Source organism: Delphinus delphis, chromosome 15, assembly GCF_949987515.2.
Source record: "Delphinus delphis chromosome 15, mDelDel1.2, whole genome shotgun sequence".
NCBI lineage: Eukaryota > Metazoa > Chordata > Mammalia > Artiodactyla > Delphinidae > Delphinus > Delphinus delphis.
Window position 1 is genome coordinate 82,812,666 of NC_082697.1, and position 512,397 is coordinate 83,325,062.

Here is a 512,397-nt window from a genome sequence, read left to right on the forward strand (position 1 = left end):
TGTTCTGTCTTGTTCTGTAATTTGTTTTTTCCACTTGGGGATCTTTGCTCCTCCTCTGAGATACCCATGATCTCTGTCCTCTGTCTGATCGATATATGTCCCTCTTGTCAGAAGGCCAGGTCCCCCAGTTGGGATTCCATACCCAGACCCCTTTCACTTGCTGCTGGGGTTCCCAATTGTCCCAGGAGCATCCCTGCACTTTGTTTACTGCTCAATGTAACTCTCATGTCCAGTGAACCAAATTTTACACATCTTTCGTTTTGCACATCTAAACAACGATTACAAATACATTAAAGTAATTCTCTTAAACAATGTAACCTGCAGTTATAAGTATGGCATGGTTGATTCTTTCGAATATTGCAAACACCTCAGACAGCAAATAAAGCTTATATTAATGTGATGACCACAAAACCAATTTCTTACTCCAAATATCAACATCATGGGTTTAACTAACATCTTAGTTATTTCCTTTATTTTTTTTTCAAATACCTTTTTCGGGTTACAGCTATCTTTACTTTGATATTCTTCCAGGATTGACGGCCCCAGGGAAGAAGAATATCATCTCTAATCAGCCGCGTTAAGGCATTTTGGTTATAGATGGAGTAATTCCTGGATAGGGCTGGATCTAGATGGTTCTTCCCAAGGCCATCAGTTGAAAGTTGCTGTTTATAAGTAAATGCCATTTGCTACATCGATCAGATTTGAAAGCTCAAACCCTTCGCATAGGTTTTAATTCCTTGCCGCCCCGTGTTTCCCCTAAAACGATGCATTTGTAGAGTCTTGCTTGGTAATACAGGATTATGTAATCCATCTTTGGGTTTTTCTGATCAACTAACCTGGTCCTGTCATTATGAATTAGTGACTTATCTGTTAGCATTATTAAAGAGTTATGTGTGTCTTATTAGTATTGCATTAAAATTAGCAAGGCCATCTAGAAATTCCATCGCCCAGAAATGAAGGGTTGAATCTTCGTGGTTAAGTTTTCTCTTCAGGACACCTGGGGAGTGCAGGACCTGGGAACACCCTGCTGAGCCTGCCCATTACCTGGCTTCCGTGTGTGAGTGCTGGGGCAGACCCCTCCTGGCTCTCATGAGCGACCACCAGTGTGGACACTTCCTGCTTTTTGGGAGCCACTAGCTTTGTCCCTTGGTCCATGCATTTACTGGTTTCTACTCACACAGACAGAAACAAATGCACAGCATCACTATAATCGGGGCAGGGCGGGGGGTGGGCAGCGTACCGATACGTTAGCAGCCGCCCAATGTATTAGTTTTCTGTGCTACACGAGAGAGGACCACAGGTTTAGCAGCTGAAAACAATGCCCGTTAATTATCTCACAGTCTCCGTGGAACAGGAGTCTGGGCTCAGCTTAGCTGGTCTTCTGCTCAGGGTCTCACAAGGCTGCTATCAAGGGGTCGACCGGGCTGCATTCTTACCTGGAGGTCTCAGTGAGGAGAATCCGCTGCCAGGCCCATGCAAGGTGCTTACAGGATTCATTTCCTCGCAGCTGACGACTGAGGGTCCTGGCTTCTTGTTGGCTGCCCTGGGATCTAGAGGCTGCCCCCAGTCCCCGGAGGCTGTTCACAGCCTGGCTGTTTGCTTCTGTAAGGCCAGCAGGAGAGAAATTTCCTAGCCTCAAAGAGCCAAGTCTCTCTTCAAAGGGCTTTTCCCTAATTAAGCCAAGCTCGACCAGGATAATCTTCATTTCGATTAGCTCAGAATCAACTAATTGGGCACCTTAATTACACCTGCAAAATCCCTTTCTCTTTGCAGTGTTCTGCCAGCTAGAAGGATGTCACGGGTCAGCCCCCATTCAAGGGAGGGGGCTATATGGGGGGCCGAGATCTCGGGGGCCGCTCTCCCCCTCTTCTGCAGTTGCAACTACCTTTGTGCACACATCATAGTAACGGTTCCCTTTGGAGTTTCACTATGAGCTTGTGGCTTTGCCGCAGACCCAGAGGCCGTCTCCCTCAAGGTGTCCTGTGCCGGGTCTCCCGCCACCTGGCCTGCCTGCTGGTCCCGGGCCTTTGCACTTGACGTTCCCTCTGTCCACTTCCCTCTCCCCTGAGGGAGCCACATCCTCGTTCCTTTACTGTATTCCAGCCTCTGCTAAACTGTCGCCCCATCAGAGAAATCAGAAAACCGCTCAGAGAGGCAGCAGTGTAGGGGTCAGGAGCCAGGCTCTGAAGGGTGAACCCCAGCTGCCTCTGGACCCACCATGTGACCTCCCACCCTGAGCCCGAGGGTCGTCTTTGGTCAAGTGCGGACGGGGGTCTGGGCTCTCATAGACCCCTGGCCCACATACACAGTTATCCAACTGACTCCTTTCTACCTGGGATGAAAGTGGCTCCTTGTGTGGGTTCAGGACAAGCTCGCCTGCCTTCCTGGTGGTCAGAGGCCCTGGTTGGGGATCCCATGCTGCTCCTGACCCCTTGCTGGTCCTTTCCACTTTCTGGAGGAATTTCCTTTATGACGTTTCCCTTAATTTGACTTCCTTCGGATCAGGAGACATTTATCTTAGGTAACCTATGGAAGCCTCTCGATACCTAAATCAGATTCATCCTCTCTCTCCAAGACTTGCTGCCCCACCTCTCGCCGTTCACTAGTATTTGTCAAGTACTTACCATGATGCCCAAAGAACTACACCAGGCAGTGAAGTAGCTTGTCAAACAATCCCGAAACTCGCATTCCTAAAGCTTCCTTTAATAGATGAGCTTTATCACTTGGGGAGAAAGAGGCGTGACCATAACTGTAAAACATAAATTGGAAAAGAGGTTTCACACAGAGTACTTGACCCCTAAAATATATACTTGGAAATACAATGGGGGACCAGAAAGAGGAGTTCGGGAATTTCACATGAAAGGCATTCGCGGTAGCAGTAAGATCCAGCTGGTGTTTTAGGAGGGTAGGCAGCAAGCTCTTTAGAGCAGGAGCCTGGAGTTTTTCCTCTCTGCACCTGCACATTTATTGGCTTTAAAGTAACTGAAGAGCTGCTGCTGGGACTTATTCTTGTGAGGGGAGCTCAGGAGCTTCCTGCAAGTGGTCTCCAGTCCAGGCAGGGTGAGCTCTCTGTTCATGTGGGATCTGAGACCAGCAACCATGCAAGGGGGTGAGAATGCTGCCACTGGTGACCAGTGTTCACCACCTGTCCCATCCCCCGGGTCCAAAGCAAGATGGAAGGGACAGTAAAATTCATGTACATAGCCCTGGGCATCAGTCTCAGCCCTGCCACTGAATGGGTCTACAGGACGACTGTTTTTTTTTTAATATAAATTTATTTATTTATTTTTGGCTGTGTTGGGTCTTTGTTGCTGCACGCGGGCTTTCTCCAGCTGCGACGAGCAGGGGCTACTCTTCATTGCGGTGCGCAGGCTTGTCTCGTTGCAGAGCACGGGCTCTAGGTGCGCGGGCTTCAGTAGTTGTGGCACACGGGCTCAGTAGTTGTGGCTCACGGGCTCTAGAGCGCAGGCTCAGTAGTTGTGGCACATGGGCTCAGCTGTTCCGCGGCATGTGGGATCTTCGCGGACCAGGGCTCGAACCCGTGTCGCCTGCATTGGCAGGCGGATTCTTATCCACTGCGCCACCAGGGAAGCCCCTGGTGGTCTGGTTTTGAACGTTTGGTGCGAGTTTAGTGCCGTTAGAAGCTCCTCAAACTGCTGTCGACCAGTAGCCGTCATGGCGTAGTGCAGGGTATCACATAAAGCGAGCGGAAGGTGGATCCTAAGACGCTTCTGGCAGATAACAGATAAATACAGAGACCTACAGGTATATAAACACTAGGGATTGAACGTATGAGTACAAGTTTTATTTTGCTTCCTGGAGCACAGCTTATGCTAAGCACATTACCCTGGGTCTTCTTTTGGTCTACTCCTGACCCTTGTACTTTACCCCCGACCTTATCAGTTTCTCCTGCTTAACCCCTAATTAATTGCCTTTATACACACAACTCAAAAAAACCCTTACGGGTTACAGTCTTTCCTGCCTTCTAAGGTATTTCTCTCTCCCCTCTTGGACCTTTTCAGCTCCAGGTGAAAAGGACTCTTGACCAGTCTGAACTCCCAACAGTGCCTGCACGGAGCCTACCACATCGTAAGCACTCCTAAAATGTCTGTCAAATGAACGCTTGACTTGGCTGTGTTTACATGACTTTGCATAACTGGGTGAGGGTCAGGCAGCTGGGACAGTGCCTATCACTGGTTTCCAGGTTGCGCTCACTCTTTGTTTGTTTGCTTTTAGAGGTTTTGCAGGTTTTCTCTTAGACACAAAAACATCATCTCTTCACTTCAAGGCGTCGTCGCCTGTACTTGGATGTGTGCATCTGGACGTGCACATGAACTCTGAGTTGCATTTTTCTACAGACCGTTTCTGCAAGTTTCCCTTTGCCAGAGACGGGGGAAACAGCACATTTTTAGCTGCTTCATCTAGCACCGTAAGTATCAAAGGAAAAACAAAAGTGTTGAAATTAATTTCGTTAGCAGAGTGTAAAGGAAGGACCTGTGCGGTGTGGGCCACCCCGGGAGCTGGGCACCACCAGCTGAGTGGTGAGGAGGGACCTGGAGAAGGCAGTCTGCCCAGGGTCCCGCCCTAGGGGTACCAGGCTCACGGCAGACATCTGACTGATTGGCTTTACAAGGGAGGAATGACTGTAAGCAGAATTAAAGTGAAAACACTGTGTACCACTTGTGAGTAAGAGTTTACTCCGAGTGAATAATAGTTTCCACAGAGAAAGGAAACTTCAAACAGTGATTAACAAAGAGATATGCCATCAGAGAGTTCAGGAGCAACCTGGCCACCTCCATCTGGCACATGGCGGAGAGCCTCCTGCATCATGGAGGGTGAAGACAGCCACGCACAGTGCTGGTGGAGGTGGGGGTGAGATGCAGGGGCTGAGATGTGTGACGGTCGGTTCTGCTAATCTGTACCCCTTTTTTTCGGGCTCTTCCAACATTTTTCAGTGCATGACTTACCCATTATCTGGGGGACTGAGGGAGGGATATTCATTCCTTTAATAAAAATTGAGTACCTATTGTGTGTTAGGCATTGATAAAGCCGTGGAAATTCCAACGTCAGTAAGAAAGGCACTCCCTTGGAGATCTCACAGTGTGGTCAGGGAGACAGATGGGATTACGATTACGATACAACATGTGATGGGCTAGAATGGAGAAAGTACAAAGTATGAGGGCGCAATAACGCAGATCTGCTTTCCCTTGGGTTCAGTAAGACTTGACCTTTGATCTGAGACTTGAGGCTGAATGAGAATGGACAGTGGCAGAAGGAAGGTGGGTGGGACGTTGGCATAGTGGGAGCTGCGTGGGGGAAGCCTAGGGGTCTGCCAGAGTGGGGAGGGCCCGCACAGGAACCTCTGCCAAGGCTCAAGCTTATAGGTTCACGGGGGATGAGGCACCACAAAACGTGGAGCCGGCGGGGAGGCTGCTGGGAAGAGCCTGAGCTCTTGCCTGTGGCTGACGGGCAACCACTGGGAAAGTCTAGCCAGCCCATCCTGGCATCAGTCCAGCCATCCCTCCCTGTCCCAAATACCAGAATATACACGGGAACGTCCGTCACCTTGAAAGCATCTCTCCATCAATCATTTGGGAGGGTGCTGGATCCAGGGTTGTTTCTAAAGTGTTTCTGGAACTTCCACTAAGCAGTGATGCAAATGGCAAGTGCACCAACCCAGCTACACAGAGATGATAAGAATAATACCAGGAACGCGTGAGTGCTCTGCGGGCGCCAAGCACTGCTGGAAACGCTCCACACGCACTGTCTCACTTCATCCTCCCTCCGACCCAGAGAGGCAGGTGGTGGTGTTATTCCCATTTTGCTGATGAGGAGGACACAGGCTCAGAGGGTGAGTGGCTCACATAGTAAGTGGTGGACCTGGAACCTGAACCCACTGTGTCTGGCCTAGGAGAGAAGTGGCAGCGTTAGGATGGAGAAGAAACAGGAAACGGGGACTGCCCTGGTGGCGCAGTGGTTAAGAATCCGCCTGCCAATGCAGGGGACACGGGTTCAAGCCCTGGTCTGGGAAGATCCTACATGCCGCGGAGCAACTCAGCCCGTGTGCCACAACTACTGAGCCTGCGCTCTAGAGCCTGTGAGCCACAACTACTGAGCCCGCGTGCCACAACTACTGAGCCTGTGCTCTAAAGCCTGCAAGCCACAACTACTGAAGCCCGTGCACCTAGAGCTCATGCTCCACAACAAGAGAAGCCACCGCAACGAGAAGCCCACGCACCGCAACGAAGAGTAGCCCCCGCTCGCCACAACTAGAGAAAGCCCGCGCACAGCAACGAAGACCCAATGCAGCCAAAAATAAATAACTTTTTTAAAAAAAGAAACAGGAAATGAAAGCTAAGATTAAAAAGCAGAAATAGGAATGAGGATAATCCGTTGCGGTGAGGGCAGAAAAATGCAGACCTCCTGACAATAACTGAAGAGTCAGCTCTGCGAAGGCTGGAAGGACTGGGGGTGGGGGTGGCCGATGGGGAGGAACATGGGTCCCCAGAGAGTCCACTGGGTCAGACCCTGAATCCAAGAAAACTGGCACTGAACTCTGTCACAGCCCATGAGCACTGCAAGAACCTTGGAGAGCTCCGAATTCACGCTTCTTCTAAAGTAGAAACCAAGGCCAGAGAAAAGAAATGGCTACAAAGTGTCACACACAGAACAGAGTCCAGTGGTCTCGACTTTGAGACTAATGTTTCTTCAGACTAGTGGCCACTCGTGCTCCTGCTAACAGTACCCTAATTTTCCTCTGAGGAACCACGCCCTCTGTCTGGCCGAGTCCTCATGCTAAGGGTCTTAGCTCAGGCTGCTACAACAAAAATAGCACAGACTGGGGGCTTAAACAACAAATACTGCTCACAATTCTGGAAGCTGAAAGTCCAAGATCAAGGCACCAGTAGAGATGGCATCTGGGGACAGCCTGATTCCTGGCTTGAAGACAGCCACCCTCTTACTGTATCCTCACAAGGGGAAGAGGCGTGAGGTCTTTTGTGTCTCTTCTTATGAAGGCACTAGTCTCTTCATCAGGGCTCCGCCCTCATGACCTAATTACCTCCCAAAGGCCCTGTCTCCAAATACCATCCCACTGGCGATTAGGGTTTCAAGGTATGAATTCTGGGGGGGACACGAACATATCATCCATAACAACCCACATCTCCAGACTAAGCCAGTCCACAAATGCCATTCCCTCATTACACACAAGACTCCGTAATGCCATCCAGGGTGAATCAGAGGCTGCTGCCTTTTCTCCCTCTGGAGTCAACCCATGGAGGGCTTCCCCAGTGCGTCCTCAGAAGAGCAAGAACCAGAGAGGAAGGGAGGGAGACTAGGTCCAACTGACACTGCTTCAGCCTTTCTGTCTGGCTGTGCCTGGCCTTTCATCAGTCACAACTCCTTTTTTTTAATTTTTCTTTCTCCATCCCAAGGTCCACGTACAGCACTTACACCAGAGCCTGGCACCCAGCCAGCGCTCACATGGCAGATCACTATACAAGCTACCTCGAATTAGGTTTTCTATCATTGGCAACACAAGAGCCTAAACAGAACGGTGACCTGTTATTGCTACCACACCATGCCGTAGTCACAATTTCTCCCAAGAAGGTTAAAACTTTATGTGTACTCAGACATCTCAGTTAGATGGAAACCACCTAGACACCTGTTTCGATGCCCGAGACCAAGCGCCCAGAAGCCGGCTCCCCTCCCCCCTCCTCCAGTCCCTGCAGAGCCGCGCACCCAGGCACCTCCCTACCTGGCCCCTCTCCTCGCCTGCGGCCCAGAGAACACACCGCCTGCTCCGGCAGGTGGACCTGGGGGTGGCGGGCGGTCTTAGGGGGCGACCAGCCGGGTCCTGGGGGGCGGCGGGCGGTCTGCAGGCCCGCCTCGGTCCCGGGAGCGCGGGCAGCTCGCCCCACCACCGCAACCCCGAAGCTCAACTTCTTCGAGATCCCGGAAGTGGGCGGGCGTGCGACCCAGCCGAGACCCCAAAGCCGGCTGGTGACGCAGCATGCCGCAGCCAATCGCGCGCCTCCTGCGTTTGCGTTATTGCGAGGCCGGCCAATGGGCGCGGGCCTGGCTGCCGCTTCCTGCCCACAGGCTCGCCGGCCCCGGGGGAGAGCCTGCTGGCTCTGCCGGCCTCAGAGGCGCAATCGCCGCGACCCCGCCCTCCGGGCGCCGGCCCAGGTGAGTGCAGCGGCGACCGGGAGGTGGGACGGGCGCCCCCGTCCCTCCGGACAGGTTGGGGCGGCGGAGGCAGCAGCAGCGTTTGCCCCACGCGCGGCGAGGTGGGAAGGGGCTGTGCCAGTGCTCTTTCCTGCACACCCGGCGGGGCGCCGTCCCCGGACCCCCACCCCGACCCCTGAACGTGACACCCCCACCAGCCTTTGCGCTGGAGTGACTTGGGAAGTGATTGGCAGGTGTAGAGGATCGAGCTGCGAGGAGCCCGTCTGTCCCTCCTCTGGGCAGTGGTGAGAGCAAAGCTGCTTGGCGTGGGATTAGCTCAGGCAGATGGTAAGGGCCCGGCGCTGAGATGCTACTGGTGGCCGGGCAGGGGACCCACCTGTCGCCCAAGGGCACGGAACCTGAACGAAACCAGGCCGACCGCCCAGATGATGGGAGCCGGGGGTTCATTTTCAGAGCAGCCGGCTCAGGGCACCTCCTTCCCTGTGGGAATGGAAGGAGTCAACTAGCGTGCATGTCCCGCAGTTTTCTCCCACCTCTTTAGACCCTGATGTCGCCTTCCAGCAGCTCCCACAACTGGTGGGCAGTGAGCTGCTTTAGTAGCCAGGGTTTTCTCTGTTTGTTCATGGGGTGGGTGTGACAGGGTGTAATAATAATAATAATAAAAACCCCGCAGGAAATCTTGGGCAGGAAGCAGTCCTAAGATGGCCTGGGAAGTAAATGCTTCAGGCACTCCCTTGGGACCGTGCCCCTCCCTGTACCGCACCCCACGCTACTCCCTCAACCCCCACCTTCCCTTGGGTACCTTTACATCTCTGAAGGGATCTGTTAATTAACCCCAGCAGAAAGGTAGATGACTCTGCGGGTGGTGAGCAGGCCTACTGAGAAGAATGACTGAAGGTCCACCTGGAATTCATTGTGCAGAAGTTCTGGGTGAATCGGAGGTTGCTTTCTCGGAAGATGTTGCCTCCCTCACTCCACCCCTAGAAAACAGAGAGATCCCAGGATCCCAGAATCGTGCAGCTTAGTGCTCCAACCTCCCACTCAAGAGTCCTCTGATCCAGTGACCCCATGTCCCTGGACAGGTTACCCCATCACCTCACAGCCAGGAAGTGGCCTGGGAGATCTTGGGACTACATCCTGGCTGGCATGGAAAGGAGGTGAGGCTGACCAAGGATGTCCACCTTGTGTTATCTTTAGGTGGGAAGTGACGGGTACCGGTATTTCCACACCAAAGGGAATTTGCAAACATAACCCCCCCATCTTTTCTCTGCAGTAGAGTCTTCTGGTAGTTGCCCAGAAGGCTGAAAGTACGTCTATCTGCTTAGTCATTTCTCTGGAGGAAAGTGTATCCAAGTTCAACATCACCATTCATTGAGCTCAGCATGCAGACTGAGCCTGACTTAACTGGCTACTTGTACAGTGACCTGTGAGCCAAGAAATATCTTTGAAGACTGTATTTATATTAAAATGTCACCATGGGAAGCGCCATCACCCCTCCCCCCATGTAAAAATCTTACTTTTTTTCCCCAACAATTTATGATAAGGATTGTCAAACATACAGCCAAGTTGAAAGAATTATACAGTAAACACCCACACACCCACCACCTAGATTCCACTATTGACAGTTTGCCATTCTTGCTTTATCACATATCTATCCACCTCCTAGTACCTTACTTTTAACCTTCAGTAACTGGTGACATTCAGCTTCCCTGGAGCCATATTTCCGTCTCTTAGCTCAGGGAGGGGTGGTGTGGTGAATGTAGGTGGTGGTGATTTTCCATAACTTTGAACAAACACCCACTTTGTGCAGAGCACTGGGAGATGCAGAGGAAATGAAGAGGCCGAAGACTCAGGCTGACCAGAAAGGGCTTTGAGTTTTTTGTTTTTAAGAGATAGAAGATAAGTGGCAGCTTGTGAGAGCAAATGGCAAGTAATAAAATGATTTCAGTAACACTCATTGAGTTCTTGCTGGGTACTGGGCACTTTATTGTAACTCTGTGCCTGTGTTCTCTCATTCAGTTCTCACAACAGCCACATAACTGGGTTAGTCTTCCTTTCTTCCTTTTACAGATTAGGAAATCGAGGCACAGAGAGGTTAGTAGTGGGCTTTTGTTCATGCTAGAAAGTGGTGGGGCTGGGATGGTGTGGGTCCGGCGTGGTTCTGGGCACTCTTAGTCACGGCGTAGATGCCGCAGGGGGGAGAGTGGACCCTCAGGCCTGCCCAGGGAGGAGTGGAGGGGCATCTGGGGGTGCCACAGCTCTTCCAGGGGTCCCATCTCAGGCACCCGGATACAGATGCCAGTTTTCAAATGGCTTCAGAAGGCTAGCGTCCTGACTTCCCGTGTGTTTGACCTGGGCGTTGGGGCCCCGGGTGGAGGGATCAAGCTCCTCCACTCTGCCAGTCAGGCTCCCCCCCACACCCCCATCGTCTTCCTCCACTTCCTGTTCTGGGTGTTTCCCAAAACTGGCGCCTGCTCCACTTCCCTGCTTCCTGTTCTGTATCCTTCAGTCACTTCCTTCCCCGCTCGCGCTCTTTCTTCTCCGGTGTTTGTAAGACACACTTTTTTCCGAAAGAGCCTCATTGCTCGCAGCAGATGCTCCTGTTTTCAGACGCGTTCCATCGTCCACGTTGTCATTCCAGTCGTCACGCTTTCTGAAGCGCCCTGGTGCCCCTGGCAGGTCTCGGGAGCAGAATAGCCTGGCCCCGGCCTCGAGGCGCCCAGGCTCTGTCTCCCCGTAGCTCTGGTTTCCGTACCAGACAAGCCGTGTCTCGCCCTGGGGCAGTGATGGGTCTTGGATGTGGGAGCCGCCCTGTCCGGCAGAGCTGCGCACTGGGATTCCCTGCACTGCCCTCGTCCAGCTGCTCTGTTTTGCTGCCGTGGGCCTGGCCACCTGGCCCTGCCACGCCTCTAGGAGTTACGTCCCAGCAGCACTGTCAGCCCTGGGGTTGGGAGGGTCAGCGGTAGAGCATAGCTGTGACTCTGCCCACCCCCCACAAATAAGAAAGGAAGAGGAGAGAAGAAGGAACCGGAGTGGAGAATGGCAGGAGAGGGGTCGGGGAAGAGAGGAAGGTGGTCGCACAAGGAGGGTAGAGACAGGCCCCTCCCATCCCTGCCACGCACACAGCCACAGAGCTCCTGCGCGACCATGCAGGGCGCTCGGGGGATGGGGGGGCCGGTGCCGGGCCTGTGGGGACGCCCCACGAATGCACAGAGGAAGGTCACAGGGGGACCAGCACGAGGGGGTCCGTCTCCACTGTGGGGCAGAGGCCTCCCTGGGAGGCAGCAGGACGCGTGTAGGTTTGGGATTCATTAAATCTACAACTTTTCACTTATTCTTTAGACAAGAAAGATCTGAACGAACTATGACCAGATAATAATAACATTCATTAAATTGAGGGCAGTGGGTATTTGGATGTTACACGTTTTGTCCTCTGGACTTTTTTGTGTGTTTGGAAAAAAATCCCCATCACAAGAAGGGCCAAAGGCAGAGAAGAGAAAAGGGCCCTGGACTGCAGCTGGGCTCTGCCCCTGCTTTGCGGGGGGCCGCTCAGCCCCCTGCGGCAGGAGATGGTCACGGCCCGGGCTTCCTGCCTGGCCCGGCTGGCCCCGGGCCGGGAGCGGCTGTGGGTGCTGACCCTCGCCCTCCCGCCGCTGTTTTCCCGCAGCGCCGCGGCCATGCCCAGCTCGGAGCTGTGGGCGGTGGATCTCTTCGGGAGGGTGTTCACGCTGTCCACGGCCGGGCGGCACTGGGAGCTGTGCAGGGACGCCCAGCTGGAGTTCAAGCGGGTCAGTGCGGCCGCGCCGTGCTGCTGGGGCATCGCCTGCGACAACCAGGTGTACGTGCACGTGGGCGCCAGCGACGTCCCCATCCGCTGCCGGGAGGAGGCCTATGAGAATCAGGTGGGGTCCCGAGCGGCGGGCTTGCTGGGCTGGTCGCTCTGCCGGGAGGTAAGGGCCCCCGCACCCCAGGCTCCCGGCCTGTTCCCGCCTTCACCGCCTTCATTCTGCTGAGATCCGAGTGCTGCAGCATCCGAGTCATTGAGGCCAGAGCCCCTGTGGGTCCCTATCCAGGCAGCTGGCCGGGTCCGCACAGGCACGGGGCTCCGGCCGGGTTCCAGGAGCCCAGGACGGTCGTGTCCCCCACTGTTCGGCGCGGCAGGTCCTCTGCCCTTTGGGACCGGACTGGGCTGCAGGCTCACGATGCAGAGCCAGGCCCTCTGCTCCCTTCCCGCCCTGGAAACGAGAGGAGGTCCCCACTGGTCTCGGAGAGGCCCTGGCCACCAGGCCTAAGGCTGGTCTCTGCCTCCGGCCCCCAGCGCTGGAACCCCGTGGGCGGCTTCTGTGAGACGCTCCTGCCGAGTGACCGCTGGCCGTGGAGTGACGTGAGTGGGCTCCAGCACCGGCCGCTGGCTGGGGTGGCGCTGCCCTCGCCGCATTGGGAGTGGGAGTCGGACTGGTACGTGGATGAGAATTTTGGAGGGGAACCCACAGAGAAAGGGGTAGGTGCACTCGGGTCCCGCCGGGGCTCCCCTGCGGGGAGGGAGCGCCTTGGGCTCGGCCCGTCCCCCCAGTGCTATCCCCAGCACCCCGTGGCATCAGACCTCAGCCTGGGCCCCCCGTGCTCCCCGCTTGCCGGACGGGATCCATGGGGACGATGCTTCGGGCCGCGCTGCTGCTTCTCCACCCCTCCTCCATCCTGCTCCCCCTTCCCCAGCTCTTTCACGTCCTTCCTCGAGAGCTTTACGGCCCCTCCCCCCATCTTGGTATTGCAGGGGTGGACATATGCCATTGACTTCCCCGCCACGTACACGAGGGACAAGAAGTGGAACTCCTGTGTGCGGCGCCGGCGGTGGACCCGGTACAGGAGATACAAGTCCCGGGACACCTGGGCCAAGGTCCGGGGTCCTGCGTGTGGCCGGGGAGGGGGTGGGGGGTGGGGGGGGCAGGGGGCGGGGCCCAGAGCGCAGCCCTGTAGTGGGGAGGGTCACGTGGCCCTCAGCCCCACCCTCCCTGCCCTGCTCTGGGGACGCCATGCCCGCCCCGGGGCCTGGCCTTTCCTGCTCTTCTGTTTGGAAGGCTGTGGCCCTGGGCGGCCCTCGTTTGGGAGATGGCTGGTCGGGGAGCCGGGCCAGACCGTGGCCCCGGACGGCACAGAATTGTCTTGACCTGGTCTCCAGGCTGCCCTGTCCCAGACTCAGGCTCAGTCTGTACACGTCTTCCTCCCCTGCCCCCCACGCCGCGTGGCAGCCGCTCTGGCTCTTGTATTTTTCCAGTGACCCACAAAAACTAGCCTAGGGACGCAAGGCCTGTATTGGGGTCTTACGTGGCCTCAAATGAGAGGAAGGCCACAGGCCCACGCCTGACCCCTCTGAAGGGTCCACGCCGCGAGGTGGGGCTGCCAGCCCAGCCTGCCTGGCCCTGGGGCTGGGAGCAGCCTGGGAGCAAGGTGACGGCCAGTGTCACGGGAGGCCTTCACTGCAGGGCCGTGTTCTGTGATGGGGGGAGGGAGCCACAGCGGTCAGGCCACTGCAGAGCAGGGGCAGGAGTGACTCCTTGGGGACAGCAGCCCAGGCCTGGCGGCCAACAGGGGGAGGACAGGGCAGAGGGGGCCCAGGGCTGGGAACCCTCCGTCCTGATGCTGCCGGCCCTGCGAAGTCCGCTGGGGCCTAGCTGGAGGACGGAAGGCAGCGTGCTGAGGGCCGGAGGGGAAGCCGGGGGTGGGAGTGTGCACGTCCAGGTGTCCACCAGGCGGGGAGCAGGGCCACCTCCTGGCCCAGATGCCCACAGGCACTGACTGCTACTGCCTCACACCTCCTCGTTTCAGATCCTGTCGGAGGATGACCCCCAGCGGTTGCCTGACCCCTTCAGCGACATCTCTGTGGGGGGTTGGGAGATCACAGATGAGCCCGTGGGCCGCCTGTCCGTGTGGGCCGTGTCTCTGCAGGGGAAGGTGAGGCCTGTGCCCCCGCCCCCCCGGCCTGGCATGGGAGGCGGCTGAAGGAAGCCGGCCGCAGGGAGCGGGCAGGAGAGAAGCTGTCGTCCACTGTCCTCCCAGACGTGGAGGAGGGAGGAGGGCTCTCCCCGGGACCCTCCCCTCGCCTCCTGTCCCCGCAACTGGGGCTGCCCTGAGTGGTCAGCCTGTTACCGGGGTCCCCACAGAGTCCCCCTCCTGTGAATCCTGCTGTCCTGGGGACCCACGGGGTCCTGTTCCTCCCAGAAGCCTCTGACCTCCCACCGCATGGCTGCTCCTGGCCTGTCCCTCCTCTGAGCCCCTGGAGCACTGATGAGTGTCCACCCTGGGCTCAGAGGGCATCAATACTGCCTCCTCAGATAGAATCTCAGCTCCCTGCCCACTGCCTTGTGCTGCCTCCCACATGCTGGTCTCCAGTAGTATTGTGGATGGGTGGGTGGGTAAGAGGATGGATGAATAAGTAGATGGATGGATAGGGGTATAGATGTGTGCGTGTGTGTGGGTGTGTGTGGGTGGATGGATAAATGGATGGACGGTCATGTGGATGAATGCACAGGGGGATGGATAAATGGATGGACGGTTATGTGGATGAATGCACAGGGGGATGGATAGATGGATGGATGGTTGGTTGGACGGATGAGCAAGTGGCTTGGTGGATAAGCATATTGATGCGTGGATAGGTGGGTAGATGGATGGATGGCTGTTGGGATGGGTGGGTGGAGGTAGCTGTGTGGGTGGGAGGAGAGGAGATTCTTTTCTCGGGGAGCTTGTGAACTAAGCAAAGGAATAAAGCCCACTGCTGACAGCAACAGTGACAGTGACACGGATGGGCCTGGGTGCAGGTGACCCAACACTGCGGCTGTGGCTGTAGAGCGTACTTCGTGACCGTTCAGTACCCTTAACACAAACGGACCAAAGTTCTCTGGTTGGCTTTGGAGCAGCCACAGCAGGCTTTTATCAGGCTTACCTTCAGGTCCTGCTTGGTCTGGGCTTAGGTCAACCCGTAGTAGTTTTCTCTGAGCCACACTGAAGGGTGGTGGGGAGCTGGCCGGGGACAGAGCCCCCATCGAGGGGCCACGCCACCTGGATGCAAAGAGAGGGGAGAACGGGTTTGAGAGCAGCGCCAGGTGTGAGCCAGCGCTGCCCGACATCACTCCTGTGGTCCGTAAAAGGTGAAACCAGGACCCCGGGCTCCCGGAGGAGCCGGGCAGACAGTTGGGCCCAAACCAGCAGGTAGCAGAAGCGGGGCTGCCAAGGCCGGGTTCTGCAGTTCAGGAAGGCAGTTGTTCCAGCTGCTGATTTATTCACTGGATAAGGTGTTCGAGGAAGCACCCAGCAAACCATCACGTGCAAACAGGGCCCATAGCACACGCATTTCTGAGTGATGGTGATCATGGTGGAGGCTTATAACCAGTCTATTGTCTCTTGTCCTTGGAAAATTCTGTCTATGCCAAATCATTGAAAATGTTTTATTCATTATTATAAGTGAGATCATGTCACATAATTCACAAGTGTTAAGGCAGTCTGTTCAGATAGCATAGAATTTAAAGTTTACAAATAAAATTAGTATGAGTAATAAATCCCACTAACTAATAAAGAATTTTAAGAAGAAAAAAAGGGCAAGGTGACAGGGTTGGGAGGCCTCATGGACCACGCAGCAATGTGCTGCCCCCTCTAGATGAAATCAGCCAGTTTGGGCAATAGGAGCGGGTGGCTCAGTCTTAAATATTTGATTATGCTCCCTGTCTTCAGGTTAAGGAGAAAAAGAAGTGGACGTTTTAGACATTCCTATGAAGGGGGCTTGGGGGTTTCCTCATCCAGCCGCTGGGGCCCCTGGCTTCCCCTAGAGACAGGTGTCCTGAGGGCATTGTGCCACTAGGGGGCGCAGGACACCCGGGCTGGGGCTGGAGTTCTCACAAGTCAAGCAGACGACAGAAGAGGTCTGTCCCCTAGGACCGCCAAAATCCAGGTGTCAGTGTCGCATTTTTTAGCAGGGGTGGGGGAGTCATCTAATCTGGTCGAGAATCCCGATGGCAGTGGGGGCAGGGTGAGCGAGATCTGGACAGTCCCAGCACCCTGGTCCCCAGTCCCCTGGAGACCCCGGTCCCCAGTTCAAGCCTTGGAGACCCCCGGTCCCCTGGAGACCCCATGCTTGGGCTGTGCATGGGCTGATGCAAGTGCAGCCAAGCTCGGGCAGCCAACCCGGCCACAGAGCCCCGGCCTGACCCTGCCTGACCCTCCCCATGGGTTTCTCTCTCCACCCAGGTGTGGTACAGAGAGGACGTCAGCCACCCCAACCCCGAAGGCTCGTCGTGGTCCCTGGTGGACACCCCGGGGGAGGCGGTTCAGATCAGCTGTGGGCCCCACGACCTGCTGTGGGTGTCGCTCTGGGAGGGACAGGCCTTGGTCCGGGAAGGAATCAACAGGAACAATCCCAAAGGTGGGCAGCCCTGCACCTTGCGGAGGAGAGGAGGGCGGGGCCGCCCACCTTCTCCCCGGAGCTCCCAGTGATGGGGGCCACCTGCACTGTCTTCTGGGGCCGGGTAGGAAGTTCGTGGTCTGTGGTGGAGCCTCCCACATCTGAAAACGGGATCCTGCACGTCTCCGCAGGAGTCGGTGTCGTCTGGGCCGTCACCAAGGACCGTAAGGTAGGACGGGGTCCCTGGGGGCTGGGTCCAATGGCTCTGTTTAACATTGAGGGTTGTGTGGTTTTTTGTTCTCGTGAGAGTGGTCCACACCCTTTGGAACAAATCCAGTGTCAGCCAGGCACCGTGCGTATTCTGTTGTTGACGTCACTGGTGATCTCCAAGATGTTTGGTGACCCCCCAAACGTTGCCTGCACCCCTGTACAAAGTGCAGAATGACTGTATTTACTGTGCAACAGGCTGTAACATTTCAAATAATCAGAAGCTAATTTTCTGAAGCCCTCAGCTAAATGAATGCCTCCCCTCTTCTCTATCCAGAGCTTGTCATTTTGACTTTATCAGAGGCAAGTCCAGTGAAGTAAGCTGATTTCGCATTGCTTCCGTGATCTCTTTCTAACCCCACGTCAGGGGCATCCTTTCTGAACAATGTGCTGTGCTCATCTGCGGCCTGAACCAAAGGACCAAATTATTTGTTTTCCCAGGCCTTGAAAAAAAACCCCTTCTATTTCAGTGGCCCTCCAGGGAGGTGTGTTTATTTCTGACTTTCCCAGGTTTGGTTCCGAAGAGGCGTCAACTCTCACAACCCCTGCGGCACGAGCTGGATCGAGATGGTTGGAGAAATGATGATGGTGAACGTGGGGCTAAACGACCAGGTGTGTGTGGTCCGGAGCCTTGGTCCCCAGGGGTGGGGGTGGGGGGCGGCAGAGGAATCAGAATGGGGCCCCCCCATGCGTCCCGCCATCCCTTTCCACTGGGCATGCTCATGAGGCTGGTACCGGAGGGCATCCCAGAACCTCTGCCCATTCCAGGCCCACGAGGGCACCCGAAGGGGCTGCTTTCCCCCAAGTCCTGGAGCCCCCACAGTCCTGGGTCACACCCCCGAGGACCCTCAGAGCAGTGGTAGCGAGCACGGATCTGGGGAGGGACATTCATCCTGGAGACTGGAAAGTTTTGTTGAGAAATTTCAGGGCGAAATCAGATCACTGAGTACAGGACAAAACATCTTCCAACTTTGTAAGAGCAGCATCTTTTAAACATCACCTGCGTGGTTCCTATCGTAGCCTCTTTCTGGTGGATAATGTGGTTTGGCTAGTTTTAAGACTTAGGGTGTGAAGGTGACGCCTTTCCCGATGCTCTGAAAGCTCTTCCTGGGGGCAGGGGGGCTGGCCTTTCCTGTGTCCACACACACTCCTCACCTGCCCAGGTGAGCTGGGCACGCAAGGGCAGGGGCAAGGGGGTGCCAGCTGGTGCCCATGGGCCTGAGCACGGAGGCCACGTGCGATAACCAAGTGACAGAGATGCCGTAGCCCCCCCCCCCACAGCAAGGCCACCTGGGGCCACGGCTCCGCCTTCAGGCACCCCCAAGGCCAGAGCTCCCAAGGGGCTGCTCCCAGGCCCCTCCCCTGGGCCCCTCAGCTGCCCAGCACACTTTCCTTCCTCAGCGCCCGGCCCGGCCACCTTCCCCATAAAACTGAGGTCAGAATCAAGGAGGTTATTTTGCATCTTTAAAAGGACCAGGACCATCCTCTGGGTTCACTTGGGGAACAGCTCCCTTCCCACCAAGGCCACAGGGAAGCTGGGGACATGGGTGGACTTCCTGTCCCCGCACAGTGCCTACCGGCACCAGCACCTCCTCTGGACGCTGTTGCCCCAAAGGCCCAAGTCTGCCTGAGGTCGGGGAGCCAGGCTGGGTCCCTGCTCCTCCTGACCTTGGAGCCGCACCCTCCCCCAGCCCCCTCGGGGCTCCGCTTCCTGCATCTGAGTCCTGGACTCAGCTCTCAGCCACCCCAGCCCCTTCGCAGCCCACCCACACAGGCGCACCCCCCCACCCCCTGCCTGCATTTGCAGGCGTGTCCTCCAGACCTGGGGGGCTCCCCCCACGCCCCCAGGGGAAGGGAGCCCCAGTCTGCACCCGCCCCTCCCCCCCCGCAGCGGCACCTCTCTGTTCCAGGCCCACCCCCCCACCCCCACCCCCACCCCGCAGCAGCACCTCTGTCTGTTCCAGGTCTGGGGCATCGGCTGGGCGGACCGGGCCTTGTACTTCCGTCACGGCGTCACCCAGAGCGAGCTCAGCGGGAAGACGTGGAAGGCCATCGTCGCTGGCCGGGAGTGTGACGGCTCACGCTCGGGCAGCTTGTCCAGCCTCCTCAGGTGATCAGGCGGTGGGGCTCCACGGGGTCGGTCCGGGGTGGGGGGCCGTGTCGGAGGAGGCTGCTGCCCGGCCTCACCCCAGGCAGGAGAAAAGCAGGTCCCGACCCACGAGAGCCGCGGCTGTGTGGCCTTCTCCCTTCCTGTGCCTGGGGTCCTGCTCGGCCCGAGGTCGGGGGCAGCACGCGGGAGGCGGGAGAGGGCAGCTGGGCGAGGCCAGGATGTCCTCCCATGTAGGGGCTGGGGGCTGTCCCAGAGCAGGGCTGGCCTGTTGGTCCTGAAGCCTCAAGGTCTGGGAGACAAAAGCCTTCTTTGCGGGAGGATGCTCAGGCCCCTGTGTTAAAGGAAGGCAGAGAAGAAGATGGAGGGTTTCTAGCCTGGAGAAGAGGCCCTGAATTAAGACGTGCCCCAGAATCACCTGGAGAACTCGTTCCCGAGGATCTCCACGCCCCGCCCCCAGAGCTACTTTTTTGAGATTTTGCATATCTTGCAAGGTCCCAGGTGTGCTCCTGCTGCAGTTCTGGGGACCACGCCTTGAGATCCCTGGGGTTAGAGCGTGTGGACCCATCCCAGCCCTGCCCACTGGCCCTTAGAACGCAGGCAGGTGACTTAGCGTCTCAGCTGGGGGCGCCACCAGCGCTCACCTGCCCGGTCATGGGGCCCAGGGCCCTCGGCACAGCACTCTGCAGCCGGCTTGGGCCCCCCTCAGACGCTGGTCCACACCCTCTGCTCCCCCAGCTTGGTGGTCAGCACTCAGCTGCACCGTCAGCCTAGAGATGCCCGGAGGCTGGCCAGGCAGGGTTTGCTCACATTCACCTGAGGGTTTAGGCTCTTCTCAAAGGGAGAAGCACATTGGGATCAGCTGAGAATTTCCAGAACCACTGACGCCAGATCTTCATGACCTTGGGCTTGGCAGTAGCTTCTTTTTATATATATATATATATATATATATATATATATATATATTTTAACATCTTTATTGGCGTATAATCGCTTTACAATGGTGTGTTAGTTTCTGCTTTATAACAAAGTGAATCAGCTATACGTATACTGGCAGTGGCTTCTTAAATATGACACCCACAGCACAAGAAACTAAAGAAAACATAGATAAATCAGACTTCATCAAAGTTTTAAAATTTTGTGCATCAATGGACACTATCAAGAAAATGAGAAGACAATCCACAGAATGGGAGAAAATAGTGGCAAATCATGTATTTAACAAGGTCTGTTATCTAGAATACATAAAGGGCTCTTACAACTCAAAAACCACTCAACTCAGAAGAGCAAAGGACTTGAACAGACATTTCTCCAAAGTAGATATACGAGTGGCCAACAAGCACAGGAAAAGATGTTCAACGTCATGGGACATGAGGGAAATGCAAACAAAACCACATTAAAAAAAAAAATCCACATGAGATACCACTTCACACCCACCAGAATAGCTGTAATCAAAAAGGGAGACAGTAACAAGTGTTGACAAGATGTGGAGAAATTAGAACTCCCCTGCACTGCTGGTGGGGTGTAAAGTGGGGCAGCCACTTTGGAAAACAGTCTGGCAGCTCCTCAAGAAGTTAAAGATAGAGTCACCATAGGACCCAGCAAATTCACTCCTAGATAGATACGCAGAAGAACCGAAAACATGTTCAAACAAAAATCTGTACATGAATATTAAAAGAAGCACTATTCACAATAGCTGAAACGTGGAAACAATTCAAATGTCCATCAATGGATGAATAAAACATAGTGTTATCCATGCAATGGAGTATTATTTAGCAATACAAGGGAATGAAGTGTTGACACATGCTACAGCACGGATGACTCTTGACCTCTTACACTAACTGACAGCAGCGAGTCACAAAAGGTCACATGCCGTACGATGCCGTTTATATGAAGCGTCCAGAACAGGCCAATGCATGGAGACAGAAAGCGAATTCGTGGTTGCCAGGAGGTTGGGGGAAAAGAGGAGGCTAGAGAGTGACTCCTTAATGGGTACAGGGTTTCTATGATGAGACGAGAAGGTTCTGGAAATTGGTAGTGGCTGCACAACATTGTGAATGTGCTTAACGCCACTGCACTGTACAGTTTTAAATGGTACATTTTACATCACATGTATTTTACGATAAAAACTAATAATACTGCCAGATCTCCACCTAACATTGATTTGGTTGGTCTGGGTGTGGCCCGGGGACCTTTCAGAGTTCCTGAAGGTGGGACTTCCCTGGTGGCGCAGTGGTTAAGAATCCACCTGCCAACGCAGGGGACACGGGTTTGAGCCCTTGTCCGGGAAGATCCCACATGCCCCGGAGCAACTAAGCCCGTGCGCCACAACTACTGAGCCATGCTCTAGAGCCTGCGAGCCACAAATACTGAGCCCTCATGCCACAGCTACTGAAGCCCACGCACCTAGAGCCCGTGCTCCACAACAAGAGAAGCCACCACAATGAGAAGCCCACATGCCGCAACGAAGAGTAGCCCCCGCTCGCCACAACTAGAGAAAGCCCACACGCAGCAACGAAGACCCAACGCAGCCAAAAATTAAAAAAAAAAAAAAAAAGTTCCCAGGGGTTCCAGCTCCCTGGGGAGCAGGTACTGGTGTGTGTGGCACAGAGAGGCCATGACTTGGCCAGGGGTCACACAGCGCATGGTCCTTCCCCGAGGGAATCATGGGTCTGCCCCTCTCCTTCCAGCGCCGGCTGCTTCTTTGGCGACGAGGTGAGGGGTGGTGGTGAGTCCCGTGTGCCAAGCGACTCGGAAGCCAAGAGACCGGGGCCTGACCCTGAGCATGATGTGGAGGTCGCCAGCCCTGCCTCCGCCCCGGCCTCCGCCCTGGCCGAGCTGCCCTGGACCAACATCGACCTGAAGGAGCCCAAGAAAGGGCCCAGCCACGCGGCCGCTGACTTTCCCGAGGCCACCAACCTCTCCTCACTGCCACTTCTCCCGCTGGGCCTGGAGGAGCCCGACAGCGCCAACTGCCACGCGCTGTGGGCCTGGGTGTCCGGAGGAGGCTGTGCTGTGGAGGCCCACACCACACTCAAATGGTTCACCGTCCACTCGGGTAAGGGCAGCGGCCCAGCGCCCCAGAGGGTGCCCCAGGGGAGGTGGGGCAGGCCTGATGCCCCCACCGTGCTCAGCCCATCTTTCTGGAGCCTTCCAAGACCAGCCCAGGCTGTCAGGAGGAAGGGCGTGGGCCCGGAGCCCCTTCCCTCCCCCTGTCCCAGCAGTGGTGGCCATTCTAGGCTGACCTGGGGGACATCAACTTTCCCCTCAGGGTGAATGATGGGAGGGAGGGCTCACGGGACATGTTACAGAGATGGTAGCTTTCTAGAAAGAAAGGGCTGGTGAAAAACAGAGCAGAGAGGCCTGGCCGGCTGCCCAGCCCTGAGGCTCCGACCGGCCCGCAGGCCTGTCCGCCTCCATGCAGATGCTCTCGCTGTCCATCACGCCGGCCCAGACCGCCGCCTGGCGGAAGCAGATCTTCCAGCAGCTCACAGAAAGGACCAAGCGGGAGCTGGAGAACTTCCGACACTACGAGCAGGCCGTGGAGCAGGTGGGCAGTGCCCGGGTGCACTTTTTCCAGCACACATTCATTGAGCACCTGCTGCATGCCAGCCCTGAGGTAGGTGGGAGGGATACAGATGGATGCAGCCATCCTTCTGTCTGTCCATCTCGGACGTGAAGCCGTCCCCTCCAGGCCCGTGTAGAATCAACGATGAAGCGATGAGTCCGTTTGTTGATTCACTTGCCCTCAAGAACTCCGCGCGGGCCCACTGCATTGTAGGCACAGAGGACCTGGCTGCGTCTCGGGTGGCCTGGGCCCCGGCTTTGCCGCTGACTCTCTCTGACATCGGGCCAGGCACAGAACCTCCCGGGCCTCAGTTTCCCTACCCAGAGCATGGGGTAACGGTGCCGATCCCACAGACTGTTTGAGAATCATAGAATTCGCTGGCTCGGGGCCTGGCGGTGTCTGGTGACGTCACTTCTGTCCTTAGGGTGAAGGGGGGTAGCCAGGAGGGCCGGGCAGGAGCCCCCAGTGTGGCAGTGAAGGGAGCAGAGTGGCCCCGGGGTGCCGGGGACTGGGCCGGAGTGTGGCGCCCCAGGGCCGGCCTGTGACCCGTCCCACCGTCCTGCTGTGCTGCAGTCGGTGTGGGTGAAGACGGGGGCCCTGCAGTGGTGGTGCGACTGGAAACCCCACAAGTGGGTGGATGTCCGTGTGGCCCTGGAACAGTTCACGGGCCACGATGGGGTTCGGGACAGCATCCTTTTCATCTACTACGTGGTCCATGAGGAGAAGAAGGTGGGTGGGGACGCCAGGGGGGAGGTGCGGGGGGGTGTAGGGGAAGAGGGAGGTGCAGGGGTGGGGTGTGTAGGGGAGGGGGGAGGTGCAGGGGGGTGGGGTGTCCCAGGGGAGGGGTTGCAAAGCCGGGGTGCAGGAGTGGGCACGGGACACGGGCCCCGAGGTGCTTGGCCCAGGACAGCGTGTGGCATCTGCAAAGCACTCGTCCGCGGTGGCAGCAGCCGGGCAGTGGCCGGCAGGCGTGTGCCGGCCTCACCCCCAGCTGCTGCTGAGGGGCCCTTGTGTTCCAGATGAGGAGCCAGGCTCTGGAGACAGAGCTGCCCCCTCCGGGGCTGGGGTTTGAACGCAGTCAGTCTGGCTCTAAATGCCCTCGTCCACATCGAAAACATCACTAAGGCCCACAAGCAAGGCCTCCCCATCAGAACCTGCCACCCACCACTAAACCCCACGACCCCCCAGGGGTCGGCTCTCGAATCGGGGTGACCCAGCCATCCCCGTCGCCACACCACACGGGGGCTCCACCCAGGGGCCCGAGGCAGCCCCAGGCCCGCGGGTTCCCCGGTGACGGCCCTGCTGCCTGTCCTCTGCCAACAGTACATCCACGTGTTCCTCAACGAGGTGACGGCGCTGGTCCCCGTGCTCAGTGAGGCCAAGCACTCCTTCGCCGTGTACACCCCCGAGAGGACACGGCAGAGGTGGCCTGTGCGCCTGGCCGCTGCCACCGAGCAGGACATGAGCGACTGGGTGAGCGGCGGGGGTCCCGCGGGCGGGCGTCCCGCGGGCGGGCGTGAGGGAGCCTCAGTCTTGGGCGCCCAGCCTCGCTGACCGGCCATCCCCCCGCCGCAGCTCGCCCTGCTCGACCTGTCCTGCTGTGAGAGCCGCAGGGTGCACGGCCGCCCCTCCCCGCAGGCCATCTGGTCCGTCACCTGCAAGGGGGACATCTTCGTGAGCGAGCCCAGCCCAGACCTCGAGGCCCCCGAGCACTGGCTGCCCTGTGACCAGATGTGAGTTGGCTGCACCTGACGGAGCTGGGGACCTGGCCCAGAAGGTCACCCAGAGCCCGTGAGGACCAGGGGGACGTGGGTGAGGCTGGGAGGCCCTGCACGGGAGGGAGAGGGGATGTCTGTCTGCCCTTCGCTCGTCCGCTCTTGGTGGCCCTGTGTGCCCGGCGCCCAGTCGGACGAGTTGCCTCTGGACAGTGGCAGGGCCTCCGTCCGCAGGAGCGCGCCCCAGGTGGCAGCTGCACCCTGCACTCCAGGAGGCCGTGCTGGCCCGAGTGGGGGCCCCTCCTGGTCTGGCGTGACGCGCCCGTCCCAGACCCCAGGGTGCAGGGGGGACTCAGGCTGCTGACCTTGCTCCCGTCTGCATAACTCCAGGGATCGGGGGCTCTTGAAGCCCCCGCTCGCTGGGGGCCTGACCGGCTCCTGCACCAGCTCAGGGTTCGCCGTAGCTGGTTAATTCCCAGTGGGAAGCCAGGCGGGTTCCCTTGTGCTCAATAGAGTCTGTCATTGGAGGCCGAAGGTGAGTGAAGCAGGACGTCCGGGAGGCCACGGAGCAGAGGGGTAGCCGCTGGAAAGCCCTGCGGGACAGTTTCTCCCCTCCCCTCCCTCCCTCCTCATCTCCAGGTTCTGGCGGCAAATGGGAGGCCACCTGCGGGTGGTGGAGGCCAACAGCCGGGGCGTGGTGTGGGGCATCGGCTACGACCACACGGCCTGGGTGTACACGGGTGGCTACGGCGGAGGCTGCTTCCAAGGTGAGGGTGGCAGGACCGGCTCCCCCAGCCCTGCCCCCAGCCTCCCGCACGGGCCGGTCCCCCCTCTAATCCCTGGCTGGCTTCCCCGCCCCACGCCGGAGCCGCTGCGCCAGTGTCGATGCTCAGCTGACAGCTGGCTGACAGGTGACCTTCACCACTGCCAACCTCCAAATCCCGGGGCCAGCGCACAAAGCGTGAGAGCCCAGAGACCGGGTCTCGCCCCCAGTGGGCCTTCCTGGAGGCCGTGAAGGTTCTAGAAAGACAGCCGCCAAGGCCAGTCTCCTGATTCCCAGGCCCGGATTCCAGCTCCCCTTTAGATGGGTTGTGCCTTAGGGGACGAGAGCTTGCTGAACCCCTGGGGGCTCCCCGAGTTGTGGAGGTAGGGGCCCTGTGTCTCCTACTGGTAAACAGAGGCAGAAACAAACACCGGAGTGGGACATTCCATGCCCCAGCCCACACGCCCCACAGTGGAGGCGGCTAACCCTGTGGAACTGTGGTCCACCGAGACCCCAGGAAGGCACATCGTGCAGGTTTAACAGCTTCCCTGTTTGTGAGGCAGGAACTACTCTTGTCCCCGTCCTACAGGTGAGGAAAGTGGGGCTCATGGGCTTACATGAGGGGTCCAAGGCACCTTTGTTAGTAAGGAATGAGCTGGGGGGGCCTCACACCTGCCCAGTGCCAGGTGAGTGGGCTGGAAGGTGGGGGAAGAGGAGCAGGTGAGAATAGGGCGTGAGGTGGAGGAGTGTCAGATTCTTGCCACCAGGACGTACAACCCCGGGTAACCCCAGAGGAGCTCAGCCGGCCTGTGAATCCTCTCGGCCCTCTCTTCCCGCCTGCTCTCACCTGGTCGGGCGGGCAGGTGTGGCCTGGGTCCAGCACCCTCCTCTCCGCCCCCAGGCCTGGCCAGCAGTACCAGCAACATCTACACGCAGTCGGACGTAAAGTGTGTCTACATCTACGAGAACCAGCGCTGGAACCCCGTCACGGGCTACACCAGCAGGTGAGCCAGTCGCGTGCCCGCGGAAACAGGACCGAGCTGAACGGGCGCATCTGCTGTAGCGGGAGAGCTGGCGTCTGGCCCCAGATGTGGAACTGACTGGATCTTACTGCTTAGCAGGATTTTCTCCCTTAAAGTATAATGCGTATTTTAAAAACTCGCTTACTGAGAGCGTGACATACATAAAGTACGTGAAACATACACATATACGTACATACGGTGACATGTATCTAAATATGTTGATATGTCCATATATATCATCGAATTCTCACAGATCAAATACCAGCGTAATCACTACCCGGGTCACGAAATAGAACATCGCCACCTCCCTCCCCATCCCCTCGGGTGCTTTTTTGAGTGGGGTGGTTACTTAACTTTCTTACAAAGTTTTGCTTAATTGAAGCTGCTGAGAACATCACAGCCTCCACCGAAATTATTTTAATTCTCCAAATGTGAGGCTTTGGGACAAGACAGTCAATACGTGGTGTTTGGTGCAGAAGCGGGACACTCTAGAAAATCTAGATTGTATGCAGCTATTTATTTCCTGTCCACTCAGCACAGAAGCGTATTTCTCATACCCTGTCCTGGGGTATTTGGTTCGTTTGTTTCAGAAAGCAAGCGAGTTGTGGTGTTTCTTACCTCCTAAAGCCACTGCAGGGGTTTTGGCCGGCCAGAACAGCGGTCCTCAAGCTTGAGCCTCATCCAAGCTCTGCGCTGGGGCCCCTCCCAGACTTGGCCCTGTGGGTCTCTTCTTTCGACTGGTCCCATTTCATATCCCGTATAATAAAACTACGATCCTAAGTAGAGAGATTTCCTGAGTTCCCTGAGTCGTTGTAGCAAATTATCAAACCCGAGGAGGTAATGAGAACTGCCCCCCATTTGTAGCCAGTTGGTCAGAAGTGCAGTATGGCTGGTATCTGAAGTGGGGGCAGTCTTGCTGGGGACCGTGCCTTTACCTTGTGGGGACTGAGTGGTGTTGCAGTCCACCCAGTTGGTGTTGGAATAGCCAGTTCTCTGCAGTGGGTGGACCTGTCCACACTCTCACAGGCAGGGCACGCCCCACATCTTTGCTGGTTTCTTATGTTTTAGACACACTGATGAGCGTGTAGTAATATCTCCTGTTTCCAGTTTCTGTTTCCTGGGGGCTAATGGGACACAGCACCTTTCAAACATGTACTGGCACTTGGATATCCTCCTTTGTGAAATGCCCCTTCGAGTCCTTGTCCCATGTTTTGGTCGGATGATCTCTTTTTCTTGATTTGCCAGTGCTCTTTACATACGAAGGTGTGGGCCCTTTCTCTGTTATTTCTCCTGTTCTGCAGCTTGCTTTTCACCCTGTTTGTGGTGACTTCATTATTAAATGTAGTCCTGTTGATCATCCTTTTCTTTACATAAAGATGGGGCCTTTAAAAAAACCTCTTAAGAAATCTCATTAACCCCAAGGGGATTAATACATCCTTCTATCTCTGGAACAGCAGTCAGCAAACTTTTTCTATAAAGGACCAGATAGGAAATAGTTCAGGTGTGGTGGGCCTTAGGGTCTCTGTCACAGTGACTCACTCTGCAGCTGCCGCTCGAAAGCACCCACGTAAACGAATGAGCATTGCTGTGTCCCAATAAGACGTTACACCTGGACACAAATTTGAATTGCGTAGAATTTTCACGTGTCCCAAAGCATTATCCTTCTTTGAATTTTTTTCAACCATTTAAAAATGTAAAAACGACCCTTACTTTGTAGGCTGTGCTGAAACAGTCCTGATTGGGCCTGTGAGGCGTGTTTTTGTCCACCCTGTTCTGGAAGCTTTATTCCTCTGTCTTGTCCATTTAGGTCTAGAACCCCCTGGCCTGAACTACTTGGTATATAAGGTGAGGTAGGGGTAAAGTGTTTTTGGTTTTTTACTCTCCAGTGACCCACACCATTTATTGAAAAGACTGTCCTTCCCCCTTGCATCACAGCGGCCACCTTTGCCTTAACTCCAGTGTCCATGGGGGCAGTGGCTGTTCCCAAGCCCTTCTCTTCCGTGCGGCTTTGGGCATCCTCGTGCTAACCCTACATGGTTCCAGCTGCCGTCCCTTTATGGGAAGTTGTCAAAGCCTCATCTTCTTCATCCAGCATTGGCTCTTCCTGGACAGTTCTAGGTGAACTTTAGAAGCAGTCCTCAAAGGCTCTTGGGGTCGTGGTCAGGATGGCCTTGGACCTATAGGTCAGTTTGGGTAGAAACGTTATCTCACATTCCTAAATCTCCAAAATCTGGACGCAGTTTATACCTCCATTTATGTAGATCTTTCATTTCGTATTAATAGGGTTTTGTGATTTTCTATAACGGGGTCTTGACATCTTTTGTAAATGGTATTTCATATTTTTGAGTCTATGATAAATGGCACAAACTTTTAAATTTCCTTTGTGTTTTCAAAATTGATGAAAGGAAGAAATTTCAAATAACACGAAGAATAAATTCTAATCCCACCAACCAAAAATAGTAGCCACTCTCCGCATTTTGGTGTGTTTCCCCCTGCCCGTCCCCAGTGTGCCCGCATTTGCTGGAGGCAGGGGGACAGTCAGACATGTACAGATGGCCTGTGACAGCCTCCCAATTTGATCCCCGAGGGTGGACCTGGCTTATCTCACCCCTCCTCGGTCTTGGACATGTAGACTGTTTGTGACCTTTTGCTGTCATCTGGACAGTTTGAAGGATTTCCTCGTGTGTAAATATTTGCGAGTCTCTCCGTTCACCCCGGTAACTTAGGGTTTGAGCCCTTCTAAGGGAGCTGATAGATGTTGCCCGCATGTGTTCTGGAAGCCTCCGCCCCGGCTGTGCGTAGGGTCCACACGGGATGCTGACCTGCTTGCCCGTCCCCTTCCTCCTCACTCCCTGCTTGGTCCTCGGGAGAAGAAAAGCAGTGCCGGGCTCCCCAGCCCGTGTAGAGAGTGCAAAGCCAGGGCCACAGCCGCCCGCGGAGACCACTGTGCACTGTGTGTTGCTGGGAGTGTATCAGTCAGCCGGGGCTGCTGTAACAAAACACCACGGGCTGAGCAGCTTAAACAGCAGACGTTTATTCTCTCCGTTCTGGAGGCCGCGGAGTCTGAGATCAGGTGTCAGCAGGCTTGCTTCCTCCTGAGGGCCCTGGGGAGGATCTGTTCCGGCCTCTCTCCTGGCTTCCGGGGGCTTCCAGTATTCCTTGTCTGGTGACTCAGTTGTCACATGGCCTTCTCCCTGTCTTCACGTCGTCTTCCCAATTTGGGAAACCTGGGTCCAGATGTCCCCGTTTGGTAAGGACGCTGTCCTAGTGGACTGGGGCCCACTAAATAACTGTCTCATCTCAACTTGATTCTCTGCAAAGACTCTATTTCCAAATGAGGTCCCACGCATAGGCACGGGAGTTAGGGCTTCAACGTCTTTTCGGGACACGATGACCCACATCATGAGAGAACGAGGTGTGGGGTCCCTCGGGTGGATGGCCTGGCTGTGGTTGGTTGGCGCCTGGCCCCCGTGTGATGTAGGGTCCCCCTGTTGCTGTCCCCGCCCTGGGGCCATCCTGTTTCCGCCCTCTCGCCCCTCCAGAGATGCAGCCATCCCAGGGGCCTGGGCAGGGGGGCCCTGTTCTCCCCTCTCTCTGGCGTCACCTCAGCCCTGTTGTCCTGCGCAGGGGTCTGCCCACCGACCGGTACATGTGGAGTGACGCCACGGGCCTGCAGGAGTGCACCAAGGCCAGCACAAAGCCCCCGTCCCTGCAGTGGGCCTGGGTAAGCTCCGGGCTGGGGCTGGGGCGGGGGCTGCAGTGGGGGGTGTCCGCCCGCACTGACCCGCCCGTCCCCCAGGTTTCTGACTGGTTCGTGGATTTCAGCGTCCCTGGGGGCACGGACCAGGAGGGGTGGCAGTACGCCAGCGACTTCCCTGCGTAAGCATGTCTCTCTCTGCGTGGGGAGGGGGCCTCAGGGGGCTGCGACCCTGAGTGTCAGGCCCGGTCAGCCAGGCAGAGTCCCTGCCCCCTGCCCCACAGTGCAGACCCTTCACGGTACACAGTTCATGTCCAGATGGAGGATGGAGCCGGGCGAGACTGAGCCAGGGCCTGAGCCTGGCTTCTGAGCCCCAGGCTGGTTTATCCTGGACTGATCCCCCCGCTTTGGCCTTGGGCCCTGAGCTTGACTGCTCCCCAGAAGTGTTCTGATGGCGCCTGGGGGTGGGGAGGGCTCAGAGGCCCCTTAGCTAGAGCCCACCCCGCAGCTGGGCAGCTGCCAGCCCCAGAGAGACCACGCAGGGGGGCCCAGGCGGGGCCAGAGGCATCTGAAGCAAGAGGACGGTGTCCTCCCTTACCTGCTGCCCCCGAGCCCCACCTTCGGCTCGCACTGAGGGCTGGGCTCTGTAACTCCTGGGGAAAGGATGTGCGTGCAGCGTCACCTTCCAGAAATTTCCACGGTCTCGACGTCAGCTTCTTCCTCTGCAGCTTGTACCACGGGCACAAAACTATGAAGGATTTCGTCAGGAGAAGGTGCTGGACCAGGTAAGGAGGGAGGTAACTGGGGGGTGCCGCCATGCCCCTCCCTGCCTCGGCCTCAGTCCCTGTGGAAGCAAAGGGGAGGTTAGAGGCGGGAGGAGAAAAGAGGATCAAAGTAAATGTCAGCCCAGGAAGTGCCCTCGGGCTCCCAGTGCTGTTTCTGAAGCGTTTGTTTTCGAGAACAAACAAGACAAATGTTGGCAGGCTCTACAAGACCCGCAGGGTGGGAGGAAGGCCCGGATGGGGTTGGAGGCCAGGCAGGGGCGGACGGCGTGAAGGGTGGTGCCCACCGGCTCCTCTGGGGGGTCGGAGGTTGTGGCCCCAGCCCTCCCCAGGGCCAGGGGCCTGGCTGCTCCCTTCTGTCCAGAGCAGACGGCCCTGAGGCTCACAGCGGCATCAGGGTGCACGGGGCTTTGCTCTCTTTCTGACGCACAGAAAGTGCAAGCTAGTGACCAGCGGGCCCTGGCTGGAGGTGGCCCCCATCGCCCTGGGGGACGTGTCCATCATTCCGGAGAGCCCGGGTGCCCACGGGAGCGGGCCCGGCATCGCGCTCTGGGCCGTCAGTGACAAGGGGGACGTGTTGTGCCGTCTGGGCGTGTCCGAGCTCAACCCCGCGGTGAGCACCTTGTGGGACCCAGGGCCTGCCCACCTGCCAGCCCCCTGGCGGATTCTTACCGAGATAGGGCTCTTTGGTGGAGTCGGGCAGGGATCAGGCCTCCCCAGGCCTCTGCCCAGGACGTTCGCTGGGACCGGTGGACACCGTTCGTGGCCCGAGCGGTCGCCAAGCCCTGCGGGCAGTTGGAGCTGAGGACGCGGTTGGCGTGAGGAGCCGCCAGCTCCCGGAACCCGGGTGGTGACAGAGGCGGGGCCTGGCCGCCCTGAGTGTCCCTCCTCCCCGCCTGCAGGGCTCCTCCTGGCTGCATGTGGGCACCGACCAGCCCTTCGCCTCCGTCTCCGTCGGGGGCTGCTACCAGGTGTGGGCCGTGGCCAGGGACGGTTCCGCCTTCTACCGTGGCTCCGTGTCCCCGTCCAAGCCGGCTGGTGAGTGCCACCCCTCGGGAGGATCTCCACCTGCCGCCACCGCCGCCATGTTGTGACGGGCGCCGGGGGCGGCTGGAGCTGCTTCCGCTTCCGGGGAAGCCGGTTGACGGGTCTCCGTGTAGGTCAACAAGCATTTACCGAACACACCTGTGGACCAGGCGCAGGGGCCGCGCTGGGCTCCCCCCAGAGGCCGCCCCCCTCCGCTGGGACTGACCCAGGGGTGGTCACCTGGCAGTGGGGCTGCCCTTCACCGCCCTTGGCCTCCTGCCCCTCGGGGACGGCCCTGGGCACCGGCACAGCCCGTCCACAGTGTCCACCCTGGCTGCCCTCCGGGAGTGCAGGCCGTGTAGGCTTGTTCTTCTCTGGACTTCTGGGCAGTGTCCGGCACAGGGATGGATGGACCGACGGGTGGGTGGGTGGGTGGTGGCTGGCGCATCGCCACCCTCCACGAGCGGCAGTGGGTTCGCACAGTGGCCCTGAGGCTGAGTCTCCACCGCATGCTGGGCCGGGCACCTTCCTGTCCCTGTTCGGGACAGCGGCCCATCGGACCCCACCGTCTGGAAGCTGCCACAGCCTCGGGCGGGCCCTGGGGAGGGCACTGGGCAGGCCGGGGCATCGAAGGGACAGCAGGACACAGGTCAGCTCGCGCTGGGCCCTCTCACACTTGTGGTCCGGCCAGTCTGGGGACAGAGGCCGGCCGCACCTGCTCGACCCCGTGAGCTGCAGAGGAGGCCACGTGCTCCAGGAGCACCGGGGTGACAGTTTCAGTGCTGCATCCCGAATCCAATCTCCCATCGCAGGCGACTGCTGGTACCTCATCCCATCTCCTCCCAAACAGAGATTGAAACGGGTGTCCGTGGGGCACACAGCGGTGTTCGCCTTGGACGAAAACGGCAAGTGGTTTCTGATCCCCAGCGGTCACCAGGGGAGGTTTGGGGTTCCCTGAGTGCCCTGATGGGATGAGACCAGACCCTCGCCCACCCCAGGCCCCAACATGAGACCTTCGTAAGCCCCATGAGAGGCCGCCAGCCTGAGGTCAGCCTCCAAGCAGTCTCCCCCGAGTCAGGCAGGGTCGGGGGCCCCCAGCCCCCCCAGGTGCTCTGGCCTGCCTGCACCTCGGGAGGAGGACCCGGTGCCAAGGCCTGGGAGCATCTTCTAGACAGTGCCACCCAGGCCCGCGACTCAGGAGCCCCAGGGCAGCTGCGGCTGGCAGAGGCCACCTGCCCCGCCCAGGCCATCCCTGCCCCAGCCCCGTGCCGCCTCCAGCCAGCTCCGCCCGTGCCCTTTAATGGTCTGTAGTTGTTGCCCTAGCTGAGCAAGGCGAGGAAAGGGCGGAATCGGGACTGGAACCCAGGGATTTTATTCCACACCAGGTCTCTTTATTGTTTAAAGAATTCCTTGTCCTCGGTTTCTCATGCATAGAAAGCAGACGAGGATGCCAGCCCAGCACAGCGGGGCAGTTATGAAGTGAGGGGGAGGCAAACGTGGGAAGGGCAGGGCTGGCTACGGCCGGGGTCTCTCCGGCTGTGGGTCAGCAGGAGCCCCGGGCAGTGGGGGGGGATGCAGAGGGAGACCCCGCCTGTCTCGTGGTCAGACCTCCCGGCCTTGCAGACCCCGAAGTGGATCCCGACGCTCGGGGCCTCACGGTATCGGTGCTTCTCTCCTAGGGAACCTGTGGTACCGCCAGGGGGTCACACCCAGCTACCCGCAGGGCACCAGCTGGGAACACGTGTCCAACAACGTGCGCCACGTGTCCGTGGGGCCCCTGGACCAGGTCTGGGGCGACAGGGGTGGGGGGTGGGTGCTTGCCCTGGGGTCGGGGACTTGGGGGGATCCGGGTTTCTGCTCTGGTCTCCCCGCTGCTGTCTCCATGGTCCCCCTGCAGCGGTGGGGCCAGGCCTTCAGTGGGTTTGCATTCCAGGTCTGGGTCATCGCCAACAAAGTCCAGGGCAGCCACAGCCTGAGCCGGGGAACTGTGTGTCGCCGCACGGGTGTGCAGCCCCTGGAGCCCAAGGGGCAGGGCTGGGACTATGGCATCGGGGTAAGCAGGGCTGGGCACGGGGCGGCTGTGCTGGCCTGGGGCTCCGAGCCCCGAGGGCTCTCGGCTGGGAGGCCCCGGGCAGAGCCGCCCAAGAGTCCAACCATCTAGAAGGATGGTCTCTGCCCCTTGACCCCTGGCAGCCCCGGGTCACTCCGCTCTCTCCTTTCAGGGGGGCTGGGATCACCTGTCCGTCCGGGCCAGTGCCACCAGGGCCCCCAGGAGCTCGTCCCAGGAGACAGCCGGCAAGTGGAGAAGGGAGCAGGGCCTCCCCAGTGGGCCCTCGGAGGTGGCCGATGCCCCACAGGAGACCCCCAATCCCGTCTGCTGCTGAGGCCGCTTCCCCTCACCTGGAGCAGGTGTGATGCTGGGTTTGAAGGACCAAGGTTGATGCAAGCCTTCCTGTCGGGAGCTGTTCTCGTGCTGAACGTGCTGAAACGTGGATCCCAGGAGTGGTATCTCCAGGCCCAGACTCGAGACTGGGGAGGGAACCTGGCCTGAGATCATGGCCACCTTGGAGGCACTGAAACAACCCAGAAATGTGAAGCTCTGTGGACGCTGTGTGTCCCCGGCTGCGAGGAGAACGTGGGGTGTGAGGTGCAGACCCCTTCGCCCCAGCCTCTCCTGCGCGTCCCTTCCCTCTCTGCCTCCTCCCTTTCCAGGACGGGAGCCTGGAGGCTTCCAGGAGCACTGCCCCTGGGGAAGAGAGCCCACGAAGGACCCCTGAGCCCCGGGCATCCCCAGACGGCGTCAGCCCTGCCCCCTAAAGAAAACTGGCTGTGGGGCTCAGTGTGGCTTCACCTGGACCTGATCAGTTCTCTGAGCAGGATTCGCGAATGGGGTTTCCTTTCAAAAGTTAAGGAAGGAGTTGGAAGGTTGGAAATAAGTGCTGGGGAGGGGCGTCTTCTTCCCCGGGTGGGCCGGGCCCTCCTGGGGTGGTCGGAGGACGGAGGGGCCGCCCGTGGCTGCGAGAAGCTGTCCAAGTACAGAGTCACCGTCGTCGGTCCTCAGCCAGCCCTTCCTCTGACGGGGCTGGGGACTGGGGGCTCCTTTTACATCGGATCATGTCGCAGGGGGTGGGGAGGGTGGAGACCAGCCGAGAGGGGCCTGGAGGCCTCAGCCTGGAGCAGAGCCCTAGGGAGGCACCCCCCAAGCAGCCCCACTCCCAGCGGGCAGCTTCTCAGCTGCTTTTTTTTTTTTTTTAATCAGAAAAAGGCCCCATTTGGTTAAGTCTCAAGTTTGCTTCCCACAGCCAGACGCGTTGCCGGGGGTCATCAGAGCGCGTGTCCCGTCTCTGCTCACTGACCGCCAGCTTCCCCGGCGTTCCCGTCAGGAGGGCTCGGCTGTGCGCTGTTTTGTGGTGCAGTGTTTGCCGCCCAGAAGCTGACTCTAAGGAGGTCTCCCTTGGGCCCCCTCCTGAGGGGCACTGGAGGGGCCACAGGCCTCTGCCTCATCTCCTGGAGGTGGGACCGGGAGGCGTGAGTCTGGGGGCAGTGCCCAGGCAAAGCAAGCGAAGGGCCGGGTGGGCGGCGCCCTCCTGTCTGTTTACACTCGTGGTTGTCAGGTTTCTCCGCGCGGGCATTACTGTTTCTTCTGTGGCAGCGCCCTGTCGATCTACTGTGACTCGCTGGTTTCTCCCTGCCCTCTCTCCAGGGCGACCGTGTCCCCTCCTTGCAGAGCGCCGACTGCTGACCTGCTCAGCATCACCGAACCATCTCGAGTCCTCGGATGCTTTATTCAATAAAAACTTAGGCCAGACTGTCAAGGACGCGCTATTTTTATTGCTGCACTACGATTAAAATGCACAGTTCCCCACCCATTCGAGCTTGGGGCAAAAGTAGCAGTTGCCGTGAAACCTTTTATTTTGGTTTCATTAGTACTTTGAGGAGATTGTTAGGAAAAATAAAAGCAAATTGGGATCATCTAAGAAACATTTTCACCATAATTATAGCAGGGGCACTGGCCGTTCAGTTCCAGGTAGGTTTTCTCTATAGGAAAGTCGCAGTTCTTGTTTCTCTGTCACCCCCGAGCTCATGCAGGTCTGGTCTGCAGGTGGGTCCGTGGCCCCCGGTGCCGGCTGGGCGGCCCGGGCTCAGAGTGCGTGAGTCTCTGACTTTAGGAAATGCACAGCCTGGAAGGGTAGGGCAGGGCCTTCTTGCAGGACAGAAGCGTCCAGCCTGGGCTTGGAGTCCAAGACGAGGGTCGACGGAGCGGACCTGGCAGCAGGCTCACCAGACCTGTCCCTTCACCACCCCTTTCCCCATATTCAACACCCAAACCTGGACTGGGGCCTTTAAGGCTCCTTCGTGATGTGGCCACAGGGCAGGCAAGTGCCCTCCAGCCTCGGGTGGAAAAGGCTGCACATCTGGGCCCAGGCAACCCTCTGGGAAGCAGCGTGGGGGCAGATGCCGGTCTGGGACAGAGGGACAGAGTCACAAAGGCTGTTGTCCTGCAAGGTGGTGATCCACAGGCCCCCGGTCACCAGGCATGGGCTGCTGGACGGAGCCTCTGCTGGGCGCACCCCACCCCAGGCTTTCAGTCTCAGTTTGTCGGCTCATTCGGCAAGTCCAGGGACGCGCTGAGCCCTGCTCTGGCCTCAGCTCAGCCAGAACGAGAGGTGCCAGGCTTGCAGACCTCCCTCTCCTAACACGGGCCATGTGGGCCCCATCTGTCCCGAGCTCAGAGTTGCCCGCAATCTCGGCTCCCATTGGTGGGCCCCTGACCACTGACCTTCCCGCGTGGCCACCGCTGGGGGGCAGGCCAGGACACCTGGGGTCCCCCCGACCCATGCCGAAGGTCGGCTGGGGCGATGGGGCCAGGACCAGACCAGGCCTCCAGGGGCCACCAGGCACTGGGGCCTAGCGACTGGGGTGTTGTGGGTGGGTGGGGGGGCGGGGGTGTCGGCTGGTGTCTGACCTGGAAAGTTGGGACTGAAGCCCCTCATGGCTCTTTCCAGGGCTGCCACCTGCTGTCCTTGACGAGGCCAGGGCTGACGCCAAGCCGGGCGGGGCGTTAAGTGGCCGGGGCCGGGACTGCCGGGGCGGGAGGGTGAGGCCGTACACGGAGGCTGGGTCCTCAGCTGCGGCAGCCCCGCTCCCGGCCTGGCTCAGCCCCACGCAGAGCGTGCAGAGGCGCCTGGCCCTCGACGGCTCTGCGGCAGATCTGGGCATGGGGAACTCGGCCCCACGTGCCAGGCCAACTCCGGCCTCTCCGCAGCCCTGTGGCTGGGCTTCCTACCCGAGACGCAGAGGGCCCTGTCCCCTCCCCATGTTGGCTGTGGGCAGCCGGACAAGGGAGAGGAGTTGCCAGCGGGGTTGGGAGCAAAGTCGCCAAGCCTGTCAGAGCCAGCGGGGCGGGAACGCCACAGAAGGAAGCGTGGCCCGAGGCTGTGGGGACCTGCCAAGCTTCAGTCCCGTCTTTAAGGAGCAGCACCCGCTGGGGGAGGGGAGCCCCTGCCACCCCAGGCTCCTCCCCGCAGGGCCCCCAAGTGCAACCAGGACCCAAGAACATCCTGAAGTCTGTCAGACCACCTTCTGCCACTTACACGACCAAAAACACGACAATGAGTGGCAAACCTCGGTGGGACCCTGAGGGAGGCCTGGGGACAGACCCTCTCCCTGCAGGAGACCCCTGACCGCTCAGGGGAACCACGGCCTAGCAGCCTGTCTGCCCGACCCCCCAGCCCCATCTCCTGTACCCTCGGTGCCGGGCCGCAGACCCTCCACGGTCAGGAGCCCCACCCGGAGGAGCCAAGACCCCAGCCCCTCTCCCCGACAAGGTCCCTTCAGAATTAATGGGAGGGGACCTGACGGGGGCTTCTCCCTGACAGATGCTGAACTAGACACTCAAGCACCTCTGCTCAGCCCCACTCCCCTCGAGGCTGTGGGCTTTGTTTGCTCCGTGCCTCAGTTTACCCCGAACGAGGAGGCTATGGTGCAGGTTGGGGGAGGCTCCGCCCTGGGCCTGGGCCTGGGCCTGAGCAGTAACTGGGGAACTTACCTAAGCAAACCTTTGTGTGGAATCTCCCCTCACCTCGGGAGGGAGTGGGAGTGAAGAGGAGTTAGTGACAAGGGCCGGCCAGCTCCTGCCTAGACGATGACGAGGCAGCCCTGGGACCTTGTGGAGGTATGGGCCTCATGCTGCCCAGAGCCGTGGCCTTCACCAGGCCACTCACCGGTCTTGTCCCTGGGCCCTGGGACGTGCCCAGGGCTGCGCCAAGAGTGCAGGGAAACGGAGCCGTGGGGCGCGGAGGGCCCAGGGCTGGGAGGGGCGGGCTGGGCCGCTGACCCGGGCGGGGCGGCGCGCTAGGAGCCCTCGCGGAAGCTGTGGATCTGCGTGGAGAACTTCTGCAGGTGGCCCTCGGGCGGGGCCTCAGAGGCCCCGAGCGCGCCCCGGGCCGCCTGCTGCGGCTGCTGGTAGTGCTGGTAGAGCTTGGGGACTGGCCCGTCCAGGCCCGGGAGGCGGCCGCTGGACATCGTCAGGATGGTGGCGGTCAGCGACTTGATGTAGTTCTTGGCCAGCGTGAGCGTCTCGATCTTGGAGAGCTTCTTGTCGGCGCGCACGTGCGGGATGACCTCGCGCAGCGCCTGGAAGGCGTTGTTGAGCTTGTGCATGCGCTGCCGCTCGCGCTCGTTGCTCTCCAGCCGCCGCTGGACGCTGCTCTCCCGCCGGCTCCCTGGCCCCGGCCGCCGGCGCCCGCCCTCTGCCCGCGCCCCCTGCGCGCGCGCCCTCCGGCTCCGCAGAGCCTTGGCTGCGTCTGGCCCCGAGCCCGGCGGTGGCCTGTCGGGCGTCCGCTCCCCTGGGGTGGCTTCTGGGTCTTGCGGGGGCACCCGGCGCCGGGGAGGCCGGCTCTTGGTCTTCATGGCTCCAAACTGGTTGTCCTGGGGGGGGTGGGGGTGGCTCTGAGGGGGGGGCCTTTGGAGCTGAAATCCAGAACACAGGCCACCCCGCGGTTACTCCGCAGGCCAGTGGGCGCTCAGGGCAGCGGTCCCCAGTGGCGGCTGCCCAGCTGGTGCACAGTGACCCCAGGGTCCTTCCCAGACCCCACCCCACCCCCCATGCCCCTGTTTGACCTTACACTGACCCCTCAGACCTTTCCCTGGTCTGGTGGCCCCCTCTCCCCCTGGGTGACACGTACTGACCCCTGGACCTTTCTCCGGCCCCATGCCCCTCACTGCCTCCTGAGTGCCTCCTGGGCTTAGGTGGCCGTTGACACTTGCCTGAGACCGCCCACAGGCGCGGCCCCATCCTAGCCCAGGGCAGGCCCTCTGCCCGAGGCTGCACTACCTCCTGGTCGCCTGGACGTACAGGCACCAACTCCGGCCACTACACTCACGGTCCTGCCCCACTGGACGTCACACATGCAGGGACAACACTGGTGCCAGAATGGCTGTGGACTTGAGGAGGCCGTCGGAGGTCAGAGGCGGACGGTGACCAGAGCCCGCCGCAGTCCCCAAGCCCAACACGTGGATGGCGGCGGCCAGAGCTCGAGACCCGGACCCTCCACTCAGGTTTCCCTCCAGACGCCACCCGGCCCTGCCCCAGGGTCCTCTCCCCGCCGCCCCACCTGCACCCCAACCCCGTTACCTGGGGATCCGTGGCCGCACGCGCTGGGGCTGTCCACGGGGGACAAGGACACGTCGCTTTAGGCGCCGCGGGCGGGGCGGCGGCCGCATGTAAATGAGCCCGTGGGGCGGGTGCGGGGCGTGGCCGGAGTCCGCGTGTCCCCGCCCCGCGGCGGGGGCGGGGCGCACCTGCCGGCTGGGGACCTGGGGCCCCTCCCCGCCCGCCCGCGAAGGGTTCCCGGGCCGCCTCCCCGCCCCGCGCAGGCCCCCGGAGCCAGTTCCGCCGGCCTCGCTGCGAGCCGGCCGGCGCGGAGGGGAAGCACCTGGCCGCCGCACCTGGCCTTGGGGTTAAGGCTCAGCACACGGAGCCAAAGTCAGATTCGTGGAAAAGCCGTTTTGCGGTAATACGAGTTTCTCAAACGGGCGGCGGCCACAGCCCCGAAGAGCAATAGCCCAGGCACCCCGCGCCCTCACCCCGCGTTTCGGGAGGATCCTGCAGCACCGGGGGCTTGAGGACCCGACCCCGCCACGCCCGCGGCGCCGGGCCAGGTGCGAGCCGGCGGAGCCCTGCCCGGGGAGCACCTGCCCGGCCGCCTGTGGGCAGCTCACCGAGAAATAACCGGTCATCGGTTTTAGGTCTCCAGGGGCTAGAGGCAGCTCGAGCTCAAAACCGGCTGCCACCCACCTGCTTTACTTCATCGTCCCCTGCCTCAGTTTCCTCACCTTTGACCGGAGCACTATAAGGCGTTAAAAGCAGCAACTGCACAGGGGTCTTGGGGGCTGATGGGAGTCGCCGGAGTGCAGCAGGACCCGCGGCGGCACACGGTCCTGGGCTCCCACCGGCTCCGGTCCTGCAGGCCCAGGGTCTGCGCTGGCCCCCGCACTTCCCCCGGACACTGCCACTCGCTGCCTGTCTTGGGCTCTGGGAATGGGAGTGCACAGGTCTCCTCCATCTACTCCCCGAGGGTCACTCTGCAGCTGGTGTAACCTGAGCTGGGGCCAGGCCCCTATTTTGGTACAAGGAGGCCCATTTCCCTGCTTGTGACAGCTGGGACCAGGACAGCAAGGAGGGGACACTCGGGGAGCAGAAAGGCTGGTTTTGAGCTGATTAGCCTCTGGGCTTAGCGCTCCTTAGAGGCTGGATCTCAGAAATTAAAACGCTTCTGGGACTTCCCTGGCAGTCCAGTGGCTAAGACTTCCGCGCTCCCAATGCAGGGGGCCGGAACTCAATCCCTGGTCGGGGAACTAGATCCCACATGCGTGCCGCAACTACGAAGCCCGTGTGCCGCAGTGAAGATCCCGTACACGGCAACGAAGATCCCGCGTGCCACAACTAAGACTCGGTGCAGCCAAATAAGTAAATAAATACTAAAAAAAAAAACCAAAAAATGCTTCTGAAATTCATCCATGTTTGAATCACAGGTACACTTTACGGCAGCACAAACAGTCCATGCTGGTTTTCCGGTGATTATGCAAATCTTCGTGTTCTCGGGTGCGTGGGGTTTAGGTCTGTCCCAGAAAAGGGCATCCCATCTCTAGAGACGAGGGCAGTGAGTGACCCAGGGCTGCAGGCGCCAAGCACCCACAGTGGGGCAGTGCCAGACTGCCCACCCCAGGCCTTACACCGTGGAAAACACACAGAATCAATGCGGTAACAGAATCTATAAATATATAACTATATTTATTTTGAATATTAAATAGTTTTTAAATTACAAGCAGTTTATTGAATCACACTATGCATCAATATACAGTAAAAATCTTACAATTTAAAAATGTACACGATTTAAACTGAAAGTTCATTAACTATTATATTGCCGTGAACCTCTTACAACTGTGTTAAAGCACAACAGGGAAACCTCGGAGGTGGGATGGCCCCATGCGTCCTCATTTGCGGCTGGAATGAAGCAGTGGGTACTCACAGCGGGCCGCTGTTACCGTCTATCTACGCCCGTGCCAACTTGAACTTAACCATGTTCCAGCCATTCAAATAACAGGTTGTTGGCGATTCAATACTGTCCACACATCTTTTAAGAATTAATTTACATACCAAAGAGTGTTTTACTTTTTGATAGCCAAAGCTTGGGCCAACCCTGTTACTACTTAGGAACGTTGTTTTTGAGACTTACACTTGAAGTAACTGTGTACACCCATTCTTATTTTAAGGCTACTTCTCCTAAGGCTAATATTTTGAAGCCCCTCGTAACTGAAGCCCGGCATCTCCAGCCTCACACTTGGTTCGCTTCTGGAATTTTCAGATGACGGGCTGAGTAGAGTAAAACCAGGAGCTGCCTCCCTTGCACCTGGGCCCTCAGGACAAACGTACAGAAAGTCATTAACCCCACGAACACCCTGTGGAAAGTGTTAATAAAAGAAGGAGGCTTTGAAAGGGGTTTCAGGGCAGTAAGACATACCAACACCTTTCTTAGATAAACCCATTTTCATAGAAACAATCGCCTGTACACTCAAAAATAGAACAGATACTCTGTTCTCCATTCAGCTTCCTGGAGCTTCTTCACCCTTAAGATGAATGGCTTCTTACCCAGACGCACAGTCCAAGTTTCAGAAGGATTTTGGGGGAGCACTTTTTCTACATTGCTCTTACTGGCTTATGACCAAGTCCTTTGATAACACAAATTAACATCTAGCTAGGAAGGAGATGAAGGTTAGATTATTTTTATTGTAGGACTTAAGATACGTAAACTCCACCAAAGTAAGACAGATCCCAAAGGAGGCCAGGAAATATCGTTGTGAACCAGGTATGACACACCTCACCCACATTATCTAGAGAATTCCACTGATACTATTTCATTGTGTAACTTATTAGAACAAAAGCGGTTTACAAACCCACCTACTGGTAACCGAGTGAAAAGAAAACTGAAACAAACAACAAAGCACATGCTGACATTTCAAAAATGGGCAGAAAATTTTAATCTACATAATTTCCTGTGTATTACTTGAGATTTCAAAAGAACATGTTAATTCCCATGTTTATTATAAATATAAAATCTACCCGACCATGCAACACCACACTAAGACCTGCTACTCCAACCCAGCCCCACCCCTAGCTCCCTGTATAAAATGTTTTTGGCAATTCATTGTATCAGAGTGATGCAGACCTTAAAATAAATTAAAATGGGGATGATGGTGTTAAAAATCTCCTTAATCATAGTGAAAAATGGACAGCCCCAAAGCATCAATAATTTACCACAGGCTGACTGTAAAAGACTATCTAGTCTATGGATCCACTTGATTTTAGTCATTAGATCTGAACTCCTTAAACCTGTAAATTTAAGAAAACTCGTGTAACTGCCTCTCATTTTTCTTTTAACCAAGACTGGTAGGTGTAAAAATTCAGAAAACCCTGGAAGTCTCCAGAGCAAGAAGTTGAGAGTTATGACAGTTTTGGCAAAATCACCTCCTAATGCCCTGTTAACTGTGTTTTCAACATGCACGTCCCAGGGTCCGGCTCTGGCAGTGCTCTGTGCTCACACCGGGGGAGGGGAAGGGCGCCCCTGCCGCTCTGGAAAGTCATTGCTAGTATAAAAAGGGGGCGAGCCAGAATTGATAACATAGGTCACAATTTACTATGTCAACTCTAGCCAGCGCACACACCTGCATCGGGTCCCCAAGCTCCCGTGACCGATGTCCTGCAGCCCCAGGCGGGCCTGGAGGGTCATCCCAGCCTCTCGCTCAAGTCGGGAAAGCACGTCAGCACCGGAAACCCCTGGGGTGAGGGGCCGGTGTGCGGGGACCCAGCCCCAAGGCCCCACCCGTATACACTGGCTGCCATGCTGCTGGCAGAGCAGAACTCGAGGGCCGCAGAATGAGGTCAGCTTTTTATTACCAACACCCGACACCTGCCAACATCATGAGGCTGCACTGGACACACTCGGTCCTTTCAGAGCAAGGGGAGAACTGGGGGCTTAACGCAGAAGGCGGGGGTCAGTGCAGATGAGCCCGGGGCGGTGTCTGGGGGCGACGGCCACTCGGGCTGCCCGAGGGCCCAGCCAGGAGGACGTGCTGGCTGTGGAGGCTCCTCCGTCGTCCTCATGGCTGCAGGATGTAGTGTATCGCCTCGGTTACAGAGACCAGCCACACATGGACGGGACGTGATCCGGACTGGCTCTGGGGGCTGTGAGAAGCTCAACACCTCAAGCGCACAGACAGAATGAACACAAACCGTCCTCGGCCCCCAGGGCCCTCCGTGGAGGAGCCGCTTCTATGCTCCTGAAGGGAGGAGTGACCACACAAGGGCCCTCAAGCCACCGCTGTCTGCGCTTCTAGAAACCAAGCAGAAGAGCCGGCTCTGAGGGGAAGTGACTTGGGGCCCAGCTGGGAGGAGGCCTCGCGGCCTCTGGGGACAACAGGGAGACCTGGATGTTCCAACCAAGCTGAGCTCTGGGAACCACCTGTCGATTCTTACCAAAAGCGTTTTTTAAAAGTTGGGGGAGGGGAGGGTGGGAGAATCACACAGAGGGGCTGCAAGACCCGTCAGCCCCTCAAAGAAGCCTCAACTGCAACAAGGAAAAAACCACCTTAGAGAGAAGAGACAGAAATGTGTTTCATTCAATCAGCAGAACAGAGCAGTCTTCTTGGACTCATCAAAAATATTTCCTATAAGAACATAAAACACTAACATTCAGAATCATTTATCATTTACGAAAGAGTACCATATGTACAATTCCAACAATTTCTAAAGACAGCATAACACTCAAAATACTTAAGCTTTACAAGTACCATGCAAACAAACTATAAAACAGAAGAAAAAAAAATCAAACTAGTGGATAGCACCAGCTTGACCTGCCTTATTTTCCTTGAATAATTTAAGATTCTGTACAATATCAGGGACTCTCAGGACATTTATCCACAGTGCAATTACAGAAAGCAATTAGTGATTTCTTTAAAAACAATAAATATGGCTCACTGGTGCCAATTCCCATCGTGGTCCTCAGGGACCTGTGCACGGACGGGATGCACAGGTGCGGAGGCGGAGAACACCCCACATGGGAACCAGAAACCGCCCAGAGACGACAGCCCCCCACGCTGGCCAGGCTCAGGCTCCCCGCGGACGGCAGGAGTGCCGGCCCTTCCAGCTGGCGGGGTGGCGAGGGCAGCAAATAGCTCTGGACGAGCTGGACGAGCTGGGAGACCACGCCTGGCCGGGCGTCCCGCGGCGCCGTTCCCTCGGCCTCCTGAGTCCTCCTCCGCTTCCCGTGTCAGCAGCTGTCGAGTGGGTGCCACTGGGCAGCCGGAAACGCCGCCGCCAGGGAGCCGCCTGGGCCCGAGGTGCCTTAGCATCACCTAATCTTTCTCCCCGTCTTCGCTGCTTCCTATTAGGAGAGAGCAAGCAAAGCTGTGTTTTAAAACGATCGTCACAGATAAAAACAGTGTGGACGGCGTCTGAGCTTCGCTGCAGAAAGAGGAACTGAAGCTAGAAGTGTGGCTCTCAGCCACCTGCCCGGCCGCTCGCCGCTTCCTGCGACAGCAGCACCTGCCAGGCTCTCTCGCAGACACATCTGCGCGGCTCACACGCGGCTCAATGCCAATGCTTTGGGCGTGGGAGAGAACTGGCTCTGAGCCCCACACATCTGCCCCCAACAGATCATTAGGTCATGGGCGTTATCTAATCGGCACAATTAAACCCAGGACAAACACAAATAAAAGCCTTTATATTCCGCAGTTATTATTATTTGATCTGCAAACTTCACATCAAAAAAGTGTACCTATTAACATTTATCTTCAATCTAGTTGTGGGGAAAAAAGGATCCATATGTTCAGATACCACTACTTCAAATGTGCCCGGCCCATGCCCTCCCCCGGGCCCTCTGGTGGCACACGAAGACTAGGACTTAATGGCAAAATCAACATTCCCGGGGGAGGGGCCCGAGTGCATTTGGGTTCAAGCCCGAAGTCAGAGCCAAGTGTTCTTCAGAGCATGAGCTTTCTGAAGAGCTGCTCCTCTCTGGGGGAGAGAAGGAGAGATGGGGGTTGGGAGCTAACAGAACAAAGGGAAAAAGGAGAAGAAAGGTGGCAGAGCAGCCCCAGGGCCACAGGGCCCAGCAGGGCAGAGACGGAGCCCGGAAGTGGGGGCCGAGGCCCCGGAGCACACTGCCAAGGCTGTGAGCTCTTCGTAAAGACTCGAACAGCTCTGTCTGCCAGCACCGGGAGAGCACCCCGTTCCCGGGCAGCCGGCCCTGCCCTGGCTCCGCACCCTGCTCACCTCCCTGCTCCATGTCCGAGTCTGTGAGGTGCGTGAGAGAGAAGCTGGCGATGCTGGCGGGTGTGATGGAGAACCTGGAGTAGGGCGCCCCGTGAGGCCAGCTGGGCTCCGTGCTCCGGGGCGGCGGCGGCGGGGAGAAGTACTTGGATGTCTGAAGGGAAGGTTTGGAGCGGAGGAGGTGACTCGTTGTCTTTGACATAAAAGGGTCCGGGGAGAAGTCATCGTCCCATTCAAAGCCTCCACCTGGAAGTAAGACATAAAAGTAACTCTCCTTTCATGACTTCGTTTTAAGGAACAGAGAGAGCAGTGCAGGCGTCCAGGTGGGCTCAGAGGGGCACAGACCACCCTGGGTGCAGACGGCAGAGCTGCCCACCCCACACCCGCAGGGCAACACGTGAAGTTATCCTCAGAAACAGCTCACATCACACTCAAGTTTAGTTGCTTTTTAAACCTGCCAATGAGATACCTTCTTCATCAGTGGAACTTTCGGAATTCATGCACCTGCTCGGGTAGGGGGAGCCTGACGACGGTGTGGGGCTGCTCAGCCCCGGCCCACACGCCTCTCCTCCGCAGCGGCCCAGCTCTTTGGTCGGGGTCTCCTGAAAAGCCCAACATAAGTTCCCATCAGCCAGCGCCTGCTTTCAGGAGCCCTGGGGCAGGGGCCCTCGCTGACCATTTGTGACCTGTCCCTCCCACCCCTGGGGAAGGTGGGCCGGGAGTCCGCGCCCCATCTCTCCCGTGGAACGGGGTCTAAGTGCTGGGCAGACATACAAAGTGGCCACGGGAGACTTCGGAGGAGGAGACGCAGCAGGCAGGTTGGGGCAGAGCGCTGGAGTCAAAGGACACCAAGCCAGCGGTGAATCAACCCCACCCCCGCCACTTGGGTCCTGGCTCCAGATGCAGGAAGCGGGGGGGTCTTCTGATGCTTAGACAGAGGAGAGGAAATTCCAGGGGTTTGCTTTTTTCCCCCTGTTCTCTTGCTCCCAGCCCAAGCAATCCTGGGTGACAGCAGCCGGGGTGGCAGGCACCTGTAATTCTGAGGGCGGTGAGCTTCCTCTCTGCCTGGAGAACCCACACGCCTTTTCCCTCTCTGTCCTCCCACTGCGCAGCTGCACAGCGTACTGTGGTAACCCAAAGCCCAGCCTTCTGGCCGGAGGACCAAGAAGAGAGTGGCCAAGACACTGGACAGCCCAGGGAGGGGGAGCTCAAAAAAGGGATCCCATCGGTTGTTTATGAGCTCCTGGCTTACCCCCAGCTGCTCAGGGTAGATCTGACCCTAAACAGCACACCAAAGCGTTGAAAACTGAATTTCAGGAAGACCACTGCCAAGGTCCAGTCTGGCCAGGGGGTGGCACATGCACAGGACAGGTTCAAACGGCACAACAAAGGCTCTGAAAGGGACCCCAATCCCCAGAAGGCTGGTTGGAACTTGTGACCTGAACCCAACTGGGTCGACGCCTTCTAAGAAGAAAATATCAACATTATCCATAGAATCTAAACAAGGCACAGAATCGGATAAAATAGTAAGGGTACAATCTAAAATTTCTCAGCAAACAAAGAATAAGGAAAACCTCAATTCCCAGGAGAAAAAAACAATCAACAGATGCCAATGCCAAGATGTCCTTAGATGTTGGAATTACCTGAGAACAATTATAAATATGCTCTTACAAAGTATGGGAAAACACACTGGAAATGAATGGAAAAGTCTCAGCAAAAGAATAGATAAAAATAATGAATTGCGGATTTCAGAACAGAAAAATACAATAACCAAAATTTTAAAACTCACTGGGTGGGCTCAATAGCAGGATGGACATGAGAGAGGACAGAATAAGTTAATGTGAAGCAGATCAACAGAAATGATCCAATCTGAACAAAAGCAAACACTGGAGGGAAAGAAAAGAACAGAGCCTCAGGGCCCATATACTAGGATATTACCAAAAGGTGTAACGCTGGAGTCCCAGAAACAGAGAGACAGAGTGTGGTGAAGAAGAAAAGAAGAAACAATGGCTGAAAACTTCTCAAATCTGGTGAAAGACATAAAACTACAGGTTCAGGAAGCTTTGCAAACTTAAAATGAGATAAATACAAAGAAATCCATGCCCATAATCCAGAAATCCATAATCGTACTACTGAAAACCAAAGACAAAGAAAAAAAACTCCTGAAAGCAGCCAGGGACAATGCTGAAAGAAAAGAACTATCACCTCAGAAATCTATGTTCAGAGAAAATATCCTTAAGAAATGAGTGTAAAATATAGACCCTCTCAGATGAAGAAAAGCTAAGAGAATTTGTTAAAAAAAAAAAAAAAGGCCACACAAACTTTTTCAAACAGAAGGGAAATGATAATAAAAAGGAACCTGGAACATCAGAAATGAAAAAAGAACAGTAGTAACTATCTGAGTGAATATAATCCTATTCCTCTCCTCTTCAGTTTCTTAAAACATGTTTGATGACTAGAAGTAAAGCATAGAGCACTGTGTGATGGGGTTTTTGATGAATAAACATATGACACATCAGACAACCTGAAGAAAAGGGGTGGGGGGGGATGAAGGGCCCACAGGGTACAGGGGTTCTTATATTCCACTTGAAATGGTAAAACACTGATTCTAAGGAGGCAGTGAAAAGTTAAGTACGTACATTGTAATCCCAAGAACCACTCCAAAAACTACACTAAGAGAAGACATATAGTAAGAAATGCATAGATAAAAGGTAATTCTAAAAATTGTTCAAATTACCCAAAAGAAAGCAAAAAGAGGAAGAAAAGAAATAACAACCAGAGGAACAAACAGAAACACTGAATAAAATGGTGCACCTAAATCCAAATACAAATAATTCTATTAAATGTAAGTGGCATAAAATACCAATTAAAAGACAAAAAGTTTCAGAATAGATTTTAAAAACCACCTATGTGCTTTCCACAAGAAACTACTATCAAGTACAGGGATGCAGGTACGTATAAGGATGAAAAAAGAGACATCATACAAATACTACTCAAAAGAAAGCTACAGTAGCTTTATGAATATCAGAGAAAGGAATAAAGAATGACATCATATAATGACAAAACGTCAATTCACCGAGAAGATATAATAATCTTAAATGTGTATGAAGCTAACAGAACTACAAAACAGATGAAGCAAAAACTGACAGAAATGAAAAGAGAAACAGACAAACCCATAATTATAGCCGGAGACTTCAACACTTCTCTCTCAGTAATAGACAGAACAAGTAGACAGAAAGATCAGCAACAATACAGAAGAAATGAACAACCAACTGCATCTGACATTTATAGAGCAATCCACCCACCAGAAACAAAATACACACTCTTTCAGGTGCCCATGGAACATTCACCAAGATAGACCATATCCTGGCTCTACAGCAAAACAGCACATTTAAAGGAGTTGAAACCCTACAAAATATGTTCTCTGACCAAAATGGAATTACACTAGAAATCAGTAGCAGAAAGGTAAAAAAAAAAAAAAACTCCAACCCTTGGAAATTAAACAATATTTTTTATAAATAATCTGTGGGTCAAAGGAAAAGTCTCAAGGAAAATCAGAAAATGTGTTGAGGGACTTCCCTGGTGGCTCAGTGGTTAAGAATCCACCTGCCAATGCAGGGGACACAGGTTCGAGCCCTGGTCCGGGAAGATCCCACATGCCGCGGAACAACTAGGCCCGTGTGCCACAGCTACTGAGCCTGCACTCTAGAGCCCGCAAGCCACAACTACTGAAGCCCGTGTGCCTAGAACCCATGCTCTGCAACAAGAGAAGCCACCACAATGAGAAGACCGCACACCGCATCTAAGAGTAGCCCCTGCTCACCGCAACTAGAGAAAGCCCGCATGCAGCAATGAAGACCCAACACAGCCAAAAATAAAAAAATAATTAATTAATTTAGAAAAAAGTCAATCACGTTTCTATATACTGGCAAGGAGCAAATGGAAACCAAAATTTTAAAATTACCTTTTAAATTAGCTCCCCAAGAAATGAAATACTTAGGTATAAATCTAACAAAACATGCAGAGGATCTGTCTGCTGAAAACTACAAAACACTAAGAAGAACTGAATAAATGGAGAGACGTACTGTGCTCATGAGTTGAAAGCCTCAACATAGTAAAAATGTCAATTCTCCCCCAAACTGATTTATGGATTTTATGCAACTCCCATCAAAATCCCAGTAGAATATTTTTGTGAATATAGAAAAGCAGCACACAGGCCCCCAGGCTCCCCATGTGCCCCAGGACAGGCAGTCCACTTCACATCTCTGGGGGCTCCTGGCTGTAAGACTACGACGCAGGTGTCCCGAGCATGGCTCTACACGGCTCCAAGGCCACACTGCCGAGCCCCGGCCCCGTCGTTACAATGACCAGCGCTGCGACGCATGAGCCTGAGCTCAGAGCTTATCTGCCCTGTGACAGGCTGGAGGGCAGCCATGCGTCCCGTTAATTGTAAGCAAGCATCACTGTCCACCGTTCTGGCCTTGAGAACACTGTGCGTCCGGAAGGGGCAGTGTGAGAGCTGAGGGTCAAACACCCCCCCAGGCTCACTTAGGGCCCACGAGAGGCACATGGGAGACCACCGATGTGTGGGGAAGCTAAGGAGACCCTGAGCGTGAAGTGCCGGCACCCAGACCGCTCACTCACTGTGCCGTGATTTCACAAGAAAGTTGCTTTACATGCAGTAAGTGTTCGCCAAGCATCTGCTGAACCAACAGTGAAATAACCAAGACACAGAACTGCCAAAACCCAGGAGTGCTCAGTTAAAACTCTGGAGCTAAGGTACTGAAGCTACTTCACAGTAAGAGCAGGAGAAAATCTACCAGCCGTCAGCCTGAGCCAGCAGGGGGCTGCTACTCCAAGGACACTGCGTGGAGCGCATGAGAAAACTACTAGAGATCACAGAAAGGAAGACTTTCAGGACTTCACCCACTTCCCAACTTTCTCTACGACACTAAGCCTCTCAAATCTCACGTCTACTAAGCATGTCTTACACTTGATTTCTGTACCTTCGTTCTCATGCCTTGAATCTTGATCTCATGCCATCCTGCCCTGTCTTCTGAAGCCACCAAAACACCACCCCCCCCACAAAGTCGTCACAAGAGTGCAGCCCTTCTGTAGCCCAGGCGGGGGCTTCCACGGGAGCTGAGTTCATCCCTCTGCTGCAACTAGACCCCCAGACATCTTCCCCAGCCCTCACCCACCACTGCTCACGGCACACACTTTGTAACTCTTTCTATCCCACCTACAGATCGTCTGCTCTGTGGTGAAGTCTCGGTACAATTCAAGTTCACAGAGAAGGTGAAGAAAGGGCTACGTGAATTCGAACGACTGGTAACAAAACACAAAATCTGGGGCCATGTGATCCCTTCTCTCTTCCACTCTCAGTAAAAAAATGGCAAACCAGTTTCCTAGGCTCCCTGAGCCCTCAGGTTCTGAAGCTGGGATGTGTATAAGCCTCCCGGCCCCTCTCACAGATCTGGTGAACTGAGGTTGGGGCCGGGAGTCTACTTTTTCTTTTCCCAAACACTTAACTACCTCTACCCTCCCTGCCCCACACGCCACAGTTCAAAGTTTTTTGAGCGACACTGTAGAAAGAGAACACACAGAAGCGACAACGCGTAAAGTAACGAGCAACTGAAAGCAGACCCAGCTCCCAGGGGAGAGGCGGGGCGGCACCCAGGACCCCCATGGGTGTGGGCAGAGCCTCAGGTGTGGGGCCCAAGAGGCCCAATGCTCAACGAGAGGCTGAGATACCAGGGTCTCGGTTCCAAGGACTAAACACAAAGGGAGGGCAAGCAGGTCCAAGAAGAAACCAACAAGGACTCCCACGCCTTCCAGAACGGGCGCTTCACTTACAATCCAGCTGATTCAAGAAGCAAATTCAAGGGCTACGAAGACTAGTCAACAAAGAACATTTAAAAAAAAAAAAAAGCTTGAACTGTAGGCTGCCTCATTTTTAAAGAGGCCGAAGGCTGGCCCCCTGAGTGGCGACAGCGGGCAGCCTGCGCAACCGCAGGGAGGAGGGCAGGGCCAGCCCCTGGCCGGGAGGGCCACACACTCTGTCCTGCTGCCCCGTCCCCGTCCCCACTCCACAGGCAGGGCTGCTGGTCGGTGTCTCCAGGGCTACACGTGAGCCTCGGACAGTTCAAGCAGCACCTGCACGCTGGGCATTACTGCCGACTGTCAGAGTATAAAAATCTGGTCTGGAAAGGGTTAGCGACTTCAGCAGGACTCTGCCAGGACACCCAGGAAGGGCATGCAGATCTTCTTCCTGTAATGTAACAGGAGTTCCCTGTGCAAACCCCATTTCTGCGTGTTCTTGGAACTGACACTGTAGCCAACCCCAAATTCCTTTTCCTGAGTTATCACAAAACAATCCGTGGCCTCGAAACGGCAATCAGAAAAAATAAGCACGTTCGTTCCCCTAACACGTTCTGGAATTCTCTAGCAGGACAACCTGGAGGTGACAGACAACAGATACCTGGTCAAAGAGATAGACTGTGACGTCATCGAAAAACGTCACCGCCTTCTTCTCTTTCTTCCAGTCGTCGGGCGGCTGGTCCGCGGAGGCTGAGGGCTTCAGCAGGCTCCGCAGGTGGCGGCCGTCCTCACGGCTGAGGACCACAGGCACTATGTGCTCCACCTCGTCCTCCGACTCGGAGCTGAGGCTGTGCAGGGTGAAGGCCCGGAGGTCCTCGTCCGAGTCGTCGCTGTTCTCGTCCTCCTCGTCCGCGTCGATTCCGTCCTCGGTGAGGTCGAGCACCCCTGGCACGCTGAGTTTCCCCAGGTACTTCCCTTCGACGTCTGGCTCCTTCAGCTTGGGGCCCTCGGAGTGGTCGCGCAAGGCCTTCTCCGCCATCGGGGCTGCTGGGCTGCCAGAGCAGAGGGGGGCATCTGCAAACGCCAGGAGTTCGTTGGTGTTGGTTCCGGTGGAAGCCAGCGTGCAGGGGGGCTCCTCCTGGGCCTCGAGGTCATCCCCGCTGCTGAGCTCCGAGTTCAGCAGACTTGAGGGGCTGCCGGCCTCACCGTCATCGGGGGGATGCATCTGCCTGGAAGCGCCAGCGGGCGCTGGTTCTGCCGCTTCTCTCGATTCCAGGTGACTGGCGCTCTGCCGAGCAGGGGGACACCTTTGGCCAGGCTGGCTGCTGCTGGTTTCCAGGCAGCCGTCCGGGGGGCTGGGACTCTGCTCTGGGGTGCCTGGCTCAGGCAGGGGCTGGTCTGCTCCCAAGGCCGAGGCCGAGGCTCCCGGGACCCCGTCCGACTTCTTATCGGGCTCAGAATCATTGTCTGAGAAGTAAGCGGAGTCTCGGTACGAGCCCTGGCAGCCAGGGGCAGAAGTCTGCGAGGTGATCTCTGCACCCCTGTGGCCATCGGCTGCGTCTGAGACGACGATGATGGGGTTGGGAGGTGGCCCCCCGCGAACGCCGTCGCCCGCCGAGCCTGCGTCGGGGGCTATGGCGCCGTCGGGGGCCGGGTGCAGCGTCCACTCGGGGGACTCCAGGTTCTCCGTCTCGTAGCCACTGTCCGCAGGCTTATCGGGGGGCAAGAGTCTCTGTGGCGTGTGAGGGCCTAAGGAGCCCAGTAAAACCTCACGGACATCCACCGAGTCCAGGGAGCCTGGGGTCTCCACGGACTGCTCCGAAGTCGGGATGGGCGTCGACAAGCTGTCCTCTAGAAGGCTGTCCTGACTGGCAGAGTCCAAGGAGAGGGCAGACACCAAGCCCCGCTCCTCTGCAGCAGCATCTTTACAGCCCAGCTGACTCAGAGCATCCGCGGCCTCTAAGGCCCTCTCGGGCAGGCCTCGACGGCAGTGGTCTTCCAAAGGTGGTTGACTTCGTAAGCTCTGCCTCAGTTCTGGAAGGCTGTTCCCTATACTCACCTTACTGGCCAAAGTGCTGTGGACAAGGCCTGAGTCGCTCTGGGTCAGTCTCAAGGCCCCCTCCCTCTGGGGAGTCAGGTCTCGGGACCTGTCGCCGGTGGGAGGTGTGTCCACCGGGGCAGGCGTGGAGTCTGGGTTTACCTCTCGGCAGACACCGTCTTCACGGACACCGACATCCAAACACGTGGGCTTAGCTCCGCCCTGCTTCAGGGGCACACCTGGAGCGACATCGTGAGGCGGCCCCTCTGTTTCGAGCGAGGTAGGAGGTACCTGCGCCTTCGGGCAAGGCGGCGAGGCCGCGTCCCAAGTGCCGTCCTTGGGCGCCACGCCCGGGCCTCTGCCCTGCGCGCTGACGTTTTCCTGCAGCAAAGAAGAGCCTGGTTTATTTTCAGCAAACTTAAACTCAGCATCTAGAGAGTTCCTACTCGGACTTTCTAATATGGTTTCAGGAAAACCAGCATTTCTAAGTTCTGTTTGAAGATCATTTATATGTTCTTTGCTGGACAAGGAGTCTTTCAGTAAGTTCTTCTCTTGAAGAAATAAAAAGTTTTCTGACAATTCTTCATCATCCAACTGATCGAAACCATCTTGGTGCACGAGGTTTTCCGATGAGCAAAGAGGCTCGCAGTCAAAAAGCTTACGGGGCTTTTCTTTCTTCAAGTGGTGCGTGATTACCGACTCTCTGGGGTCATCCAAACTGGAGCTTAAGGTGGTCGGCTTAAAGTCAGCTTGGACTCCATTTAGTTCCATTAAGTCAAATATTTTTTGGTGACTGGGCAAAGCCTCTGATTTGTCAAGATCATTAAATATACTGCCGAAAGGGCTCTCGGGGCCCTTGGTAACATGCACATCCTCGGGTACCCTGGCATCCTTGGGGTCTGTAGTGTTCTGGAAGAAATCCTCATCTGTACTGGACTCCTCTAATTCGACATTCCTGAGGGTCAGAGGCTGGGATGCTGTGTCACCGACCCTTTCTGGATTATCCATTTCCGTTGTGAGCAGTGCAGGTGGGTAATCCAGCTCCAAGTTGCTACCGCTTTTTTCTTCTAATTGGATGTAATAGTCGCTTCCGACGGAAAGGTTGTGGGCATCAAAGACGGGCACTACTCCGGGGGCCCGCAGGGGGACGTCCTGGCCACTGTCATCTTGCTTCCCGGGCCCGGGATCTGAGAGCGGACTCTCAAACGCTTCGGTGGCAAAGAAGATGCCGGTGTAGGACACAGCTTCGTCCGGGGGGCCCCGGCCGCGCTCCTCGAAGGGGTCGTGCTTGGCCGCCTCCCAGACGTACTCGAAGCTCAGGCCCTGGCTGGTTTCGGTCACGGTGAGGACCTCCTCCATCTCACGACCGAGCCGGTCCCTGGCGAAGTGGTCGAGGATGGGGAAGGCGGCGTTACTTGCAGCATCTCTGCTGTTTGTGTTTGGCTTGAGCGCATTCCACTGCTGCTCAAAGTCGACTTCCGGGTCCCTCTGGCTTTGCATCCGCAGGTAGGTGAGCAGTCTGTGCACATCCTCGGCCGCCGGCCTCTTGTCTGGTGACAGCCAGCAGAACTGTAAGACTTCATACCTGAGCAACACAGACAGGTGATTAGCGGACAGATGATAAATTGTTTTAAAATAAGGAAAGACCTCACAAGGACCCCTGGGCCAACTCAACACCCCAGAAGCCTCGACACTTTAATCACTGCCGACCACCTGAAGGGGTTCAGCTCACGGTGATATCAGCGTGAAAGGGATGGAGACAGATTTCTGTGTCCTCAGGACACTGCACAGTGTCACTGCAATTCTTTTGCTTTGTCATCTGTTCTTCTGGCGTTTTCCAGAGACTTAGCCACCGAATTTAGAACCAGTTCTAAAACGCTCTCCTCTTAACACAACTGCCATAGGTATTCTGCTTAGTAAAGGATGCACGTATCTAATGTTCTGAGATTTACTCACTTTATTTTGCAAGAATTCACACAGACAGATGCTGTTGTGACTAATCTCTAATTATTCCCCCAATAAAAAGTGTCACCATGATCTCCTGCAGCACATGGTTTCCTCGGGTCATGAAAGGAGCTGAGGGTGGAGGGAAAGAGTAGAGAAAGAAGCCCAGAGACGGCGGCAACCAGGAGCTGGTCCTCGAAGGGCTGGCTGAATGCGGCCAGCATCTTAAACTGTTGCCGTGAGTGGAAGGGAAGACAAAGACGATGTCATGGTGTTAAGTTTAGAGCGTGAATGTCCAGTTATTCTGGGTGAGTTAGTTCTAGCAAGTAGGGGGGCTGAGCAACGCCCACACGGAGGGGCACCGAGCTCCAGGGGCAACATCAGCCGGGCACAGGGTGACGCAGACAGAGGCCTTGACACAGGTGAGCCCGATCCTAATTGGAAACCGAGTAAGAACTGGTCTGGAGCATCATAAGAAGTAAATTTGTTTTGCAAATGTCAACATACATTATGCAAATGAGCCTCATGTGCCAATTTAAATATGATCATGTCTATGCCACCCATCTCTTCTTGCACGTCGGGTTATCACTTGAACAAACAGCCTCATTTAAAAATAATTCCACAACAGGAAACTCCCTTAGAATTGACTTTCCTAATTAGTTCAGACTTAACGTCTTTCTCACTGCAGGTAACACACTAATTCCTGCTTGTTCTACACATTTTCTAAAAATAGCATTACAGTAAAAAAATGGATGTTAATTCTAAGATCAGTCATGAATAATATACAAACGATTACTTTTCATAACATTTACTGTTCAAAATTAGAGAATACATAACTAAGACCCATGCAGACAGGATTTCCTCATCTTCTGAAAAGAACGTGATGTGAAGTTACCCACCATCTGTCAGAGTAAGGCTGCTCCAGCTGGGGCTTTGGGAGTTTTGTGTCTCTCTCTCGAATGACCTGGTTGAGAACCTCTAAGTTGGAAAGGTTGGAATAAGGCTGAGTGGCATTCTCAAAAAGCTCCCAAAGTGTCACACCCAGGGACCTGCAGAACAAAGAACACGGTTATTTCTTTCCCTCTTCGGATGTCGAAGTTTTAACACCTACATTTTTACTTGTACAGTCACTAGTAATTTCAAGCACAAGGTGTCTACTGACACGGTTACTGAAGATCGCTCTTTAGCGTGATTTTAAAAGCAGGCATTTCCATTAAAATAAGGACCACAAGAATACCTCCTCAGATTTACTAACGGAATATATTACTTTAGGAATTTTGGCCAATGCAAAAAAAACATGAGATGGAGCTAAGAGGCATGATTACACGGAGAAGCGAATATGACCGTCAACCTTAAAACTCAAGAAATTAGAAAGATCATCACAATGACTTTTAAGAGTTCAGCAACACAGCTAGATACAAGGTAAATACACTGAATTCTGAGATTTTTGGTGGGGAAAAAACATCCCATTCACGACAGCAGTAAACGTCGGAAATCTTGACACGAACAACCCTTCCCTGTTCGCCCCGTGTATTTCTTGCTGTAGCTATTCCTGAGTATCTGGGGCTTTTTGCTCTTCGGAAGGATGCCCCCCACTACCCTGCCAGAAGCGGCCACATGCCCGAGCCCCTCACCACCTCCAGGTGCACAGCCGTCACCACGGGCAGGGGCAACCTTCGCAGTACCCGGCCCACTCGCCCGCGCGTCCAGTGCTGTCCCCATGGAAACGGCCTCTGTGGCTGAAGCTAGAGGGACACTTCCTCTCCACTTCCTCTGTGTGATCCCTGCGTTCGTTCCCACCACCTCCACTTCTGCCGCATATTACAGTCTATTTTCTGCAACAGCTCCCAAACCTGGCTGACCGGATGCTGGTACTTAGGACCCTCCCCGCCCCACCCACCCCGAGGACTCTTCGCTGGTGGATGCAGGTGTGGCTGCATCTTTAAAAGCTCCCTCATGGTTCTGACGTCCAGCCAGGTTTGGCTATTGATGGTTTCCGTGACTATACCCACCAGAATGCTTGTGTGAATAATGAGCCGTACTTGAGTAAACAAGTTTACTATTTGACGTGGTGGAGTACAATATAACGTATGAGTTAAACTCTCTTATACTAACCTCACAAATCAGTGAGAAAAATCAACATATTCAGTATCTACGTGGAGAGGGCATTTCAACCAAAGGAAAGGAAAGGACCCAAATCTCCCAATCCAATTCAAGATGGGAGAAGTTTCCCTGGCACACAACTGCTAGGGGCAGAGGGCTGTTTTGGATACAAAGAAGTTTAAGACACTGTCAACGCCTTTAGGGAATTAACAATTTATTTGACCGAGGAAAATAAGAAGTTTACATGAAATGCTAAAGCCCACAAAGGTGGCCTATGATTAGGGGCAAAACGAGTGTTATCAGCACGCAGCCTGGTTTGACCCTGGGCACGTACCTCTACCTGCCTCATTTTCTCCAAATCCCCGATGTAACTACCTTTCTCTCTCCCAGCAAGGCCTGTTCCCAAACCAATCCCCTCCCCAGTTCTTCAGAGACCGTGAAGCATGGGTTTTCTTCTCAACTCCCCACTCCCCCGACTCCTAGCATCTTCCTTGAGCATCCCTTTCTCCTGGCACAGGCCACATAGAAAGAGGAGACGTGTGCCCACCCTGCCCTGCAGCTCTCTATTCCCTAGTCTTTCCCGCCCAGTCTCCTCGGGGACAAGTGCCATTGGCCACCGCCAGCATTCCCTTCTCTCCAGCTCTTTGCCTCGCACTGGCCTGTGTCTCCCTGAGGACCAGGCAAGCCTCTTTCTTCTGGGAAGAAAAACGTCCTGTAGCTCTTATCCCCTCTTCCATCAAACTCACTGAGAGAGGACCCTCTCATTCACCCCTGGCACAGGGCAGTTTGGTCCCTGCCTCTCATGGAAGCTGGCGCCACTGCCAGCCCTGCCACCAGAGGCTGCTCAACCCGTCAGAAACAAGGGGGAGGCTCTGTCTCTGGGAACGCAGGCTAAGTTTTCAGGCCAATCACCCTGCAAGAATAGTACAAATATGAATGAAGCGTGAAAAGCAACTTCTTAAACACAACAAACAGCAGATAAGATAGCAGGGAATTACCTGGACAAAATCTAGAGCTTACTGAACTAAGCAGAACACTAAAACCATCTTTGACTGCAGCATCTGCTGAAGCACAGAACTTGCGCTTCTGTGTCTGTGGTGTCCCAGGCTCAGTGGGGGTGATGGTGGCGGTGGACAGGCCAAAGCCCTGGGCCTGCACAAGGTAAGGGGTCTCACAGAGACCTCCTCACAGTGGGAATAAACCTGCCCCCTGCCTTTCTCAGGGGCCTGGAAGGCAAGCTGCCTTGGCACTGAGGTCCTGTGAATTAGTGGACGTGTGGGAGCGTGAGTACGTGTGTGTGTGTTGGCGGGGGAGTGCAGTCCCAAAGAAGCTGTAACCACAGAGCTGGCCCTCACTTGGACTTACAGCCCAAACTCACACCATCTGAGTGCTCTAAAAGATCTTGAGCTGGATACATAAAGCCCTGGATTAGAGTAGTCCCTTACATGACGGGACACCCAAGTACCTGACAAAAGCAAATGTGGACCCTCTCTGGAGACATGTTTCTCAATTCTAGGTTTCCAAGATCCTCACCATAAAAAAGTCCCCAAGGGAACAAACCACCATCAAGAGCCAGCAAGATCAAATCCACAAAGACTTCAGATACTGGAATTATCTGATGTGGATCATAATCAAATAGACCTCCTAAAACCGAAAAGCCAATATCTGAACTACAGAATTCAACAGAGAGATTTAACAGAAGAATAGACACAGCTGAAGAGAGAATTTTAAAAAGAGAGAGAATTAGTGGATAGAGCACAGGTCTGAAAAATTATCTAGAGTGTGGCACAGAGAGTCAAAGAGATGGAATATATAAAAGAGAGGATAAGAGACAGAAGACAGAACAAGAAGGTCTAACACATATCTAATCAGACTTCCAAAAGGAGAAAAAACGGGGCAGAGGCAGTATTTGAAGGGTAAATAAGGGCTGTGAACAACAACCTAAGATATGAAAAGCCAAAAAAATCCCAAGCAGAAAAACAAACAAATCCACACCGATACACATTATAGTGAAGCTACAAAAACCAAAAGACAAAGAGAAGAGCTTAAAAGCAGCCAGAGAGGAAAACGTCACGTCACCTCCAAAGAGCTTAGGGAGATTTACAGCTGACTTCTCAAGAGCAACAATGGAAGCCAGAAGCCAGTGGAGTGAGATCTTCAATATGCTGAGAGAAGACAACTGTCATCAAGTAAAAATATACTTCAAGAACGAGGACGAAGTAAAGGTACACTCAGACCTACGGAGAAAGACCTGAGACTCTATTACCAGTCGAACCTCACTAAAGGAAATTCTGAAGGACATACTTCAGACAAAAGGAGACTGATCCCAGATGGAAGGTCTGAGATTTAAAAAAAAAAAACGAAACAAAACAGCAAAGTGATTTGATTACATGGATAAACCTAAACAAACACTGATGCTAAAAAAAAATAATAGTAATGTCTTGTGGGGTTAAAAGAAAAAAATCATACACAACAATAATGACATATAATCGCATGTGTGTGTGTAGAGTAAAACTAAACCAAGTTAACGTACGTTAAAGTAGCCTGGGGTCCTTGTATGGCTCAGAAACAGGGCCAAGATGAGAACTACTATTAGACTAAGTTAAGTGAAGTATACATGTTATAATTTCTAGGGTAACCAATAAAAGTATAGGAATAGAGTATACAGCTCCCAAGCTAAGAGGAAAAACCAGTTTAAAAAAAATCAAAAGAAGGCAAGAAGAGAAAAAGAAAGTAGAAAAAGCAGGACAATAACACAAAAAAGTGTAGACGTAAATTAAGGAAGCTGTAATAGAAATTGCTAAAGACTCAGGTACATTTTTTCAACTTCCATTAAACTGACATACATCTCAGTATTACATAATGGTCCAAACCTTTCTGTTTCTTCATTCACTTCAATAAATATTTACTAAACATCTATTATAAGCCAGGCCTTGTGGTAGGCAAAGAAAATAGCCTTGGTTCCTGCTTTTACGGAGATTATTACTGTCAAATGGGTAAGAGAAAAGTTAACAGCATCATGGCAACTGTGATAATTGCTATGATGTCAATAAATTGTTTTTTTTTTTTCACACCATCAGGCACTCTGGTGTTCCTCCGTCTTATTCAATTACTTTCCCTTAAGAAAGTACTTGAGAAGAAAGAAGTCAGGACTTTGCTAACAACAAAAGCCTAACAGAATGATAAATCAATACATACCAGATATTACTATACTTAGTTTGATCTGCAGTTAGTAGTCTGTCTTGAAAGCTGGTTACTAATTCTGGAGCAGTCCATCGCAGAGGGAAAAACTTTTTATCATCTGTTTCAATATAATCCTCCTGTTTTGTTAGGAAGCATACAGAATTTTGAATTTTATAACACTTTTAGTGAGCTCAATGATTTAATTCCAGGTCATTCTCAGAAAACACAAACTCCACCCCAAAAAAACATGTCAGAAAAAGAAGGCGGCACGAGACCGACTTTCTGGGCAGAAGGTGGGTGAGGGTTTCCCTGAAGCCTCCTGGGCCTCATGAGCTGGTCTCTGAGCCATGAACGTTTGCTCAGTCATCCTTCCTGGAAAAGGAAGGTACGCCGTGTCTGATGCACAGAACACAGACTCTGAGCAAAACATCTTGTAAAATATGCTGGGCCGTACCCCTGAACAGGGGAGTGGGGCGGTTAATGAGTAAGAGCGCAGGCTTTCCAATCAGACAGACCGGCTGAGTCCACGTTCAACCACTTACCAGCTCTGTGACTCTGGGCAAGCAACAAACATACTGAGCCGTCTTCCTGATCCGTTAAGATCAGGAAGACACACCTACCTCCCTTTACAGTGAGGATTACATGAGCTCGTGCAGGCAAGTACTTCATAGTGCCTGGGTGGTATACAGCAAGCGCTCAAGACGCTAGAGCTACCATGTGGACAAAGAACTGCCTTACATTTGCGTGATGTTTTTTTGCCCCACATTATGGCACCTCACTCAGCTGGGCTACACAAACACACACGAATAAAAATCTCAAATACTTCATTTATTTTCTTTGGGGATATAATTATAACAGAGTTTTAAAATCCAAATCCCAAGCTTACCGAATTTGAGCTGAAATTTTACTGAACATGTAACAGAGAAATATCTATATGACGTGTATTTTATTATACAGGTAGCAATAATTTACCCCGCTTTCCAAAAAGGCATGGCATTTCGTGATATGACCACTTCATGAGCATGAAATTCAATCAGGTCAAGGAGAGGACCCTTAAACCTTTGGCTTACCTTGTACCTGCTGAATCCTATTCCATAATCTCCCACTTTCACATTTAAGTCCGAGGTAAGAAAACAGTTCCGCAGGGCTAAATCACTGAAAACAGGAAGAGTGAAGTGAACACGAGAACAAGGAGAATCAACACCCAGGATGATGTGACATGACATTGCTACGGCTAAAGGCTTTCTTGAGTAATCAGTTAGTGTACTGAGCTCCCTGCTTAATAATTCGTGTTTTAAAATCCTTTTTCACAGATAAAGATTAATACCATATTCTTAATTACTTAAAGAATGGAGACGATCAGATTTTTTTGTACATCACTCTGACTGCTAAGGTTAAATACTGACCATATCCATACCTTGTTCTGCATTAATACCAGATTTATGGCTCATTTCCTAGTATTTTTAGAGTTACCAAGAAAGAATTCTAAATTGTCTGAATTTTTTAAAATAACTTGCATTACCTGAGTAATAGTCTAGTAGTAGTCTCTTTAATGTAAGTAAAGAAGAATAAAGTTACAACTTCAAGCACCCGAAAATAACCTACATTATTGAAAACTGTTTGGTTTTTAGCTCCTTTTTCAAAGCTGTGCGAGCGTTATAAGGAGACCCTTTCCAAGTCACTCTCCTTTCTTCCAAACTCCACCCACCTCCCCAAGAGGGAAGCAAAGAGCGTATTTTCGAGACTCACTTAAAACAACTTACTTACATAGTTTATTTAAGAACAAGTTCATTTTCAAAAACACCTAATTTGCAAAGTAAAAACTACTTTTTCTAAAGGAACTTCCCATAAAAATAGCAGATTACATTTTTTGGATTTCACCTTTACCCCTTAGAATCTTTTTAATTATCAATTGGCACATGAATAAAAAAGCCACTAAATTGAAATAGAATTGGATACCTAATCTATAGTTTTAAATCACAAATAAAAGTAATCAGAAGCTGGATTGCTATGGTCCAAAATTTAAAACGTTTGTCTTTATATGACTGTAGAAGACCAAAAACTTTATCAAATTCTTATTTTCGATGATTTTCATTTCCAAAGCTCACATGTCTGAAATGTAATAATAATGAGAATGAGGACAGCAACAGCTAAGGCTGATGTACTTCAATGACGGCCTGGTGTGTACAATGACACTGATCCAATCGTACAATAATGGCTAATGTGAGCCAAGCACTTTGCACAAGGTGTTTCTCTAAGCACCTGACACGTATTAACTCACTTAATCTTCACGACAAGCCTTTGAGGTGGGCGCTATTATGTTCCCCGTTTATAGAAAAGGAAACTGAGGCACAGAGAACTGAAGTGACTCTGCCAGGGTCAGTATTTCCGTCTTTCACCATCAATAACCACCACCAACAATCCGTTATTACCAGTCAGAGCACGGTGCCGTGCGTGCAGCTGCTCCTCAATAAACGTGCTGATCTCAGTTTCCAGTTAGATGTGCTCAATTCTTCTTTACACTATGTTTACAAGCCGTGTTTTCACGGCGCACCATCCAGAAGACATCAGGCCTGTGGAGGCATCTGGGGACAACCTCGGGACACCCCTACTGTTATAGACAGTATACAGGCACACGTGGGAGATACTGCGGGTTTGGTTCCAGACCACCGCAATAAAGCATATCTCGCAATAAAACGAGTCACATGAATTGTTTGCTTTCCTAGTGCATAGAAAAGCGATGTTTACACTACACTGTAGCCTACTGAGTGTGCAAGAGCATTATGTCCAAGGAAGAAAAAACAATGTACAAACCTTAATTAAAAAATACTTTATTGCTTAAAAAATGCCGAAATAATTATAATAAGTAACATCAAAGATCACTGATCACAGATCATCATCACAAACATAATAACAATGAAAAGGTCTGAAATATTGCGAGAATTACCACAATGTGACACAGAGACAGGAAGTGAGCAAACGCTGTTGGAAAAATGCGCCGACAGACCTGCTCAGCAAAGGGCTGCCACAGGCCCTTGATTTATAAAAAACCGCAGCATCTGCGAAGCGTGATAAAACGAGGTGTGCCTGTAGAAACCTCCCGTCTCAAGGAGAGATGTGGTCCCTGTCTTTTGGAGTGAAGGGAGAAATGGACGGGGGCCACATGTGGGCAGGAGAATACAAGGCTCTAAGGCAGCCTGACCCTCTGGACCAAGAGCTGCACCCGTGCGGCCCTGCGGGTCCTGCCGCAGAGGCCCTGAGCACCTCCAACCAGAATTTCTGGAGCCCCTGCAAACAGATCCTTCCATTGATTTATGTATTTATTTATTTATGGCTGTGTTGTGTCTTCGTTGCTGCACGCGGGCTTTTCTCTAGTTGTGGCAAGCGGGGGCTACTCTTCGTTGTGGTGCACAGGCTTCTTACTGCAGTGACTTCTCTTGTTGCACAGCACAGGCTCTAGGTGCGTGGGCTTCAGTAGTTATGGCAAACGGGCTCAGTAGGGTGGCTCGCAGGCTCTAGAGTGCAGGCTCAGTAGTTGTGGCACACGGGCTTAGTGGCTCCGCGGCATGTGGGATCCTCCCGGACCAGGGCTCGAACCCGTGTCCCCTGCATTGGCAGGCGGATCTTAACCACTGCGCCACCAGGGAAGCCCCAACAGATCATTCTCAACCTCCCCAACACCTGTGTCCTAGGACCAGAATTAAAAGCTGGGTGCCAGCATTCCGGCCGGGGCATGTGAGTGTCATCTGTGGCGGGGCAGCAGGGCGAGGCCAGCAGGGCACCTGCAGAGCCCCTGGCACCTTCCACTCAGGCCACTAGAGCCACTCCAGGACCACCCAGCTGCCTCCCTCCTCGCCTCTCTCCTCACACATGTTTCCTGCAAGTCTTCAGATACAGGAAAGGAGAAGCTTAGATAAAAGATGAAAAGTTATACCTGCAAAAGACCTGCGGCTCTCGTTATAAACGACATTGTGAAACTCTTACACAATTCAACTGTTGCTCTCAGAGAAGGAGGAAGTGCTTCTCATTACCTGAAAACCAGGGGTAATGAGGAGGAAAACAATGGTGTGACTGAGAGAATTTCTTCTAAACCTGCTCCCTCCCTCTACCCCAAACATCCCGTCACCAGAGTACAGTGGCAAAAGCACTGGACAAAGTCAGAGACCTGGGAACGAGTCTTGGCTCCACCGCTAAGAACTGTGTGACTTTGGGCTAAGTCAATTCACACATCAGAGCCCCGTTTTTCCTTGTCAGAAAAAGGGGGGGCCTAACCTGTAAGGGTTAACTCATACGGTTTTTATAAGAATAAAATTTTTTTAAATATGAAATGTTTTCAAAACATTGAAGTGTTATACAGATTCTAAATGATGATATAATTCAATTCAAAATTAGTAAAAATAAACACTCTCTGAAGGCCAATAACATGCCAAGCTAAAGAATAGGAAAACGCAAAGGTGTAACTATTTAATGGCAGAGGTAACTCTTGACGTCAATGGCTGGTTTGGGTCAGGAAATACAAACATACCCAGTATATTCTTCCTTCAAGTTGAAAAACAGGTCTAGTGGCAAAGCTGCCAAGCGATCCAGCCCTGAAAGGCTCTAAAGCTCTGGCCCCGTCCCCCTTGGCTGGCAGCGCGCTCGAGGTGGCCTCAGCTGTCAGTGGGACCCAGCCGCGTGAGCAGAGCCGCCAGACACAGGAAGCGTGCGTTCACAGAGGAAAGGGGTTCTAAACAGCTTCCCATCCCGAGTCACAAGGAAGCATCACCACTTGTTCTCTGCTTCCACTGGAATGAGAGTGTACCCATCTCCAGGACTGCTCTCATGGAAACGCCCCAGTGTGGCTGGAGACACTTCCCAAACCATCCTCTCCTCTATTTACGTTACCACTTAGGGTCTCCCAGAGACCCTGAATTCCTGATCAAAAGAGCAACAAACAACCGAAAGTTACAGAATACTCTTCTAGGGCTTGGCCCACGTTACCTCCTGTAATCTTGACCAGAACACTTCAGGGCAAGATTATCCCCATTTCATAGAAGAAACAGGCTCAGGAGGATTAAGGAACGTGGCTCACACTGGTAAAGCTGAGGAGAGGCCACTTAACAGCACCAACCTGCCGTTGGCAGCCACGAAGGTTTAAAAAGAAAAACCCCTACGTGGGTTGTGAAGAGACTCTGCCACTTACCACCTGAAGGTGGGGTGCAGCTCACAGAGATACAGGTAGAGGATTAAGGCAAGAGGACTCTGACGTGGCACAAAGACGCAACTCTGCTCAGGGTTTGGACCCCTGCTTATCAAGTCAGCCCCCATCATGCTTCTCTTCCCCGACACACAACACAGCCAGCCCACAGGTCTACAGCAGTCCTTCCTAACCCTCTCACACGTACCTTCTGTGTAAGCTGGGTTATATGAACACTGGGCTCCTGTAACACTGGACACCCACACTCTTAGGGCTGGATGACTTAGTCACCTCGGTGTTTCTCAGCAGAGAGTAACTTTAACTTTAAAACTGGGCAAATCCTACAGAGGTCCTTTCATGCACAGCTGCCACCTGGGTACTCCTCAAGGCCACCGTCACACAGGTCTCCAGCTACGTGAGCCACCACAAGGCCCACGCCGCGGGCTGGGTGCCCCGTGCACTTAGCTCATTGCAGTGAGCTGGTGGTTTCTCATGGGAGCTGCTCCTTCAGGAAGACTGACAGGCTGGGGACAGGAAGTCCCAGGCTCTTGGCCAGCAGGGCAGCATGGTGTGGAGCGTAACACACTGGCAGCTCCTGCTGTTTATGTGGCCTTCACGAATGTCACGTGTTTGACTGCAGAAACACAGGCTACCCGAGACCCAGGCATACGTCTCCTCTTAGACGATAAGTAAAAATAAAATTTAATTGGGGGTGCTTTACTAGATCAGCTTCCAGTTGGACGTGTAGGATATTCTATTTTCAACCAACACAGAAAGTCTGACTTTGAGCTAGCAAACAAATACTCTAAAGTCCAACTTAAAAATACGCCACTATGTATTCAATATCTTAAAATAACCTATTGATATGATGACAAATAATCTGAAATATATATATATACATATAACTGAGTCACTATGCTGTAAATGTGAAACTAATGCAATACTGTAAATCAATTATACTTCAATTTTTAAAAGATGCTATTACGCTGTGCTACCAACAAAAAAATAAAGCAAAAAATTTTGCCACAAATGGAAATTTTACATAAAATATGGCTACTTTTTAAAATAAAATGAAACAGTTGTCAATGGTTCCAAGAATTTTCTTTACCTTGAGTTTATGCACCTGAATTAAATCCAAACCACGTGAGTAAATTTATCAACTTTATTTGTTCTAAAGTTCACAAGATTCTAAATTAAGTAAAACTTTAACCTAAAGAAACTCACAGGAAGATAACAGTTACTCTGACATCTTTGCCAATTTTTAAAATACAAGAGTAGAAACCGACCTGGGCTTTAAACACAATTTCTAGCTGTCTTTGATAACTTTATGCTGCTGATTCTGATATGATATTCTTTTTAAATGCTCCATTCTCCAAAATCTAAAAATTCCTACACCAAGTATTAGGTAATAATCATCTGTGTTTCACAAAAGATTAACAATACAAATATGCTGGGAATTAACCTGTCATGAAGTTAAAAAACAAAATATAAGACTTCTCCATTATAAAACAAATAGATCTTTATATTTTGAACTTTTGTGTAAGGGTTTCTGCCTTGGGCCTGAAGAAACTCATGATCTTCTGGGTCTCTTAAAAAGCACTTTATCAGAATGATTTGCTCACTATGCAAGTCAGACAAGATAGATGTGTAAGAAAAATGTTAATTTTCCTTCTTCCCACCCTGAAGTAATGTTGAGAATTTGATAGGTATTTTTCCATGTCTGTTCACACACACACACACACACACACACACACACACACACACACACCCCTACAAATACAAGCTTTTTTTTTTAACGTTGTCATAAATATATTCCTGTGCAACCTGCTTTAAAAAATATATAATACTTCATAGACACCCTCCATGTGGGTACACACAGGTGCTCCTTTTCAGGTCTTTGGATTGTTAAGAGTTAAATGACTTAAAGTCAACTAAAGAGACACTGCCCGGTTTTGTCCAAAGACCTGAGAAATAATTTTAAACATAAATCAGAGCTCAAAAGACTATTCACAGAATCATCATCTCAGACAGGACTCAAAGCCCTTTGTTGTTTTAATTACGGAAATTACACTGACGATCTGAACAAGATACGATGCGCTCCAGAGAGCTGCAGCTATTCAAGTAGGAACAGAAAGGCTTGGACAGAAACGTGTTATCCCGACCACTGTGCTGCTCACACACAACCCCCGATCACCCTCAGCCTGGCCTGGGTGGCGTTGGTCGGAGACCAGTGCTGTGACCTTCTATGAGAAGATGATGTCAGCCCTTCAGATCCCGTCTTCCCATCTCCGGAATGGGAGGTGGGCCACGCCGTGAAAGCCAGCGGGTAGAACCGGAGCCTGAAGCTGACAGGAGGAGGATGCAAGACCGAACTGTTCCCTCTGCACTCTTTCGCATTCTTTGAAATTCTGGGACTAATTTCTAGGCCTCAGGCTGTATTAAGGCACTCTGTTCCCCGGGAATTGGTTTAAATGGAGCCCAGCTCAACCCTTATTCTGACACTGGGCAGGAGTGGACACCTTGTTTATACATCGAGAGTTCACGTTACAGCCGGTCCTCCTTGAGCATCCTGCAGGGCCTCTTCCCACACTTTTGGGGTCAGCAGTGCGGGAGGTGCACGCGAGCAGAGGGACCCACCTGTGCAGGAAGTGCCGCTTGTGCATGGCCGCCAGCCCCGCCGCGATCTCGCACGCCAGCCTCTGCAGCAGCATGGTCTGCGCGTCCCCCCGCGCCGGCTCGGGCTCGCCGCCGCGCAGGTAAGCCTTCAGATCGCCCTGCGGAAACCAGCCCAGGTCAGTTTCCAAAGAGGACCGGGGGAACAAACAGGCATCTCCACACACGCCTCAGCTGACCGAGATGGCTAAGATTACTTATTGGAAATTATTTCGATTTGAGCTTAATAAAGAATAAGCTCACCCTGAACAAGTTTGAAATTACAAGAAAGCAATTCCAACCAAATACTTCAAAGGTAGAGAAAACACTATTCTCCTTTTAGGATAATTCTAAATTAAACATTAGTTTACCTTTGTTATATAAACACAGAGATAACAACAGTTAAGAAAGATAAATTGGCAATAATGCACAATTTGAGTGCAGAAGTACAGAAATTTCCAGGTAACTAAGAGATGAGATGGAGAGTAAAAGAAGTGCCAGTCACACCACCTTCAGGGATCCCAGGAGAACATCACACCACAAAGGCCACCACCAAAGCACTCATGAGCAACAGAGAGGGAGATGAGGAAAGAAAAACGGGGGGAAGAGGAAGAAAAAGTACTCTCAGCGCCGGTAACTGCTTCAGTTCTCCGCCAGCTTCCCCAGGGCCCTGTGTTGCCCAGAGACCACTGCGAGAAAGTGCATTCTAGCCACTCCAGAAAAATTTGTGATGTTAATTTAAATAAGCCTGTTCAAAGGACAGCAGCACGGGCAGGAAAATGGGCAAATTCACATTTAGACACCCAGCACACGTTTCAATGCCGAGTACCCCACATATTCGCACAGGACTCCCCTATCTTATCCTGTTTTTGTTTCATGACTTTAATTTTAGGGCTGTATGTCTTGGGGGATAGTGTATCTCTTTTGGGAAATACACTTTTGAGGCAATCTTCCACATTCTGCTTACCACATGATTAAGTATTTATTGATGTGCTTTAATTCCAAGTTTAAGCTTTATATAATCAGTTAATAAAATTTAGAAAGCAAGTCAACAGCTTTCACTTTTCTTTACATCTGAGTCAAAAAAGACTCCAGAGGAAGGAAATTTTTCTCAACCAATTAAAGATTCTGATACATTTCTCATAACTGCTACTGAAGATAGCAAATTCCTCCCAGAATTAAACTTTAAAACACAATATTCCTTTACTAGCATTTGTCCACACTGAATAATAAATACATTCTAATGTAACTCCTAGGTCCACACCAAGAACCTAAATTTGCTTTCATTCCCAGTTTCCATCATCTTAATATGAACGATAATGTTGATATCAATAACTGTTACCACCGGGGCTTTCAAACGTTTGCCAAGCACTGTTCTGGGAGTTTCCACACCTGCTGCCCTCAAATAACTCTCACAATTTAAAACACTTTCCAGATGTGGAATAGGCTTCGGGAGGTTAAGAACTTTGCCCAAGGCCACAGAGCTAACAAACAGTGGGGCTGCACTTCTACAGTTTACCAACTTGCCAAGAAAACTCTATTTGGTGAGTGAACCAAATTAGCACGTAGATCAAATCGATTATTCTATAAGAATGAGTGTCCAGTAAATTCAAGCCAATCACACAGCTGTGGAGGAGTCTCCCAAACTTAGTGAACTGCTCTGCCAGGGCAGCAGCTGCTCCCCTCAGGACCAAGGTGTGTGCTCGCCCACGCCACCATCCTCCTATTTCTTTGAGAACGTGGTGCTTTCCCCTTTTGCTCCCCTAGCAATTACAAGCTGCTCCAGCGGAGAAACAGACACCTTTTCTTCCCCTTTAAAAATACATGCCCCTCCCCGTGCCAACCCCACCTTCACCCAGGCTAGGCTCTGTCCAGCATGGGAGTGGTGGGAATAAACCCAGCTTTGGGCGACAATTAAATTAACCCAGAAAAACTCCAGCAAAAAGCACCAGGCTACAGGCTGATGGGATTTTCGTAAGGTAGTTCATATGGAAACGAAATATGAAAACGAAGAGCTGAAGTTTACTTACATTACCAGTGAAATGACCACTTAAATGCATTTGTCTAACCCCTTTCTTGCAATACCCATCTAAGGAAAAAACTACCCTCACACAAAAGTAGGACTGTGCTGTGCTGCATCTGGCCACTTCTCAAAACAAACAGAAGCTTCGGGCAAACAGCAAGTACTTCCCAAGTGACTTTGGCCATGAAGGCAGGAACGGCAGAGTGGGTGTAGTTATTTTTCAAGGTTCCCTAAAGCATATTCCTTACCACTCACTGTTCTAAAGTTATCTTCTCCCCACAACAGGCCACTCCCCAGATTTCACTAGAAGATAAAGTATAATGAACAGAAGGGGATTTTGCTTCAGACTGCTAACGCTCTGGAAGCTTCCAGCTTGACAAACACTAAAGGCCTCTCCCAACCCGCACTGGGGGGGGGCGCAAAGTGAGCGCGACCCCAGAAAAGACGTCTCTAACCTGGGGAGTAAACATGAGCGATTACTGAGGAGCCCATGACTGTTTCGCAAGGATGAGGCCTGTGATGGGTTGGGAGGGACTCCTTCTGTGTTCTACAAAGAGCCTCAGAGCTCTCCTGGCACCACCATTTGAAAGAAAAATCAGCATAAAATCTTTAATTACAGAAAAAAATTTAAATTATATAAGTACTAAAAATTGACTCATTCTATCCAAAACAGGTAAAGCTGTATTTAGATATCTGGCTTATTTTATTTATGTTTTAATGATGCCTAGTGAGTAGACAGGGATTATTACTTTGGTCCATTATTTGAAGAGAAAAACACTGAGAACAGCAATGTATTCTGAACTAAAATAAAGTTTCCTTTATCCAAGTTTTAAAAATTTCTCAGATCCTCCCCAAACTGCGCCCCTCTGCAAAATACTCAAAAAGAAAAATGTATGACACTAGATGGCAGCAAAGTGCTTACACTGAGATCTCAGATACCAGAGCGGGCCCCTTGGCCGACTTCTTGGAATGAGTCACTCGAAGACCTTTAGAGGGTTACTCACAAGGGCCCCCATAAATCCTAGCATCAGCTGCCATGAGGGCTTCGGCCAGCTTTTCACAGGACACTGAGAACAATGAATGAACTCCAATACAACGTAAAAACCCAACAAGTAAATAGCTTTCTAACTGAAAAATTAGTTGTTTATACATTTAATAGAAGGATTTCAGAGGAAAATTTATGTTTTTAAACAAAAATCTGAGGACTTCCCTGGTGGCGCAGTGGTTAAGAATCCGCCTGCCAGTACAGGGGACACGGGTTTGAGCCCTGGTCCGGGAAGATCCCACATGCTGCAGAGCAACTAAGCCTGTGCGCCACAACTACTGAGCCCGTGCGCCACAACTACTGAGCCTGTGCTCCACAACTACTGAACCTGTGCTCTAGGTTCAGTAGAGCCGCAATTACTGAAGGCCGCACACCTAGAGCCTGTGCTCTGCAGCAAGAGAAGCCACCGCAGTGAGAAGCCCGTGCTCCGCAACAAAGAGTAGCCCCCGCTCGCCGCAACTAGAGAAAGCCCGCGCACGGCAATGAAGACCCAACGCAGCCGAAAATTTTAAAGATTTAAAAAAAAAAAATCTGAGTGAAAGGAGGAAAGAATGGCAGCAACAGCCGCGTGTGCTCGGTGTCCACCGACAAAGTGAAACAGGGAGGTAGGGCGGGAGCCCTGGGAACGCCCCCAGCCCGAGGGTTTCTTAACTCCCTCAAGCCCTCTGACTGCGCCTACTTTTCCCTCCACCACTTGAGTCCCGCCCCACCCCCCAACATCCACACCTGCACAGCACCTTCTGTTATCACGGATTATTCTCCCTGAGCCCATCCCTTCTCTGCTCAAATACCTCTCAGGTGAATCCCACAAAGAACCAGCAAGCGCCCTCTGCCTCCAAACCCGGTTCCCGCTCCCACCCCACTTCCCTCCCCTCTTCACAGACAGACGCCTCAAAAGCTGGGTCTGCGCTGGCTGGCCTGCCTCCTGGTCCCCCAATCTCTCTCGAACCCCTCGCCCCCCAACAGGCTGGGCTCTAGCTGCTCCTGCTGGGCAGGACCAAGTGAGGGGTCCGTTCCTTCCTTCCCCACCGGTCTCCTGGCTTTCTTCCGAGCTCACTGGCCACTCCTTTCTGGGGCCCCTGTGCTGGACCTTCCCCCTCTTACTGGTCTGTGGGCGTTGGCACGCCCAGGGCTCTGTCTGTGGTCCTCATCCCTCCTCACCGTGACACTCATTCCGGGTGACTCTATCACCCTGTGGCTTTGAAAATCATCTCTCATACATTTCTCTGACTCAGACCCCTCCACCTCCTGAGCCCCAGACTCATCTGTCCAGCTGCGGACTTGACACCCTTCCCTAGATGCCCTGAGAGGCACCTCAAACCTAACACGCCCAGTGCAAAGCTCCGACGATCTGCTCCATCTCAGGAAATGGCATCACCGCTTTCCCAGTGGATCAGGCCAAAACCAAAGTCCTCATTCTTGAGTTTGCTCTCTCTCAAGACGCCCACATCCAACCCATCACCAAGGCCCGGATCTATTTTCACAAAGAGCCAGGGCCTCGGGGCCCAGGGCAGCAGCCACGTGTGGGGAAGGGAGCCACTGGCAGGGCCGGGGATGTGGCGCCCCCACCAGCCACCCCCCTTCCAAGCCTGATGACGCCGTGTCATTGCTCTGCACGTGTCCCTCCCGCTGGCTCCGAGTGAGAGACACCGTCCACGTGCACCTCTGTTCCACAGTAAGCCCATGTCCTTTCTTTTCTACTCCCGCTCCCGAGTGGCAGAGACACATCACCCATCTCTGTATGCCTGGGAGGGCCCCAGTGCATGGGCTTATGTAACGAACTCATTTACACATAAGACACGGACATGGACTAGGCGTTTTCTGTACAAAAGGCCAGTTCGAAAATGGAGGCTTCCCACTGGTGGAAGACAAACGTACAGCCATTAAACTACCTGATATAGAAGTACACAGAATAAAATTAAGCCATCAGTTAAAATCCCCACTTTGCCACAAGCAATCATGTGACATCAGGCAAGTCAACTAACCAAAGAAGAGAAGACAGAAAGCCTGGTCCTGAGGTTGGGCATGGGTGTGGGCCCGAGAGGCCCTTCATCTCTTGCAGCCCGGTTTTCTAATCTGTAAAACGAAGAAGACTGAGGCAAGAAGACTCAGTGAAGGAGAAGCAAACACCTCAGGCCCAGCACAAGGCCTGGCACAGGTCAGAGCCCTCCCTCCTCACACCGCCACCCCTGTGTGGGCAGCGGACAAGCTTCCCACAGCCTTGGGAGCCCGGGACCCTGCCTCCCTGTCTCTCCTGAGCGGCTGGAGCAAGCCCGGCCCGCAGAGGACTGTGGAAATCTGCATATGACACCAAGATCGCTCCCTTGCAAAGAAAAGACTATCATCTCTTGCTTCGGAGTCCGGTGACAGAGGAAGAAACTGCTGACTGTCATGGGAGATAAGACGGAGTGGAGGTGATCTACTTCCTTGTCTTTACCTGGGCCTGCAGTCTGGCCTCCAAGCAGTTGGTCTCGGCTTGTCACCTTTCCAGCTGATCTTTCCCAGCGGATGCCACCCAGCCTCTCCTAACGCAGTGCTCTCTCACTCGGTCCCCACGCCACCCACTGTGGGACCATCTATCGCCCCACCCCCCACCCCGGTCCACACGCACAGTTGAGCTACCCTGCCTGGCTCACGCTGTTCCTATGACGCTTTCCTGCGGAGGAAAGTCCATCCACCCACCTGTCCACACTCAGACCAAACACCACTTCTTTTGTGAAGCCTTCCTAAAGGAGCCAGTGAGCCTAGTTAGAATTGCTACACAGAACTACTCAAACCTTTAAATTATGATCAATTAAGAAACTAAAACTGAATAAAAATAACTACTACTTCCTGAGCACCTACTATGCCTACAGGGTGGGCAGTATCACTCCCATTTTACAGATGTCTACACTGAGGCTTAAAGAGGTCAGGTAACTCTCCAAGGTGATACACAAGTAAGTGGCAGGACCAGCATCTGAAGGCAGGCCCGCTTGGCTCTACAGGCAGAAAAGGCAGGGTCAGGGTGACTCACCCGTGCTCCTGAGAGCACTGGGCACAGCTCTTTGTACTCAACAGGTGCTCATACGTTTCTGTTGAGTGACCCTTACCCCCAAACACTCTTGCCCGCATAGACGTGTGAGAGCACAGTGTACCTCCTATGGCCACAAGTTACACACAACACCCTGCAGTGATCTCTCCCCTCACGAACACTGCACCATCAGCAGTACACATCGGTGACTCTGGTCCAGCTACCAAACTCAGAAGAGTTTTCATTTTCTTTCATAAAAATTCTAAGATAAAGTGCTTTTCAGAGACTGGTAATTCCATCTCACAAGGAATGACTTAAGTAAGTGTGAAAATATTCTCTCCTTTCTCCTTAAACGATGTTATCGCTGAGCATGGTCACTGCCTGGTGACGACGGAAAAGGCCAATGTTCACTCAATAGCTCCTGACCTACTAAGAACATGTGAAGATAGTGGCTCCTTTCACTGTGCCTGCAGTTGCTGATTACCAATCCTGGGCTACAGGCCTCTGGCCTCTGGACCCTGGCCAGAAGGTGCTTTTGCCCTGAATGACGCCCCTCTGCTCAGTCTGGCCTCTTTCTGGGAGGGTTCTGGGGCATCCAGGCTGGGAGCAGGGCTCAGGTGAAGCCAGGCTTTGGGGTGTGCTGGGAACGTCCCTGCAGTCCAGGCAGGAAGGCACCTCTATGGCTCATGGGCCTGACACGAGCTGACCGTTTCTGCTACCTGGTCTCTGCACACACTGAGCCCTGAGGACCTAACTGAGCCCCGGGGACACTGAGGCCAGTGTCCCCGGTCGAGGCCCAGCCCTTGCTGCTCAGGAGCTGGTCCCTCTGCAACTTACTAGGGTCCAGAGATGATGAGAACGAAACTGCCCTCGGAGATAAATGTGACCTCACTGCCTGGCAAGGTTGGGGGCTCCCTGGGTTAACGGCCTTTACCTTGACATGAGGCTGGACATTCCAAGTGCGGACTGACAGATTTCCCAAGGGCATACCAGCCTCCTCCAAGTAGAGTTAACAGCGGTACAGCCCCTTCCATAATAGCAGGTAACTACCAATGTCTTTTGTGTGGTAAGAACCACGCAACATAAAATCACCACCCTTCAGTGTTTCTAAGTGTACAGTTCAGTGGCATCAAGTACATTCACACTGCTGTGCAGCCATCACCACCGTCCATCCACAGAACTCTCTTCATCTTCCCAAACTGAACGTCTGTCCCCATTAAACACTAATTCCCCCATCCCCTCCTCCCGCCAGCCCCCGGCACCCACCCTTCTACCTTCTGTCTCCGTGAGTCTGACCACTCCAGGGACCTCATATGAGTGGAATCCTACAGTATCTGTGTTTTTGTGACTTAGCTTCTTTCACTGAGCATAATGACCCCAAGGTTCTTCCATATTGCAGCATGTGGCAGAATTTCCTTCCTTTTTAAGGCTGAATAATACTCCAGTGTATGGATAGACCCAATTTTATTTGTTCAACCACTGATGGACACCTGGGCTGCTTCTGCCTCGTGGCTACTGTGAATAATGCTGCTGTGAACACGGGCATGAAAATGAGACCCTGCTCCCAACTGTTTGGATATATGTACCTAGAAGTGAAACTGCCAGATCTTGTGGAAATTCTAGTTTAATTTCGGGGAGGAAAATTATTGTTTTTCAATTTTACTATTGATCAATGTACCCTTGGGCAGTGCACTTAAATAAAAACGGCTATTAAGCTCTCACTGCCAGTGAAAGCTTTTGGTGGGGATGGGCTCTTTCCAGATGTTCAGCCTTCAGGAGTGACTGAGGAGAGTGAACATGACTTAGCAGAGTCACATAAAATGTGTTTCAAGAAGTCACATTTCCTAATTCTGGAGGGCTGTATCCATAATCTTCATCTCAAAAGATGAAAGCCAACAGAAATGTAGGTAAGTAAATATGTATATTCTGAATACTTAGTCTAGTGTCAGTACTTGGAGAATACGCATTTAAATCTGAGATAGAAAAGTATGAGGGAAAAATTCTATGAAAAGAATGTTGGGGACTTCCTTGGTGGCACAGTGGTTAAGAATCCGCCTGCCAATGTGGGGGACTCAGGTTCCTGCCCTGGTCCGGGAAGATCCCACATGCGGAGGAGCAACTAAGCCTGTGCTCTACAACAAAGAGCAGCCACTGCAATGAGAAGCCCACGCGCCGCAATGAAGAGTATCCCCCGCTCGCCACAACTGGAGAAAGCCCGCGCGCAGCATCGAAGACCCAATGTAGCCAAAAATAAATAAATAAAATTAAAAAAAAAAACAAAAGCAAAAACAAATTAGAACAGCACTAAAACTAAACCCATTACCTGAACCCACTTGGAAGAAACATTAAGCTTTTACTATTCCAGGAAAAACAACAACATTGTCTAGTAAAACTTTCAGGAATGGACAAACAGGGTAAAGAATAAGAAAATGCCAAAGTACATGAGCTAGTTTTATAAACCACCTCGATTAGCCTGGGAACGTGCTACTTCAAGAAGATGGTGGTTCTGCTGTTATTTCTGCTACAGTCACTCATAAAGAACGTTCCCACTGTTACTTACAATCAATATCAGGAGCTTAGGGACTCAAAAAAGATACCATTAAATGTCTCAGAAAAGCAGAACTCTGACAAGCAGACTTGTCTTATCACATAAAAATGCATCTTTGGTCTTCTTTCCTCACCTGCTGTGTCACCTATCATACTGGTCACCAAGAGCTAGACTAAAAGGAGTTATTTTCATATCATGATAAGTAAGGTCATACATACCAGCTCTGATAATTCTGAGATAATCAAAACCAGCTACGCAATAAAACTATGAGAAACATCCTTGCGAACTCCTTCCTCTTCGTTCTCGTGACTCTATTAAATAATCAGGCTAAATGGCAATTATCACATGTCTGCTCCCTCTAAGTAGGAGGCCTAGAGGACAATGGCCAGTTTTCTCTCTGGGTCCCTTGAGAACAGCACGCTGCCTTTCTACACCAAGTGTTCAATCAGGAAGCACCCTCCACGACGGGGGAAACGTGGGGAGGGCACAGAAAAGTAGGATTAACTCTGGTTTCTTTACATGGAGAGAGAGCTTGATGAGGTCCCAGCATCTCTGGAGAAGGATTAAAATATTGATTAATTTTAGACCTTGTTACACTAAATATGCATGTTGTAACTTCTAGTGTAACAATACACAAAATTAAGAAACAGTATCTAAAACAGTAGATGGGGAAAACTGAAACAAACAAAAAAATTCAAGAATCTAAAAGAAGGCTAGAAAAAAAGCAAAAAAGAAAAGTTGAAACAGGTAAGAAAAATAATACACAACAGGCACATAACATTCCAAATATCTCATAGGTACAATAAACATAAATGGATGACCTGTTCCATGTTAAGTGACCGAGACTGACAGGTTAATAAAATTCTAACCGTAAGCTACTTACAAGAGATGTCAACCAGAGAAGAGGACTGACAGAGATAAACCAGGCAAATTCTAACCAAAAGAAAGCTGGCCTAACTACATTAACATCAATAAAAATAGACTTAATCCTCAGTAATGCTTTTAAAGAGATTGCATTCATAATGATAAAAGTTTCAAATTAAGGGAAGTTATATCAACTCTAAATTTGGATCCCTGACACAGCGGGGTATCAAAATGTACAAAGCAAAACAACTAGAACTATAAGGAAAAATAAGGAAAATCCATAATCAGAGCAGGAAATTTTAACATGCCTCTCAATAACTGACAGAAAACTGACCCAGGCTCCCTCTGTCCCTGCCCCCTCCCCACAAATCAGAAGGGTACAGGAGATTTGAACAGCCTCATAAACCTGACCCAAAAGATCCATACAGACATACTGTACAGATCACCAGAATACACGTTTTTCTCCCCAGCATCTACAGATAGAATAAAACACTGACCCTGGGGTAGAGGTGAACATAGCCTGGAACAGAGCTGAAGCTGACCCAGAGCCAATGAGAATCACTTTGCTCTTATCAGCCACTGAGATTTGGGGGGGGTTACTATAATATAACCCACGGAAAGCTAATATATCAAGTTTATTAATAATTTTTCTTTGGAATTAACCACCTGGGACAGAAGTGAAAGCAGTCCCTCATCCAGCATTTCTATCTGTCAAAAACACTTTGGTAAAAACTTCTGAATACTTGACTTTGAATTTCTACTGAAAACTTACCAAGTCACAGAACTCAAACACCAGAAGATAGGGGATTGCTTCTACACACTGTCCAACACACTGAAGAATATTTGGATGTTGAAGAATACTGGTAAAAATAAAAGTCATAGCATTGTTCATGAGGGAGCAGGCTAGTAAAATTGTTCAAACAGTAACCGCAAATTTAACATTCTTAACGATTTAAATATAATCAACTGAAAAGAGCACAATTAAGATTCTATTTAACAGATGTATTCTAAGTCATGTAATGATTAAGTAATTCAAAGCCAATCAGGCGAACATTTTCACAAATTAAAACATCTCCTAACATAAGAATCTTTAACTTTAGTAATTTAACTTTATAGATATCATTTTGAAGCATCATTTAAAAGAAGGCAAACTATATTCCATGAGCACTTTCAATCCACATAATAAAATACTCAGTTTACCTCTTAGACTATCTAGCTTATATACTATTTTCATAAATCACAGTACACAAACTCTTTTTGGAAAATATTTTGTCTAAAACAAAGTTAAAAAAAAAAGATATGCCAAAATGGCTTTTTAAACTTCAAAACTTTATTCTGAAGCAATAATGAATTAAGAGTAAGTTGCAAAGATAGTGCAAAGAGGTCCCATGTCCCCTTCATCCAGTTTTTCCCACTGGTGACACCTGACACAATCAGTGCAATCCCCAAAGTAGGGCCCTGACACTAGGGTGCGGTGTGTGTGTGGCTTGCAAGTCCTGTTATCAACATGTGTGGATTTGTGCAACCACCACTCAACAGAAATGCAGAACTGCCCCCCACCACGAAGACCTCCCATGCTACCCCTTTCTGCTACCCCTTTATAGTCACACTGCCGCCGCCCCCAACCATTCCTCAGCCCTGGCAACCACGAACCTGGTCTCCTTTTCTATAATGTTCTCATTTTGAGAATACTATGTAAGTGAAATCACACAGTATGTGGCCTTCTGAGATTGATTTTTTTCACTCAACACAATGCCCTCCAGATTACCCGAGTCACTGCCTGCATCAGCAGTCCCTTCCCTTCTACTACTGAGCAGGATTCCATGGCTGGATGGACCATAGTTTGTTTAACCGGTCACCTATAGAGGGCATTTTAGTTTTTCCAGTTTGAGGCTACTATAAATAGAGCCGCTATAAATAATCACACAAGAGATTTTGCATGGAAGTAAGTTTTCATTTCTATGTGATAGATGCCGAGGAGAGCAACAGCTGGGTTACAAGACGTGACGGTTAATTCTCTGTCAACCTGGCTGAGCCACAGTGCAGATATTTGGTCAAACACTATTCTGGACACTTCTGTGAGGGTGTTTTTGGATGAGATCATCATTTAAATCAGTGGACTTTCAGTAAGAGCAGACGGTGCTCCAAAATGTGGGTGGGCTTTGTCCAAAGAACAAAGACTAGCCTCACCCAGTGAAGAAGGAATTCTGCCAGCAGATGGCCTTTGGACATGAACTGAACAGTGGTTCTGCTCTGGGTCTCCAGCCTGCTGGTGCACCCTGCAGACTTACCAGTCTCCATAACTGCATGAGCCATTTCCCTAAAATAAATTACCTATCCATCCATCTATCTCTCTCTCGCTATCCATCCATCCATCTATCTATCTCTCCATCCATCCATCTCTCTCTCTACCTCTCTATCCATCCATCCATCCCTCTATCCATTCATCTATGTATCTATCTATCCATCCATCTACCTATCTATCCATCCATCCATCCATCCATCCATCCATCCATCCATCCATCCATCTACAGATTCTACCGGCTCTGTTTCTCTGGAGTACGTTGACTAATACATACAGTGGTAAGCGTATGTTTAGTTTTTTAACAAACTCTCAAACTATTTTCCAAAGTGGCTGTACCATTTTACATTCCCACCAGCAATGTGTGAGAGATCCAGTTTCTCCACATCCTCACCAGCATCTGGTATTGTTGCTATTTTATTTTAGCTTTCCTAATACTTGGGAAGTGGTCTCTCATCATGATCGTAATTACCCTAGCTAATGATGTTGATCTTTTCATTGCTATCCACAGATCCTCTTTGGTGTCACTTGATGTCTTTTGTTTATTTTTGTTTTTTACTGTTGAGTTTTGTCTATCTCTCTGCCAAAAACAGTCCTAATTATGTAGCTATATAAGGTCTTGAAATTGAGTCAAATGATTCCTCCAATTTTTATTCTTATTTTTCATAATTGTTTCGGCTATCCTACTTTTGCCTTTATATATAATTTTAGAATAATCTTGTATATAGGTTTTTAAAATCTTGCTGGGATTTTGATAGGAATTGCAGGAATCTGACTGGGAAGAACGGACATCTTCACGAATCTTCCAACCCATGAATATGGTATGTCTCTTTGTTTATTTAGACCTTGATTTCTTTCATCAGTTTCTATAGTTTTCAGCATACAAGTCCTGTACATGTACTTAAGTATTTCTTTTTTGTTTTTGAGTGAATATAAAAGTTATTTTATTTAAAAGTTGGTTTCCACATGTTCATTGATAGTACACAGAAATAAAACTGACTTTTGTATGTTGACCATGCATCCTGCAACCTTGCTGAATTCTCTCTTACTAGTTCTAGGGGATTTTTTTTTTTCGGAGATTACTTGGGATTTGCTGCATAAACATTTTCTGCATATAAACACAGACACTTAGGTCTTTCTTTCTGATCTACAGGCTTCTGAATGTTTCCTTTTCTTGCCTTATTGAGCTAGTTAGAACTTCTGGCTCTTATTGAATAGCAGGGATGAGAGCGAACATCTACGTCTTTCTTGATCTTAGGGATAAAAGCATTCAGTCTTTCACCATTAAGTATGATGCTAGATGTAGATTTTTTGTAGATGTTCTTTAATAAGTGGAGATTCTCATCTAATTCTAGTTTTCAAAGAGTTTTTATCATGAATTAGTGTGGAGTTTTGTCAAATGTTTTTCTCCATCAACTGACAGGATCATGTGATGTTTCTTCTTTACCCAGTAATTATGGTGGATTACACTGACTGATTTTCAAATACTGAATCAGACTAGCATTCCTGGAATAAATTCCAATTGGTCATGATATATAACTTTTTATATATTTGCTAATATTTTGGTTAGAATTTCTGCATCAACATCGATGACAGATATTGGTCTACAGTTTTCCTTTTTGCACTTTGTCAGGTTTTGGTATCGGGGTAATACTGGCTTCATAAAATGAGTTAGGAAGTGTTCCCTCCTATTTTCTAGAAAATATTGTGTAGAACTGGCATTAATTCATCTTTAGTCATTTTGTAGAATGCTCTGGTCAAACTGTCTAAGCCTGGGGACTCTTTTTGAGAGTTTTTAAGTTGCAAACTCCATTTCTTCAATGATTATAGGTCTATTCAAATAACCTATTTCATATTGGGTGAGTCGTGGTGGTTTGTGCTTTTTGAGTAATTGGTTCATTTCATCTAAGTTGTCAAATATATATATACGTAGAGCTGTTTGTCCCTTATTATCCTTTTCATGTCTGTAGGGTCTCTTTCATTCCTGATATTAGAAATCTGTGTCTTCTCTTTTATTCTCTGTCAGTCTTGTTAGAGGATTGTCAATTTTATTATCTTTCCAAAGAGCCAACTTTATGTTTCAATGATTTTTATCTACTGTTTTCAATTTTATCGACCTCTGCTCTTATCTTTAATATCTACTCCTTCTGTTTGCTTTGAGTTCATTTGCTCCTCTGTTTTTGGTCCTTTGAAGTATGAGCTTAGGTTATTGATTTGAGACTTGTCCTCTTTTCAATGTAACCCCCCTACAGGTGAGGTGGTGTTTCTTTCTCCCGGCTTTTGAGATTTTTTTGTCTTTCATTTTCAGAAGTTTGATTATGATGTGTGTTGGGATGAATTTCTTTGGGTTTATCCTGTTTGAGATTTGATCAACTTATGAATCTGTAGGTTTGTCTTTTCAAAATGTGGAACATTTTCCAGTTAATATTTCTTCAAATACTTTTTCTATCCACTTTCTATCTCCTTTCAATCTGGGATGTCTTGATCTTTTGTTCAAGTCCCCCAAGTCCCTGAGGCACTTTTCATTTTTTTAAGCATATTTTCTTTCTGTTGTTTGAACTGGGTGATATTTCTTGTTTTATCTTCAACTTCACTGATTTTTTCCTCTGTCCTCTCCATTCTGCTGTTGAACTCATCCACTGAGTTTTTACTTTGATTATTATATTTTTCAGTTCTAAAGTGTCCGCTTTGGTCTTCCTTATGTAGTCTATGTCTTTGCTGAAACTTTGTTTTCTTCATTTGTTTCAAGGGTACTATAATTTTTTTAAATATAAATTTATTTATTTATTTTATTTTTGGCTATGTTGGGTCTTCATTGCTGCACACAGGCTTTCTCTAGTTGCGGCGAACGGGGGCTACTCTTTGTTGCAGTGCATGGGCTTCTCACTGTAGTGGCTTCTCTTGTTGCAGAGCACAGGCTCTAGGCATGTGGGCTTCAGTAGTTGTGGCACATAGGCTTAGTTGCTCCATGGCATGTGGGATCTTCCCAGACCAGGGCTCAAACCCGTGTCCCCTGCACTGGCAGGCGGATTCTTAACAACTATGCCACCAGGGAAGTCCCAGGGTACTAAAATTTATTGCTCATTGAAGCATTTCTACAACAGCTGCTTTAAAATCCTTGTCAGATAATCCTAACATCTCTGTCATCTTGGTGTTGGTATCTGTTGTCTTTTCTATTTTTTGTGTGTTTATTTTATTGAAGTATAGTTGATTTACAATGTTGTGCTAATTTGTACTGTACAGCAAAGTGATTCAGTTGTAAATGCATTCTTTTTCATATTCTTTTACATTATGGTTTATCACAGGATACTGAATATAGTTCCCTGTGCTGTAACAGTAGGACCTTGTTGTTCATCCATTCTATATATAACAGTGTGCATCTGCTAATCCCAAACTCCCAGTCTATCACTACCCTGGCCCCCCTCCCACTTGGTAACCACAGGCCTATTCTCTATATCTGTGAGTCTGTTTCTGTTTTGTAAACAAGTTCATTTGTGTCACATTTTAGCTTCCACATATAAGTGATATCATATGATACTTGTCTTTCTCTGTGTGACTTACTTCACTTAGTTTGATAATCTCTAGGTTCATCCATGTTGCTGCAAATGGCATTATTTCATTCTTTTTTATGGCTGAGTAGTATTCCATTATATATAATGTACCACATCTTCTTTATCCATTTCTCTGTCGATGGACATTTAGGTTGTTTCTATGTCTTGGCTATTGTGAATAGTGCTGCTATGAACAGAGGGGTGCATGTATCTCTTTGAAATTAGAGTTTTGTCTGGGGGTGGGATTGCTGGACCCACCCAGGAGTGGGATTGCTGGACCATTTGGCAACTCTACGTTTAGTTTTTTGAGGAATCTCCATACTGTTTTCCATAGTGACTGCACCAAATTACATTCCCACCATCTGTTGTCTTTTCTTACTTAGCTGAGTTCTCTTGGTTCTTGGAAAGATCAGTGATTTCAGCTGAAACCTGGACATTTTGGGTCTTATGCTATGAGACTCTGGATCTTATTTAAATTTTGTATTTTACAAGCAGAAATCCCAAAGGCGTTTTAAACACCTGATTTTCAACAGACCACAGACCACGTTTACAAAACATTCATTACGGTTTACTTACTAGTATGGTTCTCCATTTTTCAAAAAAGTATCGTGTTCCTTTGGGCTTGCACTTGCTTTTAACTCCTTCACTATTACTCTCACTACACTAGTGCCCGTGTAGATCTCTCCAAGGAGCACCTAAAACCAAAGAATAGTTTTTCACTTCACTTCCATCAACATGATAAAGAAGTATGTTACACTTACCAGGAAATGGAATACAGGAAAACAAATTAAGCAACAGTCAGATGGCTTTCTATTATTTTAAATTCTACCTCACGAAAAGCTTGGAAAGCTAAAATATTTTCCTTAAGTTTTAAAACAGTCATCAGATGTTTACAACATTCATATATTTATATGTACTTCTTTTCTATTTACTTAAAAATGTTTTATACTTTAACAGAAATTGCCAATGACATTACAGAAGAGTAATTTATTAGTTTGGTTCAAATATAACCTGAATATTTCTCAAAAACACTTCAACTGAGTTGTGTTATTTTGTTATGTCTACTTCACATAGGACAAAATAAACTGACAGCCAGTGTACAAACTATCATTGCGTTATAGCTTTAAAAATCCATGGCATGCCAGTTATTCCAGGCCTTTATCTTGTACTAAAGCTTCAGTCAAAACACAGGGAAAAAACACTCCACTGAAATTAACAGAACACAAAATGCAAATGAAAATAAGAACAAGCTACAAGCGATATATTAAGTATTAATATAGGACAATACAAAGGCACTCCAAAATACAATATTTAAGATGAAAATGATGATGAAGTAAAGATTTTTACCTAATTTGAGAATGGTCAAAACTAAAAGGCTTCCTTTTAAAATAGGTTTTTTATATTTTTATAAAATAGATTAATTTTAATGCCCTGAAAATAGAGAATAAGAACCTGAACAGAATTTAATGTTATATTAGGAATATAAGGGCAGAAAAATGCATAGAACAGGAAACTCTGATAATTAACCAAGCCATATTCTCTGTTTCAAATAACGAGTTTGCACAGATATAACAAGCCTAACACGTCCATGGTGCTGATTTGCAAAGAGGGGAGAATAACTAGGGGACCAGGCAATGATCTGGCTCACTGTCTCTCTCTCTCTGTAGCCAGCACTGTTGTCATCCTTGGAGGGCAACGTATGCAGGGACTATTCACTCAACACCGGGACCTCTCAGTTCTCTGACCTCACTCCCGCTCATCTTTCCTATGAGCCCATCTCAGCAAACACTCCCAGGGGTCTAGACCTAGCTAGTAATTATGTTATGGCCAAAACCTTGAATTTTAACTTCTTCTCTACCCGTCCTTCGATTTCCAGCTCACTTACTTCAACAGTCTAATCCAACAAGTGCACAGCTTGCCCCCCAATCCACTAATGATCCCGCTTTTCCACCCTCCTGCCCTGACTGCAGGCCCCGCTCTCCTCCCTGACAGCTTAGAGCCCACGACCCTTCACTCCCATCACCCCCGTGCCCTCTCACTGAGGTCTATTAGCTCAGCCAAGCCTCGGTGCTGCTTAAATCCATCTACTTGCCTACAATAAAAAGCATCAAAAGTAGAAAAAAGCCATGATGAGTGGTCTCACTTTAAATCTGTGAGGGTCCTCAGCGCTGCTCACCACCACCCCCATTTCCCCAGTTGATATACTTTCCCACATTCTCCTCCTGCTCAAACTTCACGTACATCTTTTCACTCCTGCATTTCAAACGGGCCTCCTATTTACTGAGTAAAATGATCAAAAGTGAACCTGCTCATTTGAACACCAAATCCACCTGCACCTGTGTACACATCCTGTTTCTGCTCCCATTTCAGGAGAGAAACTGTCCCTGTGCCTAAGACCAAGTCCTACAATAATGCTGTGGATCCCTCCTACGCTTACACCCCCTCCCACAGTATCAGTCCCCCTCCCAGATAAACACGCTAAAATAGCAGCATATACTATAAAAAAAAAAACAATCAAAAAACCTTCCCTTGGCCCTTGGACGGGCCCAAACAGCTCATCATTTCTCTGTTCCCTTTTAGATTAAAACTCAACAGAGTTGTCTAAATGTGCTATCTCCAGTTTCTCCCTGGAACCCACCACACGTGAGGATGTGACATGGCCCTTTTGAGGTCACAAGCACTGAATCTTCTGAGGATACCATGGACTGCATGCTGCTGGGTCCTAATTCTCCCAGCCTTCATCTTGCTCAGTGTGTCCACAGCATCTACTGCAATTCATCTTCTGGAGCTCCTCCTCAGACCTTCAGAATAATGCTCCTCTCTCCTGTGCCCTCTCCTACTCACTGGCTGACTCTCTGTCTCCCTCACAGGGTCTCCCTGACTGTGCTGACCTCCCCGCTGCAGGGCCTCAGGGCTCGGTCCTTGTGCCTCCCCCTCTCCTCTGTGTTAGCATTCTCGGTGATGTCATCTAGCCTCAAGTACCACCTCTATACTGAGTTCTCCCAAGTTTATATCTCTGTCTTGAACTCTCAATTTGCATTTCCAGCTGCCTACATGGTATCTCCATTTGCACATCTGAGAGCCATCTCACCCCTGATGTATCCAAAAGTGAACCCATCTTCCTCCTCCACATCTGCTTCTCCCTAGTCTTTCCCATCTCAGATCACAGCAACTCCATGCTTCTTGCCAATCGGGCCATAAGCCGTCATCCTTAACTTCTTTCCCTCTCCAGACTCCGTATCTGCTCCATCCCAAGTCCTGTGTGCTTCCTGTTGGAACCTCGACCTCTCCATGCTATCATCCAGGTCCAAGCCTGCCTGCAACTCTCCCTAGACAATTGCGGCAGCCTTCTTACCAATTTCCCTGCTTCCCCGTGGCCCTCTACAACACGGCGATCCTCTCAACCTGTAAGCCAGGTGATGTCACTCATCCCCAGATCCTGGAGCACCTTCCTAGCCCCCTCTGAGGAAAAGTCAAAGTCTCTAAATGCAGGAAATACCTCATGTCCCCTGGCTCCCCTACCCCTCTCTGAGCCTGTCTCCTACCATTGACTGTTTACTGTCTGATCACCCCCCAGCCCCAACTAGAAATTTCAGCTTTGTCAGGGCAAGGGTTCCAGCTGTTTGCTGCTACATTCCCAGGACTCCACAGGCCAGGACTTTACCATCTTCCTCCACATCATACTCCCAGCACCAAGAACAACGTCTGACACATAATAGGTTTTGCTAAATGGCTTAGAAGATCCGGTAACTAATAAAGTTTGGACGACATGAAAGATACACGACAAACAACTCTTATTGGAAAGACAGAAGCATGAGATGGTTGACTACAGAGCAAATACATCTTCTGGTCGTGGCCGCCCTACTTATGATGCAATGATCACTCAGTTACACCCTTTTACAAAGAATGATTGCTCCATCATAGAAACAGTTGTTATAAAAAAGATCATTCCTTCTGTGGTAAAAAGATCAACAAAGTGTGTTATTATAGGTCACTTGACAGGCTACGAGAAACACAACAGTTCTTCACAATGGTTTTCATTATAACCATGCTACCCATCTATTATAAAGTGGTTTAAGTGTCATAAGGGAAGGGGGAGAAGAAAGAAGAAACAAATAATTTGAGGAGGACAAAAAGCTTCTAAAATTCCCATCTTTTTTCCCTTTTTACCATTGTCTGCCAACAACTAGAAAAGTCTCTGATATAGAAATAAAAGACCTTCTTGGAAAAACTCACACACCCAGGAATGCTGACGCTCACACTTCCACATGGTTTCAGGGGCCAATGGAGAAATTCAATTGGGACCATAGTGTGTAGACAGTATGTGGAATGTCACGTAACACAAGTCTTAATTAGCTTTAAATTCTAAACAGTATAAGTAGGAGGGGAAAAAATGAAAGCGAACAAACTTTACCTTTCCAAACCAGCCATTTCCAATTTCCTGTATATAATTTAGACTGTGGCGGGCAACTTGAGACTTCAAACCTTCTGTAGGAAAAAGAACATTGAAAACTAAAGATAAGTATTTAACTGAAATAAATATTAATATATAACCTATAAAGTACAAACACTAACATAAATTTAATGTTTGTGATAATAAAGGTAGAAATAAATACATAAAACATCTCTCTCAAACTAATAATGCCAAAACGGTCTCAAATTTTAAAACTGACAGTATTTGTGAATGAGTATCTGCCCTGACTTTAAGCTCTTCCACGGAATCCTCTGACCAACTACCCTACTATAACCACCAGTCACCACCAGTCACCACCACCTCACTGGCCTTTACTCAGTCCTTCCTTTTATGGCGAAGTAGGGACCTCTGGGGCTGTCCCTCCCTAGAAACACTGAAAATCTTGTCAAAAAAACTGTAAGCATCAACCTTATCAGAACTCTGGAGGGTGGAAAAGGTTTATAGCAACCAAAGAGAACCAGAAGGAAGGCCACTGAAACAGGCAGACTTGCTTTGTGGCCTTTAATTTACTCATGTCCTACCTCTCTTGCAGCACATCTTAAAGATGACCCATGTGGGGCTTCCCTAGTGGCGCAGTGGTTGAGAATCTGCCTGCCAATGCAGGGGACACGGGTTTGAACCCTGGTCTGGGAAGATCCCACATACCGTGGAGCAACTAGCCCCGTGAGCCATAATTACTGAGCCTGCGTGTCTGGAGCCTGTGCTCTGCAACAAGAGAGGCCACGATAGTGAGAGGCCCGCGCACCGCGATGAGGAGTGGCCCCCACTTGCCGCAACTGGAGAAAGCCTCGCACAGAAATGAAGAGCCAACACAGCCAAAAATAAATAAATAAAAAAAAAAAAAAAAAAAAAAAAAGATGACCCATGTGCCAGAGTGGGTGCTGGTTCCAGAGGGAGCACAGTGACCTTCTTCCCCAGAAACTGTGCTTCTTTTTGACCTGACTGGGGTTTCCCGGAAGGCCTGCTGCGGTGGTGCCCCTTGTTCCACCTAACTTGGGCTCTATCAGGATGAAGAGGCTTCACGTGCCTCAGAAACAACAAAAGCCAAGTGGACAAGGCGCTGCTGCCCGGGGCAAATAAAAAATCCCAACTGAGGCAATAACAGACAGGCTGGAGCTTTAGCAGAAAAGCCCAGTGAAATTTGGGGGGTTTGGGGGGATATGGGCTTTTTAAAAAAAGCTATTATTACACAAACAGGGAAACTTAGAGAGCCACTTGCATGCCCAGGGAAGCACACACACTCAGAAGAGGCCCAAGAAGAACAGAGGCTTCACCTCTGGCAAGTCTCATGCTCAGCAAAGCAGGAAGTGAAGGCTAAGGCAGAGCTGTCAGTGGCCAGGCTGAGGACCTGCCCCAACACAGAGCCAGTCTGCCAGGACCTAGACAGCATCTGTCATTTGTTTCCTTTCTATTTTCTTCTTTTTTTTTTATTATTCAAAATGTCCAGTTTTCAACAAAAAATTACAAACCAAATAAAAAACAATAAAGAATGCTACATGCACTGATACAAAAGATATTTAAAAGAAAGTGTCCCTGAGAAAACAGACATTGGCCTTACTGGACAAGACCTTAAATCAACTGTCTTAAACACGCTGAAAGGGCTAAAGGAAACCACAGACAAACAACCAAAGGAAACTGAGAGAATGATATCCCAATAAATAGAGAAGACCAATAAAGTGATAGAAATTATTAAAAGGAGCCAAATAGAATTTTGGAGCTGAAAGTGCAATAACCAAAAAAAAAAAAAAAAATCACAAGAGGGTTTCAACAACAGATTTGAGCAGACAGAATAATCAGTAAGCCTGAAGGGAGGTCAAATGAAATTATCCGATCTGAGGAGGAGGAAGAAAAAAGAATGAAAACATTAATGAATGAAGTCTAAGGGACTTATGGGATACCATCAAGTGGACCAACATACATATAATGAGAGCCCCAGAGGATGAGGGAGAAAAGGAAGCAGAAGGAATACTTGAAGATATAATGGTAAAAAATATCTCAAATCTATGAGAAACATGAATCTATACATCTAAGAAGTTCAACAAAGTCCAAGTAAGATAAACTCAGAGATCCACACCAAGACACATTATAATCAAACTATCAAAAACCAAAGATAGAGAATTTTGAAAGCAGCAAGAGAGAACAAGTCATCACATTCAAGGGATCTTCAATAAGAATAACAATTCCATGTCTCATTAGAAACCATGGAGGCCAGAAAGCAGTGGGATGGCACATATAAAGTGCTAAAGAACAGTACCATCAACCAAGAATTCTATACCTAGCAAAACTGTCCTCTAAAAATGAAGGAGAAATTAAGACATTCTCAGATAAACGAGTTTAGGGAGTTTGCTGCCAGTACACCTGCCCTATAAGAAATGCTGAAGGGAGTCCTTCAGGCTAAAATAAAAGGACATTAAAGAGTAACTAGAAGTCATATGAGGAAATAAAGATTTCTGGTAACTACATAGGTAAAATAAAAGCCAGTATTACTGTATTTTTGTGTGTAGCTCCTTTTTTATTTATTATATGACTTAAAAGACAAACACATTAAAAAATTGTATAGTTGACCCTTGAGCAACACAGGTTTGAACTGCACAGGTCCACTTAAATGTAGATTTTTTTCAATAAATACTATAGCACTACACAATTCACAGTTGGATGCAGAAACATGGATACAGAAGGCCCACTATAAAGTTATACACAGATTTTCGACTGTGTGCAGGGCTGGGGGTGCGTGGTTGTGTGGGGTGTGGGTCAGCACCCTTAACCCCCTCGTTGTTCAAGGGTCAACAATAAATCTATGTTAATGGGCACACAATGTATAAAGCTGTAATGTGTGTCAACATAAAGGGAAGGAACAGGTTTTATATGTTGGTGAATATAAATTCAGTTGTTATAAATTCAAACTCAGTTGTTATAAATTTAAGGTAATTGTAATCCCATTATAATCACTTTTTAAAAATATAAAAAATATACACAAAAGGGAATGAGAAGGGAATCAAATGATATGCATGCATGGGTGCACACACGCCCACATACACACACACACACACACACACACACACACACACACACACATACAAATTCCAGTGGCCTGTCTTGCAGAAATGGAAAAACTGATCCTAAAATGCATATAGAATTGCAAGGGACTCAGAATAGCCAAAACAATCTAGAAAAAAAAAAAAGTTGGAAGACACGTATTTCCCAATTTCAAATATTACTACAATGCTACAATAATCAAAACAGTGTGGTACTGGCATAAGGATAGACATATAGATCAATGGAATACAACTGAAAGTCCAGAAATTAACCTAAACGAATATGGTCAACTGATTTTCAACAAGGGTGCCAAGACAATTCAAGGCGGGAAGGACCGTCTCCTCAAAACTTGTTGCTGGGACAACTAGTCATCCACCTGTAGAATTAACCTGGATCATTACCTCACACCACATATAAATATTTTATATGAAACACACCAGCTGTGTCATGTTTTAGCTAGCTTTTTTTAAAATATAGCCTATAGCAATATTAATCAACTGTTCAGTTTATACTGCCCTAAACATACACCACTGTGTGTGCAGTACCAAGGCAGGCTTGGTACCTACAAAGACTTAAAGAACCTTCTCGGCAGTATTAGAAATCCCTAATTATTGAACCACTAGTGATACTCTATTTTATAATAAGAAATTAATTAACATCTAGTCAAACCTCTATCTTCTATCTTAGCATGAAAAGTAATATCCCAATTACCCCTCCTCCCCAAACGCAGGACATCCCAGTAGAAAACAGCAGTGTCCTACTCAGTCAGACAGGCAGTGTTGAGAACTGGCAGAGAAGCCTGCCTACCAACACAGAGGCCAGGAGCCTCTGTCAGAGTATTCCATTTTGAAGAATCGAGGAGACCAATTTACTCTTATGCCAGAGCCAAGGTCCAAAAGGAAAGGACTCAGCTTTTGCAGGAATGCAATGGGCCTGACCACTAGAATTCAGCTTCACCAGAGAGCAGAAGGAAGAAAAATTAGCAAGCAGAGGAGACAGGCAGTCCAATTTTTTTATGATTAGTAGTAAGGCTCCCTTTCTCACTTCTCAGAAATTATTCATGGAAACATGACATCAGGATGGAAGGTCTTACCTACAGAAGGCTGGAATTGTGATGGAGCTGGTAGTGAAATATTTGGTACTGAAAGTGTGAAAACTTCTGCTGGGGATTGAACAGAGGGAGTATCTTCTGCTGGTGGTGTGAAATCAATCTCATCATCAAAATTATCTTCAAATTCCTAAAATAAAGGACGAGCAATGTTATATCTAATATAAATCAGCTTGAGAGTAAATACCAAAAACATCTGCTAACATTTAAGATATGAACATTTATTCACTCATTTGGAACACACTGCCATAATTTTTTTTTCCAATTTGTGCTGACTTCAGGTAAAAAGCATATGTAATTGTGTTCTCCAACTCAAAATAGCAGAATAAATAAGATCTGAAAATAAATTATACATATTTTATGTAATTTTTAAACTGATAACTTGAAGTTAAATGCAAAGTTTTCTAAAATGACCCTGGAACTTAAAAGGGAAATAATCTTCCCGTTTCAAAATTTTATGTTTAAGTTACTATAGTTTAATGTATTCTTTTTATTACTATTATTCACTTTCACAAATCTCTCTGCATATTGAATCAAAACATTTATTTTTCAATTGTATATGTACTTCTAGTTGCTGTGTGATTTCAATCAAAATAAAGATAGTTAAAAGACTCAGAAAAGATATTTTTAAGCGAGTCCTATTTCTCTGGAAAGAGTAATAATGGATAAATTATTAAACTGGGTAACAAAACTATCAAGATCTGAACCAGGAAGGTCAGTACTAAACTCTGTATCACGTAAGTGCAATAAACATTCTAAGAACATCCAGCTTTCTAAAGATGGCAACTTTAATATTGAGGCTGCACCAATAACGCTGTGGAAACCTTTTAAGGGACTCTGTCCAGCAGAAAGCTATCCTGACTCTTCCTATCATCATTCCAGTGAGCTGGGCCTACCTTGGTGTCCATGTTAATTTAACGTAGATACAGATGATTATCAAGGTCTTTCATTCAGATAATTAATGAGCATTACCCCACCAGGAGCCATGACAGAAGCTGAACGAGACTGTTTTCACTCGTCTACACAGCTCCCTTTTCTATGACCTCCCTCTACCCCACCCGCCCCCATGCAAGGGAGAAGCTGAAGGTTGCAAGGGTGGATTTCTCTGATACAACATTTATGCTCTCACATGCATGCAAGAGGACATATTCTTATGTATGTCATACACGTTGTCAAACGCATTAGGACACTATCACTATTTGTATCGGGGGAGGGGAGAGCAGGACACTTCAATCTGTGAGGTCACCTCTAAACACAACAGCTTTGTCCAATTTCCCCTTCAGACATTCCTAAAGGTTCTCTCATTAAAAAAAAGACTTCATCCATCACTCCTAACCTTGGCAGCGGCAGGATATACCATTAGGCAGCAGAGGATTCTAAAGATTCACAGAAGTAATACAGTACAACAACAATAAAAATAACAACAACAACAGTATAACAACAATAACAACAACAACGGGGCCGTGAGCGAAGACCAGGTCACTTGTAAAAGACTGCAGCTTCTTGGCCTGTAAATGACTTCCCAGGGACCATTTAGTTCTGAAACGCCACACTTCTAAGTCTAAAGGAAACCCACGAATGATAGATGGTGACACTCTTCTTCAGTTACAGTCTGGAAGCTGGAGAGGATCCTCTGTACGGTGTGGTCCCTGAGCCGCCTGCATCAGAATCACCTGGGGAAGCCCGATAAAAACACACCCTCCCTGAATCTGAGTCATCATAAATGCCCTGTGTCCACACTAAGCGTCAGGGGGGTTAGAACAATTCAAGGCAAGAATGAGGTATCGTGATGTGAGAGAGAAACTGGCTTTCATTTTCAGAAACACTGATCAGGCTTCATCTTCGTCCCCAAAGGGCCAGGGGTCTGTGCAAAGTCCCTCAGCAAGACTGACAGTCAAGGGACACGGATTCTCTGCCCACCTCTGTGGCCCCGTGCGGCGCAGTCGCTGGGTTCCCACAGAAGTGTCTGCACTGATCCAAGGGCCTAGGCGCTCACGTCCTCCATGTCTGGGGTGAAATCTTCTAAAGAAAATGACCTGTGCTCATGAGTCTTTCCCCCCAGACGCCCACCCCAGTCCTCCAGCCTCCATCCTGTGTGTGTATAACACTGGTGTCCAGCCAAAGGGACAGCACATCTCTCTTCAGAGCTGCCACCAGACCCAAGGTAAAGGGAACACACGACAGAAACAGGTGTGAGGCTCGAGAAATAAGGTCCACACATCCACGAAAAAGGTTTTCCCCTGATATGAACCACAGTCCTCAGGACTCCTGGGACAGCCCTAGTCCAGTTGGTAAAGCTCTATATTAAAGACCATTTCCTCTGCATGTGCACAGTCCTTTTTTTCCCCTTCTTTTATGTACTCCTTTTTAATAAGTCTTCACTGAGCCCTAACACATGCCAGCGGTAAGTTCTAGAGGGGATATCCCAGCTGGTTTCTGGCAGACTCCACCCATCCTCAGCAGCTACGACAACAATCCTTCTATATTATCACCTCCCCCACCTCCACCCTCCACCCTGGGCAAGCTTTACAACTGGCACCCTTCTTTTCTCCTCCTTAGGGAACTCAGGGCTCGAGGTAAACTGAAAGATGCTCTTCCTCACACACAAAACACACTGGCCTCAATGATCTCAACAACCACAAATTCACCAGCACATAGTTTGGAAAAAAATCAAAACCAGCCTGCTTCTCCTTACAGGCCTTATAGCAAGTGAATTCAATCATCATTCCTTATTCCTCACTTGACAAAACTTAAATTAAAACAGGCAAGTGGCTACTGTCAATGATGCTCTGAGGCAGGGCCAGCACCTGCAGCCAGTGAGCCAAATCCAGACCACCTACTTTATTCTGTACACGAGATTTCACTGGCACACAGCGGTGACCACCTGTTCCCATGCTGTCTGTGGCTCACGTGGCTACAATGGCCGAGCTGAGAGCTGAGTAGCCATGACAGAGACTGTATGGCCCACAGTATTTACTATTTACAATAGCTCTTTATTTAACTTTAATATTTACTATCTGGCCCCCACAGAAAAAAATTTGCCAACTCCTGCACCCAAGGGACTGTGATATACAGCCGTTCTATTGGTAAATGTATCAGAGGATGACTTTAAATGTTCCTACCACCTGTGCTCACCTTAAAGTCTATTTCTGGGTCCTTACAGCAGGATACACAATTTACAATTAACACTATTAATATCATTAAACTGCACACAGACAGGATCACAAAAGATGAGGAAATTTCTGCAGCAGGTGCCTCCCCTGGAAAGAGAAATAAACAATATTAACATGCGCATTCCAAAATCAACTTTAGTAAGTGAATCAATATATTTTCTGCCAGATACAAACGGGACCAAGAGTTAATAAAATAATGCTCAAATGCTCAAGATAAAGCTGATGACCAACCCAGGATAAGAAGTTAGAGGGTTTTTTTAAAAAAACTTCTGATTTGGGGACTTCCCTGGCGGTCCAGTGGTTAAGACTTCACCTTCCAATGCAGGGGGTGTGGGTTCAATCCCTAGTCAGGGAGCTAAGATCCCGCATGCCTCGAGACCAGAAGCAATATTGTAACAAATTCAATAAAGACTTTAAAATTGGTACAAATCAAAAAAAAAAATCTTAAAAACTTCTGATTTTGAAACAACTTCAGATTTACAGAAGAGTCGCAGAGACAGTGCAGACAGTCCTCATATACCCTTCACCTCGCTTCCACTAACATTAGCATGTTACATAGTGTACTTATCAAAGCTAAAACAGTAACACTGGTACAATACTATCAACACTAATTGAACTTCTGACTTTATTTGGATTTTACCAGTTTTTCCATCAACACCGTTTTTCTTTCCCAGGATTCAATCCAGGCCACCAATGTTGCATTTACTCATCATGTCTACTTAGTCTCCTCCGATCCCTGATGTCTCTCTGTCCGTGTTTCATAGCTCCAACACTCCTGAAGAGGACTGGTCAGTTATTTTGTAGAATGTCCCTCAGATGGGGTTGCCTGATGTTTTCTCATGACTGGACTGAGGTTACAGATATCTGGGAAGAATCTAGAACACCACGTGGTGACAGGTCCTTCTCATGACATCGTATCTGGGGCATGTGATGTTGGCACAATCATTACCAGTGACGTGAAACTGGATCCCTTGGCCCAGGGGGTTTCTGCCAGGTTTGACCACAGTGAAGTTACCCTTTTCCCTTCACATACGCCTCTCTTCAGAAGAGGGTCACAAAGTCCAGGGAACACGCACGGGTAAGGGAATTAAGCTGTACTTCCCGGAGGGAGGAGTGTCCCAGGATGTGTAGACACAGGTTAAAAGGGCTACAGTAACTGATACCCAGGGATACACTCCGAGGCTCTTCACACACCCCGGGTCTCCGGGAAGCTTTACACCATAGTTTTCACCGGAGTCGTGCGTCTTCCCTGCAGCAATGAACACTGTGATGTTCTAGTGGTGATTCTTCTATTTCCCTTATTCCTTCTACATTTACTACTTGGTACGCTTCTGTAAGGAAGATTTGTCCCTCCTCCCACACTTATTTATTCAGTCATTTACAAAGTTATGAACTCATAAGATATTTATTTTATTCTTTGGGTTATAATCCATTATTCTCATTTCTTTGTGGCTCAAATTGTTCGAGCTTTGGCCCCTGGGAGCTGTTTCAAGTTGACTCCTGGGTCCTTCAGACATGCCCCATCCTTTACTTTTTTCCTCCTATACTTCCTCACTCTCTGATGCTATGGGAAGCTCCAGGCTCCTCTTATATTTTCCCTCCTCCGGCTTTAGAATCAGCCACTTCTCCAAGGAGCTCCTGTCACAATAAGGAACCTGAAAACTACAGCCTGTGACCACTTTTTGCTTGCGGGGGCGGGGGCAGCTAAGGATGATTTTTGCATCTTTAAAGGGCTGTTTCGGGGGGGGGGGGAAGAATTTGTAATAGATACTGCCTGTGAGCCACTGACAGAAAAAGTCTGCAACCCCTGTCTAGACCAGAAAGATTCTCTCTGCTTACTTTCAGCAAAGATTTAGTTATCTGGAAAGCACCTTATTCAACTAGGGCTAGTTTGAACCTTTTTTTGTTAGAGCAAATTGTTAAGTCTTACCTACCAGCGTTTTACTAAGAAATACACTTTTCTTCTGTCTCTCCTGCTTTGAGATATAACTAACATATAACACGGTGTAAGTTTAAGGTGTGCGACATGATAATTTCATATACATATATATTGTGAAATGATTATCACAGTAAAGTCAGAAATAAACTTTTCCTTAAAATCCCCACCAACGGCTAATTACATGTTCAGAGGCACCAAGCAAGGAGGCCTGGAGACAAGTTAAGGAACGATGCCACCATTTTTCTTAAATGAGATCACAGTACCTGAAGAAAGCAAAAACTAACCAAACTCTTATGTGAGTGAAACACATTCTTGAACATAAAATGCTCTTCTTTAGTGAAGAGCAGAGAAGCCTAAAGGAGTCAGCACGTCAAGTGCAAAGCAGGAATGAATTCCTTTCCAATAACACAAGTCTATCTGAGAATGAGCACTGCTGGAACCTGCTTTGCCACGAGGGGGCTCGGACTCCACTGCAGCCTTCCTTCTTAAAAATAATGCCATTGACCAAAGGTTGTCAAGCACCTGCAAGCTCTAAACCCACAAAATCGAACACAGAGGGAAATCCACACATGAACACAGAAGAACGCAGAATTCCCTGACTAGGGACATCGGTGCCCATCTGGAAAACTAAGCGAAGCAAGGAGCCTGAGCCACTGAGAGCTGACCTTCTAGAACCAATACTCAGCTCGGCCTGTGCTGCCCACTGGTATTTTCTTATAACTCTGTTTCACTCCCCCTGACTCATACAATAAGGATTAAATACGACTCCTGAGGCTTATGTGGCAAAGCACTTTCATATACACTGTATTTTACTGATTTTTTAAAATAAATTTATTTACTTATTTATTTGTTTATTTTTGGCCACGTAGGGTCTTCGTTGCTGTGCACAGGCTTTCTCTAGTTGTGGTGAGTGGGGGCTACTCTTTGTTGCAGTGGCTTCTCTTTGTTGCAGAGTCTGGGCTCAAGGCACGCAGGCTCAGTAGCTAGGTTCCCGGCTCTAGAACACAGGTTCAGTAGTTGTGGCGCACGGGCTTAGTTGCTCCGCGGCATGTGGGATCTTCCCGGACCAGGGATCGAACCCGTGTCCCCTGCATTGGCAGGCGGATTCTTAACCACTGTGCCACCAGGGAAGTCCTATTTTACTGATTTTTAAGATGAGGTTTGCCCACTGCATTTTAAGATCTCTAAATTTCAGGGCTATCTTACACTCGAAAGAAAGCTGTTTTCATTGGCGGCATTTCTTCTTTCTTTTTTTTTTTTTTTTTTTTGTGGTACGTGGGCCTCTCACTGTTGTGACCTCTCCCGTTGTGGAGCACAGGCTCCGGATGCGCAGGCTCAGCAGCCACGGCTCACGGGCCCAGACGCTCCGCGGCACGTGGGATCTTCCCAGACCAGGGATCGAACCCATGTCCCCTGCATCGACAGGCGGACTCTCAACCACTGCGCCACCAGGGAAGCCCTCTTCTTTCTTAATGGCACAAAAATAAGGGTGTGTCATTATCGGTCATATCTGAGATTTGATAAAATATAGTATTATTTCATTTGATCGTCACAACGCCAGCTCCATGTCACAGACGAGGACACCGATGTGCCTAAGGACACGCGGTGGGAAAGCGGCTAGGCCAGACTCGGGGTTCAGGGGTGCTGGGTACAAGTCCCTTGATACCACATTGATTTGCCTCATTGTTTTTAACATTTAAAAACAGCCTAAGTGCTTCAAAGGAAACCTCTCACTGTAATTAAGACAGTTCATACTTCTCCAAACTCCAGAGGATGAATAGTAAACAACTTTTTTCTCTCTTTCCATCTATAATTTATCGTCACACCCTATCATAAAATTTGATCAAAACTGCCTGAGGGCCAGCGCAATAACTGATCCATAAAACTGTCTTCTGTGAGTCACCAGGCAGGCATGAGAAGTCATGCCCGTGTTAAAGATAACTAGTTATGTGGAGTTTTGCCTGACCTTGATAACGTATTTATTTCTGTTAAGACACTGCAGGGGCCTCTGCTCTCCTGGACTCAGATTTCCTCAAGGCATACAAGTCTACTCCACCTCAATGTCTACCAGGCCCACTGAAAAGGTTCTAAATCACTACCTGAGATATTTACTAGATAGCCTCTAGGAGACATTTTTACAGTTTTACCATTCCTAGAAACTATTTTGTTTACTGTATTTTTCTTTTGATCAGCCCAAAGTCCTATGCTTTAAAAAAAAAACAACAACAACAAAACTGTATACCAACAGAGGAACACTTCCATACAAAAAAGAAAAACTTGTATAAAATGAAGAAATCAAACCAGCCTCCTATAGGCTGGAAGGTGAGATGGGTTTGCATAAACCTCAGAGAGGAAGTAAATTCTAGACCTGAGGAACTACACTAAAATCCCCGTGGCCCCAGTGGTCAAACTACAACCCAGGACCCTGGAAGGTTCCTGATTGCGACAGCCGGAAACTATGAAGAAAGACGGTTTTCTTTTGACACTCTCGAGTCTGCAGCATTCAGAGACGTGTTAAGTCAAACCAATCATCGCCTACAGAAAAACATCAATAATGACAGGAGTGTCTCCGCACACTGAGGCTGCCTCACAGATTACAAACTGAGAACAAGGATAATTAGAGGTTTGGGGTACTTCGTACACCTCCCCAAGACACCGGTGCAAAAACACATGGTATCTCCAAGGTACAGTCTATGAGTTTTCATTTTCGTTTCCAAACCATTTTAATAGATACCTAGCACTTGATTTAATAAGCAGAAAACCTAAGAAACTCTGAGAGGTAGGTGCATCTTATCTGTTTTATCAACAGGTAATCTGGGGAACACAATTTCTCAGTAATGACGCAGAGTAAGTGAGGAGTGCTATCCAATTATTAATTCAACCATTATAAATCCCTGCCTAGAACCATGATTAGAACTTGAGCACATGCGTAATTAACTGAAGAGTCACCTGTGAATCCTTTTTCAGATTAAATTAAAAATTTTAAAGGTTCACAGATAAAAAGAAATGATGATCAATGTCTAGATCCATGAGGGATTGCAAAACGCTGATATTCTAACTTTGTCATTCCCTGTTTGGTTACCAACTGATATACTGATATCAGTTTACAAAGAAAATTTCCCCATATTTACTATCTGGTTAGCCAGTGGTTCAAGTCGTAAAGGGTGAGACTGAAACTTCAAACCCTTTAATCACATGGTTGGTTCCTCTGGCCACCGGCCCCCATCCTGAAGGTACTTAGGGGCCAAGAGTCACTTCAATAGCATAAATTCGGGTGTGGTTGGAAGGCGCTTGTTATTAATAACAAGAGGTGCTCCTGTCACCCCATCACTCAGGAAATTCCAAGGGTTTCAGGAGCTCCGTGCCAGAAGAGGGGACAAAGACCAAATAGATATTTCCTCTTATGTCCAAGATATATAGACCCTAGAACAGGGCTCAGGAAACAATGGCCTGTGGGGAAAGACTGCCTGCTGTTGGTTTTGGTATGGCCTGCCGGCTAAGAACAGTGCTTACATTCTTAAATAGCTGTTTAAAAAAAAAAAACCCAAAAGAAAAATATTTCATGACAGGACATTTGTATCGATAGCTAATAATGCAAAAAGACAGACAACCTGACATTACCAGCCTCCAGATGGAAAGACATACCACCACCCACTACACAGTACTACCCAAAACAAACAATCCAATAGTAACAAAGTATCAAACCTGCATCTGACCAAGCCTCTAGATCTAAATACCAATTAACAGGAAATAAAGAGAATAGTGGAACATATTAAATTTCACAACAAGAACATAATCAGCAAAGTTTAGGCTACGAAAAACACTCAAGGAGAAAACCCTGATGAAGTACAAGGAGAGAGAAAGAGAGATGGAGAAGGAACTAAAAGAGAGTTTAAAAGACCAACCAACTGCAATGTACAGGTGTTAATTTGAATCATGATTCAAAAACCTTAAAAAAATTATGACATTGAGACGATTGGAAATCTGAACACTGACAATTGACCATATTAGGGAAGCATGATCTAGTTCTCCTAGGAGAGAGTGATAATGGCTCTGTTTTTAAAAGTTGTCTTTATCTCTCAGAGATAGTGACCTATTTAACAATGACTGGAATTTGGTTCAGAATAGTATGAGGGTAGAGAAACTGATGGGGGTATTATGAAAAAAGATGGCCCCAAGCCGAGTCAATGGGTGGGTGAAAGGTACGTTCGTGGGAATTCATTATAGCCTCTGTCTAGTCTGGTGTATGTTTGAAGTTTTCCATTTATTAAATAATTTCTTCACATCCATTAAATAAAAAGTTTAAATAGGAAAAAAAAGTAGATATAACAATTTACAATCTGTGTGTCATAGTTTGCTAGAAATGCGGTAACAAAGTACGAACTGGTATGGACACTTCTAGAGGCTACAAGTCCAAGATGAAGCAGGGTTGGTTCCTCTGAGGGCTGTGAGAGACGGATCTGTCCCAGGTCTGTCTTCTCCCTGGGAATCTTCACATCACCTTCCCTCTATGCCTATTTCTGTGTCCAAATTTACCCTTTTTATAAGGACACAGTCATGTTGAATCACAGCCCTCCTAATGACCTCATTTTAACTTCATAACCTCTGTAAAGACCCTGTCTCCAAATAAGATCACACTCTGAGTTATAAGAGGTTAGGACTTCAATATATGAATCCGGGAGGGGGATACGATTTAACCCATCTCCAGGATGTATGTTTAAATGAAAACAAGAAAAAAAAAAACCAGAAACAAACAGAACAGGTCGCAACAGTGTGTACACAACGTCACCAGCGGGCAACAGTAGGCACCTACGGGGAGGGAGACCAGGAGGAGGGGACACAGGGAGAGGTGGCTCCATCCTTCCACGTCTTGACTTCTGTACCAGGGGCTTCCCATGGTTGTCAGCCGAAAGTCCAAACCCCTTAACGAGCCTTACAGCATCCCTGGTCCTCCAGCCCCCGTTCACCTCTTCGCCCTGCACCCTCATCACTCGCCCCAGCTCTCCACCTGGAGCGACGATGGACCCCTCCCAGTCCTTCCAGATGGATTCTCTGTGACCTCAGTCTTCAAGTTCACTTTCTCCCCCACCAGAAATCCATCATTAATCTACTCGTTAACAGGATAAACACATGCTTTCAGGGTCAAACAAATAAGACCAAAAAGTAGCATTCCTTCAGTAATTTTATGCTCTTACTCAGCAAAGATTCTCCCCCATCACTAATCACCCTATGTCCACGGCACTGGGGTGTCCCTCCCTTGCCCCAGTCATGGCTTATCACTCGTTCCCCAGGTTGCACACAACTCCCACAAACACACTTTACTTGCCCATTTTGCAACTCATGTTTAGCAGTGTAACTCTTAAGTTGTCTTCTTTAAAAAATAAGTTTTCTTAAAGAGTGGGTTTCCCCCAGCTTATATTCTCCTGTGATAGTGGGTATTTATTTCCACACGCCATGCTCTTTGCACAGTCTCATCTCACTGGAAGCCGTCAGAGTGGTTTCACCCCACGCCGGCAGAGAGGATCCAAAGGCACCCTCTCCTCCAGGGGCCCCCGATGGTGCTGCACAAGGAGCCTCCATGGTCGGTACCCCAAGTAACAGGGAATCTTAACAGATGCCTTCTAAGACACGAGTCTAAACCTGCGTATTAGTCTGCTCGGGCCACCATAACCAGACACCAGACACTGTGCAGCTTCAACAACAGAAATCTGTCTCACAATCTGGAGGCTGAAGTCCAAGAGCCAGGGGTCGGCACGGTTGGCTCCTTCTGAGGCCTTGGCTTGCAGATGACCATCTTCTTTTTTAAAAATAATTAATTAATTTATTTATTTTGGGCTGTGTTGGGTCTTCGTTTCTGTGCGAGGGCTTTCTCTAGTTGTGGCGAGCGGGGGCCACTCTTCATCGCGGTGCGCGGGCCTCTCACTGCCGCAGCCTCTCTTGTTGCGGAGCACAGGCTCCAGACGCACAGGCTCAGTGGTTGTGGCTCACGGGCCCAGATGCTCCGCGGCATGTGGGATCCTCCCAGACCAGGGCTCAAACCCGTGTCCCCTGCATTAGCAGGCAGACTCTCAACCACTGCGCCACCAGGGAAGCCCCCAGATGACCATCCTCTCGCTGTGTCCTACTCTGAGCGAGCATCCCTGATGTCTCTTTGTGTTCACATTTCCTCTTCTTGTAAGGACAACAGTCACATTGGATTAGCAACGAAAGAGCTAATGGCCTTATTTTAACATATTCACATCTTCAAAGGCCTGATCTCCAAATACAGTCAGTCACCTTCTGAAGTTGCAGGGTGGCTGAGCTCAGCCCTGAACACTGAAAATTTATTAATTTCGGAACACCACCCCCACTGGTAGGGGATCCACTCTTGCTGGTACCAGAGACAAGTATACGCAGCCTTCCTCCCTGGCTTCCCAGGACGCAGTGGTTTGAAAATGGGAACGGACTCTACAGCAGTTAAAGCGAGGGTCAGATACGTACCTAACCCTTCTGTTCTCCACCCTCACCCTCAGGAAATGCGCAGGAGAGATTTATGTGTCTACTTGACAATTAAAGCTGGTGCCCACTGGGCTGACTAGACAAAGGAAACCTGGCAGAACTCAGAGAAGCTAAGGACCAGCAATCTTCCAAACCAGTGCCAGACATCAAGCCCAGGCTTTTTTTTTTTTTTTTTTTTAAGTGTAGGACCAACAAGTCCACCTTCCTTTTCCAACATCCTGACAAGCAGCTCTACATCTGGGAGACCAGTCAAATGAATCATGCCACTCAAGGAAAAAGGTTCAGACAATCATTGCAAATCACACATTTTTATTTAACACCTCAAAATTACAAACCCATCTATCATAAAGGTTTCCTGTGCACAGAATCTTCAGTCACTGTTTTCCTTGTCTCTTAATTTAACAATACACCTATTTATAATAACATTAAACACTCCAGAATCTCCCTGATGAATTCTAATATTAGGAAGGGAAAATGAAGCACAGCACTAAATATACCCAACCGCAGGGAACAGTAAATAGTGCGTTGATGATCTAGCTGATGAATCAGAGATTCCACAAAGACCCCTAAGCCAGGACATCAACAGCCTGGAAAAACAAACCATGCTGTGTGCTAACCAGTGAAGTCCTCTTCTTCTTCAGAAACAATTTCCAAGGTCAGCCAACCGCACTGTTCTCTCACACCTGCAGAAAGGTTATATACTTTGAGCGCTGACTGAATACCGGTGAATGAGATCATTTTAGATGAAGTTGCTGTTTCTCTCAGCTGTGTCCATTAAAAGCTGTTATCAGAGGCTCATTTTATTCCAATTTTAAAATCACTAACTAGGATGGAGACTACCACAAAAGAGGTCATCTCACGTGAGCTTGGCCAAAGGAATGTCACAGTTTGGCCAAAGGAATGCCAGGTTTAGATGACCTCTGCCAGACTACCCTGGGCCCACACCCCAGGAAAATGATGGCAGGGATCATATTTTATGAACTAGAATCTTAATTAGGTTGTTGGCATAGTTAAGGTGTGGAGTCATCCACAGTGCCAGATGTTTGTAACAGCTCTGAATCAGGACCTCCCTGTGGTCCAGGAAGCCAGCTGATGAACAAGCAGGATCTGGTCCCAGAAGTAGAAACCCTGGGCCAGTTTCCCAGGGCTTCTTCCCCCACAACTGGCCACTTCAGTGCACCACTAATGTCTGGGGAAAAGGACATTCTGTCTTTCCATACGACTTCCCCTTGAAATCTGTAGCATCGTGCAGGCAAGTCAATGGCAGTATTGTATTCACAACACTTAGCCGGTACACTTCCTGCAAAATACAGCCAAAAAGGAAAGGACAGATGACCTAGATGTGTGCTCCTTACTTCCCAGGCAGGGCAGACCCCAAACATCCTAGATAAACATGTCTACCTGTTTCTTAATATTTCCTACAACACTCTGATAGAGTCTATGGTCTCAGAACCTTTCCAGCTTCCTAAGGTCTAATTGGAAGTCTTGCCAATATAATTGACACATATTCTCTGGCCATGTCTTTAAAAGTTCTCTCTTTAGAGGAAGCAGACGGTGGTACAGATGCAGTTGGACTGGCCATAGGGATGGCTGGACTGGGGGAGGGGTACAGAGAATTCATTACACTCTTCCGTCTACCTTGTTTATGTTCAACATTCTCCATAATAAAGTACTACCTTAATAACTAAGCCAGAAACTGCTTACAATACTGAACTGGACAAGGGGCTATGGAACGTCAAGGCAAGATTACCTAGGGCTTCCTATCTGATACTGCTCCTCTGATACTGTCTTTATATTATACAGAAAAATAAACCCAATATAACTGGGTGCTTCCAGACACTCAGGTGTCCAGCCCAAGTCAAGAGACCTATAGATAATTAGAAGAGTTCTGGGGACAAGGTGTCTCTTATGGAAACAGCTGTTCCATCACCAGACTGTGAAGTCTACCCACCAGTAAGCCCCACCCAACACATCGATTCATTCAGCAAGTGCTCACCCAGCATCTTCTACAGAACAGGCACTGCCACAGGTTCGGGGAGCACAGAAGTGGAGAGAACAAAGCCCCTGCATTCACAGCTTACACCCTCGCGCAGGAGACGGACCACGGGCAAATTAATAAATATATGGCACCTTGGATGGTGATAAGCAATGTGGAAAAATAAAGCAGGGAGGGGACATGGGAGATTGTTACTTTATATGAAGTGATCAGGGAACCCATTCTGATATTAGAATAATTCACATGAGAAATGATGGTGGTTTGGCCCCAGGTGGTTATGAAAATAGCTAATACATAAATGGTGCTTACTATGTGCCAGGCACTGTTCTAAACTCATCCAACCCCATAACGACCCTTTGAGGTGGGTACTATTATTAGCCCCACTTTAAAGTGAAGAAGCTGAACCCGGGAGAGGCAAAGATGCTTCTCCCGGGTCACACAGCTCCCACGTGGTGATGCTCAGGGGCACACTCCTACTCCAGGGCGCTGAGGCAGGAGTGCCTGGGACCTGGCGGCAGATGCGACAAGGAGTGTGAGGGGAAAGAGTCGCAGGGGACACCTCCCATCGGTGTCCCTCGTTCTTCAACATGGGCAGGCTTTCAAGGATCGCCTGACATTTGAGAAAACCCTCCTTAAAAAAGGTGAAAAAGGGCTTCCCTGGTGGCGCAGTGGTTGAGAGTCCACCTGCCGATGCAGGGGACACGGGTTCGTGTCCCGGTCCGGGAAGATCCCACATGCCGCGGAGCGGCTGGGTCCGTGAGCCATGGCCGCTGAGCCTGCGCGTCCGGAGCCTGTGCTCCGCAACGGGAGAGGCCACAACAGTGAGAGGCCCGCGTACCGCAAAAAAAAAAAAAAAAAAAAAAAAGTGGAAGAAAGTGACCAAACCAAAGAGAGAAAAAGGGATCTGAAGGAGGCAGACCATACAGTGGTTAAAAAAAAAAACCTAAAAATTATTACAAAGCTATAATTAATATCCTCAGAAATAAGAGGAGATATTACACTCATGAGAAGATGCTATTTAGAAAGGGGGTGGGGGAGGAAGGAAAAACTCTTGGAAATAAAGTGTTGTAGAAAAAACAAAGGCCGTCACATAGTAGAACGAAGAGAGAAAACGTGAACAAAAGGAGTCGAAGGTCACTCCAAAAAAGCCCAACATTCAACTAACAGACGTTCCAGGAGGAAAAGAACAAAGAAAAGGAAGAGGAAATAACTCCCTAAAAATATATGTGTATTAAACTCTTCTGGAACTAAAGGACGCCACTTTCCAGATTCAAAAGGCCCACTGCGTACCCACCTTGATGAGTGGGACGAACGGTAAAGACTCACGCCAAGGCATCGCTTTGCAACCTTCCGGAATTTAGAGAGAAAGTCTCAAAAGTTTCTATCCGAGACAGGGAACAGAGGCCACGTGGGAGAGGAAATCAGGTGGCCTCAGACCTGGCAGCAGAGCGCTGGGGGCAGTGGGAGAGCCACCCAAGTCCCGCACAGGGCGTAGCCAACCCACCGAGAGGACATTTCAACTCCTGCCAAGGAGTGTGGGACAAATTAATGATACACTCACGAAGAGCTAAGGAAATGATAACATCTAGCTAAAACAAAAGATGCCGAAGAAATTTAATCATCAGATACACTATAGGCTCAGCTGCGAACAGTATTTGTGGTCATAAAAATATGAATGCTGGGGCTTCCCTGGTGGCACAGTGGTTGAGAGTCCGCCTGCCAATGCAGGGGACACGGGTTCGTGCCCCGGTCCGGGAGGATCCCACATGCCGCGGAGCGGCTGGGCCCGTGAGCCATGGCCGCTGAGCCTGCGCGTCCGGAGCCTGTGCTCCGCAGCGGGAGAGGCCACAACAGTGGGAGGCCCGCGTACCGCAAAAAAAAAAAAAAAAAAAAAATGCTGAATGCTGATTTAACCAAAAAGTGTAAATAACGATGCTGAGGAGGGGGAGAGTGTGTACGTGTGTAAGTATATAAATCCTCTTCTTCCATAGCAGAAATTCAGTACCTACTGAAACCAAGAAACAGTGGTTCCACCCTGTTCTTTAGCAACATGGCTAAAAGAGCTGGCAGGCAATGCCCAGGGGAGCAGAGAGTAGGGATGAAGAACAGGATGTGGGACAGGGGCTCCCTAAGCTATTTTTATTATAAGCTCTGGAACACTTTCACTTTAAAAAATATCTACATGCACTAATTGATGCAAATAGAGAGGAGATGGGGAGGGGAATAGAAAAGAGAGGGCCAAGGGGGTGGGAACAACATTTAAGGGATGGGGATGGGACAAAGAAACAGGGTCAAACAGGAAACAGGGCGCTGTAGAGGCAGATGGAGACAAGGGTGTATGGACAGCAGAGGAGGAAAGCGCCTCTTCAATAAGTGGTGCTGGGAAAACTGGACAGGTACAGGTAAAAGTATGAGATTAGATCACTCTCTAACACCACACACAAAAATAAGCTCAAAATGGATTAAAGACCTAAATGTAAGGCCAGAAACTATCAAACTCTTAGAGGAAAACATAGGCAGAACACTCTATGACATCAATCACAGCAAGATCCTTTTTGACCCACCTCCTAGAGAAATGGAAATAAAAACAAGAATAAACAAATGGGACCTAATGAAACTTCAAAGCTTTTGCACAGCAAAGGAAACCATAAACAAGACCAAAAGACAACCCTCAGAATGGGAGAAAATATTTGCACATGAAGCAACTGACAAAGGATTAATCTCCAAAATTTACAAGCAGCTCATGCAGCTCAATAACAAAAAACACAACCCAATCCAAAAATGGGCAGAAGACCTAAATAGACATTTCTCCAAAGAAGATATACAGACTGCCAACAAACACATGAAAGAATGCTCAACATCATTAATCATTAGAGAAATGCAAATCAAAACTACAATGAGATATCATCTCACACCAGTCAGAATGGCCATCATCAAAAAATCTAGAAACAATAAATGCTGGAGAGGGTATGGAGAAAAGGGAACACTCTTGCACTGCTGGTGGGAATGTGAATTGGTACAGCCACTATGGAGAACAGTACGGAGGTTCCTTAAAAAACTACAAATAGAACTACCATACGACCCAGCAATCCCACTACTGGGCATATACCCTGAGAAAACCATAATTCAAAAAGAGTCATGTACCAAAATGTTCATTGCAGCTCTATTTACAATAGCCCGGAGATGGAAAAAACCTAAGTGTCCATTATCGGATGAATAGATAAAGAAGATGTGGCACATATATACAATGGAATATTACTCAGCCATAAAAAGAAATGAAATTGAGCTATTTGTAATGAGGTGGATGGACCCAGAGTCTGTCATACAGAGTGAAGTAAGTCAGAAAGAGAAAGACAAATACCGTATGCTAACACATATATATGGAATTTAAGAAAAAAAAATGTCATGAAGAGCCTAGGGTTAAGACAGGAATAAAGACACAGACCTACTAGAGAATGGACTTGAGGATATGGGGAGGGGGAAGGGTAAGCTGTGACAAAGCGAGAGGGTGGCATGGACATATATACACTACCAAACGTAAAATAGATAGCTAGTGGGAAGCAGCCACATAGCACAGGGAGATCAGCTCTGTGCTTTGTGACCACCTAGAGGGGTGGGATAGGAAGGGTGGGAGGGAGGGAGATGCAAGAGGGAAGAGATATGGGAACATATGTATATGTATAACTGATTCACTTTGCTATAAAGCAGAAACTAACACACCATTGTAAAGCAATTATACTCCAATAAAGATGTAAAAAAAAAAAAGTGTCTTGGAAAGAAATATGGTGATTAGTAGCAAAAGAAACATAAGAATGGTTCACTTTTTTTTTTTTAACTACTCCTGAGAACTTACGCTAATAAAGTTATTCAAAAGTAGAATAAAGCTATGCGGGAAAATACATACATTAAATTGTCATCTTTTATATGTGAACTGAGAGAGAGGGTCCAGGAGAAAATATGGAAGCTACTGCTGCTGCTGACTGAGCCCTGGAGGGAAGCAACAGATGAGGCAGGATGGGATCAAGGGCATCAATCAAGGAGGTGGTCTTAAAGAGCTGAGAGAGGGCTTCCCTGGTGGCGCAGTGGTTGAGAGTCCGCCTGCCAACGCAGGGGACACGGGTTCGTGCCCCGGTCCAGGAAGATCCCACATGCTGCGGAGCGGCTGGGCCCGTGAGCCATGGCCGCTGAGCCTGCACTCCGCAGGCCACAACAGTGAGAGGCCCGCGTACCACAAAAAAAAAAAAAAAAAAAAAGGAGCTGAGAGCACAAGGAGGAAAATGACGTGTCTACATTTCTTGACACCTGCCTGTGACTCTTCCAAGTACACACAAACTATCTGCTCACGAGCACTCTTCTCGGGATCCACAGCCTCCAGCAGACTCTAGAAGTGGTCCACACCTCCACAAAAGCATTTATTTAATCACAGTGTTTAAGTATTTTTCATGTTCACAAGCGAATGTTTACAAGTGTACGATTACACTTCTTTCAAGTCAGAAATATTTTTAAATCACCTTTAATTAAACAGTGCAAATCACTTCATAGGTGGAAGTTGTTGTTCTTACAAATTAAAAAAAATTAAATATGAATGTGGTTTTGTGAGCCTAATTATGGAAGTTAGCACGCTTCCTAATTCAATAAGGAATTATCTATAGTACTTCAAGAATCAAGTATATCATAAATATTTTTAAATTTCACTCAGGACTTTCAGATAATAAATAGAAATAAATATTCAAAGGAAAAATAACTGGAATCAGTCTATGCGTGTGCATCACACTAATAAGAGTTTTCCTGAAAGTACGAGGCAGTGAACCGGAGAACAGGTGGACTGGATGTCAGATCACCTCAACCCAGAATGAAGTCAGCCTCTGACAGGCTGTACGGGATTGAATTTACTGCTTCACATCTCTGGGCCTCAGTTCCCTCACCTGTAAACTGGCATTTCAGCTCTAAAATTCTATACAAAAGGATTATAATTCCAAAATTGCATGAGTTCTCCAAGTGCCTCTACAGTGAAAATTGGTAATCAGATCTTTTATTGAAATTTTTTTTTTAAAGCAAACGAAGTTAAATTACAGACTTCTGGATTGCACTGCGCATCAGGCCTCTGGTGGAGTGTTCCCAGGTGACTATTTTGGTAAGTTTGTTATTTTTCAGTGCCTCACCTGCAATCAGTGTCCGGGTGTTGCATTTTAATAACAGTCTGAAGTCAGAGTCAAGTGGGGCTCTGCGCCTGGAAGCTACAGCCTGCATCCTTGGAAAGTAACACTTGCTGCTGACACAGAACCATTCTAGGGAGGCACACTGCCAGGTAGCACCAGGAAGAGGGATTTTTGTTTCCTTCTGAAAGGAGCGCAGGTTGAATTTATTGAGGGTTCTGAGGAAGAATCTGCAGCGTGAAAAACACGCTAAACTTAAATTCAGAGGCTAATCTGAGAGGTAACCAGTAGATCACAACCTTCGGTTTTGCAATAAGCTGAAACTACAGAATTTTACAATTACTGGTTGGTTAGAGTAGATATTTTAAATGTGCAAAACGACTGCAAACTCATCCTCCTCTGTCTTCTAAGTCCAAAATGTCTTAGAGATTTACCTGCCATAATTAAAGGCTGCAGTTATATCACATCAAACTCAAGCCTCCTGTTCAGTGTAGCAAAAAGGGGAAAAAGACACTTTCAGGATGGACTTTGAACATGGACCTCAAGGAGGAAAAAAAAAAAAACCACGAGCTTTTAAAAATTAAATTCTGGACTTCCCTGGTGGTCCAGTGGTTAAAAATCTGCCTTCCAATGCAGGTGACGCAGACTCGATCCCTGGCGGGGAACTAAGATCCCACATGCCGTGGGGCAACTAAGCCTGTGCACCACAAGTAGAGAGCCCATGTGCCACAACTACTGGGCTCACGCGCTCTGGAGCTTACACACCACAACTAGAGAGAAGCCCGTGCACTACAACTAGAGAAGCCAGTGCACTGCAACGAAAGATCCCACGTGCTGCAACAAAGATCCCGCGTGCTGCAACTAAGACCTGACACAGCCAAATAAATTTTAAAAAATTAAAAAAAAATAAAAATTAAATTCTAGTGGTTTCACTTTAGGATAAGAGCAACTTCTCTCTCAAAAATCACTATCCTAGATTCTTAGAATGAAATTCTTTTCTCCTATGCAAAGCATATGTATTGCCAAAAAAAACCCAACAAAAAACGAAAACAGAGTCCAGAATTATCTGTACTAGTGTGTGGGCCTATGATGTTCTTTTTATTCATTCATTTATTTATTTATTTTTGGCTGCGTTGGGTCTTCAGTGCTGCGCGCGGGCTTTCTCCAGTTGCAGCGACTAGGGGCTACTCTTCGTTGCAGTGCACGGACTTCTCATTGCGGTGGCTTCTCTTGTTGCAGAACACGGGCTCTAGGTGCGAGGGCTTCAGTAGTTGTGGCATGTGGGCTCAGTAGTTGTGGTTCGCGGGCTCTAGAGCACAGGCTCAGTAGCTGTGGTGCACGGGCTTAGTTGCTCCGCAGCATGTGGGATCTTCCTGGACCAGGGCTCAAACCCGTGTCCCCTGCATTGACAGGCGGATCCTTAACCACCGCGCCACCAGGGAAGTCCCGGGCCTATGACGTTCTTAATCAAACCCAACTGATTATACAATCATCATTCTGTAGCAGTTTTAGAGAGAGATAGTTTGCTTTCTTTAGCTCGTCATAAAAATATTTTGTACACATCAATACACCCACAGAAAGTACATCAAATTACGTCAACTAGCTTTAAAAAAAGTACCTGTTGAAAAATACAAAATGGGCTACAAACCCGAGGCTATTCCAAAATAAACCAGTTTAGAAAAACAAACTTTTTTATAGCAAAATGTTAACAACATGGTATTATTATACTGGAAAAAACTAACCCCGCAAGTTCTTGTACAGGTCAAGAATCAGGGACTCTCACAAAGCATGCACATCTGTCACCTGGAGAACTAAGAATGTCATGAGTTATACCTGCTCAAGCTTAGTCTCCTTGCTGGTCTGAGCTGCAGTGGGCAGAACCCTGGCAGGCCAGGGCAGGAACGTCTACACCATGAGGTTCACAGCTCACAGTACTGGCATCTGACCGTCAGGCTACCAGCTCACAATTCTTTTTTACTGATTATTTATACAGGAGATTTATAAAATGTAAAGAGGTTATTATTCATACTGACTCCCAGAGAAGGGGCTAAAGTTACAAAAAAAAAAAAAAGAACGAAAGGAAAGGTCTTTGGAGCGGTTAAGTGCTGTAAGTGTGTCCTACCCTGTTTAAATTCCTTTGTGGTTATAGCACACATACTTTGCACAGGAGGTTTCTTCAGAATGATACTCATGTATGGTGGTCAGGAGCAGAGAGCACTTCAGATTTTAGGTGTTGACATTAATCTTTTAATTTTAAATTGTTCTTCCTTCCTTGAGTCTCACTAGCTCCACAAGTCAACAGATTTCTATTAAATAACTGATTATTTTGTCTCTAGTAGAAGATAAGATATTTTGTGTCTCGGGATTGGAGAAATCGCCTGAAAAGTACTACAAATGCAGATTTCCGGGCCAACATCCAGAATTCCAACTGAGCTGGTTTGTTTGGGGGCCCCCAAACCTGCATTTCTACAAGTACCTGGGTGATCTTGATGCAAATAATCCTGTTTTATAAAAACATCTTTACTTTTTCCTGAAACAATTTCAGCTGAACTTGATACCGTGGCTGGGATTTATATCAAAACAGTGGGGGCCACTGGGCCAGTGGGAAAGGTACACGTGAACAAGATTCACCATAAATTCAAAATTGCTGATGCTGGGTGACAGGCACATGAGGGTTCATTTTATTAATTATTCTACTTTTGTGTATGTTTGAAATTTTCCACAATAAAAAATGAAAAGAAACAAAAAGCTCCGTAAAAAAATCACAGCAAGTCTACAGCCCCCTGTACTTTCCAAGAGACTTGCCACTGGACGTTTTATCTGAACTTTCACCAATTAAAGGAGTTGCCTATGATCCCTTTCAACAATTTCCAAAGCTGAAAGGCCCCCTAAAATAATTCTAAGTAGATCCTTAAGCTTACAAGGTTTCCCTCCTATTCTTAGAGATTAGGCTGCTCTTGGAGAGAGTCAATAAAATCTTTCAAATATCCATTGCTCTGAAAATAAAAATAACATCTTGCCAATACCACTATACCACAAGTGTGGGATGTGTAGTATTTACGATGGTATTAATAGGCGGTTAAAAGGTGGTCAAGTGACAGGGTCAAACGTGCACAGGATCCGTCCAAGTCATCTGTCTCTTAGAGGCCTTTTGTCCCTCCAAAATCTCTCACTGACTCTCTCTCTTTTCCCAACACCTAGGATTAGATACAGGAAGCAGAGGATCAAACCCCTATAATACGGGACCTAATGAAACTTAAAAGCTTTTGCACAGCAAAGGAAAACATAAACAAGACGAAAAGACAACCCTCAAAATGGGAGAAAATATTTGCAAAGGAAGCAACTGACAAAGAATTAATCTCCAAAATTTACAAGCAGCTCATGCAGTTCAATATCAAAAATACAAACAACCCAATCCAAAAATGGACAGAAGACCTAAATAGACATTTCTCCAAAGAAGATATACAGACTGCCAACAAACACATGAAAGGATGCTCAGCTACACTAATCATTAGAGAAAGGCAAATCAAAACTACAGTGAGGTATCACCTCACACCACTCAGAATGGCCATCATCAAAAAATCTACAAACAATAAATGCTGGAGAGGGTGTGGAGAAAAGGGAAGCCTCTTGCATTGCTGGTGGGAATGTAAATTGATACAGCCACTATGGAGAACAGTATGGAGGTTCCTTAAAGAACTAAAAATAGAACTACCATACAACACAGCAATCCCACTACTGGGCACATACCCTGAAAAAACTATAATTCAAAAAGAGTCATGTACCACAATGATCATTGCAGCACTATCTACAATAGCCAGGACATGGAAGCAACCTAAATGTCCATCGACAGATGAATGGATAAAGAAGATGTGGCACATATATACAATGGAATATTACTCAGACAAAAAAAGAAACGAAATTGAGTTATTTGTAGTGAGGTGGATGAACCTAGAGTCTGTCATACAGAGTGAAGTAAGTCAGAAAGAGAAAAACAAATACCGTATGCTAACACATACATATGGAATCTAAAAAAAAAAAAAAAAGTGGCTCTGAAGAACCTAGGAGCAGGACAGGAATAAAGACACAGACGTAGAGAATGGACTTGAGGACATGGGGAGTGGGAAGCGTAAGCTGGGACGAAGTGAGAGAGTGGCGTGGACATATATACACTGCCAAATGTGAAACAGATAGCTAGTGGGAAGCAGCCGCATAGCACAGGGAGATCAGCTCCGTGCTTTGGAACCACCTAGAGGGGCGGGAGGGAGATGCAAGAGGGAGGAGATATGGGGATATATGTATATGTATAGCTGATTCACTTTGTTATAAAGCAGAAACTAACACACCATTTTAAAGCAATTACACTCCAATAAAGATGTTAAAATAAAAACAAACAAAAAAGAAAAACCCTATTATAAATGTGCCAGTAGCAGCACGCAAATCCAGTGCCCAGACGTCGGCTTCTAATATCGCTCTCCAATAAAGGGAGCTGCGTGAGACACAGCTGATCCTAGGGCCGGAGCAGGAATACACAAGGTGAGCTTAGCGCCAGAAAACAAGGAAGCGCTTAAAAAAAAGAAGAAAGATGGACATATGTCTATAGGACACAGGAGCCAACTGAAAGGGCTCCCAGGGGCCAATTTAAGCAGCAAAATAAGTAACAGTATTGAATTATAACCCAAAGTGTAAAATCAATACCCATGTGTCCATACTGATATAAATAATTGAATAAGGAAATAAATGGGGAAGAATAGATAAATACCCCGCACAGAAACCCAGGTAATTTCTACCTCAAGGAGGTGGCACGGAACTCATCACCACTAAGCGCGGGCTGTGCATACGCGCAGCGCGGAGAAGGGAGGAAAGGGTAACCTGACAGTGGAGAACGCTGACACACAGCACCTCGGCCAGGGGATCAAGGGACTAGGAGTCTTGAAAGCACACACCCTTGACATGATGTGATGAGAACGGCACTTCAACTCTGTGGTCTTCCTCCCCAAAACACAGAATCCCAGCCTAATAGCTAGAAAAACATCAAACATGCATCCCTTTTGCAGAGGGATATTCTACAAAACTCCTGACCAGGACTCCTGAAGATGTCAGGATCATCAAAAACAGGGAACAGACTGGAGGGGCCCAAGGAGCCATGTCAACCAGACACACTGTGGGATCCTGAATCGGAAAAAGGACACCAGGGAAATACTGAAGCAATGCGAGTGAAGTCTGCACGCTGGTTACAATGTATGAGTACCGGCTACTTGTTGTTACCAACGTCAAAAGGGAAAACTGGGCAAAGGATACACAGGAGCTCTTTGTACCATCTTTGCAACTTTCCTGTAAATCTACATTTGTTCTAAAAGAAAAAGTTTATGGCTAAAAATAAAACAACTATCCATGGCCTCATTCCAGGTGAAGGACTGGGGCTGGATGAAGTTCGCAGGACAATGACAGGGTCTAAGCTGACACCCCCTCCTTTTAACACACGCACGCTCTGGAGTGCTGGTCTGGTGAAGTCAGTTCTCCAGCACCATCTCTCTCATACTTCAGCATCACCCACAAACTTCAAAACCACGCAAACACGAGAAATACTGAGGCGATGAGACACAGAGCTTACAATCCAGGTGAAGAGACAGGACTTAAAAAAACAGGTGGTATTTGCTAAGTGCAAGTGGTAGGCCAGTACAACAAATGCAAACCTTTTTTGATGACGCAACCCACCAGTAAATTTTCTTCGTAGTCCTTCCATTTCATGTAAATTTATTTACAAGTCATACAAATGCATTAGTGTACCAATACACTCTATCCCTCAAAAGTCACATAAGTCAAAAATTTTTAAGGGCGAAATGAAAATAAATTAGAAAATTCCCACGTTTTCATGCTGCATCCCCTGGAACGTCTTGTCCCACAAGGAAACACTCTAAGAGTTCATCAGGGGTGGCAATCGCCAAGCCTGGGCAAGAAGAAAGGTCTCAGGAGGGAAACTGGGGCTGCAAAGAGGTTAAAAAAAAAAAGACAAAGAAAGAGATGACAGCATTTAAAAGATACAAGGGGAAGAGTCAGGCAACTGCACACAGAATATGAAGCGCTGGAAGCTGGAACTCTGCACAGGATATTTTGCAAACCATGAGCAGATCAATTTAGCTGTTAAGAAAGTGCCATGAGGGGGGAGAGCGGAGGCTGGGACAGCGGAAGCTCAGTTGCCACGACCTCCCTGCCCAAAGCTTCCCAAACTGGGGTCAGATGCCGGATGCCCAGAGCTACTCCAGCTGCACCACAGCACCGGGGCGTGGCACATCTGTTTGAGGTAATGGGAATTTAAGTCTTTTAAAACGAACATATAATATAGTAAAATGCAAAATCTGCCAAGCTGTTAAAAATAAAATGTTAGGTTTACCCCTCTGAAGCTCCAGGAAAGCAGAAGAGTACAAAGCGCTCTTCTGCAGTCAGGGTGGAGGGCAGTGGGGGGTGGGCAGAGGCTTTCAGAGGAGTAAAGGCGCTCACCGTGTTGTGTCTCAGGCACCTGCGTTGCGACATTCGGCTTCAGCTGTTCTCATGTTGCCCACTTGAATCACAATAAAGTCCAATGAAATCTGGAATCTCTGCACTGGGCTAACCTTTGCACAAAACCTTCTTTTGAAATATTGAGGTTATTTTTCTGATATGCCTGTTCTTTGTGGCAAATAACTGTAATGCCAAGGCATGGTTCCAAATCAGTCATTTACTACAACTTAAAAATACTTCACTCCAACATTTTGCTCTGACACAGGTTTTGCCACATCTCCTCAGCTTTCTTACAGTGTCTTCATATGAGGATTCACAGAAAAGCAGGAATTCGAATCTAAAAGCCACCCCAGATACAGTAGTTTGTTTTAGACCAGGAACGTTTGTCCAGCTTCTCCTTTCTATAATATTCCTTTCCTCATGTCTGAGTAATAAATAAAAATTTCAAAGAGTGAAGCACCGCTAGAGGATTGCAAAAATACATAATTTTAAAAGAGAGAGAGAAAGCAAGTCTGCCACATTCATCTCTCCAAATGACATTTTCTAAGGGGAAGCCTCAGCACTGTGCTGGTCCTACCACAGTCTGGGTGAACGGGCTCCCTTCAGGGACGCTTTCTGCGAGTACACAATTTTGTTTGGGATCAACCAAACTTAGATTGCCCGTGGTTCCTTTAAGTAAATTAAAACCAGCAATTGTTCACATGCAAGAGTTTTAGTCATCTCAATGTTCAAAAACAGGTTTATTATATAAAAGCAGACTAATCCAGATCATCTTAAAATTTTCTAGCATAATTCCCCAAGACTATGAATTTCAAGAAGCAGGGCTTCCCTGGTGGCGCAGTGGTTGAGAGTCCGCCTGCCGATGCAGGGGACACGGGTTCGTGCCCCGGTCCGGGAAGATCCCACATGCTGCGGAGCGGCTGGGCCCGTGAGCCATGGGCCCGTGAGCCGTGGCCGCTGAGCCTGCGCGTCCGGAGAGAGACCACAACGGTGAGAGGCCCACGTACCGCAAAAAAAGAAGTAACACTACCAGCTTATACGTCGTACTTCAATAAGCCAGATTTCTCTCTAAAGGATCTTCACCCATCATATAATTTGCTATTTTGAGAAACAAAGATTTTTTTACATCCGTAAGTTCTAGGCATTCCATGATACGCAGCTACCACGGTGACTTCCTTCTTTGAAGCCATACCACCCACCATTAGTCAATTCTAGGATAACCCACCAAATTTACAAAGAAATCTGAAGCAATGAAGGAATCTATGTTGCCAAGGGCCAAACCTGTAGCAGGCATGGCTATCACGTGACAGCAACCCCTTAGGTAAATATTATCATCATCCTTTTTTAATAGTTGAATTCTAAGAAGCTTGGAGAGGTCAAGTGACTGGGCAAGGTCTTAAAAGCTTTAAAGTGGCAGAGGAAGGCCTCACACCCAGACTAACTCCAAAGTCCAAGCTCTGGCCACAACGCCTGCTCCTCCTGTGACTGGTTCATGAATTTTACTCTCAACTGAGCTGAAAAGGTGGATTCTTTTTATATGTCCACCTACAAGGACTTTTTTGAGGACCAGTCTGTTTAACAGTTTCAGAACCCTGGCTATCCCCTATATGACATTTACATTACGAAGTGTTTTTCATTATATGTACGGCTGTTCTAAGTGACACAGCCCACAGGAGCACAGAGGGCCCAAGGGCTCTAAATTTCAAGAGAACTGCGTGAACAGTCAGCACATCTGCACATCGATATCAGCAAAACTGTAGAGATCTGATAACTTCAATGCTGATCAGCTACCAAGTTGCTGGACAGACTTCCTATTACTATGCAAATGGACGTATTTAGTTAACCCCAAAATATCACCTACTGAAAGCAATTAACAGCATTCCCAGTCTAAATCAGATCTCAAGCCTTAGAGCCATATATCCTGACAAGAATTTGCATGGAAAGCTCTCAGAAGCTGTTAAAATAAACACAAAAATTCACACTTTAGAAAGCACTTCCTTTACTTCAGAAATCTTTTTCAAGATACAAGCCTGTTTGCTTAATCTAAAACAAAAGCCCCGGTTTCACAAGCTGCTGTTTAATCAGTAGCTGAGTCCCACCGGCTTCACAGACTTCCGTGAGGTCCTTTATCTGGAACTGCTAAAAGCTTCCTCTGTACTCTGTGACCTAATATGCCACAGAACAATAGAAGTGAGTTTCCTTGTCTCACCACTATCCTAATATTAATAACAAGTTGTGGACTTAGAGGAATGCCTTCACGCATACAACATCTTTCTTTATGATGTGAATTCTGAGAATCTTACAAAAGGCACATAAATCTTTGCCAAGAGAAGAAAGGTCTGATAACTATGATCTGGAGAAAAAGAATTTCTTAACTGTAATCTTAGTTTGGTAACTGAACTGTGTGTGAAAAAGTGGACTTCCTGCCTTTACGTAAGCTTCCTAAATGAGGACCAGGATCTCAGTCTATATAATAAGGGCCTTTGCAGAAATACAGATTCTCAGGAAAGCCCCCCTGCCCCCGCCAGGGAGGACATAAGGGACTCTCAGAGTGATAAAGAGATTCTCCCCCCCAAATTCAACCTAGAAATGCCTTCTTGCCTGATGGGCAAAGGCAATCCACATATTTACAAAGCTTACTATGACTGAATGGGTAAATACCTTTTTTCAACTTTAGAATCTAGAAATGATTCTGGATGACAAAGAAACGTGGGATAAATGAACTTCGATTTAAATGCTGAATTTCAGTTAACTGTCTCATTTCCCCATGCAAACAGGCTGGCAAAGGATACAATTCAAGTATTTTTTCCAACCTACTGTTGATAAGCCATGCTTTCTCCGAGGCAGTATTAACCAGTTTGAACTTTAAGCAGAATAAGGCCAAGGAGGCAAAGACCATATACAATGGATCTACTCTGAATTTGAAAATGGCCAGCTCTCCCTTTGTAAGGAGTACAGGCCCCCAGATAATCAAAAGCTTGATAGTTGTTTTCAATGTTTAACTGCTCTTTTATCTACTATGTATGTTCCAGAGGGGTTCCTCTTTCTTAACCAGCGAACTCACTTATCAGGATTAGCTCAAAGGTTTCTTTACTCTTCTTGGTCAAGAATCTACCCCCATTACCAGGATTAACAATCCCTTCTGAATGGAAATAAAAACTCCCAAATCTATGTGTGATTGTGCATCTTTTCCACGTAATTTAACCGTAGTAGGTATTTGTCATCCATAGGCCACACGTCTCACCATACACCCTCCAAGCAATAGAACATGAGGGAAAATCTACAAAAGCTGCTACAAGTCACCGAATAGTTCTTTACATTTTTTTAATGCCAAGATTTAATATTTCTATTTGTGGATTAATTTTCTTGATTGCTTTGTTTTACATACAACACTCCAACAAAAACTTCAATTTTTTGATTCATACCTCCATGAAATAGTAAAAGAAGGGACTAAACACATTAAGAGGTTTATAGGGACTTCCCTGGTGGACCAGTGGTTAAGACTCTGAGCTTCCACTGCAGGGGGCACGGGTTCAATCCCTGGTCAGGGAACTAAGATCCCGCATGCCTCACGGTTCAGCCAAAAAAAAAAAGGTTTATAAGCAGCCACATTTCCAAAGTTTCCTAAATAGAATCTGTTTTACAAAATATGTAAAACTTCGATTAAGAGCAAAGTCATCTGGAAACTTCTTGAATCCCTTTCACATATGCAATCTTTATCCACTATCCTATTCTAGTGCTAATTTTCAATTTCACCATGAGTATGTTTCAATATCAACATCGACACTTCTCCCTACAGTCTTTTATAATTTCCCAGGTACTTTCTGTGACTCATACCTGGGCTGCCTATACATTCCTCATAATATTCACTCTTCTTATCTATCAGGTCAGAAAACAGAATTCACCTTACGCATATTTGATCTAAGGCAGTGGCAGAAATTTAGCAATACACTACGTGGTACAATGATAACAGTTTATACCCAACTAAAGGGCACTCAATGACATAACCTGGTGTGTCTCTGGAAACAATTATATTTAGCTTCCATTGTAGATGTGTTTGAAAAATATGTCTTTACCAGGGACAGTACCTTCCACATTCTGCACCCAACTAACATCATTCTAAAATAACTCTTGACCTCAAGAGTATTCTAAACAGCTAATAAGAGACCTGAAGTGGTAAAGCAGAAAAATCACCCAGCTAGGGGAATCTAAGACCTGGGTTTAAGTTGTGACTCCTCCTAAAATTTAGCTGTGTCACCTTGGGTAGGTCATTTGACCCCCAGGGCCTCACTATCTTCAACTGCAAAATGAAAGAAATTGGACTAAATTTTCTTTAAGGTCTCTCCCATCTCTAAAATTCCATGATTCTATGAAATTTCAGTCTCCCCTCATTTCAAAGATAAGTAACAGATGATAATGGTAAATTAGCCTAGATTATTTTTTTTCCTTAAAAATAATTATCCAACTTGAGATGCTTTCCTGGACTGAAGTTTTATCTGAGAAAATAAACCACAAACGAAAACGACGGGGAGAAAAAAAGAAAATCACACACTGACGTAGCTAAAATAGAAACTTCAATCACCCTTGGGCCATTTTGTCAATAGTTATTCAAAGGCTGCTACTCTAATCACTGGCTTCCTAAAGTAGAGATATTTATAGAGTGGTTTCCTTCTCATCCCCAGAGATTCAATCTGAATACAACGCACAGCGTCTAAAATCAATTTACAACTTCAGAACAAGTTACAGGGAGCGAAGGAAACTCTGCGCAGCTCTCCAAGTCATTTGCATTTAAGTATGATTAGGGCTAAGAAACGGTTCTTATTATAAGATGTGAGAAAAGCACAGGAGGCAGGTGACATCTGGAAAAGGAAGCAGAACTGCCAGCAAGGGATGTAGGCTGAGGACCTTCAGGCAACAGGTCCAGAGCCGGTGCTGCAGTCTACCCCGGGAGGGGTCGGTCGCTGCCGCCCCGCTCGCAGTCCTCCCCAGCCCCATCCGCATCGCCTCGCCCCCGCTTCGGCCCTCGAGAGGCAGCCCGCCCCCCCGCCCAACACACGTCCCTACTGCAAAATCTCCCTAATCACTCGTTTCCCCGGGCCTCCCGCCCCGGCAGGCCCTCCGATTCCTCGGCGCCGAGGCCGGACCGGGCCTGCAGCCTCCTTCCCAGACACCCCCGTCGCAGCGGCCCCGCAGCCCGGTCCCCTCAGCCCCGTCCCTGCCTCGGGCCCGCTCACCTGCACCTGTTTGCGGAAGTGGCGCGGCCCCGGCACTGCCGGCGGCCAGGAGCAGCAGCAGCAACGGCGGGGGCCCCGGCATCTCGCCCACGGCGCGGCCCCGGAGACTGGCTCTCGGGTTGCCTTCCGTCCGTCCGTCCGTCAGTCGGTCCTGTCTCCCTCCGCTGCCTCAGCGGCACCCGCGCCGGCTGCTCCTGAGCACACGTCGTTTCGGCCAAACCTCAGCCCAGATCCTGGTCCGCACCCACCGCTCCAACCACAGAAACACCATCCTTCCTGCCCGCCCGCCTGCGCCGCCGCCGCCGCCTCTCAACAGAAGCAACGGCAGCAGCTCTGCGGAGCCGCGAGCCAGTGCAGCCGCGCTCCCACCGCCATGATGGGCTGCGTCATGTGACGTAGGGTGGGGGGCGGGACGCCGTGATAGACAGCCCACCCCGCCAATCGTCAGCTCCACACCGGCCTGGGAGGCCCCGCCCATCACCCTGGCTGAGGGAGGGTGGCCGCCGGTGCGCCCCCTGCAGACCAAGAAGTGCGTGAGCAGCAGGTGATGCCAGCAATTATTTTACAATTTTTTAAAAAGGGAAGTATAAAGAAGATAATGAAAAGCATCCAGAATCCATTCTGAATTTTTTTCTCAGTATTTCAAAACGTGTAAAAATAGGCCTGTTTTGTCTTCTGCCTTTTTTACTTGCAACAGACGTTTTAGACTCTTCTTAGGTTGACCTATCAGCCACCAAGGAGCTTTGGGCTTTTTTATTTCAATTCAACAAGAATAGAATACCTCTCCCCTCGCACCCACTAGTTCGGCTCCTGAGCTCAAGCTGTTCCTCTTGGCAAGAGTTCCCTTCCTGTCCTTTCTTGGCCACCTGGCACACTCCCTTTCCACTGTCGAGACTCACCTGAAGAATGATGTCATCTAAGAAGGCCTCTCCCAACCTCAGGAGAAATGACTAGCAACTCCTAGTGCCCCTCCCTGGCCCTGGACAGACTGCTCTCCCAGCTGCCATATTTTATTGTCCCTGTAAGTTCCCTAAGGACAGGAACTGTGCACGTGTCCTCTGGGGGTGGCTCCAGTAGGAATTCTCCAAAGCAGTGGTGCCTGGTCCTGGGTGCCTGCCTCTTCCCACCAAGTGACAAGACTCAGCCAACACGTGAGGAGAGCATCCTTCTGCAGAAAGGGTAGAGAAAAAAATACTTTCCAGGTAGAAGTGACAATGATCAGAAGCCTGGAGGCTGGGAAAATGCTGGGCTCTTCCGGAGAATGCACCCAGAGTCCAGTTTGTGCATGAGAGGGACAGTTTTGAATCTTATCAGATGGGGCAGCACGGGGGAGCCTCCCCAATTCTCCGGACTCCTCAAATGTCCATCCCAAATGCCAGCTCTCTGTGGGGGGCTAACCCCGTGTGGACACATGGACCATGCCCAGGGGATATTTGTTGAATGATTAAGGCAAGCCAATAAACACCTAAGTAAACAAATAGCTGGAATGTGGAAGTGCTGGGTTAAAGCGTATATGGCTGTCTGCTGATCTCTGTGTGGGAAAGGAAAGGAAGGCAAAGGTCTGGAAAAGAGCCACAATCACCCTGTTGTGCTTCTCCTTGGATCAGGAAGCTCCGGACTTTGAGTTTGAGAAAGCCAGGGAATGCTCACACTGTTTCCCGTGGGGAGTCACTGGATTTGTGTGCAGCAGTGCTGGCCCAACCAAAGCCCTGACTCATAATCCTTGTGGCTGTTAATCATAATTAAAGTGAGCTCCAACGACCACATGTCAGACCACAATCCCAAAGCAGGTTTCGTTATTATTCGACCAGCTGAAAAGTTTTTTAAAAAACTTTTTCCTTTCCACTTCACAGAGCAAGGGTTAAGGTGCACATTCCTCTGGCTGTGTCTAATGGAAACCTTTAACCTACCACCTACCTCACTGCTCACATCTTTGCCCAGTGATTCTCTTGAAGACTTCCAGTTAGAGAATTTATGAAGCAAATAAGAACCTGTTTGCTTTGTTTAGTTTCCTCTAGGAATCAGAAAACAACCTTTGGCACAGTTTGGGATTAGATCCCTAAGATGAGAAGCAATATCTTTCAGTGTTTCTATAGCTGTCCTCACCTGTGCTCGGCCTTTTCCAATTTTTCTTGCATGCCAAGCCATCACTTGGATGATTCTACAGGCATCTACAGGCATTGTCTGTCCTGCCAGCAAGCTCTGGCTGAGGGCTGGATTCAAGGGATATGGATTCAGTTTAGTACTGGATGAGCATGCATCTCTGAGTACCCTAAATGTTTGCAGGGCTGAGCTGGATCAAATGGGTGCATCTGTGAGGGTCCTGTCAGTGGTATACTGGAGCCAGCTGGTACCAGCTTGTGAAAGCCAATTGTTAAATCTTCAGGAATCTTGCATGCCAGTTGTTAGACACAGCCATTGTTGAAAATTAATTTATATAAACTTGCAATTAAATAAATGATATTAAAAACAAAAGTAATAAGGAGAAGCATTTTCAGAATGGAAAGCAATGAGAAGACTAGCAAAAATTGTCAAAATCAACTTCTTCAGAACTCTAGAAATTAGCCAAAGGCTTGCAACATCACAAGGAGCATTTATTAAAGAAAAATGGCTGACCTCAGTAAAAACTGTGAGCTTTGTGGTGTTTTCACTTGCTGTAGCCACATTCTTCTCTCCCATCTCCGTGGTAGTCTTGAAAAACATCAACCTCACAACCATGGTAGCTGTGAAAATGAACAGCCTAGCTAAGCTACTGGAGGGGACAGAACATGTTTGGAGCTCTCCCGAAAGCTGCATCCCCAGAAAACTGTCACTATTTGACCTGTCAGGCAGCTCCCTAGAAAGGCATCATTCTTTATTTGACAGGATTCAGAACTCCCTTAGTGCAAGCAGCACTACCCCCAGTTTGTTGAAAACAACCAGTGGCAACTGTTTAACATTGCAGCTTCCTGAGCCAGTGACACCAGATGGCTGATTGAAAATGTAAAAGAAAAATTTAGGAAATGAGGTGCCAATGGACAACTGATTTGGAAAATAGTCTGACAGTTCCTCAAAATGTTAAACGTAGGGTCACCATATGACCCAACAATTCTACTCCTAGATATACACCTAATATAATTGAAGACATATGTCCACATCAAACCTTGTCCACCGACATTCATAGCAGCATTATTTATAATAGCCAAAAGGTGGAAACTACGCAAATGTCCATCAACCGATAAATGGATTAACAAAATATGGTATATCCTTGTAATGGAATATTATTCAGCAATAAAAAGGAGTGAAGTACTGATACGTGTTACAACACAGATGAACCTCAGTGAGACCAATCAACACAGATGAACCTCAGCGTTATGCTCAGTGAAAAGAGCCAGTCACGAAAGGTATATTGTATGATTCCATTTTTATGAAATGTCCAGATTAAGTAAATCCATAGAGACAGAAATTAGGTTAGTGGTTGCCTAGGGCCAAGGGAAGAAATGGGGAGTGACTGCTAATAGGTATGGGGTTTCTTTGGGGGGTGTTGGAAATATTCTAAAATTAAATAATGGTGATCATCGCACAACTTCGTGAATATACTAAAATCCATTTTAAAGGAGTGAATTTTGTGGTTTGTGAATTATATCTCAAAGTTGTTATTAAAAAGCAAAGGTTATAAATACTAAAAAGTCAATTATTTTGCTACATTTACTGTTATCTATGCTTTGAGGGTTTTTTTTTTTTTTTTTTTTTTTTTTTTTGCAGTACGCGGTCCTCTCACTGTTGTGGCCTTTTCCGTTGCGGAGCACAGGCTCCGGACGTGCAGCCTCAGCGGCCATGGCTCACGGGCCCAGCCACTCCGCAGCATGTGGGATCTTCCCGGACCGGGGCACGATCCCATGTCCCCTGCATTGGCAGGCGGACTCTCAACCACTGCGCCACCAGGGAAGCCCTTGAGGTTATTTACATCTGTTGTAGCTATATAGTATGGCAGAAATGCTATATAATACTGTACTACTGCACAACTCTTGCCAACTCTGACTCCAGTGATATCATGTCTGTAGCTTGAGTATTTACACCATGGAAATTGGCAAACATTACTAATCAAGGCTCTTTTCCTCCCAGAGAGCCCTAGTTATGCGCACTAGTGGTCTTGCCATAGGGCACCCTCCATAGGGTTTCTATGACTGCCGCTTGCTGACTTGAATCCTTTTTGTGGTTGCATTACTTTAATTCAGCTTTGAGCAAATAAAGAGACCATGCAGCTTGGAAATCACCTCTTCCTAGTTCTCTGCCAATGAAACAAAGGCTACACACCTCATCCTCAACTCTCCTTCTAAATGCCTTTGTATGAAGTCCTCACCTTCTGTTGCCTTCTAGATCCTGTGTCTAAAGCTGACTGAGTCAAGGACAGCTCGCCAGATGCGGTGGCCTTTCAGAGCCCTGAGCCACCACCCATTTATGGAGGTGGGCCCCAATATGGTAAAAATGAATGAATGCACAATGCTATCCCCAAGATAATGACAGGATTTATAAAAGTACCCGACAAACAGTGAGATTCAGGAATGGAACACCACTTTAAAATTACATGATGAGCATATTTTCCCCAAGCTCATCAGGGTGAATGCCTTCATCTGGAAGTGAGTTTTCCTTAACAATGACTTACAAATCATTTTCTGTATTTCAGGTACTGCTCTAAGCATTTTGTGGTAACTCTTTAAACTTTATCTAATTTTAGAATATTTTCATCATTCCTAAAAGACGCTCTGCACTCATTTGCTCACTCCCCATCGCGCCCCTCCTTCTGGTCCTTGGAAACCACAAATCTACTTTTTGTCTCTATGGATTTACCTAATCTGGACATTTCCTATAAATGGCATCATTCAATGTGTGGCTTTTTGTGACTGGTGTAAGCTATTGGCATTCCCATTTTACAGAAGAGGAAACAGAAACAGAGGGGTTAAGTACTTTAGCCAAGGTCACATAGCTAGTAAGTGGCAGAGGCAGGATCCAAACTCAGGCAGCCTGGCTCCAGAGTCCTTGCGAGTCTCAAAATCAAAACTGAATAATGTCAAAAGCAAACACTGAAGGACTTTTGTGAATATGAGCTGGGAGCCAAGTTGCCCTATGTGCGCCCCTCAGGTGAGAGGCCCTATTAGGGGTTGCCTCCTGGCGGGGAAAGAGGTAGGGATGGGAGAATAGAGGAGGTGGGGAAGCAGATATGACCCTGAAGGCAATAGTTGCTCAATAAAATAAATCTGTTGCGAAAGACAGATTCTCCTCCTGGGATGAACGCTTGGGTTTTTTCTCTCTTTGGCCTGCCCAGAAGCTGAATTCCTTCCCATATTGAGAAACCCCCATGATATGAATCTTGGTAGTAGGAAGGTCACCTCCCACTATGAAGACTATGGACCAGGCATGCCCTCCGGGGCCCCGGCAGCCAGGGTATAGCACGTCTTTCCAGGTCCAAGGTGATGCTGGCAGCTGTGTCATCCTGGCACACAGTTCCCTGCTGCCCAGCCCCCTTGGGGGCTGCTCATGTCCTGAGCCCAAGCCCAGCTCTTCTGTGGCTGCCCACTGCTCTCCAGCCACTTCTCAGCCCTGTGCGACCTCTCAGAGCACCAGAAGATCCTTGAAACCAACCCTCAGCTACTTAAGTCTTCTGCAAGGATTCTTGGTGAAACCCAGCGAGGCCTGGGAGCTTCAGAGCAGAGGGACTCCTTGGGAGGCTCCCCCAGCCGTGCCACCCCGACCCATCCGAGGTGCCCTTGGTGCCCCAGGGAGGGGCAGCAGAAGCAGGAACTTTCCTTATTCTTTCTGTCTGTCTGTCCCCCAAATGTCAGGGAAACAAAACCTTCATGGGACCCCAAAGACGAGGACAAGTAAGGAATCGACTCTGCCAGAGCCCAACTGGCCAGAACCTGGGTCCAAAGTCACCCAGATGAACCACAGGCCGCTGTTTGCAGTTGGTGCTTGATCCTGCCTGCGCTCCTTTTCAGGCCCAGCACCCAGGAGGCAGCCTCGGGTCACCAGTGGCACCCTCACCTCCGCCTCGGCTGCCAGAGCCCAAGTCAGGGAGGCCCAGGTGACTTCCTGCACCTCCCCGCGCCCCACCTTCTTGAGCCCGAAGCTGTTTCGCGCAGTTCCAACATCTGCCAACAGGCTGGGCCCGAACGTGTGGCTCCTTCTCTGTTGCTCAGGGAATTTATTACTTACTAGCAGAGGGAGGTGTGGCCGTTTTTAAAATTGCCAGATTTGATTAAAACAGGTCTTTTCGGGCTTCCCTGGTGGCGCAGTGGTTGAGAGTCCGCCTGCCGATGCAGGGGACACGGGTTCGTGCCCCGGTCCAGGAGGATCCCATGTGCCGCGGAGTGGCTGTGCCCGTGAGCCATGGCCGCTGAGCCTGCACGTCCGGAGCCTGTGCTCCGCAACGGGAGAGGCCACAGCAGTGAGAGGCCCGCGTATCGCAAAAAAAACCCAAAACAAACAAACAAAAAAAACAGGTCTTTTCACTGCTCTTTGAACATCTGGGTTGTAACCATAAACCACAGTTCTTCCAGGGGGCAAGTGTGTGTCCCTCTCTCTGATTCCAGGGACAGACAAGCCAGATTCTGCTCCGGATGCTCAGACAGGAGCTGTGTCCTGGGTGACACACAAGCATTTCTGGTGCGTTACTTCATTACGTCGCAGAATGACCCTCTGGGGTCAGAGCTGTGCCCATTTTACAGGTGCGGGAATTGGGACATCTTAATTTTCCCTGAGGATGATGAGGCTGCGGGTGATATTTGATCAGCAGCAGGAAGGGCTCATAGGGAGGCTGAACTTCCGCTATGGGCTTCACTTGGGTCCAAGGCCATAGTCTCCCTCCTCATACCTGTTTCCTCTTGGGGGAGATGGGCCCTGACCCAGCTGCTCACCTTTCCTCATGAAGGGTGAGGCTGCCATCTGTGGACAGGTAAGGCTCGTTCCAGGCTGGGCGGGCTGGCAGAGACCCCGAGGAAGGACGGGGCAGAGGGGACCTAGGCATCAGGGACTGACACCAGGTCTGTCCTAGGTCTTGAGAAGACAAAATACCTCCAGCAGCTCTTCAGCTAGACCCGGGGCTTTCCTGCTCCTGGGACTGTCGGGCGTGGGTGTGAGGGATGTCTCCGGGCATCCCTGGACCCAGCCTTCGTCCTCCTCTGCTCAAGCTGTGTTTATGTGGGTCCTGCTCAGCCACGCCCCAGATTCCTTTGAGAACAATCACCTGTGACTTTCGTCTTATCAAGATAGCTATGGAGTCGAAGCCATGGAAGCTAATGATTCCTGTGGGGAAAACCAATTGCAAACTCCTTTGCCCTCCAAGAAAGCATTTCAAAGAAAAGACCGGAGGCCTCCTGAGCCATTTAAATCCAGGCTGGTGAAAGAGCTGGAGGCGAGGCGGGGGAGACTGAATGCAGAGGTTGCCCTTGCTGATGAGAGGCCTGGCCAGAGAACCAGGGTCCAACGGGGCTGGCTGTTGGGTGCCCAGAAGGGTCTGATGGCCTCACACAGGCCCCGAGCACAGAAACTCCAATGAGAGGCATAAATAGCGGAAAATCACATCGCAGTAAGGCTGGATGAGAAAGGAAAGTGCGAGGCAAGAGAGAGAGAGAGAGTCCATACAGAGGACAGAGGCCAAAAGGCCTTAAAAGGCAAGAAGGGGATCAAGACCAGAGTGACCACGTTAACAAGGGAAAATGCCATGTTGCCATGTTAAGTTAAAGGAGGCAGCATAATCCCATGTTCATATTCATATGCATATCATACATATTCATAAGGACGAGACGGAAATCACCAAAACACTAGAGTAATAACATGCTTATGTCTGAAAGGTACAACTATGGATGTATCATTTTTTTCTGCCTTCCGTTATTTATTATTCATTTCTTCTTTTCTTTTCTTTTTTTTAATTTTTTTTTGGTATTTTCTCACTTTTCTATAATGACCCTGAATTATTTTATAGGGAAAAGGGCAGATTGTTTCGTGTGTTTATTTTTAAGCTGGTGGATTTTTACAGACTCGACTCGGTGATATCCTGTCAAGGACAGAAACTTGGTCACCAGCATCGCTTTCCAAGTAGAGAATAGTGAAGACATTTTAACATATGCTTTCCGTAGAGGAAAATATTCCAGATGACAAAAAAACGATAATACCCATTTCTAAACATTTGTATTCATGGCGTGAGGGCACCGCTGCTCCTGGCCGAGCCAGTCCGCGTTTTACTTTACACCTTGGGCTCTACTTGCTTGATTATGTACTGTTATCCTCACCAACTCGCTGAATCTGCTGCTTGCTGGGAGGTGTTAAAAAAAGCCCTTTTTTAGAGAGATAATTGAATCGGCTGAGGGCAGTGGAGTGTTTTATTTTTGGTGGGGTGGTTGGCTATGTTCCAGGTACTCTCTTTGAATTTGACCTGAAAGATTGTTGCTGTCTGGTGATGGCGGGTAGCTTTTCCATTTGGCTCTTCTGCATTGTTTCTGTGCGAGGTATAGACGCATGGAGTTGAAATTCTATTTGTCATGTCCTTATTCAAATCTGGGTATGTGTGTCTGTGTTCAGAAGGAAGCTGGAGTCATGAGCTGGCTTGTCTGGGGACAAGACATCCTATGTGGATTTTGGAATATCTAAGCAGAAATCGGCACCTTTCCACGAGTCAGGTTTGAGGGCTCAGGGGGTGCTGTCTCCTTTACGCGAGAACAGGGAAGGGTTGACTGGTTCTTTTTCTCTGTATTGATTACAATTATTTAGGGACTGAGTGAGTTGATGGGATGTTTTGGCAATAGGTTACTTGGCTTTAGTCCTGCTAGTGAGATCCAGCAGACAGAGTCTTTGAAGACACTGGGCTCTGAGCAAGCAGACGTTTTCAAATTATTATTATGGTAAAATATATGACATAAAATGCAACACTTTATTTTTAAGTAAGTGTACATTAAGTACATTCACGTCGTTGTGTAGCCATCACCACCATCCGTCTTCAGAACCTTTTCATCTTCCCAAACTGAAACTCTGTCCCTACTAAATAACCCCCCATGCTCCTCCCCCAGCCCCTGGCTACTACCATTCTACTTTCTGTCTCCATGAATTTGACTCTTCTAAGTGCCTCATATAAGTGGAATCATGTACTATTTGTCCTTTTGTGACTGTCTTCTTTCACTGAACATAATGTCCTCAAGGTTGGTCCGCGTTGTAGCAGGTGTCAATTTCCTTCCTTCTTAAGGCTGAATAATACTCCATTGTAAGGATAGACCACTCATCTGTTGGTGGACACTTAGGTTGTTTCCACCCTTTTGGCTCTTGTGAATAATGCTGCTAGGAACGTGGGTGTGCAAATATCTGCTTACGTCCCTGCTCTCAATTCTTTGGGGTGTATATATACCCAGAACTGGAATTGCTGAGCAAGCAGGCATTTTAATAGAAAAGGAGACGAGGCCAATTGGAAAGTCTTCTGGCTCCCGGTCCTTGGTGCCAACAACACCTGCATCCCGGAGGGACCCCAGGAAGTTTAGAAAATGCAGCAGCACTGAGGTCCAGAATATCAGTTTGGGCTGGAAGGGTCTTCAGAAGCATGGAGGCCAAAGCTCTCTTTGTGGATGAAAAATCTGCACTGAGTTCAGGTCTTACAGCGAGACAGTTCCTCTGTCCTGGTCATGAAGCCTGAGCCCTTCTCCTCTTAGGGATAAAGAAGAGAAAGCCGAAACTCCGGAGTAGGAGTTGTAGGGGGAATTTTCTGCTGGATCAGGAGTTACTTGTACCCTGCAAGAGCTCGCCACACATGCATTCACTTCTCCTAAGGATGGAGGTGAATTGCAAGAGGCACCACACAGATTGAATTACATCCAAAGTGACAGGCACCGCAAAGCATTAAAAAGTGCGGCTGATTAAATCCTAGAGATAAGCCCCTGTCCATCAGAGATCCCCTCCACACAGACATAAATCAGAGGCTCCGTGCAGTGAAAAGCCCTCTGAGATTCTGGTTTGGCAACAGCTGTGGGGAATGCCAGAGATGGGTGTCGTGGCCTTTTGTCATTCTTTCTGGCTCCCAGTGCCAGCCACGGGAGGCTGCCAATCATTTTCCCAGCCTCCTGTGAAGCTAGGGCCCTGCCATGTGACTGTATTCCACCAGTCAGATGCATGGGTGCCTAGTCAAGAGGCTAGAAACAGGAGCAGGCATATCCACTTTGAAGCAGGGAGGGAATCAAAGGGAATGTTATTCTAACGGGGTTCCCATCTAAACCTGCTCTGTAGTGTGCCTGGGGCTTGTCCCTGGTGGTGTAGACTCCAAGCCAGGTTCTCCAGCCTTTCTGGAGATTGGGAGTTACTTAGCACCCTTTAACACATCTCTTTTCTGTTCAAAGCAGCTAGAATTAGTTTCTGTGGTTACAACTAAGAACCCAGGCTGATTCATCAGATTACTGGTTATCAGTTAGAATTAGGTTCAGCTGTGAGTATCAGCGACTCCCAAATAAGAGAGCCTTAAACAAGACAAAAGTGTATTCCTTTCTCATTTAAAAGTCTGGGCAAACAGTCCTGGCAGCAAGAAGGCCCCAGATGTCCTGGCTCCTTTCAGCTTCCTGCTCTGCCATCCCTAGGGTGTGGTCCCATCCTCATGGTCCAAGGTGGCAACTGGAATTCCAGCCATCATATTCACATTCCAGGTTACAAAATGGAAGAAAGGACAAAGAAGGGGCAAAGAGTTTGTCACAGCTACCTTTCAGGGAAGGTTCCGGAAACTTGGAACTCATTAGCGATTCTGGAATTCGATAGTGGTGATGGTTGTACAACTTTGTTAATGACACTGAAAATCACTGAAATTCCCTTTCGAAAGGGTGAATGTTATGGTACGTGAATTATATTTCAATTAAAGAAAAACTTTTACTTGCTGTTCAGCATCTTCTCCATTGCCCCATTGGTATATAAGATAATGGTAAAAGAATTTCATTGAATGAAGTTTTACAGAAGGTAGCTTGCTTTCTAATCTATGCACCTTTGGGATTTTAGAAGAAACTTTATTCTTTGCTGTAAAAAGGAACTGCTGTAAGAGTTGGAAACTTTGCACCTGTGTACATATATATTTTGGCAATAAAGCAGCATGGGCTGAGAATGCACTGAAAAAAATAATTCATTGGTCAGAACTTAGACACATAGCCATACCTAGCTGCAAGGGAAGCTGGGAAATGTAGGCTTTTTTCTAGGTGGCTGTGTGGCCAGCTAAGAATTGGGGCTTTCATTTACTGGGGAATAAAGGAACAGCAGATATGGTGGAGAGTTGGCAGTCTCTGTCAGAGTAAAGGGACACAGAAGAGGGTATTCAAACACTTAGAAGGTTTAGGTCTTATCCTTCAGCATTCCCATGCTAGTCAGAGTCCTGGAATTGGTGCCTTTGTTTTCATAAAGGCACATCCCCCTGGTTTCTTATGACCAAGCCCCAGTTAACTCAGAGTGGTTAATTTTAGCATCCCGGACCCTGGCTGGAGAATACAGCCCCAAGTGGCCTACAAAAGCCAAGGTGAAGATGTCTTACTGATAGAGGGTTTGAAGAATATGTTCATCCCAAGAGGCCTTCTATGTGCCACCCTTAGGATCTGGGCATCAGAAGTTAGTGTGGTACCCAGACCAGAGGCATCAGCGTCATCTGGGAACATGTTAGAAATGCACATTCTCAGGCCCCAGCCTGGAGCTCTGGCAACAGAAACTGGGGGCGGGGCCAGTGATCTGTGTCTAAACCAGCCTTCCAGGGGGATCTGATGCTGACGTTTGAGAACCACCCTCCCAAGACCACATACGGGGATGCAGTAGCTCTTCTCTTACAGAGCTGTCTTCACGGGGTTGCATTTTGTTCATGAGTGTAATTCCCAACATCTTGAGCATCATAGGTGCTCAAGAATTATTTGTTGAATGAATGAATAAGATGTTCTTGGCTCTCATGAAGGAAACTCCACTGACACTCATTGCTGATTTTGCTGGGGGGATACCGTTCACCACCACCCACCCACCCCCATTCCCTATCTCCTAGATCACACTCCACGTGAGACATTCATTTTCAAACTTAGGGCCAAAAGAGCTTGCCTCCCCTGAGAAATGGATATTGTATCAGTCAAGGTCCCATCAGGATCCAGATGGCACACTCAAAATAGGGTCATTTTAGGAGGGCTTGTTTACAGCGGAGCTATTTACAAAGGTGTGGATAACAGCAGTCAAGTTGTTATCACCCCTGGCTGGAAGGAGTAGGGAAGAAGGAGTTATCAGACCCAGGAGGGGAGAGAGCTAGGGAGGGAGGGATGACTTTCAGTGGAGAGGACAGCCAGCTCAAGGCCACTTAACCTTGAAGTATGAGGAGCTGGGGATGGAGGGGGAGATGACTAGTCCAACCTCACTTTCCTCTCTCCTCTGATCTCACGCCAGAGCTCTGCATGGAGTGAACCCATCTAGAAGCTGGAGGGCACGGGAACCTGCTGGTATGGTCCATACAGCGCCAATATGTGGGACAGAGACTGGCCTGGAGAAGGGCTGAGAGTAGATCTGAAGCAGTAAAGGGGGAGATATCTGGTGTCCCTGACAACAAGACAGATGTGACTGATGGAGGAAGCTCTGAGCCAAATCAGAGGCTTGTGCACAGCAACTACCTCAGCCTTTGACTTGCCTTTTGACTTCTTTTGTCCTCAGCTGTCACTTTTTTTTCCCATTTAATTGGCCCTGTTTCCTTCCTCCTGAGTTATGATGATTTTATTGCATATTTTCCTTTTGTAAGTCATCTCAGCCTCTGTGGCAGGAATCCTGGCACAGATACAAGGGTTTTGTTTTGTTTTTTGTTTTTTGGGGTTTTTTCTTTTTTTTGGCCGCGCCACATGGGATCTTAGTTCCCTGACAAGGGATCGAACCCACTCCCCCTGCACTGGAAGGGCAGTCTTAACCACTGGACCGCCAGGGAAGTCCCCAGATACAAGTTTTTTAAATTAAAACTAAAATGTCTCAAATGGCTAATTTGTGCAAACTTTGTAATAGGTGCTACAGAGTGTGAACAAACAAACAATAGGTGAAATGGAGCCTCTGTCCTCAAGGAACCCCAGTGTACATTGTGAGGGCAAATTTCAAGGGTGCAAAGACTCCTCGATGAGGGAAAATAAGTTTGAAGCCATTTGGAGGGAGATGGACTTGCTACAGTCTCTCTAAAGATGGGTGAGATCACACATCTCTTTTGTCTGTAAAGGTAGCGCAGGGCTGAGGGCTCTGCTTATGTGATCAATTCCCGTTTGTGCTCAAACCATCCAGGAGGATGATAGGAAAACCCAAGAGGGCATCACTCCCTCAGCATCAGGCTCCCTTTGTCTTCATGTTTCATCCATGATGATGAGATCAGTAAGGAGAACCACTGGGGTCCATGGCGCCCAATGGCATCCCGGTATCAGGGCTGGCCGATAGAACTTTCCGAGATGACAGAAACGTTGTATATCTTTGAGCTATGGTAGCCACTGGCTACGTGTTGGGCCCTTGAAAGGTGGCTGGTGTTACTGAGGAACTGATGTTTTTTATGGTGGGAAAATATACATCACATAAAATGTACCACGTTAATCAGTTACCATTTTTAATTTACCATTTTAACCATTTAATCATGTTTAAGTGTACCTTTCGGTGGCATTAAGCACATTCACACTGTTGTACAACCATCCATCTCCAGAAGCTTTTCATCGTTCCAAACTGAAACTCTGTCCCCATTAAACACCAAGTCCCCCTTCCCCCTCCTCCAGCCCCTGGCGAATGCCATTCTACTTTCTGACTCTGTGAAGCTGACGATTCTAGGTATCTCGCCTCAGTGAAATCATACAGTGTTTGTCCTTTTGTGACTGGCTCTTTCACTGAGCATAACGTGCTCAAGGTTCAACCATGTTGTAGCAGGTGTCAGAATTTCCTTCCTTTTTAAAGCTAATACTCCATTGTACGGATAGACGACATTTTGTCTATCCATCCATCCATTGATGGGCACGGGTTGCTTCTACCTTTTGGTTGTGAATAATACTGTGAGCAAATATCTGTTCAAGCCCCTGCTTTCAGTTCTTTTGGGCTTATACCCAGAAGTGGAATTGTTGGGTCATGTGGTAATTCTATGTTTAATTTTCTGAGGAATTGCCATACTAAGGAACTGAATTTTACATTTAAATGTAAATAGTCACATGTGGCTAAAGCCCACGTACCAGGCAGCACAGATACAGCTCCCACGGCACTCCATTCTCTCTTGGCATCAGCATCTTTTGAGTGACACATCCTTCAAAAAGGCAGAAGGTTCGGACAGTCTACCAAATGTACCAGGGCCGTCACTTGAAACTTATCCCCATGCATGTTTTTCGGCATCTCTGAGAAAAGGTTCATCTCAGAGACATGCAGGTGGGGGACTGAATATGCAAGGGGAGGGTAGTTAAATATTGGGGGCCTTTATAAAGGACACTGACCTACATCAAACCAAAAGACCGCACAGCAAAAGAAACCATCAACAAAATGAAAAGGCAACCTTCAGAATGGGAGAAAATATTTGCAAATCATACATCTGATAAAGGGTTTGTACCCAAAATATATAAGGAACTCCCACAACTCAATAGCAAAAACAGACAAATAATCCAATTAAAAAGTAGGCAGAGGAACAGAACAGACATTTTTTTCAGAGACGACATACAGATGGCCGATAGGTACCTGAAAATGTGCTCAGTATCACTCATCATCAGGAGAATGCAAAGCAAAGCCACAATGAGATATCATCTCACACCTGCTAGGAGGGCTGTCACCAAAAAGACAAGAGATAAGTGTTGAGAAAAGGGAACTCTGTGCTCTGTTGATGGAGATGTAAACTGCTGCATCCACTATGGAAAAGAGTATGGAAGTTCCCCAAAAAGTTAAAAAGAGAACCTCCATATGATCCAGCAATCCCACTTCTCGGTATTTATCCAAAGGAAACAAAATCACTATCTTGAAAAGTTATCAGGACGGAGAAAAGAGGGGAGACCGGTCAGGAGAGAGAACACCGCAGTCATTCAAGCCGGAAGTGATGGGCTAGGCGGCAAGCACAGGGATGAAGAGAAATGAGAGGACTGGAGAAAGCCTCCCTAGATGTAGCCCACAGGACATGGGCAGCAATTGAGTACAGTGGCCGGGGCGGGGCAGAAAGCAAAAGGGAGGCACATGGGTGGCTCTGAGTTTCTGCCCTGTGCAGCTACCCATCTGCTTTAGCCAGGGCCCTGGCCCATGCACACGTATTAACTCATTTAATCAGCCCATCAATCCAACGAGGTAGGTCCTATTACCAACTTGATTTTATAGATGAGGAAACAGAGGCACAGAGAGATTAAGTAACTTGCCCAGATCCACACAGCAAGCTGGGATTCATACCCAGGCAGCTGGCTGCACAGTCTTTAAGCTAACCAACCACACTACACGGAGTCTCTGCAGTAAAAACCAGACTAAGAAAAAGAAGAAGAAAAACACAACCCCAAATATCTGTACCTACTGATTACAGCTGTGTACAAACCCAAGGCCCTCAAGAAAGATTAAAAGATCATTTGGAGAGAGTGTGGGGTTTAATGATGTGTAGGTACTTTTTCCCCTAAAATTCACTAGAGTTTCTCATTCAAAAACAAACAGGTCTGGGGTTGCAAAGCATTTGAGACAGGCAGTAGTCAAAGGTTTATGTCCCACATCACCAGGGCTTGATGTGGTATCTGCAGAATTCTCCTTTATTGCTTCAAGATTGGCTGCCGCCCGGGAGTCCTACTTTTCAGCCAGAGCTGCATGGAGGAGGGAATAGTGGACCCTGTTCAGAGACTCATAAAGAGACAACTTTCCCTCAAATCACAGTAAGGCCCAATGTGTGGTTGTCGGCTCGTTTGAAAGGACATTGGGACACTTTGAACACCTCTGAATTTATTCACTCAAAAACACACAACACCCACCATTTGCCTTTTTATTCCTGCTGTTCAGATGTCTATGAGCCATGGAGAGAGTTCCAGGTGGATCATATGTTCCCCATCTCAGCCCTTTTATTCCGCCACTTGGGTTGTAACCAGGCAGGTCCTAGGCCCGGTTAAATAGACACAGTCCCTGCTGGATCCCCAGTGACTGGATTAAATACTCACTAAAAATGCTCAAGAACTATTCATTGGCTGATTGACTGAATGAATGCAAGCCAGCGGTAAGGAAACAGGTGTTAGAAATACAAGGTGTTTGGGGCTGTAAAGGAGGTAGAGAGCCCTGGAGGCACCTAGCCAGCCTGGGGGTATCCAGCTTAGGTGTATGTGTTCTCTGCACAGGGGAAGCTCAGGGGCAAGTGTTAGAGGCTGCTGTGGGGTGCAATGCAGGGCGTGTGTTAGTGCCCAGAGAAGGTGGCCTGGGGAGAACAGAGGCCAGGACACGGGGTGAGGAGTTGCCAGCTCCAGGGTTTGGATTCTGTCCAGCCACTGTTAGGGACTGCTGAAGGGTTTTTTCACTCAACTTTTTGCTGGGGACATTTCAAACATGCAAACATAGATGCTGGAGTGTAAGGCCAGCCACCCCCTGCACACACCTGTCGCCAGCTTTAGCAAACCTTCAACTCAAGGCCAGCCTGGTCTCACCCCCACCTGCTCCTTGCCTCTCCCATATTACTACACAGCAAATTCCAGACATCCTACCTTTTCATTTGTGAATGTTTCGTGGTGCATCTCCAAAAGATAAACATGTTCCATTGAAACAAATATGCACAAAAAACAAACAATTCCTTAATGTCTCCAAATCTCCAATTCCACTGAAGGTTTTTTTTGTTTTTAATATTTATTTATTTATTTATTTATTTATTTTACTTTGCTTGTGCTGGGTCTTAGTTGTGGCAGGTGGGCTCCTTAGTTGCAGCCGACGGGCTCCTAGTTGCTGCTCATGGGCTCCTTAGTTGCGGTTCGCCAGCTCCTTAGCTGTGGCAGGCGAAATCTTAGTTGCAGCATGCATGTGGGATCTAGTTCCCTGACCAGGGATCGAACCTGGGCCGCCTGCATTGGGAGTGCAGAGTCTTAACCACCATGCCACCAGGGAAGTCCCCCATTGAAGGTTTGTTTGTTTTTGTTTTTTTGGCTGTGTTGGGTCTTTGTTGCTGCACGTGGGCTTTCTCTAGTTGCAGTGAGCAGGGGCTACTCTTCGTTGCAGTGTGCAGGCTTCTCATTGCGGTGGCTTCTCTTGTTGCAGAGCACAGGCTCTAGGCGTGCAGGCTTCAGAGTTGTGGCTCGTAGCCTCTAGAGCGCAGGCTCAGTAGTTGTGGCTCACGGGCTTAGTTGATCTGAGGCACGTGGGATCTTCCCGGACCAGGGATCGAACCCATGTCCCCTGCATTGGCAGGCGGATTCTTAACCACTGTGCCACCAGGGAAGTCCCTAATGTTGGGTTTTAATATCATAGATTGAAATTCAAATTTGCACACTCTTTTTTTTTTTTTTTTTTTTTTGACAGCACCACACAGCATGCAGGATCCTAGTTCCCCAACCAGGGATCGGACCCATGCCCCCTGCAGTGGAAGCGTGGATTCTTAACCACTGAACCTCCAGGGAAGTCCCTGTACATCTTTATTTCTAAGCTTTGCATTCTACCTGGAAGTTAACTCAGAGAGCTCCCAGTTAGACAGCTGGCCCCGCCATGCACAGACCAATTCGTAACAGTTCAGTGCTGTTGGAACCGACTTTTGGCACCATTTGTGTCTCTCACCCCTGTGGTGTTTCTTCATCTTCCAGGGACAGAGACTATAAAGACCAGACCCAGAACTTGAGTTTCTTCGGTTCTGTCCTCTCACATGACCACTTGGGGATTTGCATTTGGGCTTAAAATTTAAAACCGTGAAATAAAGTGCGAATTGCGAGGTGTGATTTTTTTTTATTAAGTGTAACATCCAATTCACATGTGAAATAGTTTACTGATTTTGGATCATACCTTTAAAAGTAAAAATGAATTCTTTCCTAAATCGATGGTTTGAAAACCAAGGAACAAATCTAGAAAATGATCATCTTTACATAATTATTACTGAAAACAATTTTGTTTTCAGAAGGGGAGTGTTAAAACTCATCTGATCGGCGTCGCATAAACTTGCCCCACCAAGCCGCAGGGGCTGTGGGGAGGGGTTGGGTGGGCCTTTGGGCTGATGAAAATGTTTGCATCTAGATTGAGGAGGTGTTTAAACAATATGGTGAATGTACTAAATGCCACTGAATTGTTCACTTTTAAATGGTTAATTTCATGTTATGTGAATTCCATCTTATAAAAAGAGAAAGGAAAAAAAAAACCTTCATGGGCCACGTCGAAGAGGTGCAACCACCAGGATAACAACCAAGAGGCGGGGAGATGCCTCCTCATTCTTTTTTTTTAAATTAATTAATTTATTTTTATTTATGGCTGTGTTGGGTCTTCGTTTCTGTGTGTGGGCTTCCTCTAGTTGTGGCGAGCGGGGGCCACTCTTCATCGCGGTGCGCGGGCCTCTCACTATCGCGGCCTCTCTTGTTGCGGAGCACAGGCTCCAGACGCGCAGGCTCAGTGGTTGTGGCTCACGGGCCCAGCCACTCCGCGGCATGTGGGATCTTCCCGGACCAGGGCTCGAACCCGTGTCCCCTGCATTGGCAGGCGGACTCTCAACCACTGCGCCACCAGGGAAGCCCCCTCCTCATTCTTTACAGCGGAAGCAAGGAGAGGCTGCAGGTCTGCCCTGATAGGAGGCTGTCGGCCTGGGGATGCTGCAGCCAGACATCCTGTGTGATTGCAGCGGAGCTGTGTGGCTTGCTCTGTTTGGTCCTAAGTTAGAAGTGGGGACAAAGAGTCAGGAAGGGGCAGTTCTTGACGGAGTCCCAGCTGTCTGGGGCCGGTGGCTGCAGAGGTGGTGGTCAGAATTCTATTGTCATCTGTGGTCTGCCCACTGTCGGCTTGTGTGTTGAGTCTCAAAGGAAGGCACGGGCGGTAACACACCTCTTCCCACACAGGGCAGTGAGTGTCACAGAAGGGCAAGGTGGCAAGGGGAGCAGGTCAATTACTGTCAGTGTCTGCGTCCAAGAATTTGGGCTCTGAGCATCAACTCTGGGCGGAGTCCCAGGGCTCTCCACTTAGTTCGGGCAAGTGCTGGCAGGAGGCGTGTATTTGTGGGCTAAGCAGTGGCACAGACGTCCAATCCAGGGGACCGTCAGAGACGTGCCCCTCCTCCCATCCCTGCCCACTCCCCTCTGCACCCCTCCCTTGACCTCTCAATGCCTCATTTTCACCCTGAGATCTGCCTGCACTTGGCCCCCTCCCTAAGGATCACTATAAGAGAGGCTGGGCTTCCCTCGGGTGGAACATTCCTTCCTGGAGCAGTCCCAAGAGTGTGGGGCTCTGGTTGTGGGGCGAGGGGCACGCCGAGAACACCTGGGACCATTTGCCAGCCATGCCCAATACCTTCCAGTAGGACGGGACCCAGCGCTCTGGGTTTTGTTTCTGTAGAAAGCAAAAACCCTCCATTGTCCCAAACCTGAAAAACAAGCCCAGCCCAGCGCTGCTGAGGGAGCCCAGCGACATTCTTCTACGTAGCCCTTGGCTCAGAGATCAAGGCTCCTAACCTCCATTCTTGAAGTATATTCACGTGAGAGCTTCAGGGGGAAGGCAGGAGCCAGGGACTAATTCGTGCTTTCTCAGAAACTTCTGCACCCAGGAGAACCCCCGTGTGATGCAGGAGAGAAAGCAGGGGAGCCCCAAACGGCGCCAGGCTCGGGATCAGGAAAAGGTGGCCACGGCGCTAGGGTGGCCTGGATCCCCGCCCGGTGGGTGAGAGGGGAGATGCTGGGGGCAAGGCCTGGCCTGTGTGCCCAACATGGCACAGCCGGTGAGAACGCGGGGTGTGTGCTCTGTGCGCGGCCCAGCCTGACCTCGGCGCTCCAGCTCCCGGGTGCCCTGTGGTCCAGGCCCCACCACTTCTTGTCTGGGGACAGCAGCAGCCCCCTCTGCCTCCTCCTTGCTTGCTGGGGTGGCTTCGGTAGTCTTTTCCCCAAATTCACATCCACCTGGAACCTCAGAATATGACCTGACTTGGAAATAGGGTCTTTGTAGATGTCATTGCTTAAGCATCTCCGGCTGAAATCATGCTGGATTTAGGGTGGGCCCTAACTCGCATGACTGGTGTCAGGACACAGAGACACACAGGGAAGCAGTTCACGTGACGACAGAGGCAGGGATTGGGGTGATGCGGCCACAAGCCGAGGAACACCTGGGGCCACCAGAAGCTGGAAGAGGCAGGAAGCGTCCTCCTCTGGAGCCTTCAGATGGAACGTGGCCCCGCTGACACCTTGACTTTGGACTCTGGCCTCCAGAATAAGAGAATACATTTCTGTTGTTTGAAGCCACCGAGGTCGTGTGATTTATTACAGCAACCCCAGGACACTCATGCACATGCCCTCCGACCTCTGCCCCGACCCCACCCCACCCTGGAGGGCTCTCTCAGGTCAGAAGGCATTCCACCCCTCCCCATAACATCGGGCCCTTGCCTGCCTCTCCCTCATCCCCTCCCTCCCTGGACTCCACCCCTGAACTCTCATTTCCTTGAAAACTTCCACTTCCGGAAACTTCTGTTCCCAGAAGATCTGCTGAGTTTGTCCCCACCTCCGGACCTTCATGTTTACTGTTCCCTCTTCCCGGAATGCCCTTCCTCTGGGTCAGTGGATCTCCACGGGGCGATTTCGCCTCCCAGGGGACTTTTGGCGATATCTGGAGACATTTCTGATTTTCACAACGTGAGGAGGCTGCTACAGCATCTAGTGGGTAGAGGCCAGGGGTGGGGGGCTGCTCATCACCCCACAGGGCGCAGGACGCCCCCACAGCCAAGAATTACCCTGCCCCCCAAGGGCCTAGGTAGAGAAACCCGGCTCTGGAGCTTTCCATAACTCAGTCCTCCTCTTTCAGGCCTCTGCTCAAACGCCACCTGTCCTTAGAGGCCCTCCAGACCATCCTGTGTGAAGGGGGTGCCTCCTGTCACCCCCTTATCCCATCACATGGTTTCACTCTCTTCATGGTCCCTATCATTGTTTAAAACTATCTTGCCTGTTTATTTTGACGTAAAGTCTGTCTTCCTCCACTAGGGCGCCCTGGCGGATTTGCACAGCCACTGCGGATGGAAATTTTTACTGTCTAGCCATCTCCCCACCAGTCCGCACCCCCAGAATCCCCAGGGAGTCATCAACTGAAGGGTTGTTCTTTTCCATTTAGCTAACAGATACTTTTTCCCTTCTCCCAGGTCTTTGTGTGGAGGTGAGCGCTGCCAGCCTGGACCTGTCTGAACAATCATCACTCCACACAGTTTTTCTAGCACCTTCTAGTCTTGCCAAGGCTGTGAGGGTCAGCCTCATCTCGCATAAAATAAACTGTTCTCCCTGAACACACCTCCCCAGCTGCGTGTTTCCTCCTGGTCTAGACATGCAGCCCTAGAACCAGGAGATGCTGGAACCGAGGTCCCTATACGTCCACTTCGTTCAGAATGAGAACCCCAAAATAACAGAAAGGGTGCTGTTATGAGATAAATTGTGTCCCTCAAATTCATGTGTTGCAGCCTCAAACCCAGGACCTCAGAATGTGACTATAATTAGAGATGGGGCCTCTACAGAGGTGATTAAATTAAGTGAGGTCATATGGGTGGAGCCCCATCCCTTCTGACTCATGTCCTTATAATTTAGAACACAGAGATGCACAGAGGGAAGCCCAGATGAAGACACAGGGAGAAGATGGCTGTCTATAAGCCAAGGAGAGAGGCCTCGGAAGAAACCAACCCTGCCAACACCTTGATCTTGGACTTCTAGCCCCCAGAACTGGGAGAAAATTAATTTTTGTTGTTTAAGCGACCCAGTCTGCAGTTGTGGTGACAGCCCTGGCAAGGTGACACAGGGACCAACCCCTCACTGCTCATGTACTCATAGGCAGGTCTGCCTCCCCTCCCTGAGGCTCACCGCTTCCATCAGTGAGATGAAGAGAATAAGACAGCTACTATACACCTACCTTCTTGAGCTGTTATGAACAGTGAATGAGTCAACATTTCCTGAGCACTAAATACAGGCCAAGCCTTTGCTCATGATTTATTTTGCATTTATCTTGTTTGATCCTCACAGCAACTCTCTGAAATAGGTTCTGTCACACCCATGTTATGGTTCAGGAAACTGAGCTCCAGAGAGATCACATAACTTGCCCAAGTCCACACTGCTGGTGAGTATGATGACTACAATTTGAACCCAGGTTTGCCCAACTCCAAAACCTGGGTACTTAACTATAACGAATACAATGTGCTGGGCACACAGGAGAGCCCAGTAACTGTTAGTTAGAATTCTGTTAGTTAGAATTCTAACTGTTAGTTAGAATTCTCTACAATAGGCTGAGCTACTTAAAGTCTCTGAGAGAGGATGTAACTTTAATCACTTTTAAAGAATTGAAGATCACTGGGGTAACTTAGGGCACCTTCGGTTCAAGTCTATAAACATTAATGAGTACCTATAGTATTTTAGGTGCTTTAGGGAGAGGTACTGCTCTGAGAGCTTATAATTTATTTCTGGAAAAGGCCTGTATTATTCCCCAGAGTTTTTTTGTTTGTTTTTGGATTTGTTTCGTTTTGTTTTGTTTTGCAAGGCAGGAGAGAATACCTGTATTAGTTAGCTACTGCTGCATAACAAATTACTTCAGGACTTAGTGTGGGTGCTTTCTGTGGCTCTGGAATTTTGAGAGGGCAAAGTGGAAATGGCTTGTTTTTTGGGTTTTTTAAAACTATTTTTAATTATGGTAAAATATAAATAACATAAAATTTATCATTTTGACCATTTTAAGTATACAGTTCAGTGGCATTAAGTACATTCACAATGTTGTACAACCATCACCATTATTTCCAGAACTTTTTAACATTCCAAACAGAAACTCTGTGCCCATTAAATAACAATTCCCCATTGTGTTGTCTTTGCTTCTTAATGTTTGGGTTCTAAGATGGAATTCTGGAAGACTGGAAGGCTGGGTACTGGAATCATCTCATTCACTCACATATCTGGCAGTTGACAGGCTGGGGCTGTGGGCTGGAACATGTATACATGGCCTTTTCATTTGACCTGGGCTTCCTCTAAAAATGGTTGCTGGATTCTGAAGGCAAGCACTGAGAGAGGGGGAGAGAGAGAGAGAGAGAGAGAGGGAGAGAGAGAAGAAAGAAGAAGGAGGAGGAGGAGGAGGAGGAGGAGGAGGGGGAGGAGGAGGGGGAGGGGGAGGAGGAGGGGGAGGAGGAGGGGGAGGACGAGAAGAAGAAAAAGGAGAAGGAGAAGAAGAAGAAGAAGAAGGAGAAGGAGAAGGAGAAGGAGAAGAAGAAGAAGAAAAAGAAGAAGAAGAAGGAAAAGAAGAAGAAGAAGAAGATGAAAAAGGAGGAGAAGGAGGAGGGGTGGGTAGGAAGCTGTATTCTTTGTATGACCTCATCCCAGAAGTCACATAGCCTCACTCTGGCTGTGCCCCATTGGATGGGGCAGCCACAAAGTCCAGATTCATGAGGAGGGCACACAGACTCCACTTCTCAGGGGGAGGCAAGTCACTCAATTTTTGTAAGAAGAGCATGTAGGATGGATAAATATACTGATGAGGTCCTCTTCGGAAAACACAATCTGTTGCACTTGAGGAGGCTGAATACATAAGTGCTGAGACATTTCTAAGTATGGACATGACCATGGAGGGATGTGGCTGAGCGTGGAGGAGGTAAGTTCTGGTCTTGACAGGAATATAGGATTTTTCGCGGTGGGGAAAAGATAGTAAAGGCAGTCAACGCAGACTGGAGAAGAGATCAAGGCTTGGCTACTCCTGTTTGTCATGTGTGGCCGGCGCTTTTGGACTTCCGTGGGACTCAGCAAAGTGATGCCTTGTGACCAGCAGAGCCACAAACATCCAGCCCATGTATGTGAGGTTGGAGCAGGAGCAATGAGCCCAACAGAAAGCCAGCATGGAGATAAGTTTAGAATCTACTACAGGTGGTCTCACAAATCAGGGCAGAGGGATTGGATCCTCTGATAAATAATGCTGGGACAACTGGTTGGGTTATTGTGAATGAGAATAAAATTAGACTTCTTAGCTCTCACCTTATGGTATCAAAATAGATTCCAGATGGATCAAAGAATTTAATTAAAAGCCATAAAGGCACAAAACACATTTAGTTGAAAACGTTTATCTGATCCTGGGGAGGGGAAGGTCTTTCTGAACATAAAAAGGAACAAATCATCAATAAAGGAAGCAACTAATAAGGAACATCCTCTGTGGCATTGTTTGTAAAAGGGAAAAGTCAGGAACCCTCAAATCCGAAGGTGGAGAATTGGTTAAGTAAGTTATTAGATACATCTGCATGTTTAAATACCATGTGATCATTAAGAATCACGTTCTTAAATAATATTTAAGGATATAGGGTGTGAGATAATAGAAATTACATACTGGTTTCTGCCACTGGTTCCTGGCACAGAGCTCCTAAACCCCTTGTAATTTCTTAAGCGATAAGAATGCTAAGAGCATCTCCTTCTAATATTTGTCTTTGACCCCTTCCCTGACCCAGGGCTCCTAAAACCCTAGTCAATTCCTACATGAGAAGAGCACGAGGAGCATCTCTTGTTCTAATGAGGTGACTCTTGATGGGCTCCTGGATGGGAGCCTCCAGAAAGACCACGCCACGATTAGAAGCTTGGAATTTTCAGCCTTATCCCCCATCCTCCAGACAGGGGAGAGGGGCTAGAAATAGAGTTAATAATTTATCATATCGGGGGCTTCCCTGGTGGCACAGTGGTTAAGAATCTGCCTGTGAATGCAGGGGACACAGGCTCGAGCCCTGGTCCGGGAAGATCCCACATGCCGCAGAGCAACTAAGCCCGTGCGCCACAACTACTGAGCCTGCGTGCCACAACTACTGAGCCCGCGTGCCACAACTACTGAAGCCCGCGCGCCTAGAGCCCGCGCTCCGCAACAAGAGAAGCCACCTCAATGAGAAGCCCCTGCTCGCCGCAACTAGAGAAAGCCCGCGCACAGCAACTAAGACCCAACACAGCCAAAAATAAATTAGTTAAATAAATAAATTTTAAAAAATAATTTATCATATCTACGTGAGGATGTCTCCATGAAATCCCAATAGGAGGGGGTTCAAAGAGCTTTCAGGCTGGCAAACACATCCACGTTGGGAGGGTGACACACCTCAAATCCATGGGGACAGAGCTCCTACACTTGGGACCCTCCCAGACTTCACCCTATGTATCTCTTCATCTGGATGTTCATCTGTATCCTTTATTATAAACTTTAATATACTGGTAAACGTAAGTAAGTGTTTCCCTGAGTGCTGTGAGCCACTCTAGCAAATTAAGTGAACCCAAGGAGGGCGCTGTTGGAACCTAGCACAGGTGATAACTTGGGCTTGCGACTGGCACTGGAGTGGAGGCGGGGGGCATTCTTGTGGGACTGGGCTCTTAACTTGTGGGATCTGACACTGCCTCCCGGTAGACAGCGTTAGAGTTGAGTTAAATTGTAGGACACCCAGCTGGTGTCACAGAGAATTGCGTATTGTGGGGAAACCTCTTCTCATTTGTTGACCAGAATTGTCACAAGTGAAGTGTTTTCTCTTAGTAAAGGAGACTCACAGGTGAAAGAAACAGAGAGAGAAGAGCTGGGGTTTTCCCTACATGGAAAGGAAAAAACTAAAGGAAAATGCTCAGGCTGTATTAAATGAAAAAAGTGGATTGCAAAATATTGTAATTATACCATGCTATCCTTTGCTATAATTTTAGCAATGGCTGAGGTTCTATTGCCTCCTATGTACTCAGCACTGTACTGTTTATATCACTGAAATTTCCCCAATGACCCTGTGAGGTAGGCACAGTTAATATTCCCATTTTACAGGTTAGAAGGCCGAGGTGCAGAGAAATTCATTCCTTTGCCTGAGGTGGCAGTTAAGCAGAGGAGCTGGGCTTGTAACCCAGGCGTACCTGTCTCCAGAGCCCTGGCAAAAAATCACTCAGGGGCCGTGAATTTCCAATTCTGTAAGAAACAAACCCCTCAAAAAATGAATGGAGGGCTTCCCTGGTGGCGCAGTGGTTAAGAATCCGCCTGCCAATGCAGGGGACATGGGTTCGATCCCTGGGCCCGGAAGATCCCACATGCCACGGAGCAACTAAGCCCGTGCGCCACAACTACTGAGCCTGTACTCTAGAGCCCACAAGCCACAACTACTAAGCCTGCGTACCACAACTACTGAAGCCCACACGCCTAGAGCCTGTGCTCTGCAACAAGCGAGGCCACGACAATGAGAAGCCCGTGCACCGCAAAGAAGAGTAACCCCCGCTCGCCGCAACTAGAGAAAGCCCCTGCACAGCAAAAAAGACCCAACGCAGCCAAAAATAAAAAGAAATTAATTAATTAATTTTTTAAAAAATGAATGGAGCAGAGGGATACTGGAAGGATAAAGGCCCAAATGTTAGCTCTGGTTAAGCATGGGTGGTGAGATGATTTTCCACACTCTCCACAAATTTATGTTGCTTTTAAAGTAAAACAAATTTAGGGAATTCCCTGGCGGTCTAGTGGTTAGGACTCCACACTTTCATTGCCGAGGGCCCAGGTTCAGTCCCTGTTAGGGAACCTAAGATCCCCCAAGTTTAGCGGTGCAGCAAAAAAAAAAAAAAAAAAAAAAAAAGATTGAAACAAATCTATAAAACCCATATAAAAGAAGGGGCATACGCTATATATAAGTCCACACCAGCATGTCATAAAAAACTCTCCTCTCTTGGGGTCTCTAAGGAATTTGTAACCACGGGCTCTGGGGGTCCCCATGAAGAGACACACCCATAAATGCCCAGAGCAGCCCAGGGCTCCAGAAGATGCCCAGAAAACACTTGACGGTCAATGGCTACAGTGGAAGTTTAATGAAAGCAGTTTCTGAAATGAACTGCCATTGCCCTAAGGGCAGCAGACGCAGCTCTAAGGGACCTGCTGTGACAGGGCAACGCTGCTCTTTATATTTAAGGAGCGCCTCTCAGTGCGGCCCCTCTGACTCACGCCTGGGGACCCCTCTCACAGACCGCGCCACCAGATAGGCCACTAGGTGGCGAGCGTCAGCCCGACTCGACGACTGGTCCAGCCAACACGACGGACTCTGGTTGCCGCGGATACAGCTGGGCGGGGGCGGAGCCAAACTGGAGCCGAGAAGGAAGGGGCTGGTCTCATCTGTCTGCCACCCTCCTGTTACCAATCCCCACCCCATCGCCTCCAGTCCTGTCGCCCCACCCGCAGCTCTCAGTTTCCCTGTCTTTAAAAGGCAGAGACTGGGGAGGAGTGAAAAACAAAAGGAAAACTTTTCAGCACTGCTTTTTTTTTTTTTCTTATTGAAGGTTATGGAACGGTTCAAACATACAGAAAACTACACGGAGTAAAAACAACTCTCATGCACCCTCCATCCAGAATAAATATATGTTAACGTTTTTGTTTTACGTTTCTGATTTTTAAGAAATCCCCTTTGAAGATGGAAGAGATATGGGAACATATGTATATGTATAACTGATTCACTTTGTTGTAAAGCAGAAACTAACACACCATTGTAAAGCAATTATACTCCAATAAAGATGTTTAAAAAAAAAAAAGAAAGAAATCCCCTTTGGATCCCTCCTGAATCTCACTTTCCTCTCCCTGGAGGCAAAATCCCTAACTTGAAGTTGGCCTGTATCCTTCCTGCCCATGCTTTTCTACTTTCACTACCTCAATAGTATCCATAAACAATGGAGAGTATTGTTTTTGTTTTCAAATGTACATTTTCACACCGAACGTAGTCTTCAAACTGCTTTTTCACCCAACATATTGTTGAGATTTATTCTCGATAGATGTTCATTTTAACTGCCTTATAGATGTCCTAGATGTTCATTTTAACTGCCTTATAGATGTCCTTTGTTTTAACATACCCATTTTTATTTTGTTTAAATATGGTCATTTCTATTGTTTCCATTTTTTTGCTGTTACAAACAATGCTGCAGTGAACATCCTTGCTCTTTGCTCCCAGTGCCCCATACAAGAGATTCTCTCTGGAATACGTTTAGGAGCACGGGTTCTGGGTTGTGAGAGATGAACAGCCTCCAGTCACCAGGGATTGCTGATTGCTCGGTAAGTGAGTGAGGCAATCTCCACTCCCACCAGCAGGGTGCAAGTTCCCATTTCCCCAAGTCCTCACCAGGACTTAGTGTTGTTACCCTTCCATTTTTCAGCTTCATGTCTTCCTGCCTACTCCTCAGGGAGGTGAGAGGAGGTGGCTCACTGATAACAGTGGCTGATCTTTGAACTGCATCCCTAGTGGACGTTTAAGAATACGTTTTGCAGCTTCTCCTTTTGCACAGACCTGTGGGGAGTAGGGCAGGCTCCTGCCCTGGGTACCATCGGTTTCTTCTAAGTGCCCACAATGCCATCAGAATGAATGCCCTTGACTGCACTCCTTGTCACCTCTGCTTCCTCCCACCCCATCTCCTTCCTCGCTATGCTCTTAACCTGCCCAGTCCCAGCAGAGTCAGCAGAGCAGGGCTGGCTTCCTGGGTGAGTGACACGTGCAGTTGGCAGGACCCCACGCTCAGAGGAGTCCCTTGCTTAGCTTCATGCTCTGCTCTCACTGTCTTGAAATTCTTAATAATTTTCTCTTTGAACTTGTTTGTTGAGGTCCGATGGGACAACGGCACAGGTACATAAACAAGAGAGATACCTGAAATAAGCATGTCCATGGTTGCTTGTCACCCCATTTGCTTAATGACATTCCTGATGCTCCATGGACCCATGATGTGTGGGAGTTCAGGGAGGCTCAAAGCTAGGATAAGGGGTAAGCAAAATGGGGTCCATCCATACCATGGAATGTCATTCAGCCTTAAAAGGGAGAAAATTCTGATACAGGCCGCAACATGGATGAACCTTGAGGACATTAGGCTCAGTGAAATAAGCCAGTAACAAAAGGGCAAATGTTGTATGATTCCACTGACATGAACCTATTCTAGGCTCCTAGAATAGTCACATTCATAGAGACAGAAAGTTTGAGGGAGGTTGCCTGGGGCTGGAGGAAGGGAAGGTGTGGAGTTTTTGTTGAATGGGGACAGAGTTTCGGTTTGGGAAGGTGAAAAAGTTCTGGGGACGGATGGTGGTGATGGTTGCAGAACAATATGAATGTACTTAATGCCACTGAACCATACTCTTAATAAATGGCTAAAATGGTAAATTTTATGTTAGGTATGCTTTACCTTAATAAAAATCATCACCACCAGCAAAAAAAAAAACAACCCACTTACCTTGAAATTAGGTGGGACATGTTTCATGCTGGGGGAAATGCAGGTCCAGATGGCAGCCCTGAGTGTCTATGGACCTGTGAGCACATCAGTATAACCCCCTTGAAGGAGCCCAGCCCCTTTGCGTGCAGAGCACCGCGGACCGAGATGTTCACCCTGCCTGCCCTCGGTGCAGAGGCGGGAGGCGAACTGCCTGTCTCCCTCCTTGTGAGGCTCTGTACTCACTCCCCCCCTCAAGCTCTATCAACTGCACCACGAACAACAAAGGACAAAACAAAATAAAAGTCGTCCACACCAACACATACATCTTTCTGCCTTCTGTCCAGTCTTTGTTCACCTGCAGGTGTATTTTTACCCAGTTTGAGTCAGCACAGAGACATTTTTGGATTCTGCTTGTTTTACTTTAATGTTGTGGACATTTTCATACATGGCTGCAGTCCTCGTGGTTGTTATTTTTAAGAGCTGGGAAACAACATCCCATCTGGTCAATGTACCATAATTTATTTTGCCCTTCTCCTACTTTTGGACGTGTGGCCTGTTTTTAGTCTCCCACGAATTTAAGGAGTGGCCTGGCCAGCTGAGCACTTTCATGCATCAAGATTTTGTCCTTGAGTCTCATACCAGCATGAGACGATGTGCCCTGGCCGTGTCCCAGAGCGTCTCCAAGAACCCCAGGAGCTAGAGCAGGCGCTCAAAGAACCAAGGTTGGGGAAGGGCCTGAGGCATTAGTGGACCCCAAGAGGACCCCAGAAGGGAGCACACACTGTGGGACACAGGTACCTACACGGGCCACATGGATGCTGCCAAACTTTTGCAATTTCAAGTTTGAGGGAGCCCAGGGCCAGCCTCAAGTTCAATAATTTCCCAGAAGGACTCAGAGAACTCTGCAAAGCTACTGTACTCATGGTTATGGTTTATTATAGAGAAAGGACATATATTAAGGTCAGCCAAGGGCAGAGGCTCATGGGGCAGAGTCCAGGCAGGTTCTACACACAGAGCCTCTAGCTGCCTCCCTCCAGTGGAGGCATGGACAGAGCTAAATCTCCCAAAGAATGAGGTTATGTGTTGATCGGTTGATGAAGATGTGATCAGAGGCTGGTGGGAACCTAACCCCATATTTTCCCCATGAGCAATGGTTCTGTGTTCACTAGTTCAGTGTTGGCGGAGATTTTATAGAATATAATGACCTCGAATAATAGGAATTGACTGTAAGTGAAGTCATGGGTGGGATGAGAATATCACAGAAGACAGCACAGGGTGAAGGGGGACAGCATCCAGCCTGGTGCAGGAGGAGGCGCCTGAAAAGGAGACTGGGAAGGCAGCTCCAATGAGGCAGAGGAAATTCCACCAAGCCCAGCAGAAAGAACCTTCTGGCATCTCTCCTGCCAAGAGGACAGGCGAGAACAGGGCTGAAATGCCCCGGCTCTAGTGACATGGAGGTCATCATTGGTGACCTCAGTGTCAGGGTGGGAACAGACAGGGGCTCGAGAGAGCATGGGGGATGGGAGGCTTTTAGTTTAGAGACATCTTTTGGGGAGTTTGGCTGTGAAAGGGAGAAGAGAGAAAGCTGGTGTTAATTAAAGGGGGTGAGGGGTCCTGAGAGTGTTCTTTTTTGTGTGCTTTGTTTTGTTTCCAATGAGAGAGGCTAAGGTCTGTTGAAAAGCCGAGATGGGGAGGATCCAGTGGCTGGAGAGATGGGGTGGGGGTGGGGGAAGAGGGAGGGGTCCAAGTCCCATGGGGGGGCGGATGGAGGGAGGGAAGAGGGGCATTGGGCGTTTCTAGCTGGAGGCTCCCAGGATCTTTGTGAAGTGGGAGGCCAGGCCACTGGTGAGGGGGTGTTGGGGGGAGGTAAGGGGCAGAGATCCGAGGTTGGAGGAGAGAAGGGGGAGGTTGAAATAGTTATTGCAGAGTGTGGGGGAGTGACAGGACCCCAGAGTCACCGGGGAGTGCCGTGGGCCCTGGGGGACGGCCGTGGAGGATGTACAGCAGAGCCCCTGAGTCCTCTGACTCTCCAGGCCCCCCGCCCCCCTCGCCCTCTCCCCAGCTGCTCAGGGCCAGACCCAGAGAGAGCACCTTGCCTTTGTTCCTGAAATCCCACCCCCCAAATCAGCTGGCACCAATGTAGCAGAGGGTATCTATGCATAGACGTCTGAATTTAAAAGATGTCAACATACAAACTACCACCATCTCAGCCCAGGGAATAGAAAGCAACTGTGGGACGTGTTCACAAGATCCAGGGCTTTGGGACGGGGGCTTTAAAAGGGGTTTTGTGGTCACCTCTTTCTGATTTTGAAGGATGGCCCCGTCCCCACAACCGGTGCAGGTGGAGGAGAACCAGAGCCCGTCTCCCCACCGCCCTCACCGCAGGCACCATCTGTGCCTGAGAACAGCTCGCCCCATGTGGCTGGCTCTGTTTCTGGAAACCAGCAAGGGGATGAAGCATCTCTGATGTGGAGCCCACGGGAGACCCACACGTATGAAGCAAGCAGGCCAAAAAAAGGCAGTCCAAAATAGATTCTGTCTTTGGCAGAAAATGCCTTAGTGCCAGAATGGAAAAGATTGACCAAAATGAGCCATTTTCAAGGCCCTCTGAAGGAACATGCATGTGGAGAACGGCGAGTCCAGAGGTGAGAGCCAGCAGAGGAGGGTGGAGAGGCCTTTTCTGGAGCTTTCTCTACATGTGGGCAGTGCTGCCTTCTGCCTGGGCCACAATGCCGGGCCTGGCCTTCAGGGGGCCTTGAGGAAACCCAGAGGCCTCTGGTCAGGGTGACACTGGGGGTTCTGAACGTCTCTCCTGGGTTGGTCTTAGTGCTGAGACCAGGCCCAGCTCTCATGGGAAGCCCATCACCCAGGGCTTTCTGCCTAAAAGAGGTCCAAGAGCCACGATCCCAGGAACAGGCTGCCTTTCTCCAAGGGGCCTTAAGCCCAAATGGTGGGTAACTGGGGGATTTCAGGATGGATGTGGGCCCCTGGGGGGTGCAGATGACCAGGCCACAGGAACCATCTCCCAGGATGCACTGAAGGCAGAAACCGTGGGAATCACTTGGAAGGAAGACCTTACTAGAAAAACACAATGATATGTATATCAGGACATTTCTAAGAACAGCAGGAGAAAAACCATGGTGGTTTCCAAGAAAACGGCTTTTTAAACGTTAAGCAAATCTGCAGGCAGCAAAGGAAAAAATAGATAAATTGGAAAACCTCAGAATTTAAAACTTGTGTGCATCTAAGGACACTATCAACAGAGTGAAAAAGCAGCCCGTGGAATGGGGGGAAATAGATGCAAAGCTTATATCTGATAAGGGGTTAATATCCAACATATATAAAGAATTCCTACAATTCCACAACACCCCCTCCCCAAACAATATGATTAAAAATGGGCAAAGGGGGACTTCCCCTGGTGGTGCAGTGGATAAGACTCCACGCTCCCAATGCAGGGGGCACAGGTCCAATCCCTGGTCAGGGAACTAGATCCCACATGCATGCTGCAACTAAGAGTTTGCATGCTGCAACTAAGGAGCCCACGAGCCACAGCTAAGGAGCCCACCGGCTGCAACTAAGACGCGGTGCAACCAAATAAATAAATAAATAAATATTTTAAAAAATGGGCAAAGGATTCAAGTTGACGTTTCTCCAAAGAAGATATACAAATGGTCAACAGGAAAAGATGCTTAACATGTCTAATCATTAGGGAAATGGAAATAAAAACCACAATGAGACACCATTTCATACCCATAGGATGTCTACTATATTAAAAAAAAAAAGACAATGACAAGTGTTGGTTAGTATGTGGGAAAATTAGAACACTAGTGCACTGTTGTTAAGAAATGTAAAATGATGAAGCTGCTGTGGAAAACAGGATGATGGTTCCTCAAAAAACTAAAAGTAGAAGTACCATATGATCCAGCAATTTCACTTCTGCGTATACACCCAAAAGGACTGAAAGCAGGGTCTTGAAGAGAGATTTTCACACCCATGTTCATAGCAGCATTATTCACAATAGCTAACACGTGGACGCAACCCGAGTGTTCATCGACAGATGAATGAATAAGCAAAACATGGTAATCCAATAGAATATGATTCAGCCTTACAAAGATAGGAAATTCTGACACCTGCTACAACATGGATGGACCTTGAGGGTATTATGCGGAGTAAAAGAAGCCAGTCACAAAAGGACAAATTCTGTATGATTCCACTTAGACGAGGTACCTGGACTCGTCAAATTCACAGAGACAGGAAGTAGAATGGTGGTTGCTGGGGGTTGGGGGAGGGGAGGGAATTAGTGTTTAATACGGATAGTTTCAGATTTACAAGAGTTATGGGGATGGATGGTGGTGATGACTGCACAACAATGTGAATGTACTTCATACAACTGAACTGTACACTTGAAAATGGTTAGGATGCTAAATTTTATGGTATGTGCGTTCTAACACAATAAAGAAGAACGTTTTGCATTAAAATACAAAAACACTATTGAACTAAAAATATAAGATAAAATAAGTACAAGATTCCCTTTCATCAATTTGGAGGAAATCTGGGAATCTGCCAACCCGGGGCACAGTCAGCAGCTTTGGGTCCAACGTCAGCGGGGTCCCCAAGCGTCCGGGAGACGAGACCCCCTCCACTGACAAGGAGGGAACAAACCGGGGAATCCCACCCTCTTTTCCTCTTTCCAGCATCTGAGTCAATGCTGATTCTGTTCCTTTGCCCCAAAACAAAACCTGAGCTGCATGGCGCAGGATTGGCTTATCCCGCAGGCGTTGGCAGGCGGGCCCTGCCCCCGGGCGCCGTCTGCACACAGCAGGGACAAGTTAGCACATTTCAGAGCCTCTCCGCTCCCCTCTGCTGCACCCTGCATCCTGGGGCTCAGCCCAGCACTCGTCTTCGTCCTTGGCTCTGGGCTTAAGGAGAAGTTTAAACTTTCTGCTTAAATCATAAGAAATTCGATCTGGCCAAGCACTTTCCCCAGATTTAGCCACTTATCCTGTTTTGTTTGCAAATATCAGGTGCATTCTCTCAAGATAAAAATGGCGAGAGGTCATTATCCGGCGGGGTCCTGTTTGGACTCCAGGCCCGGGGTCTGTGCATGTGCTCAGCTTAGGGTGTGTAATGGTGGGGAATCCCGCAGGAGGCAGCACCCTGCTGCCCGGACACCCGTAGGGCCCCATCCAGGAGCACCCAAAGGTGAGCCTGGGGAATCTCTCTACATTTCTCCAGGAGGAGCCTGGAGGCCGAGTATGTGCTGCCAGAAACTTGGGGGGAGGTGATTTCTGACGTCAAGTCCCTGGAGTGTGGGGACTAATTGGAGAACTGAGGCTGGGGCCAGGCCTGAGCTTCTCTGAGGGGCCCTTTCTTGGTGGGCTCAGGACCCTCTTCCAGGCCAGACCCTAGCGATGAGCTGATAGGAAGACCGCCTGTGGACCAGCAGGCACAGATGCAACCACTTCCCCGCTCCTCCTCGGTACCACGTGCCCACAGGGCAGTCAACAAACTCGCCTTGAAAGATCCCTCAGCTACGAGATCTGCCCTTAGGACCAGCAAGTTGGTCCCAGCGACAGCATGGCTGGCAGTTAAGAGCCAAATTCTAGTGTTGGTGACCTTGGGCAAATCTTTTCACCTCTCTGAGCCTCAGTGTCCTCATCTGTAAGATGGGGATGTTAAAGTAATATTCCCTCCTAGGGTCGGCTGTGACATTTAAATGAATTAATTTACATACAAAGCACTTAGAACAGTGCCTGGCACAGAATAAGCTCTATATGATGTTATTATTGTTACATTCTAATGAGTGGAGACAGACCTCCCCAGAAGTAAACCAATGCCTGAGATAATTTCAAAGACATAATATTTATGAAGAAAACAAAACAGGGAAGGCAGACCTGAATTTGGGAACATAGTAATATGCAAATCAGGACATTCCTAATGACTGTGGGAGGAAAACCATAGTGGTTTCCAATTAAGTGGTCTTTCAAAATTTAAGATTTAATTATCCAAGTAATACACGGGTTACACATAATACCTTCTCCACATGAAAATTTGAAACATCACACATAAGGCTGACCTGAAGCAGCTCCAGAAAGGGTGTGAGGCTCACCCAGGACCCCACCCTCATCCCCAGCATCTATTTTTATTGATTCCTGCCTGCGTCATCTTGCTCCCAGAGAGATGAGTTAGTTCACGATAGTAAAGAGAAGTTGCCTTGGCCAGTCATAAAGAGATTTATAAGTTCTCTGATCTGTTAATTAGATAAGTTCTTTTTTTTTTTTTTTTTTTTTTTTTGCGGTACGCGGGCCTCTCACTGTTGTGGCCTCTCCCATTGCGGAGCACAGGCTCCGGACGTGCAGGCTCAGCGGCCATGGCTCACGGGCCCAGCCACTCCGCAGCATGTGGGATCTTCCCGGACCGGGGCACGAACCCGTGTCCCCTGCATCGGCGGGTGGACTCTCAACCACTGCGCCACCAGGGAAGCCCTAGATAAGTTCTTTTGAGTCCATACTGAGACCTGCTCTCTGGGGGGACCATTCCCAGGCAGGACCCCCTCCCCAGCACGGCTATTTCTGGCTTCCTCTGAAAAGAGTCATAATGACAAGGCAGAAGGGCTTTTTCTTACCGTCCTCCGTGGCTGCAAACCTAATACCTCTTTCCAAAGCATTAGCTCAGCGTGGTGGAGGCCAGGTCCAGGGATCCACTTTTCTTGATTAAACGGAGAATGCATTTGCTGACGAGAAGTTCTGGATTCCAGACTTGGTGTTGGACTGGATGCAGTGTCTGTGGGGCCCCGCTGGCAGGGGCGCCAGTGCAAGTCAGCCCTGGGGATGGCGACCAGGAGTGCATGTCCTGTCCCCAGCTCACAGGTGTGAATGGGCCAACACAGGAACGGGCCTGAAATGTAGGGCTTTCCTGTCTTCTTTCTGAGAACGCCTCCCTCATCACCAGACTCCAAACTCTCAGGCTTCATTTTGGTTTCAAGTGTCAGCAGAGGCAGACTGGGGACAAAACAGTCCAGGACAAAGAGACTCACTCTTGCTTGTCACTTCTTAGCCCAGCCATGGCGATGACCAACATTGTCTCCCCAAAGGACACAAAGGCTACTCTGCCCAGCAGCAAAGGTGAGGGCATCTGCTCTCTTCCCCAAGTGAGGAGGGTCCTGGGGTGTCAGAGCAGCTGGACCTTCAGCACTCAGTCCAATCCTCTTGCTTTCAGATGAGGAAACTGAGGCTCAGAGGGGGTTGGTTTCCCCAGGGCTGTCACAGGGCTTCCAGACTCCCGGGTTCTGCTGCTGGCACGGAGACGACAGCTCCTCCTGTAGCATCTGGAATGCAAGGGAGTGGATTACCTTGAGAGACAGCACGGGATCACAGTTAAGATGCACAGGCCCTGGGCTCAGTCTGCCCAGCCTCAGCCTCTGCTTGGCCACTTACCAACCCCAGGACACCAAACAGCCATTTAATTCCCATTTAATAGCCATTTCTCCTCAGGGAGTTCATTGGTAAGACGGATATAAAAATAGAAGCTGTTTCATACAATAGAGCCCAGTATCTGACATGTGGCTAAGCGTTCAATAAATTCTGGATAGTATTGTTATTAATTTTGACATCTTTCATTGAGACCTCTTTGTGAATTAGAGAAAATTTATATTCTGGGGAAGGAAATGAGAGCCTTCCTTTGCTATCTGTGGCCAGGTCTGTAAATCTGAAATATTGCTTCAGTTGCCATTAGCATCCAGTCATGCCTATAGATAGTATATAAATAAAAAAGTCTATCTGTGATGACTACTTCTAGATGTACAGACCTCGGCTCCTCTAGAAGAGGATATTTGATATGATTTCCTTAATGACTGTATGCCAAATACATCCTATAAAAACACCAAATCACTTCACACCCACTAGGATGGATACAGCAGCATTATTTACAATAGCTCGAAGGTAGAAATGACTCAAATGCCCACCCTGGATAAATGGACAAACAAAATATGATATATACATACAATGGAATATTATTTGGCCACGAAAAGGAATGAAGTACTGACACCTGCTACAACACAGATAAAGCTTGACACAAAAGGACAAATATTCTATAATTCCATGTATATGAAATATTAAGAACAGGCAAACCCATAGAGAGCAAGTAGATGGGTGGCTGTCAGGGGAGAAAGAAGCGGGGAGTGAGGAGCAATGGCTTATTGGTGTGGGGTTTCCTCTCGGGGGCGATGAAAATGTTTTGGAACAAGATAGAGGGGTGGCTGTACAACATTGTGAATGCCTTGGATCCCACTGAATTGTTCACTTTAAAATGGTTAATGTTATGTGAATTTCACCTCAATAAACACACACACACACACACACACACACACACACACACACACTCGTTACCCATCTATGAGGAACTTCCGTGGAGATGGCAGATAAAAGCATGAGGCACTGATTTAGGTTGGGCCACATCTTAAGTTAAAAACAAAAGAAAAAAATAACCCTTAAGGGTCTCTGTATCTTTTTCAGAATCTGGCAGCTTCAACCACAAACCTTTCTTTTGGAAAGGAAATTATGGTAGCGGAATGGGATGTAAATGGGATAAACTTTGTCAGGTAAAAATTCTGGAGAAGGGAAAGGGAGGTGGGAAGACACAAAGGTGATGGATGTTAACTAGACTTACTGTGGTGATCATTTCTCAGTCTATACAAATGGCAGATCGTGATGCTGTACACGTGAAACTAATATATGTTAATTACACCTCAGCTGAATAAACAAGACACAAAGGAGTTAGTCTCATCTCTCCTAGTACAGCATCAATTGGTGATTGTAAAATTAAAACATGATATTTTATAAAAGCCAAAAAAATGATAAAAATTAAAACAGAATTTTAAATACTCCTGTAGAGATATCAGGCCCTAGTTTGAGAAACGCTGGCTGGGACGTGAGCTGAGTTAGCGCCTGACCCCAGACCTTCCAGCCCACCTGTGCCAGTCAGGGCTGCAGGCCAGGCGCCAGGAGTATGGGCTGTGTGTTCCAGGTGCCTCCCATCTCTCACCTCCTTCCACCTCCCGGAGCCCTGTCCCACCCGATTGTATCGAGGCCTCCTTTACAGAATAACTAAGCTATTCTGAGTAACTCAGAACCCTCCGTTCCGACGAGACCACGCATGCCTGTGTGGTGGGGCAGAGGTGCCCAGAGAGGCCTCAAACAAGACACCACAGACTCCAGTTCTCCAGGTGGCCTGGCCCCGAGTGGCCGTGTGACCCTGAGCACCTCCCTCAGCCTCAGTGCCCCCCGAGGCCCCATCTTTAAGATGAAGCAGTTGATCACCAAGTGAGCCTGGAGATCAGGATGCTCTAAAGTTCCAAGGATTCCTACCGCTTGGAAAAAGTGGCCCCGGGCTCCACTCCCTGCTCCTCCCCAGGCTCCGTGGGGCTCGGTGTGCTCACCTGTAGCGTGGGGAGAACGATGCTCACCCCTGGCCCACGCAGCAAAAAGACATTTGACTATCTTACAAATTCTAAATACCTTTTCCGTGAAATGCCTCAGTATTGTCATAGCAACTCGTCAAATCTAAGCATATTTGAATGTGATCTCCCATAATTTGAAATTTAAATAGTACTGTGGTTCTGTATATTATGTTTAAAAATTAAGTATGGAAACCTTTCTTTGTCTATGAATGCTTGAATGAAAAGAAAGTAATGGAAGGATTGATTAAAAAAAAAAAAAGTTCTCCACTCTGGATGATGCGTCGGAGGAGCTATGAGTCCTGGGAGGCCCCACCAGCCAGGTAGGTGTCCTGGGGGCTGACAAACATGCTGTCTGAGCAGGAATTTTCAGGGACCGACTGCCAGGTGAGTGTGCTCAAACCTCTAGTCCAGGGACCCAAATGGGACATCAAATTAGGTGAACCACCAACAGCTCCTGCTCTGCCCCCCTCCCTCACCTGCTTCCCCAGCCAGATCCCTGGCTATGAAGGGGACCCAATGCTGGAGTCACCCTGGAGGCGGCTCAGGACCCAAAGACAAAAAGCCTGGATTTGGTCCCATCTAGATGACCTTGTTCATGTGGGAGAGCCTTCTGGAATTAAACTCCATCTCACCCCATTCTGAGGCTCCATGCTTTCGACGCCACACAAGGACATGCTCACTGCCCATGTCTTTGCCTGGGAATTTCCCAGAAGTTCTCAGCATAGATGAAAACCTCTTGTGAAGGCGGGAAAGTCCCCAGGCCTAGGGAGCTGGGCTCTGCGACTCTGGGTCCCCATCGCGTGAAGGCATACAGCCCTTGTCCCATCAGGACCAATGGCCAAGTCAGCATGTGGGGTGACAGAGCCATGGGTCCCGATGGGCAGAACCAAAGGCGAGAGACTGTGGCAACCCACAATGTGGCATCTCAGCCAGGAGTGAAAAAATACAGCAAAGAGCAGCCTACAAAAGGATGTGCCTCTTTTTTTCTGTGCCGACCCTCGTGGCTGCCCGGCCTCCCATGACTGGGTGCCTTTGTCTGTGGGATCCAGTGGAGATATTGATCTGCCTGGATTGCAATGCCTGGGACAAGGAAGCAGTTAAAAGCTTAGAAAAGGGAAATTCCACTAAACATTGAGATAGCGGCAAAGTAAAGTTAACCTGGATGAACCTTGAGGGTATGATGCTAAGTGAAATAAGCCAGGCACAGAGGGACAGATGCCATATGATCCCACTTACGTGAGGTCCCTGGAGGAGCCCAATTCATAGACAGAAAGCAGAAGGGAGGTAACGGGGGTTGGAGGAGGGGGATGGGAAGTTAGTGCTCAATGGGGGCAGGGCCAGTGTCATCAGATTGCTTAATTTTCAAAAGAACTAGAAATCCTGATTTCTAGGTTAAGTTCATTGGGCGTGAATTCAAAAAGTTAAAAAAATACTTTGTAATCTAACACTACGCAGGCCAAATAAAACCCATTTGTCGGTTAAAAAAAAGAGGCTGTCATCTGTGGCTTCACCCATGAATATGAACTTGAACTGAAGTTAGGGGGCTGTGGATTTCACTTTCATTCATCACAATATTTTGTCTACTCTGAAGGTAGAGCTAGGTGGCCTGCTGTCACGATCACTCCTGTGGTGTGTACAGGAGGTCCAGTGCCCTTTGCCTGTGTTTTGGGACCTCACGTGGCTGTCACTCTGTGCCTATGGGGACTTGTCTGCCCCATGGCTGCAGGTGTGAGGATAATCCAGACCCACCCAGACCTGGCTCAGTCTGAGCTCCTGACCCATCCTGCCAAATTATACTGAGGCCTGTTCTCAGATTCCTGCCCCATCGCTGAAAGAAGGAATGCATGAATGCATGCATGCATGAATGAATGGAAGGATGGGTGAGTGGGTGGATGGACGAATGAATGATTGGGTGGGTGGGTGGATGAATGCATATGAATGAAGGAAGAGGGTAAAGGTCCCTTTCCTGCCCCTGTGGCACTCAATCACCTGGACTCCTAAGCGGCATTGTTCAGCTCCTGGCACTCTCTCCTCCCCATGTCTGTGCCCACGACCAGCTCTTCGCTGCCACCCCTCCTCACCCCTTACCCCTGCCGGCGCCCCATTTCCTCTCCTCCCTTCTCTGGCTTCTTAGTTCCCTGCACAAAACTCCCTCCTCCTTCTCAGGCTTCACCCCAAATCAAACGGCCTCGTGCTCCTAGCGTTCTGCACATGGAGGCTGGGAGATAGGAGTGCTTTTTCCCACCAGAAGCATCAGGCACACTGCAGCCAGCTCAGCCACAGAACAAAGACTTCACGCTTGAAACCAGGGGGACCAACCATGATGGAGTTGGTAATGAAACACTAGTAAAAAAAAAAAAAAAAATCATAAAAAGTTAAAAGGCAGGGCTCCCCTGGTGGCGCAGTGGTTGAGAGTCCGCCTGCCGATGCAGGGGACATGGGTTCGTGCCCCGGTCCGGGAAGATCCCACATGCCGCAGAGCGGCTGGGCCCGTGAGCCATGGCGACTGAGCCTGCGCCTCTGGAGCCTGTGCTCCGCAACGGGAGAGGCCACAGCAGTGAGAGGCCCGCGTACCGCAAAAAAAAAAAAAAAAAAGTTGAAAGGCAAACAAGTTGGGATAATATTTGCCACAAGCCTCACCCACAAAAACTAAGTAGCCTTATCATATCAGGATATCACACAAATCAAGATGAAAAATACTAAGACATAATGAAAGTAAGGTATTTTAAATATATATATAAAATGAATAATTGTATGATACATATGACCACACATGTAGGGCGCGGTCAGCTAACTGCTACGCGGCAGGAAGCTGAAATAAGCTGAGTCATCCTTCCTGTGGCCACTGCGCTTGCGCTAAGTATACTAATGAGGTTTTAAAGTAGCGACCTATCCGATGCTGGCTCACAAATCGCACCATCGGCGAAAGCCAATCACAGAGCGACACATGTTCTTAATCCCTATATAAGCAGACTGCTATAGGATTGCGGGGTTTTCCTTCCATCTTTCTTCAACCAAGCTGTGCTCCAATAAAGTGTGATACGAGAAGAATCTTGCGTGTGGCGGCTCGTTATTCTGCCGGTCAGAAACGGCTCGCCGCAAGTGGTGCCGAAACCCGGGAACTTCGCGCCCTGCATGGAGGACCGATTCAGAACTCGACACACGGAGTGAACCGTCGGTGAGTAGTCCAGTCAGGTATGTTTTCAAGATAGCGCATCAGAGAATGAACAAACAGGGACTACGGTAGATAGGCCTGAAATTATGAAAAGAGAAAAAAGAAAACAAAAGGAAAAGCAAGAAACGGTGCCAGGATTATATCCAATCCTAGATGAGTTTAAGGAATTATATTTGTTTCAAGATGAATTAAATCCTAGAGAGGAGGAAGATTTAGAAGGAGCGGCCGCGGCATATGAACAAGAGCGGTATGGGCATTGGTACATGCCGCCACTCGCTAGCCCACCATATTTTAATCCTGCGGAGGCTAGAGCTTCCGCCCCTGATATCTAATAGAGGGATAAGACGTAAGTTATAAGGCATGACCGCCCCTATAGAAGCCCGCGGAAATTTAAACCGCCGAGGCTTGGGTTTTTCTCAAGGGTCACTGAGTTTATGATTACATGGAGGACCACAACACCTGTGTGGGTACCTCAGTGGCCTTTGTCAAAGGAAAAGCTGGAGGCGGCATCCAAACTAGTGGGTGAGCAGTTACAATTAGGGCATTTAGAACCCTCCTAGTCACCCTGGAATAATTAAGAAAAAATTAGGGAAATGGCGTAAAGATTGTTTCTTTTCTATTCCTTTGAATAGTCGAGATAAAGCCCCTTGTATGGAGTTGCTTGAACAGGCCTTAGGCGTTTTGATTAAATATTTAGGGAATGGGGATTGTTTCTTGCTCCCGAGGGAATACAGAAGGGAGATGTTGTAAATTTTTAGGAGCTACTGTACATAGGAATAAGATAGTACCTCAAAAAATTGAGATTAGGACTAATTGTTTAAAAACATTAAATGATTTTCAAAGGTTACTTGGAGATGTGAATTGGATTCGGCCATATTTTAGTGTATTAGAGGGAAATCTTGATCTTAATTCCCCACGCCAATTAACCCCAGAGGCATTCCAAAAGCTTTGCTCTTTTTTGTCAAAAAATGCAGGTGATTCATATTACAGGCTTGCCCTATAATCCACAAGGCCATGGCCGACGAAAAGCCCAAGGAAGGAGTCAAGACTGAGAACAACGATCATATTAATTTGAAGGTGGCGGGGCAGGATGGTTCTGTGGTGCAGTTTAAGATTAAGAGGCATACACCACTTAGTAAACTAATGAAAGCCTATTGTGAACGACAGGGTTTGTCAATGAGGCAGATCAGCTTAAAGAACTCTTAATAAAACAAAAAGGGGGAATCGCAGAGAACTGTACCCCTAGACAGAGACTTTCACTTGAAAGAAACCTCTGCTGAACGCCATGTGGCAACAAACCATAAAAATTATGGCAAAGTGATGTGGAAAGATGTGTTGTCCAATCAATGGAAGGGCCCGGATCGTGTTATTACTCGATCCAGGGGATCTCTTTGTGTCTCCCCACAGGATCAAGATCCGATCTGGGTGCCATCAAGACTGACGAGAATTGTTGAAGAAAACTTCAGAGAAGATGCTGAGCTGGATGTTCCTGATGATTCTTAATCGAAGTCTTTGTATTAGTTGGAATTCCACAAAGGATTATTCAGATTGTGCAACTGAGTGCTGCTGGGCTGGAGCCCGTTGCCTTTGGAGATTTTGCCTCTTGGCTCTCTTCTGCCTTTTCCTTCTTTGGGGAGTGGGTGGGGGTAGGAATCTTTGGAGTCTGCTGTGTATTTGGGATTATGCTGTGTCTCTGGTTGGTCTGTCGTGTGCGCATTAGGGCACATCGAGATAGGGTCCTGCTCACTCAGGCACTTCTGGCTATTAATGAAGGAGATTCTCCCGCAGCCTGGCTCTCCGCCCTGAATAATTCGAAATGATTGCCCTTGCACAGAGAGGCCTTGTTGCCATTGCACCTCTATAGGGAGTCATCCATTGTCCTGATTGCCCTTGCACAGAGAGGCCTTGTTGCCATTGCACCTCTATAGGGAGTCATCCATTGTCCTGATTGCCCTTGCACAGAGAGGCCTTGTCGCCATCGCACCTCTATAGGGAATCACCTATTATTCTGAGGCAGCCCTTGCACCCTGCAGCCCTTGTTGGCATTGCACGCAGGAGGGTGTCTCAGACATGCCAACAGAAAACTGCCCTCGAACAGTGAGCACATCATGAGGTGAACACTTGTACGGGCTACATTCTGCTTGGTGTTCTAATAAATAAAAAAGGGGGAGATGTAGGGCGCGGTCAGCTAACTGCTACGCGGCAGGAAGCTGAAATAAGCTGAGTCATCCTTCCTGTGGCCACTGCGCTTGCGCTAAGTATACTAATGAGGTTTTAAAGTAGCGACCTATCCGATGCTGGCTCACAAATCGCACCATCGGCGAAAGCCAATCACAGAGCGACACATGTTCTTAATCCCTATATAAGCAGACTGCTATAGGATTGCGGGGTCTTCCTTCCATCTTTCTTCAACCAAGCTGTGCTCCAATAAAGTGTGATACGAGAAGAATCTTGCGTGTGGCGGCTCGTTATTCTGCTGGTCGGAAACGGCTCGCCGCACACACACACTAGAAAAAAATGAATAAAAACAACAAGATACCATTGCTTTGTCTATTAATTTAACAAAAGAAACAATGATAATATTTTTGTACTGCGGGCCTCTGACTGTTGTGGCCTCTCCCATTGCGGAGCACAGGCTCCGGATGCACAGGCTCAGCGGCCATGGCTCACGGGCCCAGCCGCTCCGCGGCATGTGGTATCTTCCCAGACTGGGGCACGAACCCGTGTCCTCTGCATTGGCAGGTGGACTCTCAACCACTGCGCCACCAGGGAAGCCCAACAATGATAATATTTGAAGGTGTTAGAAAAATGGCACCAATAGACTTGCTTGATGCAGGGTTGCCACAAACCTTCAATTTGTAAAAAATGCAGTATCGGTGAAGTGCACTAAAGGGAAGCAAAGTAAAACGGGGTGTACCTGCAGTGGTCCAGCTTTATTCTTTTGTATGTGGCTGTCCGGTTTTCCCAACACCATTTATAGAAGACGCTGTCCTTTTCCCATTGTATAGTCTTAGCTCCTTTGTTGTAAATCAATTGACCATATAGTGTGGGCTAATTTCTGGCTCTCTATTCTATTCCATTGATCTATTTCTGTTTTTTCTCTCTGCCAATACCATACTGCTTTTATTACTATAGTTCTGTAATATAGTTTGAAATCAAGGAGCATATGCCTCCAGTTTTGTTCTTTCTCAAAATTGTTTTGGCTATTTGGGGTCTTTTGTGGTTTCACAGAAATTTTAGAATTCTTTGTTCTATCTCTGTGAAAAATGTCATTTTTGAATTTTGATAGGGATTGCATTGAATCTGTAGATTGCTTTGGGTATTATGGACATTTTAACATATTAATTCTTCCAATTCATGAACACAGAATATCTTTCCATTTATTTACATCTTCTTCAGTTTCTTTCATCAATGTGTCATAGTTTTCAGTGTACAGTTAGTTCTTTCACCTCCTTGGTTAAATTTATTCCTAGGTATTTTTTTCCTTATGATGCAATTGTATGTAGTGGTTTAATCTAGTTGAAGAAATTATGGATAAATATTTTTATTTTTATTTTTTCCTGTAATTTTGCCCTGATGCACCTATATTACCTCAACATTCAGAAAAAGACATTTTTTAAAGGAGGGGAAAAGGAAAGAGAACTAACTAAGCAAACATAGCATGCAGAAAGCCACCTTCATTTGCACACCTGAGCCAGGTCCCTGGTGTGGGAGGAAGGAGAGTTGAGAATCAAGGTTCCCAAGCAACATTCCCTCCAAACACAAGACTTGGGACCATGGTTAGAGCTAGTTCTGTGACCTCAAGCAAGTTACTTAATCCCTCGGAGACTTTATTTCTTTATCTTCAAAATGGGTGAATAACACCAGTACTTACAAGCTTGCTTCGAGGGTCTAATGCTGAACTGTCCAATATGATAGCCGCTAGCCACATATGGCTATTTCATTCACTGTAAGTATATTAAACTTCAGTCTGTCAGTCCTACTGGTCACATTTCAAGGGCTCAATAGCCACATGTGGCTAGTGGCTCCTGCATTGGACAGAGCAGATACAGAACACGTCCGTCAAGGTGGAAGGTTCTGTTGGACAGAGCTGGTCTGGGGCATGTGCAGTGCCCAGTCCATCATTAGGACCCAAGAAGGCCAGCTGTGATTATGATTCACTGTGAACTCTTAAATCTAGGCCCACTGCAGGGGTAAGGGAAATGAGGAGAAAGCCTCTTGCTGAGAACTTAGGAAAAGGAGAAAAAATAGTGGAGGTTTTGTTGCTGAGGAAAAGAGTACAGAGCTCTTATGCCTTCAGCTACCCTCCAGGATGGATGCCCGTCAAATTCCTCCCTGGCGTCAGCAGAAGAAGACTCCAGCGGCAAACTTGTATGTTTCTCCCTTCTCCAGAGACAGAGGCCACCTTTCATAATGAAGTGCTCGAGAAATATGTGGTTACCTTCACTTCTTGGGATTGGCAAGGGGAATAGCTTTCCCTCAATTGGATACAAAATTTCTGAATCACAAAAAATGTTGCTGTGATAACCTTCATTTGTTTTAGGCAATTCTGTTTCAACTGCACTGATTTAAAAGGAGTGTGTGTGTGTGTGTGTGTGTGTGGTCAGCTCTTTGGGGAGCTACAGAGAAAGAACCAGAATTATTTTGCCCTTGGCTGTATCATCATTAAAATCTGACTTCGTTCCTTCCATGGAAGTTAAGCCTGGGGGAGGAGGTGTGGGATAAATGTGCCTGGGATAACTGCATTCAGCATTTCACACTTTAGCATTTCCCAAATTAGGGAAATGGGTCACCTCCTCAGGACTGCTTGATCCAGCTGCCGGCTCGGGGTCAGAAGCGAAGGCAAACTGGGACCTCCACCGTAAGTCCTGTCTGCTGGACGCACATGGGGCGGGTGGGAGGGGGAGGGTGCCTGGCTGCTTATTGCACCTCAATACTAGCCCACCCTGCGAAGTCCCATTTCAGCGCCTTAAGAGGCCCCTCTGGCAAGCGCATCTGTGTTGGATTCCACAGCTGCAATCACACTCACTGGGTGGTGTGATGAGCTGAACATCAGGACTTTCCAACCCAACCCACAGGGACACTCTTTCCTCCCAGCCCCTCTCGCTGACTCCTGTCCACGGGGTCCCTCCATTCAGAGGACCATCCACACAGTCTATGGGCAGCGTGAGGTTGACCTTTCAAGGGGTGGTTGAACCATCAGTGTACAATTAGCAGTTTCTTGGGTCGTTTGGGAGCACCCAGAAATGCCATCCTGGCGACAGAGGGAGTTATGATGCTCCTTATAAGAGCCTGGCACTGATGCCGTAAGTGGGTTACCAAGTGTCTCTTGCTCCTTGGGCAAAAAGTCTTGCGGGAGAAGAAGTGAAGCTGAACAGCTCGGGGAAGTGGGATACAAATGGGGCTTTTTGAATCTCTAGGTTACTGGTTCAGCTTGGGTCCCATGGGAGACACCCAAAGGACCCCTCCCCCCACTCTCCACAGGAGAAGCCAGGAGTCCTGGTCTGTCCCTGAGGAGGTGAACACCAAAGAGCACCTGGCAGCTAAAAACCCAGGTCATCCCCATGGTCAATGTCAGTGGTATTTACCACCAGTCACTGACTACATCTTAAACAAGATCCCATCAGAGGGTGCAATGTGGCACCCAAGGGCCAAGACCAGCCTGCGGAGTGTTTTGATTGGCCCATGCAGAGTTTGAGAAAAATTGTCCCTAACGGCCCATATTGAAAATTTTGGAGATTTCATGTGAAAAAAAAAAAAATCTGCATTTTCAGATTCCCTTGAAAAATGAGAATATCTGGCCACACTGAGCCCACATTCAGGCCCAGCAAGTGACCATGGGCCAGGCTTCAGGAGCAGCTACCCAGCACCCCCTTAGAGTTGGTCACGGTGCCCAGGGCCTCTCTCCCAGGGCCGCATCTGCTCAGACCCTGTGGACACCTAAATGCTCCATTCCTGCTCAGAAACTGCAGTCACTCCCGGAGGCGGCTCTGACCAGGAAGGACTCCTCGGGGCCCAGGCCCGAGACTCACGGCAGCTGTCCCAAATGTTCATGAGTACTTTCCCACACATGGCCTCACTTGACTCTCGTAAAAGCCCTCAAGAGGGAAACAGAACATGGTAATTACCTGCAGCAGGACATCATTTGGCGCAGATAAATCTGCCTCCATGATGGCCTGAAATTCCTGCAGAAGGAAGCCCCGCTGGGAGCAATGGGGCACGGGTAATCAGATAAGGTGATCTGGCTTGGATCATTGGGGAACTTCTTGTTCCTGGGTGAAAGCAGCGATACAGGAAGACAGTTGGAACTGAAGAGTCAAAAGTAAGTGGGATAGAGAGTAGAGAGTTAGGGGCCAAATGGTGGGAGCTGATGGAGGGCGGAGGCGGGAGGCCATTACGGCCCAGCCAGGACTCAGCTCCGAGGGCAATAGGGACCCCTGGTGGACGTGACGAAGCATGCTCCCCCCTTTCCCCGAATCTTAAAGCTGACGACAATCATGGTGAAAATGATGGACAGCTGGGTGGGCGCCCCCCCCCTCCATCCAACATACAAAACACGTGATTTTAAATACCTCTCACAACAATCCCGTGATTAGTGCTACTATCATTATTCCTTTTTACCGTTGAGGAAACGCAGGTTCTGAGAATCAAACTAACTTCTTATCACATCCCATGGCTGTGCCGGATTACAGCAGAAGCGCCCTGGCTCCCCCACCCAGGGCTGACCCACTGCAAAAACAAAAGCAGATCCAGCAATTCCACTTCTGGGTATACGCCCCGAAGAACCGAGAGCAGGGCCAGATATCTGCTCATCCATGTTCATAGCAGTATTATTCGCAAGAGCCAAAGGGACAGAAGCAACGCAAGTGTCCATCAGCGGATGAATGGTGGTCCATCCATACAATGGAAGATTATTCAGCCTTAAAAAGGAAGAAAATTATAACACATGCTGCAACATGGATGAACCTTGAGGACATGATGCCAAGTGAAAGGGCCAGTCACAAAAGGTCAAATACTGTATGTTTCCACTTAGATGAAGTCCCTAGCAACATCAAATTCATTGAGACAGACAGTAGAATGCCGTAGGTGCCCTAGAGTAGGGTGCCAGGGGCTGTGGGAGGGGGGAGTGGGGACTTAGTGTTTAATGGGGACAGAGTTTCAGTCTAGAAAGATGAAAACTTTCTGGAGATGGATGGTGGTGTAATGTGAATATACTTAACTGACCTGTATGTTTTCCCTTTACTGAGCAAGGATCAGATGCTCTCTCTCCCTTCTCTCACACCTCAACCTTCCTTGCCTCACGACACTCATGAAAGGGAAGACTTTTGCTGCTGGGCCCTCGCGAGGGAAACAGAACATGCCCTGTTCCAGGCAAGGCTGGTGGGTGCAGGCATCACTCATCTCTCTCCCCCAGAGCAGGGCGGGAATCCATTCCGTCACTGCAGACTCAGGCTCAGGGAGGGTCAGGCTTGGGGGTGGGAAGGGGCTCCTCCCTGGCTTGCTCATCAACCTGGCGCTGGCATCACCCCAGCTGAACAACCTCTACACGTTTATCACCTTCCCTTCCATCCCCGCTCTCCAGAGAGCGGGCAGGCCCTTCCAGCCGGGACCTGGGGTGCAAGGTCTCCTCTGAGCATGGAGAATGGGTGGTTGAAGGTTCCATGGGGCAGCAGGGTCCCAGATGCCTTTGTGACTAAAGGAATTAGACTCCTCACAGCTCGTCTTATAATCAGCCACCGAGTTGCTAGCTTGATCCAAGAATTCTCTGCAAAGTCTGTAAAAAATACATCCTTGGTCTTGCCTGTTTGGACTATAGTCTTTCATATTTTTGCCTTCAACGAGCTCCTTCTCAGCCTGATTTACAACGAAACTGGCAACTTTTAAAATGTACAATAGTCAACACTTTCTTCACCCAGAGAAAACTTTTCCAGTGAGAATTCCCCCACCCAGTCAACTGAGAACCACATGAAAAGGGCAACTTCATTTACTTTACACAATAATAATGTTTACTGAAACATCAGTTTGTCTTATTCTTGCTGCTGGAGCCACAAGAGTGAGGCAGGTCATGTTTTTTGCACCCCTTGCTCCTGGAGTGCCCTTGTCTGCAGGGGGCAAGGATACATGTGCCAGGGTCAGATTGCTTCAGCTCAGCCCCAGCTCCATCTAATTTACTAAATTTGAGCACAGTCCTCAAGCCTCAAGTTTCCCCATCTGTAAAGTCATGGAGTTAATAACTGTAACTACATCACATGTCACACGGTGCTGGGCACAGAGGAAGTCCTTTAAGAAATGTTATTATTTAGTAATGAGGACAATGCATGATTTTTTTCTGTTCCTCACTGTAGGCATTTTGATGGAGAACATGGAGAGGAAGAAAGGAAGTGAAAGGACTAAGGGACGATGTAGTAGATGCTGTGGGTGCCTCACCCCACCCTCTTGACTGCACCAGAGGGATTTACCCAAAGTTTGTACATGATACACTTGGGGCTTGATCCGAAGCAATCTGGCCTTAGCACACTTAGCTTTGTGACTTTGATGGACAACTCCACGTGCCAGGAAGGCTGGAAGTGCTGCGGGGGGGGCAATGGCCCCAGGTTGAGCATCCCTCAAACAATCAGGGACAGGAGTTGGTGGATATTCTTACACAGTCTGGAAGCTGGAAGTCCAAGATCAAGGAGTCAGCAGGGTTGGTTCTTTCTGAGGCTGTGAGGGATAATCTTTTCCAGGCCTCTCCCCTACCTGCTGGTGGTTGGCTGGCCATCTTTGGTATCTTCTGGCATGTGGATGCACCACCTCAGTCTCTGCCTCATCTTCACACGGCCTTCTCCCTGTGGTGCGTCTGTGTCCAAATTTCCCCTTTTTATAAGGACACAGTCATATTGAATTAGGGCTCACCCTAATGACCTGATTTTGACTTGATCACCTCTGTAAAGACTCTATATCCAAATAAGGTCATTTTCCGGGGTACTGGGGGTTATGACTTCGACGTATCTTTTTTGGTGGGTGGACATAACCCAAGCCATACCATGTGATAGGAGTTCTGCGTTTGCTATGATGAGGATAGGAAGAGGACAAACACAAATAAGTAACACAGGCCACTGACAGCTTCCTCTGCCTTCACCAACATCATCATGACCTTGGTCTGAATCAAGTCCTTAGGAAACCCTTCACGGCACCCCGCTCTCTCCAAGCCGTTTCTGCTACCCAGCTTCAGAGAAGGTTCTTTGAGAAGCAGGGGGATGTGGCTGAAGCTTCAGTTTTCAGAAACACGTGTGTGTGTGTACTACTGGTGTGGTTAATTGCCACCAACCACCTCAATGAATTATTAATATTTGAAACCAGATATAGCATTTTACAAATCGCTTACAGTTCACAGGTGGAAGCTGCAGAAACACGACTGATGACTGTGCACTGGGAATCAGCAGTGCACTCACACCCTCGCCAAACGTATTTTGTCAGGGTCGGCGCACTCCCTTTCCTTAGATCCGGAGCCACAGATTTCCTCGTGGGCCTGCTGAATCTCATGTTATCGCGTTGATATATTTTTTTGTCCTTTTCTGGGTGATTCTGAGACATTTGAATATGTGTTCAATGTATATTACAGTGAATACGAAAAGCAAATACCTTACTTCCCTTGTGGAGTTAATTTTTTTTTTTTTTTTTTTTTGCGGTACACGGGCCTCTCACTGTTGTGGCCTCTCCTGCTGCAGAGCACAGGCTGCGGACGCGCAGGCCCAGCGGCCATGGCTCACGGGCCCAGCCGCTCCGCGGCATGTGGGATCCTCCTGGACCGGGGCACGAACCCGTGTCCCCTGCATCGGCAGGCGGACTCTCAACCACTGCGCCACCAGGGAAGCCCTGGAGTTAATTTTTTAAAGGGAAAATAAAAGAAAATGCAGGATGTTCGTCAAATCTGGATAATAGGATTTTATTTTTTAACAGACTGACATTCTTGATGACACTGTGTACACTTGCCTGTGTTGTCAGACTATGGATCGAGAGGCATCACGTGAAGGGAAGTTATGTGGTATTTTTTAAAATCACGTGGATTCACTACTTGTAATCCCACATCCTATTCCCATGAACCCCTTTTTAGCATGGACTTGGTTCCCCACCTATGACGCTTAGCCCCAAACTGGGGTTTCAGTCCAGATTTATCCATTGGAAATAGGATGTGGTGGGGAAAGTAAATAAAAAGTAGAGAAGTATAAAATGAAGAATTACAGGGTGAGGGGCGAGAGGCTGCAGAACCAGCGGAACTGCCCGGAGGCTGAGCAGCCCCATGTGGAGAGCGAGGCCTCTGCCCCCAGAGAGTGGCCCGGGCTCAGAGCATCTGGAACTTTCTCTATGGGCATCACAGAATCGGTGGCCTCGGGAGAGGCCGGTACGGGTAAGATGGGGACAGGCAGGATGATGACCCCCCAAGTCCCCTCTGCAAGATGCACAGAAGGTATCAGCAGACACCAATCATTGTTTGTGCTCGACAAATATGCCTCAAATCTTGAGACAGCATGTGTGTCCAGAGCGGTCAGGTGGTCACCAGGCCCCGGCCTCAGGACCTCACAGCAAGGACCGTGCTCCCAGCCCCACATCATGCCCCGCCATGAAGATGGGGTGTCCAACCGTCGAGACACAAGGAGTGGAGTCCAACTGCAAGAGTTACCCAACTACAAAGCCAGAGGGGACAGTCCTCCCAAGAGCGTTTTCACTCCTGATACCAATTGCAAGTTCAGGAGATTCCCCGAAACCCCTCTCAAGTCTGGTAATTTGCTGAAGGACTCACAGAACTCACTGAGAGCTGTTGTACCCACGACTATGGTTTATGATATCAAGGATCCAGAAGGAGGTCAGCCAAGGGAACTGGCACATGGGCAGGTCCAGGAGGGTTCCGTGTACAGAGATTCTGTTGTTCCCTCCCATGGAATCACACAGGTGACATCATGCACAGAGTATTGCCCACCATCATGCTCCAGCGCCCAGGGTTTTTGTTGGGGCTCCGTCATACACAGCCCGGTGGCTTTGCTCTCTCTAGCCCCTCCTGGAGGGAGGGCTACACCTGCCCCAAACCCTGACAAAGATGCTCCTCGACTAAACTTTAGTCACTAAGAAAGCTCAAGGCAGCCAAAATAATGTTCTGCGTGAGATACACTCGGGCCCAGCGCCTGCGTTGCCTAACAGCTCTCATAAAACAGCCCCTCACCCACTCTTTGTCATTTTCCACTCCCCTGACTTTGCTTGAGCCCCTGCCCATTCCTCCTGAATGCTTTCTCACCCTCCCTTTAAAACACGCCCAGTCACCTCTGCACAGATCAGGGTTGAGCTCAGTTTATACAGAAGCCCCTCCTGTATAAAGGGCCTGAATAAAATCTGTCATGCTGCCCATCACCAATGTCTGGCTCTGTTTCTCTTTGGTATAAATTACAATAAAACACACTGTTCGACGGTCCGGTGGCCAGAGCCCCCGCAAACAAAGACACTCCTATCAGGCAGGACATTCCAGGAGCCTAGAAAAATCACCCCCCAGTAGCCCAGGGCAAAGGCAGCCGTCTATCGGGGTAAGGTTAATTCTTCTCTCCACGTGAGGGCAGCGCTCCAGGCCCTGGCCCGGCAGAGAACAGCTTGGAGAGCTGTGGCTTGGGTGGGCTTCCTGGACCCGCCGGCCCTGGGATGTGGAGACAGGAAGAGGAGCCTGTGGCCTAGGGGCAGTAGGAGCCAGTAAGGGGACAGCAGAGAGTGGCCATGACGGTTAGCAGTCCTCTCAACTGCAGCCGGGAAAGAGGAGGGTCTGGGGTCCTGCAAGGACAGCCAGACACCACTGACTGGGCTTCTTTATGGTGCCCCCTGGATGAAAACGCTTTAATAAAATTACTGTGGTAAGGACACTTAACGTGAGACCTACCCTCTTAACAAATTTGCAAGTGTACAACACAGTGTTGTTAACTATAGGCAAAATGTTGAACAGAACTGGAACTTATGGAAAGACCTTTTACAACCCCCTTTAAAGATGAGAAAACTGAGGTTTGGAGAGGGCAGTTGATCTGCCCAAGACAGGAAAGTTAATATGTGGAGATGTATACCATACTCAGAATTGCCTGGGGCACCTCATTCCACGTGTTCCTTATAAACACCTCTCACTGCACTTAGGGGCAGGTCTTATTAGGACCATTAGAGCTGAGAAAACCGACTCAGAGAGACGACGGGGCTTGCTTGAGATCACGCAGCTTCTAAACGCAGCTGAGTTGGAACTGCATCCCAGCTCTTCTGCGGTTGCCTGGCACTGTCTATGCAACGTGCATGTGCCCGTCCCAGAACGTGCTGGGGGATGGGGCGGGAACTGCGGCCCCTGCAGTCCAAACACAGGGTCCCAGCCGTCACCATGTCTCCCTCTGCTGGAGTTGGTTGGCTTTTAGGATACAAAGCAACTCAGCCGCTTAAACAAGACACATGTCTAAATGCTTTGCCAAAAAGAGATTCAGACACATGTTAATAAATCTCCAAACTGTTTCCCTAGTGATGGGCATATGGTGGCATGAGAACATGAGTTCGTAAGGCAGTAACAGCGAGCCCCTCTGCTGTGTCTTATTTGCATGTTAGTGTTTTCTTGTTTGTTTGTTTATTGTCCCTCTTCCCTGGAAGGTTAGCTTCATGGCAGTGGGGATCTTGTGCCTTGATCAACACTCTATCTTCAGCAACTTGAACAACAAAAGTTGTATTCAATTAATGATATCCCACCCACAGACACACAAAGGGCCCTTTATGAGAAACACGTGCTTAAGCTCCAGCCCAAACCCCCAGCTTTTAAAAAGAAGAATTTGATCAAATGTGACCTCCATTGAATCGGTCCGAAGCCCTGAACATATAACCAAATCTTTCCTCATTTGCTTCTAACTTGGACAACGTTTAATTTGGTTGCTTATGACAATATTTGTTTTAAGAAGGGTTTTATTATATCCTTGTTAACACATTTTGGTTTTGTGGACTGATTTTCTTGATTTAAACTACAACCTTCTTCAATTCATTTTTCTGCCCTCTACTATGATGCTGTGGTTTTCACTCCAGGACTTCTGTGCCCTCTGACTTGCCTTCCTCTGGTGACACCTACAGGAAGCTGCAAAATCTATGCCCACAAACAGAATTACCAAGGAGTCTGGAGAACTCAGGGTTCCATGGGAAATAAATATTCTGGCATCTATACACACATAAAAATTATTTAAATTTCTTATTTACTTATTATCAAGAAGCTTAATACATTATACAGTCTTTAACCAAAAATTCTCCTAGTAACTTACAATTTTTTAAAAAAATTGGGGGGGGCGGAGTCAAGATGGCGGTGTGGGAAGATGCTGAGTTAGCGTCTCCCCACAACTAGGGTGGCTACCAGCCGCTGGGGCGTGACCCTGACGCCCAAGGAGGGAGGAACCCCCAAGTGAACTGGTAGGACGTTGGGGGACTGAGGGGGGAGGAGAAGTGGAGGCTAGACAGGATCGCGCCCCTGAGGCCCCAAGATCAGGAGAGGCCGGCGGGAGGGGCCCTCCGGGAGGAGCGGGAATGAGTGGAGGGCGTTTGCCCCGCCCACTCGAGCCCAGGAGGCCTGCTGGGCTCCCAGTTGAGGTCCCCTCCCTCTGAGACCAGGGTGGGGGGCACGCCTGGGCCCCTTCTGTTCCGTGAGCCTAAGCCCCACCCCCACACCCCTCAGCCCTGAGGGTCCTGAGCATTGGCCCCACCCACCACCCAAACTTTGCAGCCAAGCCCTTCCCCCTTTTTTTCTTTTTTCTTTTATTTTTCTTCTCCCTCCTCCTCTTTTTTACTATAGTGATGCGGTTGTACCTTCCGGTGTTGATTCATCTATATTTTTATTTTTATACTCTTTCTAACATATCTGTTAGTTTCTTAGTCTAATTTTATTTTTTACTTTGTTATTGTTTTCTCTCCTTTTTTTTCTTTTTGCCACCTCACACAGCTTGTGGGATCTTGGTTCACAAGCCAGGGGTCGGGCAGAAGGTCCTGTGGTGGGACCTCTGAGTCCAAACCACTGGACTAACAGAGAACCTCAGACCCAGGGAATATTCATTGGAGTGAGGTCTCATGGAGGTCCTCATCTCAGCACCAAGACCGAGCTCTACCCAACAGCCTACAAACTCCAGTGTTGGAAGCTTCAGGCCAAACAACCAGTAAGACAGGAACATAATCCCATGCATTTAAAAAAAAAAAATGAGATGGCAAAAAAATATGTCACACATGAAGGAGCAAGGTAAAAACCTACAAGACCAAATAAATGAAGAGGAAATAGGCAATCTACCTGAAAAAGAATTCAGAGTAATGATAGTAAAGATGATCCAGAATCTCAGAAATAGAAGGGAGGCATGGATTGAGAAAATACAAGAGATGTTTAACAAGATCTAGAAGAACTAAAAAACAAATAAACAGAGATGAACAATACAATAACTGAAATGAAAACTACACTAGAAGGAATCAATAACAGAATAACTGAGGCAGAAGAATGAATAAGTGAGCTGGAAGACAAAATGGTGGAAATAACTGCCAAGGGGCAGAATAAAGAAAAAAAAAATGAAAAGAATTGAAGACAATCTCAAAGACCTCTGGGACAACACTAACAACATTCAAACTACAGGGGTCCCAGAAGAAGAAGAGAAAAAGAAAGGGCCCAAGAAAATATCTGAAGAGATTACAGTTGAAAACTTCCCTAACATGGGAAAGGAAATAGTCACCCAAGTCCAGGAAGCACAGATAGTCCCATACAGGATAAACCCTAGGGAAAACACACCAAGACACATATTAATCAAATTAACAAATATTAAATTCAAAGAAAAAATATTAAAAGCAGCAAGGGAAAAACAAAAAATAACATACAAAGGAATCCCCATGAGGTTACCAGCTGATTTCTCAGCAAAAACTCTGCAGGCCTGAAGGGAGTGGCAGGATATATTTAAAGTGATGAAAGAGAAAAACCAAGATTACTCTACCCAGCAATGATCTCATTCAGATTCGACAGAGAAATCAAAAGCTTTTCAGACAAGCAAAAGCTAAGAGAATTCAGCACCACCAAACCAGCTTTACAACAAATGCTAAAGAAACTTCTCTAGGCAGGAAACACAAAAGAAGAAAAAGACCCACAAAAACAAACCCAAAACAATTAAGAAAATGGTAATAGGAACATAATAACCTTGAATGTAAATGGGTTAAATGCCCCAACCAAAAGACACAGACTGGCTAAATGGATACAAAAACAAGACCTATATACATGCTGTCTACAAGAGACCCACTTCAGACCTAGGGACACATACAGACCGAAAGTGAAGGGATGGAAAAAGATATTCCATGCAAATGAAAATCAAAAGAAAGCTGGAGGAGCAATACTCGTATCAGATAAAATAGACTTTAAAATAAAGACTGTTACAAGAGATAAGGAGGGACACTACGTACTGATCGAAGGATCAATCCAAGAAGAAGATATAACAATTATAAATGTTTATGCACCCAACATAGGAGCACCTCAATACATAAGGCTCACAACCATGAAAGGAGAAATCGACAGTAACACAATAATAGTAGGGGACTTTAACAGCTCACTTACACCAATGGACAGATCATCCAAACAGAAAATAAATAAGGAAACACAAGCTTTAAATGACACAATAGACCAGACAGATTTAACTGATATATATAGAATATTCCACCCCAAAGTGGCAGAATACACTTTCTTCTCAAGTGCACACAGAACATTCCTCAGGATAGACCACATCTTGGGTCACAAATCAAGCCTCGGAAAATTTAAGAAAAGTGAAATCATATCAAGCATCTTTTCTGACCACAATGCTATGAGATTGGAAATCATTTACAGGAAAAAAACTGTAAAAAAAACATAAATACATGGAGGCTAAAGAGTGTGCTACTAAATAACCAAGAGATCATTGAAAAAATCAAAGAAGAAATTAAAAAATACATAGAAACAAATGACAACAAAAACACAATGACGCAAAACCTATGAGATGCAGCAAAAGCAGTTCTAAGAGGGAAGCTTATAGCAATCCAATCTCACCTCAAGAAACAAGAAAAATCTCAAATAAACAATCTAACCCTACACTTAAAACAACTAGAGAGGGCTTCCCTGGTGGCGCAGTGGTTGAGAGTCCGCCTGCCACTGCAGGGGACACAGGTTCATGCCCCGGTCCGGGAGGATCCCACATGCTGCGGAGCGGCTGGACCCGTGAGCCATGGCCGCTGAGCCTGTGTGTCCGGAGCCTGTGCTCCGCAACGGGAGAGGCCACAACAGTGAGAGGTCCGCGAGCCGCAAAAAAAAAAAAAAAAATATATATATATATATATATATATATAATATATATATACACACACAAACAGCTCATGGAGCTCAATATCAAAAAAACAAACAATCCAATTAAAAAATGGGCAGAAGACCTACATAGACATTTCACCAAGGAAGACATACAGATGGCCAAGAGGCCTGTGAAAAGATGCTCAACACCACTAATTATTAGAGAAATGCAAATCAAACCTACAATGAGGTATCACCTCCTGCCAGTCAGAATGGTCGTTATCAAAAAATCTAGAAACAATAAATGCTGGAAAGGGTGTGGTGAAAAGGGAACCCTCCTGCACTATTGGTGGGAACGCAAATTGATACAACCACTGTGGAAAACAGCATGGAAGTTCCCTAAAAAACTAAAAGTAGAACTACCATATTACCCAGCAATCCCACTACTGGGCACATACCCTGAGAAAACCATAATTCAAAAAGAGTCATGTACCACAGTGTTCATTGCAGCCCTATTTAAAATAGCCAGGACATGGAACCAACCTAAATGTCCATCACAGATGAATGGATAAAGAATATGTGGCACATATATACAATGGAATATTACTCAGCCATAAAAAGAAATGAAATTGAGTTATTTGTAGTGAGGTGGATGGACCTAGAGTCTGTCATACAGAGTGAAGTAAGTCAGAAAGGGAAAAACAAATACCATATGCTAACGCATATATATGGAATCTAAAAAAAAAAAAAAAAAAGGTACTGATGAACCCAGCTGCAGGGCAGGAATAAAGATGTAGACATAGAAAATGGACTTGAGGACATGGGGTGGGAGGGGGAAGCTGGGGCGAAGAGTAGCATCGACATATATACACTACCAAATGTGAAATAGTTAGCTAGTAGGAAGCAGCTGCATAGCACAGGGAGATCAGCTCAGTGCTTTGCAATGACCTAGAGGGGTGGGATACGGAGGATGGGAGGGAGGCTCAAGAGGGAAGGGATATGGGGACATATGTATGCATATGGCTGATTCACTTTGGTGTATAACAGAAACCATATTCCAATAAAGATCTATTAAAATAAAAAAAAATTGTGGAGATCTCCTCCACTTCTGGCCAAGATGAAATAGCAGGGACTGGATGAACCCTCCTGCCTTAAGCACCTACAAAACTGGACAAACCATAAGAAACAGCAGCTTTTGACACTGGATGGCAGGCAGCATAGGACAATGATCCCTGATAGAGGGGGAAAATGAGGCAAAGAGTTTCTAGGCTGCAGTGCAAGGAGGGGGACCCAGGCAGAGCCTGGAAGTCTCCCTGAGTTAAGAGTTTGGGGAGGGCAAAGCAGCAAGAATTTGCAGGGCAGAGTGCCACAGAGGAGAGGGTGCTTAGAAAGCCGGCTCTGGAGATTTGCAAAGGAGCCCTCTTGAGTCTTCAGCTGAGTATCATCATCAGCACATGCACGTGAGGAAACTACCTGGAGTCAGGTGGGGAAATGCTTGAAATAAGCAGGCAGAAGCCCACAGATTGCTGGGAATTGTCTCAACAGGCAGAATGAAAAGCTCCATTAATAATATACACAGCATGAAGTCAAGTACTCAGAAGGTGGGGCAAAATTGGCCCTAAACTAAAGATTGCTCTGGTTCTGTCTCACAAAGCTTAAAAGCAAGCCTCAAAAGGATCAAACTACTTCCAAGTAACTTAACTACGTCCCAGAACAAAGCTCGAGAAGGTATTTTTTTAATAGAAGAATATCCAACACCCAACAAGGTAAGATTCACAATATCTGGCACCCAATCAAAAATGACCAGACATGCAAAGAAGCAAGGACTATACCCCATAATGAGGAGAAAAATCAATCAAGTGAAATCACACAGATAAAACTAATAGAAAAAGACATTAAAATAGTTACTACAACTACATTTGATATGGTCAGGAAGATTGACGAAAATGTGAGCAGGTTAAGAAGAAACACGAAAGAGATACAAAAGACCCAAATTGAACTTCTGGAGATGAAAAATACACTGAATGGGATTAACAGATTAGACACTGTAGAAGAAAAGAGTAATGTACTTGAAAACACAGCAACAGAAAAGATACGACTAAAATATAGAAGGAAAAAATTCTGGGGGAAAAAAAAAACAAACCCAGGCATCAGTGAGCTGTAAGACATCTTCAAGAGGCATAATAATATATGTGTAATTGAGTCCAGGAAGAAAAGCGGGAGTAGGAGAAAGAAAATATTTGAAGAAATAATGGCAGAAAAGCTTTCTATACTATACTGTAAGTGCTGTGCATCTATTGCCCATAAATATTTTTTCTTCATTTATTCCCAGCTCCACCCCGTTTTTGCTGGATAAAAAAATAAATTCTAGGGCTTCCCTGGTGGCGCAGTGGTTGAGAGTCCGCCTGCTGATGCAGGGGACACGGCTTCGTGCCCCGGTCTGGGAGGATCCCACATGCCGCGGAGCGGCTGGGCCCGTGAGCCATGGCCGCTGAGCCTGTGCGTCCGGAGCCTGTGCTCCGCAACGGGAGAGGCCACAACAGTGAGAGGCCCGCGTACCGCAAAAAAAAAAAGAAAAAGAAATCCTAGACAGAATGTCCTTTACCTATAAATGCTTCAGTGAGCGTACAGCGTTCTTTTTAAAAAATTTTTTATTATTTATTTTATTTATTTATTTTTGGCTGCGTTGGGTCTTCGTTGCTGCACGCGGGCTTTCTCTAGTTGCAGCGAGTGGGGGCTACTCTTTGTTGTGGTGTGCAGGCTTCTCATTGTGGTGGCTTCTCTTGTTGTGGAGCATGGGCTCTATGCATGTGGGCTCAGTAGTTGTGGCTCGCGGGCTCTAGAGCACAGGCTCAGTAGTTGTGGCGCACGGGCTTAGGTGCTCCGTGGCATGTGGGATCTTCCCAGACCAGGGATTGAACCTGTGTCCCCTGCATTGGCAGGCAGATTCTAACAACTGCGCCACCAGGGAAGCCCCCGATGTTCTTTTAATAATACCCAACATCCTTAGAAATTCTTGACTACAAAGCAGGAAAACCTAGTGTTATTTATATGGAAAATTTTAGCTCTGGAATTTTGCATAAGTACATATAATATTCATGAAGTCTTTAAATTGCCCTGCAGTTACAGAACTGCAGCAATTAAAATCTTTATGCAAATGGAGAACTAAAAGTAGACAACTATACCATTATTTAAAAGTCGGCACATTTGCCTCACATCTAGATGTGTGTATTCGTTTTGCTTTCCAAAAATGACTCAAGAACTAAGGAGCTCAGTGTGGTCATTACCTATTTACTTCAATACACAGCTAAGCTCACTTTCTCTAAATGCACAGGATATGTGTTGCCTAAGTGCTGAACAGCCCTCATGGATCCCTAGGGCACTGCTGAACATGTTTATTTCCAGAATTTCATTTTCTTCTGTCGCTAGAAGTGATTCATGTTTCTTAAAAAGAAATCCCCTCGGCCTGACAAGCTAAGGGAATGGTGTGGTCATCATCCACTACACCTTCATGATGCTCTAAAAAAGCGCTGACTTTCGGGCCAGGTGGGGATCTCTCCTCCTCTAATTAGTCAGGCTTCTCTGCTCTGGGTTCTGTGACGTTAGTGCCACTCGGCATCACCATCTTTCATTTGGGGAGCAATTGTGCGTCATTAGTGAAGGCTCAACTCCCATAAGAAGCAAAACCAGCAAGAAAATTCACCGTGTCCCGGTTTTCTAGGCAGCATCCTCCAAGATCGCACCCAGGTGCTTAATAATTTAGCCTTTTGGGCAAAGTTCTCGTTAGAATAGGTCAAAACCATGAATAATTCAGGGCACTGGAGAACCATGCTGCTCGGCTGTGCTGACACTGGCCAAAAATACTGTAAGCACTTATAAAGAGGCTCAAGGTGACTAGATCAGGTGGCTGAGTCATGATGACACCAAATTTGGTTAATGGGAATCCCAGGTCAGATCCAGTGGAATCGAACTACAGGCACTGCCTGCTACGTTCTACAGGTCGTTGAAGTCTGAAATATTTCACAAAGTAAAACTTCCTGCCAGGAAACCCCACTCTATCTCTAGTCTTTTCTCTCTCTCTCTCTCACTTCCCCAGATCACTCTTTCAATCCTCAAACCCCAAAACATCTTCATCCTCAGCAGGTGAACTTGCTTCTTCACTGAGAAAACAGAAACCATCAGAAGAGAGCTTTTTGCCCCGCCCCCAAACCCATTTGTGCACCACCAGCACCTGCATCCCACATACTCTGCCTTCTATCCTTATGCATAGGATGCTCCAGCCCCATCCTACCTAAGCCAGCTTCTCCATGTGGACACAGGACCCCATCACACTCAAGGACATCACTCCAATCACTCTCCCCTCAGTCACTGATTTTTCACTGTCTAATAAATCTTTCTAATTGGTGTACAAATATGCTGTTATTGATCCTATCTTTAAAGCTACAGGCAGACCTCTGAGATATTTCAAGTTTAGTTATAGACCACCGCAATAAAGCGAATCTTGCAATAAAGTGGGTCACAATAACTTTTTGGTTTTCCAGTGCATATAAAAGTTTTGTTTACACTATACCATAGTCTATTACGTGGGCAATAGCATTATGTCTAAAAAAAATGTACATACCTTAATTTTTAAGATACTTCATTGCTAAAAAATGCTAACCATTATCTGAGCCTTCAGCAAGTCATAATAGTAGTGACATCAAAGATCACAGATCGGGGCTTTCCTGGTGGCGCAGTGGTTGAGAGTTCGCCTGCCGACGCAGGGGACACGGGTTCGTGCCTTGGTCCGGGAGGATCCCACATGCCGCGGAGCGGCTGGGCCCGTGAGCCATGGCCTCTGAGCCTGTGCGTCCGGAGCCTGTGCTCAGCAGCGGGAGAGGCCACAACAGTGAGAGGCCCGCGTACCGCAGGGAAAAAAAAAAAAAAAAAACGATCACAGATCACTAAAACAAATATAATAATAATGAAAAGTTTGGAAATTGCAAAAATTACCAAAATGTGACACAGAGACATGATGTGAGCAAATGCTGTTGGAAAAATAACACTAATAGACTTACTTGATGCGGGATTGCCACAAACCTTCAATTTGTAAAAAATGCAATATCTGTGAAACACAATATAACGAGGTATGCTTGTAATTCTCAATAAGGATGTCTTACTTCATTTAGGCTCCTATAACAGAATACGACAGACTGGTGGCTTAAACAACAGAAATTTATTCCTCACAGTTCTGGAGGCTGGGAAGTCCAAGATCAAGGCACTGACAGATTTGGTGTCTGGTGAGAACCCTCTTCCTGATTCACAGCCAGCGCCTCCCAGCTGTGTCCTCACATGGCAGAAGGGGGCAAGGGAGATGCCTGCAGGTCTGTTTTATAAGGGCACTAATCTCACTCATTAGGGCTCCACCCTATTTAGGAGGTGATCTGGAGGTCATTTAGGAGGGACCTAATCACCTCCCAAAGGACCCATCTCCTAATATCCTCATACTTGGGATTAGGTTTCAACCTTTGAATTTTGGAGAGATACATTCGGTCCATAGCGTAGGCGCGTGGAAAGATGCTGAACATCATAGTCATTAGGAGAATCCCACTACAAATCAATGAAAACGTCCTAATTTTTAAAAAGACCTGTCATACCAAGTGTTGGTGAGGACATGGAGGGGACTGGAACTCTCTTCACTGCTGGAGTTGCTTTCTCTGTGTGAACAGGTGTGTTCCCCAAGTGCCGATAAGATCTCTTGGGCTCTTAGGTTACTTTTCAACATGTTTTCTCTCCTGAATTTAAAATTCTTTGGAAAACGGGTTGACAGTGTCTTAAAACTACTGTATGACCCAGCTTTTCCACTCCAGCTTCCTCCACTGAAGAATCAGGATTCCCAAGGCACATCCTCCCTCCCACCGAATAAAAAACAACCACCACCACCTGCTCCAACACAGCCCGTGTCAGCAGTGGGGCTGCCCCCACGTTCAAAGACTTCTTGCCAAGAAGTTTCTGAGCATTTTTCAGTAAAAACCTATCCTTAAAGTTTTTGCTATCTGACCAACTCTGTGATCTATTTGATAAATGTACCCATTTTTGACCGGGGCAAAAAATATTAGGAGAGCCCCGAACTGCTCAGGCACATATGAAATGTTAGAGGAGAGAAGAAACAAAATGCTTCAGAAGGCTGATTCTTTCATGAACGAGAAATGTGAGCATCTCCATCTCAACTTACCGACGGGCTGCAGGTAACATTTAATGGAGACTAAGTGAGTTAATTAAGGAGAAATAGCAACGAAACCCAACATAACGAGAGAGGCCGCAGCGCGCACTCCAGGGCACCCTCTTCTTATCTGTCTGCTCTTCCCTAACATACAGGTGCTGTGGCGGCGGATGGTGGGGGGAGCTCCTTGAATTGGACAGATATCCCCCTGAGAATCAGACCCGGGAAAACCATCTAATAAGAGAAACTTCAAGGAAGGGGGGCACTGTCATCCAGAAGTTCTGGAAACCACAGACATCAGGGCCAGGTCCAAATCTAGGACATTGTTCTAGAGCCTCAGGGGCCCCTCATGTTCTTATCTAGGCATGATCTTGAACAGATACACAATCGGAAGACACAGGAGCTCACCGTCGCTCTGAATTTTCCAGCTGTCTGACCTTGGGGAATTCACCCAAGCTCTTAGAACATCACTTTTCTTATTCATTTACGCAATAAACTTTTTAATAAGATCCTCTATACACACATTGATTTGCTACTGAAAATTGAAACAGCACATCAAAAATTTTCATTACAATTCAACACACTGCTCTGATAATGCTCTAGCCAAGCTACCCAACGTTTTCTTTACATTCCTTCCACAGAAGTTAATTTGTTTCAATTTCTTGATATTGGGTTTCCTCTTACAGACAAGAGGCTTCTAAAACAGGTAATACTTGAGACCTACCAGTGCTTCTTTGTGTCAAATCAAAGTAGAACTAAAGGATATTCAAGTCATTCAAATGCAAACTACATAGATTCCTTATAAGTTACCTGTATTAAGGAAGAAAAGAAATGCCAGAAAAAAGACATCACAGAACTTATAGGTTATCAAAATATTGGTACACAGTCTGTCTTATATGCAATAAATTTTTATGGAGTACCTATTACATGCCTGGCATGACTAACAAAATTATTAATTAACTGGTTAGCTAATTAATTAAATATTACTGGTGTAGAAATAATAAATATAAAACGATCATGTACATCACAGAGCGCCAGAGATCTCACTGTGTACGTGAGATAATAGAAAATATATATATTGGTCTCTGCCCCAGCTCCTGGCACAGAGCTCCTGGACCCTTGGCATTTCCTAAGTGATAAGAGCACAGGGAGCATCTTTTGTGCTAATATTTGGTCTTTAACTCTGGTTCCTGACACCAGCTCCTAAGTGCCTTGGAATTTCGGGGGTGATAGGAGTCTCTTGTTCTAATGAGGTGACTCTTGGTGGGCTCCTGGATGGCGGCTGGTCACCATAGAGACCAAGCCACGATTAGAAGCTCAGAGTTTCAGCCCCACCCTGCATCCCCCAGAGAGGGGAGAGGAGCTGGAAATGGAGTTAATAATTGATCATGCCTACGTGAGGAAGCTTCCATAAAAATCCCCGAAGTATGAAGCTCAGTGAGCTTAATTGAGTTAAACTGTAGGACACCCAGCTGGTGTCGCAGAGAATTGCTCGTTGTGGGGAAACCCAGCCACACACATCTGGTGTCAGAAGTGTCGTGAGTGGGGTAGGAATGTAAGAGTTAAGGAGAAACACAGGAGAATGGAGGGTTTCCTAGACAGTAGAGGATCCATGGCAGTAAACGCAGGCTGTTCAAGAGGGGAGTGCAGCCCATGAACTCAGAAGGTGCTGGTGGATTGGAAAGCTTTGCCCACATCTCAATGTCAGCCTTTTCTTCCTACAATCCTTCTCAAAGCCCGCAAAGACACAGCCAGGCAAAGGCTTATGTGCAAATGAATTAATAGATGTTTGCCATCAATTCCACTGAGTCATTAAAGTAAATCTCAAAGAGGAAAAAAAAAGACATAAGTGCTGTCATCTCTGGGATGATTTTAAGGCATTAGAAGGGAAGGCAGAGAGAAGGAATTGTCTTCTCCTGCAACATTTGGGTAAAAAATGCTGTGGCTCATGCTGTCCTCTGAGAGCCAGTGAGAAGGCTAAGGGAGCGGGTATTGGGGCCCTGACGCCCATAAGGGATCTAAGGACACCCAGAATGCCAGCTGGACCATTACTGAAGCCTGGAGCGATGGATCCAACGTTCCAAACACTCAGAATACAGTCCTAACAGAAAGCTGGAGGAAGACCTGAGGGAGAAGAACTAAAACCCAGGATGCATCAATGTTCTCACAAGTGGGGTGCTCGGCCCTCTCAGACCCTCTCCTGAACCCAAACTTTCTGCAAAGCCATTGGCAGCTGACATCTGAAAAGATTTCCTGCAGTTCTGCATCCCCTCCTGCTGCCCACCTCGGTCTCCCTCCCACCTGTTCACCTCCCACCTAGCAGCTCCCACCTGCATTGCCCCAAAACACTCACGTGCATCGTCCCCACGTGCTAAGCCTCATGGACATTCTCAGGCCTCATCTGAACCCCGCAGAAGCATTCGACACAGCTGATCCATCCTTCCCTCTCCAAATATTCTTGCCCTGGCTCCCGGCCCCGGCATTTGCTGGCCCAGGGTGACAGCACAGAGGCCCACGCACCACATGTGTGAATCACAAGTGATGCAAAGAAGCGTTAGAGTACATCGTGCTGTCCTCCGACCTTGACAAATGCCTTCTCATAGCAACTGAACCACAGCTATGGCTTCTTTGTTTTTTTCTAACATTTTTGGCAGAGGCGATTGACATCTGCAGAATTCTTTATACATTGTCATAGCAGCCTCTCCATTGACTGGGGCCAGGGCGGGCCCTTCCTAATAACCATCATCTCACTGGGACTCTGCTCTCCGTGTCTTGCAAAATTAAGCAGTTAGTCCAGAAACTGTAGAAAGAGCAGGGAACCAGGAAGATTTCAGTAGGAAGCTGAGGACTAGCACATTCTCTGGAATTTAGCTTAGTTTCCTCATCTATAAGGAAGCATCAATACCTGTCTTTCAGGAATGTTCTGAGACGTGAGGTACACAAGTGCTTCACGCACATTTTAAGTGGATAGGCTGTGTATGGCTTTTTGCATGAACAAAATAGGCAAAATATAAAAAATGACTAGCTTTTATTATTTTATATGTCAGTATTGCCGGGTCAACAATGTTTGGATGAATAATAAAACAATGATGAAAACAAAAAAAACTCATCCAATTAGGGGAATTGCCTGGCAGTCCAGTGGTTAGGATGCCACACTTCCACTGCAGGGGGCACGGGTTCAATTCCTGGTCGGGAAACTAATATCCCGCATGTCATGTGGTGCGACCAAAAACAAAAACAAAAAACAATGATGTACATAATTCATAAATTATTGTATTTTAAATTCGTAGAATTTGTTTTTCTTCCCTTCTTTTTAGCAAAAACTATGTAATGATATCATAAAAATTTCACATAATTAATGTTCTACTGTCAATTATGAGCTCAAGGACTAAAAATTAAAATGCAACTGTAGGGACTTTCCTGGTGGTGCAGTGGTTAAGAATCCGCCTGCTAATGCAGGGGACACAGGTTCGATCCCTGGTCCAGGAAGAGCCCACATGCTGCAGAGCAACTAAGCCCATGTGCCACAACTACTGAGCCTGTGTTCTAGAGCCTGTGAGCCACAACTACTGAGCCCTCGTGCCACAACTAGTAAAGCCCACACGCCTAGAACCTGTGCTCCACAACAAGGGAGGCCACTGCAATGAGAAGCCTGCACATCACAATGAAGAGTAGCTCCCGCTTGCCGCAACTAGAGAAAGCCCGCATGCGGCAATGAAGACCCAACACAGCCAAACATAAATAAAGAATAAATAATAAAATGCAACGGTATTCAAAGTATGACATTTGAATATATTTTCATCAAAAACGCATATTAAAGGTAAAAAATTTAAAAATCAAAATTATTTTTGTATGTTTTCACAAACTTGTTTTCTTCTAAAGCATTCAAAGTCAGCTATTACAAATAAAAGGTAAACTATGAATTATAGTTAAGGAAAACCAAAATTTTTAATCAAAATGATTTAAATAAAATGAAAGTTTTTAATGTTTTAAGATATTCACTGAATTTCATTAAACCTTGCTAAATTTTTCTAAACATGACAGTTCACAATTCTAATATTCAATGTCTAACTAGTTGCCAACATAAAAAATTGATATAACACTTCTCTCATGTTACATCTAGACCTATATGTACGCAAATCAAAAATAACACGAGTTGTTTAATACTGCAAATTTTCCTAGTCACCATGTGCAATTGTTGTAACTAACAAGCTACTCTGTGCATACCTCTGGAATTAGTCCATACAAATTAACTATAACTATAATACAAATTAAAACACCAAGAAAAGGAAAAAAACAGACATTTAGCACTACCAGGAAACAATACTTTGTTTTATGAGAATCTATCATATTCACCGTATCTGAGAAAAAGGATTTGATGACTTAATTTTGTCTTTTTGTTTGTTTCCTAAGGTTCCCACCACTCAAATCTTCCCTCGTCCCCTGTCTCTGGGATCGGAGAGGGACAGCCTCCACATCTTTAGACACAGTTGTCTTTTGTTTTGAGGACACAGAGCAAGAGATGTAAAGAAACATCTTCCTGGGACCTGAGAAGTGTTAGCCGGGCAAGTGGATGTTTAGTTACAAGTCCCCCCAGGCTCAAGGGACAGGAGGGCCCGTGTTTCCTTCTCTTCTCTCTTCTCCATTCTCCCTGCTCCTCCCCTTCTTCTTCTTCTCTTTCTGTATTTAACCTTCACACACACACACACACACACACACACACACACACACACACACGCACACACACATACAGTGCATGTAAGCCAGGCTAGTGGCTTGTTCATTCATTTACTGAAAGTGCCCCAGCCTAGCCAGGTATCATAGGAGTGTTTACTATCCTAAGCATAGTCCAGATACATGTTATGCTAAGTCAAGCTATCCTAACATTATCATATCTTAAAGTACTATATACTGTCTTGCCCTTAGAAATTCCCCCTAAGTACATATATACAATGGAATACTACTCAGTCATAAAAAATAATGAAATAATGCCATTTGCAGCAACATGGATGCAACTAGAGATTATCTTACTAAGTGAAGTAAGTCAGAAAGAGAAAGACAAATACCATATGATATCACTTATATGTGGAATCTAAAATATGACACAAATGAACTTATCTACAAAACAGAAACAGACTCCTGGACATAGAGAACAGACTGGTGGTTGCCACTGGTGGTGGTTGCCAAAGGGAAGGGGGGTGGGGGAGGAGTGGACCGGGAGGTTGGGGTTAGCAGATGTAACCTATTATGTACAGGATGGAAAAACAACAAGATCCTACTGTATAACACAGAGAACTATATTCAATATCCTATGATAAACCATAATGGAAAAGAATATTTAAAAAAAGAATATATGTATGTGTAACGGAATTACTTTGCTGTATAGCAGAAATTAACACAATATTATAAATCAACTCTACTTCAATTTAGAAAAAAGAAATTCCCCCTAAGGAAACAGGTCCAGCCCACACATGACCCTGGGTCTGAAGTGAATTATCAAGGGGAAAAGGTGAGTAACTCTAGATTTCCACCCATATCACTGTACAGAGGCATCAGCTAGATGTTGAAATTCAGATTTTTTCAGGTTTTCTAACTTGTCACTCAGGAGTTGCTTTCCCATGGGCCTTGGAATTTAATCACCAACCTTTAAGAATCTCAGCTCTTAATGTCCTCAAATTTGCCACAGTCCTGCAAGACATTGGAGACTCCCTTAGACTAGATGGGGAATGACAAAGCATGAGGGATGTTTTTAACCACACTGGCCACTGTTTAAGTAAGAATTCAGACTCCCACCTGATCCACCTTACGACTACTCATGTCTTCCAGATGAGGCCAGGCCCTCTGTTCTCCACTGCAGGGGCCTCTGGTGCTAGTAAGTGCCAGGCCCTGAGGATTGAGGGTGAACAGGACACACATACAGCCCCTACTTTTCAGCACATTCCAAGCAAACAAAGAAGTAAACCAGATAATTTCAGACCATGGTAAGTGCTCTCAAGAAAAAAGAATACAGAGTGATGAGATGAAGGCAGCAGTCAGGGAGGAAAAAAACTTTTCCTCCAATCTCTTAGGTTCAGTTCATGGAGCCTGGGAATTAAACTGACAAAAGACAGGTTAACAGGAGAAAAGGTACAATTTTATTTTACCTGCATGGGAGTTGAGAGGAAAGAAGATGCAGACCTACTAGAGAATGGACTTGAGGACGGGGAGGGGGAAGGGTTAGCTGGGACAAAGTGAGAGAGTGGCATGGACATATATACACTACCAAATGTAAGACAGATAGCTAGTGGGAAGCAGCCGTATAGCACAGGGAGATCAGCTCAGTGCTTTGTGACCACCTAGAGGGGTGGGATAGGAAGGGTGGGAGGGAGGGAGATGCAAGAGGGAAGAGATATGGGGATATATGTATATGTATAACTGATTCACTTTGTTATAAAGCAGAAACTGATGCACCATTGTAAAGCAATTATACTCTAATAAGGATGTTTAAAAAAAAAAGAAGCAATTAAACTTGGGGGCTTACATATCATTTTAACAAAGGATGATAAATTCTGGAGAAGTGACTAGACAAAGGAACAGAGGTTTGGGCTTCTGGGGGTGATAGGTCATGGGGAAGTGACTAGGAAATATATGGGGAACTAATGGAAGATAAGGGTTCTTTTAGAAAGGACTGTTTATGCAGACTCATCCTGGCGTCAACTCTCCACCTCCAGTGATGAGTTGCTCTCCCCTTCCTGGTACAGGAAAACCACTTTTCTTGCAGGAAATTTATAACCTGCTTTAGGCAGATAAGGGCAGAGAAGAGAACTCTTCTTGCATTTGTTGTTTCTCAATTGCCTTCAGCCCAAAGTAGTCCAAGTGGCATATTTTTGGGCAGCATATTCTCATCCCCTTTAGGGCCGGGATGACTTCTCTTTCTGAGCTCTGAGGTAATTTTCCTCATTCAGAGGGTACAGCCTGTTTCTGGTTAAGCATCTCTCATCACAGCCCTGCTATGAACATAGGCAGCACCCCAGCTCAGCATCTGGGTCTCCTCTGGTGGAAGTCCACAGACCCCATGATCATTCAGCCCAGAGGACAGAGAGAGGCTGCAGCCGGCCATGCCTGATCCCACCTCTTCCACCCACCACACCTCAAGGCCAAAGTAACGGGGCAGGACCCTCCGTCCTTCTCTGCTCAACCTTGGGGGAGTAGCAACCACTTTTTTTTTTTTTTTTGGCTGCATTGGGTCTTTGTTGCTGCGCGCGGGCTTTCTCTAGTTGCGGCAAGCGGGGGTTACTCTTCGTTGCGTGGGCTTCTCAATGTGGTGGCTTCTCTTGTTGCGGAGCATGGGTTCTAGGTGCACAGGCTTCAGTAGTTGCAGCCCGTGGGCTCAGTAGTTGCAGCACACATGCCCTAGAGCACATGGACTTCAACAGTTGCAGCGCCTGGGCTCAGTAGTTGTGGCTTGTGGGCTCTAGAGCGCAGGCTCAGTAGTTGTGCTCGTGGCTTAGTCGCTTGCAGCATGTGGCACCTTCCCGGACCAGGGATTGAACCCATGTCCCTTGCACTGGCAGGCGGATTCTTAACCACTGCACCACTGGGAAAGTCCCACAACCACTTTTTAAAAGTAAACTTTCTATTGAAGTATAACACAGGTACAGAAAAGTGCTCAATGCATTTCTATAAAGTAAACACACCCATGTAACCAGCACCCAGATCAAGAACCAACACATTATCAACACTCCAGGATCTCCTAACCCCCAGTTACTGTCCTCTCCTTTTCTAGCGCTTTGTACGAGTTTCGCCTGGAATGTCTTTGTTTTAAAACAGCAATAACGGCAACAACAACGCCCACCATTTATTCCTCATTCACTGAGTGCCTGGCCCAATGCCAGGTGCTTCCCATGGATTACCTGTCAACAACCTATAGATGGAGTAAGTTGTATTATTATCTCCACTATAAAAGGGGGAAATTGAGGCTCGGGATAAGAGACCCGCTCAAGTCCATTCGTTCCAATGTACTTATTGAATATTTACAATGTGACAAGGAAGGTGCTGGTGAGAGATTGAATATAAAAATGGAGGGCTTCCCTGGTGGCGCAGTGGTTGAGAGTCCGCCTGCCGATGCAGGGGACACGGGTTCGTGCCCCGGTCCGGGAAGATCCCACATGCCGTGGAGCGGCTGGGCCCGTGAGCCATGGCCACTGAGCCTGCGCGTCTGGAGCCTGTGCTCCGCAACGGGAGAGGCCACAGCAGTGAGAGGCCCGCGTACCGCTAAAAAAAAAATAATAATAAAAAAAATAAAAATGGACAATGGTCAGAGCACATGTGAAAACAGAACTCTGACCTGCCACCCAGGAAACCAGCCCATAAGTCAGAGGTGTAGGAAGTCAGAACACTGACCCGCCACCCAGGAAACCAGCCCATAAGTCAGAGGTGTAGGAAGTCAGAACACTGACCCAGCAAGTAATCCAGGAAGCCAGACTAACCCGTGTGACCGTCGGCCCAAAGCAATGGGGACGTGACTAATAACTGACAGCTCCCCTCATTTTTGTTCCTGCTTCCAACGTAGGACCAATCAGAGAAAGCCAAATACACTCCCTGACATACTCACATAGGGTGTCCAGCTTCTACTAGCCTGCCTCCGGCTTCCCCGCTGACAGCCTCCTACCAGAGCATATCTGAGCCTTCCTTGTTTTCCACTATAAAGCTTTCCTGGGCTTCCCTAGTGGCGCGGTGATTAAGAGTCCGCCTGCCAATGGAGGCGACATGGGTTCGAGCCCTGGTCCGGGAAGATCCCACATGCCGCGGAGCAACTAAGCCTGTGCGCCACAACTACTGAGCCTGTGCTCTAGAGCCTGAGAGCCACAACTACTGAGCCCGCGCGCCACAACTACTGAAGCTCTCGCACCTAGAACCCATGCTCCGCAACAAGAGAAGCCACCACAATGAGAAGCCCGCACACCGCAACAAAGAGCAGCCCCTGCTCGCTGCAACTAGAGAAAGCCCACGTGCAGCAACCAAGACCCAATGCAGCCAAAAATAAATAAATAAATTTATAAAAAATAAAATAAAGCTTTCCTGCTCCTCTGCCTGCCTTCGGGGCTCTGCCAAACACAAGTGATGGTGATCGACTCCTTTGCCTCAGGATGCTCTGAAGAAATAGCCCTTGCGTGTTCTCATTTGGTTGGTCTTTGTTTGTGTCCACATGGGGAAACAGAGTTGAACAAACACAGCCCCTGCCCGTGCCCTCATGCGTCTTACTGGCCGGTGGGCAGAGAGACACTATTCAAGCAATCACAGCAAGTGGGACCGTGCAGCTGTGATTTTGCTATAAGAGAGAAGCATGGTGGTTCAACTGCCTGTGAAGTGGGTGGTCTGACCTGGTCTGGGAGTCAAGGAAGGCTTCCTGGAAGAAGTGACGCTTGAGCAGAGATATAAAGGCTGTGTATGAGACATCTATGGCGAGAAGAAGGAGAAGAGTTTTCAGGCAAAGTCAACAGTACAAAGAGGCCATGGATGGCAGAAAGGTAACTTGAGGGACTGAAGTGGGAGACAGTGTGAGATGAGGCTGGAGAAGTCCTCAGGGGACAGATCAGGCAGGGCCTTCAAGGTCATGGGAAGGACTTCTGTCTTTATTTCAAAAGCAAGTGGAACCCAGTGAAGGACTTGTGGTTTGGTGGGAGAGAGGGATGGGGAACCATGTGCTTGAAGTTATAGGTTGAATTGTGTCCCCTCCCCACAAAAAATATATGCTGAAGTCCTAATCCCCATGCCTCAAAATGTGACCTTATTTAGAAATAAGGTCATTGCAGATATAATTAGTTAAGATGAGGTCATACTAAAGTAGGGTGAACACAATCCATTATGACTGGTGTCCCTCTAAGAAGAGGGCACAAAGGGAGAAGATGGCCATGTGATGATAGAGGCAGAGATTGTAGTGATGCAGCTGCAAGCCAAGGAATGCTGAGCACTGCCAGCAAAACCAGAAGCTGGAAGAGGCAGGGACGGATCCTCCCATAGAGCCTTTCAGAGGGAGCATGGCTCTGCTGTCACCTTGATTTGGGCTTCTGGCCTCCAGAACTTGAGACAACAGATCTTAAGTCACTCAGTCTGTTACAGCAGCCCTAGGAAACTAACACAGGTGGGTTTCTAGAAAGGTCCACCCAGTTAGGTTGGAAGGGGAACCCAAGTGGATGAGGTTTGGCCAGTTAGGAGTTCACTGCAATTATTCCCCAAAGAGATGATGGTGGCTTGGACTAGGGTGGTGACAGTGGGGCATGGAGAGAAGATGAAGTTGAGAAATGTTAGGAGGTGACATCCATTGAGAGGGTATGGAAGTAGGTCAGCTGTGCTTTTGTCTACAGCGTCATAAACACTGAAAAAGCCTCAGACACTTCTGGGAAATTAGTCACCAGCAAGGCAGCTGGGATCGGGCATAAGCAGTGATGACATCTCGGACAGGCCAGTGGGTCAGGAGATGGGTCAGGCCAGTGTGGCTAGAAAGATGACATCACAGAGCTACACAATCAGCAGGTATGTGGGCTCAGAGTAGAGGAAGTCTGCAAGATTAAGAGGCACACCAGGGATTTGGATTGAAACACGTGACTGGGGACAGCATCAAATATCTGAGACAGAAGTGTGATCTCAGAGTCCAGGGCCCTTGGCAGTAGCAAAGTCCAAATACACAGCCTGGCCAGAATCGCCAAGTTCCCTGCTCCCTGCTGCTGGGCTTCCCCACTGCAGACATTGCTAGTCGACCCAGGCATCCATTCCTTCCACTCTGGGAAGTCCCTACCAACCGAGTGGAATGCATACACAAATGAAATACTCTTGCAGTCCCAGGACAGGGGTGGGATTCAACAGGGGACTCTGAGACCTCTCTGGACACTTGCAGACCTGCACTTGGTCCTTTGATCCTCAAAAGAACGCAGGGAGCTTGACGGAGCAGACACTTGAATTACTCCTATTTCCCACAAGAGGAAATTGGGACCCAGAGTTACACAACTAATAAAGGAGAGATCTGGGCTCAAATTAAGGTCTTCTACCTCTAAAGCTTCTTTCTACTCTTTCCCTGGAGCAGTTGTGAGTTGGTGGCCAAAATAAGGAAGATTACTGAATCAACATTTTTTATTGCAGTAAAATACTCATAACATAAACATTACCATTTTAACCATTTTAAGTGTACAGTTCTGTGGCTTTAAGTACACTCACACTGTTGTGCAACCATCACCACCATCCATCTCCAGAACTTTTTCATCCTCCCAAATGGAATCTCTGTCCTCATTAAACACTAACTCCCCCTCCCCCTCCCCCACCCCACCCCCCGGCCCCCACCTTCTACTTTCTGTCTCCATGATTTTGACTCCTCCAGGGACCTCACATTAGTGAAATCACAGACTGTTTGTCCTTCTGTGTGAGTCAACATTTTGACCCCCAGATTGCACACGGTGGAATTCAAGTCAGAATCCTGGTTACACTGTTGATTCAGACATCACGTTTACTGGGTCTCTGTTATCTTTAGTTTCTATCAGAAAAACAGCATGAAAATCTAAAGTGTCTTGGTTTAACCCATATACTGTTTTCATTTAAATGAGCAGATTTTTTAAAATGTCTTTATCTCTGTGGACAGTTGTAAACCTTTCCACAGAAAGAAAGGACTCGGCCAGTTTCTATGGCAACTTAATGTCACCAACCTAATTTCTTGAGACTTATTTTCAGAAACTGTTTTTTTAAAGGCTGGGCAAGTGGATGCTGGCTGGTAATCTTGTTTTCAAGTTCTTTTTTGCTGTTTTTATATATCTATTCATCAAATAATTTCCGAGTACCTAACTAGGTCAGGCATGTGCTAGGCGTTGGGGCAACATCATGTGGGCAAGACAGAAATGGTGCTGACCTGAGGTTTGGTAATTTAAGAGATGCTGTAGGGACATAGAAAACCAACTTATGGTTACCAAAGGGGAAAGGGGGGGAGGGATAAGTTAGGCATTTGGGATTAACATATACACAATACTATACATGAAATAGATAACCAACAAGGACCTACTGTATAGCACAGGTAACTATACTTAATATTTTATAATAATCTATAAGGGAAAAGAATCTGAAAAAGAATATATATATATATATATATATATATATATATATATATATATTAAAAAAAACTGAATCACTTTGCTATATACCTGAAACTAACACAACATTGTAAGTCAACTATATTTCAATAAAAAAATAAAAACCTTATAAAATGCAAAAATAATGCTGTAGATGTTCCTGAGAGAAACTTTTCATTGATGACACTAGCAAAAGTACAGAGCAGGGATGGGGGTAGGGAAATATATCTGGGATCAAACTGAAGATGGCTATCCAGGTTGTACCCGCCGGGGAAGAATCTGAGGCCCTTCTCTAAAAAAATCACTGAATAATTCTGTTTGCAACATGGGATCAGTTTTGACTTTTAAAAAACTTGAATTCAGCCTCAAAAAAGAAGGAAATCCTGTCATATGCTACCACACGGATGAAGATTGAGGGCATTTTGCTAAGTGAAAGAAACCAGTCACAGAAAGACAAATACTGCACGATGCCACTTCTAAGGGGCATCTGAAGTAGTCTGACTCTTGGAGACAGAAAGTAGCATGGTGGTCACCAGGGGCTCGGGGAGGGGAAGTGGGGATTTCTTGTTCAATGGGTACAGAGATTGGTTTTGTCGGATGAAGAAGTTCTGGAGATTTGTTGTCCAACCATGTACATGTAGTTAACGCTACTGTGTGGTGTGTACACTTAAAAATGGGTACGATGGTAAATTTTATGTTATGTGTTTTTTTACCACAAATTTAAAAAAAGAGTCTAGCACAGTGATGGCCACATAGAGACTCTATAAATGTTTGCTGAAAGTAAAAACAAACCAACCAACCAACAAAAACAAATCATGAGGTCCCAAGTCCTGGCCTCATATATTTTCTGCAAATTTTACCTATGGGGTTGGGAATGGTTGGTTGTTTTCCTCCTTTTTGCCTTTTTAGTGTGTGCAATTTAAGATATAGCTGAGAGCAACATGGATGCAACTAGAGATTATCATACTAAGTGAAGTCAGAAAGAGAAAGACAAATACCATACGATATCATTTATATGTGGAATCTAAAATATGACACAAATGAACCTATCTACAAAACAGAAACAGGATCATGGACATAGAGAACAGACTTATGGTTGCCAAGGGGGAGGAGGCAGGGGGAGGGATGGAGTGGGAGGTTGGGATGAGCAGATGTAAGCTTTTATACGTAGAATGGATAACCAAGTCTACTGTATGGCACAGAGAACTAGATTCAGTATCCTATGATAAACCATGATGGAAAAGAATATTTTAAAAAAGAATGTATGTATGTGTACAACTGAATCACTTTGCTGTTCAGCAGAAATTAACACAACATTGTAAATCAACTATACTTTAATAATAATAAAAAAAAAGACATAGTTGAGAAAAACCAAAGTCAAGACTTTTTTGGAAAGTCATCTAACCAGTGCCATCCCCTGGGCTGGACAAGTCCTTCGTATCCATGTGACACTGACTTCAAGTCTGTCAGGCCTAGACTGAGGTCGGCCTCACGTGTCCACAGTTTCAGAGGCTGACCACAGACCTGCCTCTGGCAGCAGCTTCTAACATCTGGGGGGCCTTTTTCAGTTTACAGAGCACCTCCAGAGGTGTTTACCTCACTTCAACCACTGTCTCCTCTTTACCAGGGCTGTGGTGCCTTTACGCTTTGCCAGCAGGGTTGGTTTGCAGAATCGAAACCTTCCTTAAGGCTTGTTGAGGTTTGTTTTTGAAAATTTGCTGTTCCCACCCACATTCCCTTGAGATATAAATAGAAAAAAAAAAAGAGGTTTAATTAGTAAAGCAAGACATCTGAGCTACGTCCACCTGATCCTTGAAAAGGAAATCTGAGAGGTTCTTACTATCGCTTTTTCAGTCCTATATAAGGTAGGTCAGTAAGGCAGCAAAACCGCATCTGTTTTTTTTTTTTTTTGGCTCTTTCAACGCTTTTCCCTGATTCTTCTTAGAGGAAAATCTAAAACGGTGAGTAGCTGGTGGACCTACCAGACCCCAGACTCTTCTTTCTTACACGCATTCATATTAGGTTGGTGCATGCTGTGCTCAGATTCTCTTTTCCCATGGAGTTGACACATGGATGGATTTTGATCTCTGGTAGATGGGTTTTTTGATGTCTCTGATTCCCATCCTTCAGGACAGATAGCAACCCTTCCATAGAAAGTCTACAAGCAGCCCAAGCTCTATCCTTCCCTAAATGGAATTTGCAACACTGCCTTTCTCTGGCTGGTGTGTTAAAATGCTATTGCATTTGTAACATGGTTTACTTCTGAATGGTTTGTAGATGCCTATGTAAGTGGTCGATGATGTAATTATAATTTTTACAAGAAAACAGAATCGAATTGTTCTTTAGGTTGTATTTTTAAATTTCATCTTTAACTCCATTCAGGAGAGGGCACTGAGACACAGGGGACTGGGATCTTCTTGATATTTGGTTTTTATTTGGATATTCTGTCCCAGCTCTTAATACAATACTATGCTTATCACATTTTAAAATTTTTCAACAAATTTGCATTTTCTGTGGGCCTGGGGGTGGGGGGGTTGTGGTCCCCCCAGACGTGCATGTTTCTGCTTGCCATTCACCACATCTTGTTTATTCTGTGTGAACAGGTGGAAAATGAGCATCACAGATGTCCTTAGTGCTGATGACATTGCAGCAGCCCTGCAGGAGTGCCAAGGTAAAGTGGAAACAAGGCAGGGGTGGGTTTCTCTCACGTACCTCTACCTCCCGAAAAGCTACAAAAATTAAAATGTGAACTTTGCTGAAAATTCACGGGATCAGAGAAAAACTTATTAACTAGATAACTACAATGATAAAAATATGAGCTCTGAACATACGATCACATTTCTGTAAGGTGAAAGAAACTTACTAAACGTGAAAAAAAGGAATCGGTGGATGCCACGTAGCCTGTTTGAATCCCATGATTGCACTTCTCCCACCAACTAGACCAGTGATGCTGGCATCTTGGATACACAGCCAGTAAGAAGAGCAGGGGGAGGCACAGAGGAGAGGAGGCGAGAGAAGGGGAGACGGACAAAGTCAAGTGGAGAGGGAAAGCTGGGAAGGGGGAAAGGAGATGAGAGCACAAAGCCATCCAGTCTTGGCTGACTCAAAATCTCGGTGTCTGTAGCTCAATGCTATTATGAAAAGTAGTATTTTTAATAACCTATGTTTTCAGCACTTTGGCCCAAAGACAGAATGCAATCCAGTGAGCATCAGAATAACCCATTCTCTGTTCTTCAGACCCGGATACTTTTGAACCCCAAAAATTCTTCCAGACATCGGGCCTCGCCAAGATGTCAGCCAGTCAGGTGAAGGACGTTTTTCGTTTCATAGACAACGACCAGAGTGGGTACCTGGATGAAGAAGAGCTGAAGTAAGCTTTGTCCTAAGCCTGTCTGGCACCCCAACATTGCTAGCTGGGGCTGGGGTGTAGTAGGGGCCAGCCTCCTAAGTATCCTTCAGTGTCCAGCCATGAGCAGATCCTCATGAAAGGGAAGAACGTGAGTCGGTGGACCACATATCTACCCACGCAAAACACTAAACATGGGCACCAAAGACTGTGGGTGCAAAATTTCATTAGTCTTAGAGGTTTTCTTGGGCAAACGGACTTATAACAAAATCCTGGAAAGATGTTTTAAAACAAAATGCCCACCGTTAGTCTCTACAATGAAGGAAACCTTTGCCTGCTAAGATCTTGACTGATCATTGCAACTGCTGGAACAGACGGTTTGCTTCAAGAGAAAGGGGTGAGCATAGAAATGTGTGTGGGTTTTCAATACAGTCCCCTCAATCTTTATTATCCTGTAGGTTTTTCCTCCAGAAGTTTGAGAGTGGTGCTAGAGAACTGACCGAGTCAGAAACCAAGTCCTTGATGGCGGCTGCAGATAATGATGGAGACGGGAAAATTGGGGCTGATGGTATGTTCACACCTGTACACGGCATAAGAGACTTTAGCTCAGGCAGCATCTGGGGCAGGGAGCTTAGGCCATGAGATCAGACAGATATGGGTTAAAATCCCCCTTTCTTAACCTTGCTGAGCCTCAGTCTTCTCATCTGCAAAATAGAACTAAAGTGAGGATGCAAATGATGTATGTCAAGACCCTGGCATGATGCCTGGGGATGTACCATAGAAGCTGGTCCCACTGGTCACTGTCTATGAACCAGAAAATACTCTTCACCTGACCAGGATACTAGCTACTTTCCTGGCCAATTATTTGCAAGACACCCTAATGCACCCTGAAAATAATGTAAGGAATCTCCACCAGTGGGATGTGAGTCTCTCTGAATAAGGGAAGGACTGACATTCTCAAGTATGTCTCATAGTAAAGAGTCCACTGACTTGAGTAGGAAAGCCTCTTAGCTTTCAAGGGTTTAAACAAATACATTTTATTGGCAGTAGCCCGAAATATTAGAGAACAAATAAATCAACCATCATTTACGCAGTCTTCTGTATGCAGAGCCTTATACTCAAATTTTAGCATAACTGCATGGCTGTAGGATTATGTTTATCTGATTTTGTCATGCTGCTTACATGATTTTCACCTACTTTGTGCATGTCAACTCAGGAGATCTTACATGTGGTTCTTATGGTGGTACTAATTAAAATGTAAAACTGCTACTTTAGACCCTCATTTTAAAAATCTATTCAAGATGATACCACTATAACTTACTACATGGGACTTAACGCACCTTGTATGGATAGGTCAGAAAAATAACTTAGGTAAGGGAAAGTTGATTTATTTAAACCTAACCATGAAAGACTTCCAAATAAGCAAAGCGTACCGATAAATATAAAGCAAATACCCAGTTTTCAGTTTCAGTCTGTAGCATGCACACCTTATTACTATTATCTTTTAGCAATATAAATTTGGGGGGGTAAGCTTAGGGTTCAGTAAAGAAAAGTTAGTTCAAAGTCCCGCTCTATTAAATGTTTCCTAAATATGCAATACATAGCTACTTAATAGAAAAAGAAAACCTCCCATTTCTGTCCTGAATTGACCAGACAAAAGGTTGAGTGAGCACAGATTGTGATGGGCCACTATACTGAATTCACTCATTGTCAGAGAGAAATAACTGGGTTGGCAAATTCTAACACAAGGAGCTCTATCGAAAAGCTAAAGATGTTTGTTAGATTAGGCAGGAAGATGGAATGCTGCAGAGTGTCAGGACCGGTGGGCAGTGACACCTTTTCTTCCTTTTGTGCCCTTGGAGGGGGCCATGCCCATCATCTGACAATCTGCTTCGTTCCCTTTCCTCTTCAGAACTCTCATTGGCCATAGCAAGTCTGTAAAGTACCAAGCCATCCTGGCTGACCCTGTTCTCACCTCTTCTGTTCTAGAATTCCAGGAAATGGTACATTCTTAAAGGGCCCAGACTATGGAGATAGAATCAGCTGGAAGGCCTCCAAAGCCCCAGGAACTGGGACACCCCGCATCCTCCCCCTAATTTATTTATTAATTTCCCCCAAAATGCTTCTGCAATTTGCCCATTGTTTTAGTGAGGTCATAAGACAGTCATCCGTGACTTTTTGGTGGTGGGTATGCCCTGATGACTCCTGTAAGATCCTCAGCAGACAAAAAACGCCTTTTAACAGAATCATCCAATAAAGACACCTTTCTCATCATCTGCTGATGTGTGGGTGTGGTTTTTTTTCCTCCGAGAGGTAGAGGGATGAAAGTAGTTTGGAGACCGAAGACTTTTAGGAAGAATTCTGGTCTTACCGGGCGTCAGGCTAGGCTTTTCTCAGCGATTTATCTGAGTCGGAAATGCCTATGAAGAGATTTTAGCCAGCAGAAAGTCATGCTTGCTTATGTGTTTTCTGCTACTGGGTGTTAGGTTGCCATAAGCGAGATTTAAGTTAAAGCAAATAGTACAAGACAGGAAAACGTGCGAGGCAACCTTGGCCCTAAAGCTAAGGAGACTTGCTATGCTGGTTGAGACAGGCAGACATATTTTGAAGCTTTTTTTTTTTTCTTAGAAAAACAAGCTATCAGACACTTGCCGGCTCTGACCCATTCTCCTGTCTCCCCCCTCCCCCTCCCTTTCCCCTCCCCCTTTTCCTCCCCCTCCCTTTCTCTTCCCCCTTTTCCTCCCCCTCCCTTTCCCCTCCCCCTTTTCCTCCCCCACTCCTCCAGTTCTCCCTACCCCTCTCCACTTTCTCAGCCACTACTTTCCTGGCTCTTATTTGATACCACCTGAGCCAATTACACCCAGAATTGTCTGAACATTTGAGGCGAGCCTCAGGGTCCCATTACAGGACTTTCATTAGGGTGGGGCAATCTCAAGCCAGGAAATTCTCATTAGGCTGATTTCCAGGTGGCAGGTTCAAGCTGTTCTCTTGGGCTGACCCCGGGTTGAGGACTCCCGGGAGGAAGCAAGGCATCTTCCTGGGAGCTCCTTTAAAAGCTCGCACTTTTTACCCCAACACACAAGTTAACAACGCCCTGGCCTCTCCTGGGTTTGCTGCCATCCTGCTAAGTAGCTTAGCAACTCTGAACTCCTGTTTTTTGGAGGGTTGTGGCAGAGCAGCTTTTCAAAGTGCGGGACATGTACCACGAGGGGGCCTCAAGATGATTTTAGGGGGACAGGGGTCAACATTGTTAAATTTAATAACCGTGTATTTATTTTAATAGGCATCAGGAAAATAAAAGTAGCACAAACCTGATTTCAATATCGCCCCTTTAGAATGAGGCTATTAGACATTTGAAAGTGTATCGATTTGAAGATTTGAAGAATATTAAGTCACGTTGAAGGGACAAAACCCAAAAAGGTCGTTTTCAGATAAGTCAAACTGGGGAAATCTAGCCTGAAAATGAAGCGCTCTTTGGGGAGAGCCAAAGAACGGAGCTGTGTCATTTCACGGCTCTCTTTTCCCCTCTCCCGGTACACACCTGTGCCTTCATGCTCTCCTCATTCCCCGGCCATCTTCGCAGGAATTGGGTTAGTTCCTCCCCACCTCTAGCTTCCCTGGGTGTGTGACAATGTCCCCCACGTACCAGCAGAGGGCTTTCTGGGCCAGTACTGATGACCTAAGAGCCCTGATTCCTAAAACAATCCACATGTTGCCTTCACCGCCGCACCATGTGGATACTCTGATCCTCCTGATATTTCTATTCACTCCGTTGGCCCTTCCCAGCTAGGGGCTCTTCATCCCAACAATTCTGAAGGGGAACACTTGAAATAACTCAGCGTGATCCTGTAGCCCTCTTTCCACGGGGCTCTGGCTACCATATGCCTCGGAGAAACAATGTGAATGATGATGCTTTTAAATAATGGTTATGAGCTTCTAATTGACTAAGCAATCCATCACCCACTGGAGCAGCAAAGGCAGCCTCACAGCATCTAGGTAATGATCGTGGATTTCTGTTATTTCTTTTCTGTCACTCAGGAGGGGACCTGTATGGGAATAATCACTGGAGGGGTTATTTGGAGCACCCAGGGGACACTGTGTCATTGGATGGTACTGATGTTCTGAATGTCTTGGGGAAATTGCTTAGAGGATGGATGTATACAAAAGGATGAATCACCACAAATTTTTCATACATAGAATGACGGTCGGTTATTCATGAATTGTGTTCATTCTACTGTTTCAAAAGTACAATTCAAATTATTTTTGCCCATTTCAATTACATCACTTTTTCATTCTTCTAACCCAGTCTGAGGAATTTAATTTCAGTCTCTGTCAATAGATAATAAACAGCAATCCAAAGGAGCCATCTCTCTATATTTAACACCCAAAAACTGTCAGCTGGTATGCTTACATGAAACAATAACCTCGTGTGGTCCTGATTCATACCAATTTTTAATTATGTTGTTTGCAGCTGGGGTGTTTGGGGCAGGGGGTGAGTATTCTACTCTGAATGCAGGTAATAACAGCTCTGGGCATTTGAACATATCTGTGAATTAGCACTTTTCATTTTGGGGGTTATTTTTCTAAGTTGAAATTTTGTAGCAACATTAGCATTTCCAAATTTTAGTGTTAAGTATAATTTGAAAACAAAAATTGTTTTCAAAAATCTCCCTAGTTTTAGTGATCATGTAAATATAGTACAAACAACTAATTTTTAAATGGGTTCTATTCAATATGTGCCTCATGGAAAAAAAAAGTGAAAGGACATATAGCAAAATGTTAACAGTAGTTACCTCCAGCTGGTAGGATTACAGAACAATGAGACGAGCGTGAAGGCTTTTTCAGTGGGGGAGCATAGTAACTAGAGAAAACAAAAAACAGACATGTAGAATTCACCCGATCAACCCACCTCAAGAAAGCATGTTCTCAGCAGTAGAATGATGTTATTTTGACTTTGAAACGAGGGCCTAGATTGCCTAGCAGGTCACAGAGCTGAAAAACCTGGTGTCTCTTATTTTCCCTAATTGCTAATAAAATAGGGTGGCAACAGTGGCTTTAATTTGGACTATTTTTACTTAACTATAATTTTAGTTTATAGTTTGGTAGTTATAATTTAACGGAACACGATCGCAAAGTCAGCTTCGTGAATGTGCTTAATTGTTGAGACTAATGAAAATTATTAAAATACTTGAAATGTTATTTAGTATTTTGCTTCAGCCTCTGCACATTTTGAAATAAGTAAACAATTTTTTAACGTATAGGTTTTCACAGTTCTTTCCAGCTCGAACTCAAAGTGTAGCAAAATGGTGAAGATGTGAAATATTTGTCTAGTTGTTCAGGTTTACAAGCTACATAGTTAATTCCATGTAACGACTGCAGTTTAATTTTGTGTAATGAGTACTCGGGAATCCAATTTCAAGCAAAAACCTATCTTATATCTCTTCTGCTAATGTTAAGGTATGGTATTACTTTGCAAACACTTAAGAAGACAGATGAAATTGGAATCACCGGGATCGTTTCCATCTGGCCTGTTAATTTATTCACTGGAAAGGCTATTCATTTACATAATGTTTTAACTGGTTCCAAAAAGTCGACTTTTTTTGGAAGTGGGTGGATTTTGACAACTTTTTCTTATGGGTTCTACAATGAATGTAGATGGATTCACACCTTAAATTGTAAGGTATTTCAGACATACATCTGAGACTACACAGATATGTAGCAAACAACTGTGTACCTACCGCCTCACTGTATCAAACCTCGGCAGGAACTATGTGGTTGCTCTGTAATATGTCATCTTGCTTAGGCTGTAGGTATCTGGTTAGGGTGGGCCGCAGGAGACATCTTGCCTGGGATTAGGAGGGTGAGAGTGAAGCAGCCACGGTACTGATGCTCCAGAGGTCGGTGCGGGGGTAGCTTACCTGCTGGCTCCCCTCCTTGCTGCGGGGCCCTCCTTCTGCTCCCAGCTCCAGGTGTACTTCCTTCTGTGACAAAGGACACCAGCCTTTTCTGAAGGACATCAGAGTTGGGAGCAGTGAGAGACTGACATGAGTTCCAGTCTGTCCCTAGGGGTTCCAGTTTGTCCTCACCCTCCCCCTCTTTACATCCATCTTCCCTTCCTGTCTGCTCTGAAGATTTCAAGCTTCAGCATCAGATGAAGGCAACAGCTTTATAGAGACTATTGAACCAGACCTCACAAGCTCATAGTACCTGTAATACATACATTTATATATATCACTGTATATATTACATGACTACATAATTGCATAATACCTGTAATTCATATCTAAAAAGTTACATTATATATAATATACATATATTTTTTCTAGATGGTTCTCATTCTCCAACTGAACACTGATTTACCAAATTTCCTTCAGGTTTTTCTTTTTTTCTTTTTTTTTTTTTTGCGGTACGCGGGCCTCTCACTGCTGTGGCCTCTCCCGCTGCGGAGCACAGGCTCCACTCTGCGGCACGTGGGATCTTCCCAGACCGGGGCACGAACCCGTGTCCCCTGCATCGGCAGGCGGACTCTCAACCACTGCGCCACTAGGGAAGCCCTAGGTTTTTCATTTTTTAATAAAAAGAATCACACATTTTGGAAGATCCTTTACAGGTGATCAGAGGAGGAGACGGAGATCGAGGACAATTTTAACTGCAGGAGAGAGATGTACCCTCAGGATGAAGGTCACCTCTGAATGACACAGTCTCTGGGCTCTAAGTCAACAGAGAAAAGATCGATTACTTGACTCATGGGTCTGTTACTTCTGCCAGCAGAGAGGAAGTGGCTCTTTGTACAGGTGGCCTTGGAGGTGTATCTCATACCCAGACCTCTACCCAGCAGTTTCTTCTTGCGGCTCAGTACTGAGATGAGTGTAGGGAGGAGAGAACTCAGTAGAATGTCTGATCAGCCTCTACCCGAGCTCTGTCTGCACAGCATGCAGCAGACAGCACTATGAAGAGGAAAAGTCCGTTTCTCCATCCTCCCTGTTCCTACCTCCATAATTGATCCATCATTACACTTACACTGTGTCCTTTGAGGCAGGCATTGCATTGCACAATAGGAACAAGAGGATGACTCCAATTGGGTCCTACCATTGACAAGCTCACTTTTCTTGTTAGCAGGGAGACAGACATATGTGAGAACATGTCTAGAACCTCCCTCCTTGGAACTGTGCCTTCTTACCTGGAACTGTGCCTATATCTTATTCCCCTGGAATTTTGAGTCCACAAATTCTTTTTCTTTTTTTCAGCTTTATTGAGGTATAGTTGACATTTAAAATTGTGATATATTTAAAGTATAGAACGTGGTGATTTTATATATGCATGGATTGTGAAAGGATTCCCACCATCAAGTTAAGAAACACATCCATTGCCTCATATATTTACTTTTTTTTAATGAAAACACTTAATTCTACTTTCTTAGCAAATTTCAATTATACAATACAGTGTTATTAACTATAGTCACCATGTTTACATTAGATCCTTAGACTTTATTTATCTTATTAACTGAAAGTTTGTACCCTTTTACCAGCCTCTCCCTATTTCCCTCACCACCACCACCCAGTCCCTGGCAACCATCGTTATTCTACTCTGTTTCTTTGAGTTCCATTTATTTTTTTAAAAGTTTCCACATATAAGTGATGCCACACCCTATTTGTCTTTCTCCGTCTGGCTTATTTCACTTAGCATAATGCCCTCCAGCCTCATCCATGTTGTCACAAATGGCAAGATTTCCTTTTTTCTCATGGCTGAATAATATTCTATTGTGTACATATATGCCACATTTTGTTTATTCATTCATCCATCAACGGACACTTTGGTTGTTTCCATACCTTGGATATTGTGAATCATGCTGCAATAAACATGGGAGTACAGATATCTTTTCTAGATAATGATTTCATTTCCTTTGGATATATACTCACAAGTGGAATGGCTGAATCACACGGTAGTTCTATTTTTAGCTTTTTGAGGAATCTCCATACTGTTTTCCACAGTGGCTGTACCAATTTACATTCCCACTCATAGTGCACCAGAGTTCCTTTTTCTCTACATCCTGGCCAGCATTTACTATCTCTTGCCTTTTTAAAAATAAACCTGACTGGTGTTAGGTGATATCTTATTGTAGTTTTGATTTGTATTTCCCTGATTAGTGATGTTGAGTAACTTTTCATGTACCTGTTGGCCATTTGGATGTCTTCTTTGGAGACATGTCTATTCAGATCCTTTGCCCATTTTTTGTGTTACTTTTTTTCTATTGAGTTGTATTAATTCCTTGATATTTTGGATATTAACCCCTTATCAGATGTATGGTTTGCAAATATTTTCCTCCGTTCCGTAGGTTGACTTTTCATTTTATTTATGGTTTCCTTTTGCTGTGCAGGAGCTTTTTAGTTTGATGTAGTCTCATTTTTTATTTTGTTGCTTTCTCTTTTGGTGCCAAATCCAAAAAGTCATTGCCAGGACCACTGTCAAGGAGCTTACCCCCTGTGTTTTTCTAGTAGTTTTACTGTTTCAGCTTTTAAGCTCAAGTCTTTAATCCATTTTGAGTTGATTTGTGTGTATTGTTTAAAACAGAGATCTATATACATGGGTTTATTTCTGGGCTCTCTATTCTGTTCTATTGATCTATGTGTCTGTTTTTATGACAATACCATTCTGTTTTTATTCCTATAGACTTGTAGTATAGTTTGAAATACGGAAATGAGATGCCTCCAGCTTTGTTCTTCTTTTTCAAGATTGCTTTGGCTATATGGGGTCTTCTGTAGTGCCATATGAATTTTAGGATTTTTTTTTTCTATATCTATGAAAAATGCCATTAGAATTCTGATAAGAATTACACTGAATCTGTAGATCACTTTGGTAGTATTGACATTTTAGTAATATTAATTCTTCCAATCCATGAACACAAAATATCTTCCATTTAGTCTTCTTCAATTTCTTTCATCAATGTTTTATAATTTTAAGTGCGCAGATCTTTCGCTTCAGTTAAATTTATTCCTAAGTAGTTAATCCTTTTTGATACTACCGTACATAGGATTGTTTTCTTAATTTCACTTTCTGATACTTTATTGTTAGTGTATAGAAACACAACTGATTTTTGTGTATTGATATTATATCCTGCAACTTTACTGAATTTGTTTATTCTAACAGATTTTTGGTAGAGTCTTTAGGGTTTTCTTTATATAAGATCATGTTGTCTGCAAAAGAGACCATTTTACTTCTTCCTTTATGACGTGGATGACTTTTTCTTTTTGTTGCCTAATTGCTCAGGCTAGGGACTCCAGTACTATGTTGAATAAAAGTGATTAGAATGGGCATCCTTGTCTTGTTCCTGATCTTAAAGGAAAAGCTTTCAGCTGTTCACTGTTGAGCATGATGTTAGCTGTGGTTTTATCATTTATGGGCTTTATTATGTTGAGGTACATTCCTTCTATATCCAGTTTTTTGGGAATTTTTATCATAAAAGTATGTTGAATTTTGTCAAATGCTTTTCCACCATCCATTGTGATGATTATATGACTTTTATCCTTCATTTTGTTAATGTAGTGTATCATATTGATTGATTTATGGATGCTGAACCATCCTTGCATCCCTGGAATAAATTCCACTTGATCATGCTGTATGATCCTTTTAATGTACTGTTGAATTTAGTTTGATAATATTTTGTTGAGGGTTTTTTGCATCTATGTCCATCAGGGGTATTGGCCTGTCATCTTTTTTTCTTGTAGTATCTTTTTCTGACTTTGGTGTCAGGGTAATGCTGGCTTTGTGAAATGAGTTTAGAAGTGTTTTCTCCTCTTCTGTTTTTTGGAAGAGTTTGAGAGTATTGGTATTAATTCTTTAAATGTTTGGTAGAATTCACCAGTGAAGCCATCTGGTCCTGAACTTTTGTTGTTGGGAGGTTTTGATTACTAATTCAATGTCCAAATTAGTAATTAGTCTGTTTTTTTATTTTTTCATAATTCAGTCCTGGCAGGCTGTATATTTCTAGTGACTTATCCATTTCTTCTAGGTTATATAATTTGTTGATTGTTCATAGTAGTTTCTTATGATCCTTAGTATTTCTATATTATCAATTGTAATGTCTTCTCTTTCATTTCTGACTTTGGGTCCTCCTTCTTTTCCTTAGTTTAGCTAACAGTTTGTCTATCTTGTTCATCTTTTCAAAAAACCAGCTCTTAGTCTCATTGGTATTTTCTATCGTCTTTTTAGTATCTATTTATTTTCAATCAGACCTTTGTTATTTCCTTCCCTCTACTAAATTTGGGATTAGTTTGTTCTTCTTCTTCTAGTTCCTTGAGGTTTAAAGTTAAATTGAGTTCTTTCTTTGTTCTTATTATAGTTATTTATTGCTAGAAACTTCCCTCTTGGAACTGCTTTTGCTGCATCCAATAAGTTTTGCTAGGGTATGTTTCCACTGTCATTTGTCTCTAGATTTTTTTTTTTTTTTTTTTTGCGGTACACAGGCCTCTCACTGTTGTGGCCTCTCCTGTTGCGGAGCACAGGCTCCGGACGTGCAGGCTCAGCGGCCATGGCTCATGGGCCTAGCTGCTCCACGGCATGTGGGATCTTCCTGGACCGGGGCACGAACCCATGTCCCCTGCATCGGCAGGTGGACCCTCAACCACTGCGTCACCAGGGAAGCCCTCTCTAGATTTTTTTATTTCCCTTTTTGATTTCTTCTTTGACCTACTGGTTCTTCAAAAGCATGTTGTTTAATCTCCACATATTTGTGAATTTTCCAGTTTTCTTCTTGTAACTGATTTCTAGTTTCATACCATTTGTCATTGGAAAAGATGCTTGATAGGATTTCAATCTTCTTAAATTTATTAAAACTTATTTTGTGGTGTAATATATGATCCATCCTGGAAAATGTTTCATGTGTGCTTAAGAATGGTTATTCTGCTGCTGTTGGTTGGAATGTTCTGTGTATGTCTGTTAGAGCCATCTCATCTAACATGTAGTTTAAGTCCAATGTTTCCTTATTGATATTCTATCGGGATACAGGACAGTGAAATTTGTCCAGAGGAGCCTACTCCCTCTGCACTGAGTCCAGGAGTACAGCCACTAGGAGGTGCTCTTGAATCGTTTAAAAACTGCTTTTTGTTTGATGTGGTGCTGTGGGACTTGTGAATGTAAGCCTGGTTGGCTATCAAAGCCAGGTAACTTGGGGGCCCACACTTGGGTGGCAGCTGTAAATGTTGGGGCACTAGATGTGTGGACAAGGTCCTCCAGGAAGAAACGGTGACTTGGTTTCATTGTTGGAGGGAACCAGTGGGAAAGTCAGGGAAAGCACCCATCAGCTATTTGGGGCTTCAAGGAGGATCACAGCCAGCCTTTAGATGAGTGCTAAATTAGAAGCAGACCCTTAGGCAGCAGCTTGGAAAGTATGCAGTCAAATCCCTTCCAGGGAAAGACAGAACGATAGGCATTTTTGTCTGCTCCCTCTGCACTGAGCCTTGGGGAAACAGCCATTGCACGTGCTCATGTGCCCATTAAGAACTGCTCCTTTGCTTGCTATAGTCCTGTGGATCTGGTGGATGCAAATCCCACTGGATTTCAGAGTCAAGTGTTTTGGGGGTCAGGCCCTCAGTGAGACTCTTAAAAGTTGAGGTGCTGGATGTGCAGTCCAAACACGTCAATCCTCAAGGAGAAGCTAGGAGTTGGGGATTTCCTCCCAATTGTATGGAGCTGTGCAGGAGGTGGGGCTTATATGGCCAGAGTGTGTCTCAGACTTTGCTGCCCGTTTTGATGTGGGTATTTTCTCATTCACCTTCCGTGTGGGAGCCATTCAGCTAGTTTCTGGATTTCTCTCCGATGAAATGACTGTGTGTAGCTGTATGTTCAGTACATTTGTGGGACAAAGGATGCTCAGGAGCCTCCTACGTCTCCAACTTGGTCTCCCCTTCTGAGTTCACAAATTCTCTGTGCAAAGGATCTAATTTTCTATTTCTATAACTGGACTTAGTTTTGAATCCCCATCATGCTGGGTGACAGAATCATAATTCAGGATGACATAAGGCAATCAGCCTCCTCCTCACCCTTCTTTCCCTGGTTGGAGAGAGGAAGTGGGTACTCCAAAGCCCTTCATGGGAAGGGAGTATCTGGTGCTCAGTCCGTACTAGTGACCACTGAGTCATCCTCATTCCTCTCTAGTCTTGTGGGCTTCGGTGGTGGGTCCACCTAGGCCACAGCTAGCTTCTCTTTGTCCTCATCTTATGGCATCTCAGGTCTGGCTTTCTCTGAATTACTTCTGTGCACAAGTAAAACATTTGGTTGCTTCCTGCATCAAAGTAGCACTTACAGCCTAGACACTCACGTGGCTACGGCTACCTACTGTTGTTGCATCATGCTTGACACTGAGGGGAACTCTGCAAGGCTTGCCACCTCCCCAGCTCCACAGGGAACAATGTACACATCCACGTCCTCTCTCCTCTGAGATCTCCAAGCACATCTAAGTATCTATCATCATTACTCCTCCCACCTCACACCCAGGCAACACCCTAGGACTGTGAGAGAGAGGGATGCATCACTACCTAAGCTTTCTTGCTTCCTTGGCTTTTGAAACTTAAAAGCATTTTGATTTCTGGTGGGTTTTTTTATTTTTTTATCACCTCTCTCCTGTGGCAATCAATGCAACTGACTGAACGGGGCACAGGAGGCAAAGTAATCAAGGAAGTAGAGGCGGGCTGGGGAGAATGCTATAATGCTATAAAATGTTATCTTACAACATGTATATAGTACTTTGCACTTCATTTGTATCATCTAATGTAATATTTGCAATAATCCTTTGAGGCAGGTATTAATCTCATTTTTCAGAGGAGGAAACTGAGGTCAAAGAAGTTAAATGAGTAGTCAAAGGTCATACAACTGGTAAGTGACAAAACCAGAACTAAAATTCAGGTGTTCCAACTTAAGCCCTGGGCTCTTTCTACTACTCTTCCAACAGCATTTGTTCTGAGACAGAGGAAAGAATTCTTTAACCTGGAGTTTTCAAATTATGGTCCCTGGAGCCCCAGGGTCCTGTGCAGGTGCTTTAGGGTCCCCCAGGGAGATAGAGATTGAGGGGCGGGTAGCTCCTGGAAAAGGCCAGAGGGACATACTCTGAGGTCTCAATCCTCTCACATTCAACCACAGTAGCTCTGTGTCTATTTAATATATTAGAAGTTCTGACAGACTTTGGGGGGGGAATAAAAAGGGGAGAGGGGATTTTGCTACACTAAAATTCTTTGAAAATTATTACTTTAATGTCAAAACAAGTCTTTCTAACAGGAGAATGTCATACACTAAAGCAAGTAAGGACAGTAATCTTTTGTCGAATAATGATTAAGGGCTGGGAACTACTATCAACAACTACATACAATCATAGTCCCATTTAATTTTTTTTTCTTGCCTGGCACAGTGTGGCTTGCAGGATCTTAGTTCCCCAACCAGGGACTGAACACAGGCCAGGCAGTGAGAGTGCCAAGTCCTAACCACTGGACCACCAGGGAATTCCCACCAATTTTTTTTTTTAACTTATTTATTTTTGGTTGCATTGGGTCTTCTTGCTGCACGTGGGCTTTCATTAGCTGCAGAGAGTGGGGTCTGCTCTTCGTTGAGGCGTGCGGGCTTCTCATTGTGGTGGTTTCTCTTGTTGCAGAGCACAGGCTCTAGGCATGTGGGCTTCAGTAGTTGTGGCACCTGGGCTTCAGTAGTTGTGGAATGCAGGCTCTAGAGAGCAGGCTCAGTAGTTGTGGCGCACAGGCTTAGTTGCTCCGTGTCATGTGGGATCTTCCCGGACCAGGGCTCAAACCCGTGTGCCCTGCATTGGCAGGCAGATTCTTAACCACTGCGCCACCAGGGAAGCCCCACCCATTTAATTCTTAAAGTGAAATTCCTACTAGAAAAGCATTTACTGTTAGTTATTTTACATATAAGACACAGAGACTTGAGAAAGGTTATGTAATCAGTCCAAGGATGCACGCCTAGGGAGTGACAGAGCTAGAATAAGTACCCAGATCTGTCTCATGTCCAAATTCCAACACCGCCTCCCTAAACGTGAAGGTCTATTCTGCCAGGCTGGATAAGAAGTCCTGTTTCCAAACCTAATCTGTGAGGGATAACCTAAACTAAAATCTTGAGTTTGGTCAAGCGGTCTGCTGCAAGGGCTTGAACTCCAAGTGCCAGACATAATGAGCCGTTCCAACTGCCACAATTCACAGGCCCCAAAAGCTGAAAAAGGCGACACCCCGCGCTCCAAGGTCTGGGGCTGGGCACTATGGGGAGAGGCCACGCTCTGTCCCGCTTAGGCCACACACCGCGCCTCGCCAGGTGCAGCAAACTTTCTCCCTGAAGCTAGAGGAATCCGCGTGCGGCGCAGTCCGGCCGGTTTGGTTTGATCCAGCGGTCACCTGAGGTCTCTCAAAGAGGGGGGAAAAAAAGCCCACAAATGCCCAGAGGGACCCTGTAGATGATGAAAATGCGCAAGTTGCCTGGCTGAATGCACGACCGCCCCTAACGCAGGGGCTTCCTTTGCACCTTCACACTACCTTCTACAGAAAACTATGTCCGTTTCATTTTTCTTTAAACACGCAACCCTCGCCTTCAGCCAGGCCAGAAATCTGCGAACAAACTAAAAAAACCGACTTCACCCTCAACCTAACTCTTACAGTTATAAGAAACACCTACCCAAGACACAAACGGGAACGAACCCACACAGGCGCGCCAGAAGTGGAAGGTGGGCTGCGAATTCTTCTTCCGGGCCGGCAGCGGACACTTCCGGGACGACGGCGAGCGAGGCGGAAGTGCGGTCTCCTCGCGGCAGCTGTATTTGAGCGGGCAGAGGGAGGCTCCCGAGGCTGGGGGGCCGGGCCGGGATGGCGGCAGCGGCGGCCGGGGCAGGAGCTGGGGCGGCCCAGGAGAAGCAGTTCCCGCCGGCGCTACTGAGCTTCTTCATCTACAACCCGCGCTTCGGGCCGCGCGAGGGAGAGGTAAGCGGAGCGGGGCCGCGCGCGGGCGTCCGTAAGCGGCCGAGGAGGGCGTGGGGCGGCCGTACGGCGTCGGGCCCGAGCAGCCGCAGGGTGCGCCGGGGCTTCGGCCCCGGCCCTCCCGGAGCCGGGCAGCACCTGTCACCCTGCCCTCGTCGAGCGGCATTTACCGGGCTGCTTTGTGCCAGGTGTGTGCCCGGGCCAGGGGCTACGGCGGGGGCCACACAACGCGGGCAGCGTCTGTTCTAGGTCCTGACTCAAAGCCTGTGTATTGAGTGAAGGTTCGTCACGCTAATCACTCCACACAGGTGGAGTCTCTCTTCTCTACATCAATCCTGGGTGATTAAAGTTGAGTTTACGTCTTTGTTGCTAGAAGTCCCCGCCTAGAAGCGTGGAACAGGAGTGGGAGACTGTAGTCCTTTAAATGCAGGTTTGGGGGATCTTGCGGAAAGTTTTTTTTTCCAAATTAATAAATTAAATCGGATGGGGGCGGGTGGTTTTTTTTAATGGTTATTTTTTAAGGTGGGGACGGTAATTTCCTCAACGGATGTCCGGCGGTAGGTTGTGTTGGCAGGAAATCACGGTCCTTTTAAAGGCTGTCAGTCCAAATGCCTGTGAACCTGCTGGGTTTAATTTGTGGGGAGGTGTTAAGTCTGTGCACCTGCACACACGCTTATTTCTTAACAAGCGTTGGTGTATTACAAATTAGCATGAGGAAAGAAATCCAAAGACTGAGTTTTCAGAATAGTTGTCTAATGCTATTTCAGATGGCATATGATTTACTGAATATCACAATTACCTTCAGGCAGGTGGGCGTTGTTTACGCCGTGAGAAGATAATTTTTGTTTTTCTAAAAAAGGGTCCTTTGTTTTGCCAGCTAACGTGTATGGCATGCGAGGTTGACAGTAAATGTAGCACTTTCAACAGCTAAGACAGAAAAAATGCTTATGTCAGTGTTGTGATTCTGTTTCTTCATACTTTAGGAGGAGAATAAAATTTTGTTTTACTATCCAAATGAAGTAGAAAAGAATGAAAAAATTAGAAATGTCGGATTATGTGAAGCTATTGTACAGTTTACAAGGTAATACTTTTCAATGTGCTTTTGCAGAGTTCAGTGAATTCTTAAAACTTATGCTGGAGAATTGTCCCTAACATTCTTTTAACCTTTTTAGGACCTTTAGTCCATCAAAACCTGCAAAATCTTTACATACACAGAAGAACAGACAGTTCTTCAACGAACCAGAAGAAAATTTCTGGATGGTCATGGTATTTACATACACAGTACACCTTTTTGAATTTGTATTATAAAGTGATGGGTGATCTTTACTGTTAGGAATTCAGGAAAGTCCTCTAGTTATTGCATCTGAGGAGAGTTACAGTAGGGTTGGTGGCAGTTTAAAAATCAGACTCCTGTTTGGTGTATTTGTTACTGGGGCTCTTTTAAGAAGTTTTGGGTTGGGACATGTCCAAGTTTTTTAATTTAGGGGAAAATTTAAAACACATATAGTTGATAACATTGTGTAATTTCAGTTGATCAAACTTTGTAGGTTGTTAGGAATCCCATAATTGAAAAGCAAAGTAAGGATGGAAAACCAGTTGTCGAATACCAAGAGGAGGAGTTGCTGGTAATGTGTCATTTTTTATTTCATATTTTTAGAAAAAAATTTGTTAGTATCTTGAGTGACTTATTTTTTCAGATTTAAGCTATGTCACTTCTGCAGAAGTTTCTCAGGGTACACACAGCAAAATTTTATGCTTATCAATTCCATTAGCACAATCTTATAAAAGTGTGTATGTACCGTCTCTTACGAATGCCTTCTACTGATCATCTGTGTTTAAAGCCCTCCTAAAAATTGGGCTTACTGGTTCGTAATTGAATTTAAATACCTCTTATTTTCAGCACACAACTACTATAGGACCAAGTTTATGAGCATTGTATTGCTTTGCCAAGAGTCACTGTACCTTTGCTATGCAATAGACTTCTTTTGCTTTCCCTTAAATTAAGATCTGTGCCATGTCTTTGTGTTGTTTGTAGGACAAGGTTTATAGTTCGGTGCTCCAGCAGTGCTACAGCATGTACAAGGTAAGCGTGACATGCTTTTTGAATTGAGAGTCTAGCCAGTTACCCCAGTTTACATGGGATGTTTAAAATAATTCTTAACTCTTTACGTGACTGCGAGGTGACTATGTGTCCATTTTAGGGGGAGGAAATAATGGGGCCTTTGAAACAGTATTGAGGTTTATGCGTGCACGTACTCAGTACTGAGCCCTTCTCTCTTCCCAGACTTCTGCTAGGAGTATATCTGCATTAGTGAACAGTAGAGTCCATGTTCTTGAGGAAAGTACGTAGTGCAGGTATTTGCATGATTGAAGGATCTGGCAAGATTATTTATGTAAACTGAAACTTAGGTGTGAGTTCAGGTTTCAAAAAAAGAATGCCCAAAACAGTTAGGTGATTTTATAAAATTTACAGTATCACTTAACAGTGTTTTGGTATTTTGTGACTTATAACTCAGGCTTTCTCATGTAAATATTTTCTATATTCAAAAGGAATTGGGGGATGAAATTAGTGGAATTAATGTAAAAGGAAAAGAAGAACTTGTTATATTGGGAAATTGAAGGACATAAGAAATTGACTTTTTTTTTTTAATCTTTTACACCATTAGCTTTTTAATGGTACATTTCTGAGAGCCATGGAAGATGGAGGTGTCAAGCTCTTAAAAGAAAGATTAGAGAAATTCTTCCATCGGGTAAATATTTTGAATTTTATTTGTAATCTTGGTAGTTGTCCAAACAGACTGTTAGAGAGTGACACAGACAGGTTTGTTTCTCACATACAAAAAAAATCTAGAAGTTGAAAATGGCAAAGAGCCTCAGGCATAGTGTGACAAGATCACACCAGTGAGGAGACTCATTAGATTTGCACTCTTGAATCAGAGCTTCTTGACATGTGTACACAGCTCCTTAAAGCATCTTGGAGATGTCTTTCGGCTTCATCCTTGTCCCACCTGTGTCTGTCCCTGTGGGCTTACTCAAAAGCAAACTTCCTGTGTGGTGGATCGGTTAATTAGCAAAATCTCACATTCTTACAGATCAATTATGTTCACTAAACAGGCATAATCTGTATTGACTCAAGGTGAAGCCTGTGGCTGTGACACAGGCTTTCTTCCCTTAGTGGTGATTAGTGTGATTTTTCTTTCCCAGCTGATGGGAATGTGTCTACACAGTTGCCATTCTCCTTCAATGTAAATTTTGCGTATTTGACCTTCCCCGGTCAAATCCAGTTTATCTTAGAGAAATGACTCTCAATTTATCTTTCTCCCTACACTACCTTTGATGTCTATTTTTGAATTATTTTGTTTTTATGAAGTACTTTTCTTTCTTGTTTCTTCACTTTAATGACCACAGTTATTCACTCTGACTGTCCCCTCTTCCTCTTCTTGTCTTAATTTCTCTCCTGTCCATCAACACTGACTGTATGCCCTTCCAGTGTGATTTTAGTATAAGATGGCCCATGATATCATGTGTGGAGGTCAGTCTAATCTGAGGAGCACTGATATGAAGACTTCAGCGCTTCAAAGAGAGATAGCACAATGCTGAATGAACACTACTTATGTTTGAACTTAATTTTTTGAAATTGGTACTGATTTCAAATCCAGTTCCCTGTGGCTCACCTCCGTGTTGGTCTTGGCAGTGTGCTGTTTGCTAGCATGTAATTGTACCATAAATTAAGACTAACTATTTTCAGTTGTCAGAGTACTGTCTTCAATATACTATTAGTAACTTTTATGCCTTATTTTTTTCCTACAGTATTTGCAAACTTTGCATTTGCAGTCATGCGATCTACTTGACATTTTTGGCGGGATCAGCTTCTTCCCATTGGATAAAATGACTTATTTGAAAATCCAGTCCTTTATTAATAGAATGGAAGAAAGCCTGAGTATAGTCAAGTACACTGCCTTTCTCTATAACGATCAACTTATCTGGTAGGTGTACCCTACGGCTTGGTGTATAGAAGAAGAAAGTCTTTTAGGATCATAAAAAATAGCAATGACTCCGTTGATACCATGTTGTCAAACTGGAAGTAATAGCTGGTGGTGGGTGGAGGGGTAGGATGCGTCTTTTCAGATATTGTTAAAATAAGGCAGTGATTGTTTAAACCAAAATTAGGGTAATTTTGTTTAAAATTACCAAGCAGGGGAGTTTAAAACTGGTTCCACGGAAGATAGAGAAAATGTTAGGTTGAAGAATCCTTTTTTTTTTAAATTAATTTATTTATTTATATTTGGCTGCATTGGGTCTTTGTTGCTGCGCACAGGCTTTCTCTAGTTGTGGCGAGTGGGGCTACTCATTGCGCAGTGGGGGCTACTCATTTCAGTGCGCAGGCTTCTCATTGCGGTGGCTTCTCTTGTGGATAATGGGTTCTAGGCACACGGGCTCAGTAGTTGTGGCTCGCGGGCTCTAGAGCGCAGGCTCAGTAGTTGTAAAGCACAGGCTCAGGCTTAGTTGCTCTGCGGCATGTGACATCTTCCCAGACCAGGGCTGGAACCCGTGTCCCCTGCATTGGCAGGCGGATTCTTAGCCACTGTGCCATCAGGGAAGCCCCATAATTTTCATACTTCCTTTTAAGGAAGCTAGTTTTTAAAAAATATCCAACAAGTTATAAGTGCTATAAAACCAGGAAGTAACCCACTGTCATCAAACTGTGTTTGCGTCCTGTAGTAGGGACAAATACATAATTTCTTTGATGAAAGCATTGATACTCAAGAAGCAAACGTAAACTGTTACTAAAAGCTTTCAACTCCCGAACACGGAACTCTGGAAGAGCTGTGTGAACGTGCCTGAGACCGCGGGGAGAGGTCCCTGAAGACTTGAGTGAGAGCCAGCCTGTCTGTTCACAGCTGACAGTGGTCTGCCTGCGATGAGCCGCTGAGGTTCACGGGGGAGCAGCCAGCTGAAAGCCCTCCGGCAGCTGCTCAAGTGCATTCGGTTTTTGTGTTTGTATCTTCTGGCATGTTGTTTGTGCTCCGAGAACGTTGATGGTGAGCTCAAAGCAGATGGTAGGAAATACCTTAGAGTTCTGTTTGGACCGTGTTGCGTCTAACTCGTGGATTTGGTTTTAGCAGCGGCTGTGAAAGGATTTAGCAGTGGCTCCTCCTCTGTTGGGAGGAGGGTGTCAGTTGACTCGCCCAGTGTTTTTGGCCTGTTTTTTTTTTTGTGGTACGCGGGCCTCTCACTGTAGTGGCCTCTCCCGTTGCGGAGCACAGGCTCCGGACGCACAGGCTCAACGGCCATGGCTCACGGGCCCAGCCGCTCCGCTGCATGTGGGATCTTCCCGGACCGGGGCACGAACCCATGTCCCCTGCATCGGCAGGCAGACTCTCAACCACTGCACCACCAGGGAAGCCCAAGGGGTGAATGCTTTTATGAATAAATGCCTTAGCTATTTCTTAAGTTAATCAAAGTTGACCAGACTCTTTGATCTTGGCTAGATTATTTTACATTCAACACTTGACAGTGACATAGTCTGTATTATAGACTAAACTGATCCTACCTTGAAGGATTATGTCGAATGATGGCCACTTCATTCTCGGTAACGCTCCCGCTGAAAGAGATTCTCAAATAACTTGGCATCGCCACCAGAAACAGAGTTGGTGGGCTCTGGAGAAGTGCATAGATCCCGGACCACGGCTGTGCGCAGCTCACAGCGCTGGAGTTGAGGCTTCACTCAGAGCAGGTGTGGAGGTCTTAGAGCAAAACAGGTGAAGCCCATTTAGCATTTAAGTAAAAACAAGGCATAGATTCATAAAACAAAGAAAAATCAGTCTTGAGAAAGTAGTAGCATCTCAGGCACACAAATAAATCAGTTGAGCAGAAGAATAATTTTTCTTTTTTTTAAATCATTCATATCAAATGACTATTTGAGAAACTTTTGAGAACATCTGTGCTTCTGAGCACCCGTAGGCTGTTTCCTGTTTTTTTGGTTTTTTTTTCTGTTTCCTGTTTGATGTGAGCCATTGACAGAGTTCTGAATCATGTGGACCTGTCAGTACAGGGTTTTGTTTGCTTTTATTTGTTTACTTGTGCTAAGAAAGGAACTCTTGTTTTTTTGGGTTTTTTGTTTGTTTGTTTTTACTTTTTATTTTGAGATTATTGAAGATTGGCATGAAGTCGTAACAACTTTTCTCCAGCGGTAACATCTGGCATAATTATAACACAGTATTACTTCATTTACTTTTGTTGGGGAGCAGGAGTTGGGATGGGGGTGGCAGGTACTGGGAAGAGGGTTGCTACAGTCGGAGCTCGTGGACGTTCCACAACCCGGCAGGCCTCCCCATAGGCAGAGCGGGAACCGCCTACTTGCTGCTTCATGCTTTGAACAGCTGGCTGCGACTTATTTTCCTTATAAATTTTCTACCCAGAAAACCAGCATCAAATTACTTAATGCCTAGCATTAAATCTTAAGTGCAATAATAAATGCAAAGCCCTAAGCACAGCGCACATAGTAAGTAGTTAAGAAGTGTCTTCCGTTTCCTTTTATAGGGTGTTTTCTGCTCAGTGTCTCTGGTCTGGGGCAGTACTGTCCAATAAGCATATGATGCAGGTCACAAATGTCGTTTTAAGTTTTCTAGTAGCCACAATAAAATAAAAAGAAACTGGAGAAATCAATTTTAACAATATATTTTTTTACCCCAATATATCTCAAATATTTTTTCAACATGTAAACAATATAAAAAATTATTAACGAGCTACTCTTTTTGTGCTCAGTCCTAAAAGTCCAGTGTGTATTTTACACTCATCTCCACCAGCCGCATTTCAGGTGTTCAGTAGCCAGATGTACCCAGTAGCTACCGTTTCCGGAAGCGCAACTCTGGAAGCAATTGCCCAGAGCATGATTCTTTACATGCTGTCTGCTGCTTACCGTTAGCAAGCTCTCTCCGCCAGGATTTATGTCTTGAATGGAAAGGAACATCCAGAGCCTGTTTTGTGTCTTTCTCTTTCTTTCCTCAGTTATTTCCACAAAAGAAAAGAGTGGGGGACCTTCTGTGTGTTTGATCTGAAAGGTCCATCTGCCCGGTCGGCTGCCGGTTACTCTCAGAATTCGTGTTGTCACAGGCCAAGCGCTGACAGGTCTCAGCTGTTTCTGTTTTGGCCTCACCTTTGGACCCGGGACTTCGTTCTGCTTGGCAGGAAGCTTCAAACCTGCTTCAGGGTGTTTGGCCCCTTTAGAGTTTTAGCTGTGGACAGACATTCTGAAAATGGGAGAGGAGAGGTGGTGTAGGAGGAGGCGGAGATAAGACAAATGGGAGGAGTTCAGGGAAGCGGGCCGGGTTTCTGTGCCGAGCTGGGCTGGACTTCTAACATAACCTGCGATTCCACTGGGAAAGAAGACAGAGCCCCTGGAACGTGGTGCAGAGGCTTGGTTTATATCTAGTTAGACTTCCTCAAGGATTTTTTCAATTATCTTGAATAGAAAAAAAACCCCAGATACAGACTCATTGTCTGTTTATATCCTTATCTGAAAAACCGGTTTCAGGTAGAGTCCAACAACACCTGCTAGTTTCTCAGTACTTTTCCAGGTGCCAGATTGGATGGTTTGCCCAAAAGTTTGTTTCTTTCTCTTCCCACTTTTTGCCTACACTGAATTGAGAGAATTAAAATCCAAATACATTTCTGAGACATAGCGTTTTGAGTTCCCCGTCTACAGCATAGCAGTATGTTCAGGATGCGGGGTGAAAGAAAGTGGCCTTACCATGTAACCCAGAAAGTGGACAGAAACCTGCTACCTCAAGGGGAGCTGCTAATGCTCCCTGGATAATCCCACGTGGCAGGCAAATCAAATCTGCTGTGACTTTTTACTTCAAATGGCATATAAAATGCAGGACTATGTAGTAGTAGCCTTTAGCAGGTCAGGGTAGAGTTCTACTGCTGGACTCAAGTTTAATTCATTGCATTCTTGAGCTTTCCATCAAGGAAAGGGCTTCTTGATATCATGCAAAAAAAAAAAAGAGAGAGATGAACTTTTATCACAGAGCAATGGAAAGACAGAAGACCAATTCCAGACTTTTAACACAGTGCTTTTCTGATGTTTCAGGAGTGGATTAGAACAAGATGACATGAGAATTTTATACAAATACCTCACCACATCTCTATTTCCAAGGCATATCGAACCTGAGGTATGATGGGGTACTAATCTCTAGATAAATAGATAGATGGATAAATATATAGACAGACATATATATACACACACACACACACACACACACACACACACACACACATACACAGATTTGGGGGTGGAGTAACTTGGTGGGTGGGGCAGTTCTGATCTGTATTTTACATTATTAGTGTGATGTTTAGTCGTGTAGCTGTCCGTTGGTATCCATGGGGGATTGCTCCCAGGACCCCCCAGATACCCAGATCCACACACGTATGCTCAAGTCCCTTATATAAAATGGCATAGTATTTGCATGTAACCTACACACATCCTCCCTTACACTTTGAATTGTCTTTAGTTTATTATAATACCTAATAAAATTGAACAAAAAACACCTAATACAATGCAAATGCTATGTAAATAGTTGCCAGTGTGTGGAAAATTCAAGTTTTGCTTTTTGGAACTTTCAAAAGAAATATTTGCCCCAAATATTTTCAACATGCGGTTGGTTGAATCCACAAATGTGGAATCTGCAGATGTGGAAACCTCAGATATGGAAGGCCAACTGTATATATTTAGCGTGTGTCACTTAGCACAGAAAACCACGTACGTCAGCTTTTCTTCATTTTGTTACGTTCAAATGCAATTGCAAAGCTATGTTTTTAAGGGGAGCAATTCATTGAGTAGAGGAAAAACTGGATTTTTAGGTCGGGTTCTGGGAACTCTGAAAATGCCAGGGATCTTGGACAAAACAGTGGTTAATTCTGTGGTCTTTTCACGTACAAACATGAGATCTGATTTTGAGTTGATTTTATACTTCCCGCCTGGCTTTTCCATTCTGACAATTTCTCAGTTTTCTGCAGAGAACTGTAAATAATACTGCAGTGTTTTCCGCAAAGTATCTTTTCTTAGCTTTAGTTAGGTTGGAAGTGATAAGTGTTCATAAACCATAACATCATCATTTTGACCCAGGAGCGCATACACGCACCCTCTCCCTCGCTCTGTTTTTTAAGGCCATGACCTGAAACAACAGGAAAAAAGTCTCTTTGATAAGAAATCTCAAGGTTTTGAGAAGGACCTGGTCCTGCACTTTGCTCCTTTCTGGGTAGTTTGAATACAGTGGCTGACGTTTCTGGAGTGTGTACCATACGCCAGACACGGTGTAAGTGCCCAGCACACTAGCATTATCTCATGACATCCTGACAGCCGTCCTGAAAGCCGGGTACCTTATCTCCATCTTACAGATAGGAGACCCAGGCCTGGGGGGCTTACGTGATTTAGCCCCATGTCACCCAGCTAGTAAGTGACGGAGCCAGGACTTGATCTCGGGGTCTGACTAATGCTAAAGCACCTGCTTCCAACCACACCCTCAGAAGGATCCTTCAGGAGGCTTTCCCATGGTGGACAGTGCTGTTGCAACAGCAGAACACTCTATTGGTGCTTTATTGTATGTTTAAAGAGCCGGGCTTATAAAATAGGAATGTACGACGTGGCAGTGAGGACGTGGATATGTGAGGACTTCTCTCGCTACAGGCTGCACGTGTGAGAGCTGTGCATTTTCACTATTGGATTTACTGTTTTTCAATCTTTCATTTTCAGTTACATGCTAGAATTTTATATAGACTAGAAGAACATCAAGAAGTTTTAGAAGAATAATAAGTTTTAGCTAATGTGACTGTTAGACTTGGAATTTTTTTCCATTTCCTATGCATATTGAAGTAGTGTATCTTCAGCAGAAGAAACCAGGAATGGGTTACAAATATAGATCTATGAGGAGGCACCATGTCATGGCTGAAGGCAGGGACTTTCAGGTCACACAGGCTTGTGTTTGATGCCTGGCCCCTCCACTCAGGGGCTGGGTGTGCTGGTGAACTTCTTCAAACTTGTTTCCATTTCTAGAAAATAGGAAGACGGCATTCCCCATAGGGGTGATACGAGATGAAATTGCGTGATTTATGTCATCGCCTAGCACGTATTAACCACATGGGAGATTTCAGTTGCTGTAAAAGGAACAAAATCAGTATGTGGAATTTAGGGCACAGTGAAGTTATGATAGTTCTGTTTAAAACCAGTGAGTTCTTTCTGTACCTCTGTAATCCCCCCTCCTTTTTTTTTGGTGGAGAGGAATGTGGAAAATTGATATAGAAAAATGGCATGGAGCCAACTAGTAAATATAAATGCTGTTTTTCAAAGTTTTGAATATAGGAAATCTAATAAGTCATTTGTCAACATTAAATTTGTTTACAGTTGGCGGGAAGGGATTCTCCAATAAGGGCAGAAATGCCCGGAAATCTTCAACACTATGGAAGGTAGGACTTCTGTCCTTTGATAGACAGTATTGGATTTTATTATCTTTTTTGGTAAAGATAAAATCATGAACACTGAATTACCTTTGTGCTACTCTAGTGACAATAATCAACAAAGGAAATTCTTTTGTTTCCAATGAATTAAAACGATTACTTTTTTGTATTCTGATCTGATGTTTTCTAAGTAATGTCTAGCTTCCCAAAAAGGCCATATGTTAACACCCTTATAGGAGTGCACTGTTTATATATTCCTGTTTATAATCTGCCTAATTGAATCAAGTCATCTCTGTGCTTCCTTTTCAGATTTCTCACTGGACCCTTGAATCTGAATGATCCAGAAGCAAAATGCAGATTCCCCAAAATTTTTGTAAATACAGATGACACGTATGAAGCTCTGCATTTAATTGTTTATAAGGTAACAGTGGCCTTTCTCTCCAGGGTTACAGATGATACTAAAGTAAATCTTTCTGCACGGGTACACTAGTCTGTGTGCAGACCTCACGTTTCTTGGAACAGGTGTCGCAAGTTCTGATTATTGTAAAACTCAAAATGGGTGCTTTCTGGAGTAAGAGGGTTACTTTCAGTCCCCATTAAACAGTAGTTCTGTGAATAGCAAGAGTCACTGTCTGAGGCTGTGACTCAGATTTTTCAAGTCCTGCACGCGGACAGATCAGAGGCCGTCAAGGCCGGTGTTGCCTGTTGTTCGATGCCTGCCCACACTCCAGTGGATTCTGCCTTCGCTCTGATTTTAAAGCTGTGGACTTGCTAATTCCATAAGGATAGTCTGAGTTTCTGTCAGGATATTATCTTGTAAGGATGTATATTTATGTTAGGTTGGCTTTATTTATTTACTTATCTTTGGCTGTGTTGGGTCTTTGTTGCTGCGTGCAAGCTTTCTCCAGTTGCGGCGAGTGGGGGGCTACTCTTCGTTGCGGTGCGCGGGCTTCTCATTGCGGTGGCTTCGCTTGTTGTGGAACACGGGCTCTAGGTGCGAGGGCAGTAGTTGTGGAACACGGGCTCAGTAGTTGTGGCTCGCGGGCTGTAGAGCGCAAGCTTAGTAGTTGTGTCTCACGGGCTTAGTTGCTCCGCGACATGTGGGATCTTCCCAGACCAGGGCTGGAACCCGTGTCGCCTGCATTGGCAGGTGGATTCTTAACCACTGCACCACCAGGGAAGCCCCATGTTTTGGTTTCTTGTTAGAGCATTTTAAATCATCTCATTTCCCTTATAAATAGTTCATTTTGCATCTCTAACTAATAAGGACCTCTGTTTTAACATCACCACCTGCCATTATCACACTGGACCAAAATAACGTTAATAACTTCCTTAATACCATCTATTATCCAGACCCTATCCAGATTTCTCCAGTTGACTAAAAAAGTCTTTATAAAGTTGATATATTTAAATAAAGATTTAAACAAGACCACTGCATTTTGATTATTTAAGTCTTCTTTTTTGGTACCATTATCTAATCTTTGGTTTCTTTTCTCCCCTCCCCCCGCAGGCCATGAGTGCAGCTGTGTGCTTTATGATCGATGGTAGGTACACACCTGTATCTGATTTCACCTGATTAGCTAAGCCTTTTCTCTTTACACTTTGCTGTGGTCTGTTCCTAAATGATAAACAAGTTGTCGTAGCAACAGGGAGGCTGTATTAAGCCTCCATCTGGGGCCTCTGCCATCTTAACCAGCTATTTCTAATATCGTTAAAGTCCCAGCTTTCTTGCTTCTCAGCAGTAGGACCTGGGCACCTTTCTGTGCCTTCCTGCCCGTGAAACGATTATGGGAGTACCCATCTCAAAGGGGGCTTTAGGATTAAATGAGGGAATATTTGTAAAGCGCCAACAGTGCCTGGCCTGTGAGTGCTGTGTAGTGTTTGTTAAATAAATATTTGACCTTCCTAGGTCTACTGGGGGTAGGCAGTCAATTTACTACCCCGCAGGGAGTGCTTCAGTCAACATTCACAGTGAGATAGTTCTTTGCCTTTTTTTCATCTTAAATATGACTAATTCTGGCTCCTCTGTTTCTCTTCTATTTGGGAGGGGAGGGGGACCTGATCATTTAATTATTTTCCAGATCAGTACAGTTTTCATTTGAATGTTGTTGTTAAGATGGTAAAATGAAAATTGACCTTTTTAACACAGTGTCCTCACACTCACTGGTGTTTCTTGAATTACTTGTTAGCTTCTATCCAGCCTACATTGGACTTTTGCCGAAGACTGGACAGCATTGTTGGGCCCCAGCTTACAGTGCTGGCATCTGACATTTGTGAGCAGTTTAACATCAACAAAAGAATATCTGGGTTTGTACTTTGCTTTGTGTTTGCTTTCAAGCATTTAACTGGCTTTGGAAGAATAAGGGTGGTTTTTGCTTAGAACATGGATGGTGTTAAGGTTCGTATAATCTCTGAATCCAGAGAACAAATGTGTTGTTTGGTCCTGTCTGCAAAGCTTCCTAGGGAGCTGTTCGTGAGTTTTTCTGCCCCACAATGGTGGTCGGGGCTGGGTCTTCTCTTAATGCATCCCCTCAGCCCTCCCCAGTGGTGGTATGAGCGTGTGGGGTTAGGTGTGCCAGCTCTGCCTGTGGTCTTGGCCTTGTGAGTTCACTTCACGTCCCACGTGACCCGCCCAGGCTGTGAAATCCACACTGGCAGAGGTAATCAGCAGGGTTTTGCTTTGCATAGACGGAAAGCACTTTGCCTCTTGTGCAGAAGTGTTCCTGGTGAGGTTGCCTGTGACGTAAGCCAGTAGGCGTTGGTGCTGAGTCTGGCGTCTTGAAAGGCTCTAGACTGAGTATCAGGAGACTCGAGGTTAAACTCACCTTGGTTTTAAAAACACCCTGAAAAGTCAATGAACCTCTTTCTACTCTTTTCTCAGGGCAAAGTCAAATGACTGTAAAGTGTGTAGATGGAAAGTACTTTAAGGAATAAAAGGCTTCTTTATATGGGCTTCCCATGTGTTTGAGAATTTACTAAAATGCTGTGAATTTATATATAACCTTGTGCTTGTCGTGATCATATGTTGTATGTATGTGGTCTTACATAAGCACCAGCCCACAGAGAGGTCCCACACGGGCTCCAGGTGAAAGCACGGGTAGGTTTTGTATCTGCAAGTGGATTTTTACTGGTGACAGCTTACGTAGTTTTAGAAAAGATACAGCGAAGGAATGAAAGTGCCTGACCAACTTACATCTTGACAGTGCTGTTTAATCTAATTTTTTGACCATGAACCTGCCAGATTTTCAATTTTGAAGGAAGCATGTGCCTTAAATCTGTGTTGGATCATGCAGGTTATGAGTGGAGAATGATCAAGCATAGTTACTTACGTCCCCAAACCCTTGGGAGATGACTGGACATATTAACTGCTCTGCCTGTGCTTTCGGCAGATATGATGAATATCAGGTAACTCACTGACAGATATCCAGAGGTAAACTTGCTGTCCTAGTACCTTTTATTTTACACATCAGGTTAACCCTCTTGGGGATTGTACAGAAGAAAGGAGATGGCCTTGGATATTAATTATCCTATCATTAGACAGCAGTTTTCTCTCCAATATTTTATTACGGAAATTTTCAAACATACGAAGGTTGAAAAAATTGTACAGTGGATACACATATACCCCCACTTAGATTCTTCCATCGGCATTTTGCCCTGTATGTTTGGGCACAAATCTGTCAATTCCTGTCTACAGGACTGTTAAGAGAATCACTGCACAGTACCATTAGCCCCTGGAGGATAGGGTACCTGGCAAACGTGATGGTAAAATAAGTGCCACACAATTTAGGGGTGTGCCCAATAACAGGAATTCTAGGAACGTAGTTGTTCTTGTCTTTGAAACCGTGACCTGAAGATGGCTCTCGATGCATCTGAGATGTTATATGTAAGGAGCTTTGATTGCCAAACCGTAACCATCAACTGACTAAAGATAAAAGCTTTTGAGTACAAAAGATAATGTAGTTTTCTTCCAGAAATCCTTCTGACCCAAATCAAGCCATTTTATATGCCAATTCTGGGACCTCCATAAGTCATATCCCAGAGAAATTAGAGGCAGCCCTGAGGGAGGAAAGACCCCAGCCAGCAGCATGTCAGGGGCATTGTTGGGGGGCAGAGGAGGCTATGTTAGCCAGCCGTCCTGATCCCAGAGACCAGCTCAGGGGCCTACTGTTCTCTCGGCTGCAGCCCCCACTAGAAAGTGCCCACGGGGCTGTGTGCCAGTGTTTAGCGTTGAGTCCAGATTTATAAACTGCATCTCTTAACGTTCCTTTTTTTTTTTTTTTTTTTTTTGTGGTACGCGGGCCTCTCACTGCTGTGGCCTCTCCCGTTGCGGAGCACAGGCTATGGACGTGCAGGCCCAGTGGCCATGGCTCACAGGCCCAGCCGCTCTGCGGCATGTGGGATCTTCCCGGACGGGGGCACAAACCCGTGTCCCCTGCATCGGCAGGCGGACTCTCAACCACTGCACCACCAGGGAAACCCTTAACGTTCCTTATGAAATTGGGGTCAGCCCTTTAAAGAACGGTGTGAAGTAGGTTTGTTTGGTGATTGGTTTCTATTCCTTTGTGGGCCACCTCAGTTTTTTTCTCCTCTAGAACTTAAAATTCTATTTTGTTTTCTTTTTTTGAGAGTAATTTATGTCCTTAATTTTTAAAGGATTCCAAAATAGAAATATGGGATATCTTATTTGGCTTCTGTCTTTCTGGACTTGTACACGCATATAAACACAGTGACATACACACATGGTGTTTTTTACACATGGACTTTTGAAAATATATCATGCTGTAAATCTGCAGCTTTAAATAAATAAATATATATATGGTATGAGCATCAGTTTAAACCAATAAATACAGACCTACCTCATTCTCTTTAATGGCTTCATAGTATTTAATAGGAAAGGTGTGTTTTATTTGCTTAATCGTTCTCCCATTTAATGGTTAGGGCTGGTTATGGCTGTTAGTATTACAAACAGTTCTGTATTGAACAGTCTGGTACTTAAACACCCAATTATCTCCTCAAGAGAAATCCCTAGGATTGAGCTCTGGGGCAAAGGAAATGCACATTTACCATGTGGCTTGGCTCCCGCAAGGATGGAGCCATCTTCCCCTCCCGCCGGTGCCACCAGCTCCTGTTCTCCATGCTCTCGCACTTTGACAGTGACACTGAGGCTGGGCATCTCCTCGTCTGTTTATGGGCATTTCTGTCTCCTCCACAAATTGTCCCTGTCCTCTGGCTCTTTCCATTGAAGTGCTTTGTCTTTTTCTTTTACATCAGTACTCCTAATGTAATACCCTTGTCATGTTGCATCCTCTCTCCTTTATATTTAGTCAGTTTTATTAATCATCGCCTTTGGATTTGTCTTCAGTGGCACACTTGGGGCTTTCCACCCCAATATTGTAAAAATGTCCCATTTTTATCTCTGGTACATTCCTGGCTTTATTTTCTGTGTTAAGTCTCTAATTCACCTAGAATTTTTAAGGGCTTGCAGGAGGGCTGTAACTTAAAATTTTCCCCCAAATTGATGGTTTTCTGAATCTGAGACTTCAGTTTTTGTTTCTTTCACACACCCCTATTCGCTGGCCAATTCTAATATTAAATTTGAAAAGGCAGGAAGGAGGAGGAGGATGTAGAAAGTTATTAGGAAAGGAGCCTCTTTCCTGTGAGCAATTTTTTTTTGTAATCCTTTTTTATCAGTCTTCTTGAATATATGTGTAAAGTAGCCCAGTTGCCTAGGAGGCTGACTGCGCTGGATTCCTCCCACAAGTGAGCAGTGTAACCATTAGCAGTAAGGGTTGGTTATGATCAGACCCCGGATCGGACATAGGGAGGAGCCGGACGAAGGCGAGATGGGAAGAATTGGCCCCGGCTGTGGTCAGTGGTGTTTAATGGTGGAGCGCGGTGGAGGAAGTCTTCTTTGCCTTAAGTTTGGTCTGATTAGTGAGGAATGGCCAGTAGACATATCCACCTAGAAATCATCTATCTGGCAACCTTCAGCTCTCTGGAACACAGCCCAGAACAAATGAAAACCACAGCTGGGCCCTGCTCCCAGCCAGCTGCCCAAGTCCACAGGCGAAACTCCGCGAGCAGTTACGTGTGCGCTGAACATCTGGTCATTTCCTCCCCTGGTTCACAGCTCACAGTAACCTTTCCAGGTGGGCTTTGGAAGTGGGGAAGGTTTTCACATAACTGGTCCTTAAACATATAATCTCTGGCATCTCAGTAAAATTGATGCTCCTTACTCATGGGAGATATCCCTGTGACCTCTTTTTTTGTATATAAATTTATTTTATTTTTGGCTGCATGGGGTCTTCGTTGTGGTGCGCGGGCTTCTCATCATGGTGGCTTCTCTTGTTGAGAAGCACGGGCGCTAGGCGCGTGCGCTTCAGTAGTTGTGGCACATGGGCTCAGTAGTTGTGGCTCACGGGCTCTGGGCGCAGGCTCAGCAGTTGCAGCGCACTGGCTTAGTTGCTCTGCAGCGTGTGGAATCGTCCCAGACCACGGCTTGAACCCGTGTCCCCTGCATTGGCAGGCGGATTCTTAACCACTGTGCCACCAGGGAAACCCTGCTATTTTTAATGTGAGCAGATCTTGTTATCTTTTCTCATTTTTATTTTTATTTTTTTAATTAATTTTTTTTGCTGCGTTGGGTCTTTGTTGCTGCATGCGGGCTTTCATTAGCTGTGGCGAGCAGGGGCTACTCTTAGTTGCGGTGCGCGGGCTTCTCATTGCGGTGGCTTCTCTTGTTGCAGAGCATGGGCTCTAGGCACGCGGGCTCAGTAGTTGTGGCTAGCGGGCTCTAGAGCACAGGCTCAGTAGTTGTGGCACACGGGCTTAGTTGCTCCGTGGCATGTGGGATCTTCCCGGACCAGGGCTGGAACCCGTGTCCCCCTGCATTGGCAGGCGGATTCTTAACCACTGCGCCACCAGGGAATCCCCGCTATTTTTAATGTGAGCAGATCTTGTTTTCTTTTATTAACAGTACATTGCAGGTAACTGTTCTCTATTTTCGTTTTTACATCATCCTTCATGGTGGGTGGAGCGGAAAGAGGCCACATTTGCCTCTGTCCTAACTACCTAAATAACGTCTCTCATGTGAATGTCCATGTGGGATTACAAAAGGAAGAATTCCGATCTTCTTAGAAGAGTGTTGTACATGTTATAAATGAGAGAAAGAGGAACGCCACAGTGTTAGACAAGTAACCAGAGCTTTAAGCCTGATCGAAGGTCATAGAAGTTAGTCTGTCCAAACAACGAAATTTACAACTCTTTCCAAACTTCTTTTAAAATTTTCATCTTTCCAGAAAATTTTTCTTGTAGTTATACTTGCTTTTCTTAGATTTAGGGGCCTACTCAAAACAAATTCTGGTGTTATAAGAATTCTGTTTTCATTTTCCTGGGAACTAATTGTCCACATTCTTTCTCGCCTAGAGGTAGAGTATCACAGTAGTAACCACTTCCCCGGAGGCCGGATTTCCGGCACCCTCAGCCCCCCAGTGCGTGGCTGCTCCCCCTGTAGTAAGCAGAGAAGGCTTCTGGCCCCCAGTGGCAGGGCTGCCCAGGCTCTCACGCAGACCCCCGATTGTGAATTTAAGGCACAGTGAGAGGGGAGGGAGGGGAGGCCCCTGAGAGCCGAGTGGCCCAGCTGTCAGGGTGGCTCCCCGAGGGGTCTCAGACTCTGACCCGGGAGACAGCAAAGTAGCATTGCCCAGTCATCCAGAATAATGAAAGGGTAAATCCCAATTAAATACTTCAGAGGAGGTTCATACGTTTTAGAATGATCTCTGAGCAGGATGATGAAAGCTTTGTTACTTACAGTGCTAAGCTTCCGTTCTGTGGCAGTTTACATACATGCAGCTGTGGGGTACATGAGATGTACGGGGGTCCGCAACCTTTTTCTGCAAAGGGCCAAACAGTAAGTACTTCAGGCTTTGCGGGCCGTGTATGTTCCAAGTACTCAACTATCCTTTAAGCGTGAGAGCAGCTGTAACGATACATAGGCATATGGGTGTCCCAGTAAAACTTTATTTAGAAAAACAGGGCCTGGTTTGGTCCCAGAGCCATAGTTTGCTGATCCCTTCACTGGAAGGGTAAGTGGCCTGCATTGATTTACTTTGTGTTTTGTTTTTTAAGTGAACAGATAACTGAGTGACTGCTGTTTATAAAACACTGTACTTGAAAAAAAAAAAATCATCACATAATGGTTAAAATATTTGTGGTTTTAAACGTACATACTTGAGCTCGCTGGGAAATTCAGTCATTTTGAATACCTCACGGATATCAGATAAGTTACTGTCGAATGTTACGTCTTAACTGAGGTTCTTGATTTGAAGGCCCAGCCATTGAAAATACCACCTTAGCCATTCCACATTTAGAGTTTTTACAGTGTAGTTGTACATTTGGGTAATTGTTCTTTCAGAAAGTTACCACCTCCATAACATGTTTTCACAGGTCTGAAAAAGAACCCCAGTTTAAGTTTATCTACTTCAACCATATGAATTTAGCAGAAAAAAGTACAATTCACATGAGGAAAACACCCAGTGTGTCACTTACGTCTGTTCATCCAGATTTGATGAAGATTCTGGGTGACATCAACAGTGATTTTACAAGGTAATTCTAACCACCTCACCAGTTAGGCGTCCACTTTCTAATAAGAGGACATTAAAGGAATCATCGTCAAAAACCGAGTGACCCCAGGCCCCTTCAGAGGTCTTGACTACCTCCCTGGGCACCAGTTCCAAACATCGTTAAGCCCAGAAGGGGCTGGTCACTCACAGGGGACTCCCTGAACTTTTCAAATGGCTCAAGTTTCCTGTTTCTTGTTTTAGAATGTTTTTCACAATCCAGCTGTATATATAAAATAAACAATTGCGTTTTGAAACTCTTTTCTTACAGAGTGGATGAAGATGAAGAAATCATCGTGAAAGCAATGAGTGATTATTGGGTTGTTGGGAAGAAGTCTGACCAGCGGGAGCTGTATGTTATTTTGAATCAAAAAAATGCAAACCTCATTGAAGTAAATGGTAAATAGGGTTTGGTATTTGAGCAGAATTTTAATGCTACTGATATTTAAAAACTATCTTTTCAGTGTACTAAGGACATGCTAAATAGAACAAATCATGACTTGAGGTTTTAAGCAGATGCCCCTGTTGCTTAAAAGAAATCATCATTTGGTCTATTCAGGAGTGGGACAGTGGGGCAGTGCACCCCAAGTGTCCACTGTAAGGATAATCAGGTGTGAGGTTTCTTCTGCAGACATCTTCTGGGGTGTATTACATTTTTCTCTTGATACCAATACTTGTATTAATAGTCTATGCATTAGAAACAACCTCAGGGAATACATGCCTCATTTATTTATTTATGGCTGCGTTGGGTCTTCGTTGCTGCGCGCGGGCTTTCTCTAGTTGTGGCGAGTGGGGGCTACTCTTTGTTGCCGTGTGCAGGCTTCTCATTGGAGTGGCTACTCTTGTTGCGGAGCACAGGCTCTAGGCACGTGGGCTTCAGTAGTTGTGGCCCACAGGCTCAGTAGCAGCTCGCGGGCTTTAGAAGAGCGCAGGCTTAGTAGTTGTGGCACACGGGCTTAGTTGCTCCGCGGCATGTGGGATCTTCCCGGACCAGGGCTGGAACCCGTGTCCCCTGCATTGGCAGGCGGATTCTTAACCACTGCGCCACCAGGGAAGCCCCTACATGCCTCATTTAAAACAGGAATTGAGTAAAGTCCAGATAATGACGCCACTGTTGCGGAGCTCCCGATCCACAATTCAGGGCTGCAGCTAGAGTTTCTGTGTTTTTGAATCAGATTCCTCAAGATTTTAGAAGTTGTGCTCCTCACGCCCCAACCCGTGGGTGTCTTAGACACTTTGGGTTTGAGCTGTCTCAGGCCCAAAGAAGCAATGTTACATAGTGTTAAAGTCTCCTGTACGTCAGGTCCTTTTTTCTTTCTCTCGACTTAACATTTCTTATTAAGGCTTCTGAGATTTAAGGTCAAAATTAATGCAGACCTTTATTTATGACCAACTTTACTCCAGGGAATTTAAGGTACTGATATATAACCTTTTAAGTGAGAATTTCTATACCTTACTCACCGTTTTCTATTCTTTTTGCAGAAGAGGTCAAGAAGCTTTGTGCGACGCAGTTCAATAACATATTCTTCTTGGATTGACTGACAAGGGCTCACCGAAACATCTTTTAAAAAAACAGCTCAGCAAGCATTTTGTTTACCTTTGCAGGTTATTGGTCATATTATTGACTGGATTAATGACAATAGTAAAGCAATACTTGCTTTGAAGAATCAAATTTCTACTCAGCCTGATGATCCCCTGAGGTTTTTAGATTTTGAATATTTATGTGGAATTAAAGGTAGCCAGCTACATCTCTTTCATTCCATTCTTTTGACATTATGTGACTATTTTACTGGAAAATAAGACTAATAAATTGTTAAAGTTTTTAAAATTCTGGTCTTGCATTGAGTCTCTCTGGTTGCTTGTTTGTAGACCGCACCAGCCATGGGTCCCTGGTTCATCCTCAGGAATACTCTAGCAGCGAAAGGTGCTCAGAGTTCGGATTCCTTCCCTGGTCCCTAGGCCTGATGTGGTAAACTATGAGGCATTTGCCCAAAGTAATTGCTGGACTTGGTTTTTATCTTGAGCAATAATGTGATTTTTAGACCACAAATAAACATCAGACAAAGAACTTAATGCAAGTGCCCCAGTGTGCTCCAAACATAAGGCCACGTAGAACTCCCAGGCGGGCACAGCCCCACCTGCATGCTCACAACTGAGATTCAGCCTGGCAGGATTTGATTTAACTTTTGGTGGACTGGACATCCCAGAGTTTGGTTGAAAACTAGCCGGGCATGGTCTGGAAAAACCGGTACCAACCCGGCCTTAATAGCTCTCCACGGTCCCCCTGCACCCAGCCTGTGAGTTAGGGTGGAGCAGGGAAATGACTTCTCATCTATTTGCAGTTATTTTCATTGTCACCCGCTAATTCACAATCTCCCTTATGATTTCCTCTTACCCCGTGAGATACTTAAAATGGTATGTTTTAGTTTCCAGTGATCTCAGGCTTTCTTTACTGTGTGTTTATTGCTGACTTAGTAATTGCAGCAAAAATAGATCATGGTCTCTGATGTATTATTTGAAGTTGTTGCAGTTTTCAACCTAAAACGTAGTCACTGTTTTTGTCAGTGTTTATTCTCTGTTGCATCCTGGTTGCTAACTCTGTGTTAGTTCCAACTTTGTAGTTTGGTTGGTAAAATTACCTGTATTCTTACTACGTGTGTGTCTTCCTGATCTGTTTCTTCCCTCACGGTAGTATTCCCTGTAATTCTCTCTGCTCTTGCAAAGCTAGTATGTGCGATGTATGTGAGTAATGCGTCGCTTTGGTTGTTGGTCCTTTTATTGTTATCTTTATTTTTATCTGTATCATGCAGATGTTTGCTTTAAATTCTGTTCTGTCCTTAATATTGCTTGTTATTCCAGTCATCTTGTTTAGATTGTCCTGGTACATCTTTTTCTATATCTTTATTTTCATCCTTTCTATCTGGTTTTGTTTAAGATGTTTGCCTTGTAAAGAATAACATTGAAGTGAATTTCTGTTTTTTTTAAACCCAATCTAATTATTTATGGGATTTTGAAGGGAAGGAAAAGGTGAGTTAACCTGCTTGCTTGGTGATGACGGGTAGATTTGTACTTTCCCTGCCATCTTTTGCGTTTTCTGTTTCCATCCTTTTTTCCAACTTTATGTCAGATGATAGTATCCTTCCTTTTTGCTAGTTTGGAAGCTTTAGATTGTATTTTTATGCTTTTGGTGGTTACTCTTATATTTAACACAACTGTTAGCTGTAACACTTTCCTAACAGACTTAAAGTATTCACTTAACTGCTGACTGCACAATCCTACATTGTTCGGCCTTTTGTCCATGCAGTGCTGTTTGCGATGCTGTGGGAATGGCTGGGAAAGGACCAGGGAAGAGGCCATGAAAGAGGCAGCATGTGAAGGACAGGTAGGATGTGGGCACAGGGCGGTTACAAGGGGCAAAGGAGGTGTGCCAGGCTCAGGGGAGGAAGGCCTAAAGAAACGTTTAAACAACTTCACTCCCCACTGGTTTTATCAGATTCTAAATTTAATCATCCGTTTTATACTTGGATTTAAAAAAAAAAACAATGAATACACACTCATTTAATACCCACATCTGTGTATTTTCATTCAGCTCAGTTGTCAAAACGCAGGCATTTCAGTGATCCAACCATATTAGAAACCCAAAACCCAGTGGGCCCAGGTAGTGGTATTTCAAGAAACACTTAGACAAGAAGTAAAACACACGTAATTTTATTGGGTAGGAAATTTGTTACAGGCTTTGGTTCTAAATTCCCTTCACACCTGCTTGTTCTCGTGGCTCATTTACAAACCCAGTGATGTCTACTTTTTCTTTTTCTTATTTGCAATGGATTTGCTGGACTGGGACACCACTGTGTCGTCTTTCAGGAGGCTCGGCATGAAATTCAAGGATGTGGCATGCACTGGTTCCTTGATCACAGTGATGGCGACCTCACAGTCTTGCCTTTTGGTCTCTTCCTCTCTCAAGCTGTTCAGCCTAACAAGAAGCAAACACAAGAAAGTATCTTTTTTTTTTTTTTTGCGGTACGCGGGCCTCTCACTGTTGCGGCCTCCCCCGTTGCGGAGCACAGGCTCCGGACGCGCAGGCTCAGCGGCCATGGCTCACGGGCCCAGCCGCTCCGCGGCATGTGGGATCTTCCCGGACCGGGGCACGAACCCGTGTCCCCTGCATCGGCAGGCGGACTCTCAGCCACTGCGCCACCAGGGAAGCCCGATATCTTTTTTTGTCTTTGAAATTTCAAAACCGGTTTTTATGGTGTATGTGGTGTAAAGTAGTCCATACCTGGATCTTAACAGTTTCTGTGAACAGAACTAAACTGTCATCACTTTGCCTGAAATAAAAAGTGGTGCAATAGCTAGATAGTTTAAGACAGAGTTTTCACACATCTAAGGTGACTTGTGACACACTTGTCTCTGAAGCAACTTAGCTAGTAAGTAGCCTTTTAAAATACTGTTGTAAAAAAATAAAATACTGTTGTAGCCGTTTTCCCTAAGTCTAATGCTCTCTTCCACAGAACAATGGGCTTGAGATGCCCTTTACAGAGGTCAGACATTTGCACTTGGGACTGACCTGTCTGCATGGAACTAAGCCTGGACAGTGGTTCTAGAAAGGTAAGTGTGCGGCCTTTGCTAGGTGCTCACCACGCACCAAGCATTGTTCTCGATGCTTCACAAACACTAGCTCACTCAGTCCTCACAACAGTCCTACAAGGTATCACCTCCACCTTAAAGATGCAGAAACAGGCACACAGGGACAGACCTCACCAAGGTCACCCAGGTGATATAAGTGATGGGGCTGGGATGTGAACCTGGGCGGTCTGGATCTATGTCACGCTGCCTCCTCGTGGATGCCTGGGGATGCCTTAGACAACCAGGACAGAACTGGTGGCCACGGGTTCCCAGCTGCACATGAGGACGTGCCGCCCTTCGGAAGGCGGAGACTTTTTTTTTTAAATATATATTTTTAGATTATTTTATTCATTTTTTTTTTGGCTGCATTGGGTATTCGTTGCTGCATGCGGGCTTTCTCTAGTTGCCGCAAGCAGGGGCTACTCTTCATTGTGGTGCACAGGCCTCTCGTTGCAGTGGCTTCTCTTGTTGTGGAGCATGGGCTCTAGGCGTGTGGGCTTCATTAGTTGTGGCACACAGCCTCAGTAGTTGTGGCTCGCGGGCTCAGTAGTTGTGCCTCGTGGGCTCTAGAGTGCAGGCTCAGTAGTTGTGGCGCACGGGCTTAGTTGCTCCACGGCATGTGGGATCTTCCCAGACCAGGGCTTGAACCCATGTCCCCTGCATTGGCAGGTGGATTCTTAACCACTGCACCACCAGGGAAGCCCAGAGGTGGTAGACTTTTAATGAAAGTGTTTGGTACTGAAGCTTCTGGTGGCTACAGAGGACAGGAAAGAAAGATGCCCGAGAGCCAGGTGGGCGGGAGGGAGCCGAGGGGTTCACTGAGTTACCTCGCCTCCAGCTCCTCATTCTCCACCTTCCTCTGAAGGGCTATCGCTTCATTACGTAGCCTGTTTTCCTTTACTTTCTCCTTGAGGGTTTCTTCGTGTTTATGTGCTTGGAAGAGAGTGTTCACAAAAAAGATGTACATGTTACTGATCCATGTATTGAATTTTTCCTTTTGTTCATCCTTGGATTTTTCTTTTTCCGCTGGAAGAAAGTTTGATTAAAATGAGCATTAATACAGTCTTGCAACAACTCTGGGGTCTGTGTTCCAGTTCCCCAGTTCTGTCACTTCCTATGCTGGGCTGAGTGTCCTCATCCCCCCATAAGGTGGGTGACACTGTGCTTCTCGTCGGCTTGTGAGGATTAAGGTAACTGCAAAATGCTTCAGGGACCACCTGGAACAAGGCTGGCGTCAGCTGACCACAGCCATGATTGTCAACACTTCCTTCAAGTCTCCTGGTACCTGTTATTTTTTTCCTAAATAGCTTAAATATTTTGGTTTTCTAAAATTAAAATCTTAGAAAATTTACAAGATTCCCATGTTTCAGAGAAAGAAAAAAAACTCTTGGCTTTTGCATACATTGTCTTTAAAGGCAGTTTTCACTAAGAAAATTTCATTTCATTTTATTTGTTTTGTTTGGCCATGCCACACAGCTTGCAGGATCTTAGTTCCCCCGCCAGGGATCAAATCCGCGCCCTCAGCAGTGAAAGCACAAGAGTCCTAACCACTGGACCTCTAGGGAATTCCAAGAAAAGTTTAAGAAGGATTTTAACTCTGAATTGAATAAGAAGGTAGGTAAAATTATTGACTTGGTAAGGAGTTGCTTCACATCTACTAAGGCCAGCAGATACACACTTTGGAATGTGTTTAATATAGTTGATTCCAGGAAGATAATGCTTTGGATAGTTCTATACTATCAATAAGACTGGGGATCTTTAAAGAGAGCAGTTGTTTTTTGACTGTGTCTACAGCTTGGGCTGATCTGCTGTTTGATGGCAGTGATGGGAGAGGAGTATGGGCACAGGTGCTCTGTAAACGTAGTATTCTGTGACCAATCTACCCTCCATCCCAGGAGCCACTGTGAAGGGCCCGAGAGTGGAAGACTCATGCAGAGAACCTTGATGCTGGTGCCAGATTTTTTTTTTTTAATATTTATTTATTTAGGCTGCTCTGGGTCTTCGTTGCAGCACACGGACTCTTAGTTGCAGCATGCATGTGGGATCCAGTTCCCTGACCAGGAATCGAACCCAGGGCCCCTGCATTGGGAGCGCGGAGTCTTACCCACTGGACCACCAGGGAAGTCCCGCCAGTGCCAGATTTTACAAGGACTAAGAGAAATGAAAACATATCCATAAAGACTTGCACACCCGTGTTCACAGCAGCATTACTCCTGATAGCCAGAAATGGAAACCACCAAGCCGTCCATCAGCTGATGGGCAGATAAAATGTGGTGTGTCCACACAGTGGAATACTCCTCAGCAACACAGGAACAAGACACTAAGATGCACCACAACATGAACGGATCCCAAAATGACTATACGTGAAAGAAGCAGATGCAAGAGAATATGATTCCATTTCTAGGAAATGTCCAGAAAAGGCAAATCCATGGAGAAAGTAAGTCAGTGGCACCAGGTGGCCCACAGGCACCCCCCGGGCTCCAGGCACCTCACCCACACATACCTCCCCCCTGTGGCCAGCTACCTGTGGTGGTGAGAGTGAGCTCTGGCAGGTGACTAGTGAGCACACACAGAAAGCTGGCCCAAATCTGGGGGCCACGGAAGGACCACAAATGCCAGCTTTAGCACCGACGCTGGGAAAGCAAGGTACACGAAAAGGTGCTCAGCATCACTGATCATCAGGGAAATGCAAATCAAAACCACAGTGAGATGGACTTACATACACTACCAAATATGAAACTGATAGCTGGTGGGAAGCAGCCGCATAGCACAGGGAAATCAGCTCAGTGCTTTGTGACCATCTAGAGGGGTGGGATAGGGAGGGTGGGAGGGAGATGCAAGAGGGAACAGATATGGGGACATAGGTGTATGTATAACTGATTCACTTTGTTATGAAGCAGAAACTGACGCACCATTGCAAAGCAATTATACTCCGATAAAGATGTTTGGGTGAAAAAAAACAACACAATGAGAGGGAATTCCCTGGAGGTCCAGGGGTTAGGACTTTGCGCTCTCAGTGCCGAGGGCCCAGGTTCAATCCCTGGTTAGGGAACTAAAATCCCACAAGCCACGAGACAAGGCCAAAAATAACACCAACTCACACCTGCTAGAATGGCTTGCTTCAAAAAGAAGAGAGATGCTGTCAAGGATGTGGGAAAACAGGACCCTTGTACAGTTTTGGTGGGATTGTAAATTGGTACAACCAGTATGGAAAACAGTATGGGTTTCCTCAAAAAATAAAAAAAGAACTACCCTATGATCCAGCAATTCCACTTCTGGGAATATATCCAAAGGAAATGAAGACACTATGTCAAAGAGATAGCTGCACCATCACATTCACAGTGGCACCATTTACAACAGCCAAGACAGGAGACGGCCTAAGTGTCCCTCAACAGATGAATGGATAAAGAAGAGGTATATATACACAATGGAATAGTACTCAGCCATAAAAAGGAGGAGAGCCTGCCATTTACAACACCATGGATGGACCTTGAGGGCACTACGCTCAGTGAAGTAAGTCAGAAAGAGACATACAAATACTGTATGATCTCTTATCTTACAGATAAGAGATCTTATAAGTAGAATCTATTTTTTAAAAATACAAACATAAAAAGAGATCAGATATGTGGTTACCAGAGGAGGGAGATGGGGGACACTGGAGGAAGGTGGTCAAAGGTACAAACTTCCAGTTGTAAGGTATAAGGATGTAACGTACAACACGATGACTATAGCTAACACTGCTGAATGATGTATGTGGAAGTTGTTAAGAGAATAAACGCTAAGTGTTCTCATCACAAGAAGAACTGTTTTTGTGTGTATTTATGAGATGATAGATGTTAACTAAACGTATTGTGGCCATCATGTCACGATACATGTAAGTCAAGTCATTATGCTGCACACCTTAAACTTACACAGCACTGTATGTCAGGTATATCTCAATAAAACTGGGGAAAGAAAAGGGTTAGATCCATGCCTTGAAAGGGAACTCTGTCAAGCCAGGGGGCAGAGTTGGGAGCAGCTGTCCCAGCCTAATTATGTTTTAAAAGATGGTTGTACATTTTTATAAATGTTAAATCATTTATAAGCAACAGTTTGCTAATACCAAAGTCCTATTATTAAAATACTCACCATTTTGAGATAAAAGAAAGGTTCGCTCCTTTCCTGGAGATTTAAAGTTCATTTTGGAAGTTTTTCTGCCACTTACAGACTTCTTGATCTTGGGCTTTTTCTTTTTTAAAAAAAAAAAGAAAAATCATAAAGCAAAATATAACTTCTGCATCATTATGGACTAAAACTAATTTTCTACATTATAAATAATTAGAAAAGTATTAGTGAGGCCATTATCTTTATGCTAATTTGACTATTTTTAATCTGCCTAAAATTTGACTTTTTAACCTGTATATTCGTCCTGTTAAGGAAATGAATAACAGAGCTATTGTATTTGCTGGAAGGCTTCCCCAGGAAACCAAAGACTAGAAAATACTCCCTGGGCCTGTTGGGAAAGTATTAATCCATCTCTTAGTGGCTTTAATTACTATATGTATATATAAAACCATATATCAATACATGCTGTTTACGCCTACATTTTTATCTCCAGTAGATCTCACCCTTGAACTCCAGACTTTGTCTCCAGCTGCCACTTGCTGTCACCACGTGGATGTCTCATCAGGCACCTTAAGTCTGACATGCCCAAACCCAACCCTTTAATTTCACCCCCAAAACTCATCTCCCCCTCAAACCCCAGTCCTCCCCTTCATGATAAATGGCAGCTCTGTTCTTCCAGTTGTTCAGGCCAAAAAAACCCTTAGAATCATCTTTGCCTTCTCTTGCCCTCTCAAACTCCACAGCCTTCAAAATACATGCAGATAATTCCAAGAGCTTCCTTACGGGTTTGTCAACAGCAAAGCCGTCGTGAGCCTACTGAACCCCCTTGCTCAGGGCCTCCTCCCGGCCGGGCACTGCCTCACTCAGTGCATCTTCTGGGCCACGCCGACGTGGCTACACCTGCTGCTACCCCCCTTCCACCACCCCAGAGGTGCTCCCGCCTCAAGGCCCCCGCACAGGACAGTCTCCTCCCAGCTGTGCTCAAGTGTGGCTTCATCCGAAGACCTTCCCTTCCCACCCCACCCTGTCTCTCAGTCTCCACCGCCTGCCTCGCTTTCCACCGCATCACTGATCCCTCCCAATTGTGTAAAGAAGTATAGCAGTGCGGTAACGGGTGTAAATCCTGGAGTCGAACTGCCTGCATGCAAACCCCCAGCTCCACTGCTTACCAGTTCTGTGACAGTGGGCAAGTTACTCGACCTCTGTGCCTCAGTTCCCCCTTGGAGCCGATGAAGCACCTACAAGTCGTCTGGGCATTAAATGAGTGGACCCCTGGGAAGTGCGTAGCACCTGGTAAGCATCCCGAGGGCGTTCACTCTTCCTGTTCTTCACGTGTCACTACGTCCCTCTCTCCCCCGGAATATGATGCCCACAAGAGGACAGGCTTTCTGTTCCCGCCAGAACCCTGGCACCAGAAGAGCCCTCACCATATAGCAGGTGCGCAGCAGCGGTAGATCCCATGGCCGCGGCACTGTTTTCATGGGTAGCTGTGAATACAAACCTCTGATTGCCTTATCTTGCTCATGTCAAGCAAGACTCCTAACTTGCTTGAAGACGACTTAGTGTTGCCGTCCTGCACCTCAGATTCCTGGCTTCTTAGAGCACTTGGACTCCTGTTCTGGGTGTTCTGATCAACGACAAATACATAAGAGGATTTCTGTTTTCCGTGGAGACACACGTGTACGTGATTTTAACGTGGTATAATTGATTTACAATGACCTGCACATAAGGCGCACTAGGACGGTGAGTTTCGATGTGTCTACACCTGTGAAACCATCGCCTCAGAGAGTGGACGTATCCATCACCCCAGGTTTCCTGTGCCCCAGGAAGCCCTCTTCCCTCATCCTCGGGCAACTACTTACCTGTTTTCTGTCACTACAGATCACTTGGCATTTCTAGAATTTTACGTCATTGGAATCACAGCGGTATGTATCCTTTTCTGTCTGGCTTCTTTCACCCAGCATAATTAATGCACCCATGCTGTTGGCATGTGTTAGGAGTTACTTCACTGCTGGCTCATCCCCCGTTGTATGGTTATAATAGGACTTGTTTATCTTGATGGATGTGCGGTGCCAGATTGGAAACCAGACGTGAACTTGATCGGATGGTTTCTGAGGCTGTCCCCGAGGCCAGCGTGTCCGAGTGTGGTTACTGGAGCCCACGTGCTGCCATCCACGCAGGCATGGATGAGTTTACGGTGGACATGACCCAGCCCCAGCCTGTGGCCAGGCTCTCGGATGACCTGGGTGCTACTGAAGTTGAACCTGCACGAGGGTCCAAGGCACATCCTGGGACTCGTGGTCAGAGGTGCTCCTTAGATGACCAACAGTGAGAGGTCTCCCTGAGTGAGCAGCTCTGGCGAGTTTCCCAGCTGGGGTTTCCGCTGGCCCCCAACACTCTCCCTTGTGGCTCCGAATGAAGGACTCAATGATCAGAAACCCTTCCAGCCCACTACCCTGAAACCCCCGCTCCATCTGACCCAGCGGCTAGATCTTTCGGTCAACGGCCCACGCTGTCCCTGCTCCCCCAAGGCTTTGGCGTGAAGCCCAGTGTCCAGCCCCATGAGCAGGTCCTGTCCTCTGGGACGCGCCCAGCATCCTGCACACGCTCGGGAGCTGTTCCTTGGCATCTGTGCTCTGTGACGAGCGATCCACTCTTGTAAACACTAGATCATGGGCTGAAACGTTTCATAAAAACCACCTCAGATGCCGTAGGCCTCGTGGTCCAGCCAGGGGAGCCCCACACCCCTGAGGGTGTCGGTAGGCCCTCTGACACTCATTACCTATCTCCACTGTCATAGGTCATGACCAGAAAATACATTTTCCCTAATGTAGAAAAAAGACAATACACTCCTTTCAGAATGTGAAAAGAAGTCTTAAATAAGTTATTGCCTGAAGGGTTACAAAAGCCCAAGATAGTCTTGATGATGGTTTAACCATTCCAGAATAAAACCCATTCCTTACTCTGTAAATTCTAAGATATTATTTGTTACCTGCTTTATCATTGTATAAGTGCTTCCAGCTTTGTTTCCAGACGAGTCATCATTTGGAAAATTTAAATAGAATTTAGTCGATTGGTTAGTAACAGAGATGAGTGCGAAGCTTAACAGAGCTTCAAAGAATTCCAGGAAAACCAGCTGAAATAGAAGAAAATATAAAGGGTCTTATTCATCCTGACACACCTCGAGGTGGACCAGCAGTTCTTCTGGGTGTTTGTTCTCCAGAAAGTACCACCTTGTTCAACACTCAGGCATCATGGGCGCACACCAGTTTGCAATAAAAACTACAGCATTTAAAAGATCTGGGAGGACGTATATTCTCTCCTTAGCTTTTAAGTCATTTTTCTATTTGCCGGAAACATTTTATTTTATATTAGCTAATTGAGGACAGTCACTTTCAGAAGTATTTCTTTTTTTCTTGGACAGCTAGAGAAGTGGCACCTGTTAAGAGTTGGTGCTGAATGGCTAAGCCCTCTGGAGATGCTGGGATAGGGTGAACATATTTTGTACGTAAGGAGGATATGAATGGGGAGGGGCGTTGCAAAGGGAAGACTGTTACGGTTTGAACTGTGCCTCCCAAAAAAGAGTTGGAGTCCTGTCCCCCAGTATGCTCAGGTTACAGATAATCGAGCTCAAGTGAGAGCGTTAGGATGGGCCCTAGTTCAGTGTGGCGGCTGTCCTTACAAGAAGAGGGAAATTTGGACCCACAGACAGAAACATAGAAGACAATGTGAAGAGACATGGGGAGCAGACAACCTCTACAAGCCAAGGAGAGAGGCCTGGAGCAGATCCTTCCCCACAGCCCTCAGAGGGATCCAATTCCAGCAACACCTTGATTTCCGACTGTCAGCCTTCAGAACTACAGGCAAGATATGCATTATGTAAGCCAGAAACAGGTGGCAGGGGCGGAGGTTAGCAAGTACAAATGTCCTGAGGTAGGGGTGTGGTGGGCGTATTCAGGGAACAGCTAAGCGGCAGGTGTGACTCAGTGTCAGACGTGGACCCAGAGAGGTGGCCGTGCTGGCACCATTGGTGCCAACCCAATCTTGGTGTCCACGGTAGAGCAAACAGCCTGAGTTGGATCTGTACCGTTCGTGACACCAGTTTACAAACCTCAAGTTTAAAGTTGCTGTCAATTCCATCATGCATGAAAGGATTATCCTCTGCTATGACCTCCACAAATTTTCTTGCTGTTAATTCTTTATTTATCATTTTAAATCTCTGTAAAAGAAACAACCAATCAAATCATAATGGCCGATAATTACAAACAGCTATATATTTTTAAAGTTAGTTTATACCAATACAGCACTTTAAGGAGATGGTCTAGAAATAAGTATCTTAAAAACTGGTAATTTTGAAAAGCATTCTGGGTTAACATTGGTATTTACCTCTCTACTCCTTCCCTAATCCCTCTAAGACAACAGTAAAGATTTTTTTAGAGGCATAAACATAGGACAGAGAACGGGAGAGTGGATGACCCAGACGTGAGATATCAACACAGCTCTACTGGTGGGAAAGCGCTGGACTAATGAATGGGCTTAGCAGAACAAGGAGCTGAGAGCTCAGGGAGGCAAGAGGCAAGTCGAGTCCAGTCGGAACTCAGGAAGGAGTCAGCTCTGAAGGCCGTGCTACAGGTAAGGCTGAACACAGGAAGACTCCCAGAAAGTCTAGGTGAAGACCCTTTCCGCATCTAGACTGAAAACAGAAGGTTGACTCGCTGGAGATACTGAATCACAGTGCATTTGGCTCCCCTAAAGTCACAGTCCTGCTGAAAACAAGAATTAGGGGAAAGTGCACGTTGGTAGGGCCCTCCCTTCACACTGACCCTTCCCTCCACTCTGTTCTAAGAACTATGAAAACCAGGTTCATATCCCCCAGGCAGGAGTTAGGAGAAATCCTCCCCTGGAAAATCGAACATCCAAGAGAAAAGCTCTGTCAACCACAGGCTGGTGGAGGGTCTTCCCTGGCAGTCCGGTGGTTAAGACTCCACACTTCCAATACAAGGGGTTTGGGTTCACTGCCTGGTCAGGGAACTAAGATCCCACATGCCACACGCCACAGCCAAAAAGACAAAAGACAAAACTGTGGGCTGGGGAGGAGAAAGGGGAGAGGTGGGGCAGTTTCCTGGCTTGGTTACTCCACAGTGAAACCTAATCTTTGACAAGTGCCGCTCATCCACATGAACTTCCAATCAGCCTTTATTTTATTTTATTTTATTTTATTTTTTTATTTTTGGCTGCGTTGGGTCTTTGTTGCTGTGCTTGGGCTTTTCTCTGGCTGTAGCGAGCAGGGGCTACTCTTTGTTGCGGTGCGCGGGCCTCTCATTGTGGTGGCTTCTTTTGTTGCGGAGCACGGGCTCTAGGCACGCGGGCTTCAGTAGTTGTGGCACATGGGCTCAGTAGTTGTGGCTCGCGGGCTCTAGAGCGCAGGCTCAGTAGTTGTGGCACACGGGCTTCGTTGCTCCGTGGCATGTGAGATCTTCCCGGACCAGGGCTGGAACCCGTGTCCCACTGTGCCACCAGGGAAGCCCCCATTCAGCCTTAGAGTGCCACAGTCCTATCTATGAGTGGACAGCCAAGTTTCACCACACATGCTATGGGGAAAGCCTTAATATAAAAGCCAGAGAACAAAACCAACAGAGGTGGGGAAGGGAGATCTGGACTTGGAAGGAACAGAGGCAATGTAAAAAGCCGAGAAAAAAAAAATTCCATTTAGCTCCCCCACCCCCAATTCATTTCTTCAGTGGAATAAGAGAGATTGCATCCATGTTTTAAAAACAAGCAAAATGCTTAAAAAAGGGTCGAAGGATTAGAAATTTAATAGCAGAAACTCAAATAGAAGGGGAAAGATAATGCAGGAAATCTCTCCTAAAGGAGAACAAAAAATAACAAAGATATGGATGGTCAGAGAGAAAAGACTAAAATAAAATTAAATTGGTCCAGGAGGTTTGACACCCATGTTCCACAAAAAGGATGGAGCAAATGGAAGGCAGGAAATCTGAACAAGTAATTCCAGAGCATGTTGCAGGACTGAAGGGCACAGGTTTCCAACGTTAAAGCTCACGAAATAAACGTAAAAAGACAAATACCAAAGCTGCATCACTGTGAAATTTCGGAACAAGGATAAAAGTAGATTGTAAAATATTTCAGCAAGGAAAAGAAATTACATCAAAATGATTGAGAAGCAACAGTAATCAAGACAGTGTGGTACTGGTAAGAGGATAAACATACAGATAAATAAAATACAGTTGAGAATCCAGAAATAAAGCCATACATCTATGGCCAACTGATTTTTGACTAGAATGCCAAGACCAATCAATAGAGGGAAAAAGTCTTCTCAACAAATGGTGCTGGGACAACTGGGGATCCACACACACAAAAATTGTTGGACCCCCTACCTCAGACCATATACTGTAGAAAAATTAATTCAAAATGACCTAAAAGTCAGAGAGAAAACTCAGAAGACAACATAGAGGTTAGTCTTCATGATCTTGGATTGACAATGGATTCTTTTTTTTTTACATCTTTATTGGAGTATAATTGCTTTACAATGGTGTGTGACAGTGGATTCTTAGACTTAACACCAAAGGCACAAGTGAGAAAAGAAAAAAATAGATAATTAGACTTCATCAGAAACCAGCAAAAACAGAAGGTTTTAAATAAGAGTCTCATAACATACTCAAATGTTCAGGTTTCAGTGGGAAATCACTGACTCATGGTGCCAATAGCCAGGAAGATATCAAACTGAATGAACAAAGACAATCAACATATGCCAACACCAAGATGACAGAGGACACAGAATTAAGTGACACAGATTTTAATTAAAATGCTTAAATGAGCCATTACAAACAGGCTTGAAACAAATGGGGGAAAAAAGAAAGTCTCAGCAAATGAATGGAAGAAATGAAGCACTAAATGGAAATTTTAGAACCAAAAACTATAATAATTAAATTAAAAGCTCAATAGATGGGCTCAACAGCATAAAGAAAGGGATAGGAGAAAGAATCAGTGAACCTGAAAATGGAATAATAGAAATTATCCAACCTGAACAACAGAGAGAAAATAGACTGAAAAAAAAAAGACTCAGGTACCCATGGGCCTATAATAAAAGATCTAACATTCATGTTATCAGAGTCACAGAAGGAAAGGAGAAAGAAAGGTGGGTCGAAAAAGTACATGAATAAATAAGGGCTGAAAACTTCTTAAACTTGATAGAAACACAAACCTACAGATCTAAGAATTTGAGTGAATCCCACATAAGATAAACCCAAAGAAATTCACATCAAGACACACGTCAAACTTCTGAAAACTAAAGACAAAGAGAAAAGTCTTGAAAGTGACAGTGAAACGACACCTTCCTATCATGGAAAAAATTCACATGACGGCAGATTTCTCATCAGAAAGCACAGGAGCCAGAAGGAAGTGGCACAGCATTTTCCAAGTGCTGAAAGAGGACTTTCAACTCAGAATCCTCTTGCCAGAGAAAATGTCCTTCAGGACTGAAGGGGAATTAAGACATTCTCGGATGAAGGCAAACTAAGAACTGGTTGCTAGCAGACCTACCTGAAAAGGATGGCTGGAGAAAATTCTCTAAATAGAAAGGAAATGATAAGGAATCAGGAACTTCAGGAAGGAAGAACAAATATTGTAAGCAAAAATAGGGATCGGTACAATACACTTTCCTTTTCCTCTTGAGTTTTATAAATTATATTTGGCAGTTAAAGCAAAAATTATACTACTATCTGATGTGGTTCTAAAGGTAGGCAGAGGAAATATCAATTATATTATAAATGGTAGGGGGTAAAAAGATGTAAAGGGAAGTAAGGGTTTCTGTACTTCACTCGAATTGGTCAAATGATGACACCATTAGACTGTGATAAGTCTATTATATTTATAGATACTCAAAACAACACTATTAGATCAATCAAAATGAAATTCTAAAAAATGTTTAAGTAACCTACGGGAAGGCAGGAAAAAGAAAACAAAAACAGAACAAACAAAAATCAAAAAACTAAATGGCAAACTTACACCTAACAAACCAATTATATTAAACGTCCATGTTCTAAATACACCAGTTGAAAGACAGATACTGGCAAGTATTGCTGGTGGGACTATAAGATGATCCAGCCACGCTGAAAAATAGTTTGGCAGTCTTTTAAAAAAAAAATGAGACAAATACTCACCATATAACTCAGTAATCGCCGCCTGGGGCGTTTATCCCATAGAAATCAAAACTTGTCCACAGAAAAACCTGTCCACAGTTGTTCATACTATATATTTTTTTTTTTTTTTTGCGGTACGCGGGCCTCTCACTGTTGCGGCCTCTCCCGCTGTGGAGCACAGGCTCCGGACGCGCAGGCTCAGCGGCCATGGCTCACGGGGCCAGCTGCTCCGCGGCATGTGGGATCCTCCCGGACCGGGGCACGAACCCGTGTCCCCCGCATCGGCAGGCGGACTCTCAACCACTGCGCCACCAGGGAAGCCCCTGTTCATACTATATTGATTCTACAGCCACAAACTATAAACAACCCAAATGTCCATTGATAGACGGATGCATAAACAAATCACGGTATATCCATCGAATGGAATGCTATTCAGCAGTAACAGAGAGCGAACTATTTATACCTGCAACAACATGGATGAATCTCAAAATGACTATGCTGAAAGAAGCTACACCAAGAGAAAACAGAGAAAAGAGATACAGAGGATATAGTATTATAAACTATTTTAGCTACAGTCCCAGAGTGAAAAAATGGTTCTGAAGCAATGATTAAACAAGTAATAGTGGAAATTTTTTTAAAAACTGATGTACAACGTTAATCCATGGAGTCAAGGTAGCAGGTAGCAAGTTGGAGAGATTCTTACTGGCCAAATATGGGACAATTTGACCATGGGGGATGGAGGGAAGACTGCAGTGGATTGAAACACATCGAATATGTGTAAGCCCAGGAGTTATAATGATATTTTCAAAAGCTCATTAGTCACTGTTGAAGAACTGCCAGGATATCAACTCATTCTGAAAATTAATAAAGGGAAAAATTGAGCACTTATCCTTCCTTTCCTGTGTATTTCAGAGTCATCAGATAGCTGATGAGGTAAAGTTCTCCTTTATATTGGATTCATAGCTAAGAAATGCAGATGGAATGATAGAAAATTACTATTGTGGGACCCTTAAGGAAATAACAGATGTCAGCAATGACTGTCAGGGCTACTCGAACCACTAGTGAAAGGTTTATGGGGAACGTTGAAATGGAAGGATTCTGCTGACACCATATGACCCACTGGTTGATCTCAGCATCACTAAAAGGGAGCATCCCTGACGTGACACAACAGGAATTAGCCAGAAGCACCTGCAGCTTTGTCAGGAAACAAACAAAACCTGAGGGACTTCCCTGGTGGTGCGGTGGTTAAGAATCCACCTGCCAATGCAGGGGACACAGGTTCAATCCCTGCTCCGAGAAGATCCCACATGCCACGGAGCAACTAAGGCCGTGCACCACAACTACTGAGCCCACGTGCCTAGAGCCTGTGCTCCACAAGAGAAGCCACCACAATGAGAAGCCCATGCACCACCACAAAGAGTAGCCCCCGCTCGCCACAACTAGAGAAAGCCTGCGTGCAGCAGTGAAGACACAACACAGCCAAAAATAATAAATAAATAAAAATTAAAAAGTTTTTTTAAAACAAAATCTAATCAAGCTTCTAATTCTAGTGACCACTTTGATGGAAATAAAGGGGAAAAGGAACACCTGTCATCAACTCTCTGAGGATGCAGCCAACCAAAACTGAAGTCTGACCAGTCAGTCTACAGGGACAAATGGCCTCATTTCATCAATAATAAGGGACCACGGAGAAGAGGGAAAGTGAATAAACAGCTGTATAATATTCCATCCCCAAAAACCACGTACTTCAAAAAATTATTTCCTATCAATACTAGTTTTTCGTATATATGACATTTCAATTTGTAAAACCAGTTTTTTGTATACATGTGACACTTAAATTTTTTTAAATCACTCTATCCCCTATTAGTTTTATCCTTTATCTGCCCACAAGTATAAATTTAAAATATCATGAAAGAAAAACTACCAAGAATATAAGAATATTGTATAAATTAGATATTCTCACTATTTTCCAAACTAATAACTTTCTTAAATCACTTTTCTGATGAACAGTAGTTTTTTTTAAGTGACATCCATCCCCCCACCTTCCCTTACAGGGAAAGGTCTGCATCAGTAAAGATGCTGGAGGCCCCGCTGACCATACCCCTCCCCCCTGGCTGGGAAGCCCATTGGGCACAAGCTCCTTCTGTTTCTCTTCCTTCCACTATCACAGGCCATTAGAGTTACTCTCCTCTGCTGATGGCTACGAAAATTTCTCTCAGACCTTCACCTTGTTCCTTGCACATCACAGCTAGAATATTTTGCCTTTCTTAAATTAAAATCAAAGTACCTATAAATATAAAGCCAGTACCAGCCATGAGTGGTTACCTTCAACATCCAGAGGAAGTGTCTCATGTCCATTGTGAGCTCATGCGGAGGGGCTGCGTTTGGTCTGCAGTAAACTGTGTAGATCTCCCAGCACTTATCCACGTAATTCATTGAATAGAGTGTCCGGTGGGCCTCGCAGAATAAACTGCCTAAAGATGTAATGGAAAAATAAACATTCAAAAGATGATTACAAAACTCTATTTTGGAAAATATTATGGTAAATATAATCCTATTGGTTTTGTATTTACCTTTTACACGGCAGGCATTTGGGCGAATGTTCTCATTCATTAGTTTTGTAAAACACAAAAAGAGTGATGGGCTTCTGTCTCTGTGATTAAGAAGACACCATAATCACTGCTCCTTCCAGGAGGTGGAACTTAATTCCCCTCCCCTTGAGTATGCGGTGGGCTTAGTAACTGGCTTCTAACAAGTAGAGTACAGCAAGGGGAAAATAGTAAGTCTGCAGTAGAGAAACCGGGCTGACAGCACTTAACCGCGTGATCAAGGTTAACCTCCCCAGTAATGAGACAGATCGACATCATTTACCTGATAGGATGGTATTCTTCCCCCAAACTCATAACCTCAGTGTGATGATGAAAAAAAATCAGAAAATTGAAATCGAGGGGCATTTTACAAAATAACTGACCAATATTCTTCCGAAGTGTCATGGTCATAAAAGACAAACTATCACAGCTGTAGGGGACTAAGGAGATGTGATAAATACAAGGTGGGATCCTGGATTCGGTCTTGAAACAGAAAAGGGAAAAAACTCAGGAAGTCCTAAAAAAATCTGTAATTTAGTTAATGGTGTTGTAGCAATGTTAATTCCTTAATTTTGATAAGTGTACCATGGTTCTGTAAGATGTAGTAATTAGGGGAAGCTGGATGAAGGGTATATAGGAATTCTCTGTGTTATGAGAATTGCGTTGGCGACACTCTGTAAATCAACGATTATTTCAAAATAGTTTTTTTTTTTTAAAGATACAATATCAATTTTGCTCTGAGAAAGATAGGAAATTCTGGTCTAAGGAAGAGCTGGTGGTAACTATTTCTGAATAAAAACTTGAGGGCTATGTGCAGAATTGAAACATGACCCACGTCAGAAGGGTTTTCAAAATTTAATCTTGTTTCTCGCGGTTTTGTGGTTAATATTTGTGGAAAACTTTTGTTTCTGATCCTTCAAGAGTATGAAAAATAATATCAAAGAAAAAGGAACAATATCATAACAATCCTATGAGCTCAGCCCTCATCCTATCATGGGGTCCAGAAGGAGTACTTACTGGTATTCTTTGTGATGGATGTGGTAAGCCAACTCCAGGAGGTAATTCAAAAATGTTGTCAAAAGTATTGTTGTAAATGGAGAATGAATTTCTTCAACTGGTATGTCCTTATTGGCTAAAACAAGAAAATTGGGGAGGATGCCTGGTGGTCTCTAGAACCTTCTATCTTATTTGCTCCTGGTACACAACTCAAAGAACTGAATACAATGGAGTACACCTTTTTCCTAGAGACTACCCTGAACAGCATATAAGCGTCCACCTAAAAATTAAGGTCCACATGAAAGAGCTCCATCTGGTCACTTTACAAGAAACTTACAAGATACCTTGTCCTGGTGTTTTTCAAAGTGGTCTGAGCCACAGTCTGATTAACGCTGCTAATTCTAAGTGAAGTTTGAAGTGTGTTTCAGACACTGAAATTTGAAGTAAACAGGCGTTAGGTCTAACATCAAGAAGGTGATCTGAGGCCTTCCAGCCTGCCTGCCTGCCACAATTCAGCTGAAAGGAATAAAGCCTTCAAAGTTGTTAATTTTACTGCAGGGACTTTTCAACTTGAAATCAAGCCCAAGCCCAAGATTATCTAAAGCCTTTTCTTTCTTTTTTTTTCTTTTTAAATTTATTTATTTATTTTTGGCTGCATTGGGTCTTCATTGCTGCACGCGGGCTTTCTCTAGTTGCGGTGCATAGGCTTCTCATTGCGGTGGCTTCTCTTGTTGCAGAGCACGGGCTCCAGGCGTGCGGGCTTCAGTGGTTGTGGCGCACGGGCTCAGTAGTTGTGGCTCGCGGGCTCTAGAGCGCAGGCTCAGTAGTTGTGGCGCACGGGCTTAGTTGCTCCGCGGCACGTGGGATCTTCCCGGACCAGGGCTCGAACCCGTGTCCCCTGCATTGGCAGGCAAATTCTTAACCTCTGAGCCACCAGGGAAGCCCTCTAAAGCCTTTTCTAGGCTATTCCAAGCCCTCCCTGATCCTCTCTGCTTGTGACCTGACAACTGGACGGTTTGGGGGCTTTTTTTTTTGAGGGGGGGCGGATTGTTGTTGTTGTTTTCTCAGGGATAGGCAGGCTTCTCTGTAAAGGGCCAGACGGTAAATATTTTAGGCTCTGTGGGCCAGCCTCTGTCACAGCCACTCAGCTCTGCTGGTGCAGGGCAAAAGAAGCCACGGACAAGATGACAACAAATGAGCATGGCTGTGTTCCAATAAAACTTTATTTACAAGAACACGCAGTTGGGCTGGATTTGGCCCACGGGCCGACTTTGCTGCCCCTGCTAGAGATGGTCTTTAACTGTTGCTGTTATTTCATGAGATCCTCTCCTCAGTCATGTTTTAAGCACCCTGGGAACACAACCATGTATTGCTTTCTGGAACACCTCTCCCAACATCTGCCTTCCTCACTCCCTTAACATTTCCTAACTGGTGTCAGGGTGCTGTGATGTTATACTGCTCTTTAAACCAGATGCGAAGGATGTGGAATACTCACCACTTAGTACCCTGTCCATATCGGCGAGGGTTATTTTATGATGATGGAATTTGCAGTCTTTTAGAAACCTCCAGAAGTGAAGCTTTGTCATCAGAAAGGTGTTATCCAGAGAGTGATCACATCCTAGGCTGCTGTAGAAGCTATAGATTCTTCTTAGTTCTGTAATATTTCTTAAGATAGCATATTCTACCTGAAAAGGGAAAGCCACACATATCTTCATCTTACCTGATAAGAACAAAGGTAAAAGAAAACCTGTTTTCTAAATTAAACGAGGTAACACATGCAATAGCATTTACCTCTTACCACTGTTAAGAGCTCAATAAATGTTATATTCTCCCCACCCATCCCCAGGTCAGTAACGTGCAATTTCTGAGTAAGAGTAGAAAGACATGCTGTTATCTGGACAGTGGAATTACTTTCATGCTGCTCTGTCCGATCCTATCCTGTTTCATCCTATCTCAATGACAGTGATAAAATTCTCTTGTCTACAGATCGATATCCCTCATGGACACAGACACAAAAATCTTCAACAAAATATTAGCAAACCAGGGAATTCCCTGGCGGTCCAGCGGTTAGGACTCCACACTTCCACGGCCGGGGGCCTGGGTTTGATCCCTAGTCCGGAAACTGAGATGTCACAAGCCACGCAGCATGGCCAAAAATAAATAATTAATTTAAAAAACTTTAAAAAATAAAAGACATTCAATACATGACAACAGTCATCAACTGCATCTTCCCAGGACTGTGGAGAGTCTGCTAATGTTTTAGCCTAAAATATAAATTTATAACAATACAGAAGGTTTTTACCTGCTTCTTTTCTTCTGATTGGTCTCTCTCCGGGTACATTTTCAGCAACAAACTGAGATCCAGCTCAATGCTCGAGCCTAACGTGGAATTACTTTCACTGCCATCAAGCTTTCTGATGATTTCTAGCAGATGAGGACAAATATACAGGATAAATGTGAAAAACAATGTTAAAATATTTCAATGTCATGTCAAAATGATTTTCTGCAGAAGCGTGACACAAGAGTATTCAAAAACCTATAAGAAAGCAGTTGCTCACAGGAAACTTGTGTTTTCTGAAAGATTAGGTGTATTTTTGATGCGATGTTACACATTAATTTGCCTTTAGCTGACAGGTGGACGCTCCCTACCGGCACTGATGGAGGATCTGCAATACTGGTTCCTGAGGGCAGATTCTGGAGTCGTGTCCAGGTAGCTGATCAGTTCACCTTCAAGATTTGGAAACTCTGCTATGCAGTCATTGGAAAATGGGCCATCATACACACGCCCATTCTTAAAAGTTAATCGGCCCTGCAGAGAGAAAAGTAACTTTTTGCAGCTTAGGAAAACTGTTTTTAGAAAACCATTGGTAGGGACTTCCCTGGTGGTCCAGTGGTTAAGAATCCCCCTTCCAATGCAGGGGATGTGGGTTCGATACCTGGTCGGGGAACTAAGATCCCACATGCTGTGGGGCAACTAAGCCCGAGCGCTCCAGAGCCTGCGTGCCACAACTAGAGAGCCTGTGTGTCCCAACTACTGAGCCCGCATGCCCTGGAGCCTATGTGCCACAATGAGGACCCAATGCAGCCAAATAAATAAATAAATATTTTTTAAAAAATTATAGAAAAAGGAGACCATTGGTAAACGTACATCAATATCTTTTTCAAGGGTTTGGAGGCTTCTGTTTGCTTGTTAAGATCTGCACTTAGTCCACATACAGTCAGGCTCCTGGAGTCTCTTGTTACCGTGTAGATCCTCTCTCCTCTCCCCGATCCCCCTTCTCTCCCCTCACTGTATCTGCCCCACAACCTCTCCCCAACTTTAAGCACCCCTAGGTCACAGAATGTGGCTTATTAAATATGCTGATGACAGCAGAGGTGCCTATCACAGAATGGGAACTCTCTTGATATTTATCACACCCAGGCCAGTGGTTGGTCTGACTCAAAGGTGGGCAAATGACCCCCAGTTCAGCTCAGTGAAGCTAAAGATGTTTGTGGAAAACTTCTCCAAAAAGAGTTTCTTGTCTCCTTCTACTTAGTGGGGTATGTAGACGTGAAGCCTGGAACCACAGCAGCCATCTTGCAGTCATAAAGGAGGGCAGCATAACTGTGAAGCTGACATGGTAGGAGACATGGATGGATGGAGGAGAAACCCTGACGTCATGGAGCTGCGGAATCAAACCAACACTGAAACCCACATTATTCTTTATCATTTATGGAAGATTAAGCTAGCTTTTCTGTTACTTGCAACCAAAACCACCCTAACATACACACACACACACCAGACTAATTAAATAACCTCTAAATACAAAGGAAATTGATATGTTAGAAGTTATTTTAAAAGTTATGTAATCATCTTAACAAAACAGTAAGTTATCCTATGCAAAATGGATAATGCACTTTACTAGACAGAGAATGACATGCCTTTACATAACCTTTAAAATGTAATCTTCACAGGTCTGTACTCACCATGCCATGTTTTTTATTGGCAACCCATTCTCCCTCATACATGGCTCCACTGGCATAGTAGAACTTGCCATAGCCATGACGGTATCCGTTCACAAACTCTCCCACATATTCATTTCTCAGAGGATACTGGGAGTAGGGGATTCTCTTTAGAAACCATGTGTGTGTGCCAAAACCATTCTGAAAAGAAAGCAAACGTCCATGAGAAATGCTCAAAATGTTTCCTCTTTTTACCCAAATCCATTTAAAATTAGGTATGAATCAAATCCAGGGACTCATGTGAAGGGGCAAGGAGCATGCGTGATGGAGTCTCACAAACTTGGGTTCAGCCTCAGCTCAGTCATTTACAAACCAGCCCTTTGACATAAGGCTAATTAGTTCTGCCCTCTGGGTCTCATCTATAAAGGGAAATAACACCTACCACAGGTTGGATGTAATCATTGAAAACAGTGTATATAAAGTGCCTGGCTTAATATTATTTTAAATTTTAATTACTTTTAACATGCAGATTGATAAAAATATTCCCTCCTCAATCCCACATTCCAGAGGTAACTACTAGTTGGGTTTGAAATTCATCTCTGTTCTTCCCAGGCACATACAATCATACTTAATCAACATATTACATACATATATAAAGACATACACAATTTTTTCAACAATGGAATGTTTGTATATATACACCATTCTTTTTTTTTTTTTTTTTAACCCTATCTGCCTTTATTCATTGTTATACAAGCTTACACAGCTTGGATATATATACCATATATACGCTAAGTGAAATGGGCTATTCACGAAAGGACAAATACTATCTGATTTTACTTAGATGAGGTATCGAGAAGAGTCACATTCACAGAGACAGACAGTAGAATGGTGGGTGCCAGGGGCTGGGGGGAGGGGGAAGTGGGGAGTTATTGTTTAATAGGTACAGAGTCTCAATTTTGCACGGTGAAAAAAATTCTGTGGATGGTGACGGCTGAACACTGTGAATGTACTTAACACTGAACTATATACACTTAAAAATGGTTAAGATGGTAAGTTATATGTGTATTTTACCACCATTAAAGTTAAAAAGAAGAAAACAAAGTTGGAGTGGCCATATTCATGTCAGAAAAAGTAGAGCTCAGAGAAATAAAAATCACCAGGGTTCAAGAATGACATTATAAAATTATAAAAAGGGTCAACTCACCAGGAACACATAACAATCCTAAACGTGTATACAGGTAACAACAAGCTGTCAAAATATACAAAGCAAAAACTGATAGATCTGAAAGGAGAAACAGACAAATCCACAACTACACTTGGATACTTAAACATGCTTCTCTCAGAAATGGATAGAAAAAGTTGACAAAAAATGAGTAATGATATAGAAGATCTGAACAACACTATCAACCAACTTGATCTAACTGACATCTATAGAAAACTCCACTCAACAAAATCAGAAATACACATCACATTCACCAAGATAGACCAAAATAAACCTCAACATACTGAAAAGAAATGCAATTATAGACAGTATGTTCTCTGACCACAGTGGAATTAAACACACACAAAAAACAACAGAGACGTATCTGAGAAAATACCCAAATATCTGAAAATTAAACAACATACTTCAAAATAATTTATAGGCCGAAGAGGAAGTCATGGGGAAATTAGAAAATATTTTGAACTGAACAAAACTTAAAAAACATGATATATCAAAATAAGTGGGATACAGATAAAGCAGTGCTAAGAGGAAAAATTGTAGTATTAAATGTTTATATTAGGAAAAAAGAAATGTCTCAAATCAATAGAGCATCCATACAACTCTAGGAAAAGAGCAAATTAAACCCAAAGCATGCAGAAGGGAGGTAATAACAAGAATAGATATCAGGTATTTTGAAAAACATCAAAGAAAACAAAACTAAAACTGGCTCTTTGATCATTTTAATGAAATTGATACATCTCTAGCAAGACTGATGAAGGAGACAGAAAGCACAAATTACTAATATTAGAAGAAAGAGGGACCATCACTATAGATCCTATATATATTAAAAGAATAAGGTAACGTTATAAACAACCTTGTGCCAATAACATTAACAATTTCTATGAAGCAAGCAAACTCCTTCAGTATAACACAAACTTCCACAGCTTACTTAAGAAGAAATAGATAACCTGAATAGCACATTATTTACTAAAGAAATTGGTTTTATAGTTAATATGTAGTTAATTTAATCATCCCACAGACAACTCCAGGCCCAGAAGGCTTCACTGGCATATTCAACTGTATGGCTAAGGAAGAGATAATGCCAATGCTACGAACTTCCAAAAACTTGAAGAGAACACTTCCCAATTCATTTGATGAAGCTGACATCACCCTGATTACTACAAGCTGACAAGATGTTATAAGGAAATAATACTACAGATCAGTATTCCTCATGAACATGGACACAAAAATCCTCAACAAAATATTAGGAAATTAAACCCAGCAAGATATAAAAAGGATAATATTATCATGACCAAGTTGGGTTTGTCCCAGGAATGCAAGATTGGCTCAACATTTGAAAATCAATTAATCTAACTCAACCAATCAATAGACCAGAGAAGAAAAACCACATGATCATCAGACTGGAGGCAGAAGAAGCACTAGACAAAATTCAACATCTATTCATGATGAAAACGGTTAAGTAAATTAAGAATGAAAAAGTGCTTCCTCGGGGCTTCCCTGGTGGCGCAGTGGTTGAGAATCTGCCTGCCAATGCAGGGGACACGGGTTCGAGCCCTGGTCTGGGAAGATCCCACATGCCACGGAGCAACTGGGCCCGTGAGCTACAACTACTGAGCCTGCGTGTCTGGTGCCTGTGCTCCGCAACAAGAGACGCCGCGATAGTGAGAGGCCCGCGCACCGCGATGAAGAGTGGCCCCCGCTCGCCACAACTAGAGAAAGCCCTCTCACAGAAACGAAGACCCAACACAGCCAAAAAATTAATTAATTAAAAAAAAAATGCTTCCTCAACCTGATAAAGGGTAGCTACAAAAAACCTACAGCTAACATCATGCTTGATGAGAGACTGAATTCTTTCACACTAAGATCAGGAACAATGTGAGGATGTCCACTCCCTCCACTCTTAGTCAATATCACAAAATATCCTGGAGGTCTTAGCCAGTGCAATAAAGCAAGGGGAAAAAATGGCATACAGATTAGAAAGAAACATGAAGTTGACTGTATTTGCAGGCATGGTTATCTAGATTAAAAAGTCCTAAAGAGTCTACAAAAAAGCGACTAGAACTATCATGTGAGTTTAGCAAGGTCCCCGATTAGTAAGTTAATATATAAGATGTCATCAGAAAATCCTAGCTATATAAACTATATAAAATTAACCATAGAAAGCTTTCCTTTCCTGTGCAGGAAATACATAGCTATTTATTTATTTATTTATTTTGTTTATTTATTTTTGGCTGTGCTGGGTCTTCATTGCTGTGTGCAGGCTTTCTCTAGTTGCGGTGCGCAGGCTTCTCATTGTGGTGGCTTCTCTTGTTGCAGAGCACAGCTCTAGGCACGCGGGCTTCAGTAGTTGTGGCTCGCAGGCTCTGTAGTTGTGGCACACGGGTTTAGTTGCTCCGTGGCATGTGGGATCTTCCTGGACCAGGGCTCGAACCTGTGTCCCCTGCATTAGCAGGTGGATTCCTAACCACTGCGCCACCAGAGAAGCCCAATACATAGCTTGTAAAATGTAAATAGTGTGTGTGCTTCCTGCCTGTCCTTTGTGGTTTGTGAGAAGTGCTGATTGCAATATGTCTTCAGGAAATGCCAAAATTGGGCCCCATGCCCCCCACTTCAAAGCAACTGCTGTAATGCCAGATGGTCAGTTCAAAGATATCAGCCTATCTGACTACAAAGGAAAATATATTGTGTTCTTCTTTTACCCTCTTGACTTCACCTTTGTGTGCCCCACGGAGGTCACTGCTTTCAGTGATAGGGCAGAAGAATTTAAGAAACTCAAATGCCAAGTGATTGGTGCTTCTGTGGATTCTCACTTCTGTCTCCTGTCATGGATCATCACACCCAAGAAACAAGGAGGACTGGGACACCCAAGAAACAAGGAGGACTGGGACCCATGAACAGTCCCTTGATATCAGACCCCAAGCGCACCATTGCTCAGGACTATGGGGTCTTAAAGGCCGATGAAGGCATCTCACTCAGGGGTCTTTTTATTATTGCTGATAAAGGTATCCTTCGACAGATCACCATAAGTGACCTTCCTGTTGGCCGTTCTGTGGAGGAGACACTGAGACTAGTTCAGGCCTTCCAGTTTACTGACAAACATGGGGAAGTGTGCGCAGCTGGCTGGAAGCCTGGCAGCGATACCATCGAGCCTGATGTCCCGAAGAGCAAAGAATATTTCTCTAAGCAGAAGTGAGTGCTGGGCCATTTTAGGGCCAGGCTGCAGTAGGTGGCCATGAGAACAAAACCTCTTTTGTACTACTGTCATGCTTAAAACACAAGACTTTACACTCAGCCCAGATGTGGTGTGGGACAGGACAGGCCCTTCCTGCAGGGCTTGGGGAGGCCAGCCTTTCTTCCTCTGGAGGGAACGGCCTGAGCTGTATTATGGGGCAGGCAAACTGATGTGTATAGTAGTAGGGTATCACTTTTGGTCTTTTGTAGCTTTATTAAACTTGAGCTGAGACCTTTTTGATTCTTCATTTTAGGTGGACATTAGCCTTTGAGTGTAAGAGGAATTTACTTTTTGCTTTCCCTCTTTAGGGGAAAATGAGGTGTGAGAGTGCCTCAGAATCAGGAAATTATATTGAGGGGAAATGCAAGTAGATACAGGGAATGGACCTTGAAGCAAGGTGTTTCATTTCACCGTATCTGGAGAAGAGCAAGGCCTACTACAGTACTGGCCAAGGCACTGCAATTTACGCTATAGGCTGGGTTGCAAGTTAAGAGCCCAGTGAGATTACTGGCATTTACTTTTACACTACTGGGAGGGCTGTATGAAAACCTGAAGCTTGGCCTCTTCTGAGAAATGCCTGGTACTGGTTCTGTAAAAAGATCAGAGTTAAGAGGCTTCAGTGCCTTTGGAACTAAAAGGGGGAGGGGGAGACGAACACAGCGCTGGTGTTCATAGGGGAGGCTGCCTGTGTCAAAAGCACGGTGCTGAGCACTTCTTGGCTTCCCTGGGTTTCTATCCTTGATTTAAGGGTAGTTCTTATCCTCATATCATTGTCCTGAGGGAGGGCTGTCAGTGGGGCAAAGGTGGATTCCTCCTGGGCTCTTGAGGCTAGGGCAGATTCAGGGCTGAGAATCCTTCTGTATACCACGTGGTGCCCTTCTAGACACCTTCCAGACACGGCTGCCCCAGCCTACCTACCCCTCCAGTATTCAGACAAGCCAGAACTACGAGCGGTGGTATGGGATTCCCGGGGCCTTCAATAATAGCTTATTATAGGCCGGGCACTATTTCGTATTTATTCAGTCTCCATAAGAACCCTCTGAGGCAGGCACCTTTATTTAGGGGACAGTTGCTTCTTAAGCCCTGTCACCGGTAGCATCTGGAAGCACTGCAGAGAAATGGGAACAGGTAATAATCCCAGATCCCAAGGCAGCTGGCAAGTCTGGATCTGCTTTGGTCTTTTGACCAAACTTCAAATTTGAGCCTTGTTATCGTCATTTAAGATCTCTACTATAATTCTTTATCAAAAATGATCACCTTGTACCCAATAAAATCTTGTCTAGCCAAATAAGTCCAAAAATATAAATAAATAAAATGTAAATAGTAGTCTCAGTCCTCCCAAGAGTCACGTGACTTATGAATTTGCCAACGGAAGAACCTCGCTTGGGTGGGAGACCTCTAGAGAAAACTAAATACTAATAAAATAGCACTTAAAAAAAAAAGGTCAAGTTAGCCATAAAAGGAATGAAATAATGCCATCTGCAGCAACATGGATAGATCTGGAGATTATCATACTAAGTAAGTCAGAAAGAGAAAGACACCCTATGATATTACTTGTATGTGGAATCTAAAATACGACACAAGGGAACGTATCTACAAAACAAAAACAGACTCACAGACATAGAGAACAGACTTATGGTTGCCAAGGGGGAGGGGAGGGCGGAGAGGGATGGATTGGGAGTTTGGGATGAGCAGATGCGAACTATTATATACAGAATGGATAAACAACCAGATCGTACTGTAAGGCACGGGGAACTATATTCAATATCCTGTGAGAAACCATATGGGAAAGAATATGAAAAAGAACATATATACATGTGTAACTGCATCACTTTGCTGTAGAGCAGAAATTAACACAACGGTGTAAATCAACTATATGTCAACAAAATATATATTTTTTAAAAAGGCTGATTTAGGGCTTCCCTGGTGGCGCAGTGGTTGAGAGTCCGCCTGCCGATGCAGGGGACACGGGTTCATGCCCCGGTCCGGGAAGATCCCACATGTCGCGGAGCAGCTGGGCCCGTGAGCCGTGGCCGCTGAGCCTGCGAGTCCGGAGCCTGTGCTCCGTGGCGGGAGAGGCCACAACAGTGAGAGGCCCGTGTACCGAAAAAAATAAAATAAAAGAAAATAAAAATAATAAAAAGGCTGATTTAGACAAGTAATCATAATGTGAGTTTGTGAGTTTCTAACTTTAACACAGCTTGAATTTCAGATTACCGTGCAATGGGCTGAGGATCAGCAGAGCCCCCACCTCTGGGCGTATTCCACTCAAAGCAGCTAGCACAGTACCTGGGCCCCCTGCTCCCAATGACCCGTGTACTCTTCGTTCGTTGTCAGCCACCTCATTCGGCCTTCCCCATGACGCACGTTGTTCTCCCACTGACCTTCATATATATTTCCAGATTTGTAACTAGGACAAACAAAAATTAAAAACAACCAGTTATCTCATGTACAACATTTACCTTTAAGACTTCCTTAAACTTTCTCCCTAAATACCTCTGAAGAAATCCAATCCTTGTGCCCGTACAATCTTCCCTGTATTTAAATTCAATGAATAGGCATGTGGTCCTTATGAACAATCCTCTGGGTGGGTGGGGGGGGGGGGTGGACAGAATAAATCACTTTGTAAAAACTTCTGATTACTTAATAAGGTGACAGTGGGTAAGATTAGTGTTTATAATCTTATTAAGTAACTCCCTATAGTATTATGATTGGTTAATATTTTGCCCCCAAGTATTTTAATCCTTAAAATATTTGGCTCCCTCAGCTCGATCTAAAATCAAGTCGATATGTCAATATCCCTCAGAAAATATGAAACTAACAATGGAGACCCGTGATTAACATAGAAAACAAAGGGAGGCAGCTTCTATGTATAATAAAGGGAAACAGTATGATTAGCCATCATATTTAATATGGTGTTTTTCTAAATTTTCCGAAGAATACTTCATCCCTGTTGAGATTATATTGGGGTTAATTTAAATATTCCACCCTGCTTATATAGAAAACGTGTTCTCTGTAAGTTCTGCACCTTATCTTTAAATAGCCTATGTGAAAGTTATTTGGGCCCAAGAACGCTCTTCGCCAACACCCCAAACATGGGGGGGGCGGTGGATACCTACCGCCTTATCCCCCAGCCCTTTCTGACGTTGTGCACCCAGTCTCCCTCGTACCAAGAGGTTCCCTCTTGATTGTAACAAATGCAGCCCTAGAACAAGGAATAGCATTTTTTAAATAAAATCATCAAGCCTTATAAAACAAATGCTTTTTTAAAGGTAAAGATTAAAACGTATGATTTTAAGGAGTCTAAATGATGCAGAAAATGTCATCCTTAGGTAAGACATATAACCCGTGTTATGTTTCTGGTTTGTGATTAAGAATACTGTAAAGTGCCCCCCAAGTGAGAATGAGATCACAAATCAGTTACCCCTGAATAGCCAAGTGTCACATACGGGATGAAACGACTACATCCATTACACTCAGTATAGTCAGTAATTATTTGTCAAATAAGTACCTAAAGAAATCCTATTTTGTCGTCTCCTAAAGTGAAGAGTAGTACCTTCCTTATAACTGAAGCTCACTCTCTTTTATGTACCAAAACCAGTTTGTTTTATCCATTTTGACGTCTTACTTTACTGCCTCCGAGCATAAGTGAACACGGCATAATTTTTCTTTGATGATTCCTTTAAGGGAGTGGGAGTAGCCACTGTGCAAAGCATTTGGATCTACGGTAAATGGCCTGAAATTGCTTGTTTATTCACTGGTTTATTTCTGTGTGTGTGTGATTTTTCCATCTTCTTCCTCATTATCACGCTAACTTGTTCCTTCTCGCAGCCATCCTGGTGCCTCTATCTAGAAGTCACCATCCCCAACTCCCCCAAATATCTGAACTGACCTGCTCTGAGCTAAAAAACAAAAAACAGAATGCAGAACACAAGGGAACAGTCTAAATCTGAGTAAGGTGATAATTATGAAGATAGACTTTTTCTTTTGACATTTTCTAAAAACAGTGCTACAGTATTTTATCATCCTATATAAAAGTGAGACAATAGTACCAAAAACAGCAACCTCGCTTCAAAGTACCTATAACCTACATTGCTGGTGAGAGTGTAAACTGGTTTAGCCACCACGGAAAACAGTTTGGTGGTCCTTCAAAATGCTAAACATCAAGTTACCGTAGGACCCAGCAATTCCACCCCTAGGTATATACCCAAAAGAACTAAAAACAAGTACTCAAATAAACCTTTGCACTCACAGTCATAGCAGCACTATTCACAGTAGCCAAAAGATGGAAACAGCCCACATGTCCATCACTGGATGGATGGATAAACAAAATGTGGTCCATCCATACAATGGAATATTACTCAGCTGTGAAAAAGGAATGAACTACCTACAACACGGATGAACCTCAAAAACATGATACTCAGTGAAAGAAGCCAGGCACAAAAGGTCACATATTGTCTGATTCCATTTATACAAAATATTCAGAATAGGTAAACCCATAGAGTGAGAAAGCTGATCGGTGGTTGCCCAGGGCTGGGGAAGTGGGGAGTAACTGCCTAATGGGTATGGGGTTTCATTTGGGGATGATGAGAATGTTTGGGGACTAGATAGAGGTGGTGGTGGCACAATACTGTGAATGTACTAAATGCCACTGAATTGTTCACTGTAAAATGGTTAATTTCACGTGATGTGAATTTCACCTCATTAAAAAAACAAGTGAATATACCCTTCACAGCCCCCCCACCTCCTGCTCTCTGTGTTTGCACATCCCATTCACAGCCGGGGGTCGCGTGGCTGCCTCACCCACCTTGCCGTGTCTCTTGCCGTGGCACCAGTGGCCGATGTAGCACACGGGCAGCGTGCTGCACTTGAACATGCCGAATCCGTGTCTTATGCCGTTGACCACTTCTCCTTCGTAGGTGCTGCCATCCGGCCACGTGTAGATGCCACGGTTCATGGGGATGTTTTTCACAAAGTCCCCCTAGGCCAAAATGGTCATCAGTGTGGCAGAAAGAAGGCAGTGGAGAGATCCCTCGTCTTGTGGGTTGCTGGAGATGCGGATACCACGCCGGTCTCTCCTCCCTTGGAAACGGTTGAATACCCCCTCCAGCTCCCACCCCCCTCCTCCCGTCTCTACACATCCCATCCTCCCACACCTGGTCCCTCCACCGGACAGAAGCCCAGGCGGAATGAGCTATCGGGAAAGCTGTGTGCAGACGAAGCTCGAAGAAGCCAGCAGGTGACGTGGTACAGTGGTGGCTCCCAAGCCTGGCCTTGAGAATTTTGGATTCTGGAACCCGCCTTGGAGGCGGCTAATTCACTGGGTTCCAGTGTCACCCCCAGGAGATGCTGACGATTAGCCAGGCTCAGGGATCACTGGTGGAAACCCTAATATACTGCAGACACACCAGCCAACCTCCTGCCCCAGGATGAGCGGCCAGCATGCGGTGCCCCCCACACCTCAGCCCAGAGGCATCGGGTTCTCTTCCAGGAACATGAACTCCTGAAGGCGAGGGCCCAGCAGAGGTCCCAAGAGGCCAGCCAACCTCCCAGAGGATGCTTCTGTGAGAGCCTGAATCCTGCCCATAAACCCTCCCCTGACTGGGTGTTTGTGTGTCTGTGATGGGGGTGGGTCTGTGTCTGCAAGAATGAGCCCCACCTGACCTTCCAGAGCTGATGAACCAGAGGTCCAGGCCAGGAGGCGGGGCTTGGGGGCAGGGGGGAGTTTCCCGGGAAAGATTGGCCTGAAACGGCAGTCGGGACACAATCCTCTGGCCGCCCTGGACCTCGGCTGTTCTCTCCGCTCCGTGACAATGAAGGTGGACCCTCCCCTCGCTCTTCCCCAGCCTCATCTCCCACTGCCCAGTCCACTTAGCTGCCCACCTGGCCCAAACGTGCCTCTTTCCCTAACCTGGCTGTTGGTTGCATGTGAGCCTTATATCCCCTGCTTTAAATACTTTCATTACGACTTAGGAACACCATCGCGTTAGCAGCTCTGCAACTGTGATTTTCAGGGCAGCGTTTCAGGCCCACACGCACTGTAGAGGCACCGGTCTAAAAATACGCATTCCCTAACCCGGCAAGACCGTTAAGTGAGGCCCAAACGCAGCACAAGCAGCCAGTAGAGATAGCTACATCTGAGTGAGTGGGTATGGTTTGGTCTCTAGAGAAAAAAGGTACAGAAGAGAGTGTATAACAAACTATTTACAGGGCTCCCCTGGTGGCACAGGGGTTACGAATCCGCCTGCCAGTGCAGAGAACACGGGTTCGAGCCCTGGTCCAGGAAGATCCCACATGCCGTGGAGCAACTAAGCCCGTGCGCCACAACTACTGAGCTTGCGCTCTAGAGCCCACGAGCCACAACTACTGAGCCTGCGTGCCACAACTACTGAAGCCTGCGTGCCTAGAGCCCGTGCTCCGCAAGGAGAGAAGCCACCGCAATGAGAAGCCCGCGTACCGCAACGACGAGTAGCCCCCACTCGCCGCAACTAGAGAAAGCCCACGCGCAGCAACGAAGACCCAACGCAGCCAAAAATAAATAAAATTAAATCTTTAAAAAAAAATAAACTATTTGTGTTTGCAAAAAAATGGGAGAGGCTGAAGAATACCTCTAGAATATACAAACGAAACTGGAAACTGGTGACAATTTATAGAGGGTCCTGCGGTAACAACTAACTTGTCACCTCTGTTCTTTGGTTCTATGGATTTTTTTTTAACCCATGTGCTGAGTTACTTTTATGAAACTAGTATGTTTAATTGTGGGAACCTGACCATTAAATCACATAATTCACTTAGAACTATAACATACTATACGCCTTACCTCATATTTCAATCCATCAGCCCAGACGTAAGTCCCCCGTCCATGCATGAGTCCTTCTGAAAACATACCCTTTGAAACAGAGCAACAAAGCGTTAGGCCCAATCTTGATTTACAAAACTGCCACCCAGGGATTCAGCTTTTAAAATGGAAACAAGTTCGACAAATATGCTTGTCCAGTGTTCAGCTGGGAGCTGGCAACACACTGGCGTCTATCCTGTTCTAAAAAGGATCTGAGTAGGAGTCCAAAAAAACCCAGTTCCCTAAAACTGGCACTAGGCGGTGCTGCGCAGTTGTTAAAACTGAGCTGTAAATTCAGGCTTCCTCACCTAATTAAGCTGTTGGAAAACTCTAGAGTTCAAAAGAACTCATATGCTTTGGGCTTTGCATTTCAAAGTTTAAGGGTCTTTTGAAAATTATTTAGACTAGATTAAAACCATTATCTGGATATCAGAAATTATGACATTTGTCAACGTCACACTTTGTTTTCCCTTACTGGGAATTATCAGAACGTGTGAGCGTGTGTGTGTATTGACACCAACACAAGTATACATAATGTACAGTTGTCCATATCATTCACTTAGAGTATCTATCGTTAATGTATAGGAACTAGTTGTTAAAAACTTCACACACCTGAATGTCGCAATGCAATCAGAAAACGCGTATAACATTATACCAAGTCCTTCCTCGGAATCCCTTCTTTAGAGGAGGTGGTGAGCTCAGGGGTTGATGACTGGAGAGAACCGAGAATCTATGTAAACAGTGCCCTGACGCAGCGGTTCTAGACTCGACTGTGCATCAGAGCCACCAGGGTGGGGGGAGGTGAAAGCACAGATGACTGGGCCCGCCCTGCACACTGGAGATCCTGATTCATCACCAGCTCTGGGCTGGGGCCCAAGAATTTGTACTCTGCACAAATTCCCAGGTGCTGCTGCTGGTCCCTGGGAACATGCTTTAAGAACCACTGCCTTAACTTCACTAGCGAGAAGGTCTGTTATATCATCCATCCAGGTGAACCTAGCCGCACATCAGGCAGGGCTGGTGCTCAGGGAAACTGGGGGCAGCCAGAGAGCTTCCAACTGCAGGCTGAGGCTCTCGTCTGGATTATGGAATCAATCGTGGTCGCAAGAAGCAGAGTTTTGTTTTGTTTAACAGAGTATTGATAGAACAGAAGGGATCGCGCTTCAGCCACACGGGAAGGGCAAGTGTTTTGTGAAATGTTTGTTTTCAAGTTTTCTCTTTAGGAAATTGCGATCTAAACATGTGACCAACGCAGGTCTGACCCCTGTGGGTCGTGGGGCTACTGGGTCGTTCCACTGGGTTTGCCTCCTTCACCGTTTAAAGGAGATCCAACGGATGATGACTTTCAATCGCAAGAATCTGAGTCTAAGGAAAATATGCAAAGTTTACAAAGCAGGTAGCTGGCAGCGAGGAAGGGGGCTCCTCCAGAAATAAAGGGGTGTTTGCCTCTCATTAGTGGAAAGGGCAAGGCTGCCTGGCCAGGCTTGAGCTACCAGGTGACTGCATACCTGAGGACACCCAGGGTTAGCAGGAGCTGTGATCACATCCTCAGCAGCCCGGGAGGGGTTTATCCCATGTGGTCAAGCACTAGGTATCTTTGAATGGTATACACACTGGTGCCTTGTAGAAGTACCACAGCGGTGAAGGAAGATTCTCATCGGGATAAAGAAACACTACAAAGGCCAGAACTGGCAGAGGCCAGAGGGACAGTCATTTTAATGAGTATCATCCAGTCATAATAAATGGCATGGGGTTTTTTTTTGTTTTGTTTTGTTTTGTTTTTGGCCAGCTGCATGGCTTGTGGTATCTTAGTTCCCCGACCAGGGACTGAACCCAGGTCCTCAACAGTGAAAGTGCAGAGTCCTAACCACTGGACCACCAGGGAATTCCCATAAATGGCATTTTTAAGAGCTTTTATAACACAGGAAAATGAACATGTTATGTTAATGGGAAAAATCAGGATACTGAAACCTGTGCCTTTTGACCTCATCTACAAAAATCTGTTCCTATAACAAGCACACGTTTCCTGGATAATCTGAACGAACGGATGAATGACTACTGCCACTGTAGCATCATTGATAAAGACAAAAAATGAAAACACCCCAAAAGTATCTCATAATTATGGCATAGCTCTGAATGGTAAATTAGAGCACTGTGTAATATTTTAAATAATTATGGAAGAGGGAATGGGAATTCAGTGCTTAATGGGAACAGGGTTTCAGTGTGGGATGATGAAAAAATTCTGCAGATGACGGTGGTGATGGTTGTTCAACAATGTAAATGTACTTAATGTCACTGAAACTAACACTTAAAAATGGTAAGTTTAACGTACATTTTATCACAAACAAACTTTTAAGTTATGGAAACCATACATTAATACAGCAATGTATTCATAACCGAAAAAAGATTCAAGGTGTTATCTACAAAATTAATACGCCCATGTAAAAACACTGATCCATCCATTCAAGAAATAAAAGAGGGGGGCTTCCCTGGGGGCGCAGTGGTTGAGAGTCCGCCTGCCGATGCAGGGGACATGGGTTCGTGCCCCGGTCCGGGAAGATCCCACATGCCGTGGAGCGGCTGGGCCCGTGAGCCATGGCCGCTGAGCCTGCGCGTCCAGAGCCTGTGCTCCGCAATGGGAGAGGCCACCAAAATAAATAAATAAATAAATAAATAAATAAATAAATAAAAGAGGAACTTCCCTGGTGGTCCAATGGTTAAGACTCTGCACTTCCACTGCAGGGGGCACGGGTTCGATCCCTGGTCGGGGAACTAAGATGCTGCAAGCCACGTGCCCACCCCCCCCCCCAAAAAAAAAAGACACAGCAAATTGAAAACATTTATGGCAAAAGGATGCTGGGATTTTTACTCTTTGTTTTTTACTTTAGAGACCTTAATGTTGTTTGTACAAAATAAAACTTGGCAAAAGGAAAAAATCTAAAGTGACTACTTTGTACTAAAGTAGTCATGTTTTTACCTTAAAATATGTACTCAGGGTTCAAACTAAAATCAGCATCAAGTACTTCCAATTTCTTCTGAGGAATCAGTGGACTTTCTGAAGATGCAAATCTAAAATTATCACCCTGCACTGTCTGCCCTGCCCAGTCCCAAAAGGTATAACTCACGTGGTAGGTACAGCCTCCTTGAAAGATGGCAAAGCCTTCTCCCTCATACAGTCCACGGACTTTTTCCCCTTCGTAGCTACAATGAAACAAAGCTCAAGGCAATGAATCATGTGAGCACACCTCAGTGACTGTGTGTTAAAGTACGTAATGAACATCAATGAAAAAGTACAAATACCTCACATTCACTCAACAAGCATTCCCCGCTGAGGACCTGCCCCCTTCTAAGTACCAGGGCTGCAACTGTGAACAAGTTCCTGCCCTCGGGAGTTTATGGTTCAAAAAGGAGAGACAGTAAAAAGGAAACAAATGAACAAGATAATTCTAGATCACGTTCAGTTTTTGTGAAAGATATGATCAGGGAATGTGATCAGGAGTAAGGAGACGGCTACTTATAACAAAGAACCTGGAGAAGAAGAGGATCCCCAGGAAGAGGAAACAGCAAGTGCAAAGGCCCTGAGGCAGGAAAGAGCCTGCCGGCTCAAGTTCAGCTGCACAGCTGGACCACACTGAGTAGGTGAGCAATGGATGGGAGGGAGACCAGCGGAAGAAGAGGCTGGGCCGTGATAAAGACTTGCTATAAAATCGAAAAGCTCTAAGAGGAATCATGAGAGGGTTTTAAGAGGTGGGTTGGACAAGACCAGATTTACGTCTTAAAAAGATCACTCCAGTTGCCGTGGAGAACGGACTGTGTGTGGGGGGAAGCTAACTGCTGGGATGGAGTAGTGAGAGGGGAGAGAGATGGAGGCGTATGGAATATTCTGGACAATTTTCTGTCTGGGGTGATGAAAACATTCTGAAAATGGGTAGTGGGGATTGTTGCATGACATGTGTATTTAATGCCTCTGGATTTATACTTAAAATGGTTAAAATAGTACATTTTATGCTATGCATATTTTACTATGATAATATTTTTAAGATATATTCCGGACATAGAACCAACAGGGCTTGCTGACGTGCTGCCTTTGGGGAATGGAGGTACCGAGAACAGCACCCAGATTTTTAGTTCAGCACCGAATGGATAACGTGTGATGTGTCACCTAGCTTGCCTCTAGGCTCTGAGGTAAGTGAGGTGGAAAACAAATGGACCTGTGACAGCTATGACCACACTGGGATTATTCCAAGAATCCAAGGAAGGGTAAACATTAGAATACCTATAAATATAATTCATGATATCGGCAAATCAAAGAAGAAAAACCATGTTTATATCAAGATGCCAGAAAAGTATGATAACATTCAGCAATCATTTTTTAAAAATTCTAATTAATGGCAGTCACTATGGAAAACAGTATGGAGGTCCTTAAAAAAACTAAAAATACAGCTACCATATGATCCAGCAACCCCACTCTTGGGCATATATCCAGAAAAGACAGAAATTCTAATTCAAAAAGATACATGTACCCCCATGTTCATAGCAGCACTGTACACAACAGTCAAGCCAGGGAGGCAACCTGTGTGACCACTAGGCTGTTGGCAATGACAGAAGCTGATGTCCGAGACTAGGTTGTGAAAGACACCGAGGCTCCCAAAGCTGGCTCGCTCTCGATCACTCCCCAGGGAAGCCAGCTGCCATGCCGGCAGGACATTCAAGCAGCCCTGCGGAGACAGCCCATGCGATGAGGAACTGAGACTGACGGCCACCCCAGGGAGCCACTGCGAAAGACTGTCCAGCCGGTCAAGCCTTTAGACGAACCCTGGTTGACATCTTCGCTGAACCTCATGAGATCCTAACCCAGTACCATCCAGCATCCAGCAAAGCTGCTGCCAGACTCCTGAGCCCCATAAACGACGTGATATTTATTGCTTTAAGTGTCATGTTTTGGGGTAACTTGTTACATAGATAATTAGTACAAGGAGTGATGTAAACCAAGTCAGCATTAGGAAGGTAAATCTATGAGGTGTGGGGAGAGAGGCTAGAAGCAGGGACTCTTGAGGAAGTGAGTCCAATGGCCCAAGCAAGAGGTATGAAGACAAGTCTGTGCGTAGCGAAAAGGATGAATGAGAGAAGCACGGAGGAAAAAGAAACACAAAAGGCAGGGGTAGGGAAGAGATTAGTTCTGTGACTTGGAGCTTGGATGCCCTGATAGAAACAGGGACCAAGGGAGGAGCCAAAGGCTGCGAGAGAAACAGCAACGTTTACAGGAACCTTCTAAGGTGCGAATACTCATTTATTTCCCCCCATTAAGAACCTGAGGCTCAGAAAGGTTCGGCGATGGGGTTGATGTCCTAGAGCTAAGACTCAAATCCAGATCATGGTACTTCAAGTCCTGCAGTCTTTGCGTTGAGACACAGAAAGTTTGAAGGCCAGTGGACGATGTCCACTAGGGAGGTAAAAATCTGAACCTAAAACTCTTGGAGAGAGAACAGTGCTAAAGACATTGATGTTTACCGTCGTCTAGGGAGACGGAAGTAAAGCTACAGTAAGAGATTATCAAGAGACAGAGAACAGAGAGCATGAAAGTCGTAGAAAAGGGAGCATGGACGATGCAGCTCATTAAAATCACCTTTCAAAAGCAAAAAAAAAATCACCTTTCTACTATGAGTTTGGTCAGAATGGGCTCTTCATACTGGGTGGTATCTTCATACTGGGTGGTATCTTCATTCCGCAGATCATCATTTTTGCACTCTCTCTCGAGTTCTGGTTCTTTGAGCTGCATGTCCAATGGTGGCACAGCACCTGGGGGCATATCTTGCCTAGCAGCATTGCCATCTTGTTTGGGAAACTCTGTATGATCGGAGACAGACGAGGGAGAGCAGGCCAACTTATCCCCTTTTTTATCTGCTCTTTTCTTTTCTTTCACCATTGCCTTTAGAAGACCTAAGGTTTGCTTTATATAGGTAAGTATCAAATGACTCCTTTGGTTGAAAGCTGTTTGTTTCAAGGCGTTGATGAGTTTTACCTGAAAAATAAAAATTATGTCTCGTTGTTTTACAACCCCAGTGTCATTATCACTCTTTTCCTACAGCCTGAAAAATTAATTACAAGTATCGAGTCTCACCAGTTTATAAAAATATTACTTCAATATTGCATTGGTTGCTTCCTAAAATTTTTAAAATTGGAACCACCATCTACCACTTCTTTCCAAATAGTGCTCCAGTAAGAAGAGCAATCCTGTGTGTGAAAAATACCGACTTAACCTCTGAAATCTTACATGCCACCAGTTCGTACTTTAAAAGCCCGTCTCTTCGTGTGTCAGCATGGCAAAGTGCTCATGAGCTGCACTGCCCCTTCCCAGCTGTTACCTGAGGTCCTTCTGCTTCAGCTGTCAAACAAGAATAACAGCACCTTGGTCTGGTTATAAGGATGAGATGATGCACAAAATCCCTACGGATCAGACAGTGTGCACAATCAATAATGAAGTGATTACTTTTTCACTTTCCTGTTTTTGAACTTGAAATCATCGGCTACCTACCTACTCCCTAGGACAGCACTGCCAGGGTCAAGCAAAAAATCTTGTGCTAATTATTTGCCCAAGGTCTTAGAGCTGAGGCACAGGGCTCCAAAGCCACAGTTTCTGTGGCCTTTCCAAACTGGCCCCACTGAAGACACCCCGGTGCATCGAGCAGGACGCACAGGTGAGTCCCGGAGTGCAAGGCAAGGTCATGTCCGTCGCGGCGCAACCACGGCCTGGGACCCCGGGACCCCGCGGGGGCGCTCACCTCGCTGGGGACGCCGTGGGACTCTGCCAATCCCAGACGAAAGCGGCGCGGCGACCTGATCCTGCCGGTCTCCAGGCAACCGCAGGCCCCGCCCCGCTCTTAAACGGGCCGCCGAGCGTGCTCAGCCCTTAAAGCAGAGCGCTGAAGCTTGAAGCACCTGACCAGGGTTTTCCCAGCTCTACTAATTGCCGCGCCCGAGGCCTCTCTCACTAGAATAACTCAGGTGTTACTTTTTCATTATGGCCCTAAACGAATTACCCCAAACTTAGTGGCTTAAAGCAACACAAGTTTATCATCTCACAGTTCTGTAAGTTAGGAAACCACCAGGACTGGTTCCTTTGGCGGCTCCAGGGGAGAATCTATGTCCTTGCCTTTTCCAGTTTCTAGAGGCCGCCTTCCTCCATCTTCGAAATTAGCAACGTTCCTCTCTCTGGCTCGGCTGGGAAAAGTTCTCCACTTTTCAGAAGCCACGGGCTAGACGGGGCCCACCCAGCCAACCCAGGGTACTCGCCCCATCTCACCACCCTTCCCTTACTCACCTGCGGAGCCCCTTGGCCACATAGAGCAGGTTTTCAAGGGTTCTGGGATGAGGACAGGTGGTCTCTGGGGCAGGCCTGCCTCCCACAAACCCCGATATGCGGAGTTCTTGCAAATATTAAATCTTTCGGACAGGTCCACCAGTGCAGTGTTTGCACAAGTGGCAATGACCATTACTTGACTGTCTCCTTACACCTAAGGAATTCTAAGTTTGCAAATGGAAGGAAGCCCACTGTCTGGGCAGAGAGGTCGAGAGCAGGGTGTGGGTGGGAGGCCCACACTGGGCACTGTACCCCAACCGCCATCTGGACCCCGCAGAGGGCATTTTTACTTCCATTTCTAGCAGAGTTCAAATGGGACGAGACTCCATGAAAAACCATTTGACAACACACAGGGATTCTTCTACCTCCAGTACCAGTCAGTAACTAGACCATCTTGCAGTTCACACTCCCAGAAAACCAAATCACAGCATCAAAGTTACAGAAAAATCAAAGCCTTTTATTTCCCCTTGCCTACAACGCTCTTTGCCACCCTGGCTGCAGCGGAGAACATTTAAAAATAGAGACCCCCAGGAGTGCCCTGGTGGCCTACTGGTTAGGATTCCGGGCTTTTGCTGCCGTGGTCTGGGTTCAATCCCTGATCAGGGAACTGAGATCCCGCAAGCAGCGCGGCACAGCCAAAAACAACAAAAAAAACAAAAGAGACCTCACCCCACCTGGTCGACTTCTTCCAGCTGGACAGAGAATATCCCTTGGGTATCTCTGGATTATTTTCTAAATTTAATATGCATTAGGGTTGAAAATGACTAACTCAAAAGGACCATAATTTTCAATTTATGAAGTTAAACCATTATGGGCTTAATCATCATTAAGAGCTGAAAAGTGGCAGGCTAAAATACGTCAGGCCAGAGCAGAAGTCTAGGTGACTTCCAAAGCGCTCTCTTTTTGTAAAACATGCTCTTGCTGCTACACCACACACACACAGACACACACAGACAGACAGACACACACACACATATGTTCAAATGTGAAGCAAAAAATGTTGCAAGCAATGCTCCACATGGATTGAAAAAGTTCTCAAGATCACTTCTAAACGGACCTGATGCATTTTTAAGCAGCAGGTTCATTGAGAAACAAACCCCAAAATGGTTACTTAAAACCCTGCCTTGAAAAACAGAAAAATCTGCAATAAGATCAATAGCTCTTTAAAATGAGAAATGTTAGGGCTTCCCTGGTGGCGCAGTGGTTGAGAGTCCGCCTGCCGATACAGGGGACGCAGGTTCATGCCGCGGTCCGGGAAGATCCCACATGCCGCGGAGCGGCTGGGCCCGTGAGCCATGGCCGCTGAGCCTGCGCGTCCGGAGCCTGTGCTCCACAACGGGAGAGGCCACAACAGTGAGAGGCCCGCGTACCGCAAAAAAAAAAAAAAAGAAAGAGAGAAATGTTGTCAGTTTTGAGAAATGATGTCCAGATTGGCAATGTGTCTCATGGTGGGCCTTCCGTGGGGACAGTTCCAGGGATGGTCCATCTCCCCCATGTGGGTGATGAGTTTCTTCATCTCACTTGTGTTAAGAGCAGTTCCAATCATCACCTGCATGTGAGACATGATGGCTTACATTAAAGTTTTACTGGTTTTTGGTTAGAAAAGCAACTCTTCAGAAGCCCTGTTCTCTACAAAGAGGCTGGACAAGATTACAACAAAAGCAACAATTCCCTGAAAAGTTCTCCCCCGAAGAACCCTACCCTCTAGTATCTCAGCCCTCGGCCTCTTTGTGACATCCAGCCCCTCCGTGGCTCTGTCTTGGCAGCACATCCTCAGGAGAGACGCCGACCACTCCCATCCAGGACCAACCAGTCTCACCAGCTCCACCAGCATCCACATCCCAGCCGCCCCGACCTCCCACCATGGCGACTGCAGCGGCCTCCTAACGGGCCTCCCCACTCTCCTCCTTCTCCCTTCAACTCGTCCTCCACTCGCGGCCAGTGATTCCTTTTAAAGGCGCGTCAGATCACGTGGCTCCTCTTCGAAGCCCCGCCCCCCACCTGGATAATAGCCCAAGTGCATCACCTGACTTGGCCCTCACTGGCCTTACTGCCCACACCTGCGAGCAAGCAGCCCTTCCGCCCCCAATGCAGCCACACCGGCACCCCCTTGCCTCTAGTACAAGCCCATAAAGCGAGTACCTGCCTCAGGACCTTGTCACTGGCTGTGCCCTCTACCCAGGATACGCTTCCCTCAGATATCTACATCTCTCATGTTCCCTCTCCCGCAGGCTGCTGCTCAAATGTCCCTGCCTCCCTGCAATGAAACAGCTCGCCTTGTCTGTCCTCTGTAGCCCTCGGGCTGTGCCTGAGCACCCGGGAGAGGCTACTTCAGTTGGGTGCTCAGGGAGGCCAGAGGATGGGAGGGGGCCAGGTGGGCGAAGAAGGCGTGCGGAGCGGGGCGTCCAGGCAGAGGGACAGCGAGCGAGGACTTGAGGCGGGAAGGAGATGGTGTGGCAGGCGTGGCTAGAGCCGAGCGTAGGACACGGGGCCCACAGGTGCAGCAGAGGACAGCCCGCCCCCCTCAGCCCATGTGCTGTGCGGAGACAGCGTTGCGGTGCCAGGGACCTGCCAGCGTGGGGACTGAGGAGCAGCCCGTGGCCCCAAAGATCTCTGCATCACACGAGGACACGGCATTGTGAACACCTGGCCATCAGCACAGGCCAGGCCCAGCTCTGACTCCTACCCCCGACTCCAGGATGGGGAGATCAAGGTTAGGCCTTTATCAAAGAACCATCTGTGGCTGAAGTCAGGTCCGGGGCCCTATTCTCTCATCAAACTCTTGCCTGGAGGAATTTCATCCGACGCCATGGCCGTAACTTAGAAAACCTAAACCTTTCTCCCCAGCACTGACACTTCCCCTGGCTCTGGATTCACTGACGTGACTGTTCTCAGACACCTCCTCTCACGTCTAATAGGATCTCAATACAACGCGTCTAACAGAGAATGCTGAACCCCACCACCCCCAAAGGTGAAAATGCCACAGCCCTTGCCCCACCTCCCTCATCTCCGTTGTGACACCCTCTCTGTGGTCTCTTTCCCATGGTCACCCTCCAGCACCTCCTGACACGTGCAGCGCAGGCACCCAGGTTCGGACCAGGATCCCAAGGACCCTAAGTGGGTCCCCGGATGGGGCCCCACCCCCATCCTGGTCCCCCATCCGTCACACGGGGTGAGCCTCTGGCTTCGCCAAACACCCCGAACCTTTGCACTTGCTAATTCTTCTATCTGGAAAGTTCTTTCCCAAGGGGCTCCAGCTCACCTTCCAAGCGTCAGCTGGGAGGTCACCTCCTCACACAGCCTCACCGCGACCACCCGCCTCGCTTCCCGGTGCTCACTCCCCACCCCCATACTGTTTTCTCTACCGAACTTGTATCTGAGGCTGCCGTTATTAATGTTATGTCCCTTTCCCCCACTAAACTATAAGCTCCACGAGGGCAAGGACCTCATCTGCCGACCTGTGCCCCCAGCACCCGGACCAGGGCCGGCCACCCAGAGGGGGCTCAAGGGGTCTCTGCTGAGTGAATGAAGGGGTGGGCCAGGGGGTCTCTGCTGAGTGAAGGAAGGGGTGGGCCAGGGGGTCTCTGCTGAGTGAAGGAAGGGGTGGGCCAGGTGATGCAAACACACGTGCTCTGCTTTGACATCAGGCTCATCACCTACCACTGCTAGCGTTTTCTAGAACCAGTCTGAGCAGCGGGAGCCAGACAATACGCAGTGCCCGCCCTTGGGACTCCTGCGAAAAGCGAGCCGACTGCAGGGTTCTGGATAATCTCGTGCAGGGCCCTTGAGGGCTGGCGGCCCCTAATCTTTACCCACCAGTGTCATTAATGCCCATAAGGTCCATAGATGAACAACGTGGATCCCCAGCTAACTGCGTGGGAGTGATGAAAGCTCTGAGGACACTGCTTCAGGGACGCTGAGAAACAGCAGTAATTATGGGTCGGAGGTCTGACCTAAGGCAGATGTGCAGGGCTTACGTGTTACAATGGCTGAGGACAATGGGACTCTACGTACACAGCCCAGAGCGACCATCACCCACATTTAATAAGGCTGACAAGTCAGGGGCTGAACTGAGAACTTCCAAGGCCCAGGAGCTGGAGCAGACCCGCCAGGCTCCTGCAAATAAGCTTGCTTTACTTACAGACTTCCGACAGGCCCTGGAGGCAAACATCTGCCTGACCCGGGAAGGCCGGCACATGACACCGGGGCTGTCGCTCAGCATGAAGATCAGTTCATCTATGTCCTGGGGTCCAAAGGTCCAGCTTTTACTAGTTGGCAAGGAAATCAATTTAGCTCTTTGAGTGACCGGCGCTAAAAGAAGAAAATTTGGAGAAAAGGCGTCATTTGAAAAATCTGATTCATTTGGGTGCTATTTGTAAGGAACATCTGAAAGAGAGGGCAGAAGCAAAACGCTTTTGGGGGGAAGCATGTTCATCTCTTATAAAAGACGCTGAAGTGTATGACCTCAAAGATCGTTCTCGGGCTTCCCTGGTGGTGCAGTGGTTAAGAATCCGCCTGCCAATTCAGGGGACACGGGTTCGAGCCCTGGTCCGGGAAGATCCCATATGCCGTGGAGCAGCAAAGCCTGTGCGCCACAACTACTGGGTCTGCGCTCTAGAGCCCGAGAGTCACAACTACTGAAGCCCACACACCTGGAGCCCGTGCTCTGCAACAAGAGAAGCCACCGCAATGAGAAGCCCACGCGCCGCAACTGGAGAAAGCCCGCGTGCAGCAACGAAGACCCAACACAGCCAAAAATAAATAAATAAGATAAATAAATTTATCAAAAAAAAAAAAAGATCGTTCTCAGCTCTAAAAGGACACAGTTCTACAATCCTAAGTAATAACTTACCGCCTTCATCGATAACAAAGTCAAAGCCATTCTTTCTGAATATTTCCAGATTTTCTATTAGAACTGCTTCATTGACAGCTGTTAAGTTGAGAGTCTGAGGTCTGAAAAAGAGAGACCCAAACTAGACCTTGAAGTCAAACATTTGGCTCTAAAGCAGAAATGAAACTAAAACAACAATTCTGTGATTCTTTGAATTCATTTCAAAAAGCAACACGAATAACATGCTTCCAGCTATGAGCCTCTCCTGTCACAAAACTCCGAGCATTTCCTTTTAATTTTTTTTTAAGTTCTTTTTAGAAGTTAGAGTAACTCCAAAAGTAGCCTGCCTTTCCTCAATCTGCAATACCACCCCAATGACTGTCTTTTTTTTAATTCTCTTCTCCAAGATAACGATATGACCTAAAAATGCTACTTTTCCTCCTCACAATAAAGACAATTTGAAAAGTTGGGTTCGGTCACTACAGACATTTGAAAACAGAAGAAACAGCATCTGTTTTGCTATCCTGCTCCTTCTGCTTGCATTCTTTTTTTTTAAAGATTTTTTTTTTTGATGTGGACCATTTTTAAAGTCTTTATTGAATTTGTTACAATATTGCTTTCGTTTTATGTTTTGGTTTTTTGGCCCCAAGGCATGTGGGATCTTAGCTCCAGGGATCGAGCCCATACTCCCTGCACTAGAAGGCGAAGTCTTGACCACGAGACTGCCAGGGAAGTCCCCCCTGCCTGCATTCTTTATCCAACCATCTCTCCTCTTGGATTTACTGAGTGCTTAGTAAGACAGACACCGCTAAAGCAGGAGATATAAAGGTGAGCAAACACAGACCCGTTCTCTGCTCTCACGAAACAAACAGTCTGGTGGGGAAAAAAAGACATTGATCAAACAGTCAAACAAACAAATTGTAATTACAAACTACACTGAGAATCAGGAAGAAGAGACACCCAGGGCCATAGGAGCACAGAGCATGTGAGACTTGGCCTGGAGAGAGAGGGCGTCGGGGAAGGCTTCTCTGAGGAAGTGACCTTTGAGCTGAGATCTGGGGCTGAGTGGCAGTTATCAGGTGATGGGGGTGAGGGGTGGGTGCAGGGGCAAGTATTCTAGGCAGAGACAACAGTCTGTAAAAAGGCCCTAGGATGGACCATGGGTGTTCCCAGAGCCACACACAAAGATCTGCTTCATTCTGCTTAATGGCTCTGTAGGAATTCATCAGGCCTGTCAAGGGAAAAGGAAGGATGGCCAGAGTATAGAGAACAGGAGAAGAGGGCTTAGGAACAGCTGAAGAGGTCATCAGGGCCAAACTATGCTGGGCCAGTAGGAAAGGATGCAGTCGTGGTCTTTATCCTTTCATCCTGAAGTGTGATCCACATGGGACCCACAGTGGCATGTGATTATCCAGGTCAACTTGAAATGCCACAAATGAGACCGTACTTACACCAAATGGCTAAAAAATAAACGACCTCTGTAACAGGGGCAGGAATAGCTCAGTATTATACAGTGGCTCATTCAATGTCTTTACTATCACTACTTACTCCTACTGAAAATATAATTAAGCCATTCTGTAGGATACAGAGTACTCAGCAAATAAACTAGGTATGTTTTCCAGCTGAGTGGCTGTTTTAGTGGTAACTTCTTCATGCTGGGATCTGCTGCCGTTGGGATCTGAGTTAATTACGTAGTTTAATTTCCGAAATGAAAATCCAAGACCTCTCCTTAGGACTTCGCTTAAGGAAAGACTTCTGGTTTATATGCTACACCATCACACCACCCTGTAAAATGGTCAGTGTAAAACATTCAATTTGGCAAAAGAGAGATAAATACCAAATTCTGCAGTGACTAATCACTGGTATCGCTCTACCACAGCTGAGGACAGACACACAGGCACTGCTGACCTTCTGAACACGTGAACTCCATGTACTCTAAGTAGATATACTCTGTACTATAAATTGTTCTTCATCAAAAGGATTTTCTGGCCAACCAGTGATCAGCATTTTTGAACAGCTTAAAAGAACTTTAAGTATCTTTTGATACTTAAAGAATCCATTAGCTGTGTGACCTTGGGCAAGTTATTAAACGTCTCTCAGTTTTATCACCTGTGAGATGTTGGTGGTAATATACAGTAACTACTTCAAACGTTTGTGAGGATTAAATATAAATTGCTTCAACAGCGCCTGGCACCAAATAACACTCCATAAATGGCAGGTATGACTATTATTACGCAAAAAGTGTAAAAATCTGCTGTAAGGATACGTACAGCCAAAAAATACAGATAGATAGATAGATAGGTATAGGTAGGTTTAGACAGAGATAAAGATAGGCACTCTTATAGCTAAGAGATCTTAAATTTGCGGGATGAAACAACACTGAAAATTCTGAACACTGAAATGAACTTACGCTATAAGCCTTTGACCCTGGAGGACAGTGTGCTGCTGAAGCATCTCGAAGTTGTATTTCTCATCCGTGGCATGCTGGTCCACTATGAAAATATCTGCGTTCAGTTTGGTGATGATAAATCCCAAGTTAAACTGACCAATGATTTCCATTTCTGCAAACATCGTTTTGCTGCATGTAGAAAATGTTAATTAGAAGACATTTTAATTTCTTTTATTGTCTGCGCTGCACGGCTTGTGGGGTCTTAGTTCCCTAACCAGGGATTGAACCCACACCCTTAGCAATGAAAGCACGGAGTCCTAACCGCTGGACTGCCAGGGAATTCCCATTTTAGAAGACGTTTTAAAAGATTCCTTCTCTGCTTATAAAACACTAATAAAAAAGTACAAAAACATAAAATAGACAAAGTCCCTAAAAATCCCACTTTCTAAGGATAACATTATTCATTCCTCCAACTCTCCAGGTGACATTAGTTACTACTATTAATGATTTGGTCCATATCCTTCCAGACCTTTGACTATACATTGTTTAAAAAAATGGGGCTTCCCTGGTGGCGCAGTGGTTGAGAGTCCGCCTGCAGATGCAGGGGACACGGGTTTGTGCCCCGGTCTGGGAAGATCCCACATGCCACGGAGCGGCTGGGCCCGTGGGCCATGGCCACTGAGCCTGTGTGTCCGGAGCCTGTGCTCCGCAACGGGAGAGGCCGCAACAGTGAGAGGCCTGCGTACCGCAAAAAACAAAAAAACAAAACAAAACAAAAAATGGAATCAATTCTTCACACCATTTCACTCTCATCACTTAACAATGCATCTCAGATATTTTTTCAGACCACAGAGACCTACTTCATTCTTTTTAATGTCCATGTAGGAATTCAGTATGTGGATGTACCAATTTGTCTGACAAATTCTCTACTAAAGGACACTTCAGTTGTATCCATTTTAAGAAACACAAACAAAGGTGCAACATCCCTCTACATACATCTTCTCTACTGTGGATGTATCTGTATGATAAATCCCTAGATGTGTTATTATTATATATGTACACTTTGATAGGACATCTATAAAAGTTTACACTCCCACCAATATGTACACTTGTCCCTCAGTATATGCAGGTGATTGGTTCCAGGACCCCCAGGAAACAAAAATGCCCAGATGCTCACGTCCCTTACATAAAATGGCACAGTACTTGCACATAACCTATGCACATCCTTCCCATATACTTTAAATCATCTCTAGATTACTCATAATACCTACTACAATGTCAATGCAATGTAAAATAGTTGCTAGCACGCAGCAAATGCAAGTTTTGCTTTTTGGAACTTCCTGGAATTTTTTAAAATTTTCGATCTGCAGTTGCAGAACCGGCAGATACGGAGGGCTACCTGTATACGAGTACCTTTTTGTCAATAGTGGATATCGATCCTTCTAATGGGGAGCACCCCCCACCCCCTGCCCACCCCAGGCTGAGCTTCAGACTTTGTTGGAACAGGCGTGGCTGCATTTCGTTCATTTATGAATGAAAATAAGTTGGTTGGAGTAGTAGAGTGAGCACTGCTGGGCCTCCTGCCTGCTGCCAGTGGCTGCCTTGTAGGAGGAAAAGACAAGGGCATCACAGGAGCAAAAGAGAAGCCGCGGCTCCTGCTGTCTTGCAGTGTCCCTCCAGCGCCCCCTGCTGATCAAGTCTAACAGTGCACCAGGAGAAACGCTTACATGGTTCAGCCTCCAGGACTGCAAAGCAGGGCAAAGAGTGGATTTGGAACTGAGAGGCAATAAATTGGTAATTGGCACAAATACCAACTCCCTGCCTCTGATTGCTCTTCCAGGAACCGCCTGGGTCTGCTCCGGTTCCCCAGGCAGATTGCCCATGGGAAGAACCTGTGCCGGCCTGAAGACCCGGGTCTTCTGTGTCTTCGGCAGGCGTATCTCCCACCATAAACTAGAACCTAGCATCTGGCTTAAAGAAACAAAGTTTTACAGCTTGGTATATTTAGTTATAATTCAAAATGCAGAAACAGGGGCTGGTAAACACAACCTCAGTATCTTCACTGCTGCCTAACCTTTAGCTCAATACTTTTTCCTGTGCTTCTCAGGAAAACATAAACCTCATCAGACCAATAGCTCAGAAGTACAGCCAATCCAACAGCCGTGCCCTGAAAGCCAGAAGCCAATGCCAGACCCTTGTGGATCAGCTTCTCAATGTGACCTTCTGGGGTACTTGTCAAAAATGCTGATTCCTGGGCTCCACACCCAAGACCCGCCAGATCTACTAAGGCAGAAACACTGGAATCTGGCCATACATAGGTCCTGCTTGTTTAACAAGCTCTCCAAGTGATTCTTAGGCATACCAACGTTCAAAAACCATGATAACAGGTGAGCAATACATGTTTGCAAACTTAATTAAAATCTCTATTTAAAAATATTTAAGGAACCTGGCTCTCTTCACTGGCTCCCTCTGAGTTCACAACCAGAAAGATTCATTTCCATTAATTACACACCTTTTAAAAGAAATAAAGGTTCCTGAAAACCCTTCTCCGTGTAAGCTAGGCACTATGAATAACAAAGAAATTATATAATACTCAGTGAAGAATTTATAACTGAAATCAGGCAAAGCCTGTGTGGTCCAGGCTAAAAGTACTATAAAAATGCAACGTACTTGCTGAGTTGCACTGTGCACAGCACACTTCAGTAACTGGTGACACAAAACAAAGACAAAATTTAAAAAATAAAAACTATTTCAAAAGAATTCATCATTTTTAAGAGTCGCAATGTTGGACACGACGACTGTCAAGAAAGTGCTGGTGACCAGTGTTTGCTATTATCTGTATTGTGAAGATCTTTCTTTAAATTGACTTTTTTACTTAACCCTATCTGATGCAATCTTCTTGAAATCATAGCTTTGATAATGTGATAAGTTTTCCTCATACATGTTCAAATGGAAAGATGGGAAATAGCAATATTCCCCAAAGCTGCCCTGAATTCAATGCAGGGAGAAGTCACCACGCGCTGAAAACCTCCAGGAAAAGGAATAAAATTGGGGTGAAGAAGGCCTTGATTGATTTGGACCCGATGGAAAAGATGTGCAGAGAAAACCTAAGGAAAAAAATTCCTGTAAGATTTCAGGCTGCAGAACTGCCTGGTCGAAGAGTTCTTTAAAGAAAATTAATGTGATGGATGTGAGAGGCAAGGAAAAGAAGTTGGCGAGTGGAAAAAGTTGTTACCTTATCTCTTTTCTTAGTTCATCTTCTGCTGCTTGATTTTCTCCAGGGCAAATCTTTGCCCGAAACTTCCTATAATTTTGTCCACCTTCTTGTTGCTGTTCTTGCTGACATAACTGCTTTATTCGTTTGGCTAAAGAGCTCATAGAAAAGTCAAGGGGCACTATTTTCTTGTTAATTTCAACAGCTACATCCACCTCGGGCGCTGAAGCGTTCTGAGTTTTCATGGACTCTGGAGGGACATCGGGATTTAAAGGAACCCCTTCTTTTCTAAAACGCTTTGCGTTTGGGGATGAGAGCTGAGTTGGCTGCAGCGAAACTCTAGCTCGGGAGCTGCTTTCTTCGTGGTCTAAGTGGCAATTCGTGCCCGAAAGACGATCGTCCGTTTCAGGTAACTTCTCCAAAGACTCCACATTTTCTTGCGAAAACCCATCTTTGGGGGAGCTTGCCACATGGTCACTGCTGGGCTGGCTGCCCGTTTTTGGGGTGCTGGACCCCTCCTCAGAGCCGGCAGATGCGCTGCTGTGCCCCCAGCCCTCCTCCGTGTCCACTCTGCCCATCGGGTCACAGGGCCCCTGAGTGGAAGGCACCCCTTCCTCCCGAGGTTCAGAGATGTGCTTCCAGGAGCAGAGGGGCCTTGAAGCGCTAGGAAGTGGGGTGCTGCTTTTCTGTCGTGGAGAAATCCGTCTTGGGTCGGTGGCCTTCGGACCCCGAGACTTGTTCTCCACTGTGTGACGAAGGGAAAAGGCCTCTCTCAGTCTGGAAATGGTCACTGCCCTTTTCTCTTCCCCGCGAGTCCTTAATGGGGCGGGATCATCCTGCTTCTCTGGCACGGGCTTCTCCACCTCTGCCGAATGCCTTTTTATTAAGTGACCTAAGCAGATGTGAACAGAGAAGGGCGTCAGGGGCTGCGCGGAAATAGAATAAGGGGATACTTGTACATGAACGGGCACTTCACAAAAGAGGAGCTCCGAATGGCTGATCCAATGTGTGAACACAGTTCTACATGAACCATAAAGAAGACATGAATTAAAACCACTATGTGATGCCACTATATACTCATCAGAACAGTTAAAATTTTTTAAAAAAATGTTTACAAGGCTGAGGATCAAATGGGATGCTTAAATACTGCTGGTGGTGTTGAAATTGGTACAACTGCTTTGTAAAACTCTCTGGGAACATCTAATCTGAACATGCACACCTGTGACCCCGCACTGCTATCCTACCAGAAATGTCTACCTGTGCTGGCCTAAACCATGGATGGGGATATTCGTGACAGCTATATTCATGGCAACCCAATCCTGGAAACCACCCAGTTGTCCACAAATAAGTCGTGGTATTTAAATACAACAGAATACTGCACAGCAACGAGAATGAATAAATGAACTGTCACACAGGACTTGGATGAATCTCACATACAAAATATTGAGAGAGAAACCAACGATGGAAAAATGTAAATACTGGATGCCTTCAAATTAAAAACAGAACGAATCCATGGTGTTAGACGTCAGGAAAACGGTTCCCACCGGGGGTTAGTGTCTGAAAAGGGGTACAAGGGTGGTTCTGCGGGTGCTGCTTCCTGATCTCAGGGCTGATGCGCTCACGACACATTTGCTTCTGTGTGGATGCTGTACTTCGACGAAAGGGCTAAGAAGAGGGCGTCGATTTGACTGTGCCTCAAGATGCAGAGGTAAGTTGAGCAGTTTCTCTGTATGGGGTGGCCTCTCTGGCCACGCACGTGCGCACGCGTGTGTGCGCTTGCGTGCGCGCGTGCGCTCAGAGCTGCTACCTCCGGCCCATTCCACACAGACGCGATGCTCCCTACCATCCTCCGCCCCATCCCCCTCCCGGGCCCGTGCGCGCGCATGCGCACACATGCACGCACGCAGCCATACTATCCCATGCAGAGTGGGCGGCAGAGATGTGAGGTCAGTAGCTCGGCCGCACTCGTGGCAGTGGTCCTGTGCGCCTCTCCCACCACCCAGCAGCCCCGCCCCACCCTGAGGAGCTTGTGTTCCCACCATACTCTCCGGCTGTCACAACTGCCGACCGTGGCACTTGATGAGAGCGCACCTCACTGTCTTCCAAGTCAGCCTCTCCGCCCCCCAACCCCAGGGGTGTTAGGAAAAGGGAGGACAGAGCCACTCTGGGTCCCGCGCCTCCTCTTAACCCCTGGCTTATGGCTCCTGATACCCTCGCGTTATGAAGCCTCATCCCGGAACGACTTCCTCTGATTGTCACCTGAGCTTTCCACCAAACGTATTTTCAGCTTCCTGAGCTGCTCTTTTCCCCCCGCTGGAGTACACAGTGATTGGGACCCGCCACCTCTGTCTCTGCACAAACATACGTAGAGCTCGGGGGTAGGTTGGCCTAGAGAAGGGTATCCACCCCAAGGAGCGGATCTGGCTGTCAGAAGGGGTAGCCAGCTCCTGCCTCGCTACGGAAGGCTACTGGGCTCAGCTGTGGACGCCTCCCTGCAAGGTGCCCCGGATGCACTTAGCTTGGAGGCAAAAGAATAAAACCAACTATTTAAACGAAAGGCTGCTCACTCAGGATCAGGAAGTAAAACAATGATTGTGCATATTTTTACCGAGGTCAAACCAGCTTTGGGCCAAGTTTCATCTCAACATGCCACTCAGTGATGAATGCACAGGGGGGACGTGAGGGAAAACGGCAGAGTGAGGGCCCCCCCAAATTCCCTACTCCATAAAAGATAGGAGAAAACGGGTAAAAATGGTCAGAATCAACTTTTTCAGAACTCTGGAAATTAACAAAAGGCTTGCCAAGTTCGGGGAGTGTTTTTGTTTGTTTGGTTTTTGGTTTTGGCCACGCCGCCTGCCTTGCAGAATCTCAGTTCCCCACCCAGGGATTGAACCCAGGCCCTGGCAGTTTAAGTGCTGAGTCCTAACCAATGGGCTGCCAGGGAATTCCAATGGGGGCGTGTTTATTGAAAGGAGAATGGGTGAGTCTTGGTAAGAAGGCAGCCCTGGGTGATCCAGATTACCTTAAATCTGCAGCTACGTACTTTCTAGGGTGACACGTCCTCTCTGAGTTGGCCATTATCCCCTCTGACAGCCAGATCCACTTCTTGGGGCAGATACTCCTCTAGGCCAGCCTGCCCCCCATCTCCATGTCTAGTTGTGCACTGTGCAGAGATGGAGGTGGTAGGTACCCATCAAAATCTGACAGATTTTGTTTCATGCCAAAAAAAACTTTGCCTCCGAAAGAATAAGGAAAGTATCACAACAGCTACAAGTTTTAGAAGCTGTTTATACACGTGTGTTTCTCTTACCTTCGACGTCAAACAGCGGCTGCTGACTGACGTTGAGCTTGTTAACATCATTATCGAACATTCCTATCAAAGACGTCTTTAAAACTGCCAACAAAAGCTTCTCCTCCTGTAGTAAAATTTGCCTTTTATCTGGAGTAACGTTGATGTCGACACATTCTAAAGCAAAATAGAAAAGATGCCAATTGTGTTTAAGTTCACGTTTAACAAGAGATATTTCCCCATCGACTATTTTATTCACTTGCACTTGCCAAAAGCCATGTCCAGATTCATATTCATACTATAAAACTAGCCCTTTCAAATAAACAAGGAAAAGATGAATAATTTTTTAAAGAGATGAAATATGCAAGCATTTGAGTAGGTAAATTGCAAAAGAAAAAAAGCAAATAAACCCATGAAAAGGTACGATAAAATTGCAAACTAAAATGTCATTTTTATCATCTATTGAATCTGGTTAAAAATTATAACACCTAGCACATTGTTGGTAGGTGTGTAAATCGGTATAACAGGATCCCATTTACTGACCCAATGATTCTACTTCTAGAAATTTATCTTGAAGAAATAATCAAAAACATAGGTAATGATTTATCTATAAGAACAGTATTTAAATTTCTAAAAACTGAAAACAACTAAAATAGGCACAAACATAAAAGTTTACAATCAAGATATATCCACACACTGAAATACAATACAGCTATTAAAATCATGTTTCTGAATAAACTTTAATGACATGGAAGAGAAAATGTTCACATCTAAGGATAAAGAGCACAAAATTACCCAAAATTATTTTCTCACTCCAAAAAATATGGATATATCATTAAATATATATATATTTTTAAGGTGTGCACATATGTATTTCTAAGCACCTAAAAAAATATTGGATAACAATAAACCATAATATCAGCAATCAGAAGAAAAGTATCTACATGAAATGAGTTATTTTCAAAATCAGGGAGAACATATAGTCTACTTTCTCCCTCGGCTGACGTGAAAAAGTCACATTTTTCCGAACAATACAATTAATGTAGTTTCAAGTAGAAAGCAGGAGATATATAGTCTGTATAAAAAATAAAAGTCTAAAAAGATTTTTTTTAATTAAAAAAAATTTTTTAAGTCTATAAAAATATGTATCACCATTAATTGTTGCTATAAAAGTCTCTTTCTGGTCATATCAGAGCTTTATAATCTCATTTTATTCTTTTAGGAGTAAGTCACCAGGGACTTCCCTGGTGGTGCGGTGGTTAATAATCCACCTGCCAATGCAGGGGACACGGTTCAATCCCTGGTCCGGGAAGATCCCACATGCCATGGAGCAACTAAGCCCGTGAGCCACAACTACTGAGCCTGCGCTCTAGAGCCCATGAGCCACAACTATGAGCCCGTGCGCCTAGAGCCTGTGCTCCGCAACAAGAGAAGCCACCACAATGAGAAGCCCACGCACCGCAACGAAGAGCAGCCTTCGCTCGCCGCAACGAGAGAAAGCCCATGTGCAGCCTGAAAAAAAAAAAAAGAGGTCACCAATTTTACTGAAATGTCAGTGGAACTTACCCAAATCAACAGAAATGTTAAGAACAACAAATGGATACTGATGCCGGTTATACATGTGATAGATCTCATTCACAAGTCTGGAAACCTATACAAAAAACAAAGATTAGAAAAGAATAAATGTTTCCTTCCCCCAGTTTCTAATAACATGCTACTCTAACCAACCGTTAAAAGGATACATTTTGAACAGCTTTCTTGAAGTATAATTGGCCTAAAACAAACTGCACTTAAAGTATACAATTTAATAAATTCTGACATATATAAACACCCACGAACCCATCTCCACAATCAAGATAATGAAGATATCCATCACCCAAAAAAAGTCTCCTCTTTCCTCTCAAAGGGGTATCTTTTTTTTTTTTCAAAGGTGTATCTTTAATCATAGATTCATAAAACTGAATCTTTTTCCATACTCAAGATGCTCTTAAAGAAATGTCAATAAAATGAGGTGCGGTTTAAATGCTCATAAAACATTCAAATGTACACAGAAATGTATTTATATGACTTTATAATGAGATTATTAAATGGCATTAGGGATAAGCCATAAAATCACACCAATTACAATATAGGTTAAAAATTTAGAAGCTGAGGGGCTTCCCTGGTGGTCCAGTGGTTAAGACTCTGTGCTCCCAATGCAGGGGGCACGGGTTGGATCCCTGGGTGGGGAGCTAAGATCCCGCATGCTGCATGGCGCAGCCAAAAAAAGAAGAAAAAAAGAAAAACTTCTACGCTCTATACGCTAAAAAATATTAAAAAAAAAAAAAGAAAAGAAAAATAATAGAAGCTGAACCATATCTGGCTGATAGAAGTAATTTTGGGGAATCCCCTGGTGGTCCAGTGATTAAGACTTGGCACTTTCACTGCTAGGTATAATGTTGCGGAAGATGCAAAGTCAAAACTGACCACTAAAAGTGCTATAATCAAGATGATCAGTTTAAGTTTGAGGCAGAAGTAATCTGGGCCCTTATTTTCCTGGAAAATGGACAGAACAAAGAGAAAATACAAAAGCATACGCATGTGTGTCAGTCTATACCAAATAGTCTAGATAATGGTGAATGTTTTAAAATGTTTACTTTCTTCTAATAGTGATAATTTTTACGATAATAAATATATTGGTTATTAATATGTGTCCATATGTATGCACATATATATAATTGAAACCACTGTATGGTAGGTGTTTTTAAATGCCTAAAATAAGATGATTTATAGATAACCAACAAAGGATCTACTGTAGAGCACAGGGAACTGTACTCAATATTCTGTAATAACCAAAATTGGAAAAGAATTTGAAAAAGAATAGACACGTGTATGTATAACTGAATCACTTTGCTGTACACCTAAAATTAATGCAACACTGTAAATCAACTATACTCCAATATAAAATAAAAAATTTTTTTAAAAAGAAATTAACAGCAAGACACTTTAAAGATATTTTTAAAAATATTTTAAAATGACAATATAACATTGTTAAAATAATATCAATATATTTGCATAAAAACATGTTTTTAGAATAAAATTGATTAGAATGAAAAAAAGATAAAGTAATGTTTCTGAGTCAAAGTCCCAAGTTCCATGTAAATTGCCTGTGTCAGAAAATGTTATTTAATAAAAAATAAAATTAAAACTAAAAGCTAAAAGAAAAAACTAATCCCCCCATATTTTGAAATACCTTTGCTGGGTCACAAGGCCGCCGATTGATAAAGAAAAACTGTCTGTCCGTTGAACTTCTTCCCACGCCGTGAGCACAGTGAGAAATAAAACCTGAGATACTGTTCAATGTTAATGCCGTTAGGGCAGGATTCCAGAACAGAAAGGATCAGACACACATCAAACGGCACATTCTCAAAGTGAAAAATAAAAACATAACCCCTGGTGATGAGCTGACAAGTATTAACATTTCAGGTAACGTGTATCTGTGCTCCATTCTGGTGAATCACTAAGGAACACAGACCCTCTGGAATGTTCCAAAGCTCCCATCATTGACAAATCCTCCATGGGCAACCCAGTGGGTTCAAAACTGATTCGTTTCAGCTCTCACTTTCCCTATTAAATCCCTGGCCTCCACACAAGGAGTTGGTCTCACCCCACACTCACATTCTAGAACCTTCGTGCAGTCCCCACCAAGCTGTCCAGGAAGCCCACGGACCTGTATCCAGGCTCTTTGCCCACATTCCCCGCCTTTTCAAAAGCTGTTCTCTTGGGATTTCCCTGGAGGTCCAGTGGCTAAGACTCTGCACTTCCAGTGCAGGAGGCGCAGGTTCAATCCCTAGTTGGGAAACTCAGATCCGTACGGTGCGGCCAAAAAAATAAATATAAAACATAAAATCTGTTCTCAGTTAGCAAACTTCTATCTCCTATGGCGTTGGTTAAGGGCTTCACCTGAGATTTACCCCAGGGATATTTGAGTTTCCATAAGAATGATACCTTAGCATAAAAAATGAATCCCCGGGCTTCCCTGGTGGTGCAGTGGTTGGGAGTCCGCCTGCCGATGCAGGGGACGCGGGTTCGTGCCCCGGTCTGGGAAGATCCCACATGCCACGGAGCGGCTGGGCCCATGGGCCATGGCCACTGAGCCTGCGCATCCGGAGCCTGTGCTCCGCAACAGGAGAGGCCACAACAGTGAGAGGCCCACGTACCACAAAAAAAAAAAATGAATCCCCATCTTTAATTTCAGGGATAAGCCAAAGGCAAGTGGAGGGAGGGTAAGCAATATGGGCCCAATTCTGCTTATGGAAAAATGTCTATTTTTCTTACACTAAAAGTAATGATGCTGGATTGGATTCTGGGTAAGGCACGAGTTAAAGGAAAAGCGCCTCTATCCCTCTATGCCAGGCCCTGACAAAGTGAAACATTATACATAATTTAAGAGTTATTCTAATTGTTCACTAAACAGAGCCTCTTCTACAAACGCTAATTTAATAAGAAACCCCCTAAAATGCACCAGTTACCCAGAATACTGCTTACATTAAGAACCTGACTCCTCCATATAAATCCTCTTTCTCAGCAATAATACTGCCTACAGTTTATAATGGACATAAGAAACTATAAGCTTTAAAATCACAATCTTTAAAAACAAAACCAAAGAAAAAAAAAACAACTCAAAAAAATTGTTTGATCGTAATTTTCCTGGCACCAATTAACTTACCAAAACAGGTTCTGCAGAGCCTGGGAAGAGCTCAGCCCGTATTCTTCACGGACAGTGTCACTAGGGGGCAGCTGCACAAAAGGGATGAGGCTTTGCAACTGAAAGAAATCACGGTTTACAGTTATTTCCTAATAAAGCAAGAACCAGCCTGACTTCAGAAAGGAAGATATAACGAAGGTTTTGTGTGTTTTCCTTCCTAGCCAAGCTGTCCACATTAAGAGGACAAAGAATCTCAATAGTTGCATTTTGCAGTTCTATAATAAATAATTTTGATTTATTAGCAAGATGAAACACTTGTGCTCCTACTTCTCCATAAACAATACATTGCCCACAATACTTTTTTTTCAAGGAGAGAGTAAAAGGATTATTTTAAAACTTGCAGCTCCTAACATTAATTTTTGTGATAGGGACGTAGTTTAAAAAAAAATCAATTCTTAGAATTTTTTCTTTATGCTATTGGAAAGGACAGTAGAAACCTGCCATAATCACTAGAGCAATAAAGTGTTTTTAAACAACTGGCCACCCAGTTTTTTGTTTTAGAATGATTATTTTCATTGCGTGGTGGTGGATGGATAAGAGTGAGCTTCGCTAGAGGCTAGGAGATCAGTGAAAAGACTGCCGGAGAGCTCCAGGTGCGAGATTTGAGCACCTGAATCAAGAAAAAAAAACAAAAGAACAGGCCACCACTACCTGTTTCTGCCCAAATACAGATCCGATATTTTCCTTCATGCTGGAGCCTCCACTGGTGCACACCACAGGCTGCCTCTTACCCTGTCCAACCTGATTGGTGCAACTTACACGGACGCCCGCTGAAATGATACAGTAGGCGTGTAAGACCTGGACCATTTTGGAGAACTCCTGTTTAAAAAACACAAATGCAAGGACTCAATGTTACTTCAATCTTACAAGCGGCGCATGATTCAAGTTATACAGTCAATTCAAGGTTCTCATATCATCTCACAAATAAGGCAAATTATTCCTGACAGAATGATCCACGAGTTGAATGGTAGCAAAGGGAAATCAGAGGATAAGGTGCTTGACCACACTTTCCTCATTTCCAAAATGTCCAGGCCTTCTGCTCTAAAAATCGAGAACTATGTTCCCTTTGACCTTGAAATCCCTCCTCTGGAAATTTATCCTTGTAGAAAGACTCGCATAAACAATCAAAGATCTATTATGAAAGGGCTTCCCTGGTGGCACAGTCGTTAAGAATCCGCCTGCCAATGCAGGGCACACGGGTTTGAGATGTGGTCCAGGAAGATCCCACATGCCACAGAGCAACTAACCCCGTGTGCCACAACTACTGAGCCTGTGCTCTAGAGCCCGTGAGCCACAACTACTGAGCACGCGTGCCTAGAGCCCGTGTGCCTAGAGCCTGAGCTCTGCAACAAGAGAAGCCACCGCAGTAGGAAGCCCGCACACTGCAACGAAGAGTAGCAGCCCCCGCTCACCACAACTAGAGAAAAGCCTGCACGCGGCAATGAAGACCCAACATAGCCAAGCATAAAAATAATAAATTAAAAAAATTTTTTTAAAAAGATTATGAAAATGTTCATTGAAACAATCTGTAATTGTGAAAAATTATAAACAACCTAAGCAACCATCAACCAGGGACTAATTAATTACAGTATATCCACATAATGGTGCCATGATAAAAAATAAGGTAGTTACCAATCGACCAAAAACAGGTATCTACAATATACTATATTAAAAAGTCAAGGTATAGAACAGTATATATAATATGATCCCAATTGTTTAAAAAAATAGAAACATATGTATAAAGATTGTATATACATGTATGCATTTAAAGTCTAAGGGATATAGGGACTTCCCTGGTGGTCCAGTGGTTAAGACTCCGCACTCCCAATGCAGGGGGCCCGGGTTCGATCCCTGGTCAGGGAACTAGATCCCACATGCATGCCGCAACTAAGAGTCTGCATGCTGCAACTAAAGACCCTGCACACTGCAACTAAAGATCCCGTATGCTGCAACAAAGACCCAGAGCAGCCAAATAAATAAATAATAAATACTAAAAATTAAAAAATTAAAAAATAAAGTCTAAGGGATATAAACCAAACTCTGGGAGATAGGCAGAGACAATACCAACTTTCTACTGCACACAATTCCATGTGACTTAAATGTTTAATATTCTATGTCACTTGATTTCATTTTTTTTAAATATTTATCTTGAAAAATTTTCCAAGATTTATAAATACATGAAACTAAAAGGAGTCTGGGAAGATTCACCAAACTGTTAACAATGGTCATCTCTGGCGAGCACAAGTTCTTTATGCCTGTATTTTCTAAGACACCAATTTTTTTTACCATAAGATACAAAATAATAATAATTTTCTCTGTACAAAATTTTTTAATATTTGAATTAAAAAACATTTTTAAAGTTTCCTGTATTTTTCCAAAATTAATAAAGTTATAACTAGCACAAATTGTTTTAAAGGTAAAGAAAGTTTTTAGCAGCATATGTTTAAGTAATGTTTTTGATTATAAAGAATATATAGGTACAAAACAGAAAGGTACAAGGAAGATGGCAAAAAGCACGAGTGATCGCACATCCAAGAATAACCACTGGTAGCATTCATGCGTCTACTCTCCCAGGCTTTTTTCTATGCATATTTTGGCCAGTTGCTTTGTTTTTACAAAACTGTAATCATACACACACACACACACACACACACACACACACACACAGGTATGATTACATGTGTGTATATATATATGATTATGTATATACACATGTATGTATACACATATATAGACAATTTATAACTGCTTTTTAAACACAATTATATAATATTTATCTTTTTCATTTTCATTCCAATTCATAAAACTTGTAATGATTCACTTCTCAGGGAGCCAAAAAAATGACCTTATTAAAAATAAAGATAGAATCAAAAAATAATGCTTGTCTTAAAAGACTCATTTCCCATATTAGAAGACCTCATAAACACAATTTGATGATTCTTTTCAAGAAAAGAAAAGGGCGGCTTCCCTGGTGGTGCAGTGGTTAACAATCCACCTGCCAATGGAGGGGACACAGGTTCGAGCCCTGGTCCGGGAAGTTCCCACATGCCATGGAGCAACTAAGCCCGTGCACCACAACTACTGAGCCTGCGCTCTAGAGCCAGTGTGCCACAACAACTGAAGCCCTCGCACCTAGAGACCGTGCTCTGCAACAAGAGAAACTACTGCAATAAGAAGTCCATGCACTGCAATGAAGAGTAGCCCCTGCTCGCTGCAACTAAAGAAAGCCCATGTGCAGCAACAAAGACCCAACGCAGCCAAAAAAATAAATAAATAAAATAAACAGATTTATTAAAAAAAAAAAAAAGGGTAAATCACCCAAAAGTTAGGTCTTTGAGGGGAAGAAGCAAGCTAAGCACTTCTCCAAAAATCAAGGGAAGAGAATGAACGGGAGTGCAAACCACCCTGAGTGATCTTGGACTACATTTGGGCATCACACTCTCTAGGCTCTCGGATTCTGAATTTACCGTACCTTTCTTTTTTTAATTAATTAATTTACTTATTAATTTATCTATTTTTTGTCTGCACTGGGTCTTTGTTGCTGCGCGCAGGCTTTCTCTAGTTGCGGCAAGCAGGGGCTACTCTTTGTTGCGGTGCGTGGGCTTCTCATTGCAGTGGCTTCTCTTGTTGCAGAGCATGGGCTCCAGGCGTGGTGGCTTCAGTAGTTGTGGCACGTGGGCTCAGTAGTTGTGGCTCACGGGCTCTAGAGCACAGGCTAGTAGTTGTGGTGCATGGGCTTAGTTGCTCCGCAGCACGTGGGATCTTCCCGGACCAGGGCTCGAACCCCTGTGCCCTGCATTGGCAGGCAGACTCTCAACCACCGCACTACCAGGGAAGCCCTCTACCGTACCTTTTTAATATTCCTTTGAAACTCCTTATGGCGCACAGGTAGCGTATAAAATAACTGCTGCACGCTGACTGTCGTCCCTCTGGGTCGTGGGTAGGGGGTTTTCTGGAGGATTTTTCCATTGTGATCAAACACCAGTCGAGTCCCAACCTTCGCAGATGTGTGGCAGGTAGAAATAGTTACATCACTGTACAAAAAAGCCAGCAGAGCACAGTCAGCTAGAGACTCCCAGGTGCTGGTCATCACGTGCTCATTTTCTCGCTTCTGTTCTCTCTAAACTCCCCTAAAAAGGTGATGATCCCTCCTAGATCATCAAGAGAGTTTAAATGGGTAAGGAGTCATCATAAAATCCAAGGTTTGGCCCAACAGGTAGTGAGAGAGTTCTGTAAATGTTTTGTTTTGATAAAAGCTTTGATACTCATTTTGGTTAAACTGCAAAATAAAAGATCTCAAAACTTACGTATTCACCAATAAAGAGTTATTTCTCAGTTTGGCTACTACTGTTCTAACAAAATCTTAGAAGCTGTTGTGTAATTAATTAAGTGCTTCAGCTAAATTTTTTCCTCAACGTCAAAATAAATTAAAACCAATAGCATATGGTATCTATAATGTATTATTTATACCTTACTTTTAAATTGAGAAGTTACTGCCTTAATAAGGGTAACAACTTTTTTACAATACTATTTGCTTCATTTTGTTCATTCATTGCTTACATTTCAGAAGTATTACCACTTAGGTTGGTAGTAAGATAAAACAGAATGCAGAAGTTAGTAGTTGAGACATTCCGATGGAAAAGTGTAAACAATAATGATTCTAAGCATACTTTTCAATTTTCAGAGAGATTTTTATAAGGGGTCAAGTTAGTGGATAAAATTATTGCATCACCTCAGTGCACAGAGTGAGCTCAGAGCTTCCCCCCGAAAGCCAAAAGTTTCAACCTGAGTGAGGTCAGCAAACTCCTGAATCTTAGAAGTGTGATGCTTCAGAGCTGAAAGAGAGGTGGAGAGTAAGGCCGAAGAGATCGCAAGTGATACAGCAATGAACACACACAATACCCACCCAAGTGACTGGTTTTAAAAAGCTGTTTTGTGTTTCCTAAGACAGTGTTACGCCCAATTCTCAGACATTTGGCCCAAATATTTTAAAATAGGATTAGCAAAATGTAACTTACTTAAGCCTTCAAAGTTTTCTTCTTCTACCCCGCATCCATTGTCTGAAACTTCAATGAGCTCCGCCCCATAGTCTTTAAGCCTGAGCTCTAGAAAGTTTAAAATATTGATTTCTCAAATTGATCCATGTAAAAAGGCTTTAGAGTGACAGTATTTATAACTTACAAAATGCAACTTTGAGTCCTAACTATATTTATTTAAATGTACTACTGTCATTTTGTATATTTTATTTTTTAAAGGCCTTCTTGGCTATTTACTAGCCCAGATAAAATAGTTTTGTTCTTATTTTCTTTCCTTTTTCTTTCCTTCAAGAGGACAGTGTTAACACAGTCATTAAAGAGAACAAGTTCTGGAATCAGACTCCCTAGGATCATATTTTACTAGCTTTATAACCTCAAAACAAAAGTAAATTCCTTGTGCCTTAATTTCCTCATTTGTAAAACGGAGATAATAATTATAACAATAATAATAATTCCAATCTCATAAAGTTATTCTACAGATTAAATGAGGTATCCCATCTGTATAGCTCTTAGCACAATGCCTGCCTGGCACATAGTAAGAACACAATAAAAGTTAACCGCTATTATTATTATTACTACCTAGCTAAATACTAGGCACATAATAATGTGCTAAATTTATGTTTAAAAAATAATAATTTCTCTGTATATCAATACCTGATTGCCTTATTACAGTAACAAACATGTCTTGAATAAAACAGCATAAACTGATTATTTCTTGTGGTTTAAAACTCTCCCAAACTTACCAATGTTAGTGGCACTGGCATCCACACTATTTTCCACCAACTCCTTCACAGCAGTGCTTAGACTAAGAACCACTTGCCCAGAACAAATCTGATGGACTGACTTCCGATCGATAGGTTTGATGGCCTTAGCAAGTTCTGAACTAAAGAAACAGGTTATAAGACAGCAAGGAGGCAATTATGCATTTTCATCCTGGTTTTAACTGTGGGAAATGATTCATCTCCGTTAACAGTTAACGCGTCTAATCCATTCATTATATTAACATATCCGTTTATTATATTCACAAATATAAATGTTGGTCTACAGTCCTTAAGCATCTGTCAAAAAGTCTTCTGAATAGATACTTCAAATGAAACAGACATTTAAAATCTAATTAAACTGGGATCTACATGGAGGAGACACATCCCCCTAAGGCTATGGGTGAATAATCTTTTGCAACAATAGGATCTTCTTTCTTGAAAATTGAAAGCAATGTTTCCCACACAATTCGAAAAGCCAAAATTTTGCTGGGAAATCCAGTGTTCATGTCAAAATCAAAACCATCTCAGAAATCGGGTACCAGTTGGGTAACTATTCCTATGGTTGCCTACAAATCCCCACTCCAAACCCAGGCTGCGAGCTCCTGCCTTAGCAAAGGCCCTCACGGTTCTGGCTGTACCTACCTTCAGAATTTTCCAACTGGTTTGTCTCCATTTCCTCTCTACTTCAATCAATCTTCCATGCTACCACCGGAGTTACTTTAGAAATCACAAATCTGGTCAAATAATTTTTCTGCTTTAAGAACTTACTAGCAGACTTCCCTTGTGGTGTGGTGGTTAAGAATCCACCTGTCAATGCAGGAGACACGGGTTCGAGCCCTGGTCCGGGAAGATCCCACATGCTGCGCAGCAACTAAGCCCATGCGCCACAACTACTGAGCCTGCGCTCTAGAGCCCACGAGCCACAACTACTGAGCCCACGTGCTGCAACTACTGAAGCCACCACGCCTGGAGCCCCTGCTCCGCAACAAGAAAAGCCACAGCAATGAGAGGCCCGCACACAGCAACAAAGACCCAACGCAGCCAAAAAATAATTATTTAAAAAAGAAAAAAACTTACTAGCATCCCACTGTCTGCTATATTAAGTTTCAAATCTAGTCACAATTGGACCCCAATCTACCTTATTTTCTCTCTCTCTCCAATCCTCCCATTGCCAATTCCCCTACATTCTGGTCACAGCGAACAACTGTTTCCTGAATATCACAAGCTCTTTTAGACACTGCATCTTGCCCATACAGGTGTGTAGCCTCCTACTCCTCTGCCTGGCAAACTACCTCTCGTGTACATGTCCACTAATTTAGCAATTTGTAGTAATCGGTTTTATTGATAACTTGGGTGTAACTGAACACAGGAGCATCCCTGGGAGGGAAATCTTTGGGTATTTCCCACAACATACAACACATAATAGACCCTCGGTAAACCCTTGTTAAAAAAAAAAAAAAAAAGAACAAACATCTTTATTCTTATTCGACCTTGCAAAGAATTCCACTCAAATTTGTCTCAAATGGAAAAACTGCAGATGACGCCACTTAAAATGGAATAAAGGGGCTTCCCTGGTGGCGCAGTGGTTGAGAGTCCGCCTGCCGATGCAGGGAACACGGGTTCGTGCCCGGGTCCGGGAAGATTCCCACATGCCGCGGAGCGGCTGGGCCCGTGAGCCATGGCCGGAGGGCCTGCGCGTCCGGAGCCTGTGCTCCGCAACGGGAGAGGCCACAGCGGTGAAAGGCCCGCGTACCGCAAAAAAAAAAGGAATAAAGTATCTCTAAAAAGTTTGTTGATTTGGCAAGACACCATAGGCTACAGGTCTATTCCTGATATTTATTTGAGCGAATCTGGATTCAGGAATCTGACACAGTGCAACAGTGCTACCCGAAGATTCGCTACCCCTAATTCGGTGTAGCTGCCGGTAATCACATACTCGAGATACAGAAGCAATGCGTTTCTTAAAACTGTCCACCTCAAATTAGCATATGCCTTAAAGCGTCCCCGAAAATAACCCTCAATTTTGAAAAAGAAGAGAGAGCAACCAGGTAAAAAGGAAATTAATTCCGTCTACTGCGATTTCAAGCTCCGGCTTCAGGTCCACAGATGCATGGCGGCGTCCGGGCAGCGGGCCGAATCCCCCACGGACCCCGACCTCAAAGTGCACCCACAGGGCGGCGGGTTGGGGGAGCGCCGAGGAGCCTGGCCTGGGGCCTCCTTGCGGCCGGCTCGCCCAGCGCCGCGGTCACTTTCCCCTCAGGGGTCTGGAACGCTGTGGGCCTTAGGGCGACCGCGAGTAGAGGCTGCAAGCTCGGCTCACCTCGGCACGTCGGCTTGCTCCATGGATGCAGAGCCTGATCCTGGAATCGGAACAGTTTGCGCCGCCGCTCCCACGGTGGGCGGGGGACGGAATCCAGCCACCCTGCCGCCCATTGGCTGCTTCCGACACGGTGTCCCGCCACTTCCGGATAAGGCTACGAACACGTCCCACCTCTCCTTCTCGCTGATTGGTTGTGTCAAAGGTCGAGTCAATGACGTCAAATTAGCAGGGGCCAATTAGAGCACAGGAACTGAGCTTTCCCGGACACCAGCCTCCGGGTCGGAAAGGAGGTGGCCGCAGCCTGTCGTGGACTTGCACGGTTTCTGAGCGTTCGTGTCTCTCACCCGCCACCTTCCCTCCCTTGGGTTCCACAATGCCGATGTACCAGGTAAAGCCCTATCACGAGGGCAGTGGATCTCTCCGTGTAGAGCTTCCCACCTGCATGTACCGGCTCCCCAACGTGCACGGTAGGATCGCCAGCCCCGCGCCAGCAGCGAGCCACGTGCAGGTAGGAGCGCGCGGCCCTCTCCCCGGCCCCGCATCAGCCCAGTGCCAGGCGCCAAGGCTCTAGTCCCGCCGCCCGCCCGTCCAGTGCTCAGGCGCCCTGGCTCCACCGCGGCCCCGCCCCGCTGCCCTCTTGTTCAGTGCGCACGCGCTGCCGCCCTGGCCCTCAGTTGGAGGACTAGGGGCAGGGGTCCTTCCAGGCCCGCACCTTGGGACCCGAACTGTCGCGAACAAACCGTGGGGACCAGACACGATCGCCTACCCCACTCCAGCCTCACGCGCCCGCCGGCCTCCGAACGACCGTAAACTCAACTATTAAAATAGCTATCCATCTGGAATCTTTCTTTCGCTTATGACTACTTAAACTTTTATATGACGAAATTTTACCCACAGAAAAGCGAATAGCACGTAAATGCTCGTTTTGAGGAATTATAAAGCGAATCCCAGTGTCACCACCACTCAAGTTAACACGTTGTCAGCGCCCCACTTAAAACTACCCCCAAAGTTCCCAACTTCCACGGTCATTACGTCCTGCTTTTCTCTCTTATTTTGTCACCTGAGTATGCATCCCTAAACCACGTAGTCTTGGTGTAAGTGGAAGCATGCAGCGTGTGCCCTGCAATGTCTGGCTGCCTCTTCTAGATATGATTTGAAGAATCCCTTTGCTGCCATGAGAAAGCAAAGCGTTCGTCCTCTGCGGCCTGCTGCTCCTTGGCTTGACTGTGCCCCCAGGGCTTTATCCATCCCGCTGCTCACGGGCGTCGGCTGGTTTTGCATTTTAGGCTGTTATGAATTATTCTGCAGAATATTCTTGTACACGAGCAGGCATAGGGGATATACTAAGGGATGGGATCGCTGGCTCAGTGGGCTGGTCTGTCTTCAACTGGATTAGATTGCTTTCCAAAGCGGTCATCCCGGTTTATGCTCTCACCCGCAGTGTATACGAATTTCTGATGTTGGCACCCTCCCCAAAGCTGGTGGCTGTACAGTGGTATCCTAATGTAATTTAGTTCATATCTCCGAGACCGCTAAATCGGTCGAGCCCCTTTTCATGTTTATTAGGCATTTTGATTTCACCTCTTTTGTAAAGTACCTGCTCAACTTTGACTTTTTTTATTAATTGCAAATACACATTTTAATTTTCCAACTGGAGAGACTTCCTGTCCATTCTGGCTCAAGATGAGTGAATAGATAACGTTCGTGGCTTGTTTTCCCTGTCATCCTTTGTCTTAAGACCTTTCTGCCTCGATTGGAAGGGCGGTGGTTAGTTTAGTTTGAAACCAAATAACACAACTGTTGTCTCACTGTAGAGCTAAGGCAAAAACACAAGCATGGTCCAGTATCTCTTCACCTGGAGATTCCCATGCAGGCATGCTCTGGTGCCCCTCAACTGGACAGTCCCATGGAATCAAAAAGAAAACCCCAGAGTGGAGAGCATAACATCTCTTTTGAGACCAAGTCCCCCTTTCTTTTTTTTTTTTTCTTTTAAGTCTGCTGCCTAACTACTTCCTTTGGGCATTTAACTGTGAACTTGCAACTTAGAAGATGATAACAGCAGATGATAACAATGTGGATAGATCATTAGAAATCTAGCATCTCCAGGAGAAATGAGAGCAACACAAAGAATAAAATGCTTCTAAAAAAAAAAGCTTCTAAATCCATGTAAAATAACAAATGGATAAACACAGCACGCCAAGTCACGGTCTCTCCTGAACAAGGAAAACAACAGGCCAGCATTAGAAGGTGTGGTAGGTAAAGCAGAACTTGAGTATCTTGCGTTCCTCAGATCGAGCTACTGGGTTCAGTCTTCAGGGGAGTGCTGACGGGTTTTGAATACAGTAGGTGCTTTGCCCCTGGTTGGGCAGGGACCCGACTGCCAGTTGTAGAAATGAGCAAAGTTGTACACAAAGAATGCACACATACAGTCTGGATTAAAAGATTGGAAGTATTACTCAGGAGGACTGATACTGAGTTAACATGAGGATATCACACAGGTGGCAGCCTTACCAGTCACACATTTTGCACACTTATTTCCAGTCAGCACCACATTGTTTAATTGGCACACTGAACTCTATCCTTCTTTGTCCCACCCAGATGGTAGCCATCTTGCATTTCTCTGCTGTTTGATCTCAAACAAGAGCAGCAGGTGAGGGGAGCTGAGATCGTGGAGATCCAGCTCTAGGGTAAATCGGCATTAACCAGCCGAGAGAAGGGGGAGGGGTGTTGCAGACAGAGGGAACCTGATGAGGAAAAGCCCTGTGGCAGGTTTAGGATCCAAAGAACAGCATGGCCAGAGCACAGAGCAATGGGGAGAATGATGGGAGAGGAGGTAAGCAGAGAACCATTCCTACAAGCTATTTATCAAGCTATTTATCTTAGGCTTTTTAGCCTAAGAGGTTGTTTTGATTTCTGGCTGCCATCGTAGGGATGGGTGGGGTGGAGGGGTGGACCAGAATGGATGCAAGGTGACCAGTGGAAGTAGGCCAGGTGAAAAATGGTGTCTTGGACTCAGGCATTGACCATGGAGGCATACTTACAAGTCATTGGATTCCAGAAAATTGACAACAGTTGGTGATGCATTGGCTCTGCGAAGAGGGCAGTGTTGTGAGTGACAAGGGGAGAAACAAAATGTTCCTTAAACTCACCAGCATACAAATGTGATCAGGCACTCTTCCAACACTCACACTGTATCATGAGTGCATGTTTATTTTTTATTATTTTTTAAAATAAATTTATTTTATTTTTGGCTGCGTTGGGTCTTCGTTGCTGCACGCGAGCTTTCTCTAGTTGCAGCAAGCGGTGGCTACTCTTCGTTGTGGTGCGCAGGCTTCTCATTGCGGTGGCTTCTCTTATTGCGGAGTACGGGCTCTAGCTGCGCGGGCTTCAGTAGTTGCAGCGTGTAGGCTCAGTAGTTGTGGTGCACAGGCTTAGTTGCTCCGCGGCACGTGGGATCATCCCGGACCAGGGCTCAAACCCGTGTCCCCTGCATTGGCAGGCAGATTCTTAACCACTGTGCCACCAGGGGAGGCCACGAGTGCGTGTTTATAATAAACTCAAGGTCATTGCCTATTGACCCTTTTGTCTAGTCATGAGTGTCTTACTCATGCTTAACGTGTTCTTTGTTCTCTTGACTCAAATGGATTATCTTTTGTGAGAGCTTGTGAATCTGAAAATAGGTTGCACAGTGTGACTGCTGGGAGGTTTCTTGTTATTGCTTTTTAAAGTAAGTTGGGGGCTTCCCTTGTGGTGCAGTGGTTGAGAGTCCGCCTGCCGATGCAGGGGACGCGGGTTCGTGCCCCGGTCCAGGAAGATCCCACATGCCGCGGAGCGGCTGGGCCCGTGAGCCATGGCCACTGAGCCTGCGCGTCCAGAGCCTGTGCTCCGCAACGGGAGAGGCCACAGCAGTGGGACGCCCGCGTACCGCAAAAAAATAAAAATAAAAAAATTAAGTTGGTAGGGACTTCCCTGGTGGCACAGTGGTTAAGAATCCGCCTGCCAATGCAGGGGACACGGGTTCAAGCCCTGGTCCAGAAAGATCCCACATGCCACAGAGCAGCTAGGCCTGTGCACCACAACTGCTGAGCCTGTGTGCCACAACTACTGAAGCCCGCGCACCTGGAGCCCTTGCTCCACAACAAGAGAAGCCACCACAGTGAGTAGCCCGTGTACCATGGTGAGGAGTAGCCCCCGCTCGCCGCAACTAGAGAAAGCCCATGCGCGGCAACGAAGACCCAACGCAGCCAAAAATAAATAAATTAAATAAACAATAAAGTAAGTCTGCAGAGATTTGAGATTTATTTCTCAGCAAATATTGGGTTGGCCGAAGAGTTCCATTACGGAACAACCCAGACAAACTTTTTGGCCAACCCAATGTTATTAGTTACTTATGGTATGCTAGTCCACTGTACCAGGCAAGAAAGATGCAGATTCAGTGAATGAAGGATGTGAATATTCCCTCTTTATGAAGTAATACATTTCAGCAGTGAAAAAGTTCTAGATGATTCTAAGATAATGTGAGTGCCAGTATTGCCTAGAAAATGATTTGGGGAATGGATCATTTGACCCTCCCGGACATACTTCTAAGCCTAAGGACACTTTTCTCTTAACCTGTGTGGAGCATGCTCCCTTTTCCCTTCGATTAGTATGATTGATTACATCCTCATCGCCACCCCCAATCATCTTCTATTCATTTACGCAAAGTATTTTGAACTAGTTTGATAGAAAGAACAATTTGTGTTCGTCTTCTCTCCTTCTCTGTTCTTAAAGACTAAATCATCTGAAATAGGAGTCCTGCAATTTCTGAGTGGCTTTCAGGCACAACATTATTTGTTTTATAGCATTTGGGGATTGATTTGCAGGACCTATTGGACTGGAGCAAATGAGATGATTCTGCTAACTTCATTTTAATGTCTTCTGAAAGGTGGGAGGTTCGAACTAAGTGGAAGACAAGTGATCAAACAGACTGCTTTGATGTGAGAGGAAGTGAACGTTTTGATGTTGGTCTGTTTAGGAAGAGTCGGACCCATCTCTTCAAGCTCTTGAGTCCCGCCAAGATGATATTTTAAAACGCCTGTATGAATTGAAAGCTGCGGTCGATGGTCTCTCCAAGATGATTCAGACACCAGACGCGGACTTGGATGTAAGCAACATAATCCAAGCTGACGAGCCCGCTGCTTTATCGACCAGTGCATTGGACTTAAATTCCGTGCTTGGAAAGGTGAGTGCATCTAGAAAGCTAAGGAACATCGGCGCGCTAGGTGGATATTAGTGCTGGAAAATTGTGCTGCTGGGATTAAAGCGTTGGTTTTCGAGTTTTCAAAGGTGGTGCAAAAGGACATTCCTCCTCTGATTGTGCCTTTGCACAGAACAGATTCATGAGCGTTGAGTGAAGCCAGGCAGGCTCTAATGCAGCTTCTGGATTTCTCAGACCCGGTAGAGAACGGGTGGGGGGGATCCTTAGGCAGAAGAGGGAGTCAAGAGTCCCTGCTTCCTGCCACTGCAGGCAGCTCCCGGCAGACTCCGAGCCCTGGAGAAATGGTCGTACACTCAATGCTTCTCTGAGTTCAGCCAAGTCCACCCCGACTCTTTGAGAGTGGCCTGAATTTCAGAGCCTGGGCTGTCTAGGCGCAAAATCCCCACCGATCCTTTTGCAATTTGTTGCTAAAAGCCAGCCACAGTCTCATACCTCAGACGTATTTTGCTTACATTCAGTTTGCTGTGTTAAAATTCAGTTGCATCAGCCACCTTTAATGTCAGTCTACAGGCTTCAGTTGGTTTACAGGACAATCTGATAACGCAAAGAAAGAATATCTTGTTACAAGTGGGTGCAAGAGGGTTCGTCCCGAGAATCCCTGCTAGCACCCTCCCCCAGAATTGGTGATAGACAACGGTCCTGCTTAAAGACCTAACAAGCGGAGGCAGCATTGCCATGTCTCCCCCAGAGCTGTTTTTGGTAACGTCCATCCCTCTGCACTCATGTATCCCTTCATCCCCCAGTTCGTGTTTGCATGCGCCGGGGGCCCATGAGACCCCACTCAGCCAGTCCCCCAGGGAGCCAGTCTGCATAGGGGATGAGTCGGTGAGACAGCTGTGCCGGGTGTCCCAGCATGCCGGGGGGCCTCCCAGAGCACACGGTGCTTCAGATGAATCTTGACACCGCAGAAGGCACGGCATCAAGTAACACGATATGTTCAGAGAAATGCGGAGCATCCAGCATAGGTCCACATGAAGGGCATCGGTCAGGAGTGGCAAGACCAGAGGCCAGATTGTGGCCGGCTGTGGACAGAAAGCCACAGAGTTTGGCCTCTGTTGTATCATATGAGTTCATTAGTTATGAAGAGCGGATGTACAGAAATAAGATAGTCCGCATCTAAAGGAAGCGCGTGTTGCAAATCAACTATACTTCAATAAAATAAATTTTAAAAACAAAATAAAAAGGCAGTGTGTTTTGGCACTTTAATTCACACCTAGTTTTTTAAAATCTCCCTGAGCGAAGACCCTTTTCCAAGGGGTTCTTCATTGACACGTAACTCAAACAAATTGCTGTAGAAACTATATCCTGTCGGGCATTAGAAAGATTTAGTAAATGGAGTAATTACACGTGTGATTTTTTTTTTTTAACTTAGGGACAAATAGAGGTGTCAATCCTAACATGTTGTACTAATCTGAGTAGAGTCACCTTTTATTTATTGGGAGCAGCATTGCAGGGGTGGAGGGTTGGAGTTGGCTGCTGTCCCCTGCTTCCTACCGAGCCGAGCCCCCTTGGTAGCTTCCTTCCATCCCCAGCACTCACATCCTTGGCTGCAGGTCGGGTGACATTAGTACCTTCTTCCCGGGAGGTGACGATTCTTTAGAGAAGCCTGGTGGGGTTCTAAGCACAGCACCTGGTACAGTGTCAGCACTCGGGTTGCTGTTGGTGTCATCTGCTCTGTTGGGGTTTGCTCCCCAGGATTACGGGGCACTGAAGGACATCGTGATCAACGCCAACCCCGCCTCGCCACCCCTCTCCCTGCTCGTGCTGCACCGGCTGCTCTGTGACCACTACAAGGTCCTGTCCACTGTTCACACGCACTCAGCCGTCAAGAGTGTGCCGGCAAACCTCCTCAAGTGCTTCGGCGAGCAGACGAGGCAGCAGCCCCGTCACGAGTACCAGCTGGGTTTTACTCTGATTTGGAAGGACGGTAAGCGGAGGGGCTGCGTGACTAGGAGGCAATGGGGAATGGGAAAGGGGCGGCCTGCAGCTGCGCGGACTCCTCGGCTGCTTGCCGTCAAAGTCTAGAGAGCTTGTGGGGGCCCTACAAGAGGAGCAGGCACACCTTGGCCCGGAGGTGCTCTCCTTCCTCTGGGAAGGTGAAGGGCTCAACTGAGGGCAGTCTCCGAGGGAATCCTGTCTAACCGGCCAGGGCAGGGGAGTCACGGCTGTCACGGCCGTCTTGCCCTCACATTCCAAAACCCATCATTATGGGGACACTGACGTCCTCTTTTAATGGACATTATCCATTAAAGGGTGGCAGGATGTCATTTATTCGTTATCTCACTGGTGTGTGCACTTCTCCCGGTTAAGTTCCTACAGAGGGAATTGAGTTCATGTCCATCCATCGAGGCCTTACTGCCCTCAGCCACACGTGGAGAGCCAGGGTGAGGGCAGCAGGAGGTCCTGGCCTGGGAGATGGGACCCCTGGTCTCCAGGCCTCATGCCCAGGTCCTTAGGCACAGGGGTTGGAACAGATGGTCTGAGGTCCTTTCTAGCTTGAAAACTGTCATCATCAAATACCAGAAATGGTTACTTTATAACTTAAAGTTTGCACCGTTTAAACCTGCAGTTTAAACTTTCTTGAATATTACTAACCTTTTGGAGACCGACTAAAACTGCGATTTTCTTGAAAATACACTTTCCCTCGCCACCAGTTCGTGACCAACAGGGACTCCCCTTGCCACGCTCTACAAGCACTTCCTCCGGCGGTGCTGCTCTCGTTGACATTTCATGGAGTGCTTATTTCTTTTCAGTGCCGAAGACTCAGATGAAGTTCAGTGTCCAAACGATGTGTCCCATCGAAGGAGAAGGGAACATTGCACGCTTCCTGTTCTCTCTCTTTGGCCGGAAGCAGGATGCTGTGAATTTAACCCTCATAGATAGCTGGGTAGATATAGCGATTTTTCAGCTAAAAGAGGGAAGCAGTAAAGAAAAAGCCGCTGTGTTCCGCTCCATGAACTCTGCTCTCGGGAAGAGTCCCTGGCTCGTTGGGAATGAACTCACGGTGGCGGATGTCGTGCTGTGGTCCGTTCTCCAGCAGACAGGGAGCTGCAGTGGGACAGCGCCAGCCAACGTGCAGAAGTGGATGAGGGCCTGTGAAAACCTGGCCCCTTTTCACATGGCCCTCGAGCTCCTTCAGTGAGCCTCAGTCACTGATTTTAACGGGTTTAAATTTTAAGGATGGTGCTGTCTTGTGCCTATTATTGGTAAAGGGACTTGTACTAAAATCAAAGTCTCTATCTAGGCCAGTGGTTAAATATCAATAAATGCATCATATAATTAATTTGTGGTTTTCATTTTATTTAAAACCCAGCAACACTGTATGCAATATACCGTGACGACTACCAGCTACGTGCAGGCACACTGGGGTACAAATACGAACGTATCATGTCGCTGCCTTCAAGGAATGTAGACTTGGGGGGAAGCAAGTCTGTGAGGAAGGAGGGAGCCCGTGGGAACAGCGCAGCGTGGAGGGTAGGAAGGCCAGCAGCTGTCCACTTGGAACGGTGCAGCTCATGCGCGGGCCTGGGCTTGGGCAGCGATGGGTCCAGAGCACACTTAGGTTTCTGCAGTAGAACCTAGAGGAGGACTTGGTGGTCAACAGGCAGAGTTCAAGAGAGAAAGAACAGCTGAGGATGAGGCCTACACTTTCACTTTCAGAGACTGGATGGACGGTAATATTAAGTGAGAAGTCCAGGAAAAGGAGCGTGTGGGGTAGGAGAAAGGCAAGACCAGAACAGGCTTCGTTTCGAGCAGTCTCCGGTTCAAAATGCCAGCCTTAAAGGGTACTTTCACAGCCTCGCTTTAATACGTCTTATACAGGCTCACTAAATGCAATTAGAGTTATACCAGCCACACCCTAATAAAGACTGAAAATTTACATTCCAGTTGACTATTTAGCTTAAAAAGTCCACTCTCATATCTACAGAGCCTATTGAGGCTACACGGGCACACCCCCATCTTTCAAGTCACCCTCTTAACCCCTTTGTCCTGAGAGAGGAGACTTAGCTGCTTCTTTAGTTCTTCAATTTCTTTTTCTTGCTCTAGTATCTTCATCTGTAGGGTGAGATTAACCTGTAAAGAGAGAAAATTTTATGCTCCGTTACAACGGCTTCTTCCTTTACTTTTAAACATACAGGCCTGCCTCTCTGCACACTTCCAATATGCGTGGATTCCAGTTCTCACAGCTTATTACGCGTCACCCAGCAACGTGGGTTAAGTGTCAGTTACCAAGGTATAGTGACTAATTGCCTTAGCACTTCAGTCCACGAAACACTATGTGACCCACCATACATGTCATAATCAGGAACAATCATCACTTCTTTCAACGGCTTTGCTGGTTGGTCACCGTGCACCTGTTAGTCGGTTCACACACGGGCAGTGTGTGGAGTTGTGCTGCCTCCTGTCTCCCAGTGATAAACCCACGTGACGTTTTTGAAAGAGGGAACTGGCCAACGAAGATGAAAGTACAGCAAAGTCATGAAAAGTGAGGATGCTAGAAGTGAATATCAAACGCACGGTGTTACAGACGAAAGAGCTGATCGTGGGAATGCTGATCCCGCCACCATCGGACGCCCTGAGCGAAGACCGCTTATCAACGTGAGCAGGAGAAGGATGAAGATGCCCCAAGAAAACTTCACATTAAAGAACTCTTGGGGACGGATCATAACGTCAAAAGTGCCGAAGGTAAAATGCCAGAAACTGACCCAAACTTAGCGAGGAGTATGACGAGTCACCAGGGCATAGAAAAGATGCTCACTCCGTGCCCTAGGTTACGGGACAAGATGGTGGGCATTATTCAAACTACTCTTGAAACACTTTCATTCTCAATTATAGTTTTATAATTTTTTTCATTTCCACAAACATCTGTAACTGATAATAAGAGAGTTTTAATGTTCTGACAAACATTTTTAAAGGTCATGGAACGACCGTAACTTTCCCCATTGATTATTAAGCTCCTTTTGTATGCTGTGAGCTCTGCGTGGTCATTGTCACAGTCCTGCACTACACAAAGTGCAAAGTGAGGGCCACCTGTCTATGCAAATTTATCTCTGCAGGTATGCACAGGTTACTTTATAAACAATTCTGCAAGAAGGAGAAATCCTTACCATTAACAGCAAATAACTACGGTCTCTACTCTAGCTTCACAGGGAGTTAGAAAATTCTCTCCATACAAGGATATCAATTTAACAACCACATCTGCTATTTTCAGAGACTGAGAGAAAAGCACTACACCTACCCATTTACTGTTCAATCTACTAAAATTCACTGTTTTACTTGAACACAAATAAGCCTTAAACAAAAGACAAATCAACTAACCAGTTGCAAGTGGTTCCCCAACTCGTGTGCATCAGAACCGCTTCGAGGTTTGCAGAAGCACAGAGAGCAGCCCCTTCTCCCCCAGATGTCTCTTTTATAGGTCAGTGGGGGAAGCGGGGTGGGGGGGGGTCTAAGAATTCTGTCGAGTTCATGGTGATTTTATGCTGCTGGTCTGGAGACCGCACTCTGGAACCGGTGCGTCCACCCACTGCTGCTCACACGCTGGGTATAAGTTACTCGGAGATCTCACTACAGTACAGGTCTGGGGGGGAGCCCCGGAGCCTGTGTTTCTAACAAGCTCCCAGGTAAGGCTGATGCCGCTGGTCGGAGGACCCACTTTGAGTAGCAAAGCACTAGAGAACCTGTGAATTTCTCTTTGAGTCAAGTTTTTTAAGTCTTAGAAAGTTTCTGTGTATACCTGGCACTGAAACGACACGTCAGGAAGGAGGAAGGGGATGGCTGCCTGGAGCAGGACCCCTCACAGGACAGAAAACCAGACTCCACACGGGGATGCTGAGATCTCAGGGTGGGTAAGGCGGTCTCAGCCACAGATGCTCCAGCTCCCCTGAGAAGCACTGCTGTCCTATATCCTTTGGTGTGTGTGCCGTTCTACTAGTAGATACTTGATAATAATTCATAAAAGGCCATATACCACAGTTGGAAAGGAAAACTAAAACCTTTTGACTTAGCAAGATGAGGCTCGAAACTGGAACCCATGTGACCATTTCCAGAGTAGACAGTTGGCAGTGGTCATCTAGCTTCCCTGACAAGTACGCCACTGGCAACTCTGAGAATGGGCTGAAATATTTTGTTTCCATAAACCTGACTCTAAGCTCAACTGCGCTTCGTGAAATGGGATTCACAATTTAAACAAATTCCATTTTAAGCTTCATATTTCCCCCAGTATTAAAAAAATCATACATACATTTCCAGCATTTTGGAAGAGTTCACTCTGCAGCAGCTGAACAGCAGACGGCCTCTGGGATGAGCTCTTTCTGGTTAAGTGCTGGATGTACTTGGCTTGGACGGGACACCTTTTACTGAGGGACTCGGGGATCTGTCCAGTTCTTAAACCCATTAAAACATGTGCTCGCTCCATTTCTGTCCCAAACGGCTGAAAGAGCTCCAGCAGGATAACACCCAAGCTATACATATCTGACTGAAAAAGGGGGGAAACGGTCAATCAGTAGTGAAATACACAGAGTAACATTTCCATTCCCACCCGCCTTCCTTTCAAAAGCGAGAGGATTTTCTACGGAAGGATGATCGACAGTCCCTACAACGGAGGGAACACAGCGGGCTGGCTCGTCCCTCACAGAGGCAGGTGTCTGCCGGCTGGATCTCCTGTAGGTGATCTACAGACAGATGACTGTACTCTTGCAATCCCCAGCTCTAACACCAAAAAGGGGCATCCAGGGGCACGAAGGGCTGAGGGCCAGGCGAGGGGCAGGGGTGATCCCGGCCACCCAGCGCGGTCACTACCATACAACTGACTCCACGGCTCCTTGAAAACCCAGGCCAGGTATAGCCTGAGAGAGACATGAGAGGTCACCGAGGGTCCCTGCGGCCTACCCCGGTCCCACCTCTGCCTCCGCTAAGAGTTAGGCATTCTTGGTAAAGTTTTAGCAAACTCTGCATAAAACCTGTCACTTTTCCTAAAAACAGTCTTTTAGGAAGGTGTTTACTACATAGGATTTTCGGAGCTGCCATGGTTTTTCTGGCAGCTCTTTCCCAATCACTAAAAAGTTGAATGATTCATCAAAAGGAAGAAAATTTACTAGGCTGTTATTTTGAGAAAAGAATTTACTTTAACATTCCTTCGAGGAACGAGCTGGATTAAAACTTTTCCGCATCTTCATTCAGCCTCAGAGGGAAGCAGGTGGCACACTTGTCGGGGGCACTGATGTACATAAGCTTGAAGGCAGAATGAACGGCTGAAAACAGACTCTGGTGAATCCTGCCTTCCTGAGGGAAGGTGGTATCTTAAAGGGAAAGCTCATTGCAAAAATTATTTTGTGACAACCACGGATTTGGAAACAGTAAAATAGCCTAAAAAAGTCAGATTCAGTTGAAAAGTGAGGCTTCGCACTATGGTAGTTTGATGTAAGAGATAACCTACCACACTCCGCTATTTCCAAATCACTTCGACGTCAGACCTTCCACTGCATTTACTGTACTTTTTGTTACTTACGACTGCAGGGTAAGTCCACTGAAAGGGCAGAAGGGGACAAACACTACCTTGGCATCATACTCGGATCCCTCCAACTGTTCAGGGGAAGCATACAGGCAAGTGCCCACTCTGGAGGTATGTGTGGGTGTCCCTGTAATTTGAAAAGCCAGAGATTAAGCATGGCAGGGTTAAAGACCCCTGACTGAGCAGGGCATTGCAGCTCCCAAGGAAATGATAGTTGCTTTTTTTTTAAATCTCACCTTTGCTGTTAAGTCTTTCTGATTCTCTTTAAATACTGACAGTGTTCAACCATGTCTCTCTCTCTCTTTTTTTAATGCAAAACCAAACAAAAACAACCACCAAAACAAACTTACTCTTTCCATTTCCATTGGCCCAGTCTGTGTTCTGTATGATGTCTGCACAGGCCAGGCCAAAGTCTCCTATTTTTACTTGCTGATTGGGGCCATGAAGAAAAATATTTCTGGGCTGGAAACAAACAGAACAGGTCAACCCCACGGTGTTCTGGAATGAACAGTGAAAACATGTAGATGCTGAGAGTTTTCAACTCAGAAGCCAACAGCCCCTCAAGAATTAAAAATGAGAGCAGTGGTTCTCAAACTCGGCCGCACATCAGCATCACCCGAGGAACTTTATACAAATCTCAGCGGCCAAGCCACTCCCCAGACGGATTAAATCAGATTTCCTGGAGGTGGACACAGGCGTCGACATTACCTAAAGTCCCCAGCTTATTCCACTAATGTAGAGCGTGCTTGTGCACAAGTGCATTTCAGCCCTGACGGGACCTCAGAGGCACCAAGAAGGTTTTAATAACTACTATCCTCTCAACAAGTCAAAGACTTTGATTATTATTATTTTTAATGAAAACACGGATGTTTTTTAAAGCTCCCAGATGATCTAACATGTTAGCCAGGGTTGGGGACGGCCAGGTCACACTCTAAAGGTACACATTTCACTCTATTGAAGCAGTCATCACAGACCCAACACATTTCCCGACGGAAGTACCCCCAGACCAGTGGAAAATGCACCTCTGTTGGAGGCGGGGTGGAATTCCATTAAAAACTAGAAAGCGTTTAACTTAAAAGTTAGGTCTTCTTAATGTAAATGTTTTGTTTGTATAAATCCCCTTATTTTAGTGTTGTCAGGTTTTTCTAACAGTAGCTGAATGGGAAGAGAAAACAGAAACAATCTTAGGTGCAAGATGATAATCTGGCTACGCTTTTGTGACTAAGTAGAAAGTCCTGGAAACTGTGCTCCTGTAGCTGGCACTGTAGATACAGGAACAACATGTGAAAAAGTTTGGTTCTGATATAAAAATGCATCATCATCTTCACGGATACCATTCTCAACAGTTCTAGAACTGAATGGAAAGAATCATAAAGAGACTGAGACTGACCAATTCTGTAACGCGTTTGCCCTGAATTCCTAAGTCCCCCCTCGAAGTTGTACTCATGGGAAACATAACCAAGAGAGGCAGCAGGGGGCTGGTGGCTGACGGGGCCCAGGCCCCGGAAGAGGGCGCGGTGGTGTCATTCCACACCGGGCTCTACGAGGCCATCCTGAGGGAGGGCAGCACCGCACTCCGGGCTCTGCTTAGAAGCCACCTGTCAACCAGCCCACGGCCGTTCTGGCCAACTCCACCAGCTACAGATCACTGCTGAGCCAGGTACCCGCGTTCTCCTCTCAGTCACTTTGAGAAAAAAAAACGTGATGCTTCAGAAGGAACGCCACCTGATTCTTGAGGACTCACTACACCTGGCTGCCTTCACCGTGCCCGAGGCTGGATGGTCCACGCTGAGCACACCGCACACCCAAAGCCGTGTTCTGCTGAGTCTGTGACGACTCCTTCCAGGGATCACAGGGGCACTGACTGAGCGGAGACTGGGGCTCGCTTGGTTGGAAGAACATTAATGTCATCCTCTCAGATGTGCCAGTGCTGATTATGTCTGTGTGCTGGAATTATTTCTCCCTTTTTTACATATAGTTTTTCATTTTCTGAATTTTTATACAGTAATTATTACCCTTATAACTTAAATTTTTTTCAGAAAGTCACCCTCTGCCCTTATCTTGCAGTCGTGCTGTAAAGGCATGTGTGTGTGTGTGTGTGTGTGTGTGTGTGTGTGTGTGTAAAGAACTCGTATAAACAGCTCTGCTAATCATAGACAGAATACAAGCAGCATTAACTGTGAAACCCTAAACGTGCAGGTTATACTACTGATGCTATGACTTTGGCAAAGGCTTAAAAAGCAAAACCTACTTGTCAATGACTCTCTGGGCCAATTTAAGGACCAAGGGACTTGATAGCAATTACCATTAATTTTACACAATGAGCTCTTCACAAGAATCAACTTTCGAAGCTTTAAGTAAATTATATCTGCTGCCTTGGTAAATCTGCATGTATGTAAAATACAGATTTTTATAATATCAATCTAAAATTGACTGGTTTGGGGTAATTTAAAACGCAAAAGGAGAATTTCAGTGCACATAACAGAGAAATACTGAACCAAAGAGACGCTAAATACAATTATTTCCTTTGAAATAGCAAGCTAACACAATTATTCTAACTATATCGGGCTCCTTGTAATGTATTTTTTACCCCCAAAGCAGACGCAGTCCATCATCCCCATCCTGGCTGCGGAATACCGCAAGGCACAGAGTTTGCTTTGTTTGTTAGAACATGAAGTAGACCCAGAAGTAAGGTAAGTTAACTCAACAGGTGACTTTCTAAATGAGGACACACACAATCTGTGTTCCTTTCCCGATCATGTCTGGACTCATCCATTCTCCATGGGTGATGGACTACAGGTTACCACGTTTGGAATAAACCAATTTCCTTACTGACTAGATGAGATCCTCTGAAAACCGGAAATAATACAGGAACACAAATCAGTCAGCCCACTTAAAGCATCGTAAGTATTAAGCGCTCAGCAATGGTGTTGTGGAAAATTAAGTCCTGGTCACAGCCCTCAGGGAGTTTAACAACCTAAGTTAGATACGAAAAATAAGAAAATGGGAAGAGGCAAGGGATTTTCTTGGAAAGAAGTTCATCTTGCTTCCCAGTATACCTTCACCGCCTAAACCAATGCTGACACTTCCTAAGTGCCCAATAAATATCATCTGAATGAATGGGAGAAGTACATGGTATAAAAGAGAGTCGAGCCCCAAATCCTTACCACGCTCTGGAAGGGCGCCCCACCCCATCTTGCTCTCACCCTGCCCCCGAGCCCCACTCCAGCTCTGCAGGTCCTCCCAGGACTGGACCATCATGTTCCCCCTCCCCACAGGATTCCTCAGTACACCCTTCCCACCCTTTCTCGCCCTGGGTGGGGCCTGCAGACCTCTTTGCCCACTGGCCTGTTTACTTAGCTCTTTCGGATTAATGCTTCCACACCTGACTGTAAGCTCTGCAGTGTGGGAACTCTGCTGTTTCCCCACACCCCTGGTGCAGGGCTTACACTAAATCAACAGGTGAACTGAAGAGTCATCTTCTAATCCCAGTGGAGCGGTCAGATGCTCATAAGAGACCTTCCCTTTTCTCTGCCACAATCAAGGAATTTTGGAGGCAATCCTGAGAGATTTCAGGAAAGGAGATGAGGGCCGAGTTGTCAAACTCTCACTCCGCCTGCGCTGGGGAGGGACTGACGATAAACTCCAGCTGCAGCCCCTGCCATCCACACACACGAGTGAGAAGGCCAGGTAGAGGAGCGGGTGCGGGGCCACCAGGGACTGAGTCAGCGGGCGTTCTGCCCCTTCACGGCTCACTTCTGTGGGAATTCCGGATCACACTCGAGTCCGCACAATTTTACTGAATGGCTGCTAACTCAGCACAGCCCTGAGGGGCTGTGGACACAGAGCTAACTGAGATGCAACCTGGAAGAGGCCACCGTCCCAGCAGGAGTAACAAAGCTGACATGAGCTGCGATAGGAAGCTGGGCCCCTCCGTGCTGTGATGCATACCACCCTGTCCCCGCAAGACGCTGGGATACCCCAAGAAATTAAACAGCAATGCAGATTCTCAAACACTTCTCTAGAGTAATTACGGGGGATTATCTTAAATAAATGTTGCCTGCTTAAGCAGTAGCTCTCCGCGTCGAGCCATTCCCACTGTGAACTGAGTGCAATCTGCCATCAGTACCTATTCCAGAGACACAAGAGGCCTCACCACGCGCCACCTGATGCTCCTGCACTGGCCCATCACCTCTGCCATGCGGACGAAGCCGGGGAACAGAATCCAAAGGGTCCTGACAGACATCCAGAACAACACAGTCCTGTGTCTCCGCATTCTGTGTGAACACGGGGCCCAGGTGAATGCGCGAGCGGACAGCAGCAACGGGCACTCCCGGCTCCGCCTGGCCATCACGTACGGGACCTACCCGGTTCTCTCCATCCTGGCCCACAACGGTGCCCAGGTCAACGCCATAAACGAGTCCAGCATGACACCCCTGCACATGGCTGCAGATATACTAAATAAGCAGGTGATAGAAACGCTCACTGCCCACGGGGCAAACGTCAACTGCGCCGTCTCCTCCACAGGCAACACGGCCCTGAAGCTGGCGGTGTGCACCGCGTCAAGCAAGGCCGGCCAGCTGCTGGCCACGGGCCTGAGCTGCATCCGCCTGCTGCTCGTTCACGGAGCCCAGGTGAATACGCAGGACCGTGAAGGTCAAGCCGCGAGCCACGAGGTGTTTTGGAGGCAGAGAGGCAATAATCTCTTGCTCGAATTTGAAGCCAATGTTAACATATTAACAAGAAATGGGGAATCTCTGATATATATGTACCTTCCAGCGCGGTTCCAATATAAGAGACGCAGCACTTCTCACCAGGCTGCTTTACCACTCTTATCCTTTGAGACTGACCAATGACCAAGGAATTCTACCTGCAGGAATCATGCTCCCAGAATTCCACCTCCTAAGGGAAACCGTAATAAAGTTATCCCAAAAACCCTTATCCCTAGAGGACAACTGTAAAAGAAATGTCAGAAATATTTGTGGGGAGAAACAAAAACAGCACTTGAAGCGACTTCTCCCAGCGAAGATCTGGAATTCTGTATCTGGTTATTATGGTTTAGCTCACCTCCTGAAATAAGATCTCAAAGTTGCACAGAGCCACAGAACTTCAGTAACTCACATCGCATTTTCTGGCTAGACGTGTACCCAGAAAATACTTAACCCATCACCTTATACATCCCAAATGTACAAACGACTGGTTCTTAAACCTTTTTCAAAAAATAAAATGATTTGCACATTAACTTTTTCTTCCTAAATAGTCTTTTAAATGCATTTTCCATGATTTAATTTTTGCCCCAAAAGTAAGTAAATTAATTTAAAACTCTCAGCCAAAGAAGTAAATACATTTGCTCTCTCTCGCTCTCTCTTTTTTTCTGGTCATGCCGCACGGCTTGCGGGATCTTAGTTCCCTAACCAGCGACTGAACCCGCACCCCCAGCAGTGAAAGCTTGGAGTCCCAACTACTGGACCGCCAGGGAATTCTCTATTGTCTCTCTTTCTTGATAGTCTTTTATAAAAATTGGAATAGTCATTACAGATTTTTAAAACACCAGAAAAAAATTTCCCAAGTTAAATTTCCCATGTTAAATTTCTTTTAAGAGGGATAATTACAGAAACAGATTTTACCTCTAAGGCAGAAATGAGTATTTTTGTCAGCATGAAATACATTTAGCATCATCAGTTATATTAGTACTCAGAGCACACTTACTACCTGAAAACAGCTAGAATTTTCGAATGCCCAAAGATTACTCCTTTTAAATTCAATCTAAAGTTTTCACATTCTAGACCTATGGAACAATGATTTATACAATATAAAGGTAATGATAACCTCCGAGGTAAATAAACTAGAGTACATGATCTCATTTAATTCAATAATCCAATACCCAAGTCATCCCTGTAAGCAGCTGTCAATGATTTAATCTTCCCCACTTACCTTGAGATCTCTGTGTACAATTCCCATGTTATGTATGTAAAATACACCTTCCACCAATTCTTGAAAAATTTTTGTTGCAACACTGGCCATAACATAAGGACCTTTAAGTTAAAAAAAATAGTTTTATTTCTCTAATAGTTTTTCACTTGTTACATAACATCAAAATGTAATGAGGGGACTTCCCTGGTGGTGCAGTAGTTCAGAATCTGCCTGCCAATGCAGGGGACAAGTGTTCCAGCCCTGGTCCAGGAAGATCCCACATGCTGCGGAGCAACTAAGCCCATGCACCACAACTACTGAGCCTGCGCTCTAGAGCCCGCGAGCCACAACTACTGAGCCCACATGCCACAACTATTGAAGCCCCTCCTCCACAACTAGAGAAGCCACTGCAATGAGAAGCCCACGCACCACAATGAAGAGTAGCCCGCGCTCACCACAACCAGAGAAAAACCCGCGCACAGGAATGAAGACCCAACGCAACGAAAAATAAATAACTTTATAAAAAAAACATGTAATGAACATAGTTATAAATACATTAACACCTGACACCACACAACATTCAGACTGTCAACACAGTCAATACTCCACAATGGTTTCAAACCTAGAAATCAGCAAACAAAGAAGCCACTGCAAACCAGCTCCCAAGAGTCGATGGACTTCTGTCACCAGAAAGAGAGGACCTCTCATGTCACTCAGAGCCCCTGTATTAACTGCTCTGTAAACAATTTTCAGGCATCGGGTGACTAGATTAAACTACGTTTCAGTCCCCTTCAACCCCTGACATCTGGGGTTTAATGCTAATAAATCTGGTGTCCTGGCCCGCTGTGGATTAAACACATTATTACAAATAACAGAATAAGAAAAAAGATAAATTATGTTAGCCCAAGGGGTGAGCTTCTATTGCCTGGAAGATTTGGAATGCCACATTTTCCAAAAATGATGGACAAATGAAGTAGAGGGGGGAAAAGGTAAACGAATTAATTAATCTATTAATATCATAACATAATATGGGAATTTAGAGGGTGGAGAGGTTTGGTAAGACTAAATCAGGGACTTCCCTGGTGGCACAGTGGTTGAGAATCCACCTGCCAATGCAGGGGACACGGGTTCGAGCGCCGGTCCAGGAAGACCCCACATGCCGCAGAGCAACTAAGCCCGTGCGCCACAACTACTGAGCCTGCGCTCTAGAGTCCACGAGCCACAATTACCGAAGTCCAAGCACCTAGAGCCCGTGCTCCGCGCCACTGCAACAAGAAGCCCGCGCACCGCAACGAAGAGTAGCCCCCTGCTGGCTGCAACTAGTGAAAGCCCCCGCGCAGCAACGAAGACCCAATGCAGCCAAAAATAAATAAACAGAATAAATAAATATATTAAATAAATAAATACATAAAATCATAAACCTATTGTTTACCTTTGAGCACGAGAGCACCACATGCTCCCTTCTCCCTGAATGAGCCGACTTTGTTATAGAGCTCAAACCTATTCCACACCCTCCTCTTACACTGTCTAGCATATAATTTAGGGACCTCAAGTATTTAAGACAGAAAACTCTGTGTGTGTGTGTGTGTGTAAAAACAATGGTTCCAGGGAATTCCCTGGTGGTCCAGTAGTGAGGACTCTGCGCTTTCACTACTGGGGCCCGCGTTCAGTCCCTGGTAGGGGAACTTAAGATCCTGCAAATCTCATGGCACGGCCAGAAAGTAAATAAAAATTTTAAAAATAAAACAAAAACAATGGTTCCATTACAAGTACCTCTAGTATGACCCCCCCCCGCCCCCACCCCGCCCCTGAAGTGACCAACCTGTCTGGGAAGAAATGCAAGAAGGGCTTTCTGACTTTCCCAACTATTCAGAATAACTACCTTACTTTGGTCTGTCTTTGATTCGGTTTTCCTTTTAACTCACCTAACACATCCAAACGGTAGGCAACTGTTGGAGGACTCAGTAATTATACACAGACTCGCTCCAGTGATCACAGTTTCCACCCAGTGCTACATCCTTTGCAGACACTGCTTTAATCCTCACAATAACCCCATAAAATGGGGATGATCCACACTTTACAGGTGAGGATAGAGGCAAAACTGGTAACTGACTTGCCCAAAACCTTCTAGCTGTTGAGTACCAGAGCCATGACTCAAACCCAGGTGTGCCGCTCATGGGAGCTGGGAATGATTCACATAAAAAATGTGATTGATGTAAAGCTGGACACACAGGGCTGGAATGCTACAAAGATAAAACTTTTTATTTTAAAATATTTTTTAAAAGAAAAATATACATCCTGCTAGCAGTATGATCCATCTCTTGCCTTCACTGTTTTGACGGGTTTATCGTACTGGATGGTATAGATTAGAGTTCTCACCCCACACTTCGTTAAGGACTCACTTTCCCAACGTAAGCTTCAAGATTAACTGCACACGGGGCTGGAATGAACGATTCTCTTTCCACAAAGATGGGCACATAGCACTAGAATGTGCATGCAGCAGGCCAAGGATCCAGTTTTACTGGGCCCTAAAAATACCCCACGCACCACTTACCATGACTGAACTGAACGAAGTCTGGCAGGTTCTAATTTCATGGCAAACAGAGGGGCACTGAGGAGCTGCTGGAGAGAGACGTTATGTCTCCGTCTCCATGGGAAGCTAGTCTAAGATTCTGAGTAGGCCAACTGACCTGTGTTTTAGGCCAAATAAAGGGTTATAGTGTCACTAGGAGTGAACAGCAAATGATTAATGATTGATATTTAGTTGAGCCTTTACTTAAAATCAGGTCACTCGCATCCCCTATTTTGATCATCTACCGCAGTGAACTTCAACTTTGGCCGCACATTAGAATCAACAAGAGAACTTTCACCAAAAAATAACAAAGGCCAAGCCCTATCCAAGACCAATTATAGAAAAATTACTGGTGTGGTCCCAGACAACACCCTTTTTCTAAAAAGATTTCATTTTTAAAAACAGTCTTAGATTTCCAGAAAACCTGAGAAGACAGTTCCCACTTACCCCACACCCAGTTTCCCTGTCACCAACACCTTACATCAGTCTGGTACATGTCACAATGCACCGATCCCGATACAAGTCCACAGCCTATGCAGACGTCCCTGGTTTTTACCTAATGTCCTTTTTCTGTTCCAGGATTCCATCCAGGATACCACATTACACTGAGTTGTCATGCCTCTTGAGGGTCCTCTGGTCTGTGACAGTTTCTCAGACTTTTCCTGTTTATGATGACCTTGACAGTTTTGAGAAGTACTAGTCAGGTATTTTGGAGAATGTCCCTCAGCTGGGATTTGTCTATTTTTCTCATGATTAGACTGGGGTTATGGGTTTGGGGGAGGAAAAGCACAGAGATACCGTGCCCTTCTCACAGCCTCTTATCAAGGGCACATACTATCAACGTGAGTTATCGCTGTTGATGCTGACCTTGACTACTTGCTGAGGGGGCGTTTGTCACGTTTCTTCCACTGTAAAGTTACTTTTTTTTATTGACAACATCTTTTTAAAAGTTCCCCAGGTGATTTCTACGTGTAGTGTTAAGCTGAGAACCAGTGTTATTATAATACTCTACAAATATTAACCTAACAGAGTGCTTCTAGAGGCTATTGTATAACTGCAGGGGAGCGGGGGATGTGGATCTTGAGGGAGACAAACTTCTGACCACATGCCCTTCTATCAGGGTTTCTTTAAAGGTTTCTTTTTATAGAAATATCGCATTTTCAGTCTTTTCTTTTTTTCTTGGCCACACCGCACGGCATGCAGGATCTTAGTTCCCCGACTAGGGATCGAACCCGTGCCCCCTGCAGAGGAAGTGCAGAGTCTTAACCACTGGACTGCCAGGGAAGTCCCAAAGTATCACATTTTCAGTTTAAAAAAGTAAAACAAATATTTAAATTTTCCCTTAAAAATTTTTTAAAAGACTTTTCTACCTGAAATCATTATACTAAATTCTAGCATAGTACTCTTAAATATCAACAAACTATGTATCTATAACAGAAAATATTAACTTCCAAATACCTACTTATATTTTAAAAATGTGATTTTTCCCTCAATCTAAAGCACCTGCAGGCAGAAGGCGGCAGGCCTGTCTGTAGTTCCCAGCCCAGCCCTTGAACACCCACATGGTACTTACATGCGGATTCATCCATGCTCTCCCGGCCCTGCTGGTTCCTCTCTCTGATCCAGTCCCACAGCGAGAGCTCACACAGCTGCATCTGGATGTGAAGCATCAGGTGGTACTGCACCTAGGGGGCGACACACCACTGGCTCCCATCTGCACCATTTAGCGGACAAATGCTCCCTTGCCTAACCCTAGGCCAAGCACCAGGCTACGTGCTGTGGACAGAGACTACAGACACAAGCCTGCCCGAGAAGCCCGAAGTCTAGTGAAGGAGACAGAGGAATAAAGCAATACTTAACACAACGCGTCATGACCCAAGTGGGCAGAGGCAGGCCCGGCTGGGGTTAGGCAGGTATTAAATGGAAGAAGCTCTTGAACGTGACAGAGTCCGTGGGCCTGAAACTGTTTAGTCTGCTCTCGAGATAAACAGTTTTTAAAGCTGAAGATACAGCATCAGCCTGGCTGTATGGTATTCCGCTACTCTATGGATACCCCAGAGTGTGCACACACTTTATCTGGCTTCACATAACTAATAATTTGCCCAAGAAAAAAGTAAGCAAGAATTAAGCTCACTGCAGCCCATTCAGGAAATTTTCCCAAATGTGTTACAGAGCAATGAAATGATTCTGATGAAAAGTCCCTCAAACTCAACTCCTTTATATTCAGGGAAGCTACTCAAAGTGTTTTGTGTTTCATAAAAATACAGAACCTCATATTCCTGGACAGCCAGAATTAATGCTACCTGTGAGTGTACAGATGGTATATACAGTTTTGTGATCCCAACACGACAGGTTATGTGCAGACCCTGTTAACGTTCCAGTTTAAATACTAACACTCAGTAAGGGAGAGAACACCAGCACATCAGTGTAATCCTAATTACTGTAATTAGGACACTGAAAGCTGACCTGGTGATCCACCTATTCAGACAGCTATTCTGTGTTCTAATAACATGTTCTACAGTCACGTTCCAAAATACAGGAAATCTTTCTGCATAAATATATTTGGATAGCACGATGCTCACCAACCACAGAAACAGAACGTGTGTGCTGCTTCCTGCTCCGGGGTGTACCTATGAGATGCCCCAGTCAGGGAGGTCAGAAGAGGACCAGGAGTTGTTTACTAAGAGAAGGAGGGAGGACCAAATACCCGGGCCACGTGTCAGGAGGCAGCACGAGGGCAGAAGAGCAAGGGCAGAGACAGGGACGGGGAGCTGAGGAGGGAAGCTGCCTGCGGGGCAGGGCCGGCCGCGTCTAATCACCGTCCTCCACGCCGTTATTACAGGGAAACAGCAAATGCGCAGGTTCTGGGAAACTCATCTACCTCCGTCTGCCCCAACAAGCTTAAGTTTTCTTCAGAAGATTCCTCAGTGGATGCGAAATTCTCTTCCAGGTCTGAATTATGCCCAAGTGGCAGCCGATGCCCAACAATCGATCTGGAAGACTCGTCAGCCACACCTTTTCCTTGGGGCTCAAGGGACGGTTCAAATTCACCGGCATCTCTTGTGACTACACCGGCGCTGTAGTTCACCAATCTATTATTCTGATTTTCAACGCCAGATTCTCCCAAGGATTTTTCTTCTTCTGGGGTGAATTCGGCGAAGATAATGGATGGGCTGTTACTTTCATCACTTTTAACACCACACTGATCTCTGGAGGCCAAAAAAAAACAGTAAAGATAAAAACCAATGTAAAAAAAGATCCAGTGTACCTCAACTGTTCCTTCAGGCCTGTATGAAACTGACTGGTAAACTCCTGACAAAAGAGACAACCCATCTGTCCAGCAGCAGCATTTACTTAAAAATACTGAGAAATACCTGAGAGAAGGAAGAAAATAACTTAACATTTTTTAATGAAAATAAGCAAAAAGGAAGTCTAAAACACTCCTGAGCTCCTAGGTGTAAAAGGCAAAGGCGACCCAAGGCAGGTGACTGGAGGTAACGTCTAGGGCGTGAAAGGACACGGCAGCCCACGTACCTGGGGTCCTCCTGGTCAGAGATCACTTCCAGAGATGGCAACTGAATAGAAATTCTATCTGCTGAACAGAAACAAAAGGAAATCTTCAAGCAGCCCAGTTTTCTAATTTATAGTCAAAGGCAGAGCTAAAATACATAAGTAAGACCAAATGAGACAAGAAGTTAAAAATGTCACGACCTTCTGGCAAAATGCAAATACACCAAGCTTATTCAAATGACTGGCAGATTTTAGAAAAGACAAAAACAGAGCTGTTCAACTATGCGAGGGCTCATCGAACCTTCCGTACAGGACCTGACAGTAAATATTTCAGGTTTTGTGGGCCCTAGGGGACCCTGCTGCCACTACTCAACTATGCTTTCATAGTGCAAAAGCAGCCAAAGATAACACATGCGAACGAGCCTGTGTTCTAATAAACTTTACTGACACTGAATTTTGAATTTCATATAATCTTTACAAAATAATTCTTCTTTGATTTAACTCTTTAAAAAAAAAATTCTCAGCTTGTGGGGTGCACAAAAACAGACGAGGGCCTGATGTCACCCACGGGCTGAAATTTACCAACCCTTCAACTGTTTCATCTAAAACCGCTCACCTTGCCTTTGGGCCATGTGAACATGTTCTATCCAGGCAGTGTGATAGCCTACAATATTAGGATGCTGAAGACCAGCCAGCACCTTAACTTCCCGTAGCACCTGAAGAAGAAACATACTTAGAACTGGTTTTTACTGACAAATTTGTTAAATGTTCATGGTATTAAATAATACTTGTTCCCTCTGTACGAGGAATCTAGACTGTGTTAAAATAATGGGAATACTTTTGTGAGAAACAAATGCAGTTGTTGTTGTTGTTGTTGTTTTTTGCGGTACGCGGGCCTCTCATTGTTGTGGCCTCTCCCGTTGTGGAGCACAGGCTCCGGACGCGCAGGCTCAGTGGCCACGGCTCACGGGCCCAGCCGCTCCGCGGCATGTGGGATCTTCCTGGACCAGGGCACAAACCCGTGTCCCCTGCATCGGCAGGCGGACTCTCAATCACTGCGCCACCAGGCAAGCCCTGCAGTTGTTATAGCAACTAAATAACTGACATGCATACAGCACTTTACACTTTCCATGGCTCATATATAATCATTCCCTCATTTCATTCCTACAAGTAAGTCCAGACCTCCAAGGTAAATAAAACCATTCTTGTCACCACTATTTTCAAGGGCAGGAGACAGAAGTGGCTTAGAGGACTAGGTCGTTTGCCTGGGATCACACAGCATGTCAGGGAGAAGACTTGGACCTGAATTGAGCGCCTGTGTTTTTCATAAAAGGCTTGTTATATATTGTATATGAATAGTTTACTTAAAGAATTAATTTCCCCAGCAATGACCCTGAAATGTGGTCAACCTAAAGTGCCTATAAAAAATTTAAGTCAAATAAAAATTTAATCTTGATGTTTATTTTATGGTAACCCATTCCTAGTAAACTGCAGTCCATATCACCAAGTATTTCCCAAATACACACACACACACACACACACACACACACACACAAACTCTTTCAGAAGGACCTAAATACTCAATTATTCAAAATAAGTAAACGTTTTAAATCATACCTTCATGCAATCTGTTTTAGTTGCACCCTTAATCAGGATTTTTTTAATTGCATAGTACTGACCATCTAATTTATTCCTGACCTAAAAGTAGAGGAAAAGACAAAGTATATTGTACCATTAAATCCAACTGAATAAAGAAAGTTCTTTTAACCTGACCTTAGATAATCCAAAGTAGCCAAAGAGATAAAATTAAGCTAAAGACACACGTCCTGGGGAATTCCCTGGCGGTTCAGTGGTTTGGACTCCACGCTTTATGCATCCCCTTTACTATGTTCAGAGAAGTCAGCCGTAGTCAACTAGACTAATAGTTTTTCCAACTGTACTGAGAGTCCAACTCCTAGAATCTCTAGGTCTGAAGAATGGGAATGTTAGCAAAAAGGCTATGTGCAAAATACAGCAGCAAAACTTTTTCAAGTAATACATTTTTTAATAGAAATTAGCTACAGAACAAAACCTCAAAGTTTCCAGAATCCACCAAATCACCAACGTGGTTAGGAAAACATTAAAACCTGCCCACGTCCCTGTAAATGACAACTCTAAATAAAAAGTAAACATACGTGATTTCTAGGAATTTTCCTTTGAGCACGTTAAATAATAACGATGAAAACAACTTCGGCAAATACATTGTTTAGAGTAGGGGGTCAAAACAAATATGTGGAAAACCACCTTGTATACTCTTCCATATCCACCTTTTCCTAAGATGGCAAGCTCTTCAAATTCATTCAAGTAACGTGAAGTTTGTGCTTCAAAGCCTACTTCCCTTGATCTGAAAGTTAAACACAATCAATCAATCAATCCCCAAACATGAGAGAACCAAAATGTTCTAAGACAGACCATGTTCACTGTATTACTAGCCTAGCAAACCTCGTTTATCACTAAACTGTGATAATTTGGAAAGGATGAGCTAAAATGAAAGTTTTCATTCTCTATGAAGAAAACATTTGATAACAAGCGAATCAATAGCGTAATAGAGGTATCAAGGGGATCATTAATTTTAAGTATTTTGCCAGTAATCAGTATTCCAATTAGAAATTATTGTTTTAATAATTATTAAGTTAATATTATTATTTATTATTATTGTTTTAACAGGAATCCTAAGGACGACTAACAGGCAGGAGTTAAGTAGCTAAGCTCAGTGATAAGTTTACTTAAATTTCTTAATGATTCAGACCAGTTACAGATTTTAAACGAGCATTTCCTACATACAGCCGAAATTCAGTGGTGTTCCCCTGACAGGGACTGGATGTCAGTGCTCTGAATTAAGAGTGGGGCTTATGGAATCCACATGGAATTGCGGGGGAAGGGTAGTCAAAGAGAGAATGAGAAATCTTACAAAATTTTTAGCAAATCTTAAAAAGTTTTTAATCTTACAATGTTTTTAATTTTCATAAACTACCCTAACTACGTTATTTTTAATCCCACTAGTAATTTCTGATTAATTCAGGATGAATTCTTAATCCCGATTTCTTTTGGATCAGTTTACTCCTTGCATAGTCAAGAAAGTATTCAACACATACCTTATCTTCTGGATATGAGAATTATCCTCACAAGGACCCTAAAATCAAAAAGTTAATTTTAAAAAACATTTTGAAAATTTCATGGAATAAGGAATCTATCAAAATCCAATGTTAGATTAGTATAAATGCTCAAACTAATATTTAAAAAAAAACCACACCCACCCAATGGCTTTTTCAATATTACTTAAGAGTTTGCAATTGAAGACATTTTTCTCTTAACTAAAAGATCACCTGTGAAAAAGCTATATTCTTGCCATCCAAGGACAAAGCTGAGATTCACCAAGGAGCGCCACCGGCAAACAACGCCAGCTTCCCCTTCACATAAAAGCAGAAACTGACCACTGCTCCCGTGTCACCGTTCCAAGCCCCCAGCACCTTGTGCCTATATGACTGCACGTGTCTCCCTGCTTCTGCCCTCAGTCCCCTCCTCTGTGTATTCTCAACACAGCAGCTGGGGAGAACCCGTTAAAGTCAGATTATGTCACTCCCATGCTCAGAACCCTGCAACACTTCTCATTTTACTGAGTGAAAACCAAAGACATTAAAACGTCTCCAGATCCATCTCCATCTGCCCCTCGGCCCTGCCTCTCCCCCCTTGCTTACTCCACCTCTGCCACGGGCTGCCTGTCAGCCTCACAAACAAGCCAGCACACAGCTGCTCCTCTGCCTGGAATGCTTTCCCTCCGTGTGATTCATTCCTCAACCTCAGCTCCTTGCTCCTGTCTCAGCGAGGTCCTACCTGCCACGCTACACGGCCCCTCCCAACATTTTCTAATGCCCTTCACTGCTTTATGTTTCTCCTTAACACTTACCACCACCTAACACCCCATGTATTTTTCTTGTTCTCCTGTTTACTGCCCGCTTGTCAGAACATCGGCTCCCTGAGGGCAGGGACTTTTTTTTTTTAATACAGCAGGTTCTTATTAGTTATCTATTTTATACCTATTAGTGTAGATATGTCAATCCCCATCTCCCAATTCATCCCACCACCACCCCCGCCCCAGGGCAGGGACTTTTATTTTGCTCACTGCCTGGACCCCAGCTCCTACAAGAGAGCCTAACACATAGCAGCCATTCGATAAACATCTGTTGAATAAACAGATGTTATAATGTTGAATAAACCTACGTTATAATCAGGATTTCAGAATGCTTTAAAATGCAGTTCTCTTGAAATGAAAATGTTTTTATCACACTCCAAGTACATTTCTTAGTGCTTACCTGACGAACTCTCTCCTTAGCTGACCTCATTAAGTGCATAATAGCTCTGCTGTGATGTAGCCGCAAGGAGCTAAACTCACCACTACACGCGAAGGATGACAGCAGCCCCATTTTGATAAAGGTCTGACAAAGTACTATAAGAAAATATAGAAGACAATTATTAGAAAGGCCATCAATGAGATGGCAATTTTCAAGAAAACACAGAAAATAAAGAGTCATAATAATAGCCTCTATAAGAAAAAAGTTATGTTTACGTACACATTACAGCTTGGGGACTGATTCTCTGAAGAGATGGAATGATTGGTTACACTCGTTGATCAGGGGCTCATCTGTTATTTCTTACCTGACACTCTACATTCTACAGTCATTTGTTTACCGTGCTTGGTCAGTCAGTAAAGTACTAAGTTCTGTTTTTAAAAAAGGCAAGGAAAAAAAAAAAAAGGAGGGGGAGGGGTAGAACATACAAATAAATAAAAATTTAAAAGGCAGGAGTGGAAACAAATGATTAGAACTGACAACAAAAGTGAATACGAACCGTTGTTTTCAATTATGGAATATCCTTAACCAACACACAAAGAGCACATCTGAGATGTGTGTATAGACCAAATACCCGGGGGGAAGTCAAGTCTCGAGTCACAAGACGAGGCTGCTCAGAAAAAGAAGTTTCTACAGAAGTGCTTGGTTTTTATTTGTTCAAGGAATACAGGTACTATAGAGAAAATTCTATGTGAAAAACTCTCCATTTAGATTGTCAACTAACTAAACCACATCAAAAACATTTACTTAAATATCCTTTATTTTGAACACCATGACACGAAGGAAGAAAGGAAACCAAAATTCAGTCAGAAGAGGGAAACAGTAAGTAAAAGGTAATAATGATATTAACACTCTCATTTCTCTTTAAAAAATAATCAACTTTGTATTAAAGTTCAGGCTTTAAAAGGGCTGTATATAAGGAATTTTAAAACATCTTAAACCCAGCAAGATTCACAGCTTTGCTTTAATCAGGAGTGAGAGTACTATATTAAAAGCATTATAGGACTTCCCTGGTGGCGCAGTGGTTAAGAATCCGCCTGCCAATGCAGGGGACATGGGTTCAATCCCTGGTCCAGGAAGATCCCACATGCCACGGAGCAACTAAGCCCGTGAGCCGCAGCTACTGAAGCCTAGAGCTTGTGCTCTGCAACAAGAGAAGCCAGTGCAGTGAGAAGCCCGCGCACCGCAACGAAGAGTAGACCCTACTCGCCGCAACTAGAGAAAGCCCACGTGCAGCAACAAAGACACAACGCAGCCAAAAATAAATAAATAAATTTATAAAAAAAAAAAAAAAGCATTATAATCTTCTCTATACCAGAAAATAATCCCCGGGTTTGGAACCTACAGAACACCCCCTTTTGTACGACCCACCCCCCCAACACATATTCAAGAAAATAAGTATATACTGGACAAATAACATTTTTTACCATTTCTTATGTCCCATGAAGCTTATCAAAATAATTACCTTTAACTAAAAACATTATGTTCTTCTAAGATCACATAAAAGTATCTGTAAATTTAAGGCTTTCTAACACCAAACAAGACTTGGGAAGACTTTTGGGAGAAAAGACACTTAGAATCTGTGGTGTGGGCTCCTCAAGAGTTCAATCTATGAAGCTGAACCAGAAATGCCATAATCTGTGATTCTACTCATTTCTGTGCTTGGTCCTCAGACAAGTAACCTATGGCAGGAATAAACATTTTCAACCACTGTGATTATTTTGATCGTTGTCTTGGGCTACTACTGACACACAGCTCCACAGTTATAAAACTCTTATAATCTTCTGAGTGATAGGGGTATTAGGAGCATCTTTTGTCTTAGTATTTGGTCTCTGACCTCAGTTCCTGACATAAGAGCTTCTCAGAGCCTTGGAGTCTCCAGTGATGAGTCTTTGTATGCTAATGAGATGACTGGTGGCTGGAGCCCCTAGGTCACTTCAGGATGGGGGCTGGTCCCCAGGAAGACCAAGCCTTGATTAGAAGCTGAGAACTTTCCACTTCACACCCCCATCTTCCAGGGAGGGGAGAAGGGCTGGAGACTGAGTTAATAATCAAGCATAGCAACGTGATGAAGCCTCAATAAAAAGTCCCTAAAGTACAGGGTGGGTGAACACATCCACCTGCCAGGAGGGTGGGGAACCCAAACTCCGTGGGGACCCTCAGGACCTCACCCTGTGTGCCTCTGTATCCTTTATCATATCCTTTATTATAATAAACTGGTAAGCATAAGGAAGTGTCTCGGGCTTCCCTGGTGGCGCAGTGGTTGAGAATCCGCCTGCCAATGCAGGGGACACGGGTTCGAGCCCTGGTCCGGGAAGATCCCACATGTCGCGGAGCAACTAAGCCCGTGCACCACAGCTACTGAGCCTGCGCTCTAGAGCCCGCAAGCCGCAACTACTGAAGCCCGCATGCCTACAGCTTGTGCTCCACAACAAGAGAAGCCACTGTAATGAGAAGCCCGCACACCGCAATGAAGAGTCGCCCCGGCTCGCCACAACTAGAGAAAGTCAACGCGCAGCAACGAGGACCCAACACAGCCAAAATAAATAAATAAATTTATTTTTTTTAAAAAGTAAGTGTCTGCCTGAGTACTGTGAGCTGTTATAGCAAATTATCAAACCTGAGGAGGGGCACTGGGAACCCCCAATTTGGAGCCAAGTCAGACACAAGTGTGGGTAACCTGAGAACCTAGGGACCTCCTACTTTCGACTGGCATCTGAAATGAGGACAGTCTTGTAGGACTGAGCCCTTAACCTGCCAGATCTGACACCAACTCCAGGGAGACAGTGTCGGAAGTGAATTGTAAGACACCCAGCTGGTGTCAGAAGAACTGGTCCGGGTGGGAGGAAAGCCCCACACGTTTGGTGTCGGAAGTATTCAACGTGTAGAGGAAAACAGTTTCCTTCAACGACACAAAACACAACCGTTCAGGGCTCTGGGCAAAAACAAGTTCCGAATCAATACCTGGGATTTTCATGTACCTGTTCACCAACTAAACCGTGACAGGTCTTCGAAAATTGCATGAATTATCACTTATAAATCAAAAAGAACTACCTTTTAAATACACACAATTTTGTGGTGATTAATCTTTTGCAGGGTCCCCAGGGATGATATTCATAAGGAATCACCCAAAGGAAAACATAAAATAAATTTACAGGATGTACTACTAAGGCTTATTTCAAATTTTTATACACCAGCTGCTTCTCTGACAGCGTTAAACAACAGAGTAATTTTACAAGTTTTATTTAGCAAGGTTAATTTATTCTTACTAACATTTAAACACCTGTCTTGAATGAAGCAGGTTTGGTTCGTGCACATGGCTCAAGTGTTCCAGCAGAGAAACCAGCAACAGCTGGTTTGCAACTGCAAAAGGGAAGGTTGGCTGCTGTAGGGGTCCTTTCAGCACCTGGAGTTCTGCGGGAACATCAGATTCTGCAAATTAAAAAACGAAAAAAATTTTAAGAAATGGTAAACATAGCTCGTAATGACAAAACAGCATATTCTAATTAGGAAAACACACTATTTAAATTCAAGGAAATAAAAAGCAAAACAGTAGTTACGGTGAGTGGGGTTAATCAAGACAGACATTCTGGAATTGAGTTTTGAGTTGAATTCTGGAAGGACTAGCAGAGAGATGCCAGTTCGGGAAGGGAGGAAGTGCTGGTTAGGGATGATGTGTACAAAGGTAGAAACAAATAAATATTCCAGCAAACAAGCAAGCAAGCAGGAACAGGATGGCTTCCTTCCTTCGAGAAGCAGAGAGAAAGAAGTTTGGCAGCAAAGAAAGGGAAAGGGAGGAAGAACGGAATCTACTCTGAGCTACACACTATGGACCAGGTGTTTTATATGCACAATCTCATCGAATCCTCCCGAAACGCCCTATGTTACCATTCCCATTTTACAGATGCAGACACTGATCTCATTGAGAGGTTAAGGAACAGGTTAGCAGGCAGATCAGACTGACTCCCAAGTCCATCCTCTTTCCACTGAACAAGACCAAGCGGACAGCTGAGTTGGCACTTAAAGCTGACAGTCATTAAGTTCTCACGCACTGTTTAATACGTTATTTAACAGGCCAAAAACACAATGCAGGAAACATGTTTGAGGAAACTGTTCTGGACCCGTGATAGGTAGCCTGGAAGGAGACATGCAAGAGTCAACAAGAAGGGGCTTCCCTGGTGGCACAGTGGTTAAGAATCAGCCTGCCAATGCAGAGCACACAGGTTTGATCCCCGGTCTGGGAAGATCCCACACGCCGCGGAGCAACTAAGTCCGTGCGCCACAACTACTGAGCCTGCGCTCTGGAGCCCGTGAGCCACAACTACTGAGCCTGTGCTCTAGAGCCCGCGCACCTAGAGCCCGTGCTCCGCAACAAGGGAAGCCACAGCAATGAGAAGCCCGCGCACGGCAACGAAGAGTAGCCCCCGCTCGCCGCCAACTAGAGAAAGCCTGCGCGCAGCAATGAAGACCCAACACAGCCAAAAATGAACTTAAAAAATAAAATAAAATAAATTTTTTAAAAAAAGAGTCAACAAGAAGTCAGGGTGAGCCTATAAAGCAGGTAAGTGACAGAAACGTGGAGGAAAGGACAGGTCCCAGAGATACCAAGAAAGAAATGGACGGGTCAGGATTTGAAACACTAGGAATGAGAGGAAGGAGAGGTTAACAAGAGTGAAAACTGGTAAGAGGGGCTGTTGGAGGAAAGATGAGCTCAAACTCAGGAGCCGCTGACCCAGCTGGAAATGCCCTGTGGAGACAGAGCCCAGGTATCCTACACCTTCTCAAATCAGTCCCGGTCCAAACATTTTATTCCACGCTTCTCTATCAACTACTAAAAGGTCCTGGAAGAGAGGTTTTGAAATCGAGACTTCATTCACCAATTCACCTCTCCGACCTGTAGGTGGCCCCAAAAAGACCTGCAATGAATGGAGATGTGCTATTCATTTTAAATGAATACTTATTGCCTGAATATGAGAAAGAAAAAGAATGGAAAATGTGGCCATGTAAAAACTTCTCTATGTAAAGACATCTTAAAGTTAAAATATGAATCACAAAATCAGATACAGTACAGATACCTTCACTGTACATGACAAGAAAAAGGGAATAAAATTTATATAGCACTCTTACAAGCTAGTAAGAAAATGAAGCACAATTAAAATTCAAATAGGCTTAACAAAACTAGTGGGTAATGACATACATAGTAAAATAACCACAGTACAAGAGTTTGCCATCAGACTGGTAACTATTTAAAGCCTGGAATCCTTGGTATTGTTAAGGGCACAGAAAACTAGATACTTTCAAACACAAGGGGGTGTTTGCAACCTTTGACAATACACTGTAGAATTTCACGTGTGCAAAACTTTACTTTTGGAAACGTAAACCAAGGAAATAATTAAACAAAGCATAACAAATATATATGTACAAGGTGTTCAGGATAACAAAGTATTAAAAATTTGTTAAACAAGTTATACACATATAATAGAATACTATGTAGCTGTTATAAATGATGGTGTATAGAAAGATAATCATAAATAATCCTGTATCGAGTCAAAGAAGCAGGCCATAGACAGTAACACTAATGAAGCTGAGGGAGATAGTTTCATACAAACCAATGCAACTTTTCTGGTTATCATTTTAGCAAAACATATCAAAACTGTTTTTAATATTTTTCTTTGACCCAACAAATCCTACTTCTGTGGGTCTATTCTAAAGAAATAATCAGATATTAACAAAGATTTATGTATACACATGTCAAACCCATCATTATTTCTAATGGTAAAAAAAAAGATAAATCTGTTTTCCACCAATACAGCGAAGACTAAATAAATGATAGTACAGAATGTGATGGTCTTAAAATAACGTTCTTAAAGACTAATTTGTCACAAGAAAATGCTAATAAAAGTTCACATTTAAAAAGCAACATAAGGTAATTCCCTGGTGGTCCAGTGGTTAGGACTCTGAGCTTTCACTACCGGGGCCTGGGTTCAACCCCTGGTCGGGGAACTAAGATCCCACAAGCCGCAAGGCATGGCCAAAAAATAAAAATAAAAAATAAAAAGCAACATAAAATTTTTACGATCACGATTTTAAAATATATTTATTCTATATCTATATAAATGTACACACACAAAAAAAGAATGGAAACATCAAAACAGACAGAAATCTCTGCCCCCTGTGTTTTCAATGAAAGAGGCTACAAAAAGAGTGAAATTACAGTGAGCAGCTGTTTTATAGTCTGCCTGTTTGATCCTTCATATCTAGGCATCTACCTGGCATACAGCAACTCTCAGGAAATATTTGCAAATGAATACACCAAATTATTAGCAGTGAGTTCTCCTCAGAGATGTGAATATATATACACTTTCCCCCTCTTCTTCCTTTATGCCTTTAAATTTTGCACATGACTTCTCTAAATTTTTATCTTATCTGGACGACGAAATCAGACAGAAATCTTGAATCCATTCAGAATACCTTTCTTTGACAAACAGTTTTAAATGCAAAATTCACCCAAAAAATTGTCTCTAGCTAAGTCAAAATGTAATGTTTGTATATTTAAATGACAAACAGTAATCTCTGGGCGATGAGATTATGGTTTTTCTAATTTTCTTCTTCATGCTTTTCCACATTTTTAACAGACTCTGTAATGTGAAAGAAAATTTTAAGTACTGAATTGTCAACAGTGCTGAGATTTTTTTGGGAGGGTTTTCTGCTTCTACACTTTCCTTTTTTTTTTTTTTTTTTTGCGGTACGCGGGCCTCTCACTGTTGTGGCCTCTCCCGTTGCGGAGCACAGGCTCCGGACACGCAGGCTCAGCGGCCATGGCTCACGGGCCCAGCCTCTCCGCGGCACGTGGGATCTTCCCGGGCCGGGGCACGAACCCGTGTCCCCTGCATCGGCAGGCGGACTCTCAACCACTGCGCCACCAGGGAAGCCCTACACTTTCCTATTTTTATACTCTCCTATTTTCTACAATGAGAAAATCTACTTTTTAATAAAAAACAAAAAAGAATGGTTGCTCAGTGGAGTCAACTGAACCTAATAAATCATGAAAATGACAACTTTAAAAAGACCAATGGACAGACACCCAAATGCAGGAAGGAGTAAAACTGAAAGGAAAGGAAGGCTGAGGCTAAAAGCTTCCCATTTCACAGTTCTGGTCAAGAGAAAAGGAAGAGGTTAAGTGGCTAAAAGGAAAGGTGAGGTCAAGTTGTCTTCTTAAAGAGTAGGAAATGGTATCTAAACCCGATGTGCATTAGAGTTCTAGAATTCTGCCAAGAAGCAGGGGAGTAAAACAAACAGGAAAGGGATGAACTGATTCAACCTCCTGAGGAAAGTATGATCCAAATGGTCCATTATTAAATTAAAGAACCTGTAGAATTAATCTGAGGTAAAAACATTTGTGTCAGATGAAAGAAGGAAAATGAATGAGTCTGACAATGGGCTTACTGTCGTCCCTCCTTCTAACACTGTGCTGTTCCACAGGAAAAAAAAAACATGCAGAAACTCTGATCAAAGGCTGATGTTGGCTCCAGGAGACTCCCTACAGGATGAATTGCTAAAGAACACAGGTGTTACTTACATCTAGGTGGCAACTCTTCTGACACTACTACCATTGGCGGGCAGAGTGACCTCCTCACATCAATACAGACCACGGTCGAGAAATCATCTACCTACTGTTTGAAGTCTAGAAATGAAACTACATTTCTCACAGACCTAACTTTTCATATAAAAAGATAAAGTATGTCTGGACACTCTGGGCTTCTTTGGAAGAAAAGGCAATACGTAAATGCAGCAGTATTATTAGTAACCAAATGAGGAGGAAATTTTTAGAAGCTTATCGACGATCACTCCCTTCAAGAATAATCTTCGGTTTGCAGAAAACCTTATCACAATGTTACAGAACAGACAGACTTGCCTGTTTACCGCTGGGACTTCTATGACATAATGCTTTACGCATCATTGAGCTGCTATAATATGACACGTGGAAAAAATCAGTTTGCCCATTAAAAAGTAGTTAGCTTACAACTGTCCTGTGCTAAGGGCCTACTTAAATCACCCTCAGAGTCTGTTGTTCTCTTTAAGATCAAGAATTGTAGGTAGTAATAAGGATGAAAATCAAAGAATTTAAGGAATAAATTAAGACCTTTTCGACTCGGCTTGCACCTTTAAATCCCTAAAACATGTTAATATTTGTTTCATCCTTCAACTTAACGTGTATTCTCTGTAATCATTCTATTCGAACTACCACATAGTAAAAACCTCCTTGAATCAATGTATTCATTTTTTATGGCACAATTTTATTTTAAAAGTGGCCATACAGGGACTTCCCTGGTGGTCCAGTGGTAAAGAATCCACCTTACAATGCAAGGGACGTGGGTTCGATCCTCGGACAGGGAACTAAGATCCCACGTGCCGCAGGGTAACTAAGCCCGCGCGCCTCAACTAGAGCCCACTGAACCCTGGAGCCTGTTACAACTGGAGAGAAAAAACCCACACGCCACAACTAGAGAGAAGCCCACGTGCCGCAACAAGAAGATCCCACATGCCGCAACTAAGACCCGACGCACCCAAAAAAATAATTAATTAATTAATTACAAGTCCATACACACTACTATATATAAAATAGGTAAACAACAAGGACCTACTGTATAGCACAGGGAACTATACTCAACATCTTGTAATAACCTATAATAGAAAAGAAACTGAAAAAGAATATATATGCATATGTATAACTGAACCACTTTGCTATACACCTGAAACTAACACAACATTGTAAATTAACTATAATTCAATTTTTTTAAAGTGTTCATCCACTAAGCAAAAAAAAAAACGACCACATTCTGAGAACTTGGGATATTTGTTGCTACTGGGTTACAGAATATCGAGACCTATACTACCACCATCAATATATTTACTTTTTAAATACATGCTTTCCCCACTCCCCTATTTTTAGTTGTCCAATATCTAAACTGAGCAGACGTTACATACCAGACTCTCTCGATTTTGGCCCCTATTTAATCTTAGTTCTGCTCATAATTATATGCTGTAATGCTCACTCCCAATCCTTATGTTGATGTCTGCAAGGGCTTAGCCAACTACAAATGTTACAGGGTAGACTGTCCACATGAAACCTCCCTCCCTTCTGATACCAACTGCAAGTCTGCAAAAGTTCTCCAAATCACGCTCATGTTCAATTAAAAAAAAATTTTCTTTTTGCCAAAACAACTGGTTGCAGCTAAAGAGCCAATTGCACTTTCATTAAAACATTAGATACTCTGAACTGGTTAGACTCAATGCTGTAAGTACCTCTCGCTTTATGAATAACTTGACTGACTTTGCCGACTTAGCCCTATCTCCTAGAAACCAAAAGCCTCAAGAAAACTCGGGCGTTTTTTTTTTAACCGAAGAGGATGATGTCCATACTGCCTCACTATGAGAACTGTTTAGCTACGCGATTAGTGAAGCAAAAGACAAGAGAAGCCACAAATTAGAACTCTTAACCCAAACTGTTCAGCGCATAGGGTCTGCAGAGTTCCATTCCAGTAGTTTACAAAGTTCAAGCTCATCGCCCGACAACACCCCGGGGCTCAGATGCTGGAAAACAGTCCAGCACGTCCGCAGCCCCGAGTCCACAGAGGAAATACAGAAATGTAAACGATCGACCGAGCTGCAGACACCTGTTTCAACACGAGTTCACCTAACCCAGACGGCCCGCCCGCCGCCCCCATACGGCACCGCTGGGTCTCAGTTCAAGCCCGGATCCAGACGAATTTGTCCAGGTCCTGGGCCGAACCTCGCAGCTACCTGCCCGCCCCGGGAATGAAGGTGGACGGGGGCGGGGAGGGCCGCCGCCGCCGCATTCCGGGTCCCTCACCATCATACTTGGGGTCCGAGCCCTCGGCCGGGAAGTCGATGGCAGGTGGCGCAGGCACAGCCCCTGCCGCGTCGCCCTCCGCCTCGCGCTCTCGGGCCCCCAAGATACCCCCCAGCATCGCCCGCCGCGCGCGGGCTGCAAGCTAGCCCTCCCGCCACCCAAGCGCCGCCTCCCTGTTTACTCCCAGCGGCCACCACCGGATCCGGAAGTAGCCCCTCGGAAGGCGGAAGACCTGCCCGCCCCCGGGCGCTTGAGGGGGCGGGCCCTGCCGCATGCCACCGCCCCGCCCCTTCCCCTTCGAGGAGGGTGGCTGGTCCGGTGCTGGCGCACGCCAGGTGCTGGCGCGTGGTGAGCTGCTCTGAGGGCGGCGGCTGGCGCGGCGTTGCGGGAGGAATTGGGTGGCCCCCACGTGGGGTCAACCCCGGCCTTTGCTCCCTGCGGTTCAGCCCCACTATCCTCGAGACCTGAACACCCGACGAGTCAGCGCTCTCATTTCTCACGCCAAGACTCGGGTGCTAGTGTAAGAATCGGATGTCTGCAGGGACGCTGATCCAAATGTTTACTTTTTGCGGATACACTGGTGACTGTTCATTTGTCATTTATTTTTTTAAAAAAATCAAAAGCATCTGCAAGACTCGTCTCAAGGAGAACTGAACGTATTTTGGTGAACCGTTAGGCCACAGCAAAACGGGAAATGCCAAATAGATTCCAGAGTGAATGAGCCTAATAAAAATTCCACTGGTTTTGAGACGACTTTCACAAACCTGAGACAGGCTTTCCAAGTGATCCCATGGCCACACTGGACCAACGGTGGTTTGAAGCCATTGGCTGCAAAAATCCTCTTTGCCCTCTGGCGATGTCTCTGAAGACTTGGTCGCTGACACAATGCTATTGGAAGCTGATTCTTAGATAGCAGATCAAATAACATAGCTGGAATAAAAAGCGTTTGAGGGAGTTCCCTGGCGGTCCAGTGGTTAGGACTTGGCGCTTTCACTGCCCTGGCCTAAATTCCATCCCTGGTTGGGAAACTAAGCTCCCGCAAGCAACGTGGCTCGGCCAAAAAAAAAAAAAGAAAAGCTTTTCAGATTTGGGGCCTCAACCCCAGTGCGATGTGAAAAACGGTATTGTTTAAGAATTTTATTTGAACTTCCCTGGTGGCACAGTGGTTGAGAGTCTGCCTGCCAATGCAGGGGACACGGGTTCGAGCCCTGGTCTGGGAGGATCCCCCATGCTGCGGAGCATCTAAGCCTATGTGCCACAACTACTGAGCCTGCACTCTAGAGCCCGCAAGCCACAACTACTGAGCCCATGTGCCACAACTACTGAAGCCCGTGCACCTAGAGCTCGTGCTCCACAACAAGAGAGGCCACTGCAATGAAAAGCCCGTGCACCACAGCGAGGAGTGGCCCCTGCTCGCCGCAACTAGAGAAAGCCCGCGCGCAGCAACGAAGACCCAACGCACCCAAAAATAAATGAATAAATATTTTTTTAAAGAATTTTATTTGATGGGACTCTCCTGGTGGTGCAGTGGTTAAAAGTCCACCTGCCAATGCAGGGGACATGGGTTCGAGCCCTGGTCTGGGAAGATCCCACATGCCACAGAACAACTAAACCCGTGCGCCACGACTACTGAGCCCAAGTGCCACAACTGCTGAAGCTGGCGTGCCTAGAGGCCGTGCTCCACAACAGGAGAAGCCACCACAATGAGAAGCCCGCGCACCGCAACGAAGACCTAACACAGCCAAAAATTAATTAATTAATTAATTATTTTAAAAAGAATGAGCAAAAAGATTTAGCTTAAAAAGCTATTAATTGCAACACTAATTATAATACCCAAAACAGGCAATATAACTGGTTAAATAAATTACAAATATCAATACAATGGCACACTTTGCAACCATTAAAAATATTGGTATGCATTATCTGGTTCTCACCACTTTTCCACCACCACCAGAATGGAGAAAAAAAAAAACCAAACAAACTCATTCTGGTCAGAATAGAATGAAAGAAATCTTTCTAGAAGATGACCTGCAATTTATAGTTAAAAGCTTTAAATAAGCATACCCTTCCACCTATATATATAGGTGTATATCCAAAGGAAATAGAGTGGTGAAAAAAGATAAATACAAGAATGTCCATCAAAGTGTAATTTATAATTTAAAAAGCACTGAAATAATCCAAATTCCAAATAGAAGAGCAGTTAGGGTACATCCCTGCAATGAAACCACATGTAGGCAAAAATTGGAAGAAAAAAAGCACGTTCCTCTCTTGGCTTCCATAATATCACACAATTTTAGTTTTTCTCTATTTTACTGGCCCTTCATCTCAGTATCCCCTTCTGGATCCTCCTTCTCCAAATGTGTAATTCTGTAGGGCTCTTGTCATGTCACTCCAAATTCTGTCAGGAGATAACCACGTGCCCCGCTATCACTTTACATACCATCTATAACCTGACAACTCCCAAATGTATCTCTGCAACACAGACTTGTTCTCTTGGATGGCTTAAAAGCATCTCAAATTTGTCTGAACGTGAACTCTTGATATTCCTCCTAAAACTTCTTTTCTACTACCCTTCTCCATCCATTTAAATTAGCACACAATCTACCCACTTGTCCAAGCCTGAAACCTGAGAGTCAACTTTTATTCCATATCCAGAATATATCCAGGCTGCCTACAAATTAATAAAAAAATAAATAGGGCTTCCCTGGTGGCGCAGTGGTTGGGAGTCCGCCTGCCGATGCAGGGGACATGGGTTCGTGCCCCGGCTCGGGAGGATCCCACATGCCGCGGAGCGGCTGGGCCCATGAGCCATGGCCGCTGAGCCTGCGCGTCTGGAGCCTGTGCTCCGCAACGGGAGAGGCCACAACAGTGAGAGGTCCGCGTAACGCAAAAAAAAATTAAATAAATAAATAAATAAAATAATAAATAGAAACATGATACATATAAAGATGCAATATTAAACATACAGGTAACCAAAAAGGAACCCCTAATGGCCAATAAACATAGGAAAAGATACAAACATTTCACTAGTTACAGGTAAGTGTAAGTTAAACAATGAAATATCATTTCAAACTATCATTTGCAAAAATTGGAGTTTTTGATACCGAGAGTTGGTGAGGATATGGAGAAAAGGAACCATCATACATCGCTAAAGAGCTATTTAGGGATATTGAGTGAAGCTGAAATGGTGCATACCCAATATCCAGTAGTTAATTCCCCTCTTGGGGACTTCCCTGGTGGTCCAGTGGCTAAGACTCCATGCTCCCAATGCAGGGGGCCTGGGTTCGATCCCTGGTTGGGGAACTAGATCCCACGTGCCGCAACTAAGACCCAGCACAGCCAAATAAATAATAAATAAATTTTAAAATATATTCTAAAGATAATAATTCCCCTCTTGGTTCCCTTTAGACACCCCTATCTGTGCCTAAGGATATGTGTATAAAGGTACTTATTGCAACATTGTTTGTAACAACAAATACAAAAATAGCCTAATAGCCATCAGTAGGGAAATAAACATATATGCAAACAAACATTATAGAAAAGCTAGAATGAATCAACTGGATATACTTGTCTTATCATGGACATTTAAAACAACACAGTGGGGAATTCCTTGGCAGTCCAGTGGTTAGGACTCTGCGATTTCACTGCCAAGGGCATGGGTTCAATCCTTGGTCAGGGAACTAAGATCCTGCAAGTCATGCAGTGTGGCCAAAAATAAATAAATAAATTAATTAATTAATTAAAACACAGTGAAAGTTGCAGAAGCCTTATTTTATATGTATAATAATGTTTACTGAGAACTGTGTCAGCCTCATGCACACAGTTCTATGTGCTTTTACAAATATTAACTCATATATATACAAATATTAACTCACATATATCATATATGTGTAACTGAATCATTTTGCTGTACAGCAGAAATTAACACACACTGTAAATCAACTATACTTCGATAAAATAAAACAAAATTTTTAAAGGCCATTTCACTGTTCTGACAAGCCGGCTGCTTCAGGAAGGTAGGGGACATGGTAAGACCAGAGAATTTCATGAGCATAGATCCATTGCTGCACTTCACTTGCTGGAAAGTGAGTTCCTTGATCAGAAGCTGTGTAGAATACCATTTCAGTGGATAAAGCATTCTGTAAGTCCAGATGGTAGTTTTGGCAGAATAATTGCATGCAGGGAAGGCAAATCTCTACCCAGAATAAGTGTCTAGTCCAGTAAGAACAAAATACTGCCCCTTCCATGATGGAAGTGGTCTGATATAATCGACCTGCCACCAGGTAGCTGGCTGATTACCCCGAGGGAATGGTGCTATATTGGGGGTTCAGTGTTGGTCCCGGCTGATGGCTGATTGGGCCCTCAGCAGTGGCTGTAGTCTTGGTGAGTGGAAGCCCATGTTGCTGAGCCCACCCATAACCTCCATTCCTGCCACCATGGTCACTTTGCCCATTGGGTGATTACAGGGGCAACTGGGGGAAAAGGCTGACTGGTATCCACAGAATGGTTCATCTTATTGACTTGATTATTAAAATCCTTTGCTGAGGGACTTCCCTGGAGGTCCAGTTGTTAGGACACCACTCTTCCACTGCAGGGGGCGAGGGTTCAATCCCTGGTCAGAGAACTAAGATCCCACATGCCACACAGTGCGGCCTTATTAAAAAAAAAAAATCCTTTGGTGAGTATTCACTTGGGATGAAAATATCTTCACCTTTTTCACCCATCCAGGGACGTGTATCCACATATCTCTTCCCCAGACTTCCCTGTCATCAATCATAGACTTGCATTCCTTCCAAGTCCCTGACCGTACAACCAAACCATTGGCCACATCCCATGAATCGGTATATAATCACATCTGGCCACTTCTCACAAGCAAAATGAATAACCAGATACATTGCTCAAAGTTCTGCTCAGTGGGAGGATTCCCCTTCACCATGTCCTTCAGGGATGTCCCAGAGAGGGGCCGTGGTGCTACAGCTGCCCACTTGTGGGTGGTGCCTGTATACTGTGCAGAAGCATCTGGAAACCAGGCCCAAGTCTTCCCTTCCTTTGTATATGCTCTGATCATAGGCAACTCTCCATAAGGCCATACTCGTAGGCGTGGAGAGAGAGGGTATTGTAGCAGGAGTGGGAACCGTGAACATTTGAGCCACTTCTTCATGTAAATTATGTGTGCCTTCAGGGTCTGCCTGGGCGTCATTTCACTTCCATTTGGTGATGCAGTGCTTCTGCGCATGCCCAACTTTATGGCTTGTTGGGTCAAAGAACACCCAGTTCATGATAAACCATTCAGGTAAATAAGATGTAGGATCTTACTTCCCTGACCAGGTATTGAACCCACGCCCCCTGCACTGGAAGCACGGAGTCTTAACCACTGGACCACTGGATCCTTGGGAAGTCCCAAGGATCTCTTCTTTCAAGGCAGACACAGAGCTTCCACGTCAGTTAAAATCAAATCTGTAAAAGCTCATACTTTTCTTTCCCCTCTTTGTCCAGTGACATTAGAAGTCACCAGTCAATCTCATTATACTTGTTAATTTAACAAAATGTTTTAAGGTATCATATACAAGGTCACCCAGATCCTTGCTTCTTATAAGTGTTTGATTAAGAGTATCCAGTGGTGATATTTTCTGTATCTCTTTTGCCACATCACACCGTGTACTATGAGGATTCTCTGTACCTCTAGAAATAGAGTCACTGCTCTTTGCCACATCTATTTCGAGGTGAGAATGAAGACCATTCTCAGCAATCAGACTGTAGACATTCCAGAAAATGTCGACATTACTCTGAAGGGACGCACACTTATTGTGAAGGGCCCCAGAGGCACCCAGCAGAGGGACTTCAATCACATCAGTGGAGAACTCGGTCTCCTTGGAAAGAAAAAGAAGAGGCTCCGGGTTGACACATGATGGGAGAAAAGAAAGGAACTGGTGACTGTTCGTACTATCTGTAGTCATGTACAGAACGTGATCAAGGGTGTTACCCTGGGCTTCAGTTACAAGATGAGTTCTGCGTATGCTCATTTACCCATCAATGTTGTTATTCAGGAAAATTGTTCTCTTGTAGAAATCCAAGATTTTGGGAGTGAAAAATACATCTGCAGGGTTCAGATGAGGCCAGGTGTTGCTTGTTCAGTATCTCAAGCCCGGAAAGATGAGTTGATTCTTGAAGGAAACGACATTGAACTTGTGTCAAATTCAGCTGCCTTGATTCAGCAAAAGCCACAACAGTTAAAAACAAGGGTATCAGAACATTTTTGGGTGGTATCTATGTTTCTGAAAAAAGAACAGTTCAACAGGTTGTTGAATAAGTTCTGAGTGATCCAGCTACAGAAACTGCAAGAGGCCAGACTCATATGTGCTATTTTTAAAATGAATACAATCTCTTTGGACTTGGGCAATTTTTCTTAAACTGATTATCCTTTCCAACTATTTGGCCAGTAAGCAGTTAAGTAAATTCTAGTGTGGTAAGAACAATAACAGAAGGAATGAGTGTTTTTTTTTTTTTTTTAGTAAGACTTAATGGGAGAAGTGGCTTGAAGGAATAGCAAGGGTATTTCAGGCAAGAGGAGCATGGGTACTGGTGACAGGCAACACTGTGGTTGTTCAGTATTGGATGAAGAACTTTGAGAGATGTCCTGAAGGTACCTGTAATTTTGCAGAGGCACGAACTTGAATATTTGTGAGGCAAGTGCCTGAGTCACAGTAACTTTGTGTGAAAAAGCAGCTGAGAAGTGATACAGTCTTAGTAAGACTTTGGAAAATTAGAAGATGAAGTTAATTTATATTCATGATAAACATGGTTCCTGTGGCCCAAGGTTCTCTGTTTTACCCTAATTTCAGCCATTTACTCCTATGTCCTAGGCCTTGATATCTAAAAAAAACCTTATAACCCTTCCATAATCTCTTCATTCCATGTGTCATGCTTCAGGTACGCTACCATCCTAGACTATCTTAACTCAATAGGATTGCCTGGAAACCTCTTCCTTGATAGAAACTCCAACCTTATGATTTCTCAGGCAAAACATAACATTCAAGTTTGATTTCTCTTACATACTATGTGTCTAGTCTATCAGAAAAATCTGTGGGCTTTCCTTCAAAGTAAGGTATAGTCAAGGAATAAGCAAGAAAAAATAAAACCTATTTGGAACATAAAAAAAAAGATAGGAAAAAGAAATAGTCACTAGTCTTTCAACCGAATTTAATTAGAGAGCCAATTCCAGAAAGCCCGGAGCCAACTCAGAAAACTCACCCTTAAGTTTCCTCTCCTCTAGAACAACTCCTGGTATCAAAATCTGTGTAGTCAGTGTTCTCCAGAGAAAAAGAACGAATGGGATGTGTGAAGAGGGGGAAGTGGCGGGAGGGAGTGGGGGTGATGGTAGGATGAATTGGGAGATTGGGATTGACATATATACACTAATATGTATAAAATAGATAACTAATAAGAACCTGCTGTATAAAAAAATAAATAAAATAAAATTCAAAACAAAATTTAAAAAAAAGAAATTGTCTCATGCAATTATGGAGGCTGGCAACTTCAAACTTTGCAGAGTTCACTGGTATGCTGGAGACCTAGGGAAGAAATGATGTTTTGATGCGTCTGAAGGTTCAAGTCAATCTTTTTGCTCTATTCAGGCCTTCGACTGTTTGGCTGAGGCCCACTTAGATTATGGAGGGCCAGCCGCTTTATTCAAAGTCCACTGATTTAAATGTTAATCTCACCCCAAAACACTCTCATAGAAACATCTAGAATAATGTTTGACCAACTATCTGGGCACCATGGCCCAGGCAAGTTGACGCATAAGACAAGTGAGACACTGAGATAGGAAGGGTGTGGGGCAAAGGAGGGGGTGAGGAAGCACATCAGATTTCAGGACTAGAGGAAACCTGCCTGAAGAGGCCTCTTTTGAGCTGTCACTTGAATTATAAGAAGGCATCATCAGTATTAGGATCCGGGAGCTGTCCCGAGAGAGAAAGAAAGTACAAACACCCTGGGGTAGGAATGAATTTAGTACGTTTCAAAGAAAGAAGGAGACCAGGAGAAAGAAACAGGAGTGGCAAGAGAACCGGTTACCTGTTGTGATGGGTCAGCCTTTCTACTGCACTTAGAAGAAAATTCAGAGTCCTCTGTAAGGCCCACGGGGCCTTTCAAGAGCTACCCCAGCCTTCCTTTTCAGTCTTCAGTCGTGCCACTCTCACGGCAGCCTATGGGACCAGGCCGATGAGCAAGACCCATGACTTACGCATTCATGAGGGAGGGACAGAGCAGAGATTGTTCTCAAGGTCACAGTTTCTGGAGCAGGGACAGGGTCACACAAGAAGTAGGACGGAAATCTCAGTAACTGAACAATTGGCGATTGGCTGCATAGATGGCCTTCGCCCACCTCCTCCACCTATATTGCATGGACAGTATAGCTTTTTCTTCATGGTGAGGCGAAGAGGAACTCTCTAAAGAGATGGAAATTTCTTTGTGGCAGGGGTGGGGATCGCAGAGTGGGGGCTGGCATCCGGGAGGAAGGCTCCCTCTTTTGGGCAGTGTAGGCGTGCATCTGTGTACATCTAGGTGTGTGTGTCTGTGTGTATGCACAAATGCCTACCCAGTCTCTCCTTTACCTCCCCCATCACTAAGCCCCCCAATGTGAAGCCTTCCCACCAATATCCACATGGACTTCAAAGTCACCTCTCAGTTATGGGGGAGAGATCAGTAACCTCAGAGGATGTCCCTCCTAGCTACCTTTATCAATCATCCTGTTACATAAATGATTATGGTTGCCCAACAGGAGGTAAGTGCTATAAACCTTAATAGAATCAGTGGTATGGCCATACATGTTTGGAAGTAATGAGATGGGGAGAGGTAGAAATTTCTCATCTATAAGGTGGGGAGTTAGAAGATACTCTCTCAATTGCATGGACCAGTAAACAGATATTTATATTATAGAAGATAACTAAAAAGGTGCTTAGTATAATGTGTACAATGGTTGACTGGTTACCAGTCAACCATTGTGATGTCATCAGGATTATAACCTCACTTAATAGGGTCCTGGCAACCGTGGAATGGCAAGTCCCAAATGAATAGCGACTTCTTTTGGGTGAGCATATCTATTCCGCCTTTCCTCTTTACTTTCCCAAATAAGGTGATCTTACTCCCTTAGCCAAAAAGGATCCCTGTGGGTGCTTTAAGTCCCCATCTGTCTGCATTAACTTGGACTCTGTATCCAGTAGCCTGGAAATACCTGAGTATTGCTCTTTGTAACCCAGTGTATGGCTCCCCGAGTAAATTAAATGGTCAGAGGTCTCTTTGGGAAGGATTTGGAAAATCACTGCTGTGTACATTTGCTGTGGATCCGGCTTCTCTTTTACTGAATGGGTGTTTTGGATCTGAGAACTGGCTCAGGTGGGGAAGCTGGGAAGGAGATTGTGACTTTCCACTGGGTCAGCTGACTTCAGTCTTCTGCAATCCAGATTTTTATATATATATATATATATATATATATATACACACACACACACACATATATGTATTTGATTACATATATTATGCTTTGTTGACCGCCTGTCTATCTAGTCCCATGTCCTATCAGCCATCTCCATGGATCCCTGCAAGTCAGGTGCCCCTATCTGTCATTCTGACCCTGCTTCCCTCTACAGCAATCATGCCCACATTGCTTTGAATGGGTAAGTGCTGCCACCCAGCCTCTGTCACTCCAGGATCCCATTACTAGAGAGCCCAGTTCTGTAACAGCATCCCCTATGGTCGGCCCTGGCCTACACATCCCACTGGGCGTCACCGAGTTTCTCAGCAAAGCTGGTGGTGCCCCCACCTCTCATGGCCTCGGTAAACAGAGTGTCCTCAGGGTCTTCTTATGAAATATATTCCGCTAGGAGCATCCGTTCTAACAGGTTCACTTCCCTGAGCCTGTTGAGCTCTTCCTTCATCTACCATGGAAGTCATATTATCTTGACTTCACTTAATGTGTCTCACTTCTCTTGCCAAGTACCATCCATATGGTGTATCAGAAGCAGTCCACTCAGGGCCCTTGACAAAGTGTTAGACCTATATTATGGGAGAGCGAGCCCACATCTACAAACCCTTCCTTAACCCCACTCCCGCCCCTTGATGAGGCTTATTTAAAGTTCCTGCTAGTATATATTAGCATGGTCCTGCAAGCTCATTCCATTCCTCCCTTAGCAAGCCTGCAACACTTCCCCAGGTAGGCCATACTGAGGCCTAATTTTATTTTATTTAAAAATTTTATTTATTTATTTAGGCTGTGCCGCAGGGCATGTAGGATCTCAGTTCCCCAACCAGGGATTGAACCCGCTCCCCCTGCGTTGGAAGCTTAGAGTCTTAACTACAGGACCACCAGGGAAGTCCCTGAGGCCTAATTTTAGTGATTGGTCTAGCGGCTACGGGGCAGATCCTGGAAAATGCATTGTCTTGTAGGGTACCTGCCTCATTTGAAGCTTCTGCATAGTCTTCAGATTGGAGGGTGGGAGTTGGCCACTTCTACAGGCCCCAAAGGTTCAGAGGAGTCTGAAGTTCTACCACTGTTTGGTTCTCATCCCTAGTTCCTTCTCAGAGCCCAGACCATGGTGTTGGGGATTGACCATGGCTGAGGAGTTGACCATTTCTAAAGATCAGCTCATTTTAAGTGAGCCTGAGCCTGGTCCTCGGAACGAACGGTCTGCTGTCTGACTGCAGGTGATGGTTACAACAGGCTCCTAAGCAGGTCCACGGGCTTTGCTGTATATTGATGACGGATTGACCAGAGGCAGTCATTTTCCCTCTTTAAAGCATCAGTGACCACCTAATTTCAGTTTAAAAAATTACTATTTCCCCCACATCCTCAATCACCAGAGAGATTGCCTAAGCCAATGCAGCCCCATCTACCTCTCTCCCACCCAGCTCCCCCAAGGTGAGGGTTATCACACAGCTGTCAGCATCCCAGCTACCACTTGAAATCCTATCCTTAGACTCTGCTTCTTAGGACCATTCCCGGTACCGACTCTCTAAGCTGGACCACGGAGAAGCAGGGCTTGAGACAGAATTCAGATGCATAGGATACATCGAGGGAGTTTTAAAGGGAATGAAGGGAGGGAGAGGGCAGGGAAGAGTTAGGCAAGGATGTCGTCTCAGTGGGAGATGAGCTTCCTTCTGATTCCATTGGCTCTGGAATGTAAACCGCATCGCAAGACTGGTCACTAATCGAGGCAAGGTCTTTCTGAACCCTTGCGTTGGGGAGCCATTGGTATAGACTGAAAGGGGGGAGGGTAGGTGGGCTTAGCCTCCCCAGAAGGCAGCTCCCCACCAGCCAAGAACAGTTGTCAGAAGGGGGCAGCTGTGGGTTATTAGCGACTAACATACATAACAGCTGGGAAGGGAATTCATGAGTCAGCCAGCAAAGCGGATCTAGATGGGGCATTAACAGAGCCCACCACCGGCTCCCTCATTATCTGGAGGGCCTTGAAAAATCTAATTTATTCCTCTTTGACACCTTCTGCTCTTTGATCGTGTGATCACCTGGCTTGGGAGGTGGCGCACTTGGCGTCAGTTTACCTCTCGCCTAAAGACAGTTTTGGTCAAGGCAACTGGCTAAGTAATTAGCATAGGTCCCACAGCTTGTAAGAACAGAGGCAGAGTGAAATCTTCTCCCAACAGCGTTCACTTTGGTTTCCTCTGGTCTGGAGGAAAACGAATTTCTGGGGCAAAAGCCAAAGACCCAGCTGTTTGAAGGCAGGGACTTCCTAATGTCCTTTGTTAACTACTCTATTTATGTCATGAGTTTGCACTGAAGTGGCCCCAAAATTCTTTAGAGGAAAAGGGCCTCTATGTTTGCTTTCAAAGCACGGAGGAAGGAGCAGAGGGCTGTGTAACAACCCCTCCCCTCCAAAAAATTCTGTTCTGGAGAGAATGCCAAGGGATTTTTTTTTTTTTTTAAATCTCTTTTCCTACTCTACTGTATTAAGACGTTAATTGCAGGGGCAGTTTGTCAATAGGATATGAAATGGAAACTGATATTAGAAGCCAAACTTCTCATGTGACTTCCAAAGGAAGCATTTTGAAATAACCACAAAGCTCAGGTGACTGTTAGGCATTTGACTCTTTAATTCCTTCTTATTCTGTATTTAATCACCTGCAAGTCATTTGGAAAAGGCAAGCAAATTACTGGATCCATCCCTATGGCTATTCTGTTCTTCCAAGTCTCTTATTAGTGTTGCCAGGACCGTGCAGGTGAAATTTCATAACCATTCTTCATCAGGAAGTAAATTGTGGTGTTAATCCCAAAAGTGGGTACTGAATTTTGGAGGTTTGGAATTCACCTTTTCCTTTTTGGTTTTCTCAGACAACTTCAGTGTTCTGCTCCAAACGCACAACAGCTATTTCATCACTTCAGTGATTTCTTTCCATAATAGTGAAATTAGCACTACTTTAAAAGACATAGGGGGAGCAATAAGATTCCGATGGCGGCTTCATGGAAGAACAGACACAGGCAGGATTTCTATAAGCAGAAGCAGGAGTGGGGTGTTTGTAGGAAAAAGGAGGTTATGGCTGGGACACAAAAGAGGAGAGAGAACTGTAGGCCTTCAATGCCAGGTAAAGGAGATGAGACTTTTCCGTGGGCCAAGAAAGTAGCTAAAAGCTCTTCGGAGGGGACCCACATCTGACCTGTGTCTTTGAAAGATCATCCTGGCCACAGCGTGGAAGCTGAAAGAGAGTGGAGTGACGGTAAGGAGACTGTGGGAAGGCGAGGGGCGAGACTAGGAAGGTTGCCCCGGGAGGGCGGGGATTACAGCCCGTGGGTAGGTCGGGTGGGTGTGACCTGGTGTAAGGGGTTAGGTCAGGAAAGGAGAGAGAAGAGAGACAGAGGGAGGACTCGGTCAGTGCGGGAGAGTGCCACGTCCCTAATCAAAGCAGGGAACCCCACAGAGAGGAGCAGGGTCGTGGTGGAGGGGAGATGCCACGATCAATCAATTCGTTTTCTGCTCGACCTCGCGGTGGAGACATCCAATAAGCGGCTGGAAATATGGATCTGGCCCTCTGGAGCAAGAGCCGGTCTTGCTCCGGAAGTATGGTCTGGCCCTCCGTTGCAAGAGCAATACTCGGATCTGAGATGAGATCTTGACGGGATAGGCGGGGGTCTGCCTTTTCTGGAGCCGGGTTTCTCCGCTTCCAGTAACAGTTGTCGAAGTCTGATGGCGCGCTGGAGCACCGCTGGGTCCGGTGTTCTTCAAGTCCGGGTCTCTAGGCCGAGGGGCGTCTCCCGGAGCCGTGTCCATTTGGGGGGGCCAGGTGTCCCGCGTGGGCCGTGCACCCGCGCGGGCCGGACTGAGCGCACACGCCGCAGGGCTGTCTCGGCCCTCCCGTCGCGGCCGCCGAGGGCCGCGCGGTCGGCTCCAGCCGGCCGCTGGGGAAAGACCTCACCCGCCCGCGCCGTACAGCTCGGCTCCACCAATCAGCGCGCTCCTTCCGCGGCCGACCAGCGCTCCAGTGACGCGCGGGCCAGCCTGCGCCCGCGGCGCTTTGGCGATGGCCCCTCCCGCGCTAGCCCGGCTACTTAGCTGCGCGCTGCGCCTCTTGTGCGACGGCCCCTGGGCGGCGGCGCGTGCGGACGCGGCCTTGGCGCGCCCCCTGGCGGCCCGGCGGGGCGCTGCGGGCGCGGCGCTGACCCGGAGGCGGCGGCGGCGGTGCCCGGATGGAGGCACGTCATTGTCCCCCGCCGGGCGGCTGGGCTGTGTGCGGCGGCGGCGGCGGCGGCGGCGGCGGCGGCGGCGGCGGCCGCCGAGGGGGATGGAGCGAGCGCCGAGCCGGGTCAGGTAAGCTCCCGCCTCTTTCCTGCCCGCCGCTGGCCGGCGTGGGGCCCGCGGAGCGCCCCGCTCGCCTCGGCCGCAGCTGCCCTGGCCGCCCCTCTGCCGGCGCGGCCCGCCGGGGGCTGGCGCGGCCCCTCGCCCGCCGCCCCCTCCGCAGCGGCGGGCCGCCCGGGACCCCGCCGCGCCGGTGGCAGTGCCGCCACCGCCGGCCGGGCCTGGCCGCTGGGGAGGGGGCGGCGGCCGCAACGGCCGCGGCGGCCGGGCTCCCAGATCGCCGGGCTGCGCGGGGAGGCCGGACCCCCCTGGTTGCCCATGGACACTGCCCTCCCACCCCCACCCGGCCCAGCCCGCCCCTCTCGGCCCGGGGGTTGGGCCCGGCTGGCTGCTCCGGGGCGGCCAGGCCCGCATGGGTCTGCCCGGGGTGGGCGTGTGCCGGCCGCTGAGCCGCCCGGAGTCCCCGGGCCGCCCACCGCCCCCCGCGTGGCTGCCACCTCCCGCCCCTCGGAGCCCCGGGCTCGCCTCCCTGCCCCCACTGCGCCCCCCAAAGAGACAAACTTTCCCACCCGGGCGTCCCGCCGGCCCGCCCGCCGCGCCGGTCCGTCCTCGCGGGGCCGTCCACCTGGCTAGTCCACCGGGTGTCCGAGTTCCCCACGCCTGCCGCCGGGCGGAGCGGGCACCCTCGGGAGGAGAGGAGGGGCCGGCCGGCCCGGCGTCGCGTCCCCCAAAGCGCGTGTGCCCTGGTCCTGTTCTTTATCTTCGGGGCAGGAAGACCCAAGTTACCTGAGGCGGGGGCGTGGGGGGGGGAAAGGGCGGTCAGTTTCAGATGTTTGAGATGAAGATTTGATGGGACAGAAGTTTTACCATCTAGGACTTTAACCTCGCTGTAATGAATGCAATTGAGATTACTTTTGTGGAATAGCTCTTTTATATTACGGGAGGCCTTAGGGCTTACTTGTTTATGGGAAAACACGTTGGTTATTTAAAGTAAATACACTCAAATAACAGTAAAACTGGTTGAAAAACTAGTTAGCCCCTAAAACAGCAGTATTTTAGGTTCTTGTACGTTTTAGTGGAGTCTCAAATTTTAACTTGTACATTTGAAACATAATTCTCCTCTTCTGATTGTATTATTCATTCAAAGTGTATCGGTGTTGTGAATAATCGGTTTCACTTATTTGTATCTAGGGTCAGTTTCACTTCTTTTCTGTATCATTGAATTAAGTCTACAGAGTTTTTTTTGTAAAAGTTTAAAGCAAAGTGATTTGTTTCCTTACAAATAAGTAAAATCCAGGTTGTCTTTTTAAAGCTTGTGAGTTTTCAAATGGAAATGCAACAAGAATGTGGGTTACATTGTTTATTAAGAAGTACAGGTATAACAGTTTCTTTTTGCATGTATTTATATTTTTACCACAATGTATGTGGAGTGCCATAATGTTCAAATAGCCATATGCTTATTCTTTTAAAAATGAAAAAGAATAATGTATTCTAGCATTTGGTCACCACAAGGGAGAAATACCATATAAGGGACAGCATTTTAAGACTTTCAAGTAAAACATTGTAATTAAAGCAGGTACACTTAATGGAAACAATTGAGAAGTCACTTTGTCTCATTCCTCCACACACATCCAACCTTGATTTTTGTACTCAATTTTTTTCAAACATGCTTTTGTAACTTTTTGTTTGTCTATCATCAGGAGGTGTTGAGAGAAATTTAAACTTTTCATTGAAGTAGTTGCTTAAAAGTCCTGAGATTTATTTCAGTAATGTTTAGAAGCTTTACTGAGAGTAAAGAACATGTAACATCTGAATCCTGAGCCCTATGCAACATTGTTTGGCTTCCAGAAAGGTTTTCTCCAGCTTAATACCTGATGGTTTCAGGGTAAGAAGTCATTGGCTGAATATGCATCTGAAGGAGAATGGATGTTGTTGGTTTTCCCAAATTATAATGCTATGTGGTTATCAATGACTCCGTTGTATGTTTTCCTTGGGTTTTTTTCTTAATTAAAGAGTTGTTCCCCCCCACCCCGCGATCCCCCCAAAGGCAACTGGGGCAAGTAAAATGGTTTTATTTAGTCATTTGTTAATGATTGTCCTGAAGGGATGTTTATCCCAGAAAATCAAGGTTTTTGCTATTTAGCATTACTGTAAATAAGGCTGGCTTAATCGTCACTGTTTTGGCTTTCTTCTTCCTTTTCCTCCTCCTCTGCTTCTTTTCCCCTTGTTGTCTTATTCTTGCCTCCACGCTGTTTTGTAATTTCTTTTGACTGTCAGATGAGGAAAGTATAAACTTTATTTGGCTAATATGGCTCAGGCTTTCTTCCTGAATAAAGGTCCTGTGTTTTACCTAGATTGACTTAAAATTTCAGTTCAGTTTTTCTTTTTGTTAAGATCTAATTAACATCTTCTTCTCTATTTCTACGTAAGATTCCAAAAATATTTAAGTTTGTACTTTTTTGGGGGGTGATAATCTTAATTTAAATCTTTAATTTAAAATCACAACAGAATTGAGGCTTTTAAACAAACCTTATTGTGAGTAGACAGTGCATCGTAACATTTGTTGAAGTGTCACGTACATGGGTAATTATTTTACTGTGCTGAATATTTTTTAAAACAAGTTTTAAAGGCTATTCCTACTTCAGAATTTTTAAGGATTAAATGAGATACTTTATATAAAACAGTCAGCGAAAATTGGTGCTAGGAGCAAACACTGGTTACGTCCTGTCTTCACAACTGATTCATTTGTTCAACACATGTGTGGAGAGCTTTCCTTGTGCCAGGTCAGGGCATGTAAACAAGAACATGATGGAGAGCCGCAGGCAGGATGGCTGTGAGCGCTAAGGTGGAAATCTGGAAATCAGCCCGAGGGTGCCCAGGGTGCCACCAGAGCTTCCAGGAGGGGTTCTCAGACTGTCTTGGGGGAGGGGACTATCAAGGAAAGTGTCCCAGAGGAAATGAATTCTAAACGGAGAAGGTGTTCACTGGCTGGAGGTGGAAGGGTGGAGGAAGTTTGGGGAAAGAACAGCATGTGCAGAGCCTGGAGAGAGAAGACAGGACAGGACCAGGGGCACGGAGAGGCTCCTAGGGCGGCCAGTGTCCAGAGTCCGGGTGTCGGGATGCTGGGCCAGAGGCACTCGGGGCCGCCTGGAAGATCGTCTGCAGAGCAGTGGCCTCTGCTAGATTTGGTTGCCGCTAGACAATATGGGAAACGTTCCTAAAGTGCTGTGTTGTGGAGTTTGGTAGAGCCCAGCCGGGAATGTTGGGCTTGGGACCTTTTCCCAGTAGTGACTAGTTTGGGTAATAGTTGCTCCATTTCGTAGACCCAGTGGATTCTGTCCAGTCTCTCATAGGTCATTATGAAAATTAAGTAAGTTAGCGTGTGTTCAGTGGGTGACACAATGCCTAGCACATAGAAAGTGCTTAGTTAGTGGTGGCCCTAAGATTTTAATAGGGTTCAGAGAGAAAATTATAATTAAGTACTTTTATAACATGTATTTGTGTTCCAGTTTGATGTAAGTAATGCCTTATGGACTTCATTTTTAAAAATCATATATGCGAAATAAATGAGCCTCTTCAAAATGTGTTTCAAAAGTGAGACTTCCTGTATTAAAAAAGTAATATATTTCAAACAATGTCATTTTGGACTTTAAGCTTCAAATTAAAGCTAGATTTTCTTTTCATGTAGTTGAGACTTTTCCTTGAGGAATTATATATGAATTGAAAATTGAGCCAAGTGTGTTAGTGCATTTCACATTCCAGGTTTAAGCAAGGGAGAGAAAAAATATAGGTACTTTGTGAATGTATAGAGTTGGAAATTGAGATACCTGATTATAAAACGAAATAGCAGATTTTCAGAGGGCATGGAATAGAATGACAAGATCTAATCAAATACTTCACTGAAGATTTTATAATCAAAAATTGTTGGCATGTTCAGATTAGCACAACAGTAAATATCCCAAGGAAATTATTACAAAGTTAAAAAATAGTGTTGCTTTTGTATTGGGGTGATTTGTTGGAAAATTAACCTAGCCGTTTTTAATTGTTTTCAAAGATCTAATGGTAGAATAAGTAGATTACTCTTCTTACCTTATGAAACAAATGTATGCTTTTCTCATCTTTTACAGAGGTGAACAATGACCACAGGTGACAAAGCTTCAGAATCTTCAGACCCATCAACCTGTCAGAACCAGCCTGGCAGTTCTGAGGCAGTCTCACCTGGAGACATGGAGGCAGGTTCTGCCAGCTGGGGTACTGTGTCTTCATTAAATGATGTTTCAAGTCACGCGCTTTCTTTAGGACCAGTACCTGGTGCTGTAGTTTATTCAAGTTCACCTGTACCTGAAAAATCAAAACCATCACCACCAAAGGATCAAGGTACTACTTTCTAGAAGAATCACTACAAGAAACTCCTGTATAAATGCTGTCAGTGGGTTGGTAGTTTCAGAGAGGGGCTTATTTTGCAAGATACACTGCCACCTGAATGGCCAGCAGAGTTACATTATTTGACAGGCTTCATTTTCCTCTGCTGCTTGTTCATGATTAACATATGTATCATAGCAAGGTAAGATTATTTTTAGTTACTATGAATTTATTTGTAGTTGAATTCCTAATTTTTTGAAGGATAAACTTTGTTTTGGTGAGAATTGAGATGGGCAAGCATTTCATTAACTTGTCCGTTAACTATAGTGCCCTAAGTAAATGTCTACCTTTTAAAAATTTAAAGATTTTTTTTAATGTTTTTAAAAATGGTTGCCTTTTGACAAATGAGCTCCACCCAACTTTGTTTTTGTTTGTTTAGTTTTTGCCAGTTAAAATCGTCTGTAGAAATAAAGCTCTTTGAAAGCGAGCAGATCCTGTAAATGTTACATTATGTATAAAGCCAGGTTAATGTGGTTATATTTGTTAAAACCCATGCTGATAAGTAAGACATTGACACTTTAGTTGGTACTCCTGAGACTTTCGGATTTGGAAGCTTTGAAACCTTAAGAGATTAGTTCCCACACAGAACATTGTTTGGTCTAGAATAATTTGGCTCTCACGTTGTTTTTTGTTTTGAGTCTTCCTAGTGCGTGTGATATTGTGATGTGGAGGTGGGTGGTAGGATTTGCTGAAGGTGTTTTGGGTGACGGGACATTTACATCACAAATCAAACAACGTAACTGAATGTTATACAGAGGGGTTTAAAGATCTTTATAAGCAGGGCATTCCCACAGGACATCCTCTCACAGACTCCAGCCTCCTGTCACCTTGCTGGGGCTCCTCTCTCTTCCTCAGCATTTAGTTTGTATCACCCCACCTGGCCCTTTTGGGGGCCCTTGTCACGCTCTTTGAACATCCATTTCTCCTTTCCTGATTTTGATCTCCCTTCTTCGGGAAGCTGAAGCCTGCCTTTTTGCATGCTTAAACACTCAATATTGCTATTAAAGTAGAGAACCATCTATTGGGCATCTCAATCTTTGGTAGTACTGAGGAACTGCTGAACTTTTGAAAAAACAGTCTTGCTGTGGATGATTTTTGACCTTTCCTAAATAAATTGTTTTTGAGCCTCGCCTGAGTATCATTAGCAATCTGTTTGTAAGTTTTAAAAATAGATAAGAAATTTTTAGACCATGTAGACTATACTTATGAGTATGTATAGTGATGCCTAACAGCCTGTTTCCCTGCTGGTAAATTTGGGATGACATCACTACCAACCTTTAGAATTGAGAGTATCCGACAGCTAGTGAGGACTGAGGAGGTGAGATGATGGTGAGGATGACGTGCTGCTGGGGGTACAGAACATGAGCATCCTCAGCACATATTACAGGGAATCGACTTTCCTGCACTTTTACTGTGTTGTACTTTGTTTATTTTTAAAATTATTTTAATGAAAAATTTTAAGTAGGTGCAGAAGAGAGAATAATTGTAATGAAGTCTCACGTGCCCCTCAGCCAGCTTTGATGTTTATCAGCTCCTGGCCAATTATACCTCCACCCACTTACTCCTCTCCCCACTCCCCATCATTTTAAAGCAAATCCAGGACTTTATACTTCATCTATAAATAGTTCAGTGTGTATATTTAAAGAAATCATGTCTGAAAATTAAAAGCTTTTTATATTAAAAATCCAGTCAATGTGCAGATTTCCCTGGTTGTTGTATAATTTTTTTTAACAGTTGGCTGTTGAAATCAACCTCCAAACAAGGTCTATGCTTTGCATTTGGTGAATATCTTTTAAGTTTTTTTTAATCTGTTATATGCTGCCCCCCGCTTTTTTTGTCCTTGCAGTTTGTTTATCAAAGAAACCAAATCATATAGAGTTTCCCACATTCTGGGCTCTTTCTTTTAAAATGTCCCTTTCTCCCCTGTATTTCTGGTTAGCTGGTCATAAGAATCTTGATCAGATTCAGGTTTGATGTGTTGCTATTTATTCAGCTTCGGAAGTATACAAAGCTTTCTTTTTAAATATTTGTTTATTTTTCTAGCTCTAGGTGATGGCATTGCTCCTCCAGAAAAAATTCTTTTCCCATCTGAGAAGATTTGTCTTAAGTGGCAGCAAACTCATAGAGTAGGAGCTGGGCTCCAGAATTTGGGCAATACCTGTTTTGCCAACGCAGCGCTGCAGTGTTTAACTTATACACCACCACTTGCCAACTACATGCTATCACACGAACACTCCAAGACATGTAAGTGTTCTGTATTATTTTATGTGTATAGTGTTATGGTATGCTAACCTACTTTCATTTTTTTTCTCTGAAATGAAAGTGAAGCTTTAAGCCAAGAATTTGATCATCACTAAGGAGTTGGTTTCTTCTTTTAGAAATCATGGAGGAAGACAAAGATTTACATTCAGGTCGCATAAAAAACATTTTGCACATAATTTGACCTGTAGAATTATTTTAAAAGAAACATATTTTATCAGCATTTGGCATTTCTGAAGCCCCTGCTGGCTTTCTGCACTTGCTAAAAAATGTGACTAAAAAATGTGACATAAATGTCTACTGTCAACAGCTTGGGACAAGCAGGGCTAAGAATCCCACTTCTCCTGGCATCCATCCTGTGTTGAACGCTTGATTCATTTACAGGCTTTAAGCATTAACAGAGAGGAGCCTCTTGTCACTGGTCCTCACCTCCTGGAAATTCATGCAGGACTTTCCCTTTGGTGTGTGAGAGCTCGGTTTTCAACCCAGAGGGCAGGAAGTTAGTTAACACACGTTATGTCTTTAATTAGGTGAGAGCCAACTCCGTGGTCAACTAGTGAAATTCAGAATTTAGAACATACCCGTTTTTTGAGGTTTTGACCTTCTGCATATAGTGTTGTACATACTCTTCACCCTTGATAAGTGAAATCTCCCTGTTCTTTGATCTACATTAATGTGTGTGTGTGTATGTTAGGGTGCTGGTCCTTCATTATTAGGGTGAAAAAAAAGCCCCTTGGTTTCTTTTTGAATAGCCCTTTACTTTTTTGTGTTTTTTTTTGTGGCTTGTGGGATCTTAGTTCCCCCACCAGGGATTTATTTATTTATTTATTTATTTATTTATTTATTTATTTATTTGGCTGTGCCGAGTCTTCATTGCAGCACGCGGGATCTTTGATCTTCATTGCGGCGTGCGGGTTCTTTAGTTGTGGCATGTGGGATCTTTAGTTGAAGCATGCGAACTCTTAGTTGCAGCATGCATGTGGGATCTAGTTCCCTGACCTGGGATCAAACGGGGCCCCCTGCACTGAGAGCGTGGAGCCTTAGCCACTGGACCACCAGGGAAGTCCCCCGACCGGGGATTGAACCTGGGCCCTCGGCAGTGAAGGTGCCAGGTCCTAACCACTGGACCACCAGGGAATTCCCAAATAGTTTTTTACTTAATGGAGAATTTAGACTCACTCTTTTAAAACTTTATTCCCCCAAAGAGCAAAATTATGGTTTTAAAGAATTTGGAAAGTACAGAAAATTTTAAGGTAACCAAAAGAAAATCACCTAGAATCTCACCATCAAGAGGTGTTTCTTATGCCAGGGTTTCAAATTACAGAAGGAAGATTCTGTTTGCCCTCATTTTCTTCCTTTTTAAGTCCATAATTCATTCCCCACAGACAGCTTTCCTATCACTTTTGCACTTAATGAAAGTAGGATGTGGATGAAAACCCAGCACTGGCACCTGGACAGAGAGAGAGAGGGTGGAGACAAAAATGCAGACACTCGGGGTATCCAGAATTAGGTGCCTGTCTTTTATAGGCCATTGGTAGTTTTCTCTTTCACTCTGTTTTCTCAGCTTTATTGAGGTGTTGTTGATAAACAATAAATTGCATGTTTAAAATACACAATTTGATGCATTTTGACATTTGTGTATACCCATGAAACGATCCCCACAGTCTACATCATGGACATACTCATTGCCCCCTAAAGAGTCTCAGTGCTCCTTTGAAATCAGCCCCTCCCGCCCTTTCCTGTCCCTCATCCCCTCCACCCCAGGCAGCCCCTGATACGCTTTCTGTTTGCTACCGATTAGTTTGTATTTTCTAGAATGTCTTCTATGTGGAATTACGCAGTATATATTTTTATATTGCCTGGCTTCTTTCACTCAGCACAGTTATTTCAGCATTATTCCATGTTGTTGCATGTATCAATAGTTAATTTTTATTGCTGAGTAGTATTCCATTGTATGGATAGATGTACCACAGTTTGATTCTCCATTCACCTATTGATGGACATTTGGGTGATTTCCCATTTTGGGCCATCACAAATTAAGCTACTATGAGGACTTCCCTGGTGGCGCAGTGGTTAAGAATCTACCTGCCAATGCAGGGGACACCGGTTCAATCCCTGGTCTGGGAAGATCCCACATGCCACGGAGCAGCTAAGCCTGTGCGTCACAACTACTGAGTCTGCGCTCTAGAGTCCATGAGCCACAACTACCGAGCCCATGTGCTGCAACTGCCAAAGCCCGCGTGCCTAGTGCTCCGCAACAAGAGAAGCCACCACAATGCGAAGCTCATGCACCGCAACGACGAGTAGCCCCCACTCGCCACAACTAGAGAAAGCCTGCACGCAGCAACGAAGACCCAACGCAGCCAAAACACAAAACAAAACAAAACAACAAATTAAGCTACCTTGAAGTCTTTGTAAGGACATGTTTTCATTTCTTGTGGGTAAATATCTAGGAGAGGAATGGCTTGGTCCTATAGTATGTGTGCGCTTAACTTTAAGTTACTTCCAAACTGTCTCCCAAAGGGATTGTGATATTTTACATTTCCACCAGCAGTGAATGAAACTTCCATTTGTTCCCTATCTCCCCTAATACTTGGCGTGGTCAGTCTTTCCAATTTTAGCCACTCTAATAGGTGTGTAGTATAATAGTATCTTACTGTGGTTTTAATTTGCATTTCCATAATGAATAATGATGTTGAACATCTCTCCGTATGGTTCTTTGCCATCTGTGTATTTGCTTTGCTCAGGCGCCTGCTCATATCTTTTGCCTGATTTAAAATTGCGTAGTTTTCTTATCGTTGAGTTTTGAGAGTTCTTTATGTATTCTGGATAGAAGCCCTTTATCAGATATGTAATTTGCAAATGTTTCCCAATCTGGAGAAAATAGTCTCCTCACACTGTCTTTCAAAGAGCATGTTTTTAGTTTTGAAGAATACTACTTCATTATTTTTCCATTGTTATCATCTGTGCTTTAGGTGTTGTATTTAAGAAATCTGCCTAACGAGAGGTTGCAAAGATTTTCCCTTTATTTTTTAGCAGTTTTATACTTTTAGTTTTTATATTTAGGTCAGTGATACATTTTGAGTTAATTTTTATTTGTGGTGTGAAGAATGGATTAAAGTTCATGTTTTTCAATATGGATATCCAGTTGTTCCAGCACTATTTGTTCAAAAGATAGCCCTTTCTCTACTGAATTGTTTTTGTACCTTTGTCAAAAACCAATTGATCAGGGCTTCCCTGGTGGCGCAGTGGTTGGGAGTCCGCCTGCCGATGCAGGGGGTGCGGGTTTGTGCCCCGGTCCGGGAAGATCCCACGTGCCGCGAAGCGGCTAGACCTGTGAGCCATGGCTGCTGGGCCTGCGCGTCGGGAGCCTGTGCTCCGCAACGGGAGAGGCGCAGCAGTGAGAGGCCCGCCTACCGCAAAAAAACAAATCCACTATCTGTCTTGACACCATAGCACAGTGCCTTGTTACTATATATTTAAAAGTTTTGAAGTCAGGTAACTTTTCCAACTTTGTTCTCCTTTTTCAAAGTTGTTTTGGCCATTCTTGGTCCTTTGCATTTCCAAATGAATTTTGAAATCAGTTTGTCAATTTCTACAAAAAAGCTTCCTGAGATTTTGATTAGGATTGTGTTGAATCTGTACATCAGTTTGGGACGAATGACAGCCAAACAGTATTGTCTTCTGACCCACAAACTAGGTATTTATTTAGGTTATCTTCAGTTTTTCTTAGCTGTGTTGCATAGTTTTCAGTATACAAGTACAATTTGTACATTTTTTAATCCGATTTATCCCTAAGTATTTCATATTTTTGAAAGCTATTATAAATGGTAATAGTTTTTGAATTTCGATTTTTGATTGTTCATTGTGAGAATATAGAAATGCAGTTGAACTTTGTTTATTGATCTTGTATCCTACAACTTTGCTCAGCTCCTTAATTCTAGTAGTTTTTTTAATACAATTACTTGATTGATGCCCTTATGATTACTTAGAGGCGTGTTTTTAGTTGCGAGATGATTGGGGATTTTTCGGAAATTGTCCTGTTACTGATTACTACTTTAATTCCATTGTGGTCAGAGAAGATACTTTTATTGTTTGAATCCTTTGAAACTTGAGACTTGTTTTATGCACCAGAACGTGGTCTAGCTTGTTAAATATTCCACGTGTACTTAGTAAGGATGTGTATTCTGCTGGGTTGGTTGGAGTTTCTATAAATGCTGATTATGTTTAGTTACTTGATAATGTTGTTGAGGTTGTCTTTTATGTCCTTTTACTGCTTTTCTGTCTACTTGTTCTATCAAATTTTGAGAGAGGTATGTTGAAATAAAAGAAATTTTTGAATTTGTTTCTTCATTCTGTTCTATCAGCTTTGCTTCATGTATTGTGAAACTCTGTCACTTAAGGTTATTATGACCTCTTGGTGAACTGACCTATTTATAACTTATGAAATGACCCTCTTTATCCCAAATAGTATGCTTTACTCAGAAATCTGCTTTGTCTGAAATAGAGCCACTCCAGTTTTCTTATTAATGTTAGCATGGTATGTCTTTTTCCATCTTTTAACTTTTAACCTATTTGTGTTTATATTTAAAGTGGATTTCTTGTAAACAGCCTATAGTTTGTTCTTGTTTTTTAATCCAGTCTTACAGTCTCTGCCTTTTAAAATATAAATCATTTATATTTAATGAGAGTATTGATATGATTGGTTTTACATTTACCATCTTGCTATTTGTTTCCTAATTGTCCTGTATTCTTTGTTCCCTTTTTCATCGTTTTCTGCTTTCTTTTGGAATGAGTAATTTTATATTTCCTCTCCTTTATTGGCATATTTTCTCTAACTTTGTTTTCTCTTTTTAGTGGTTGCTTTAGGGTTTAGCATACATTTTTAACTTACCATAGCTTGCATTGAGATACTATTACATTTCTTGTGTAGTATAAGGACTTTATGACAGTATACTTTCATGGTCTCTCTCTAGGCATTTGTGCTATTGTTGTCACACGTTTTATTTTTACTTAATTTGTATCCACATAATATATTGTATTATTTTGCTTTAAATAAAATTTAAAAGTTTTAAGTAGTTTGTTAAGGTTTCTTTACCAGTCTTTTATATTTACTTACTCTTTTATCATTTCCACTGCTTTTAATTCCTTTGTGTAGATCCAGACATCCATCTGGTATTTTTTCATATGCCTGGAGGAATTCCCTTAACTTTTCTTGCTGGTGACAAACTGTTTTTTTTGTTTGTTTGGTTGGTTGGTTTTCTTAATAAATTTATTTATTTATTTATTTTTGGCTGCGTTGGGTCTTCATTGCTGGGTGCGGGCTTTAGTTGCGGCGAGCAGGGGCTACTCTTCCTTGTGGTGCACGGGCTTCTCATTGTGATGGCCTCTCTTGTTACGGAGCATGGGCTCTAGGTGCGTGGGCTTCAGTAGTTGTGGCACACAGGCTCAGTAGTTGTGGCTCATGGGCTCTAGAGCGCAGGCTCAGTAGTTGTGGCGCCTGGGCTTAGTTGCTCCACGGCATGTGGGATCTTCCTGTACCAGGGGTCGAACCCGTGTCCCCTGCATTGGCAGGTGGATTCTTAAACACTGCGCCACCAGGGAAGCCCCCAAACTCTGTTTTTTGGGTTTTGTTTTATTTATTTGTTTGTTTTTTATTCTTGGTCTGAAATATTTTTATTTTGCCTTTTTTTGAAGCTAAACTTTATTTTGAGGTAATTTTAGATTTACTTGCAGTTGTAAGAAATCACACAGAGGCCTCCTATGTACCCTTACCCAGTTTCCCCCAGTGGTGACACTGTAGTTCAGTCTCACAGCCAGGATATTGATATCGATACAGTCAAGGTACAGAACATTTCCATCACTAAGGATCATGTTTCCCTTTTATAGCCAAGCCCACTTCCCTCGTGTCCCCACCTCCTCCTTAATCCCTGGCAACTACTAGTTATCACTTCTATTATTTTGTCATTTCAAGAATGTTACATATGTTGAATTATATAGTAGGGATTGGCTTTTTCACTCCACATAAGTCTCTGGATATTCATTCACTTTGTTGTGTATATTAATAATTTGTTCCTTTTTATTGCTGACTAGTATTCCAAGGTATGGATGGACCACAATTTGTTTAACCGCACACCCATTAAAGGACATCTGGGTTGTTTCCAGTTTCTGGATATTATGAATAGAGCTGCTGTAAACATTAGTGTGTAGAGCATATGTGTGAACACAAGTCTTTATTTCTCTGGAATAAATGCCCAGAACTACAGTTGCTGGGTCATAAGGTAGTTGCGTGTTTAGTTTGGTAAGAAATTGCCAGGTAGTTTTCCAGAGTGGCTGACCAGTTTACGTTCCCACCAGCAGTGTATTGCGCTCCAGTGGCTCTGCATTGTTGCCAGCATTTGGTGTTTCACTATTTTTCATTTTAGCCATACGGTAATGATGAGTATAATGATATCTCATTGTAGTTTTAATTTGCATTTCCCTAATGCCTAAAGGTCTTGAACTTCTCTCCATGTGTTTATTTACCATCTGTATATATCCCCTTTGGAAAATATCTCTTTGTGTCTTTTGTTCATTTTCTATTGTGTTCTTTGTTTTTATATTGTTGTTTTGTTCTTTATATATTCTAGATATTAGGTCTTTTTCGGATGTATATTTCCAACATTTCCTGCCAGTTTGAAGCTTGTCTTTTCATCCCCTTAACAGGGTCTTTCACAGAGCAAAAGTTTTAAATTTTGGTGAAGTCCAATTTTTCCTTTTATGGATTGTGCTTCTGCTGTCAAGTATAAGATCTCTTTGCATAGCCTTTGATCCTAAAGATTTTCTCCTATTTTTTTTCCTACAAGTTCTATAGTTTTACATTTAGGTATGTGATCCATTTTACGTTAATTTTTGTATAGCATGAGGTTTAGTTTTTCTGTCTGTGGATGTCCAGTTGCTCTAGCACCATATGTTTAAAAGGCTATCTTTCCTTCATTAATTGCTTTTGCACTTTTGTAAAAAAATCACTTGGGTGTATTTGTGTGGGTCTATCTCTGGGTCCCCTATTCTGTTCTGTTAAGGTATGTATCTGTCCCACAACACGGTTGGTCTTTGTTATTGTAGCTATGTAATAAATCTTGATATCAGGTAGAGTGAGTCCATCCACTTATTCTTTTTCAAAATTGTTTTTTTCTATTCTGGTTCCTTTGTCTTTCCATATAAATTACAGAATAATCTTGTCTATATGTACAAAAAAATCTTGTTGGGATTTTGATAGAAATTTTGTTAAACCTGTATCTCAGTTTGGGGAGAATTGACGTCTCTACTATGCTGACATTTCCAGTCTGTGGATGTGGTATGTCTCTCCATTTACTTAGATCTTCTTTACTTTGTTTCATCAGTGTTGTGTAGTTAATCAGCATGTTTTGTTTTGTTAGATCTACACCTAATCCTTTTATTTTTTGAGGAATTATAAGCATCATTATATTTTTAATTTTGGTGTTCACATTTTTATTGCTGGTATATAAAAATACATTTGATTTTTGTATATTGACCTTACTGACTTCACTTAATATTTCTAGGCTTTTTTTTTTCTTTTGGGAGTCCTTGTATTTTTCTATGTAGAGAATCATGTCATATGCAGATAGGGACATTTTTACTTACTCCTTACTGATCTGTGTCCTTTATTCCCTTTTCTTGCCTTATTTCACTGGCTAGAACTTCCAGCAATATGTTGAATAAGAGTGCTCAGAGCTGACGTCCTTGCCTCATTTCTGATCTTAGGGGAAAAGCATTCAGTTTGATGTTAGCTGTAGGTTTTTCCTTTTTATCAAGTCAAGGAAGTTCCCCTCTATTTCTTTTTTTTTTTTCCTCTTCTATTTCTGTTTTACTGATTCCCGCTTTTTATCTTGAATGAGTGTTGATTTTTGTCAATAGCTTTTTCTGTGTCAAATTGATATGATCATGTGAATTTCTTCTTCAGCTTATTGATATAGTGGATTACACTGGTAGATTTTCCAGTACTGAGTCATCTTTGTATCTCTGGAATAAACTCCGTTTGGTCATGATGTTTATTTTTATATTTTGCTGAATTTTTGTTAAGGATTTTTACATGTGTTCATGAGATATGTTGCTCTTTAATCTTCTGTTTTTGTACCACCTTTGTGTGGTTTTGGTATCAGGGTAATACTAGCTTTATAAAATGAATTTGGGATATGTTAACTCCTGTTTTTCAGAAGAGATTGTGTAGAATTGATGTAAATTCTTATTTAGTGTAGAATCCATCAGGGAAACTATCTTGGCCTGGAGATTTCTATTCTGGGAGTTTTAAAATTGCAAATTTAATTTCCTTAATAAGTATAGCGCTATTGCAATTATTTTATACTGGGTGGGTTGTGGTAGTTCACTTCTTTTGAGGAATTGGTCCATTTTTCCAAAGTTGTCAAATTTATGTGTGTGAAGTTATTTATAGTACTCCCTTGTTATCCTTTTGATGTCTGCAGGGTTGATATCCTTGTTTTTGCTTCTGATATTGGTATTACTGTAAATTTCCCTTGCAACACTGCTTTAGCTGTGTCCCAAAACTTTTTTTTTAATTAATTAATTAATGTATTTATTTATGGCTGCGTTGGTTCTTCGTTGCTGCGCACGGGCTTTCTCTAGTTGTGGTGAGTGGGGGCTACTCTTTGTTGTGGTGTGCGGACTTCTCATTGCAGTGGCTTGTGTTTTTCGCAGATCACAGGCTCTAGGCACGCGGGCTTCAGTAGTTGTAGCATGCGGGCTCAGTAGTTGTGGCTCGTGGGCTCTAGAGCGCAAGCTCAGTAGTTGTGGCGCACAGGCTTAGTTGCTCCGCAGCATGTGGGATCTTCCCGGACCAGGGCTCAAACCTAGGCCCCCTGTATTGGGAGTGTGGAGTCTTAACCACTGCGCCACCAGGGAAGTCCTGTAACTGTTATTCTTATTTCAGGAGTGTGCCCGTTATTTATAATACCCCTTGATGTATATATAGAGTCATATTTTGCTAATTTGGAGGATTATCATCTGTTATCTTTCAGGTCATGCAGAAGGATTTTGTATGATGTGTACAATGCAGGCTCATATCACACAAGTGCTGAACCATCCTGGGGATGTTATTAAACCGATGTTTGTCATTAATGAGATGCGGCGTAAGTATCCTCTATAGTAGTTTATATTAGTATTTGTTAGCTAATTGGTCTTAATGGTCTAACTGGTAGATGATGAGCTCCTTGTGTATTACAACAAACAGCTTATTGTATATGTATATGTCTTTAATGAATAACAGGTTTTTAGTAAACTATTTACTATATAAACACATTTTGAAACCTAAAGTAAAAGATGACAATATAGTAAAGAAGGTGGTATTCAGTTTAATATATAAACACATTAAAAATTTTTAAAAACTCAATTTATTAATAAAATCATTGGTAAGTTTTACAGTGTTTTTCTCAGATATTTGGATTTCTATGCTAATACTAACTCTAATATTGTCCCGCAGGTTTCTTTAGTTTTCAGTTAGTTTTAATTCAGTGAATGAGTACACTATACATAGTGATGGGAATTATCAAAATAAAGTTAATTATACTTTTAAAGAAAATTTTATACTCATAACTTAGCAAATTTGTGGATAAATTTCACTTTTTCTATACAAATTTTAAATGACTTTAAAATTTCCTCTTGAATTGTAATGATCCTGATAGGTCACATGAAATATTTTTATGCACTTTCTGTATGTTTTTTGCAGTAAGCTTTTACATCAGCTTAATTAACTGAGTTGGAATAAAAAATGCTTGCGAATAAAACAAAAACCTAACTCTTACTCTGCTGTCTAGCTGGGTAATTATAGGGGTGGATAATTACACAGTGACTATTTATAATCTTTTTGCCTAAAAAGCTGCTGAAGATAAAGAGGTGTTATATTGGCCCTTGGTACTATTAACAGGCCAGAGTAGACAATGCAAAAATTTTTTAAACATTATAGGATCCCGGCAGAATTTTAGCCAGGGGTGATTTTGTTTGTTTAATTACGTGTAAATATTACACACACACACACACACACACACACACACACACACGGCAGGCATGTCTAATATTTTTAAACTTAGTCTTTAAGAGAATGTCATTGTGTGTATATACATACATCCATGAACATACACCGCCTGCTAACTCCAAACATATATGGTTGAATAATGAAATTGTCATTTTTGCAGGTCAGAACTGGTAGAATATTGGCAATTTCATATGATTCAAGTTAATATATATTTATATATATTCATACACATTAAAATTCTATGTATATTGTTTATACTTTTGTGTTGTTTTTCATTATTATGTAATTTTGTCTTGCGGCTGTTTAGTCAATTAGAAATAGGACCAAGGTGATACTCAGTGGAGAATATAGTGTGTTCTCTAGGTTATTGGGATAGAATTTAGATAGGTTCACACATTTATGTTTTACATGGATTCTCTCAGGGAGATCTAGGGCCAGATTTAAGATGTGTGCACTGACATAACATTTGGGACAAATTTTTGAAACAGTACAGCCAAAGTTGAATTTATTCAGGTATCATTTTATTGCTGAAGACATAGAGTCTCTGGGCTCTCAGCAACTCTAGCCCATGTGGACTTTTAATGGTCTAAAGGGCCTGTCCTAGCTGTTCTCAGGGGAGCTTATTAATGCTGTTTCCTCATAAAGTAATTATCGGGTATTTTCTAACCAACGTATTGACATAAGATGTAACTTTTGGGGGAGTACAGCCCCGCATGTCACGTGATGATAAAGCTGTGTCTTTACTCGAACTTTATAGGCATAGCTAGGCACTTCCGCTTTGGAAGCCAAGAAGATGCCCATGAATTCCTTCAGCACACTGTTGATGCTATGCAAAAAGCATGCTTGAATGGCAGCAACAAGTGAGTACACACAGCATCCGTCAACCCCCATTCCCACCCCCCGCCTACCTCGCTGGCTCACCAGAACTCAGTCTAGCCTTTTACGATGGGTGTGCAGAGCTCTCTTTCGGCCTCAACTTTTGACTTTGCGCTGCCTCTTCCTCCAGTGATTGGCATTATTTTCAAATGGTTGAAATTTTAAAAGGTGTGCTTACTATAATAATTTGGATTTAATTACAGATGTCAGGACATGAATATTGGTCTTGACATGATTTAATTTCTGGGTATCATCATCCCTCTGCAGGTCAAAACTAACCACTTCTCCTTTCTTGTGCCAACGTTTTCTGAGTTGATCTCTAGACTTTAAAATCTGTATTTGTTCCCTGTGTCTTTCTCATTCTGGTCACTTACCAGTTTCTGCAGTTTCTTCTTTAAAATCTAAATGTGGGCTCAAGAGGAAGATTGGAGAAACAATTAGATAACAAGTCCTAACCCACTTGTATTGCCTCAACACACCCAGCAAGTCTCCCATTCCCTTCCCACTGCCATCAGCACTGCCTCGCCCAGGCTATCCTTGTCAGTATGACAGTAGCTGCAGAACAGGGGAGAATGCTCTGTGTTCCCTGCCTTCGCCGGCAAGTCCTCACACTCGGTGTCACAGTCCTGCTTTAGGGTGACTTCCTCTTACTACTTGCTTCAGGGCCAGATTCCTGACTTAATTTTGAAGTCCCTTCTTAATACCAGGCTACCTCTTTTCCTGCCTCACCCCAAACCCTCACTGTGTTCTGATGAGGCAAGGCTATTCTCTGGCTGTCACACATACTGTGCAGCTCTGCTGTTTGAATTCTCGTTCTTTTATAGATGTACATGCTTTTAAAATCTGGTTATAGCCTCTGTCGTTCTTGTAGAACTCTTCTCTCATTTTACTGTTTGACTTTTTCAGATTAGACAGACACACCCAGGCTACCACACTCGTTTGCCAGATATTTGGAGGATACCTAAGATCTAGAGGTAAACTTCTGTTTAAAGGTTGATAAGTGTGATACAGTATGTGGTTTAAAAAATGCAAAGGATAGGAAAGGGTTAATAATGGAAAGTGTATCTCCCTTCCGGCCCAGACTCCCATCCCCCATCCTCAGAGGCAGCCCCTGTCCCATTCCAGTAGTTTCCTGTGCATGAGCAGACTGGCTTCTTTTCACATTGGAAACCTTTTTACATTTCAGCACATATAGGTCTAACAGAGTGTTTCACAGTTGCAGTAGTATTCCATTTATTTCAGTTCCCTATCAGGGAATTTTTAGATTGTTTCTAATTTTTGTTGTTGTTGTTACCATCAGTGCTTCATTGAACATCCCTGTATACACATGCCTTTATGTCCATGTAAAAGTGTATATACACAGGATAAATTTTTAGAATCTCCTTATCAAAGGGTGTGTTTATTTTGAACTTCGACTCTGCCGTGTCACTCTTCCAAGAGCCCACGCCAGTTTCCACTCCAGCCAGCGGCGAGTGTGCATCACATTAGTGCCTCTCACTGTGTAGTGGTAAATGGTTTGCCCAATGTGATAGAGAAAAAAGTACCTTGTGTGTTTTATTTTGTGATAGTATTTATATGTTCTGTCATTTCAGTAGTTGGTATTGCCATGCTGATTATACTTGGCTTATCCTTTGCATTTTCTTTTTATTTCAGTCAAATGTTTAAATTGCAAAGGTGTGTCAGATACTTTTGATCCATATCTCGACATAACATTGGAAATAAAGGTAAGTTTGATAGTTGTTGTGGTGGTGAAGTTAAAAAAAGTCAGTCATACTTTATGTATGTATAGTTCACTTATAATTTAGACTACACTTGTTAGAGAATATAAATTGAAAATTTTAATAGGCTAGGACTTTATTTAGAGGAGATTATTTAAGCTTTGTATTAGGCATCATAAAAAACTTAAAACGTTTAATAATTTTATCACCCTTTGACTTTTCACTTAATCTTAATAAAACCAGATTCTGATGCCTATATTAGCCAAATTTAGGTGGTGGTTATTCTTTAGGTGCTGTTTTGCTTCTTGCATTTTCTAAACTCCTATTTTTTGTTGTCTTAAGCTTTTGTTTTTCTGATTACAAGTGTAATACACGCTAGTGACAAAAATGAGAAACATTGCAGAGACGTGTGAGATCCTATCCCTCAGAATGTACTCTTGTTAACAGCTTGATGTAAACTGCTTGCAGAGTATTTGTTTACTGTTTATAAAAATGGGTGCATACCTTCAGTCTGTCTGGCCACTTCCTGTCTTCACTGCATTTTGCTTGGGCTTCTGTGTGTTGTGCTTCAGCCGATTTACATGCCTGACTCCTTGCTGGTAGATACTGCATTCGTTTCCAGCTTTACACTATTTTAAATAATGCTGCAGCAAGCAAGCTCTTCACATATTTTTGCTGACTTTAATCTGCTCTTTTTTTTAATGGGAGGGGAAATAGCTTGGTGCGTACATGTATTAATATAAAACTGAACGTCATAATGAAAGATTTTCTTTTTACATAAAAATTCACGTTTGCTTTTATACTTTCGAGTCATCTCTTTTCTTTTTCCTAACAAGCGGCAATGAGTGGTAATGTGGTGTTGGTGCTCTGTCCCCAGGCTGCTCAGAGCGTTAATAAGGCATTGGAGCAGTTTGTGAAGCCGGAACAGCTCGATGGAGAAAACTCGTACAAGTGCAGCAAGTATGACGGGTGACGCTGGAGGCCGCATGGGGGGCGGGGAGGCTTGGTTTGAAAGCGTTCGGTGTGTCTGCGTAACCCAGGGCTAGATTCCCGTTACCGTCTGGGAAGACCCTGGGTCTCTCTTTCCCAAGGGCCAGGGCACTCTGTGTCTCAGTGTTTACACTCTGCAGAGAAGTGCACTGAAGAATGGGAGATGGGGCCTCGCTCCTGGGGAGGTGGGTGGGAATGGAGAGGTAAGGTCAGTGCTGCCGCGTGTGAAGCTTGGCTGCGGCAGTGTGTGTGTCGAGCAGCATCTACATGGACTCCCCTGTGTGAAAGGGTTGGGGTGGATGGGGAGTCACTTTCTCCCAGAGCAGTTCAGGGTCTCTCTTAACTGCTGGCTGTCTCCCAGGATTTGGGGCAGTATCTGCTAGAAACCTCGAATTTAAGTTATTCTTTAATGTTTCCCCAGCAAGTCAAGAGAGCCTATTTTTTTTAAGGGGGGCAGTGTCTTTTTCTTTCTTTCTTTCTTTCTTCCTTTCTTTCTTTCTTTCTTCCTTCCTTCCTTCCCTTTCCTTTCTTTCTTTCTTTCTTCCTCCTTCCTTCCTTCCTTTCTCTTTCTTTCCTTCCTTCCTTCCTTTTCTTTCCTTCCTTCCTTCTTTCCTTCTTTCTTTCTTTCCTCCCTTTCCTTCTTTCTTTCTTTAAAGATTTATTCATTATTTATTTATTTAATTTATTTTTCGCTGTGTTGGGTCTTAGTTGCGGCATGCAGGATCTTTCATTGCAGCTCACAGGCTTCTCTTTAGTTGTGGCGTGTGGGTTTTCTCTAGCTGTGGCACACAGGCTCCAGGGCACGTGGGCTCCATAGTTGTGGCATGCAGGTTCCAGAGTGTATGAACTCTGTAGTTTGCGGCACGCGGGCTTTCTAGTTGAGGCGTGCGAGCTCAGTAGTTGTGGCGCGCGGGCTTAGTTGCCCTGCAGCATGTGGGATCTTAGTTCCCTGGCCAGGGATCGAACCCTCGTGCCCTGCATTGCAAGGAGGATTCTTTACCACTGGACCACCAGGGAAGTCCCAAGAGAGCCTATTTTAAGAAAGCCCTGTTTCATATGTTCTAAGTGGATTTTCATTTTAAGTCAGGTAATACAGGTAAGCGTTGTTATTGAATATAAGCAGACCTCAGGGATATCGCAGGTTTGGTTCCAGACCACCACAATAAAGCAAATCTTACAATAAAGTGAATCACATGAATTTTTTCATTTCCCAGTGCATAGAAAAGTTATGTCTATGCTATACTGTAGTCTAAGTGTGTAATAACATTATGTCTAAAAAACAATGTACAGACCTTCACTTAAAAATACTTACTGTTAAAAAATGCCAAAATAACTAGAATAGTAACATCAAAGATCACTGATCGGGCTTCCCTGGTGGCGCAGTGGTTGGGAGTCCGCCTGCCGGTGCAGGGGACGCGGGTTCGTGCCCGGGTCCGGGAAGATCCCACATGCCGCAGAGCAGCTGGGCCCGTGAGCCATGGCCGCTGAGCCTGTGCGTCCGGAGCCTGTGCTCCGCAACGGGAGAGGCCACAAGAGTGAGAGGCCCGCGTACCGCAAAAAAAAAAAAAAAAGTCACTGATCACAGGTCACCATAACAAATATAATAATAATGAAAAAGCTTGAAATAGTGCAAGAATTACCGAAATGTGACACAGAGACACGAAGTAAGCAAATGCTTTTGGAAAAACGATGCCAGTAGACTTGCTCCATGCAGGGTTGCCACAGACCTTCAGTTTGTGAAAAATGGAATATCTGCAGAGGGTAATAACATGAAGTGTGCCTGGGTTCATTTTGTTGGGGGAGACGGCTCCCTTTCCTCCCACGACCATAGGGATTTCTCCTTTGTTTTAAACTTCATGGACATTTCTAGTCTTTACTTTCTTCCTTTTGTATCTGGGCTTAGTTTTCACAGTATTATACCAGCCAGTTTTTCAGTTTGTTTTCCATTGAGAGAAACTTATATTAATCTAATTTTTAAAATACCAGTGACCTGTCATACCTGACATTTCAGAACTGTCCTTTTTCTTTCATGCTAATTAAGCAGTTTCCCCCATACTTTAAATTTTAATATTTTCACTGTTGTTTGAAAAGGGTGGTATTTCTCATCTCATAGCCTTCTTTTGGAAACTTAATTTAGAATGTTTCAGAGGAATAACAAGGGAAAGATTAAAAAAAAACCATATTAATCTTAAACATGTTTCTGTTTTTTTCCAAGGTGTAAAAATATGGTTCCAGCTTCGAAGAGGTTCACTATACACAGATCTTCTAATGTTCTCACACTTTCTCTGAAACGTTTTGCAAATTTTACTGGTGGAAAAATTGCTAAGGTATGTAGATAACATTATTATTATTATTATTATTATTTTTAACATCTTTATTGGGGTATAATTGCTTTACAATGGTGTGTTAGTTTCTCCTTTATAACAAAGTGAATCAGTTATACATATACATATGTTCCCATATCTCTTCCCTTGTAGATAATATTATTAATAACCGTTTATGTTTAGCCTTTCAGGGCTTAAGTGTCAGTAACTAAATTGAACCGTTTTATTATCTGATTTTCTAAGTTCTTCCAGCACTTGGTAGTAGAAAAAAAATGTCGAAGAATTGAGCTAGTAGTTTGGTATGTGTGTTTATGAGCGTATGTGTTTTTTCTGTATCCTTTAGCTGGCTAGACTTTCTGAAGATAAATTGATGATTATTATCTTCATTTGGGCTTCACAGTCAGTGCAGGTGACGAGTGGCTGCAGGGAGTGAGCTTGTGTCATTTGAATCCAAAGAGGGTTCCCAGTCACATCCTGCCATTCTTTCGTCAGAGCTTATTTTTATTCATTTGTTTTCTGACTGGTAGTATACTGAATTTTCCCATCGTCTTCCCACTTTCTGAAGATTGAAAGTGGTCAGAAATCTAGTAACATGCAAAAGAAATCTGTTCCCGAACTGTTAAAAATAAAAATAAGACTGTCTGGACGCTCAAATCCAGGTTGTGATTGTTACTGTCTCCTTCGATGGACTTGGAGAATTCACTTACTGTGGATCCTTACTTGTTTAAAGGACATAAAGAATACAGTGGGATTGCATTAAACACACTGAGGTTCAGGTGTGCTCCAGGTTGATTCTGTCTTTTGAAACGAGGTTCAGTGTGCTGGTTTTCTGCCAGAACGCAGGGCACAGTGCTCTGGGGTCTCCTGTGCCCGTGCACATGGGATGACCTGCACCTTCAGAAATGACGTTCCTTTTCCCTCTTTCCATTCCTGTGTAGGATGTGAAATACCCTGAGTATCTTGATATTCGACCGTATATGTCTCAGCCGAACGGAGAACCGATCATTTATGATTTGTATGCAGTACTGGTACACACTGGTTTTAATTGCCATGCTGGCCATTACTTCTGCTACATAAAAGTAAGCTCTGTGGATTTTGCTAATAACTATTTTTACAATACACTGGAAGACAGCCCTGGCATTTTGGGGAGGAAAGGTGGGGCTCTTACAGGTAAAATGTGAAAGCCCATTTTCCTTACATCTCTGGATTGGTGTTCCCTATTTACCTAATTGTATCTAATATCTCTTTTATTGGCTGTTTTGCAGGCTAGCAATGACCTCTGGTACCAAATGAATGACTCCATCGTATCTATCAGTGATATTAGATCGGTACTCAGTCAACAAGCTTATGTTCTCTTTTATATCAGGTATTGTCAGGAAAGCAAATTTTCATCTTTTCTGTTATGTCATCTCTCTTCCTCTCATCAACATATTTAAATTCAATATTGTTTGTTTAAACAGCATCTCGATGGTGGGGAGAGTAAGGAAGGTGGTATTCAGTGTGGATCATGAGTTTGCTGTAGCTCCCAGCTCTTTGGCAGGTTAATAAAGAAACGTGCAGAAGAAAGGGAAGGTGGCAGTCTCAGAGGGTGGGCTTCTGCTGCTGCTGGCAAACCGGGTGGGCCAGCGGGCCTGGGAGGCAGTGAGCGGAGGCCTGGAGAAGGGGACTCTTGAGTACCTGGGTGTGGTCACCTCTCAACCACTGAGCACAGGCAGCCAGCCACCTCCCTGGGCCAGGCCTGGGCCAGCACCAGTACCCCTGCTGCTGCTGGATATTCTGACTTGCTAGTTCCATTTCTGGAAATGTAGGGCCTTGGAACAATCTGATGTGTGCTCCAGTGCATTCATTTGTAGTAGCTGGAAATTCAGAACATCATGAAATTTCCATCAATAGCAGAAGATCATATAAATTATAGCATATCCATATGATGAAACAATGCAGCTGTTAAAAGTGATTTTTATAAAGCTTTTTAAAATGATATGAGAGAGTGCTCCACATAAGGAGGATAAGCAGTTTGAAATTTTACACACTGATACTGAAGAAATCAGTACAGGCTAAAGCCTGGAGGAAAATCCACTAAATCTGAATAGTAGACGCCTCAAAGCAGTGAGGGGAGGCAAAGTGTTTTTGTTTGTTTCTAACTTTTCAGGATATTACAGATTTTTCTACAATGGTATGTATTTATAATTAGAAAAATAGAAATAAAAAAGAAAAGAAAAATAGCTTTCAAAAAATTAAAAAGTAAAGAACAGTAGCTTTCAGATAGTGGCATCCTCAGAATACACAGTTCACAATACCATTTGCCCAGTGACCTGTTATCTCCCGATCTGAGCACCCGGCGTTGGCCTGGACTTGATGGGGACCCTGCGCGTAGCTCTGTGCATCATGTCACCTGTTACCTGAGGGTGGGGTGTACGTGAGTCTCTTTTGGGGAGATGTCCCATATCACCTTGAGCACTGTCACTCTCTGTCCCCAGGTCCCACGATGTGAAAATAGGAGGTGAACTTACTCATTCCGCCCATAGCCCTGGCCAGTCCTCTCCCCAGCCGGTGATCAGCCAGCGGGTTGTCAGCAACACACAGGCAGCATCCGGGTTCATCGGACCACAGCTTCCTTCTCACATGATGAAGGTAACGTTCCACGGGTAGAATGTCATCTTATGTTCATCTTTCCAGCCCTCTAGTTAACACTGCAGTGGTTGTCATGACCTCATCTACAACTGAATTTCTTGTCCAAAGAGTTTATTCAAGCTGTTGATTATATTTCAAATATACAGAACGTCCCCAAGTATGGACATAGTGATCAAGAAGAAAGTCTGGTGTGAGTCTATTTAGACGCTAGAGACTTTAGCTCCCGCCTTGGACTCCCGTTCACTTAATGGATTAAATATTTGGGGATTCTTGATCAATGCTGGCCTCCAGGAAAGTGATGCTTTTACAGAAAGAACACTTCAGTCGTATCCGTGTAGCCCTTTCAGGAGTTCGGCATTTTCTCTGTGCCGTCCGGCTGGGTCTGATCACACTCCCTCATGGCTTCTCAGGGGGAATGGAAGGTATGCCTGGTTCGTGTGAAGCTCTGAGTCCTCAGTGGAGGCCTGGCTTTTTGCTTGACGTAGGTGTTGAGATTGTGGACATGTTGGACTTGTTGGAATAGCCTGTATACACCTTGGAATAATCCTTTCACCTGTGCCATAGTGTCGTAACAGCCTTCAGTTTGATAGGGAGTCACAGATTCAGTGCCTTAGGGAGCTGGACGGGCAGCAGGTGCTGCCCTGGGCTCTGCCTGAGTGAGACCTCAGGACACGGCCAGCTGGAGAGCACATGCCCTGTGTGCAGGGGCCACTGCTGTTGCTTTTTCCAGAAAGGTTTGTGGTGGGCAGGCCCGCAGGAGAGGGGGAGGGCTTTCTAGGTGCGTGAAACTTGGTATTCACAAAAGAAAAAGATAACCGAAGTGGGAGAGGCCCACGGCCTCAGGTTTCTGAGTCTGCGACCGTTTCTGGAGCTCTCACCTGGCTGTGGTCTGCTTGTTTCCAGAACCCACCTCATCTAAACGGGACAGGACCCTTGAAGGAAATGCCGAGCAGCTCCATGGCAAGTCCTAACGGGAATTCCAGTGTCAGTAGGACTGGCCCTGTTAACGCCTCGACATCTGTTCAGGACTGGCCGGTTAACAGGCCCTCAGCTATTCCAGAACATCCCAAGAAACAGAAAATCACGATCAGTATTCACAGCAAGTTACCTGTGCAGAAAATGCAGCCACAGCCTACTCTCCACAGCAGCTCTTCGGAGAGCGCTAACAAGCCCGCCCCCTCCTCTACCATTACGACTTCTACTGCAATACAGTCTACCTCGAGTGCCCCCGTGATGCCCGCGTCTAGTAAGGTAACGAAGCAGATCGCCCTGAGGGAGTCCTGCCCTGAGCCTGTGACGAACGGCAGGTCCAAGCTGAGCTCCGGCGTGCTGGTCCCCTACGGCGCCGAGTCGTCCGAAGAGTCCGACGAGGAGGCGAAGGGCCTCGGCAAGGAGAACAGTCTCTGTCCTGCCGAGAGCGCGCGCGCCCCTGCTCCGCTTGCCGAAGATGTCGGGGCCTCTCCGCACGAGCTCCGAGAGCCCGTGGCTCTAAATGGTGCTACCAGTACGGACAGTGACCCGAAAGAAAACAGCCTACCCTCGGGTGCTGCCAGCTGCCACGTCCAGCCTGCCCTACACTCAGAAAACCCCTTTTCTAAGGCAAACAGTCTCCCTGGGAAGGTGAGTGCGCATCGGCCGGGGCTGGGGCGGCCTTTGCTTCCACCCTTGTGTCCGCGGGTCACGTGGCTGGGTTTCAGGTGGCCCCCAGAGTTGAAATCTCTCTGTTTTTTTATGGTAGTTGATGCCTGCTCCTTTGCCACTTCTCCCAGAAGACAAAATCTTAGAGACCTTCAAACTCGGCAGCAAAGGGAAAGGCTCCACAGATGAGATGAGGTAGGATACGGTCCCAAGGCCGTGGGACGCGGGCCGGGGAGTCACAGCAGGGCCTGTGGGTGCGGCCGCTCTGGAAGTCTTAGGGTGAACCTTTTGGACCCTGGAATGATTTGAATAACGATCTGTTGAACTCATTCATGTTCCTTTTAAGAAAGTAAACACGTACAGGGTCTGTTAGTCCAGCTGACGCCCACCCCCCCCCCCGCAGCACCCCTCCTCTCTGGGGCCCCTCCTCTCTGGGGCCCCTCCTCAGCCCCTGGCTGGGCCTCCCGCCAGCACCATCCCACTCAGCCCCCCGTGTGACAGGCACCTGAGGAGGTGTGAAGGGGTGGCGCAGGGCTTCTCGACTGTCCAATAGCGAAGCCTTGGTTTTGCTCCCTTTAGAATTCTGAAATTAAATTCCTAGTTAAGATCGTCTGTCTCCACACTTAAAAAAAAAAGAAGTCAGTGCATTGACCTCAATGTCATGTGATGGGAGTAGAAGGAAGGGTCAGAGGCAGTGGCGTGTCGCCACGTGAACAGCCCGGGAGACGGTGCCACCGCAGGACGCGGGGTGGGCCAGCAGCTTGGCGCCACGCACAGGTCGCATCACGCACGTCAGCGCCGTGACGTCCTCCTGGTAGACGACTTCTGGCCAAGCTCTGACCAACCTGAGATCAACACCCTAGTGGTGTCTGTGAAATGGCCAGTAATAGAGCCGGGGTTTTCACCCACGTGAACGTTGGGACATGGGCTGTTCTGTGGGACCGCCTGCCTCACCCCCACCCACTGGTGCTGGTGAGGCTCCCCCATCGTGGGGCTAACCCAAAAATGCACCCCACATTTCAGAAGGGCCCTGCGGGGGGCGTGCTCTCACCAAGAACCACTGTTAGGAATGCTCAGAAGAACGAGCAAAGAGCACGTACTCCCAGTCGACCCTGGGCACTTGAACACTCAGTCCCTGGCAGGATAGCTGTCCTCCTTTCTCTGTCCTTGTCCGGCTTAGTTGGTCTTCAAATGTAATGTGTGCGAGAATTGTGACAGGTGATTGTGTAAGCAGTCAGTCCCCAGCTACGCACGTTTCCTAACCTCACGTGCAGCCTTGAACACGTCACTGCCACACTCTAGATCACACGTGTCTTCTCTCTCCCAGATATTTTCCCGCTGCAGAGCGGGCCCGCTTTAGGGTTTTTCTTGCTTTCTGGCAGCTTTCATTAACTTCGAGACTCCATCAGAAGCAAGGCAGAGTTCTTTTACTACAGAAAGTGTTTCTAAAGCCTCAGTGATTCCTCACAATTTGCAGGTAATTCAGGGAGCTCTTGGCTGTGTCTGGAGGTAGCTACTCTAGCTCCGAGGCTCCAGGAAAATTCAGAGAAAAGGGATCCAGAGGAAAAGTAAGAGCCCCATCGTTACTTGACTTTTCTGATGGTTCGGACTTGGTTATTAAGAAGAATTAGAAGTATATCTGAAAACAGAAGGCGCCTAGAATTGCGGAATTATTATTGCTGAAAAATGGGGTAGGCTTGATACCAATTTTTACATTTTTATTTAATGAGAAAATTTGAAGTTTCCAAAAATGATAAGCCCAGTTTTAGGTTTAAACCAGATGTAGTAAAGCCATACAGTATTTAGTAAATGAACGATTTGAAGCGTTTGTCCCTGTGAGCCAGGAAGCCGGGAAGCAAACAAGTAAGTGGCTGATTGCTTTCTTTCTTTCTTTCGGTGGGGCTGCAGTACAACTGGGACAGAGGAGAGGCCTCCGCAGGACCCCGAGGCTGAGCTGGAGGCTGGCAGCTCCGTTCCCGATTCCCGTGAGAACCTAGAGCTGGTCATGAGCCTTAGCAGCAAATTCAAGAAGGTTTTGTTGCCCTCAGACGCCAGCATCAAACCTACCAAAGAAGAAGTCTCTGAAAACATTTTGGCAAAACCCGAGGAGGCTTTGCCGAGTATCAACACCTTTTGTAACACCAACAAGGATACCCTCGGGGGTGACCAGCTTCCTAAACCGTGTGATCCAGGGAATTTAACAAACGATCAGAGCAAACCGTCCCAGGACGTGAAAGGGACGTCACCAGAGCGTCCCCAGGACCCGGCGGCAGCAGAAGCCGCGGGGAGGCTGAGCCCGAGCCCCTTGTCAGGTACCGAGGGCAACTGTGAGCCTGAGCCCTTGGGTCACAGCAGTCGGGACAGAGGCACGGATGTGGAGGGTCCCCCTAAAAGCACAGGGGTGTCCGCAGATGGGGTGCCCTCTCCGCAATTAGACAGGATCGCAGAAAACCGTCCAGAGGGGGTCCCCGAGCAAAGTAACGGTGAGAGAGGTGAAGACAGTAAGGCCGGGCAGAAGGTCCAGGAGGCTTGTGCAGTGCAGGAAAAAACCAGCAGCCTCAGAAAGGTTGACCGAGGACATTACCGCAGCCGAAAAGACCGATCGTCCAGCGGCGAGCACGCGCGGGACAGCAGGAGCGGGACGGAGGAGCAGCCTCGCCGGAGGCGACCCCACCATGAGTGGAAGCGGTGCCGGTCCGAGCGGCCCGAGCCCTGCGCCGCGGCCCCGCACGCCCCCTGCCCCGGATCCCTGGCCAGGTCCGGCCACCCGCGCTCCCGGAGCATGGGGGCCCCCGACCAGGAGTGGGGCCGCTACCACCACGCTGAGGCCGAGCACGCCTGGGCCCGGGAGAACTACCCGGACGGGATGCGCTGGGGGCGGTTCAGGTACCACCACGACAGATACGCCTCGTACCCGGCCCGCGAGCCGTGGGAGTGGAGGCCCCTCCACGGCGAGCGAGAGTACGACCGAGCCGGGCCCTACAGCGGCCGGCCCCACAAGGACCACTACAGAGGCCGGAAGGGCCACGAGCCGGCGGCCAAAGAGAGGGACCGGCACCGCATCAGCAGCCCCGGGGCGGGCCCGGCCCACACGCCCCCTCCACACCCTGCTGACAAGTACGCCCACGACAAGGCTGCACTGGGGGCTGAAGACAGAGGCTGTGACCTCGCCGGTCAGTTTCACGAACACAAAAACATCAAGTCACGAAAACGGAGGTACAGTAGTGTAGGGGATAAAGACAGCCACGTAGAAAAGAAAGCCTGGAGAAGCTTACAGAAGGATCCTTTAGAGGAGCCTAAAGTGAAGAAGCACAAAAAATCAAAGAAAAAGAAATCCAAGGACAAACACCGAGAGCGGAATTCCAGGTGAGGGCATGTGTGCTTGGTGACAGGTGAAGGGCTGTGTCCTGTGTATGTGACTCTGATTTGTACTTTTCATCCCTGTGGGTTTTGGACTTCCCTGTTTTTATAGATTCCTATAACTTAGCTCTGTGTTAAGCTGGATCTTATTTCATGGTATTTTAAAATGCCCGAAAACCATCTTTTAAGATGATGTTGCCGTTTTCAGTTAGTGCTTTTTAACTTCTAGGAGTAAGTGTGCAGTGTTTGGTAGATAGATAAAACTTGGGATGTTTTGACTTCACAGTGATTGTTAATATATTTATTCACAGATTTAGTTATATTTTCACATCTGCTGATACTTTCTTTACCCTCAGTGACTACTGCCTCGTGGCAGGAAATGGGAGGCCGCCACCCTGTTGAACGTGCCTGTGACCCAAAGGGCTGAGACACATCGTTTGTTGCATTTGCCTCTGTCTAGTTTTCTGTCTCCATTTCTCAGTTTGAAATCTCATTGGGACATTTGTATTTTTAAAAAGCTAAATTGGTCAGTAGTTTTCTTGAAAATGACTTCTCCACGATGAGAGGGGCGAGCACACACACGGTTACTGCACATTGCGTGCTACACGTTGGCGTCTCGTAAAATCGAAACCCTGGGAAGAGGTTACCAGGAGGCATAGGTAGAGAGTGTGGTTACTTGAAGGAAAAGGAAATCAAACTTCCTTCCCTCCTATGTGCCTGAGACACCTGGCAAAAATATTTTTTCCTTCAGCCACTAGTTTCAGGAAAAATTGACGAAATCCTTCCTCTGGTGTTCTGGCCATAGCTCCCCTCCCAAACAAAGCTGAAGGGCATCGGTGGGGAAAGGTTGAAATTGGTGAACTTATGACCCCAGACTTAAAAAATTATTACAATGAAAACAACGCATTTTTCATTATAGGGTTTACCTGTGTTCACGTAATGAGTGTCAACAGTAGTGAGTATAAATCGAAGACCAGTTCTCTTTGGGGTGGTTTGCTTTTCCGGTGGTTTGAGTTCTGGCTTTTTCTTCTGCAGGCGGCAGCAGTACTCAGACCTTTTGGTAACGCACTCTGATGCCGACCTGCACAACAGACACAAGAAGAAAAAGAAGAAGAAGAAAAAGAAGAAGCACTCAAAATCAGAGAACTCGCTTAGAGATTCAGAGCCACTCTTGCCCGAGGCCACCAGCTGTGAGACTGTGGACCATTTCCAGGGAGCGGACAGCGCTTTCCCCCTCATGGCCAGCCAGCCTCTGGATGGTGTGGGACCTTGCCCTGAGAAAACAAAACATTTCTGGATGGAAACGAGGGATGACAGGTGTCATCTGTCTAAGTGTGGCCAGGGTAAGAGGACATACTTGGAACTGCGAATATAGAAACTCTTTTCTTTGGAAAGGGTGGTTAACACAGGGAAGGAGCCTCAAAGGGCATAGAAGGTGTAAGTCCCCTCTGAGCTCCCCGCCCTGTGTCCTCTGCCCGACGGCTGGCCCGAGGCTGCTGTGGCCGGTCTCGACGGTTAGCCGTGCTGCCGCGGCGCTTACTGGAGACCTGAGTTACGCGGAACCGGGAACCTCTGGAATTGATGGCTCTGAGTGTCTGATTGTGGACCAGAACTTCTGTTTTTAAGCCATTTTTGATAGAAATGTTGTGGTACATTCTTTCTCTCCAGAATCCTTAAGCCTTTGGCATTGTGAGTAGAACCTAGAACTCAGTTTGGTGACTGGCTCGCTGGACGTCATGCTTCAGGCCTGCGTTGGTGAAGCTCAGGCTCCTGACGGGGTGCCCTGGGTCACTGCAGGCCTCTGGGCTCTGGGATTCTTGTCTGCTTTGCACAGCTCTGCCTTCCCTTGTAACTTCCCAGCCTTTTCTACTCTGATTGCTCTGAAAGCAGAGCCCCCCTTGCTTCCTCATCTGTTCCAATGACCTTCGACCCTGGAAGGAGTGCTGAGCGTTTTTGAGGGGGCCGGGGGCCCCCCTAGGGCAGGGCTGGACTGGCCGCCGCCTTTGCGCGGCCTGACGGTAAGGAAGGATTTGACGTTTTTAAATGGTTGGAAGAGTCAAAAGAAGAATATTTCATTTCACATGAAAATCGTGTGAAATTGAGGTGTCAGTAGAGCCGCAAGGAGCCCAGCCCAGCCCGCCTGTCCGCCCGTCCATGGGGACAGGTTTGCTGGCCTCGCCCTGGAGCCCTGAGGCGCACCCTCACGACCCTGCCCGCTGTCCTAGATGTCCAGGGGTCAGGGGGTTCTCGACTGCGTCCTGGACCCGGGTGAGGTATCGTTTGTTCGGGGGCAGCCCTGTCCCTTCCAGTGGCCCAGTCCCATGATGGTTGGTGGAGGAGGGACAGATGGCTGCACAGTGCACTGGCGTTTGGAGGAGCCGAGGACGGGGGGGTGGGGGGTGTTCCTGAGTGGTGGGGGGAGTGCTGGGGCGCGCGGAATGGGTGAGGAGTCGTAGGGACGGCAGGAAAGGGAAGCTACCGGCGGGTTTGCTCTGTGTGTTTGTTAAGAGGGGAATTACTTGCATTTCCGCATTGGTTTCCCATGAACAGTTCAGCGATTCGGGGAAGGCGCTTGCTGGGGATGAGTCCCTTCTGATGTCTGCTTGGTGCTTGGGGCGAAGTGGAGACGGGCTGTTCGTGTGCATTCTGCGCAGATCCGCAGGGATTCTACATTTTTGCCAGAATCCCCTTCCGGCTGCAGGTCTCTGGTGAGGACCACAGCTGGAGGCCGCCAGTGCACCCGCAGAGCTGGCTCGGGGGACAGTAGGTGGCGTGCAAAGCCCAGTAGTGGGCATGTGGTGGCCCAGACCGCCTCTCCAGAGGCTGCAGGAGATGGGGTGGCCCCTTTCCTGTCCTCGATCTGATGGCGCCCAATGACTGGCTTGGGCGCCCGTCCCATCCTGACCTCCCGGGAAGGGCCACCTGCTCGGGCCCAGGCCAAGCATCGCTGTTGGCTGGTGGAGGCCGGACGTCTTGGCCTGCGTGTGTCTGTCCTGGTGCCTTGACCACTGACCTGTCTTCCAGACTCCTGTTCTCTGGCGCCATCAAGCTCTCGACTTCTTTGGCCTGAGATCTGTTCTCACCTAATGCTGAAAGGCTGATGAGTTTACTGGGGCCAGAGTGGACTATTGCTGAGGGGACGTGGTCCTCAGTCATCACCTCAACTCTTGTTTTCAGTGAAACACTTGGAGACACAGCTTGTGTAGGACTGATTTCAGGCAACAGACATTAAGCTACTGAGGACTGCTTCTGAGTGTAATCACGTAACGCACACAGAGCATAGGCACTAAAATTTTTGCAAAACCATCATTAAAATGTTTCCTAACCTTTGCTTTCTAGGTGATTGAAAACGTGGCTTCAAGACAAAAAATTCACTGGTTACGGTAAGCTCTTTTCGTCTATGTTCTTCCTGTTTGTTTGTAGAGCCGCTGAGGGGCCCTGAGGAGGGAGCTTTGGGACTCGGCTTCGGGGGTAGCAGGTGGGGAGTCAGTCCTTGTGTGGTGGGGGTGGATTTGGGCCCCTTAAGTCAGAGAGTAGCTCTGCTCCCTCCCTCCCTCCCTCGTTGTGAGAAAGTGAGGCCAGGTCAGAAGCTTCAGAATCAAGTCATTTGATAAACATTTGAAAGATGGAGAAGCCATGTCCTCTCGCAGCCCCACCTGAGGGGCCGAGAGAGGGGAGCCCTTCCCGTGCCCGCCGCCCGCCCTGCGCACCGAAAGGGCTCAGGCTTGGTTTGATCGGAATGGGTTTTGGGTGCTTTTTTACAGCAAATCAAAACCTGGAGTGTCGTTTCCTCCTGGCCTCGTACTCAGTGGCCCCGGGAGGTGGGGTTGGTGTCCTGGGCGCGCTGCAGCTGCAGGGTTGCTCTCCGGAGGAAATTTTGTCCAAACGTGTAACTTCTGGTAGTCGGCAAGGGGGGTTTAAGTGAACTGTCCGCAGGAGATTAACTTGCAGTTGATTAACACGCTTTACAGCGTGTCATCAATGGGAAGACCGGAGCCGCATTAAGGAATTAGCCTCTTCCTACCTAGAGCAAGGGAATCGCCGGGTTGCGGCGGCTCCGCGGCGGCCGGGCTGGCGGGACCGCGCCCAGCAGAGGGCGCCCTCCGCGCAGGCCCCGCGCCACCGCCGGCTCCTTCACCGCCCGCGGGGAGGCAGGCGGGCTCCCCCCAGAGACCTGGGGGCGCCTGCTAAGGCGAGGGCGTGAATGAAGAAGAGAAGTCCCGCCCGGGGCTCACGGGGCGCTGGGCTCCCACTTCCTGCCTCTGGACCAACTAACGCCCGCTGCCTCTTGTCTTTCAGATTCAACGTGTTCAACAGAAGCCATCCCCAACCCACATTAAATTACAAATAGAGAAAATAACTTGAAATCTGCGTGGTGCTTCTTTAGTGTAAATAGTGTATAGATTTTACCATGGAGGACTTTTTTTTTTAGTTTTTACCTTTTCTTAATTACCCTTATTCCAAATGGGTGAACACTTTCTACAACTGCTGACCACTGTAAAATACTGTGTATATAAACCACATTGAAAATAACGCCCTGGACTAGAACATCTCAAATGCTGCTTAATCACAGACTCAGGTTGATCACTCGTATTCCATGTAATGCTCCTCCAAGTTAGACATCCGGTGCAAGACCAACCGGGAAACCATGGAATTATTAAAAGTACAAACTGACAGTGTGTATATTTAATTTAAAAACTTATTTAAAGATTCACAAGCTCTCAACTAGACTTTTGAGAGCAGTCTGTTTTCTGTAATGTCTGATACTAGAAACTAATTTGCTTCATATTTTAGTTGTATTCAAGATTTGAAGATTTTATAGACAAGTTCTGTTTTTGAACTTTGTGGAACTATTCCAATCAATTTACCAGTTATGATGAGTATTTACATTATGAATGTATAATCGGAACATTATTTGTAAGGCCTACAGTATGTTTTTATTACATAACACTTTTTTATACAGTGTCTCTTGTCTTGACTATGATATTGGAGTCTGAGTTGTCAGCTTGGTCCCTTAAAGTTTCTAGTTACAGACAAAAATCATACTGTGATTTTATTTTTAATATGGATATGCTATCAAACTGTGATACACTTATAATTCACTGGTCCTGCATCAGGAGTTGGAGTGGGGAAAACTGTATTTAATACAGTTTGTATCTGAATAATCTGTATGGTTTATACAGTTTGTGTTGTTCAGAGACGTCTAAAGTTTGATCTTTGTTTTTTTAAAGATTAAAAAAGCACTTGCCCCACTGTAAATATACAGCATGTAAAATTTATATAGTATATAAATGGCAGCAAATTAAACCTTTCGTGTCATTTTTTACTGCTGTTTTCCCCATTTGCTTACAGACACTTCTCTTGGACTTCTTTCTCTTTGCCTTCACTTTCCTAAAACCTCGAAAGCTCAAGCCACGGGCTCTCAGTCCCAGACTGGGAGGTGCAGACCCCAAATGGGTGAGGGAGAGTCAGGTGTGGGCTGCTGGACCCGACAGCCTCCCTACTTTAAAGAACCCAGTCACAGGCAATCTTGTTTTAACAGTGCGTCTTTATTTAACCAACACAGTATTTGCAATTTGACAGCCATTCACTCTCCAACTTCACCATCCACTTTACAACAAAATATCAATAATAGATATAGGGTATTTCTTCATGCAAGTTGGAGTATATACACTGAATAACACTCCAGAAGTCATATTATATATGTACATTATTTACATATTAACTCTATTTACTGTAAATAGAAATGTTTTCTAAGAAAAAAATAAAACAAGAAATCACAATGTGTGGTTTCTGGTCTACAACAGACCTAACTTCTCAGCAAAGCACATCTATGTAGATATATGCATTTTAACTTGAAAAATATGCATTGCTTTATATGCAGCATTAAATGCTGCTTCATCTATAAACAGCTCCTATTTGGACTCAACCTGGTACCACATTAAACTGCTCAACACTGTTCCGTGATCCTGAAGACACTTGCTTGTCTGGGTCCAGGGTGGGCCAATTAAACCCCACATGTTAGTGGGGGCTGGTGGGGCCGTGTAAGCCGCCGTCTCCCGCCCAGCGACCCCCTTCCCTGCCTCCTGCCCTCCGTCTCTGGAGGAGAGCTCTTTGGCCAGAGTTGGGACTGACAATTCAAGCACTGAGTGCAGACAGGGGGGTGGGGAGGGGGATGAACGGGGGACCACGCTGAGGTCCAGGCAGCCGGGCCCCACCCCACAGCCCCGTCAGGTTAACACTGTCACACAAAACCTGGAGTTACACGATTTCACGTAATACTCCCGAGGGCAAGTGACACAGATTCTGAGCACCATGGCCTTCTGCATCATTCTGGGCAAACAGGCCTCAGGCAAGGCTCCTTCACAGGTGGCCAGAGGAACAGATTTCTTCCAGGTGTTTCCTTATGCTCACTTCTCCCAGCCCCACCCTGAGGCACACCCGAAAGACAGAAAGCCCTGTATCCCCAGGGTCCTACCTGGGTCAGACAAAGGAGAGACAGGTTATTCCACACAAAATCCTGATGGAGCCCGCGCCCCAAGCAGCCCGGGCACAGGGCCAGCCCGAGGGGAGGGCGCTGCCAGGTCGTCGTCAGCAGTGTTTGGTCTGGTGGTCTGGGCAGCGTCCCTTTTCACGGAAGACTGGGGGCCAGAGTTGCATATACGCCAGTCACGCGCTTCAGGAATGCTGACTTGCCTTTCTCAAAACTACAGGGTCCAATCTGAGGTATCAGTACAGTAGCAAAGCCTAAAAGCTTGGGAATGAACCAAAAAAATCAGTTTGATGCATGTTGGAGAGTCCTGGGTGCAGACCCTTTCGCAGTCTGGTGTGACTTAGCGCTACAAGGTCAGCTGCACCGAGGCCAAAGGCCCATAGCCGTTCAGTCTCAGCATCAAGGCAGCTCCCAGGAACGGTTCCTTCTGCTCTTTACATCTCCACGTAAGTGCGTACAGCCTGCGGTTGCCACTCTCGGACTCTGCTTTTGCACAGGAGAGGTGATGACCTCTCACGTGTGCAAGCGGAGGGAGTGCTTTCGCGGCTGGCGCAGGGAAAGGAGGTCCTGCAGGGGAGGGACCCTCCACTGGAACGGCCCCTGTGGGCAAGGGGGTCCTATGTAGTACATGCAGGGGTCCTGGCGGCGGAAATAAAGCTCCCAATAAAAAGGCATCTGTCACCAGCCCCAAATGTCCCAGCACCCAGCGCCTCTTGGCCGGCCCACCTGTGCACCCTTGGGCCAGTTCTGCGACGTGCTGGGGCCCAGCTCCAGCCTGCCCTCAGCACACGACTGAGCACCTCTCTCTCATTCAGCCACCAGCAACCTGACAACCTCCTGGTCGGCGATCTTCAGCAGTCCCGTCACCAGTGCACGTTTGGGGTTTTAAACTATTTACAGAAAAGCCTAAGCGCTCCACTTCTTCATCCCCACCCCGCCGCCTGCTCTTTTCCCTCCCCATAACGAAAGACCAAATCTCTGAAAACATGGAATAAGGTTATCCCTATCTCCTTATAGGTCTACTCATTACGTTAAGAAATGTGGTCAAATTATTCTAAGCATTCGTTTTGCCAACAAGTAGTGAAGACAGTGGTCACAGCTGGTCTGAACCACGTATTCAGCTGGACCACAGGACACTGCTGTTTGTGGGTGTCAGAAACAGTCAAACATGAGAAGTTTCATGTGGTCCAACACATACGCTGTCTATCCTGGGATTCAGAAGTTACAGGACAAATGCCCCAAACCGAAATTTATATTTTAACAATTTGCCTCTTTAGAAAGTATCTGTGGGACCACAAAGTCTGAGCTGAACGGTCCCGGAGGACTGGACTCCGCCCCGCCACGCCCAGTGCTGGCTGTCAAGGACACGTGCGCCTCCCTCCACCAGGCGCTCCCCTGGGCGCCCCCCACGGGCGGGGCGCCCCCCCAGCCCCCCGGGGACTGCATACGTGTACACATGTAATTGTTCTCAGTGCACAGTATATTCTTGTGTCCAGAAGTTAAATTTATAGCTGCCATTCTAAAAATACTACTGTTAGAAAGTATCTTTCATTATAATTTGAGAATATAAAAAGGCATATAAAAGCTATAATCCTATATATCTGAGAAAAAAAACAATAAAAAACTGGTAGCTTTTCCTTTCCTGTTATGATACAAAACAGCGGCTTCCAGAATGGCGAACACCGCCACAAAGGAACACGTGTGACCCCGCGTCTGCCACGCGGATTTTCACGGCTGAACCACCAGGCGCAGCTGCTGGACGAGACTTCGAGAAGGATGCGCTCGGCGCCGGGAGGGCAGCGGGAAGGGACGACGTGAGGCCCCTCGAGACCAGCGGGGGCCGCCGTCCCTGAGGAGCCAGGCCGCGGGTCCAGGGTGTTGCGGGGAGGCCCCCAGTCACTCTTTGCTGCGGGGTTTGAGTTTACTTTTACCTGCTGCTCAGGCCAGGAAAGCTCTATTTCTTATTGGCAATCCTCCTTTTCCTCGTGGCCAACATGTCATAGAAAGGATCCCTGCTGATACTCGCTCTGGGGGAAAAATGAGAAAGAAACTCGGTTAGGCGAGGAGGGCCGGTCCTCCCCCGCGCGGCCCCGCCCCCTCTGCCCCCACCCCCATGTGACCCACCCACAGCCCCGGGCCCCGCCCTCCGGCCCCGCCCCCGCTGGCCCGGGGGGCGCACCGGATGGACTTCATCCACTCCTCCTTCTCCTCGGGGCTGGGCGCCGAGATGCGGTACACCACGTGGTTGCCCTCCACCACCCGGCCGTCCGCCTCCGTCTTACAGGCTTTGATGACCTGCCCTTTGTGGCTCGGGTTATAAAGCTCGAAACAGTTCTGGTGGAGACAGACACGACAGTCACCCGGCGCCGGGGGGAGGGGAGGGAGGGGAGGGGAGGGGAGGGGAGGGGAGGAGAGGGAGGGCGGGGGGCAGGGAAGCCAGCTTACGGGTTTCCGCGGGTCTTCCACCTCCCGGATGCTCAGGTTCTCCAGCGGGATGATTCCCCGGGGCTCCTTATCCTGCGGGAGGAGAGCGCTCAGCCAGCCTCCCCCGGCACCCGCGGAGGGTCCCGCGACGCGACGCGGAGGACGGGCAGCCCCGCACTTGCCCTGCACTTACCGTCGTGTATTCAAAGTAATAAAGGCAGTTGTCGGTGAGGATGAACCAGCGCCGCTTCCAGGTTTTCACGCGCCCCCCTAAGAGCAGAGGGACCCCGTGAGTCAGGGCGGCGCGGGCCCTACACAAGTTAGTGCGCTTTTCATAAATGCCACAGGGGCCGAGCTGGGTTTTAAGTTTCCTTCCTCGAGGAAAATGTTTCACATTCTGCCCCCCGATTCCGCCCGCCACTCAGCCAAATGCTGGCCGTGCTGTGCTGCCTGGCCCGCCCCGCATGCACCCCGCCTGCCTGCGCGGCACCCAGATGAGCGCTTCCCAAATCTGCTTCCTGCAAGAGTTAGTCATGATGAATGGTCTTAATTTCCCCACATGGAAATGACAACAGGATGCAGGTCTGTCCAGGACTTAATCCCGTTACGTCAGGGCCATCATCACATTACTGAGGACTTCAGGCAGCCCTGGGATCCATCAAAATCGATTACGCCTTGGCCCAGGGAATTATTAGATTGAATTAATCTCTTAAGATCTGGGACACACACGTGTACACACACATACACACACACAGCACACACAGAGCTCATCTGCACCTACTCTCTTTACACTATGGAAAAGAAAATCTCTTTTACCCTCAAATATACAGCAGAAACAAACTGGTTTCCATTTCTAGTTTTTGCTCCTGATACAAAGTTTAAAAACAAAAACTGAAAGAGAAAACATGAGCCTGGTGACAGATGCCCACGATCTACGGGCACAAGGTAAGCAGCGGCTCCCCTGACCCACTGCTCCCCAGGGGACGTGCAGGCAGGCAAGACCCTCATGGCCAAGGGTCATAAACCCGGTCCCTGCTGTGAGGAGCTTGGGGAGCCCAGACAGGGACACAGGGGGACATGAAGGGACATGAAGGTCACCCTGAGGGCCAAGGCACGAGGGCCTGACTTTGTGGAGATCTGGGGTGGGGGGGGGGGAGAGACACGCATGAGGACACCCAGCTGCAGGGAGGGAGCCCCGCCTTCAGATTCAGTGCCACTGAGGGGTCCTCAGGGACTGAGACCCTCACCCCTGCGTCACTGATGATACGTCTGTCCTCGTGACGGCCGCAGGCAGGCTGGGTATACGGGGCGGCCATGCGGGGAGGCAGCCTCAGCCATGCCCTGAAGGAAAGTCCCCAGATTCCCCATCTCCCCCCATCTCGCTTCCCATCCCCATCAGAAGCCTTCATCCCCCCAAGGCCTCCATCCCCTTGAGGCACCACCCAACCCGTGTCTCTCAGACCCATGGGCTGGGTTCTCACTCCCCGAACCCTGCGTGCAGGCCCATCAGGGCTCTCTGTTCCCTGGAAGGCCTCTCGGCTCTTCGTACCTGGGTTCCCACCCACCCTGCGCCCAAGTTCAGTGGCAAGTCTGGAGGAGCCCTCCCTGGTCCAGCTCTTGAGACCAGGGGAGCCTCTCGGGCTGGGGGCTGTGGGCATCAAGATGGAGGTGTGTGGTCTGCGTTGACCCCTGAGCCCAGCCCAGCCCCAAGCCCCTTTTCAGGGTGGCTGGTGGTGATGCTCTTGGTCTCCGAGCCCCAGCAGGTTTTGATGAGGGAGACCGAGCGGCTCCACTCATGCACGTGTTTGCGGCTGGACTTCAGGACGCGGGGACACACACACACCTATAGGAAGGAGCCTGGCAACACCTGACTAGTATAAGCACCCACTTTCTCTTTGTAAACACCCTGCTGCTGGCACGGCTGTTAGCAGACACGCGCTCTCGTGCACATCGCGCACGCCTCTTCCCCACGCCAGCCCCACTCTGACCGCACTCCTGTCTGCGTTGACACAACTGACTCATTCTCAAAACATAGTGACTACATGGTATTTACTGTACCAGCGTGAAGCGACACCACCAAGCTCTGCTCTGGCAGGGCACCCAGGCCTCCTCAAGTGCAGTGTCCTCTAACTCACGATGAGAAACAACCAAGCAAGTCACACTGCGATCTCCGTTCCTATCCCAGCACGTGCGTGGCCACAATTCTGGCTTCTCTGCCCATGTGTCCAGGCCATGCAGGGGCCCAGGGCTGCGTGTCCTCACCGAGTATAGGCGCTGCACCCAGGCCCAACCCAACGCAGCCTCCGCATCTGCTTCCTGCAGACAGACCGCCTCCTCGGTCCCTCGGGGACTGACACCCAGTGACCCTTCCCAGCAGCTTGGCCAGCGTCACAACTCTTGGCAGAAGTCTGGAGTGCAGATGGGCCACCAGTGTGCTGGGATCCCCCTGGGGACGCTAAGAGCCCTGAGAGCAGAGCTGCCTCGGGAGCCAAGGCTCCGGGCTCCAGGTGTGAGCTGCGCCACCACCAGCTCTGTAGCCTTAACGAGGACACGAGCGCGGGGCCTCGGGAGCAGGGAAGCAGCAGACGCTGGGTGCCAGCCAGCCCTGCGGCTCGTGGCGGTGCTCTGTGCACTGGCGCTGTGGCCCGCTTATCTGCTCAATCAGGTCACAGGCCTGTTGTCACTCATTTTGTTCAGTCTCCAGAGCCAGCCACATCCCCGCTGGCCCTGGGGCACACTGGCTGCCGGGCCCGCTTGTGCTGTCACCATTCCGAGGGGGACACTTGCTGGCAACACAGCAACAGGAAGGGCCCAAGCGCTCTTCTGGGCACCCTCCTCTGCCCTCACCCCGGGACCACAGGCTGCATGGGATCTCAAAATCTGGTGCCTCTGGAAGGTTACTCAGCCATTCAAGTCCAAGGCTACAGTTCTGGGTTTTTAGGCCAAGATCCAGAACTCTTCCAAACCCTGGCGTAGCCAGAGGAAGGTCAGAGCAAGACCCCAAATCAGAACAGCTGACTGGCGTTGCGCACCCCCACGCCCGCCACACTGTCACACTGTCACCAGGCCCATGCTTATCCCCTCTCAGTTAAAGGCACGAAGTCACCAGAACTCCGTAGGCCCCGGTGTTTGCACAATGCCTGGGTGATGTGTCAGATCTCTCAGGCTCCAATGTCACAGGAAGGTGGAAATCCCAACCCCGACCAGAGTAAAAAACCCCTACCAATTCCTAAAATTGCCCAGAAAATAAAAATGCTATCCTGCTTGTTTGTCAGTGGTTATGAAGTCCTTAAAACGCTGCTGGACTCTACACAGGTGGTGCAGACATGCACCGCCCGGTGAGTGGGCGGCGGGTGATTTAGACCTCCCGGCTCAGGCCCTGAGGACACGGAGGCGTGAGCTTGTCCCCCCTGGGCATCCACACGCGCCTCCGGTCCCTCACTCCTCACCCAGCCCCGGTGGGCGTCATGGCCGCCGCACCCTGCAAGGAGGATGAGGTGACCCCAGCACGTCCGAAGCCATAAGGGCCAGATGGATGACAGCCAAGTCAGAGCTTCACACAAACCGACAGAGAGAAAGGAGAGGAAAAAGAAGCTGGGAAGGGGCAGGAAGCCACTGGGTACGTACCTCCTAACGCAGAACAAGCAGGGACAGCCCGTCACAGAACAGAAAGGTGGGAGCCACAAGCAGAAGGAAAACAACAAGAAGGCACATTTAAACCACTCATCAAAAATCAGCCACACCAAACCAAGAGAGGCGGCAGGTTCCGGGGTGGCGGCGCCTGCCTCTGGTACAGAAACTGCCGTGGGCTTATCTGGACACTAGGGGGGGCAGTTTGCTGGGACGGGCACTGCGTGCGGCCCCGGCAGAATGGCCTCGCTCGGCAGGGCGCGTGGGATGCTCAGTGGAGCGTTCGTGCCTCCGGTCGGGGAGGCACCGCTGGGGCTGCTGCCGCGGGAGGAGGGGCCTCGGCTCGGTCCCGCCCCCAGCGCCGCTCACCCAGCTTCAGGAGCCAGCCCTCCCGGTCCGGGTTGAAGAACGTGTGCGTCAGGTCGTTGCCATCGTCCTCGGGAATCTTAAACGGCTCGTTCTTGATGCTTTCGTACAGGTTCTGCGAGGCGGGAAGGCAGCGGGCGCGGGGACTCAGGCGGAGGAGGAACGGCCGCCCCCGCGTCACCCCCCCAACACGGGGCCCAGGGACCCTGTTAAGACGCCGTGAAACAAACGACCTGGTGCCGCTGCCCTTGAGCTGAGCCTGACGCTCCTGAGCACAGAGATCGGGGACGGGGGACGCGGGGGCTCACCCGTAGCAGCTCCTCAGGGAGGTCCCCGCCCTCGTTGATGCCGCGGTTCATGGTGACAAAGCGCTCGGCTGTGGGCTTGTCGCGCACGTTGTGGTTGTGAAGGCTAGTGTTGAGCATGATGATGGCGAAGGACAGCACGTAGCACGTATCTGGGGGGAGTCAGGGCCGCGGGGCGTCAGCGCTGGCCCAGCGCGCGACGCCCCTGCGTGTGCCCCGCGCCCGCAGCCCGCGCTCACCCGTGGACTGGAAGACGCCGGGGTTGCACAGGCAGTAGCGAGCCGCGAACGCTTCCATCATGCGGTCGATCTTCTGCGCCTCGCCCGGGAGTCTGAAGCTCCACAGGAACTGCCTGCAGGGGGACGAGAACCAGGGGGACATGCGCGTCTCCACGGTCCGGCTGGGCGGCGCCTCCGCGCCTAGAGGCCCCGGTCGGGGCTGCGGGCGGAGCGCGGGGACCCACGGGACACAGTGGCACAGCCGCTGTCTGTGCTCCGCCACCCACTTGCGGGAGCGAGTCGGGAGCCCCCGCGGCTCTGCGCCAGACACTGACCCAGAGGAACAGAATCCACGTGGACGCACCCCAGGCTCGCCAAGCCTGCACCTCCCCGTGACACCATTTTCAAACACTGAATCTAAAACTCCTGAACCACGGCTACAGGATTGGAACCCGCCAGTGTGTCCTTCAGCCGAGGCCAGGGGCTGAGCCCACGGACGCGAGTGGCAGACAGCAACACGGCTGCCACCTTGGTCCACAGGTGGGGGAACGGCCACAAGGAAACAGGCTCGAGCTGGGGCAGAGCACGGAGGAGAAAGGCCAGACCAGGACCAGCCAAGGCCGTCGGGCACGCTGGGGCCAGGGGTGGCCTCCGATGGCAGGAAACCCACACCCTCCCAGGCACATGCTGGGTGTCCACACGGTTGGTGTTCAAGGCCAAATGTGGCGTAAAGTGGGCCCATGCCCAGGCGGCGCTGAGACCACGTGCAGAAGTGGGAAGGAGGCACGCCCACAACTGTCAAATATCACACAAAATGAAAAAGCAAAGCAACTATGAATGGAACGCAGGACCGGCGGCCACAAGGATTCAGGCGTGGCCCGACACCCCCCCCTCCCCTCCCCTCCCCACCCTCCCCACCAGGCTGCAGGTCTGCAGAGGCCCTTAGCTTGCCAGTGGGTCACCCGGCACCGCTGGGCCACCCTCCCTCCCTCTGCACAAGAGCAAGTGATGAAACACTCACCTTAAGGCTTGTACAAGGTTGAGATCGGCAAACTCGTGGAGTTCCACAAAGGCTTGAAGAACCTTGATGTTAAATTCATCCCTGGGAGAGAAAACGTATTCTACAGCCTCACTGCGTGTATTTCAGTAATTTTAAACGACACCTCCTAGAGCAAGTTTTCACGGTTTTTATCGTCACAGGACTAAAAGATCAGGTATTTTTCACTGTGCGTTTGTTTTCAGGCTGAAAACAAAGGAGAGACCCTGTAGGATATTAAGCGTTTACTTCACCATCAGTACGAGTTAGGGTAAGACCCCAAATACAAGCCTGATGGCCAACGTTCCGAGTTCCCTGCACTGAGCTGTAAGGCACCGACCCAGGTGCTTGGTACAGATCCTCAACCTCCAAAACCACCACGAGGCAGGTGCTAATCTCGTTCCCACCTCCCAGGTGGGATCTTGAAGCTCAGAGACAGGAAGCAACTCCTCCAGGGTCATAAGGCAGAAAGCACAGTCCTGGACCCAGAAAGGATGGTTTGGAAGAGAAGTAACGCCTTACGTTAATAACTAGCTTTTAAAAACGAAACTTAGCATGAGAACACAGTGAAAAAGGTAAAGTTTTATGACAAAAAAACTGAAATGACATTAACAGCGACAGCTCAATACACTGGCATTTTAACTCCAAGCCGCTCCCACTGACCATGGAGACACCTGTAACTCGCCCTCCCGGGAGAGCAGGCCAGGCCTCACCTGAAGATGCTCACCTCCACAGGTACAGGCCCATGACCTGTCAACAGCAAGGAATGGCTGCAGCTCAGCACCCCTGAGACTGCGACGACACCACCCACCCGAGGGCTAAGGATGACACCCGAGGTGGGAAGAGGCCCCAGCACAAAGTATGTTTTGCAACTTCACCCCCTCCTTTTTCTTTGAGATGAGCTGGTGGCAGGTGTGGGGCTGCTGCCTGAGGGCCCTGGGGCTCCAAGCCCTGGGTGTGCAGAAAGGGGTGTGGATGGGACCCTCCCGGGAAGCAGTGAGCACTCAGCCCGCTGGAAAGACTGGCTCTCGGGCCCTGGTTTGTCCAACGCTGCACCCACCAGCTGGTGTCCTGCTGAAAGGCCGCGAGACTTCGTAAAGGGCACGCTCGGGGCGGGTGGGTGTGTGTACACGTGCGTGCGTGCGCGCAAGCGTGCTGAGCACCAGAGGAGTGGCAGGCAGGCTGGGGTACAGATTTGTGCAGCAGGGACAGGCCTGTGACCCAGCACAGCGGTCTGTTCTAAAGTCCGCGTTGAAGGCAAGACGGCACACAGCAGGGTCCCGGAGCTCAGGGAGCCCCGCCGTGAGGCCGCCACCTCCACCCGGAGAGGAGGAGCGGGGCTCCGGGCTCACAGGTGTTCAGTGCTCAGCTTGCAGCCAGTGTGAAGCCCCCCAAGGCAGGGGGGCTCCACCCATCCCTCGCTGGAGGGCGGTGTCGGGGGCCTCAGTCCTGCGAATTCAATTCTGCCTCCGCGCCAGCCCTCCAGGGACTGCCTGCAGGCCAGGCCACTCTCCAGAGCTCTCCACCCGACCGCCCACCAGGCCTCGCAAGCTCCTCGCCCCGATGCCCCACCTCCCAGGCGGCTCGGCCCACGGCCCAGAGCCTCTCACCGCTGCATCACCCCGGCCAGACCTTCCCCCCAGCTCTCCCTGGACCTCAGAGCCAGAGCCTGAGCGCCTCTCACCTCCGGAGCAGCCGCCAGCCTGGCCAGAGCCACCCTCCCCGCTCCCGCCTCCGCTCTGCCGCTCGCTCCGCACGGGGACCATCTGGTCCAGACGGAACACACATCCCTGCCCCTCCCCCGCCGGGAGCCTTCCACACCCCCACTTCCCATCACCCTGAGCACAGCCGCCCCTCCAGCATCCCCACACAGGTGCCGCCGCCCCAGTCGGACGCCCTGACCAGCCTGTCACACTGCTACCCACTCGCCCAGCTCTTCCGCGGTCCCTTTGCCCTGGTCACCTCTGACATACCATGTTTGCTTATTTAGTTTGCTTGTTATGTACTGTCTGTATTACTGCAGCCAACGCAGTTCCACAGCGGAGGTACCAACGCCACCCAAGCGCCTAGAACAGTGCCTGGCACGGAGCCAGGACTTCATTTCTTTCTCTTTTTTGGCTGCGTTGGGTCTTCATTGCTGCGTGCGGCCTTTCTCTAGTTGCAGCGAATGGGTGCTACTCTTCATTGCGGTGGCTTCTCTTGTGGCAGAGCACGAGCTCTAGGCACGCGGGCTTCAGTAGTTGCAGCAGGCAGGCTTCAGTAGTTGTGGCTCGCGGGCTCTAGAGCACAGGCTCAGTAGTTCTGGCGCACGGGCTTAGTTGCTCTGCGGCACGTGAGATCTTCCCAGACCGGGGCCCGAACCTGTGTCCCCTGCATCGGCAGGCAGATTCTTAACTACTGTGCCAGCAGGGAAGTCCCCATATTTTTGGACTACAAATCTGCAGGCACTGCCAGACCGCGCATTACACTAACGTCATAGTTAATTTAATCTCTGTAGTCGCACACCAGCCAGAGGACGCCGGGGAGTCACTCAGACTCTGGCCCTCCTAGCACGTTGTCCTGTGCTAGGTGCCTGTTAGACTCGGTGCCTGAACTCCTAGGAGACCCTTCCATTTTTTTAAAAAACAGCTTTGTCGAAACATAATTCACAATCTATATAGTTCACCCATTTCAAGTGTATAATTCAACAGTTTTTAGCATATTTAGTATATCACAGATCTGTGCAACCATCACCACGAGCAATTCTGGAACATTTTCATTCCCCCAGAAAGAACGCCCACACCTGAACCATCGCCTCCCAATCCTCACGGTGCCCCAGCGCCAGGCAACCCCTGTTTTCTGTCTCTAAAAAAAAAATCCGCCAATTCTGAGCATTTCATATAAAATGGAATAACACGACATCGTGGCCTTTTTGTGACTGACTTCTTTTCCTATCATAATGTTTTGAATGTTTTAAATCCATGTTGTAGCATGTATCAATACTTCCTTTCTTCTTAATGCCAAATAACATTGCATTATGTGGAGAGACCACATTTTCTTTATCCATTCGTCAGTTGCTGGACATTCGAATTGTTTCCACTTTGGGGCTGTAATGTGGCTGTGAACATTGGTGCACAAGTTTTTGTGCATGCAAGTTTCTTTTTCCCCCTTGGGTTTGTAACTAGAGTAGAATTACTGGATCACATGGTAAGTTTACCATTTTGAAGAACTGCCAACTACTTTCCAAAGTGGCTGCACCGTTTTTTTTTTTTTTGTTTTTTTGTTTTTTTTGCGGTACGCGGGCCTCTCACTGTTGCGGCCTCTCCCGTTGCGGAGCACAGGCTCCGGACGCGCAGGCTCAGCGGCCATGGCTCACGGGCCCAGCCACTCCGCGGCATGTGGGATCTTCCTGGTCCGGGGCACGAACCTGCGTCCCCCGCATCGGCAGGGGGACTCTCAACCACTGCGCCACCAGGGAAGCCCTGCACCATTTTTTATATAGCGGTGTATGAGGGTTCCAGTTTCTCCACATCCTCACCAACATTTATCATCTTCTTTAATTATAGCCTTCCCGGTGGATATGAAGTGCTGTCTCACAGTGGTTTTGAGCTGCATTTCCCTGATGACTACTGATGTTGAGCATCTCATCATACGCTTATTAGCTTTATCATATGCCTATGTATATATCCTCTTTGGATGAATGTCTATTCAGATCCTTGGCCCATTTTATAATTATTTGTCTTATTGAGTTGTAAGAATTCTTTTAATATACTAGATACAAGTCTTCATCACATTTATATATGACCTGCAAATATTTTCTATTCTCTGGGTTGTCTTCTCCCTTTCTTGAGGATGTCCTCTGAAGCACAGATGTTTTGAAATTTGATGATTCTACTTTTTTCTTTTGCTGTCATATCTAAGAAACCCTTGCCTAATCTAAGGTCACAGAGATTTACCCCTGTGTTTTCTTCTCAGTGTTTTATAGTTTAAGTGCTTATACTTAGGTCTTTGACCCACTTTAATTTCTGTATATGGTGAGTGACCCAGTGACACTCTTTTTGCAGGTGGCTGTCCAGCGGTCCCCACACCACGTGCTGAAAGGACCATTCGTTCCCCCGTTGAATTGTGTTGGCCCCTCAGTTTATGTACATATGAGGGTTTATTTCTGGATTCTCAATTCTATTCCATGGCCTTTCCTTCTACTCTTATGCCAATACCACACTGTCTTGATTAGTGTAGCTTTAGTCTGTTTTGTAATGGGCAAGTGTAAGTTCTCCAACTTTGTTCTTCTTTTTCCAAGACAGTTGTGGCTATTCTGGGTCCCCTGAATTTCTACATGAATTATGGGATGAGCTTGTCAACCTCTACAAAGAAGTTAGCTCAGATTTTGCTAGGGAGTATGTTAAATTTGTTTTGTTTGTTTTTAATTAAAAAATTTTTTAATTATTTTTTCGCTGCGTTGGGTCTTTGTTGCTGCGCACAGGCTTTCTCTAGTTGCAGCAAGCAGAGGCCACTCCTCGTTGCAGTGCACGGGCTTCTCACTGCGGAGGCTTCTCTTGTTGTGGAGCACGGGCTCTAGGCGCACGGGCTTCAGTAGTTGGGGCACACGGGCTCAGCAGTTGTGGCTCACGGGCTCTAGAGCACAGGCTCAGTAGTCGTGGTGCACAGGCTGAGTTGCTCCGTAGCATGTGGGATCTTCCCGGACCAGGGCTCGAACCTGTGTCCCCTGCCGCTGCGCCACCAGAGAAGTCCCGTGTTAAATTTGCTTATCAGTGTGGAAGGTACCGCCATTTTTGCAATATTAAGTCTTCTAATCCATGAACATGGATGTCTTTCCACTTATTTGGATCTTTTAATTTTTTTCAATAATACGTTACAGTTTTCAGAGTAAAAATTGTGTTCTTTTGTTAAAATTTATTCCTAAGTCTTATTCTTTTTAATGCTACTGTAAATGGAGCTGTTTTCTTATAATATCCTTTTTAGCATTTTCATTGCTACTGTACAGACATATGAGTGAAACTGTATATTGATCTGATATCTTGCAACATTACTGAAATTATTAGTTCTAACAGCTTGTTAGTGATTCCCCAGGATTTTCCATATGCCAGATTATGTTATCTGCAAATAGAAACGGTTTTAATCCTTCCTTTACAAATTAGATGCCTTTAATTTCATTTTCCTGCCTAACTGCCTTGGCTCAAACTGCCAGTACCAAGTTGAATGGAAGTGCTGAGAACAGTCTTGATCTTCAGGGGAAAGCATGAAGTTGTGGGGTTTTCACAGGTGCCCTCTATAATGCTGAGGAAGTTCCCTTCTCTTCCTAGTTGGAGTGTTTTTATTATGAAGCAGTAAATGTTGTCAGATGCTCTTCCTAAATCTACTGGGATGATCGTGTGGGTTTTGCTCTTCATTCTACTGACATCGCATCTATTGATAACTGATCTGCATATGTTGAACTAACCTGGCATTCGTAAGATAATGAATACACTTGACCCTTGAACAACATGGGGGTTAGGGGCAGCGACCCTCCACTCAGCTGAAAATGTGTGTAAACTTACACAGCCCTGTACATACGGGGTTCCTCCATCTCCACGGTTCTGCATCCGCAGATTCAACCAACCGTGGATCACGTAGTTCTGTAGTATTTACTACGGAAAAAAATCCACATACGAGTCAACCTGCACAGTTCAAACCCGTGCTGTTCAAGGGCTCTGGTGCATAATCCTTCTTCGATATTGCTGGATTTGATTTGCTAGGATTTAGGTGAGGATTTTTCCTTCTACAGTCGTAAGTGATATTGGTCTGTAGACTTCTTTTACTGTGATGTCTTTGATTTTGGTATCAGGTAGCACTGGCCTCACAGAGTGAGCTGGGAAGTGTTCTGCTTTTCACTTTTGATCAAGTATTTTTAATGAAAAGCTCGAAACAGAAGCCACGCTGATTGAGCGACTGCTGGCCTTCTGTTTAAAAACACTGCTGTCTGCTCCTTGCCCAAGTCTATTCTGACACATTCAGGGGAAGCGCTGCCTGAGGACTCCTGCCCTGCCCTCTGTTAAGCAGAGTCAGTGGACTTTTAAGTGGAGAAGGTCGAGAAAGTAAGCCTGACTGGCCGCTCTCCATTTAAAAAATAACAACCTTCTACCTTTACTCATACCCCCAACTAACAGGGGAAAGGCGACAGCTGAGAGATCCGGGTATTTCTGTGCAAAACAACCAAAGACGCTTTCCGAGGCAAGGAGCGGGAGGCAGCGGCATTCTTGGTTCTGTCCTGGTTTCCTGGATGAGCAGAGGATTCCAGAAGAACAGCGACCCCGCCCAGCCCCAGGACACCCACACCTCTCTGCTCACAAGGGCACAGGGGAGGAGGTGGCTGCGCTGGCCTCGCTTGGCCAGCACAGCCACCCGCAGAGCCCACATGATAGACCCTGATGCAAGGGTCGGCCCGGGTGGGCAGGCTGCCCCCTGCCCTTGAACTCACCTTTCACCCAGGTAGTCCCCGATCACCGTCTTATTCAGGCCTTCCCCTTTATACAAGAACTGGGCCACGTCCTCCGGGGAGCACTGCAGCAGGTCGTTCTCTATTAGAAACTGAATTCCCTGAATAGGAGCGTCAAAAGGAAGCACCGGTTAGGAGGGTCACCAGACTCGTATTTCAAAGATAAATACATTTAGTGTCATGACCTTACTGGTTCGGACATGGCAAAACTAATACAAGAGCACGATGGGATTCTCACATCACTGTAACACATTTTACCCATCAGAGAAAAGCACTTCCACGCCTCGTGGCAAATGAACAGGCTAAGAGACAAACAAGTTACTGAACAAACCGTTCTAAGTGTTATTAGAGATTATAAAGGCAGAAGGAACAATGACACCGAATTTCCCCAGCTCGGGAAAAGGATCTGTGCTGTGTGCGACAGGAACACATCGTACATGGTTGACCAACCCAACACCCATCCCAAGCCCCGCTTCCCAGACTCCCCTGCAACCAGAAATGACCTTGTGAACAGATCTGGTCAAACAGAGATGAAGTCTGTGAGGAGGACCCAGGAAAGCTGCTCCTTTCCTGATAAAAGGGGACCTGACAGCTCTTTCCTCCTCCTTCCTGCCCTGAATGCAGATGTGATGGCAGGAGCCCTTGCAGCCGGCATACAGGGAAAGGCTGGGAAGCACACAGGACCCCAGCCCTGCCACCTGGGAGCCACTCGACGCCCTGCGGCCACCTCCGCCGTGAGAAGACAGCCCGCTGCATAAGCTGTCTTCACGGATGTGCAGCCACCTGTGGCTGAACAGGTGACCAGTCGCCATGCCACTGAGCACACAGCAGTCAAATCCACACCCGTGGAAGGACCTACGGAGACCAGCCCAACAGTCTCTGTGAACGGATGCAGAGGGGCTGCTGGGCCCGAACTATCGCTTCTGTCTCACGGGAAGCCCTAATAATAGCAAAAATTTACCTCGGGCAGAGCTTCTGAGCTGGTTTCAAAATACATGTTGGAAAGCTTGTAAGGGAAGAGGGGATTCTGCCCAGAAGCTGTTTCTACAAATGCAGCTATCAGCCTAAGGCCCAAGACCAGGGACCCCTCTTGGGACCCCTCGTGCCCCATGCATGCATCTGAAGGGTCTACTCATTTTTTTAAACACATGAATGTCCACAGCAGCCTCATTCAGAATTTCTAAGAACAGGAAACAACCCAACAGTGGGTCAGTAAGAGAACCGACAAGTACATTGTAGCACGTTCACATGATGGAAGACTACAGCACGAGATGGAATAAACAATAGCACAGATGAATCTACAGACGTGACATGGATAAAAGGACTCAGCATATTGTAATTCCACCTACGTCAATTTTTTAAAAGGTAACACTCATCTCTGCTGATAGCTCAGCATTCATTCCCTAGGAGGAGACGCCAGGAAGGTGCCCTGTGACGTCCCACAGCTGCGTCTTGTTCCGGGTTGTGGTCACGTGAGTGTTTAAATTTGTTAAAATTCTTCAAGCTGTACATTTAAATTTGTGCACCATGTTATTCTTCAAAAAAAAAAAGTTTACCAAAAAAAACTAAGTCTGACAATCTTAAATTAACTGCCCTATATTTCTGGTGGGAGCGTAAGTGGGTACAGCCACCTGGGTATCATCTTCCAAATCTGAAGACACACACACACTGGAACAAAGCATTCTGATCCTAGGTGTGCACTGTCCTCACCCAAATTCCGGAAAACAAGGCCTCGGACAAGGGCGGTGCTGGCGCTACTTACTCAGGGGACACGACGCCACGCCCAGGTGCCCATGGAGCAAGGCGAGGGGAGACTGCAGGGCTGGGGATGCCCTCGGGGCTCTGTGAAGGAGGGGAGCTCTGTGAAGCTGGGCAGAGGCTCCAAGTCTGACCTAAAAGCCCTGCCAAGAGGCCAGAGGCAGAGCTGCCCCCAGCTGCCTCGATGGAGCCCTTGGAGTCCTTGTCGTGAGGACTCACGGGCTGGCTGTGGGTGGAGACAGGAGACTCTGCCGCTCCCAACACGGTAGGGGCAGGGGAGAGGGCCTCCCAGGAGCCAGAGGTCAGGGACAAAGGGACCAGCAGAAGCAGAGGCTCCCTGGGGGATCGAGGCTCACATCGGGGTGACAGTTCTGGCCTGGTCTTCCGTGACCACTTCGGCTGTGATACCAGTGAGGGTGGTGGCCCAGCAGCCAGCCTCCCTTCTGCGGATGCTACCTGGCTGTGTGTCCTCAGCGGGGCCGAGGCTGCAAGAGGGTCTTGCATCCTTCCGACCCTGCTCTCTCCCCACCCTTCCGGCTGTCTGCAGAGTCATCCGACCGGCAATCTCTGCGGCCAAGGGGCCCCGGCAACCCCCTCAGCCTGTGTCCCCCGGAACTGAACGGGCTGCGGATGAGGCTTTCCTGGATTCTTCCAGGTGCACACGACCTGCTCTAAAACCCAACGCTCCCCAATCACTCGGATCCGAGAGGAAGCGTCACCTAGCCACCTCCCAGGATCCGGGACGGCAGACGGGCTCGGCACAAGGGGGTCCCTTCTGTGCTTAACCGTCACGTAAGGCGGGCAGAGGAGGCCCCGAGGGAAGCCTGAGTTCCCTGTGCAAGAGACGGAGGCCCTCCCTGGTCACGGAGAACACGGAGCCGCTGGCGTGAGCCCAGGCCACAGGCAGAGAGAGCAGCTGCGAAGGAGAAAGGGGCCGGCTGCACCTGGGAGGGGATGAGACAGAGCAGAGGAAGAGGCCTGCTCTCGGCCTGAGGACACGCACCCCTGTCCAGAGAGGAGGAGACGTCACACGCCGGGAGGGATGCAGCCACGGGCAAGGATGCTGGCAGCCCCGGGAGCTGCGAGAGGCTGCAGCAGAGGCTCCCTTGGAGCCTCGGGAAGGAACAGGCCCCACCCACACCTGGGCTTCGGGCTTCCGGGCTCCCGAACTGCGAGAGAATGAGTTTCTGTTGATTGAAGCCACCAAGGTTGTGGCGGTTTGTTACGGCAGCCCTAGAAAACAGATACATCAGGTAAACGCTAATGATTCAGAAGTCCTATTTTATTGCTATTTTTAGTGGCGACTCTTAATTTTAACAAATTTTTAAACTTATATTCATCTACCAACATCCAGAAAACCTTAGCCAGCTTTTAATTTCCTTCCTTTCCTTCTTGCTACTTACACATTGAGATAATCTGGGACTTAGCTTTTAAAAGTGTTCTCACAACAATCACTACGTAGACCTAACTGTAAGTTCTTCTGGTCTCTCTGCTCTTCTTTTTCTCAATCCCACATCTCGCCCTCGGGCTCACCTCCGGATCAGAGATGTACTACTCCAACTACTCCATTTCTGGCGCTCAGAGAAGGTCTTAGTGGTTAATTTAAATCACTTTTCCCCAGACTTCGGAAAACACGATTTCCCTGTTGTCCTTGATTCGCTGCTGCTGATGACGAGCTTGCTGTGATTTTGTTTCTTCTTAGAGAATCTGCTCTTTCCTTCCTGGAAATTTCTTACACTTCTCTTAATCCACAGGTTTCCTGATATCTTACTTAATATATCTATGCATATAGGTCTTTAAGAAATGTACCCTGCTTGGCATTTGGTGAGCCCTTTGAATTTGAGGACTTGATCTTAATCTAGTTCTGAAATATTCCAATATTTTTTTGGAAATATTTCTTCCACTCCAGTTTCTTTATTTTAATTTATTTTTTTTTTACTATTATTTTTTAAATTTATTTATTTGGCTGCCTTGGGTCTTCGTTGCTGTGCGCAGGCTTTCTCTAGTTGCTGCGAACGGGGGCTACTCTTGGTTGCGGTGTACAGGCTTCTCATTGTGGTGGCTTCTCTTGTTGCGGAGCAGGGGCTCTAGGCACGTGGGCCTCAGTAGCTGTGGCACACGGGCTCAGTAGTTGTGGCTCAGGGGCTCTGGAGCGCAGGCTCAATAGTTGTGGCTCACAGGCTTAGTTGCTTTGCGGCATGTGGGATCTTCCCGGACCAGGGCTCAAACCCATGTCCCCTGCATTGGCAGGCGGATTCTTTTTTTTTTTTTTTAATTTATTTTTGGCTGTGTTGGGTCTTCGTTGCTGCACGCGGGCTTTCTCTGGTTGTGGCGAGCAGGGGCTACTCTTCATTGTGGTGCGCGGGCTTCTCATTGCAGTGGCTTCTCTCATTGTGGAGCATGGGCTCTAGGCGCGCAGGCTTCAGTAGTTGCAGCACGCGGGCTCAGTGGTTGTGGCTCACGGGCTCTAGAGCACAGGCTCAGTAGTTGTGGCACACGAGCTTACTTGGTCCGTGGCATGTGGGATCTTCCAGGGCCAGGGATCGAACCTGTGTACCCTACATCGGCAGGCGGACTCTCAACCACTGCGCCACCAGGGAAGCCCAATGTATTATGTTTTTAAAGGCACTTCTAGGAAGTTGGGAATAAAAGGGAGAGTCTGCCGAGTGTTTTCAGCTTCCTTGATCTCATCAACCGTCTCTCTTCTTTATTTATAAACCCAAGTGCTACTCCTGGGTATCCCCATACCCGAACAAGCCAAAGCTCCTTCCTCCTGGCCTGAAAGAACGAATTCACTCTGACAAGAGCCTCGTGTTTCACAATGTCACGTGGTTTAATAGGGGCCTGGGCCATGGCGGAGACGCAAGTTTGAATTGTGAGATCATCCGGTGCTGTTACAGACTGAATGCGTGTGTCCCCTGAAAATTCCCATGTTGAAGTCCTAATCCCCAATATGATGGTATTAGGAGGTGGGCCCTTTGGGAGGTGATTTGGGTTCGATGAGGTCATTTGGGCAGAGACCTGGTCTGATGGGATCAGTGTCCTTATAAGCAGAGATGCCAGAGAGCCTGACCCTCTCTGCCATGTGAGGACACAGCAACTGGACAGCCGTCTGCAAGCCAGGGAGAGGGTCCTCACCAGAACTTCACCATAATCTTGGACGCCCAGCCTCCAGAACTGTGAGAAAAATTAATCTGTGGCTTAAGGCACCCAGTGTACGGTGTTTTGTTATGACGGCTGGCATTGACTACAAGTGCTGAAACCAAGTCTACAAAACCAGAGAATTTTGATAATTATTCCCAGAAAAAGCAAACATGCAGACTAAATGTGTCAAGTGGTTTTTTCACACAACATAATTACAAGTAAGTTGTCAAATGGAACCAAGAATTAATATTTCAAAAACTCTTTTAAAGGTGAACAGTAACACAAAACGAAGCCTGTGGTGCAATTCGCCGCAGCCCAGGCACAGCAGATGAAACACCCATGTCCGAGACGGGTCAGCAGACACCACGGGGCTGGCCAGGGGCCTGGGCCACCTAGGCTGGGCTCAAGGCCACCTACGAACCAACCCCAGAGTCTGCCAGAGCCCAGGAAGCACCACAGTTCCAGGCATGAGTCTCAGAGTCGGGTTCTGTGCTCCCTGGCCGCTCCCCAGCTGTGACACAGGAATTAAGATGGAACCACCCTCAGGAGGTCGTCACAGGGACTAAAGTCTACCAGGCCACATGCTTCCTTAGCACAGCTCCTGACAGAGCTACTTCTCAATAAACGTTAGCCATTATTATTGTAAATCTGACACACAGTATATGTGAAATAAGACAACAGGCAAGACCCTGATGGTGAGGACTTCAGGCACCGCTCAAAGCAAGTACTTATTTGTCTGTTTCGAGAGAAGATCTGAATCTTCCCCATGAACTGAATGGCGTGCTACCCTGCACTGCACTTGAAAATTTAAGGCCCAGTTTTTAAAACGTCCTCGTTAGACCGTCTCTCTCCTGAGATGCTTCCAATGCTTATTACATCTGCTGATAATTCTACTCTATAAACTCAACTTCTAAAAAAAAAAAGACTGTTACTAATCCCAAATATCAAATTATTACCCAATTCACAATTTGAATTGTTCTCACTGACAATCTGGAGTTGATTTATACCCTGTAAGCAGAGAATTAGGAAGCAACAGGAAAACTTTCACAGTGGCCAGAGTACCCGGGTTAAACAGAGATCCTCTTGTGCTGCAGCCCTGCTAATATCTTGACAAAACCCAAATTTGCAAACCTTGAATAGGGAAAAGTGGTATGTATATCTTTAAATAACATCTGCAACTGTGCTTGCACCTACAGATGTAAATTTACAGATCTGAGATCTTGCGCAGTGTAATTCCAGCCATCAGCAAACATTTGCCGAATGAACAAATAATTAAGTAATTAGTACAGAAATGCCAGGAAAAACAAGGAAGACGTTAGAAGTGAACACAAATTAAAGACCAGTGAGGGGACTTCCCTGGTGGGGCAGTGGATAAGACTCCACACTCCCAATGCAGGGGGCCTGATCGAACCAGGGTTCGATCCCTGGTCAGGGAACTAGATCCCACATGCATACCGCAACTAAGAGTTCGCATGCCACAACTAAGGAGCCCACCTGCCGCAACTAAGATTTGGTGCAACCAACCAACCAACCAAACAACAACAAAAAAAGACCAGTGAGGAATGAAGTCACCGGCAGGGAGGGCCTGAGGCCACCTCTCTGTGCACAACGTCTCTCCTCTCCTCTCCTCGACCATGAACCTTAGCGGCTGATCAGGTCCACTCTTCTCAAAACCAAAACGATGTTACGACTGAGCCATGTGTTCCACAGAGCTTTATAGGTTCAGCTAATAGGTCCTTTAGCTCAAATCTCAAAAACAAGATGCTACATGTTGCAGGTTTCATTTCTTGGGGGGTGCTTTCCTAGAAAATCCAACTTGAGGAAAGATATTGGCTTAAATCTGGAGTCGCTTGGTCTTTCAGACAGATGTCTTCTTTTTAAGGTAAATGAAAGGAAGGAAGACCTCTCCCTTGAACCTTTTAACCCCCTAGACCATAAAATCTACCGCCTCTGCCCCGATGGGCCATGCGACTCCCTGGCCTGGGGCTCCTGAGGGCCAGCAAAAACCTCGGCCCGGAGGAACCAAGGAACTGAGCATCAGGCAGCTCCTGTGAGGCCAGCCCCCACTTGGAACTTCCCAGAGAAAGGCCTCCTGGTCCAGGGACTTCTGCTGCCCCCGCTCATCAGCAGCTCCCTTTGTGGTAAAACTGAACTCAGTGTCTTTATGAGGTATATGCCCACCCTCGTCCAAGAGGGAGCACGTCTTTAAAATCGATCAATCCATCCATCCATCAGTCTCTCACAGGCCAGAAAAGTGAAGACGTTCTCTTACCTTTTTGGGATCCATGTTGAATTTCTTCCTTCCCATGGCTATCTGCTTGTTCCTCTGAGTAGTTTTGCTGTGTGTTTGAACGAATTAAGAAGTCGTTACTGGACGTTTGCACAAAGCACCGGGAGCTCACATCCCCTCCCAGGAGGACAACTCGGGAAAGGAAAGGGCACAGGCCCCCAGGTCCCCCTGCCCAGGTGGAAGCAGCAGAGGTACGGCCACTGCAGCTCTTTTCTTTCACAGTTGCTAACTTGTTCAGCAAAAGCAGAGCTTCTTGTTACACAGAAAGGTCATGTCTGGGCAGGGTGTTCTGAGGGGCCTGCGCGGCTTTCTCAACTACAAGGCCTGACGGTGAACTGGACCACGTGGGGAAGGGAGAAGCAGGGAAGACGAGGGGGGTGGAGGAGGAGGACGAGGCCCTGACAGGCTCCCCCCGCTGCCTAGCCCCAAAGCCCGCTCCGCCGTGGCCACCAGAGCGTCACGAGCTCGGCTGGAGGGTGACCTGAAGGTGCAGCCACAGCTGCTCACCTCTCCTCCACGGACGTGAGGTTGTCGATCTCCGTCATCACTTCCGCGATTTCATATTTCAGCCTCTGTCGAGAAAGAAAGAAAGAAAGCGTTGTGGGGGTGAGAGAGGGGGTCTCCACCTTCAGAGACCTTTTAGCCCCCCAGGTGCAAGGTCCTCTCAGGTCTCATCAGGGCATCACAGGTATGGAGAAACCAGCACTGCTTATGGACACAGAGAGTCTCGTAGTCAGAGCCACGCCAACTCACGAGCAAACAAAATTACTGTTTGTCCACCTCCCATCAGAACGAGAGCAGAGGGGTCCCGCAGGCAGATCCTCCCGCAGGCAGATCCTGGAGTGTGTGTGTGTAAAATCAAGAAGGGACCCTGGGGAGAACGTCACAGGTGTAAAAAGATACCAACAGCAAAAGGAAAGCAATGAGTCCCGTTATACGTCACCCACACACGCCCACCTGCCTTCGCCGGCACCTGACTTCTTGGGAAGACCTGGGGCGAGGCTTAAACTCGAGTCAGGTCAGTATCGGGCCTCCAACCACCGTCTCAGGATGATCTGTCACTTTCCATGAGACGAGGCACTGTGGACAGAGCCCAGGAGGTAACAACAATCTTGCCTGGGGCCCTCGGACAGGCCAAGGACCCCAGAAGGGACAGACTCCCTACCGCTTACTGGCTGAGACAGCTCTGACCTCCTGGGCCTCGGCACCCTCGACTCAGAAGTGAGGTCGCTGGAGCTGCACAAGGCTCCATGGGCACTATTATTGCTAACGTCCAAATCGGAACGTCAGCCTTACAATATGTTCTTATTCTTCAACCAAAGCTCACGTTCTGGGTTATCTGATTTTTCTGAGAATGACGGGTAACCTTAGAAGAAAAAGTTTCATGAATTATCTCTCAAATACAAAGAGATTTTTATTCAGACCCTATGATCTCAGGTGCCAAGAAACTTCAGGCTCACACCGTGAGCCCCCAGAAAGGAGCTACTGTCTGGACACAGCTCGGTTCCGCAGCAAGTGGCCGGGGAGGCCACATTGACTTTGGTGGGACAACGGTTAGGAAGCTTCCCAGGGAGTAGCCACACGTGCAGTCGACTTCCCGAGGAAGCCCCAGACGGGAGCCGCGAGCGCTGCCCCTCTGCATCATTTCTGCAGCTGTTACAGACGCTCCGACTCGGAGACTGTGGCTTGACTCCTCTGGGTCTCCCATGGGACCCCCTCCACCCTGTCCTCTGAGCACACAAGTGTGGAAAGTGCAACGGTTGGCTATCTGTGTCTTGTCCGTCACTCTACTCCCACCAGCTAGTAGGTGCTCAGTGCACAGCTAGAACTCAATATATGTTTAGTCCATTATTCAAAGGACACCTGAGTGCCAACCATGTGCCAGGCAGCATGCCAGGGACCCTGGTAGACGAAGCGGGGCCTCGCCATAGACTTCCGGGAGCAGTACGTGTGCAGGCGCCACTGCCGTGTGAAGACGCCCTTCGTGACTGCAGAGTCACACATCGCTCGCCCGTGACTCCAGGCATGACTTCTCTTCCAATGAGTCCACGCCGCCCCGTGAGCACGAGCTCTGCTTCACCAGCCTGGGTAACTCTTACGCTCCGCCTCTCCATATGGTTCGGATAAACGCATACTAAATACCCACTTTTTTACATTTTCATGAAGCTACTTGATTTACAATTTTTAAAAAAATTTGTTTTATTGAAGTATAGTTGATTTACAATGCTGTGTTAATTTCTGCTGTACAGCAAAGTGGTTCAGCGACACACACACACACACACACATATATATTCTTTTTCCTTTTCTTTTCCATTCGGGTTTATCACAGGATATTGAATACAGCTCCCTGTGCACTACAGTAGGACCTTGTTGTTTATCCTTTTTTTTTTTTAATTGGAGTATAGTTGCTTTATACTGCTATGTCAGTTTCTGCTGTACATCAAAGTGAATCAGCCATACATGTACATATATTCCCTCTTTTTTGGATTTTCTTCCCATTTAGGTCACCACAGAGCACCAAGTAGAGTTCCCTGTGCTATACAGTAGGCTCTCATCAGTTACCTGTTTTATAGTAGTGTATATATGTCAATCCCAATTTCCCAATTCATCCAACCCCCCGCCCTTTCCCCCTTGGTATCCATGTTTGTTCTCTACGTCTGTGTCACTATTTCTGCTTTGCCCATAAGATCATCGGTACCATTTTTCTAGATTCCACATACGTGCGTTAATATACGATATTTGTTTTTCTCTTTCTGACTTACTTCACTCTGTATGACCGTATCTAGGTCCATCCACGTCTCTGCAAACGACGTGATTTACAATTTTACCTAAGAGCAAAAACTAAAAGACATTTTTTTACCTCGATGTCATCAATAAGTTCCTTTTTTCTTCGACGAATGTCTAAAAGTTCTTCTCTCTCTTCTAATGAGAGGTCTTCAGGCACTGAAAGAAAAAAAAAATCAAGTTAAACAAGTAAACAACAGCTACTCCAGAGAACAATGTGCCAACTTCTGGTGAGGCTGAAGGCGGGTATACGTACAAGCCAGCGATTCTGTGTGTAGGTATTATCCCAAGGAACCCTCGCTTACAGACCACATGTGAGATATTCACAGCAGCATTGTTTTAATAGAAAAACAACCTAAGTTTCCACTAATAAGAAAATGAACAAACTGTGGCATATTTATGAAACAGAATCCCACACAATTAACAATGGCTGAACTCAGTCTTCCAACACACATGAAACCCACAAGTGAAAAGAAGATAAAAGGAGGCTGAAGACATACACTGTGCGTGACACGTTCCACAGAGGGATGACATACACATACGCGGAGCATAAGTAAATGCACAGAAATGATCAACGCCACATTCCTTTTTTTTTAATGGCAGTTTTTTGGTTTTTTTTAAAAATATTTATTTACTTTTGGCTGCGTTGGATCTTAGTTGTGACGTGCGGGCTCCAGAGCATGTGGGCTCTGTAGTTGTGGCACATGGGCTTGCTAGTTGTGGCACGCGGGCTTAGTTGCTCCACGGCATGTGGGATCTTAGTTCCCCGACCAGGGATCGAACCCACGTCCCCTGCATTGGCAGGCGGATCCTTAACCACTGTGTCACCAGGGAAGTCCCTCAACACCACATTCTTTTTTTTTTTTTTTTTTTTTTTTGCTGTACGCGGGCCTCTCACTGTTGTGGCCTCTCCCGTTGCGAAGCACAGGCTCCTGACGCGCTCCGCGGCATGTGGGATCTTCCCAGACCGGGGCACGAACCTGCGTCCCCTGCATCGGCAGGCGGACTCTCAACCACTGCGCCACCAGGGAAGCCCAACACCACATTCTTGATAGTGGTTCCTTCTGAGAAGGTTGGCTGTGAGGAAATACATTCCAGAACGATATTAGGGAACGACAATGCAGTGGGTAAAGGTTGGCTGGTACATGGACATTTAATTTTAATTGACAGGGTTGTTCATTATATCCTTGCATTAATGATTAACCTCTGCAGTATTTTCCATTCCTACTATGTCTATATTCTCTTTTCCTTGTGCTAGAATTGGCTTTTATCTCATTAAGCTTTTCAGAGAAACAGCTTTTAATAATCCTCTACCTGTGTGTTTAATTTCTATTTCATTAATCTGTTTAAAGAAACAAAAGATTAAGAATCTGAGTAAATAGCAAGAGAACATGTAGAGCTTCTACAAACAAATTAAGATAATGTGATCACGGTGCAGGGACAGACAAACGGACTGATGAACCAGAAGACAGTAGCCAGAAAAATACACACAGACTCACAGAAACTTGATTTACAACACAACTGACATTGCAGCTCAGAGAGACAGGGCAGACTCTTCTATGTATGTTACGTGCTGTATCAGTTATCTCCATGTAAAAAAAATGAAATTGAATTCCTGGTTATCATCGTATTTTTAATCGGTTCCAAGTAGAATAAAGGCTTAAATTCAAAAGGCAATAAATATTACACAATTTCTTAGGAAGAAAAATAGAAAATGTGTTTATAAATTCAGAGTAGGAAATTATACCACACCACCAAACACCCACCCCTGCTACCGCCAAATAACTTTGAGAGCAGCCATCATTATCCTAATTTTATAACTGAGAAAACTGAAGCCAAGAGACGTCTAATGATTTTCCCTGGTGACAGAGAAAAAATATTTGAAGAAGTACTGGGTAAAATGTTCCATATTTGATAAAAGACATGAATATACACATCCCAGGTGCTTGAACTCCCAGTAGGATAAACCCAAAGATCCACAAGGGCCCAGAGTACGCAGGCCCAGCAGCTCAAGTGTCATCAGGGACCCGCTCTTTCCATTCTATAGTCCAAAGTGTCAGCTTCATCGTAAAGCTGCTGCTAGCGGCTTCCAGAGGCTTCTTATTCATGCATGGGGTGGGGTGGGGAGACCCAGGTCAAGAGAAAATGTGAGAACCAGCAGAGAATGATGCATCCAAAACCAAGAAAGGAGAGAATTTCAAGAGGGAAAAACCCAACAACGTCAAATGCCACAGTAAAATAAAGAAGCAAGTGTGCAATTCTTGAACCTCCCAAGGAATTACTCTTACCAGCAAGCAAGCACCTTACTGCAATATAGAGAGAAATCAAAAACTAACCAGTTGGTTGACGCTATCCTGTTACGAAAAAAATAAATGCACCCAAAGAGTCAAATCGAGTCTGTCCAGTGTGGACTGGGCTCCCAAAAGGGGCCTCATTTAAAAAAAAAAATGTTCTGCTGAGTTCTCCGATGTAGCTATATGAAAACAAGAGTCTGAAAGGGTGCCACTCTAGTTCAATCATCAATAGACTTTGGTTTAAGAAAACCCACCTCCAGTTTTCTCCCCTCCAACCCTGATGATGAGTAGGGTTGGCTGATAACAGTGAAGGTACATTTTAAGTGAATCTAAACACCAGAATGATTTAACTCAAGAATCATGATCTTTAATGGATTTCCTTGATTTTCTCTCAGTAATGCCCAACTTTTCCTATCCCTTTAAGGCCCTAAAGAGTTAAAGTACTGACCATTTACTTTACCCGTAATTCTGACCAGAATTTGCATGTCTAAAAGAAAGACAAATTCTGTAAGGTGGGATAACGATATTGTGATTATGTTTAAAAAAAGAGTCTTTATTCATGCTGTAGAATTTAGGAATTGTAATATTATTACATCTGGACTTTACTTTGAAATAGTTCAGCAAAAAATTAATCAAGCAAAACGATAAGTGTTAAATCTATTTGATATATGGGATCTATATGATATATGGGATATATGGGCATTCATTACCTATTGGATATATGGGATATATGGGAGATATGGGCATATATGGGATATATGGGCATTCATTACCTATTTTATACTCTAAGGGTTTGGAATTGATTGAGTGATTGATTGCTGAATTGGGTCTTCGTTGCTGTGCACGGGCTTTTCTCTAGTTGCGTTGAGCGGGGGCTACTCTTTGTTGTCGTGCGGGGGCTACTCATTGCAGTGGCTTCTCTTGTTGTGGAGCACGGGCTCTAGGCGCATGGGCTTCAGTAGCTGTGGCGCACAGGCTTAGTTGCTCCACGGCATGTGGAATCTTCCCGGACCAGGGCTCGAACCCGTGTCCCCTGCATTGGCAGGCGGATTCTTAACCACTGCGCCACCAGGGAAGTCCTGGAATTTTTCATAAGTTAAAAAAAAAGTTTCAAGTATCAACGGCCAGTAGCACCCTTTCAGGGTATGTGGCTAAAGTATTAATGAAAAACAATGGAATGTTTCCTGGCACATTTTAAAGAATAAATAAAAAGAATACAAGTATATAATGAAATACTCAGGACCAATCTCTGTACAGCTGTCACTTGAATATCTTGATGTCCTACTAGTTCTTTTAACTCCCTGAATGTACGGTGAATACCAGCATTTTGCTGGTATCCAGTGAAATTCTATCAGCATCTCTCTGCCTTCAAAATAACTCTGCAGCCACACAGTCCTCTCACACACAGATGATCTCACGCACGCGAGTGCCATAGGAAAAAAACGGGAAGGTGAGCCATGTTCGGAGAAGGCGTTCTTAACTAGCAAGACCTTTCCCACAACTCAGCAGTCTTCTCCCAATGAAGGCAAAAATCAGGTCTGGTTCACTTTATCATCTACATTTTGTCACTTTGACATTGTTAGGTAAGATGAAACGGAAGTCTACAGCTGATTTAGTTTTTCTCCTAAGAAATCCAGTGGTTTATTTTTCCCAATTGAAAAAGTTATACATGGATATGGTTACTACACACATACAGACTCTCTCTCTGAAAACATACAAAAGGGCATACCATGAGAAATTTCCTTCCAACCTCAATAAAAGCTTTTTTTAAAAAAGCAAGTTAACTGGAACCCGCTGGTGAAATTCAGTGCAGTCGCTGCAGCTGATCACCGTCTTCCCGATTCTCCAGAGATAAGGGCCTTGCTTAAGCCTCACCACTTGGGGCCCATTTCTCATCTGCAGAATGACGGGAGGAGGTTAGCCACAACACAGCAGGTGTGGTTTCTACAAATATAAATGTTTTCACAGGGGAAAAGCAATGTGGAAAGATGTCAAGAAATTCCCCATTTTAGTACAAAGGTGTTGCCAGAGAGGTTTTAGATTAAGAATCAGGAGCAATCTGTGTAATTTAGTCCAGGCCCCTGCCTTTCTCGAGAAGGCACTGGTTTCCCACAAATGGAGGCTTGTGGGTGGGAGGTCTGTGTTTGGGGTTCATGATTTGTACGAGCTTAATTGAAGTACTTAGGTGGGAAGTTCTGCTTTCAGCCAAGACGAAGTAACAGGGATAGATTTACACTCCTGTCTGAAATGACTAAAACAACGGACACAGTTCTACACCCTGCCAGGTATCCTTCAAAAAGGAAGGTGAAACAAAATCATTTTCAGACATTAAAAACTTGAAAGAATTCATCACTAGTTGATCTGTACTATAGGAAACGTTTAAAAGTCCTGGGGTGGGGACTTCCGTGGTGGCGCAGTGGTTAGCAATCCACCTGCCAATGCAGGGGACACGGGTTCGAGCCCTGGCCGGGGAAGATCCCACATGCCATGGAGCAATTAAGCCCATGCGCCACAACTACTGAGCCTGTGTTCTAGAGCCTGCAACCCACAACTACTAAGCCCGCGTGCCAAGAGCCCGTGCTCCACAACAAGAGAAGCCACTGCAATGAGAAGCCCATGCACCACAACCAAGAGTAGCCCCCGCTCGCCGCAACTAGAGAAAGCCTGCACGCAGCCAACGAAGACCCAGCCAAAAATAAATAAATAAATAAATTTATATTAAAAAAAAAAAGCCCTGGGGTGGGGTGGGGGGTGGAGAGATACCAGATGAAAGTCTGTATCTACACGGAAGAATGGAAAATACTGTAAATGGTAACTATGTGGGTAAACATTTTCCCCTCATGATGTGAATCTCTTTAGAAGATTTACTGCTACTGTTCAAAGCAAAAATAACAAAGTGTATTGGGTTGGTAACACACATAAAAGTAAAGAGCACAAAGGCTGGGAAGGGAGAAATGAAAGTACACTGTTCCAGGGTTCTTACCCTGGATGTGAAGTGGTGTAATATTATTTGATAGTAGACTCTGATACCTAAAAAGCGCTACTACTTAAAGACTAAAATAAACCACTAAGATAAAGCATGCAAAAAATATATTAATAAGAAACTGAGAATCATTACTTTATGATGTTTAATGAAATCTAAGATCCCATCAAATAGAAGATGAATCCTCCACGTTAGTGATTTCAAAATGTAGAAAATTTTGCAAATCAGAATCAATGGAAAAAGGGAGATTATCAGACATACTGACATCAAAGCATAAGCAAATGGTATCTCAAAGTGTTTTCTAATTTTCAAATTATATTAATAATCTATTTACCTAACAGATTCCAATCCACCAAGAAGCTGTAATTTGGTTCACGGCTATAAATATCAAATGACTCCCTTACAAATTTTACACACGCACATACACATACACACACACACACACACACACACACACACACACACACACACACACACACACACACACACACACACACACACACACACGATCTTCCATAAAGTTAATCAGCAGTTCTCCTAGGGGAAGATAATGTTCCACAGATGTGAACTGTGGCCAGAAACCTTCACCTTGTTTTAGTCACTAAATGTCAAATGTGATAATTTAACAAATTTGATAATAGGTGATAAAACAGGGTTTCAAACAATCACTTGCACATGACCCACAACTGCATATTTCTGGTACCTAGTGCTAATGGAAACTGATGTCACTCAACCTTAATTTTACCTTGATTACTAATCAATACTAACTTTTTTGTTATTGTATGGTATTTTTCAGAGTTTTGGTCAATGCCATAGGACACTAAGAATTCTGGGAAAGCATGGGCTTGGCCTCTGGTCCCATTAATTCACTACATGGGAACTCTGTACTGGAGTGTGGTTTAACCCAAACAAATAATACCTACCTGGAACACTACAAAAACCGGTGACCTAAGCTGTTAAAGCAGGATGAGTTCCTAGCTACTACGAAGCAGTATGGTTTATACCAAGAACATAAAGGCAGGCTGTGGCCGTCGGCAGCTGTGCCTCTGGGTCTGGTCACCACCCAAGGGCTGTACGCCTTCAGCGAGGTGACGAAGCGGAGTCCAAATGGCTAACAGGGCCAGCAGTATGTCAACCACACCGGGGGCCAGGTCAGTGCAGGCTCCAGATCGCTAAAGCACTGCGACCAAACTGCAGCGGCAGCCTTTCTGCCAGGGACAAGGAAGGACAGAGTGTGCCTCGCGGGGAGAGAGGCGCTCTGGGAGGCCGGCTTTCTACGGGACAGGAAGGTCCTGGCCCCCACGGACCACTCAGCAGTCACCTCCTGTCACTCCCCCTCATCCTCCTTCGTGATCTTTCTTCGTCCCGGGACACTCATGCTTTTCCCAGCCTTCTTTGGATTAGGTGAAATACCCCTTTAGACAAACAAAAACTCAAGAGCTGGCCACCAGCACACCATCATTAAGGGAAATTCTGAAAGAATGAACTTCAATCAAGAGAAAAGACCCAAGATGGGAGGGGTGGGACACCAGAGGGAATCATGGGCACAGATTTACAGAAGGAAACCTAAAGAAAAAGTGACCACACAGGATGATAACGTCTCACAGAATAAACAAGAGCCAGCAACACTAGGATGGAAACGGGAAGAGACATAACTTGCTCTCAAGTGCTTAGAGTTCCGAGGAGGAGAGCCTGCATCATTAGCTTCGACCTGGCAAGCTAAGAATCCATATTAAGATGTCTAGGCTGGTATGGAGGTTCCTTAAAAAACTACAAATAGAACCACCATACGACCCAGCAATCCCACTACTGGGCATCTACCCTGAGAAAACCATAATTCAAAATGAGTCATGTACCACAATGTTCATTGCAGCTCTGTTTACAATAGCCAGGACATGGAAGCAACCTAAGTGTCCATCATCGGATGAATGGATAAGGAAGATGTGGCACATATATACAATGGAATATTACTCAGCCATAAAAGGAAACGAAACTGAGCTATTTGTAGTGAGGTGGATGAACCTAGAGTCTGTCATACAGAGTGAAGTAAGTCAGAAAGAGAAAGACAAATACCGCATGCTAACACATATATGTGGAATTTAAGGGAAAAAAATGTCATGAAGAACCCAGGGGTAAGATGGGAATAAAGACACAGACCTACTAGAGAACGGACTTGAGGATATGGGGAGGGGGAAGGGTGAGCTGTGACAAAGCGAGAGAGAGGCATGGACATATATACACTACCAAACGTAAAACAGATAGCTGGTGGGAAGCAGCCACATAGCACAGGGAGATCAGCTCGGTGCTCTGTCACCACCTAGAGGGGTGGGATAGGGAGGGTGGGAGGGAGGGAGACGCAAGAGGGAAGAGATATGGGAACATATGTACATGTATAACTGATTTACTTTGTTATAAAGCAGAAACTAACACACCATTGTAAAGCAATTATACTCCAATAAAGATGTAAAAAAAAAAAAAAAAAAGTCTAGGCTAAGCAGCAAAGCAATGGAAATGGAGTTCAAAATGCCCAAACTGAGAAAGAGGAAGAAGAAAAACTGCAATGAGAAAAAAAATCCAAAACAACAAAGAAACAGAGAAAAACTGTTAGATATGTCAATTCTATCTCAATACAGCTGAAATTTTAAAAAGAAAAACCATTAGAAATACAAAATGCAAAATATGGGAGTAGGAGGAAAAAAAAAACTCCAAACATTGATTTTTACTGTGGAAGACTAAAGAAAGAGTCTGTGATACGGCACAGTTCCTCCGATCAGGAAGGTGGGAGGCTCGGGGACTTCCTTTGCCCGAGAGAGGGTGGCACAGAGGACACCATGGAGGACCCGGAACCCAGGCCTCGCACCCCTCCTGTCTGGGAACCCCAAGACCAGGTCCCGTGCTCCAGAGAAGCCCGGGTCAGCAAGCTTCTGAATGAAACCTACTGTGCTAAGACGCCACTGGCAGGTAGAGTCCAAGACATCCCAGCTGTTGCAGCCGCCTCGGCTGAGGCCCTGGACCTCAGGGAGGCAACTCAGCCCCGGCTGACCTGCCAGCTCCATGCAGCCACGGGAGTGGGTGGACCCAGACGAGAGCGGTCCATGAACTGCAAGCCAACTCCCAGAAACATGAGCAATAATAACCACTGCTGTTTTAAGCCAATTACTTTGGAATACTTTGTTATGAAATAACAAAGTCATAAGTAACTGATACATTTACAATGAACAGGAAAAAGGACCAAGTTTAAAAACCCGGACATAAAAAAATGCACAATGGAAAAACACCCAACTAAACGCTCTTTAAAAGAGGTTTATTTATTTATTTTTGGCCTTTTTTATTGAGCCAAATATACACGACATAAAATTTACCATTTTAATCATTAAGTGTACAGTTCAGTGGCACTAAGTACATTCACAACGTTGTGCAACCATCACCACTGCCTATTTCCAGAATTTCTCATCATCCCAAACAGAAGCTTTGTAACCATTGAACAGTAATTTCCCATCCTCAACCCCCAAGCCCTAATCGCTGGCTAGTGACCTCTTTTACACTCTACATCTCTCTGAATTTTCCTGTTCTAGGTGTATCATGTAAGTAGAACCATACAATATTTGTCCTTCTGTGTCTGGCTGATTTTACTTAGCACAATGTTTTCAAAGTTCGTCCATATTGTAGGATGTATCAGAATTTTATTCCTTTTTGCGGCTCAATAACTTTCCACAATGTTTAGCCACCATTTTGCTTCTCCATTCATCTACTGATGGATACTTGGGTTGTTTCTAAATTTCGGCTACTGCGAACAATGCTGTTATAAACGTGAGTGTATAATTTTTGAAGTTTAAATCCACAAACATGGATTTGGTCCACAATCAAATATCATACTATATATCACCCCTCTTAGTACATCATGATACATGTTAATATGTTAAAGATTCCATGGAATCTGTAACCAGAAAAAGAAGCACCAACAACACTAATTGTATTAAACTGAGAGGATTCTTAACTGACGTGACCATGGACTCATCTTTTAAAAAACAGAACATCTCTATGCTGTGTAGCCTGCTGAACATAATTAAGGACAAACAGGCCTAGGTTTGTTTTTTTAAATTAATTTTTATTGGAGTATAGTTGCTTTACAATGTTGCGTTAGTTTCTGCTGTACAGCGAAGTGAATCAGTTATACACATACATATATCCACTCTTTTCTAGATTCCCTTCCCATTTAGGTCACCACAGAGCACTGAATAGAGTTCCCTGTGCTATACAGTAAGCTCTCATTAGTTATCTATTTTATATACAGTAGTGTATATATGTCAATCCCAATCTCCAAATTCATCCCACCCACCTTGGTAACCATAATTTTGTTCTCTACATCTGTGACTCTATTTCTACTCTGCAAAAAAAGTTCACCTGTACCATTTTTCTAGATACAAGAGGCTTATTTATTTTGGGGTGTGCTGGGTCTTCGTTGCTGCACGCGGGCTTTCTCTAGCTGTGGCGAGCGGGGGCTACTCTTTGCTGCGGTGCGTGGGATTCTCATTGCAGTGGCTTCTCTCGTTGCGGAGCACAGGCTCTAGGTGCGCGGGCTTCAGTAGTTGTGGTGCACAGGCTCGGTAGCTGTGGCTCGCTCTAGAGTGCAGGCTCAGTAGTTGTGGCGCACGGGCTTAGTTGCTCCGTGGCATGTGGGATCTTCCCAGACCAGGACTTGAACCCGTGTCCCCTGCATTGGGAGGTGGATTCTTTTTTTTTTTTTTTTGCGGTACACGGGCCTCTCACCGCTGTGGCCTCTCCCGCCGCGGAGCACAGGCTCTGGACGCGCAGGCCCAGCGGCCATGGCTCACGGGCCCAGCCGCCGCACGGCACGCGGGATCCTCCCAGACCAGGGCACGAACCCATGTCCCCTGCATCGGCAGGCGGACTCCCAACCACTGCGCCACCAGGGAAGCCCCCTGGGAGGTGGATTCTTAACCACTGTGCCACCAGGGAAGTCCCAAGGCTTATTTAAAATATAAGAACACATAACAATTGAAGGCAGAAGGGTAGGGAGTGATATACCAAAGGAAAACTGGTCCCGTGACATGAACACAGGCAAAACAGACTAAAGTCACTAGATACTGACATCGTTCCATTAATCACAAAATTAACAAGTCTGAACATATATGCAATTAACACAATAGCTTCAAAACGTATAAAGCAAAAATTGACAGGGTACACGTAAAAATGGACTCCTCCTAAAGGCAAAAAAAAAAAAAGAAAAAGCTATAGATTTGACTAATACAATTAACAAGCTGAACTAGTAGACATAATATGCTTCATCAATTTTAAGAGGTGCGTCTTTACGTCTCTGAAACCTAATGTGACATACAGAGGTCAATGGCTTCATATCTGTGAATACGTTTACGACTGCCAGGGGCACTACTGAAGTGCTTGCTACTCCTTGATGGTTCTGCTAAAAACACAATTTAAGAACCATTTCATAAAGAAATAAGAGGCTGACTATTGCTTCAAACCTTGCATTGGTACCCTCTAGTAAGATCAATAAAGTCTCAGTGTGAAAACCTGCAGAATTCGAACCCCGCCCCTCCCGGACGATACAGGAGGGCCCTTTAGAAGTGCTGTGCGCCTGCGCCTTGAGCAGCAGAGAGGACAGCACTGCTGTTTGTACTGCTTCTGACAAAAACGCAAACGCCTGCTCTGTGCAGAGAACGAGGCTCTGGTCCTAGGCTTTAAGGTGTACCTTAACCAACTTATTTTGCTCATATCTTACCTTCTATATGTATGGACAGTTAGTAACGTTGTTTAGAAATCAATGCTTAAAGACGTTTAAAGAACTCTTCCCATCAGTATAAGTAAGAAAATTCTAAGTGAGAAGAAATCATTAAGTCTGGTTTAACTGACAGCTTCTTTTTCCCTTAATGGAACATAAAATAATGACGCACCTTACAACTGGTGGAGACACAGATTCAATCAGATCACTGCCCCCCCCAGCAGCTGTGCAAAATGCATTCTTTTCGGGGGCATGGGGAACATTTATGCAAACCGACTGTATACCGTCCATCAACAAAGTCTTACTAACTCTCACGGGACCAGTGTGGTGGATACAATGGATTGGCTTTGCTCCACCGAAAGCTCAAAATTACACCACCGAACTCTCTTACGTTTAGACTTGTGAGGATGAATTAGGCTCTACCCACGGATGCACCACCCAGGACTCCACAGAGGGAAGTGAAGCAGGGGTCCTCGCCCTGCCTTTTCTTAGAGAATGCTTCTTGGCTGGCCAGCGAGGATGCGGAAGCAGAGGATTTCCTTCAACAGCCTTCTTGCGCTCATTCTCCAGGCTCCTAGGAGTCGAGGCGGTGCTGCCGTAGAGCGCCTTCTGGATCCAGGCTTGTGGACCCCTTCCTCGCTGGAGATACACGTGGATCTCAACGATTCCAGGGGTCGCCTATGAGGAGCTCCATCAGTGACTCAATTCTGGAGACCAGGCCAGAGCCCAGTCCCCTAGTCATTCCAGGGCTGTGTCCAGCACCCCAATTCCCTATTACTTTATCCCTTCCTGCCCCAGACACAGCCAGTTTCGTGTGTCTCCCGTGGAACTCTTATGGAAACAATGCTATCATGAAGACCACGTTCTCTGAGCATAATTATCTCTGAGAATCTCTGAGAATAATTACGTTAGAAATCAATAACAAAACAGTGATTAGAAAAACCCCTTTGTTTGGAAATCAAGGAACACAATTCTAAATTACCCCTTGGTCAAAGAAGATATAATGTAAATGTGAAAATTCTGAGAAGACGATGATGACAAACTGCGTATCAATACTTGTCTGCTCCAGCTAAAACAATCCTCAGAAACTCACAGCCTAGAATGCTTATTTTAGGAAAGAATTAAGCTGAAAATAAGCAAAGCATTCACCTTAAAAAAATTAGAAAAATAATAGTTAAAACCCAAAGGAGAAAATAACAGAAAAGAAATTCATTTTAAAAATGCAATGAAGTGCAGCCCCTCTGGCAAAAGTCTGGCAGTTCCTCAAAAGGTTCAACACTAAGTCAGCATGTAATCCAGTGAGTCCCCTCCTCCCAGGTGTTTACCCAAGAAAACTGAATACATATGTCCACACAAAAACTGGTGCATGGGTGTTCACAGCAGCATCAGTCACAACAGTCAAGAAGCAGAAGCAACCCAAATGTCCACCGAGTGATGAATGATTAAACGAAGTGGGATATAGCCACACGATGGAATATTACTCAGCCAGAAAAAGGACTGAAGCACTGATATGTGGACATGCTATGCCCATCCAGCCACAGAAGACCACACACTGCATGGTTCCATCTATAGGAAACGTTCAGAACAGGCCAAGAACAGACAAAACAAATCTGTGGTAACAGAAACCAGAAGAGGGGTTAAGCTGGGGTGGGGGGAAAGGTGCTGCGTGAGAAGTCAGACAAGAGGGCCTTCTGGGGGCCGGCAAATGTTCTGTATTTTGATCTGGGTGGTAGTTACACAAGCATGTGTGCTTATCCAAGTAAAACAGCCCGAGTTCTGTGTGCACTTAATGTCGGGGCACTGTATTTACTGCCCCTGAAAGTCTACTTCGGGGTAAGTGATCCCTTATAACCCTCCAGGGAGAAGGAAGAACTTCCTTGAAAAGACATTAAAAGAGGATTCTAAGAGCCTGCCACACACTAACAGAAACCGATGCTCGCCCACCTAGGAGGACGTCAGGACAGACTGGTCTGAGGTACAAAAAGATGAGTCAGACGGCCTCACTGCCACCTCTGCCTCACATTCTGTAGCTCTAAAACTCAAAACACCAAGTAAAGGGCAAGAAGCCACTGCGGCATGATAAGGGACACAGGGAAAGGGGAATTTTTTTTTCTTTTTAGAGCAGACCTCATCTTTATTGCACTTTACTCCATTGTGCTTCACAGATATTGCCTTTAAAAACAAAAACAAAAACAAATTAAAGGTTTGTGGCAACCCTGAATTGTCAGATGTTATTTTTTAGCAATGAAGTACTTTTTCACTGAGGTATGCACATTGGTTTTTTTGGGTTTTTAAAAAATTTATTTATTTTATTTTTGGCTGTGTTGTGTCTTCGTTGCTGCACGCAGGCCTTCTCTAGTTGCAGCGAGAGGGGGCTACTCTTCGTTGCGGAGCATATGCTTCTCATTGCAGTGGCTTCTCTTGTTGCAGAGCACGGGCTCTAGGCGCGCAGGCTTCAGTAGTTGTGGCACGTGGGCTCAGTAGCTGTGGCTCGCGGGCTTAGCTGCTCCGCGGCATTTGGGATCTTCCCGGAACAGGGCTTAAACCCATGTCCCCTGCATTGGCAGGTGGATTCTTAACCAATTCGCCACCAGGGAAGCCCGCACATTGCTTTTTTAGACGTAATAACGCTACTGCACACTGAATAGACTGCAGTACAGTGTAAACGTAACTTATATGCACTGGGAAACCAATACACACAATGTGACTCGCTTTACTGCAGTGGTCCGGAGCTGAATCTGGGACGTCTCCAAGGTTTGCCTGTACAGAATAACTTATTTCAGAAAATTGAAAATCCATCCATTATTAAGGACGCCATTCTTTTGTGTCCTGTTAAGAAAAAGCACTAAGGCTACCAAATTTAATTTTATGATGCCAGACTGTAAGGCGCATTCCAGTTTCAGAGAGGTTAAACTGTGCATCTTAGAACCAGCGGCAGAGGAGCTGTGAAGCATATGCTTACTTTATAACGGGGTAACATCTCTTAATTCACAATGGTTTTTAGAGTAGATAAAAATCATTGCTAACTGCTCTAGAAGACAAAACCTTTGTCATGACTGCTGTTACTCCAAAGTCTCCCTCACCCTCCGGTGATCACATCTATCCCTGGGTAGGAGTTAAGAATCATCGCACAACAGAGAGACGATCAAGTCAGCAATAAACTAAGAATGAAAGCAGTCACTGCCAGTTTTTTAAATAACCGCTTTGTCTTCACACTCACATGGGGCAGCACCCCCTCCCCAAGTGAGTCTGCACTCGTATATAAACATCCTCTTGATGACCAACTTGCCAACCCACAACTGTCGCTCTTCCTGGTGGGTGATGCAGCCAACCACCAGTAAGCAACAGGAGGACTTCCGCAGTGGCGCGTGTCTTACTGAAAGCAGTGGTGAAGGGCGATTATCCCCTGGATCCATCCAGCAAGAGCACACGGGAGAGCCAAGAACTCAACCAGCTCTCCGGACTCCTCATCAACAGTGTTGACAATGATCTGAATCAATGACTCCAGCTCACTGTCGACAACCTGTTCCTAAACAACACAGTCCACAGGACTTCTCCGTCAGCATCACTTGTCTAAAATAGGGTTCCAAGGCCACAGCCTATGCCTATCAAATCAGAACCTCCGGGTAGGAGGCCAAGGACTCTGAACTTTAACAAGCTTCCCAAATGATTTTGTTGAACATTGCTAAAATGTAGCTATGCACAGCTAAGTCCTTCACACAAATCATGAACGCAATACATTAGAGAGGCAACATGACACAGTGGTTAGAAGCCTAAGTCCTGCAGTCAGACTGCTTGTCTCAAAGCTTGTCTCTGCCACTTACTAGCTGTGTGACCTTAAGCAACTTACCTAACCTCTCTGTGCCTCAGTTTCCTCACCTGTAATAGGATATTATCTATGTCTGCATTACTACAAAAAGCTAATCCAAATTTAATGCTCTTCTTGAATGTTGCTTGAAATTTAAAGATAAATATTACACCTTAAATCAAAGCAAGAAGCATTTAAAGATCTTGAAAGAGACATGTTTTTACCTCAATCATGAACAACTAATAATGAACAATGAGACTTTCTATTTCTACCGTGGATAACTGAAAAAGCAAAACAACTTTTGACATCAAGCCTGTTTAACTGATTTTTTTCCCAGGCAGAAGTTGTGATGGGGGGTGGAGGATAGAGTGGGAACAGCTTCACAAATACACAGGCATAAAAATCGTGTGAAGACAGATCGGCAGTTCCTCATAAAGCTAAACACCACCTTGCAATATACAATCCAGCAATCACACTCCCAGGAATTCACCCAACTGAGTTGAAAACCTCTGTCCACATGAAAACTTGCACACGAATGCTTACAGTACCTTTATTCATAATTGCTCCAGGGAGTAGCCTGGCGGTCCAGTGGTTAGGGCTCTGCACTTTCAGTGCTTGGGGGGAAGGTTTGATCCCTGGCTGTGGAACTAGGATCCCGCAAGCCGCGGGGCATGGCCCAAAACAAAACAAAACAAAAAACTGCCCCAAACTGGAAGCAACTAAGATGTCCTTCAGCAGGTGAACATAAATTGTGGCACAACAGACAATGGAATATTACTCAGCGTTAAAAAGAAATGAGGATCAAGCCGTGAAAAGACACGGAGGAACCTGAAATGCACATTAATAAGTGACAGAAGCCAGTCTGAAAAGGCCACACACTGTGTAATTCCAGCCGCACGTAACTTCTGAAACTATGGAGATAGTCAAAGGATTAGTGGTTGCCAGGGGTTCAGGGGAACGACGGGAGGGATGAATGGGTGAACACAGGCGGTTTTCAGGGCAGCGAATCTATTCTGTATGATACCCTAACAGTGGATACATGTCGTCATGCATTTGTCAAAACTCATAGAACTATACAGCACAAAGAGTGGACCCTACTGTACACTATGGACTTTAGGTAACAGCAATTTATCAACCCTGGTTCATCAACTGTAACAAACATACCACACCAAAGTAAGATGTGAGGAACAGGGAAACCAGATGTGGAGGGGACCATATGGGAACTCTGTACTGTCGGCTCAGGTTTTTTTTTTATGTAAATCTAAAACTCTAAAAAATACATCTATTAATAATGTTTCTAAAAAGAGATAATGACATCCAAAGCTTCTAAATAATTTTCTTAAACAATTTTGTGAAAGTCAACTCCGGCAATTGAATCAGCCCTGACTTCCAACAAGTTCTTCTTGAAGATCAGAGAGAAGATGAAAGAGGCTCCTTATCAGATTTCAAATGAGATTTTCAACTACGATGTCAGAAACACGTCACCTAAAGTTTAAGATCAGATGTGATTCTTTTCATTTAAATTACTGTCAAAAACTTTGCCTTTGAAAGCTTCATTAAGTTGGGGAGATAAGAACGTTCTTATAACCAGTTTGCTGAAGCCATAGGTGAGTTCTGGCTAAAAATGCATAAAATCCGCATCAGTAAGCATGTCCCCAAAAGAAACCCTCAATGCATATGTCCATCTTCTTTCCAATTCATTTCACTAGTTCTGATGAATAACGGACATCACCTTGAGCAGCGGCCCCCAGGCTTAAAAGGAAAGCAGCATTTCTCCTGCCAAGGTATATCTTAAACTATGTATCTTTCAAAAAGAAATGGATGGGCATCAGTGCTTTCCTTGCTAGACTGCCTTGCTTGGTAGATTCATCCCACTTAAATACGTTTGAACAGCCTCCCCCGCAAAAAAAAAAAGTGCAGGACAATGATTTAATCTTATAGATCTTGAAGTCAGACTATCTCCAGCCAAGTCTTCAGTCTGATGATAGATTACAAAATGGCCAAAGAGCCTAGAATTTCTTCTCAACTTCCTTTCCAGCTGTAGTTTTGGAAGTGCGCGCTAAACGAAGCCCATCCCTGCTCAAAACACAGAGAGCTCCCCGTGGCCCTCAGCACAGAACGCAGCCTCCTCACCCGGGCCCGCGGTGCAGCGCCCTCCCCAGTGGACGCCGCCCGGTACAGCTCCTCTGCTGGCTCCTTGTCTCGCTTTTGGACGTCAGCGCAAACGCGGCCTTCCCCGTGGCCTGAAGGACCCCGGGCTCCCTGCACGACACTTCCTGTAAGACTCCACTGTCTCAGTTTTCCTAGGCACCCAGCAGCATCGGGGTGTAGGAAGCAGTCGGCACAGTGACTGGACGCAGGTGCTCTGCGGCCACACGGCCGGGCGCAGCTCCTGCATTTTACCTTGTGATTCTGGACTCCCGCGCTTCACTCTTCTAAAAATTTTTAATTGTGGCTTAAAAAGAAACATAAAATTGGGCTTCCCTCGTGGCACAGTGGTTGGGAGTCCGCCTGCCGATGCAGGGGACGCGGGTTCCTGCCCCGGTCCGGGAAGATCCCACATGCCGCGGAGCGGCTGGGCCCGTGAGCCATGGCCGCTGAGCCTGCACGTCTGGAGCCTGTGCTCCGCAACGGGAGAGGCCACAACAGTGAGAGGCCCGCATACCGCAAAAAAAACCAAAACAAAAACATAAAATTTACCATCTTCACCATTTTAAAATGTACAGTTCAGGGGTATTAAGTATATTCACATTCCAGAACTTTTTCCTCTATGTAAAACCAGAACTCTGTACCCGCTGAGCCCTAACTCCCTAATTCCCCTCCTCCAGCCCCGGGTTGCACCACTCAGAGTTTGCTTCTATGAATTTGACTACTTTAGATACTACTTACAACAAGAATCATACAATGTTTGTCCTTTTTGTGACTGGTTCATTTCACTTGTCCTCAAGGTCCATCCACGTTGTAGCATGTGACAGTTTTACGTACGAATATACTATATTTTCTTTATCCAGTCTCCTGTCGATGGACATTTGGGTTGCTTCTACCCCTTGACTATCATGAATAATACTGCAGTGAACATGAGGCTACAAACATGTGTTTGAGTCTTGTTTTCTACTCTTTTGGATATACACCCAGAAATGGAACTGCTGGATCATTTTTTTTTTTTTTTTTTAAGAACCTCCATACTGTTTTCCACAGCAGCTGTACCACTTTACATGCCCACTAACGGTGCACAGGGGTTGCAATTTCTCTGCACGCTTTTCTCCTCTTTAATAGGGACAATATTAAGCACTTCAGCAGCCTGTCGTACATACAAGTACTGTGTGTTCATATTATCATCTCACTGATTTGTTAGTCTCCTCCTACAAGAATGTCAACTCCCAGGGATAAGTTTCTTGCCTATCTTGTTCACCACTGAATTCCCAGCACCAAGAGCTATGACTAGCACACAGTAGGTGCTCAAGAATATTTGAATTATCTTAGTGTTCGGAACACAGGGTTTTCACAAAAGTTACTCCAGGGATGAGAGTTGTTTGCTTATTTGTTAATTCTTTGCAATTCAAAAAAGTAGTTTGTACACTTTCATGGTCTTGGTGGATTCCTGAAAATACGTTCCAGCATCATCCACTGTCATGCGGTGCAGAAAAGCTTGGGGGGGGGGGGGGGAAGCCTCCCAGAGCATTTTAATAAGATTTCCATGATTTTGTACATTTCCATGATCAAGTAATGTTCACACCAAGGGCTTTAATGACACTACTGCCAGCATTCTACACAATGAGGCAGTCTGATCCCACTCTTTTCATTATAGCCTCAATCCTGGTACAATGTCCCTACCTTTTTCTGCCACTGTCTTTAATTGCTCAATCCAAAAAAAAAAAAAAAAAAAAAACCTCCTTGGCCCTCAACCCGGGGGCCTGGAAGCCCACAGTCTACAAGGTACTGCTCCTAAGTGTGACTTGTTCTCTTCTTGGGACCCCGAGTACACAGTCTTGTCCCCTCTTCCCAGATCCCTTAGTTAATTCAGGATCATGCCCAGCAGAAGATAAACACTGTTCCTTAGAAGCCAGCAAAGCAAGAGCTTATCAGGATGGCCCAGCACTGAGGAGAGGTAAATCTGAGCTGCACAGACACGAATTTGGAGGGAGCTCTTCTTGGCAGAAGGGACAGAGGGCAGACTCACCTCACCCTGTGGCAGTAACTAGAACTTCTAGAAGACAGGTGTTTTGATTCCAGGTTTCTGGAGGGTCCATCTTGGACCATATAAATAAGAAAACAACCTGCCAAAGGAGTGAAGTGTTGAGATACCTACAACTCTAAAATGCCTATAAAATAAGAGGGACTGATGGATGAGAGATGGATAAATGGATACACCTGGGGTAAAGCACACAGCAAGAGGTTAATGGCAGACTCTAGGAGGTGGGCTTCTGCACAGCCACTGTATAATTAATTCTTTAACTTTCTCTATACTTGAAATTTTTCATAATAAAATGTTGAAATTTTTTTGAAAATCTGAAACATTAAAAAAAAACTTCAGAAGCCTCATTAGAGAACTCTACAGATGTCTAAACCATTTTAAATTATCTTTAATTTCCTGTATAAGGAACGCTTTACAAAAAAGAAGAACTCTTATTTTCTCCTCAAATATTACTAAGTATTCCCAAATAACCTACACGATATCTGGCTCTTCAAAACCACACAAACTGGTGTAATCTCAAAAACAAGCATGTATTTTCAGCCCTGGAATTCCCCTGGCGGCTAGCACCTAACAGGGCCACAGCCCTCCATGGCCTGGGTGTGACCTTAGAAGCTAAAAAAACTGGGCACGCCTGACAAAAATCATAAGAAAGAAGTAAAAGATTAACAAATATGGAGCAAGGATAACTTGCTGATTTAAGAAACAAGTAGAACCTGTAAGATCTATTGTTTCCCTCTTTTCTGTAGGATGCGCGAGGTTTGTAAAATTTCCTACAGTAACATAAAATTACCACTCATAAAACAAAATGATTTAAGGGCCAATGCTGACAGCCTCCCTGTGAAAGGCTGTGCGAGTCTCTTCACCACCCCAGGCGAGGGGCTGCCAAGTCACACTGTTAGTACAGAGACGATACCACGTTCTTAGCCTGATTTTAATCAGCTTTGGACCAAAGAGTAAGGTTCTCGTGGTAAATAAAAATGGACAAGAGTTTAAACAAAACCCACCCTACACAAAACTACAGTTATTTTGTGCGTGAAGAGGATGGGATGGGACACCCCTTATCCCTTTGAGGGGAATTATGCCTGTTACTTTTGAGTATTTTGAAAGCTTAATGACAGGATTTTAGACATCACTTCCCAACAGGGGGCACTGGAGTCAAAAAAGTCCCAGAGAGATGTGCGTGACCAGCAAGTTGTTCTCAATTGTTGCCTGAACCCCAACGGGCCAAGAGGAGAAGCTGCTCCACAGGTGACAGGGACATTGGATAGTCAGAAAGGACACAGAGAATTCCCCTGAAACAAATGAGGACAAGGCAGGCGGGATGCAAGAGTGCTTTTTTTTGTAATGACTGAAAACTTCCCCCATCTGTGAAAAAACAAACCTATAAAATTCAAGAAGCTGAGCACACTCTAAAGGATAAATCCAGAGACCTGTGCCAAAACACATCATATGCTTTTGTTTTTCTGTTATTTTTTTTTTTAATTTTTATTTGCGTATAGTTGCCATCATATGCTTTTGAAAGAGAAAAAAGGTTTTTTTATCAGCCAGAGAAGATGACACCTTACCTACAGGAGAGAAACAATTCAAATGACTGGATTCCTCATAGAAACCACAGTAGGCAGAGGAAGAAACCCAACATTTTTCAAATGAAGGGGAAAAATTTTTTTTAAACTATTATATCAACCCTGAATTCTATATCTGGTGAAATTATCCTTCAAGAACAAAAGAAAAATTAAGACATTCTAAGATGAAGTAAAACTAAGAATTTGTTACCAGCAAACCTACCCTAAAAGAATGGCTAAAGGAAGTTCTTTAAAAACAAATGATAGGGCTTCCCTGGTGGCGCAGTGGTTGAGAGTCCGCCTGCTGATGCAGGGGACGTGGGTTCGTGCCCTGGTCCGGGAAGATCCCACGTGCCGCGGGGCGGCTGGGCCCATGAGCCATGGCCGCTGAACCTGGGCGTCCAGAGCCTGTGCTCTGCAACGGGAGAGGCCCACGTACTGCAAAAAAAAAAAAAAAAAAAAAAAAAAAAAAGATAAACAGGGAGTTCCCTGGCAGGGGCTTTCACTGTGAGGGCACGGGTTCAATCCCTGGTCGGGAAACTAAGATCCCACAAGCCGAAAGGCGCAGCTGGGGAAAAAAAAAAAAAAAAAAGATAAACAAAGGAATCTTGGAATACAGACAGACCTCGGAGATATACTGCAAGTTCAGTTCCAGACCACTGCAATAAAGCCAGTATCATAATAAAGCAAGTCACACGAATTGTTTTCTCAGTTCATACAAAAGTTATGTTTTTCGCTACACTGCAATTTATTAAGTGTGCAATAACATTATGTCTTTAAAAAATGTACATACCTTCATTAAAAAACACTTTATTGCTAAAAAACGCTAACCATCATCTGAGCCTTCGGTGAGTCGTAACCTTTTTGCTGGTGGAGGGTCTTCGTCTCGATGTTGGACATTTAACTGAGTTAAAGGTGCAGCCTGGTTTCTTGCTGCTTACAGTAAAATGCAAGAGGAAAGAGATAAGTTGAAGGAAAAACTGTTACACAAAAAGGAACCAAGACGTGATGATGTGAGAAAATCTCATCTCATCCAGATTGTAAAAGATAATAAAATCAGGACATTCACTGTAAGGAACACGCGCTCTAAAGAGAAAGCCAAGGTGTGGCTGGCTAATGCCTTGCAAATGCTCTGGAAGAAATTGAAGAACACAATATTCCCTCACACAGAAAATTCTCTGACAAGCCTGCCACTCATTAATCCCTCCAACCATCTCGGCAGAAGCGGGGGATAGAAATGGGGTTATACAGGAAAGATCTATGGGGGACCCTCTTGTCTAATGGAGTGAATCCCATGAAACAGATAGAGACCCACAGGTTTCTGAGAACGTTATACTAGCAGAAACACGGCCTGCTTGGTATGAAAAAGACAAGAGAGGATGAAATGAAATAAAGCTGTCAGACACCCAAAATTCTACAGACAGGAAAACTGGCTGGTAAAACTACTCAGTTGCAAACATGCTAACTAACCTCAAGAAAAAGGAAAGATCACTGTGAGGACCAGAGCCTTGAGCCACAGAGGATTATTCCCAGGCCCTGACACCCAATGACCTTGCTTGGTTGGGTTCTGAAATTGCTGGGGAGCAGTGACTGCTTCTTTCCTTCCCTTCTCTCTCTCTCTCCCCTCCTTTTTAGAATGGGAATGTCTGTAACTGCTATCCTTTGCCTGTCCCACCACTGGATTTGGGGAACAGACAACTTGTTTTCTAACTTGAGGCACAGATGGAGAAGAATTTTACCTCAGGATGGATCAGACCCAGAGTCCCACCCACACCTGGTTGAGATATGGGATTTCTGAGCTGATGATGTTTAGATGAGACTTTCTTACTTTGATTTGACAATGTAATAGGCTGAGACTTAAGGAGATTTGGGGACGTGATGAACATATTTTGCGTGTGAGATAGATATGAATCTTTGATAGGCTGAATGATGCCCTCCCGCAAAAGAAATCTAGGACCTAATCTAACAAGAATTAAGTTAAAACAGACAAATACTATGATAGACCATACCTTGGTGCATGAAATATACCTCAATAAATTTAAAAGATGTGAAATCATACACAATGTGTTCTCTGACCACAGGGGAGTCAAATTAGAAGTCAGTAACAGAAATATAGCTGGAAAGTCTCCCAATACCAAAAAACTAATAAACACACTTCCAATTAATCCATGGGATAAATGCAAAATCCCAAGGGAAATTCATAAACGCACATTGAACTGCGTGAAAATGAAAATACAACACATCAAAATTCGTGGGGCATCACTAAAGCAGTTCTGAGAGGGAAATTTATAGCACTAAAATGTTTAGAAGGGGAAATGTATCAAATCAACAATCTAAGTTCCCATCTCAAAAAACTTTAAAAAAGAAGAGTAAAATAAACCTAAAGCAAGCAGAAAGAAGGAAAAAATAAAGAGCAGAATCAATGAAATTGAAAACAATGATGAACAGTCCAAACATTTGTAGCTTCCACCTGAATTTCAGAAAGACAACAGAGAAATATCAATGAAACAAAAAGTTGGTTCTTTAAAAAGAAAACGAGCTATCCTCTAACAAGATAAAAAGAGAAAAGACAAATTACCAATATGAGGAATGAAACAGGGGATATCAGCCCTTGCAGATGATAGTGACATACAGGATAGGATATATATAGGATAGTGATATATATATAGAGAGAGAGAGAGAGAGAGAGAAGATAAATACTGCAAACAACTAAGATAACACGCACCAATTCCCTAAAGAGCAAAAACTACTACCACTCACCCAAAATGAAATACATAATTTGAAGAACGTATAACAATTAAGGAAACTGAATCTGTAACTTAAAACTCCCCCAAAAAGAAATGGCCAGGTACACATTGTTTCACTGGAGAATTCTACCAAACGTTTAAAGAAGAATTAACACCAATTCTACATAATCTCTCCCAGAAAAAAGAAGAGGGACCACTTCTCATTTCATTTTATGCAGCTAGTATTATCCTAATACCAAGATGAGACAAAGACAGTACAAAAAGAGTAAATTACTAACCAATATCTCTCATGAATATTGATCTGAAAATTGTTATACAGAGATCTCAAGGAAGAAATAAGTGTCCCTATTTGCAGATTACAAGATAACCTACAAAGAAAATCCTAAAAAACCTCCTAAAACGTTAAATGAGTTCAACAAAACTGCAGGATACAAGAACATATAAAAATCATGTTTCTATGTACTAGCAGTGAACACGCAGAAACCAAAGTTTAAAATGTAACACCAGCACTCAAAACAAAACACTTGGGTGTAAGTCTAACAAAACACATACAGGACCTTATATGCTGAAAGCTACAAAAAACTAATGAAATGAAAAATCTAAATAAATGGAGATATACCGTGTTCATGGACTGGAAGACTCACCACAGTAAAGATGCCATTTCTCCTCAAACTGATAAACCAGTTTAATGTAATTCCTATCAAAATCCCAGCAAAATTTTTGTAAATGTATGTATATAGCAAAGATTATTCTAAAATTTATATGGCAAATCAAAGGAATATTAGAATAACTAGAACTATTCTGAGAAAGGCTTAAGTCGGAGGAATCACTCAGAATAGAAAACTCCAAAGAGCCCACACTCCATGCAGCCAACTGATTTTTTTAAATAAATTTATTTATTTTATTCATTTATTTTGTGGGTCTTCATTGCTGCACGCAGTCTTTCCCTAGCTAAGGCAAGCAGGGCTACTCTTTGTTGCAGTGCACGGGCTTCTCACTGCAGTGGCTTCTCCTGTTGCGGGGCACGGGCTCTAGGTGCATGGGCTTCAGTAGTTGTGGCACACGGGCTCAGTTGTTGTGGCTCGCAGGCTCTAGAGTGCAGGCTCAGTAGTTGTGGCGCACAGGCTTTGTTGCTCCGCAGCATGTGGGATCTTCCTGGACCAGGGATCGAACCCGTGTCCCCTGCATCGGCTGGCGGATTCTTAACCACTATGCCACCAGGGAAGGCCAGGCCAACTGATTTTTGACAAAGGTACAACAGCAATTCAATAGAGGATAATAGTCTTTTCGATAAACGGTGCTGGAATAACTGGATATTCATAGGCAAAATAAGGAGACGACCTACACTTTACATTTTATATAAAAATTAACTCAAGGGGCTTCCCTGGTGGCGCAGTGGTTGAGCGTCCGCCTGCCAATGCAGGGGACACAGGTTCGTGCCCCAGTCCGGGAGGATCCCACATGCCGCGGAGCGGCTGGGCCCATGAGCCATGGCCGCTGAGCCCGTGCTCCACAACGGGAGAGGCCACAGCAGTGAGAGACCCGCGTACCACAAAAAAAAAAAAAAAAAAACTCAAAACGGATCACAGATTTAACTATCAAGTGTAAAACTATAAAACTTTCAGAAGACAACGTAAGAGAAAAGCTTTGGGAGCTAGGGCTTCAAAAAGAGTTCTTAGACATGACAACAAAAGCAATAACCATAAAGGAAAAAAAACAATAAGCTGAACTTCATCATAACTAACAACTTTTGCTCTGATAAGAGGATAAAAAGTAAGCTACAGACTGGGAGAAAATAAGCCACATGTCTGATTAGGGACTCTTATCTAGAATTTACAAAGGACTCCCAAAATTCAACAGTAAAAAGCAAACAATCCAATTAGAAAATAGGCGAAACACAAGAAGAAACATTTCACTGAAGAGGATAAACAGCAAATAAGCACATGAAAAGATATTCAACATCATTAGTCATTAGAATAACGCATCACACCTATTAAAACAGCTATAATTTAAAACAGTGACAATACCAAAGGCCAGTGAGGATGCAGAGAATCTGGTGGGAATGTAACTTGTTACAGCCCCCTGGAAAACAGTTTGCCAATTTCTTACAATCCACACTTACCGTATGACCCAGCAATATCACTCCTGGACATTTACCCCAAGAAATGAAAGCTATGGCCACACAAAAACCTGTACACAAATGTTCACAGCAGTTTTACTTATAATATCTAAAAACTAGAAACAACCAGTGTCCTACAATAGGTAAAGAGATAAACTTGGTACATGCATACCATGGAATACGACTCAGCAATAAATACGAATGAACTAACTATTGATACACACAACTCAGATGGATCTTAAGAGCATTATGCTGAGTGGGGTAAAAAAGGCAATCTCGAAAGGTTACATACTGTATGATTTCATTTACATAACACTTTTGAAATAACAATATTATAGACATGGAAAACAGATAGCCACTGCCTGGGGTTAAGAATGGTTGGGGGTGAACAGTAGGTATGACTACCAAGGGGTAACAGGAGAAAGATAAAGATCTTTGTGGTTCTGTATCTTGATTGCAGTAGTGGTTACATCAATCCACACAAGTGTTAAGATGACACAGACCTATACACACATCGTACCAATGCCAACTTCCTGATTTTCATATTACAGTTACATGAGACGTAACCAATGAGAAGGGATGGGTGAAGAGCAAGGAAGACCTCTCTTTGCAACTTTCTGTGAATTTATAATTAGTTCAAAATTCAAAGTTTTTTTAAGTCACATCACCTAAGGGGAAAAAAACAGGTGTTTTTCCATACCCTTGTGACAGGACAGAAGGAACTGGTTACAGCCCTGATCTCCAGTTACATGGTCCTGCGAGCCATCTCAGGGAAAACTGGCAGGGGGTCCGAGAAGAGCCTTTGGCTCAAGAGCAGAGAATGGCAGCCCCCCTGCCAGTGCTCATCACAGTCTCTGAATGGGGTGGGATCAGAGCGCTAACGAAACACCAGCCAGACTTTCAAGGACACAACTGTCAAGGTCCATCATCACTGACTGAACGTCAGGGCTCACTTATTCTAAAGATGTGCCACCAGGTGGAAACGAGCAGGGAACACAGAACCATCGTCTCTGTGCTACAAGAGGCAGGAGCCTGGCTTTCCTCACCTGCTTCAGCGGTGACACCCGCCCACCTGGAGGATTCGTTAACATTTTAACAGCTAGGGAAGCAGCAGCCCGGACAAAAGTTACTGTGCAGTGCTCTTCACCTGAACCACTTCGTTGTCTACCATTATAATTCATTATAACAAAGAAATGTTCCAGATTTTTGGGTGATGCTTAATTTTTGTTTGACAACACAGCTAATATGACAAAAGAACATTTTATAAAGTAGTTCTACACAACACTTTGGTTGGCCTGTTCAAAACAGTCGGTGAATCAGTAATTTATTCAACAGGGACTGAACATTTGCCGGCAGGCTCTACTGAAAGCAAGAAAAAGTGAGTAAGGGTATTTCACTTCTCCACTTACATGGAGATTAGGTATTTATACACAAATTAATTCTCCAGGATTTCAAGAACAGACAATGTGTGTGACAACAGCAGTCAAATCATGCAAACCTGTGAATGGGGCAAATACTGTCTTTTCAGTTTCCACACAAATAATTCTCATTGATTAACAACTCTACCCCCATTCACTCACCTTTTAAATCTTTCTACCATACTAAAAGCAGACACATGTTCATGCAGAAAAAGCAAATGATAAGCAAAAGAAAAAGCAGCTACAACCCCCCACACAGAGATAACCACAGTTAACATTCCAGATTCATCCTCCCAGGATACAGACACATACGTACACACAGACACAGAAAGAGAAACAGAACTTCTAAGAATTTTTAATGGGATGATACTAACATTACAGACTTTGATGGCCCGGGCAGCTTGGGAACCAGGTCACACTGGTGTGGCTTGCTCCGTCTTTAGTGTCGCTTACTTTCTTATAATAATTAGCACCTCACTGTATCACTTCTCCTGACCACACAAACTAGCACTTTATAAAACACCATTCTACCCTTTTTAAAAAACTTTGTAAAGATATGATAATCAATAAAAACAAAATTAAATCTTACATCACAGGACCAAGACATACCTTTTGTATCAAAACTAAGTTTCTTAAGTCACAATTTATCTCAGTCTTTCTTAGCTTATTTTACATCAAAACTCACTCCCCCCCCAAAAAAAAAAAACTCACTCCCAAGAGAAAGACTGCACTGCACTCATTAAAGCAAAAACTAATCTAGGGGCATGCCTGGTGGCGCAGTGGTTAAGAATCCGCCTGTCAATGCAGGGGACATGGGTTCGAGCCCTGGTCTGGGAAAATCCCACATGCCGTGGAGCAACTAAGCCCGTGCGCCACAACTACTGAGCCTGTGCTCTAGAGCCTGCGAGCCACAACTACTGAGCCTGTGTGCCGCAACTACTGAAGCCCATACACCTAGAGCCCGCGCTCCGCAACGAGAAGCCACCAAAATGGGAAGCCCATGCACCGCAACGAAGAGTAGCCCCCGCTCGCTGCAACTAGAGAAAGCCCGCATGCAGCAACAAAGACCCAACACAGCCAAAAATAAAAATAATAAAATAATTTTTTAAAAAATAGTAATTCTAATAGAGAAAGAATGACTAGCTTTCACGCATCCACTTAATTTCAAATGCTTAAATTTAACCCAATTTTCAAGCTCCCCGTACTTAGATCACAAAACCCAAAGTGTGTTAATGTTGTTTTACACTACTATATCTTTAGCTTTCACAGCTAAAAGAAAAAAGATAAATTGGACTTTATCAAATAAAAACTTTTGTGCATCAAAAGACATTATCAAGAAAGCGAAAAGACAACCTACAGAATGGGAGAAAATATTTGTAAACCATATACCTAATAAGGGTCTAGTATCCGGAATACATAAAGAACTCTTATAACTCAAAGACAAACAACCCAATTAAGAAATACAAAGGACCTGAATAGACATTTCTCCAAAGACATACAAATACCCAAAAGCACATGGAAAGATGCTCAACATCATTAGTCATTAGGAAATGCAAACCAAAAACCACAATGAGATGGTACTTCATACCAAGTAGGATGGCTATAAGAAATTTTTTAAATTAATTGATTTACTTATTTATGGATGCGTTGGGTCTTTGTTGCTGCGCGCGGGCCTTCTCTAGTTGTGGTGAGCAGGGGATACTCTTTGTTGCGGTACGTGGGATTCTCATTGCAGTGGCTTCTCTCCTTGCGGAGCATGGGCTCTAGGCACGCAGGCTTCAGTAGTTGTGGCACGCGGGCTCAGTAGTTGTGGCTCACGGGCTCTAGAGTGCAAGCTCAGTAGTTGTGGCGCACGGGCTTAGTTGCTCCGCGGCATGTGGGATCTTCCCGGACCAGGGCTCGAACCCATGTCCCCTGCATTGGCAGGTGGACTCTTAACCACTGCACCACAAGGGAAGCCCAAGAAATATTTTTTAAGTATAGTAACAAGTGTTGGCAAGGACGTGGAGAAATTGGAACCTTCATACATTGCTGGTGGGAATGTAAAATGGTTTAGTCACTCTGGAGAACATTTTAGAGGTTTCTCAAAAAGTTGAACACAGAATTACTATAAGACCAAGCAATTCCACTAGGTATATACCCAGAAGAACTTAGAACAGGTATTTAAAATAGTTGTACATGAATGTCCTTTGAGCACTGTTTACAACAGCCAAAAGGTGGAGTACAGTTGCTTTACAATGTTGTTAGTAGAGAGGGTTCTTTTTAATAAATTTATTTATTGTATTTATTTATTTTTGGCTGTGTTGGGTCTTTGTTGCTGCGCACAGGCTTCCTCTAGTTGCGGCGAGCAGGGGCTACTCTTTGTTGCGGTGCATGGGCTTCTCAATGCGGTGGCTTCTCTTGTTGCGGAGCACGGGCTCTAGGCGCGCGGGCTTCAGTAGTTGTGGCTCAAGGGCTCAGTAGTTGTGGCACACGGGCTTAGTTGCTCCGCGGCACGTGGGATCTTCCCGGACCAGGGCTCGAACCCGTGTCCCCTGCACTGGCAGGAGGATTCTCGACCACTGCACCACCAGGGAAGTCCAAAAGGGTGTATTTTTAAAAAGGCAGCAACGTATCCATGCTTGGCTCCCACTTTCAGCTGGAAGACCGAACAGGTCCCTTCCATACCCTCTGCACACCCACCCCTCAAACAACAGTCCCCACCACCCTCCCCTGGAAAGCAGTGTAGAGACTTCCTCATCCTTGCCAGGAAGCCTGCTCCACGGCTCAGTCTTGAGCAGACTGAACACAGCTGTACAACACCTGGCACTCCGCTTCCCATTCACAAACATCTAAAAGGTATAATGGAACACTTGAGGAATTTAACGTGAGGTGGGGGAGGGCTATTTTAGGGCAAAGCACGCAAATCAGGCGGAATCCATGTGGTTTTTATCTCTCAGTCCAGGAGGGAAGGTGAGGTTGGCAGTCTGGGCTGAAAAGCCCAGAGATTCTTCCAGCTACTCTGTCGCTAAGGTCCTATGAACCTTCTAATCATCTCCTGAAATTTCAGCCTGAGTTGTCAGGTTCTGTAATGCAATTCCGAGCCCCGATTCACAGTCAGGGTCTCAGAGTAAAGTGACAGGACATCTCAACGGCTTCAGGAAGTTGACAGCACAGCAGAACTTGGGCGAGGAGGGCTGGCTTTTCAAAGTCCCCAAGACTCGGTCAAAGGGCAGGCCTGGCCCAGGGGCGTGTGCTCTCCCTCCTCTAAACCCATGAAATGACAGGAGAGGCTTCTGAAGAAAGAAGAAATCACTAATAGCCTAGAAATGCTGAAATAACCTCAAAATGGAAAGCAGACAGTACAGACGGAAGGAGAAATCAAATTCAAGGGAAAACACATGCAGTAACATGGCTGCAAAGTTAGTGTTTTAAAGGAGTTCTAAGCCTCGGGTGAGTGGATGTACTATGTGCAAATGGTTTTTTAAAAAAGTCGAATAGAAAAAAAAAAAAAAAAGTCGAATAGTACAGAAAGGCTCCTAATGAAAAACACACGACCGTCTCAGACGGAAAAACAGCATTTGCTAAAATTCAACAGCCCTTCGTGATTAAAAAAAAAAAAATGCAGTAAACTAAGAATAGAAGATTTCTCAACCTCAGCAAAGGATCTCTGGCAGAAACCTGTAACACTCATCAGACCTGGAAGTCTTCCCAACAAAGACGGGCCAAGGCGCGGGGGCCCCGCCGTCACGGACAGCTGCCTCCAATTCACGGGGCTCCCAAAGGGAAGCAGCATTCACATCAACTAAGTTTTCAGTAATTAGCAAATCTGTAGTTCTCCACCCAAATGGGCTGTTAGATTCTTTGTGTATCTTCCAAGACCACCTCATCTCATAAACTTTATTGAAAATGTTCCTGAAAATGTTATTATGATTCCTCCAGCAGAAAATTCCACCGTGAATGTGAACAAGCAAACTTACAGGACCTCAGCTGAACCAGCGTTTAAAAACTCAACTTTTTGGAGAATGAGAGCCTCTGATTTGCTGCAGGTCTGTTTCTTTAATCATGGAAATGTGGTAGGTGGGGTAAATTTCAACAACCAGACCATTGCTCAGGCTCACTCTGACTCAGAGTCTCCTATTTAAAAAAAAAAACATTTAACAATGAATGTGAATGTGAAAATGTGACGCTCTCCCTTATTTTACATCCTTGTTTAAGTGTTTAACTCTGTAAGCCAAGGCTCGCAGAAGAACGGTCTAAGGAGCCGTGTTCTCGATGTTCCGTTCCCTTTCACTATCTCAAACCGCCACTGATCACCTTCTTTCCGGTTTCAAAGAGGCATGTTGAATAGACCACATCACTCAGCACTTTCATAAAGGGAAAACCGTGTGTCCCTGGCTTAGAGAACATTTCCTTTTTATATACATTTGCTTTAAAGCTCATACTTTTCCATGTCCACAGGACAGAAGGACATACTTAACAGGCCCTCTAGCCATGCTCTGTGCAGAATACTCAGCACCAAATACGGAGTATTTTGCGGGGAAGAGAGGGGTTGGAAAGAAGTCTTTGTGAGCAAAGAAATCAAGTTCTCAAGTTGTGTGGGAGGGTAGGACTCAGGGGTCAGGCCACACTGAAAGAGCCAGGCTGGGAGCAAAGAGCCTCCCCCCAAATGACCTTAAAAATAAAAAATGAACGGTTTTAAAGCAAGTCGAGGAGGCAAAAGAACTTCTTATCTGCGTCCAAGCCCTGCTCAACGTTACATTTCATCTTCTGCAAATCTGGGCTGTTTCCCCCCCGCTGAGACGCGTCCTCCCACTCCAACACCCCTCCCACTGCCCAGATCCGCAAGAGGATTCCCTCACACTTGAGAGCACCGTATTTTTAAGAATGATTTTTAAAAATCTCCCTTTTTAGTAGGAGACTTCCTCCTTCCACTTTGTCTTATCTTTTTCTTTTCCTTTATTCCTGTGATGGGAAAAGGTCTCTTAATTTTGTTAGACATCTTTATTGGCAACTGGCAGCTTTTAAGACTGCGGTGACTAGGAGAAGACGCTGCACAGGGCCGCGAGAGACCCTTCGTTCTGAAGGCTCCCGGCGCCGACACCAACAGGATCAGAGCCACTGTGTACACACACCCACCACGCGTCCTCAGAGCAGAGAGCAACAGATGTTTAACAGCTGTCCAGTAACAGCACAGACCAGAGGAACAGGAGGTAAAACTTGACTGAGCCAAAGAAAGTGAAGAGGGAGATCCAAGGAGGAAACACGCAGTCGTTAAAGGCGGCCGGGGCAGCAGACCCCCGACCGACTCACCTCTCCCAACCGCTACAATCTGCAGCCAAATAAATAAAAGCAGTCACGTCTTCGCTTTAAATACGTTTCCCCCAAATGTTAACACATTTCTGCTTCTCTTCTTAAAAACATGGTGCCTCTTTAACCTTATAAGGAAACTAGCTCGCTACCGCCAGGTGCGCTCATTTTCCTGAGACGCACACAGAGTGGAGAGCGCGTGGTCGCCAAGGCAGACCCCAGGAACACGCGACCGGGGGGTCCACAGCTCAACTCCATCCTCACAAGCCTCGTTCAAGTTATTTCATCTGGTTAGGTCTCAGTTTCCTCATCTGTACAATGGGGCTGATAGCACCAATCTCAAGGACTGCTGTGAGAACCACCCAGGAGCTACTACTCCAAACACTCTGGCACCTGGTGGACAATTAACAACTGAACATTAGGTACTGCTGCTGCTGTTAACTGTGATTCTATTAATAACTGTTAACATCCTTCAGCTAGCAACTTACAAGGAGTTTCTCCTCCTTAAAGCAGAGCCTCAGGCACCTAAAGCTAAAAACTACCTGTCTATCCCCATTCTACTAGGCAGGGAAAGAGGAACTTTTGGGGAGATTTTTGGATCCTGTGGAGGGCATCAAATGACTAATGCAAACCCCAAGGAGACAGAAACAGTCAAAAATAAACACTTGGAATCCCAATTTGCATTCTACTCTATCAGCCACCAGACTCAAGCAAAGTTCCGGCTTGGAGGACTGAAATTACAATCTGAAGAATGTTCATCTCAGTGCAATTTACATGGGAAAAAACCCCGATGTAATCTAAGTGTTCACAACAGGAGACAGGCTTGCATTCCAACGACAATACCACACAGCCAATCAATGACAACGTGGATCTCGCTGACATGGAAGGATGTCTACAACATAATTAAATAAGAAGAGCTGGGTAGGAAACCATAAGTACATACAACTGTGTTCGTGTTTTGAAAAATATATATACTCACTCACAGAAAAGTCAAGTTACACAAACCAAAATGGTGAAAATGGCAGGATTATAGATGACTTTCATTCTCCTCTTTGTAATTTTCTGAAAATTTTTAGGAGTTTGTACCTTCACAATCAGAAAAAAGAAAATGGATAATGCTATTTGCGTCTTAAAATAAGACATCACCCCGCGGCTGAGCAGGTCGCGCGTGGCACGCCACGGTTCACAGACAGCTGCTCTCACAACCTTCAGCAGGGTTTCCCCTCACCCCTTGGGGTCCTCTCTAGGCCTTTTCCCTCCCAACTGTACCCACCACACCCAGGGCTTTCATTCATTTAGCGAATACTACTCCACGCCTGCCCGGAGCAGGGACTGTGGCTGCAGCAGGGCCACGCACGTGAACAAGACCACAGGGCCTCCGCCCGGCTTCTGCTTTCTGTCCCGTAAGGCAAGGCAGCATAACCCACCCCACACACGCACATCATCATCACCATCACCATCATCATCACAATAATAATAACAGTAAGTTCTAAGAGGGAAAAGAGAGAACAATAGGAACTTTAGATTGAGGATTAGGGCAGGGTGAGGAGGTGACCCTGAGGCTGAGTAGGATGGAACCAGATGAAGAGCAGGGTCAAGGGTAAGTGTGTTCCAGGCAAGGGGCCCCGCCTGAGCAGGGATCCAAGGGCTCTGCAGTAAGTGAGAAACTTGCTCACGGCTCATGTGACAGCGCGACAGCGTTCTGCAGGGAGGCAGGGCCAGCACCTCTCCTGAGGAGCCTCACCCAGAGATGCTCACCACGGAGGGCCTCTGCAGGCCCAGAAGCCGGATTTGTTTATTACCTGCCAGGAGTGACCCATCTCTCAGGTCCTCAATTACATCAGTCACACTTGAGAAATTTATGTCTCAAATCAGCATGTCCAATTATCCATGTGCAATAAGAAATACAACTGCATTGCTTTCAATGCATACTGATCACTTCGGAGATAAATAGGAACCTATCCCAGGGGACAGAGAGATACTAGAAATTAACACGATCGCCACATCATTCCCAAAGTGGGGAGGAAATGGAAAACTGCTGTGTGCCCAAGCAATCAAACCAGAAGGGAGGCTGTTTAAGGGCATCAGTATCCTGACCAGATGCCCCCATGCCTCCACAGGGACACCGCACGAACACCCGAGCCCACTGCTAGCGCCTGCTGCATGCATCTTCACGTTCAGGACGGAGTCTCCACCGAACTGGACGCCCAGAGGCCAGCAGGCCGGCTCTGCCTCTGCTCCTTCAAGGACACATCCCATCCTCGCCTCTGTTTTACTGGTCAGGCAGCCACCTGTGTCCCTCTGAGGAGGAGATGGTATTGATTTTACAGTCTGTAACCCCAGGATAGGAATTAACTTCCCCCATTCACAAACTCTTTGAGGATACCTCACTGCTGTCCTGAAAAGCCTCAGAACAAGGCCCTCTTCCAGATTCTCTCGCCCCAAGTTCTCTGATCCTAACCGGGACAAGCTGGGTGCTCCGCTTTTGCACCCCCACCTGCACCCCAGTCTTTAAACTTGCCTTGTCTCCTGGTCTCTCCACACCCTCAAGGTTTCACTTCCTCCCAGTCAGCCCAGAGATGCACCTTTCTAATACTTTCCTTACTTTCTAGCCCTTCTACCAGACCCTCTGCCAAGCCCAATCCCGGATAAGCTCAACCACCCTTTAGTCCAACCCAGACATAAGCACATTCCTGACAATTAAAACAAACCAGGAGGCAAATCAGTTCTCCCACCTTGGGAAAACGCCAGCAGACGCAGGCAGGCCCTGCAGGCAGGCCCTGGGGAGTCGTGGCTGCAGGAGAGGCCAGAGGCCTCCAGGGATCAAGCACCCCCGGCTCTGACTGCATGGCCTGGGGACACGGGGCTCTCTTGCCTCCCGCCTGCCAGTTATTCTCCCAACTGCTATCCCCCTGCTCCTGCTAAGACCACCAAGAGCGCAGTGCCTGCTGACTCTCCTGTCCTGACGTGAGGGGCCACCTGCCATCGTGCAATCCACGGAGCCCTGGGGCCGGGAGCCTGCTCCGCGAGCTACTTCTGGCCAGGGCTCTGACTCACAGACTGTGGTCAAGAAACGGACAATCTGGAAATGGCCTGGCCAGTGCCAGCAGCAAACAGGACCCAGTGGTGCAGCTGCAGCAGTAGTCAGACGGCACCCTAACCAGGCTCTGACGGCCCGGCTTCCTTTGGCAGTGCTCAGTTTTCTGGGCGGGGCTCTCTAGACTTCCCGCAGGCTCTGTAACTTCCCCTGTGTCTTTCCAATGATTTCCTTTGGTCACTCGAAACCGCTCTCCCACTACCTCCACTCTTACTCCTCTTTCTACCTCAGCTTCCTGGCATCCCAGGATTCTTTTCTTCTCAAGCTCCTTAAGTAGGGCTTCTCCCTAAATATTCATCCCTCAGGCACCCACTTTCCTCACTCTACACATCCTACACTTCTCCTGATATCTCAGTGCTTTCACAATGTCAAACATCACCTAGGTGTTGGTCACTCCAGTATATTCAACTGCCTGCCAGACAGCCTCATAGGATGTCATATAGAAATATCACTGTGTCCAAAAACGAACCCATCATGCTGAACTCTGCACGTTCTGTTTGTCCTGTTCCATGCCTGGATTCAAGTCTTTTTACTAGGAATCGTGTTAGACAAGCTTTGAGTTATCTTTGACCTACATCCAAGAGGTCAACAAATCCTGTCAACTCTACCTCAGTAACAAGTTTTTGTTTTGTTTAAGACAGTAAATCTGTCTCTTCACCTCTAGTCCCAGTCTGTACCCTATCTCAAGACCTTATCACTGGTCCAAACTTGACGCTGCACAGTTATCTTTCTAAATCACAGAGCTGTTCACAGAGTTACCACCCTACCGGCAGAGCTGTACTCAGTAACTTTGACCACGTGCTGCAGGAGCCTGGTGGGGCCGACCTTCCCGTGTTCTGGAGCCGCTGCAGAGCTGCTCTGTCAACAGGAGACGTCTGTGAGTCAGCCCTCCCGAGGATGCAATTATCAGATGAGTATAGGCACCCACTGCCCTGGAAAAAGAATAAAAGCACCTTCCGGGTCCTGACCAAGGTTTCCTTTGCAGTAATTCAAACTCCACTGGTCCAATCTGCATCTGGGCCAAGGAGCCTCTTGGAGGCAAAGGAGAGATGCCCTCGTTCCCTCCTGTTAGAGAAGTTCCCAGGCAGCCTGACACACTGGGCATCCCAGGTCAGCTGGCAAGCGAGGACACCAAGAAAGGGTGACTCGGGCTCAAAACCAAGGCCCGGATGCTCAAGGAGGGTGCTGGTTTCAGCACAACTTGTACTTAAGATAGAAGCCCCTGGGGACCCAGTGACCCCGCCAAGCAGCTGTGCTCGGGGAGGAGCAGCTGCGTATTCAGCGCCAGCAAACAGAGCTGCGACTCCCCCAGCTCTCCGGGCTCACGGCCCGACCAAGGAATCCCCGGAGGTCTGCAGGACAAGTCCTAGGTCAAGAAGGGTCATCCTGAAGGAGACGGTGGACTTCCTAGCCCTCAGTAACAAGAGGGCTGGAGTGATTTGTTGGAAAGATAAGGGGCATGGACCAAGCTGGTGGAGAAGGTTGTTCAGTCATGGACGGTTCTTCCCCACCTACTCGGCACGGGAACCAGAGCCTCCCTTGCGCCATGTAAGTGCCTCTTCTCTGGTCCTCAGAGATGCTTCCAGCCTCTCCTCCCGCCCGGCCCGTAGCCTCGGCTCGCTGCCCGGAGCACACTGCGCTTCCCCGCCATCGTGCGCATGCCTGTCCTCCTTGCAGGAGGGCCCACCCCAGCCGTGGACCGCCTGCTGGTCCTCCCGGGCTCGGTCACCGCTCGTTCCACGAGGTCCGCCCTGGTCCCTGTGACCAGAACTGCTCCTCCCTAAGGCCCTCCGCGGCGTGGCCCGCGATGCCACCAGCTCTGGTCCTGGACTCCGCGTCCCCCCACAACCTCCCCCCGCCAGGCTCCTCCTCATACACGATGCTCACCTAACACATATTATTCCCAACGAAAACTGGACACCACACAACAGCTGGCAGGGTCCCGCTACCAACTTCCACAGGTTCCTCACCTATGAAGTCGAGCACACTGTGAAGCCGCCAGGCAGAGAAGCCCCATTCAAGTTCGGGGATCCCTGGTCTCTTCTCCACAACTCGACTCCACCAAAAGAGCAGGGCCTCCCATTATTAGAAAGTTAATTAATTTTTAAAAATAGTTAAGGAAAATCAGTACAAGTCAGTAGACACAAATCCACCACTGTTTAAAGAAATCTGGAATGTCTGTATAGACAGGATTGGCTGCCACTTAAAATTGAGACCAACCCCGCCAGTCGAGGAAACCACACATAACACCCCTCCCAGGCCACCTGGGTTCTCTCTGTAACTAACGACTCCAGGATAACAGCCTCAAGCAGGAAGACAACTTTGCAATCTGAGCAAACTGCACCACGTAGACACAGAAGGGGTTTAGAAACCCTGCAGAACGTATTAACAGCCAATAATCATTTCTTATGATTAACTTTCCGCCCCCAGTCTCCAGAAGTGTACTTATACCCACCTGCTACACACTGTTTCAAAGAGATTATTGAAACTTCCAGATTTCCCAATTTTTAAAAAAATTTTTTTACAATTTATTTTATTTATTTATTTTTGGCTGTGTTGGGTCTTCGTTGCTGCGCGTGGGCTTTCTCTAGCGGCAGTGAGCAGGGGCTACTCTTCGTTGTGGTGCGCAGGCTTCTCATCGCAGTGGCTTCTCTTGCTGCGGAGCATGGGCTCTAGGCACACAGGCTTCAGTAGTTGTGGCACGAGGGCCCAGTAGTTGTGGCTCACGGGTCTAGAGCGCAGGCTCAGGAGTTGTGAAGCACAGGCTTGGCTGCTCCGCGGCATGTGGGATCTTCCCGGACCAGGGCTCGAACTCGTGTCCCCTGCCTTGGCAGGCGGATTCTTAACCACTGCACCACCAGGGAAGCCCCCAGATTTCCCAATTAATGTTCTAGAACAGAAGGCCTGCTTCTCTTTCATACAAATGAATAAAGCTACAACTCTTCATATGAAAGACAGCTAAATCAATAAAACAATTGCCTCAATGTCAATAGTCAACAGGCCTGGATCGGCTTCTGACTTTTTCTTGGCGGGGGTGGGGGTGGGGGTGGGGGTGGTGTGCCTATTTCCTCACTCCACTGCTCAGAGAAGAGAAGGCTCGTATCTAAGCGGAGGTACCCTTGTTGAGAAGCAGCCCAGAATACTGCAGATCAAAGGAGCTGGCTGCAGGGCAGGAGCTGATCAGTGGCCACCACTCGGCAGCCAACACCCTTGGTCAGACACGCACTGTCTCAATTCACGTGAGTTTAGCCTGGGACAGGGTGGCCTGTCAGGGACGGGAGGCGCAGGTGCCACAGAACCCCGGGATTCTGCTTTTCAGAGGACGGCACCCATCTCCACCCATAAAGGCTCAGACAACAAATCACCACATTGATGAAATCAGTTACTAAGAAGCAGCACCCACCTCTCACCTACCTGGTTCTCCAATTTCTATTTAAAAAAACGTAACTTTGATTCCCACAGGAGTTTATACCAATTAGAAAGTTCCACTTATGTGTCTAAGCAGTACACAGGAATCTGGCTACTTATAAGTTTATCTTTATTTCGTCTACGAAAAGTCTAAGCCTGCTTCCAGGGATGGCAAGAGTAACAAACCCGAGAGAGAACATAAGACGTCGCTACACACATGGCTGTATTCATCCTGTATTGCTAGAAAGCGGGCTCACACATCAACTTGGCTGAGATGCTGAGCAATGAGTACAGGGTCAGCTATGGGCAAAGAACCAAGGTTCTCACTCATTCAAACATTCTAATAGGAGAAAATACATTTTCAACATCTTAGACAACCTTCCTACTCTATCAAGTATCCTCTGCGGTTGGTTATCATTCAAACCTAGGAAAATGACTACAGAACTTGTTCCAAACAGAAGAATGAACTATTAATATTTTAAGAGCCAGTGTATTTTTTTTTTTAAGAATTGCTTTTTAAGTTCCGGTCCATGAAAATCAGAAAAAACACTGTGAATCTTAATATCTATTTAATTGCTTCATCTGTCACCCAAAGGAACAACCCTCAGGCTCCCATTCAAGCACAATTCCTCCCTGCAGGTAAGTGTTTGAACAATTTCCACTAAAGGAACTTCTTTACTTCTCTTCTAAATAGAATAAAAGGAATGAGGAAAAGATATTGAAAGATTAAAGAAATGACTGCTAACAAATAAGATGAAGTTCAATAAAGACTAAAGAAAGTGGTATGATTAGTACAGAAATACAAACCACGGCACAATGCAAATAACCTACAGTATGGGTGCGCATGTGGAGTGAGCAAAAGCAAACTTAGCCTTTTGTGAAACTGTTCTGTATGATACTCTGATGCATACACATCCTTACACATTCGTCCAAACCACAGAATGCCCAACACCCAGAGTGAGCCCTAACATAAACTGGGGACTCTGGGTGATACTGACAGCTCTTGGTAGGGGCATCTCCGTAACAGGTGTACCACTCCCTGGGGGCTGCCCACAGGAAGGCGGGGTGGGGGTAGGGCAGCAGGTACATGGAAAACCTCTGAAATTTCTGCTCAACTTTGCTGTGAACCTAAAACTCCTCTAGAAATAAAGTCTATTTAAGGGGGGGGGGGGGCGAAAAAAAGAAAGCCAGCCCTTCCTTTCTGCTCTCTGTGGTTTCTGGCCATCACCGCCCGCATGTTGCCACTGTTGTCTCCAGCTCTGTCCCCTTTCCCCACTGCACTTTCGCCTTTGGCAAACACACAGGGTCCCAGTGTTTGAACTACCATCTTCAGTTAATGACTTGCAAATGTGATTCCCAGCCCTAGTAACTCTCTCTTAAGCTTCAAACTTATGCCTCCATATGGAGGGCTCACTAGTGGCTCAAAATGAACATTTTTCAAAACAGAACTCAGGGCCAATGCAAAAGGCCAAGAGACTAAAATCAGAAGAATAAAAACTAAAAAGGAGGAGATAAAATTATCACTTGCCAAAGAAATGACTGTGTAAGTAGAGAATCCAAGAGAACCAACCAACAAGCTACATTTCTAAAACCAGTAATTTGGTAAGCTAGTGAGATACAAAATATACAGAAATCAACAGCTTTCATAAATCCAAACAATAACTAGTTAGATAATAAAATGGAAATAAAATGGAAAGAACACCTCAATTACAACAGCAATAAAACATCAAGTATCGGGAAATAAATTTAATTAATGTATAAAACTTACGTAAGTAGAAGGAAAACTTGAACACATTCCTGAATGACCTAACAGACTTGAGCGAGAAGACACACCATGTTCTTGGATATAAAGATGCAACATCAGAAAGATGTCATACCCCCCAAGGTCATCTATAAATCTAATGCCATCTCAAAGTGGCGGCTGTTTATTCTCTGTTGTAGACAGGCGGATTATAAAGATCATGAGGGGGCTTCCCTGGTGGCACAGCAGTTAAGAATCCACCTGCCAATACAGGGGACACGGGTTTGAGCCCTGGCCCGGGAAGATCCCACATGCCGCGCAGCAACTAATAAGCCCATGCGCCACAACTACTGAGCCTGTGCTCTAGAGCCCACGAGCCACAACTACTGAAGCCTGCATGCCACAACTACTGAGCCCGCGCACTGCAACAAGAGAAGCCACAGCAATGAGAAGCCCATGCACCGCAACGAAAAGTAGCCCCCGCCACTCACCACAACTAGAGAAAGCCCGCATGCAGTAACGAAGACCCAATGCAGCCAAAAACAAAATTAAATTAATTTTTAAATAAATAAATAAAGATCACGAGGAAAAACAAGCAAACAAAAAGGGCCAGGAAAACTCTGAAAAGGAAGAAAAGTGAGAAGGGGCGAGGAACCTAACCCTAAATAATATTAAAACACCATGGCCTATATGAAGAAGGAAAATCGTGTAGTACTGACATAATAGACCAATGGAACAGAATAGTAAGTCCAGAAAGACTCAAATCAGATGGAAATTTAGTGTATGACAAGGTGGAAAGATAAAGATGAACTTTTTAATAAATGGTGTTGGGACAAAATAGTCTTTTGGGAAAAAAAGATAAAGCTGTATGTATGTATACCTCACACCATACACCAAAATCAATGCCAAGTAGTTCAAAGATTTACATGCAGCAAGGGAAACTATAAAGTAAAACAGACAACATTCTTTTATAATCCTGGAATGGGGAAGTCGTTTCTAAGTATGACTCAAAATTTAGATGCTGCACAAGAAAAAAAAATACATTTGGCTACATTAAAAAAGTAAGATTTGAGACTCCCCTGGTGGTGCAGTGGTCAAGAATCCGCCTGCCAATGCAGGGGACATGGGTTCGAGCCCTGGTCCGGGAAGATCCCGCATGCCGCGGAGCAACTAAGCCCGTGTGCCACAACTACTGGGTCTGAGCTCTAGAGCCCGCAAGCCCACAACTACTGAGCCCATGTGCCACAACTACTGAAGCCTGCGTGCCTAGAGCCCATGCTCCACAACAAGAGAAGCCACCACAATGAGAAGCCTGCACACTGCAATGAAGACCCAACGCAGACAAAAAAAACCAGTAAATAAATTTATTTAAAAAAAAGAAGCTGGGGCTTCCCTGGTGGCACAGTGGTTAAGAATCCGCCTGCCAATGCAGGGGACACGGGTTCGAGCGCTGGTCCAGGAAGATCCCACATGCCGCGGAGCAGCTAAGCCCGTGCGCCACAACTACTGAGCCTGCACCCTAGAGCCCATGCTCCGCAACAAGAGAAGCCACCACAAAGAGAAGCCTGTGCACACCGCAACGAAGAGTAGCCCCCGCTTGCCGCAACTAGAGAAAGCCTGAGCACAGCAACAAAGACCCAACGCAGCCAAAAATCAATAAATAAAATAAATTTTTTAAAAAACTATTTTTTAAAAAAAGAAGCTATTGTATTAAAAAAATAAATAAGATTTTCTTTATGGCAACAAAACAAGCAAATAAAAAGCAAACAGAAAGTCATAAAAGCGAAGTCAAAAGAGAAATGGCAAATTGGGAGATAACATTTGCAATTCATGGGAATGAATCCCCCTAAGAAAGAATGATCTTCTAGAAGTTGAAAAGGAAAAGGCCAATAACCCGAAAGATAAATGGGCACATAATGAGAGGAAAGCAAATGAAAACTAAGATTCCATTTCTGACCCATCGGGCTGTCAAAATGCCCAAGTTGGCCAGCATTCTCTGCTGTGGGGGCTGTGGGGATTATGCACCATCCCACGTTGCTGGAGGGAGTTAGGAACAGTAAATGGGTGTGGAGGGAAGTCTGGTAACGTCCACCAACATCTCAAATCCATTTTCCTTTTGGATCTGGAATCCCATGTCTGAAAATTTATCTCTCAGATAAATTTGCAAAAATTGGGGATCCGTAAGGGGAGGCTATGGGATTAGCAAATGCAAACTATTGTATACAGAATGGCTAAATGACAAGGTCCTGCTGTAGAGCACAGGGAACTATGGTCAATATCCTGTGATAAACCAGAATGGAAAAGAAGATGAAAAAGAATGTGTGTGTGTGTGTATGTGTGTGTGTGTGTGTATAAAATGTATATATATATGTATAACTGAATCACTTTGCTGTACAGCAGAAATTAACACAACATTGTAAATCAACTGTACTTCAATAAAGTTTTTTTTTAAAAGGGGAGGCTGAGTTGAGGATACATTTAGTTCGGGTTCAGCGGGATATATTCATGCGGCTTTTGGTCACTTCTGCGGATCACCTTACAGGAAAGAGGCATAATAGACCAATGACTTGACGAATGCTCTTCCTGCCCTGCACCGACTTACCTGATGAAACCATCAACAGTGGACGGGCAGACGGGGTATTTTACCGTGAACAGGTCTCTCAGTGCCCAACACCAGAAGGGTGGTGAGGGTAGTGGAGGAGAAATGAGGTTTGAACGGTATGGGGTCAGAAGGTAGTCTGTGGAAAATGGTTCCCATCCCTGGGTATGTACATTTTTAAATAGAAGATTTGATTCTAACACTGAAGTTTAATCAAAATGGAAATGCTCTCCTGTTAGGAATATACTTGATGATTACCACATGCAATAATATAAATACATCCTATTTTTTTCTTCTTTGGTGTTTATTGTGAAAAATAGAATTTATGAGAATTCCTATGTGTATAGGTTCTAAACCTGTGGTCCAGAACTAGCAAGTAAGTCTGTGTTGAACTTGCATGTTTGATGCAGCCCAGTGAAATCACACTGTATCTGGTGCACCTTGTGCTGATTAAGTCTGGTAGTGCCGGATTCTACAGATACAATAGCATACAAAACTGCCACCTAAGCGACAAAACAGCCTGAAGAAACATGGTTTCGGGGAGACAAAATTCCAAACCTACTCATCTACAAGTCACAATTAAATTATCTAACTCAACACAACTTAGTGGCAATTTTAAAATGCATTTCAATTGCATTTGCCACGCCACACCCTCCTCACTTCACCTCCAGCCACACCACCCCTTCCTCAAGCCCTTCTGCCTCCAAGACCTTCCTAAAGATCTGTCCAAAAATATCTCGAAACATCATGGGGATGAGTCACAGATGATCTAAATTTCTAAAAGAATACATTTCACACAATGGACAAATCTCCCACCAACCCCCTCCTTTTAAAAAATTTTCCCAAATGTGGGCCAAAAAGAAGCAGGTAATGCTCCTCTAAATAAATTCAAAAAGTCAATGACAAAAATGAAACCGGACCATGGTCCTTTGATCCGATGTGACCTTACCCCATGATCAAACTGACCTATGTTTTTCTCCCTCTAGTGATGTGGAATATATATATTTAACTTTAGATTTCTAGTGGTTACCTTTATTTTTTCAAAAACCACACCGCTAGGGCTTCACTGGTGGCGCAGTGGTTGAGAGTCCACCTGCCGATGCAGGGAACACGGATTTGTGCCCCGGTCCAGGAAGATCCCACATGCCGCGGAGCGGCTGGGCCCGTGAGCCATGGCCGCTGAGCCTGCGCGTCCGGAGCCTCTGCTCCGCAACGGGAGAGGCCACAACAGTGAGAGGCCCGCGAACCGCAAAAAATAAAAAAAAACACACCGCTAACTGTATTTTTCTATTTTTCAAGATCAGAAATAAAACAGTTGATATCCCCCTTTGCAAGACAAGGCAGAACTTTAACTTTCTCCCAACCTTCCTGTCTCCCCCATCGCCTACTTCTTGGCTTATGTTAGAGTTACTTGGATTCGTCTTTATTATTGCTGCCATTTTTACTGAATTAATGGGGTTTTTTCTTTTCATTACATATCTTCTCTTCCAAGATTTATGACATTTGAATTCTGATTTGTAACCAAATTTATAATTATACACTTAAATTTATGTTTACATGATTTCAATTCAATGTCAGTTTTATTTTATATCCCAACTTTCTCCTTCCTGAGTTTTTTTTTTTTTTTTTTGCAGTACGCGGGCCTCTCGCTGTTGTGGCCTCTCCCGTTGCGGAGCACAGGCTCCGGACGCGCAGGCTCAGCGGCCATGGCTCACAGGCCCAGCTGCTCCGCGGCATGTGGGATCTTCCCGGACCGGGGCACGAACTCGTGTCCCCTGCATCGGCAGGCGGACTCTCAACCACTGCGCCACCAGGGAAGCCCCCTTCCTGAGTTATTTTAATTAATCTTTTAGTGGATTGGAATTTATCTTTGAAAAAGTTTTTTTTTGTTTGTTTGTTTTTGCGGTACGCGGGCCTCTCACTGTTGCGGCCTCTCCCGTTGTGGAGCACAGGCTCCGGACGCGCAGGCTCAGCGGCCATGGCTCACGGGCCCAGCCGCTCCATGGCATGTGGGATCTTCCCGGACCGGGGCACGAACCCGTGTCCCCTGCATCGGCAGGCAGACTCTCAACCGCTGTGCCACCAGGGAAGGCCTGAAATAGTTTTGTTTTGTTTTGTTTTCCAAGAAAAATTCACAGCTGGTCTGTCAGGAGGATATTAGGTACAGGTAGCTGAAAAAGAATAAGGACTAAGGAAACAAACTGGCTCTCAATTCTTAAGTGCAAAGGCAGGGTGAGCTCCAACCACAGGCGGGCTGCGAGGCCTGGCTTCTGTGCCTTTAGAGAACATGTTTGTTGCCTTCACAGATGAACAGCAATTAGTGTAATCATTAAACTTGGTTACAACCTTTTATTTTTTTATTTTATTTTTGGTTACAACCTTTTAGCCACAAAACTCTCAGCCTCCGCGCTACTATCTTGTGGCAATGTTGTAGTAAAGCCTAAAATCATCCTGATTTTTCCTTCTTTCTAGGCAGCCTTTTTTTTTCTCTCTCTCTTCTGACTGGCTGCTTGTAAGGTATTTTAACTTTGAAATTTAAAAATTTCACCAGCACACAGTTGCTCTTTCCACTAATTTCATCTTAGCAGAATGAGCCCTTTCAACACACAGAAGCAGCTGTTGTTTTTTTCAGCTCAAAGATATGTTTTTCCATTGTATCTCTGATTACTGTTTCTGTTCTACTCCTTTCCGTAGTTTCTTCAGGAACAACTTATTTAGATCACAGCACTAATTTAACTTGTTACATTGGAGATGATGCTCTTCCAGCAAATGCATTTAGGATAATTACGGTTTCTTCCTCTCGGCTCATTCATTTCACTTTATCTGCCTGTTGCCTTATCTCCCCTTTCAATCATTTATTTCAGAGTATGCCTTGAATTTTATTAGAAAACAACACAAAGCAGATTCAACCTGAAATTTACTTACAGTTTCTATGATTAGTCTTCTTCAAAATTACACTTTTCCTCTGCCTCAAAAAGCATATATCCCCCTCCCTTATTTTATTTTGGCAACATGCTGTTTTTATTTATCGTTGAACAGTGATATTCAGGTGCAATTTGCCCCCAAAACAATGTCTGGTACTCCTTAGGATGCTGAGTTAGGTGGGTTTTCCCGATCTAAGTCCATAAGCTGAAGGGCTGATGCCCATGAAGTTGCATCACCCATGCATGGGTGGTCCAGCTTCTCTGTGAATCTATCATGTTGGTTCTGTGACCTAGTTTCTGTACATCATTCTCCACCCGGCAGGGCTTCCGATCCAGAGAGTTGGGGTGCTCCCACTGCACCAGGGAGGACAGCTGCAGAGCAGGGGGAGGGGGACGCCCCACTAGTCTTGAGCATTTACAGCCACGTGTGTCCTCCGGCCTCCGAGTACAGCTGCCCGAATACCACTGCTGCGAGGCAGCCAACCCACCCCAGCTGCCTGCAGCCACGTGGCCTCACTCACCCTCTTCTCCCCCAAGTTAGCAGAGGCGATAGCATGTCCTCTTACACTTCTCCTATCCCTGCACTGAGCTCTAGGGAAAGAGTCATGAGTCAGCACTTGGTATTTCTTCACCCTGATCCCAATTCTCCCCATTCATTTTTTACACTTTTTTTTTTCCCCTCAATCACTTCCATCAGGACCTAGTGATTCAAGGGAGGTAGAAGTTAGACAAACACTAGTGCTCAAGTCACATCTTCCCTCGACTCTCCAAGGATCCTTTTTTTAGGTGTTCTTCTATCTTCTGAACGCTCTTTGGGGGTCAGCTATTCCCGCTATAAAAATGTATTAAATTTTCTCTTCCATGTTGTCAGTTTTTCCCCATCTGTCTGGAGTCTGCTGCTGTCTGGACATTTTTATAACTGAGATGCAGCTGCGTGGCTTCCTCCAGCACTGGATTAAGTACCTTCTCTCGCCTGACTTCTGTCCTGAACGGGAAGGTTCACTGTGTTCTGTCCCTGGCAGGTTTCACTTGGGATGAAAAGTCAGGGCAGCAACCTTTAGGTTGAAAAGCCCCCATAAGACAGAAAAAAAAAGCTTCACTTGGGGTGCTGGTACCTACCCAGGGAGATCTAATTCTCCCCCAGAGAATGCTATCTCCAGAAAGAAATATTTGCCTGATGGTAAAATGCTATCACCTGCCTCCCTCAAAACAAGAAGAAGGGAGAGGTGGGAATTTCCTGGCAGTCCAGTGGTTAGGATTCAGCGCTTTCACTGCCATGGGCCTGGGTTCAATCCCTGGACAGGGAACAAAGATCCTACAAGCCACGTGGGGCGGCCAAAAAAACAACAACAACAATAAGAAGGGAGAGAAGAAGGGGAGAGGCTCCTCGGGGACGGCAGCAGCCCGAGTCTACGTGCACGTCCATGCTCGCTCAGCTCAGGGGACTGCCCGGGAGCCCTGTCCGCTCACTCGCAATCTGCATTCTGTTTTTTATCTGTTTATAGGTTCCAATTTCTTGTTTCTTCCGAAGGTTTGTTAAAAAAAACAACTCTCCTCTGGTAAAGGTCCCTTTCCCAGTCCCTCTGCTGCTCGGAGTTTCCTATCGCTTCCTTTTTTATTGTTTGCTGGGATTTCAGGGTGAATAGAGGATGCAAGTCTGGTCTCATGTGTCCACCGCTGGGATGACACTGGCAAAGCCTCACTGGATCCCCGACCAGAAGATTCTCCCTGCTTTTATTAACACAGTTCAGTACAGCTCCCTGGGAAATTCGGTTTCTTGAACCCATATATTGGTCTACGGAGTAAAAATTTTCTACAGACGACATGGTTCTGCTCTGGAGGCAACCATGCACAACAGTACAGACATTATAAACTGAGGTATTATGACAGTAAGGCTTCAATTTTGTCCTTCAAGTAAAAAGGCTGAAAATAAACATCAACTTTCTCAATGAGAAGAAACACAGGCAAACCTAAAAACCTTCAAGACGGCATACAAACCACAGATTCAACCATGTGACAGAGGTGAGTAAAATCTCTCCCAACACCAAAACCAACCCAAGTCTCCCCTGCACTCACAGGAAAAGTACAGGCGCTCTACACTGAGTCATGTCAGGACGTGGATGTGCCTGGAAAATGGAATCATGCTACAACGTGGATGAACCTGCTCAGAGAAGGAAGCCAGACACCAAAGGCCACAGGGCACCTGAGTCCATTTACATGAAATGTCCAGAACAGGCAAATCCACGGAGACAGAAAGTAGATGAGTGGTTACCAGGGGCAGAGTAAGGAGAATTATGCTAATGGAGATGGGGTTCTTTTTGAGGTGATGAAATGTTCTAAAATTAGGTCATGGTAGCACAACTTTGTCAATATACGATACTAAAAACCGCTGAATTGTATTCTTTAAAAGGGTGACTATTCAGACAGAGAAAACAAACTTGTTACCAAAGGGGAAGGGGGTCGGGGTGGAGACGGATAAATCCAGAGTTTGAGATCAGCAGATACAAACTACTATATATAAAATAAACAACAAGGTCCTACTATATAGCACAGGAAACTATATTCAATATCCTGTAATAAACCGTAATGGAAAAGAATATGAAAAAGAATATATATATGTATAACTGAGTCACTTTGCTGTACACCAGAAACACATACAACACTGTAAATCAACTATACTTCAATTAAAGAAAAAGGAAACGTTAAAAAAAAAAAGGGAAAGTAAAATCAGCAGGATATTTGAAAAAAATGAAGTTTGAAAAAATTTTCAAAACCTAAAAAAATTAAAATAAATAAATAAAAGGGTGAATATACTGTTATGTAAATGATAGTTCAATTCCCCCCCCCCCAAAAAAAAAAAAGAAGAGGTACTTTATTACCAAATCAGGCTCACTGCTGTAACACCTTCATTAGATCAAACGGTACTTCAGGAGAACAGGGTCTCTGATACTATATAGAGGAGCAAACCAATCATTTATAAATCTTTTTAAAATACCAGATTATTCTTAAGTTTAAAAAAAACCCCAAAACTATGAGTAAAACTGAGACAGGAGAGAAGTAAAGGAGACTGGCAGGAAGTCTCTTGAAGGGTCGCGAAAACGCTTTCAGTGGGAGATAGAAAATAGTAACTTGCGGGGACCCAGGAGACTGAAGTGTCCTAGTGTAAAACAGGTAAGGATTCTTCAAAATATCGGTCCTGCTGGTACAGATACAGCAGTGACCTGAGAAACAGCTCAAAGCTCCCTTAAATTTGTTAAGTGGTACCCATCTCTTATATCCACTGAAGTGTCACTGGTTTATTTTTCCTATAAAGTTCATACAGCCTTAAGACACTCAACGATATTTCTGTGCTAAATACTATATTTACTACTGATGCCCTGAACCACAGAAATGTAAAGAGATCATCTAAAACTAGAGTACAAAATTTCAAGGAAACCTGTCCATAAAATCAAATCCAAAAACAACAACCCGGAAGATCACCACAGAACCGCGTGATTCCTTCACAGGCAGCGCTGGTCTCGATTTGCCCCCAAACAGGATGTCTGGCTACAATTAGAAGAAATCTGAGAAATGTGACCTCCTTAACATAAAAAAAGGAAAACAAAATGTTCAAGATACACAAGCATGTGAAAATCACTAGTCGTATGATAATTACGTTTATCACAAAAACTGTCTCAAAACACACGATCCATCTTCAGCTACAGGGTGATGATATGTACTTGTTCCTTGTAAGACAGAGTTGATCAGATACAAAGCTTTTATAGGAATTACTTCGTAGCAGACATGCAAATTTGACGTTTAATTTTATTGAACTGCTGATTCTGTACTTACTTGCTCTCTGGTAAACGCGTAACTATGAGTTCTACTGAACAGACCTAAGCAAAGAGAACGCCTCTTTTCACTCCACAGGAGTGCGGACGGGTCTTTGAGGAGTCCCTGACCCGTTGTACAAGGGGAGGGCTCAGTCCTCTGGGTTCTCACAGGTACTATTTTCTGCCCCCCCCCCCGCCCCGAAAACAACACGTCAGCCTCATGCATGTTCTCTGGTTACATGGCTGTATACCTAACATGATTAAAAGGGAGAGACTAAAACACCTACTGGACTCGTCACAAACAGAACTAACACTTCAGGGTGGGTCTGAAAGGGAGACTCCTGGATCAGGTCCTAGTTCTTGAATACTTCTGTAGAGTATCATTTTTTTTCCCACCCTGCCCTTTCCTTTATTGAATTTTCATACAATGAGCTTGCCATGACCATCACCGGATATACTAACAACAACAAAGAAGTTACAGCTGGATCCTGTATTAGTCTCAGCTGCAGCTGAAGTTCAAAAACGTTTAAAGCCAATAGGAAGGCGCTGAGGGAAGGGAGAAGAAAAGGACTCCTTCCTGGGAGTTGAAAGGTCTGCTCTTCCTCCAAGGTTCTGGCAGCAAAGGCATCTCTTCTGTATTATGTAAATATAGTTTGTCTTACTAAGTTTTCCAGTTCTGAAGTTCGTTTCTCTGTAAACCCATGGCCAAATATTAAAATAAAATCCTTACTGTGTTAAGCCAGATAACTAATCACCTCCACATGCGGGTAGGCCCAACCAGCCGCTCTGTGTATTCGTTCCAAGTTCGCCCACGCACGTACTCCACTGACATCTGAGCTGCTTGGTAACTCCTTTTGGTCACCAATCTAATCCACATTTACCAAAGAACAAGAAAAATGAATGGGACTTTGACCTTGAATCAAGCAGATGATTTTAACATATTTATAATTTTAAAATGACATTAAAGAAACCAAAGCACTCCTCTCTTCTGTTCATATATGGAATCTAGACCATAGGATTCAAGTAATGATATTAGGCAACCAGCCTGGACTCTTTAAAACAGTCAGTCACTGGAAAAAAAAAAATTTTTTTAAGACTGAGGAGACATAACTAAATACAAGGTGTAAACCCTGATGAAAACCTAGATAGGTAAGCAAAATAGTTATAAAAGACATCTTGAGAACAAATTGGGGAAAGCAGAATTTGGACTACATGTGAAATGATAGTATGGAATTATTATTAGTTCTCTTAAGTATGGTAATGGTTGTGTTTAAGTAGGAGAATGTCCTTAGGAAATGAACGCTATTTAGTATTTAAGGATAAAGTGTTATACTATATGTAACTTACTTTCAAACGGGTTAGCCAAAAAAAAAAGTAGTACATATTAGAGATAAGGCAAATGTGGCAAAAATGCTAGCAATTAGGTTAAAGATACATGGGTATTCACTGCACTATTTCAACTTTTCTGTAGTTTTGAAAATTTTCAAAATACCAAGTTGGAGGAGAAAAGAAACAATAATCATGCTGCCAATCATCAGTTATTCCTAAACCCAAACACAAAACATCTTCCAGTTCGCTCTGCTGTGCTTCTAAGGGTGGGCAAGGGGCTGACTATGTTGACGACAAAAGGTTTTAAATGCCTGCTGTTTATTGGGAATTTTTGATAAATTTTTCATTAAGTAACTTCACTTGGGTTTTTCAATGTCCATTTTACATATGGGAAGATTGAAGCTCTAGGAGATTAAGATTAATCTCTAGGAGATTAAGATTAATCTCTAGGAGATTAAGTAATTTACACAATCAAGGCTAGAGGTACCACAGCTGCATATATTTGCTTAAAAATATGTCAACAACAAATAACCAGTTGAAATGTTTAAGCAAACCTCTCTGAGAGTCTCAGATTCTCAGAACAAACCACTAACATCACAGCCGACTATTTTCTGCCTTGAGCTGAGGAAACTGTCTGAAACATCCTTCGATGGCTGACCTGATAGAGCAAACAGGCAAAAATTCTGAAATCGTAATTCCCAGAGATCACAAGGGGGAAGGGGGCCTCTCCACTCCCACGGGACTGAGGTTATCTGGGCAGGGGTAGCTGCATGGTTCTCTCTGGCATGGTTCATCCCAACACAGCCCGCCAGAAGGAAGCACGGCCGAGGTCAAGGAAGGCTGTCCACCACAGCGCTGGGCCATCCTGAGGCTCCCAGTTCCAGTAAATGGATGAAAGTAATGGTCTCTGAGTGGAGCGGGGAGGGCAGCAGGGACATGTTTAGGGACATTAGGGGAAAAGAGCTTCAACAAAACATGCAGAAACGGTCTCATAAAATGAAGGGTTTACACTAAAAGACTCCCCTCTCCAGCACTGGGGGAAGACGATCAGGTTAGTTTTACCACCTGAGCTTGGCCTTTCATCTCTAACTAGTGAAAGCTGGACCGGCCCTGACTGTCAATTTACAACTCTTTAATTAAGGAAAAGGCTCTCCTGTCAAATCTGTTCCTGAAATTCCCAGTCACCGATGTGTCTCTTGACTGCTAAAACCAAGTTAAAACCGCCCGAGCCAAGCTCACGTTGACTAGAGAGCTTCCAGACGTAGGGAGACAGCTGGGGCCAGCGACCAGTCACCGAGTGGGGCTGAAGGTGTGCCCCCGACTCCGTACTGCTGGGCAGGCCTGCACCACATTTCCAGGTGCAGACTTTTCTCTCAAGAGTGCAATTCTTTTTACCCTACCTCGAATTTTCACAGGTCAAAGAGAAAAGGGAGATAAGATTTCAAATGCAGAAGAAGCCAGAAGACTTCTGGAAGTCTTTGTCATCTCTACACGCGGGAGGGTCTGCTCTTTGTCAGGATCATAACACTGGACAGGAAGACATGAGAAAAGAAAGGCTTCAGACGCCCCTGCCCCTCTGCTGGAGGAGAAAACGATGGAGGCCGCCCGAAGGTACCAGGGACTTAAATCCTAAAGCCAAATGTCTAAGTACTGATAGCAGCAGAGCCCAGGGGGAATATCTCGGCTTATGTTCTTTCCCGGTTAAAAAAATAATCATGTTCTGCACGTCCAAACTGCTGGGCATCTGTGAGGCAGAACCACCACGAGGGCTGCCGGAGGACGTGCGACACGCGCTCCGGACTCCTCTTGTGAGCGAGATTCTTAACACCTAAAGACCAGTCTGACCCACAGGAAGGAGGGAAGAAGGCATGTGATGTTCTTTTGTCAAAATAAAAACATCATAGTAACCGTCTGACCAGCACACAGCTTACCCATTATTTTAAATGAAAAGGCTAAGCTTTAGAAACATGTGACTTTGGGGAATTTACAGCAGATACTCTGTGATTCCTGGGGAAACGCAATGCTTCAGAAGAACAATTATCTAGCGTTAAGATTCTTGTTACACAGGCAATGAAAGGCGTCATTTTATCCTCAAGATGGTTCTCGCTCTCATGAGGGCATCACGTACTGAATCAAAGTCTGCAGTCACTTGTCCTCCCACACTCGGGAAATACAGCCTCATCGTGTGAACAGGCCAAACATTTAAAAGTCACTGAAATCCTCCCATTTTCCCATACTCTAATACAAACAAAAATGAATTCATTTGCCTGTCTCAATTCAAAAAAATTTTAATCTAATTACTGAAACTTGGAAAAGGACATGCTTAATCATTTTATTTCCTCTCCGAAAAGAGCTAAAAGGAAGTCCTGTCTTCTAACAGAATATTAAATGGCCAACGCCTGCCACTTCCGATTACTGCATTTTCTAAAATATTTCTGTGTTAAAATAAATGTAGTCATGGACCTCCCTGGTGGCTCAGTGGTTAAGAATCCACCTGCCAACGCAGGGGACACGGGTTCAAGCCCTGGTCCAGGAAGATCCCACATGCTGTGGAGCAACTAAGCCCATGAGCCACAACTACTGAGCCCATGTGCCACAGCTACTGAAGCCCAAGAGCTCTAGGGCCCAAGTGCCACAACTACTGAGCCTGTGTGCTGCAACTACTGAAGCCCGCGTGCCTAGAGCCCGTGCTCTGCAACGAGAAGCCACTGCAATGAGAAGCCCACGCACCGCAACGAAGAGTAGCCCCCGCTCACCGCAACTAGAGAAACCCCGGGTGCAGCAATGAAGACTGAATGCAGCAAAAATAAATATATAAATAAATAAATTTTTAAAAATGATAAGAAATAAAGAAATGTCATAAGGATGTGCCAAATGAAACTGTTAATGGATTTACAAGCATGTGAAAATATATTTTGCTTTATTCAAAGTAGCAGAAAGTGTTCATCTCAAAAAGAAAGTGTAACCTAGCTCCGTTCTTAAAGGGATAAATATATACACCCAGTGAACACGTGTGGCAGAAAGAAGAGGTTTCCTCTTGGCCCTCAATGGCCAAGATGAGATTCTTATTCTTAATAAATAAGAGAATGAAACCTGCCTACCGCTCCAGCCAGTATCAGACAACCCCGCAGCCCTGGAACAAGACAGGTGTATCTACAGTCACATTGGACAGGACACGTGGAGACGTGGGGGCGGGGGGGGGGGCTCCCCAGTGGGTGAAGCCCAGCAACTCCACCAAGGGTCCAGCAGATCATCCTCAGCGTGGGGGCCTGGAACTGGACGGACTTCAGGGATATCGTGAATGTAAGTTGGCTACCCACCCAGGCCCAACAAAGGCCATCATAAGGAGAGGAACTGTTTCTTCCCTGTGTATTTTTCCAAGAAGGAAGATACCCTTCCAAGAAGTCGCCCTGCTAACTGCCCTTCACAGCTCATTGGCCAGATTTAGCTTACACAGTCAATAAAGGAAAACGGGATTACCTTACCTGGTTTAGACCATTTAAGATTCACTTCCTCGTGGTGATAAGGTCGCTTCACAATGGACAGATTATCTGCACAAATAGGGTTGTCAAGCAAGGAAGGGAGGGAGGATGGATTTGTGATGGGAAGCACAATGGCAGCTACAGACTCGAATTCAGCCCTACCAAAGGCCAGCCTGCATGGCGGTGGGCAACAGAGAAACAAACCAGCTGACCGACCCTTCCCCTGCCGCCCCAAAATATCTAGATCCCGTTTTATGGTTTAAAATCAAGGGTTGTTATTTAAAAGTTACATTTTATAGAAAGGGAAACTTTTTTTTAAGATTTTAAAAAGTCTATCAGCCACCCCAGCACTAAATTAACTATAGAAATAGCTAAATAGTGACTGTTTTAATGAAGCCTCATATTATCAAACTGTGGTTTTAAAGAACCTCCAGAATGTAAAATAAATGCAACCCAGATGTTCATGAAAAAAATGAAAACAAGATTGTTTTTACTTCATAGCAACCAAATAGGTCAACCCATTTCCTCCTTCAGAGAATTCTCAGAGGACCACAAAACTCTACTAGAAGAGCATGTGTTTCATATGTATCTGTCCAAAGAAAAGGAAACTCTGCTGTCCAAGATAAACGGAGAATATTATATGTTCCCATGAAAGTGAATTAGAAAATTGCAGTGAGGCTGTGTCTACATGTTGCCAAACATCTGGATGAAAACCGAAAAAAAAAATTCACTAATTAGCTAGATATTGGGAAATACTTTTCAATCATCATTAAAATGTCTGGTTTTATAGCAAACTGCCATTTTTATTTATTAATTACAGGAATAAGTTGTTCCAAAGAAGAGTACAGTGATTAAAAATAGCCCTGCTGCAAGTTTAAGATAGGAACTTACTTTCCCCTATTTGCACAGTGCGCCTGGTGACATCAAGTCAGCAGAAAGAGTAAATCTGCTCTATCAAAGTAAATCACAAAATAGCCTTAACCAACTAAATTGACTCAGGTGAGTCTTTTCTAATATTTACGGAATACTGAAAGATATTTACCCAAAATAAACGCTTGCTGAGTTGTCGCAGTCACGTTATAAAACACTATGGGATCTCACGTCTATTCTATCATGTCTACTGGGGGGCTGACATTAACTATAAAAAGTTTATGTTTGATTAACTTCAATATCAGGATGGAGAGTCATGTATTTTCTACTCTCATTTAAATGATTTACTATTTTCCCACAAATTCAAAATATTTAATATGCTTTATGCAGCTTTTAGTATACTTTGGTAAAACCTATTTTTTCATTTCATTTCACTTCAGAAGTTTCAATAATCCTCTACTACAAATTGATAAACCTGCTTCCCGAAGGACGTGCCAATAACCTTTAAAAAATAGTTTCTCTCTCCCAAAGTTATTTACACTAAGAGTGTGACGTGCAAACAGCATTACTATTCTAACTCACCTGATGAATTACTGTCGGTCCTCTATCAGAAGGACTTACTTGAGAAACGCTTAGTTGCAAAACAAACCCACATTTCCCTCCCTAAGCTCCCCGCCACTCACCACGCCCCACGCTTTCCCTCTATTCTCACCACACAGCAAAACTTTACCCTTTCTTGGTCTCCTTTTCTGGGTTGTCTTCAGTCCTGGAATTTTTCTCCTCTCTCTCAACTCTCTCCCCTAAGTGATCTCTCACCCATTCCCATAAATTAGAAGAATTTAAATCTTCCCAATGTTTATCTCCTATCCAGACCATTCTTCTAAGCAGCAGACCACATAGCTAAGCATCTTCCTACCATCTCTACCAGGACATCTCACAAAGAAGTCCGATTTTAAACACCAAAACTGAATTCCTAAGATTCTGTTTCCAGTAAAAGCTGACCAGCTTGTTGCAGACAACCCTTCTGCCAAGAACAACTAAAAAGGCTGAGCAAATTATAAGAAACAACTGTTTGAAGGTATCAGAGAGCTACCAATGCAGTGAGAACCTAGGAGGCCAGGATCCCAGACAGAAGGTGCAGAGAGATGAGCCCAATCATCTGAGCCACTTTTCTCCTCGAGACATTCGCCAATTCACAGCAGAAAGTCAAAGGCCAAGAAGCTAAGCAGAGACAAGTAGTTGAGAATAGAATATGAGGTCAACAGAATCTCCAGCAGTCTGATGGGACTGGGGGGACAAAATTAGAATTCAGGGGCTGCCAAGTAGAAGAGGCCCTGGTAAACACCCCGAGCTTTCAGCTGGGACCACCAAAGCGCTATACCCTGGAAGAAGGGGAAACCAGAGGGAGACCAACCCTCACAGTGTTAAAGTGATTACTTCCCCACCCTAACTGCCTGCCAGGAGCCTCTCTTGAAGAAGATAGTCTCAAACTACCTCTATAGTTTTTCATGCACATCGTCTAGAATTTAATTAAAGCTTAACAGGCAATCTGGAATCAAGATCACAGACTGAAAACCAAGGGTAAAATAGACAACAGAATATATTCACGGATGTCCAAATATTGACGTTATCAGACACCAATAACTAATAAAGAAATTCACTGGACAAGACGAAAAATTTTAACAGAAAATTGGAATCTAACAAAAGAATCAAGAACACTGAAAAAAGCAATAACTGAAATTAAGAACTCAACAGATGGGCTTCCCTGGTGGCGCAGTGGTTGAGAGTCCGCCTGCCGATGCAGGGGACACGGGTTCGTGCCCCGGTCCGGGAAGATCCCACGTGCTGCGGAGCGGCTGGGCCCGTGAGCCATGGCCGCTGAGCCTGCGCGTCCGGAGCCTGTGCTCCGCAACGGGAGAGGCCACAACAGTGAGAGAGAGGTCCGCGTACCGAAAAAAAAAAAAAAAGTGAGGACAAAATAATGACATCTTCAACAAAAAAACAAATGAGCCCTCCAAATGGTTTTCTCTCAAGACTCCCCTTCTCCTGAAGCAGCAGCACCCACAGTCACGTGAGCCAGAAACCTAGGAGTCATCTCTGATTCCTGCAGTTCCTTCGCCTTTAACCTCCCAGCTGTCAATACGCCCATCTGATCCTCCAAAATACATCTAGCAGAGCAATGCAAATTATAACAGTGCATCATTTCTCACCCAGGAGACAGGCGAACACTTAGAAGTCTGACAAATGCCAAGAGCTGATGACGACGCTGATAATACACCTGGTGAGAAACCAACCTGCCAGCATCTGGTTAAACAGAGAGCACACCTACAACCCACAACTGCGATTCTAGAGAGATACTCAAGAGAAACTTTCACAGCTTGTAAACGGAGAGGAGCCGTGGTATTCTTTGCAACAATGTAAAATCAACAGAACAGTCCAAGGCAGGACAAGAAAAATAAAACGTTATGGGGGTTAAAAGAAACAAACAGGGTCTCTACATAATAATACGGATAACCTCAAACACAAGCTGCAGAACATTACACAGAGTATGATGCCATTTTTTGATAATTTTTTAAACAAACCAAAAAGAGATCCATATATTGCTTACCGACACACACACATACACATTCCAGTATGAAAACTATTCCAGAGGGCCCACATCACATTCATCATGGTTGCCTTTAGGAAATACAAAAGACAGGAAGGGGAAGAGGACCAGAAGCGCTCGACAGGAGCGAGCCCCACTTTACTCAGTACTTATTGACAAGTATTCACTGAAGGCCTATTCCACACGACGTCTCAGGTCTTGGAGAGACAGCAGTGGTTAAAAGCAGACGCTATTCCTTCTTTCACAGAACTTACACTCTAAGAGAGGAGAGACGAAGGATGAACAGGTGTGCAGCAGATGAGGAGTGCTAAGAGCGAAGAGGAAAAATGAGGCTGGGAAGGGGGACAGCGGGGTGCTACTTGAGACAGGCTGGTGGACGAAGGCCTCTGTGGCAGGGAGACGTGCGAGCAGAAACCCGAAGGGACCAAGCAAGCACATACGCAGATACCTAAGGGGAAATCACCGTGGGCAGAGTAAGTGCCAAGGCACGGAGTCAGGGCAGCGCTTGGCAAGTTCACGGAACCAGCGTGGTGACAAAAGTGAGGGCAACTATCAGAGACCACAGGGGACCAGAGCAGGGGCAAGGACAGCCCCAAGGCGAGAACTTTTTTTTATGTTTTTAAAGGTTATCAGAAGAGCGTGTGAGAGCCCAAGTGTGGGCCACACAGCTGAGAACGTCTGCTGTCGGGCCTTCTTACAGGAAAAGTGTGTAGGCCCCTGGCCTAGAGCACAGGGACCCGACACTGCAGGCAGCAGGGGACTCTGAGTGCGCCAAGGACGGTGCCGACTTGGAGAGGAGTGACACGACCTCTGCTTTAGAGAGACAGCTCTGGCTGCTGTGTGGACAAGGGCGGCGGCAAGGAGAACGGTGGACGGCTAAGGCAAAGGAAGTGGAAGACCGCACCAGAATCTGGGCCTGAGCGATGGGAAGAACGGTGCTGCCAGGTGCTAGGATGGAGACACTTACCTGAGATGCTTTAATTAGTTTTTGTAAAGACCTTAAACGATGGGACAGAACATTAACAGCTACATGGATTCTGAGTCATGGGAACGTGTTTGTTTCATTGCTTTCTGTACTTTTCCGTGAGTTTTTATATAGGTTTGTCCTACACCGATCTTTCCCTTCACTTTTGCCACCCCCCACAATCCACCTCGCCCCTGTAACTCCCACCCGAACCCCTCCTCACTGGCGCCTATCCCCAAGTCCTCTCTGCCCCTCCTCCACTCTGTTCGCCACTCGGTAGCCGAGGACACTCTCCTTACAGGGCAGGGTGTCCGATGCTTGAGAACGTGGCCTCTGAAGCCAGGACGCCTGGGTTCAAAGCTCGGCTCCACCACTTACTAGCTGTAAGTTACTTGGCTTCCCTGTGCCTCAGTTGTCCACTGTCATCCGTAAATGGTGCTCATGTTAAGTACCTAACAGGGTTATTGCGAAAAGTAAATAGATCCATAAAGCAGGCGCGGCAGAACTGGACACAGAGACCATTGTGTAAACATTAGCTACAATTACTTAAACATAAATCAAATGTCATCCCGCAGTTTAAAACCCTTCATTGGCTTCACGCACTTAATAAAATGTAAATTCCTTACCTACTCAAACTGCCTGAAGCGTCCCAGTTCACTGCTGGCTCAGACCACACACGGCAGCTTTCAGCCCTCTGGAGGCGCTCTGCTTCCCCAAGCCCCGGGCCCAGCCTCTGCCTGGTCCTCGACCCCTTTAGGTCACACCTGAAAGAGTCTTCCCTCCAAGAGGCCTCCCCTGGCTACGGGCCCTACCTACCCCTCCCACCACAGGCCCCCAACTCTCCCCTCAACCCCTTGTTGATTTCCTTTCACACATCAGCATAATTTGCAAAGACTTTATACATCTGTTTACATTTTTCTTCAGTCTCCCGTCTAAACAAAAGCTCCAGGAACGCAGGAAATTCATCTGCTTTATTCACTGTATTCACCCTTCCGCCAAGCACAGGACCTGGCATTTGGTCGGGATGCTATCAATATTTGTTGAATAAATAAATGTTCCAGAAAACAATACGCTCTAAGCATACCCTAAAAGCACCTATCATGTCACTTTTTAAACATTCAAAAGAAAGCAGTTAATTTCCTATGCAGACTGAAAAAATAAGTTATTTATTTTATAACTTTCTACAGGTTACATTGATTTTTTTAATATACAAAAACTCCAAAAATATCGAATCACTTTGTTGTACACCTAAAACATAACATTGTAAATCAACTATAATTCAATTTTTAAAATTCTCTCAAAAAGGGTGTTTTCATACTATTTTTCTGTGAAACTGGTTACCAGTTTGGCAAACAGTGGAGATGGACAAGCTTTTCTGAATTGCAAAATATAAAAAGGCATAGAGCGAAGTTTCCAGGGCACTGACGTTCCCCATCTGCTTGGTTCCCATCACCCTCCCCAACAGGTAACCATTGTTATCAGTTCCTTGCTTAGCCTTCCAGAGAATTTTCATGCATATGTAACCACTTCCTTTTTTTTCTTTTTAACAGAAATGGTAACAAACAGTGCACATTTGCCTATACTTTGCTTCTGTAACTTAGTAAAATATTTTGGAAACCTCTGCCTATGGGTTCATAAGGAGCCTCCTCATTCCTTTCTACAGCCTCACGACTTCAATCGCCATGCGGGTACACAACGTGCAGTGAACACTCGGGTTATTCTCCATCTTTTACTATTACAAACAAGGCAGTGAATACTCTTGTACCTACGGTATCTCAGGCATGTAAAAATATACCTACACGTTAAATTCCTAGAACTGGTATTGCGTCAAAGAATGTACATGCCTGTAATTTTAAAAGCTGCTGCCCAGGGCACCTGTATCTATCGGGGTCCAACCAAAGAAACAGAAGGCCCTCAAGGAGTTGAAGTAGAGGGAATTTAAAACAAGGAATTGGTTACACATACAATAGAAAAGCTGAGAATCATACAGGAAATGGTAAGACAATGCAGCGATTAGCAAGAGGAACAAGCTGCTACCACCTCTAAACTGGAGGGTCACAGGCAGGAGGTCCTTCCAAAGCTCGGGGGCTCGGTCAACAGGCAGGAGCTGGAGCCAAAAGGAGACCGACCGCCAGACACAAGGCTGAAGGCAGAATGCGAGCAAAGACGATAACCTGGCCTCTCCCTTCCTCCTGCCATCCAATCACCCACTAGCGGCTCCCACTGGCCACACCTAGCCCCGAGCCAGCCGACCCAGGCTCTGGGAAATGTCCCTCTGCAGGCGAAGGGCAAGCAATGGATCCAAGCCAGCCAAGCACAGGCTGGCGCAGCCTCCTTACGAGTGGTAACTAATTTACACTCCCATCGCCCACAGATGGTTTCAAATGTAGGGGTTATCGCTTGCCTGACAGGCAAAATCTGGGATCTCAGCCTGGCCTTAATTTATATTAACTTTTATTGGGTGAGGTGGAGCAGCTTCTCAGGTGGAGCAGCTTCTCACGTGAAGCACAGGCTTACGTCTCAGCTATGCTGATGGGGTAAGGGGGGCGGGGTGCAGGAGGGAGGGGAAATCAGTAAAGTTATTCACCTCATCTGCCACAGATGGTCCGTTCAGGAAGTTCAATCACACAGACTCCCAAACTGAGCATTAGGATGGTGGCAATGAACCGAACTAGCCAGTCACCTTCCAAGTAGAGACATATCTCAAGAACTGTTCTAGAAAAACTGAAAGGCAACAAGGCCCCAAAGGAATGAAAGATACCTTAACTACACTCAGCACACATTATAAATAAGTGTGTTCTTGTAATCTAGTGCCCCCCATGTGTTCCTCCTTAGAACTGCCTTCCAGCCATTCCTACCACCACCCTCTCTCCTTATCCTACAGTTAAAGAACAAACAGTAATACCCTGGACAAACACTTAAAAGTATCAAAACAGCAAGCAGGAATCATTTTTGGAAGTCTTCTAACCGGACCAACACATCAGCAAAAAGATATTTTAATTCTTTTGCCCCTGGCATAACTATGTTTGAATAGATTATTTACCCTCTCTGGTAAACAAGCTGAAACTGACCTCCCCATATACAGTTCAAAGTTCTGTACTACACTCTAAAAATATACCCAAAAAAGTTATGTCTTGCAAATGACTGGCAAGCGAAACTATTCTTTCGAAGGGCTGAACTTTATTTTTAAAACCATGAATTTTAAAGCCAAGCATTTTTAGAAACCTAAATGGTGATAAAAACTAATGCACCAGAAGGAAGTATGTTAACTTCAAAACCTCCATCAATCAAAAGTTAAACATAAGCACACCGAATGTATATGACAAGCACTATGACTCGTCTTTCAAAACTCTTAAGATTTCCATCTATTCAAAAACACACTTGCTCTAAGAATGCCAAACATTTTAAAGTGTCTTCCATGAGGCAAGGAAGAAAGAATTTAATAAACCATATCAATAAAGCTTAATAAGGCAGGGACATTTTAGTAAATAATCAATAAATATCTGTTCATTGTTGACTGTTCCAGTGAAGTGAGTTAAATGATATTTTAAAAACAATCATATCCTTTTTCCCACTGCAGGGTAATTTTTTTTTTTGAAGAGATGATTTTATATAATTTCAAACATTCAGAAAAGTTCCAAGAATTGTACAAATACCAATATACCCTTGACCCAGATACACCAAGTATTTACGTTTTGCCCTATATGTTTATCCTTCTGTCTCTATTTTTTTCATGTGTGTGAACTTTTTTTTCTGAACCACTTGAGAGTAAGCTGAGGCACTATACTTCCTTATACCTTAATAATTCAGTGTGTATTTCCTAAGAAAAGGAATATTTTCTCTATTTTTATTATCAAAACCCAGAAATTTAATACTGATACAGTACCATTATCTGATCTATTGCCTATTCAAATTTTATCAATTGTCTTACTAGGGTAAATTTTTTAAGTTTTTTTTTTTCCAAATTTGAAAGTAATATACATCATTCCAGAAACTTGGAAAATATAAAAACCAAGAAAATAAAACATCCATAATATCAGCAGTTTTTACATTGTTTAGACCATAATATATAAAACTGCTTATTTTTAATGGTTGGAAAATATTTCCTCCAGTAAACTCCCCATAATTTACCTCACCAGTCTCCTATTAGGCACTGTCGTTTCCAATTTTCTATTATAAATAACGTTAATGCACAGCTCCTGTGCGTGATTTTTCTTTTTTTAAATCTCAGGATTGTATTCCCAGATGAGCTATATTAGCCCAAAGAAAGTCTTGATACTTTGGAGATGTAATACTGTCCTTCGCTATAATATTCAAGATCTATACTGGCTTCCTTTTTTCATCTTTATACCTGCTTTTACCTTCAAGTTTTCTACATTCCTTAACGGACAGAGTCCAAAACTCCTTCAAATGAAATCGCCAAGCCAGCCAGCTGCCTGGACTCGAATGTCAAACGTTTAAATATTACAGTTGTTTGTCTTTGTTTTCTAAAAAGGAGACACTTGTCTGCCGGTGCTATTACCCCGATTTTGACAGGCAGGAAGCACCGCGTCCACGGAGAATCCATCACTTACATTCTTCAGACAGCAGCCTGGCTGGAGGAGGGTGTGCACCTGGGCTCCTCCTTTCCACAGAACTTTCCGTCAAAACAACACACCCACTCAGTGCCACAGTGCTACCCCCAGCTTCAACTATGAAAACTGAACTCGACAAACGCCAGGATTCGGGCGAACTTACCCCCATCCCAGCCCCACCGCTTCTTGGGGCGCAAACATTTCCCCCGGAGCAGCACTTAAATGCTAGAAGGTACCTTGATTAACCACTTCATCCTGAAGCTTTCAACACTGCTGATTCTTACAGGCAGCTGCTCCGCAGCCTGTAATTAAGATTTTTTTTTTCCAAAATGCTCCCTTATTACAAGGGATTCTGATGATTCCGTCTGTCAGCATAAAGGAGATCTTTAGCAAAAACAGAGAGAGATCCTTAACTTTGGGTGTTCCTGTAAAACAGGGGTATTAACCCTTTGCTTCCCAAGCCAACGACCCCACTCCATCCACAGACACTACAGAGACACGTTATTCGCTTTTAAAGGCGTAATTCGCATCATGACACAACGGTAATCTGTATTCCACTAAATAATTTACAACAAACGCGAATCTTCTAGCAAGAGGTGACCGAGCGTCAGAGGGACAGCTTGGTTTTCTGGTCTCACCTCCGGGCGGGCTGCAGCTCCTGACTCCGACCCCTCGGCTCCTCTGACTTTTTTTAAATTTATTTTTGGCTCACTCCGTAACGTTCCCCTATTTCATAAAATGCGTGCGCTCTAGCTGCCCCCTCCTCATTTAACGATCCCACTGACCACTTCTGACCTAAAGCCAAGAAAACTGTCACGACGTTCAACCCTCTCCCCGCAGCCGCCCTTCTTGGACCCAGAGGATCCGCAATTCAAAACTTTGCCATCCCGGTTTCCCGTGGACTCCCCGCTTCCCACCACCTGAGAGAAGACGCGGGGAGGGTCGTCACCAACGGTTGGGCTCCGGAGGGCGTGAGAGCAGAGAAGGTCGCCCCCAAGGTCCCCCGCCTGCGGAGAGCGACCCCCGAACCCCGACCCGAGCCTCCGGGAGGCCCCGGCCGGCGGGCAGCCCCAGCCTCGTCCCAGACCCTCGCCCGGGCTCCGCGACGACCCCGCCTCGGGGCCCCCGGACCCCCGCCTCGGGCCCCGGGCCCGGCGCGCGCCGCGGGCCTCGGCGGTCGGCAGCCGGCACTGGCGCTGCCCAGACCCGGTCTTCTCAGGCGGACCTGCACCACCAACCCCCGACCCGGGACCGGCAGTCCCCGCTCCGGTCCGGCGCGTCCGCGACCCCCGCCCCAGGCCGCCAGCCGCGCCGGCCACACCTCCGACACTCACCGCCGCCGCCCTCGCCGCCGCCGCCGCCGCCGCCGTCTTCGTCCATCTTGAGGCCGCTCCCGCAGCCGGCGAGCCCGGGGCCAGCGGGCGAGGGGCCGCGGGTGCGGAGCGTGCCGGCGGCCGTGCAGCTCCAGCAGCGCGCGGACCCGGTCGCTGCCCGGGCCTCCTCCCGCGGGGCGGGGCGCTCGCCGCTCGGCGCCGCCGTCACGTGGCGCGCAGGCCCCGCCCCCGGCTGCGATGGGCGTGGCCCGAGGCCGCGCGGCCCCGCCTGCGGGAACCCGCCCGGACCCCTCGTGAACGCGCTCGGCCCCGCCCGGAGCCCCGCGAGGGTGAGAGGGGACCCTCCGGGGGCGAAGCGGGCGTGCACACCCGGCCCCGCCCCGCCTTCGAGCAGCCTTGGGACGGACGTGGGGTCCGGGGCAGGCGAATGCCGAGTCTACAAAACACGGCGGCGGGAGGTCCTCCTCGCACGTGCACCCAGGGAAAAAAGACCAAGAAACGTATTTAAAAGTCAAGCCTTCGCCCTTCGGCCCGAGAAATTTTACAGTAATTCCAGCCTTCCCGCTTTCTGGTGTAGAATGGAGGCTCTCCTTTCCTGGAGATGAGTGCACTTCGACAAAGTGTAAAGCTTGTAAATAAACGTTATCATGAGGTTGGAACCGAATCCCCAGCCGGCACACCTGGGGCTCACCCTCAGAGGGCTTTGTAGGGTTGGCCCGTCTGGCCCCAGTCGCTCCTGCGCTTTCTCTCCCGTCTCTCTTGGAAAGCTGCCAGCTGCCCTGGATTTATGATGCAGAAGGAGCTCTGAATTCAATTTCCCGTGGGCACAGCCGGGGTCCTCAGCACAGGCCCCCTGGGCAGAAGGCCTCAGCCAGCCCCTGACCCGTATCTTCCCCGGATCTCCTTTTCCACTCCACATCTTGCTTCCAGTAACTCCTCCTGAACCATTGAATGGGGCCCCTCCCAAGCTTTTCTGTTCAATTTGCTGGAACTAAATTGCATTAAAGAAAAGGAAACATTGTAATGGAGGAGATAATTCATCTCTAATATAATTTTCCAGCAAGTGTTTTATATTTACAAATGGCCCATTGAGTTGAAAGAACTTTCTGCTGTCATTTATCAAAATGGACATTTTTCACTTTTTTGTTCAAGGTTGTGGGATGATTCCAAAGAGTGCAACCTCCTAATAATCTCAAAAATTAAACACCCAGCATTCTGGCGCTGCTCAAGCCTCCCGGCACACTTCTGGGTGAGATAAGACCTGTGGCAGCTTATGTGACAAATATACAACAGAAAAGGGGTCTAGGCATCAGGAGATGTAGGTTTGCATCCCAGCCCACAGACTTGGCTTCCTGGTCTTGTTCCTGTTGGCTTGGTTATCTTGGAGATAACAGCGTAGTTACTGAGAAAAATGACAGCATACTTTGAACTTGATAATGTGACATGTGGAGCTTTGAACTCAGTGATACTATCAATTTTAAGTGCTTTTAAATGTCAACTCCTAATTCTTTAGGTTTCTTAGAGTGAGATCCATAGATGCTTCTCTCAAAGTTTGAGTCTGAAAATTGCTTCTCTGATCTCCACCCAAGCTCATTTCCATCAGAATCAGCCATAGCCCAGTTATTTGTAAGCAGGGTATTATATTATCCCCACAGCTTAGCCAGGGCCTCCATTTCGACAAAGCCTGCAGAAATGTTGGGAGAATAAAGGCTCAGATTATAAGCCTTTATTTCTGCACTTGAGTGGCGTAATTGGAAGACTTAAAAACCTTCAGTATGCGAAGGAATTAATATCTAATAGAAAAATTAGATTTTTGGGAAAAGAGCTGCTTTCCAGTACCTCATAAATGCCACCAAGATAGCAGGTATCTAATCTGCTCACGTGCAGGTTGGCCCTACATAGGAACATTAAGTATCCTAATTATCCACTAAGATAGGCACTCACTTTATGCCCATCTGTGTTACTCGGATGTTGAAAGCTTTATAAGTGAATCTGTAAGGAAAATAATTCATGCAGCAGACACCACTCCAAGTGTTAAACCCAAAACCTTGTTGCAATCATTCCATCAGACAATACATATTTAGGGACCTGCTGTGTTTCAAGCACTGTCCCAGGTGCTGGGAATACGATGATGAAAAAGATAGATTCAGTTCCTGTCCTCAAGGGACATATGGCCTAGAAGGAATACAGCCATTAAGCATATAATTACTCAAATAATTATTTAATTGAAAATTTGATGTCCTATCCTATTTATAGACTTTCTCACAGTGTTTGCTGTTTCCTGTCTATTGGCTTTGCAGCCTTGAAACTCCTTCAGACCAAAACTGTAGTCTGTATGTATTTTGTCTCTGTGATCCACTGCAGGGCCTGGCCACATCAAAGAAACGTAGAAAGCAACAGTTTTTGCTTGAACTGCACGTATTTGGTATTGCTGCTGGAACAGGGCAAGCAAAAGTGAGGACATCTTGAAAACATGTTGAAAGCCATTTATCAGCCCTTTGACCACCACAGAAATAGTTTAAGAAATCAAGAATGGGCACACATTCTGGAAAGGTCAGAGGACTTCTCCTTTGTATATTCATCTCCATCCTCCAAGTGGAAGTCTATGAAATTGGACAGAAGTGTCCTCGCCCAGCACTAAGGTCACAATTGCCAAAACGCTGCCAAGGCCAGTTTCTTTGCACTCCGTCAGAAAGAGGCTGCCCACGCGGCCTACACAGAGCAGTTCCCGTCTCCTCTGATACTGATCAAGAAATGCAGAGACAGCAGTGACTGTCAGCAGATGGAAACCTCAACTGATCCGTTACATCTGCTCAGGGGTCTCTGGTCCAGTCTGGGAAAGGCACACACAGTGTCCAGCTCGCTGCTGGCTCACGGTCATGAAAGGAAAGCAACGCTTTCTGAAATCTAATTTCATCTAGGAAAGAAAACGTCTCATTGGAATCGAGATGATCTTGTGCAGACTAGCATTCTCCGTTCTGCCCAGGCAAACAACGGGGGTCCAAGTGTCAAGTCACATCCTCATTAAATTTTCAAAAGCCCAGACATCATGTCCTTCACAGCGTCCATCTCCCTTTCCAATCGTTCAGTGCAGTCTACCTTGGTCTTATTCTCTCCCCCCTGGAATCTACACAATTGACAACAGTTCTCTGGCCTCAGATTACCAAGGGCAGCTTAACTCCTTTTAGATTGATTAGTCACTTGCATTTTTTCAAGAACAAAGGCGGTCAAATTTCTCAGTAGTGGTAAACTTGGGAAAAAAATAACTTGGCCACCATTTCAAGCTATTACTTTGGAAGAAAGGCGTTTCACATACCCACTCAAGGCAGCGTGGATATGAAGTTATCAAATGCAAAGTGTCTTCTGTAGTAATAAAAAGCTGTGTTATTTTTATCTCGTTCTTCATTTTTATAGGACGTCCCTGACCTACTAAAAACAAAAACAAACAAAAAAAATTTTTAATTTAAAAAGGTCCCCTTCAGATGTTGGTCAGAGTCTGCTGTGTGCAGCTTAAAGTCATCAGGAAAATCCATCCCGGGGAGCAGAGAGGACTATCGGACAGGGGATTAAAAAGGAAAAAAATGTGAAAATGACACACATTAGTACATGGAACATCTGTCTGTAATCACTGTCCTCTGAATAGAAACTGTGCTCTTAGCCAGCAATCAAGTGACAGAACAACACCCCTCCCAGACCCAGAGAGCCGAACTGTGCCCAAGCAAAGGTGAGTCTGCAATTTGACTTGGAGGATGGCGAAAGCCAGCCACGAATTCCAGTCATTCACTGACTTTGCCAAAAGGCCACATAATGCCCAGTAAGGTCACTAGGTTCCCAGCCACGATGCATCAGAGCACACCACCTCTGCTAACTGGATACTGCAAGCTCTAAAGTCATACAGCCCAGGTACTTTGAGTTCTTGGCTGTGTGACCTTGGGCAAATTGCTTCATCTCTCTGTGCCCTAGTTTCTGCAGCTGAAATGGAACCAACAACGACTCTGCCCCATATGGGTACTCTGAGAACTAGAACTAGATGCTATCATACACCAACAGTGTATGGCACACAGTAAGTGCTCAATCAATGCTCATCATTGTTATGCACAGAGGCAGAAAGCTTCTCCACTCCCTCTTTCACAAGCCAGACAGGATGCATGAGACACGACAGGGAGGCAAAGCTGAATCTTAGTAAGGGCTCCCCGCCTTCACGGCCACCTTCTAACTGCTGTGTTTTCCTCCAAGTCTGTCTTCTGGAACATACCTTGCCACACTCCACGCCCTCTGCTTGTGAATTGTCCCACACTTCATACCTCATTAGTCCTCTAAAGAACTAGGTTCTTAGGGCCACGGTCACATGCATGCAGCTCCACAGGGGAACCTGGGGACTCTGTGCCCCTCCCTTGATGTTACTTCATTCATTCGAAACCTGCTTCTTAGCTCCCCCACCACGCAGGCCCTGGGGATTCAACAAGAGCCAGCAGTCAATGACGTTTAATGAGGCCCCATCAGACCTCAGCATCCAGACGGACAATAACAGCCCCAGAAACCTTCGCCACACACCCTCTTGCAGCTGCCAAGCTTCCTTTTCTTAGGCAAAATAGAGAGATGGGAAGGGTCGGGCATGCACACCCCACTCAAATACTTCTCCCTCAATAATAGATTAATCATACTAGTTTAATTTGTACAGATCTTCTGTTTGGTCAATACATTTTTAGCATTTAATAAATGTATTAAAATTCATCACTGAGGTTTCAAATATATAAACACACTATTAAGGACCCCTATTCACTGGAATAGAAACAATGCAAGTGATTGCTTGTCTTTCCATCATGTTGCCCAATGACACAATATTAAATCTCTCTTTCCCCTCCTTTAACAACATACAGGGCAGATTCTGACCATCCTGATCACTTTTGTTGTTAAAAATAATGTAGCTTAGACAGACTTCTCATTCCAGAAATATGGAGTTGACGTACTTTTTCCTATTCCTCCCGCTAAGTACAACTAAAATCCATGAACATTACTCAAGAAGACTTGGAAAGATGAGGGCAGAAGGACTAGGGACATCAGGAACCAAGGAACAACATGGTGGTGAATTCCCTGAGTTTTCTTTTTGCCTCAGAGATCCCAGACTTGATGCTGGAGAAGCCAGAAACCCAGACACACCAACTGGTGCAAAGAAGGAAAAACTATAACAAAAGCCTCCTCTCTCTAGTCGAAGGATCAGGAAAGGTACAGCCTAACAAGACAGAAAACTTTTGGATAATAAGCTTCTACTCCACTGCAGCCAGCCCCACTCCCACCAAAATCAGCAAAAGCCTGAGAGAGGAGCCTAGCTCTCCACTCTCTTCAAGCTGAAAGGAGGTATCCCAAACCAATGGCCCCTCTCCAAGGTTGGTACTGGAGAAAGTCAAGTAGGGGACCCAGACTTTCACTCCAGCCAGGCAGTAATGAGGCCCCCTCTCCCTCTCCACTGGCGTGGTGTCAGAGAAGGTCTGGGGAGCATCAGGACTTTGACCACCCTCAGCAGTGACAAGGCCCCCTGTCGCCCATGGTACCAGTGGAGGCCATGGGTAGCAGTGATAAAGTACCCCAGCCTCTCCCAGCTAAGGCAGTATCAGCAGGGGCCTGGAGGAGCCTGAACTTCCATCTCCACTCAGCAGTAACAAGGTACCCTTTCCCCCAGTGCAGGATGTCCACAGAGGCCAAGTGGAGAACCTGGACTTCCACCCCCTACCTGGTAGTAATGAGGAGGAATTCCCCCCCTTACTTTGCTGGAGGTGTCAGTGGAGGCAGACATAATAAAAATATTTATCGAAGGCCCAAAGTCTTATAACAGTACCAAAAAGTCCAGGAGACAACTGAAAATTACTCACCGCACCAAGAACCAGGAAAATCCAGGTTGAATGAGAAAAGACAATTGATAGATTCTGATACCAAGAAGGCAGGGATGTCAGAATAATATGAATAAGATTTTGAAGCAGCTGTTAGAAAAATTTTCAACAAGCAATGATGTACACACTTGAAACAAACAAAAACATATAAAGTCTCAGCAAAGAAACAGAAGATCTCGAGACTTCCCTGGTGGTCCAGTGGTAAAGAATCCGCCTTACAATGCAGGGGATGCAGGTTCGATCCCTGGTCAGGGAACTAGGGTCCCACATGCTGCAGAGCAGCTAAGCCCGCATGCCACAACTACTGAGCTCACACACCCCAGAGCCTGCGCACCGCAACTAGAGAAGAGAAAACCTGCACACCACAACTAGAGAGAAGTCCGCATACCACAATGAAGAGCCTGTGAGCCGCAACGAAAGATCCCATGTGCCGCAACTAAGACCCGACCCAGACAAAAATAAGTAAAATAAATAAATAAGTAATTTAAAAAGAAATAGAAAATCTCAACAAAGAAATAGAAGAGGGACTTCCCTGGTGGCACAGTGGTTAAGAATCTGCCTTCCAATGCAGGGGACACGGGTTTGAGCCCTGGTCCAGGAAGATCGCACATGCCGCAGAGCAACTAAGCCCATGCGCCACAACTACTGAAGCCCGTGCGCCTAGAGCCCACGCTCTGCAACAAGAGAAGCCACCACAATGAGAAGTCTGCACACCGCAACGAAGAGTAGACCCCGCTCACCACAACTAGAGAAAGCCTGCATGCAGCAATGAAGACCCGATGCAGCCAAAAATAAATAAATTTATTAAAAAAAAAGAAATGGAAGAAACAAAGAAGAACCAAATGGAAATTTTAGAACTGAAAAAAATAACCAACCCTCCCCCCAAAAAAATCAATTATGGGCTTACAGCAGAATGGAAGAGATGAAGGAAACAATCAATGAACTTGAAGAAAGAGCAACAGAAATTATCAAATCTGAACAACAGAGAAATATAGGCTGTAAAAGAATGAACAGAGCCACAGGCAACTGTGGGACTATAACAAAAGAACTAACACTCTTGTCATCAGAGTTCTGCAGAAAGAGAGGATAAAGAGGGTGGAGTAGAAAAAGTATTTGAAAAAATAATGGCTGGAAACTTCCCTAATTTGGCAAATATCCTAAACCTACAGATTCAAGAAGCTGAGAAAATGCCGAAGAGGATGAATCCAAAAAAGTCCATGCCAAGATACATCATAGGAAAACACTGAAAATAAAGAAATGGAAAAAAATCTTGAAAGCCATGAGAGAGAAACACCTTACGTTCTATATTTTTAACACAATAAAATTAATTATTTAATTAATTTTAAAAAGCTGGGGAAAAAAGTACAAAGTGAAAGAGAAAAAAAAAAGCTGGTACTTTGAAAAGATAGGTAAAATTGACAAACTTCTAGCAAGACTGAAAAAGAAAAATGAGAGGGAAAACATGCATTACCAATATCAGGAATGAAAGAGTGCCTGCAGAGATTAAAAGGACAATAAAGGCATACTATGAAACCTATATATTCATAGATATATGACAACTTAGATGAGATGGGCCAATTTCTCAAAAAGCAAAAACTGTCACCACTCACCCCAAACGAAATAGGTAATTTAAAGAACCTGTAACAATTAAGGAAATTGGAATCGTAATTTTAAAAATTCCAAAAAAGAAATCTTCAGGCCCAGATAGTATTACTGGAGAAGCCTACCAAATGTTTAAATGAACATCAGTTCTACACAATTTCTTCCAGAAAAGATAAGCAAAGGAAACACTTCCCAATTCATTTTATAAAGCCAGTATTACCCTGTTAACAAAACCAGACAAAGACAGTACAAACAAGGAAAATTACAATGTCCTTCATGAATACAGATACAAAAATCCTTAACAAAATATTAACCAAAAAATGTAGTAACGTATAAAAAGAATTACACACCAGGATTGAGTGGGATCTATTCCAGGGTGCAAGCCTGGTTCAACAATCATATATCAACTGATGTAATCTACCATGATCATAGGCTAAGAAAAATTACATGATCATATAAACGGATGTGGAAAAAGCATTTCACAAAATTCAGTACCATTCATGATTTAAAACTCTTTGACGCTAGGCATAAAGGGGGACTTCCTTAATTTGGTAAAGAAAAAAAAAACTATCTACAGGACTTCCCTGGTGGTCCAGTGGTTAAGACTCCACGCTTCCCCTGTTGGAGGGGGGGGCGTGAGCTCGATCCTTGGTCGGGGAACTAAGATCCCGCAGGCCATGCGGTGCAGCCAAAAAAAAAAAATCTACCAAAACCCTATAGCTAGGACTTCCCTGGTGGCGCAGTGGTTAAGAATCCACCTGCCAATGCAGGGGACACGGGTTCGAGCCCTGGTCCAGGAAGATCCCACATGCTGCGGAGCAACCAAGCCCGTGCACCACAACTACTGAGCCTGAGCTCTAGAGCCCATGAGCCACAACTACTGAGCCCGTGTGCCACAACTACTGAAGCCCATGCACCTAGATCCCATGCTCGGCAACAAGAGAAGCCACTGCAATGGGAAGCCTGCACACCACAGCTAGAGAAAGCCCACACACAGCAATGAAGACCCAACAAATTTAAAATTAATTAATTAAAAAAAAAAAACCTATAGCTAACATCACACTTAATTTTGAAAGACTGATGGATGTTCCCTTAAGATTGGAAACAAAGCCGGGATTTCACTCTCAAAGCTATGGAAGTTTAACCTAAACACACACACACACACACACACACACACACACACAAAATGCAGTCGCTCTTAAAAGAGAAGGAGGGGAACATTGGCAGTCTGGCTTGGAATCTGTGTATTAGGTTTGTGTGTTTGGGATTTTTGGATCATTGCTGCCATTTGAAGTTTTTGTTTGTGTACCAAGTTGAATAGTGTCACCCACCCCAAAATTCATATCCACCCAGAATGTCAGAATATGACCCTATTTGGAAGTTGGGTCTTTGCAGATGTAATCAGTTAAGATGAAGCCATACTGGATTAGGGTGGGCCATAAATCCAGGGCCTCCTGTCTTTATAAGAAGAGAGCACGCACACAGGGGAGATGGCCGTGTGACAGAGGCCAAAATTGGAGGGAAGCAATTCCCATCTAAGCAAAGCCAAGTACTGCTGAGGACCCAAAGTACTGCTGAGGACCCAAAGAGAGGCACAGGTCGGCCCTACTGACACCCTGATTTCAGACTTCTGGCCTCCAAGACTGGAAGAGAATACATTTCTGTTGCTTTTAAGCCACCCAGTTGGTGGTCACTTGTCACTGTTGCGCTAGGAAACAAACACAGTCCGATTCTGCCTTTCCCACGATCTAGAATAAGTGGCATCTTGCTAAGAATGCCTGGGGGGTGGGGGGATGGGGGGGCTCCTCGGGCAATCCGTGTGGCTTCCTCACAAGGAGAATGAACCCCAGATCCTATTCGGGAACTGAAGAAGTGTCTTCTACACAGGAAAAAGAGGGACACAGCCTCAAGCACGCAGCATTTTTCTGTGTGTGAAAGAAGAGCAGGAAAACCCGCAAACAAAAATCACATTCTTGTAGAGCCACGTGAATGCACCGCCCGGGGCGCGTTCGCCTGGCGCCTGCTCGCTCAGCAGAAGGCCGCGGGTCAGCTGGCTGGGAGCTTAGTCACGGCCTTTCAAACCCTCCTCCGTAGCTTCCAAGTTCAAAGGAGAAAAGAAACAAGGCTTTGTGGACCATCTCAGTGAGACACCCTGCCGGTACATGTGAGTCAGGGCGAGGCAGTATCCTAATTTCTTCAAAGGTTTTCAGGTTCTCTTGGCTCCTCCTGAGTGGAGTGGTTTTCAAGTTGCTCCTGAGTCTCGCCCTCATTCTTTACCTTTCTGCCTCTATTAATGCCCCTGGACTCAGGATCAGAGCAGGCAACCAGGGGGTGTGGCTTTTCCTGGCACCTCCACCCACAACAGCAACATCATCCTCTCCACCATCACCAGCATCATCACCATCTCCATCGTGGAATATGTACAATATTATAGGAGCGACTTCTGAGCGCCTGCTGTGTGCCGACCTCCATACGAAGTCCCCTCCCAGCTGCCCTCCAGGTAGGCATTGTTCAGCCCCCGGAGAGGCAAGGAAGCTGAGTCTCAGTAACATAAATTAAAATTGTATAAATAAATAGTGTGCCTGACACCACCCAAGTAGTAAGTGGAGGCCCCGCCAGTCAGCCTGCCTCCACTGCCCCTGTTCTTTCAAGACACCATCCAGCCTCTGAAAGACAGAAAAAGGAAAACATTCCAGCCACTCCTGGAATACCACACGTCCAGGGAATCCCCAGCCTGCTGCCTGGACACGACGGATGTCCTCACCTGTCCCCCCCCCCCCCTTCTTTTCCCATCTTCTGTCACATCTTTGTTAAGCCCCTACCACGTGGCGTGGACACCAATCAGGGGGCCTGGCTTCACTTGTACGACTGAATTTTCAAGTGACTGGTCAGAGGGTTTGCGTTGGGGTGTAAGTGCTCAGTGGGTCCGGGGGCTCCCTTTGGGGTGAGTCAAATGCTTTGGAACTAGATGGAGGTGGTGGTGGCACGACATTGTGCATGTACTACGTGCCACTGAATTGTGCATTTTAAAATGGTTGAGTTTTAGGGACTTACCTGGCAGTCCAGGGGTTAAGACTCCAAGCTCCTAATGCAAGGGACCCGGGTTCAATCCCTGGTCAGGGAACTGAGATCCCGCATGCTATGTGGTGCAGCCAAATAAAATAAAATTACTTTTTTAAAAAGTTTTAAATAAATAAAATGATACAGACTTCCCTGGTGGGGCAGTGGTTAAGAATCCGCCTGCCGATGCAGGGGACACGGGTTCGAGCCCTGGTCCAGGAAGATTCCACATGCCGCGGAGCAACTAAGCCTGTGCACCATAACTACTGAGCCTGCGCTCTAGAGCCCACAAGCCACAACTACTGAGCCCATGTGCTGCAACTACTGAAGCCTGCACACCTAGAACCCATGCTCTGCAACAAGAGAAGCCACCGCAATGAGAAGCCCACGCACCAAAACGAAGAGTAGCCCCCGCTTGCCGCAACTGGAGAAAGCCCACGAAGACCCAACACAGCCAAAAATAATTAATTAATTGTAAATAAGTAAATTAATTAATTAATTAAATGGTTGAGTTTTAGATAATCAACAAGGACATACTCTATAGCACAGGGAACTGTACTCAATACTCTGTAATAACCTATATGGGAGAAGAATCTGAAAAAGAGCAGATATATGTATATGTATAACTGAATCACTTTGCTGTACACCTGAAACTAACACAACATTGTAAATCAACTATACTCCAATATAAAATAAAAATTAAACTCTCTCTCTCTCTCTCTATCTATATATATATATATATATATATTTTTTTTTTTAAAGAGGGAATTCCCTGGTGGTCCAGTGGTTAGGACTCTGCTCTTTCACTACCAAGCGTCCAGGTTCCATCCCTGGTTAAGGAACTAAGATCCTGCAAGCTGTGCGGTGCAACGAAAAAAAAGAGGAAAAGGAAAGAAAGGAAAGGAAAGGAAGAAAGGAAGAAAGGAAGAAAGGAAGAAAGGAAGAAAGGAAGAAAGGAAGAAAGAAAGAAAGAAAGAAAGAAAGAAAGAAAGAAAGAAAGAAAGAAAGAAAGAAAGAAAAGAAAGAAAAGAAATAAATAAAATGGTTGATTTTATGTGACGTGAATTTTGCCTCAGTAAGTTGAAAGGGTTTGGGAATTGCACGACAAAGGAACTCCATGGCTGAGGATTTTTAACGCGGTCACAGCCTAAACGCCCATCTCACCCCTTTCTTGGCGGGAACCACGTTCAGGCAGCAGCCAGCTCCCCAGGACAGCCTTGGTGTTGGCGGGTCATTTGGTGAGCGGCGCTGGGGCACAATTTCGGTGGCACTGTCCTGCCCTCCCATTTCAGTGGCCCCATGTCTTACACATCCTGTTCACACTAAAGCTGAAGTGAGACAGGATATCCAGGGACTTGAAAGTAGGGTTTGCTGAGAGGTGACTCAGGAAGATGGATTCTCCAAGTACCTGCCCCTCCGAGGCTATGATTTCCCCTTCGGTGGTGCTTCTAGAAAACTGACGACAGACAGAACGACCCGCGCATGTCGCTGAGCACCCTCCCCAGGGAGCATGACAAGGCAGCTGCCTAATTCCTGGGTGGCCTCTGACGGCTGTGACCCTCTGACACGTGTTGCCTGGCAGGTCTTCCAAGAGATGCTGCAGGAGGCCCCAGCAGGACCAACCTGGCCACAGGTGAGGAAGGGCAGCTTCCAGCCTTCTTGACGAGGAGAGAGAGAAACAAAAAACAGCTAAATAATCCCATCAAAGGTGCCCAAGCAAATCCTGGTCCACACACATTCACAATAGCCAAAGGTGAAATAGAGAGCTAATGAGAACCTACTGTATAGCGCAGGGAACTCTACCCGGTGCTCTGCGGTGACCGAAATGGGAAGGAAATCCAAAAAAGAGGGGATATGCGTATACGTATAACAGCAGAAAATAACACAACATTGTAAAATAACTATACTCCAATAAAAATTAACTTTAAAATAAATAAAGTTTATAAAATAAATGATCAAAATGGTAATTAAAAAAAAATAGCCCAAGGTGGAAACATCCCAAGTGTCCATCAACCATCAATGAATGATGGATAAACAAGGGGTGGAAATCCATACGATGAAATATTGCTCAGCCATAGAGGGGAATGACACACACTACGATGTGGATGGACCCTGAAAACATGAAGCTCTGTGAAAGAAGCCAGACACAAAAAGACCACAGTCTGCATGATTCCATTTATACGATCTGTCTCAAATAAGTAAATTCAATAGAGACAGAAAGTGAATTGGTGGTTGCCAGGGATGGGGGAGGGAGGGGCGTGGCAGATGACGAGGGATGCTTCAGGGTATGAGTTTCCCTTTGCAGGTGATGAAAATGTTTGGGGAACTTGTTAGAGGTGGTGGTCACACAACATTGCAAAAGTACTGAATGCTACTGACCTCACACTTTAAAATGGTTAATTAAAAAAATTATATACATGTTTGTAGGAAAAGCTACATAACATAAAATTTACCATTTTAGCCATCTTGAAATGTCCGGTTCAGCGGCGTGAAGTGCATTCACATTGTTGTGCAACCATCACCACCACCATCCACCTCCAGAACTTTGTCATCTTCCCAAACTGAGTCTCTTTCCCCTTTAAACACTAATTCCCCACCCTCCTCCTTCAGCCCTTGTCAGCCACCCTTCTACTTTCTGTCTCAACCCTAGGGACCTCTTATAAGTGGAATCATGTAATATTTGCCCTTTTGTGATTAAAATAGTTAATTTTATGTCATGTGAATTTCACGTTGATTGGAAGGAAAGAGAGAAAGAAGGAAAGGAAGGAAGGAAGGGGAAGGAGAAGGAAAGGGATGGGAAGGAAAGGGAGAAAGGGAGAAAGGGAGAAAGGGAGAAAGGGAGAAAGGAAGAAAGGAAGAAAGGAAGAAAGAAAGAAAGAAAGAAAGAAAGAAAGAAAGGAAGGAAGGAAGGAAGGAAGAAAGAAAGGGAGAGAGAGGGAGGGAGGGAGGGAAGGGTGGAAGAAAGGAAAAGAAACCAATCAATCCATCTCAGCCCCCTCCTCACTGAGACTGTTGTAGCCACAGACTGGATCTGGGTCAAGGTGACCGCAGCCCCTTCTGAATCTACCCTTCACCCTCCACTGTCATCCCCGGGGATGAGACTGAATTGGCAGCAGGTCAAAATAAAATGTTTGTGGGGCAGTAGCAGCCTTAGGGGGCCTGTGAGATGATGGTGGGAGAAAATGCCGTCCTCAGATAACAGCTTCATGAACAACTCTCAGGTTTAAGTGCACGAGAAAAGTGTCTCGGCTGTGGTTTCCTCTCTAAGTGTTCCAGAGTGGACAGCGCATGCCTGCTAATGGAAAGGTCTGCATCCGCTTCCTGGATTTCGTGAACAGGGTAAAAACCCAGGAGAGAAGGTGCCCACACCATCGCCAATCGCACCCCATCCATTTGTGTGCTGAGCCTAACGTCAGGTTAATTATTTATGACGGGGCTCCAAAGGAAGTGTTAGGAAGAGGCTGGCTGCCTCTTCTAATTGCCAGGTTTCTGAGAAGAAGCTTCAGCCTGGAGGGAGTTTTGTGATTAGAATGAAAGGAAATATAAAAAGCAAAGTGTGCTTTGGCCTGGTTCAAAAGAACAGACTACTGAGAACTAAAAAGAAAAAGTAATTATTAATAACCAGAATATGGAAAGAAAAGGGGATGACAGAGGAAAGACGGTTTCTACCCAGCCCTCACCTGAATCTCCTGCAACCAGAAACCAAGGGGAGCTGCCCACAGAGTCATGCACCAGACGTGGAGCAGATCGGTTGTTGATTCTGAAGATGAAACAGCATAAGGCTGCCTTCCGTTGGGAAATCTCAGAGCCAGGGGTCTAAGGTAGAGGGGGCTTCACCATGAAATCAAATTGAACTTTGGTTTTCCAAAAACAGCACGTGTGACACCTATTTAATTTCTAGCCATTTTTCTCTTATAAGCGCATCATCTAACTTTACAAAAAAAATTTTTTATTGAAGTATAGTTGATTTACAAAGTTGTGTTAATTGCTGCTTACAGCAAAGTGATTCAGTTATACATATGTGTGTATATATATATTCTAATATTCTTTTCCATTATGCTTTATCATAGGAAATTGAATATAGTTTCCTGTGCAATACAGTAGGACCTTGTTGTTTGTCCATCCTGTATATAAAAGTTTACATCTGCTCATCCCAACCTCCCACTCCATCCCTCCACCAGCCCCCTCCCCCTTGACAACCACCAGTCTGTTCTCTATGTCTGTGAGTCTGTTTCTGTTTCATAGATAGGTTCATTTGTGTCATATTTTAGATTCCACATATAAGTGATATTATATGGTATGTATCTTTCTCTTTGACTTACTTCACTTAGTATGATAATCTCTAGTTGCATCCATGTTGCTGCAAATGGCATTATTTCATTCTTTTTTATGGCTGAGTAGTATTCCATTGTATATATGTACCATATCTTCTCTATCCATTCATCTGTTGATGGACATTTAGGTTGTTTCCATGTCTTGGCTATTGTGAATAGTGCTGCTGTGAACATAGGGATGCATGTATCTTTTTGAATTAGAGTTTTGTCTGGATATATACGCAGAAGTGGGATTGCTGGATCATATGGTAGCTCTAGTTTTAGTTTTCTGAGGAACCTCCATACTGTTTTCCACAGTGGCTGCACCAACTTACATTCCCACCGACAGTGTAGGAGGGTCCCCTTTTCTCCACATCCTCTCCAGCATTTATTTGTAGAGTTTTTAATGGTGGCCATTCTGACTGGTGTGAGGTGGAACTTCATCGTAGTTTTGATTTGCATTTCTCCAACAATTATCGATGATGAGAGTCTTTTCATGTGCCTCTTGGCCATTTGTATTTCTTCTTTGGAGAAATGTCTATTTAGGTCTTCTCATCTAACGTTTTTGTAGCTGCTTCTTACTTGGGCAATGAGTACCCAGCCCTTGGGTCATTCACATCCCGCAAGATCAGAAAGGAAGAAAAAAATAGAAAGAAAAAAGGCTTCCAAATAGTCCCATTTTGCTACTCAGAGAAAATTTGGTAGGGGAAGAAGTTATAATGGTAGCAGATAAAATGCAATTTGAAAGTTACCTGTTTATTTATGTATCACCCTTGTCCCCAGCCATCACTGGCAACTAAGAGTTGACTTATTTATCAGTTTAAATCCCAGGTACTCTTCCTTGGGAGCAAGAAGTGGCGTATCAGGAAACGGTGAGAAGTTCTGTGGCAAAGACACGATTTGTAGCTCAACTGCTGGAGGACATTTTCATTTGCATCCCACCAGGCAAACTCAAGTCTGAGTTTCTATGGCTTTTGAGGCACATTTTATTTCCTTTCCTGGCACCCCACTCTCCTCAGCAAGAACTATCCATTAAGGTGTGGAATTTAATAACACGCATGCTTAATTATAGACGTTGCATTTGCCTGTCCTGGAGGATTGAAAACAAAGTGTCTCCTAAAAAACTCAAGACTGGGGTCATGAATGGGATCAGACTCACAGATCAAGAAATGCCACCAGACGTTTAAGAAAGGGATGGATGGGGACTTCCCTGGTGGAACAGTGGCTAAGACTCCACGTTCCCAACGCATGGCGCCTGGGTTCAATCCCTGGTCAGGGAACTAGATCCCACATGCTGCAACGCAGATCCCGCAGGCAGCAACGAAGACCCGACAGAGACAAATAAATAAATAAATAAAATATTTAAAAAAAAAAAAAAAAGGAAATGGACCGATGATGAAGCAGGGAGGGGCTGTGCATGGTGACTGAAACTCGTCCAGGGTTATCCACTAGAGGACCCGCCCCGGCGAGGTCTCTGATGATATGGGCAGTGCAGCGCACGGGTCCAAGTTGGAAAATATTGCTATGACTTTTCCTCTGCCAGGAAGGTACCTCCCTGTTTCTTTCCTCAGGCAACTCAACGCCCTCAAGACAGTTGTCTGACAATGTAACTATCCCCCCCATGGTGGAGTGAGCTCCCCATCACAGGAAACATTCAAGTAGAAATAAGAGAAAATACGTCTGTACTACATTTGTTCCAAAGTCCCTTCCAGCTCTTCAGACTGTGTGAATTTTCAGGTTAACAGAATTGAAGGCCATTCCCAAATCACAACAGCTGCTCTCCGGCCAACATTCCATCTGGTGAATCATGGAGGGAAACAGCGGTGGAGGTTATCAAAACTAATGATGGACAAAACTGTGACCGTGAATCAGAGAGGGGGCCCCCCACAGCTTCAAGGTAGGGTCCCCATCTGAGGATGTGGGAAACTGGCACCCTCGTGCCTTGCTGGTGGGAATGCAAAATGGTGCAGCCGTTGTGGAACACAGTTTGACAGTGCATCAAAAATTAAAGATAGAATCACCAGGCGACCCAGCAATTTCACTCCTAGGTGTATCGTATACCCAAAAGGATTGAAAACAGGTATTAAAACAAATACAGCTGACCATTGAACAATGAGGGGGGTCAGGGACACCGACCCTCCGCCCAGTTGAAAATCTGCATTTAACTTACAGTCGGCCCTTCACATATGGAGTTCCCCCATATCCGAGGTTCCCTGTCCCCGGATTCAACCAACCACGGATCATGCAGTACCTCAGTATTGACTATTGAAAGACGTCTGCCATGCAGTTCAAACTGATGTTGTTCAAGGGTCAACTTATATACACAGTTCATAGAAGCATTATTCAAATAGCAAAAAGATGGAAACAGCCAAAATGGCCATCAATGGATAAATGAATAAACAAATTGTGTTTTTATATATACATAAAGTATTTTAATATACATTATTAGAGACACAGTTATGTATATAGTATATAATGGAATATTTCTCAACCATAAAAAGGAATGAAGTATGGATATATGCTATGTGATGAGCCGTGAAAACATTACGCTAAGTGAGAGAAGCCAGACACAGAAGGTCCCGTGCTGTATGATTCCATTTACATGAAATATGTAGACTAGGTAGAGAGACAGAGGCAGATTGATGGTGGCTGGATGCTGGAGGGCGGGAGGAATGGGGAGTGACCACGTAATGGGTACCGGGTTTCCTTTGGGGACGATGAAAATATTTTGGAACTCGATAGCTGTGGTGGCGACACAACACTGTGAATGCACTAAACGCCACTGAATTGTTCACTTTAAAATAGTTAACTTTACGGGACTTCCCTGGTGGTCCAGTGGTTCAGAACCCGCCTTCCAATGCAGGGGACGCAGGTTCAATCCCTGGTCTGGGAACTAAGATCCCACATGCCACGGGGCAACTAAGCCTGCACGCCACAGCTAGAGAGAAACCCGCCGGCCGCAACTAAGGCCCAAACGCAGCCGAAAATAAAATAAATAAATACATTTAGAAAAAAAAAAAAAGGGGCTTCCCTGGTGACGCAGTGGTTGAAAGGGCGCCTGCCGATGCAGGGGACACGGGTTCGTGCCCCGGTCTGGGAAGATCCCACATGCCGCGGAGCAGCTGGGCCCGTGAGCCATGGCCGCTGAGCCTGCGCGTCCGGAGCCTGTGCTCTGCAACAGGAGAGGCCACAACAGTGAAAGGCCCGCGTACCGCCGAAAAAAAAAAAAAGAAAAAAAATGTATCACAGAGCTAAAAAATACAACCAACTAGTGAATATAACAAAAAAGAAGCAGACCTCACAGATATAAAGAACAAACTAGTGGTTACCAGTGGGGAGAGGGGAGGGGGGGAAGGGAAATTTTTTTTAAAATAGTTAACTTTATGTTGTGCGAATTTCACCTCAGTTAAAAATCTGTGAATGGTTCCCAGCCCAGAATGAAGAGCGGTCCCTGGAGCTCACTGCTGTGTGCCTCAGGGCAAGATGATTGACCTCTCTGTGCCTCAGCTTCTTGGTTTATCAACGAGAGACAGTAATACCTGCCTTTCAGAGTTGTTCCTAAGATTACAGATCATTTACATTATGTGCCTGGCATGTATTAACTATTATGAAAAAAAATAGGAGACACCCTGATGTGAACATTTCTAGAATGGAATGGCTCTAGAATGTAGAGCCAGGGTCCTCGCTGACATTCTTCAATCAATAAAACAGGTGGTCTAGTTGTCAGAATATACTACCTCCCTCTTGAGAATCGGTTTATAAGAGAGAGGAACAAACGTTACTATTGTATCACCTTCTGCTTACACAACTATCAAATAGGAATCACCAGGTTGGAACTCAGCATTTACTGTGTGCCAAATACTTTCCTTGTTGGAGCTCGCCCAACCCTGGAGGCCTTAAGCGTGTGTCATTATTCCTGTGGGTTTCAGAGCTAGGCGAGCCCTCGGAGTGGGCAGGGAGGCCCAGAGAGGTGATTCGTTGCCCACCATCACACAGCTTAGGACCCACGTCCTAGCCCCTTTGGGAGGTCCCTTTCCACCTCTCCAAGGTGCACTGGAGGGCAGCTCAGAAATTTGCTAGAAAGCAGAAAAAAAATCCTACATGAGATTTGAAATCTGACATGAAGGACAGGTGACGTGCACCCCAGAAACTCAGCAGTACACCCCGAAAGTCAGTGTCCCTGTAGAATTTTTCAGAAGAGTGGCTATATCTCAGCAAGCTTAGCTTTCACTGCAGTTTCGACCCTAGATTATTAAGCTGAATACAAACAGCCCATTTGCAAGAGATGATAAATGATTTAAAATATAAATAAATACATTGAATCTTACCAGCAACTCAATTAGCAAAAAAGAAAAAAGAGAGAGAGAGAGAGATTTACCTGTGCTGAGGAAGGCATGTGTGAATGGGTAAAACCCTGTAGGAAGAGTAAATTGACAATATCTTTTAAAAGCCTTTCAGGGGCTTGCCTAGTGGCGTGGTGGTTAAGAATCCGCCTGCTAGTGAAGGGGACATGGGTTCAAGCCCTGGTCCAGGAAGATCCCACATGCCGCAGAGCAACTAAACCCGTGCGCCACAACTACTGAGCCTGCGCTCTAGAGCCCAGGAGCCACAACTACTGAGCCCACTGCCACAACTACTGAAGTCCATGCGCCTAGAGCCCGTGCTCCGCAACAAGAGAAGACACTGCAATGAGAAGCCCGCGCACTGCAATAAAGAGCGGCCCCCGCTCGCTGCAACTAGAGAAAGCCCGCGCGCAGCAACCAAGACCTAACGCAGCCAAAAATAAATAAATAAATTTATATTTTAGAAAGCCTTTCAAACGTTCACACCCGCTCTGATCGCGCCGCCGGCGTGCAAGATGGCGGTGAAGAAAGACAAGAAGCCTAAGAAGTCAACCTGGAAGTTTAATTTGGACCTTACTCATCCAGTAGAAGATGGAATTTCTGATTCTGGAAATTTTGAACCGTTTCTACGGGAGAAGGTTAAAGTGAATGGAAAAACTGGAAATCTTGGGAATGTCGTTCACGTTGAACGCTTCAAGAATAAAATCACAGTTGTTTCTGAGAAACAGTTCTCTAAAAGGTATTTGAAACACCTTCCCAAGAAATACCTTCAAATGAACAATCTTCGTGATTGGCTCCGTGTGGTCGCATCCGACAAGGAGACTGATGAACTTCGTTACTTCCAGATTAGTCAAGATGAAGATGGATCCGAGTCTGAGGACTAGACGAAGCCGTCCCTTTCAGGGCTTTGCTTGCTAACAAAACCAATCACGTATACGAGAGAAACATCTTGAAATGGACCTTTAGTTTATCAGTGAATGAAAAACATTACTCTGTATGTTAAGCCTTCATCTCTTTGATTTAAGTGGATCCTGGTTTTGCTTTAATACTTTAAAAAAAATTTTATTGGGGTGTGGTTGATTTACAATGTTGTGTTAGTTTTGGGTATACAGCAAAGTGAGTCAGTTACACACATGCACTCCTTTTCTTTTTTAAGATTCTTTTCCCATATAGGCCATTACAGAGTATTGAGTAGAGTTCCCTGTGCTATACAGCAGGTTCTTATTAGTTATCTGTTTCATGTATAGTAGGATGTACATGTCAGTCCCAATCTCCCAGTTTATCCACCCCCCCGCCCCCCCCACCCTTATCCCCTGGTAACCATAAGTTTGTTTTCTACATCTGTTACTTTACTTCTGTTTTGTAAATAAGTTCTTTTGTACTCCTCTGTTGTTGTTTTTTTTAATACTTTCTGTAAGCAGTATTTAAGTAGCCTATAGCTGGTGGAATTTCTTCCAGGATTTCTGAAGTGTGCTACTTTCACAAACGTCCTTGAGTTAAAGTATAGAGTGAAAAAATGAAGCACAATTTTGGGTGGAACTTCATATAATAAAATATTTAAATTCTCGAAAAAAACCCCAAAAAACAAAAAAAAGTTCACACACTTTCACCCCATAATTTCCCCTTCTAGGACTCGATCCTAAAAAACACAGAAGAACAGATAATGTTTTATGTCCCCAATGCTAATCAAAGTATTATTTATAATGGAAAAGTAGAAAAAGCCTAGAAGACCAACAGTAGGGCTACAGTTCAGTAAATCATTACACAAATCCATACAATGGAATAGTAAGCAGTCATTAAATGATCCTAATAATACGGGGAAATGCTTATGATATAATATTGTTCAAAAAAGCAGGCTAACGTAGAGACAGATTCATAGAGACAAAAAGTAGAATGGTAGTTGCCAGGGGCTGAAAGGAAGGGAGAATGGTGAGTTATTATTTAATGGGTACCAAGTTGCAGTTTGGGAAAATGAAAAAGTTCTCAAGATGGATGACAGTGATGGTTGTGCGAAAATGTAAATGGACTTAATGCTACTGAACTGTACGTTTTAAAATGGTTAAACAATGTTCATTCCAGCACTATTTACAACAGCCAGGACATGGAAGCAACCTAAGTGTCCATCGACAGGTGAATGGATAAAGAAGGTGTGGCACATATATACAATGGAATATTACTCAGCCATAAAAAGAAATGAAATTGAGTTATTTGTAGTGAGGTGGATGGACCTAGCGTCTGTCATACAGAATGAAGTAAGTCAGAAAGAGAAAAACAAATACCATATGCTAACACATATATACGGAGTCTAAAAAAAAAAAATGGTCCTGATGAACCTAGGGGCAGGACAGGAATAAAGACGCAGACATAGAGAATGGACTTGAGGACACGGGGAGGGGGAAGGGTAAGCTGGGACAAAGTGAGAGAGTAGCATGGACATATACACACTACCAAATGTAAAATAGATAGCTAGTGGGAAGCAGGTGCATAGCACGGGGAGATCAGCTCGGTGCTTTGCGACCACCTAGAGGGGTGGGATAAGGAGGGTGGGAGGGAGGTGCAAGAGGGAGGGGACATGGGGATATATGTATGCATATAGCTGATTCACTTTGTTATACAGCAGAAATCAACAGAACACTATAAAGCAATTATACTCCAATAAAGATGTTTAAAAAATGGTAGATTTTGTTATGTGCATTTTTTACCACAATAAAAAAAGCAGGATAAAAAACATACATATATGATATGATCCTAACCACATAAGAAAAAAAGTTATATACGAAATATTACCAACAAAATAGAACAAAATAGTAATATTGGTTGCCTCTTGATAAGAGATAGATGACTTTAGGGTCTTCCCTGGTGGCGCAGTGGCTAAGACTCCATGCTCCCAATGCAGGGGGCCTGGGATTGATCCCTGGTCAGGGAACTAGATCCCACATGCTGCAACTAAGAGTTCACGTGCCACAACTAAGGAGCCCGCCTGCCGCAACTAAGACCTGGTGCAACCAAATAAATAAATAAATATTAAAAAAAATAATATCTAAAAAAAAAGGAGAGAGACAGATGACTTTAATTTTCATGTCTCTATTTTTCTGTATTTTCTATATATTCTATTATGTGGATGTACGTTGTAATATTCAGGAAAAAATAAACTTGAATTTTTAAATGCAGCCTAATTGAACAAAGGAAGAATTAAGAGTTTCTAGCGTAGCTTTTTCCCACAATTTGCTCACAAATATAACAACCTACCATCCGCATTCTTTTCAGAGATGAGAAATTGTTCTATAAAACAATTTTAAAACCCAGCATTTCAGAAGAAAAAAATTATGGAAGATAAAGTCCGTGTGTGTTTACAGTGTCTTGATTTGCTATCATGTTTCGTCTTAACCCGTCTTATTCTCTTTAATTCCCCATGAACTTAGAAGACACAGTCACAGTGCAGCTAAAATTTTGCCTTTGCTATGACTTAGTTTATGAATGTTATAAATATAACTGATTTGTAAGGGAGAAAGCACATTCTTGGCAAAAACCAAATGTCTCTTAAGATGGGCTTAATTAAAACAAAATACTCTCTAAATAGAATACCTCATCAGAATGCATGAAAATTTTAGAAGTTGGACATGACAAAGTAGGTTTAAAGACATAAGATTATTTAAAGCAAAACATTCTTCTCTGTAAGAGACCCAAAATACGTCTAAGGGTGCACGAAAAGTCAAGACTGCAGAACAAAGACTCTGTGTTTGAAATTTTAATGTGCGTATTTTAAAAAGCCAAGAAATACGACCATAATCTGGGTGAGATTAGACAAAACCAGGAAGGTGATAAAGTAGCAGAAGGAAGTGCCTTTCAACAGAAGAATTTTAGGCTTTATAGAGAGACCTTAGCTCTAAAAATGACGGTGGCAAGCGGCCACAGTCAAGGCAAAACTTCATGGTTAAAAGACAAAGGGCATTTTTAAAAGTTATTTCCATGTTCCCCCTCTGGAAAGGGTTTTTTCATTTGCTCACTTAACTATGAAATTTTACTACATTTCCCAAATGATCTTGACCACATACCGTGGAAGTAACCAGGAATGAAGCCCTCCCAATTTGAATTTCTGAAACAGCTACGAGTTGAAGGTACACCTAGTGCAGCCTCATATTCCAAAGGGTCAGTTAAAAACAACCTCTGAAGAGCAACAGCCTTTAAAATGCATTTGCCAAAAAGCAAGCATCCCATTTTAAGTTCAAAGTTTTATCTGTTCTGTTTGCCGACACTTAAAAGGTAAATTTGGGGGAGATGTTGGATTGTCGAGTCCCATGGGGCAGATGTTTTTTTTTTTATCAGTAAGGACCCTGAATGCCTGGGTCTGCTCACCTGGGCCTCCTGCACCCAGCATCCCTGGCCAGACCCTTGTTTTCATTGTTGATCCACCTAAGAAACGTTGTGTGGTTGAAAAGCACATAAGACTAAATTATATTTAATTTTTCCACATGCAGTTAAATAACTAACTCAAGAGTATATCATTTTTTACCTGTCTATCTGCAATTCTCAGGGCCTGAAGGGTTTTAAGATAATTTTTCAAGGATGGGTAAACTCAGAGTACTTACATGTTTCCCAAGTAAAGAACTTACTTTCTGTTTCCAAAAATATCAAATGCTCTGAGCAGCATCATGTTCTTTATCTTTTTTTTTTCCAGGCAGAATCAGAGTGGGCTGGGATAAAGGTAAAGTACCTCTTTATAGTGAGGTACGCTACACTCTGAACCTTTCAATGTTGTGATTAATCTTTCTAGACTTTTATAGAGAGATGCCTGGGAGTCATTACTTGGGGAAGGATTGGGGAAGGTAATTGGGACATATTTGCGTTTTAGAAAGATGTGTGTGGGAGAGGGAGGTTTAGAGGGTCGAGACAGGAGGCAGAAAGACAAGTTTGGAATTCGATGCTGGTCAAAGACAAGGGTCCAAGCTCTGATGGTAGAAGTGGAGATGGACAGGGAGAAGTGGTCAGATTCAGATATAAAAAGAGAGAGATTCGGCAAGATAGCATCTTTATCCTTGTTCTAGTTACTACTGCTGTGTAACAAGCCAGCCCCAAACCTAGAGGCATAAAACAACCCTTCTGTTATGTTGATGGATTTTGTGGGTGTGGAATTAACACTGGGCACAGCAAGGATGGCTTGTCCCTCCTCCTTGGTGTCTGAGGCTTCAGCTGGGACGATTCAAAGGCTGGGAGGCGTGGGAGGCAACTGGATGGCTGGGGGCTGGAAGCATCTGGAGGCATCTTCACTCACTGTTTGGCAACTGACACCCGTTTTCAGCCAGGACCTCAGCTGGGGCTGACAGCCAGAACACCTAGGTGTGGTCTGTGCTTCCTCACAGTATGGTGGCCTCATGTAAGGTCTTTGACATGATGTCAACTCAGTGCCCCAAACACAAGTGTTCCAGTGAACAAGGCAAGAGCTGAATAGCCTTTTATGACCCAGCCTTGGAAGTCATTTAGTGTCATATGTCACATTAGTTACAAGTGAGTCATAAATTTGCCCAGATTCAAGGAGTGGGGGTGATTTGCACTCCATCTCTTGATGGGGTGACAAGGTTCTAGAAGGGCATGTGGGACAGGAGTTCTTGTTGTGGCCATCTTTGTGAAATACAATCTGCCGCAACCATCAACCATTCTCTCTGCAATGGCCAAGTGCCAGCCCAGGTAATCCCCACAATGACCACGAGACAGGTGTTATCAACTCATTTCACAGGCTTAGTGAGGTTGAGTGGCTCGTCCAAGGGTATTAGGCCAATGAATGAAAGACCCAGAACCAGGGGGTCTGACTCCAAAGTCCCTTTCCTTATCCATTCTCTGGGTGTACGTGATTATGGGGGTCTGAGAACAGGAAAAGTAGAAGTCAGGACCCACACATTGGACGATGAAGGGAGAACAGGAGAAGGGACAGGTTTTTGTCGTGGCATCGAGGTGAGGCCAGTGCTGGAACCCTGCAGAGATGCCCAGGACAGAGCTAAATGTCTGGACCGCAAGTGCCCAGAGAGCCAGAATGGGAGCTATCAGCTGGGAAGAGGGTGTGGAGGTGGAGGGAGAGGAAGCCGCTGAGCACCGAGGTCCAGAAAACACCAGGCTGTTCCCTGGACAGGACCGGAGAACGGGGCGCTGGGCAGGGATTGGCGGTTGGGTCAGACGAGAGGCCGGGGCCGGAAGCACTGAGACCATGGACGTTAGGCTGATGGAGGACCCACCAGGAACGCAGACTGTCATTGTAGAGCCATGAGTCTGATCCAAAAAAACCTATCATCTGAAAATACCGTGCTAAGTGAAAGAAGCCAGGCACGACAGGCCACATGTTATGTGATTCCATTTATCTGTGCAACGCCCAGAGTCGGCAAATCCATAGAGATAGAAAACTGGGGCTGTGCGGAGGAGGGCATGAGCCGGGGGTTTCCTCCTGGAGTGACGAAAGCGTCTGGAACTAGACAGGAGCGATGGTTGCGCAACATCCTGAATGTACTAAGTGGCCACTGGTAGTAAATTTTGTGTCATGTTTTATGACAATTAAAAAAAAGCATCCCATATCCCTAAAGGGAAAAATGGGTACATTGAACCTCATTAAAACTAAAAAGATTTGCTCTGCAAAAGACCCTGATGAGGCTATGAGGAGACATCTCACAGACTGGGAAAAATTATTTGCAAATCACATAGCCAACAAAGGACTCGTGTTGAGAATATATAATTTTCAAAACTCAACAGTAAAAAAAAAGAAAGTGGGCCACTTGGATCCAGTGAAAAGGGAGTGGAGGAGAAATGCCTTTCCACGGCTCTCTTTAACGAGAAGTAGTCTGTGCGATTATCTGACCAATGTCTGTGTGTCCCCAGTTAGAGCCCAGAAAAATCAGTTACTAGGCCTGGTTTTGCTCACTATGTGTCCCACGCCTGGCCCAGCGGCCAGCACACAGTAGAAGCAGAATAAATATGAATGAATGAATGAACAAACCAATGAGCAGGGGCAGGGACCTGGTAAGTGCTGGCCAGATGGACCTAGAACCTCTAAAGTATGATGACTGGAGATCCCATTGACACAGACCCCCAAAAACAGCAACGAGGAGCACATTCGTTCATTCATTCATCCGGTGAATATTTGTTGAGCACCTACTGTGTGCCAGACTCTGTTTTAAGCATATGAACTACATCGACGATCAAAACACACAACAATCCCTGCACTCATGGAACGTAATTTTACTCCATATGAAAAGACAAGGCATTATTCACAGCAGCCGAAAAATGGTAGCAACCCAAGGATCCATGGACGGATGAATGGATAAACACAATGCGTCCATCCATCCAACAGAACACTCCTCAGCCTTAGAAAGGAAGGAAATTCTGACACCTGCTACAACGTGGACGAACCTCGAGGACATTACGCTAAGTGAAATAAACCAGACGCGAAAGGACAAATACCGTGTGATCCCACTTCTATAAGGTCCCTGGAGGAGCCAGATCCATAGAGACAGAAAGTAGAGGGTGGGGCCCGGGGCTGGGGGAGGGGGAGGGGAGCTAGTGTGTAATGGGGACAGAGTCTCAGTTTGGGAAGATGAAATGGGTTCTGGAAATGGACGGTGGTGATGGCTGCACAACAATGTAAGTGCACTTAATGCCGCTGAACTGGATGCCTGAAACTGGTTAAAATGGTAAATTGTGTGTTAAGTGTGTTTTACCACAATTAAAAACATTCTAATAATAAGGGCTGTGGAGAAAGGAAATTTGTGAACAAGATTACCATTTTAAGGAGGGCAGTCAGAGTTTGTTCATACTTCTATTCATATTCAATTGATAGGATTTTTAGCTGCTCTTGAGAGATAGAATGGCATTACAAATTATTGAGGGGAGGATATCTGTGCAACGAAGATCACTTAAGGGAATTCCCTGGCGGTCCGGTGGTTACGACTCAGCGCTCTCACTGCCGAGCCCGCAGGTTCCATCCCTGGTCGGGGGAAATAAGATCCCACA

General features: G+C 46.2%; 13 protein-coding genes and 3 pseudogenes across 20 annotated transcripts; 10 read left to right on the plus strand and 6 right to left on the minus strand.

Annotated features, from left to right (window-relative positions):
- Positions 1-8,111: 8,111 nt before the first annotated feature.
- Positions 8,112-35,338, plus strand: TECPR1 (tectonin beta-propeller repeat containing 1). Its single transcript, XM_060032438.1, has 25 exons — positions 8,112-8,187; positions 11,855-12,089; positions 12,506-12,688; positions 12,962-13,084; positions 14,014-14,139; positions 16,426-16,600; positions 16,708-16,808; positions 17,357-17,458; positions 18,811-18,956; positions 21,641-22,008; positions 22,355-22,500; positions 23,092-23,247; positions 23,842-23,991; positions 24,094-24,251; positions 24,873-25,000; positions 25,898-26,000; positions 29,646-29,742; positions 29,818-29,897; positions 30,444-30,500; positions 30,930-31,110; positions 31,400-31,535; positions 32,336-32,428; positions 33,203-33,309; positions 33,457-33,576; positions 33,746-35,338. The coding sequence occupies exons 2-25, from the start codon at positions 11,865-11,867 to the stop codon at positions 33,905-33,907; spliced, it is 3,423 nt and encodes a 1,140-aa protein (XP_059888421.1). The 5' UTR covers positions 8,112-8,187; positions 11,855-11,864; the 3' UTR covers positions 33,908-35,338.
- Positions 35,339-37,386: 2,048 nt separating this feature from the next.
- Positions 37,387-39,233, minus strand: BHLHA15 (basic helix-loop-helix family member a15). Its single transcript, XM_060033196.1, has 2 exons — positions 39,160-39,233; positions 37,387-38,453 (listed from the first exon to the last, which is right to left on the minus strand). The coding sequence occupies exon 2, from the start codon at positions 38,433-38,435 to the stop codon at positions 37,878-37,880; it is 558 nt and encodes a 185-aa protein (XP_059889179.1). The 5' UTR covers positions 38,436-38,453; positions 39,160-39,233; the 3' UTR covers positions 37,387-37,877.
- Positions 39,234-40,251: 1,018 nt separating this feature from the next.
- Positions 40,252-123,093, minus strand: LMTK2 (lemur tyrosine kinase 2). The gene is made up of 14 exons (XM_060032439.1): positions 122,729-123,093; positions 95,367-95,491; positions 92,217-92,361; positions 88,028-88,101; positions 84,190-84,308; positions 78,533-78,620; positions 68,256-68,392; positions 61,513-61,597; positions 60,458-60,579; positions 56,056-56,205; positions 51,836-54,797; positions 45,824-45,956; positions 45,358-45,600; positions 40,252-44,467 (listed from the first exon to the last, which is right to left on the minus strand). The coding sequence occupies exons 1-14, from the start codon at positions 122,808-122,810 to the stop codon at positions 44,439-44,441; spliced, it is 4,494 nt and encodes a 1,497-aa protein (XP_059888422.1). The 5' UTR covers positions 122,811-123,093; the 3' UTR covers positions 40,252-44,438.
- Positions 123,094-201,066: 77,973 nt separating this feature from the next.
- OCM2 (oncomodulin 2) lies at positions 201,067-204,817 on the plus strand. 2 transcript variants are annotated; one of them, XM_060032442.1, is made up of 5 exons: positions 201,067-201,240; positions 201,822-201,889; positions 202,456-202,588; positions 203,023-203,132; positions 204,554-204,817. In XM_060032442.1, exons 2-5 carry the CDS (start codon positions 201,829-201,831, stop codon positions 204,577-204,579), a joined length of 330 nt encoding a protein of 109 aa, XP_059888425.1. In that variant the 5' UTR covers positions 201,067-201,240; positions 201,822-201,828; the 3' UTR covers positions 204,580-204,817. The 2 variants fall into 2 exon arrangements, with proteins under 2 accessions (XP_059888425.1, XP_059888426.1); XM_060032443.1 differs by having other exon boundaries at positions 201,084-201,179.
- A 12,549-nt stretch (positions 204,818-217,366) lies between these two features.
- Positions 217,367-238,444, plus strand: CCZ1 (CCZ1 homolog, vacuolar protein trafficking and biogenesis associated). The gene is made up of 15 exons (XM_060032441.1): positions 217,367-217,533; positions 218,514-218,611; positions 218,703-218,796; positions 219,078-219,155; positions 219,566-219,613; positions 220,197-220,280; positions 221,341-221,516; positions 225,626-225,707; positions 227,936-227,997; positions 228,298-228,409; positions 229,499-229,532; positions 230,178-230,295; positions 236,434-236,592; positions 236,878-237,005; positions 238,089-238,444. Exons 1-15 carry the CDS (start codon positions 217,420-217,422, stop codon positions 238,142-238,144), a joined length of 1,443 nt encoding a protein of 480 aa, XP_059888424.1. The 5' UTR covers positions 217,367-217,419; the 3' UTR covers positions 238,145-238,444.
- Positions 238,445-240,308: 1,864 nt separating this feature from the next.
- On the minus strand, positions 240,309-279,638 carry RSPH10B (radial spoke head 10 homolog B). Its single transcript, XM_060032465.1, has 20 exons — positions 279,099-279,638; positions 277,968-278,338; positions 275,442-275,517; positions 272,299-272,367; positions 270,286-270,459; positions 268,598-268,683; positions 267,768-267,888; positions 261,046-261,222; positions 259,729-259,888; positions 259,382-259,503; positions 258,575-258,764; positions 257,101-257,215; positions 256,069-256,148; positions 255,821-255,969; positions 249,448-249,555; positions 248,329-248,472; positions 246,838-246,963; positions 245,361-245,460; positions 242,060-242,258; positions 240,309-240,579 (listed from the first exon to the last, which is right to left on the minus strand). The coding sequence occupies exons 2-20, from the start codon at positions 278,240-278,242 to the stop codon at positions 240,405-240,407; spliced, it is 2,646 nt and encodes an 881-aa protein (XP_059888448.1). The 5' UTR covers positions 278,243-278,338; positions 279,099-279,638; the 3' UTR covers positions 240,309-240,404.
- On the plus strand, positions 264,802-265,561 carry LOC132438896 (peroxiredoxin-1 pseudogene; annotated as a pseudogene).
- Positions 279,639-279,866: 228 nt separating the features above from the next.
- Positions 279,867-306,349, minus strand: PMS2 (PMS1 homolog 2, mismatch repair system component). Of its 3 annotated transcripts, none has more exons than XM_060032466.2 (15): positions 306,264-306,349; positions 303,926-304,065; positions 303,165-303,251; positions 302,879-302,981; positions 301,997-302,180; positions 298,798-298,965; positions 298,108-298,205; positions 296,632-296,731; positions 294,966-295,050; positions 293,421-293,576; positions 290,132-291,002; positions 286,918-287,085; positions 284,529-284,629; positions 283,818-283,987; positions 279,867-281,225 (listed from the first exon to the last, which is right to left on the minus strand). In XM_060032466.2, the coding sequence occupies exons 1-15, from the start codon at positions 306,284-306,286 to the stop codon at positions 281,082-281,084; spliced, it is 2,598 nt and encodes an 865-aa protein (XP_059888449.1). In that variant the 5' UTR covers positions 306,287-306,349; the 3' UTR covers positions 279,867-281,081. The 3 variants fall into 3 exon arrangements, with proteins under 3 accessions (XP_059888449.1, XP_059888452.1, XP_059888450.1); XM_060032469.1 differs by lacking the exon at positions 306,264-306,349 and adding an exon at positions 304,313-306,237; XM_060032467.1 differs by lacking the exons at positions 279,867-281,225; positions 284,529-284,629 and having other exon boundaries at positions 283,840-283,987; positions 306,264-306,328.
- Positions 306,350-306,530: 181 nt separating this feature from the next.
- On the plus strand, positions 306,531-314,662 carry AIMP2 (aminoacyl tRNA synthetase complex interacting multifunctional protein 2). The gene is made up of 4 exons (XM_060032486.1): positions 306,531-306,771; positions 311,278-311,484; positions 313,216-313,447; positions 314,274-314,662. Exons 1-4 carry the CDS (start codon positions 306,637-306,639, stop codon positions 314,660-314,662), a joined length of 963 nt encoding a protein of 320 aa, XP_059888469.1. The 5' UTR covers positions 306,531-306,636.
- A 134-nt stretch (positions 314,663-314,796) lies between these two features.
- Positions 314,797-345,464, minus strand: EIF2AK1 (eukaryotic translation initiation factor 2 alpha kinase 1). Of its 4 annotated transcripts, none has more exons than XM_060032480.1 (16): positions 345,291-345,464; positions 338,690-338,848; positions 335,381-335,514; positions 334,163-334,200; positions 333,312-333,411; positions 332,646-332,726; positions 331,645-331,744; positions 331,053-331,110; positions 330,400-330,727; positions 329,092-329,203; positions 328,075-328,194; positions 324,968-325,068; positions 319,384-319,495; positions 319,078-319,160; positions 317,765-317,998; positions 314,797-315,594 (listed from the first exon to the last, which is right to left on the minus strand). In XM_060032480.1, the coding sequence occupies exons 1-16, from the start codon at positions 345,406-345,408 to the stop codon at positions 315,484-315,486; spliced, it is 1,989 nt and encodes a 662-aa protein (XP_059888463.1). In that variant the 5' UTR covers positions 345,409-345,464; the 3' UTR covers positions 314,797-315,483. The 4 variants fall into 4 exon arrangements, with proteins under 4 accessions (XP_059888463.1, XP_059888462.1, XP_059888465.1 ...); XM_060032479.1 differs by having other exon boundaries at positions 331,053-331,113; XM_060032482.1 differs by lacking the exon at positions 328,075-328,194.
- On the plus strand, positions 320,465-324,896 carry ANKRD61 (ankyrin repeat domain 61). The gene is given in 5 exon segments (XM_060033197.1): positions 320,465-320,629; positions 320,632-320,693; positions 321,632-321,726; positions 323,172-323,808; positions 323,810-324,896. Coding segments are annotated over 5 exon segments (1,248 nt in total). The 5' UTR covers positions 320,465-320,478; the 3' UTR covers positions 324,113-324,896.
- A 5,555-nt stretch (positions 345,465-351,019) lies between the features above and the next one.
- Positions 351,020-351,706, plus strand: LOC132438899 (large ribosomal subunit protein uL6 pseudogene; annotated as a pseudogene).
- Positions 351,707-359,504: 7,798 nt separating this feature from the next.
- Positions 359,505-359,882, plus strand: LOC138414277 (collagen alpha-1(I) chain-like). The gene has a single exon (XM_069541390.1). The coding sequence runs from the start codon at positions 359,505-359,507 to the stop codon at positions 359,880-359,882; it is 378 nt and encodes a 125-aa protein (XP_069397491.1).
- Positions 359,883-360,720: 838 nt separating this feature from the next.
- On the plus strand, positions 360,721-394,650 carry USP42 (ubiquitin specific peptidase 42). Its single transcript, XM_060032444.1, has 18 exons — positions 360,721-360,977; positions 363,220-363,469; positions 365,558-365,758; positions 374,809-374,919; positions 376,579-376,681; positions 377,604-377,671; positions 378,351-378,421; positions 379,293-379,375; positions 381,621-381,732; positions 382,668-382,808; positions 382,995-383,095; positions 384,207-384,360; positions 385,264-385,980; positions 386,099-386,193; positions 387,907-389,364; positions 390,394-390,701; positions 392,698-392,741; positions 393,658-394,650. Exons 2-17 carry the CDS (start codon positions 363,229-363,231, stop codon positions 392,703-392,705), a joined length of 3,972 nt encoding a protein of 1,323 aa, XP_059888427.1. The 5' UTR covers positions 360,721-360,977; positions 363,220-363,228; the 3' UTR covers positions 392,706-392,741; positions 393,658-394,650.
- An 866-nt stretch (positions 394,651-395,516) lies between these two features.
- On the minus strand, positions 395,517-485,368 carry CYTH3 (cytohesin 3). 2 transcript variants are annotated; one of them, XM_060032484.1, is made up of 14 exons: positions 485,200-485,368; positions 420,358-420,440; positions 418,005-418,069; positions 417,480-417,546; positions 410,288-410,406; positions 403,816-403,896; positions 402,816-402,928; positions 402,580-402,728; positions 402,275-402,386; positions 398,469-398,545; positions 398,297-398,368; positions 398,031-398,185; positions 397,783-397,878; positions 395,517-396,112 (listed from the first exon to the last, which is right to left on the minus strand). In XM_060032484.1, the coding sequence occupies exons 1-13, from the start codon at positions 485,243-485,245 to the stop codon at positions 397,806-397,808; spliced, it is 1,212 nt and encodes a 403-aa protein (XP_059888467.1). In that variant the 5' UTR covers positions 485,246-485,368; the 3' UTR covers positions 395,517-396,112; positions 397,783-397,805. The 2 variants fall into 2 exon arrangements, with proteins under 2 accessions (XP_059888467.1, XP_059888466.1); XM_060032483.1 differs by having other exon boundaries at positions 395,517-397,878.
- A 19,531-nt stretch (positions 485,369-504,899) lies between these two features.
- Positions 504,900-505,289, plus strand: LOC132438900 (ribosomal protein eL22-like 1 pseudogene; annotated as a pseudogene).
- The last annotated feature ends 7,108 nt before the right edge of the window (positions 505,290-512,397 follow it).

Coding starts and splice junctions, on each gene's coding strand:
- TECPR1 (XM_060032438.1), top strand. CDS start 11,865: ATGCCCAGCTCGGAGCTGTGGGCGGTGGATCTCTTCGGGAGGGTGTTC. Junction 23,992..24,093: donor AGCAGGACATGAGCGACTGG/GTGAGCGGCGGG, acceptor CCCCCGCCGCAG/CTCGCCCTGCTCGACCTGTC. Junction 32,429..33,202: donor GTTCGCCTTGGACGAAAACG/GCAAGTGGTTTC, acceptor CTTCTCTCCTAG/GGAACCTGTGGTACCGCCAG.
- BHLHA15 (XM_060033196.1), bottom strand. CDS start 38,435: ATGAAGACCAAGAGCCGGCCTCCCCGGCGCCGGGTGCCCCCGCAAGAC.
- LMTK2 (XM_060032439.1), bottom strand. CDS start 122,810: ATGCCGGGGCCCCCGCCGTTGCTGCTGCTGCTCCTGGCCGCCGGCAGT. Junction 60,580..61,512: donor TAGGATTCAGCAGGTACAAG/GTAAGCCAAAGG, acceptor CTAACAAAACAG/GAGGATTATATTGAAACAGA. Junction 54,798..56,055: donor CAGCCTTACTCTGACAGATG/GTGGGTAACTTC, acceptor TGTGTTGCTCAG/GTATGAAGTCTTACAGTTCT.
- OCM2 (XM_060032442.1), top strand. CDS start 201,829: ATGAGCATCACAGATGTCCTTAGTGCTGATGACATTGCAGCAGCCCTG. Junction 201,890..202,455: donor AGCCCTGCAGGAGTGCCAAG/GTAAAGTGGAAA, acceptor TCTGTTCTTCAG/ACCCGGATACTTTTGAACCC. Junction 203,133..204,553: donor CGGGAAAATTGGGGCTGATG/GTATGTTCACAC, acceptor CTTCTGTTCTAG/AATTCCAGGAAATGGTACAT.
- CCZ1 (XM_060032441.1), top strand. CDS start 217,420: ATGGCGGCAGCGGCGGCCGGGGCAGGAGCTGGGGCGGCCCAGGAGAAG. Junction 219,156..219,565: donor ACCAAGAGGAGGAGTTGCTG/GTAATGTGTCAT, acceptor TGTTGTTTGTAG/GACAAGGTTTATAGTTCGGT. Junction 228,410..229,498: donor TGCATTTAATTGTTTATAAG/GTAACAGTGGCC, acceptor CTCCCCCCGCAG/GCCATGAGTGCAGCTGTGTG.
- RSPH10B (XM_060032465.1), bottom strand. CDS start 278,242: ATGGTGAAAGAAAAGAAAAGAGCAGATAAAAAAGGGGATAAGTTGGCC. Junction 248,473..249,447: donor ACAGCAACTTTAAACTTGAG/GTTTGTAAACTG, acceptor CTTCTATTTCAG/CTGGTTTTCCTGGAATTCTT. Junction 240,580..242,059: donor AATGAGGAGCTGGAGGCGAG/GTAACTCAGTGA, acceptor GCTTCTTGTTAG/GCTGAACAGCTTGAGAGAGG.
- PMS2 (XM_060032469.1), bottom strand. CDS start 304,449: ATGAACACTGGATTTCCCAGCAAAATTTTGGCTTTTCGAATTGTGTGG. Junction 302,982..303,164: donor AGAAAACTTTGAAGGCTTAA/GTAAGTTACATT, acceptor CCTCTCTTTCAG/CTCTGAAGCATCACACTTCT. Junction 287,086..290,131: donor GAACTAAGAAAAGAGATAAG/GTAACAACTTTT, acceptor TTCTACATGCAG/CAAAACGATGTTTGCAGAAA.
- AIMP2 (XM_060032486.1), top strand. CDS start 306,637: ATGCCGATGTACCAGGTAAAGCCCTATCACGAGGGCAGTGGATCTCTC. Junction 306,772..311,277: donor CAGCAGCGAGCCACGTGCAG/GTAGGAGCGCGC, acceptor TGGTCTGTTTAG/GAAGAGTCGGACCCATCTCT. Junction 311,485..313,215: donor TAAATTCCGTGCTTGGAAAG/GTGAGTGCATCT, acceptor TTTGCTCCCCAG/GATTACGGGGCACTGAAGGA.
- EIF2AK1 (XM_060032479.1), bottom strand. CDS start 345,408: ATGCTGGGGGGTATCTTGGGGGCCCGAGAGCGCGAGGCGGAGGGCGAC. Junction 331,745..332,645: donor CTAAAACAGATTGCATGAAG/GTATGATTTAAA, acceptor TTTCTTCTTCAG/GTGCTACGGGAAGTTAAGGT. Junction 329,204..330,399: donor GCTTGTTGGGGCAGACGGAG/GTAGATGAGTTT, acceptor GTCGCCCCCTAG/GTGCAGTACCACCTGATGCT.
- LOC138414277 (XM_069541390.1), top strand. CDS start 359,505: ATGGGTCTGCCCGGGGTGGGCGTGTGCCGGCCGCTGAGCCGCCCGGAG.
- USP42 (XM_060032444.1), top strand. CDS start 363,229: ATGACCACAGGTGACAAAGCTTCAGAATCTTCAGACCCATCAACCTGT. Junction 383,096..384,206: donor TATGTTCTCTTTTATATCAG/GTATTGTCAGGA, acceptor CTCTGTCCCCAG/GTCCCACGATGTGAAAATAG. Junction 385,981..386,098: donor CAAACAGTCTCCCTGGGAAG/GTGAGTGCGCAT, acceptor TTTTTATGGTAG/TTGATGCCTGCTCCTTTGCC.
- CYTH3 (XM_060032484.1), bottom strand. CDS start 485,245: ATGGACGAAGACGGCGGCGGCGGCGGCGGCGGCGAGGGCGGCGGCG. Junction 402,929..403,815: donor AACCTTGTACAAGCCTTAAG/GTGAGTGTTTCA, acceptor GTCCCCCTGCAG/GCAGTTCCTGTGGAGCTTCA. Junction 398,369..398,468: donor ATTACTTTGAATACACGACG/GTAAGTGCAGGG, acceptor CTCCTCCCGCAG/GATAAGGAGCCCCGGGGAAT.